Source organism: Puma concolor, chromosome A1 (genome assembly GCF_028749965.1).
Source record: "Puma concolor isolate L17-30 chromosome A1, mPumCon1.1.hap2, whole genome shotgun sequence".
Classification (NCBI taxonomy): domain Eukaryota; kingdom Metazoa; phylum Chordata; class Mammalia; order Carnivora; family Felidae; genus Puma; species Puma concolor.
This window is the reverse complement of record NC_141667.1, coordinates 95,620,587-96,052,733: the sequence shown is the minus strand read 5'-3', so window position 1 is coordinate 96,052,733 and position 432,147 is coordinate 95,620,587. Positions and strand designations below refer to the sequence as shown.

Sequence of the window (432,147 nt, the reverse complement as noted above, 5' to 3'; positions counted from 1 at the left end):
CCATGTGTTTTTTGTTTCTAAGTATATGATCTTGCACGAAGGCTCTCCGTTCTGTTTCCCACCCATTTATTATTCCTGTTTGTTAAATGTCTTCCCCACATTTGGCAGACATATTTCTAATTCCTTCTTTAGTTTATTTCTTACAGTGGCCCTCACAATGACCCCTGGACCCAGAAGTCATTATAGTCTCCCCAAGCTGAGGAGTGGTTGGTTGCTACACTTTTGAGTCACTCATATTTTAGCCCCCTGGTTCCCAGCCTTTTTGAAGTTAGAATATGATACCATTTGATTGATTCCATAATCCCTTCAGAAATATTAACACAGTGAAATTCTCAAGAATGTCTCAAAACAGAGTTTATTGGAATTTACTATCTAAATTTTAAAAAGAACAATACTTTTTAAATAGTATTTGACTACTCAATAGGATTTTGAATGTTTCATAATCTTTCTAACAAGATTTTCAAGGTAGTGCTATAACCTTACTGGCAGGCCAGCAAGAAAAGGAGATGGATCCAGGAAGAATCCCATGCCTGAGGGAGCTGCAGGGACCAGCAATCACTGGTAATGTCCAGATGGATATTTCGGGCCATCTCTGGCTTGGCCAGACCAGTGTCAGCATTTAAGCAGGTATGGGCTCCAGGAGCAGTGTGTCCCAGGCAGTGGCAGTACACAGGGTCTGGAAGGTGACAATGTGGATTATTGCAAGGTAGATTCTTGATATCAGCTGGCCAGCCAGTTTGCAAGAGGCCTGCTCCAAGTTTGGGAGAAGGCCAGCACTGCTGAACTGCATTTCCAGATGAGGCCCATTCCTAATCAGTTTACTGAAGGGAAAGTTGTGGCAGAGTCCCAGTCAAGAAGACTGTACAGATGCCATGAAGATTGTCAGGAAAAATGCAGTTGATTGGGTACATACTCCAGATACCAAACTTACGGGTACAATTCTAATGTCCTCCAGATACTAACTTCATTTCCTTTCGATACATACCCAGCACTAGAATTGCTGGATCATGTGGTAGTTCTGTTTTTAATTTTTTTTTAAGTTGATTTATTTACTTTGGGAGAGAGCATCTAAGTGCAGGCTTGAGTGGGGAAGGGGCAGAGAGAGGGGGAGAGAAAGAATCCCAAGCAGACTCTGTACTGTCCGCATTGAGCTGGGCTCAAAATCATGAAGTATGAGATCATGACCTGAGCTGAAATCAAGACTCAGATGCCTAACTGATTGAGTTACCCAGGCGTCCCTCTGTTTTTAATATTTTGAGAAACCTCCGTACTGTTTTGCATAACGGCTGTACCAGCTTTATATTCCTACCAATAGTGTACCAGAGTTCACTTTTCCCTACGTCCTCACCAGTGCTTGTTATTACTCATCTTTTTTATAATAACCATTTTAACAGGTATAAAGTGATACCTTATTGTAGTTTTCATTTCTATTTCCCTGATGATTACAGTCAATTTTAGAACATTATCATTACTCTAAAAAAGAAACCTGTACCCATTAGCAGTCTCTCTTCTTTCCTCCCCAAAATCCTTAGTTCTAGATAGCCATTAATCTGCTTTCTGTCACTACAGATTTTCCTCTTTTGGACATTTAATATGAATGGAATCATACCATATATGGAATCTTTTGTATCTGGCTTTCATTTAGCATATTGTTTTCAACATTCATTCATGTGGTAGCATGCAACAGTATCTTATTCTTTTTTATTATTGAAAACTGTTTTGCTTTATACTACATTTTATTTATTCATCAGCTGATGCATATTTGGGTCGTTTCCATTCTTTGGCTTTATGAGTAATTCTGCTGTGAATGTTCATGTACAGTTTTTATGTAGTAAGACAGAATTTTTTAATGTAATTTTTTTTAACTTTTTTATTTTTTTTGTAAGAGAGAGAGAGCCCGAAAGCCCATGTGAGCAGGGAGGAGCAGAGAGGGAGGGAGAATCCCAAGCAAGCTCCATGCTCAGCATAGAGCTCAACACAGGGCTCAGTCCCAGGAACCATGAGATCATGACCTGAGCCGAAATCAGAAGTCGGACACTCAACCTAGTGAGCCACCCAGGTGCCCCAACACAGGATTGTCTTTTTAAAGCCCCCCCACCAGAAAATTCTCATGTGCAGTCAGGTTGGCGAGCCACTAGTCTCGGTGATTACAGTTGACTAAATGATATTTTTCATTGGATTGACAAGTATATGCTCCCTCTCTCCTTGTGGCATATACTGTAGACTCCCCAATAAGTGTTTGTTGAAAGAGAAGGAAAAACCAAACCCTTCCAGATTAGAAACTCAAGGAAAAGACTCTTTTCACAATCGAGGCACCATTTTACTAAGGGGTCAAGATCCATAAGAAAGTATACTATATCTTAAAATCTTAAAAAAAAAATTATTCTGGCAGTTCATTTAAGTTTGAGCCTGTTGTCATGGTTGTAGTGGTAATGGGGCTGGTGAAACCGTGCCCACTGCATGAATTCCAGAGTAAAGGCTAGATTGAAATCCAATGTGGTACACAAATTAATGTTGACCTTTACTAAGTTCCAAGATCAATATTAATTACTGCTGGGCTATGTAATTATAAAAGTGCTGTTTGATGTTTCACACCAAGGATATGGGTAGAGAGAGAAAGGAGCTTGAATTAATACCATCTGTGGTTTCTAACTTTATAATTAAGGTGAATTCCTCTTTGGAACATTGTGCAGTTAGTATATATGATTATTGTTAGGTTTATTATGCCCCGAGATGTATTACCATTACAAGGATATCCTTTCTGGTTTGGTTCGGACAGTATTGGTCTATACCTTTTTCCCGGCATAGTTATTAAAAGTCTCTTTCACTCAAAAATGTCCTGTTTGGGATAATACGTTATATGGTTATCCCAGTTATAGATTTGCTTCATGGGCACACTTACTGACTTGATAGATTTTGATTATCATCTTTAAAAAATCCACTTTTTTCTTACCCACTGTATGAACTGATGTTTTATCCCAAAGGCCCTCCAATTTTTTTTTTCTGTTCGTAATAAATGATTTGTATTGTGGCATTTATAAAATGTGACTGTCTGCTAATTGGCATGTTAAATATTTGTTCCCTAATCTGTTTTGGGACTACATTCCTGAAGATAACTTGTCATCTGCCTTGTGTCCATGAAATCATGGTGAAGAATGTGCACCTACATGACTTCATAAGACACACAGCAGGGCTCTCTTCTTGCAGAAATAATTATTGAGCTTGGAAGGAAGAATCCTTTCTCTGGTTGTTTTGTCCTTTGCTCAGATTCTCCCTTCATTGCCTTTGACTATATTGTTTTTTTCTGGACATTCAGAACAGTTTATTTCTATATCAGAAATATTACATAACAACCGATACAACCACTCTGGAAAACAGTATGGAGGTTCCTCAAAAAATTAAAAATTGAACTACCGTATGACCTAGCAATTGCACTAGTGGGTATTTATCCAAGGGATACAGGTATGCTGTTTCCAAGGGACCCCAGTGTTTATGCACCCCAGTATTTATAGCAACATTATCAACAATAGCCAAAGTATGGAAAGAGCCCAAATGTCCATCGGTGGATGAATGGATAAAGAAGATGTGGTGTATATATATATAATGGAGTATTACTCAGCAATCAAAAAGAATGAAATCTTGCCATTTGCAACTACGTGGATGGAACTAGAGGGTGTTATGCTAAGCAAAATTAGTCAGAGAAAGACAAATATCATATGATTTCACTCATGAGGACTTTAAGATACAGATGAACATAAAGGAAGGGAAGGAAAAATAATATAGAAACAGGGAGGGAGACAGAACATAAGGACTCTTAAATATAGAGAACAAACAGAGGATTGCTGGATGGGTTGTGGGAGAGGGATGGGCTAAATGGGTAAGGGGCAATAATGAATCTACTCCTGAAATCATTGTTGCACCATGTGGTAACTAACTTGGATATTAATTTAAAAAAATGAATTACAGAAAAAAAAAAAAAGAAATATTGCATACTATTTTGCTTCCTTTATCTTAAACGTTCCTTCCCTGAAGCTCCCTCACTGGATCACGGCTGTCCCTCCCTTTCTGAGAATCACCTCAGGAACTTTTCAAATGCATATTTCTAGGCTCCACTCTCCTTGTACTGAATCTGAATCTCTAAGGTTGGGACACGGATTGGTCAGTCATTGTTAATTTCCGCCTCCTGTCTTCTCCATTTTCTGTCCCCTTTTCCTTTCTCACCTCTCCCCACACATTAGTAATCTTGTCTCCAAAGCCATTTGCTAAAAATCTTATTCCTTAGATCACAATCCCTTTCCAAGTTTCTGTCTGATTTGGTAGGTGTGGCTTAGGGTCCAGGGAATGTAATTATTTTTTAAATAAACTTTATTTTTTAGAGCAGTTTTAGGCTCACAGCAAAATTGAGCAGATAATACAGAGTTCCTCTATACTCTGTGCCCCCACACAAGCACTGCCTCCCCCATTATCATCATCCCCCACCAGACTGGCATATGTGTTATAATCGCTGACCCTACATTGGCACTTCATTTTCACTTAAAGCTCATGTGTATACATTAGGGTTCGCTCTTGGTGTTGTATACTCTGTGCGTTTGGACCAATGCATAATGACGTGTATCTAGCATTGTAGTATCATGCACGACAGTTTCACTGCCCTAAAAATCCTCTGTGCTTTGCCTGTTTTACCCTTCCTCACCTCCAGTCCCTAGAAACCACTAATCTTTTTACTGTATCTGTAAGTTTTGCCTTTCCCAGAATGTTACATAGTTGAGATCATATAACCTTTACAGATAGGCTTTTCTCTCTTAGTAATATGTATTTAAATTTTTTCCATGTTTTTCACAGCTTGACAATTCATTTCTTTTTAGCACCAAATAATATTCCAGTATCTGGGTATGCCATAGTTTTTATCCATTCACCTGCTGAAGGATACCATGTTTCCAAACTTTGCCAACTATGAATAAAGCTGCTATAAACATCCACATCCAGGTTTTTGTGTGGACATAGTTTTAAGTTCATTTGGATAACTACCACAGTGCAATTGCTGGATCGGATGGTAAGAGTATATTTAGTTTCAACTGCCAAACTGTCTTCCAAAGCGGTGGAGCCATTTTGCATTCCTCCCAGAATTGAATTGGAGTTTCTCTTAGTTCCCGTCCTCACTGACATTTGATGTTGTCACTATTTTGGATCTGGGCCATTCCGATAAGCATTTAGTAGTATCTCATTGTGTTTTTTTGTTTGTTTGTTTTTAAGTTTATTTTTGAGAGAGAGCATGCACGCATGAGTTGGGGAGGGGCAGATAGAGAGATGGAGAGAGAGAATCCCAAGCATGGCTCAAACCTGACCTGAGCCAAAATCTAGAGTCTGGGACGCTTAACAGTCTAAACCACCAGATGCCCCTCATTGTTTAATTTGCAGTTTTCCTGATGACAGGATGCTGCTCATCTTTTCATATGCTTATATGCCACGTGTATATCTTTGGGGAGGTATCTGCTCAGTTCTTCTGCTCATTTTTTAATTGGGTTGTTCGTTTTTTTGTTGAGTTTTAAGTGTTCTTTGCATGTTTTGGATAATAGCCCTTTATCAGATTTGTCTTTTGCAAATACGCTGTCCCAGTCTATCACTTGTCTTCTCGTTCTCTTGATTATGTCTTTTGCAGAGCAGGAGTTTTTAATTTTAATGAAGTCCAGCTTATCAGTTGTTTTTCTCATGGATGGTGCCTTTGGTGTTAGGTCTGAAAAGTCATTGGCATACTAAGATCATCTAGAATTTCTCTTATTTTCTGGGAGATTTATAGCTTTGCATTTACATCACGTTTATGATCCCTCTGAGTTAATTTTTGTAAAGGGTGTAAGACCTATATCTAGGTTCATTTAAAAAACATTTTTTTAATGTTTATTTATTTTTGGGATAGAGCACGTGCAAGCGAGGGAGGGTCAGAGAGAGAGGGAGACACAGAATCCAAAGCAGGCTCCAGGCTTGGAGCTGTCAGCACAGAGCCCAACACGGGGCTCGAACCCACAAACTAAGAGATCGTGACCTGATCCAAAGTCAGACGCTTAGCCAACTGAGCCACTCAGGCACCCCTAGATTCATTTTTTTAGATAGACTTTATTTTTAGGCAGTTTTTGTTTCACAGAAAAATTAAGCAGAAAGTACGTAGAGAAAACTTTAAAGAAAAAGAATTGAGTTCTGAGAAGCATGGCCATAATGCCTTCAAATTCTTATCAGAAGAAGCCACTTCTGCAGATAACAGTGAGCCTTTAATTTCTCCAAACTCTTTGTATTTCTTTTTAACAGACTATCAGGCAAAAGAAGACATTTAAAGTTGTATTTTTGTATTGTGAGACTTAATATCTATAAAGAGCATGTGCAATACCTCAAACTGTCCTTAAGCTTTTTGTCGTAATGGTATTTTAATAATATTCTAAATATTTTATTCAAATAATAATAAGTTAATAATATTCTAAATAATCAAACCAATGTATAGCATAATTAGGAAAGGAGATAATGAAAATATTCCCAAGCACCGTCTCTGTTTCAAGACCTTGAGCACTACGGTTTTCCAGCAATCAGTGGCTTTGGTATTAGTACACAAGCTAGGTTCTCAAATGTTCTTTTTTTGCAGGTACAAAAAACCATGATGGCCTTAGTCAGAAACTAACCTAAGAATTAATGGACACTTTTTAAACAACAGATAAACAGGTCCCTATGTGAATTAATGCTGGTCACTTGTTGGCCGTAGTGTAACTTATACTTGCAGTGTTAATGCTCCTAGAACAGTCACTCCTATGTCAGGTAGAGACCTTAGAGTGAGGTCTGAATGAAAAAGTTTTTGAGTTCATGTTCTCTCTCAGTGACAAAACGCAATTCCTTATTTATAGGAAGGAGCAAGTTGAAAATTTTAACTTTAATACAGAGGTAAGTACCAGGGATTGCAAGGCATCTGATTTAAATATAAACATATAAACATATATTTATTAGTGGTAGGTGAGTGTAGGTAGCCAGTTTTAAGGCACCTCATTATATTCAGGTAATTCAGTTACTAGCACCAAAACAGAAGAAATAAAACGTTACATAAATGCCCAACCACAGTTAAGACCTTTTGAAATTAAAATGATCCCTTCAGAATATCAATGTTTCATAGACTTACTGATCTGTGCATAAATGAATAAATGTAATTTAGTTAATAGTGGTAGACTCAAGTTGCAAGAGCAGAAAGACACTTGAGGAAACATTGAAACTGCAACAGAAACAGCATAACCTGAGCTAACAGAAGATGATAAGTTGGAATAATTTCCAGAACACAGCATATACAGTTCTCTTTTGTTTATCATTTCATCAGCTGTGGGCTTTCGTTTTTCCCTACTTGGCGGCTGTTCCACCATTACAGGGAATCAGCTTCTTTCTGTCTTTGTTTCTGTTACTTTTGACTTCCTTTCTGTTCTGTTTTCTCTCTGTTCCCTGGCCTCTGATTTTCCATCACTTATACTTATTGCCTTCTCTCCAGGGGTGTCCTCATTTCTGTGCCCACTACCAATTTCTTCCTTTGTTCTTCAGCTGTCCCAAGGAGGCTGACCTGATTGGCTCAGTTTGTCATGATTATTCCTGTTGGGTAGTTCTTGTCTTGGACCACCTCATAGGCTGCTGACTAGCCTGAAAAGTAGCAACCCTTGGATCAAGCATCTACTCTGTGCAGTCATTTCTGTCTGGGATGGCAGCTTCACTTTATTCAGAAGGAGCTACAAGCTTGGTGGCAACTTTGATGGCAGTACAGGTGATTGATCTGGTTTCATGAAAGTGCTGAAGGTTTGTACAATATATAAATACGTGGGGCTTCCTAGAAATAAAGGACTTGACTGGTTCATCCTAGCTGGAGCAGTATATTCACATATGCATCTGAATTAGCGAAATACCTGAATTACATACAGAACGTTTTTCACAGTCTATAGATTCAGTAACATCATAAATTTGAAAGGGAGATTGTTAACTGAAACAAAGATAAAAAATTTGGGTTGGTAAAGAGAAATAAGAGAAGTGCTTTCTCATTACCATGTTATAAACTTGATGAAATCTTAGTGTTTACATGAATAAAGTCTTTCAATGATGAGTCTAGAGTTAGTGTTAAAATGTATATAAAGTGATATGGAAATTTTGACAGTTTTGGGGGAATGGAATAAAACGATACTACTGGGGATAAGTATACTAATGATAATGACAGATCCTTATAATCCCAAATTGTTTAGGATTAAACCTGTTGAGTTGTTAAACAAATCCTGATGGGACACAAATAGGTGAGTCTTTACTTCTTAGCAAATAAAAATTCTCTTAAATCCCACAACTGGGAAAATGTTATAATGGTCCAGTACTTTTTGGTTTTTAGCTGAGTTCTAAATTCCCTTGTTAAAACATAGATGTGCAAGTTGATCTAGAAGATGTGGCATATACAGTTTATTTGTTGGCTACATTAAACAGATTGAGCAGATTATCCTTGAACTTTTAACTAAATGTCTAGATGAAAAAGAATATATTCCTGTCGTAGGAATGGAAGCACTTGCTGGTGTTCATATTCCCCCACAGTAAAGAAGTGAGAAGATTTAATCAACTCTGGACTATTACACTTAATGAACCAAGATTCTTGTACACATGGCTGTGTGAATTAATGATTAAAATGTCCATTGAATGTGTCTATCCTTTCTTTCTCCATTTCCTCATGTGTTTCCCTTTTTTCTCTTTTAGTGAATAATTCATAACTACTTAAGTGATGTCCTTTGCTCCTGCCTGTACTTATCACCCTTACATGCCACCTACCATTCCTCTACCTTTTCTTATTATCTCAGATCTGTGATGTTTACTTTCCTAAAATACCTTTCATCATGGCTTGCCAGTGACTGAACATGCTGAGTGACTTACAGATTTGCGGTTGAAAGGGGATTTTGGAATTCACCCACTGAATCTTGGTTGCCTCGGCGTGTGGTGTGTGTGTTTTATCACTGAGTATCATTTTTGCCAAGAGGAATATCCAAATGGGAAGAGGAAGGGCCATCATTGTTCGTGACATCTAGTATTCATTGTAGTAGGAGGAAAGGATAATTGTTCACTCAGCTCAAGATTTCTACCTGAAATGATGATATGCAGAAATAGCACTAAAAAGCCTTCACTTTGGCTCCAAAGGCAATCTTCTAATTATGACTTGCCTGATCATTAATTGAAATATGAATGTGATGTGCATACAATTAAGGCTCCATGGGTCACTTCAAAGAGCACTGGACAGAGTTAACAGACTAGTTCTGGTGCTGGCCCTACCATTTAGTATCTTTTAAAAAGTCACGTACGATATAAAAATCTCAACAACTCGCAAGAAAAACAAACCTCAATATGGCTCAAGTGTTAGACTTATCAGACAATGACTTTAAAACAGCTATTATAGCCCAGCTTCAAGAAGTAAGAGAGAATACTCTTGAAATGAATGGAAAGGTAGAAATTCTCTAGAGAAATAGAAGCTTTAAGAAAGAACCATGGGGGCAGTAGGGAATGGGGAGTTGTTTAATGGGTATAGAGTTTCAGTTTTGCAAGATGAAAAGAGTTCTGAAGATTGCACAACAATGTGAATGTATTTAACACTGCTCACCTGTACACTTAAAAATGCATATTTCTAAGTAAAAATAAAGCATATTTCAGAGGAGAGGGGACCAAATGGATATGTACAAACTGAAAACTGCAATAATTGTGAAAAAATTCAGTAGATGGGCTCAGTTGTAGAATGGAAATGATAGAGGAAAGAGTCAGTGAACTTAACCAATATCAACATGTATTATCCAATTTGAGCGACAGAGAAAAAAATTATCAGAGTCTCATGTACTTATGGAACAGTATCAAAGGTATAACATACCTGAGGTCAAAAAATTAAAAATAGAACTATCATGTGCAATCCAGGAATCGCACTACTGGATATTTACCCAAACAATAGGAAAACACTAGTTCAAAGCAATATATGCATCTCTGTGTTTATTGCAGCATTATTTGCAATCACCAAACTATGGAAACAGTCCAACTGTCCATCAACAGATGAATGGACAAAGTATATGTGGTGTATATATACGATGGAGGAGTATTCAGCCATAAAAAAGAATGAAATCTTGCCATTTGCAACAACACGGATGGATCTAGAGAGTATAATGCTAAGTGAAATGAGTCAGTCAGAGAAAGACATACCATATGATTTCATTCATGTGGAATTTAAGAAACAAAACCAACAAAGGTGGGGGGAAAAGAACACCCAAAAAGACTGAACTATAGAGAACAAACAGATGGTTAGCAGAGGGGAGATGGGTCGGCGGGGATGGGTGAAATAGGTGAAGGGGATTAAGAGTATACTTATCCTGATGAGCACTGAGTAATATATAGAACTGTTGAATTACTGTATTGTACACCTGAAACTAATATAACACTGTGTGTCAACTACACTGGAATTTAAAAAAAGAGAAAAAGGTATAACGTACATGTGTTTGGAGTCCCAGAAAGAGAGGAGAAAGAGATTGGTGCAGATAAATATTGTGAGATATATAGGATGACCTGTCAAAAACATGATTATAAAGATTCAAGAAGTTCCATAAATCCCAAAGAAAGTAAACTGAAATAAACAAAAAATTGTCCAGATGCATTGTAATCAAACTGCTTCAAATTAAAGAAAAACTTGGAAAAAGAAAAATGGCACACTACGTATAGAAGCAAAATGATCAAAATATCATGAGTTGCTCAGCAGAAATCATGGAGATAGAAAGCAATGGAACAACTTAGAAAATGTTTTAAATGCTGAAAGAGAAGAAACATCAACGCTGATTTCTATATTCTGTGAAAATATTCAATGATGAAGGCAAAATAAAGTCTCAGATAAAGGGAAATTAAGAGAATTTATTGCCAATACACCTGCCCTAAAAGAAATGCTAGAGGAAGTTCTTCAGGTCTAAGGGAAATAATACCAGAGGGAAACTTGAAACTTTAGGAGTAAAGGAAGAGCACCAGAAATAGGAAATATATGGGTAAATATAACACTGTACTACTCCTCTTGAGTAGAACTTTAAGTAGTTCTACTCTTGTGTAGTTCTTTAAAACGTGTACAATGGTTGGGGCGCCTGAGTGACTTGGTTAAGCATCCGACTTCAGCTCAGGTCATGATCTCACGGTTTGTGAGTTTGAACCCCACATCAAGCTCTGTGCTGACAGCACTGAGCCTGCATCGGATTCTCTATCTCCCCACTCACGTGGTCTCAAATAAATAAACGTTTAAAATATGTATAATGGTTGCAATAAACAATATGACATTAAATGGTAGGATTTTCAGTGTACATAAATGTAATACATTTATGTATAATTATGTAATGTAATTATATAATGTAAATAGATAATTACAACATAAAGTGTGTAATGTAGCCTATAAGATTGAAAGTTTCCTAGATTTTATTTAGAATAATAAAATATTAATAAGTGGATTATCAAAGTTAAGTATATTTTAATCCTTAGAGCAATCATTACAAATATTATGCAAAGTATATAGTATAAAAAGCCAAAAGATAAGTTAAAATAGTAAACTAAAAGATACTCAAATAATCTAGAAGAAACCAGAAAAGGAGAAACTGAGATATGAAGAAAAAGGGACAAACTGAAAAAAATAAACTGTTAAGTCCAACCATATCAGCAATTGCATTAAATGGAAATGTTCTGTAAACACCAGTTAAAATACAGTGTCATTTTAGTTAAAAATAAAGATCCAATTATATACTATCTGTAAGAAGTCCACTTTGAATAATACAAATAGGTAGAAAGTAGAAGGATGGAAGAAGGTACATATGCAAAAACCAATAACCAAAATAAATCTGGAGTGGCCATGTTAATTAGACAAAAGAGACTTCAGAACAAGGAAAATGAACAAGTATAAAGAAGTAAATTACATAATAACAAAATTGTCAACTCACTAAGAAGACATAACAATCCTGAACTGCATACAGCTAGCAACAGAGCTTCAAAATATATAAAACAAAAACTGATAGAATTGAAAGGAGAAAATAGATAAATCCACAATTACAAATGGAGACTTCAACATTCTCTTTCAACAATAGCCAAATTATGGAAAGAGCCTAAATGTCCATCAACTGATGAATGGATAAAGAAATTGTGGTTTATACACACAATGGAGTACTACGTGGCAATGAGAAAGAATGAAATATGGCCCTTTGTGGCAACATGGATGGAACTGGAGAGTGTTATGCTAAGTGAAATAAGTCCTACAGAGAAAGACAGATGCCATATGTTTTCACTCTTATGTGGATCCTGAGAAACTTAACAGAAGACCATGAGGGAGGGGAAGGGGAAAAAAAAGTTAGAGAGGAAGGGAGCCAAACCATAAGAGACTCTTAAAAACTGAGAATAAACTGAGGGTTGATGGGGGGGTGGGAGGGAGGAAAGGGTGAGTGATGGGCATTGAGGAGGACACCTGTTGGGATGAGCACTGGGTGTTGTATGGAAACCAGTTTGACAATTTCATATTAAAAAAATAGATTAATAAACTTTAAAAATAATAAAAATAAAAAATAAAACACATTATCAAGTACATCAGTTTACAGATTAATAGACTTAAAACCAGGAAATTCTGAACAGGAGGCAGCATGGATGAACCTTGGGGACATTATGTTAAATGATATAAGCCAGTTCAAAAGAAAAATACTCTATGATTCCACTTACGTGAGTTACCTAAAGCATTCACATTCATAGAGAAGGTAGAATGGTGTTTTGACGGATGGGAGTAATGGCAAATTGATACGTTATGTGTGCCCTATTCAAACTCATTTTGAGTTCTTTAGAGAACAAAAAAAGTTTACTAACTTTCAGAAAAGTCCTACATGATTTCTTTAAAATATGTTGCCATAGACGTTTATTAATCACGAAGTAAATTAAAGTAAGCTCTAAGTGCAAAAGCTTGCTTTAAATGCTTCTGCAAAGTCGTAGGCAACAATGAAAGCAATGTTTCCTCCCATAATTAATCGCAGAGAAGTCACAGTTACGTAATTGTCCCGTTTTTTTATCCTGAAGATACAGGAGTGGAATGTGAAAGAAAGAATGCTCTGAGAGAATTGCTTTGCAAGGACTTTATCAGGCAGGCTGTGTCCTGGAAGGACTAAGGAGAGGTTTAGGTAGGGTTTTCCCCCAGTATAAATGAGCTTCTCAACAACAAAATGTATCCTTTTTTCAACTAGGCCATGAACTATGAAAGATTAGGCTATTGTGCTTATGTCAGAACTATCCCTTGAGCCAGCCTAATTCTAGATTAGAAAAAGAACATGAGGGGTTGTAAGGCAGTTAAAAATCCTTTCTGTACCCAGAAGGGCTTAGAGCTGAAGGGAAAAGGGGATGGAGCCCAGGAAATGGGATTTTTTATGGCTGTTTTAAGTTGTTTTTAATATGGTTGCATTGTTTCTTGAAAAAAATTTTAAGAAGAAAACAGTAAATGCTATTATACATTTCCTGGTTCTTCAGGTGGCTTATCATAGGATAAATGTTAAGATCTGGCTGCTATGCTTTAATAGCAACAGAAAGACTCAAGCAAGTTTTACAAAAGCTTAATGGTGAGTCACGAATGTGCAGGACCATATTGAAGTGAATAATGGCTAAGTGACACATTCATCTTTTTTTTTAAATACTTATTTTTGAGAGAGAGAGAGAGAGAGAGAGAGAGAGAGAGAGCACACAAGCAGGGAAGGGGCAGAGAGAGAGAGGGGGAGAGAGAATCCCAATCAGGCTCCATGCTGTCAACGTAGAGCCTCATGCAGGGCTCCATCCCAGGAACAGTGAGATCATGACCTGAGCCAAAATCAAGAGTTAGACACTCAACCAACTGAGCCACCCAGGCACCCCACACATTCATCTTGATAGATTGCATTTTCATTCAAGATATTTGTTGCCCCACCATGAGCTCACCTTCCTGCAGGAGGATAATACACCTGGCTGTTGAACCCAGGCATGGCCAAATGACTTGCTTTAGGCAATAAACTGGGGGTATAAGTGACAGGTATCATTTTGGAGCAAACGTTAAGAACCAGCATCTAGTTCACCATGGTCTTATTCCTCTGCTGTGAGACCAGCAACATCCCATATAGGAGCTACTCTGTGAGCCTGGGTCTGTGAGTAGAGTTGCAGTGAACCCATTATGGACATGTTAATTGGGCAGGAAATAAACCTCTTTTTAGTTGGAGTTGTTTGTTTCTGCAGCATTACTTAGCCTATCCATGCCACAGCAGCATCATAAACATTTATATAGTCTGTATTATATCTCACTTAGACTTCTTATTTACCTACTTATGCTTTCCCAAAGGCCAAGTTTGCACAGTTTCTTCTCCATTTCTTAATAGCAGAATCCCAACTTCACTCTAGCTACACACTGTTGCCCAACTAATAGTCTAAGCCAATTATAACAACTTGGTTCCTTCTTGAAAGTAATGGCCCAGGAGTGAGCATGTGATGACTAAGTTCTAAACAATCGATTTAAGAGGAATCCACTGGAGAATTCAGGAGAAATGCTTCCTTTCTGATAAGAACAACATAATGCAAAGAAAAAGTATTTGTTTACTTTCCTCCACTTTTAGCTTTGAAAGCTGTAATATAAATATGTCATGCCTGGAACTGTGACCACAAGGATTAACACTAACGCCCTGAGAGGAGTGGACTCAAGCATACAAAGAGCTGGGGCACTGGGGCACCTGGGTGGCTCAGTTAGTTGGGCATCCAACTTTGGCTCAGCTCATGATCTCATGGTTTGTGAGTTCAAGCCCTGCACCTGGCCTGGAGCCTACTTCTCAACCTCTGTTCCCCTCTCTCTCTGCACCTTCCCAACTTGCTGCCTTCTCTATCTTTCTCAAAAATAAATAAACATTTAGAAAGAGTTGGAGTCCTTGGTGACATAACTGAACAACAAAACCAACCTTAGGACTGATTACCTGGACTTCTTAGTGAACTATTAATGTCCTTGTAATTAAGCCATAAGTGTGATTTTTTTGTTGTTGTTGCTTGTTGCCAAAATCATCCTAACTGATGCAGCACGTGTAGACAAAGCATTGTTGCTTTGGCCAATTTCACAAGGGGTTCATCTTTATGACTGGCTCCAGATAGGCTTAGATTTACCAGTTCTTAAAAAAAGTACAACGGAAGTCAAAGGAATTTGGAAACTTTACTGAATTTGGCCACCATAGTAACGGTTCTCACCTTTAAAAATTTTTTTTTAAATGTTTATTTTTGAGAGAGAGACAGACAGACAGAGACAATGAACAGGGGAGGGGCAGAGAGAGTTGGAGACACAGAATCCGAAGCAGGCCCCAGGCTCCGAGCTGTCAGCACAGAGCCTGACACGGGGCTTGAGCTCACGAACCACAAGATTATGACCTGAGCTGAAGTCGGCATTTAACTGACTGAGCCACCCAGGTGTCCCCGTACAGTTCTAACCTTGATGAAATCCTCTTTGGTGTATGCGCTGAATGAAGCTCTCTGCTCTCTATGGCCATTTGCTTGGAGTAGGGTCATGTATCTTTAGGTAGGCCTAGAGCTACCTGGACCTCATCTTTTCCCCAATGGGGAAATAAGTCATTTGACCACCAAACCCCAGTATGAGATTTCTCCAGCAAAAGATAGTCAAACTAGAGGGCTGCCAGTGCTATTGTCTTGAGCTCTTTCTGTTATGTTGTATCCTAAAGCTGTAGCATAAATGAGGGCAGAGGGACCTCATGGCTGAAGTCTGAAGGAGTGCTGTGTGTGTGTCCCTCCTGTAAGGCAAGGCTCTTTCCCCACTGGTCCCAGTAGCTGTCATGAGCAGCAGCACCAACACAGAGTAGATCATGGATTTAGGCAAGTAGGCCTGCATCTAAATGCTCAACGTTAAGTTTGATCTTTTCATAATTTCTTGGAACAACATCCACTTTGGCATTCTGTTACCATCCATTATTTCCAGATGTTCCTTGTTTTCCTTTTACTTTTCTATTTCACAAACCAGGTTTTGTTATTTTTAAAATCTTTGTCTTTTGTCTGTGTTTGTGGATCCCAGAAAAGGTCTCAGAAATGTGATCCTTCTTTGATTTTTCTAGGTATCTTTTTTCTTTGTTGTCATAGCTGAGTGTGGCTTCTGGACATCATAGAGGAGTGTTACTTCAAGGTTTCTGGAAACATAACAACTTTCTTAATTGTTCTAGGTCTACTTTCCATTTATTTCCATTTTACATGTATTGCCCAGTTGCCACAAATGTTGTTTTAATAGTTGGTGGCCCTTTTGTATTGTCTATGCTACCATATACTTCTTTTCATCCTGTAAATAAGTGAGAAATATACAAAACTTTTCTAATACAGTTATTTAAATCAATATTGTAACTTTTGGAAAATTCCATTAAGAGTAGTTAAGTTGCTATTAAACTAATGTAGTCCCCCCGCTCCCAGTCCTGAATGGTCCAAATTCATATCCATCAAAATAACTTCCTATTAAAAAAAAAAAAATAACTTCCTATTTTAAATTTGTATTATCTTATTTTTTTTTAACACTTATTTATTTTTGAGACAGAGAGAGACAGAGCATGAACGGGGGAGGGTCAGAGAGAGAGGGAGACACAGAATCTGAAACAGGCCCCAGGCTCTGAGCTGTCAGCACAGAGCCCGACGCAGGGCTCGAACTCACGGACCGCAAGATCATGACCTGAGCCGAAGTGGGACGCTCAACTGACTGAGCCACCCAGGCGCCCCTGTATTATCTTATTTTAATTTGTTTGGTGTAAGGTAGATAATAATTGGCTATATTTGCTATTTTTCTCCACTCTCTATATTCTCCATTTTATACTTAGCCTGCCCTTTGGTCAAGTTTTGTTGCTAGTGGGTGCCTGTGAGTTCTTAGCATTCTTTCTTAGATTTATGCCTTGAATCAGAAAAGCCTTTTTAAGAAATCTGTTTCTGCACGCTGTCTCATAAAATTTTCTTTGGATGGACTAATGTGCCAAGCTCATAAGGAGTTTAATGGCTATCTTGCCTTGTTGATTTATTGTGTATTTTGTTGTTGTTGCTAGAGAACTTCTGTTCTCCCCTCAGCTCGCAGAAACCTTGAAACATCTGTGCTTGGGAGAAGGATGATCACATAGAAGTGAAGACACACATGTAACTGCTTTGTTGCTGCATATCGTGTGGCAGTAAAAGTCACAGGTCCTGACGTTCCAGACAGTCAATGACGTACGAACAGCTTGTGTTCTAACCATCTGTATGTCGGCTGCTTACCTGCAATGCATTTCCCTATGGAAACAAGGTTAAGAGGGGCACTTATGTTTTTAGGTTAGTTCAGAAAAGCCTATTTCACCCAGAATATAGCTAAAATTTTATACATTGCAGTGAATAAGAGCAGAGTATTGTTATAATACTAGTAAGTCTTAAATAGCCAAAAAAGCAATACAACTGAATAAGAAATACCTTTAAAAAACATACAGTGGGTGCCAATAGTCAAGGAAAAAGAAATTTAATCTGATGGGCCTATAGAGGAATATACTTTTAGGAAAATTCCAACGGGGGCAATGGAAGGACAAATGGCACTAGTTTTCTTCCTTCTTTCCTTCCTTTCCTTTCCTTTTCTTTCTTTCCCCACCTCCCTCCCTCCCTTCCTTACTTCCTGAGCATCTCATAGCACAGAAAGCTTTATTCATCCACACTGTACCAGAGAAAGGCAGGCTCACTTTAGCATGCTGTCATCCTGGGCTTCTGCCAGTTCTCCCTCATTCCATTTCTTTTCATCCTTCTTCTCTCTCTCCTCAGCTGCCATCCTCCTTTCCTCTTCTGCCCGAGGTTTCAGTAACTATAGCGCTCGTCTCTGTAGGCCATGCCGAGGAACAGGACGGAGTAGTGGCAGAACTTGATGAAAGGCCTGTACCTGTACCATCGGCCCCATCTTGTCTGTATGACTCTCACACCCACTAGTTTTCTTTATTATGTTTCTCTTGAAAATAAACGCCTTGATATAGTTTCAAAATATTCTTCAATAAGCATTACTTTTTATAACCAGATCAAAGGTGCTGAATGTTAATTTAATAAGAAATTTTTAAGAAATGTAAAACATGATGGTTTTCTTCTTGTTTGAGACAGTTGTTCCAAAGACAATTCTGATGTAATCAACCGGTCATAACTTTAATCTCCTTTGGTTGTTCATGACTGTCCAGTGAGTGACAGGCGCTGCTCTAGGCTCTGAGGATACAGTAGCCAACAAGAGAGATGGAAGTCTGCTTGGCTGGTTTATAGAGAGAATGAAGAACTTCTGTGTGAGAGATTTTCCAATGGAAATGGGGCAAGGAAGAAAAAGGTGAAGAGGAAGGGAATTACTGATGTAGATGGGAGTTGGAGATTTCTTGAGAAGAAATGAATTCACCTGGGAATAGGAGAGGACAGAGGGAGAAGGTAACTGCAGAATGTTGGACTCACTGGGGAGAAGAAGAGAAAGTATGAAAGAGGGAACCTGATTAGTAATCAGTCCAAGTCATGGGATGACTTGTCTACCCCAAGACAACTTGTGTGACCCGAGGTGAGAGAGAGAGGTGAAGAAAAGCAGTTTTGGCACAAGCAGAGAGAAGGGGCCGTTTTGCAAGATCCTGCAAAATGTTAGAAACTACAGGAAGTGAATCACAGGAAAAGGGTAGACTGGCAGAGACTTTGCTCAAATATATTCCATGATTTAAAAGAGTAAATCATAAAGAATAATTTGAGAAATTTCCAGAGGTTTCAATTCAGATCTTCTTTTGTTTTGTTTTAATTTTTTCCTAAATATTGTTTTAATTAATTTCTTAAAGTGTTTAGTTTAATTCCAGTTAGTTAACATACAGTAAGATATTAGCTTCAGGTGTACAATATAGTGATTCAACACTTCCGTACATCACCATGTGTTCATCCTGACAAGTGCACCTAAATCCCCATCATCTATTTAACCCATCCCCCTACCCACCTCCTCTATGGTAGCCATCAGTTCTCTATAATTAAGAGTTTGTTTCTTGATTTCTCTCTCTTATTTTTTTCCCTTTGCTTGTTTGTTTTGTTTCTTAAATACCACATAGGAGTGAAATCATATGGTGTTTGTCTTTCTTTGATCAACTTATTTCACTTAGCATTACACTTTCTAGATCCATCCATGTGATTGCAAATGGCAAGATTTCATTCTTTTTGATGGCTGAATAATATTCCATTGGATTTATCCAACACGTCTTCTTTATCCATGGACATTTAGGCTGCTTTCATATCTTCCCTATTGTAAATAACGCTACTATAAACATAGGGGTGCATGTATCCTTTTGAATTAGCGTTTTTGTATTCTTTCGGTAAATGCCCATTAATTAGTATGATTGCTGGATCAAAAGGTCATTATACTTTTAATTCTTTGAGGAGCCTCCATACAGTTTTCCATAGTGGCTATATGTGTTTGCATTCCTACCAACAGTGCACTAGCTTCCTGTTTCTCCACATCTTTGCAAACACCTGTTATTACTAGAATTGTAAGTTTTAGTCATTCTAACGTGTAAGGTGATATCTCACTGTAGTTTTTTTCACAATAAAATGCTATTTTATATTTGTTATAATGTGGTAATTTGTGGTTGCAAATTGTCTAGTATATTTGGAGGGACAGAGGTGGAGAGTGCTAGTTAGGTAACTAGGACTCCACAACAGTGAGTACATAAGAAAGTGGCTCCCTTACTTGTGAGTAAGAACAAGCTCACAAACTGTGACAACTTGCTCACCTGGTTTGCAGCTTCATCCAATTGCATTTATTTTTACTGATATTTCCTCATTTTCACTTTAAGGAGTCCTTGACATTTGTTTTAAATGCATTTAAAGCAATGCAGATTCACCCAGTTCCTACACCATTCACCCAGTTTCTACACCCCACCCCACCCCACATAGTTTCCTAAAAGGGTCAGAAGAATACGATGGTTAAGAACATAGACTCTGGAGTCAGAACATCTCATTTTGAATTGTGACTCTAAGGACACAGTCATTTCCTAGCTGTGTTATGTGACTTTGGGCAAGTTATTTCACTTCTCTGGTTCCCACTTCTTCATATGTAAACTGGGATAATAATAACACATAGATCATTGGTTACTTTGGAAATTGAATGAGTTAATGTATGGGAAGCGCTTAGAAAAATGCCTGTCTCCAAGTAGTGCTAGTTTTAAAAAGCAAAACAAAACAAATAAAACTAAAAAATAACTACACCATTTACTCACATTAACTAAAACAATAGCAAATGTTGGTGCATGCTTATTAATTTGCATATTAATTTACTAGAAACATTCTAGTAAATGCTTGTGATCATGCAAATAGTTAGAAGCTGGCTCAGCTTTTTAGTCTCAGTGCACCCTCAACACTGATGATCAGAAGAATCTGGGTCACTTCAGTTCCTTGCAGAGGCCAAATTTGTTGGTTGTTCTTTGTTACAGCTGTGTTAGGAGCTGCAAATGTAAGTGCTGTCAGTCTTCCTACTCAAAGATGAGGATGATTTTTGTTTTTTTTTTTAAATTTTTTTTAATGTTTATTTATTTTTGAGAGAGACAGAGACAGAATGCGAGTGGGTTGGGACAGAGAGAAGAGGGAGACACAGAATCTGAAACAGGCTCCAGGCTCTGAGCTGTCAGCACAGAGCCTGACGCGGGGCTCGAACTCACGGACCATGAGATCATGACCTGAGCTGAAGTCGGACGCTCAACCGACTGAGCCACCCAGGCGCCCCAATTTTTATTTGTATGTAGATGTAGCACAATTTCTTTTAAGTGGGTTCATGAGGGAAAAAACCTTAGAACTTTCCCTTTTGTCTTTGGGTGCCCTCCTTCTAGCAGAGCTTCTCTGGAAAACAAAAATAAAAACAAAACTGTCTCTCTCACCAAATCTGGTTCACACGAGCCAGTGATTTAACCAGAATTCATCCTTGGGGAATCTCCACCTAGGTTTTATCCCCCATCCAAGCTTTGTCACAGAGACTCCATAACCACCCTCATCCTCATCTCTGTCTTGAAGAAAACCTGTATTTGAACTTGAAACAGGTGAATGTTAGAGGTCAAACATACAGCTCTCTACCTCTGAAAAGCCTGCCTGCCTCTTGCTCTCCTCCCATACTTCCTGTGTCTGCATTTAGAGAAAATAGGCCACTGATTCCAAAGAGATTTTGGGGAGAAAGGTCACCAGTAAAGAAGTGGACACCAAATAAAATATTTTTCATCATACTTGGAGGAAGGAGGTAAAGGTAGAGAAAAGCAAGAGCAACAAAGTAGTGGGGGAACGAAAACAAGAAAGGAATTCAAGAAAGAGAGTGAGGGTAGAGAAAAATGCTAGCTGCTTTTGTGGTTGGTGTCATGAGGAGGAAGCTGAACAAGGTAGGATTTAGGAGATGGTCCACTAGCCTTATTTAGGAAGTCAGGTAGGGAGAGTTACTAAAAAGCCTTAGTCTTCAGCACATTGAGGTGATAGCATGCTCAGTCAGACTAGGGGTGCAGCAGAGATATTAGGTTAACAGAAGATATGTCCCAAATTGTTGAGGCAGGCTCTGGCTACCTAAGTCCTTGTAGCCATTGGGCTGACCTTGGGCAAAGGTCAGCACCATGGATAGTCCCAAAAGGTGATTACTACATGGACCAGAAAGAAGCAAAATGAACCCCTAGGTATTCAGAGATAGACTTAAGTGTGTGATTTTTGTTTTGTTTTTGTTTTTTTTAGTTTTGCCCCTGTTTAAAAACCTTGTTCTGCCTATATTCAAAAACACTGACAAAATATTTGTTGGGTGCCTACTGTGTGTCTGGCACACTTACTCGTCCCAGAGAATGACAAGGGAATAAGATAAAGTTCTCTGTCCCTAAGAAGTTTCCTACACCCTGGATAAACTAGAGATTTAGTTTATAATTACTAACAATTATAATAACAATATTGTTTATAATAACAACAATAATTATAGCTGAAATTTATTGATCAATTACTATGCACCAAACATATAATACTAACTGCCATAGATCAATTATTTTATTCTCTCAACAGCTTTATGTGAGAGGGGTTATTATTATTATTATTATTTTAGATGAGGACACTGAGGCACACAAAATTTAAGAAACTTTCTTTATAAGAAATAAAGCCAGAATGTAAACCTAGACATTCTGACTCCAGTGTCCATTACCACACTCTATTGTCGACTCAACATTAATAAATGCCACCTGTGACAGAGATATACATAAAGTACAGGAGGAACATATGAGAGATGCACCTGAATCAAAACTGGGTTTGGGAACAGGGGGCACATTCTGGGAAGTCATCCAGCAGAGTTGGCATCCGACTTAAATTTTGAAGAAGTCAATCATGGAGAATATATGGGAGAAGGCATGGCATGCTTAATCTTACAGTCACAGTCCTATTGACAGTATGAGGAGCCAATCCATTGTCCCCTCCATTCCTCAATTTCTCAACAGTGGGGGATAGACTCAAGGAACTAAATGAGGACCAAAGTGTGAGGTCTACCTAATTCCTTCCAAAGTACAAGACTCCCTAGTGGAGGTTTGGAAAATACAGAGAACAGAGAGATTGGGAGATGGGCCATGCCTTCTTTGCATCCTTGTACCTCAATCAGAAAAGAATTGAGATTTCAGTATAGATTCTGGACAAGACGGGTCATGAGGTAGAGATTCTGAGTATCTTTTCATGTGCTTATTGGCCATTTATGTAACTTCTTTGGAAAACTGTTGATTCAGATCCTTTGCCTGCTTTTTAATTGAGTTGTTTTATTGTTCAGTTGTAAGTGTTTTTTATATATTCTGAACCCTAGACCCTTATCAGGGTCTTAAATAATTTTGTATAATAAAGAATTGTACCGACCTTTGTCTCTAGCTTCTGGGAGGCAACGTCTAAACTCTGGGAGTGTCCCAATGTCTTTATCACTCATGGTGGGCTCCTCAGACCACACCTGACAGTTTGAGTGAATGAGGTGACTCACGGTGCACTCTTTAAAGTAAAATAATCAGAATCACTTTGATAGAAACCATTGGATCTGATATATCTGTTATTGGCTTAGTGAGTTATTCCTCTTTTGATTACACATTCAGGTTTAGATAGATTTAAATGCAGCAATGGTCTGCAATTGGCAAACAAGGGAGGTTCATCACAGCCCCTCAAAGTAATGATAAACTGATTAAACAAGGAGGCCATTAGAATGAGGTGGTTCTAAATACTTAGCAGCTTCCATATGCAAAACAAAACCTAAGTCTATAAATGCCTCAAAAACCTAAGAACTTGAAACCTCAGGACAAGCAGTCACCAAGAGCCAACTGGTCTTTCCCAAATAAGGCAATGCTTAAGCTGTAGCCCGTCACATAATTCCCTTGCTTTGCTTCCCCATCTTCCCTATAAAAGTCTCTCCCTTGGCTCCTGTCAGTGGAGCCCTCCTAACCACTTCCAGTGTGGCACTGCCAATTAAAATAGACTTTTGCTCAAATAAACTCTTAAAATGTTTAATATGTCTCAGTTTATCTTTTAACAGCCCCCATTTTATGTCTCAGAAGCAGTTTTGGTCACCTCTCAGCCTTCTCAACCCAAGCAAAATAATTCAAACTCTGAAGGCTCTTTCAACTTCTTTAATAATTCTGATGCTTTTTTTGTTCAATGCTTAGATGATCATATCCTGTTAAATTATAAAGATAGGCTCTAAATTCATGTTATGTAGCAATTTCTTAGGATGGTATGTTAGGAGAGAGAAAATATGCCTTTTTTCATAAGGAATATGTCAGTTGGAATATAGGTGCAATCAGGGCACCTGGGTGGTTCAGTCGGTTGAGTGTCCAACTTCAGCTCAGGTCATGATCTCACGGTCTGTGGGTTTGAGCCTCACATCAGGTTCTGGTGCTGACAGCTGGGAGCCTGAAGCCTATTTCTGATTCTGTGTCTCCCTCTCTCTCTGCCCCTCCCCTGCTTGCACTCTGCCTCTCACTCTCTCAAAAATAAATAAACATTAAAAAAAAATTTTTTTTAGGTGCAATCAGCCAGTAGGAGAAGTAGAAAACACATGTTCTTTACTTTTTTTTTTTTTTGGCCTCTTAGACAATATTCAAGCAGTAAGTTGTCCCTATAAAAAATAAAACCTTTGTTTGCATGGAGAACAGGATGACTTCACTGGGTGTAGAAGGACAGCATTTTCCACTTAATGCTGTCAGTTAGAGTTGTCCTCCTTGCCTGAAGTGTCCCCTTCCTTTCGGGTATCTGAGCAACACAGTGATCTATTTTTCTTTAACAATGAGTCTTCTGGGTACAAAGGGAAAAACTGTCAGTTTGGACTGAAGCAGTTTAGACTGAAGATTGCAGGGGATCTTGTGAATTTGCCAATACTTTGACTTTAATCCTTCTTTTCTCTCAAAACTAATGAAACTAAAGTAAAAATACAGCAACAAAACAGCCAAAGGAAAAGCCAGCCATTCACAGTTAACACTTCTGAGGGACTACACTATAGAACTGTAATAGTGGAGCAGAATTTAAAGTTTTTAAAGATCCTTTATTATTAATCTGGTTATTCCTGGGTTATTAACCAGTTATTCCCAGGTAGTGGCTTTTATTCTGTTCATTATATTTGTGGTACTATCTATTTTTGTTTGCTTCTACAACCAATGTCTTCTTTTTTGTTGATTTCTTTATTGTGGTAAAATGTACTGAATATCTAATTAGGAAAATCAAGCTGTTTCCATTTTAGTATAATTGGAACCTGTATCAATGGAAGAATCTTAACTATGATTTGTGTTAAGACAAGTTCATATGAGGCATAATGGAGTAAACATACACATACTACTGATGATGATATAATTTAGTTGCTGTGCCTTTTAAAACATGGGTACAAAATAGTGTTTCGAGTCCCGGCTGAAGGACCTCATGCCCTCTCTCACTCCCCACTAACATTAGCTTCTATGGGTGTGTCAGCTTCCTACTGCAGGAGATGGAACAGCCCTTATTTTGTTGTGAGATTTATAGCACTCAGTAGGATGCCTGCCATATAGGAGACACTCAAAAAATGGAGCTATTTCATGTTGATTGGAAAGAACAAATGTTTTGTTCATTTATTTATATGGCCTGATACAGAATTTTATCCAACATTTTGGATTCTGGACACCATTTCTTCCTATTTAAAAATTTTTTTAATGTTTTTATTTATTTTTGAAAGAGAGAAAGACAGAGGGTGAGTGGAGAGGCAGAGAGCGAGAGGGAGACACAGAATCCGAAGCAGGCTCCAGGCTCTGAGCTGTCAGCACAGAGCCCAATGCGGGGCTCAAACTCACGAACTGTGAGATCATGACCTGAGCCAAAGTTGTATGCTCAACTGACTGAGCCATCCAGACACCCCTATTTCTTATTTTTAATGTTTCCTAATGGTCACAACCTTCAGGTTTCCTAGACAACATCTTTTTTTTTTCCCTCAAGAGGTTCTTGACAACGGTATTGTAAGGAAAAGAAGATGTAACTTTGATGATTTACAGTGACATATCTAGGTTGTGCATTGGTCCAGTTTGCATAGAGAGAATAGCCTGCAAGTTCCCACATCGCAGCTTGTCTGTCATGGGGCTGCCCAGTGCCTGCGTTTTCCCACTTCTGACTGAGGTTGAAAAGTCTAAGCATTACCAGACCCCAAACTGTAACAGGCCTGGAGGGGTGATGGTGCTTGGGCCCCTTTGCTAGAAGGTGAAAAAGGAGGAGACCTTCAACCTGCTGGGAAACAGGTGATGAATAACAACAGAGTAAAGGGTCAACCCACAAACATCTATTTTATGTAAGGTGCTGGTGCTGGCTGCTTTGGGAACTACAAAAGAAAAAGATAATGTCCTGCCCTTCAAGGAATCAGTCAAGAGGATATCAAGGATCAGTTACATGAATTAAATCGAAGCCAGAGTTAAGTCTCAATACTAAAGATCCCAGTAGGCAGCCTCTGAATACAGCTGATTGATGTGGGTACTGCTAGGGGGATCCAGAGGAAAAAGAGAGAACTGTGGGCTGAGGGCTTGGCAAAGGCTTCCCAGAGGGGGTGGAATTGGACAGATGGTAGAGTCCAAACCTGAGGAGAGCAATGGCATGAGAAAAGGGTGCCAAGGAGTGTTTGGGTAAAGATACCAGAAGCTTTGTGAGAGGAATCAGTGTGGTAGGAGGCTATAGAGATGCTAGGAGCACTTGGCTTCGTTTGTAAAAGTCAGGGGACCTCAGTTTCCTCATCTTCCTGAGAGGATGGAGCATGTGCTCCTTATAGTTCCGACCTTTTATGATCCTGATCCTGAGTACTGACCTGAGGGCAACAACCTACTTAACAAAAAAGGCGTCTATTGGCTCACGTAGACCAGAAAGATGGGTGTGGATTTAGGAAGGCTTTGCCAGTACTTACTCCCCCGCCTGTCCCTCCTCCTTGAAAGACACAAAGGATGCAGTGGCAAGACTGTGGGCTCCTCCCACACTGCCAGGGCTCACTTGGAACTCTTCCTGTTACTAGCTGCACCTCAGTTTTATTCTGCAACAAATGAGGACAGCAACAGCAGCACCCACCTGTCAGGATTCTTGTGTGGAACTGCTTAGAACAGTGCCTGGTGCATAGAGCAAGGGCTTAATAAATCCTAGATATTAGTCTTATCTCTGCTTGGCTGACTCCCTCTGGCTCCAACTACATAGAGGCTTCTGCTCTACAGAGGAGGGTGTGGCTGCTGACTCCACACCCCATCTTTGTGACCCAGTCTTACAGCTAGGAGGTGAGGACACTAGGATTGGCTGCCCTGGAATCATGAGGGGACCCAGAGAGGAAGGAGCCTGTGGTGGGTCAAAATAGAGTGTTAGGTAGACAAAGAGTGGTTCACTACACGCACATCTGATCTCACAATCAAGTACATGGAGAAGCAAAGCACATAATCTACATTCGGGGGTGAAGGAACCACGGTACGAAAAACTTACGAGGTTCATAGGAAAGTGACAGAGCCAGGAATCTACCCAGGCCTGTAGCTCCACATAAGCAAATCTCAAAATACTTTGTTACCATAAAATAAAGGCTGCCTTCTATTTCCTCTGCCTTTCCTATGGCCTTATTTTCAATAAGAATGGAGGTTGCTTCAGCTTCAACACAAGTATTTACTGAACACCTACTGCATACAGAGTGCCAAGCACTGGCAGAGAAATCGAAGCAGGAAGATGAGTGAAGCATGGCTCTTAGACATGCAAGGTTCCTAAATACAGTGTAGAAGATAGCACACCCAAATGTGCTTGCCTACAGGGTAGCTTGTAAAAAGAACAGATCATTGGATCCAAAGATTTTTTTTTAATGGAAGTTGGAAAATTGAGGACAGTTTGGTGGTCAGTTCTTTATTTTGCTAAGGATATATATATTTTTTAAACCTGCTGTCAACAGCCACTATCATTTTATATAAAACGGATGCGTAAATTCCTAAAAAATGAAGGGCAAAATTTTCAGAATTAAATTTTAATAAATACAATTGTATTACAAACTTACTACATTCTTCTTATTTTTCTCATTCCACAGAGGATCAGTGGAAGTTTTTATAAACCAATGTTTTGAGAATCATGGTCTAAATGAATTCCTAAATGTCACTGGTGCCAGATGACATATGGGCACATTTTGGTATTTTTGAAATAAAAGCCTGCTAGAATATGAGGAAGTGCTATTGTTTTATTTCATTGCCCAAGTGGGGCCCTGGCAGTTGTTCTAATGACACTATTCCAGGGGTCCAGGCCTCAGTGGGCAATGGCTCTTTGGATGAGCTTGGTATGGTGCCACTGGGAGAACTGGATATGTTGTATGGAGAGGTTTAGCTGCTTCCTGGTGGGTCAGACCAGTTAACCAGAGGAAGTGCCTTTGATAAAGGACATTGAAAAATAATGTTTTTTTCTTTTTCTTGACTGTTGTGACAGTTTAGAATGGAAAACACTCAAGGGATAATGTTACTATGTCATGTAGATAAGTTACTAATAAAGTTCCAAGGGGGTATAAATGGAAATCCAAAATTCCCAATGGCTCAACATCTATGTTCAACTCTGCCGATCTGAATCAGCAAAACTCTTTCCAAATACACTGAAGTCTGCCCTGTGTGTCCCTGTATAAGTAGTTTTTTCCACATCTTGATTTCAAGGCAATTTCAATGTTAATTTTTTATTATTAAAAAAAAAGCATATTCTTTGCCATTAAGACAATTGAATAGGGGTGCCTGGGTGGCTCAGTCAGTTAAGCGTCCTACTTTGGTTCAGGTCATGATCTCGTGGTTCATGAGTTCGAGCCCCAAGTCAGGCTCTGTGCTGACAGCTCAGAGCCTGGAGCCTGCTTCGGATTCTGTGTCTCCCTCTCTCTCTGCCCCTCCCCCACCCACTCTCTTTCTCTTTCTCCGTCTCTCTCTCAAAAATAAAAATTAAAAAAAATTAAAAACAAAGACAATTGAATATACTGTTAAAGTTCCTGTGATCTTTCAAGTTTATTCCTGCAGTAATCTGAGAAGCTATAGTAACAATACAGGAAATTAAACCAAAAGATCATAAGCTGAATTCAGTTCTTTAATTTAAAAAATGTTATTACCAAAGTAAGGGTGGGGGTTATCATCAGATTTGGGGCAATTTCTTAGTTTTCCTCAGATGCCACTTAAAAATGAAGTTTAAAGTATCCCCAGGATACTTTGTCTTCCATTAAGGCGATCTATAATCCACTTTCCTTGGTCTCTTTCGTGATTACAGTGCTTGCCGTTTGTATTTGAGCTGAAAATAACACAACATAGATGTACTCTAGGAGTGGAAGCCTGGTATGCATACCAACAGGAGCTAATTTTGTCACAAATAATGATCACAGCGGTAGATATCAGCAACTACGCCACCATACAAGTCATAAAAATAATCTCATTGACAGTTAACTTCACACACTCAAGGAAACAAAGGCAAATAAAAGTAATCAAAATGCGTATGTAACACAGCGTAAAAGATCTCAGGCTTGACTTCTGAAGTTATTTCTCTTACTAGCTCAGAGTATATGGATTTTTGAAGTTTTCTTTCTAATGTTTCTGGGTCACATTGCCTTCTTTTCAAATTGATTTGTTTTTGATTTTTTTTTAAACACTTTTTTTAATGTTTTATTTTATTTTCAAGAGAGAGCGTGAGCAGGGGAGGGCAGAGAGAGAGGAAGACACAGAATCAGAAGCAGGCTCCAGACACTGAGCGTGTCTGCACAGAGCCGGATGTGGGGCTCGAACCCACGAACCGTGAGATCATGACCTGAGCCAAAGTCCGACGCCCAGCCAACTGAGCCACCCAGGCGCCCCTGTTTTTGATTTTTTAAAAGCACCTTTTGAGGTATATGTGACACACCAAAGGCTGTACATTAATTAATGTAACTTGATGAGTTTTGAGATAAGTATACATCCACAGAACCATCACCACAATTTATGCCATGATCATTTCCATGACCTCCAAAAGTTTTCTCTCACTCTCTTTATTAGTTAGTTATTATTATTATCATTATTATTTATTTTTTTAAAACATTTTTTTTTTCAACGTTTATTTATTTTTGGTACAGAGAGAGACAGCATGAACGGGGGAGGGGCAGAGAGAGAGGGAGACACAGAATCGGAAACAGGCTCCAGGCTCCGAGCCATCAGCCCAGAGCCCGAGGCGGGGCTCAAACTCACAGACCGCGAGATCGTGACCCGGCTGAAGTCGGACGCTTAACCGACTGCGCCACCCAGGCGCCCCATCATTATTATTTAGTGATAAGAATGCAACATAAGATCTACCCTTTTACCAAAATGCTAAGTATGCAATATGGTATTATTAAGACATCATAGACACTGTGATGTCCAGCAGATCTCTAGAACTTATTCACTTTGTATAACTGAAACTTGTGCCTTTTGACCACTATTTACCTATTTCTCCTGCCCCCTCTATCCCTGGAAACCACTATTCTACTCTCTGCTTCTGTGAGTTTGTTTTAGTTTCCTCATATAAATGGCATCATCTGGCATTTGTTCATCTGTGTCTAGCTTATTTCACTTAGCATAATGTCCTCCAGATTCATCCATGTTGTTCCAAATGGCAAGATTTTCTTTTCTTTTTTCTTTTTTCTTTTTTTTTTAAAGCTGAATAATATTCTGTTGTGGGCATGTCCAACATTTTCTTTATCCATTCATCTGCGGATGGGCAATTAGGTTGTTTAGCTGTTGTGAATAATGCTGCAGTGAACATGGGAATGCAGATATTTCTTCAAGATCCTGATTTCCTTTCGATATATACTCTGACGTGTGACTGCTGGATCATGTGGCAGTTCTGTTTTTAATTTTTTGGGGGACTTCCATGCTACTTTATATAGTGGCACAGGTCATTAGTGAAATATTCAAAACATGTCCCCTAAGATCAGGAACAAGGCAAAGATAACCACTCTCCATCTTCTATTCAATATTTTACTGAAGTTTTAGCTGGTATGAACCATGAAGTTTGGACAGAAAGAAAAAATGTCTCTGTTTGCAGGGAACAAGACTATCTTCATAGAAATCCTATGGAATCTGTAGTGCAACTGTGAAAACTAGAAGTGGACTTAGGAATTTTTCAAGATACAGTTTTCACACACATAATTCACTTTAATTTCTATACACAGCAGAAAAAACAACATGTAATTTAAGAAAAACATATTTTAGCTTTTTAAAAATCCATACAATAGATATGAATAAATTTAAGAAAAAAATGTGACATAATTGTATGTTGGAAACTACATAATGCTGCTGAAAGCAGTTTTTGTGTGTGTGTGTTACAAATACAACTCTATTTATATATGAAAGTGGTATCCTACCGTACATGCAATTTTGTAGCATCCTTTCTCTGAAAATGAATACATTAAGGACACGTGTTGACATTATTAATTATTATTTTCAAACTGTAAAAAAAAAACAACAACAAAAAAAAAAACTCTGGAGCTTGGAAAATTTCAAGCCTGTATAACAAGAAACACAATACCATCATAAACCTTCACGCACCCGTCACCCAGATTCAACATTTTGGGTTCATCTGCCACTCTCTTGCCTTCCATGGAGGTATTTTTCTTTTAATGTAGTACAGTTGATATACAATATTCTATTAGTTCCAGGTGTATAACATAGTGATTCAACAATTGTATACATTATGAAATGCTCACCGTGATAAATATAGTTACCATCTGTCACCAAAGTTATTATAATGTTATTGACTATATTCCCTATGCTGTACTTTGCATCCCATTACTTATTTATTTTAGGCGAAAACACCGCCTTCTTTTCAGAAACATTTTTTTTTTTCTTTTATTTTAGAGAGAGAAAGCACGAGTTGGGGAAAGGGGCAGAGGGAGAGAGAGAATCTTCAAAGTGTGGAGCCCGTTGCGGGACTCAATCCCATGACCCTGCGATCATGATCTGAGCCAAAATCAAGAATCAGATGCTCAACCAACTGGGCTACCCAGGTGCGCCAACCCATTGCCATCTTAATAGAAGTATCACAGAATTTTTCAAATGGGTGTACACCTAGAGATTGCTGCTACACAGAGACCAGTTTTATAAAAAGAATGTGCATTTCAGGGCTAATTTCACACTTGACTCCAGAAAAGGAGAGCAGAACTGTAATTTGAACAAAATACAACTATTGAATGCTACAAGAGAAAATGAAACATACTCCTATACCAACTGCCAGGCAATGTTCCTGCCTCCAAAGTACAGCCTGGGGCAATGCCAGATGGTCCTTCCCAGGAAATTGAGCTTGTCTTCCACATAGGAAATCTGAATGACTCTATCCCACAGGAAATGCTTTATTATCCATTACCATGAACATTGTGAGAAATTAAAAAAAAAAAAAAAAAAAAAACGAGGGCAGCAATAGCTGAAGATTGATCAAAGAAAAAGAGGCTGTTAAATAATTGAGACTTCTGCTGATTTCTTGGCATTTTGGCTAGGACCAGGGGATTGTGGCCTTAAAATAATGTGGTAGAATTATTATGGGGGTAGACAGAGCAATAATAGCTAAAAAATGAATTTATACTAGGTACCTAACACTGTGCTAAAAGTGCACAAATATTACTCTTTACAACAATTCCCTGAAATCAGTGTCATTATTATTATGATCATCTAGCATCCCCGTTTTTAGATGTGGAGATCAATGAACACATTTCCACTGGATTCTGGGATGCCAGCTCATAGAGTTGCCTAAATTCTTACTTTTGATAAATGGCAGGACCACAGTTTGAACACTGATCAATTTGACTTTAGAGTCTGAGACTGATATTATGTTTAACACTGTCTTGACCAGGTCCAGCATTTATATAAAATAATACTGCTTCAGACATGCTATTCTTTTGAGTGTTAGGAGGCTCCATTATGCTTTCCCTCGCTCCGATAACATTTGTTGGGGAGCTTTTCTACCTTGCTCTTTGCTCCCCATACCTTTATTGAGGTGTTTCATCCAGTCTTGTCTTCTTCAGTTCAAATTACATAGGTTTTGGTCTCTGCTAACAACAGGATTATGTTTATCGATCGTTTTTAAAAATGGCTTCAGTGGTGACCTTTCCCCTCTGCTGAAAGGGCCTTTTAATTTTCATGCTGCTACAGGTGAGCCACACCTAAGCTTAGGGGAAAACAAAACAAAACAAAACAAAACAAAAAACAAAAAACCTAAAGTAAGCCAAACTCTACAGCTTCTAATATTATTTGGACAATTGAATTCCTATATAAATTCTGAGAGATGATAGGCGGGGTCAGACTTATAGTATTGCTCAATATAGGGCCTGGAATCTGCAGTAGAGGTGTGAACATGGATTCATTCCAGCCACCTCTGCTTTCCCTTGAAACTCCCTAGCAAGGCTCCTCCCCTGCAATGTCCACAGTGCTCTAGAGTTAAATACAAGGATGAGGGGGCCTCTGGTGGCTCAGTCAGTTAAGGGTCCGACTTCGGCTCAGGTCATGATCTCACGGTTTGTGGGTTCGAGCCTCTCGTCGGGCTCTGTGCTGACAGCTTATGGCCTGGAGTCTGCTTGGGATTCTGTGTCTCCCTTTCTCTCTGCCCCTCCTCTGCGCACGCTCTGTCTTCCTCTCAAAAATAAATAAACTTAAAAAAAAAAAACAAGAATGAAAAGATATCATTAATTATAGCCAACATGCCTAGTGTGCTTAGTGTGCCAATGTAAGTGTAAGTTATCTTTATCCTTTCAAGAAAGTCCTATGATTCTGAGCAGTTGAGTAATTCCTTTGGGTCACAGGCAGCAAGTGACAGAGTTGTGGGATTTAAATTTTGAACCTGAATACAAGTTGGGTTTGTTTGGGTTTGTGTTTGTTTTATTTCTTTTTTGCCAGAATCCATGTGTCTAAAAGTTATCAAACACTGTCTGCCTGGGCCAGGCCCTTTGCAACACCTTACAGGGAAAATGGATTAGTCAGTTAGGATCGCTCTTCAGAAAGGTCCCAATCTTAGGCGCGACTGGGTGGCTCAGTCAGCTAAGCGGCTGACTTCGGCTCAGGTCATGATCTCACGGTTTGTGACTTCGAGCCCTGCGTCAGGCTCTGTGCTGATGGCTCAGAGGCTGGAGCCTGCTTCGGATTCTGTGTCTCCCTCTCTCTCTACCCCTCCCCAACTAGTGCTCTGTCCCTCTCTATCTCTCAAAAATAATAAATGTAAAAAAAAAAAAAAAAGGTCGCAATCTGACTAGTAAGATAAAATATAAGTATATGAAAGTTTATTGACCACAAAAAAGTTAAGTCCTATTTCAAGAGGGGTTTCTTGGAATACAAAATTGGTTGTCAAATATGTCTTACTAATCGTAATTGCCACTAGGACTTCAGAGGAGGTTGAAGGGTCCCAGGCTCAGTGTACAGGTGGGGGTGTAGTCACCTCTGCAGAAAAGATTGGATTTCCCAGAGTTGTCAGATGGTGGGGCTTTCTAGGTGAGAGCAGGGACCAGACCCAGGGGTAGGGTAGGTGAGTACTAGAATTTAATACTGCACTCCACCTCTTTTTCCCCTCCCCCTCTCCAGTTGTTACTCCTTTTGATCCAGGGCTTTCATGCTGCAGTTTCTCTTATTAAGAAGGAATATAAGCTTAGGGGCACCTGGGTGGCTCACTCTTGATTTCAGCTCAGGTCTTGATCTCAGGGTCATGAGTTCAAGCCCAGCATTGGGCTCCATGCTTAAAAAAAAAAAAAAAAAAAAAGGAATACAAGGGGCACCTGCATGGCATGGCTCATTCAGTTAGGCATCTGACTTAGGCTCAGGTCATTATCTCAAGATTCTTGAGTTCGAGCCCCCCATCAGGCTCTTTACTGTCAGCACAGAGCCCAATTTGCATCCTGTCTCCCTCTCTCTCTGCCCCTCCCCTGCTCATGTGCATTCTCTCTCTCTCTCTCTCAAAAATAAACAAACATTAAAAAAAAGGAACACGAGCTAATAAATCCATTCATAGAAAGATGTGTACCCTTAGTAGGAGTATTTGCATTTTTACAAAGTACACAGGGGCACAGTAATGATAAAGTGATGACTCACTCACTGATGGTGGAATTTCTCTTGCTCAGTGTCCCTCAGAGGCCTATCCTGCCCGTGTGCACTGCCACTTCTGGATTTCGTATTGAACCGGTGAGCGTCACTCTGTCCCTCACAGCATTTTCTGGTTCAGATGTTTTTTCTTAGCCCCTGCCAGGGCTGGAGCACCAAAGCCCATCTCTGGTGGATCAAGCCAGAGCGCGTGTTTTGCTAGTGGTGGTGACTGATGTCTTTTTCAAATATAAAGTACACACACATTGTTATTCTTTGTATATTTTTTCAAAACTTTTACCAAATCCTGAGCAAAAAATAATAATCCACATTTTAAAATGATCTTCTCGTACTACTTGAGAGCTGAGTAGCAGTTCCAGAATCTCATTTTATTTGCCTCAGGCAAGCATATGCTCCTCTATATGTGTTTTTGACTGACACATTTACTGCTTCAGACTATGACAATTTTGCCATTTAAAATAAACTATGGAAATTTAACTGCATAAGGATTTGATGATAACCTCCAGCATGGTAAGCCTTAGGTCACCCGGTAATTGTCACTTCTACCCTCATGTATTCAGATGGACTTGAACTTTAAATGGCTTGAAAATAGCCTTGGGAACAAAGAAGTCAGGCACAGACAACAGGGTTAGGGATATCAAGCATCCCATTTCTTGGGCACTTTGGGGTTTCCCAGGATGGAGGATTTCCAATGCTAAACCCAGGAGAGTCCTGGGCAAACTGGGACAAGGTGGTCACCCTATGAAGACAAGTCGCAGGGCAGAGGTGAGGCTCTGAGTCTCACAGGCGGTGTGCTGTGGTGGGCCAGGCTACCAGCCACATGGAGAGCAGCTCTCTGCATGTGGAGGTCGATGCCCAGAAGGAAAGTGCCTCTCTGATGGGCTGTCCATGGCTGTGTGAGGTTAGCTTTTTGGCCCACAGAGCTGTGGGTATGGGTGAAACAACCCAATAGAAGGGGTAGAGAAGACGAATAGGAAAAGAGAGGGTGAGGAGTGTGAGCACAGCAGTGGTTATAGGCAACCTGCAGTGGACCCTGGCCAGAGAGGAGAGAAAATGAAGAGGAACACGGCAAGCTGTTCTAATATGTGGGGCCCACATGAGATGAATGGTTTTGTGCAGCTCAGGGAGATGTGCTTCAAAGGCACAGACCAGGACTTCTTAGCCCTAGCCAGCCATTAGAACTACTTGGGCACTTTTGAAAATGCAGATATCTGGGCTATACCCCAGGCTAATTTGAATTAGAATTTCTGGGGGTGGGCACTATCTCTGGTCTTTTTTAAAAGCTCCTACATGATCCCAATATGCAGATAAGATTGAAAACCTTTGATCTTGCATACCTGAGTGTCCCTGTGTGTGTGTTCTGTGTATTGGGGAAGGCATTTTGATTTCAGTCAACCCAAAGGATATCCCTGTGCACTCCCAATGATACCTGGGCCAGTTTACCTAGCTGCGTGTGTGTGTGTGTGTGTGTGTGTGTGTGCATGTGCGTGTGTGTGTGAGTATATCTAGGCACCAACAGTCAGAGATGGTAAGTAAGGAACATGTCCATTAATATTTAGACTACCTATCATTCTTCCCTGCCCCCATCTGGTTTACTGTAGAAACTTCCCCTCCTTAAAATGTTTCCTTATTATTGCTAGGAGGCCACTCTGAGAGTTCACACAGAGGTCTGCACATGGTGTCTTCCTCCAGCCTCCTCATTGGGTTACCAGCCCAGGCCTTTGGTCTGTTATCCCCATGAAGCTGAAACCACCTTCTTGCAATTCTGGCCAGTGGGAATGGAGGTTGGCAGGGACAAGCTCGCCTTCGCCAGTCGATTACAAGCATGGAATAGATCTTTCTGTAGCTTTCCTCAGAACAACAGAGAACTGGAGGTGGGCGGGGGAGAGGGAGCAGAAGACAGAGAATGCAGATGTTAACCTGGAGACTAACTCAGGAGTTCCCTGGTACAGAAGGAGTTTCTCTTTCCTTTCAATCCAAGTTTTCCCTCTCTGGCTGTCATTTCTTATGACATCACTCCTCTCAGGATGATTCTGTGGAAGGTAGATTTGCTCTTATTTGTGGAAAAAACCATGTCCTGCCCCAAGGGCTTGCTTTAAGACTCTACTGGGACTTAAAGTCAACATGAGCTATCTGTGGTCTTCAGTGTAAAATAGCACACCTCGGGTAGGTAGGACATCAATACTCCAAGCCACGGTGAGTGCCGGCTGAGCTTGGTATAGCTCCTTTTCAGTCACTTCTACATGAGGGCTAAAGTTCCTACAAAAAAAAAAAAAGTTTCCTTTGTAGAAATCCCAGTAACATGAACTCTTCCTCATCTCTGAGCAACTGTCAATTAACTTCTCAAGAGCAAAGACAGAACTTCAACTTCTTACCTTAAACAACTAAAACATAGGACAAAATATACAAAACAGTGGTTTGCAGACATGGGACAATTGACAGTAAAGGACTGTGATTCTTAAGTGAAGGAAGCAAACGAGATGAGCCCTACAAGTGCCTCACCTTGTAGCCTAGAGAGTAGCCAGGCTACAGCACTGCGAGTGAGAACCCAGAGGAAGCCTGCTGGTCTCAATGACTTGAAGAGACAAGATTTAGAGTTTAGAAAAGCAGCAGCTAGAATACACTGGACAGACTGCTAGGCGGGAGACAGTTGCTTAAAGAGAGAGCTCTGAATCTGCAGAAGGTTCCCCTCCAGTATTCAGCTGTGTCCTGACTAGTTCATACATGAGAGAATATGACTAAGGTCAGAAAAAGAACCTCCAGAAAGAAGCAGGAGGAAAAATCCCCAGAGCTTACACCACTTCTTAGAAGTCAGAATGGAAAGGTCTCCTAACTCATGGGGTATGAAGTAGAGTGCTCAGATGGGTAGGCCATATTAACCTATATTAAAAGCTGTTCTGGGCCTACCTAAAAAAGCTTAAAAGCAAGTCTCACATGGATCAAACATTTTCAATTTACTTAACTGGGTTCCAGAACAAAGTAAAAAATACTTAAAGGGATATATTATAATACACAAACAAACAAGACCAATAGAACTCAAAAGGTAAAATTCACAATATCTGGCATCTAACCAAAAATGGCAGAGTAGCAGGCAAAAGTGGCTCATAGGAAGGAGAATATGCAAGCAGTAAGAGCAGAGCCAGAAATGACATAAATGACAAAATTAGTAGAGCAGGACATTAAAACAGCTATTATAAGACCCAAATCAAACTTTAGAGATGAAATATACAGTGTTTGAGATTTTAAAAATACACTGAATGGGATAAATAGCAGATAATACATCATGATGAAGTAGAGTTTATGCCAGGAATGCAAGGAGGTGTTTTAATGTTTATTTAAAAATTTAAAAATCAACTATTTCTTCACCAAATTGAACAACTAAAAAAGAAAAACCCTATGAATATCAGAAAAAGCATCTGTCAAAATTCTGCATTCGAACATGGTTTTCTAAAAAAAAAAACAAAACCAAACTCTCAGCAAACCAGGAATCACTGGAAACTTCTTCAGCCTGATTAAGGGCATCTATTAAAAATCTACAGCTAAAATCATACTTAATGGTCAAAAGACTGAATTATTTCCTTCTAAGATCAGGAACCATCAAGGATGTGCACTTTCACCACATCTATTTAACATTTTCTTTTAGAGGCCCTAGCCAGGGCAAAAGACAAGAAATGGAAATTAAAGACATACTGATATAAAAGGGAAAAAATCAAACTATGTTTATTAACAGATAGCATTGTCTCTGTAGAAAATCCTAAACTGTGAAAAGGTTACAAAACCTTGTAAGTGAATATAGCAAGGTTGTAGGATATAAGATCAGTATTTCGGGGCTCCTGGCTGGCTCAGTCAGAAGACATGTGACTCTTGATCTCAGGGTCATGAGTTTGAGCCCCACATTGGATGCAGAGATTACTAAAAAAAAACCAGTATATGAAAATCAATTTTATTTCTATATAACTATCATTGAACAACCAGAAAATAAATTAGAATGTGATTTATTATTTGTTGTGCACTGAATGCTTGTGTCTCCCCAGAATTCATGTGTTGAAATTTAACCTCCAATGGGATGGTATTTGGAGGTGGGGCCTTTGGGAGGTTATTAGGTTGTAGAGGTAGAACTCTCATGAATGAGATTTGTGTACTAATAAGGTGATAAAGGGACCAGAGCTGGAGTGCTCTCTCTCTGTGCAATGTGAGAATACAAGAAGTCAGTCAACTGGAATTGGGGAGAGGGCTTTCACCCAACCATGCTGACATGCTGACACCATGCTGACACCATGACATTGGACTTTTAGCTTCCACAACTGTGAGAAATAAACTTTTTTGTTTGTTGATAAACCACTCAGTTTATGGTATTTTGTTAGAGCAGACTGAGATAAGACACCATTGCATCAAATAGTATGAAATACTTAGAGATAAATTATACGAGTTGTGCAAGGCCAATGCACTGAAAACTAACAAAACACTGCTGAGAGAAATTAAAGAAGACCTAAACAAAAGGAGATATATACCAAGTTCATGGATTGGAGGGCTCAACATTGTTAAGATAACAGTTCATCCCAACGTGGCCTACAGATTCAACCCAATTCCCATGTAATTCCAGCAAGACTTTTTTTGGTAGAAATATATAAGCTGAATCTAAAATTTACAAAGAATTACAAAAGATTTAGAATAATCAAAACAATTTTGAAAAGTAAGAAACAAGGTGAAAATCCTAAATGACTTGATTTTAAGTTTTTAGAAAGTTAAAATAATCTAAACAGTGTGAGATTGGTGTAAAGATATACATCAATGTAGATTTGTATATATATATAAAGCTATACATCAATGGAACAGGATAGAGTCCAGAAATAGACTCACATATGTATAGCCAATTGATTTTTAACAAGGATGCCAAGGCAATTCCATAGGGAAAGAATAATTTTTTTAAGAAATGGTGCTAGAACAGTTGGATAGCCATATGCAAAAATATGAACCACAACTCATACCCTATACCATTGGATTAGGATAGTGTAAACGGATAGGGCTAAATGTAAGAGCTAACACCAGAAAAATTCTAAAAGAAAACACAAGAGAAAATCTTAATGTCCTTGGATTAATCCAAAAGACAACCCAGATGTTCATCTACAGAAAAATGGATAAACAAATGTGTTTACCCACTGTTTATCCACTCAGACAGTGCTATTATTAAAATACTATTCAGCACTGAAAAGGAACAAGCTATTGATAACACTCATCAAAATAGATGAATCCAAAATCATTATGCGAAGTGAAAGATGCTAGATAAAAAGAGTACATCAGTACATTTATATAGGCTTCTAGGAAAAGCAAACTGACTCACAGTGACAAAATGGACGAGTGGTTGTATGGGGGTAGGAGGGCAAGGAGAAATAGGAGGGGAGGGATTTCAAAGAGGAATGAGGAGACTCCAAAGGGAGATAGAGATGTTTGCTATATTGACTGTGGCCATAGTTCATGGGTATACAAATATGTCAAAACGTATCAAATAGTATTCTTTAAATCTGTGCAGTTAATTGTAAGTCAATCATAATCACAATAAGCCTGGTTTTAAAAAGTACAAAGAACAGTTTGTAGTATAGTGTGCAGTTTAAATCCATGGAGAGGTGTAACAGTCAGGAAATTAACACTAGGAAATGTAATAAGAAACCCAGTATCTCAGGGATTTAACACCACAAAAGTTTATGTTTTGCTTATGTTATATCATCACTTGGGTTATACTCCCCCTGGCACTGAGCCAGCCAATGACTCCAGGACCTTGGCTCCTTCTGTCTTGTAGCTCTGCTGACTTCAACATGTGGTCTTTACTCTTACCAAGTATAAGGAGAAAGAGCAGAGATGATCATGACCAGACCTACAAGGAGGTGCCCTTCAGCTCCTTGCTCATCATCCCTTAGGCCAAAACCTAAGGGTCTCTTCCATGCTAGGAAGTCTTCTCCACGTTAGGAAGTCTTCTCCATGCTAGGAAGAAGGACTAGTGCTTTCATCTATACATCTAGCCAGTTTCTGCCAGAAGAAAAAGAGATGTCAGAGTAGTTAAGCACACAATAATGTGTATTACGAAAAAATACTGAGCTTCTGAGCCAAAATACTTGCATTCAGATCCTTTCAGTTTTCTCCCAGAGTGAAAAGGTATTTGCTTTATATTTCTGAACTAAGGGCACCTATTCCAGGAGTTCTCTTGAAGGAACAGTTTCTGCGCCTAAAGAGGATCCAAGTCTCTAACTCCTAGGAGGCAGAAAATTGGTATGGTCTTCACATCACTCCCACAGCCTCCCCTACTCCTTTTCTACTTCTGCCCCCAAGGTATACAGCTTGCGCCTACACCATCTGCAACTATAGCACGTCTAGAATGATGTTACAGAGCCACCAAGAAATTTGCTCAGGGGCTTTTGTGCAGTTCAGCAGGATAAAGGGATTCCTTGCCTAAGCAGTCATTTAGCTTCATTGTGTGACCATTTGGACAGGCAGTAACAATGACAAGATGTGGACTCAAGGGCTTATATCACCAGTTGTGGGAACTTGACAAGCTCACTCGCTCTTTCCTCAAATACTTTCTTCACCTGGCTTCTGGGACACCACACTCTCCAGGCCCTCCCTCCCTGCCTGCTGTTTGTTCACTTTTTTTTTTTTCCTGCTGTCCTCCTCCTCTTCCTAATCTCTGAATGGTAGTTTGCTCCCAGGGCCCTCTCTTGGAGTGTCATCACATGTATGATTTAGGGATTTTGAAAAGCTATAGAATACATTCTACATTTGTGGAAGTCAGCTCCCTGCCTCCCAAACTGAATAGTTTTTGGACATCAGATAAAAATTGTCCTCCCTCTTTCCCTTTTTTTTGTCAAATTATCTGGATAACTTCTCCCTCTACAAATAATAGAGGAAGGGAACTTATTCCAGATATGGCAGTTAATTGCTAATTTTTTTCTTATACCTTGCCTAGAAAAGGCAAAAAAAAAAAAAAAGACCCTTTCACTGTTATCAGTGAGAAATGCTTTATTGCTCTCAAAAATCAACTTAAACTGACCTTTTCGGGGAAAGAGTCCATAAAATGCAAGAGGGAAAAACAATGAATTCACAGAAGAGCTTTGCTCCCACCCACTTGGAACATAGTCCCTTTAGCCAACCTGTTTGATCAGCTGGGGAAAAAGCATCCTCATTTACATAACCTCCTGACCCTTTGTGTTTCAAGATGGCACCATTCCAGGGAAGCAGTTTCCTTATGAATGAAGGAGGCTAAAGGCCCACCAATGCCCATCAGACCCCACAGGATACTTCTTCTCTAGATTGTCCTGGGATTTCTGGTTGTTTCCATTCAGTCTTGCAAAATGATCTAATATTTGCAAATGTGTGTGCCCTCTAACAATTCAGTGACCAAATAGTATATTAATTTAGGAAATAGTTACTGTAATAACTTTTTGTAATAATGACTTGTGTGCCAGGTGCATATAAGCTCTCCTACTGGGTGCTTCTGGGATTATAGCCCTGTCTTGAAGAAGCAGATAGGCAAGTGAGAAACATCTAAACATTAATTCCTATTCCTAATGGACTGAGCACACCAGGACTAGAGCACTGTCTTTTCTCTGTATCTTCTACATCACCTAAGTTTGAGGACATAAACAGGTGATTAATCAATCAATCTTTCTCACAGTGAATTTCCATAATTAAAACCAACAAAGATCACGGAGCCAAATTTCAGAGGAAGCCAGAGCTCCCTTCTGTCACTGTCAGGGGGGCCATGACAGCTACAACATCTTACAGGGTAGGAAGTGATGACAGACAAGAGGCTGAGGTGAATACTTCGTGTGGTTCAAATCCAAAGGACATTTGAGTAGAAAGAAAAGATCAGTTAGTACTGAAATTAGCCTCCACACCAGAGACATTGTTTATTAGGGAAAGAGTGTTTCACATCTGGAGAAAAACCACAAGTGGCTAGAAGGTTTGAATACTCATTGCAAAATTGTTTTTGTACTGAGTTCACACACTAATGGTTTCCACTCAACAATGGAGCCCATCAGCTACACAGGTATCAATTCATGATTCTCAGACCTGGGACTGGACCACAGAGAAGGAAATAAAAGGCCTCCTGAGGCAATTGCTATCTCCTCCTCATCTAGAATAAATGTCCACGTTTATTTATTGTTTCTGTACTATATCTGCTCTAAAGAATAATGCAAGCTCCCAGCTGGGTGAAACCCAAATTAGCACAGCACTGTCTCTAAGACATTTAAAAATGTGCAAAGAGAAATTGACCACTGCTCTCACACTGTAAATTCAAATGGCAATTTCTCTATTGTATAATTTTTAATAGTGAAAGTGTTTTGTTTTTGTTTTTAGGAAAAAACACTCAGCTGCTCAGTGAGGCAGAGTTAAAATATTCTGCAAAAACAGCACTTATGGAACAGGCAGAACCCCTGGGCCATCAATTTATGAACACACAACTTGTGGCACAAGACAGGTGTATTGTTGCAGATTCATGGTCCGGAAAAGGATTTTATTTTATTAAAAAATTTTTTTAACAATAAACACTTCATGGCAAACTATTTTTATGATAAGTGACTAATGGGAATAAAAAGTATATACAGTAGAATCAAATACTGGCACTCCCTGGGGCTTTCACTAGCTTTCTTCTGCAGCTGCTGGGCACGTTCTTTTCCACTTACATTTTATAATAGGGGTCTCGGTTGTCTGGTCGTACTTGTGAGATTTGTTAATCAAATGCATTCCAGTCCTAGCTAGGGTATCTAGTGAATCTAAGACAGTATGACTTCTGGAGACATTCTGGCAGGGCTCAGCAAGTCTCCCTTGTTTGGGTATTTTTTTCTGGTTGAAAACTCTGCTTAAAATTTAGTTTCTTTCATCTTAATCCTGAGAAACCACATGCATTGAGAAGGGACCAACAGCATCTAGGAACAGGGGGTTGCCCTCATTAACCTTCTCCTCCAGTTTTAAATACAACAATGCAAGTACAAGAGGAAACGTCAAGGTTGTCCGTTATGTAAAGCCACCCTGTGACTCCACCTACGGCTATGGAAATGCATGGATGGCTGAGTGTGAGTGTATGGATGTGCAGGTGAGTTGTGAGTTTGAGTGAATGGGTTTGTGAAAGTGTGAATTTGCACGAATGTATATTTGTATGCTTCTGAGTGTTTGTGTATGAGTATGTTTGCGTATGTTTTTTTGAGTGAATGTGTTTGAGTTTGTCTGCTCCCTGTGTGTATTTGTGTATGATGATCTGTGTGTGTATTACTGTGAATGTATGAGTATAAATAAGTTGCGCATGTGTATTTATGTGTAATGCTATGAGTGTGTGTATGTTGAGTGTATATATGTGTATATGTCCATTTTGTGTGTGAGTTTGGGCGAGTGTGTATATAAGTATATGGTTGGTTTGTGTGGTAAATGCGTGTTTGGGTGAGTGTATAAGTGTGTGCACGTATGTAGTTGCCCGGGTAAGTGTGTAATTGCATACAAGCAAGTTTGTATTTTTGTGTGAAGTGCTCATTGTGGTTGTATTTGTTTTTATATGATTGCATAATTTTCTGTGGAAGCATTGTGTGTGTAGGAGTGTGACTGAGTTTACGACTGTGTATTTGTGTGTATGTGTATTCTTGTTTGTATGACTGTGAACGTCGTGTGAGGGTGTAATTGTGAAAATGCGAGCGTGGTGTTTCGACCTGCACGTTGTGTCAGTGTGTTGTGTGCATGTGAGTGTATATATTCGTCTGGGCGTGCGGGCGCGCGTGTGAACGGGTGAGTGCTGCCGCCGCGCGCCTGTACCTCCCGGCTTTCCGCCCCATCGCGGCGCGGAAACAGAGGCAGCAGCCGGCCAGCCCGGCGAGGGAGGCACTGCGCGCGCCTGGGCGAGCGGGCTGAGCTGCCGTCACCGCCGCCGCGCCGACTTTGCCCTTTAAATCGGTCTCCAAGCCGATTACAGCTGATCTCCCACGTGACGTTTTACCTTCTGTTTCCCGGAGCCAGTTGCCCGAGGACAGTCCTCCTCGGGCTGCCGCGCGTCGCGGCGCCCCAGACCGCCGCGGGGCTCCGGCTACCGCAACTTCGGGCGAAGTGGAGACGGGTCCGGGCGCCCTCTCGGGGCCATTTTTCCGCGCGGGCGTCGGGGGCTCCCCGGGCTTCGCTCGGCCAGGAGGGCGGCGGTCGCGGCCGAGAACGTGCCCTGGCCGCAGCCGGGAGCCCCTCGGATCCGCGAGGCGCCACGCCTCGAAGGGCGGCGGGGTGCCCTGCGCTCGGCGTCAGGCAAGGGGGCGCCCTTCGCCAGCCCGGACCGGAGCGGGCGCGCCCTGGGGCGAGTTGGCCGAGAGATGGCTTCGAGGCAGCGGTGAGCCCCCCGCACCCTCACCATGCAGAAGAGCGTGCGCTACAACGAGGGGCACGCCCTGTACCTGGCCTTCCTGGCCCGAAAGGAGGGCACCAAGCGCGGCTTCCTGAGCAAGAAGGCAGCCGAGGCGAGTCGCTGGCACGAGAAGTGGTTCGCTCTCTACCAGAATGTGCTCTTCTACTTCGAGGGCGAGCAGAGCGGCCGCCCGGCGGGCATGTATCTCCTGGAGGGCTGCAGCTGCGAGCGGACGCCCGCGCCGCCCCGGGCCGGGGTCGGGCCGGCCGGCGCCCGGGACGCGCTGGACAAGCAGGTACCATCCGCCCTTCTTCCTCTGTCTCCCTCCCTCCCGCCGTGGAACTCCCTGTTCCAACCCTCGAGGTCTAGGGCTCCACAGAACGCGGGAACCGTGCTCCGAGATCCTAGGTTCCCCTGCGGTGTCGGGGGCAGGACATCTGCACGCGCCTCCCCATCTCCATCCCCCTTTCTCCCCCACCTCCTTGTAATCGGTACTGAGGCCTCGCTTTGTTTCTTTCGCGACCCTGAAAGAGGTCGGCTCTTTTCATTGCGAACCATCCGTTGCTTCGCTAGACTTTGTTCGGAAGGATTTTCTGTGGTGACGTGGGTTGACACCTGTTGGATTTAGATTGGCAAGACGGAACTAACTTATTTGGGAAAGTTTGGTTTCTCCCTTACCCGGCTGGTGCGTGTAGGTCTGTTTTTTTTTTTTTGTTTTTTTTTTTTTTGTTTTGCCTGCACATGTTTGATGGCTGGTTGTGTAAGGAAGAAACGGGGGCTCCCAGGAAAGGACAGGAACTTTCTGTTGGCCGTTTTCAATCTGTTTTTGTGGTTTATGTCCGTTTACCTTGCTAACATTTGACCTGCTGGGTCTAATTATGAAGGTAAATGTGAATCCATTTCCCTCAGGATTAGTATTTGCTAGCCACATTCCTGCTACGTTTAAACATGTGGGCATTTTTAAAGAATGCTTCTCTGTACTTTTAAATGAATGCTTTGAAAATAAATGTGACCTTTTTATTCCGGGTCATAATTTTATTAGTTTTGCTGTGTTCGCACTCGGGGAGGACAAAAGCCCCTCTAGGTTTAGTACCTCCTGCCCTCTCCCCCCCCCATTCCTGCAAATGCGAAATTTATATATAGTTTTTTCAATCACCATTTGGTTATTAAAGTTAGAGCAGACTAATTTTATGGTCTCAAACGTTGTCATTCGCTTCTGGATCTCCACCTTGAAAAAAAGAGGCCGATTGTTTTCGCTGTTGCATAAAAATGTTTCGCAGCTGAATTTTCCCAGCAAGTTAGACCAAACAGCTTCTCCGGCAAGAGAGTGGCTGTGGGAGGCGCTAGCGATGGGATGAATAAGATGCCTGCATAACCCCTGGGGCTTATAAAACAATGTGTAAAATTAAGAGGAGTTCAAACTAGATTAACCAGGAGTTTTTTGGTTTTTTTTTTTCCCACTTCGGTTTCACTATAAATCATTAACAGACTTATTTGGCTTAACTTGTTATAGCGCATATAAATCTTAAATTTAAAAAATATCCTCTTTGGTTTTTGGGGACATGGTGAGGGTTTTTTGAAAAACTGATTTCCTATTTTGTAGATGTAGATCCTGGAAATATAAGTTGAAGTTTCAAGTTCTACATTTTTTAATTTAAATTAAGAGAAGCAAAAGGGTTTTGAGGAAACAGATTTGTTTCAGTATCTATTTTTTTTCTGTTGGTGAGATTTAAAAAAAAAAAAAAAAAAAGGTATGTGTTCTAAGGCCCCACCAGAGCCATAACTAATAGGTTCTTTTTCTTTTTTTTTTAATGTTTATTTATTTTTGAGACAGAGAGGCACACACACACAGAGCATGAGTGGGGGAGGGGAAGAGAGAGAAAGGGAGACATAGAATCTAAAGCAGGCTCCAGGCCTTAAACTGTCAGCACAGAGCCCCACAGGGGGCTTGCACCCAGGAACTTCGAGATCATGACCTGAGCCAATGTTGGACACCTAACCGACTGAGCTACCCTAGATTCTTAAATGTTATTATGTGTGAAAGAAAATATCCTGAATATATCATTGACTTAATTCCAAATTAGGTTTTCTCTTTGTATTTATACTAATATCAGGAGCTAGCCACTACTTTTTTCTTTTTTTGAGTTGGGGGTGGTAAGATGTTACTTGTTGGAACTTGTCTGGCTGGCTGACCAGTTAATGTTATATGAAAATCAATATTTTTCTACTTGGAAAATATCTGTACTGTCCTCTTCTGGACAGTTTTCTTTATACCACACTTTAATAAATAAAGGTAATCTCCAAATAGTTTGACTTTTATGCCACTTTCTAATGGAAATCCTAAGCAAGTCATCCTAGTAAAAAAAAAAATTCTGTTGTCATACAAGTTATGAGTATTTCTCACTCATTCTGTACATCTTTAAGAGGATAGAAATGAGAACCTTTGGTCCATGTGAAAACATCTGAGGTACACAGGAGTTGGATTGGGAAATCTGTCAAATTGTGTCTTCTGTTAGCCATGCTTGCCTGACTTAGGTTAGTTTAGCAGGTTGATGCTTTTCTGTAATACTGCCTGTCTGGGTGTGTTTGAAGAATTAAGAAGAAATTGCAAAGATAGGAAACAAAAAGAAACCTACCTTAAACTTACAGTTTATGCACTGGGTTCCCTTTCAGTTAATTTATGTTGCTGTGTGCTCCCATCTTCTCAAGCACCTAGACTTGAAACTGGCGAAGTTGAGGCACTGAACAGGGACTGTCTTAAGGTTTGCATCTCTAAATATCCTTCTGGAGCTTTCCGAATAAATGTCTCTGTCCAACCCATAAACATAGTTGAAGATCAGGGCTTGAAATGAGATTTAGGGAGGCAGAGTGGTTTTCCTCCACCATGTTGCTGTGACCTCCGTATGCAAATTTCTTAACAGTTCCTCTGTGTTTTTTTTTCTTTCTGTGAATGAAATCTGTTTCTTAATATTTAGAAATTAAGAGTCGGGCTAAGAAGATTTCAAGTTGCCTTTCAATAATGGTATCTCCTGTTTCTAATGTTGTAACAGCAGCGTGAGCTTTTGCTGTGTAGAGGATGTGACAGACTATTCCATAAGATTTAAAGATTACCATTCTCAGTAATAAATACTAAATCTGAGAAGCTAAGGACAAGCACGTGATCAAAGTGGACATTCTAATAGGTCAGCAGATGTGCAAACCAACATCATTGCTAGAACAGAGACATTCTTATTTACATTGGAGGGCGATGTAATGTCACTGACAGTTACTATAGTTAATGCAGTTTTTGCTATAAAATGCCTATAATCATTCTTGTCAGTTTAAATGGTACTTATCCTTCAAATGATTCTTAAATTCTGTTTAATTGTGTTTTAAGGTAAGTCATAAGAAGAAAACACTCACTGGTTTGCTTCTAAATAATTCAAAGGAAGTTGGGTGATGAAAGAAAAAATTAAGGTTTTTATTTTAAACCACTGTTAAAGTGTTTTTTTTTAAACTGCTTCCAGTTAAGAAGAAAAAAGAAAGGTGTTTTTCACTTTACAAATGTGCCTATGTTGAAGGAATATTTGCCTTGCTTCATTTTTTTCAGGAGTGTCCCAAAGATTTCACTTTGGTAAGTTCTTAGGAGATTGATTGCAAAACTCTCATATCAAGTTTCCTTAGTGGCTACTTTTTTTTTGTTTTATGTTTATTTATTTTTGAGAGATAGAGGGAGAGAGATAGAGACATAGGATGAGCAGGGGAGGGGTAAAGAGAGAGAGGGAGACACAGAACCCAAAGCAGGTTCCAGGCTCTGAGCTGTCACCACAGGGCCCTTTGCAGGGCTCGAACCAAGAACCACGAGATCGTGACCGCGAGATCATGACCTGAGTCATGACACCCAACCGACTAAGCCACCCAGGCGCCCCTCCATAGTGGCTACTTTTTAGGTACTTTTAGTTATGGTGATATAATTAAGATGAATTCAGCCAAAAAAAAAAAAATTGCAAATAGTGTTCCTTTTCTTGCAAATGTGTGTTGGTGGTACTTATTTCTTTAAAAAAAATCTCCATTTATGTAAAATGAAAAACTTTTCGTTCTAGGTAAAGGCGTTCAAGGGGAATAGGAATTTGAGTTTAGTAAGTACCTTCTATGTGCCAGGCTCTGTGTAAGTCTCCATTATCACATCTCATTTGAACCTCACTTCAGCTCTTGGAGATTGGTAATGTTTTATTCGTTTTTACCTATGCTAACACTGAGACTTACAGCATTTTTGGGATATAGAGATGATCCAAGTCCAGCTCCAGGTATGAAGATTGAATCATCTCGAGGAGTGCCTTAGTAAGGAAGCTTTTTAAATAGATTGAGCTTCAAGAAATTTAAAATCTGAGTGGGATGGGGGTTGGGATCACTGTTTTGTTTATTCTTATTTCCCTTTAAAGACTAAAGGGCAGTTGTGATTCTTGAGAAATATAATTGCAGACCATTGCATTTTCAAAGAAAAATGAGATTTATGTTTAAACAAACAATTTTAAATTTTAAACAAACAATTTTGCATGGCATTCATTTCCTTCAATAGGGGATCTGTAAAAATATTTGCACTTAAGTGAAAGTGCGTATCCGGTTAGTCTGGTCCATCTAAGTAACTGTATGTGTCTTGCTTATTAGCAGGCAAGACATATAGGAGCAAAGCGGTATTTATTCTTATTTTCCTGGTAATATTAAGTGTTCCATTCACCCTGATGTCAGTTGTTGTTGGTCTAAAAGATCTCCGTAGTTCTGGAGGTTTAAAGTAGTAGATACTTGTCATATTTGTGCTGAATTAAACATGTTGATTTAATTTTAAAGGGATTAAAGGTTATGTGATTTCCCCTGTCACCTCATTACTAACCAGTCATTTTAGCCTTCCTAACTTGACCACAAGCAGAGGATTTTAATCGTTTTATGGAATTAGGCAGAGCTGTATGCAAGCCCTGAAATACTTGTGGAGGGTGGAGAGTGTGGATGGTGGATTTTAGGTCTAGTTCATGTTGTTTAATTGATGCATAATAACCAGCTCAATATTTTCTTTTCGACCTTTGCTTCTTGAACATAAATGAAGGGAAATGGGATAAAAATATTTACTAAATGTTATAAAAAGTTTTAAAGCGTAATTTAAGGAGGAGAAATGATTTGTTGCTTAAACTTTGTAATCATTCTTTCATTTAAACTTAAATGAAGAAAAATTCAATGGATTGGCAACATGTAGTTATTTTAATTTTGGTTACAGTAAACCTTACTATTTATATTATTGTGACATAATTTGATTTCTTTGGGAATTAAAAAATAGAGATATTTTCCTTTCACTGGGTGATGATAAATTGTAGAGCATGTGTAATAACCACGTTTCTGGTTTTAGCAAGCAAATGTTAATAGTTGGTTAAAACAATTGATATTACTGTGTGTTTAATGCAGATATGTTTAAGGTGATCTTGTCCATATTTTTCAGTAAATATGCATGCTTCGGTCAATGTAATTTTAATTTTGTAGAATAGGAAAACCTAGTCCTTAAGATTATTTTGTAATGAAAGAAGACAGGTTGACAAACAATTTGGCTTTACTTACTAGATCTTAAGTCCCAATTTTTACACTTTTAAACTAGCTTTGTGTTTTCATGCTTGTTCATTTGCATTATAAGAAAGGGATATATGTACTTATGTATGTGTGTTTATTGGGTTTGTTATCTTCTATCATTAAATATGAAACATTTGTTATGCAGTTACATATTTTGGAGTTTACAGATTTTTATTTATATCATTAACATTTTAGGATGTGAATTGTAAATTCAATCTGTCTACAAGTTAAGGAGTTTTATTTTTCAGGACTATATATTCTGTTTCATTAATCACTATATGAATTCCTCTTGGAAATAAGCTTACCTTAATTTAAGACTGTGTATAGTAAAATATTAGTTAATATTTTAAGTGAAACTAGAAAATGATACTTGTTAGGTATCAATATAGTACTGTTGCAAACATTTGTTTATTTTATAATATTTGGTCATTATTCTAAAATTTACCATTATTCCAAAATTATTTGTTATACTTCAGTTGGTATAATTTTCAAATATGAACCGATTGTGAAGTTATAAATACATGATTTTGGCTCCACCAAAACGTATAGTTTAGCTTTTCTGCCCAAAGCGTATATTTTAGCTTTTCTGCCAAACATGATGGTATGTCTGTTTAGAAAAAAACAGTAGCAGAATTTTCTTTCTTTTTCTTTTTTTTCTTTGAGAAAACATTGGTATCAGTAGGTGGACCAGAGGTGCAGAAGGCACATATTCTCACTTTTCCTTTTTACTGGCACTTGAAAAAATTAATTTTTTTTTTGAGCAGCAGGCAAAAGTTTATTAAGAGTATAAGATCAGAAAGGAAGAATGGTATGAAAGCTCTCTTTACAGAGAGGGGGGCATTCGAAAGTGAATGCTCACCGACTACAGACCAGGGACTTTGTTTATTAGGGTTTTGGTTGACCCTAGGGGCTTAATAGGGGTAGTCTATGGCCAAATGTTTCTTGTGGGTCATACATGGTAAGACTTTTGTCAAATTCCTGAAGGGAACCTGAGGGGGAGTAGGTGGTGTCTGTTACATTCTTAAGAGGAACCTTAAGCCCGAGGGGGTTTGCTATGGTCAGATGCTCCCGGCATTCTTCCAAAGTATGTGCTTTCCCCATCCAGAGACCTCAGGTCCTAACCTTTTCCTTTCTGCCTACTGAATCCTGTCTTTTCCTATCATATTCTCCCCCCGCCCCTGAACATGTGACTGTCACTGCCATTAGGAATTGGGACAAGGACTGATCTTAACTGCTTCCTGCTGAAGGGGACAGTCAGAGCAGGTTCTAAGGTCAGTCCAGAGGTCCGATATAATGGGGAGGTGTTTGGAACATCTGGGCTAGCAAAATTTTCTCGGACGTCTTATTTTTCTTGCATATGCGACGGCTTAGTTAGAAGACATTGATATCTTAGGTGAGCCCCCAAAGAAACGTTGCAGGACTTTTTACCTCAGTATCTGGAGTTCATTGTCTCACAGCTTCAAAGAATGAAGAGGTGGACAGAAAAGGAGCCACAAGCAGAAGTTTATTAAAAGTAGAAGATCTGGGGCGCCTGGGTGGCGCAGTCGGTTAAGCGGCCGACTTCAGCCAGGTCACGATCTTGCGGTCCGTGAGTTCGAGCCCCGCGTCGGGCTCCGGGCTGATGGCTCGGAGCCTGGAGCCTGTTTCCGATTCTGTGTCTCCCTCTCTCTCTGCTCCTCCCCCATTCATGCTCTGTCTCTCTCTGTCCCAAAAATAAATAAACGTTGAAAAAAAAAAATTAAAAAAAAAAAAATAAAAGTAGAAGATCAGAAAGGAAGAATAGTAGCAAAACTGTCTTTACCTGCTGAGAGGGGACATTTGAAAGTGAAAAACTTATGATTCAAGGAAAAATAAAGACGCAAATCATTTTTCCTAAAACTCCTCACAGTAATGCCAAACGCCCCAGATATACTTTTAAGGAAAAGGCAGAGGGGCGCCTGGGTGGCGCAGTCGGTTAAGCGTCCGACTTCAGCCAGGTCACGATCTCGCGGTCCGTGAGTTCAAGCCCCGCGTCAGGCTCTGGGCTGATGGCTCGGAGCCTGGAGCCTGTTTCCGATTCTGTGTCTCCCTCTCTCTCTGCCCCTCCCCCGTTCATGCTCTGTCTCTCTCTGTCCCAAAAATAAATAAACGTTGAAAAAAAAAATTTAAAAAAAAAAAAAAGGAAAAGGCAGAAAGGCATGCGAGCGCGCGCGCACACACACACACACACACACACACAAGTTTGAGTTGATCAGTGTTTATTTCAATCGTATTTGTTTTCTTTTTGAACTATAAAGAAAGACATGAGAAAGTGGGGAGTCCTATAAAAGTCTACTTTACAGCATCAGAGTAGAGTCAGTTAATGAAAGTTAGAATTGTCGGAAGATATGAGAAGACACAGATAAAATGACATTAAAACAGCTATGCTTCAAAATAAAATTTATCGATCCTTTAGTGCTGTATTTTTCTTAAATGTAGGCCACAGTTTCTTTTATTAGCTCTTCCCATACTCCCCAATGTGACATTGCATGAGACCCATGATGATACAAACAGCAGGAGTCCAAGGGACTCTGGTTGCTGGTACTTTGCATTCTTCTCAGATTCCTGAAATGTTTTATTTTGTCATTGGTCTGATTTAATTTAGACAATGCCTGATTCATTTCCTGAGCTGTATTTATGAGCCCGTGCCATTTGTGTGACTAATGTAAACAGGGGTTAGTGCTGTCCAATAGAGGGAAGATTGGAAAGCTAAGAGGTTTCCTGGGAATAGCAATGTAGGAATGTGGAGGTGGTAACCTGGTCTACGGCTCATCATGAAAGTAGCATCCGAATTCCTCACGGAAGCCATGCCGAGACCATGTCAATGATGTGTAGGTATAGGAGGCTGTTCACATCTGATAGGAATTCGCTTTCTTTTAACTTTAGGTTTATCAGTTTCCAAGTCTGATGGTAGTATTGTGTATGGCTCGGTTCAAGAGTGAAATTGCCAGGGTTTCTGTCTCAACTTAGCTACTCACCTATATGTGATCTTGAGCAATGTCTCTTTCTAAGCCTGGTCCTTGCCTGAAGACGAGCATCATGACAGTACCTACGTCATCAGGTTGTTGTCAGGCAGTAGTCCACACCAGGCTCTTAACATGGCATGTGAATAGTCTACACATTTGTCAGCTGGTGTTTCCATTAAATTCTTTCTAATGTAATTCCTTGTTGGCTTTCTACTTTATTTTATTTTTTATTTTTTTTAAAGTTTATTTATTTATTTGGAGAGAGACAGAGAGAGCATGAGTGAGGGAGGGGCAGAGAGAGAGGGAGACAGAGAATCTCAAGCAGGTTCCGTGCGGTCAGCACGCAGAGCCTGATTTGGGGCTCAATCCCATGAAACTGTGAGATCATGACCTGAGCTGATATCAAGAGTCGGACTCTTAATCAACTGAGCCACCCAGGCATCCCACTTTTTGTTTTCATTACTTTGGTCATTTAGGAAGTTTTTTCTTTCCTTCCTCTTTAGAAATGTTTTAAATTTAACACAAAATAGAATAGTTCAGGGAATGCTAATATATCTGTCTTCAGTAATCTCCAGCTTTCTGCTTTCTTGTGATCTTTGTTTCCCTCCACACATGCTTCTTTTTCTCCCTCTAGACTATTTTAAAGCAAGCTCTACACATTGTATTATTTAACTTATAAATAAGGATTTTTTTTCTTTTTTGCATAAACCTTGTTTGGCACTGAATATTATGCTAAATGTGGCTCTCAAAAGAATGATCTTGGAAAGAGGATGTAATGTGTTTCTGTTTTAATGTGTGTTGTTATAATGGTCCTCATCTTTTTGCTTCTTTGATATCCTTATAAAGGAAAAAACTTAAGACAGTAGTTGTGAAGACGTAAAGGTGGTGGAATTAGCTTTTAAATAAATTCCAGTATGTTAAATCCAAAAGAAAAGAAATTTGAAATCAGTTGTTTAGCTGTGATCATAGTGTAAAAATATTTTCATGATTTGACTTCACTCTAGGGGATATTAAATCATAGGGGATTCTCTTACTGAGGGTTCTTCTTTGCTTTATTGAAGTCCATTTTCCAAACTCTTAAGAACTGTGTAGCTCGAAGAATCTTGTTTAGAGCAAGAATGAGTGCTTCCTCCTGTGGCATCCTTAATGCTGCTTCTCACAAAGCTCAGCTCGTGATTGGGGCTGATTGGCTCAGCTCGTATTTGGGGACTAGACTGATCTCTGACCAGTCCATGGGTTGGCTGTTAAACTAGAGGGGTCATGGGTGAGTTAGTTTTATGGAAAGTTTGGTGGGTGTGATAGACATCATTATTGACATGTCTAGTATACTCATCAAGCTAGTTAATGCTATCTTCATCAAACTAATATTAATTCATTATGAGCCACATTCTCTTCCTTCACTAGCAGTTTTATACCCTCACCATATCAATATGATCTTTCCAATAATATAATTTCTGTCCTCTGGTCTTGATTGACCTCCTGTATTGTTTAGGGATCATGTTCATAATTTTCCCTTACTTTTTAATATTTTAATATTCAAAAATTATTTGAGTATTTTTCCTTTAATAATAAATTAAATATAAACTTTTTTTAAAGTATAGCAAATGTAGAGAAAAATGCACGAATTATAAGGATGCCAGTTGATGCATTTGTGCAACGTGACTGTGTGTAAGCAGCACCCAGATCAAACGTTTAACATGATCAGCCCTCCAGAAACTAACCTCATGTCTGTTCCTCTTCACTACTCCTAGACATAGAAAACCACCATCCTTACTAATAACATTAGGGATTGCTTTTGCCTGTTTTTGAACTTCATCATGGACTCATGCAGTAAGTACTCCTTTGCGCCAGGCTTCTTTCCCTCAATGTCATCTTTGTGAGCTTGATCTGTGTTGTTGGATGTTGTGGTCCATTTGTTTTCATTTCTTTTAGTATTCTACTGGATGAACATACAAGATCTTCCTTGACTTACAGTAGGGTTATGTCCTAATAAACCACTGTAAGTTAAACATATCATAAGTCAAAAATGCTTTTAATATACCTAACCTACCAAACATAGCTTAGCCTAACGTACCTTAAATGTGCTCAGAACACTTATATTAACCTACAGTTGGGCAAATCATCTATCACAGAGCTTATTCTATATAAAGTGTTGAATATCTCATGTAAATTATTAAATACTGTACTGCAAGCAATAAACAGAATGGGTGCATGAATGCAGAATGGTTATTAGTGCATCAGTTGTTATCACTCATGATCACGTGTGTGGCTGACTGGGAATTGTGGCTCATTGCCACCAGCAAGCATCATGAGAGAGGACCACACTGCATACCAGTAGCCCAGGAAAAGATCAAAATTCGGAATTCAAAGTGTGGTTTCTACTGAATGTGTATTCCTTTTGTACCATCACAAAGTCAAAAAAATCGTAAGTCGAACCATTCCAAGTTGGGGACTGTCTGTATAACTTTCTTTATCTCGTGTTGATGGACATTTGGATTGTTCCCACTTTGAAGCTATTTTAAATACTAAGGATACAGAAATTACTGTACAGGTCTTTTGGTGCACATACACATATGCATTTCTGTTGGGTATATGCTTGGGAATGAAATTGTTGGTTCATAGGACACACATACATTTGGCTTCAGTAATTTTAGCCAATTTTCTGAAATAGTTTTATATTGGTTGATGTTCCCACCAGCAGTGCAGAAGAATTCCAGTTGCTCTACATCCTTTCTAACCCCCGGTATTATCAATCTTTTAGATTTAAGCATTCTAATGGGTCCGTAGTAGTATCTCCTTTTGGTTTTCATTTTCATTTCTCTGATAATAAGGTTGAACATCTTTTCTATTATTTATTGACCATTTGATTTTTCTCTGCTTTGAAGTGCTTGTTCAATCTTTTGCCCATTTTTATGAGTTATTTTACTGATCTGTAGGAGTTTTAAATATTAATTTAAACTATATGAATTGCCATTTTTGTACATTAAAATTCTTGAATATCATAATTTCATATTGTTCATTCTAATATATTTGAGGACATGATTCCTTTGTTAATTATATATAGTGCAAATGTTTTTTTACCCTGGCTTGCCTTTCTACTCTCTTAAAGGTGTCTTTTGATGAAGAGAAGTTTAAAAATTTAATGTAGTATAAATTACCTTTTATTTATGGCATTTGTCTGCCCATGATATGAATGGGGGTAGGGACAATATCTGGAAGTGCTTTGTGTGGAAGGGGCAGGAGCCGGGGCCCTCCCCTGGTGTTCTGTGGTCAGTGCAATCAAGTGGATCACAAATGATGCAGTAGTAAGTAAAATCGAATGTGCTTGCAGCAGTTTCAAATTGCCATGCCAGGGTGTTTTCCCTTTGGAGGAAGGCTGAAGAGGTAATTCTGAAAGACAAAAAATCATAATGTTCTGTCTTCCATATACTTTTTGAGGTCTGAAATAATTCCTCCCCTACTACACCTATACCTTTCATGTGTAAGGGTCAGGTCCAAGAGGGCTAAGGGAGGGCACCTTTATCAAACTTAACCAGAGTTAAGCTTGAGTCCCTGATGCCCCTTTCAGCTCTGCTGCCTCTGGAAGTATGTATCAACCAGGCTGGCCTGGAGGTGCTGTAGTGAAAAAAAATATATCCACAGTGCTCAAGATGGAATCCTCAGTTTTCAAAACATAAATATATAATGCCCTATAACTCTTTCTACTTTTATTCTCATCATTCCCTAGGAAGTTGCCAAGAAAGAATGGTCTCTTCTCTTTCTTGGAATACCTACTTTCAGAGATCAAACTGCCTTACTAAAGCGTATGAATGGGAGGGAATAAGGAAGAGAGAGGTGGACAATCAATCCATTGTTGACTACACAGATTCATTTCAAGGGCCACAATGGTGTAGCTGGAAGCAGCTAATCAGTAACCTGAAAATTATGAACAATGGTGAGGCAGCACTTAGTACCCTGAGAGGGGTTCAGAGGTCTAATGTAGCCAATCTGCCAGGAGTGAGAGGAGGTAACACTCCTGTGACATGGCCTCTTCCATTGTGAGACAAACAGGTCAGCTTGTGGCAGGAGTCACATATCTGCCCTTCAGTGGTAGCCTCTGCCTTAGAAACAGAGTCAGTCTCCATCAGCCTTGATGAATCAGCCTACTTGATTCCAGTAGGTTCACAGCCCTTCCTATGGGCATCTACATGAGTGCTCCAGAAAGTTCAGTCAGCAGACTTGGTTTGTTCCTAAGTTCATGTTTCCAAAGAAGGGTCTCTTTAATTTTCCTGTCTGCAGTTTTCCAAGTGGTAGACCAAACAACTAACCAATGGCAACAGCCCAAAAGCATGAGTCCTACCCTCTGACCAGAGTAACTACATCTTCTTTTGCTTCTGCATAGCTGGCACTGAGGCTGAATAGCCACAACACCCAGTGAATACCACTGGGTTTCAGCTTAGCCAAACCATCAATGAACCAGGCCCAGACATTTAGGGAATCTTTTGTGTATTGAAGGCCCCCTTGAGTCAATGGCTTTGCTTTAGGTAGCAGAACAGATCAACTTCTCCACAGAGGGATACTTGCTCCTGAGGCCAGACTAGCTACACTCTTGAACATACCTTTCCATTTGATGAGCAAGGTTTGGGCCCTTGTCTTGTTTGTTCTTGAGTCCAAGTTGATTCATCCTAAAATGAGAATTTCAGGTTGGAAAGTTACAAGGCCTCTGTGGGTAAGTATGGACAGGGAATCAGCAATAAGCTAATAGTTGTCTGCATGCCTTGTAATTTTGTTTGAATTTTGGGCATTGTGTATGAAAAATCAAAGAAATAATTGAAAGCTCTGCATGATATTATTTTCCTTTGGAGAGGATTTACTTTTGTTTTCTTGCAGGCATAAATGTGGGATTTATGTTACATTAATCCATTCTATGATTGAGCTGGTGAAAACTAGGTTTCAGGTTTTGTGAGAATATATCCATTTTAAGTTTGCATTAATTTCTGAAGTGTAGCCTTTCCATGATCTTATCTGGAATCCTGGATGTTTACAGAACTCTTCCCTCCTTGGTCTCCTCCATCCCCATGAGACTACCAGAAACTCAGTGCTGGTTTGCAGCCTCTTATCTGCTGATTTCTGGTCGTCCTCCTAGCCTCTTGCTTTGTACCACTTAGAAACTGGCAAATTCCTTGAGAGGAACAACTTCAAAGACAGTTAGACTCACTAGTTTACTTCCCTTTTCTACTGTGTCTTTACACGTTAGGTCCCGGCTTAGGTCTTGTTATCTCCCTGATGCTTTCAAATGGATATTTTTTTTTCCATGTTGTGTCCAGCTTTTCTAATTTTTCTCAGTGTGTGCATGTTGGGGGGCTGGAGAGTGGGACAGGATCTAAAGCTGCTTGGCCATTACCACTCAGCAATGAATTTTAATAATGAATTTACAAATCAGTAAAACTCCTTTCAAAACAGTGGAAGAGTTATTTTGTGTGTGTGTGTTTTTTCCTGGATATTTGTCTGTTAATTACTTCTTAATCATTAATAATAAAATAGTAAGAGGTCAAATCATAATTATACTTATTTTATCAGTTTAATTCTGAACATCTTTGAATATGGTGTTTTTGAAAAAATCAAAGGAAAGTGTAATTTTGTAGTCATGAGATTTTTTACAGATGTTTATCTTACTATTTGAGGATACTGAGATGTAAACACCATTTTATTCCTTACACAGTGGATTTAGTTTTAAACTTTTAGATAGTTTTCTCATATCTGATGTCTATCTTTCTCCCTCCCCACCTTCACCTATCTATCTGTACGTCTATCATCTTAGTGTATGAGCACTTAATTTAAAGCAATTGTCTTTCTCCTGGCATAAGTTAAACCTTTCTTCTAAGAAAGTAAACCAAAATACAATTAGATAATTTCATTTAGGATATTAACTTGTTAGTTATTTATACACAATGTTTTATACAGTTGTAACAGCTACCATTATTGAGTGCTAATTTTGGATTAAAGAGCCAAGCATTCTACATATATTATCTCATTTAATCTTCATAACCATCTTGAGATGACAGTGTCCTCTTTATTTTGCAGATAAGAATACTGAGACCTAGACTGGTTTACTAATTCACACAGGGAAAAAGTTTACTAAGTGGAAAACTTGGTTAATAGAACCTAATTTAGTAACTTAGCATTTCTTGAGTTTGGCCCTTAGCTAGGTGCTAGAAACATCTAACCAGGAGAGAAAAGATTTTGTCTTTAGTCTCATTCTTCTCTGTCTTGTTTCATTTGCAGTTTGAGAGGATGTTAGTCTCATCTGGCCACATTTGTAAAACCCATAAAGCAAGTTATTTTTTCCTTCCCAGATTGATGAACTTATGTCATCAAAGCAAAGCTGTGGTCTCCTATTTACCTAAGGGAAGCATTAGAACCAGTTCACATAACCTCCAATTTCTTATCTGCTTGGCCCTGTGCTGAGGGCCTGAGAGCTGGGTCGTGGTGGAGTAGGATGTTGGGGATCAGGTCAGTGTGTCTCCAGAGCTCCATCTTTCTCCTGTGCTACTGGCTTCTATCACAGGCTTCCTTCTTGGTGTCTGCCCAATACCACGAGGGGCTCAGCACTGCCATTTCAGACCTTGCTTATACTATGGCTCTTGACTGTGAGAAGATTTCTTTATATTTTGATGTGAGTCCACATCCTCAGTGTCTTGATTTATGCTACCACTTTTTGGCCCCTAGGTCTAACAAGGTTGTAGTCTCCCCTGACCCAGAGCAGTGAATACTATTGGTGACAGGGAGAAAAGGAGAAAGAGAGAATCCCAAGCAGGCTCTGCACTGTCAGAGCAGAGCCCATTGCGGGGCTCAAACCCACGAACCATGAGATCATGACCTGAGATGATGTCAAGAGTCGGACACTCAACTGAGTGAGCCAACCAGGTGCCCGCCAAAAATAGGGAGAGTAAATTAATTAGGCTAATCTATGTGAACAGTGTTTTGTAAACTAAAATGTTATAAGAATAGTATTAAAAATTTTTCACAATTAAACTTTTTCATGTAAATAAGGGCAATTTAAACAGCAAATTAGTTGGAATTTTGATTAGTACCGATGGTATTCTGTTCATTTTATGGTCCATTTTGAGAACCAGATAGATTCTCTGCCTAGTTTGTGAGTACATAGTTTTTAATTTTGGTGGGCAATACTTATCCAAGGTTTTATCAAGCCAAGTTTTTTGTTTCTTTTGTTTCTTCTTTTTTGAGAGAGAGAGAGAGAGAGAGAATGGGTGTGCATGCACATGAGAGGGGGTGGGGCAGACAGAGAGGGAGAGAATCCTAAGCAGGCTCCATGCCTAGTGCAGAGCCCATCTTGGAGCCAGAGACGGGGCTCAATCTCACTACTGTGAGATTATGACCTGAGCCAAAATCCAGAGTTGGATGCTTAACTGACTGACCCACCTGGGTGCCCTGAGTCCAAGGTAAGATTTTTAATTTCTATGGACAATATTTGGTGAATGACAAATTCCTTGAGAAATAGTTGGACGATTACTAAGTATAGGAGAATATTACCTATAAGGATAGATGACTAAAAAGGTTTTTCTTTGTCATTTAAATCCTTTCTGTTTTATGAATCTTTTCGGCTGCAATAAATATTAGATATAGGAGATTGATATTAATAGGTAATTTTTTTCAGAAGAAAGATGTAGCTAAGTTGCTAAATTGCTTTTTGTGCTTTAAAGATTCAAAGATTTTTTTTAATTTTATTTTTTATTTTTTAAAATTTACATCCAAATTAGTTAGCATATAGTGAAACAATGATTTCAGGAGTAGATTCCTTAAATCCCCTTACCCATTTAGCCCATCCCCCCTCCCATAACCCTTCCAGCAACCCTCAGTTTGTTCTCCATATTTATGAGTCTCTTCTGTTTTGTCCCCCTCCCTGTTTTTATATTATTTTTGGTGTTACTTTCATAGGGATTGCATTGAATATGTAGATTGCTTTGGGTAGTATCAGCATTTTTTAAAAAAATATATGAAATTTATTGTCAAATTGGCTTCCATACAACACCCAGTGCTCATCCCAAAAGATGCCCTCTTCAATGCCCATCACCTGCCCTCCCCTCGCTACCACCCCCATCAGCCCTCAGTTTGTTCTCAGTTCTTAAGAGTTTCTTATGCTTTGGCTCTCTCCCACTCTAACCTCTTTTTTTTTTTTTTTTTTTTCCTTCCCCTCCTCCATGGGTTTCTGTTAAGTTTCTCAGGATCCACATAAGAGTGAAAACATACGGTATCTGTCTTTCTCTGTATGGCTTATTTCACTTAGCATAACACTCTCCATTTCCGTCCACGTTGCTACAAAAGGCCATATTTCATTCTTTCTCATTGCCACGTGGTACTCCATTGTGTATATAAACCACAATTTCTTTATCCATTCATCAGTTGATGGACATATAGGCTCTTTCCATAATTTGGCTATTGTTGAGAGTGCTGCTATAAACATTGGGGTCCAAGTGCCCCTATGCATCAGTACTCCTGTATCCCTTGGGTAAATTCCTAGCAGTGCTACTGCTGGGTCATAGGGTAGGTCTATTTTTAATTTTTTGAGGAACCTGCACACTGTTTTCCAGAGTGGCTGCGCCAGTTTGCATTCCCATCAACAGTGCAAGAGGGTTCCCGTTTCTCCACATCCTCTCCAGCATCTATAGTCTCCTGATTTGTTCATTTTGGCCACTCTGACTGGCGTGAGGTGATATCTGAGTGTGGTTTTGATTTGTATTTCCCTGATGAGGAGCAATGTTGAGCATCTTTTCATGCATTTTAACAATATTTGTTCTTCCTATCCAGGAGCATGGAATCTTTTTCCATTTTTTTTTTTTTTGTGTCTTCCTCAATTTCTTTCATAAGCTTTCTATAGTTTTCAGTGTATAGATTTTTCACCTCTTTGGTTAGATTTATTCCTGGGTATTTTATGGATTTTGGTGCAACTGTAAATAGGATCGATTCCTTGATTTCTTTTTCTTTCTCTTTCTGTGCATTGATTTTATATCCTGCAACTTTGCTGAATTCATGAAGATTCAGATTTTTTTTTTAATGGAGAATGTTTAAAATGTATACTGAAAGTTAAATAAATCCACAGTTTACTCATTTTTCTCCTTTTTGGTATAAAGTGCCATGTTAACAGAACATTTTTTAAAGCAGTTTTTTATTTATAAAAATAATGTTTCTTGGATCTAATGTACACAGCATGGTGACTATAGTTAACAATACTGCATTGTATACTTGAAATTTGCTAAGAGAGTAGGTCTTGAATGTTCTCACCACACACACACACACACACACACACACACACACACACAGGTAACTTTGTGCAAGTGATAGATTTATTAAATAACCTTACCATGGTAATCATTTCATAACATATAGTATATCAAATCATCACTTTGTATACTTTAAACTTACATAATATTATTTGTCAATTATATCTCACTAAAGCTAGGGAGAAAAAGGAAATCAGTGAATGGTTATATATAGTGTGTATTTTCTGATTCCATGAATAATGTATAGAAGTGATTCATTGTTCTTGTACCGTTAAATAGACACATTATTTTTTAAATATAATTTATTGTCAGATTGGCTTCAATACAATACCCAGTACTCATCCCAACAAGTGCCCTCCTCAATACCCATCACCCATTTTCCCCTCTCCCCCACCTCCTCATCCACCCTCAGTTTGTTCTCTGTATTAAGAGTCTTTTATGGTTTGCCTCCCTCCCTCTCTGTAACTATTTTTTCCCCCTCCTTCCCCCATGGTCTTCTGTTAAGTTTCTCAAGATCTACATATGAGTGAAAATATTTGATATCTGTCCTTTACTGACTGACTTATTTCACTCAGCATAATACCTTCCAGTTCCATCCACATTGCTGCAAATGGCATGATTTCATTCTTTCTCATTGCCAGTCAGTATTCCATTGTATATATAAACCACATCTTCTTTATCCATTCATCAGGTGATGGACATTTAGGATCTTTCCATCATTTGGCTATTGTTGAAAGCACTGCTATAAACATTGGGGTACATGTGCCCCCATGCATCAGCACTCCTGTATCCCTTGGGTAAATTCCTAGTAGTGCAATTGCTGGGTCATAGGGTAGTTCTATTTTTAATTTTTTGAGGAACCTCCACACTGTTTTCCAGAGCAGCTGCATCAGTTTGCATTCCCATCAACATTGCAAGAGGGTTCCCATTTCTCCACATCCTCGCCAGCATCTGTGGTTTCCTGATTTGTTCATTTTAGCCACTCTGACCGGTGTGAGGTGGTATCTCAATATCTCATGCTTTGATTTGTATTTCCCTGATGATGAGTGACGTTGAGCATATTTTCATGTGTCTGTTAGCCATCTGGATGTCTTCTTTGGAAAGGTGTCTGTTCATGTCTTCTGCCCATTTCTTCACTGGAGTATTTGGTTTTTGGGTGTTGAGTTTGGTAAGTTCTTTATAGACTTTGGATACTAGCCCTTTGTCCAATATGTTATTTGCAAATATCTTTTCCCATTCCGTTGGTTGCCTTTTAGTTTTGTTGACTATTTCCTTTGCAGTGCAGAAGTTTTTTATCTTGATGAGGCCCCAATAGTTCATTTTTTCTTTTAATTCCCTTGCCTTTGGAGATGTGTCGAGTAAGAAATTGCTGCGGTAAGGTCAAAGAGGTTGTTGCCTGCTTTCTCCTCTTTTGATGGTTTCCTGTGTAGACACATTATTACATTTTAAAGTTTATTTATTTATTTTGAGAGAGAGAATGTGAGCAGGGGAGAGGCAGAGAAAGAAGGAGAGACAGAATCCCAAGCAGGCTCTGTGCTGTTAGTGCAGAACCCAACACTGGGCTCAGTCCCACGAACCATGAAATTGTGATCTGACCTGAAATCAAGAGTTGGATGCTTAACTGACTGAGCCACCCAGGTGCCCCCCCAATTTTACATTCACTCTCAGAAAAGGAGTATAATGTTTACTGTGTATAATTTGGAAACCCAAAGTGAATTATAACAAAAGAAAATTAAAATATCCCGAAATGTTATCCCTCAGAGAAAACTATGTTGTTGGAAGAGTTCCTTCAAGGTTTTTTTTTTTCTGTGTATGCATGTAAATAATAGACATTTCTAAGGTGGGACATACTTGGGATCATATTGAATGTAGAGTTTTGGATCCTGATTTATTTTTTATTGAGTTATAGTTGACACACAGGATCCTGATTTTAAAAAATTTTTTGAATGTTTATTTCTTTGAGAGAGAAACAGAGACAGAGATGGAGTGTGAGCGGGGGGGCGGGGGCAGAGAGAGAGAGAGGGAGACACAGAACCCGAAGCAGGCTCCAGGCTCCGAGCTGTCAGCACAGAGCCTGATGTGGGGATTGAACCCATGGACTGGACTGTGAGATCATGACCTGAGCTGAAGCCATACAGCCAACTGACTGAGCCACCCAGGTGCCCCTATCCTTTTTTTTTTTTTTTAATTAAACATTTTGTTGTGAGCATTTTGTTTGCCAGTAAATATTCTTTGAAAACATCATTTTTAATGATTTTACAACATTCTTTGTATCACACAGATAAACATTTCCCTACTGTTGGGTATTTAAGTTGCTTTAATATGAAGTTTTGCTTTGCAATTTTAAGTAACGTTGTAGTGAACAATAGGATTGCACTTGTGAATAAACTTTCAAGGCAGGTGGAGGCACATACAAGCATGAACAAACAAAAAAGCAAGAAGCGAGAGTCATCCTTTTAACCACCACAGTAAGGGGATTTTCCCCAGTTTCTCCACCTTAATTAAAAATTGTGCTAATAGATACCCCATTTGGATTTTTTTATGAGCGGTTGAAAACTCAACATAAAACAGATTTCTGGAATGAAACTCAACATAAAAACACGATTTCATCTGTGAATAAAATACAGAAATAAATATGGCCAACTATGATCTTCTAATTTCTAGAAATAAAACTGGACTATGAATGCTTTTTGGTGGAATTTACTCCGCCTAGGGATATTTGTTGTGATTAGTTAGAGGGCCTCAGACCATGATCAATGAGCTCCATTTGAATGAGCAAAGTAAAAATGCCCAGAATTACTATGTTCCATTGATTTTAATCATATTTGGATTATAATGTTTTACATTTTTGGAAATTAGGATGTGTTTTCACTCAATGTGCACATTTGATTGATGTGGTAATACTTCTCCTATAAGCTTTTGGTAACTTATGTTGCATTTTACAATACCATCATAGAAACAAACAAACAAAAAAAGTGGTAGCTTCCAGACTGAAATACTTGGCATTTATTTATGTTTTCAGAGCTCTTTGCTGGGTGCATATTTGCAAAAACATAGAGGTATATGGATGTCTGTGTTGCATTGTATATTTTGGGCCTTTGACCTTTTGATAATAATCAAATGTGAGTACAGGGAACACCATGACCATGTGAAAAAGAGGAAAATTCAGTGCTTGGCTTTCGAAGTACTTACCTGAAAAATTTACTTGAAGGATGGCAGATGTTAGTACCAACTGATCTTTACCTTGGTTGGTTTTTATCTCTTCCTGCAGCCCCTCTGGGCCACAAGATCTCTGATCAGTAAAATTCTCACAACACAATTCTTCATGCAACTACAACATTATTTACATTTTGGCAGTGGGTTTTCGTTTTTCATATTCTTTCATTGTGGTTAGAGAATGGTAAATTTGACTGTTTGGTAATTTTTACCCATCCTTAAATTTGTGTTACCTTTTGTGATTTAGAAAGATCAAAAACAAAACAAAAGTTAGGATACTCACTCTTTCCTACCTTTAATATTGCTGACAGCTGCTTTGCCTCCTTGGTCCTATTGTTAACCTTACCCCTGAGAGAGAACATTGTATCCCTGGGGCCCCTGACCTGCCCTGCCCCATTGTGGCTCTCCCTGTGGCTTTTGATAATGAGAATAATTTTGGCGCACAGACAGAACTCCTGAAAGAATATTACTGAATTTCTTACGTCCTCCTTCTATTTTAAAATTTAACTCCATTGTGAATTTCAGTAAATGGGCTTTCTAGTTTTAATGGTTAGACAAAACATTTTATTGGAAGATGATTTTAGGGTTCTGGAAGGCAGGTTTGTTTGACTCTCTGTCACTTTGAGTAGAAGAGGAAGGTCCATAGGCTTTTCACTTGGCAGCCTTGTGGGCTAGCAAAGTGAGATGCTTCCAGACAATCTACTCTTCACACATCCTGTGAGCCCAGTTCCCAAATCCCTTAGGATTGCCGCTAATGACATCAGAGTAAAATCCAGGCAGGCATTTTCAAGATACTTTATAATCTGTTTTGCACATTTGTCTAAAAGTCACTTAGAGTTTTGGAGCTGTGTATTTATATATCGATCATGTTACTGTAGTCCCAATATACCAATACTAGTTACACAGTCACTGTGAAGGGAAACCTTCCCATTTAGATTTTACTAAGACTTGCTGTTGTTAATGCTGATACTGTCTGGTTTCTTAGTGCTTGATTGATACCATAGTATGGCTTTCAAGTTTTCTAAGACAATCTTGATTTAAAATATTCTATTTCTACAGTCTTATAAGAGCATTTGGGTTTTCAGGCCACGAGATTGTGATTTGCTTTGGGAATTATGGTACCTGTACTTCCTGATAGCTTTGAAAAAAAATACGCAATGCTAGTTAGACTCTTAAATGGCATTCTCAGCAGTCCGTGTGGTACTGAGCTGGAAAGAGACTTTATTACAGCAAGAGTTGTTTGATGCTGAGGCTTGTGAGTGAGTAGGGGTGTGTGTGTGTGTGTGTGTGTGTGTGTGTGTGTGTGTGTGTGTTTGTGTGTACGCATGCATGTATTATGGTGCTTTAGTAACATTCTCTTTAGGAGGTATCCCAGACAGTTCCTTTCTCATACTAAAAAGTGCTTTTCAAAAAGCAAAGCATCTACTTTCAATGGGAAAATTATGATGCATTAAATTTGTCTTTAGAGAACAATATGTAGAGAATAAAGTGTGTTATAAAGGGAAATAGAAGTTTGACCATGAATTAATTCACCAGCAGTGGAGCAATGCAGTGATGTGGCTCATGCCTCAAAATGATAAATCCGCTGGGGATTAGTGTGGCTTTTCTGCATACATACATTGCTTTGTGGGTTGTGTAGAGGACCTTGGAGGGACAGGAGTGTGGGGGAGGGAGAAGCAGGAATGTGTTGAAAAGATAATCCTGCATGGTGTTTGGGGAAAATGGAACAAGGAAAGACGGGAACCTGAGAAGGAGCCTAAGAATTTGGATCTGTGATTAAGGTCTACTGTGTAAAGCTTTTCCTGATACCAAACAGGGCTTTACAAAATTAGCCCAAATTTAGTTCAGAGTGGTGCCTCTCAAAGACTGGGCTCTTAGGAAGAGACCTGGGCTAGCTGGGTTTCAGGTTACGGTGATGGCAGCAGCCCTGCCACCCTTGGGCCAGTCATTCTTCATCCTGAGAATGTCTACTGAGAATGTCTCTGGTTGAGGGTACTTGGGTGCAAAGCTGTTCGCTGCCCCGGATGGGCTACCCAGGCAAAGGGTACAGTACCCTTGATTTTGCCTCTTGGCCTGCAAAGCCTAAAATATTTACTATCTCGTTCTTTATAGAACAGGTTTGCTGACCTCTACTTTTAGTCCTGCACTGTCCATTATGGTAGCCACGAGCCATATGTGGCTTTTGAGCACTTAGAACATGGGTAATCTGAATTGAGGTGTGCTGCATACTTACATTACACATGCTGGAATTTAAAGACTTAGAACAAAAAAAAGGAACAAAATATCTCAATAATTTTTTATATTTCATTAGATGTTGAAAGGATATTTTGGATGCACCAGGTCAAATTAAATGGTTATTGAAATTTAATTCACCTGTTTGGCTTTACTTTTTTCCCATGCGACCACTAGCAAATTTAAAATTTCATGTGTAGCTTGCAGTTGTGGTGCACGTTCTGTGTCTCTTGTACGATGCTTTTATATGGCACCCACATTTGTGGGCCACAGAGCTCTTTTTTCAAGGAACCTCTTGAATAAACCTAAATGTCTTCTCTTGGGGCACAAGTTTAGCAAACATGACAGAGCCCTACACATATTCTAGTTTGGGAGTTTGTGTTTTGTTGACAGCTAAGCTATAGTTTATTTATTTATTTATTTTTAAATTTTTAAACATTTATCCAATTTTTTAAGTGTTTATTTTTGAGAGAGAGAGAGAGGGAGAGAGAGAGAGAGAGAGAGCAAGCAGGAGAGGGGCAGAGACAGAGGCAGACACAGAATCCAAAGCTCCAGGCTCTGAGCTGTCAGCACAGAGCCTGACGCGGGGCTTGAACTCATGAACTGTGAGATCATGACCTGAGTCAAAGTTGGACACTTAACCGACTGAGCCACCCAGGGGTCCCTAATGTTTATTCATTTTTGAGATACAGAGAGCACAAGCAGGGCTGGGGCAGAGAGAGAGGGAGGGACAGAATTTGAAGCGGGCTCCAGGCTCTTAGCTGACAGCACAGAGCTCAGTGCGGGGCTCGAACTCACAGACAGTGAGATCATGGCCTGAGCCCAAGTTGGACACTTAACCGACTGAGCCACTGAGGAGCCCCAACTATTATCTTTAAATAAAGAGATATACTTTCTTTTGTATTTTTCAAATAAAGACACACACACGCACACACATATATTTATGTTTTATTTGAAATTGGGTATTCCTTTATTATTATTCTCCTTTGGTATGTTTTAAACAGTCTGTGAGCTATATATTTCCTGTGGTGTAAAAATCATGACCTTATGTCTATTGCGATTCAGCAGTTTCACTTGTAGGATTCTGTCTTAGGGAAACAACTGAATGAGTGTGCAGAGATGTGTGCATATATGTGTGCTTCTTACAGCACTGCTTTTAATACTGAAAAATTGGCAACAACCCTGATGCCCAACTATGAAGATTAATTCCCTAAATTATGGAATACATATGTAATTATTTTGCCAATATAAGTGATGGCAATGAGTTACTAAAGAGTTTTATAGATACTAAGCATTTTATTTATTTATTTATTTATTTATTTATTTATTTATTTATTTATTTTTCAATATATGAAATTTATTGTCAGATTGGTTTCCATACAACACCCAGTGCTCATCCCAAAAGATGCCCTCCTCAATACCCATCACCCACCCTCCCCTCCCTCCCACCCCCCCATCAGCCCTCAGTTTGTTCTCAGTTTTTAAGAGTCTCTTATGCTTAGACACTAAGCATTTTGAAGAAAAGTATATGAATTTAGACTGAAAATTCTGAGAAAAAGAAAACTGTTTATGTTGATTCTCTTTGGTTGGGGAATTTGGGGTTATTTTCATTTTCTTCATGCCTGTTTTTATGGTCTGACTTTCCATAATAGACTTGTATATCTTATATAATTAATTAAAATAATTATTTAACCACACTGTAACTAGTGTATGAAATAGCTCCTGGGAAACAGGAAAACTTCAGATTTCTAAGTGAACGTATTTATGTGGTATTGTAATTCACAAAAATAGATTTTATTGTCACATAATGTGGAACATTAGATAAAAAGCATTTTCCTCCAGATTGGTCACATATTGCAAACAAATTTTTCTAATAATAAGTAAGTGGTCATTGGTAGGAAGTAAAGAAGTTTGTACTATCTACAAGGTAAAGTTCTTACTTGAAAACCTGAGATTTATCCTGGGTTCTCCACCTCACCACAAGTGTGACGGCCAGTAATTTTTCCACTGAAATTTTAAAATGCTTCATGGCTAGTTATTTTTAAGTGACCCAGGACAGGAAGGATATGGAGGGGGTGGAGTACCATTGGAACTCCTGCCTGTTGATGGAAAATTGTTTCAAAGTGGAGTAAGGCACGACAAGTAGTCTGAAGAGATTGCTGTGTAAAAAACTAAGGTTTTTTTGTGGCAGCTAAATACAGAGTGTATGCTTGACCCCAATAGGTCTTTGGGTTTTTTTGGCACTTTGTTTACTTCCATGGTGAAATTCTAAGAATTGGTTCAACCGCTGAAACTTGGACAAGTAAGAAAATGACTTTAGGGGCGCCTGGGTGGCTCAGTTGTTAAGCGTCCGACTTCAGCTCAGGTCACGATCTCACGGTCCGTGAGTTCGAGCCCCGCGTCGGGCTCTGGGCTGATGGCTCAGAGCCTGGAGCCTGTTTCCGATTCTGTGTCTCCCTCTCTCTCTGCCCCTCCCCCCTTCATGCTCTGTCTCTCTCTGTCCCAAAAATAAATAAACGTTGAAAAAAAAAATTAAAAAAAAAATAAATAAATGTTAAAAAAAATTAAAAAAAAAAAAGAAAAGAAAAGAAAATGACTTTAATCAACAGTAGTTGATAGGTGAGCCCAGGCTGGCAAGCAGGACTCTCCAAATGGGTTTTACCTTTAACATGCACAACAATAAACAGAATTTATAGAATCCATTACATGATGTATTCTGATATTATTTAAATATATTAAATTAAATAAATGTATAATTAAATATATAATTATATTAAACAATTTACATATAACTTCAGCTAAGTTAATGGGAAATGTCACTGGCAATATATATATCATAAAAAATCAGTGATAGGTCCTTTATTTAAATTTTTTTTTAATGTTTGTTTTTGAAAGAGAGAGAGAGAGCAAGTAGGGGAGGGGCAGAGAGAGAGACACACACACAGAATCAGAAGCAGGCTTCAGGCTCTGAGCTTTCAGCACAGAGCCAATGTGGTGCTTGAACTCAAGGATGGTGAACATGACCTGAACCAAAGTTGAACACTTAACTGACTGAGCCATCCAATCACCCTGGTCATAGTTCCTTTAGATTATTAAAACATAATGGAGTCAGATGTTACCTTCTTCGTCCCAATCAGGCACTTTGTAATTCTCCTCTGTGTACTCTCCGCCTCATACACATTTCTTACAGCATTGTACAGCATCAGGATAATTATCTGTGTAGCCATCTGTCTTCTGCTAAACTCTGAGCTCCTTGACTACTACAGCTGTCTTCCTTGCTTTTGTATCCCTAGCTACCAATACAGGACATGTAGTTTTGCCTATAGATGTTTATTGAAAGAAGGAAAGTAGGAGAGAAGCATTTTGGATGGTAGAATTATTAATTAGTCCCTGTATTCAAAAGGCAGTAGTCTGGATTGCTCCATTTCAGATGTTTTTGGGATCCAGGAAAGTCCAACATTCTTTAACTGGGAGCTTAAGCTGTGTTTTGCAGGGAGAAATCTGTTAGTATGTGTTAAGGTCCATTCTTTTATCTCGCCCAGCACTATTTGAATTCAGACCCTCATCCTACCTCAGTTGAACTTCAAGGGACCTCCATGCCCATTTCCATTCCATCCTCTATGTTGTCATCACACCTGTCTCTCTCAATTAGTATGAGCAGATTATTCTCCTGCTTAATGTCTGTTACTGGCTCCCTGTACCTGCTAGATAATGTTGACTTCTTTGCAGGACAGTGGAGCCCTCTGTGGTCTGGCCCTGTCACTCCCATGCTCCCCATATTTGTGCTCCTGTCATACCATACAGGGTAGTCCTCATTTTTTAACAGGCCATGTGCTTTGCTGTTTTCCCTGCTTGAAATGCTCTCCAGCTTCCTATTTCTGCCAGATGACAGCCTCTTCTATAGAAGATCGAGGGGCGCCTGGGTGGCTCAGTCGGTTGAGCGGTCGACTTCGGCTCAGGTCATGATCTCGCGGTCCGTGAGTTCGAGCCCTGCGTCGGGCTCTGTGCTGACAGCTCAGAGCCTGGAGCCTGCTTCGGATTCTGTGTCTCCCTCTCTCTCTGACCCTCCCCCATTCATGCTCTGTCTCTCTCTGTCTCAAAAATAAATAAACGTTAAAAAAAATTAAAAAAAAAAAAATAGAAGATCGATCATCTGTCTGACCCTTCCAGGATGTTTGCCCCACCCTTCCTGTGGTGCCTGCCCTGTACTTACCAGCTTTCTGATTTACAATGACCTTATATACTTGTCTTTTTGCTTCTTGACCTCTACTTCTTCAACACCCCATCGCTCAGCTATGATGCACAAGAAATTGAAGCTCTCATTTACTGAGTGCTAACTGTATACCAGGTGTTGGGTAGACTTGATTCCTCCTGGATGAAAAAGTACTTGGGGGGAGGAACCAAAGCTTACCCTGGGCTGACCATTTAGTTGGCTAGGGGCTCTCTAAATAAAACATATTGGTCGAATGCAACTTTTTTCCATCGTCTTTTAAAATAAATAGGCAAGTAGCCTAAGTCATTTGAATTCAACGCTTATTTAGGCTTCACATAGACAATTTTGGAAGTAAGAGGTGGGTGATTATCACTCATTTACTCTGCTAGTTTTAGAGCAAATCATTGCACTTTGGTGGGAGACAGACCAGGGAGGGAACACAGAGGAATGGTTTTCACTTAATACTTAGAAGATTGCTGAGAACGCTGAGATGAAAGGAGAATAAAGCCAGAATAGTGGTAGTGATAAGTGTAAAATGTAGATTCTTGGTTAAAGGAAAACCATGATGAAATAGCTCGTCACATTTTCATATGACTTGAAATATTTTGTGACATACATTCTGTTCTTCAGCTGCCATTCTCCATCTCTCCTGTAACTTTTTGCTTGTTTTCAAGTATGGTGTGAAATTTCCTTACCCCATCACTCTGCCAATCCAGGTGGCATTTCCTTAGAGAGCTGCGTTAGGGATCACCTCTAAAACACTTCCCGTTATGTCTGTAATCTTTGCCTTTATTTCATCATACCACATGGTCATTTTGACTTAGAAGTAGCTTTGAAATGAATGCATTTTAGATAGAGATTTTTGTCTCTTTAGTCTGCAAAGTCCTTGTAGCCAACGACTGTATCTTATTTTTCTTTTAAATTACCTAGAGTTCTTAGTACCATTCTATGAAGGTTGTTATTAAATGTTAGAGTCTTGCTGAATTAAGTCATTTTTAAGTGTTTAAAATCTTAGCGGATGGATATATAGTCCAGGCCCTGAAAGATACTGTTTGTATTTATTTGGTAGCAAGTCTTTCTAAAAGAAAGGTATAACCTTTCTTTTTTGTTTTAGTTTTTTTTTTTAATGCTTATTTATTTTTGAGACAGACAGAGAGAGAGAGAGAGAGAGAGAGAGAGAGAGAGCATGAACGGGGAAGGGTAGAGAGACAGGGAGACACAGAATCTGAAGCAAACTCCAGGCTCTGAGCTGTCAGCACAGAGCCCGATGAGGGGCTTGAACTTGTGAACCACAAGATCGTGACCTGAGCTGAAGTTGGATGCTTAACCAACTGAGCCACCCAGGTGCCTCTAGCAGTCCAACCTTTCTGTGCTTTAGTTTTTCATCTCTTGGGGCACGTGGATGGCTCAGTCAGTTAAGTGTCCAGCTCTTGGTTTCAACTCAGGTCATGATCTCACTGTTTGTGAGTTTGAGCCCCACATTGGGCTCTGCACTGACAGTGTGGGCCCTGCTTGGGATTCTCTGTCTCCCTCTCTCTTCCTCTCCCCCACCCCTCAAAAATATATAAATATTAAAAATTTTTTTTTCATCTCTTAATAAGGCCGAAACATCACTTCATCTACCTCATTGATGCGGGATGTTGGTGTTGTGAGGAGTATGTAAAACACTTGACAATGCCTGGCACATGGTAAATGCTCAGTAAATATTAGCCATTATGTATCGTTTGTGCATACAAACACAGGGAAACAAAACACAAAATATGTGTAGTTTATGCATACATAATTTACCCCAATTATAAAATTGACTTATTAAATTGCAGGCATTAAAAAAAATTAAGGTGACATCAGTTTTGAATCAGAAAATGGAACGTTGTTACGGATATTTTTTTGAAAGAAGGAACTCCCTTACTGTGTGTTGATGCTCACAATCAGTTTAAGTCTGCTGCATGCAGGCTGGCCTAAAGATACCGGATGTTGAAAGAATTGAGCAAAAAACACACTTATAGAAATGCTTTTCATGATTTTACTCATTTTTTGCAGCTGTTTTTAGTTTAGATGTTCTACTATTGTAGGGGTTCCTTAAAAACTCCTCTGTGTGAGATTCTGTGTTGGAGTGAACTTTATCATTGCAACAGCTAATAACGTGGTTGTAGTTTGGAGCTATTACTGTAAAGTGGTGAAAAAATGTTTTCATAACGTGCCCCGTGCCCCGTTGTGTTAGCAAATGAGGACTGAGGGATAGACCGTGAGCAGAGCAGTTACCTCACCCCACTCCTGTGCTGCAATAAACAGCTTCAGTTTTGAAGCATGGGCTTTATTATATTCTTGCATTTTGAAATGTATGCCATTGCTGCCAACATCATACAGCATGTAGTTTTACTGTAGTTAATCATGCTATCAATTTGTAAAGCTCAGTATCATCATTTTGTGGTACAGTGCAATTATAATAAGAGTTATAATGAGATCAGAGGAATGGATGGCTCTTCAGGGAGTCGTTCCTTCTAGAGTGTTCTCTGTCCAGATTGGGCTCTGGGATTCTTATGCCTGTGTACTCCTCCTTTCTGTTCTTTCCCACCTTAGAGGCTGCCAGAGTGGGGAGGGCAGAAACGGTTTTGTCTAGAAATGTCGCATACAGAAGTATTCCATACTTCTAAGTCATGTATGCTAGGGGTTGAGCAGGAGTTGTGTCCTCTGGAGGGCCACTTTCTTAGCACACAGGTGTCTTCCATTTGCTAGTAAGCCCAGTGCCCCATCACCCAAAGGAAAAGCGTTTTGTTACTTTACCTGCCGGAAGCTTTTTTCTTTCTCTGCCCAGCTGGAGTCCCATTTTCTAAATTGCATAAAGGCACAATGTATTGCCTACTAGTGGCTTGATTCCCAGTTCCGTAGGAAGTAGGTGAGCTCCCCCACACCCAGTTTCATGGCCGACTCAGACAGAGCCAATTCTTGGAGCCCTAAGACTACAGACTCCTGAACACTCCACTTCTGTGTTGCCCATAAGAGGAGTGCGGAGAGACCTCCAGCTGGAAGCAGTCAGGACCCCCTTGCCAGGACCTGGAGGTTGTGAGGCTGGGGCTTCTTCCTGTCTGCTGGGGGCATTTCCCCTCCTGTGGCTGGCTTACATTAGGAGCTCTTTATGGCAGTTGCCCTGTTTTATTGAGCAGGACTGTTGGTCCAGGTGGAAGCCTGGTGGGGGAAGACTTAGGGGTTGTCACAGCCATTGCCTTGTTCCCCGGCCCTGTGCCGCTCATGCAACCAGTCACAGGGCCTGCACCTGTGGCGGTGCTCCCACATCTTTTCTCCACCAGGCTAAGCTCTTGAGTTCCCTGGAATTCTGGGTCCCTATTTGCTGTTGGCTCTTTCCTACCTACTCCCTGGCTAGGGTTTTCTTTCCCACGGGTTGACTTGCTGGCTGGCTGGCTGGCTGGCTGGCTGACCAATATGCCGCTCATCATAATGGTTTCTAACCTCTGTCCTGTGGGAATTCCTTGGCCTGAGTTTCGGAAAGAGCAGAGTTCAGATTGTCACCGTACATTAGAAGTGCTAAATTCTAATTGGGGTGAGCTGTCTAAGCCTGGGTTAGTGATGGTGTGATGGTGCTTTTGTGGCTTGCAGGGGTTTGTAAATCAGACAAGAGCAGAAAAATTACCTCCAGAAATAGCAAAATCTCATCTTCACCTTACTATAGATTTCTGAGACCCCTTGTTTCTGTCAGTCCCTCCTAATGTATACGTTCCCTGATAGACCAGCTGAACTTCAGGGACCTTAGAAGAAGGCCTCTCAAACCTTGCAGAGGCCTGCAGATCACCTGGGGCCCTTTCAAACACAGGCTGTGATTCAGTGTGTTGTGGGCAAGGCTTGAGAGTCTGACTTTCTAAGAAGCTCAGGACTTTATCAACCTTCTGTCACCTCTTTTTCACCTCTTCCCAGTTTTACTTGAAAGCCTCCACCTTACACACCCATTTATGTTTTGTTTTGTTTTATTTTGCTAAAGAGCCATTTCTGGTGTAACTGTTTGCTTTATATCACTGAGATCATATGGACATACATTTTAAGAACCTTTTGAACTATTGAGTGTGTTCCCAAGATAGCACATAGTACCTTTTATCTTTAAAATGCTTCCCTTTTTAAAAAATGTTTATTTATTTTTGAGAGAGAGAGAGAGAGAGAGAGAATGTGAGCAGTCGAGGAGAAGGAGAGAGGGAGACACAGAATCCAAAGTAGGCTCCAGGCTATGAGCTGTCAGCACAGAGCCTGATGCAGGGCTTGAACCCACGAACCGTGAGATCATGACCTGAGCCAAAGTCATACGCTTAGCTGACTAAGCGACCCAGGAGCCCCATAAAATGTTTCCCTTTTTAAATTATGGAAACAGGTTCAAGTTTTACAGAAATATTTTGAGAACCTGCAGTTTATATAGCTACTTTACCAGGAAAGGTGTCTTAAAAAATTTTTTTTAACATTTATTTATTTTTGAGAGAGAGGGAGAGAGAGCACGAGCAGGGGAGGGGCAGAGAGAGAGGGAGACACAGAATCTGAAGCAGGCTTCAGGCTCTGGCTATCAGCATGGAGCCTGACGTGGGGTTTGAACTCACGAACTGTGAGATCATGACCTGAGTCAGGTCAGACACTCAACCAACTGAGCCACCCAGGTGTCCTGGGAAAGGTGTCTTTTAATCTAACAACATTGATATGAATTCTGGAGGCAGAAGGCCCTTAGATAAGTGAGTGCTGCTGAGGCAAGTAAATTTAATAGGCAAGCAGGATCTTATAGATAAGGGAATGACTCTTTGAATAGGTTGTCCTGGGAGGAAATTCCCATCAGGATGGTCATAATACAGATAATCTTCCATATGAGTACCTGCCACATTGCTTCCCAGCTTTTCCTGGTCCACTCTCATGGTACCTCCCCTAATCCCCATCCTGGACCAGAGAACCCTCAGTGCCTTTAACATGGAGAATAGCCCTCTTTGTGTGTGTGCATGTTCACACACATGCATGTGTATGTGCACACACACACACATGTATACCCACACCCAGACTGAGAGACTAAGATCCTCAGAAAGCCAATACCATCCTCGGCAGGGCCCTGCCTCTTAGATCTGAGTGTTTCCTTTGGTGTTGAGGCTGCAGGAGGCACCTGTGGCCATGTGCCTATCAGACACTTTCACAGAGAATTGACTTTCTTGAGGGTTTCTGCAAGTTTATCCAATGTAGTCTGGTATCTGTTCCACCCTCCCCCCCCCCCCCCCCCCGGTTAATAAAGTGAAAAATTAGTGTTCTAATTTGCAGAAGAGAATAGGAGGCAGATACAGCCAAGGTCTTACCTGTGAAAGGAGAAGAAACTCTTCAAGGAATAGGAAGGAATTGGTTCTAGGATAAGTTATAAATGTTGTCATGTCAGTTCGGGCTTCTTTATGGTTCTAATGGAGTTTTATTCATTCATTTATTCATTTATTTATTTAAAGTTTATTTATTTATTTTGAGAGAGAGCACAGGAGGGGAAAAGAGAAAGAGAAAGAGAATCCCCAACAGGCTCTGAGCTGTCAGCACAGAGCCGGACGTGTGGCTTGAACTCACGAACTGTGAGATCATGACCTGAGCCAAAATCAAGATTTGGACCCTGAGCCAACAGAGCCACCCAGGCATCCCTACTGATAGGATCCACGATGGCCCAGAGACTAAGGCCCTTATTCTTAAAGGGAATACTATGTAGTGTAGTGAATGTACTGTGTAGTGAATTACATTCTCAGCAACATTCCTCAAGTAGATGGTAGAGTGTTTTGTGAGACTGTTTTTCAAAAGGTCTTTCGATATAGGTTGATGGCATATGTATACATAATTTAGTGAAGACCTTTCCATAAGAGCCCCCAAATGATGAAGTCTCAATATCCAGCTCTCTGGCTGCTCCAGGGATAAAATTATGTCTGGAGGAATGCATGGGCCCCATATCCTTTATGCAGTCTTTTATGAGGACTGTTTTGCTCCACCGAGCTATATTTTGAAATCTGTTAAGTTAAATTGCTTAAAAAAGGAAGAAAGTGTGTGGCTTAAGTCTTTCTTTAGGAAAATATTATCAACTTCAGTTTCAGGGACAGTATATACAAAATAGATTAAATCCAGTGGCTGCTACTGATTGCTCAATTTCCTAATACGAACAGTGAGAGGATTTAAATATATCTTTGTGTTCCCTTTTGTCTCCAAAGTCTTCTGTAAGGTGGTGGCAAGTAAGAGTTGATATTCTCAAAGTGGGTAATTGAGGCGACTTCAGCAGACTGTTTACAAAGATGAGGGCAGGGTTTGGGGAACCTGGGCACAGTGCAGTGCCTAGGGCTTGCTAGGGCAGGGAGCCATTACCACATCTAGGCTTGAAGCTTAAAGGGAGGAAGTGTTTACAGAAATTGTAGAGATTAGCTTTAGGGAGCTGTTTGAAAAAGCTGCAGAGGGATTGCCACCAATCCTGGTAGGGAGCTGAGCTGGAAGAATGTCTACCCCACTTTGCTCTTTTCCTCGCCCATCTCCTGATGGTGGTCCTCATGGTCCAAGCCCAGTAGACAACCAGAGGGTTTCCATACACCTCAGCCTCCAGGGACACAGAGCAGGGTGAAGAAGAGTGGAGAGGGTGGAAGGGCAAATGGGAGACACCCAGCACTTTCCCTAACTTCATGCTCCTAAACAAACACTATATGTTTTCTCAAGGTAAAGAAATTGTGTCTTCAGGTTAGCTTCTTGTCTCTGCCTTACTACTCAAGCTCCTGGGCTTAACATAGGACAGCTGGCCACAAGGTACACAATAAGAAGGGGCAGTAAGTAAGTGGCAACAATCAAACTCTGCAGTGCTGAAGAAATAAAACAAATGGTGAGCCGATGGCTTTGTCATGTTTCTGCATGTGGTTGTTCCTGTCCTTTTGCAATGTATGAGAGAATAGTTTTTAGACTGTAGGACAAAAATAAAACCTTCATAAAATTTCACCTGCTGCTTCCATCTTTATAGTGTTGGAGAGAACTCTTCATTTCCTGATCCATAAATCTCACAGATGAATGACAAGATGGCACTGTGGCCTTGTCTGTGTGACAGCCTCTATTGTGAAGAACAGCCCTCTTAGGCTGTATTCATTGACATGATAACTTGAAGCAAAGTTGGCTTTGCCACAAAAATATTATGATTTGCAGTCAAGTATGGGAATATACTCTCTTGAGGGAATTACAGATCTTTCCCCAGTTTCTTAAACAATTAGCACATTTCCCAAGAAGGTCAATTGGAAGATAATTTATATATAATAAACCCCATCCATTCTAAGTATACATTTCTATGAGTTTGGGCACATATAAACAGTTGTGCAATCACCACCACAGTGAAAATACAGAATGTTTTTATCACCCCAAAAACTTGACTGGAGCCACATTGTGGTCAATCTCCTCCCTGACTCCTGGCCCTGGGTAATCTCTCATCTGAGTTTTGTAACTGTAGCTTTGCCTGGTGTAGAATTTTATATAAATACAATTATATTCACATTTTAGAATCAGCTTTTCAATTTCTACAAAAAGTCTTCTGGGGTTTTATTGTATATTTGTGTGTATATGTTTATACAAGTTAGTAATATTTATTCAAGTATATATACATTATAAAAATGATCTGGGTAGTATAAAATGGTTTAAAATAAAAAGACAAGTTTACCACCCACTCTCTTTCATTTCCAGTCCCACTTCTCAGAGCCTACAGCATTTAACTGTCTCTCTCTTCAGTTATTCTGAAGGTTTTAATTAATATACAAGCCACTTTTCTTGACAGTGTCTATTGACATTGTGCAGTGAGAGGTGATGATTTTGCTCATTACATTACCTCCTCTACTCTTCCCCTCCTCTCCCTTCTTCCCAGTAGTTGTTAATTAAATCATCATTTGGAATTCCTGTATTGTTACCTTGGAACCTTAAATGCTAATATTTGATTTTATACCTTAAATTAAACTGGTACTTTGCAGAAGAAAATAATTAAATTATAGTTCTTGGACTAAATAGACTATCCTTTATGTAAAATAGCTACTTAACCATAAATTTCAGGGATGGGGTCCAGACATGTCTAGTTAGGTTACTCTGCCATTCGGGGTGTGTCTGTCTGTGTGTGTGTGTGTGTGTGTGTGTGTGTGTGTGTGTGTGTGTGTGTTAATTGATATGACCCACTTCTGTTTCAGTTATGTATACATATTACATATCTAAGTTAGATATCAGATGTTAAAAACTTAAGTTATATTAACATGACAAAGAAAATTCAGAAGCAAATTGCAGGAGACTTGAAGAGAGCTTTGTTTTACTTCTTTGGTGTACACAGGTTAAGCAAAGCAAACTAAGAAGGAAGTTTTCTCTTTCTAGCAAGAACATGAAATTGAAAGCTTGAGGCATATGAAAAAAATAAGCTAACAATAAAGATTTTACAACTAAGGACTTTTTATATTGGCAACTAGTTGAAACATTAGTTTCATTAAAACATTAGTTTTAACACTGAGTTAAAACATCTTAGCCAAGTTATTTTAAAAAAACACCTTTAAAGTAGTAAAGGTTTATGAATACAAGCATATTTTCTTTGTACTTCTATAAACATCATCTTTGAGATGTTAGAAGTGGATTCTGATTCTAGGTTTCCTCTAGTATAAGGAGCTGCAGGTGCAGACAGGATGGTTTAGTAATTTACCTTCTCTAAATCTTCTTTGTAAGATGACTTCATCATCTGACATCTGGCATCCTTGTGGGTCAGACTTTTCCATGAACTCTACAAACTAGAATGTGTTCACCAAGCGCAGGGTCTTTTCTGTGCTCAAGGATACTATTGACTCTCAATACTTGATGACTTCACTTAAATATAGACAGACTTTTTAAAAAATTGAAGTACAATTAACATACAGTGTTATGTTAGTTTTAGGTATATAATAATTCTGTACATTTCTCAGTGCTCATCAAGAGAAGTATACTCTTTTTTTATTAAAAAAAATTTTTTTTAATTTACATCCAAGTTAGCATATAGTACAACAATGATTTCAGGAGTAGATTCCTTAATGCCCCTTACCCATTTAGCCCATTCCCCCTCCCACAACCACTCCAGCAACCCTCTGTTTGTTCTCCATATTTAAGAGTCTCTTATGTTTTGTTCCTCTCCCTGTTTTTATATTATTTTTGCTTCCCTTCCCTTGTGTTCATCTGTTCTGTGTCTTTAAGTCCTCAATTAGTCAGTCAGAGAAAGAGAAATATAGTCTTAATCTCTTTTATCTCTTTCACCCACCCCCCACCCGCCTCCCCTCTGAAAACCACCAGTTTATTCTCTGTATGTGAGTGTGTGTGTGTGTGTGTGTGTGTGTGTGTGTGTCTGTTTCTTTGTTCATTTGTTTTCTTAAATTCCACACGACTGACATCACATGGTGTTTGTCTTTCTCCGACTGACTTATTTCACTTAGCATTATACCCTCTAGATTGATATATGCTGTTGCAAATGGTACAATGGTTCACTGATTTTTATGGTTGGGTAATGTTCCATTATAATGTGTATACCACTACTTTATGTTTATCTAGGAATGGATATTTGGATTGTTTCCATCCTTGACTGTTGTAAATAATGCTGCAATAAATATAGGGGTGCTTATATCTTTTTGAATTAGTGTTTTCACTTTCTTTGGGTAAATACCTAGTAGTGGACTTACTGGATCATATGGTAATTCTATTTTCAATTTTTTGAGGAACCTCGATGCTGTTTTCCACAGTGACTACACCAAGTTAATTCCCACCAACAGTGCATGAGCATTCCTTTTTCTCCACATCCTTACTAACACTAGTTATTTCTTGTGTTTTTTATTTTAGCCTAAGTTCAGACTGGTGTAGGGTGATATCTCATTGTGACTTTAACTTTCATTTCCCTGATGATGAGTGATGTTGAGCATCATTTCATGTGTCTTTGGCCATCTTTATGTCTTCTTTGGAAAAATGTGTATTCAGATCTTCTCATTTTTAAATAGGATTTATTTGTTTCTCTGGTGTTGAGTTGTGTAAGTTTTTTATGTATTTTGGCATTAACTGCTTATTGGATATGTCACTTGCAAATATCTTTTCCCATTCACTAGGTTACCTTTTTGTTTTGTAGATGGTTTCTTTTGCTGTGCAAAACCTTTTTATTTTTGTGTCATCCCAGTAGTTTATTCTTGCTTTTGTTTCCCTTGCCTAAGGAGACATATTTAGAAAAAATGTTTCTGTGGCTAATGTAAGAGATTGCTTCCTATGTTTTCTTCTAGGAGTTGTATGTTTTCATGTCTCCCATTTAGGTCTGTAATCCATTTTGAGTTTATTTTTGTGTATTGTGTTAGAAACTGGTTTGGTTTCATTCTTTTGCATATAGCTGTCCAATTTTCCCAGCACCATTTGTTGAAGAGACTCTCTTTTCCTTACTGTATATTCTTCCTCATTTTATATCCTTTGTCATAGATTGATGATACAGGTGTTGGCTTGTTTCTGGTCTCTCAGTTTTGTTCCATGAAACTATGTGTTTATTTCTGTGCCAATAACTGTTTTGATTACTACAGCTTTGTAGTATATCTTGAAATCTGGGATTGTGATACCTCCAGTTTTGTTCTTCTTTCTCAAGATTGATTTGGTTATTTGGGGGTCTTTTGGGGTTCCATATGGATTTTAGGATTATTAGTTCTAGTTCTGTGAAAAATGTTGTTGGTATTTTGATAGAGATCACATTAAATCTGTAGATTGCTTTGGGTGGTATGGAGATTTTAACAATATTAGTTCTTTCAATCCATATACATGCAATATCTTTCCATTTGTGTCATGCGATGTCTTTCATCAATGGTTTCTAGTTTTTGGAGTACAGGTCTTTCACCTCTTTGGTTAAGTTTATTCCTAGGTATTTTATTATTTTTGTTGCAATTATAAATGGGATTGCTTTTTTAATTTATTTCTGCTACTTCATTACTATTGTATAAAAATGCAACAGATTTCAGATTTCTCTATATTAATATTGTATCCTGCAACTTCACTGAATTCATTTATTCTAGTAGTTTTATGATGGAGTTTTTAGGGTTTCCTATGTATAGTATCATGACATGTGTAAGTAGTGACAGTTTTACTTTTTCTTTACCAATTTGGATGTTGGTTTTTTTTTTCTTGTCTAATTGCTGTGGTTAGGACTTCATAACCTAAATACTGTGTTGAATAAAAGTGGTGAGAGTGGATATTCATGCCTTGTTCCTCATCTTAGAGCAAAAACTCTATTTCTCATCACTGAATGTGATGTTAGGATTTTCATAGATAGCCTTTATTATATTGAGATATGTTCCCTCCTTTTTATCATGGGTGTATGTTGTACTTTGTCAATTGCTTTTTCTGCATCTACTGAGATGATTATATGGTTTTTATCTCTTGTTAATGTGATGTATCACGATTGATTTGTGAATATTGAACCACCCTTGAATAAAATAAATAAATGAATAAAATAAATCTCCCTTGATCATGGTGAGTGATTTCTTTTAATGTATTGTTGAATTTGGTTTACTAATATTTTGTTGAGGATTTTAGCATCTATGTTCACCAGATATATTGACCTGTAGTTCTCTTTTTTGGTAGTGTCTTTGTCTGGTTTTTGTATCAGGGTAATGCTGGCCTTATAGAATGATTCTGGAAGCTTTCCTTCCTCTTCTATTTTTTGGAAATAGTTGGAGAACAGGTATTAATTCTTTAAAAAAATTTTTTTAATGTTTATTTTTAAGAGAGAGAGAGAGCACAAGCAGGGGAGGGGCAGCAAGAGAGGTAGACACAGAATCTGAAATAGGCTCCAGGCTCTGAGCTGTCAGCACAGAGCCTGACACAGGGCTTGAACTCTGAATGACGAGATCATGACCTGAACTGAAGTTCGATGCTAACCAACTGAGCAACCCGGGTGCCCTACTATTAATTCTTCCATTAAATGTTTGGTAGTACTAACGTGTGGAGCCATTTAGTTTTGGATTTGGGGTGGGGGGTGATTTCTGATTCATTTTCATTGGTAGTGATCAGTTTGTTCAAATTTTCTATTTCTTCCTGATTCAGTTTTGAAATATTATATATTTCTAGGAATTTATCTACTCTGAAGAGAATTCTTAATTCAAGACCAGACCCCTCTTATAGAAACCACAGTCTCAAGACGTTTGTTTATTTAAATCTAACAACAACAAAAACATATGATCTTCATGAGGCCCAAACAGCCATTTTATTTTCTTGGGGCATTTATATGGGCAAAATAGCTAAAGTGGGAGATCACTGAAATAGTAATAGCTTCATAGTTCATATTATGAAGTTCTTTTGTTTTGTCACAAAATGTAACAATTTCTGTAGCTCATACCAATGTGAGATCCAAAGCACAGAATAAAATTATCAAGTATTTCCCTTTAAAGTTGTCAAGGCTTTGATCTCTTCATTGACAACAGCTGCATCTTTAAAATAGGAAGATGACAGTAGGAGTATAGCATAAGAACTGGTGCTGAAGGAGAGTTTTGAATGACTAGAACAAGAAGACATTATGTTTACTAAGCGATTTGTTCCAGAAACTGAAATGCCCAGGGGAAAATGCTCACATGTTGTGCAAATAAAGCCTGAGGTAACCTTCCCACAGTGGTTACCATATTCCTATTTTATAACTTTTAATAATATTTATAAATTTGTAGTTCTTCTTTCATTAACTTTCAACAGCACCTCTTTGTTCTCTACATTCTGCCCTTCCTCCTCCTCTCCTACCCCACCTTTACTGTGAAGTTATTATTGAAAAATACATTCTGAAATTAGTCATCTATGCCTTATATATAGGCATAGACGATTTTTGAAAGACAAAAGCTGAAAGCAGGTTTCATTGCAGCACATAGGGGTATACTGTGGTTAGATTTCTTTCTCCATGGATCCAATGCCATTTTTGTCCTCAAGAAATAATGTTAAATAAATTATTTTTCCAGCGTGCCCACATTTGGCCACATTTTAGTGGGTTTCGTATTTGCACTGTGACTTTCCTTTGTATTTTTCCCTCCTTGGAGTTCCTTATTGCCTTTCATTTTTTTTCAGTGAGAGACGTGAAATCCCTTCTACTATGTCCCTTTACACCCAGTCTCCACCCTTCTTCACTATACTCTCTGCCTCTATAGATTGTATCAGCAGGCCACCATGCCTGATGGCTTCTAGGTGGGTCTAGCCAATGAGGAGACCAAAATGAGATGAACAGGAGTGGGGAGAATGAGGTCAGTGTATGTATTCTGCTGGAAACTTGATCTGTGGAGTTGCCTCAGCCTGGTTACATACTTCTGAAGGTTCAAACTCACAACCCCAAGATCAAGAGTCACATGCTCTACCGACTGAGCCAGCCAGGTGCCCCTCAAGATAGCATTCTTGTGCATTGTTTTGCCATTTTGATTTGGTTAAATACTTATCCTCTGGTCTCTTTCAGCTTAGAGAGTGGTGACAGTCCCACTCTTGCTAGCTCTCCAGTTTACTGCACACTCTTTTCCTCAGTTTTGTAAATAGACTCCAAATTGTCATAATCTGAGGTGCCACTGGTTTCCTGTTGGGATCTTAACTGCTACAGTAGGGTTTCAGGAGGAAGCAAGATCTGGAGTTTGAGGTTTCTGCACCTGTACTGATTTAACATGTTAGAACCAAGAAGGCTGACTGGGCTCTTTCTACACGGTTGGGGAAATCTTCACTTTTTGGTGATCAGACAGGGAGCTCACTGCCACACACTTCATACTACTCTTAAAACCACCTTTCTCTCAAAACCAAAATGGTAGCAGTTTTCATCCTGGGAGCACCCATATATCCTTGTTAGCTGCTTCAGTTATCCTCAGTTCAGTTTCTTTAAAGAGGAGCCTTCTATTTTTAGTTGTTGTTGTTTTGTTTTAATTTTTGTTTGGGCCTATTGATAAACTTCTTGAGCTCTGTGCCCTGGGATGGGAAAAGCAGAGAGTGGTTGTTTCATAACAACCCCTGCCCAAAACTTACCAGCATAAAACATCATTTATTTATTATAATCATGGATTCTTTGGGTCAAGAATTCAGAATGGCCAAAGCAGGGATGGCTTTTCTCTGTTCCACAATGTCTGAAGCCTCCACTGGGGCCACAGGGGACTGGAACATCTGGTCCTAGAATGGCTGGGATTGCAACAGCTGGGGTTGGAGGAGAGGAGTTCCTTCTCAGGTGACTTCTTGATTCATATTTCTTATGCCTGGGCTGGGGTTGCTTAAGGAAGACTTGCTTTTGGAGCCTTGAGCCACCAACATTAGAAATCTCCCTACCCTATGAATGCTACTCTGGAGAGGTTACATGTCCCTGTTTTGCTTGAAAGTTCCAACTGAGCCAAGACCTCAGTTTACACTTTTATCCATTATGGAAAAAGCACAATCCTAGCTTACTTTTGAACAACTTATTTTAAAACAGTAATGTTAGTAAATTAGCCTCTCATATTAAGTCTAGCAATAGTTTATGCTTTTTTCCTAGTAAAAGTTCAAGTATCAAAGACATATCTGGATTTACCCAATACTGGTTTATCCAAGTAATGCAGACAGCTCTGATGGTGTGGGACTGGCGTTTGAATACAACAGACTGGTGTTTGTACCAAGCAGTACCTTGGCTTGGTTGTGTTCTATGTAGCTCTGTATGCTAGTGACACATCAAAGACAGGCTTTGTTCGATGTGGATTTCTTCAATATGATACACAAAACACAGGTAATTACAATCAGTAATGTTGTTGGCCAGCCCCCTTCAAACAGCTGCAGTCCTGACACTCTATCATCTGAGCAAACTCCAAGAAAGACCACAGATGAAACGAGGGCAACACACATAACTGGCTATCAGTTTTTTGCTGTTGTACCTAGCCTCTGTAAATTTGGTGCTATGTGCTTCAAACATGAGGATATGTGAGTTGTGAGAGTGGTAAATTGTTGCATAGCTGAGTTATGCACCAGTGAATACTATTACAGTTTTCTGTTTATTCTCATTTACCATCTAAATAGATTGGGCATGTCTACCAGACTAAAGGCTGCATGCAGCCTTAGTGAAGGAAGACTATTCTAAAGAGATTGAGATTGAGATGATATTTGTGATCCAAAAGGCTTTTTTTCCGTTCTGTGTTGTTAGTATGCCTTCACTTGTGGGAAATAGGGCACTCAGACAATAGCCTTCCAGCCGCAGTCTTTTTAAAAATTTTTTTTATTAGATTTATGAATGAAGCTGGCCTTTATTACACGAGTCTTCTCTAGGATGATTTTAATCAAGGATAAGATACTCTGAACTAATGATGGATTTGAGTAGTGACTTTCCAGCCTTTGTTGGGCTCCTTTGCTAAATTTGGATTCACTGCAGGAGCCCATAGACGTCAGGTACACTATTTGGTATTCCTGCGAAACATGTCCCTACAGTCTTGATATGTTTCATTCTTTTTACACATGAACATCTCAGTTTTTACTGTCATTACAAGACTCTTTGTCTTAGTCTGTTTGGGCTTCTGTAACAGAGTAGAATAGACTGGGTGGCTTATAGATGATAGAAATTTATTTCTTACAGTTCTGGAGGCTAGAAGTCCAAGATCCAGGCCAAGGCAGATTGGGCATTTGATGAAAGCTTGCCTCCTGTTTCGCAGCTGGCCATCTTTTCACTGTGTCTTTACATAGTGGAAGGAGTGAAGGATCTCTCTGGGATCACTTTTGTAAGGGCGCTAATCCCACTCATGAGAACTTCACTGTCAAGATCTAATCACCCCAAAGGCTCTGCCTGCTGATACCTTCACTCTGGGCATTAGAATTTAACATATGAATTTTGAGGGAACACAAACATTTAGTCTATGGACCCTTACACCTCATTACATTTTCCTAGGGACCGTGAAGGTACTCTTCAGTATTTTGAGAGTCAGATGCTGAGTGTAGATGCTTTCTGAGTGTAGATGCTACTCCTTGGTAATTTAAGAGCTACGATGCAAACATTTGGTGATTGAAAGGCTGTCTCATGGGCATGTGCTTTTCTTTTGTGGAAATCCAGAGCAACTTCCTCTTGACACCTAATTTTACCCTGACTTGTATTTATTTTTTTTTCCTGCCTCCATTTTGCTGTAGGATTGTAACTCCCTTGATGGCTGAGAGGAAAAATTTCTCATGCTGAAAGCCAAACAGCACCCAGCATAGTTTGGGCCATGTGGTAGACACTTAGAAATCTGTGTTACACAGAAGGGAGATATGGGCTTCCCCTCTCTGCTGATTTGAATATGGTATTTGTCTTCTGTGTCCTTTCGAATGCTGACAGAATTGGTGGTCTGTAGGGAATGGGTGGAAGCTGCTCATACATTTCAGTTGGAAATGGGTTCCTCTGACAGTTTTTCTATGAAGGGCCATCGCTATGTGGAATTAGATCATTTAGTTACCACTGTAGGTTTTAGCAAATGACTGTACATCAATATAGCCCAGTGGCAAACTACTGTGCATATTCAGTGAAAAGTCTGTTTTTGAAAGGAGTATCCACCAACCTTTCCTTCTTCTGGTTTTGCTTCACTGGAGGAAATAAGGGTGACATTTTTAGCATTTAAGTCCCATTTCCATGTATAGAGGGAGCAGTTACCTTAATTTATCAACTTCACATACAGGGCTTTTCTTTCTTTTTTTTTTCCTCCTCTGCAATACATCTAATTATTTATTTGGTTTTCTTTCCTGCATTCGTATTTGTATACTAGGTTTAGTGCTATGTTTTGATCAAAGAATTTACTAAAATAGCTAGATGGCAATTGAAATGCCATTCCTTTGCTGTTTTATTATTTTTTTATTTTTTATTTTCAATATATGAAATTTATTGTCAAATTGATTTCCATACAACACCCAGTGCTCATCCCAAAAGGTGCCCTCCTCTATACCCATCACCCACCCTCCCCTCCCTCCCTCCCTCCCTCCCTCCCACCCCCCATCAATCCTCAGTTTGTTCTCAGTTTTTAAATTTTTTTTTTAACGTTTATTTATTTTTGAGACAGAGACAGAGCATGAACAGGGGATGAGCAGAGAGAGAGGGAGACACAGAATCTGAAACAGGCTCCAGGCTCTGAGGTGTCAGCACAGAGCCCGACACGGGGCTCGAACTCACGGACCGTGAGATCATGACCTGAGCTGAAGTCAGACGATTAACCGACCAAGCCACCCAGGCGCCCCAATGTTCTCAGTGTTTAAGAGTCTCTTATGCTTTGGCTCTCTCCCACTCTAACCTCTTTTTTTTTCCCCCCTTCCCCTCCCCCATGGGTTCCTGTTAAGTTTCTCAGGATCCACATAAGAGTGAAAACATATGGTATCTGTCTTTCTCTGTATGGCTTATTTCACTTAGCATCACACTCTCCAGTTCCATCCACGTTGCTACAAAGGGCCATATTTCATTCTTTCTCATTACCACGTAGTACTCCATTGTGTATATAAACCACAATTTCTTTGCTGTTTTATTTTTTTTTTTAATTTTTTTTTTCAACATTTATTTATTTTTGGGACAGAGAGAGACAGAGCATGAACGGGGGAGGGTCAGAGAGAGAGGGAGACACAGAATCGGAAACAGGCTCCAGGCTCTGAGCCATTAGCCCAGAGCCTGACGTGGGGCTCGAACTCCCAGACCGCGAGATCGTGACCTGGCTGAAGTCGGACGCTTAACCGACTGCGCCACCCAGGTGCCCCATTTGCTAACTGTTTTAAATGAGCAAATTATAAGGGGCGCCTGGGTGGCTCAGTCAGTTAAGTGTCAGCTCTTGACTTCGGCTCAGATCGCGATCTCACGGTTTGCGAGTTCGAGCCCCACATCAAGCTGTGTGCTGACAGCAAGCAAAGCCTGCTTGGGGATTCTCTCTCTCCCTCTTGCTCTCTGCCTCTCCTCCACTCATGTGTTCTGTTCGTTGTCCAAATAAATAAACTAAAAAAAACTTTAATTAAAAAAAGATGGGTGATGAAGAAAAAAAACTGAGGGATAGTTAAGGAGCATCTGGACAGTAACTTGTGGTGACCTATCCTTTCTTAATATTTTCAGTGGCTCAGAGGGTCCAATTTTGTCATTGTAAACGAGGGATTCTGTGATATTAAAATGTGGGATTCTATGATTTCTACTGACTAAATTTGTATCTTTGGAAGAAGTAAAAGAAGCCATATTACTTTACCTTTACTTAGTAACAATCTTGATTTTAAAGTGCATTTTGGAATATCGAAGTACTTATAGAATATCAAGACCATGTAAATAAGAGGATACATTGTATAGACCTGGAAATTTTGTAATTAAGCCATTCCCTACCCGCCCCCCCCCCCCAGAATATTGCAAGATGTTATCTCACTTGACATGGTGAAATGGAATTGATAATAGGATTATCATTTTCCCTGACAATAGATTTTCAGCATTATGTTACATTTATTATGACAGATTTGGCAAGCAGAATGCCATAAGGCTTCGGTCATTGGGCTGCTCATGGAAAAAAAGTAGTTTTTTCTATCAAACAGATGGAAACTGTCAATGAGAATCCCTTGAGCTACTTTGTTCAGCGGGCATGGATTTGGTCTAAGTAATTGACTCCCTGCCAGAGGAAAGTGGCTATCTCAATTTTTAAGATATATCACAAAGAGTTAGACATTTTTTTTTAATAAAGGAAAAATAAGTTGGTTTGGATTTTAGGTTTATTCATGAAAATAATTATTTCACCTTTGTTGAGTATAATTGACAAATACAATTATATGAAAGGAATTTGTTTTAATTTCATGTATTAAAGTAGAAATCTATGTAACATAGGTCAGTGCTGAGGGTGAACTGTAGACCTAAAGAAAAAGAGTATCTACTTTTTCTGAATTACCTTAGGATAAAGAAGCCTACACTTTCCTCCCCAAACTGTGGCGAGCCAAGCCTTCTGGCACTTTTACTGTTGCCTTAGGTCTTTGAAGAAAGTCGTGGAGATAACAATTAGGGGGCTTGCCTAGAGAATGCTCATTTAGCTTTATTTTCATCAGTGGTGCTAACAAGGGTGCCAGTCAGCTGTACACATGTTCACCCTACTTTAAAAACTCCTTTAAAAATTGCTGCCTGAAAGCAGGGTTCTTGCTGCAGAGCTGTTGGTAGCATGAAAACTGGGAGTTGACCTGTGTGCCTTGTGTTTGTGTTAATGTTGGCAGGAAGAGCCTAAGAGCATTTGAGGTTCTCTGGAATGATTCGAGGCCTGTGGCCACGATAAAGCTCTCCCTTGCTGCTGAACTTGTTGTACGCACAATGAGCAGTTTCCTGTCATTTAACAGGCAAGGAAAAGTAGCACTCAGCTACTGAGTTTTGGATGCACTTGTATTATAGGTCTCCTCCTTGATGAGAAATACGATAAGGTGTGGCACATTGCTTATTGTCCACCCTCTTGTTTCTGGGTAGTGATCACGGAGTGGTTTTTCTTTTCTCTTTTTAAAATTTAATTTAGTTTAAATTCCAACACGCTTAACATACGGTGTTATATTAGTTTCAGAGTGGTCTTTCTTTGCTAGTGGGTTCTTAGACTCTGGGTGGGTGAGAAATGGAGCTCACTACGAGGCTCTTTCGGTTGTCGTGCCTGGCCATGAAGCTGCGTGTCCAAAGCAACCTACCAACTGGCCTGTGAGTGAGAATCACCAGACACCTAATTATGTGGTCAAACCATTTAAAGCAGCTTCATTTATTACCTTCTAGTAATATATTGTTCTTTAAAGGAGGTGGCCCTCTTGGCTGAACCTGGCTTGTTCCACAAAACGGTACACACAATTATTTAAATTGGTCATTTCCTCAGCTGAAATGGTTCTGGAGAATTTACTATCTTAACAGATAGAGGCAGGAGTGCCAGGGCCCGGGTAACGTAACCAGTTCCAGTGAAACAAATGTGGAAAAGATAAGTGCTCTGATTGAAATCATAATCTATGTAGATGGTTGTTTTCTCTGTCATGTGACATCATCAGTATTGTTTACTTGAAATAGAAATGCAACACATGCTGATGAATTTTTGTTATTTGTTTTCAGCTGCACTCATCACCACAAAGAATTTAAGAACATTTTTGTGACATTCAAAAAATAAGCCTCTCATCCCTTAGCTATATCATCACCTAACCCCCCTAAACTCACCCCCTGCATCCCTAGGCAACTACTAATCTGTTTTCTGTCTCTGGAGATTTGCCTCTTCTGGACATTTTATATAAATGGAATCATGTATATGTAGTCCTTTGTGACTGCCTTGTTTCATTTAGCATAGTGTTTCCAGGGCTCATCCATGTATGTATATAGCATGTTATTAGTACCTTCATTCATAAAACGGAATATTCAGAATATTGTACCGAATAATATTCCATTTTATGGATATGCCACGTTGTTTATCCCTTCATCAATTGATATATATTTGAGTTGTCTCCATTTTTTGACTATTAAAATAATGCCTCTGTGAACATTCATATACAAGTTTTTATAGGGACACATATTTTCATTTCTCTTGGGTGTGTACCCAAGAGTGAAGAGACGTTATATTTCGCAGTGTTTTTTTCTATCTGGAAATTAAGGGGATGCTTTCCTTGGTGATGTAGACTCAGTATTTGAGATAGCATTGAATAGGAGGCAGGAATTGTGGGTCAGAGTTCCAGGTCTGCCCCTCCTGGCCATTTGTTAGGAAGTCCACTCTATTTCCTCAGCTGTTGAATGAGGTCGTTTTTATCAGACAATCTTTAAGGTTGCTTCCAAGTTAAAATATTTTACTGAGTACAATAAAAGACTTTCAAAATATGAAGGAAAATATTTCCAGTGAGTTCTAAATAACAAACCACACCTCACTCAAGTCTCTGGATGTTTTTTTTTTTTTTTTGTTTCTTTCCTAGTTTGAAAACAACTTGGACTTTAATATTTATTTAGTTAGTTAAATGTTTGTATGTTTTTCAATAAAAATAAGTAAATGCTCCTTTAAAAAGCTCTATGAATATAGAACCAAAATTACTCCAATGTGTATTACAGAGACATCTACTTTAACATTTTGTGGTATTTCCTGTCAGTTTTTCTTTCCACTTTAGGTTGTTTTGTTATTTATTGAGGTGTAATCACACTCTGTTCGCAGTCTTTTTGTTGAGATCCTGTTTTGATTACCCTTCAGACTCATCTTGATTTCACTTTGATGCTTTTTATTCTGATTGAAGGACCTTTGAGAGTGGAAAGTCTTTTGACATAAATGGCTTTGGGAAAGCCACAAAAATTTTGAAAGTGAAAAGGTGTTGCCAAAAGTGTGTTTCAGTTAGAGTAGTAAGTAGAAGAATTTGTACATAGCAGAAAGACATGAGGCTGTGTATGAGTTAAAATCAGTTTCATGCCACAGGGCAGCTCATCCATTTCCTCTTCCTGCATTTTGACTGATTTAGATGCCATCAAAATCATATGCTTATTCTTTTCCCCATGTAATCTGCTCAAAAAGTTTCTGATTGTATTTCAAATTAACCAAGTCTTCCCAGAAAACATGCTCCCAAGATTCTTTCCTGTGTTGGAAGGAAGGTTGAACTTGAGTTTCCTTTCCCCTATTTGCTGGTTTTCATACTCAGCAACTTAGGAATTTACATTGACCCTTTCTGGCTCTGGAGAGACCATTCACTCTGTACTGTAGAGCAGGCCCTTCTCCTCTGGGGGCCAGATGGTTCACTTTTTTCTGGGACCTTTCCCAAGCTGAGCCCTGAGGCTCCATCCCTGTCGGCACCAAGGCTTTCAGAGAGCTCCAGTGTTGGTTTCCAGGGACATCATCACCTCCTGTTGCAGTGGGAGTTAGCTGGGCGTGCAGTCCCTTACTTTTTTCCCACATTAAAAAAAATCCTTTTTTTTTTTTTTAACATTTATTCATTTTTGAAAGACAGAGACAGAGCATGAGTGGAGGAGGGGCAGAGACAGGGAGAGACACAGAATATGAAGCAGGCTCCAGGCTCTGAGCTGTCAGCACAGAGCTCAATGCAGGACTTGGACCCACAAACCGCAAAATCATGACCTGAGCTGAAGTTGGACGCTCAACCCACTGAGCCACCCAGGTGACTCCCATTTTTAAAAAAACTTGTGCCATCAAGCCCAGCTTTCTCACAGTGGTCCTTTTAGTGACAGTAAATATTGTTTTGTGTTTATTCGGTTGACATTGTAGAGCACCTATTATGTGTCAGGCACTGGTAGGCAGTGGGATTCAAGAGATCAGACTCATAGTTTCTGCTTTGATGAAATTCAGTACTATATACAGAGTCCTTAAAAATCTGGCTGGAAAATGTGTGGAAAAAAGTGATAGTTTTTATTGTTGTTTAAAAAAACACTGGTTTGGATGAATGTAGAGATTTCGTGCAGAAGATTTATATAGCTGTCAGGTTAATCCTTATGAAACACAGCTTTCATTATCTCATGGTTGCAGCTCAAGAAAACATAATAAATCACTATTACCTATAGATTAAAATTTATTTTATTTCCTAGTAATTTCTGTGTCTCTTTAAAATTGGATACATGAATTGCGACAGGCTTATAGCCCTTCTGTTAGATTCCTTTTGTCCTCTAGGGCTTTCACTAATAGACCATGTGTGGAAGAATAGCCAATCAAATGAATAATAAAGGCCATTTAACCTGGGCACACCTCACCCCTCGACTACGTGGAGCTTGACATTTTCTGAAAGAGGAGCCTCCTATCTCCCTGGAGTCTGAAGTTTTGAACCTGTGTGCTCAGGCCCTGTAAATAAAGAGTAAGGCAAATCCCAGTTTGTTACTGAAAACAGCTCCATGTACATAAATCCTTTACTTGTAAGAAGTCATGCAATTCTCACAGTAACTCTGTGAGGTAGCTATGACGATTACCCACAAGTTTAGATGAGAAAGCTGAGGCACGTAGAAATTAAGCAACTGGCACGAGGATATGAAAATAAGGGATATTCATGTGACCCAAACCCAGGGAGGCTGACAGGAGGACCAGCAAAATCGACCGTTAAGATCCATTACCTCTCCATGATGACTGCTAGCCTTGCTGTCTTAGTTGTAGGTGTAACACAGGTGGAAGTGGAACCTTATGCCTGCTCTTCAAAGCAGTCACCCCACCCACAGAGGAAGCCTTCCCACCGAATGCAAAGTGCTGAGTAAGCAGGTCACATTGAGCTCCTCATTTGGGAGGGAGTTAATAGGGGATAGAGGCTGGAATCAGAGGAGCAGCAAGAGTGTCCATGTCCCTTGGCAGTGGCAATAACAGAGAGGTTCTAAAAGGCCTCAACTTTCCCCAGTGCTATCCAGCAAGAGACCTCTGCCTCATCCTTGCCAGTTTGTTCATACTCACTCCTTTCATATTCTAGACCATCTTTCTTGTCTGGGGCTTACTTAGCTTTTGAGAGAGACTCAGATGTATTTTGATCTGTTTGCACAATGAACTCTTGTGGCATTTATTGTCTTCATCTATGGTAAACGTTTTCTGATAGGACAAGATCTAACAAGAATGGTCTGATATACAGGACCCACTATCTCAAATGTAAAATAATCTGAAAAAATAAACAATGGTGGCTGCTGTTTTCAGACAGCTTATTTTAGCACTTTGACCTATCTTACACTGCTATTTAATCTTATGTTATTTAATTGCTTTATGAGTGATTTAGATCTTTAGCTAAATTGTAGTGTCCTTAAGATGAGCGAGTTAATATCTATATCTGTATCTATATCCATATCTATCTATATATTATGTTTCATACCAGCAAGGTGGTTGGTAAATATTTAATGGATTTCTTCCTCCATCCTTCTTTGTTTTTTCCCCTTCTTCCCTCTTTTCCTTTTGTAGCACCTCTTGTCTCTTAGGCCATTGATGTAAAGATTGGAAATGAGGATAGAAATGGTTGGGGCAGCAGAGAGGAGCATCATACAATTGAAGGACAGAATAGAACTCTGTAGTCTTGCTAATTCTTGGAAGTTTATTTTCTGGACATACTTACTGTCTCTCCAGGTTCCAGCCCATCTATTTCTTCCTTCTCATGTGGTCCATCCTTTGGTGGGTCCGCTCAGCAGAGTAGACTTTTGAGTCAGAGTCCTGAGTTTTTGACTTACACAACCTGGTTAGCTTTGCCACATACAAAGCTTTCATGGCAGAAAAAAGGAAACAGAATGTGGGTGGATGGTTGTGAGTTCATTACTACTCCTAAGGCCTACAGCTTAAGGCACATGTTCTAGGTGGATTGGGGGTGACCATCATATGTCTATAAATCTACTTTCTCATCTGTAAAATGGGACTAAATCATGGGTCATTGTGAGCATTAAATGAGAGAATGCAGAAGGAATCTTAGTATGATCCCTGGCATATGTTAAGCACTGAATGGATGTTGTTATTATTATGCCTAGCCATGTGGGCATGAATATTCCCATAGGCTGCTCAGGTTAAAGAAGCTCCCCTGAGAGTGTAAGCCCCTAAAGGGTAGGAACTGCTAAGCTACTTGTAATTTCTAGTTATGGTGCCACATATGGGGCCGCTTAGTTGCTGAAATGATGGTGTGAGTGTTGTTCTGTAGAGACTATCAGGCCTGTCAGATGCAGCCTCACATCAACTGTGTCAAACATGTGGAGCAAAGATCCCTAAAGAAAATTTAAAAACAGGTTTTAAAAAGAACTACTCGGGGCACCTGACTGGCGTGGTTGGAAGAGCGTGCAACTCTTGAACTTGGAGTCATGAGTTTGAGCCTTATGTTGGGTGTAGAGATTACCAAAAAAATAAATTAACCCCCCAAACTACTCATATCTTTTGCTCATTCTCGAGACTCTCAATTAATTGATTAATTCTAAATTCAAATAAAAAATTTTATGTACCAAGGTTTATGAGGAATAATTGAAAACCTTCTAAATATTTCAAAAGTAGGCAACTACATTTAGATAAACTGTGGTATATCCTTTCTATACAGGCTTTAGAAATGTTTTCATGTGACATCAGAAACACTAGAATAGCATTGCAGCATGAGTTCAACTATATTAAGATGGCTTTAGAAAATAGACTGGATTGAAATGCATCAAAATTTAACAGTGGTTATTTTTGAATGATGTTGGGATTAAGGATAAATTCTTCCCTCTAATTTTCCTTCTCTATACTTTCTATATTTACATAATATATGTGTATTGTTTTCATGGATAAGAAAAAATAAACTTTTTCATAAGGTGTAAATAATGGACATAGATGGTAGACAAAAGCCATGGTATTTGGCTTGCATTTTCATGATAAAAAACAAATCAAATGCATAAGGCACAGACTGGATTCTTTGTTGTATATTCCTCAGAAAGAAAAAAAAATTAGCATAAGCTAAATTAAAGGCATACTACTTTGGAGAGTTTGAGAGAGGTTTAGTTTTTTGAGGATTTTAGAGAGGCAGCAAAAATATAAAGCTCTAGCTAACACACATGTGCGTGAGTCAGTTTTCTTTTCCAGCACTGAAGTTTGGTATTCTTAGCCATTCTGATTATTGGAGATTGGCGACTGTCATTTTCTCTTAAATGTCTGACAGCTGTAAGCTTTCAGCTATCAGAAAATGAAGTGAAAATGTATTTTTGATATTAAAAATTTTCTAGGGAAAGAGACCCAGAAAAACAATCATTAATAGTTCACATGCAGGCAACATTTTAAGCTCCCTTTCTAATCCTGCTCCTATGGTATTTAATAGCCAGGCATGTTCACCAGATGTTTTTCAAGTCCTTTTATTTACATAAATGTTTCCAGCAATTCACTGTATATTTTTCTACTTATAAATAAATACATACCAAATAGCTTTCTTTTTCATATGGCTATGCTTCAGCATATTTGTTTGTTTTAAGGCAGGAAAATATCTAATAGGCCTTGAGTATGTTTTATGTCATTCCCACACATAGAACTATATTTATATCTTTAAAATATATATTCTCATTATGGCTAATTTGGAAAATGCATAAAATATATGAATAAGAGGATGAGGTGTTTAGCCAGCTTAGTTGGTAGCATATGACTCTTGGTGTCAGGGTCATGAGTTTGATCCCCACACTGGGCATAGAGCTTACTTTAAAAACAAGAAGAGAATAGTCAAGGGTAACCACTGTTAACATTTTGGTATATTTCCTTCCCCTTATTTTAATAATGCTTTTTAATAAATGTTACCAATTCTGTATTTTCTAGCTTGCTTTTATTGCCTGTCCTATTCATGTCCTAAAACTCATTGTTTTAAACTACTGATACATGGGGGCGCCTGGGTAGCTTAGTTGGTTGAGCGTCTGACTGGCTGAGGTCATGATCTCATGGCTTGTGAATTCGAGCCCTGCATCAGGTTCTGGGCTGACAGCTCAGAGCCTACAGCCTAGTTCAGATTCTGTGTCTCCCTCTCTTTCTGCCCCTCCCTACTCACGCTCTGTCTCTCTCTGTCTCAAAAATAAATAAACATTAAAACATTAAAAAAGATAAACTACTTATGCGTGGTATGCTGTAGTTTACTTAACTAAGGTTTTATTGATAGATATTTAGATTATGTTGCTTTTTTGCTGTTAAACAGTATTGCAATGAATATACTTCCTTGTGCTCTTTGAACACATGAGGAAGGGGCGCCTGGGTGGCGCAGTCGGTTAAGTGTCCGACTTCAGCCAGGTCACGATCTCGCGGTTCGTGAGTTCGAGCCCTGCGTCAGGCTCTGTCTGGGCTGATGGCTCAGAGCCTGGAGCCTGTTTCCGATTCTGTGTCTCCCCCTCTCTCTGCCCCTCCCCCGTTCATGCTCTGTCTCTCTCTGTCCCAAAAATAAATAAAAAACGTTGAAAAAAAAAGAAAATAAATGAACACATGAGGAAGTAGATTTACTGGATGATGTGGTTTGCTTTTACATTTTCTGTATTTACTATGTGTTTTCAGTATATCTCTTTATCCATTTACAGACATACACATTACATATAAATAGATGTTACATATAGTTATTTTTCTTTGAAAGTAAAGGGCTAGTTACATTACTCTTAGTGCTCTTAATATCACTTTTTTGACTTATTAGCATAATATTGATCTCTTTGCATGTCATATGTTCAGAAGTAGTCTAGTATTACAGGTGGTCTGAACTTTTGCAGCAGATCCACAGATATCTGGAGATAAGACTATGAATTTGCCTTCTAGAAACCTAACTTTTAAGAAACTTTGCATTTTGTTATTATTTTAGACTTTAGTAAAATTGCAAGGTAGTACAAAGAACTCCTTATATGCCCTTTACACAGATTCACTAGTAATGAACATTTTGCCCCATTTACTTGCTCTCTCTCTTTTCTTATGGTGGTATCTTCCAGAGTTGTTTACTATAAAGTTATCTGTTTTCTGTTATTTCGTTTAAAAGATTTTTTTTAATGTTTATTTATTTTTGAGAAAGAGAGAGAGAGGAAGACGAGCAGGGAAGGAGCAGAGAGGGGGGAGACACAGAATCTGAGGCAGGCTCCAGGCTCCAAACTGTTAAGCACAGAGCCCAATGTGGGGCTTGAACTCACAAACCGTGAGATCATAACTTGAGCCAAAGTGGGACGCTTAACCAACTGAGCCAACCAGGTACCCCTGCTTTCTGTTATTTCTAACATTAAGAATTTTTGAGGAGATTCATCCATGTTGATAAAACTATCAGCAGAGGGGCGCCTGGGTGGCGCAGTCGGTTAAGCGTCCGACTTCAGCCAGGTCACGATCTCGCGGTCCGTGAGTTCGAGCCCCGCGTCAGGCTCTGGGCTGATGGCTCAGAGCCTGGAGCCTGCTTCCGATTCTGTGTCTCCCTCTCTCTCTGCCCCTCCCCCGTTCATGCTCTGTCTCTCTCTGTCTCAAAAATAAATAAACGTTAAAAAAAAAAAAATTAAAAAAAAAAAAACTATCAGCAGTTATTTTTTCTTGCTGAGGAGTTTTTCATTGTATTAATATACCACACATTGTTTATCTGTGCATCTGCTGATGGATATTTGGGATTTTGCTAGACATGGAGGTACATCAACCTGGTCCTCCTTCAAAGAAGGAGTTGCTGCCCAGCTGTAGATAGTGTAGTCTGCAGATAGCCTGTAGCTGTCATCTCCTTCAGAGTCTACCACAGCTGTAGAGAGCTGCCTTGAAGTTTATGCCTTTCCTGAAGCAGTCACATTCATTCACTAAGTGAGAAGGTGGTATAAGGGTCCAACCATTTCAGCCTGAGGTATACAGTTTACCTCCCTGTCACCCACCACTATTATACCAGCACCCCCTTTCTTAGCTGTCACCTGTGGCTGAATGGGGGATCCTGTACAGCTAGCTGAAGGAGAGGGAAAAAGCCCAAGCTTGGTTATAGATGGGTCAGCAGCTCAAAATGGGGAAATTCTCCCAGTGGACACACCGTCAGGTTATGCACCTAGTCATCTACTTTGTGTAGGAAGAGAAGTGGTCTGAGGTTCACGTTTATACAGACTTATGAAAAGTGATGAATGGCTTGGCTGACATCAAAGGCCTGGAAAGAAAAGGATTAGAAGTTTGAGGACAACAAAGCCTCAGTAGTAGCATGTGGATGGACACATAGAAATGGACCCAAAACGTGATGATCTCTGCAGCATCCACCAGAGAGTTTCAAAGACTCTGAATTCTATTATTTTCCTCTGAAGAGTATTCATTTCTTAGTTAGCAGGCACTTTATTTGACATGAAACAACCAAATCAACAAACTGACCTGGCTACTTTATGTTAGCTAATAGTTGTTATTGGCCACCCCAGTGCTGATATGATGAGTATGTGAACAAAATGACATTGTGGCAAAGATGCAGGCTACACATTGTCCCAACAGCATAGATTTCTTTTTACCAAGACTGATCTAGATACTGTTGCTGCTAAATGTCCAAACTGACCACAACAGAGATGCATAACTGAGTCTTCATATGTTGCTATTCCTTAAGGAGATCAGTGGGCTTCTCTGTGGGAGATTTATTGCATTTACTCTTCCGTTTGAAACAGCTGTCTCTAATCTTCAGTTATATGAGTCAATTTTTTTTTATTTTACTTCAGATATAATGGTTTTTAGTTACAAAATTTATATTTGGTCCTTTTTTATAATTTCCATTTCCCTGCTGAGATTCTCCATCTGTGTACTCATTTTTAATATCTTTACCTTTGTACTCATTTTTAATAGCTGCTTTGAGGCCCTGTTTGCTAATTCCAACATCTGCGTCATATTTTCTCATTATTATGGCTCACATTTTCTTGGGTTTTGCTTGTTTTGTATACCTAGTAACATTTTAGTGTATATTGGACATATTGGATGATACATTTTTAGAGTCTTTTTAATATATATAGAGAGAGGAGGAAAGGGAGAGAGAATGGGGGAGACGGAGAGAGAGAGAGAGAGAGAGAGAGAGAGAGAGAGAGAGAGAGAGAGAGAGACGGAGACAGAATCTTAAGCAGGCTCCATGCTCAGCATGGAGCCCAATGCCAGGCTTGATCCCACAACACTGAATTATGACCTGAGCCCAGATCAAGAGGTGGATACTCAACGGACTGAGCCACCCAGGCACCCCTGGATGATACATTTTAAAGACTAGATTGTGTTGTTTTTCTTTGGAGGGTGTTCATTTTTATTCTACCAGGCAGTTTACTTGGCTGACTCAGTCTTGAAACTCTGTCTTCCTGTGGTGGTCAGCAGCTAAAATCATTGATCAGTTTTTTCAGTCTTCTAGCTATTGCTTTCCAGTAGGCTCCTTGGAGTCTTTCCTGTGCATGCGCAGTTCAGAGGTCAAAGATACAAGCAAAGCTTTTAATGTAGATTTTGGGACATCTCCTCTGTTGTTTCCACCTTTTCTAGTCTTTTCTTCCATAATTTCTGTTTCTTTGGCACATGTCATTTTTGTCCTTTGACTCCTAAAGTCAGTAAAAATATCGCTGGATTTGTAGCTGTTTTGTACCACTTGGACTGTGGTTCTCATGCAAAAGTTGTATACATGTGAATCTCATGTGATGTAGTTCTCTTCTTTCAAGAATAAAATCCCCTCTTAAATTTTGTTATCAAATAGTTACCAAATATATTTTTGTGTTATACATATATATGCATATATATGATGTATCTTATGTTATATATATATCGATATATATGTATAGATAGATGTAGATATGCTTTATCTCAAATATGCTTATGTGGTCTATGTTATTTCAAATTTCAAATTGTTCTCTGCTGGAGGGTTAGTTTGATAAAAGTTACCCTGCCAATACCAAAACCAGAAAATCATTTACAATTTTAATAGATACTGTCAAACAACTCTCCTAAGTCAGTTTTTATCAATGTTTTCCCACCAGTGTTGTATTGATATTTCCACATCTCCCTATGTTCAATAATATTTATATTGCAAAGCTGTTTTCATAGTACTCTGATGGATAAAAATGTCATTTCAGTGTTTTAATTGGCATTTACCTAAGGTCTAGTGAAGTTGAGAATATTTTCATTCCATTGGAAAGTTTTGTTTTCTATTTTGCAATTTGCCTATTTATAGTTTTGCTTTTTTCCTGTGGGTTATTTTCTCTATTTTTTTTTTTAAACATGTATTCATTTTTGAGAGACAGAGAGCGCGAGTGGGGGAGGAGCAGAGAGAGAGGGAGACACAGAATCTGATGCAGACTCCAGACTCTGAGCTGTCAGCACAGAGCCCCGTGTGGGGCTCGAACTCACTGAGTGTGAGATCATGACCTGAGCTGAAGTCGGATACTCAACTGACTGAGCGACCCAGGCGCCCCTCCTATGGGTTATTTTCTTATTGATTATATATATGAATTATAATTAATTGTCAGCTGTTTGCATCACAACTTCTCATAGTTTATTTTCACCTTTGCTTTCATGTGTCTTTTATCCTACAACAGTATTAAATTTTAATGCAAACTTTATCTTTTATGTCTCTTGTTTTTTTATGCCAGTGCTTTTCTAGGTATAGATATTAATTTTTTTTTTTTTGCAAAATTGTTTCATACTAAGTCTCCAAACTGTGTCATCCCTGTGGCGGGCAGCAACTGAAATGTGCTAGTGTGTTATTTTACTGCCTGCTTTGGCACTTACTACGTAAAATAAGAAATATTCCTAGGAATATTCTTGAAAATCATTCTTAGCAATGATTAAGTAATTGATTGATTGATTAAAGTTTTAAATTATTTTATTTTAGTTCCAGTTAGTTAACATACAGTGTTATATTACTTTCAAGTGTACAATACAGTGATTAAACAGTGCCATACATCACCCAGGGCTCAACACGACAAATGCAATCCTTAATTCCCATCACCTGTTTTACCCATATCCCCACTCACCTCCCCTCTGGTAAACATCTTTGTTCTCTATAGTTAAGAGTCTGTTTGGGGGTGCCTGGGTGGCTCAGTCGGTTGAGCATCTGACTCCAGCTCAGGTCATGATCTTGCTGTCTGTGGGTTCGAGCCCTGCGTCGGGCTCTGTGCTGACAGCTCAGAGCCTGGAGCCTGCTTCAGATTCTGTGTCTTCCTCTCTCTCTCTCTGCCCCTCATGCTCTCTTTCTCTCAAAAATAAATAATTGTTAAAAAAAATTAAGAGAGAATCTGTTGATTTCTCTCTCCCTGCCCCTCTTTTCCCCCTTACTCATTTGTTTTGTTTTTAAATTCCACATGAGTGAAATCATAATGGCATTTTTCTTTCTCTGACTGACTGACTTTGCTTCGCATTATAATCTGTAGCTCCATCCATGTCATTGCAAATGGCAAGATTTCATTCTTTTTGATGGCTGAATAATATTCCATTGTGTATATACACCACTTCTGTACCCACTCATCAGTTGATGGACACTTGGGCTGCTTCCATATCTTGACTATTGTAAATAATGCTGCTATAAACATAAGGGTGCATGTATCTCTTCGAATTAGTGTTCTTGTATTCTTTAGGTAAATGCCCAGCAGTGTGATTACTGGATTGTAGGGTAGTTGTGTTTTTAACTTTTTGAGGAACCTCCATACTGTTTTCCACAGTGGTCATACCAGTTTGCATTTCTACCAATAATGCAAGTGGGTTCCTTTTTCTCCACATCCTTTCCAACACCTGTTGTGTTTTGTATTGTTGATTTTAGCCATTCTGATGGGTGTGAAGTGATATCTCATCATAGTTTTGATTTGTATTTCCCTGACAATGAGTGATGTTGAGCATCTTTTCTCGTGTCTGTTGGCCATCTGTATGTTTTCTTTTGAACAATGTCTATTCATGTCTTCTGTCCATTTTTTAATTGGATTATTTGTTTTTTGGGTGTTGAGTTTCATAAGTTCCTTTTTTTAAGTTCAAAAAATTATCTTTTAAAAGTTAACATGTGCATAGAAAAAAGCTAAAAAACAAAAGAAGCAAAGAACAAAGTCACCCATAATCACAAGCAGTTTACAGTTTGACTTCTAGGTCCCAGTCTGTATCTGCACAACTAAGCATTTTAATGTAATTAAGATCGTACAGTTATGTATTATGCGTTTTTATACACCATGAATATTTATCATATCATGATATGGTATCATATCATACCCAAAGCTATGAGTATTTTGATAACCTCTGAATACACTATACCAACTCAATCTGAAAGGGAATAAATGTAATCCTGCCTTCTTGGCAACAACAGTTTCATAAAAGACAAATATGGCAACAGGCCCTTAGATAAAGATACTGGCAGAATTACAATTAAAATACTGCATTCCCTTAATTTTCAATTAAAAATGATACATAATGTAACAGGGTACACAATGTATAATACTTCTAAAAGAATTCATTATCCAGCCTGTACTCTTCAAATGTTAGCAAGGAGGTATGTTTCCCTTGAATCACTTAATGTATTCCTATAGTACTGCCAAAAGAGATGCATATATTAATAGTTATCATTAAAATTTAAATATGAACACATCCGCACACTCTCTCCCTTCTGCCCCCTCTGCTGCCAATATAATGCTTAAGTTCAGATATACGTTTCTCTTGGATTTCATATCCAAGATGCTTTCTTCCTACCATTTATGATGAAAAGAAACTTATAAATTGGTTAATTCACTAGCTATACATTTCATCATATATTGTCACCTCAGGACATCCAAAAAGCTTCTATGTTGCAAAAGAATGAAACTTATCCACTATAAACACAGGTAGTTTACAAAACACACATACAGTCTTACGGTTATAACCTAAAACGACTTTCTAGATATGGAGATTCTAGCAAAAAGCCCTTTCATTCATGAGTTTTGTTAGTTCTTTATATACTTTGGATGCTAACCCTTTATCAGCTATGTCATTTGCAAATATCTTCTCCCATCACATAGGTTGCCTTTTAGTTTTGTTGATTGTTTCATTCACTCTGCAGAGGCTTTTATTTTTCTCAAAATTTTATTTAGATTCTAGTTAGTTAACATACAGTGTAATGTTTTCAGCAGTAGAATTTAGTGATTCATCACTTACATATAATACCCAGTGCTCAACACAAAAAGTGTCTTCCTTAATACTCATCACCCATTTAGCCCACCTCCCACCCACTTCCCTCCATCAACCCTCAGTTTGTTCTCTATTGTAAAGAGTCTCTTATGGTTTGTTTCTGTCTTTTTTCCCCCTTCCCATATGTTCATCTATTTTGTTTCTTAAATTCCACACAAGTGAAATCATATGGTATTTGTCTTTCTCTGCCTGACTTACTTCACTTAGCGTAATATACTCTAGCTCCATCCATATCATTGCCAATGGCAAGTTTTCATTCCTTTTGATGACTCAGTAAGAAAGTATATATATTATATATATATATGTATATATGTATACATATATATGTATATGTATACATATATACGTATATATGTATACATATATACGTATATATGTATATATTATATATGTATTATATATGTATATATGTATTATATATGTATATATATTGTATATATGTATTATATATAAAATAGATAATGTATTTATCTATTAATACATTATAGATGTATTAATCTATATTATATAATACATATATAATACATATTATACATATATGTATATATATGTATATAATATATACATATATAATATATACATATAATATATATACATATAATAATATTTATATTATATGTATATATATATTACACCACATTTTCTTTATCCATTCATCAATTGATGCACATTTGGCTCTCTCAATTGTTTGCCTATTGTTGATAATACTGCTACAAACATTGGGGAGCATGTATCCCTTTGAATCTGTATTTTTGTATCCTTTAGGTAAATACCTAGTAGTGCAGTTGCTGGATCATAGGGTCGTTCTGTTTTTAACTTTTTCAGGAACCTCCATACTGTTTTCCAGAGTGGCTGCACCAGTTTGCATTTCTACCAACCATGCAAGAGGGTTCCCCTTTCTCCACATCCTCACTAACACTTGTTGTTTTTTGTGTTACTGATTTTAGCCATTCTCACAGGTGTGAGGTGGTATTTCATTGTGGTTTTGATTTGTATTTCCCTGATGATGAGTGATGTTGAGCATCTTTTCATGTGTCTGTTAGTCATCTGGATGTCTTTGGAAAAGTGTGTATTCATGTCATCTGTCCATTTCTTCACTGGATTATTTGTTTTTTGGGTGTTGAGTTTGATAAGTTCTTTATAGATTTTGGATACTAACCCTTTATCAGATATGTCACTTGCAAATATCTTCTCTCATTCCATAGGCAGCCTTTTTAGTTTTGTTGTTTCCTTTGCTGTGCAGAAGCTTTTTAAGTTGATGTAGTCTTTAATAGTTTATTTTTGCTTTTGTGTCCCCTGCCTTAGGGGACCTATGTAGAAAAAAGTTGTTGCAGCCAATGTCAGAGAAGTTACTGCCTGTGCTCTCCTCTAGGATTTTTATAGTTTCAGGTCTCACATTCCTGTCTTTAATCCATTTTGAGTTTACTTTTATATATGGTGTAAGAAAGTGGTCCAGTTTCATTCTTTTGCATATTACAGTTGTCCAGTCTTCCAAACACCATTTGTTCAAGAGACTTTTTCCCATTGACTGTTCTTTCCTGCTTTGTCAAAGATTAATTGACCGTATAATCATTGGTTTATTTCTGGATTTTCTGTTCTGTTCTGTTGATCTGTTTATTTTTGGGCCTGTACCATACTGTTTTGATTACTACAACTTTGTAATATAACTTGAAGTCCAGAATTGTGATGCCTCCAGCTTTGTTGTTTTTCAAGATTCTTTGGCTGTTCTGGGTCTTTTGTGTTTCCATACAAATTTTAGGATTGTTTGTTCTAGTTCTGTGAAAAAAAGCTTATGGTATTTTGATAAGGATTGCATTAAATGTGTAGAATGCTTTGGATAGTAGTGACATTTTAACAATATTTATTCTTCTAATCCATAAACATTGAATGTCTTTCCATTTATTTGTGTTATCTCTAATTTCTTTCATCAGTGTTTTATAGTTTTCAGACTACTGGTCTTTCACCTCTTTGATTAGGTTTATTCCTAGGTATCTTATTATTTCTGGTACAATTGTAAATGGGATTGTTTCTTTTAATTTCTCTTTCTGCTGCTTCATTATTGGTGTATAGAAATGCAACAGATTTCTGTACCTTAGTTTTGTATCCTGAATTCGTTTCTTAGTTCCAGCAACTTTTTGGTGGAATCTTTTGGGCTTTATATATATAGTATCTTGTCATTTGCAAATAGTGAAAGTTTTACTTCTTTCTTATCCCTTTGGATGTCTTTTATTTCTTTTTGTTGTCCGATTGCCGTGGAGAGGACTTCCAGTACCATGTTGAATAAAAGTGGTGAGAGTGGACATCCTTGTCTTCTTCCTCACCTAAGGGGGAAAACTCTCAGTTTTTTTCCCATTAAGGATGATACTAGCTGTGAGCACATGATTATTAATTTAATTGTTCAGTGTTTGGCTCAAATATTTCATTATTTAATTTGACCTCTCCTGTTGGACATTTTATTATTATTAATGATGCTGTGAACATTCTTGGACATAAGTCTTTGCATGTTTTTCTAATTATTTCAATCGTATAGATTCCTATATAGAATTGAGAATACTTTAAAGTCTGTGGTACAGATTGCCAATTATCTCCACAAAGATTATAACCATATTTGTTTTATTCAGCACATTACATTTCCCAATTCTGGGTTTTATAATTTAAAAAAATTATAATTTAAAAAGAAGGTCTTAATGTACTAATATGCATTTCTTTCTCATATTTTCATATCCTTATATTACTCTTTTGTTTTTGTTTGTAGGTATGTGAATATTCTATTCCTTTGCAAACATCTCTATTAGGGTATTTGACTTTTTCTTATTGATTTAGAAACGTCTTTACATATTTAGTACATTAATTAATCCTCTTATATTATGTAGTTTTGCTTCAGAACCATATGCAAGTTTGGATATATACTATAATTTTATCATTATTATTTGATTATTATTATTAGGGCTTTCAGTTTTAAGGTTTGCTCAATGAATTTAAGTGCTAATAATTACTAAATAGCATTTAAAATATAAAAAATGAAATAACAGCTCACGTAATTTTTTGTCACTTTTGCAGTGTTATGAACCCAGTGCTTCTGATTTAAAACCTTCAGTACAACAGTGGCTCCTTGTTAATTTGATATGTGTAACTGATGATTATCAATGTAAACCAGGCACAATATCATAAAAGACTTTCCCTCTTAAAAGGCTCTGGTTATTTCTTTACTTAGATAAATATTTTCTTTCATTCCCATTTTGGTAAATTTTCATGTAATAAAAATGGAAATGTTGAATAGCAAAGTCAGAACAGTGGTCTAACCATTGTTTATATGCATCCTCTATTTCACACCTTCATGGTAAAACTGTAGATTATGTTAATAGCTACTAAAGGATTTTGGTAATGTGGGATCTTAGAGGCTCTCTGGTTCCATTTCTCAAGGGCAAGAATCCCTTTTTAAACCCCATTGAGAGATGGCCAACTCATTGCAGCATCTCTTTCCAGTTTTGGAAAGGTTTCTAAGTCTGTAACTTTAACCTATTATTCCTCTTTGTGCCTTCTGGATGCACACAGGGTAGATCTCAAGTCTGTCTCCTTATCCACCTTTCCCCTGCTCATGTTTTGGCATAACCGTGGTCCCTCTTTGACTGTGTACCTCAAGAACTGGCTTGCAGCAGCTTGTAACACTTACTTGTCTCTGTGTCAAAATATTTTCCTTTCTGCCAAGTGGCACTAACTACCCTGGGTATTAACAGCATACATTTTTATTGTATATACTTTCTGCACAGATGGGAATGTAGTTGGCAAAGAAAAAGAAATAAAACCAGTGGTTGAAATGAGAAAGTGAGGAAAGTGGTGGGAAGTGAAGGGACTTTGGAGGTTTCATTATTTAGAACTTGTGAAGTCAGGGGTTCCAGATGAGTTCATGAGAGACTGGGATGGAATGGATATTGGCATGGTGATAGAGTTTAGTCACCTTGCTATAAGAGGAGACTATGACCTTGGTGACTGAATTCTCAAGTGTGCTCAGTCAGTGGCTCCAGGCTGACCAGTTAGATGTCTCTCCCTAAAGATAGTAAGTAAATGGGAATGTTGGAGGTAGGGTGAAGGTAATCACGTAGATCAGATGTTATCTTCAGCAACATCCATCCCTGTCTGGAGTGGTAATACAGAAGAAAGACAGGAAATTGTATGAGACTTTAATGAAACATAGAGAGGAATTGTTGCCGTTCCCTTGCCAGTTGGGGATGATGACTTCAACCGCCATGCATCATGCTTCTCTTTCATGAATTTCAGTATGCTTGGTGATTTATGGGAGCTCAGATCCCTTGGCTGATGAAAAGTTTCTCTGTTCCAATTTTTAATGGTGGCCTCTCAAAGATTTGAAAAGCAACCAAATATATCAAGTTCTTTTAGCCATTCTTAAAATGACAGGTTTTCTGGCATCTTGTCTTTGTCACTCGTAAATGGGTACAGTTTAATTTAACTCTGCTCTTCATGAAATTTGGAAGCCAGACACAATGTGTCTTTCCTGTTGTAGAAAATCACAGTAGGAAGCCGTTAAACTCTTGCTGTTTAAGCTGGTTTCTAAGTTAAATTCTTATTCAATTAAAATCTAAAATCTGATTAATAGAGAAACGTATACTGAGTCAGTTTTTAAAAACTGATATTATAACACAGTGTGGATTTTACTGTGTCTTATTCATAGTTTCAAATTCACAATCAGTGTATTGGCTTGTTTTGGGACAAATGATTAAGCAAGTTCTTGCATGTCATCGAAGCTTCAAAATATAACTCCTAAGTCTTTGGGAGAATTAGGAATATTTTCATCATGAACATCAAACAACCACATAACATTTATGAGAACAAAACAACCAACAACAAACACAGTCTGACCTCTTCTTAATTACCAGGTACCCAGTGTGCTGGTTAATCATTCTAAAACATCCTTTTCTTCTTTTCCCTATGCACTTTTCTCCAAGAAAAACTTTGGGAAAAAAGGAACGAACATTTGAATTACCTAGATTTGTGGATCTGGACCAAGTCCAGTGTCCTACACAGACCTGAGATGAAGGTAAAATCTGGTAATCCCACCCCCCACAGCAATGACAAGATGTACTCATGCCTTTCAAGGCACTTTTATGTATTATTGCATTTGATCTTTACCTTGGGGTTAGCCGGAGAAGTGGCCTTGTCTTCCTTTCACCTAAGAACAAACTGAGTGCCAGAAGAACTTGGTACATACAGTTCACACTTTGTCTCCAGAGGCAGAAGGAAAAACTTGATGTCCCGCCTTCTAGCCTGGGGCTCTTTCTGCTGAGCCACACTGAGCGCTCAGATGCTGGTGTGAATCTGTGAAGTTGGCTGGTATTGAAGCCAGTATGCCCATGGCAAGGTCTCTGTATCTCCGAGTTAAAAAGGAAGTAAAGCAATAGGGAGAAGAAAAGCCTTCAGCCTTTTAGATCTTTGTGTCTAAGAAGACCTGGAGGAGGTAGTTGGATGATTTGACATATGTTCTAACAACGAAGAGCTTCAACATATAACTATGATATGAAAAGATGGAGTCTATAAAGTAGTTGAGAAATCAATCTCCTTTAACTTACACAGACTCTTCTTTGGAGCTAAACGTTCCTATGAGACAGAGCCGTGGTAAAGAAATGATCCCAGTAGGTAAAAACATTCTTCTTCAGTTAGTGCCACACCAGCTGGCACCCATGGTGACCAGATGCAGTGGGCGGAGAGGTACCTTGCAAGTCACAATTTTGATGACAAGAAGTACAAAAGAGTGAGAATTTGAGGAGGGGAGTGGTATCAAGAAACATAAAGTGTTTCCCCATTTTTATTTAAAAAATTTTTTTTAATGTTTATTTATTTTTGAGACAATGTGAGAAATAGAGTGCAAGCAGCAGAGGGACAGACAGAGGGAGACACAGAATCTGAAGCAGGCTCCAGGCTCTGAGCTGTCAGCCCAGAGCCCAACGCGGGGCTTGAACTCATGAACCGTGAGATCATGACCTGAGCCGAAGTCGGATACTTAACCGACTGAGCCACTCAGGCGCCGCTCCCCCCCCCCCCCCCAACCTCCACCTTACTGTTATTTTCAGTCTGTCTTCTCTCACTAGGGCAGTGGCAGCACATCAAGTTGATAGTGATCTGCCTGTGCCTCGAGGGCTCAGGGATGGGATACTTTTCTCTTATGAAGGGCCAGTCACATACTGGAAAAACATTAACTGAGGTTCCTGTGAATGTTAAAGATAGCACAGTTGTCAGGCTGAGTGAAGTTGAACTCAAGAGTCAAAAGTAGTATAGTGTAGTATAGTATATATATATATACTATATGTATATAGTATAGTATAGTGTAGAAGTCTAGAGCACAAAGTGGTATGGTATGGTATGGTACAGTAGTATAGAGCGCATAAAGCTCAATTTCATCAGTAATTTCATCAGGTGTTTAAAATGTATTCCACTTCCACTCTACGAGCAGTTATAGAAGGAAAGAGAGAGAGCAGGAGGTAATGAATCACAGGAAGAACAACATGGCCACATGCTATATTATCACTTTGGAAATGGACCTAGAGCCCTATACCCAGCTTTATCCATCTCCACTTCCTCAAACACTGGGAGTCTCCTTTTTGACTGGGATGGACGGCCACAGCAACCCATGAGGGTATATGGGAGAAATCCACTCTGGGCTGCAAAGGGCCACTGAATGGTGTTGTTCACATTCCCAGGGACTCTAGGCCAAACCTCAAGGCTCGGCGAGGATGGAGAGCTCCACCCTGTGTTAGAGCCGTGCTGTGATCCCAGAGGCACTGGCACCCAGGCTGCTGCACTGTCCGGATCCCTGGTCCCCTGGTCCTGAGTCACCCAGCCAGGGACAGTTTGGAGGGCACCCATTTCTTTATCCACCCTATGTTTGCCTTGCAGTGTCAGGCATCTGGGAGGCCCAGAGGAGAAGAATACCACAGTGGACTCCCGTAGGGTGTCTTCCGTCCCTCCTTCCTGACAGGAACAGTGCGAAGGGGATACAAGGAGGGTTTTTTAGCTCAGTGATTGAAGACACAGGGTTGACTTTGGCTCTCTTAATCTAAAAGTGAAAATTTTCAAGAGCATATGTAGTAATTTGGAACCCTGCAGTACCATCCAAATGGTAATATGCATGGAGCAGCATTTTTAAAAAGAAATTATTTTTCTGCTGTATACTTTTAAGAAAACCCTATTGCTTTTTTTTTTTCCCCAACTTTTTTTTATTTATTTTTGGGACAGAGAGAGACAGAGCATGAACGGGGGAGGGTCAGAGAGAGAGGGAGACACAGAATCGGAAACAGGCTCCAGGCTCCGAGCCATCAGCCCAGAGCCTGACGCGGGGCTCGAACTCACGGACCGCGAGATCGTGACCTGGCTGAAGCCGGACGCTTAACCGACTGCGCCACCCAGGCGCCCCAAAAAAACCCTATTGCTTTTTAATCTGCCTTTGAACATCACTAATTTGACCAATGTAATTTACTTTCTCTAGATATATGGGTAGTATTACAAAGATATGAACAGTTTTTAAAATACATGAGTGCACTTATTGTTGACTATATAGTTGTATGTATCTGTTGTGACTCAAACAATTTAAAAATGGAATGAACATATGTTTGTTGGCTGTATAGCTATAGGTGTTTATTGTAAATGATTCAAACAATATAGAAATGTGGAAAGTGGAAGTGGTCTTGTAGGACTGTTCTTTAGCAATTGCCGCTGTCAGCTATAAATTTGTCTCTAACTTGCAGGAGCTTAAGGACCAGAGTTTTAAGTGAGCTTGTGTTTTCATATTGGGTTACATTTGTTCTCTCTGCAAAAACACATAGCATAAACAGCAGCAAACCCATTATAATAAAACCCAGAAAACTGAAAAATTAAAATTCATACAAAGCTACAGTAGATACCGGAAAGACCCTGAACATTTAAATGTAATAGGCTTGTTCATTATGTTGTCTTTCTGGCAGTTTATGATCATTGTAGGTAAGAAATAAGAATCTTCGGTAAATCTGCAAACCTAAAGTATCTGTTCTTATTGCTCTTGTAGGTGTTTGTGAGATCATCGTAATGTTTTGACTTTCCATATTTAGGATAAAAAGGTATATTGGTAGTTTAAGCCAATCCCTTTTAAAATCCTTTCTCTGGATGGCTTCACCTGGATCTGATTATACAGTCATGAGGTTTATCACCACATGTGGCTGTCTGAAGCAAGTTTATTAATTTAATTATACCTCATGTTTCTTTACTGATAATTATTTATTCATCCAACAGTATTGAGCGCTTTGTGTGTGTCTAGCACAGAGCTAGGATCAATGGTACAAAAGGACCAGGCTGTCAGTGAAGAGACACACATGTGGACAACTCTAAGGTGATGTAAGAAGAGGGTCCACAGGATTACTGAAACCCAGAAGACAGAGTGACTCCTTTTGTCAAAGGTGCTGGGGAAGGATTCTTAGAGGAATGACGTGAGTTGTGAAAGTTCAGTAAGAACTTGTAGGTGAAGAGACTGGGGATGTGGCAAGACAAAAATACACTGATAGAGAAGGAAATGAACATTTGTTAAGGGCCTACTGTGTGCCTGGCACTGCATGTCCGCTAATTTGTTCCTGTAAGGTCTACATCATTGTCCTCATTTTGCCTGGGATGAAACTCAGGCTCAGAAAAGTTAATGTGGCTTGCCCAAGTTCTTGAGTTACCGCTTGGGGAGTCAGGATTCGCACTCCTGGTACTATCTGTAGCATGAGGCTGAGGAAGGAGCTTGTCTTCTTGGAGGAGCAATACCTTGGTGTGACTGGAGTATGGCACACACTGAAGGAAACAGAAACAAGTTTAAAAATGGAGAATGGAACTAATTAGTGTAGGACATTTTTAGCCTGCATAAGATTTGCTTTTAGTGTTTGAGAATATCAGTGAGGCTTTGTAAGTAGACATAGAAGCTTGATTTATCTTTTAGAAAGAGAACTCTGGCCACCAAATTTGGGGTGAGGGAGTTGGATAGGACTGGAGTTGGTGTCACAGATTTATCTTCATTACCAGGTGTGAAAAGAAAATACTTTTCTAAATTTTACATCATTTTCTCCTTAAGACCCCTTCTCCACTTAGTAAGTGGAGAAAAAAAGAACCTAGATTTAGTTAAGAGTAGGAAACTCAGTCTGCCCCAGTAATGTGGGAAGTCTCTTTTGGAAATTCATTTTTCCCTCTGTACCTCACTAAGATGGTATCTCAGTAAATGGAGTCTCACGTGTCCTTTAGGGTGTGTGTGTGTGTGTGTGTGTGTGTGTGTGTGTGTGAGTGTGTGAGTGTGTGTGTATGTATCAAAGGTTGGGGGAGTCCTTGCTGGTTCTGACTATGGTCTGGTGTTGTTCTGGCTCTGCCTTGGGCATCTTTTGGCGACTGTTGCTGAAGTGTGTGGCTGCTGTAACTTGCAGTCTATTTTCTGCTGGGTCAGCCAGGGCCTGGTTGTCCATATGGCTTACATGGTCCCACTTTGGCTCTTCTAGGCCTGCATAACCCGTACCCCATCCCATGGTAAGTTTTGACAGTGCCCTTCCCTTCTTGGGCCTCCATAGTATACTGTATAATTGCAAATGTCCACACCACTTAAAAGCTAGTCAGGCTCTGGAGAGCCAACTTCAAAACTTAGGCCTTTTTTTTCTTTTCACCTAACTGCTGTGACACCAGTTTTGCTGATTTGCAGTGACCACCCTATGTTGTCGTGAGAGTCGGGGGCAGGACATTAGAACGTTCCATGAGGTGACATGCTCTAGATCCCTAAAGGAACAGCGATATAGAAGCTTCTTGGATTTTGGTTTTGTTATCAACCTTTTTAACTCCTCACCCTCCTCCGGGTTTTTAGCCCTGAGTGAGGTGAAGCTGTACCATATGTGTCTCTGTCTCATGATTTCTCTATTTACCTTGACCATTTCTTCTTTCCACACTTCTCCTTGTGTTCCAAACTCACCGGGACTTCTTGAGGTCATCCTGTCCTCCTTCGGCAGGGGCCATTAACCTTTTGGCTCTCATAGTGGCCAGGATAACAAGGATAGCAAGGAGGGAGAGGGGTCAGCTGTAAGATAACAAGGAGGGAGAGAGGTCAGCTGTAAGACAATGAGTATCAATTGGTAAGTATTTCAAAGCCGTCATATTTGTCGCCTGATGGTAAAGCTGCTACAGTAGTCTAGGTGAGGGATAATAAAAGCCCGAAGGGAGTCCTATGAAAGAGCTTTGGTGAAACCACATGTGGGGCTGATAAGAGGGGGAAGTCGAAGATGACTTTGGGATTCCCAGTTAGGGTAACCATTGAATAAAGATTCACTTGACAGAGAAAAGACAAGAGTATGGGAGGGAGAGAGGGAAGGTAATGAACTCAGTTTTAGATCTGACTGAAATGCTATGTAATAGGAGAAATATATATGGGGCTGGTGCCTGGGAGAGAATCTGCCTGGAGAAATAGATTGGGGAAACAGGTGGGAATGTCTGGGAGAAGAAGAGAAAGTCATTGTCACTGCAGATGTTACATTTAAAGACATAAACAAGGTCATCACTGTTTTAATTCTTCCTTGCACTTCATAATGACCCAGTACTTTGGAATTTCTCCAAGTTCTTACAGTGGGACAGGTCTGAGGTCAAGAGTACTGTCAAGGGAGTCTGTTGCTACTTTTGATCCTCAAGGGATTTTTAAAGCCCCAGGTCTGACACATAGATGCATGGTATACTAAGTTTATATCAGAATGAGGCCAGAATATTCTATACAAAGAAAACTTTGATGAAAGGCCAAAAAAAAAAAAAAAGTTATAGATGCATGCAGAGGCACTATTTAATTTTTTTAAAAATTTAAATGTTTATTAATTATTGAGAGACAGAGAGAGACAGAGCATGAGTATGGGAGGGGCAGAGAGAGGGGGAGACAGAGAATCTGAAGCAAGTCAGCAAGAGCTGTCAGCACAGAGCCCGATGCGGGGCTTAAACTCATAAACCGCAGATCATGACCTGAGCCAAGTCGGACGCTTAACCGACTGAGGCACCCAGGCGCCCTGGCAGTGTTTAATTTTTTGTAGTTGAGCTGAATTTGTTAAGTGAACTCCTGGAAAGGTAACATGCACTTCTCAAAACCATCATTGTTATGCCTGAGACATGGTCTAACCTTTGGATGTACTCTGCTAATATAATTACTTTGCTGTCTCTGAAAGGTGGCTTTTAATTGGGTTTCTTAGCAGCAGCTGCTGTGGAGCCGCCCGTCACAGCCTTTCAATAGATCGGGCTGGTTCATTACATGTTTCCTCTCCCTGGACTGGGCCGCTGGGCTTGGACAATAGCCAGCAGTTACTGAAATGCCATCACTTATAGGATTGACCTTTAAGACACTGATTTGTTATTTTGTTGAGTTTCGACTTTTTTCCTCTCAAATTTAAATGGAGCTTTATTGAATAGAGGGCTAAACTCAATTCTTCTCGTTCTCCATGGCCCCTTCATCAGGTTATTTCCCCCTGGTTCATTGCATTTAGTTCTCTGGCTGGACAGGAGGTTTAAGAACTAAAGACAGCTTGTCATTTATGGGGCTCAGGACTGTCCATGGGGAAGTGTGGTGGATTATCACATAGGCAGGTCTCAGAGTCCTCAATGCACTGATGATTTATGCACAGGTAACCTGAGAAGTCTCTTAGTCAGTTTTTTCTTTTTGGTGTAATTGTGTTGAAAATTCTTTTTCTTCTGAAGTTTTTATTTTAATTTCAGTTAGATAATATACTATGTATATATTAGTTTCACGTGTACAATATAGTGACTCAACACTTGCATACATTACCCGGTGCTCATCACAAGTGCACTTCTTAATCCCCATCACCTGTTTCACCCATACCCCGACTCACCAACCCTCTGGTAACCATCAGTTTGTTCACTATAGTGAAGAGATTATTTCTTGGTTTGCCTCTCTCTTTTTTTCCCCTTGTGCTGGAAATTCTTATTTCTAGGATTATTGTCCTGAAGGCTTTTAATTCATTTGAAGAAAATGAGTACCTAAGTGTCACACTGAATGAACAAAACTTTGGGAGTAGGTGGGAAGGTGGGACAACAGGAAGAACTCTGTGTTTGGCTTTGGTTCTCCCTTAGAGCAGCTCTGTGGGGCTGGTTCTTTTTATGCCCCATCATGACATCCTGGTGGGTCCAGTGTATTTTCTGAATATTCTCATATAATAAAAAGCTATCTAGTCACATTTCCTTTCCAGACAGTCTCAGTTTGGTAATTAATACATCCAGCCTCAATTAGCCTGGCTTAAAGTGAAAGCTTCTCCCCTGGCTCAGATCTCAGATTCAAATTCCACCAAAAATAAAAACTGTTGATATTTTTATTGGAATGCATCGAAACTATAGATTAGTTGACTTCTTAGAGATGATAAACATATCTTCTTGGATTTAGTCCTATTTGTATTTGTTATTACAAATGCTTTGTTTTCAAAATTAAGTTTTGTGTTTGTTGATATTATACCAAAGTGCTGTATATTGATTTTATCCCCAGCAATTTTGTTTGGTGGTCTTATTCTAGTAGTTTTTCAATGAATTCTTTTTTATCAACCCACAGTTCTCTATCTTTAAGAGTCTCTTATGGTGTGTTTCCTCCTCTCTCTCTTTCCGCCTTCCCATATGCTCATCTGTTTTGTTTCTTTTTTTCTTCATTTTTTTTTTAAATTTAATTTTAGTTAACATACAGTGCAATATTGGGTTCAGGAGTAGAATTCAGTGATTCATCACTTAACATCCAGTGCTCATCACAACAGGTGCCCTCCTTAGTACTCGTCACCCATCTAACCTACCTCCCACCCACCTCCATCCATCAACCTAGTTTGTTCTCTGTCATTATGAGTCTCTTGTGGCTTGTTTCCCTCTCTTCTCTCCCCCTCTCCTTTCCGTATGTTCATATGCTTGTTTTCTTAAATTCCACATGAGTGAAATCATATGGTATTTGTCTTTCTCTGCCTGACTTATTTCACTTAGCATAATACATTCTTGCCCCATCCATGTCATTGCAAATGGCAAGATTTCATTCTTTTTGATAGCTGAGTAATATTCCATTGTGTGTGTGTGTGTGTGTGTGTGTGTGTGTGTGTGTATCATCTTTATCCATTCATCAATTGATGCACATTTTGGCTCTCTCCATAGTTTGGCTACTGTTGTTAATAATGCTGCTATAAACATTTGGGTGCATGTACCCCTTCAAATCTGCATTTTTGTATCTTTTGGGTAAATACCTAGTAGTGAAATTGATATATCATAGAGTAATTCTATTTTTAGTTTCTTGAGGAACCTCCATACTGTTCTCCAGAGTGGCTGCACCAGTTTGCATTCCCACCAGCAGTGCAAGAACATTTCCCTTTCTCCACATCCACGCCAACACCTGTTTTTTCTTGTGTTGTTAATTTTAGCCATTTTGACAGGTTTAAGGTGATATCTCAATACGGTTTTGATTTGTATTTCTCTGATGATGTGTGATGTTGAGCATCTTTTCATGTGTCTGTTAGCCCTCTGGATGTCTTCTTCAATTAATTTTTAATATAGACAATTATATCAGCTGTGAAAAATGAGTTTTTCCCTTGCTTTCCATTTCTTGTGCCTTTTTTCCTTTATTTTTCTATATTGCCCACCAGAGAGAATTAGCAAATGTAAGTAGTGATAACTGCCATCTTTTTCTTATTTTTGATTTCAGAAAGGTTGCTTGCAGTAGCACACCAATAGGTAAGATGTTTGTAGTAAGGTTTTGGTTAGATATCCTTTATTAGGTTTAGAAATGTCAGCAAGGAGTTTTAATCCTGCATATGTGTAGCCTTATCAAATACCTTGTAGCCTTATCAAATATCTGTATTGAGTGAGGTGTTGCGGGTTGACTCTTACTGAAGGGCGTTAAGATGCAACCTATTGTATCTTCTAGGTGCAAAGTCATTGCCAAGTGGACTGGGAGTGATATTACATTTTGAAATATGATTTACATAAAGCTGATGCATTTTTTACACATACACCCTTTGTAGGAAAATAGTGTATTATGCGGTCAGGCTTGAAAAATAAAACTAAACTTTGTTTGTTTTTCTCTCTAGTATTACTTTACCGTTCTTTTTGGCCATGAAGGTCAGAAACCCCTGGAGTTGCGCTGTGAGGAGGAGCAGGATGGTAAAGAGTGGATGGAGGCCATTCACCAAGCCAGGTATGGGCTCACATCCTCTGTGTGACACTGGATTGACTGGGTGTCTTGCCTTGGGGTTTTCACTGTTGGCTGTAGTTTTGGAAGAACTTGAAATTCCAAGATGGGTTTCCCCTTGGTACCTCCTCCTTAGTGACATGCGAGATGCTTCTTTGTGCTTTCTACGGCTATATTCTAGCTAAAGATGGCTAATAGAGGTAACAATAATAGTATCAGGTTACTTTTGTGGATTGTTCCTGTGTGCCAGGCACTCTTCTAAGTGCTTCTCAAGTAAGGCAATTTATTAAACGTATTGAATTGCTTATCCGCTCAACAGTCTGAGAGTGGGATATTATAATTACCCCTCTTTTACAGAGAAGGGAAGTAAGGCCCAGCCGGTTAGTTTGCTTGCCTCAGGTCACACAGTTGGTAAGTGGCAGAGCCCGGATATGGACTCCACCAAGCCCACATTTATAAACTCTGCCCTGGGCAGCCTAGGTATCAAGAAGGGTGATGATGACTTTATCTAGGGAGATAGAAGAGTATGATTTTGTTTCCTCCTAAGAAATATCAGGAAGAAAGAATGCACTCAGCCTCAAACAAGAACGAGAAATCTGAAAGAGACTCAGGCAGATCCTTCTCTTTTATTTTTCATCTTCATTTCTGAAGTCCAGTCCGCTTTTGCTTTAGCTGGCTCCCATGCTGTCTGCTTTCCTGCCTGTCTCATCCCTCGTCCAGTCTTTTGTCACCCCCCAACTGCCTACTCATATTCCTGGTGTTTTAGGTGCAAAATTCCAGCTGGGGCACATCTTCTTTTCCTTCCCCTGACATGCCCCCTGCTTCTCGGAAGTGCCCGTTCCTGCCTCTAACCACCCCTGACCCTGAAACTCCCCGGACAAGTTGCCCTCATAGGCCCCTTCTCCACATGGCTGCGGTGCTTGCAGTAGTACACGTCGAATATCTAACAATTGAGCACAATAGAGGTGGGTTTTTGTTTTTGTTTTTTTACATATTTTGCACGTGTGATTTCTGTTTCTTGAGCTGGATTGTGTGCACCTGGAGAGTAAGGAGGAGGATGCTTCATTTCTGAATGAAGCATGGTGCTAATTATGTGGTAGGTGACCAAGAAATATTTTCAGATTGATTGTAAAGAAGATGAGGTATTTGTTCTGGGTTTAGATGCTTCTTTAACCCTTGAGATTTTTTCTCTGAAAGTTCTCTCCGTCTCATCCCCTCCCACTCCTCTTCTTTCTTAAGCTTCTTTATATTAACCACCTACCTCCTCTGTGGCAGGCGGCATGCTAAGTGCTTTACATACTTTGTTTATTCCTCACAACTACCCAGCAGGGTATTATTAGCCCTACTTTGTAGATGAGAAAACAAAGATGCATGATTATTAAGCAGATTGGCCAACATGTAAAACGAAGTTGTTACGCTGCAGAGCTGAGCTTCCCACACATCAGTCTGACTCCAGAACCTTTTACCAGTGTTTTCTATTGTAACTGTCTTTATTATCGTCTCCTTCTCTCTTTACTCTTCCCCTCTTCTGTTTCTTTTTCTCTTTCTCTGTTCACAGATGAAGGTAGATTAGTATGAGGTTAGGGTTGAGAGTAGAAGATGTTATTTGCAAAATATTTCAGTCCCTTTTCTTCCCTCCTCTTCAGAATACTTCTCTGAGATGCCCAGGGTTGGCGACCAAATGCTGCTCACCAAGTGGGCCCTGGGGATAGCTTGCCCACATCGTGATCCTGGCACACTGTTCGGCTGTCTTTTGTCTCATTGTTTCTGTCTGAGGGTTTTGCTCCAGACTGTGCTCTACAGTACAGTGACTTGCTGTAGAAAGAAGGCTGGGTCTTCAAAGGTGAACTAAGTATCAGGTTGGCAAGGTAGAGCTTGGGTTATTTCTGGACACAATCTCTGTGACTGCTTCTGTTCTCTCCTACCTGGGAATTAAAATGATATAAATAAGTTAAAACGTGTGTATTTGCCCCCCCCCTTTTTTTTCAACTCCAGAAAAGCCAGATACTCGTAGTAGCCTAGAATGCCTCTGTGGTTGCTGAGCAAATACCATGTTGGACCAAATACAGGGTATGGATTCCTTCAAAAATGGTTAGATTTTAAATCTAATTTTTAAAATTATTTTAAATCATTTTTTTTAATGTTTTATTTAATTTTGAGAGAGACAGAGACAGAGTGTGAACAGGGTAGGGGCAGAGAGAGGGAGACACAGAATCCGAAACAGGCTCCAGGCTCTGAGCTATCAGCCCAGAGCCCGACGCGGGGCTCGAACTCACAAGCCATGAGGTCGTGACCTGAGCCAAAGTCGGACACTCAACCGACTGAGCCACCCAGGCGCCCCATTTTAAATCATTTTTAAATCACTATTTTTCTATGCTATGGGAACTTTGTCATATACGTGGAAGTGGGTCAGTATTTGGTGTTGATTGACATATGATCGAAACCAGGGCTCGTGTGATCTTGTCAGAAACGTAGACTTTAGAAATCACTTTGGTGATTTAGGAGACCGAATGATAAGAATTCTCTTGTGGATTTGAAGATTTAGTTAATAATTGATTTTTTTAAAAATGTCCTGCCTTTTTGGTCCATTAGATTTGCTTTTCCTTTGATTTGAGGCCCAGGACTGGGTTCTTTGATGATTTCTTTTTAATCAGACTGCTTTATACTTGAGTTCTTGCATTTGACTTTTTGCATTGAGATGCTTCTTACATTTTCTGTTTTATAAATCAGGAGGATAACAACTTTTTCATTTAAGTTTCATTAAGTTGAGTTTTTGGTGTGAACTTGGATTTGTGAAATTCATTCTGACTGTTCATACATGTGCAGAGCCAGAAAGTAAATGAAGCTGATTCAGAGAGGGAATTTGTCAGCCAGTTTTGTTTGGCATTGTGCTAATTAAACAACTGATTGGATGACTAAATATTTCACCTTTAGAGCGTTAATTTGGTGCCACTGCCTTTTTAATAGAAAATGCTCAATAATTACGGTTTTTTTAAATCCCTCTTTTTAAAAGTCTGAGCTTTTGACTAACTGATGGCTATTTTAGCCTGAGACTAATTTTTTTTGAGCTCCCTGCAGACACTACATAGAAACAGGGACTGCTCAGAGCCCTTTTCCTGGTCTCTGCTGTTTTACTGGGATGTCTTCTCAGAGCTGGCTTGGGCATGCTGTCCTTGTGTGCCACAGATACCACATTCTTGCTGCTGGCTTGTTGTACCTCTGAGATGAATCTACTTGCTCCAGTTTGCCTTCAGAGGATCTTTGGGTCCTTTTCTGGATGTTGAATTGCATGTTTTCTCCCTTAGATCTGGCCCCAAGGAAAAATCTGTTTGGAAATTACATTCTCATTCTGAAGCTCCGAAGTGGTCCAGAAAACTTGTTTTACGTTCTTTTTTTTTTTTTGAAGTTGGCCAATATTACTTTCTAGAACACTGGCACATTTAAAATATCATTCCATCACATATTATTGGCACCAGTTCATGGGAAGCTGCTAGCAAGACTCAGTCATGTTTTTGTCTGGATGAGCTGAGGCCAGAGCATTTTAACAGCAGTGAAGTCTATGTTTATTCCATAAGTGGTTTGCTAGTTGGGTATGGAATTTTGGACGTTCCTAATAATCTGATTTTTGTTGTTGTTGTCTTCTTGGCTGTATCTGTCTATCGTGGTTGGTTTAGTCATTGACATTAGGATGGTCAAAAACATTGACCCAGGTAATTGCGGGTCCTTAGGGCTCACTGACTGAAAAGACAAAATCCACAGCACTGTGTCTCCACTTTTTATCCGCTGGAACATGGACCAAGCGAAGTCTCGGCAGGTAGAAGGTAGCTATGGCCTGGAAGAGGATCTAGGTGTGCAGAGATACCAAAGCAGTATTAGACCAGGATGATATCTAACACATCTCTCAGGGCCCTAGCATGGATAGTGTCACTTACTGGGAGAAGAAATGATGGATGAAAGTAGGTTTGTGGGGCCAAGATGGTGAGCACTGGTCAGGAGGGGCCTCTGAGGGGAATTGGAGGGTTGGATTGCCTGGAAGGGGCAGTGAGGAGCCGTGTGATTCTGAGGGGTCTCCTTGCCCTTGCTAGGGAAGATACGAGAAGAGTATCCGAAACTACTGGAGAAGTAAGGTATGTCCTGAGGGGAAAGCTGGCTTTAGGTTTCTACCAAAGCTGGGGTTAGAGGAAGACTTTTGAGAAGTTGCAGAGGTGGAGAATATTGCACCTGGTACAGTGAGCCACAGAATGTGCACAGCTTTTCCTTTTTTCCTCCCTGCAAACGTATGGCTTATGCTTTCAGTGGTTGAGACTGTCCCAACGTACCTTTCCCCTGCTTTTTTAACTGAAACTCTGCTCAAACCCCCATCTTGACAGTCTTCCCTCCTCTTGGTGTGTGCATATGGCAGGTGGATCTTAGGCTTTTTTTCAGTGGGGAGGGCATTTGCAAGGGAAGAGGAATTCAGTGTGTGCTTCCATTCTATAAAGCTCATGTCAGATTTAGTTTGGCAAGGGTTTGACAGAACCCGTTCCCTCATCCTGTCAGTCCTGAACTTGACGAGCATAGAGACTTAATCCTCTAGTTAAGTCTTTCAGTTAAGTCTTCTCCTTTTGTCCACTAAAGAAAGCTCTAATCCAGCCTCTTGGGTCTGTTTTTATCTGTAGTCCTTTTGATGACATGTGCCTCAGGCAGCCTGTTGTTTGTTCTCTCTCTTCCCCCCTCTATCAATCTGTTCCCTCCTCCCCCACAGCATACACCACACACACACACACACACACACACACACACACACACACACAACACACAGCATACACAACCACACACACATACACACACAAGCCATCATGGTAACTGCTCCAGACACCTAGTGCCTGTAACCTCATCCTTTTAATTGGATGGAGGCATAATTTAGAGTGAAGTGTATATTATAAAATCTATCCCAACACTAAAGGCCACTGTGTGTATCATATCATCCGCATAAAATCAGCTCTTTATATATGTACAGGAAGAAATCCTTCACAAATCAGAACAAAGCTAAAAACGCTTTGTTTATCACGGTGAACTGACAGGACTAGAAAATCAGAAATGGACAGTGATGTCATAGCCTAAAGCTATATTTTGTATTCTTCTTGTAATAATAAGACTATCACTACTATTGCTACTTTAAAGCTGAAGATATGGATTTTGTTCATTTGATATATATATTTTTTAATAAGAAGTTTTGTCAGGACTTTGCCTCCAGATTGGACATGATGAAAGAGACGTCAGCACTTTCTTCCTTAGAACCTGCAGAGAAAGAGAGAAAAGGTGTGTCTGCAAACTATGAAAGATTTCACTTGATGAGATGGTAGAAATTGTTTTCTACAGGGAAAAGTTGGGGTTGAATTTCTTTATTTTCAGCCTTTGGTTAATACTTTCACCTGCTGGTTCTCTTTCCTGTTCTTCACAGTGTTTTTTCTTCAGTTTGTTTGCACAGCACCAGGAGCTTGCAGTAGAACAGGCGCTCTGTCTGTCTGCACGTGAACCCCAGCCCGCCTGCAGGGGGCGCCCCCCCAACAGGCTCTTGGCTGCCCCAATAACTAGTGCTGCTTCAAGGCAAATTTCTGCCTTGAGCCTCTTCCCTCTGATTCCCTTGCTCCATCCGTTATTCCCTTTCTTATACATTCCATCTGTTTACCAAGCCGGCTCTGGCTTTTTTCCTGTATTCTTAGATTCTCTTTGAATCTCTCCCACCTTGAAACAAGAAATTAAAATCCCTCCCTTGGCCCCGCATCCTCCTCCAGCTGCCCTCTCTTGCTGCATAGACAGGCTTCCTGAAGAAATGCTTGGGTTGTTCTCCTTCCTCACACAGCTCCTGCTCCTTTTCCAGCCCTTTGTGATGGGTTTCTGTCCCCACCACACAGAAACTGTTGTTAGCCGAGTCGACAGCGTCTTTCCAAAGCTTTTCTTTCCTTATATAACTTCAACTTTCCAGTAATACTTATTTTTTAATTACACAAATAGTACATAAGTGCAACCTCTCTAATAAAAAAAAGAAAGAAGGCAAAGCAAGCAAGCAAGCAAGCAAGCAAGAAAGAAAGAAAGAAAGAAAGAAAGAAAGAATCCAAACAATGAAAAGTAGAGAGAGTAAAAAGTTTTTCCATTCATATGCTCCTCCTTCCCCTCCCCACATTCCCCAAGCTCACTTATTCCTCAAAGGTATTTACTGGTAACAGTCTCCTGCTTAGTGTTTTCATACATTTGCATATCTGTTAGATAAATAGATAAGATAGGTAATATTACATACTCTTTTACTGACTATTCATATTATTCTCAACCTTCCTTTCACACTAATTTGGAGGTTGTTTTTTATTTTATTTAATTATTTTTTTAATGTTTATTTATTTTTGAGAGTGTGAGCAGGAGAGGGGCAGAGAGGGGGAGACAGAGGATCTGAAGTAGGCTCCGTACTCACAGCACAGAGCCCGATGCAAGTGCTGGAACTCATGAACGGCAAGATCATGACCTGAACTGAAGTTGGGTGCTTAACAAATTGAACCACCCAGATGCCTCCTGAAGAGGTTGTTGTTGTTGTTTTTTTTTTTAAACATCATTATGTAGAGACCTAAATCTTCTCTTGAAATTCTCTTTCCTTTTGCTTCTAGGACGTCGCTCCTGATTCTTCTACTCCTTTGATCATTTCTTCTCCTCTTTCACTGTCCCCTGTGTTCTGTCCCTTTCTTTAATGTCACTGCTCTGTGCCCTTGTTCCTTTCTCTCCTCACCAGTCATCCACTGCCAAGGCTTCCCCCAGGTGGATGGAGTCACCCTTTCCCCATGTTTTCGTTAATGCTGGGTACCGTGCTAAGTGCTCCATGTTCTCTTCTCACTGAACAGTCACAACGGCCCATGAAATCGGTGGTTCTATCTCCATTGAGTCTGAGGTCTTAGAGGATGAAATAACATCCCAAAGATCACCAGTCTACTAAGTGGCAGAGCTGATCCTCAAATCCAGGTCAGGCTAACTCTGAAACCTGTGTACTTAATTAGGAAGATGTATTGCCTCTAGTATGTGTAGGACCATCTTTCTATATTGACCTAACTGTATACCCCCTCCCCCTGGGTGCTAACCTCAAATTTTTTTCCACCTCCCCTTCTTCCTACCAGAGTATAGTCCCCTGTACACATGTACTCAGTCACTCAAGCCAGCAGGATGCCATCCTGTACCCTCTGCCCTCACTGCTCATGTCCATTCAGCCAGATGTGGATTTGAACCCTGGAACATCTGGTCTCTATTCCTGTGCCGACAGTGGTTGCCTGGCTTACTGCTCAGCCACCTCACCTGTCTCACTTCTAAGTTTGCCTCCTAATCCATCCTCCACAGGGGACCAGAGTGCCTTTCTGAAAAGAACATACGTGCCTGGTAGAACTCTAGGTTTCATATTAGTAATTTTGGTTATTATATTCAGTTGACTTCTTAGTATAGAAAGTTTTAAACAGAGAGACTCAGCTCTCATTCATCTGCATTACCCTCCCTGGGCCACTTTCTTCCCCTGTAGAAAGGACTGACCATTCCCTTCTTTGGGCCCCTACTGCAACCCTTTATTTCTTTTAAAGTACCTTCGAAATTACTGTATTGATTTGTTTATGTCTGTTGCTCTCTGTCAGTCTGAATTCCTTCAACACAAATCTGTTGCTCACCTCTTATCTCCTGCTTCTGGCACAGTGGCAAATTGCTTTTCAGAAATGTGGGTACCAATTTAATCTCCCTCTGCTAAGACATGAAAAAGCTGGAATCATTTTTTTGAAAAATTTGTATTATATTGATGGGCAAAAAATGGTATCTTGGTGTAATGATAATTTCCTTGATTATTGGTGAAATTGACTATTTTTTGCCATTGTTAATATTTGTTTATGTTTCCTATATGAATTGGCATCTTATGTCCAATGCTTGTTTTTTCTCTTGGTGTTTTTCTTATCAGTTTGTTTATGAGCTTTTTGTATGAAAAAAATATCTGTTTGTATTTGTTCTAAATTCCCTTGCACCATTTTTTTTTTTGCCCTGTACTTATTTTTTGACAGAGTTTTGAATTATGACACAGTGCAAATATTGCTTTTGGTGGGGAGGTTGTTCCATTGCTTTAAAAAAATACTTAAAAAACTGAAATATAATTCATATGCCATAAAACCTACCATTTTAAAGCACACAACTTAATGGATTTTAGTATATTCACAAGGCTGTGTAACCATCACCACTCTCTGATTCTGGAACATTTTCAACACCCCTCAAAACCCCAATATCTGTTAGCATTCACTCCCCATTTCCTGATTTCCCTAGCCCTAGCCAACTACTGATCTACTTTCTGTATCTGTGGATTTGCCCATTGTGGACATTTTGTATAAATGGAATCATACAAGCCTTTTGTGTTTGGCTTCTTTTACTTATAATGTTATCAGAGTTCATCCGTGTTGTAATAGCATAATGAATCTTCTGTTCTTTCTGTGGTGGAATACTATTCCATTGTATGAGTGTACCACATTTTGTTTACTCATTCATTGGTTGATGAACATTTGCTGCTGTGAATATTTGTGTACACATTTTTGTGGACATGTTTTGAATTCTCTTGGGTGTACATAGGAGTTGAGTTATTAAGTCATATGTTAACTCTATGTTTAAATTTCTGAGGAACCAACAAACTGTTTTCCATAGTGGCTGCACCATTTTATATTTCCACTAGCTAGCAATTTATGAGAGTTCTAATTTCTCCACATCCTCACCAACACTTGTTTCCATTGCTATTTTATTTGGAGTCCTTGTAGTGGAAATTGAATATGAGAATTTATAAACTCCTTTAATCCATTTGGGTTTATTGAATATAGTTAGATATATGCTCTTGCTAAAGAATTTTTTGTGATCATAAAGAGAATTCTACCAATACTATTCTGCACATTTATTTGTAAAGAAATAAAAGCATCAGTGTTAAGAAAGAGTCATCAATACAATTTTCTTCAGTTTTATAATACAGCACTATAAAATATTTTTTTTTTTTTTAGAAATAAATGTTCCTTAAAATTTCTCTGCCCCGAAATGATGATTTTACCACTATTGACTTTCTGTTATATTTTCTTATAGCAATATTTTGCTTGTTTTTTATATCAGATTGTGTTTTGGAAAGGATTATTGACAACTTTCCATATGCCCCATAGTTAGTCAAATGTTTAAATAATGAACTACTAACTGTGAACTGGAAAGAAGGAGCAATATTTAGAACAGGGAATTTTAGTCTTTAAATTTTATTCCTCTTTTTAATCTCTTCTAATGGAGATGCTTGTGTTTCCATTCATTGTAAAGGAGGCAAGCTTAGGAGAAAAGAGCCTATCTATCAGTAGAGAGAGAAAAGATTGTTGGGGGTGATACACAGTTAGAAACTTACCCTAATGTGACAGCTAACAAATACTGATTAACCGATGGAGTAGAACCATTGATGTAAGAGAATTTGAAAGCCAGAAAAAGTGGATAATAGCAATGCTGAAGTGCCTGTGAGTAAATCTACGGAGGCACAGTCTTGTGTAGATAAGCCAGCTGCTGTCAGTGCACAAATACTGTCTAGATGGGAACTGTACTGCCGTTATCCAGGACTGGTTTTTCCCAATTCCCAAAGACATCATGCTCCCCCTGATGTGAAAAATGCTGATTCGAAAGAGTTTTCTCAGTAAAATTGATCATAATCCTGGAGCTGGTGCAAGTTTTTCTTCAGTCACCTATGAGTTTTTAGTTTGGGTTTTACTACAGTTCTCATTATACATATCTCATTAGCATATCTATCTATCTATCTATCTCATTAGCAAATAAGTCTTCAATCAAAGTAAGTAGGATGAGGGTCTGGCTCATCTAACCATTTCTTGTGAAGCTAATATAATTTTTACTCTTCTATAAAAATAATTAAGGCCTATGCTATTATGCTGTACTTCTCTGGACTCTTTAGGATTCTATTGGAATGCTTCCTTTTCTCCCATATGGAATAGTGGTGTTTTGGTTTTGATTATACATATTACACATGAATATTTTACTCTCCTATATATACCTCAGACTTGCCATCTGTTAGTACTGGACACATGAATTTGGCTTTCATCATGTTGATTTATATGGCTTAATTTTATTATTTCACTTGGCAGCAAAGAGACTATTTTCTCCCCTGGTGGAAGTTAAACTAAACAACACACACACGAAATTAAAAACAATCACAAATAATAAATAGATCAGGCAGAAATTCTTAAACTTGAGCAACTGGAAAATTTAATCAGATAGAAGATACATTGGAGATATAGTAAAATAGAAATACCACTGCTCTGAAAATTCCTACATCGAAGGAAGCATTTCCAGTTGATTTGCACAATCCACTTACTAGTGGCATGTATAAGGAAAGCCCTGTGGTATAAAGTGAAGTAGACACACCAGTAAGAGTAGTGAACTAGAGAGAACCAATTAAATAAATTGAATGACTTGAGAATTATGAAAAATGAAAATTATTATGTGAAGAAAAATACAATGTGCAGAGTAAATTATCTTAGGTAACTATTTTTCATTTAGCAATGACCTTTATGTGAATGCCTGTTTTGTGCCAGGCCCCATGTCAGGTGCTGAGCTAATCTGTAATATCTTTGCCTAGATTATTGTGGAGCCTCCAACTGGTCTTCCTTTCTCTGTCCTCGCACTCCACCCCCCATCTCTGTCTTTTCCCATTACTGCAGCCAGTGTGATCCTGTTCGAATGTCAGATCTTGCCATGCCTCCAGTCAAAGCTCTGAATCTCATTCATGGTGAAAACCTGAGACTTTATGTTGGTCCACAGGGCTTTGCATGGTTTAGAATCCTGTTCTCTCTTCTGCCTCTCACCTTACTCCCCTCCAGTAAACCAGCCACTCTGCCTTTCCTCAGGCAGCCCAGGCCTGTTCCCACTACGGAGCTTTCACACATGATATTCCCTCTAACGGGAATGCTTTTCCAACCAGCTAGCCACATGGCTCACAGCTTCAGGTCATGACTCCAATAACATCTTCTCAGGGAGACCCTCTCTCACAGCCTGGTTAACATTATAACCCCTGTCTCCCCCACTTCCTATCCTACTCCCCTGGCCCTGCTTTTTCATTGAAGTACTAATCATCACGTAACATACTATATATTTTAAAAATTTATTTTATTGTCTCTTGCTCCCTACTACAATGTAAATTCCATGAGGGCACAGATTTTTTTTTTCTTCCTATTTTGTTTACTCCTGTCTCCAATGCTTTGAACAGTTTTTGGGTATATAACAACATTCAGTACATACTGAAGAGTGAATTTGGAGTCACAGGAACATATAAAGAAACTACTACATGTTACAGAAGCCCACCTCACAGAGTAAATAACTGCCATTAGGATTTACGTATTTTCTTTTTGCCACTTAATATTGTAGAGATGTTGCAAAATACAGAAAAGCACAAAAGAAGTAATTAAAAATCACCTGTCATTGCTCTAACACATGTGCATGTACAAATTATATTTACTTTAATCTTCTGGGGTTTTTTTTGTTAATTTATTAGTGGGTCTTGAGTACGTTCCATTATGTTAACCATTTTTTAAAATATGACTTTAAATGGCTTGTATCATTCCATTGTTTCATCACTTTCATATTATATGCATCTATATTTAGATTCGGTTTTATTATATTTGTTTTAATGAATGAAAATCTTGTTTTTTTATACATCTTTGTGCAAGTCACTGTTTATTTTCCTTGGGTTAGATTATTATACTTGAAACGACTATGACAAAGGATGACATTTTAAGCTGTCTTGATACTTGTTGTGTTGTTGTCTCCTAGACTGTCTCGCTCTGGTACAGAGTACCCCTTTTGTCTTATCTTTGCTGGTACGGAATATTATCATTCCTGAAGCTCTTGACCAATTTTTTTTTTAATTTGAGAGAGAGAGCACGCCAGTGGGGGAGAGGGACAGAGGACGAGAGAGAGAGAGACAGAGAGAGACAGAGAGAGAGAGAGACAGAGAGAGAGAGAATCTCGAGCAGGCTCCATAGTCAGTGCAGAGCCCAACATGGGGCTCAGTCCCATGACCCTGGGATCATGACCTGAGCCAAAATCAGGAGTCGGATGCTCAACTGACTGAGCCACCCAGGTGTCCCAAACTCTTGACCAAATTTGATAAACAATTTTTACTCTTTAAGTACGTCCTTTTCTCTCTCGCTATTAATTATTCACATATTATATTCCATGATGTCCTTAACTTCTTGATTTAATGACTTTGGGCCCTACTGTTGGTTCCCCGCTATAAAGATGAAAAGAATTTAACACCCTTGCAAAACCATTTACCTACTCTCCCTTTGTCCCCTCAGTTTTTGCTACTTACATATTCTTGGCTTTTAAATTGGTTGTTTATGTCTTAAAATAATATAATTAACTCTCTTTGTCAACTTTGAGAAGCGTGTAATGAGTCTCTGCTATGAAAGGTAAGTAAATTAAGACATTTAATGTGTCTTTCTTTATTGTTCTCTTCTTTCCACAAACTGAGGTTTTATTACTTTATTATTTACTCTCTATTTATAAACTTTTAAACATTTACCTTCTGTTCCTAAATTTAATTAAGCCTCTGTTGATTCTCAAAATAAAAAACCAATGAGAGAAAACAAAATAAAAAACCATGGTTTTATAAATATTTTCCAAAGTATTAAGACTGGTGTTTGATACCATGGAGAACGAAATATAATCATGCACTTGAATCCTTGCTTTTTGAAGGAGAATATTTTAATTTCTTTCTAGCATTTTTTTTTTTTTATTACTTCTGCGGGCTTGTATTCTTGCATTCCATGTTAACTCTTGTCTTTGTATTCTGTTTTGTTTGGTTGGAAAGCCTCCTCATAATTTTTCTCCGATAGTAAATGTGATCGTTAGTAAACGGCTTCTGTCTTGAACTGGCACTTGCCTGGGTGTGGGAATTTGGGTTCAGACTTTTTCTTCAGTTTTCTACTGTGATCTAGTGTCCCAGGTTACTGATGACAAGTATGTCATTTTGATTCTTGCTTTCTTTAGATAAATTGTGATTTCTCTTTGGAGGCTTTTATAATTGTTCCCTATCCTTAGAGCTCTGATATTTTACCAGGATGTATCAGGGTATGAAATTTTTTCATTTATCCTGTCTGGCATTTAGATTATGCTTTCTCTTTGAACTGTGCTGTGTTCAGTTCAGGGAAGTTTTCTTCCATTTCTTGCTTATTTCTTCCCCATCACAATCTCTGTTTTTTCCCATTCTGGAACTCCCATAAGGTAGATATTAGATCTCTTGGATCTATACTCATTTTTGCTCAGGTTTTCTTCCCTATTTCCAATCTCTTTGTGTTTTTCTTTTTGTTGTTCTTGTTCAGTGTTCTTTATGTCTCCAGCCACCTAGCTTAGTTTTCAATCGTGTCTGCTTTATCATTTAGCGCATTCATTGACCTGTGAAATTTTAATAATCATTTAAAAAAAAATTTTTTTTTCAACGTTTATTTATTTTTTTGGGACAGAGAGAGACAGATCATGAACGGGGGAGGGGCAGAGAGAGAGGGAGACCCAGAATCAGAAACAGGCTCCAGGCTCCGAGCCATCAGCCCAGAGCCTGACGCGGGGCTTGAACTCCCGGACCGCGAGATCGTGACCTGGCTGAAATCGGACGCTTAACCGACTGCGCCACCCAGGCGTCCCAATAATCATTTTTTGTTTCCAAGAACTCTTCTTGTTACCTAGTTCCTTCTTTTCCATAGCAGCCCCTTGTTACCTTATGACTCTAATATCCTTCCATATCTCTCTGAAGGTAATATATCTCTGTTTGGATTATCCTGTTTATTATATTTTCTGTTTGTTCATTTGGGGCTGTATTTATTTATGTATTGTTGCTTAACAACTTACCCCACAGTGCTTAAAACAGCAAACATTTTATTGTCCTCCCACAGTGTTTGTGGGTCAGGAATTAACTGGGCGTCTCTGCCTGAAGGTCTCTCATAAGGCAACAATTTGGAGGTCTTATCTGAAGGCTCAAAGAGGAAGGATCCACATCCAAGTTTGCTCACATGTTTGTTAGCAAGATTCACTTCCTTATCAGTTGTGCATTGAAGCCTCAGGTCCTGTCCTCATCAGCTATTGGCCAGAGGCCTCTCTCAGTGTCTGTCTATGTGGACCTCTCCATACAGCAGCTCTTAACATGGTGTAGGCTTCCTCAGAACAAACCAGTAGGACAATAAGAGAAGGCAAGCAAGAGGGAAGCTAGAGTCTCCTTGTAAACTGATCTTGGAAGTGCCGTTCTATCACTTTTGCCATATTCTAATCCTTCGAAGTGAGTCACCCCGGTCCATCTCACACTGAAGAGAAAGGGGTTACATAGGGTATGAATACCAGAAAGAAGGAATCACTAAGGGCTGTCTTAGGTACTACTGCCAATTGCAGAGGCCTTTCTTTTGGGGGTTGGTTTTTCCAAGTCTCAAGTGATCTTTCCTTCTAAATGAAGGACCTTGTGGGTTATTATAGGTAGCTGGCCTGTGTTTACATCTGTGTCACTTATACAGACTTCCTTTTCAGGTATGTGGGAAGGCACTGGGGAGGCTGGCTAGAATTCCCCCTTGTGTAATTCCAATACCCTTCAGTGTGTACAGGTGGAACCTGCGATTTGCTATTAGCCATTAGTAAATGACAAACATGCCGAGTGGTCACCCCCTTGATTAGGTTACATTATGTGGCAAAGGAAAAGGGATTTTGCAGACGTAATTATGATCCTAAAAATCTGTTGCTTTGAGTTAATTAAATGGGATTTTCCTGGGTGGGCCTGACTTAATCAGTTGGAAGCCCTCAAGGAGAGACTGGGGTCAGAGATCTCTGGGGTCAAAGATGCTCTCCAAGCTGCATGAGTTGTATACCTTCAGGAAAATGAATTTCCCAACAATCTGAATAAATGTGGAAGTGGGTTCTTCCCTAGTCAAGCCTCCAGGTGAGAATGTACCTCAGTGTTAGGCGTGTCAGTCTCTGAGCTGAGGACCCAGCTAAACTGAGCCTGGACCCCTGATGCACAGATACTGTGAGATAAGAAACATGTGTTGTTTTGAACCAGGGAGCTTGTGGTAATTTGTTCACAATAGAAAAAGAATACATGTATTTCACTCCTGGTCCCTCTTAGTGCTGACCCTTTTCTGGTTCTCTGTCCACGGTGGATGTCTGGTGTAAAGTCAAGCTTTGTTCTCTCTGAGTCTAGCATCCTCATTTGGAGCTTTCTTTAGGACGTGGTCCTTTTCCTACAGAGAGCAGATCCTGGGCTGTGACTTGAGGGCATGTCACTACTGCCAGTTGTGCCTTTTATTTCTTTACTTTGGGAGTTGGGAAGAGGAGGAGTCTAACTTGCAGATGTTGTGAAGGCCCTTGTTTAATGAAAGACTCTAATGATCACCCCCTACTCCATTTCTTTGAATGTTTGATTCCAACTTTGGAGCTCTGGCCACCTTGGTGGGAAGCGTGCTTATGCGAGGTGTCTCCTTGTGTGGTTTCCTCTGCTCTCAATTTCCCACCACTCGGATTCTACTTGGTTTTCCTCTTCATGGAATTTCTTAAAACTTCTGGTCTGTGGATGGCATATTTTCCTGTTTTATAATGCTGTTATGGTTTCATTCTTTAAACAGAAAATAATTTTCCTAGCACTTCAGTGAGGCCTTGGAAGTGAAGGGAGACAGATGTGGGTAATGAGTCTGCATGAATTCATCCACACAATCTGGACTGGACTTTTTATAAGAGAAAAAAAAAATACTGTTTTGCTACCTAATACCAATTTGATATATTAGTAATAAATTTGTAATAAATATATTAGTAATAAATTAGTAATAAATTAGTAAAAAATGATGAAAAGGGCATAATTTTTATTATAATAGCTACTTTTCTCATGTTCTATTACTATTTTCTCCTTTTAAAGTTCCTAAAAGCGTATCTCTCTGAAGACTCTGCTCTTTTTTTTCTTCTTCTTTTTTTAACCTCCTCCCACTCACACAGCCTTCCTTTCTACTCTCTTAGGGTGATTTCTTAGAACAAGTGACTTTAAAATATTGCTGACACTATGTTTTTTTTCTAACACTAATAGCACACATGATGTAAGTGCTGAGGATGTTGAGATCATTGAACTAAAATTGTGATTTTAGGATTGTCTTAAGACTCTTTTAGTTCTAAGTAACACAAACCTATTTCAAAGTAGTTGAGGTTGCGGAGAACTTATTAGACAGAAATTTTAATATCTCACTGAACCCAAGAGTAAAAATTATATTCAATTAACATGAGCGTCAGGAACCAGAAACTAGCAAGTTGACAGGAACACAGATAGTCGTTACCTTTCTGTCTCTCTTATCTCTGTTTTCTTGAACATCTTATTTTCTTTCTCAGCAGACTCACTTTGTTTGGCATGATATGGCCAAATACGGCTACCTGACAATGGTAACCAGAGTTTCCAAGTTTATATCATATCAGTTCAAGCAAACAGATAAGAGATACAGTACCAGACTCCAAGGAGAAAGACTCTAGTTGGTTTAGCTTGGGCCAGTTACCTCTTTTTAGACCAGTGTAATGTAGTCATGAGGGCAGATTTTGTGGTAAAAACATGGCTGCTATGACCCAAGTTCTCAACGAAGAGGTAAGAGGTAAGTGAATAGAAGATTGGGCAGTATCTCAGGACATGTCTGCTGCAACATTCTTGTTTATATTCATTGTGATATTCCTTATTAGAGAAACAGTTTAGCTTGTGGTTAAGAACATGGGCTTAGGGTCGGGGCACCTAGGTGGCTCAGTTGGTTAAGCGTCCGACTTCACACAGGTCATGATCTCACAGTTCGTGAGTTCGAGCCCTGCATCGGGCTCCGTGCTGACAGCTTGGAGCCTGGAACCTGCTTCAAATTGTGTGACTCCCTCTCTCTTTGTCCTTCACCCACTCACACTGTCCCTCTCTCTTTCTCTCTCTCTCTCCCTCCAAAATAAATAAACATTAAAAAATGAAACAAAACATGGGCTTAGGGTCAAACATATGTTGATTTGATCCCACCTTGCCACTTACTAGCTGTGTGACCTCTGTGAAGATTAAAATCTTTTTGTGTACAATTGGGATGATAAAGCCTATCTCCTGGGGTTGCTGGGGGGATAAAATGAGAATATATATGGGACATCTGAGGCACTCAATAAATAGTAATTATTAATTATTACAATTATCAGATCATTTGGGAAAGATTACGTGAATGGAGAACATACCTTTTACCACCTCAAATAGTGCAACAAGATCTAGAGGCAAAATTCCAGGTGCTACAGAATTGCATAGTCAGTAAAAATCTAAGAGGGAGTTTTGGCTTCCCACACACTTGGCCAAAGAAATGGAAACAGGTGAGGCTGATGGTGTTAGGGCCCAAGAATCTACACTTATGTTTAGAATGAAATTTTGCTCCTGTTGATTTGTGAAAGAAATGTTAACGGTCTCACGATCCTAAAGAGAGCCGAGCAGGGCTGGTAGTCACCGGTATAGTCATCATAGTCCATTCCAGCCAGTGCCTGTTCTGATGGTTGCTTCATTCATTCTACTTGGGGGCGGGCCTGTTCTGATTGTCTAGACACTTAGCTAATGAAATATTTTTGAGTATCGTCCCTGGGGACCAAGTGTGTACCATCAGTTCAAGACTTCAGTTTTTTTTAAAGGAGAAGCATCTTTTTCTTTATGAAATGATAGATTTCCTTTGCACTTTTCTGACTTATATGGCAAAGTTGCTAATGGCAGCCATCATTAAATGACCTCTTAGTGAAGGATATGTAAAATGGCAATGATCCAAATTCTGTAGAGTTAAATGAACTCTTAGCTTAGTAAGGGATATGTAAAATGATTCAAATTGTATATTGTTAAATGATACCAAATGCAAGCCCGAAGTTAATATTTACATAAAGCAGAGTTAGCCATCAAACGACATTTATGGTTTCTTTCTAAAATATACTATATGCTGTTCTGTATGAAACTGCCGTAGAACAGTATCTCATTGACTAACTGTGTAATTTTCTCTTAAGTTATGCAGACATTTTGATTGAGAGAGAAGTGTTAATGCAGAAGTACATTCATCTAGTTCAGATCGTAGAGACGGAAAAAATTGCAGCTAACCAACTCCGGCATCAACTTGAAGATCAAGATACAGAAATTGAAAGACTTAAATCAGAGGTACTTCCCAGTTACTAGATTCCTCCTCATTGTTATGCATTTATTGCCATCTCCTCAAAATTACATAAGGCCTATCAGGGCAAAATTTTCATCCCAAACTTGGTTCCTTCGCCATCAGCGAGTACATGTCAGACCACTAATCTGTGTTAGAATAAATCTAGTCTATGTTAGAATTAGTTAAATACACTACATTAAAATACCAGAGTAATATGCTGCTTTTTAATTATTTTGTGCTCCTGATGTCCTTCATTTGATCAGATATTCAGAAGTTGATTATAAAATGTAACTGTTTTTAGGTTGACTATAATAGTAATGATAATTGTGAATCTGTCATAGATTAAACTCCCAAACGATAACTAAGGAAGGACCAGAAATGAAGTCAGGAAGACTTTACTGTTTCTCTATTCTAAGGAGTTCAACTTTCTTCCCCCTAGAATTTTGAAAAACACATTGGAGTTGAAGTATAAGGCATTTCCTCAAGTTGGAATTCCTGTCTCCCTCCATCTCCACCCCCACCCTCTGAGGGTGAACTTCAGAGGCCCTGCACCCCCCGATTGTGAGATTGTCCCAGTGAGAACAGAGCATGGTCATTGTATCTCCAGCCTCAGTGGTGGTCCTGGATCCACCCATGCTCACAAGTGCTTCTGTCCACATATAGAAACCCGAGTGTACCCGAGTGTTATTTACTACTCGTGGGAAGCGGTAGATAACCGAAGACCTGAAGAGGAATGTGGAAAACAAGATTTCCCCCCTCTTTCTGACTAGAGGTGCATTAGCATTTTCTTAGCTTCAAAGAGCAGATAGGACAGATGAAACCTACTACTAATTGTATCCCATTGACAGAACAATTCAGGATCCTCAGGCCTGAGTTACAAGAAATTTGTGAGTTCTAAGAGCCTCAGCCCTGAGTTACAAGGAAAGTAACTTTCTTGTTACTTTTACGGTCATTGGACAATGATTTCCTCTTTGTTTCTTTATACCTTCCTCCAAGACGCACTGAATCCTGTGAGAGGTTTTCACCTCCTTCTGCCTGTGTACATCACCTCCAGTTTCCAGAGCATGAGTATAAGCTTGATTCCACCTGGGATCTGATTGCTTCTCTGGTGATGAGTTGCAGACCATGTTCACCGTATCATTAGTGTTGTTAACTTCCCGATTCAACCCTGAAATCTCATATAGTGAAAACAACAACAGAAAACTTAGCAAACCTGCATTTTAAAAGACTATATCAGGCACTGTAATTTAAGACAAAATTATTGTGTTCTCTCTTTGCCACAGTAAGCCAGAGCAGATGCTTGTCTGCTAAGTGGCATTTACTCCACAAGAGAAACTCAGCACCAAGCAATGTTCCCCAATATTTATTTGGGCATGCTTATCTGTCTTCACTATGTTCTATTTTAGTCTGAATATAGATTTTGCAGCCCCAAACTGTCAGTAGCAGGTACGTCTTGTGTGGTCGCTTGGCAGGAGCCATAATTTATTTTCTACTCCTTTTATTTTCCTACTTCTCTGCCAGAAAATGGCAGAAGTGTGTATTTGTTACTGGTGACAAAATGTAAAGACAGGTCAGAGGAAGCAATTATGATTCTTAACTTTTCAAATGCTTGCTGGTAAGGTTGCGTAGGTTCTTACCTTTCTAAGAGCCTGCAATTGAGCAGTAGGCTAGTGATTTTTGTTGCTAAGTGTATTTGGGCAGCCATCTGGTTTTGAATTGCCCCACAGGTCACATAACTGAGTTGGAGCTATAAGGAGATCCTGGATCATTTCACTTCTTTTTACCTTTTCACCTTTCTTGGTTGTCTTGGGTCAACCCCAGGGCTCTGAAGTTCCGTTTGCAGTTACCATTTTCCCAAGGAATCCTGTGAGCCTGCTGTACTCTGTGTACCTGTGTGGAAGGCTGCAGGCTGATTATGGGAAGCAAGAGCTCTGGGCTGAATGTCATTGCATTTGGGGACCCCAGGGCATTACAGGCAGCTGCCATTGGGCAAGATTGGCAAGCAGTATGTCACTCAGCTCCCCCGAAGGCCTTGGCCTAGTCATCACTGGCAGTCAGGGCCAAATTTGGGGCTAACGTTTCTCCTAACCCAGATCCCAGTTCACACTTTCCACAGTTGCTTCTTATAAGCACCTCTGTTGGCAACATAACTGAACAGACTTGGTGTGAAGTTCATTCTTTCCTTGACTCAGAACCAGTGGAAGGAAGGATGCATAAAAAGTAAAAGTTTCCTGAGGACCTCCTAAGCTACCTTGTAGGCATTACCTCCTGTGAGTTATGGCTATAAGCTGGTATTTCCCAAGTCATGAAATGGGCCAATTTTGTGTTATAGATTATCGCTCTTAATAAAACCAAGGAACGAATGAGGCCTTACCAAAGTAATCAAGAGGATGAGGATCCAGATATCAAGAAGATTAAAAAGGTAGGATGTTGGGCGTTTCTGGCTTTGGAAAAGCATGGTGATCAGTTGTCTGTCCTGTAGTGATGTCTTTGTTCCCCTGTCCCTGAGCTGAGAATCACCTTGGTATATCTGTTCTAATGGCTCTCAGACTTGCCTTTCAGAGTGATACAGGTATGGCTACTTTGGAAAAGTTTCAGCTTGAGATTTTTTTTCCAGTTCTGGGAATCCCCTTATGGACCCTCTGTGGAAAGGATGTCAAAACCAGACATTAAGACAATAGTGTTCTTAAGTTGGGTTAGTAAGTGCTGTAGAACCTCCTGATTTTGTGCTATTTTCATATTTTAGGGGAGTATTTTTTTCATGTTTATTTAGTTTTTTGGGAGAGAGAGTACATGTGTGCAGATGCATGTGAGACAGGGAGGGGCAGAGGGAGAGGAAGAGAGAGAATCCCAAGCAGATGCCACGCTTAGCATGGAGCGTAACATGGAGCTTGATCTCAGGAGCTTGATCATGACCTGAGCTGAAATCAAGAGTGGGAGGCTTGGGGCGCCTGGGTGGCTCAGTTGGTTGAGTGTCCCTTCTTGATTTCAGATTGGGTTGTGATCTCCTGGTTTGTCAGATCGAGTCCAGCATCAGGCTCTGTGCTTGTAGCCCAGAGCCTGCTTGGGATTCTCTTTCTCCCTCTCTTTTTGCCCCTCCCCCTGCTTTTGTTATCTCTCTCTCAAGACAAACAAACAAACAAACATTAAAAAAAAAGAGTCAGATGTTTGACTGAACCACCCAGATGCCCCTAGAGGAGTAGTTTTTTTTAATTTATTTTTTTAAATATAAAATTTATTGTCAAATTGGTTTCCGTTGTCTGTATAGGGGAGTATTTTTAAGTGACATTTTAAAAATATTTCTTTTAGCTTTAGATTTCAGTGCTTATTTAGAAAGGATTTTTTTTGAACATGTGAGACTATTAATTAAATACATCTCAGATTTCTGTTTTATTATCATTATTACTTTCTTGTTTAACATCCACACGATCAACAGATCTTCTTACTAAACTGTCACTTATTCCTGTGTACAACTTAAAAAAAAATTTGTTTTAATGTTCATTTATTTTTGAGAGACAGAGAGATAGAGCATGAGCAGGGGAGGGGCAGAGAGAGAGGAAGAATCCAAAGCAGGCTCCAGGTTCTGAGCTGTCAGCACAGAGCCTGATGCGGGGCATGACCGCGAGATCATGACCTGAGCCGAAGTTGGCCGCTTAACCGACTGAGCCACCCAGGTGCCCCTGTGTACAACTTTTGCAGTTAGACAGACACTGGTACTCACTCTGGTCTACTGTATTTGATTTATGTCATTTTAGGTTTTGAGTTCTATTATCTTAATTCGCTTGTGTAAATCATCTACTTAGCTTTGTGACCATTATGTGAAAAGCTTCACAGTTATAGAACTTTTTTTATGGATATATACCTTCAAATCTATATTTCATCTTAATGTTTTTCTTATTCTTGTTGTTTATATGCTACATAATTATTCCCCTTTAATTGTAACAAAACTTGAAACATTGCTCAGAGTTTGATACAGAAATGCTTCTAAGAACTAAATTGAAGTGTTTTCAGTTTTTAAGGAATAAAAAGTGAAATATCACCATTAATTTCTTAGAATTCAAAACATTCTGAATTGAATTGAGTTTATGTTATTGTTACAAGATTAATGCTCTTGCCTTTTAGTAGTATGAAGTTGTCTATAAACAAAGAGATGAGTGAAGTACAGTTTTCAGGATTTTTTTTTTTTTTTTTGGTAGAAACTGGTCTGTTAGTATGAAAAGTACACCAGCTCAGCAGGCAACACCTGACTAAGTAAACAGAAAGATTGTGTTTAACACAAAATTTGATTAAGGTGATTTTTGAAAATATTTCTGTTAAATGGAAGAATAGTGATAAAATAAATGCTTTTTACACTTTATACCTTCCTGTTTCTCAGTAGAAGCAATTAAAAAATATATTTTTGAACTTGTTAAGTAGGCTTTGAAATTAATTCTATTGTGCTTTATAGCCCAGTCATTCTAATGTCTGTGTGGCAAAAAGTGTTTTAAATGAATTAGTTTCTCTATTCTGATTTGGCAAATATCAACATAATTTTTTATCTTCAAGGAACCAAAAATTGAACTTTATTATATGACAAAGAAGTTTTCCATTAGATTTCTCCAGATAATGTGCATATAAATTCCCCCACATAATTCTATTAAAATGTGGCTAATTTTTATTGTTTGAAGCATCACAGCTGTGTGAATGCCTGCATTAACACTGATAGTATGATGACAACATTGGTAGGTAAATGAAAGAATTTTAAACATTGCAACAGAAGAGCAGTTGTTTAAATACATGACAGTTTAGTCCATATGGGTGAAATAGTAGGGAAACAATAAGGAGTGTAAGAATATGTTGACTAGATAACAATAATACCAAAAAGAGATTTGGTAGTCATTTAATGCTGTCAATCATATATGGATTTGTAACCTGCTTTGTGGCTGAATCTGCCACTTAGCTATGACACACCCTAATAAATAATCATATAACTGTTTTATATTTAGCAAGCACTTCAGATTTTTTTGGTCCATTATTTTGTAGGTGAGAAAATAGAGGACTGGAGTTCAAAGTTACCCAGCAGGTTAGTGCTCAGCCTTGGGGTTAAGGATTATGACATGCACCTTTCTGGCTAGCCCCCAGCATTTACCTGGACACTTGAAAGATGTTTAGTAAATATTTGTTGGCTAAAACGTACAGGTTTGTCTGTTATTTTTCAAATCATACCTAGGGAATTCAGATCAATTTTAGAGGCTATCATGTTGTCTACAGAATCGATTTTTAATTATATTTCATGTTTCTTTTCACAAAATAATCTCCATTGCAAATCATTCACATGTGTTTTCACCGTGTGGCTGAGAGAGAATCCTTAGACTTAACAAAAAGCAGGTTAAAGAATGCCAACTCTGATTGCATCTTTCCTGTGTGACTTACCATGAAATTTCGTTTACTCATCTATAAACAGAAGGGGTCAGATGAGCTGATGTCTAACACTTATTTTTTTTTAAGCTTCGTGAAAAAACCCTCAATAACAACAAATCAAATAACCTGATTTAAAAATGGGCAACGGACATTTCTCCAAAGATGAAATAATATACATGTGATCTTTGGAGAAGTCATATACATATGAAAAGCTGCTCAATATCACTAAACATCAGAGAAATAGAAATCAAAACCACAGTGTAACGTCACCACACACCCATTAGGATGACTACTATAAAAACAATAAACTAAGTGTCGATAAGGATGTTGAGAAATTGGAACCCTTGTGCACTGTTGGTAGATTGTGAAGTGGTTCAACTGCTGTGGAAAGCGGTACGGTCATTCCTCAAAAAATTAAAAATAGAGCTACCACATGATCCAGCATTTCCACTTCTGGGTATAGATCCAAAATAATTGAAAATAGGATCTGGAAGAGACATTTGCACTCCCATGATCACTGCAGCATTATTCACAATTGCTGAGAGTTGGAAGCAACTCTAATATCTATCAGCAGATGAATGGATACACAAAATATACATACAATGGAATATTATTCAGCCGTAAGCAGGGAGGAAATCCTAGCACATGGTACAACATGGATGAACCTTGAGGACAGTATACTAAGTGAAATTAACCAGTCACAAAAAGGTAGATACTGTGTGATTCTACTTACATGAGCTATCTAAAGTGGTTAAATTCACAGCAACAGAAAGTAAAATAGTGGGTAGCAGGGGCTGAGGGAAGGGAGAAGTGGGGAGTTGTTCAGTAGGTATAGAGTATCAGTTTTGCAAGATGAAGTTCTGGAAATCTGTTGTGCAACAATGTGAAATATTTAACACTACTGAACTAACTATACATTTAAAAATGGTTAAGATGGTAAATTTTATGTTATGTGCTTTTTTAACACAATTAAAAATTTTTAGTATCTGATTTTATATTGTTAAAGAGTAAACCTTCAATGTATTTCTTTATTAACATGTTAATAACGAATTATGTAATATTATCACATTCTGGTGTCCATATTGGCAGTCTTAAAGAGCTTAAGATATGGAAGAAACTTGTGACACTGAGAAAAATGTTATTTTTAAATCCTATTTTTTCTGCTATCTGGAAAAGCCTGCCACAATTTATTCTAGTGATGGGACCATTAGCGCTGTAACAAAAAAGCAGTGTTTTATATGGCGTGGAATGAAAACCCTTACTGATAGGCTCATTCAAAGACAGCCTCACACCTCCCTGAGATTCTTTCTGTTGTTGTTCTGTAGGTTCAGAGCTTCATGAGAGGATGGTTGTGTAGAAGGAAATGGAAGACCATTGTGCAGGATTACATTTGTTCTCCTCATGCTGAAAGCATGAGGAAGAGAAACCAGATTGTGTTCACCATGGTTGAAGCTGAGTCGGAGTATGTTCACCAGCTCTACATCCTGGTCAATGGCTTCCTCCGGCCCCTGCGAATGGCAGCCAGCTCCAAGAAGCCTCCCATCAGCCATGATGATGTCAGCAGCATTTTTCTCAACAGGTTTGTCTTGGCGTAAATCAAAGAGTCATGTGAAAAACCCATTTCTATTTCTTAAAAGAATTTTTACTTTACTCTTAAAAGAATAGGAATCATAAGTTCACCTTTATGAGCTTATGATATTAAAAATAAGAAAGCTATCATTTTTGTTTCATTATTTGTGTGAGTTTACATGTCTTTATCTTGAATCATGGCATTTAGTTTTCTGGGTCTTTTCTTTGTGTGACATATGTTTTCTTGTCATTGTGTAGGCGTGTGTGTGTTGGGAAAGATAATCTTCATAAGCTGAGGGAGATGGAGTGAGTAATGGGTCTTTACATGTGATTTATACGGACATACTTTAGGAAGAAGAAAAACTAACAGGGGGCCTGAGAATCTCTAGCAAATTTATTTGCTCAATAAATATTTATAGTGTCCTTCCTGCTGAGTGTTCATCAGTGAACAAAGCAGAAACCCTTGCCTTCATGTAACTTAAATTTTGATGTGGGAAGACAATGAATAGTAAATAAGTGAAATGTGTAGTATATTATATGGTGATGAGCACTATGGAAAAAATAAACAAGGGAAGAGGAGAAGGGGAGAAAGGGAGTGCCTGGGTGCTTTACTTAAAAATTATTTATTTATTTTTTAATTCATCTATTTACTTACTTATTTATTTTGAATACATTTATTTGTTTTTGAAGAAATTTACATGGTTCAAAAGTAAAAACAACATGAAAACATCAAAAGCTGTCAAGTAATATCAAATATTACAAAGTCATAGAAAGGGATGACTTTGTGTCATCGGAGGGAGTGTGGATGGCCCTGGAACCTGTCGCGCTTCTTGAAACACGTTAGACTAAGAAAAACAAATACACATATGATTCCAGTCATTAGTGGGATCTAAAAATAAATAAATAAACAAAAAGCAGGATCGGACCCATAAATACAGAGAATAAACTGTTGGTTGCCACATGAGGGTTGAGGAGTTGGGTAAGATGGGTGAAGGGGAGAGAGGGAGATACAGGCCTCCAGTTACGGGATGAAGAAGTCATGGGAATAAAAGGCAGAGCATAAGGAATACAGTCACTGGTATTGTAATAATGATGTAATGGGACATACTGTAGTTATACTTGTGGTGAGCATAGTATAAGGTATAAACTTGTCAGATCACTAAGTTGTACACCTGAAGGTAATGTAATACTATGTATCAACTCTAGTCAAACAAATTTGTTTTTAAAAGAAAAAGAACAAAAAGTTACTGCAATATATTTTAATTTGGCTTTTTAAAGATTTAGGCTTTTTATGCATTTATTTTTTTTACTTTGTTTTATTTTATTTTATTTTATTTTATTTTATTTTATTTTATTTTATTTTATTATTGAAGTTTAGTTGACATACAGTGCTATATTAGTTTCAGATGTGCAGTGTAATGATTCAATAATTCTGTACATCACTCAGTGCTCAACACAAGAAGTGTGCTCTTAATCTCCTTTATTTTGTCCATCTCCCAGCCTGCATTTAAGGACATTTTAAGGACAAAGGATGTTTAAGGACAAAATTACTGTGTAATTTTCTCTAAAGTTATGCAGACATTTTCACTGCTTATACAATTCTTTGGAAGAGCTGGAAGAGCAAAGCCAGGGAACTGCTCCCCTGGAGCTTTGAGTTCAAGAGCACAGCACTGTAGATGTGATTCAGAAGTTAGGGAACTACAGCCACTGTCATTGCCACCATATCTGCCTCTCAGGTCTAGGAAGCTGTTGCCTAGAAACTAGAACACCGAAGCTGGGTGCTGAAATTGCCCCTGAAACACTCACATCTTCATGACTGATTTTCAGCAATAGGAAGATGGCCTCTCCTACTTTTCATGTCTTACCAGGTGCACCTATTGGTGCAACTGGTGGAACTGAATTTACATTCGGAGCCTCATTTGCAAGGCAGTCTGGGAAGTTTAGCTGTAGCTCTCCATCATGTCCACCTAAAAGGAGAATAGAAAGGAGGTTGAAAGACTAACATACAGTATCTACCAAACTAAGGGTGCCTGGTGGCTCAGTCGGTTGAGCGTCAGACTTTGGCTCAGGTCATGATCTCACAGTTTGTGGGCTCGAGTCTCTTGTCAGGCTCTGTGCTGACAGCTCAGAGCTGGAGCCTGCTTCAGATTCTGTGTTTCCCTCTCTGTCTGCCCTTACTCCACTAGTGTTCCATCTCTTTCTGTTTCTCAAAAATAAATAAAAATGTTAAAAAATAAAAAAAATACAAAAAAAACCCCAATATCTGCCAAACTAGATTTGGTTGAAATCCTTGAACAACAAACACTGCTTAGTTAAAATTGCTATAAATGAAAAACAAATTATCATCTTCAAGCCATATGTATTTTGTTTCATGGACCATTTGGAAAAAGTTAAGGATTTCCCATTGATGTTTATTGTAATTGAATTTGACTTACAACAAACCAGAATATCTCACTTACATGAATAATTATGTATTTGATTGTGTAGGATGTGCTAGTTAAGAAAAGGCTTTAGAGGCTCAATCCAATGAATTAATTGTAATGAGGAGAAAGCAAAAGTTACTTTGGTAACTGCTCGTCTTGAACCTTGTAGAGATTTGGATCTCTATGCATAGTTCTCCTTATAGCATCTCTGTGTAGGCTTAGTCCTTTTCAGAGGATTCTTTTACATTTCCATCTTGGGTGTCTTAGGAGCGGTTATGGTAGAGTTCTGCCAAATCTTTGCTGTGGATTCTTTTCCCCTCTTTCCTGTCAAAACTCATTTTAGTGAAAGAGGGAGTCTTTTCCCTTAGTTATCATCTAGAATCAAACTGAAGAGAAAAAGGATCATAACTAATTTTTTGATTATCAGTTGTAGTGTTAAATCCTAACAGTAGAAAGATGTTGCTATCAAACATAATGAAGAGGGTTATATGCCAATGATTTGGTGTTTACTGTCTTCCAGTAGTTGAAGCCTAGCTCAGAATTTTCGAGATCGTTTGAAAGACAAATTGGTTTATGAGGGCTAGTATAATCCATGTTATTATTGTGTATACAATTTGGAGGCCCTGGGAGGCATGCAAATCATGTATTTATTAAGGCTTTAAGGACTCAGTGGACTTCTTTGACAAAGAAGTGACTAGATTATATTATTTTTCAATTTTTTATAGTGAAACAATTATGTTTCTTCATGAAATATTTCATCAAGGACTGAAGGCAAGGATAGCAAACTGGCCTACCTTAATTTTAGGTAAGTGCATGCTTTAGAGATAAAAGATTTTCTCTTAATATGTCTACAATTAAAGCAAAATAACTTCAACATTAGTCAGCCTAACCTGTCTGAATTTCCCTCTTGACCTGAGAGCTTCCTTAGGCACTGGGAATCTGTTTTATTGCCCTCTCAGCCCTTTCTCCTGGCCTGTCATTGTTCATTTGGGGCTAGAGTTGGGCTCTGTGCGCCCCCTCCCCCTGCCCCCGTGCATTCTACCAAATCAGTCATTCAAGCATCTGGAAGGGGGCCCTGTGCACGTGTGACACATGATGCTGGGAGCCACTCTGTGCCATTTCCAATGAGTGAACACAGCCTCTCCTTGTACCTTAGATAACTTACCAAGGACCAAGAAAAACTGCCATGTTTACTTCTTTTTTCCAGCTGATCTGTTTGATATTTTGCTCCCCATGTTGAACATTTATCAAGAATTTGTGCGTAATCACCAGTACAGCCTCCAAGTGCTTGCCAATTGTAAGCAAAACCGAGATTTCGACAAACTCTTAAAACAGTACGAAGCCAACCCCGCGTGTGAGGGGAGGATGCTGGAAACATTCTTGACCTATCCAATGTTCCAGGTAAGTCATCTGGGATGCATTTTATAAGTCATCGGTTCCAGTTTGGTGGTACTGAAACATAGGGTGACCAGAGTGACAAGTTTAAGTATGCCCCATGTGGAATTATGGCAAATGTGCAACTGTCCTGAGCTTGACCCTGAGAGAAACAAATTTATGCCACACATTTTCCCTCTGTGTAGCATATGGGAGAAAAGCAGGCATTTTTTTTTTTAAACCAGTCATTTTTGAAGCAATTAAATCAGGAATGGTTTTTGAAAAGTAGCACAGTTTTCTCTTTACAGAAAGATTCCACACAGACTTCTTCCATGGAGTCTCCTCCTCCAGCATGTTTAAAAATATTATCAGGTTTACAGAAATAGGATGCTGTGCAAACGTTCCAGTATATGCTGGTGGCATAAAAGGCTCCTGAGGGGTAGAGTGACTGCTGGGAAAGTCTTTGTTTTCCTTCCCATCCTCCCCTCCCTGTTACAATTGCTGTTGAGGTTGGTCTTGAGTTTGTCTGGAGCTCCGGATACCAAAAGGAGGACATCCTGGGTCACAGAGGCTATGAAAATATAGGGTCTGGAGACACTGGCTGGACCTGGGGATTCTTGGCCCCTAGTCAGGTTGCTGAATTGAGGCTGGGGCTTGTCATGACATTTACTTTTGGGTGTTAGAGCACCCGGAGGGATCAAGCATACTTGTGTTCTTACCTGTACCTAGAGCTTTACCGTTAAGAGTCCTTGAGTGAGAACAGAGGAGGCCCAAATGTGAATTGAATCTCCTGTTCCTTTGAAAAGTGTCAATTCTGCTCTTTTGGAAAGGCATTGAGTGTTCTTATTGTGGAATTTATGGGGCTTCTGGCCAGGCCTCCAGATTGTCATGTGGTAAACCGATTCTCCTAATCATGTGTGTTTGGGCTTCTGCAGAGAGTTTTGCCCCCCTGCACAGGCATTGCTGACCCTGGCTGACCATTTTGTAGCCTGAGAAAGAAATGTTGCTCTGGTTCATAATTGTTTGTCCTAAAGTTTGTCAATCCTTTTTGAAATCATGGAAGTCACCACAGAGGTTTAGCAAGATTTTTTAAAAACCAAAAGGATGTATTTGAAACAACTTAAATATAGTGAAACTTTATAATGGTATTGTGTTTTTTTTCATGGAACTGAATTGTTTGAACTTTTTGCCTCTCTGAAGAAATATTTTCCAAGAAAAACTTCAAAACAAAAACAAAAAGTTGCTTTTTTTAACCTTATAAAAATTATAATTTAAGCTTTTATTTATAGTGAAACAAGTTTTATATAATGCAGTGTTCTGAGATTCTGTTTGTGTCTTTGGCAGTTACCTCCAGATTATGATTACAATCCCTAAACTGTGTCTTTTCAGCAACTCGATTTCAGGTGAATATTCAAAGAAATGGTTGTGAAAGACACATGGAACATTCTGGGAGGCACCTAGCTCCCTTTCTGACAGTGCACTAATGCCTTCCCACGGGCTATTTAATTTTCCTTTGGTGTCATTTTCTCAGGGTTTTAAAGCAACAGACAGAACCGCACTTGATCTGTAGGGGAGGTGTCCAAACACAGTCGAATGGAGGGCCTTGGAAAGCCCTTTGGATTTCTTGAAAATGCTGAGATGCACTTCTGTCACCCTCTCTCCTTTTCCCTGGAGTTTAAGCCCAATAAGAATGGCTTGGCATTTTGATTGACCCCAAGGAATTCCTACAATGTGAGGAAAGGACCATCGGACTACGAATCTTGAGGAGACCTGGATGTCTTGCTCACTCTTCAGTCATAGCATTGAGGAAAATAATTGAACCAATCTAAATCTCTGTTTCTTACTCTTAAAATTGAGGACCTGATTTCCAGTTGTCTCCCAGAGCTCTAGCTATCTGGCTGTGATCCTGGGGGGATCACACGATGGTGGTGCAAGGAGCCTGGTGTTTGTCTAGGAACCCGCATCCTGAGACTGTGGTGGCCCGAAACCCTACAATTTAGCTGAAGGGTCAAATGTTGAGGTCTCTGGCTTCTTCCAGACCAGGGTAACCAAAGGTCTCAGCTTAGGAGAGCTATTTTTCTAGGAGAAGCCTCAAAGTTGAAGAATTTAGCCAGAATTGGTCCAAACTGCAAGATGTGTAAACTGAAAGAACAGCTCTTAATCTATTTGCTGCCCTATCACTATTCTGGATAGATCAAGAGAGGAAGCTATCAGAGTGTGCTACCTAAGAGCCTCATTCTCCTTGGTGCCTCTTCTTTGTCTTGTTTGCTTGGTGTCTCTTCCTTCTGCCTTCTCCCTAGGAGTGACCCTGTGGACCACTGAGGGGGAAATTGCACTTTCTAGAAGCTTGGAGGTTTTCTCTTACTGGGTTCATTCTATCCCTCTTGTTCCCTCTTGGTTCTTTCACAAATGAGGTGAAATAGTCATGAAAACATTTGCTTCCTTGGAGGGTCTAGCTGTTTCTACTTCCCTTGGCATGCTAGTTCATGATACCAAGGGACCTCTGACCAGACTTTTTCTTGAGTCTAGATATGGGGGCAGGGGTTAGGCACAGAGGAGGAGAGGTGATTCGAGCTTTTAGCCTGTGTATGTGTAGACCTTTTACTGGGCTCTTTGTCAAGTAAGTCATTTGCTGCTGTTGATATTCTATGTTGAGCTATGGAAACATAGAGGAATTGTTGAATTTGGATGATGCAGTTAATTTATCCTCAATTTAACCATCAGACAAGTAGTCCAAGTGTTGCCAAGAAATTTGTTATGGAAAATAATGTAGTCATTAATGTAATTTTTAATTAGCAAAGGCAGTGGCTCGACTGGTACTGTTTAAATTGGCTTCAGCTGCTCATAAGTCCATAGGTAAGCCAATCATGAAATCTGCCCCTGACAAGAACAGTGCTGTTAGATGTTCTCCAGAAAGTAGCCTTTTGCGGCTCTAGCCACCTATTTACTGTAATTGGCAAGCAGGCTAATTAATGTCTATAAAGTGACAAGTATTGTTCCATAGTTGAGAAGAGCATTATGATTCATCTAGACAGTACTTACTGTGATTCTTGGGTTTGGGGGGAACAGATTTATAATCAGCTCTTGAATATACACACGAGCTCTTTGGAGAGCCATCCACTTCTCTGCAGAATGTCCTTTCCCTGCTTTTTGGCAGCTTCAGGCTTGTTTGTTCCTATACCAGAAAGTAGAAAGGACCGGCTTCTGAATTTCAGATCTATCTACTTGAACCTTAGCCAAGGAACTCTCTAAAATAGATTTAATTAATGGGGGAGAATCCTGAAGCTATTGACTAAACTTAGTTTTGTGGGTTTTCAGTGCATGCATTATAAGCGTCAGGCTCTCCCACTCCTACCTTCTTTGTTATGAAAAATTTAGTACATTAGCTGTTGATTGCCTTGATTTTCTTATAGAACTACTGACTTAGAGGCAAACTGTTATCCATCTTGGCACTGTGCAGAAGGGATATTTGAAAGTGTATGTATCCCAAGAGCCTTTACCAGGAGAAGTTTATGGAATGGAGAGGCAGAAAGTGCCCTCCATGTGTCTTACAGGGGAGGGGTCTCCCTCCTATCAGGAGTCTGTCTGAACTTCCAAAACCTTAATATGATGACATTCCTTAGGACCTGATCCCAGAATATCAGCTGCAGAGCCGTGTGTGTGCTGTGGCACTGCCCTTTGTGCTCATGCCTAAACATGGGCCCTCAGTACACATCAGTAAGTAACCGGTGAAGGCCACCACCTGCACAAGAGCAACAGCAGATCCGTGGGCAGAGCTGCCAGCACCTCAGGACTGGACGGAAGGAACTAGCCATAGTACCCTGGGAGGCTGTTTCACTTTCTTCATTCTTAGAAGGGCTTTCAAGGGCCTAGTGAGACCTCAGGCCCCAGAGAAGAGACCCCGTGGGTTCCTGCATTGGTCAGAGCCACCATGATCATGGCTGGCTCCGTCATTTGCTGTGACACCACCTTGGGCAAGTTACCAGACCTCTTCACACTTTGTTTCCTTATCTGTGTAAAATGGGCAAATTCCCCTTTTGTTGCTGGAGGTTTAGGTGTACGTGCAAACCTTGAGCTCCAATCTGACCCATAGCAGGTGGGGTTATGGTGCCTGTTCATGTGTGTTGGTATTATAATTAAGCCCACTGCCCCAGCTTTCTAAAAGATTTTAGTTTGTAAGCCAGTAAAAAACAAATATGTAGAGGGGTACCTAGGTGGCTGAGTCAGTTAGGCATATGACTTCGGCTCAGGTCATGATCTCATGGTTCGTGGGTTCGAGCCCCACTTCGGGCTCTGTGCTGACAGCTCAGCCTGCTTTGGGTTCTGGACAGCTGACAGCTGGAGCCTGCTTCAGATTCTGTGTTTCCCCTGTCTCTCTACCCTTCCCCCACTCGTGCTCTGTCTCTCTCATGATCTCAAAAATAAATAAAAATTAAAATAAATAAATATGTAGAATCACTATAACTTTAATTAAAACTCTACTATGTTATATTAACATCTTCATAGGCCTGGTGGAGTTTCTGCCTTTGACAGAATTCAGATAGTTTATCTATAAGCAAAACTACAAGTACATAATCTAATTAAACAATACTTTTTACTGCTAGAGGAATGAATTAAGGTAAAGTAGGATGAGAATGTAATAAAGGTGAACATATCTTCTTCTCCCAAGTTTTAATTCTTAAACAGAATATTGCAGTAGGATTCAGAATTTAAAAAAAAAAATGTGAACAAATATACCTAAAATACAGATTCTTGTGATTTGATTATAGCTGTATGTTTCCCCATGAACCAATTTTCAAAATTTGTGATTAAGAAATATATGATTATATTAAAAAACCTAAAGAAACAATTGTTTCTCTGGAACATAATATTTTGTTACTCTTTTTTTGTACTCTTGGTGAAGTGTGTGTGTGTGTGTGTGTGTGTGTGTGTGTGTGTGTGGTTTGAAGTATACTTTGTTTCAAAACTGTAAAGGGAGAGATGAGTTTCTCAGACATGATGATGGCACAGTAGAGAGTGTCCCAGTGTTGTTCATCCTGACCTCTTGCTCATGCTGGCCTTTGCATTTAGATCCCCAGGTATATCATCACACTTCACGAACTCCTAGCTCATACACCCCATGAGCATGTGGAAAGGAAAAGTCTGGAGTTTGCTAAGTCAAAATTAGAGGAACTGTCCAGGTATGTGGAGAACTCATAATAAAGGCTTGATTAGAGAAAGCAGCAAGTTAGTCTCTGTGGAAACCTAATATATATGTCCAGGCAACAAGAAGCAAGACACAGACCAGCTTCTCAGATTCACCTGAATATTAAATGCTAGCTCTTCAGATGGTACTGAATCAGAATACATGTTAATTTTAACCAAGAAAAATATATATTGTTGAAAATGTTTTTATAGCATGTGAATTTATATAATTGAGATTATAGCTGTATTTGGGTTTATGTTTCTTTCAGGATAATAGGAAAACGACCTTTATTGGAATCCTTGTGTTCATATTTGGCAAGAAGCTAGAGAATGTATATTTTGCATTTTTCAGTGACTTTTCAGTGTTTCAAGGAATTATTTACATCTGTGTTCCTTTAGCTTATATGCAATAAATGGTATAAAGTCCTCTAATTTGCTCTACCTCTAACAAATGGCATCCTAATTTCAATGAAGGTTGCTGTTCATAAAATAATACTTTGCTTTCCTGTTGCATTCCCCAGGGTATTCATTGGTTTGTGACCCGCTTGTCATTTAGAATCATGTACACTGGCTTTGGTTTGGGTCATGGCTTGTTGAGGCCTGGAAGTCTGCTCTCCCCACAGTCTCTTTTATACTGATGCAAGTCAAAACTGAACTTCCCAGAGGGAACTCTTCTTTGCATACCTGCTAGGGCTACAGAAAATATCTCTTACTGTGATCTGTGCTGTGTCTATAGGATAATGCATGATGAAGTGAGTGACACTGAAAACATAAGGAAGAACCTTGCCATAGAAAGAATGATCGTAGAGGGTTGTGATATTTTGCTGGACACCAGCCAAACTTTTATCCGCCAAGGTAAGTCCTTGTTTGGTAGACCCACTGTCTTAGTCATCTCTGCGACTTATGCATTATCATTGCCAGATCCCGGAAACCATTTTGGAGCAGGTTTGATGTAGCTGTGTGATTGATACTGTTCATGCAGGACACCTCTGTGGCCTTGACCGAGGCTGTGGTTGAGGCCCACCTTTGTGCTGTTTCTTTTCAGGGGCCATGAAAAACAGCAACACAATAATAGTAAAGCACGAGTGGGACAGTAAGTTACATTCTGACTGGACTCTCCTCCTCAGTGGACCAGACATTCTCTACAGCTCCAAGGAGGACAGATCGGTCTGGCCGATGAGAGTGGCAGTGCCAGGTGGCGACGATATACAGGCAAAGGCCCAAGAGAAACTTGCATTGCTCAAAGCCCTTTCACATAGTGGTGGGGACAATGTCCGAAGTGAAAACAGCTGTCTCTTGTTCCCATTCTTCATCAGCACTTCTGGATCAGCCCCCCATGATATGATTTGATTCAGTTGGCAACTCCAGTTGCCAAACGAAATGTCTGTTGACCCCTGACACGCTTTGGTAATGGTGCATGTATCTTGTTTGTGGGATGTGTGCTTTCCGAGCATCACCCAGTATTTTAAGCTTTTGAAGTGTTGAAGATATTTGTGCCAGAAACTTTGGAGAAGCAACAGCCTAACAGTGTCCCTCCCTCCAGGGCCCTCATTGCAGAGTGCAAGGAGTAAACCTCATCCAGAGTTCTTTTTTTAAGTGCTTAAGTGTTCTGAGGGAAGGGACCATGCCCCATGGAATTGATTTGAGACAATGCATTGCACACATTTATGATTTTGAACTTGGTGAGCAGTGACACATAGATTTTGGAACTAGGATTAACCTTTAATGTAGTTTTTGTTCAGAATGTGCCAATAACATTTGAAGATATTTGCATTTCCGTTGCCTGCCAAAATGTGCTGCTTAAAATTTTTTTTTTACCTCATCAAATAAGACGTTACTTGTGCTGTGCACATAAATTTTTGCACAGAATACTTAAAAAAGTTTAACATGTGCTGTTCTATTTTCCATTATTTATTTATAAAGAGAAAGTACACATATGTTAAAGTTTGGAAGTTTATTTTAGGAAATGATAACTTTTCTCAGTTTTTGGCTTCTGATACTAATTTTCCTTTAAATATAGTGGAATACAATGCTAACAACATCAGGCCTGCCTAATTCCCCCTGTATTCCTCCGCAGAGACTGTGTTCCCATATTGGCTTTCTGCCTTCCTGGCACTTGCCTGCCTGTGTGCCTTCATGTGTGCTTTCCCCAGCCTGGGCCTGGGAATGCCCTTTTCCATCCCTTCTGTGCCTATCGAAGGTCTGCTTGGCCTTCCAGGCTCAGGTCAGACACCTCTAGAGAGCCTTTTACAATGTTCCCTCATCTTTCTCTCCCCTTCCCTCCAGTTAGAATGGATTTACCTTCCTCCTGGTTTCGTGCCCCTTGCTCCCGATGCATGTATTTCGTCCTCTTGTGTATTGTAGGTACATGTTTGCACGCCTGTCTCTGCCAGTAATTGTAACTCTGAAGGGCAGTGTTTACGAATTCTCTCCTGCCTTATTTGTTGTTTTCCATTATAGATACCTGAAAGATGGGCATTGGATTAAATTGAATTACTTGTTGAATTGCAGTTTTGATTGTTAGATGTCTTATTTTGTATTTTTCTTGCATTTGGAATTCACTGAAAAAATACTAATTGACTGGAGCTTTATAATATGCGAGAATGCAAATAAACGTTTCTGTAACTAGTATTCTATTTCTGAAAGGGCTTTTGATTGAAAAGTATGATACATCGTAATTTATTTCTATAAACTGAGACTGCTCTTATCTAAGTTTGAAAAAACATCTATAATGAAAAGCGCTAGAAGGTTTAATATATTGAATAAGTCATTTTTTTCAGTACACCCAGAGGAAAAATACTCAGGACCCACCTCTGCCTTTGATTCATGTCCAGATGTTATTTATTGCTTTTTCTTTGCCACATGTTTAAAGCACTTCTGTTAGCTATTAATACAGCTGATGTTATTATTGTATTGATGTTGATATAATGATTTGCCTTTACAGTATTTTTCTGTATTTTTGGTTGTTAGTGTGTTTAGAAATTATTCAATAAAGTTGGCTTTAAAAAAACAGACCTTAGGGGCGCCTGGGTGGCGCAGTCGGTTAAGCGTCCGACTTCAGCCAGGTCACGATCTCACGGTCCGTGAGTTCGAGCCCCGCGTCGGGCTCTGGGCTAATGGCTCAGAGCCTGGAGCCTGTTTCCGACTCTGTGCCTCCCTCTCTCTCTGCCCCTCCCCCGTTCATGCTCTGTCTCTCTGTCCCAAAAATAAATAAATAAACGTTCAAAAAAAGAAAATTTAAAAAAAAAAAAAAAAAACAGACCTTAATCCAAAAGTAGAAAGTAATCCAATTGCATATAATTTGGGAAGTTTCCATTGTTTTGCTTTGGTTGCTCCTATTATCATTTTTACTACATACCCTTAACAGACTTTTAAACCCATCGAGGTGGGTTTTTTATTCTTTTAAACTTTGATGGATTCCATTTCCTATGAAATGGACTACAAATTATCTCTAATTGTCTGCTAGTATTTGTGTTATTTACTTTTAGGGATAGTATGAGGTATGTTGCAGTGTGTATGTATTTGTGTGTGTACATGTGTGCATATGCACAAATATATGTGTGGTTTCAACCTTAAATGAATGTTTTTTCTGAGGACTAGAAAAAATAAGTCGCCCAGGACGTCGGAAAGGCCTCCTTAGAATAGGGGCATCAGATAATCTTGAATGTCAATCTGTGGGAATTTAGTGATTAAAGTAACAGAAGTTTTATTGTAAATTGATGCTAATCATTAAACAGTTGATGAGCAGGATGCAAAGGACTGTATCGCCATGTAGTCTGATAATGTCATTTATGTTCCAAAATCTACTCAAAGTTTGTTGAACTAAAGTGTAAGAGTCTGAAACAGTAATAGGAAGACAGTATAGCCATGTCGCTGGAGGTCAAATTCTGCCTCCACCATCTCCTTGCTGTAGGATATTGAGCAATTTATTTAACTTTTCTTTGTCTCAGTTTCCTCTCCTTAAGTTGGAGTTAATAGCACCTAGATTTTAGGGTTGTGGTGAAAATTTAATGAGCTGATACCCACAAAAGCATTTAAACCAGTGCCTGTGAGAATATGACATAAATTTAAAAACCAAGATCTAAATTTTGGAATGAGTTTCTGTTTTTCAATAACATGAAATATATATGAACATTTAGTAGAAGATGAGGCACTCTAAATTGACATTTTGCCGAAAACCCATTATGCATAGCCAATGTATTGTGGAAATGTGAACCAGGATAATTAAGTGAAGGTTACTGAATTCAGAGTGAAATGCATTGAGAATGAGTCTTGGACCTCTGTGATACCTTAACTATTCCCCGACTCACAGTCATGTCCTTTTGGGGTAGCAGTGTTCTTTGGAGTTGTAACATGGGGTCCACAAATATTTGTACTTTCTCAAATGCCTAACCCAGTAACCTGGAAGTTGCTCATCATTCCTTTTCACACTGGGTGGAATGAAGAATAAGGGCATTAGTCCTGAATGCCATTCTTTGGGAATTTAGTGATTGAAATAACACAAGTTTTGTTGTAAATTGACCCCAATTATTAGGTTGACTGAGAGAGACACAAGGAACTGTGTCATAGCAATGGTCTGATATTGAGGAATTACTAATACAAACTATTCCTTTAATTTTTACTAACTAGAGAGGAATCTTCAAGTCTTAGAGTTGTATTGAAACACCAGGTCAAACATAAAATGAAATATAAAAAAAGTCCACTTAACATGTTTTTCCCAATATGATTATTTTATAAACCGAACGATAGTGTTGAAATCCCTCACTTTTAATTCTGACGTATAGACTTCTGTATAGACTGAATATACAGGATGAACGGTTATCGATTAAACATATTAGTGTATCGTTGACAAGGAAATGTTTATTTTTTTACCTCAAAGTTTTAATCCACAGTATTACTAATATATGAGCAAACATGTATTCTGTAATTTCTGATCTGCAAAATCATTAAATGCTAGAAGCACTTAACGACACATTATATTGAATCTTCATAAACTTGGTTATAACCTTTCTGAAAATGACTCCTGAACCTGTTTATCCACCAAGACATTTATTTGTCTTCAGCTCCAGTCTTTCACTCTGCCCTAGCTGATCTCATGACCCCCCATGGCAAAGCTACAACAGACTGTCTTTTCCTATCTGATCCCTTTCCAGGTGTCATTGTTTATGTTGCTGAATCCACTGCCATCTCTTGGCAGCGTGGCTCACTCAGGTGACGGCTGCTCAGCCCCTCAGGCCTCAGTTTTCCCTTCTATGAAATCAGGGGCGAACCAGGTCCTCCGAAAGAGCTCCTCTGGCTTTGATTCTGCCCCGTGAGCCCCATGAGTGCAGTCCTTCTGCTGTTACTCATTTACTTATCTAGGCAGTCTGCCTTTTGCTCTCCCCACCCCTCCTCTGCTCTTCAAATTTAATTACTTGCTGCCTGCGCTCTCTGACAGCTTGCTCCCACCTGCCTCACCTCCTTCCTTCGCTCTCCCCTTGCCCGTTCCCTTTGGTGGAGTCAAGCCTTCTCCTACCCTTTGTGCCCAGGGCCCACAGCCTTCCCCAGGACTACTTCCATGCTGTTCTTTAGGCCCCCAAATAGCTGCCTACTTTGCCTCTGTCTAGCAGTCCCACCTAAACACTCACCTGAGGAGATGGAATCTGCACACGGAGGCTTCCCACCTTCAGCTCTGTTAAAAAGTAGATGCTGTTTGGAGTATTCATATGCTAACGTGAACATTTTGTGACCCACAGTCATAGTTTTACCATTTTACGTATACGAACAACTTTAGTGGGGCTTTCCCCACTTATCAAAGGAATCTGTGACCATTAAAAAAAAATCAGGAAACGCAGAAAATGTATGAAGAGGAAATGAGGTTGCCTGCAATCTCATTTTTTAGTGCTGACCCCTGTTAATATTTAAGGGTTGAATATGCAGTTAACGGTTCTTATGAGACTGATATGTGTCTTTGTAAGGCTGCATTTTGAGTAGTGGTAGATTGAACAAATAGTAGTAACATCGCTGACTCAGTAATATCACTATTTCAGAAGTCAAGGTATTGACAAGAATCTTTCCTAGTGTTTGTTTTGGTTTGCTGTCTAACTTAGACTGGAATTTTATTTTGTGGGGAGGTCATTATTAGGATGAACTTGTATAAAACCTATGTAGAGATTCTCACATTGAATAGAAGACAGTTTTGTTCACGGGAATGCTCTGGGTATAGACTTTATGATTTCTTTTCCATTTAAATTCCACAAAATTTTTATCACACATAATTTAAATATAATCTGAAATAGCTGCCCTTTAAAAATTAACTAAGTTGCATTGAATGTTTAATTTGTTTATTTTTATAATATACATGCAGTGTAAATTTTATTTTTTATTATGTTATTTGTCTACCTACAGTGCCTCAGGAAGAATAAATTCTATCTTCTTTTTACTATGTTATTTTATTACTATATGCAATTATACAGTATATATCTTGTTCTTTTTTTAATTTCTTTTAAAAGTTTTTTAAAATATTTTTTATATGTTTTTGAGAGAGAAGGACAGAGAGACAGAGCACAAGCAGGAGAGGGGCAGAGAGAGAGGGAGACACAGAATCCCAAGCAGGCTCCAGGCTCTCAGCTGTCAGCACAGAGCATAACACTGGCCTCGAACTTGCGAACCATGAGATCATGACCTGAGCCGAAGTCAGACGCTTAACAGGCTGAGCCATCCAGGCGCCCCATGTATCTTATTCTTAAATTGATTGAGATAAGATCACCAAGGGACAGATGACACAAGTGCCTTGTTCTCTGAATTCAGTTTGGCTTTCTTTCAAATTTATTTTACAGTTTATTAGTAAATAATCAAGTCTGAAATGTTTTATAAAAATAGTAGGAATTAGGGGTGACTGAGCGGCTCAATTGGTTAAGCATCCAACTCTTGATATGAGCTCAGGTCATGATCTCTCAGCCAATGGGATCGAGCCTCGAGTTGGGCTCTGGGCCTGCTTGGGATTCTCTCTCTCCCTCTCTCTGCTGCTCTGCTGCTTGCTCTCTCTCCCTCTCTCTTTCTCTCTCTGAAATCAATAAATCAAAAAATAGTGAGAATTAGTTAGGCCCTTAAAACACAATGCATTCTCTTTTCTGCTCAGAGTGTAGAGGATTTACTTTCAGTGGTGCATCAAATAAATCCTTGGTATCTTGGGAAACAGGTCCTAGAGTTTATTGCATCAAGAATAGCTCTCACTTGAAAAAATTTTAATTGCTGTGTATTCTTCACTTTTGTGATCACCAGGTTCTCTTATTCAAGTACCTTCTGTTGAGAGGGGGAAACTTAGTAAAGTTCGCCTGGGTTCACTGTCTTTGAAAAAGGAAGGAGAAAGACAGTGCTTCTTATTTACAAAACACTTTTTAATTTGTACAAGAAGTTCAGGAGGAAAGCTGCATCTGCTCAAGGTATGGGTTTTATGTGACTATTCCATTTATGTTCCATGCACTTAAGAGGGATTGAGATTAATTTAATTATGGCTTTCCCATATCCAGTATCATAAAACCCAGATTGTCACAATTGCATAGTGAGGTAATGTACAGTTGCTAAGCCTGGCATGTACTTTGTTGTTAATCGAATCCAAAAAATAGAAATTTAAGTGTCCATTTCCATAAAGAAGTGCAATTAAAATCATAACCTAGAAAAAATTACTAGTTGATGACTACTGAGCTACAAAAATCTTATTAAATCACTGCAGTATATTGATAGAATATTTGCTAAATCCTATTTTATCTTGCTGTATACCAAGAGTCAGCAAACCATGGCCCACAGCCTGCTGCCTGTTAATAAAGTTTTATTGGAACACAGCCATGCTCATTTGTTTATATATTGTCTGGCTGCTTTCATGCTTTTAAAATGGCAGATTTGAATAGTTGCGATAGAGATATGGCTTGTAAAGCCTAAAAGATTTACTGTCTGGCCCTTTATAGAAAAAGTACCTATCTATACCTTTTGTTATTAGTACCTAACAACTATTATCCAACACCAGGATGATGGCTTTCTGCTGCTTAAAGCACTTCCTGGTTGGTGGGTCTAGCTGCATTCACTCTCAAGGTGCCATCTAGTCTCCTGTAGGCTGACTTGCTAAATTTATAAACATTGGGAGTGAGAGGCAGTTGGTGCAGAAGAATCATGAAATTCAATGTGTTTAATTACTTTTACACAGCTAACTGTAGTTTTGGAATCTATGAAAAATTATTTGCGATGCAGAATTGCTATGCTTTCTTCTGTGACAATTTGAATATAAGGTTTATGTATCTGAGCTTCCCAACTTATGCAAGACTGTCAGCCTCTTAATAAAAAATTGGTTTGTTTCCAGACAGGTGGGGTTCTCTCTCTAATAGAATGTACTTTGATTGAGGAGCCCGATGCAAGTGATGATGACTGTAAGTCACATTCTATCTCTTAGACTTATGGTAGAATAAAAGGGTCTTGTAGTTTTTATTTACTTATAGCTAAGGCGAGCTGCTTAAGGAGGCAGGAGAGATGCTGAGAATAAACTCCCTGAAGTCGTTTATATATGAAAAGTTCTGTTGAATCATTTAACCTGTGAGCTTCATTAAAACCATCTTTGGGAATTCATGTTTTATTGAATTTGTCTCACGATAGTGACTTTTCAGTGGAAGGCAGAAAAGGAATTAAATTAGAGAGTTGTTGGAATTCTGTAGATTATGGAAATTTCAAAAAAAGAAAAGAGGAAATGAGTAGAAGGCAGAGATCCTAGTCCTGAGTAACCTGCTGACCTCAGCTTTTTTGTCTACTTATGAGCTTAGTAAAGGCTTCCCCTTGCCTAAGAAGTGCCATGTTGCTGAAATAAGATTCTGGACTTCAACGGACATCCATCGTATTACCAGAAGTCTGTGAAAGTAGCTATCACACATATTTTTATATTCACATCTAATTGGTTGGTTTGCATGTGTTGAAGCCAAAGGTTCTGGACAAGTGTTTGGACATCTAGATTTTAAAATAGTAGTGGAGCCTCCTGATGCTGCCCCATTCACTGTAGTCCTGTTGGCACCTTCACGTCAGGAGAAAGCTGCCTGGACGAGTGACATAAGTCAGGTAAGCGAGTGGCGTTTGCCATAAATTGTGATTTTGTTTGTGTATGTGTGTGTTTATTTCACACCATAAATTTTGGGGGAAGGCTTTTAGTTATTTTATTTTTGTTAAAAAAATACATCTAGTTGCTGTGGACACTGCCATCACCACTGTGTATCTTGCTAGCTGGGATCATTTGTTGTTGTTTGTTTGTCTTTCTTTATAAGGCTAAAATTTACCTGAAGTGTGGTACTTGCATTTTAGTTCCTAGGCATTCTTGTACAGCCTGTGAATGTAATCACGTGTATTGAATGGTGTTAAAATTGCCCTGTTAGTAATAAATTCTCCAGCGACCTCCACTAGCTTATCTTTTGCTTATTTGTTTCTGAGGTAGGAGAAATGTGAGAGATGCAAAAACAGCTAACAAGGGCTCTGATGAGAAATCACAAATTAAAGAATCACATCAAAGAAGAGAAACTGTCTATAGTATGAAATATGAAAATGAGCTTTCCTGTATTTTATATTGAAAAAACTAGGAAACAGATTTGCTTACTTTTCCTTGATCCACAACGCCCAGTTAAGGGATTCCTGCATTTATTCAGAAATTGGAAATACATCAAAACTAGTCGTGATTGGGCTTGTACATTCCTAAATACAAGCTCCACATGATGTTTACTCCATTAGCCAATTTGGAGACAAATGTTCATGTAAGGATAATATTAACAGAAGACTTGGTAATTATCTTCTAAGTTGTTAACTCAAGGAAGACTGGGGCAAATGGAAAAAGCATATACTATAGATTCAATTGCCTTCTATTTTTCTTTTTTTTAGAGGTTTATTTATTTATTTGGAGAGAGAGAGAGAGAGACAGACAGAGCACACGAGCAGGGGAGGGGGGGAGAGAGAGAATCCCAGCAGTCTCTGCACTGCCAGCGCAGAGCCCAATGTGGGGCTTGAACCTACAAACTGTGAGATCGTGACCTGAGCTGAAGTCAAGAGATTGACACTTAACTGACTGAACCACCCAGGCGCCCCACCTTATCCTTTTCTGAAGAGCTCATAGTAGTTTGTATATAAAACTTAGGTAAAAATTTGAGCTATGTCTTAGTTCTTCAGTTACTTAATTTTTTCTGAGTGACTGAAAACTGAGGGAAAACAGACAAGGAAAGGAAAAATTAATTATTTTGATATGTCAAAGAGCTTTTTACAGACTTAATCTAATTTGATCTTTATACTAGTATTCGGAAGGTAAACAGAAATATCAGTTCCATTTCACAGGTGAGAAATCTAAGGTTTGGAAGGCTAAGTATTTGTCCAAAGTTACACAACTGTGTTGAGTCATAAGTCATATCTAACCCATGTCTTTTATTGGCATTCTAAACAAACTCTACAAGAGTGCTAGATTTTTACTTATATATCCCCAGGACTCCTTTGATGGTGAATAAATAGCTTGAAGTGAAGGTGCTTCTTTTATGGCCAAAAAAGGAATGAAAACATGGGCTCTTCTATATTTGCATAATTATATCCTTGTGGTTTATTAATACTTTCATTAGCTCTGTGCCGTATGAATTAATACTTTAGACTCTGTAATGCATCTTTTACCTAATGAAATTCTGAATCATTCACTGATTCTATGACTATTTCTGCCAGGTATCTTGTAGGTATCAGAGATAGGGTGATGGTCTCTGGTCTCATTGAGATAGGCAGGCCAGTAGGGAAGAAAGGAAAAGTGGACAGCTTAATGCAACACAGTTTTATAGGTGTTGGGAAGCCAAGATGAGTAGGTAGACTGGAGAGAATATGATGAGGCAAAGGTTTTTTTCCAGCTGCTTCTAGCTTCTACCTTATGATGGAACTGAGGCTCCTAAGGTACAAAATTGATAAAAGCTCTAAATAACCTTACTTAGCATGCCTGGTGAGGCATTGCTAAAGAAAGAAAGACCCTTGGGTGCATGGATGATCCTATGATTGTTTTTTTTTAAAGAAAGGATACAATGCTTTGCCATAAGCATCCAAGTGAGTCTTTCTATTAAACTACATCTTGAGGCAGAAGTACACAACTTGCTCATATTTTTCCAAGTCTCTATGGCTAATATGTTAAGTCCTACTAGATGGTATCTATAAGTGAATTGGAGAATAAAGCTAACAGAAAGGTATATCTTTTTGAGTGACAATGATATAATTCATGAAATTACTATGTTTAATGGAACCTGTTGTTGTATGACTTTAACACATGTTATTTCATGTATTCAGCAAATATATTTTTGCAGTGATACTATATGCCAGGCACTGCTTAGGCACCTGTGATATGTCATGAACAAAAGAGACAACAACAATAAAAATTCACTGACCTTATGTAGCTTACATTCTAGTGTGAGGAAGATTGAAAATAAACAATAAATGTACTAAATAAGTACATACTGTTTTATGTTAGAAGGTGATAGGACAGAGTAGGAAGGATTGCGTTACTGGGGGTAGGTGTGGGTCAGTACAGTTTTAAAATGGTGGTCACCTCAGGCTGCAGGAGACTTCTAAACAACGACTGTAGCAGGTGATGGAAATACCATTGTAAATATATGATAAAGGGGAAGTCATTTCAAACAGGGGGAAGAGCCACTGCAAAGACTCTAAAGTAGGAGGACACTGCATATTTTGAAGAATAGCATGAAGTCAGTGTGGTTGAAATGGATTGTGTGAGAGGGACAACAGGAGAAGAGGAAGTCAGAGAGGTAACAGAAGTCCAACCAAGGAAGGCCTCCTAAACCAATGAAAGGGCTTTAGCTTGGATCTGAGTCCAATGAAAAGCTCTTAAAAGGTTTGATGAAAGAATTCCATCATCTGACTTCACTTTTAAAAGGATCTCTTTACCTGCTGTTTTACCTGCATAGACTGGGAGCAGAGGGCAAGAGTGGAAGTGGGGAGCTGAACGAGAAGGCTACTGTGATAATCCAGGTGAGAAGTCTTGAAGGCTCAGACCAATGGTAGGAATGGAGTTGGAGATAAAGGTTTTGATTCTGGGCTCATTTTTAAGGTCAAACCAACAGGGTTTTATTATGGCTTATATATGGGGTGTGAGAGAGAAAGAAGATTTAAGGATGTCTTCAGAGTTTTTGGCCTGAGCAATGGGAAGAATGGAGTTGTCATTAACAGGATGGGAAAATCTTCTGGGACAGGGAGATTTTGTGGTGAATTATCAGAAGCTTACTCTGGATATGTTCAGTTTCAGAAGGCTGTTAGACATTTGCATGGAGTTGTTAAGTAAGCAGCAGTCCAGTATTTAGGAGAGAGGTCTGGGTGGAAGAGTCTGTGTCAGTTAGGTGGTATTTAAGTCTGTGAGAGTATTGAGACCATCCAGAGAGTAAGTACCGATAGAAATGAGAAAAAGGCCATGGACTGACTGAGGAGTCATGGAGAACAGCAAGAGGACTGAGAAGGTTCCACTAGTGTGGTAGGACAGCCAAGAGGGTGTGGTGTCCTGGAAGTCAAGTGAGGAAAGTGTACCAAGGAGGGAGTGCTCACGTGTCAACTGCTATTAAAGGCTGAGTAGAACGGTGCACGCTCTGAGATACTTAGTGATTTTGCCGATGCAAGGTTTGATTGGTGGATGGTAGGGACAGAGTGCTCCACTGTTGATTGAGCCTAGGTTGCTGCCAAGCAGCACATCTCAACTGGCTTTCTTCTCTGCTTGAAGCAATTTCATTTTATGGAGGAAATTATGTGCTACACATACATTGATGCTATTTGTCAGTCTCCCAATATGTCTCTGGACAGATTCATTACTAATAAGATGAGCCCACTGAAAGCTTGAAAATGTACTATTTAATATTTTATTATGTATATGTAAAAATATGGACATAAAAAGGAACTAAAAATATTCTCAACACTCAGCACATTAAATTAATGTTTATCAAAGTATTTCCACAGATAACTATAGTAGAGTTGCCTGAGGGTTTTTGTAAACTTGCAGATTCCTGAGTCTACATTCCAGGCACCCCCCACCCTTCCCTGGGTTAACAACTCCACAGATCACTTTTGCACAATTAAATGCAAAAGCTCCACCCTGAAAATTAATGGTTTCCATCTCTAAACCCCCTAGAATCCTGTCATACAGAAATAATTTCACAGTTTGGCTCTCAGTGTATGTATATACATAATTTCCACATTTTACCTCATTTACATCTTTATTCCTGCAGATTCTTCATATTGGTGTATTCTAATAGCCACACATACACACACACACACACACACACACACACACACACACACACACACACTACCACATTAACATACCATTTTTCCAGCTTTTCCTAAATAAATGGATATATCCCAGATTTTAGCATTAATATGTGATGTCATGCTAAACATTGTTTTACAGGGAGTTTCTTCCCCTATCAAAGTCCTTGTTGGCATATCTTCCCCACAGAGGGTAAGGTTGGTACAAAGGGTCTGATCACTTCTGTGATTTCATGATTCATGACTTGACAGGTTGCCAAAATGCATCATCTCACTACATCATTGGCAAGATACCAGTGTGACTTTTTTCTAAGTTCTGTGCCAAGGTTGAGTTTTATCACATTTATCACATCTTCCTATTTAATGGAAAAGTGGTATGATTCTCTAGTGGTTTTAATTTACATTTCTATATTTATCAATGAGATTAACATTTTCTGCCATTTCTGTCTCTTGTCTGTTTATGCCAAATAGACATTTATTCATTGGAGCTATCCTTACAGACTAGGGAAATAAACATCTTTCAATTCAAATTTTGAATATGTTCCCCATTATTTTGTCATTTTATTTTTGTCACTTTTTATTTTGGTGGATCTTAATTTTTTCATGACTTGATTTAAAGCCACATTGCTAAGCTATTATACCATGTTACGCTAATCACATGTAGCTCTTATTTAAGATAATAAAGTAGTTCCTGAGTATTGATACATTCCCAGTTTCACATAAAGAACTCTTTACAAAAATTAAGACTATTGATTTTGCCAGGCCTCTTTCTCTGAAGCTGTAATTTTTAGAAGTAACAATTGCTTGAATGATTAATTACACCTTTAGTTACACCAGTAAGCCCATAATTAACTGTTGGCACCTCCAACAAAATGAACAAATGGCTAATGGTCTTGACCAATAATTCTTTTCCTTTTCATCTATTTATAGGGAAAAATTTGAGGCTGAGGATTTGACCATTCATTTCAATATAGTGCATTCATTTATGCATGTCTTCCTGTCATACATAATGGTATATTAACCAGATTTGTCTATAATTATGGGTATTAACTAAAATGCAGAATTAAAATTCACCTCTGAGCTTGGTTTGGGCAGATGTGTCAAAATGTATACCTTGTGTAGACAAATCCATAGCACTCTCACATGCTTTTTCTCCCTTAAAATAGCTTCTCTGGAATCAATAGGGAATTTTTTACTTCAACATAAAAAGGTGAATTAAAAGAGAAAAATTGAATCTAACCTTTCTTCTCCGAAGAAAAAAGCATGGTGACACAGTAGACTACTGACCTTTGAGCAGGTATTGGCTTAAGCAAGATCCTCAAAAGACCTTGCTGGAGAAGTCATTTTCAACAATTGTCCAGGGACCAGTTGCATCAAAACTACCTGGGGCTATTGTGAACATAAAAGTTACTCTATTAACCCTATTAATTTCAAGGTTTACTGTAATTCATATAAATTTGATACATCCTTAAAGACATGTGACACCTTGCTTGTCACGATTCTTCTTGAATGAGTGAAGTATATTCATTTTCCCAGGGCTCAAGTCACTTTTCCCCAGCACAATTAAAAGACAGGTTTATATGGTCATGAATAATACCATGCCTTCCAATATAAATATATTCATACACATACTGATATTTATAAATTCTATTATAGTCTTAACTTTTTATGGAAGAGAACCCGTTCTTCAGTGCAGCATTATTGAAAGTCCCAAATGCAAGCAAGATAAAGACAGGATACTCTCGTTGAAATAGAGCTGGTGGACCCAGAGCCCCTGAGAGTTCTGTTTGTTCACACTCATGTTGTCACTGCACCCTGTCTATGGACCCTCTAGGAAATGAGGATTTTTATCACATGGTCTTTTGAGTTGCGGTTCAGACTACATGTATGTTTTGTTCTCCTGAAACTTGAGTGTAAGTGAAATTTTCCTTTTTTTCTATTGAAAATAATTGTAATGCCTCACACAGTAAATCAGAAAGATTTATGAATGAGGTATGACACTGGATAATGAGATGGTCAGAAGTTATCACATAAATCTCTTTTGGATCTAAAATATTTATCTCAGGTTCCAATTCTGACTGTGTGGAGGACTGAGCTGATTTAGATCCTCTCTAGATATAAAAACAGAAGTGCTTAACATATAAAATCAGAATAAAAGGGCGCCTGGCTGGCTCAGTCAGTAGAGTGTTCAGCTCTTGACTTGGGGTTGTGAGTTCAAGCTACATGGGTTGAGAGATTACTTAAATAAATAAATCTTTAAAATCAGTATAAAAGAAAAAATTTAATACATTGGTGATATTTACAGGAATAAAAGGTAATCTCTGGTTATCAGAAATACCAAAGAAACTTAAAATGAGAGTAGAAAGCTTATAAGCTGAAGACATAGAGGCCTGAGAATGATTTTAGATTGAGTATTGGTCTCAAGCCCAAGGGGTTTTAACTAAAGGGAGTGAGAGGCAGCCTTGGGCCCCTTAAAGGAATTAAGCTCCCTGTTTAAAGCCTAGATTTTGGAAGAGTATCACAACTGTGAAATAAGAACTCAAAACCTCTTCCTGTTAGCCCAAAAAATAATTAAGGAAGTTTGTCTTTGTTTTGGGTTCTGAGTTTAAAAAAAATCTCCTTTGAAAAAAAATGTGTGTTTCCAACCTATAGATTTGAAATTTAAATGTATTCACATGGTATGAAAAATCCAAACTGAGGAATTAATGTAAACGCGGTTTTTGAGACTCTTGAAATCCTAAGACTTCTTGGTAGAAGCATACACAAAATCACTCCGTTAGCAACACTTCTACAATTCAGGGCTCATTACAGTGTGCTCAAAATCAGAAATCACAAGTCTTGTGAGTAAATTATCTATTTTGAGAGAGTCAGAAGCACAGTGAATGATAGAATTAACACTGCTGGTGACAACTTGGAAAAGACTGTAAAATAAGAATGTTTAAAATATAATAAAGCCAGAAAGAAAGAAAGAGAGAGAGAGGGAGGGAGGGAGGAAGGAAGGATGAGAGAACGAGAGAAAGGAAGAAAGAAAGAAAGAGAAAGGGAAGGAAGGAAGGGAGGAAGGAAGGAAGGAAGGAAGGAAGGAAGGAAGGAAGGAAAGAAAGAAAAAGATTACTATGTAAAACGGACCAGGTTGATCTGTCAAAGAACCAAACAGAAAAATTTAAACATGGAAAATATAATCCTAAATCATCCTAAAGCTGTTGTTTGTGTAACTGTGCCATTTGCTTAGAATGTTAAAGGAAACTGAAGTAACATTGTTCATTTTCCACAGTTTTCATCAAACACCATCTCTGTCCTCTTGTTTCCTGTGTTGGTTACCCAAGCGGCAGCCTCACTGTGCTTTAGAGATATTAAAAATGAAAAGAAGGCCAGTGGGGTAAAGGATCACTTACCTCACCTCTCCCCTCCCTGTCTGTGTGTGAGCCCTGTCCTCCAACAGCACTCTTTCCCATCCCCTCCCCCACAATACCAATCAACATCTTCACGCCATTTAACTACAATCATAAATCACTATATGGTAACCTAGTAACTAGAAATATTTTCTGATTTTAAAAATTGCTTAAATCTTTTTTCATTTTCTATTTTGTTCAAAAGGAATATGTGTAATTCAAAATAAATCCTTCTCTAACCCTTCTCTAATTGCAAAGGGAAATTTTAAGTTGATAAGGCGTAAGTAAACAAGACAGAGGAAATTAACAAAATTTCCTGAGTTTTCCTCCTGGAAAGAAAAGAGTAAAAGATAAACAGGGCTTTATGCATTCCAGAGCGGGAGAAATTACACAACGCATCCTCATCAAATCAATATGGTGCCAATAGAAACTGCTAGAGACACTAGTAAAATGGGGGAATTTGTTGGCAAAAAAACCACCTGAGAAGCAGGCACAGAGCTTGCTAGTGAGATAGAAGGTGAATTTCATCCAAGAAAGCCATTATTTTTACTCAGCCTGCCCCAGACCACCCTTGGGCAAAGAATGAATATCGCAGAGGCTGTTACTGTCGGAAGGTACAGACCTCTCAACTAGTACAGCTACTGACAGAGAATAGTGATGATGTGACATCATGGCCAGTGTCCTTAGGAAATACATTCCAGGGAAAAAAAAGCCCCTATCTCTATCCTCAGGTATTTGCCAAGTGCACAGTTCTGGTAACTGGGTATTGAATCTGCTCATCAGTGTACAGTGTTTACCTGTTGCCGTGTGTGTGCGCACAGATGAAATAAGCAACTAAATTGTTTTCATGGCTATAAACAGTTTGGAGAATATATGCTCTGCCTAGGTTTTCATGTGGGTTGTAATTGTTTATTTTTTAATTTCACAGTGTGTGGACAATATACGGTGTAATGGTTTAATGACTATAGTATTTGAAGAGAATTCCAAAGTTACTGTGCCACATATGATTAAGTAAGTGTGATAATCCTTTCCCTTACATTTTAATCAAAATCAAGTTGGTAGAGAACATAAAGCCCTGCAAAAATATTGCTTCCATAGGATTCTGCTACATTTTGTGAATATGTTTCTTGACAGTAATGCAATAATTCATGATATGCTGTTATAAATAATACGACTATCAAAATGGGTTTTCAAATTCATAGTTTATTGATTCATAGCATAGAAAAATGTTTTTTATACTGTTACATATGCTTTCATTCAGGAAAAAAACCTATTGAGGTTTTCAAGCACAATATAAAAAGTTGTGACAGCCAGATGTATCCAAGGGTCAGAGGCCGGATCAAAGTATGGCAGATCCTTTTGGCATCTTCCCAGCTGGGTATGAATCATATTACTCAGATTTGATTGTGGAGATATGTTTAGATTCCAAAGACACTTGACATAAATCAACTGGCTTTTCCATGGTACCATCTGCCTGTTCCTTCTATGTGGATTTGCCCAGGGCTGTCATCATGCTATTTGGTTAACAAAATATATCCTATAATTTAAAGTGATCAATAGGGAAATGGTAGTTTAAAATGAGAAATTATATCACTGACTATGTGCCATTGTTCTCTGTATTAACGCTTTTGTCTCTACATACTTTTTTGTTTCCAAATTCAGAAATTGTTTCAGGAGTATTTTGAAGCTGACCAAATTGTTCCCTGTTCTCATTGTTTTGGTTGTTTGAGGTCCAAATTCCTGTTACATCTTTCAACAAAAGTTACATGAAACTAAGGAAATATTTGTGCTCTATGCATTTTTAATGTGGGTTTGTTTGGTTTTTTTTAGATCTGAGCCGTTTGTCCTAAGGCAATAAATAACATTAATTTTCCTCTTCTAATAGGTAATAAGTGTAATTAGTACCATCCTCAGAGTACAACTTTTAGAACTTACCAATTATTTTATTAGATGAAGGCAGAGTACATTATACTAATGCCATAATTACTACAGAAAAAATATAAATTATAAAAGAATGATAATATTTCAAATTACTGGTCAAATTTAGAAACATTTTAGGTAGGATCGTTTTAAAGCTCTAGGGTGAAGATTCTTTAAGCGTTCAGTTTTATAAGGTTTTGATTTAGTATAGTTTCTTAAAACCATATTAGTTAAAAATGTGTGATGCTAAGATAGAAACAAAGGATGAAGTATTAAATCAAAAGGTCCAAATTGTGACTTAATTTTTATTTTTTATAACTTCTTTTAATATTTATTCATTTTTGAGAGAGAGAGAGAGAGGCAGACAGAGGATCTGAAGCTCTCTCTGTGTTCACAGAAGCAAGCCTGATACGGGGTTCAAACTCATGAACCCCAAGATCAGGACCTGAGCCAAAGTTGGATGGCCAACCAACTGAGTCACCCAGGAACCCCATGATTTAGTTTTTAAATTCACATCATTGGGTTAGAGTTATTTTAATTTTCTACCACAGGATTCTTATATTAATATTTCACAAAATAGTGTATGTTCCTTTTATCCATTTTTAAAAGTACTTTCTTGAAGGTTAGACAGCCATGAAAGTCCCACCTGCTTTAGAATGAGAATATGTAAGTTGGACACTGCAGCCAAGTCATAAGCTCCTAAAGCCCTAGAGCTACTTCACATGTGCTATACGTACAGTTTGTTGACTTTTGAAATGAATACAGATACAAACTTTAGTTTTGTGCCTGACTGGTTATGGCACAAACACATATTCTGTCCCCTGTGATGTCCGTTTGAGCTTGGTGGACGCATCCACAGAGTCACTCCATTAGCACCCATGTCCAACCTCATATGTGTAACTACTTCACGCACAGACCAGGACTTCCCTGCTTTTGGGTGTACAGAGTGACACTTAAATGAGCAGGAACTGCTCTCCTGCTAGAACAGAAACCTGGATCTCGGGCTGTAAGGATTTTCTATTAGAATCACAGATGTTTTGATGACCATCTATACTATTCTAGATGTATTCCCAAGGCAGAGTAATGTCTCATCTATTTATTCCTTACTTCTCATCTATTTATTCCTTCCATTGAGCCTGGTTCTCCTCAGTCAGAGGAAAGAGGATAATTTTGCAATCTCCATTCCTTCTGATAGTTCCATCTGGAGCTCTGTTCTACCCTAAATTCTGTACTGGTGCCTCCCAAGTGCATACTATGAAAAAAAAAAGACATTTTTTTGAGTTAAAAGAAAAACTATCTTAATTATGTCTTGTTACTGACATGGCATCACTTTGCAGGCACCCACTTCCTTTTAAAACCTAAGTAATTATAATAGGTGATTTGGGTTTGGTGTCTCAAGATTGCATTTTTAAGTGTTTACCAAAATGGAGTTGTTATTATCACAGGAGGCTTAAGTAATGCATTATATCTTTCTTGAGAGTCCCTTAGGAAATAAACATTGTGTTTAGTGTAATAAAAGAAAATTAAGTAATTTCATAATATTTAATTTATTTTCTTTTCTTAAAATGAAAATGTAATCATAATTTTGAAGGACAGTGGTATAATTAGTTTTATTTTAATTTTGTATTGTCACAACATACTTTTTTCTCCCAGTGTTTTTGTTGCTGTTTTTAAGTAGGCTCTATTCCCAACGTGAGGCTCTAACTCACGACCCTGAGATCAAGATTTGCAACGCTCTACTGACTGAGCCAGCCAGGTGCCCCATTTATTCCAGTGTTTTGAGTAAAGTAATTATGGTTAAAAGATGCAAAGCTCAAAACTAGTATTAGAATGCAAAATTATGACATTTATTGAGTGAAAATAGCCCTGTAAGTGGTGCTTTACATTTTAGGGTAGGGTAGGGTAAGGCTTGCTTCCTTTTAATAATAGTTGACCTCACCTTTCTTAGAAAATAGAGATTTTTAGTGGGAAAACGGTAGGAGGAGGAGAAAGTGATTACCTTGATCAGCCATATTCTGGACAGATTGACTTATTTAGTAAAGTTCTAAGGTCTTTTTACTAATGAGAAAATTAAGAACCATAAAAGTAAAGTTGATAAAGGATCACATAGTAAGTGGAAAAAAGAGCCCCACGCTATTTTCAAGAATCTCAAAAAAAGCACTTTTGTTTTTTCAAGATCAGCTATGTGGCTAAAACAAACAGACCACCCTTACTTCCTCAGCAGGGGTAAGCTGCTCATTTAAAATGCTCTTTCGAGCCTGCAAATGAAGTACTTTTGCATGCACCCAGCATTCGTTAGAGTGGGCAATTTCCAAAAGCAAGCTAAGAAAGTTATTGATTCCACTTTATTTGAAAGAAAATAAATATATAATTTAAAATCCCTCCAAGTGCTGAAGGGGCTAATTAAGGGCACTCACAACAAGCGAACTGATTCTCAACAAGCACTTGCCTCACTGAACGTTTCTGGCCCTGCAGCATGTCCTTTAATCAAGTGGTGAAATCCAGGACTTCACCGATTCACTGATTTTCTGAGATGTGGCAGTGGTGGGAAACAAGGAGTTCTGGAAGGGAATGCGAGGGCTCTGGGCAGTCCTAGCAAAGGGGTGCATTTCTTTGAGCCCCACTTGGATTCAGCCTCTGCTTCCAAGCATGTCCTCTTACAAGCATGTCTTCTCTGTTGGCTTCTTTTGCCCTTTCTAACAAATGTGTACCACGGGCTGAGGGCTCTGAGCACAGCGAAGGATTGTGAGGGCTGCTGTGTGCATCTTCCCCCTGGTGTGTTCATCCACCTGGAGAGGCTGCTCAGGCATCCAGGAAATCTGGTAGGCTTAAAGAACAGCCAGATGGGAGGTTTTATAGAATAAGAAAAAAAATAAAAAGCAGAGCACTGCAGGGGGCAATGGTGGATACTGTTCATGGAGAATTTCTCCCATTACTTTTTTTTTTTTAATGAAGACACTTTTAACACTGCAAAATATTGCAAAATAATGAAGACATAACGATTCACACAATTTATGGATCAAACTGTACTCGTAAAATGGATAGCCTTAAATGCATTAATAAGCCAGGAAGAATGAAATGAATTAAGCATTCAGTTCAAGAAGTTACAAAAAAAAGAAAAGAAAAAATAAGCTGTTAAGAAAGTGTGGGAAGAAAATAATTAAGAACAGACACAAATACATTAAAATATAGAAAAACAGTAGAACTGGTCAAAAAGCCAGTTCTAAAGGGAAAAATACCTAATAATGTAATCTGTTGGTCAGTTTAGTTAAGAAAAATGGGGGGAAGCACAAATGCTCAAAATTAGAAGTGAGGAAAAAAATAACCACAGATATAGCAGTGTTATCTGTGTCTCCCTCCCCCCTTCTATCGGTCTATGGGAAGAATGTCCCCCATGACTTAGTTTTCAGCACACTTCTGATATTCTGATTTAAGGGTATAAGCAATGCTCCTCCTATATGGGGCTTTTGGCTTCATTTCTCTAATAAAACTTGATTGAACTAGGGAGAAAGGTGAAAGCAGAATGTACCACCCCAAAACATGCTACTTGGGCATATTGACTGAGCTGTAGGCACTTGAAAAATAGCAAATGCAGGGAACTCTGACCTCTTCTTATTTGCGTAAAGACAGATCCTCCAAAAGGCACTCAATTGTCATAAATCCCCTCTCTGAGAATTTTATCAACCAGGGAGGATTGACTTTTATTATAGGGGAGGAGACAAGGAGTCAATATCACACCTAGATGAACTGTCCCCAACTATCCTACCTCCCATCTAGTCTCCTAAGGGCCCATTCATCTTTCCTAAAAATCATTTACTCTCCCCTAAGAGGCCTACACCATCTCTCCCCCCACCCCACCCCCCAACCTTTTCCCTATTAAGATGGTATTTAAACCTGAACTCTAAGCCACCTCTGGAGTTGCTCATTTTTTCCCGGTATCTCCCATGTGTACATGAGGTATGCATGTTAATAAACTTCTGTTTGTTTTTCTCTTGCTAACTTGTCTTTTATTACAAGTGGTTCAGCCAAGAACTCAGAAAGGTTGAGGAAAAAATATTTTTCTTCCCCTGCAGAAGCAGTCCACAGAGTGAAATGAGTTATTATTACCTTCTCCACAATTAATTCTGACCTTTCTAAATTATAATGGCATATTTGATGTTTTTATAGCCCTGCCTATGTAATAAGTCATGTCAACGTATTTTATCAACTACAACGGAAAGCCCACATACATGTGTGTGTGTTTCCGAATACGGAAATACTCAGTGGCTGAGAGGAAGCCATGTCCTGGTTTTGTTCTTATGTTCCTGCTTTGTGTGTAGGTCTGATGCCCGTCTTCATAAAGATGACACCGACATTTGCTTTAGTAAAACACTCAACTCCTGCAAAGTGCCCCAGATCCGCTATGCCAGCGTGGAGCGCCTTCTGGAGCGGCTGACAGACTTGCGGTTTCTTAGTATTGATTTCCTCAATACCTTTCTGCACACCTATCGTATTTTCACTACGGCAGCTGTGGTGCTGGCGAAACTTTCCGACATATACAAGAGGCCTTTTACCTCCATCCCCGTCAGGTAGGCCCAGGATTTGCCTGTCCTGAAAGTTTGCCCCCTAGTCCCTGGATCTCCGTGCAGATGAGCAGTTGCTCTGCAGAGCAGGATTGTCTTGCCTGGGAACTTACACACCCCACCTGTAGCAGGGGTGGGCGGAGGTCACAGAGAGTTCTCCAGGGACGAAATTGAGAACCCTAAATTCCCTGTCATCTTTGCCGGCTCTATGATTACTTGGAAGCTAACTCCATTGTTTTAGGCTTTCCTATTTTTTTAATTTTTTTTTTTTAACAGTCGTGCTTTTCAAACTTTAACATGCATAAGAATCACCCAGGGGTCTTGTTAAACTGCAGGCTGTGAGTTAGCATGTCTAGAGCAGAGCCTGAGTTCTGCATTTCTAACAAGCTCCCCAGAGATACCAGTGCTACTAATCTTTGGACCACAGTTTGGTAGCAAGGGATTAGTCAAGGCCTGAAAAAGTGTCTGTCTTCCTTTGCCAAATGTGTGGTATATAGGTAGTGTTAAATGAAGACAACAGAAGTGCCATGATGTTGTGGCCTTTTAATGTAGAGAGTATGTTCTTAAATAACATCAGGGGAATCGTTTTCACTTGGCTACAATCTGTTAATAGCTTCTGCTCTTATTTTTAGGTCATTAGAATTGTTTTTTGCTACCAGCCAGAACAGTAGAGGTGAACATTTGGTAGATGGCAAATCCCCACGCCTGTGTCGCAAATTCTCTTCCCCACCACCACTGGCTGTGTCCAGGACGTCCTCCCCAGTGAGGGCCAGAAAGCTGTCCTTGACTTCTCCATTGAACTCAAGGATAGGAGCATTGGACCTGACCACCTGCTCAGCGTCCAGCAGCCCTACCACCACCCACAGCCCTGCTGCATCCCCACCGCCGCACACTGGTAAAGTACCGTTGGATCTTAGCAGAGGCCTTCCTTCTCCAGAACAAAGCCCGGGATCTGTAGAAGAGCATGTAGATAATCCCCGCGTGGATCTGTGTAACAAGCTAAAACGAAGTATTCAAAGAGGTATTATCCAGCTGCCACACCCCGTGTTTGCTGGCCACCTGCTCCCCCACCATTCCTTCTAGAACCCTAGATCCCTTTCTTTTTAGCCCTCCCACCTCCCTGTAGAAAGTAGAATGAATACAATGGCTAGTTAGAAGAGAAATTCCCGTAAGTCACTCTAGCCTGTATGGAAAAGAGAGCAACTTAAGCTGTCCTGAGATCTTCTACAGTAAAAGGCTAATTATAGTCAGTTGTGTATGGAAGAACAACGTTATCTGAATGGTGTTATTGGAACATTCTTCATGGAATTTGATTAAGGCTGGTTGGATAAAGAGCCTAACATGATACTCTGTGTAGAGGTGAATGGTGGGCACTCTGTTCTTTGAGCTTGGGCCTTCCAGGGCCTTCTGCTCCAGTGTCTGCCTTGAATATCTGTACAGCTTCCAGCCTCCCCTGCTAAGGATGACCCAGCCTGGAAACATTAAGATGGCTTCTTTGGTTTAGTTATCAAGGCAGTGCTTCATATTACAATAGGGATATAGGGAGAGAAATAAAATATGAGACAGTGTTCACGGTCCATGACAGCCAAAATGTGTGTGTGTGTTTTTTTTAAAGTGAATTAGATGATATGTTTTCCTGATTAAATTCTCTAATGATTTTCTATGGTACTTAGATTAAAGTACATTCTCCCTCACAAGGCCTCCAGATCCTATGAGACTTGGATCGTCTCTCTCTCCAACCCCTGTTCCTATAATGCTCCCTCATCTACTAGGATATAGTCACATGGATTTTCTTTTTGTGTCTCAGTAACACATCAACCATCTCTGCCTCAGGGACTTTGCACATGATTTTCCCTCTGCCTGGACAGTCTTTCTCCATGTAAGCTCCATAAGATCAGCGAGTTGTCTGCCTTGTTCATCTCTGTACTCTCAGTGCCTTGGCCAGTGCCTGGCTGGTAGTAAATTTTTGTTAAATGAATGAACCAAGCAAAACATTCAGTGAGCTAAGAGTCCTGTGTTATGTCACCTTGTCTTCTGCAGCTTGGTACATGTAGGGGTCAGAGGAAGTGATCCTTGTTGCTTTTAGTGTTTCTGTGATGAAAATAAAAAAGGTTTCATAGCCAATTAGCAAATAGCTTTTTGTTTTCTGAATGATAACTAATTTCTTTACTGATAACATAAAAAAATTGGGCATTTAATCTAAGATCACAAATTTCAAGGAGGATCACCCAGATGGAAGCATAAACCCTTGCTTTTCAACCAGCTTAAAGCTTCCAAGTACTTCTTAGCTCAGATAATTTAAAAATAAGCTTCCCGAGTGAAGTACTTAATGGAATTTTAACTGGATGGTTGTCATCATCAAAAGTAACACCCTCTTAAACAAGAAATTCTTTAAATTGACAAGTTAGCAACTAAGGAGGAGGAAAGAAGGAAGATAATTAAAAAGTCATTAGAACAACAAGCTTTGGTAGAATCATGATGGATTCTTCTCAGGAATAATGAGGCAGCGCATAAACTGACAAGTGCATCTGGGGTTTGATCCAGCCCCAGTGCTTGGGAACCTCTGTGGAGAGTGTGACTGAAGGAAATTTATCACAGACCTGGGCAGGGTGCCCTGGGAAGTACAGGAGTTTTCCAGAATATGGGAAGTTCTGTTCCTTCCTTTATTGGATTGCAGTAAATAGGAGAGGAGAAGTTTGGGGCTAAGTCTGGATTCTTGTGTTATTTTGAGTGAGGAGAGCTTTAGGAATAAGCATGTTAGTGTCAGACATTCATGGATCTGAGGTTGATCTAAATACGTGCCATTGTTCTAGAGGTCTTGAGTCAAGCTGCCCACTGCCTGCTGTGGTTAATCCTTCCAGTTTAACTTGTTGCCCACAGACTGTGACATTGTTCCCCGACTTCCCTATTCTGGTCTTCAGAGCCCAAGCCCAGGGTGTGTAGTGATGGTCCAGTGTCATACAAAACCTGTTTGCCTTACTGTCTAGGATGGAAGTGTGGTTACTGGTAGGAATTAGCAGTTTTTCCCCTGGATTAAGTTAGACTCAGGGAGACCAAGATAAATGAGAAAGAACTGGATCAAGTTCCTGAGGAAGGACACTGACAAAGTCTGCAGAGGCTGGTCAGTACAGATGTTGGACTGAGGTACGATCATTGTTGACACAGCTAGTGGCAGCTGGAGAGCTTGTCATGTGGCAGCAATGATCATTTATGACCAGTGGCCGAAAGTGGAGGACGTCTATGAAGAATGGTGTGGTAAAAACATTAGGTTCTTTCCCACATTAGAAAAATAGCTGAGGGCTTAATGCCCCTATTTTCACTGGATTTCCCCCAAACAAATGATTTGCAGTTAGATTTTTCAGGAGTTAGTTTATCCACGTGGTTCATGAGTTAGAAATGTCTCATTGTTAAGTGCAGAGCTGCTCTCTGGGTGATGGGGAGGTTCCAGGACTGCATCACGTGGGTCCCACAGCACTTGATGAAGTGCCCTGCAGCCAGCCTCTCCTCCAGAGAAGTCAGCTCCTCTCCCCTCTGTGTTTCTTGCTCACATCCGCTACTTGTGCACCCCCTTATCACTCACTGATCGCCCTCCATTCCTTTCACGCCACTTCTTTACATCTTTATTTCTTTTCCCTTTCTGTAGCTGTCTTCTGATTACTCTTAATGTATTTACTTCCTATGTTGTTCCCACTTGTTCCTAGTAAGTAGTTAAGGTGGTAGTTCAAACAGGAACATGGTACAGCTGGATTAAAAATAAAATGGGTAGGAAAATCAGGCAATGAAGAAAATTGGATGAAGCCAAGGGTATGGTTGGTGAACAGTGAACACAACACTGTGGCCTTCTGCAGTTCCTAGAGTTGCCCTGGTTTTGGTTCTGAAAGTAATCAATTACGTGATTCATATTGAAACCTAAGAATAGACTGGTGTACAGGCACATTTTTTCTTGCTACTGGGACTGGAGAACAGTTTATCCTGTGCATTCCCATAAAGGAAACATTGTGAGTAGAAAGCTCAGAATTAACACTGGAGGCCAGGCAGCTCTGTGGCATTTTTCTGAAGAGGTGAAACAAAAGAATCATAGACTTCGATTTTTCTTTTATTTTGTATTGGTAAGTGGGCAATATTGGCCATGAATAGCCCTAAGAAAGTCATGGATAAAATGCTTTACTTCAGAGGCACCTGAGTGGCTCAGTTGGTTAAGGGACTCTTGATTTTGGATCAGGTCATGTTCTCACTGTTCACGGAATCGAACCCCAAATCGGGCTCCGTGCTCACATAGTGGAGCCTGCTTCACATTCTCTGTCTCCCTCTCTCTCTGCCCCTCCCTCCCTCAAAATAAATAAATAAGTTTAAAAATGCTTTACTTCAGCATCAGTCTGACACGTTCTGTGTGTGTGTGTTTTGTGTGTGTGTGAGTGTGTGTGTGTGTGTGTACACGATGTCTTTAGAAGCCAAGAATGCTGCTGTGTTAACTCCGCTGTCTAGTCTTGAAAATTCTAATTGGCAAAGAAAAGGGAGACACTGATCTGTCTTTAATTTGAAAGATGTTTGCATGTGCTTTGCATAATGTTAACACTTAAAACAGTTGGCAAACTTGAATAAGAATCTCATGCCAACAGTTTATACATTTTTGGCTTTTCACTTCAGGATACAACTCCACACAACCTCATTCCATAATACAGCTTCCTCCATTAGGTCCCTACTGAGGCCATAGGTCTCTCTCACTAGATCAGCTAGACAGTTTTGGGGTATACCGCTTGCAAAATGCAAGTGACTTTTGTCTCGTTTTATTGCCAGTGCAATGATAATGCCAACCTCACAGTATTTCCTGGCAAGAGAACTTCAAATGACATGAAGGGAAAGAAGAGAAATAGGAACTGTCCTTCAAAGTGAGCAAGACGATGAACTTCAGAGGGGAAAATAATGCACTTTATTTTCCCCCCAACCCAGTCCCCAGATCTGTTCCAGGCTCACTTATTACCCCTTAGTGCCCTCCTTTCTTCCTATCAGGCAGTCCCCACCATATTCTGCCCTCGCTTTTTCTACAAAGTGCATATATTAGCCCAACTCACATCTGTATTCCGCTTGATGGTGGGATCTCAACAAAAATCAGAGCAGGGGCAGGCGCAGAGGGAAAGGTCACAGGACTGCTCACTGTGTTTGGGATTCTTACCCACCAGCGTGCACTTGGGTCACGGCTGTGCAACCTAGTGTCAACGTTTGCGGAGCAGTCCGCATCGCTAGTGTCTGTTTCTGTGTTCTTAGCTTGAAAATTGCCTGCCTGTGGGCTGAAAGTGCTCCCAATTTTAGCATTTGTTTTGAGCCCACATCTGCCTACTCGTCTTGAAAGCAAAGCTGTTTGCATGGAACTTGATTGAAAGTGAACATGCCAGAAGGAAATGCTTCTTTCCCCCACCCTGCTGGCATGGATTCTTCTCTCTGTAGCTGCCTGTTTGCTTACAGTGTTATTCTTTGCTTTCCTGCTCTTTCAGGGCATATTCGGAGCCTGACCATCTCTCTCACTGGGAAGTTTTTTGGGTTCAGTATAGCTGACTAAATGATTTTTTCATTTGCCTCAGAGGAGTGAATGGTCGAATCAGACCAAGGACACGTATTTGATATTCTGCTTGCTCTTGCAAAACAGATGCCTTCCATTACTGAATTTTGAGGGAGTTATTTAGAAAATAATAAAACTCACAGCTAAGCACTGATTTTTTGTCTGTATCCTGCATCATTGCCAGCTTTACTGTAATTATGTCATTCAGGGAAAGAGCCTAAGCATTTCCCTTCCCTGGCCCCTTTCTGTTTCAAAAGAACAGAACTGTGGCCGTATTTCCAAAGAAGTAAATCACATGCAAGAAGTCGTTAGGGATTTTAGAAGGGTTTATTGAGTGAAATCTTGAATGGAATGGCAGAGGGAGCTGAGTTGAGAACAGTCCTGCTGATGGTGGGGGGGGGGGATGATGTGAAGTTAGTGGAGGTGACACAGCTCTTGGTGGTTACTGAAAAGCCCAAGGAAGCAGAAATACAGAAGTTGCTGGAAATTTTTGAAATTTTTGTAGTGCTTTTCCATGAAAGAACATCCACAAAGTTGTAGTTTTACCTGGTTAATAAGCCAGTGGGAGGGATACAGAAACATCATCAGTAATAGCCTAATGTGACCCTAGAATGATGTACCTTTTATTCAGAAGATCTTAGCTGCAGTGAAAAGGCTCAAATGATCTTTAACTCTCCCCACGGTTCATTCTAAATATTTCCACTTGCCTCCTGTTGACTACTAGCTTTAGATTGGGGGTATTCAATGGAACTTTCTGGGGGGACGGAGATGCTCTATATCTATGTCGTCCAGTACTGTAGCCACCAGCCACGTGTGGTACTGAGCACTTAGAGTATGGCTGGTGCAAGTAAGGAGCTGAAGTAGTAATGTAACTTCAGTTAATTTTGATTTAAATTTACCCAGACACACTTAGCTAGTGCTAACATATTGGACAGTGCAGCTCTCAATCCTTAGGAGTCCCCAGAGCTTCTTGGGAGCCACATTGGTAGAGATTCAAATTTTAGTTGGCTTAAGGGGGCAACCCAAGCAAAGAATTAGATGAAGTCCCAATTTTGATCCCAGTCTGATACACAATCTGGAAAAGTCCCTGTTCCCTCACTCTTCTGGAAGGCAGGGAACCCACAAGATATCCCCCATTTTTTAACGTTTACTTTTATTTATTTATTTATTTATTTATTTATTTATTTAATTTTATTTTGAGAGAGAGAGAGAGAGAGGGAGAGAGAGCAGAGAAAGGGGGAGACAGAGGATCCCAAACATGCTCTTCACTAACAGTGGGGCTTGAACTTACAAACTGAGAGATCATGACCTGAGCTGAAGTCAGGCACTTAACCCACTGAGCCTCCCAGGTGTCCTTCCCCTGGTCTTTTTAATATCCGCTGTTGTGTTGGATGGAAAGGACTGGGTAGGGTCAGCCAGGTTCAGCAGGGTCAGCAAGACAGGGATAGAGAAGACACTGCATTTAGATTTAGTGACATTAGCACTCTGCCAGGAGGAATGACTTGATTTCATATTAAAGCCCTTTTAAAATGTAGACTAATCCAAAAGGCTGTTCTCCATAACGAACCCTTTGTGTTTCTGTGCATAACCCTGACAAGGAGGTGTGGAATTCATGGCCTTCTTGTTAACATTCATGCTATTTTCAAGCAGCTGTCCTAGAGTCTGCACCAGTGGACCGAGCAGGAGTGGAAAGCTCCCCGGTGGCGGACAGCTCAGAACTTTCACCTTGCCGGTCACCCTCAACTCCTCAGCACCTCCGCTATCGTCAGCCTGTAGGTGAGCTCAGAAAGGGGGCGTGGAAATATAAAAGTGAAAGGGGGTTTCTAGCTTCTAACTTTTTCTTTCGCCTTACTGTTTCACTCCCAAAATATTTTTTTAGTCTCAGTTATGAAAATTCATTGGAAGCAAACAATGTCAGTGTCAAGTAGTGGAGTAATAGATGATTAGAGAATATGTCATTAGTATAACTAATACTGACTTGACCCCATTATGGCATTGCACTGTGTCTGGAGTAACATGAATCAAGAGGCTTGTCCTTAGGTGATAGCTAGTTGAAGAGTCTCCATGCTGGTTTTATCAAAATGTTCCCAGAGCCCTGATACCTTGTCATAAATCCCAGTGTACTCTATATTAAATAGGCTCACGTGGGGCACCACAATGCGTGGGGGACCTTATTAAGGTCCAGTTGCATGGGACCCTAATTATCATTATTATTCACGTGGTAGAACCGGGTATATTTTCTATAGTTACGAAAATTATAAAGCGTCTCCCATAATTTGTTTTAGAACATACCAAACGTCCTCTAATTGGAAGACAAACTGTCAGACCAAAAGGTAAAAATCTTTTCTCTCTCCATTGTTTAAATAAAAAATTCACAAAATAGTTGATTTTTGAAACGTTTTGCAGTGGCTTGCCATTAGGGTATGCATTCAAATAATGTTTTCCTATTAAGAGTTACAAACTTTACACACGTTTTAAACCTTAGAAATACTTAAAAACAAATTAAATATATGTTAATCCTTACATTTTTCTTTACTAATAAAAGAAAACAACAGTTGTTTTTGAAATGCTTCCTTCTTTCTCCTCAAGTCAGTTATTTCAAGCTGGAAGAGAAAACTATTTAGTTATGGAACAAGATTCACCCCAAGTAATCCAAGTAAAATGTAGACATTTTTTGACTTTCATACTTCTGCATATGCTCCAAATGGCCATTTCGTTTGTAACCTTGGCCATGGGGTAGAAGCTGTGGTCATTGCCATTGGATCTAAGAGAGGCTAACCTGGGTCAGGCTGTTGTCAGAAGACTTGCCCAGAAGGATACCAGCCCTTGGGGAGTGGACTGATTTCAGACTTCTGATCAATCACGGGTTACCCTGGCATTTGAGTGGTTCTGGTAAATGAAGGTGGCAAGCAAGACTTCCCTGGTCTACTATGGAGTTAGCCAAATCTCTTTACTACTCTTAGAGCTTTGGTCAGTCCAGGCCTTGGCAACTTTATTGCTACATGGGACAGACGCCCTTTTGAGTTCATGGTAACCTGGAAGAGTTTGGGGTCAAAGCCCATGGAAGCAAAATTCTACCAAGGCAAGAGATAAATGCTCTTCACCTGGTCACTATTATCAGGGCTCTATTTTGTAGTCCCTTTTTATATATTTATTTTTGTATATAAGGTTTTGTAATTTATATAAGCAGTATTTGTAAATCCTATCTTGAATTAAACTGTCTTTTCTTTCTTCTCTGATATGACTAAATTTCACAGACATAGGACCATAGGAAGGAAGCTGAAATCTGTGATAAAATAGAAGATCCAAATAGGGACAGTATCACACATTTTCTTAGTGTGTAGCTGAAATTTTGCCTGTTCATCTGTCCTCTTGCCACCTTACTCTACAAATATTTAACGTCTACTGCTAAAGGAGTGGGTAGAGCTGTTCTTTCTCCTTGGCTGTATTAAGCAGCTCTTTTCTTCTCTTATTTATTTATTTTAAGCATGGGTACATCACTTTAGGGACAAACTAATAAAAACCCTTCAAGTCAGAATCACAGTGAACTCTTTTCACTAAAAGCCTAAATGAAGAAGAACAGTGAGGTTGGCATGAGCATTATCAGATCCTGTGTGTAAAATATCTAAGGAGGGAAGGGACTGCAAACAGGTGCTCAGAGCATCCTTTGATTTTAGAATTCATCCTAACTTTACAGGTGTTTTGAGAAGAAAACTCTATTGGTAATATGATGTAGGACATTTTTAAAAAATATTTTTATATTGAGCTATAATTCACATACCACAAAGTTCACCCTTTTAAAGTATACAGTAAAGTGGTTTTTATTTCTCCACAAGATGGGGATGGCCATCACCACTGTCTCGCTCCAGAGCATTTGTATCACCCCAAAAAGAAACCCTGTACCCAGTAGCAGTCTCTCCCCACTCCCATCTCCCCCTAACCTCTGGCAACCACTAATCTACTTTCTGTCTCTATGGATTTACCTATTCCAAACATTTCATATGGATAGAATCATAGAAGACATGACTTTTTGTGATTGACTTCTTTCACTTAGCGTAATGTTTTCATGGACCATTCATGTTGTAATATGCATCAGAACTTCATTCCTTTTTGTAGCCCGGTAATATTCCCTTGTATTGATATAGCACATTTGGTTTATCCATTTGATGGTTGATGGACATTTGGGTATTTGTACTTTTGGGCTTTTAAGAATAATGCTGCTGGGGATATTCATGTATAAGTTTTTGTTTGGATATGTTTTCACTTCTCTTGGGTATATATCTAGAGTGGAATTACCGATGTAAAATCTTGTTATTTTCCTATTAACAAGGACAGTACAGAGCATTTGGCCCAAGGCTTCATCCAGTGCAGGAATGAAAATGAGAATATTTATTATCGAATATGATCTATCTGCCTCACCATGCCATTTCCATTCTTTTAAATAACCAGGACAGACGGCTGACAACTCTCACTGCTCGGTTTCGCCTGCTTCTGCTTTTGCAATTGCCACAGCGGCTGCAGGACACGGGAGTCCACCAGGTGAGTAGGGGCGAGCAGCCAGGTACACACTCACAGCAATGTATATTATTAAATCACTGGTCTTTGGCTGCCAGTATGTTGGTGATACACTGGGCAGCTCATCGAGAATGCAGATTCCCAGCTCCCATTCTCAGTGCATCAGACTGTCTTTTATGTATTTATTATTTGTTTATTTACTTATTTTTAACTTTCTTGTTTGTAGTTGACACACAATATTATACTAGTTTCAGGTGTACAACCTAGCGATTCAACATCTATACGTTATGCTGTGCTCACCATAAGTGTAGCTACCATATTATTGACTGTATTCCCTATGCTATGCCTTTTATTCTCTTGACTTACTCATTTCATAGCCGAAGCTTCAAATCTCCCTCTCCCCTTCGCCCACAGAGTATCTTGTAAATAAGCACCGTCGGGGCGCCTGGGTGGCTCAGTCGGTTGGGCGTCCGACTTCGGCTCAGGTCATGATCTCATGGTCCATGGGTTTGAGCCCCGCGTCGGGCTCTGTGCTGACAGCTCAGAGCCTGGAGCCTGCTTCGGATTCTGTGTCTCCCTCTCTCTCTGCTCCTCCCCTGTTCACGCTCTGTCTCTCTCTGTCTCAAAAATAAATAAACGTTAAAAAAAAATTTAAAAAAAATAAATAAATAAGCACTGTCAGGTGAGTCTCACACAGGTGGTGTGGGGGGATACTATAAAGAACTTCTGTATCACAGAAGGATGTGTTATTTCTCCCATGTTGTTTTCTGGAGTTCTCTAACCTTTTTAGCCAAATTACCAGGCACAAGTGTTTCCTTTTTAATTGTGTACAATGCTAAAAGCATATGCAAGGTGGGAGGGAAGGCTTGTGGAGGGAAGGAAGATGGAGGGGCTATTGCTTTAGCTGACTCATAATTCACTTCCAGTAGCTTTACGATGCTTTCTGAATTCTCTTGGTTCATTTTCCAGGTAATGAAGTAGTACTTAAAATGAAGGCACAGTATTTTAATAGATGAAAATTATAATTCATTATCTCTGTCTTCTTCTCTCATGTGCAAGAAGGACATTATGTTAAAACAAATCTTTATGTGGTTTCAACAGCCTTGTTGCTGTATCTTCATCTAAACTAACCCCGTGGGTTCTAATCATCATGCTTTGTAGAACCATGAGTGAGGGTGTATTTTGTTAATTAGCCATTGTTCACCTACCCCAAAAGAGTCCATTTCTAAAGCCTATGAACCTGTATTCAACAATAGTAACTAGTAGGTACTATCTGTGTGACTTCTTTCTAAATTGAAAAACAGAGAGAGATGTTCTATAATGAACATGAAGTGTGTGTGTGTGTGTATATATATATATATATATATATATATATATATATATATACACATATATATAATACATTATATATAATACATTATATATAATACATTATATATATATATAATACATTTTATATATATATATAATACATTATATATATATATAATAGAAATCTTTGCAGATTAACCACATTCTGCCTCCAATATTTTGCCACACATGCTGCATTTGATGTGGTATGGAAAATTAGGGTGTTTTTTGCTCTGTTCTCAAAACTTTCTCCCAAAAGTCCCATCAACATAACACGAGACAGCCTGTAATGGTAATAGCACTGATGTCTTGTCAATCCAGTTGACTTCTGTTGTTGACTCCATTCTGTAATAATGAACATTTTTTGGTGAAGTTATAAAGGAATCTTCATTATGCTCTCAGCAGAATTGCTTATCAACTGTGATTCGTTGAGACCTTCTCTTCTGTCTTTCATTATCACAAGCTAGTCTATCTTTGGAAAGAGCCTTCTCATAGGTTTCATAATTTAAATATGGTTCATGAAGGAAAATAGTTTTTATGTTAATTTACAATGACCCTATTTCCGCATTTGCTGGAGGCTGGGTAGGGGAAGGTTTTTCTTTTTCACCTGGTATTGCAGCAAAAGTTCTAATGAGCTTTCAAGAATGGCTTTCTGACTTTGACTTGTCTGTGCATAATGGGCCAGAGTGTAAAGTAACCAAAACAACAAAGTCTTCCTCGCCATTTGAACACTGCTGTTTCTGCTGCCCTTCTTCTTACTTCTCCCCTGGAACTGAAATAGCTTTAGGAAGAAAACTGTCTTCAGTGAGCCAGCTGAGGAGGGATGGATGGTGACTGACCACAGCCAGTGTGGCTAAGGGCAGGGTAGCCTGACCCTGAGTGAGCAAACTGCTTTTTTTATTATGGTGCTGCTGATGTTGCCTGTAATGTGATGGTGCCCCATAATTCAATTTTAGAAGTAAAGGAATTAAAGATTGGATTTGGCACTGTCTGTGGCCCTACTGTAAGGGTAGCACGTTGCACATGGGTCAGTTGCAATGGCTAATGGTGAAGAAGAAAGGGGGTTTCTTCTGGAATGGAGGCCAGTATATTCCTGGGGCTCAGCCATTCCATGGATCCCCGTAGGGGATTCCTGGAGAACTCGACAGAAGGGCTGGTTGCACAGGTGGCTGGGGAAGGTGGACTGGGAGCAGAAACAGGGAGGTGTGAAGGCAAAGATCTAGACTTACTGACAAGCCAGGGAGAGTATTAACTGCCCTGTGAAGGGCTAGACCCAGATGTTCAGGTGTTCACGGGAAGGGAGTGCTAGATAGTGGTTAACTCCCAAACCAGACTTTGTGCCCACCCTCTGATTCAGGAATCGCCATCCCAGATTCACTCTAGAACCTAAGGAGTCACCAAGGCAAGCAGAAGGAGAGGTTGTGTAAGTAAGTGAACACTGTGCTTGCATCAGCCTTTACAGGCTCCTGTCTGCTTGTATACTATAATGTGGGCCCACCTGATGGTGCAGGTCTGCTGTGTCCCAGCCCATGGTAGGAAACAAGGTTCCGCCCAGTTAGGCCATGTGGTCTGCAGATTGGGTTTCCATGTTTCAGGCTGTCTTCAGGCTCCCTCCTTCTTTAATCCTCTCCCACGTTCACACCCCCATCCCTACCCCCAACTCTGGGTTAGACCTGCCAATTAATGATTATGTTTTCAAATATTCACTCCAGGCATTTGCAGATTAAGCTGTTTCTCTTTAATTATTGCTTGGAAGGTTTTGCTACTTCATTAAAAGAAATTTCAAATTTAGCAAGAAAGTGGACAGAAATTTTTCTTTGTAAAGACACCAGACAAGCTGCACATGCTTGGCCCTAAAGGCAGAGAAAGATAATTTTATTTGTGGAAGATGGTCTGGGATCCACTCCCTGGGGTCTGAGCCTGCCTAATTTCCACATACAATGGGAAAAGCATGGATTTTACCCGCTGCTTTATTTTAGTACCTAGAGCCCTACCCTCTCCAAAGATAGATAAGTCTCTCCTTCCGTGTCATACCCTCTTTGCTTCTATTGGAGGTTCCTCATTGGAGATGAATGGCCCATTCTGTGGGCGTGATTGCAACCCTAAATCAATCCTTGTTAACTTCATATTATGAAGACTTAACAGCTTATTTAGCTCTTGCCTTCTGATTGGCAGCCAAGTTACATTGGGCCCACTTATGGCAGGATCTAGAATTTGGGGGCCTAACACTTATACAATTTATCTCAAGGAAAAGAATATAAAATCACAAGTACCAACCTTTAGGGCACCTCCCAGGGCTTTGGAAGAAAGCTCAGAAGCTTAAGCGTCATCTGCTTCCTGGTAAATCTGCTAATGAGTCCGCTCCAGGTCATTCTTGGAATTACAGCAGTTATAGGAAATTTTGCTCATTGGGGAGAGGGAATTGGGGGTAGGGGACCAGTCATCCTCAGTCAGTCAAATAAGTGCCCTGTCCTGGAGTGGAGCTTTAACTTTGTACAAGATCAAGACGAAGGGCAATCGACAAGGTCTTGTGTGCCACTACACTGGTTGCAATATGTATTTTAAGCATCTGCTCAAATTTAGAAGCTCTGCATTAAAGTAGAAACTAAACTGTGTGCATTTCAGATGGATGCTGATACAGGGAATCTGCAGGTGCAGTTTGGATATAGTGAAGATATGAATAGAAATGCAAATCCAATGAATACACATATCAAGGCACGTCACTGTACTTACTACACACCTGAAGCTCTAGGGTTGATTATAGAGTTTATGAAATGATCTCAAATAGCATATGGAAGTGTGAGGTGGGTTCTTTTTATGAGACTAGAAGTAATGGCAGTGGAGTTACCACAAGCAACTCTTGATTATCCATGAGCAGATTATATGTTTTACCATTCTATGCAAGTCAAGGTAAATTAACAAAATAGAGGAATGGTTGAATGTACTTAGAGAAAAATTAATGACACAGTTATAATTGCTTAGGGAAATAGTGAGTTCTTTACTGGTGATTACTTGGTGCTTGTAAAGTAGATTATTCATAATCTGTTTTCTCTTCTGTCAGACCACTCAAGCCGGTGTAGTCGATAGTAGATAGTAGCAGGGAACTGCTGGAGTGTAGGAGGTGTGTTTGTTCCTTCTCTGGTTACAGCATTCCCAATTTATTTCACCGAAGCTCTGACCCCTCTAGACTATGTTATTTTCTCCTTATTTTTTAAATGTTTATGTATTTGTTTTTGAGAGAGAGCACGACCAAGGGAGAGGCAGAGAGAGAGGGGGACAGGGGATCCGAAGCGGGCCTTGTGCTGATAGCAGAGAGCCCCCATGTGGGGCTCGAACTCACAAATTGGGAGATCATGACCCTAGCTGAGATCAAGAGTTAGACGCTTAACCTACTGAGCCACTCAGGTGCCCCCGTTATTTTCTCCTTAGATAAGACAGGAAGTGGGAGGGATACTCTTCCCCAAGCTGGGTAAGGCTTAGACAGTCTTTTTCCCTGGAGAGTAGATCTTTGTTACAGAGAAGGCTCTGGGCATATTTCACAACAGTGCTCTTCTCTCTTACCTGCAAGAGCCAGAAGTAGTATGCGGGCCCCTCAGAATGTAGTCCCCAGCAGTTCTACTCTTAGGCTGGTCCACATTCAGCCTCTAGCCGTTGAGCAAAATGACCATTTGCTGTTGCTGCCAGTTCATGGCTTTAGTGACTTCTACACCAGATAAGCAGATATCAGCGATATCTCTCGGGATGTACCTGTCCCTCCAGATTTGAGAGTGGTCATTTGTCCTACAGCCTCAATTTTCTGATGTGGCCAAGAAAAGTCATTGATTTTCAGTTTTTCCAGCTTTTCTTCTTGTAAGGGCAGGTGTGTTAGCTTCTAAGTTCTTTACATGTCAGAGCTGAAATTGAAAGTCTCACTTGAAATTTTTATAGTGATTCTATTGATTCTGTAGGTCAATTTAGGGAGAATTGTCAATCTTAACAATATTTAGTCTTTTAATCTATGAATATGGAATGTCTTTTTATTTATTTAGATCTGTTCTCATTTCAGCATTGTTTTTTAATTTTTCAGCATATGTCTTGCATTTGTTTTGTTGCATTTATTCCTAAATATAAATGACTCTTTTTTTGTTTGTTAGTACCCCCCCCCCCCCGCCCTGCCCCATAGGAGGTATCATAGTTTGGGACATATTTTCCATTGTTTTGTGTTTTTCCAAAATATTTTAAAAAACATTTTTTCATTATTTCACCAAAGATAGATAGCTATTTGAAGTTTAGGGGTTAGAATGTATCTAATTTATATTTTTAAGTAAAACATTATTATCACTATTATTAATGAAAAGTAAAGAGCTTTGGCAAACCAAATTTAAATTAACCGTGATTCCAAGTCTTATTTTTAAACACACACACTGCAATGAGAGTTTTGAAACTGTGAAGTTACATCTTTAACTGTACCAGGCTGAAGAGCAGCTAGGAAGGCTCCTGCCAGGTGGTCACTGCATTCTTTTCCTGGAAAGATGCCCTACAGTAAGCTAGGTCACATGGAACACCTCCTCTGCTCATCATATGTCTTTGATACTCTTTCAAGCAGACCCAGATTCTGATTCCAGCTGGCCTGGGCACCCTCTTTCCTGACTGTGTCGCATTGCCAAGTTCACACTCTTTGTCCTGCCCTTTCCCGGGCTCCATGCAGACCATTCTCCTCTATTACTGTCTCTCCACTGCACAAGTACAATACGGTTGATTGTGCTTGTTCTCTTCTTTAATTCACTCACATTGCTTAATTGCCACTTGATTGCATTATGGTTTCATCCATTTTAGGGCCAGGCAGGTAACGGAAGGACGGGCTGGAGAGCTGATGCCATGCGTAGGGGGGACAGCCACCGCTCAGCTCCCCCCGATTTTGCCATGAGAGTACACAAACTAGGGCTGTCATATCTGTTTTCTTTCTTAAAGAAAAGCCAGAAATCTGGATATTTATGTGAAATCTGCTTTTAAACACTAGAAGTGAATTCATACTTTAAAAATACTGTCCAGGTCAAACAAAGTACTTCTGAAGACCATATTTGGCTGTGAACCACCAGTGTGTGACCTCAGATTTCCTGTAATCACTTACATCTGGAGTGTAGATTGACGGAGATAAGATTTCCTGAGACATGTCTACATACTAGCAATGGATTCCTGATCTTCTTAAGGACCCTCTCCCTGACCGTTTCCTATTCCTTTGGCCCAGCTGCTCTACAGGAAGTCCATCTCTTCTCCTCCACTTGACCACTTTGGCTTTTACTGGGTAATCTTATCTCGAAGATCTGAAGGATGCCTCATCATCACCCCCTCACCATAGAAGTAATAGCAGGTACCATTTTTCTCCATCTAGTTTTATAGATTTTAAAGTAAGTGTGAGACCCAGCGTGGTAGAGGGCTTGGCCCTGGTACTTGCACTTACTGAGAATGAGGCTCATTCAGATCTGTTCACTGTCAAGTTCCAGCTTTCCTTGTCCTTATGGTTCCTCTAATCCCACATCACCTCTCCTTCAGAAAGAACAAGATCTTGGGAAACTCGAATTAATTAATGTTGTTACTGACTCTCCCTCCTGTCTTTGTCTGCAACACACCTGTTTCATCTGCCCACTGATAGGTGTGCTTGGCCCTCACCTGACAGGTTCAGCAGCTGGTGACTCCAGACAGATGAGCTCTGGTGACATTAGTCATCCATGGGTCAATTCTGACTTGGCCAGCCGTGGGCATTGAGGATCTGTGATTTCCTTCACAGAACTGCAGAAGCGAGGGCCTTAGTACAGTGATAGCATCTGGTCGGGGGAAGCGTTTATCTCTGAATTGAGAAGTGGATTAAATTTTCCGGAGGATGTTGATTACCATGAATTAAGCGAATGTCACATACATACCCTGCTATCTGTAGTCTGGTTCAGGATTTGTGAGAACACTCAGCTCTGTTTAAGTAGCTTATCTATTTATTGAGTGATCTTATAAGAAAGGCACAGGATGTGGGCTTTTTCCAGTGTCTGTTTTACAAGCTAAAACTGTAAATGCAGGCAGAAATCACAACTTGATTTCCTGTTTCTAACTCAGAAAGCTAATATCATGTAGATATTTCATTGCAGTGATTCTCAATGGGATGTGGGTAGGGTGGAATGAGAACAGTTAGGGACTTCTTTAAAATACCTTTATCCCCCTGAGGATTCTGATCGGCTTCCTCCCAGAGGCAGGCACTGCAAAACAGATATTAATGGAAATGTGCTGCAGTGTGAATTGTGTGAAAACTGAAATAAGGCTAAGAATAACTGCTCTACTATTTGCCATCCTTGGAAAGACTGTGCTCACTTTCTTGATCTGATTCTCAGTCTCCCAGTGTCCTGTGTCCTGGTAATCAGGGCATCGAAGGAAACAGGCTGTCTATCTAACCCAAGTTAGCAACGGCGTTCAAAAATCTAAGGTCAGGATGCTGGCTGCATATAGTGTTTCTCATTTGGGGCTCTCCCCGTCTTTTCATTTTCTGTGCAACATACCTTGTCAAAGTTCTTATTTATCTCCTCCTTTCCCTATTGTCCAATTGTCTTTTTTCTTTGGTATGTTCTCATCTCTTGGAGTTCTGCACTATTTCAAGGAGGTATGTCCTATTGCCAAGGCTGGCTAAATACTTTGTAGGGGCCAGTGCAATAAGAAAGTGCTGGTCCCCTTGTTTAAAAAACTATAAAGAATTTTAAGACAGTGATAGTTAAGCATTAAACCAAGTGTGGGCCCTTCTAAGCTTAGGGCACAATGCATTCCAGATTTCAAACCATGAAGCCAGCCAGGCTTGCATCCTGTAGGCTTGTCAGGAGTCTGATAGAATCTTAATGCTCAGGATATGCCCTTTAGTGCATTTCCAGGGTTATATTCTGGTTCTGTAGAGCTTCTCCACAGTGAAAAAGATACTAATAGTAAAGCAATCCTGTTTGTTTTGAAGGTGAAAAATCTTAGGCTGGAGGAGACTAATTAGAAAGAGAAAAAAAAAATCTAAACCCAGGACTCCTGAATCTTTGAAGATTACAGATTAAAAAAAATTAACATACACTACAGTACTTTTAATAATGAGAGAATGTAATCTCTGATGAGTCAGAAATAATTTCACTAATGATGACTCAGTGATCATAAAACAAAAATAATCCTCATATAAAACTAAAACATTTCCTGGCTTCCTGGACTTTTTGCTTTTTTTTTTTTTTAACTTTTGTAATAAATGCAAGAAGGCAAATAATCAGTAATAGGCATGTCAACACTACAAAAAATTGGAAATCATGACTCTGTAAAGTTAAGAGTAGTAGTCCCAACAATATGTAATGAAAAGTGAAAATTTTCAGTGAACTTTCCTTTTTTTAATGTTTATTTATATTTTTTGAGAGAGAGAGAGAGAGAAAGAGCGTGAGTGAGTGAGGGGTGAAGAGAGAGGGAGACACAGAATCTGAAGCAGCCTCCAACTCATGCAGGGCTTGAACTCCCAGACTTCAGGATCATGATCTGAGCCAAAGTCAGATGCTTAACCGAACAAGCCACCCAGGTGCCCCAGTGAATTTTCTACTGGGAGAAATAAGCAGTGATACTACTGTGGTTATGTAATATTGCATCAGCTCCATACATTAAGAAGGATGAGATAAGCTTTTAGTTACAACTTTTTTCAAAGTAGTATATCAGAGATTAATTGTGGCAGTAGAAGTAACATATAGAAATGTCTGCTTGTGCACAGTTAATGGTGCAAGTCAGCACAGGTGAACCGAATCTTAAAGCTTCTAAAGTCTGTGGTAAGAGAGGAATGGGCTTTTCATCTACCAGGAATATCCCCTGAGAGCACAGGTCCTGCATGTGTCCTAACCTTATGCAGCCCAAAGTGTCTGGTTCAGGTTGTTTCTCTTACCAGCATTTGTGGCCTCGAGCCTTACAATTGGTGGGAAGACCTGAAGAAGCAACTTGTTAGCATGTAATTAGTCTGTTTTATTGATTGTGAATCATTGTAATTGTGAATGGCTTTTGCAGAGCGTCTCCCAAAGTCATACCCACATCTTGTAAACCCCTGTCTTATGCTGCCCTCTTGGGCATTTCTATATACAAATTGAGTCAACATGACAGTAACAGCAACAATAAGGTTACATCATTCTATAGGGTATATATACGAAGCACTATTTTAAGCTTTACGGATATTAACTATATGTGAAATAGTTACTGGCATTATATTTTCTTGTCAATGGAGGAAAATAAGATACAGAGAGTTAAGCAAATTATCTAAGGTCACGTAGGTATTAAGTGACTGCTTTGAATCCTGTCATCTGGGGAATGAACAGAGGATGTACAGCACCAATTATCAATCCCAACCTCTGCCTTGAGTATATAGAGCAGGGCTGGAACTTCATTCTTTGGGTTTCTCCAGTGCCACCATTTTGTTTGGAGAAGGACATGAATATTTCTGTTGAGTGGTCTGGTGGTTTTAAAAATATGCCCCCCAGTTCTTTCAATACTGCTTCCTTCAAGAGGTGGAGTTTAATTTCTTCAACTTTTTATGTGGGTAGCACTCAGTCACTTGCTTTTAACAAATAAAATTAAGCAGAAGTGATCATGTTTGAATTTGACACCTAAATCATCAAAAGGCACACTGACCTCTCTCTTGGTCATTCTCACTTAGATTGCTTGTTTGGGGGTGGCAGGGGTGGGGTGCAGGAAACCATCTTCCATGTCATGAGGAGAGGCCCATGAGGCTAGCAAGAAACTAGAAAGTAGGCCTCTGGCCAACAGCTGCATGAGTGGGCATGGACATAGATTTTCTAGCTCCTGTCGAGCCTTTAGATGACTATAACCCTGATGGTCATCTGGATGCAACCTCATGAGAAACCATGAGCCAGACTCACCCCTCTGAGCCACTTCTAAAACCTCATCCTGAGTAACCTATGTGACCATAAATGTGTTTGGAGTCTCTAAGTTATAGGGTAAGTTGTTGTGCAGCAATAGATAACTACAGGTAGTGTCACGGCCAGGTTATTCATAATCAAATTGAGTTTAAGGTGCATATTTTTAATGTGGAAAGAGAAGCATGTCTGGGCTATTCACTGTGGGACAGAGCACCCTGGGCGTATTCCCTACCAAATATTTTGAAATTGAAGAATATATCTAAAGTTAACATGTAGCTTAAATCTACTTTATATTTCAAGATCTCTAAATAGTCTTTCTCTTCTCCCTTCACCTGTAGTGCTCTGAACTGAATAGACTGATTTTTCAACTGAGAGCTGAGAGCAGTTTGATTTTAACAACTGTTGCTTAGCAATAGGAAGGAATCTAATGGCTCTTCTGCAGACTGAAAGGAGCCTCCCTGTGTAGCTATTGTCTGTCTGTAATGCTGAATTTAAAATTGTAATTACTATTTCGAGATGAAATTGAAGCTGGCCTTTGTGACACATTACACTTACCCTAGCATCTCAGCTACCCAGGGAATTGTACGGCCCCAGTTTAAGGCCCTTCTGCAGAAGTGCTGGTCTCTTGGAATTATGGAGCATTTTAGAAGTGTCAGACAAAGCTCTGAATCAGAAGCTAGTAAACTCTGCACTGGTAGGTGGTTTGTATTCTCTATATACTGACTTTGTGATTCTAGGACCAAAAACTTGGCTCTTGAAATGTTGTGACTAGAAACCAGGCCAATGATATTAGGGGAGGGGGCTATGGAGGGATGGGGTTTCCAGACAAATTTTGGGGAGTAGGAGAGGGTGGGAAGTCTAGCTGCCATGTTTTTACTACCCAGCTCTGATGGAAAGGCTCTTAGAAATGTCAGCTGCTTTGAATTTTTAAACAAAAGGTCTGAATCTAGTTGTTCATCAGAGAGGTTGGTATCAAGATTCAGAAATCTCTGCCTGGCTTAAAAATATTATCCTTTCCTGCTCTTTGGATTAAATGATGCACAAGTTTATTTGATTTTATTTAATCTTCAGTTAGTTCTCTAGATCTTTGTATGTACACTCTGTGCCATTCCAGGTACTATGGAAAGATAAAAATGAAGTATGAAGCATTTTTTTCTACTTTCTAAATACTGACGATCCATTTGAGGAGATTAGATGAACAGGCATGAAGTAAATCTCAAATGATCAAGATGGGAATGCCAGGTAACTGATAATAATCAGTATAATTATCGGCCATGTTGTAAAACTTTGGACTTGGAAACCAGGAGAAAATGTCACAGAAGCAAAATAACAAGGCTTCAATGCATGACCCTGGAAGTTTCAGAGTATTTCATACATCCTTCAAATTAGTTAGATCTCTCTGAAAATAGTTGTGTTTTTTTTTTTTTAACTTGGAGACAGTTTTTTCCTCTGGATCTGCAATTATTCTTTATGGGCACAGGCTCCCTGGTGTGTGTGATAGTCTTAGGAATTTAGCTGGGATTAGATTAAATGAAGGCAGCATCTGTCATATTTGACTAAATTAATATTGCCACAATTTCTACACGGGCATCATAATGAGAAGTGGTGAAAGACCTACACTGAAGCAAATTATATTTAAGTGGCTTCAAAAATCAGGTGCCATAAACTTACAGAAGACCCCAAATAGACTAGTAGAAATAGAGTAAAATAATAGTATTGTTGTGTGTGTGTGTGTGTGTGTGTGTGTGTGTGTGTGTGTGTGTGCATTTTAAATAAATGTAACAGATAGTTGTGGGGGGCTAAATGTCTCCTTGTTCAGATATTACTGGATCATCAGCTGTAAGGAGTCTGAGGGTGGGTATTTAAAGATAGTTTAGCATTTGAGTGGCAACATTGCCTATAATCCTCCTTCTCTTCACAGAGTTTTCTTTGTCTTGCATCTAATTTTCTTTTTTTTTTTTTAATTTTTTTTTTTAACGTTTATTTATTTTTGAGACAGAGAGAGACAGAGCATGAACAGGGGAGGGTCAGAGAGAGAGGGAGACACAGAATCCGAAACGGGCTCCAGGCTCTGAGCTGTCAGCACAGAGCCCGACACGGGGCTCGAACTCACGGACCGCGAGATCGTGACCTGAGCCGAAGTCGGCCGCTCAACCGACTGAGCCACCCAGGCGCCCCCTTATTTTCAAGATCTTGTACACAATTCAGAACTAATTCAAAATAGTGGTAGAGCATTTGGGATAAACCTTCATCTGGCAAATAATATTATGTCATATCCCTTGTTGCTGTGGATCGTGCTGTGGAGCGTGCATAACACAAACCACAGTCCCCTCAAGGGGCAGGCGCCCAAAAGCAAATAGTTTTAGCAAAGGCTGGTATCTGCTGCCTCCACGAATTTACCTTCCTCAATGCAGTGTTAAAGATTTGTCAGTGATGTCCTCACTTCCTTTTTTCTATCCTAGCATTATGGGTTTAGAAAGACAGTCCTATACCTTATGATTCCAAAGCCCTTTCATAAGTAATGACATGTGTGTCCACCACAGCAAGTCTGGGAAGGGGGAAGGCAGATACAAATTCCTCTTCTGTGTATAATGAAACAGGCTAAACAAGGTAAAGTGACTTACTCATAGGCAGTTATAAATTCCGGAAATAGGACTCGAGTCCAGTTCTCTGGACTCCTGGTCCAGTGCTCATTCTATTAAACCTGGTTGCTTTTGTAAAGTATTTCAGAACCATATACCTCTGATATTTTCAAGAGACAGTTAAACAATTGGTAGGCAGTTCACTTGTATGCAATTAATTAATTGGTTGCCAGTGATTTTTAATTTCTAACCATCTTCAAATATGAATCTCAGTTTCCTTCCCTCACAGATTGAGTCATTTTCTGTACATTTGGAGGTTTCAGAGACTATCTTTTATTCCTGGTGTCCTGTGTGTGTTTCATTGTTTGTGTTTAATTTCCCAGCAGGGCTAAGGACTTAGCACCAAAGCATTCCTGAAGAGGGGTACTTGGATACTGATTGGCACACAGGAAGACATTTCGGGCAGTTTGAACATTATTTCTTTGTTTTCCGAAACATTTCTTCAGGTAAACATCAAGGCCAGTAGAATAAACCCCTGACTTCACCAACCAAATTTTACTTATTTACTCTGTCATTTTAAAATCCACCTACCATGCACTTCCTTAAAATATATTCTGCCATTCACCTCCCCTTGATGGTGACTTAGAGATAGCCTCTCATTTTCAAAGATGGGCTGGCTTCCCTGCTGTTTTGAAATTTTTAAACAGCTGTATTGAGATATATTTCATATACCCTACGACTCACCCATTTAAAGCATAGCTTTAGTACCACCCAGCCATCCTTAGTGCACTTCCAGGCTTGGTTTTGAAAACACTCAGGCTGCCAACTGCAGAAAGAAGACAGTTCGGTCAAGATCTGTGATGGACTTGGAGTGTCTGTTCTTCCTCTTGGCACCATGGGGTGGGTGGAGGATACAGTGAAGAAGCCCCTTGCCCTCTCAGGAGTTAATGGCTCATCCTGAGGATTTGACCTTCCGTTGTTACTTTGTTGAGGATGGGAAAGAGAGGCTGTGTGCCTTTTCTCAAGGACAGTGCTCTCTGGAAAAGTAGCCTCTGATTCCCGGTATCTGGTGCTCTGGCAGTGGAACAAGAAGTTCTTCAAGGAAAAGGGGCCATGAGGGCCCTAAAGAGAAGGGATACCAGTTAGAACAGTGAAGAATGTGTCTCTAAGGAGTCAGTAGTGAAAAGTGTTCAGGAGAATGGATTTCGGTGTCACATAAACCTCTAAGTTCTGCTGATTGTCTAGCTGTGTGATCTAGGGCAGCCTCTCTAAGTCATATTGTTTTCATTTTAAAGTGAGGATAATGATTGTATCTTCCTCACAGAGTTGTCAGGAGGATTAAATGAGATGATTCATGGCAGTTCTCCCCACCCAGAATTTGGAACCAGCTAAGTGCTCAGTGAATATTTCCGGCCGTTGCTACTAGCTGTTTTCGTCCGTATGATTTAATTTTTTTTAATGTTTGTTTATTTTTGAGAGAGAGAGAGAGGGAGAGAGAGATACAGAGACAGAGTGGGGGAGACACAGAATCCAAAGCAGGCTCCAGGCTCTGAGCTGTCAGCACAGAGTCTGATGTGTGGCTTGAACCCACGAACTATGAGATCATGACCTGAGCTGAAGTCTGACGCCCAACTGAGCCACCCAGGCTCCCCTTGTCCACGTGATTTATAAGGTTCTTAAGAATAGGGAGTGTTGTGTTTACCATTAGATCTCCAGCTCCTATCATCATAATGGACCAGTGTTCAACTGGAATGAATGCATTCCCCTGTCACCCACTTATTCCCTCTAATCTCTTCCTGCCTCACTTATTGCACTCGTGTGTGTGTGTGTGTGTGCATATGCACACACACATATGTGCAAACTGCACCCCCTACTGATTGTTATATGGGCAAGAATTAGTAAAATAACTGCAAAGATATCAATTGTTTGTCATCCTGTGGTCATCCCATGAAAGGAGTGTCATTTCTCGGTACAATCAAGAGAATTAGAAATAATTATGTTAAATGAATTCGTGGTATATAGTGGTATTCATTGCAATAGATTCTTGTGTATAATGACAGGTAATTGGGGACAGAGGAGGTGAGAGTCTTGCCAGTATGTTTTTATGGTAGTAATGGTACGACTTGCACTGGGACTCTTCTGGAAGGGGAAGGAGTCTAAGAATAATGTTAGTGTAGGCATTCTTGATGGATGGTATATAGGAGATGATAAAAAAGAAAGAAGCAATGCAGATGATTCAATTGTGAGTCTAATGCCTGAAAAACGAGTTAGTAATACGATAACGATCTCAATTCACAATTAGCTAAGTGTTAGATGTCAACAAGAAATCTAAGTGGGAAGAACCAGAGAAGGGACTAGATGTACTTCCTAGATGAGCTTGTGCAGCCTCTTTCATTCACCCTTGGAGAGGCATCCCCTGAGGTTGTTTAATTACACCTTATTTCATTTTGGAAAGGGCTTGAGGCAGATCCCTGGCTATACTGTGAGTTAGAAAACATTGCCTGTATTCCACTCTGGATAGGGTGCAAGGGAGATTGAGTTTGGGGTCCATAGGGAACTAGTATCTTAATAATACTAATTATGTTTGCTGCCTTCTATTTTGAAACTGTCACACATGCCAGTGTAAATTGTTGCCATTGTCGAAGACAGGGTCATCTGATGTGGCTTTTGCTGTCATGAATTTCAGTGGATCAAGAGACAGGTGCTCTCACTGCCTGTGTGTATAGCCTTGAATTCTGAGTTAAGTCACTGACTTGCTCAAATTTTGGACATCAGTTTCCTCATAACCAAAAAAGGAATAATTATGTCTAATTTATTGGAGATTTTGAGAATTAACTTTGTTTTCCCCTAGCATAGTGATAATCCGAAGGAAAGGTGCTGTTACATGAATTTGTAGTGTGAGTTGCAGGATGGAAAATGGATTAAGCCCCATGTTTTGGTGCCTGGGACTAATTTATGCTTCCTGTTCATTGACACTTTCATACTGTCTGGTTGACCTATGCCCCAAAAAGATGGCTCTGTTGGATATAGAGAATGCTGAGAATGGAGAGGCAGAAGTTTGGAACACAGGAGAACATCTCTAAGACGTCTGAATAGCTTCCAGTCACTTTATTGTACCTACTATGGTCACGCGGGATTTTCTTACACAAGAGTTCCTTGAGGCTTCCCCCTGTACTGCCCCAGCCATGCTAGTATATCACCAGTCCAGCTGCTGGGACTGACATTCCTGTGGATGATTTTTATAGGCAGTGTCTTGGACCATATCCAGGGCTGGACTCAGCTATACTGGCGCTGTGATTATGCATGTGCTCCAGAATAGTTTCCAATGTGGTTTAATTCAATTTGTGATGTTTTTAAGTCCTGATTAAATTTTATGCATAATGATTATACTTTATTTGGGTATGTTTATAGTATCAGACACACTAGGTTTTTTTCATTAGTCAGAAGGATCTTGAGAAGCAGTGCTAACTCTGTGGAACAAAGGTATTTTTGTTCAAATTCAGATAAAAATTATAGGTACTAAACTCAGCCTTTGGACAATTATTGCTAATAATATGAGGCTGTTGCCAGTCACCTCAATACTCTTCTTGTCAACTTATGAAATGATGTAACATATCTAAATGGAAAAAAGGGCATCCAAAGTTAGGTTATCTTTTTTTTTTCAATGTAGTTAGGTTTTTAGGGGGTGTATGACTCTCTTTCCACTACAAAGCTATCAAATTCAGAAACTGGGTGACTTTATCTACTTCAGATAAAGGTTCTGTGGTGTAAGATTTGCTAAAAATGTACATGCTGAAAAAAACATGAGAATGGTGGTATGAAGAGGTTGGTAGCTTCTCTGCCCAAAAAGCAAGGATAAAATTGGACATAATTATCAAAACCATTATTTTATGGACTCCTAAAATCAACCACAGCCATACAAAAAACTGGGATGCTTTTATTAAAGGAAAACTACCGAACCACAGGTAAGAACAGTGGAAGTTTATGGCAATTCAGCCTGGGGATGCTCTCATTCCATCCTTCCCATTTCCTTTGGTATGGGGCAAGCTATGAAAACCAGCAGCTTTATTGTTGGAAGGTGATGACCTGAGTTGGAACATAGGAGACTGTGGAAAAAATCCTTGATGTTGGGTGTTGTCAGAAATATTAGCTATCTCAGTGGCAAACAAACAGGGAACACCAACATTGTAGGTAGCCTGAAGTTGAGATCCTGGCTGAGGGCATGAAAGTCAAAAAAGAAAAAAAAAATGGAATCGGAATGTAAATGGTATATTATAAAAGATTTATTTAACACAAAAGGATGAATAAGGAACAAAAACAAGGCATTAGACATTGTGGTAGGAAGAATAATGGCTTCCAAGCATGTCCACACCTTAGTTAATGTAATCTGTGAGTATGTTATTTTACATGGAAAAGGAAATTAAGATTGAAGTTGGAACTAAGGTTGCTAATCAGAAAGATTATCCTGAATTATTCAGGTAGGCCCAATATAATGAGAAGCATCTGTAAAAGTGGAAGAGGGAGGCTAAAGAGTCAGTGTCAGAGTGATCAGAGCAAAGAAAACCTCAGACAGCCACAGCTGGCTTTGAAGATGTGAGAGGACCGCGAGTCAAGGAGCACAGGCAGACTCTAAAAGCAAGAAAAGTCCAGAAAATTCATTCTTCTTTAGAATTTCCAGAAAGGAATGCAATTTTGCCAATACCGTGCTTTTTTTTTTTTAATGTTTATTTATTTTGAGAGAGAGAGAGAGAGAGAGTGTGTGTGTGTGTGTGTGTGTGTGTATGTGTGTGGTCAGGGGACGGGGGGGAGAGGGAAACCAAAGCAGGCTCCACATTGTTAGTGCAGAGCCTGATGTGGGGCTTGGGTCCATGAACCATGAGATCATGACCTGAGCTGAAATCAAGAGCCACCCAGGTTCTCCAATAACACTTTGCTTTTTGACCAGTGAGACCCATGTAAGAACTAGGATAATTAATTTATGTGGTTTTAAGCCTCTAAATTGGTAACTTGTTACAGCAGCAACAAAACGCTAATACAGAATAAATAAAAAACAGCAAAATGGCAGATGTAAATTCAAGATCTAGCTATATCCTATATATGAGACATATTTTAGATTAAAAGACACAAATATGTTGAAAGTAAAAGAATGGAAAAGATATTTCATTCAGAGAGTAATTATAAGAGACTGGAGTGGCTCGCTCTACCAGTATCAGGCAAAATAGAATGTAAGACCAAAACAATGTTACTAAAGGCAAAGGGGGGGGGGGGCACCTGGGTGACTCAGTCAGTTGAGCATCAGACTTCAGCTCAGATCATTATCTCATGGTTCATGAGTCTCAGGGTTCGTGAGTTCAGGCCCCGTGTAAGTTGCAGCCTGTTTTGGATTTGGTTTCTTCCTGTATCTCTCTGCCCCTCATCCACTCCCTCTCCCTCTCCCTCTCCCTCTCCCTCTCCCTCTCCCTCTCCCTCTCCCTCTCCCTCTCCCTCTCCCTCCCTCTTTCTCTCTCTCTCTCTCTCTCAAAAATAAATATTTTAAAAACTTGTAAAAAAAGAAATAGAAAATCTGAACAAATCAGTAACAGATATTGAATTAGTAATTAAAAGTCTTCCCGAAAAGAAAATCCCAGACCAAATGCATTCACAAGTGATTTCTACCAAACATTTAAGGAATAAATAACATCAACTATTCATAAAATCTTTAGAAAATGGAGGAGGAAATCCTTTCCAACTCATTTTATAAAGCCAGTGTTAATGTGAGACCAAGACAAGACAAAGACATATGAAGACAAAACTACAGACTATTATCTCTCATGAATATAAATTCAGAAATTCTCAATAAGATATTAGCAAACTAAATCCAAGTATTTATGAAAAAGATTAAATACCATGACCAAGGGGGCTTTATCCCAGAAATGCAAGATTGGTTTAACATCAGAAAGCAATTAATATAATATATTATATAAATATAATAAAGAATAAAAATGATATGATTATCCCCATAGAAACAGATTTCATTTCATAGAATCCAATTTCATTTCATAGAATCCAATACCCATCCAAGAAATTAGAAATAAGAGTAATTCCTTAGCCTGATAAAAGGCTAAGGAATAATGGAATAAAGGAATAAAGGAATAATGAAAAATCTACAGCTAACATCATACTTAATGGTGAAAGAATGAATATTTCTGGTAATCTCAAGAACAATATCCAGATGTTCATTCTTACCACTTCTATGCAGCATTGCAGTGGTGTATCTTCAGTGCAATAAGAGAGAGAAAAAAAGATAATATAAAGTCATCTTGATTGGAAGAAAGGAAGTAAACTGATAGATTCAACACAATTCCTTTCAAAATACCAATAGGCTTGTTTGCAGAAATTGACAAACTGATCCTGAAAAAAGTATGTAACTTTAAATGTATATATTAGAAATCTCAGCAAGGTTTTTGTTTTTGTTTTGTTTTGTTTTTGCCAGCATTCCTATGAAAATGCAAAGAACTCAGAATAGCCAAGACATTTTGAAAAATGAGAACTAAGTTGGAAGACTTCCTGATTTCAAAACTGAATAGAAGACTACAATTAGTAAGATACTTTGGCACTGGCATAGGATAGTTACATATATCAGTGGAACAGGGGCAGGAATCTAGAAATAAATCCTGACCTGAATGGTCCAATGATTTTCTATAAAGGTACGAAAGCAATTCAATGGAGAAAGGATAGTCTTCAACAAATGGTGCTGGAAATAATTAGGTGGCTATAAACAAACAGATTAATCCCAAACGTAAGGGCTAAAATTATGAACTTCAATAAAAAACAGCAGAAGTCTGAGTGCATTAATTGGACTAAGAAGTTTTAGATACAACATCAAAAGCAAGATCCACAGGTGAAGAGAAAGGATCAATTGGACTTCACTGAAAGTGAAAACTTTTGTGCTTAAAAGGATACCATCAAGAAAGTGAAAACACCCATAGAAAAAAAATGGAAACACCCATAGAAAGTGAAAACACCTATAAAAAATATTCGCAAATCATATATTTGATAAAGGACTTCTATCCAGAATATATAAAGCACTCTTACAACTCAATAATAAGACAAACAAGTAGAGTAAAAACGTGTGGAAGATTGAATAGCTGTCTCCCCAAAGAAGATGAACAAATTGCTAAAAAGCACATGAAAAGATGTTCATTACCCATTAGAGGAAATACAGACTAAAGCCACAATGAGATGTGACTTCATATCCATTACAATAGCTGTAATAAAATTCACAGAAAATAGCAAGGAGCAGTGAGAATGTGGAGAAACAGGAATCCTTATACATTGCTAGTGGGAATTTAAATAGTAGAATCACTTTGGAAAACAGCTTGCCAGTTTCTTAAAAACTTCAAAATAAGATTACCACAGGATCCAGCAATTCCATTCCTGGGTACTAGATATCTATGCAAGAGGAATGAAGCTTTATGGTCACATAAAGACTTGTAGATGAGTGTTTATAGCAGCATTATTCCCAGTAGTCCTAAATTAGAAACAGTTCAGGTATCCATCAACAGGTGAATGAATAACAAAATGCAGTGAATTAATAGAATAGAATATTACTCTGCAATAAAAAGGAATGTCTGATACATGCTAAACATGAATAAATATCAAAAATATGCTGAGTCAGGAGTAACCAGTTTTTGGGTTTTTTTAATGTTTATTTTTGAGAGAACACAAGTGAGGGAGGATCGAAGAGAGGGAGACAGAGGATCTGAAGCAGGTTCTGCACCTACTCACCAACCTCGAGATCATGATCTGAGCCAGTTGGAGGCTCAACGGACTGAGCCACCCAGAAGCCCCATGAGTCAGCGGTTTTTTTTGGTTTTTTTTTTTGTTTTTTTTAAGGGTTAGATAGTAAATATTTTAGGCTTGCGGACCACATGGTCTCGGTTGCCACTTCCTAACTCTACCTTTATGGTTCTAAAGCAGCAAGGGATGATATGCAAATGAATAATGGATGTGACTGTGTTCCAATAAAACTTTATTTACAAAACAGGCAGCCGGTAGTGTGCTAACGTGTGCTGATTGAAAGAAGCCAGATGCAAAAGACCACACATAGCAGGATTCCATTTATATGAAATTTCCAGAAAAAGTACATCTATAAATCTATAAAAAGTAAAGGAAGCAGATTCCCAGTCCTGGCTGGGGGTGGGGGGGGTGGGGTATGGGTTGGGAACAGGGATTGACTGTGTAGGAGTGCTGACAAGACTGACTCCATCTTTTGGCCATCCATCTTGTTCATGTATGCTCCATAATCTGGGTCCCTTGGAGATTAATATACATACCTTAGAAATGCCCACCAAGGCTGGAATGTGGAGAGGCTTGCTTTGAACTTCCGTAAATTTCTTAAAGATAACATAACACAGTTTCTCCCATTCCTAATGTACAAATGGCACCACAAGACTAATTAAAGGTTAGCTGTCAATTAGGTGTACGTGAACACTTTGATTCTCTCTACAGTGCCCTTCTGTGCATCCTCTCACTCTGAAAAATCTAGACTAAGGTCTGGACTTTGAGGAGAATAACTGTGCAGCCGTGAATTATCTCATCTGCCCAGTCCTCTCTGTCAGGAAGTTACCCTGGTAAAAACTCTGTGTGTAAACTATATGGAATTGCATGCTTTGTTTTTTGGTCTCAAAGTGCCTTCTCAGTTTGGAGGATACTTTACAGTCCTCATCCACCTTCTAACAGATGGCAAATTGGCACCAGGGTGATGGAAATGTTCTATAGTTGGATTGTGATTAGGGTTGCACAACCCTCTTAAGTTTACTAAATATCAGCTAATTATACACTTAAACTTGATAAACTTCATGGCATGTAAATTATGTCTGAAAAACCCATTAAAATAATGTCCTTTCATTTATCCGTGTTTTAGTGACCTAGCCATTATATCCATTACTGTTATCTTCAGTGAAAAGCTTATTAGTGACTCTAGTGGTCAGGCTTAGAGCAGTGCTTGGGGAGTTCTACAAGTGCCTTGGAACTTTGAACTCTTCCCTCTAGAGCAAAAGTTGATACGAGTTAAGTGGGTTCTTTTGAACTCTCTCCCAGGGATCTTATTATAAGGAAAACCCTAGTTAGAACTCTGAAAGAAGATTTATGACTTCATCAATGCTACAGTTCCCTGAACCAAAAGTCAGGGGCTGTGGTTTTGGAGATGGATAAGAAAGGAGCTTTTAATTGTATGTATTTTATTCCTGCCTTCTTTTAAAATTCTTATAATAGCTAACTTAGAACAGAGTAGGTTAATTCATCTGATGCTTAAGGAATTTTCCATGTGTTTTGGTAATTATTTTATGCTAAAAAGAGAGCATTTACATGTGCCAGTTGTCTACTGTGATCATTGCATTCCCATCATGTGATCGGAGTTTCAGATGGGTCAAGGATTCAATTCACCATTCAATTCACCATTGGTAATTGCATAATTTCCCCCTGCATCTTACCAAAAGAGTAAGTTCATAAATTGTGGAACCATTGACATTTCTGATACATAGGCGAGTTCTCATAGAGCTGAAAATTATCTTGCTGGTGACAGAATTGGTCATACTGAAAAAAACAGAGCCACGTGATGGCTGGAGCAATAGTCTGCTGATTGGGTTTTATTCCTTCATCAGAGAGTATTTCTGAGATGTGATCTTGAAAGAAAACAGCCTTTTCTCTGGGCTGATTGTGTGGAATAAGCTCTAATAAATGACCTCACTGTATGATTGAGATTCTGTTAAGTCCTTGCCCTTAGACCTGAGTATATGAGCCAGTTCTTAGAATCTTCAGGAGCCAGAGGTGAAAATGTATCTTCTTAAGAGGACGCTCTAGGTATTAGTCATAGAGCTTTTTTTTTTTTTAAGTTTATTTATTTGTTTTGAGAGAGGGAGAGAGAGAAAAAAAAGGTGAGCAGGGCAGGAGCTGGATCCCACGAGATCACGAGCCGAAATCAAGAGTTGGACGCTCAACCAACTGAGCTACCCAGGTGCCCCAGAGCTCTTCTAAGCTTAGTGAAATTCGGTAGCTGGAGAGAATCTCTTAGACCAAATACAAATAATGTTTTGTGCTTACTGTGGCTTCTCTCCATCTTGTATACAGGGAGTCCTATTTATGAATTGTAATGTGCAGATGACTTGATGCCTTATTTAAATCCTTGTAATGAACATATTGCTGTGAACCTTATTGGCACCAGTGAATTTCTTGACTGTGTGTTAGTCTGATATGGACTATCATCTTCTACTTGAATTCTTTCATTTTGTCAGTCATCCGTTTTGTCTGAATCTATAGAATAATCCTGTGTAGTGGTTTAGTTCTCATTTGAATGAGAGGCCAGATTCTGGCAGGCAGACATAGACTGAGACAGGCTTTTTAGAACTCTTACAGGCTAACTGTCTTCTAAAGATAGATCAAGAGTGCCTAATGGACCCAGGACTGTCTTCAGGGTTGAGAAAGAAACTCCTCTGTGAAGTCTCCCTACCTCTGCTGAGATTTTTGTTCTTTTTCCTTTGTCTTTCTTTTTTCTTCTGCTTTAAAATTTTTTAGTAGAGGCAGTGGTGGGAAATCAACTGTGAGAAACATGGGTATTTATGTAGAAAGTATACAGGTCTGTTAGAAAATGGGCTTCAGCTCAGCAAAACTGAAGAGCCTCTAGGGATAGTACCTTTGAGTGTGAAATGTGCTGTTTTAATGGAATGTCAAGACTTGCTCAGACACTGTCCCCCTCTCTGACATCTGCCAGGAAAGATATCTCCTGGTTTCTGGTTGCAAATATTGAGCATCATAGGCAGATTCCTGGACATTTATCACTGGGCAGTTGCTATCTGTTATCTCTTAAAGTTTGGTTGTGGGAACCAAGTTAGCTGTTTTCTTTCTTTCTTTCTTTCTTTCTTTCTTTCTTTCTTTCTTTCTTTCTTTCTTTCTTTCTCTTTCTTTCTTTCTTTCTTTCTTTCTTTCTTTCTTTCTTTCTTTCTTTCTTTCTTTCTTTCTTTTTAATTTATTCATTTTGAGAGAGAGGGAGGGAGAGCATGTGAATTGGGGAGAGGCAGAGAAAGAGGGAGAGAGAGAATCCCAAGCAGGCTCCATGCTGCTAGTGCAGAGCCCCATATAGGGCTCAATTCCACAAACCACTAGATCATGATCTGAGTAAAAATCAAGAGTCGGACACTTAACCAACTGAGACACCCAGGTGCCCCAAGGTAGCTGTTTTCTTTGGGAAGAGATTTATTACAGGGAACTGGGTACACAGGCAGGGCTGGAGGAGTAGGCTCCAGGCTGACCTTCCAGGAATCACTTCTGGAATGCCATGTAGAACTGACCACCGAGGGGACTGCTGCCTCTGCTGTCCCGGGACGGTGGACAAGCAGGAGATTGCTGCAGAAAGCACTGAACTGAGAAGACATGGATTTGGCTGCATCGGTGACTAGGAAACTGCTGCTGCGTCTGCAGGCTGAGGCAGTGCAGTGCCGCTGCGGGAGAGTCCTGGCCTCCATGGCCATGCTGCCAGCAGAAATAGCTGCAGCAGCAGCAGAAAGCACCCTCCATCTCACTGCCACCTTCCTTCCAGGCCCTGAGCAGATGCTTTAATTTGCATCGAGGACCTGAGTTGCTAGAAATCCTGGAAATTTTTAGTTTTGAGCCTTCAAGCCTCAGAGTACAGGAAGGAACACCCCTCCATCTTATCCCTTTACATGTAATCAGTTATGCTTAAAAGAACATGTGCATTTTTAACCATCTTAATTCAAATAAACATATGAATATATTGGAAGAATATGCAAAAATAAGATAGTCAAATAGGCACATAAAGTGCTTTCAGAAATTTAAATGCACCTCTATTGACTCCCAAACTCCCTAATTTAAAATATCTTCAAGCAAAGCAATTTCTGTGCAATATGTCTAGCTACAAGAAAAAAAAACATGCAATTAGAGGGCTCTTGTGGGTTCCCTGTTTATGTGCATATGAGTATACAACAAGTCCTGTGCTTAGAATAAGTGACTCTTTTTTTTCTGACCTGGGGAGAGTAGAGATGTGTTGTGTGTCCCAGCATGTGATGCTGTGTAATCAGAGAGCTAGGCTGGCTGGCTGCACCAGGAGGTTTTTCTCATTCAAGAACTTTTGTAAGATGGGGAAATTAGAACCTATAACTGCTATAGTCACTTTTTAGTTGATATGAATGGTACTTGATGACATTGTGCAATGCAAAAACTCTGCTACCTCAGGAGGTTATTGTGGAGGGGTAAATAAGTTAATATGTGTAAGGTGTTTAGGGTGCTTGGCATATAATAAATACTGCGTAAGCGATTGCTATTATTAATATATCATTATTATTTTCTAAAAAATGGAGATAACCCGGGGCACCTGGGTAGCTCAGTCAGTTAAGCATCCACCATCGGCTCAGGTCATGATCTCGTGGTCCATGAGTTTGAGCTGCGTGTCAGGTCTTCCAGTAGAACCCCAATTCCAAGATGTTAGTTTACTTTTAGAAAATTGTTTTTCTAACCAAAATGACTTTCTACCACATGTATTCAGTATTCACTGTGTGAATTAAGGTCCCTGGCCTTTAAATTGGGGCAGGTTTGATGAAAACAATAGGTCGACCTTGATGAAGCTTAGGAATCCATATGAAGCTTAGGAATTCATTAATTCACATTTACATCAACAAAATACTTTTATCTGATCTGGTAGAAAACATTTTTGTACATGTATTTGGTAGACTGTTGAATCATTTCTAGACTGTTGAATCATTTCTTGGGAGTTAAATAGAAAATACTTTCAGATTTTGTGGTTTTAAGAAAGGACTTTCTCTAGCCTGATGAATAGTGACAGTAGCACAGACTTAGGGAATGGAATTCTTGGGGAAGCTTCTGGTACCTTTTCACAGTTGCATACCCATTAGTAAGTGTTGTCCTGATGAGCAAAGCATGGATTCTGGAGAGCAGAATGATGAAATTCCTGTATGAGAGTTAAAGTTCTTTGTGATTGAGATGAGGTGTCTGGGTGGGGCAAAGAGGCACTTTGAAGGTCTCAAACACGTTTGAAGAATTGTTAGTAATCTATCTGAAAGTTTTCAGCATTGAGCAGTGAGCAGCCATATTCCATTGAAATGATATAAACAGACTTTGCTTGAAACACTGCAGAGACATGGAAGTCAGGCAGGGCCGATCCCCAGCTAGGGTGGAGGGTGGGCTGAGGATGGGGCCCAGGATGACCCTGCCCTTGTATGCAGGGTGTTTTCTTGGGGCTGAAGTTTCCACAGCTGTGTACAAGCCTCTCTTCTCAGTCTTCAGCTGCTAAACTGAAAGTACTTTAACGATACCTCAAGTCTTGTGGTTACAGACCCTGGGGAGGGCGGGATGGGAGGAGAAGTGTGGTAAATTCCAAGGCAGGGAGGTTCAGGAACCTCCTGACTCAGGAAATACCAAGGTCTTCCAATAAACGGAACCAGCCTGTGTTGGTATATTTATCCACAAATGATAAAGTGAATAAAAAATCTTGGATTTTATAAAATAAGGGTAATTGAACAGATTGACTGAGTACCCACTGTGCATAAGACCCATTGCATGACAAGAGATGTGAACCCAGCCCAGTGTCCCAGGCCTCCAGTGTGGGACCCCAGAGTGAGGCCCAATTTCTTCTGATACTTGAATTACAATAAAGTAAGAATCGCTTCCCCCACTTTGCATCTAATATGGATCATCACTGGAAAGTCCATCTTTCAAAGAGTTCCTTGGAAATATGTCCAAGAATTCTTGGTGCTGCTTTTTCCTGTCCCTGCTTGCCTGCTGGTGCTCCTCTAGGCCAGCTGTCCCATCCTAACCACATCAGAGCCTCACCTATTGGTCCCAGGTGTCTCTGCTGCTGATGCGGAAGCTTCGGCCAATCTACAGAGATGCTCCTATGAAGCCTGCTCTCTTCACCGCCACCCCTGGGGCTTGTGTCTGTTAACTAGCCTGGATCACATGGCTTCCGTCTTCCCTAAGCCCTGGCACTGATTCTGGGCCACCAGTTCCAGCTCAGACTCCTCTTTGCTTCTAGTGACTTGACTCTTAGGAGCCCCTTTCATCCTTTCCTACAGTCTGATCTGGTTCTGTCTGTGCCACATGGGGCTACACGGTGCACCCCAGCCATTGTACCTCCAAAAAAAAGAGATGGGGTTGTGCTCTCCACAAAGGAGGCTTTATGGAAATGCACGGTGCAATCAGATGTATGGAATTGGTGTTACCCAGCTTTCCCAAGAAGCACTGAGGACTAGAACACCAGAGGATTACTGGGGCAAGGGCTACACTTTATTCCTTCTGCTGAAAGCCCTTGCCTGCTTAAAAATACTCTAGAGATACCTAAGATAAACAAGAAAGACACAGCCTCCTTTGTCACATATGAGGGAGTGGCAGCGTTGAGGAAAGGCCTCCGTAAGCAGAGGGGAGGCATCCTTGGAGATCGAGGTGCTAGGAGGAAAGATGGGGGAATGGTGGGGGGGCAGGTAATTCATGATGCCAGGGAAGCAAGGCTGTCCAGTGCATGGCGGGATACCTGACCTTTGTCCAAGGAGACACAGAGGAAGGGACCCTGGAGGCATCTAAATAAGCAAGCACCTTGTGTTACCAAAGAGGAAAATGAGAACCTGAGAGACAAAGAAATCTTCCAAGGCTTCTCAGTGAGATAAGCCCATTAAACAGTTGTTTCTGCCATCTCATCATGCTGCCCTCTCCATGGATGAAGGAGGAGAATAAGGATGGAATTGCGGAGAGATTTTAAAAGAAAGGAGAGTTGTCTCCTGATCTCCCTCATGAGGTGGCTGCAGTCTTCAAGTCACAGGTGATGTGGCGATGTCTGTGGAGAGTGAAGGACAGGCGTGAGCCTGGCAGTATGCACTTAGAGTACTGCCATTTGTGCTGCTAGCAGCATTGAGGCTTTTGCCCTCGGTGGGGAAGGTGATGGATCCAAAGCTGTTGCATAAGGGACCTGTGGCGATCATTGATCAGTCAGCATTGTTAAACTAATCACTAGAGTAGAATTATACTGTAGGCTGCTCAGAATCTGTCTGAAATCCTTGGAGGGTCTTTAAACTGCACACTTCAGTACACAGTTGGATGGCAGTCATATTCTCCTCACTGCACTTTCTGTAAGATTCAAAGCAGGCACAGAATTTAAAACAAAAGACCACAAGAGCAGCTGCGGACACAAATGTCTGCATTCTGACCCTCCACCTCTCTGCGGCTGCCTCCAGGGCACATGAGGAAAAACAGAAGCCTTGCCTGGCAAGTTCTGATGGAATGATCCCAGACAGGGAGTATGGAGCAGCTAAGACTGTAACTGAACGTGATGGAATCAGATGAATTTGGTATTCAGCCATTTTCTGCAGACTCCCAGAGTTGTGCTGCCTTGACTCACTTTCCAACTTCAGATCTCAAATGAGCTTTCCACACTGCCAGCAAATCCTCGTGTTGCTATTTTCCTACACTCTGGGATGACCATTTCATGCCTTCTCTCTTTAGATCTCCACACTCCTCTCCATTCTTGATTGATGGTCCTATCTCTTATTTCACAGTGAAAAAGAAATACCTCAAAGATAACCTCTTTCCTCCACTAATTTCATAAGCCCACCACACGTGGACTCTTGATCTACTCTCTCCCTGTGGCACTGGAAGAATCATCCCTGCACTGCCTTTAGGTCATCCCCTCCACTTTACTCCCACCTCACTCCCTGTCTCCTCCTCAAGAACTCTTATCATGCAGTTACCCTATTCTCCCTGAGCACCAGATTCTCCCTCTATTCGTCATAGCCATCAGCATGCCAACCAGTCTTCAATTCACCCATTTTATCTACTGCTCCATTTTGCTGCCTGTTTGCAAAGCAAAATGTCTTAAAAGAGTTATCCACACTTAATGTCTCCAGTTCATCACCTCCTTTTTTTCCTCTTTTCAGATTTTTACTTTGCCAATCCTGAAATGACTTGTATCTAGATCAAGTCATCTAGTAGTGACTAGATACAAGGTCACTTGTATCTAGATGACCTACATCTTGCCAAAGCCAAAGCCCTCATCGTAGTCAACCTCTTGCCAGCATTTGACGGAGATGATCACTTCCTCCTTGTTGAAACGCTTCTCTTCTTTGCCTCCCAGAGTCCACATGTACCTGATTTTCCTTTGACTTTGCTCTCCTCCCCCTTTTGGTCTCCTTCTCTGGCTCCTCTTCTGCCAAATCTCTACTGGTTGTGGGGCCACAGGGCTCTTTCTGACCTTTTCCCCTGACTAAAAACTGTCCACGTAAGTAAGCTCATCCAGTGGCAGGATTTTAAGTCCAATTTAAATGTTTAATACTGTCTGATTTACATTTCCAGTCTGAACATTTCTACTTGAGTTTCAGGCTGTTAATGTATAATAGCCCCATTGATTCTGCCACTTAGATATCTATAAGAGACATCTTTCAATTTAAAACTAAAGTCTTGATTTTCTTTCTCAAACCTATCCCTTTCCCATTTCAGGAAATGGCATCATTATCTACCCAGCTGCGGAGGCCCCAAACAGCGGTACTATTCTTGATTCCTCATTTTCCCTGAGACTTTGTATTAATTTCAATCCACACTTCACAAGGCAGCCAGAGTAACTTGTCCAACATGTAAATCAGATTATTATTCCTGTCAGACACCCCCTGGTGGCTTCCCAGTACCAGAGAACAAAATCCAGCTCTTTAACTTGGCTTAAGAGGTGCCTGGTAATCTTGTCTGCTCTCCACCTTCATCACCCTCCCCCTGGCCCTCATGTTCACCAGGCTGCAACCACATGGAATGCTTTCTGTCCCTCTAGGCATGCTGAGCTTCTAGGTCTTTCCATTTGCTGTTCTACTTGAAACACCGTTCGCCCAGGATTTCATGCAACCTTTTCGCTGTTCCTTTTCGCTGTTCAAATCCTAACTCATGAGTCCCCTCCATAGAAAGGGCTTCCCAGCCCTCCTAGCAGATATGCTGTCTCTCATAAGCCTCATTATGCTCCACATAGCTCTTCTTTTCAATACCTGATTTACCTTCTTTATTTGGTCATAGATGTACTATGAGCCCTCCAATAGATCATAGGTTCTGTGAGCAGCCATTTGATTCTCTGTGTCCACTGCTGTATCCCAGCTCCTAAAAAGAGACTGCCACAAGATGCTCAATAAATATTTTGGGTCTGACTAAAATGGACTACCTTTTGTGTTTTGTGGCTTCTACCCTCCCTCACAAGGTGTGTTTCATTTTCGAATAGTAAAATCCACCATTTTTATGCATTAAAATTTTATACATTTATGCATATAAATTCCTATATGTTAATAGTCACCAACAATCAAGAGGGAGAAGATGGCTTGTTTACACACCTCCTCCCCAGCTATCTCTAAAAATTTCTGCTTCGGATTCTTCAGAATATCTCAACTAACTTTGTAGATACCCCTCCCTGTCCCCTACATACATACATGGGTACATGCTCATTCACGACTTTGTACACACTTTATACACACCCTCCCCAGATAAGCCAGCATTCATTCCTCACTCCCATGGAAAAGCACTTCTTGAGTGTGTATAGAATTCTGTAGAAAGAAATATAGAAGGGTTTTTACAATTATTAGTTTAGTTTGTGGGGGAAATTGACTTGATGTAAAGGGTATAAATGTTGTTCCACATTAGTGTCCTGTGTCATATCTTAATCCAAAATAGGTAACAAATGCCTATTGGGGAGTTGAAACTAATGTACGGAAATATCGTCTTCCCCTCCTTTTTCAGATAGTTAGTTACAAAGTTCCGCAGAAAAGAAAATAATAAGCAAATTTAAAGTTTGTTTCTTTCTCTCTCTCTCTCTCTCCCTGTCTCTCTCTTTTGGTATTTTGCATGTTAACCATTTCTAGTGCATTCACTGTATTTTCTTTTTTTATTTTAATTCCAGCACACACAGTATTATATTAGTGTGAGGTACACAATATAGTGATTCAACAATTTTATACCTTCCTCAGTGCTCATCATGATAAGTTTACTTTTGTTTTAAATTTTTTAACATTTTTTCATCTTTGAGAGACAAACAGAGCACAAGTGAGGGAGGGGCAGAGAGAGAGGGAGACACAGAATGTGAAGCAGGCTCCAGGCCTGAGCTGCCAGTACAGAGCCTGACATGGGGCTTGAACCTACGAACTGTGAGATCATGACCTGAGCTGAAGTCAGATGCTCAACAGACTGAGCCACCCAGGCACCCCTATGATAAGTGTACTCTTAATCCCCTTCACCTATTTTACCCATTTCCTCCTCACCTTCTCTCTGGTAACCATCAGTTAGTTCTTTAAGAGTCTGTTTTTTGGTTTATCTCTTTTTTTTCTTTTTTCATTTATTTTGTTTCTTAAGGGCGCCTGGGTGGCGCAGTCGGTTAAGCGTCCGACTTCAGCCAGGTCACGATCTCGCGGTCTGTGAGTTCGAGCCCCGCGTCGGGCTCTGGGCTGATGGCTCAGAGCCTGGAACCTGTTTCCGATTCTGTGCCTCCCTCTCTATCTGCCCCTCCCCCGTTCATGCTCTGTCTCTCTCTGTCCCAAAAATAAATAAACGTTGAAAAAAAAAATAAATAAATAAAATATTTTGTTTCTTAAATTCCACATATCAGTGAGATCATATGGTATCTGTCTTTCTCTAACTTATTTCACTTAGCATTGTACTCTTTTTTTTTTTCTTTCAACGTTTATTTATTTTTGGGACAGAGAGAGACAGAGCATGAACGGGGGAGGGGCAGAGAGAGAGGGAGACACAGAATCGGAAACAGGCTCCAGGCTCTGAGCCATCAGCCCAGAGCCTGACGCGGGGCTCGAACTCTCGGACTGCGAGATCGTGACCTGGCTGAAGTCGGACGCTTAACCGACCGCGCCACCCAGGCGCCCCATTAGCATTGTACTCTTGAGATCCATCCATGTTGCTGCAAATGGCAAGATTTCATCCTTTTGATGGCAGAATAATATTCTGTTGTATATATATACTGCATGTTCTTTATCCATTCATCCATTGGTGGACACTGGGCTTCTTCTCTTTTAGTTTTGTTGATTGATTCCTTTGTTGTGCAGAAGATTTTTATTTTGATGTACTCCAAATCATCTATTTGTGCTTTTGTTTCCCTTGCCTCAGGAGATGTATCTAGAAAAATGTTGCTATAGCAAATTAATTATAGAAAAGTTACTGCCTATGTTCTAAGATTTTTATGGTTTCAGGTCTCATATTTAGGTCTTTCATTCATTTTGAGTTTATTTTTTGCATGATGTAAGAATACTTATAGCATGTGGCTGTCCAGTTTTCCCAACACCATTTGTTGAAGAGACTTTTTTTCTCCTTGCATATTCTTGCCTCTGTTGTTGAAGATTAATTGACCACATAATTGCGGGTTTATTTCTTGTATTTCTGTTCTGTTCCATTGATCTATGTTTTTGTCCCGGTGCCATACTGTTTTTATTACTACAGCTTTATGGTATATCTTGAAAGTTAAGATTGTGATACCACCAGTTTTGTTCTTTTTCAAAATTCTTTGGCTGTTTCGGGTCTTTAGTGGTTTCATACAAATTTTAGGATTATCTGTTCCAGTTTTGTGAAAAATGCTGTTGGTATTTTGATGGGGACTGCATTAAATCTGTAAATGCTTTGGGTGGTATGGACATTTTTTTTTTTAAGTTTACTTAAGTTTATTTGAGAGAGAGAGAGACAGAGAGAGGGTCAGAGAGAGAGGGAGACAGAGAATCCCTAGCAGACTCTGTGCCATCCACACAGAGCCTGTCAGGGAGCTCGATCTCATGAAGCGTGAGATCATGACCTGAGCTGAATCAAGAGTCGGACACTTAACTGACTGAGCCACTCAGGTGCCTGTGGTATGGACATTTTAACATTTGTTCTTTCAATCCATGAGCATAGAGTAGCTTTCCATTTGTTCATCTTCACTTTCTTTCATTGATGTTTTAGTTTACAAAGTGCAGATCTTTTCACCTCTTAGTTGAGTTTATTCCTAGGTATTTTATTATTTTTGGTGCAATTATAAATGGGATTGTTTTCTTAATTTCTCTTCCTGCTACTTCATTATTAGTGTGTAAAAATGCAATAAATTTCTGTATACTGATTTTGTATACTGTGAACTTACTGAATTCATTTGGCAGTTCTAGTAGTTTTGTGGTGGAGTCTTTAAGGCTTTCTATATACAGTATTCTGTAATTCAAATAGTAAAAGTTTTACTTCTTCTTTACCAATTTGGATGTCTTTTATTTCTTTTTATTATCTGAGTGTTGTGGCTAGGACTTCCAGTACTATGATGAGTACAAGTGGTGAGAGTGGATATCCTTGTCTTGTTCCTGATCTTAGAGGAAAAGCTCTCAGTTTTTCACCATTGATATGATGTTAGTTGTGGGCTTTTCCTATATAGACTTTATTATGTTGAGGTATGTTCTTTCTAAACCTACTTTGTTGAGGGTTTTTTTCATGAATGGATGTTGTACTTTGTCAAATGCTTCTTCTGCATCTATTGAAATGATCACTTGACTTTTATCCTTCTCTTGTTGATGTCATGTATCACACTGATTTGCAAATGTTGAATCACCCTTGCATCCCAGGAATAAATCCCACTTGATTGTGGTGAATAGTTTTTTTTTCTTTAATGTATTGTTGGAATTCATTAGCTAATATTTTGTTGAAGATTTTTGCATCTATGTTCATCAGAGATATTGTCCTGTGGTTCTCAGTGCCTTTATCTGGTTTTCGTATCAGGGTAATGCTGGCCTCATAGAGTAAGATTTGAAGCTTTTCTTCCTCTTCTATTTTTTTGGAATAGTTTGAGAAGAATAGGTTTTAACTCTTCTTTAAACGTTTGGTAGAATTCCTACGAAGCAATCTGGTCCTGGACTTTTGTTTGTTGCAAGTTTTTTGATTACTGATTTAATTTCATTGCTGGTAATCAGTCCATTCAAGTTTTCTATTTCTTCCTGATTCAGTTTTGGAAAGTTATACGCTTCTAGGAATTTCTAGGTTGTCCAATTTGTTGCCATATAATTTTTCATAATTTCTTATAATCGTTTGTATTTCTGTGGTATTGGTTGTTATCTCTCCTCTTTAATTTCTGATTTGTTTGAGATGTCTCTCTCTTTTTTTTTTCTTTGATGAGCCTGTCTATCAATTTTGTTTACTTTGTTGATCTTTTCAAAGAACCAGCTCCTAGTTTCATTGTATTGGTTTTTTTTTTTATTCTATTTCATTTATTTATGCTCCAATTTTTATTTTTTCCTTCCTCCTGCTAGTTTTGGTGTTTTTTTTTTTTCCTTTTTCTATCTCCTTTAAGTGTAAGGTTAGATTGTTTACTTGAGATTTTTCTTGCTTCTTGAGTTAGGCCTGTATTGCTATAAACTTCCCTCTTAGGACAGCTTTTGTGTTCTAAGATGTATGAGCCTGATGATTTTGTGTTTTGATGTATGAGCCTGGGTGGCTCAGTCAGTTGAGTGTCTGACTCTTGATATTGGCTTAGGTCATGATCTCACAGTTGTGGGATCAAGCCCCTTGTCAGGCTCTGTGCTGAACGTGAAGCCTGCTTGGGATTCTCTCTCTGCCCCTCTTCTGCTCATGTGCGCTCCCTCTCACTCTCTTTCTCTCAAAATAAATAAATAAATTTAAAAAATAGAAAAGAACAACTTGTGCAGACCGCCTGGATGGCTAACTCACTTAAGCATCTGACTCTGATTTCACCTCAGGTCATGATCTCATGGTTCATGAGATCAAGTCCACATCAGACTCTGCACTGACAGTGTGGAGCCTGCTTGCATTCTTTCTCTTCCTCTCTCCCCTCCCTCTCAGAATAAATAAATAAACTTTAAAAACTATGTTTAGGGCACCTGGGTGACTCAATTAGTTAAGCATCTGACTTTGGCTTAGGTCATGATCTCACGGCTTGTGGGTTCGAGCCCCACCTTGGGCTCTGTGCTGACAGCTCAGAGCCTGGATTCTGATTCAGATTCTATGTCTCCCTCTCTCTATGCCCCTCCCCCACTCATGCTCTGCCTCTCTCTCTCTCAAAAATAAACATTAAAAAATATGTTAGGGGCGCCTGGGTGGCGCAGTCGGTTAAGCGTCCGACTTCAGCCAGGTCACGATCTCGCGGTCTGTGAGTTCGAGCCCCGCGTCAGGCTCTGGGCTGATGGCTCAGAGCCTGGAGCCTGTTTCCCATTCTGTGTCTCCCTCTCTCTCTGCCCCTCGCCCGTTCATGCTCTGTCTCTCTCTGTCCCAAAAATAAAAATAAAAAAGAAATTTAAAAAAAAAAAAAAAATAAAAAAAAAAAAAATAAAAAATATGTTAAAAAAATAAAAGCAGATTTTGCTGCATCCCAAAGATTTTGGACCATTGTGTTTTCATTTTCATTTGTCTCTCTGTATTTTTTTACTTCCTCTTTGATTTCTTGGTTGCCCCTTTCCTGTTTAGTGCCATGTTATTTAACCACTATGTATTTGGTTCTTTCTAGATGTTTTTCTTGTGGTTCATTTCTAATTTCATAGCTTTGTGGTCAGAGAAGATGCAGAGTATGACTTCAGCCTTTTTGAATTTGTTGAGACTTATTTTGTGGCCTACTATGTGATCTTTGCTGGAGAATATTCCATGCGCACTTGAAAAGAGTGTGTATTCTGCTTTTTTAGGATAGAATGTTCTGAATATATCTGTTAGATCCATCTGGTCCTATGTGTCATTCAGAGCTGCTGTTTGTTGATTTTCTATTTGGATGATCTATCTATTGATATAGTGGGGTGTCACCCGCTCTTATTGTATTACTATCAATCACTTCCTTTATGTTTGTTATTAGCTGATTTATGTATTTTGGTGTTTCCATGTTGGCATAAATATTTACAATTGTTATATCTTGCTGGATTTTTTCCTTTTGATTATATAGTGTCATTCTTTGTCTCTTGTTACAGTCTTTGTTTTAAAGTCTGTTTTGTCTGATATAAAAATTGCTACCCTGGCTGTCTTTTCACTTCTATTTCACTGATAAATGCTTTTCCATTCCTTCCCTTTTCATCTACATGTGTCTTTAGGTCTGAAATGAGTCCCTTGTAGGCAGCATATAGATGGATCTTGCCTTTTTATCCATTCTGTCACCCTATGTCTTTTTACTGGGGTGTTTAGTTCATTTACTCTCCCAAGTAATTATTGACAAGTATGTACTTATTGCCATTTTATTACTTGTTTTATAGTTGTTTTTGTAGTTCTTTTCTCTTACTTTCTTATCGTTCTGTCTTCTCTCATGGTTTGCTGGCTTTCTTTAGTTATATACTTGGATTCCTTTCTCTTTATTTTTTGCATGTGTATTACTGGTTTTCGATTTGTGGTTACCATTAGGTTTATATATAGCATCTTATGCATCTAGCAGTCTATATTAAGTTAATGGTCATGTAAGTTTGAACCCATTCTTTACTCTTCTCCCCTCCTCCATGTTTTAGATATATGGTGTCATATTTTACATCCTTTTGTGAATCTTTTGTCTGATTTTTAATAGATATACTAAATTTTACTCTGTGTGCATCCTACTTTTCTTACTTCTGCTAATGGTTTTTTCTTTTCACTCCAAGAATCCCCTTTAACATTTCTTGAAGGGCTGGTTTAGTGGTCATGAACTTCCTTAACTTTTGCTCCTCTAGGAAACTCATTATCTCTCCTTCTATTTTGAATGATAGCCTTGCTGAATAGAGTATTCTTGGCTGTAGGTTTTTCCAGTCAGCCCTTTGAGTATTATCATGCCACTTCCCCTTATTTTCTGCTGAGAAATCAGATGATAGCCTTATGGGGTTTCCCTTATATGTAACTATTTACTTTCTTCTTGCTGCCTTAAAATTCCCTCTTTATCCCTACTGTTTGCCATTTTAACTACTATGTTTCTTGGTGTGGACATCCTTGGGTTGATTTTATTGGGGGCTTATGTGCCTCCTGGATCTGGATTTCTGTTTCCTGGATTTGAGACGTTTTCAGCTGTTATTTCTTCAAATAAATTTTCTGCCCCCTTTTCTCTCTCTCTTCTCCTGGGATTCCTATAATGCAAATGTTATTATGTTTGATGTTGTCTCTGAGTTCCCTATGTCTATTTTAATTTTTTATTATTCTTTTTCCTCTCCAGTTCAGCTTGATTGGTTTCCATTATTCTGCCCTCCATGTTGCTGATCTGATCTTCTGTTTCCTCTATTCTACTATTAATTCCCTCTACTGTATTTTTAATTTCAGTTATTCAGTTCTTCATCTATGATTGGTTCTTTTTTATGTTCTGTCTCTTTGTTGAAGGTCTCACTGAGCTCCTCCACTCTCTCAAGTCCAGTGAGTTTCTTTATGACCACTACTTTGAATTCTCTATCAGGTATATTATTTGTCTCCATTTCATTTACCTCTCTTGCTGTGATTTTTCCTATTCTTTCATTTGGGACATATTCCTTTGTCTCCTCATTTTGTTAAACTCTATGTGTCCATGTCTCTGTGTTAGGAAAGAGAGCCACATCTCTGCTCTTGAAAGTTGTGGTCTTATGAAAAAGAGGTCCTATAGTGCCCTGCAACACAATGTCCCATGTTCACCAGCACCTGCACTTGAGGGGTGTCTCCTATGTGTGTTTCATGCGCCCTACTATTGTGGCTGAGCCACATTTGCCTTCAGTCCAACTGACTGCAATGGCTCTCTTTGCCTGTTTTGGGCAGAATAGTCTCTTGTGTTGTTACTGAGCCAATCTGGGGCCATTTTGGGCTTGAGTTGAGTCAGAATAGGCATTTGCCAGAGCTACAGTAGCACTGAACTGTGGTGTGCCTTCCCTGTGTTGTCCCCTGAGAAGCTTTTGATGGTGAGCAGGGCCTACAGTCAGTCCAGATGTCTTCCCCTAGCCCCCCTGCTGGGACCATGGTTGGACTGGTGGGTGTGGTTATATTCCCCTCTTTCTAGGGCAGGAGTCACTTGAGAGCAGTGCTGGCCCTTGTTGGGGCTGCTTGTACATTGCCAGGTTTGTGGCACCGCTTTGGATGGGCTCTGGCCAAGAGTGTACTGGGGTGGGGGTGGGGAGGGGCAGGTCTGTAGAACACAGGGGCAGGGCATGTGGTGTTAACAAGATTTGCACTTGGGGATGCAAGCTGGTGCAGCCACTCTGGAAAGCAGTATGGAGGTTCCTCAAAAAATTAAAAATAGAACTACCCTACGACCCAACAATTGCACTACTAGGCATTTATCCAAGGGATACAGGTGTGCTGTTTCAAAGGGACATATGCACCCCCATGTTTATAGCAATACTATCAACAATAGCCAAAGTATGGAAAGAGCCCGAATGTCCCTCGATGGATGAATGGATAAAGAAAATGTGGTGTGTGTATATATATATATATATATATATATATATATATATATATATATAATGGAGTGTTACTCGGCAATCAAAAAGAATGAAATCTTGCCATTTGCAACTACGTGGATGGAACTGGAGGGTTTTATGCCAAGTGAAATTAGTCAGAGAAAAACAAAAGTCATATGACTTCACTCATATGAGGACTTTAAGAGACAAAACAGATGAACGTAAGGGAAGAGAAACAAAAATAATATGAAAACAGGGAGGGGGACAAAACAGAAGAGACTCACAAATTTGCAGAACAAACTGAGGGTTATGGGAGGGGTTGTGGGAGGGAGGATGGGCTAAATGGATAAGGTGCACTAAGGAATCTACTCCTGAAATCATTCTCGCACTATAGGCTAACTAATTTGGATGTAAATTTAAAACAATAAAAAATAAAATAAAATAAAATCAATATGGAAAAAAAAAAGATTTGTGCTGGTCTGCTCTGTGAGGAGACCTAGTACTGAGGGGGCATGTCCACAGGAGAACACAGGCAGCAGGGCCTACTTTTAGCAACTTAGGTGTAGGGAGTGTTGGTGTTGCATTGGTTCCCACAGGTGTCCATGTGTCTAGGCTGTGGGGCAGTGGAGGGAATGGCATCCATCAGCTCCTTTGTCCCTGGAGAAGTCTCCCAAGGATCTCTGCCCCTCCAGCATGGGCTTTGATATGAGTAAGGAAATTTCCCTTCTGTTTACCCCAGGCATTTTTCAAACTGCTACTTCTATGCTTTGTGTCCGAGGGGCTGCTTGTTGTGCTGTCTCTTGAAGAGCATGGACTCTGTTTCCTGCTGCCTTCTAGCTCTCCCAGAGTTGAGCCCACTGATTTTTAAAGTTCCAGGTGTTAAGCCCCACTGGTTGTAAGAACTCATGAAATTATGCCCCTCTGGCTTTCAAAGCCAAATGTCATGCGTATTTGTCTTCGCCATGCAGGTTCCCCATGGCAGGGGTGGCTGGTGTGAGTGTCTTGTTTCTTTCCCCTCTCCACACCCACAGTATCCCTCCCTCCGTGGACAGTCCATGGGTTTGTTTAACTTCTGACTGAGTCTCTACCCTTCCTATCCTCTTTGATGTTGCCTCTTCTATACATTTAGCTGGGGAGAGCATGTTCTGCAAGTCTTTGGGTTGTTTTCTAGGCTATTTAGACTCATGTGGGTGTTGTCTAGTTGTATCTGTGAGATGAGGTCAGCTTCGGGTCCTCCTACTCCACTATCTTCCCCAGTAGTCATTGCATTCACTGTATTTTCAAAGGCCTCTTGGGTAATACTGGTTGTATTGTCAAGAAACTCTGACATAAAGTATTCTATCTTAATTTGTGTTTTTTTAAATTGCTCTATTTTAGTTTTCAAACTGGTTCAACTTATTATTTCCAGTGAGCCTGTGTTACCTCTCAGTCTGCGGGCTGTTTCTTTCCTTCTTGCCTCTGCAGTAATCTTGAAAATCATTTTGGTTACTTGGTGGCTTCACTTCCCCACTGACTCCTCAAATGCCTTCATTCTGCTTCGGCAGAAGTTACCATCACCCTGTTCACTGGCAGTATGTTCTTTCGCATTCCTGTGCCAGCACAGAAGCTGGTGACAGCAGCAGTGGGAGGGCTGCCGGTTACACAGCAATAAACAGGAGCACCTTGCATTCCTTGGGACCAGGCACTCAGGTAGAGTGTTTTAGTGGGAAGAACCTGGGTTTTAGAATTGGATCATCTGGCCAAAAGTTCTGTCTCTACTTTTACTATCTGTGACCTTAGGTGGCTGTTGGGCTTTCCTCATCTGTAAGGCTGCTGGACCTTTTCCTCATCTGTAAAAGCAAGGGATATGTTTTCTGGAATTGTGAGAACAGATATAATATACAAACATTCTCATAAGTTTTATTGTAAGTTCAGGATGTAATCATTCCTTTATGAATCTCGACAGCACACATTTTTAAAAATCCATAAAAACAATTCAGCTGACAGTTTTAGTTACTAATTTCCTTGAAAAATGAAAGCAAATGTAAGATATTGATTTTGCCATTCTTCATGTATTTTTTATCACAGACAGTAATAAACCTGCTGAGCTTCTCTTCCCCAGGCTAGAAAAAATATGGTTTTTTTTTTCATTGTAATAGTTAATTGCACTCAGAGAAAATCTCAGGTTAATGTGAGTAAGGAGAAGAACTTAAAAACGGAAAGATAAGAACACACTTAAGAATAGGTAAAAGACAAAAAACAGAAACCACTATTTGGTTTCTGCAGCGTTTGTTCGTTGTCTCATGCATGTCTTGCCAATAGAACCTTTGAGAAACTGCCCTTTCACACTCCTGGCTATGTACTTTGAGTGGGAGCTTACATCCCTGCCATACACACACACACACACACACACACACACACACACACACACACCTGCACATCTCCCAGTCATCCCAGCCCTCTATCCTTCATCACGACAGTGATGAGTTCGAGGAAGGCATAGATCCACTTTGGGCCAGTGAAAATACAAGGATTTGTTTGGGGCTTCTGGGATAGAAATTTCTCTCTCTCTTCAGTGAAAGTTACTAGAAAGCACGCCCTCTCATTCCCTGGATGGTGTGATATGAGGTTGTAAGACTGGCAGGACCTTACCCATGTTTGCTACTTGCAAATGAAAAGGGAATGTAAGGCACTGAAGAGAAATAGACAGGGGCCAGGCTGACATCATGTGTCCCTGAACTAAATGAATCTAGAACTATCTCCAGATATAAACAATAATTACTTTTTTAATCTAGGTGACTTCAGTTCAGGTGTTCTGTCCCTTTTGTAAACAAAAGATTGCTAACTAATATTCCATTAAAATGGAAGCAACTGAACATACAAATAGATTATTACGCCATCTGTCCTACTCTATACAGACTAAAGTTTAATTTCTGTAATCATAGCTATTTTTCTAGATAATCTCTCAAGAGTGAAACTGTCAGTTCATAGACTCAGTGAACACTGTTAGCATGATGTTCAGCGTAGTGTATGTGCAAATCCCCTACTTGTCTGCATTTACCTCTTTTTTTCAGTATACTAGCTAAGTGATTTTGAGCAAGTAACTAATTCTCTTCATGTCTAGGAAAATATTTTACATTTGGTTCAGTATGCCCTGGGGAGACATTAGAAGTACTTGTGCTGGAACAGTAACAAGTGAAAGTGATATTTAAGCTGATTTTTGAAGAGAAAGGCAACTTGCTTATTTGCAGGGTTTCAATTTAGATATTTTGGTGTTTTACTTGTTTTGAGGCTGTCTTCCCCATTTACAGAACAAACTCGTTGAGATCAGGGACCACATCTCTTGTTCACTGACCACCTGCCCGATATCTGGAACACAGTAGATGCTCTGTAGCTATTGATTAATTGATTTAGAGATGGAGGAACAATAGAAAGACAGAATGAAAGAAGGAGGAATGTCTAGGAGATAGTAACTATTACACATGTGTAAAGAATCTAGATTTAGGATTGTGGCAGAAGAGTGGAATTACAGGGATAAATTTGACAGATGCTGTCAAAAAGTTAACAGTATTTGTTGACCGAAAGGGAAAAGCAAAAGAGAGACAGAAAAGAGTGAGGTTTCCCACCTGAGAAGCTGAACTCGTGGTGATCTCATTAACTCAACAGGAAAGTTAACATGGGGAGGAGCTTGAGAGCAAGAAACATACATTTAATTCTTGGATGTAGTTCTTATGAGGGTAGAATGTGTGATTACTGTGGGAATATTTCATAAGGAGCTTGAAATGAAGGATTTGGGGGACATGTTGGACCTGGTACACAGAAAAACCATGAAATAGAGTTATGTCCATGAGGGAGTGAGAACTGAATGGAGTCAGCTGGAGAACAGACCGAGAACTGAGAATAAGATAGTGGTAGACAAACTGGAGAACTGGGCATGGAGTGGGGAGAGTATTTCATGACAGAAGCAAAAGGGGGACAGGAAGAGAAGAAATATCCTCTGCTTGTTCCTTCAGACATGGTTCAGATAAAGAACACAGTCATCCAGGATTTCTAGACAATTCCTGCAGATAGTTTAAACATAGTCTAATAATCAGATTGTCTAGATCAGTCACTTTCAGACTTTTTTATTGCAACCTATTCTAAGAAATACATTTTGCGTTTTGACTCGGGACACACACACACACACACACACACACACACACACACGCACACAACTGATAAAAAGTTTCCCTCAAGAATACTCATTCTCCCGGTGCACAATCTCTTCAGTTAGTTTTCATCTGTTTCACTTTTTTTAATGCTAGTAACAGCCCACCAAACTGATTTCACTCCCCATTAATAAGTCATGACCAGAAGTTTAAAAAGCAGTAGTCTATATAATGGTCACCTAGGAAAGAAGCAATGAATTTGGGGAAAGAACACATTTTGAGAACATTTTACTTCTAATTAGATAAAGGTTTTTGTTTACTATCCATTACAATATGAAACATATATTTCTATGATAGGGCCATTCTGTCAGCACTCCTCAAAATTTAAAAGAAAGAACAGGAATGTGCTTACTTTGCTAGCGTCTTCTGTTAGAGTTTTAAGTGTTGGTTTACCACCTTGCAAGAAAAACTTAAAGTCTAAACTTTGGACCTAATGAGTTGCAATTAAAAGCACTCTGGGTTTGGAAACGGACAGACCTGGGCTCAAATTCTGATTCTGCTGCTTAATAACTATGACCTTTGCCAAGTTTCCCAACCTCTTGTATGTTCTGTTTCTTTATCCTCGAATGAGGATAACATTTACCCTCTTTGGTTGCTGTTGTTGTTGAAGAAGCCACATTATTCATGGTACTTTACCTAGTACTTGGGGGCACGCATTAAATGGTAATTATTATTATTGTCTTTGGTTGTGAAGGTTAAATTATAGGCCACTTGTAAAGCTCCTAGTACAGTACCTGGCACAAAGCAGCAATACGGTTATAATCCAAGAGCACAGAAATGTACAAACCAATTATATGACATGCTTTTTAGAATATTTGCTGGAGGGGCACCTGGGTGGCACAGATGGTTAAGCGTCCTACTCTTGATCTCGGTTCGGGTCATGATTTCACAGTTCCTGAGTTCAAGCCCCGCATTGGGCTCTGCACTGATGGTGCAGAGCCTGCTTGGGATTCTGTCTCTCCTTCTCTCTGACCCACTCCCGCTTGTGTGCTCGCTTTGTCTCTCTCTCTCTCTCTCTCTCAAGATAAATAAATAAACTTAAAAAATATTGAGAAGAATGATATTTGCTGGGTAAGGCAAAGCACATCGATAACATTGATGTTATTGGGGAGATTGAGTCCCATTTGTTTAAAGTGAAAAAAGATGCATCACTGATACACTTTTCTTAATTCCCTCACTAATGTAACCATTAAAGTGATTAGAGTGCGTTTATTCAACAAGTCTAAATATATTAAGACCTACAATGTCAGGTCCTGGAGATAAAAACCCAACAAGAAACAGTTCCTAGATATATGATGAAGTAACCAGTAGTGTTTACTTTTTCTCCCAGGCAGCCCTCCACCATGGACCACTGATAGCAATATTATTTCTGTGCCTTTTGGCTCTTTCTGATTCTACTCTGGCTTGCTTCACTAATTCAGAAGGATGGCTTAAAGATGCTTCGTTGGAATTAATAAGAGCTCTGTGGTCCAGTTCTTGGTGATCTACTTTTGATGTTAAAATACTTCACCATGCTCAAGAATTCTTTTTCTTTTATAGTGTGTCCTCAGTAGCCTCAGGGTAGCTCTAACTGGCCTAGCTCATCATCAACCTATGTGTAATCTCACCATTATTTTACTTGCCTCTTACAAAGTAGGCAGTGAAGTTGGCTGAGTATCATATCATTTGAAGAATAAAATGAAACTGTCCTTTTTTCCCCTATTTTCAATGTCCTTGCCTCCCTCCCCACTACTTTATTGTATGTTCTGCTTGTGATGGATTTCGAATACGTGATCATCACGGTAATATGGTGAAAGCATGCCCTTAGTTCAGATATATAGCACTTGCAGACACTTTCAGTTTCCATAGGGAGTGATGCAATTTTTATTAAGAAAAATAACTTCTGAGTGCCGGTGTGCAAAGCTGAAGGGCCTACAAAGATGCTTGAGATGAAATCCCTTCACCAAGGAGTATATAGTTTAATAAGAGAGGTGTCACATCTACCAGTTGCTATACAGGATGGCATGACTCATGAGGCGTCTGGGGGAAGGACCATAAAGTTGAATCTCATTCTGTATAGTGATTCTACATAGTGATTTGGCTCTTATCACTTTTCCAGATGACTTTTGTTGCCCAAATTAGCCATTCTGACCAGTGCTTACAACTGAAAAAGAATATGCAAAAATTGGAAAGACAGCAATCTTGAGGTGATACTATTCTAGATATGTGTATTGGTAAAAGAAACTCTCCTGGTATGTGTGGTTTCATTGTGCTATCACTCTTGACAATTGAAAGATGTGTAAAGCCCTGCAAAGATATGCTGTTTCCTATTGCAAAAAATGCACAAGAACTCCTTGGGGCTAGATCTTTGATTCTAGGACAGAATGGCTTCCACATGGATGTTACCACCACTTAATTGTGTATGTAGTTCATACTTAAATTCAGAAATAAATATTGCCCAAGCAGCTCCCGATTTATATGGTGGCTTGTGATAAGGAGAAAATCTGAAGAGTTTTGGAAGATTGTTGTTCCGATCACATAGCTTCAAAGTCTGTGAGGATGGGGACACAGGCATATCTGATGACATGAGAACACATTAGAGCCCAGTTAAGGCATTAATTTCAGTTAATGAATAAACAGCAGTCCTTTTATAAAACTTGATCTATCAGGATTTGCTACAGGTATGCCCCTCAGAAAGATGGTTCATGTATCTGGTTTAGGGAATTTCTAAGTTGTTGCCGGCTTAAATAGAAGTAAGAGAGTATTTCTCTAAAAAGTCAATGACCTCAAGCAGTGAAAAAAGTTCTTCAGGAAGGAAGTTGATGTTCATCAAATCCTTACCGCTTTCACATACACTTACAACTAGCTTTCTGTTATAAGTATTTTGTGAGGAACCACAATGATACCGCCTTACACCCATTAGAATGGCTAAAATTAACAACTCAGGATACAACAGGTGTTGGCGAGGATGTGGAGAAAGGGGAGCCCTTTTGCACTGCTGGTGGGAATGCAAACTGGTGCAGCCACTCTGGAAAACAGTATGGAGGTTCCTCAAAAAATTAAAAATAGAACTACCCTATGAACCAGCAATTGCACTGTTAGCAACTTAACCAGAGGATGCAAAATGCTGATTTGAAGGGGCACATGTACCCCAGTGTTTATAGCAGTGCTATCAACAGTAGCCACATTATAGAAAGAGCCCGAGGGTGCCTGGGTGGCTCAGTAGGTTAAGCTTCTGACTCTTGGTTTTGGCTCAGGTCACGATCTTGTGTTTTCATGAGTTTGAGCCCTGCCCTGGGCTCTGTGCTGACAGTGTGAAGGCCTGATTGGGATTCTGTCTCTCTGCCCCTCCCCTGCTCATGCTGTTTCTGTATCTCTCAAAATAAATACAAAAAATCAGAATAATATTAAATAAATACAATAAATACAAAAAATAAATTAAAAAAAAGAAAGAGCCCAAATGTCCATCAACTGATGAATGGAGTAAGAAGATGTGGTATATATATATACAATGGAATACTACTCAGTATGGAAATGAATGAAATTTTCCCATTTGCAACAATGTGGATGGAAGTGGAGGGTATTATGCTAAGCAAAATAAGTCATAGAAGGACAGATACCATATGATTTCACTCGTGGAATTTCAGAAACTAAACAGATGAACATATGGGAAGGGAGGGAAAAATAAGATAAAAACAGAAGAGAGGCAAACCATAAGAGATTCTTAAAAATCAGAGAACAAACTGAGGGTTGCTGCAGGTAGAGGGGTGAGGAGGGTGGGGAAAATGGGTGATGGGCATTAAGGAGGGCACTTTTCAGGATGAGCAATGGGTGTCATATGTAAGAGATAAATCACTGGGTTTACTCCTGAAGCCAAGGCTACACTGTGTGTTAAGTAACTTGAATATAAATTTTTAAAAAAAGATTAAAAGAACAAGTGTTTTGTGAGGGACACTAGATCAAGGGGATGGATGGATGAAGCCAGCTATAGGTGAGAACATAATTATAATAAATATTATTTCGCTGAGTGCCCTGTTTTACAAGAAGTATTTAATTTTTTTAAATTAGAGAGAGAGAACATGAGTGGGGAAGGGGGGGGGAGAGAGAGAGAGAGAGAGAGAGAGAGAGAGAGAATGAGAATTGAGAGAGAATCTTAAGCAGGTTCCACGCTCAATGCAGAGCCTGATGCAGGGCTTGATCCCACAACCCTGAGATCATGACCTGATCTGAAATCAAGAGTCCATCACTCAAAAAATCTGAGCCATGCTGGTGTCACAATTATTTAATTTTTTAAGTTTATTTTTATTTATTTTGAGAGAGAGCAGGGGAGGGGCAGAAGGAGAGAGAGACTGAGACTCCTAAGCAAGCTCTGCACTGTCAGCGCAGAGCCTGACACGGGGTTCCATCCCACAGCTGTGAGATCATGACTTGAGCCAAAACCAAGAGTCGGATGCTTAACCATTTGAACCACCCAGGTGCCCCAAATTATTTAATTTTTAAAACGACTCTATGTGGTTTCTTCTGCTCATTTTAGAAGTTAGGAAACTGAGCCACAAACAGGTTGAGTAATTTGCCCCGGACTTTACTTCTTGTCCATCCTGGACCATATTAGGAATGGCCTGCCCTGTGAAGGCTGTAGTAGAATGTGTGTCTTTGGAGCCTTCCCTCCCTCACTGGTTCTCAGAATTCCTGCAGCACCTGGAAGGGTGGTCCTGCCTGCAGCTGGTCCTTCCATCCTAGTCATCTTTACTACTAGCTGTGGATTGTTCCAGCTGCACCGACTGAATACGCGTTGTTGAAGATTGCATACGGGAGTACCTGGTTGCTTTCCAAGAGACTGTTGAGTACTGCAAGTGGCAGCAGGTAATGAGCTCTGAGCAGCGGAGACAATGAGAACGTACCTAGCTGTGATCTCCATAGAAAAGATAAATAACATGGTTATTAGAAGGAGTTATGAAGAACATCCAAGCAGTATAATCAAATCCTAACCTAACTGATGATAGAGGTTGAGATTTGAATTTATGGAAATATTGGAAATTTGATAAAGAAAATCCCTTAAGTGGCCTTTTAATGTATGACACTAAATAACTTGGAGAGCAGAAGAATGTTCCTTGCCTTTCTTGTCTATCTTCAACATAGACTACCCTGTCCACCCACACCTGACACAGACGCAAAGAGACCAGTAGGGATAGACGTTTTTTCCAAAATACATTAAGGTAGTAGCAACTCTGTTAAAATGGCTTGTCTTTCTTAACATTTCACCTTGATTTTTATCTTTGTGTCCCGCCCTTGCTCTTATCTTTCACCCATTCTTTTCTCATCTCACTGATTGACCATCCTTATACCTATATATGCAGGTGAGGGACTCTGCCTCATCACCCTTTTTCAGTGTTCAAAGAACTTTTGACTTTCATCCTCCAGCATGATAGTGCCTTATGATTTCCCAGCTCTCACTCCAGTTGAATTCTCTGTTTTAGTTACTTAGAGCCTTCTCATCAACTTTCCTCATTCCCCATACCATTTCCTATCCTTTTCATCTGACTTTTCTTTACAAATAACAAATATATCCTCAGCAGTTGCTTCAAAGTTATCTTTGTCTTAGAGGTCCATCATTTTTCATTATTTCTGGTGTGGTTTTCATCGTATTTATCCTGCTTTGGGATTCATTGCAATTCCTGAACCTGAGGATTCATGTCTTCCAACAAGTCTGAAAAATTCTTTTCCTGTATTATCCTTCTGATTTTTTGCTGGAACTTCTAATTCTTTCCTCCATGTCTTTTAACAACTCTTTTCTGTTTTCTCTCTTTAACTCTTTGTACTGCATTTGAATAATTTTCTGAAACCTGTTTTTAAATCTTTTTCCAGTTTATTCTTTGCTTATTTAGTGGGGTCTGTCTAATCAGTGTTTTTCTATCCTTTGAGTTTTCAATTTCAACTCATCTATTTTTCAACAATAATTAAAAGAATAATTCTATTAACTTTAAGTTTTATGTGGTTCTTATAAAATCTGACTTAAAAATTTTTTTTTCTGACTTTAAAATTTTTTATTCTTTTATCATGTTTTCAGTTCCTACTTTTGTTTTTTTTTAATATTTATTTATTTTTGAGAGAGAGAGAGAGGGAAAGAGAGAGAATGAGCGGGGGAGGGGCAGAGAGAGAGGGAGACACAGAATCTGAAGCAGGCTCCAGGCTCTGAGCTGTCCACACAGAGCCCGACGCGGGGCTCAAACTCATGAACTATGAGATCATGACCTGAGCCGAAGTCAGTCGCTCAAATGACTGAGCCACCCAGGTGCCCCTCAGTTCCTACTTGTGTATCTTTAGTCCTTGTAATTTGATTTTAGGATGTTTAAACTGGATCTGTGTAATAGTTCTGGTACCTGGAATTCTTGGTAGTGGTGGATGGGTAGGGTGGGAGTTCCTCATCCATGTGCCTACTGATCCTTGTTCGTGGTAGATGGTTTGAGTGTTTTGTAATTTTGGACTGTGAGTTTTTCTTCAGGGATTTGGTTAGTGGTGATCCATTACAGGCTGAGCTTGAGTTTCTGTTCCTCCAGAAAAGTTGTGTGTATACTTTTGTCAAGGGTCCCAGGATTAGCACTAGCTTGGGCCACTTTTTAATTTCTCATTTAGAGGGACAGACCACCCAATGGTGGCTGAATCTGAGCTTCATATCTCCGTGAAGTGGGCCTGTGGCTATCAGTTCTCAGGGAGGCTTTTTTTTCCATACCCCCACTGAGATCCAGGCTGAGGCAGGTAAGTTTCTTAACTGTCTCCTTGTGCACTTGGAGCACTTTTCCCCATAGTCCACTCGTTCACAGAGGGGCTAGTCTTTGGGGAGTTCCAGCTTCATGTGGGGTCTCAGTTCCCATTCTCTCACCCATACTTCATGAAGGCCCTGAGGCTTCTCCTGAACCACATGGGATTTACAGTCCAAATCCTGTGTTACCAAGATTGGTAAACTGCTTTCGTCTTAGGGAAGCTAGCATCAGTTCAGAGGCTTGGTTCTTGATCTTGGATCTTGGTTTTTTAGATCTCTGTGTGTTTGACTCTAGAAAATTCCTTATTAATAACTCAGCTATGCATTTTAAAAGATATTTGTTATATTTTACCCAGAATTTATAAGCTTTTAATAGCAAACAATTTTTTTTAAATATATCTTTTCTGCCAAGAGCACATCATCATCATCATCCTCTGACAGTGTCTGCTGTAGGGTTGAAAATGCCTGTCTACATCCAAAGAGCAGTATCGAAAAGGGGCCTCTGCCCTTGAGAAGTTCATAGATTTTTTTAGTCTAACTCATTTGTAAGCTCTGAGAACTATTCATTTAGTTTTTCACTCACTATTCTTTATATGCAAATCATATTCAATAAATACTGAGTAAGTCCTCACTATCCAGGCTTTCATTCATTTATTCAGCAAATACACATTGTGTACAGCATGGCTATGCGCCAGATATGTGCTCGTCATGCTCAGCAAAAATACACCCGATCCCTGACTTCATGGAAGTCACCAGTATTGATCAGATAAACTCATAAATAAATGTAAAATTGCAACTGTAACAAGTGCCAGAAAGTAAACGTGCTTGGTGCCATGGGATGTGTAATGTTGATTTGTTCAGCTCAGGCCAGGACAGGCTTAATTGGGGAAGTGAAATAAACAAGAGTAGCTTTCACTGAGTACAAAGGAGAGCAATAATTGTGACAGATCCAGAGCAGTATGTGCAAAGCACGTGAAGATGAAGGACTAAAAGAAGGGTGGTGAGAAAGAAGGGGAAAAGTGAGAAAATATGGTTCCAGAAAAGGCTGACAGGGAGCTAGGAGTCAAATCACAGAAAACCTGGTGGGCTATGTTAACTTTTTCTACTTATCATAGGAGCCATGGAAATGCTTTAAACAGGGGGGTGACCTATCTAATTTGGCCTCTGAAAAGATCTTTCTGACTTTAGACAAGAGAACAGATTTGAGGAAGCAAGAATGACAAAGGAGATCAGTTGTCAGTAGACCATTGTCAGTAGACCATTGTCAGTAGACCAGATTGAGAGTTGCTTGGTGCTGAACTTCAATTTTGACTTTGTAGGAAAGAAGATGTGGAAAGATTTGAGATTTACTTAGCAGGTAAAATTACCAGGAAAAAACAAAGAGATGGGCCAGGAACGATTACAGAGTTTTTGGTGTATACATCTGGATGGCTGTTGATGTTCCTTTAATGGAATAGGGAACACTAGATAAGGACAAGGTTTGTTGGAAAGGCCATGGCTTTTTCTTTTATACCTACTGGGTCTGAGGTTTTTGAAACATCTAAGGGAAAAATATCAAGAAGCAGTTGGATAAATTGATCCAGAGATGAGAGAAGAGATCTGGGGATATAAATACTTGAGTGATTTGCTTATTGGTGTTCATCAGGTGAGCCTTCCAACGGAGAGATGATGGATATCCCTTGGATATAGAGACGTGTAGGTTACTGGCGACCTTAACAGGAGCTGTTTTGGTGGTCATATGGGGTGAGAGGCTTGGAGGGGGATGTAGAGAATGTAGAAGAGGAGGAAATGGAATGAGTAAGTTAGACAACTTTCAAGAAGTTTGCCAGTGAAGTTTTATAAGGCTTTCATCCATTTTTAAAGGAAACATGTCAGTTAATTATGATTGGAAGGCAAAATCTTTTAAAACATAGAGTCAGTCGGAAAAAATTTAAATGATTTCTTGATAGTGAGAAGGTGGCCAAGACAGGGACATAGGCTGGCACAAAGGGGAACCAAAGACATTCAACCAACATTGGATTATAGTAACAGCTGATATTTATTGACCTTCCACTATTGTTTCAGGTGCCATTCTAAATGTTTAACATGTATTAACTAACTTAATCTCCAGAACAACTCTGTGGTGTGGGTACACTTATTAGCCCATGCAGGACATGAGGAAACAGGTCACCAGAGAGGTGCTGTAACTTACCAGGGTAACACAACAGGGATTTGAACTCCCAGTCTGGCTGTGAAGTTCATGTTCTTAACCTCTATGCTGTCGTGCTTCTCAATACATGGGTGCATAATAAGCTATTTGTATCATCTATGAGCTAAGGTGTGGGCTAATTCATCTACAAATACTGAAAACGTTATTGGTTATATAATGACTTCTGGGCAAAAGTATAAGTTAATGTTTTCTTAAATGCTTTGTTAAAATTTCCTTGGCTTTATGTTCTAGAACAAGGCAGGCATAAGTGGAAATGTCATTAGATCAGCATTAGTTTTAATCAGTGGCCTTTAATAAGTGTGTGCACATTATTCATTTAATTGCACCTGTAAAGATGTGGTAGCCTCATAACTGCAGTTATAATAGGTAAGTAAGTGGAATCCATAACAGTCTGAAGCTGCTTGTACCTGTCTGCGAAGATGTGCCATTTGTGAGTTTCCACTAACGAATGTCCCCAAATAAGTGACCTTCCCCAGCTTCCTGGGGATTGGCTTTAACCACATGTGTGTGTTTATTCTCCTCCTAAGGATTCAACAACACTGAGAGAACATGCGACAAAGAGTTTATTATTCGGAGAACAGCCACCAATCGAGTACTGAATGTCCTCCGTCACTGGGTCTCAAAGCATGCGCAGGTAATTTAATGGCATCATTCATTACTTTCAAGGATTTTTCTAAACCAACTTTTTAAATTGTTACATATGTAAACTGCTTTCTGAGTCTTTGGAGTTAGGGTCTGAAACGTTGGAATTAGAGCCAAAGGAAAGAAATAGGAGGATATACACACAGATCAAAGCGAACACATGCAGATTTGCCAAACGCACACTGTCTCAGATCTGGCGTGACACAGGAGGCGAAGCAGGGCTCTACGCTTTCCTCATCTTTTCAGGCCACAGCACCCACCTGTGGGCACTCGAGCCACTGTCCTGTGCCACCCAGGGAGTGCCGTTCATGGGGCCCTCACCGTAGGCTGAGCTGTGCCGCCTGCACCCGGTACCCCTGGAGGTTAAGCATCACTCTGGTGCCACATACTCTGGTATCTGGTCGGGGAGTATTTTCTCGGCCTGATTTAGGAGATTTTTTGCCCCACGACTTTGATTTTTTGGGTCCTAGTATTCTGTTTTTAAATTGCATCATGCTGATAGGACACCTACTTGTTATTTGTATGTTTTCATTACACGTTTGTAGAATTGATACCCGTTTCGCAATTTCACAAAATAAAGCAAGGGCCTCCTTTGCTTCATTGGCATGAAACACGCGTTGTGCTTTTCTTCCCCACTGCCAAATAATGGGAGGCCTTGCTGGACACGTGCTTGGCTAGTGCCCTGCAAGGAGAATTTTGAAAAGACAAAAGGGGGCCCTGTGTGGCTCAGATCGGAGCACGTTAAACATATAAAATGTGAATAAAATGCTAATGAATAAAGAAAAAGAGAAGAGAGGAGCCCCCACTTCATATATTCCCTGAGGCTGTCCTGGGTCTGCCACATAGCCCTTGGTAATGACAGACCGTGAGATAGGGTCACGAGAGAGCCAGACTCCTGGAATCCCTGTGGTGAGAGAATTCGCTAATTGGGAAAAGTGGGATTTGGGCCTCACCATCAGTTAGCCCATGACAATTCTTAAATGTTAATTGAAATAAAAATGAAGGTAGCACATTCAATATAGCATGTAAAAATTTTACTCAACACATCTTAAATAAATAGAAATGGATCCCATATCGCTCAAATTCTGAGAACTGCCCTTAGCCCATTGAAATGTTTAGTCTCTTCCTCATAATCTGAGTGAGCTATTTGTACGTCCCATTTGCCTCATTGCAGATACAGGATAATGAGGTTTCTCCTGTGTCTGACATCCATTCCATTCACTCCTCTCTGGTTTTGGACTTGGGGTCCTGACTTCTGATTCCGTGAGCCGTGGTGGCTTCAGAGATGCAGAGTAGCTTTGGTACACAAGGCTTAGCAGATGCTGCTGGGTTGTCTTCCCTGCTGTGAGTGAAAGCCCAGGTTTACCTGGGTTCAGCTCCCTCCTGTCTGCAAATCTCTCCAAAACCTCTAATCTTGCTTGCCTCTCAGTCTCACCTCCTTTCTGTCAATCCCCAGTGCCCTCTTTTTCTCCTGACCTGAAATGGAAATCCCTCACAATCCACAGAGGACTCTTATAGTAGCTAGAAAAGAGCCACAAAGCAGTTTACAGTATGCTGGGCTTACTTTACTTTGGGTGAAGAGAACTCTGATGGGGGAGATGGGTGTATTGAATCCCTTGCTTGTAATAAAGAGATTTGGAGTAAGGTGTGATCATCTGGCTTGAGAGCTGCATTGTATTTGCATAAATACATATGTACACACAGACAATATTAGATTGAACAGCACCAAGTCACTGGAATGGAAAATGGATTGATGTGAAAGCAAGGATCTCTTTATTCAGATTGTGTCCTGGGGCCTTTATCTAATCCAAAAAGCACCCTGTTAGCTGTTGTTTGGAGAGTTCAGATACTTCACAGCCTATTTATTACTTAAGATGTGCTTGTATGTGGGAAAGCGTTTGTGATCAGTTCCATTTAAGGTGGGCCACACTGGGAATCCCAGCTTTGTAGTCCCTCTACACTGGGGGCATATGTGGATGGTACAGATTGCTCAAGTATTCAGTCTTTTGTCCTGACATGATTATTGTATAACATGTGGACCCCGATGTGCCAGAGGAAGTTCTTCCCATCCACTCATTTCTCTTTTCTTACCTTCCCTGAATGTGTGAGTGGGTTTTAAGGATCTGTGGTTGGTTTCCAATTATCCTGCTCTAACTTTAGCATGTGTACATCCTGTACCTTCCTCATTCAAGTGAGTTTTCCATCACTCTCTCTGTGTAAGCACATGACATTGAGGACATTTCTGGAACATCTCTGCTTATCTAATTGCTTTAGAGCTTTATTTTATTTTTTTTTTTTTTGGCTTCAGTGTCCAGGTTTCTCTTACTCCCTTTACTGATTTTGGCTGACTGGTGCTCATTCAGGCTTCACAGAGGGTAGTTTGAGAAAGACAGGTGGTCCTGGAGGCCACACTGTGTGCCCACCACCTCCTCTCACCTTTGGTAGCATAATCTGAGTCAGTTGAATTCAGAGGAGGTATGGAGGAAAATCTAGAGAATTGAGTCTGCTACAGAATATTAGATGTCATGTATTTGTTTCCCATTTCTCACCAAAAGTGACTAATATTAGCAGATACTACCCTGCACTTAATTCAGGAGAAATAGTCACAGAATTATGAGTGTTGGTTCTCCAGAGAAATAAAATTGCCTTCAACTCCTTCCCTGCAATGTGTGCTAGAATGCCATTCTGGAATCTTTTAGCCTTTCCTTTCGTAAGTGTTTAGTAAGGCTAGATTGCTTTTTTTTTTTTTTCCTGATTCTAAAAATTTTCCTCTGTTACACATTCTGTGCTGCTTTCTCCTCATTTTGTTGTGCTTTTTCACTCACCTGCTGCCTTTCATGTTGAAAGTGAAGCCAGAAGGCCACTCTGGATTTCTCCCACATGCCTTATCTATGGGTTAACAGAAGTAGCAGCACAGGGTCAGGGGTACGTGTATTCTTCTTCCAGCTCTGCCACCGAATCTTCTGTGGAGGCAGAATTGGTCACTCAGCCTCACTGGGTGTTAGTATCTTCTTCTTCTTCTTCTTCTTTTTTTTTTTTAAGTTTTACATTTTTTTTTAAATTTTTTATTTATATATGAAATTTATTGTCAAATTGGTTTCCATACAACACCCAGTGCTCATCCCAAAAGGTGCCCTCCTCAGTACCCATCACCCACCCTCTCCTCCCTCCCACCCCCCATCAACCCTTAGTTTGTTCTCAGTTCTCAACAGTCTCTTATGCTTTGGCTCTCTCCCACTCTAACCTCTTTTTTTTTTTTTGTTCCCCTCCCCCATGGGTTTCTCTTAAGTTTCTCAGGATCCACATAAGAGTGAAACCATATGGTATCTGTCTTTCTCTGTATGGCTTATTTCACTTAGCATCACACTCCCCAGTTCCATCCACGTTGCTACAAAAGGCCATATTTCATTTTTTCTCATTGCCACGTAGTACTCCATTGTGTATATAAACCACAATTTCTTTATCCATTCATCAGTTGATGGACATTTAGGCTCTTTCCATAATTTGGCTATTGTTGAGAGTGCTGCTATGAACATTGGGGTACAAGTGCCCCTATGCATCAGTACTCCTGTGTCCCTTGGATAAATTCCTAGCAGTGCTATTGCTGGGTCATAGGGTAGGTCTATTTTTAATTTTCTGAGGAACCTCCACACTGCTTTCCAGAGCGGCTGCACCAATTTGCATTCCCACCAACAGTGCAAGAGGGTTCCCGTTTCTCCACATCCTCTCCAGCATCTATAGTCTCCTGATTTGTTCATTTTGGTCACTCTGACTGGCGTGAGGTGATACCTGAGTGTGGTTTTGATTTGTATTTCCCTGATAAGGAGCGACGCTGAACATCTTTTCATGTGCCTGTTGGCCATCCGGATGTCTTCTTAGAGAAGTGTCTATTCATGTTTTCTGCCCATTTCTTCACTGGGTTATTTGCTTTTCGGGTGTGGAGTTTGGTGAGCTCTTTATAGATTTTGGATACTAGCCCTTTGTCCGATATGTCATTTGCAAATATCTTTTCCCATTCCGTTGGTTGCCTTTTAGTTTTGTTGGTTGTTTCCTTTGCTGTGCAGAAGCTTTTTATCTTCATAAGGTCCCAGTAATTCACTTTTGCTTTTAATTCCCTTGCCTTTGGGGATGTGTCGAGTAAGAGATTGCTACGGCTGAGGTCAGAGAGGTCTTTTCCTGCTTTCTCCTCTAAGGTTTTGATGGTTTCCTGTCTCACATTCAGGTCCTTTATCCATTTTGAGTTTATTTTTGTGAATGGTGTGAGAAAGTGGTCTAGTTTCAACCTTCTGCATGTTGCTGTCCAGTTCTCCCAGCACCATTTGTTAAAGAGACTGTCTTTTTTCCATTGGATGTTCTTTCCTGCTTTGTCAAAGATGAGTTGGCCATACGTTTGTGGGTCTAGTTCTGGGGTTTCTATTCTATTACATTGGTCTATGTGTCTGTTTTTGTGCCAATACCATGCTGTCTTGATGATGACAGCTTTGTAGTAGAGGCTAAAGTCTGGGATTGTGATGCCTCCTGCTTTGGTCTTCTTCTTCAAAATTACTTTGGCTATTCGGGGCGTTTTGTGGTTCCATATGAATTTTAGGATTGCTTGTTCTAGTTTCGAGAAGAATGCTGGTGCAATTTTGATTGGGATTGCATTGAATGTGTAGATAGCTTTGGGTAGTATTGACATTTTGATAATATTTATTCTTCCAATCCATGAGCAGGGAATGTCTTTCCATTTCTTTAAATCTTCTTCAATTACCTTCATAAGCTTTCTATAATTTTCAGCATACAGATCCTTTACATCTTTGGTTAGATTTATTCCTAGGTATTTTATGCTTCTTGGTGCAATTGTGAATGGGATCAGTTTCTTTATTTGTCTTTCTGTTGCTTCATTGTTAGTGTATAAGAATGCAACTGATTTCTGTACATTGATTTTGTATCCTGCAACTTTGCTGAATTCATGTATCAGTTCTAGCAGACTTTTGGTGGAGTCTATCGGATTTTCCATGTATAATATCATGTCATCTGCAAAGAGCGAAAGCTTGACTTCATCTTTGCCAATTTTGACGCCTTTGATTTCCTTTTGTTGTCTGATTGCTGATGCTAGAACTTCCAGCACTATGTTAAACAACAGCGGTGAGAGTGGGCATCCCTGTCGTGTTCCTGATCTCAGGGAAAAAGCTCTCAGCTTTTCCCCGTTGAGGATGATGTTAGCTGTGGGCTTTTCATAAATGGCTTTTATGATCTTTAAGTATGTTCCTTCTATCCCGACTTTCTCAAGAGTTTTTATTAAGAAAGGTGCTGGATTTTGTCAAAGGCCTTTTCTGCATCGATTGACAGGATCATATGGTTCTTCTCTTTTTTTTTGTTAATGTGATGTATCACGTTGATTGATTTGCGAATGTTGAACCAGCCCTGCATCCCAGGAATGAATCCCACTTGATCATGGTGAATAATTCTTTTTATATGCCGTTGAATTCGATTTGCTAGTATCTTATTGAGAATTTTTGCATCCATATTCATCAGGGATATTGGCCTGTAGTTCTCTTTTTTTACTGGGTCTCTGTCTGGTTTAGGAATCAACGTAATACTGGCTTCATAGAATGAGTCTGGAAGTTTTCCTTCCCTTTCTATTTCTTGGAATAGCTTGAGAAGGATAGGTATTATCTCTGCTTTAAACGTCTGGTAGAACTCCCCTGGGAAGCCATCTGGTCCTGGACTCTTATTTGTTGGGAGATTTTTGATAACCGATTCAATTTCTTCGCTGGTGATGGGTCTGTTCAAGCTTTCTATTTCCTCCTGATTGAGTTTTGGAAGAGTGTGGGTGTTCAGGAATTTGTCCATTTCTTCCAGGTTGTCCAATTTGTTGGCATATAATTTTTCATAGTATTCCCTGATAATTGTTTGTATCTCTGAGGGATTGGTTGTAATAATTCCATTTTCATTCATGATTTTATCTATTTGGGTCATCTCCCTTTTCTTTTTGAGAAGCCTGGCTAGAGGTTTGTCAATTTTGTTTATTTTTTCAAAAAACCAACTCTTGGTTTCGTTGATCTGCTCTACAGTTTTTTTAGATTCTATATTGTTTATTTCTGCTCTGATCTTTATTATTTCTCTTCTTCTGCTGGGTTTAGGCTGCCTTTGCTGTTCTGCTTCTATTTCCTTTAGGTGTGCTGTTAGATTTTGTATTTGGGATTTTTCTTGTTTCTTGAGATAGGCCTGGATTGCAATGTATTTTCCTCTCAGGACTGCCTTCGCTGCGTCCCAAAGCGTTTGGATTGTTGTATTTTCATTTTCGTTTGTTTCCATATATTTTTTAATTTCTTCTCTAATTGCCTGGTTTACCCACTCATTCGTTAGTAGGGTGTTCTTTAACCTCCATGCTTTTGGAGGTTTTCCAGACTTTTTTCTGTGGTTGATTTCAAGCTTCATAGCATTGTGGTCTGAAAGTATGCATGGTATGATTTCAATTCTTGTAAACTTATGAAGGGCTGTTTTGTGACCCAGTATATGATCTATCTTGGAGAATGTTCCATGTGCACTCGAGAAGAAAGTATATTCTGTTGCTTTGGGATGCAGAGTTCTAAATATATCTGTCAAGTCCATCTGATCCAATGTCTCATTCAGGGCCCTTGTTTCTTTATTGACCGTGTGTCTAGATGATCTATCCATTTCTGTAAGTGGGGTGTTAAAGTCCCCTGCAATTACCACATTCTTATCAATAAGGTTGCTTATGTTTATGAGTAATTGTTTTATATATTTGGGCGCTCCGGTATTCGGCGCATAGACATTTATAATTGTTAGCTCTTCCTGATGGATAGACCCTGTCACTATTATATAATGACCTTCTTCATCTCTTGTTACAGCCTTTAATTTAAAGTCTAGTTTGTCTGATATAAGGATGGCTACTCCAGCTTTCTTTTGGCTTCCAGTAGCATGATAAATAGATCTCCATCCCCTCACTCTCAATCTAAAGGTGTCCTCAGGTCTAAAATGAGTCTCTTGTAGACAGCAAATAGATGGGTCTTGTTTTTTTATCCATTCTGATACCCTATGTCTTTTGGTTGGCGCATTTAATCCATTTACATTCAGTGTTATTATAGAAAGATATGGGTTTAGAGTCATTGTGATGTCTGTATGTTTTATGCTTGTAGTGATGTCTCTGGTACTTTGTCTCACAGGGTCCCCCTTAGGATCTCTTGTAGGGCTGGTTTAGTGGTGACAAATTCCTTCAGTTTTTGTTTGTTTGGGAAGACCTTTATCTCTCCTTCTATTCTAAATGACAGACTTGCTGGATAAAGGATTCTCGGCTGCATATTTTTTCTGTCTAGCACACTGAAAATCTCGTGCCAATTCTTTCTGGCCTGCCAAGTTTCAAAAGAGAGATCAGTCACGAGTCTTATAGGTCTCCCTTTATATGTGAGGGCACGTTTACCCCTTGCTGCTTTCAGAATTTTCTCTTTATCCTTGTATTTTGCCAGTTTCACTATGATATGTCGTGCAGAAGATCGATTCAAGTTACGTCTGAGGGGAGTTCTCTGTGCCTCTTGGATTTCAATGCCTTTTTCCTTCCCCAGTTCAGGGAAGTTCTCAGCTATTATTTCTTCAAGTACCCCTTCAGCACCTTTCCCTCTCTCTTCCTCCTCTGGGATACCAATTATGCGTATATTATTTCTTTTTAGTGTATCACTTAGTTCTCTAATTTTCCGCTCATACTCCTGGATTTTTTTATCTCTCTTTTTCTCAGCTTCCTCTTTTTCCATAACTTTATCTTCTAGTTCACCTATTCTCTCCTCTGCCTCTTCAATCCGAGCCGTGGTGGTTTCCATTTTGTTATGCATTTCGTTTAAAGCGTTTTTCAGCTCCTCGTGACTGTTCCTTAGTCCCTTGATCTCTGTAGCAAGAGATTCTCTGCTGTCAGCTATACTGTTTTCAAGCCCAGCGATTAATTTTATGACTATTATTCTAAATTCACTTTCTGTTATATTATTTAAATCCTTTTTGATCAGCTCATTAGCTGTTGTTATTTCCTGGAGATTCTTCTGAGGGGAATTCTTCCGCTTGGTCATTTTGGATAGTCCCTGGCGTGGTGAGGACCTGCAGGGCACTTCCCCTGTGCTGTGGTGTATAACTGGAGTTGGTGGGCGGAGCCACAGTCAGACCTGATGTCTGCCCCCAGCCCACCGCTGGGGCCACAGTCAGACTGGTGCGTGCCTTCTCTTCCCCTCTCCGAAGGGGCGGGATTCACTGTGGGGTGGGGTGGCCTGTCTGGGCTACTTGCACACTGCCAGGCTTGTGATGCTGGGGATCTGGCGTCTTAGCTGGGGTGGGTAGGCAAGGTGCACAGGGGCAGGAGGGGCAGGCTTAGCTTGCTTCTCCTTAGGTGATCCACTTCAGGAGGGGCCCTGTGGCAGCAGGAGGGAGTCAGATCCGCTGCCAGAGGTTTGGCTCCGCAGAAGCGCAGAGTTGGGTGTTTGCGCGGAGCGAGCAAGTTCCCTGGCAGGAACTGGTTCTCTTTGGGATTTTGGCTGGGGGATGGGCGGGGGAGATGGCGCTGGCGAGCGCCTTTGTTCCCCACCAAACTGAGCTCTGTCGTCCGGGGGCTCAGCAGCTCTCCTTCCCTTTGTCCTCCAGCCTTCCCGCTTTCTGAGCAGAGCTGTTAACTTATGACCTCCCAGACGCTAAGTCGCGCTTGCTGTGGGAACACAGTCCGTCAGGCCCCTCCGCTTTTTGCAAGCCAGACTCGGGGGCTCTGCTTGGCCGGCGAGCCGCCCCTCCGCCCCGGCTCCCTCCCGCCAGTCCGTGGAGCGCGCACCGCCTCGCGCCCTTCCTACCCTCTTCCGTGGGCCTCTCGTCTGCGCTTGGCTCCGGCGACTCCGTTCTGCTAATCCTCTGGTGGTTTTCTGGGTTATTTAGGCAGGTGTAGGTGGAATCTAAGTGATCAGCAGGACGCGCGGTGAGCCCAGCGTCCTCCTACGCCGCCATCTTCCCTCTCTCCAGTTTTACATTGTTTATTTGAGAGAGACAGAGACAGTGTGAATGGATGAGGGGCAGAGAGAGGGAGAGAGAGAGAATCCCAACCAGGCTCTATGCCACCAGCGCAGAGCCCAGTGCAGGGCTTGAATTCAGGAAACCATGAGTCATGACCTGAGCTGAAACCAAGAGTCCGTTGCTTAACCGACTGAGGCACCCCAATATTATCTTCTGAAAATGAGGACAGCCATCCATCTCTTACCTCCCCCAAGGATCTGGTGAGGATTAAAGGTGACGTTGAATGAAGAAGCATGAAAGACATAAAGTACACTGTAGGTGGGTGTGACCAAATCCCTTCCAGTTAAGGACAGGAGATGCACATTTCATCCCCCTCCAAGGAGCTTGTAGTTCCCTGCAGATAGGGCTGTCTCGTTCATCCTGGCATCTCCCTCCTCAGGGCTCTGCAGCTCTGGGCACGTGGGAGATGCCTAGGAATAGTTGTCAAATCGAGTTTGCATTTTAATGTTGCTGTTGTTCATTCTGTCCAGGAAGGTATTCTTGAGTGTTTAAAATTTTCAAAGTCAGTCAAGACAGAGACTAAGGGATGGGAAATCAGAGAGAAAAACTGAGAGAAAGGAGGCACCTGGGTGGCTCAGTCAGTTGAGCATCTGGCTCTTGGTTTCTGCTTAGGTCATGATCTCACAATTTGAGTTTGAGCCCCACATCAGGCTCCATGCTGACGGTGCAAACCCTGCTTGGGATTCTCTCTTTCCCTCTCTTTCTGCTTCTTCCCTTCTCCCTGTCTCTCTCTCAAAATAAATAAATAAACTTTTTAAAAAAAGAGAGAAAATCTGAGAGAAAGAGGTGTTTTCATTAAGCGTCCACATGCTTCTCAAACATCTCCTGCTAGGCGGCCTTAACGTGTCATTTGCACAATTCCAAGGTATCTGCAGGTTCCAGGGCTGTAGTGCTTTTAACCACATGCTTGTGTGACTGCTTTGTCTTCTGTGCACAGAAGGAGAGGGAAGGACTTCTAGGCTGGCCCTCCAGTTCCTGTCAAAGGCCTGACCTTGTATGTATAATGTATAGCCACTTTGGTTCTCCTAAACTGTCTTAGTGATCCACTGATTCTGGAAAGATACTCTGTCCAGTTGTTTGAGGAATTTTACAGACCATGGAATGGCATTAATAAAGGAACCTGCAACAACATCCATAGGTTACAACCCGCTCCATCAGACTCTGGCTACCGTCTGAGTGACAAGTGGCCAAGAATGAAACAGTCCCTCATTTTCTTAACTTAGAGGGAATATTTTAAAAGTGTGAGATCAGATAAAATGGCTTACTTACCTAAAAATTTCCTTCCCAAAGGAGTTTATGGAGGGAACGTAGCTACTGTCTTTCTGATTCCTCACCTCCTTTATTCATTCACTAACAAGAATTGAGACCTGGAGTGTGCTGGACACGGAGTAAATGTGAGTGTTGGAGGATCCAGACATTACCTGAGTCAGGGGAGCTGGCCTTAAATCTCCAGTGGAGAGGTCTGCAAAAGTCCCACCAAGTGCCCCATGAGAGGAAGAGTTAGCCACTGTCCATCTGCCGTATCCAGAGGGAGCCTGGGCCAGGCTCCCCCTGCCCCAGCAGGTCAGTCTGCGTGCGTTTCCCTGGAGGTCAGAAGTGAAAGCAAGAAGTGGAGAGCTGGTAGTGGGAAAGTACAGGAGGCCTCCTAAATAGGCTTCCAGGCTCAGGACAGGCTAGATTAGGACAGGAAGGAAATGTCTTATTCTGGACCAAACCACAACTTTAATATATTGGACTGGACATTTTTGATTGAAGAGTTGTTCTTATAACTAAAGGTCCCCGAAGACATTGGTCCCTGCCCAAAACTACACGCAGGGTGGGGAAGGATGGTCTACAGAGCAGTTTAATATGATCAGTGACAAGCTGTACTGCTGCTTGATGATTTCATCATTGTTTACGGTACAGGAAGTGTAAGTCACCTCTGGAGAGCAGTTTCACGGAGTATATCAAAGTGACACAGCTGTTATGTTTCAGTCCTCTTACATTCATTGTTTGAGAGGCAAAGAGAGCACATTTAGCTGATGATGAAGAACTCTTCAGCTTATATTTCCGTTTATATGCTTTGTAGCAACTTATTGAGATATTACATTCTCCACATAAAGGGCACTAAACCTATGAGTGTGGCTCAGTGACTTTTTACCTTTGTACACACCTTGTAGCACTACCATTCTGAGCACTGAGGGCCCCCTCCCACTCCGTGCCCCTCTTCCTGGGCATTGCCAAATCTTCTGTTAGTTTTAGTATTGTTCTTCTTGATACTAGGTACTTTTTTCCGTATTAAGGGTAAAACCTTTTATCTGCCAATTACACTGATTTCCCCCAGTTTGCTCCTTTCCTTTTTATTCCCCCCCCCCCTTTTTTTTTAAGTAGGCTTCATGCCCAGCGTGGAGCCCAGTGCGGGCTTGAACTCACAGCCCTGAGATCAAGACCTGAGCTGAGGTCAAGAGTTGGATGCTTAACCGACTGTGCCACCCGGGGGCCCCTCTTTTACTTTTAACAATGTGTATGATACTTTTTACATATGTACTCGCTTCCCCCCACCCCCCCCCCCCCCGCCCCCCATAAGAGGCTTTATATATACTTTATCATGTAAAAATGCTCACATACACAGATACTATGAATCCTTTTGTTAAAATATATGTTCTGTAACACTTCCTGAACACACTTAACAAATAAATGTAGTTTGGGCTGTAAGACAAGAATTAGCAGCTCTCACTCCTCCACTTTGTAGTCACTCATAGCAGCTGAGGTGAAAACTTTTATGCCTCCAAATATCCCAGGAGGAGCTGAGCCCGGGGCCGGTGTGTCCATGGAGCATGGATGCCAGAGCAGAGGGGCCTTCAGAAGCCTGCTGGAGAAGCAGGGGGGATGGTGAGGAGCAGGGGTTTCAGGGTCAAAGTCATCTGGATTGAAATCCCTGCCCTACCGTTCATTAGTTATGTGGCCCAGCTAACTATTCAGCTCCTCCAGGCCTCCATTTCTCCTTCCACTTAAGTGAGCATGGTATCACCTATTTCTTCTGGTGATTGTGAGGATCATGTGAGGTAATACCTGTTAGAGCATCTGTTATATATGAATGCTCAGAACGTTACAAATGGCTGCTTCCTGGCAGAGCCCTGGGAGGGTATAAACCCAGGCAAAGGTTGTTACCCCTACTTGACCAGTGAAGCAAGTAAGTCACAGAGAGGTTTGATCGGTGCTGCCCAGGTGACCTTCTTATAATGGTGGACACATTCTGTGTCTGTAGTGCCAACTACAGTAGTTTCGAGCCACATGAGGCTAACTGAGCCTTGAAATGCAGCCAGGGTGGCTGAAAAACTGCAGTTTTAACATTTAATTTAATTTAATATTTAATTTAATTTAATATAAATAGAAACACGTGACTAATGGCTATGGTATAATTGCACAGTTCTGGACCGCTCCGAAGTACAGCAGCAAGCCAGACCCAGCTCTCTAATTCCTTCCTCTCTCCTGCAGTGCCCCATTCCTCCAAAACAGGAACCTGTGGGTCATCCCCACTTGGCCCCAGCAGTAGGCCTGCCAAAGAGGGGCACATCTCCATTGGGTTTACGTAGACAAAGCAAAACCTTTGTGTAACATCGGTGTTGGGGCTATAAATCTCAAAGAAGGTGATGGCTCCTTCCCAGTAAGGAAATGTACCAATGGGCATACTTGCCTTTGGGTTTCGAGCCTGCAGCTTCAGGTCAGTGGTCCGGTGGAAACATGCCCTGTGGACCAACTGAGGTGGGAAAGTGATTGCTGCTGGCATGGCAGGGACTTCGTGTGTTCAAAGACCTCAGGGATCAGGGTGTCCTAAAATGAGAGTTTATGTAGTTCGTCTCTTCTGTTAGTTATTCTGACAGATGACAGGGGCCCCTTTTTAAATTTTTAATTTTTTTGGCATTGCTTAGTAAGACACTAAATCTAGCATCAAATTAGAGCACTAAGTTCAGATTTACTCCTTATTCCAAATCTGAAACTGAGGTTGGGCCAAGGATGAGCATAGTGCAGACTTTCCATGTGGGCGGGAGAATGAAACGTGTAAGAAAGAGCCAGCTACTAAATAGGCAGCTCCTGTCACCCCAGCTGATAGCACTGAACCTGCTTCCAGCCCCATCCTGCCCTCGGGCTCAGCTCCTCACTGTCGTCCATTCCTGCTCCTGCCAGTCCCACGGGGGACTTACCCTTCCACACTTGAGGCTCAGTCTCTCCTCTTGAGCTGTGGACCTTCTTTTCCACTTGCAAGGCCATCTTCAGAGGACAGATGTCTGATCTCTAAGCTCTGTGCTGGAGAAAGAATGCTTCCTGGGCTGCACCACCCTCTGCATTACGTGGGTGCTTCCTGTCCTCATGCTCCTGAAGATGCCCAGGACTTTACAAGAGCCCTTGCCTAGATCCTTACCATAGCTTGATCAGATTTCCCAATGTCCGCTCCCAGGGAAGACGTGTCGCTGGTGCTGAGCTAGGACAACACAAGCTGTTGCATTCCATAGAAATGATTTTTGAGCCAGCCTGAGGTCTGAGGCTTAGTTATGGTGCATGGTCTTTTATAGGCAATTTGAAAACATAACCCGTGACTGAGAAGACTGTTTCCTCTACGAGGGTGAATTCTGAATGACACGAGTCCCAGTGTTTTAAGTATTTAACAAATACTGTATTGCCTACTATTGGGTCAGGCCCTCCTCTAAGCAGTTATTTTCAAATACTAAGTCATTTACCCTTCACCTCAACCTTTTAAGGGAGGCAAGGTAGATATTGTTATTATCCCAGCTTTACAGATGGGGAAATTGAAGCCTAGGGAGATGAAATAATTTGCCTGTGATGACACAGATAGCAGGTGGCAGAGTGAGCGTGCACACCCAGGCTGCTGGCTGCCCGGCGCATCCTCTAGCCCCTGATCTCACTGGCCAACTTTTGGGGTGCAGACAGCTTGAAATGCAAAACATACATAGCCATTCCTGACTCAAAACAGTGGGAATATCATATGCTAATACTGACCATGCTTTTTCTATTTCTAAATCATTCCTTGGAAAAGTTACTTTTGTCCCAGAGTTTATTCTGTAAAGGATTTGTATGGTTTTATGTGGCAGAGGGCTGCCTCCGTGCTGACAACCAAAACAGCACCTCTTGCATGGAGATAGTGATTTATACGCTCCCGTGCCAGCCTCCCCAGTGCTGGCCGTGGCTGAAACTAGAGCTAGTGCTATCTGTGGTTAAGGGTCAGGAGACCACAGGCATCCCACCTAACCGTGGATTAGATGTTGCCCCCCTGCCCAGCAGCCCCAAAGTACAGTGAGGCTCCTGCGGCCTGTCTCCTGCCAGTGGGTGCTGATGGGGGTGCCTGGAATAAAAAGAGAAAATTTAGTTGCTATGTGAGAAGCTGGGAGCTATGAACTATTTCTGGTTAAATTTTTTTTTAATCTTTATTTTTGAGAGAGAGAGAGAGACAGAGTGTGAGTGAGAGAGGGGCAGAGAGAGAGAGAGGGAGACACAGAATCCAAAGCAGGCTCCAGGCTCTGATCTGTCAGCACAGAGCCTGACATGGGGCTCGAACCCACAAACTGTGAGATCATGACCTGAGCCAAAGTCGGACGCTTAACCGACTGAGGCACCCAGACACCCTGAACTGTTTGTTTAAATGACAAATTCGTTGTCTCCTGCTTCAACCTTGCAAATAGCTTTATAAAGCCACTAAATGGGAAGATAATCAATGGATCACACACTTTTTTATGTTAGTCTCATCTTTACTAATTTGTGCTCCTTTGTGTCTAGTTATCCACACCACTGCCCTTTGACCTCTGCATATCCAAGCTAAGAAATCCCAAACGTCCACCAGGTACAAACCAGTATTTGTTCACAAACTCATATTTCCCATGAAGGCAGCCAAAGTGAAAGAGAGAATGCTCTAATTAGGCCAGCCACTTAAGTTCCCTTTGGCTCCTCCTGTTTTCCGGGCACGTAGGCTGGTACTTATTTTCATCACTGTAGTTTCCAATCCTGCCCGTATTGTTTTATCAAAATGTGTCCTTCTCCCTCACAACAAACTGCCTTGGCATCACATTTCACTTTAGTTGCTGGGTCAGGAAGGACTCAGGTGAGGAGAGAAACCTGGAAACCTGAATTCTCGTCTAGATTCCCATGCCAGCTTGCTGTCTTCCTCATTCATAAAACTGGCAAAATGATCTTTAAAGGGTTCTTATGCACAAATGAATTATTTGTCAGAGTGCCCTAGAAAATATAACATGTAAGAAACTATGATCTGATAACTGTGGTTTTTCTTTTTTCTTTTCTTCTTTTTTTTTTAAGACCTGAAGATAGATTTTCATTTTCTGACTCTCTTTCTGTGATCCAGGCAAACAACCAAGCAAAATCCTACTTCCTTCAACTACTTACCAAAGTTTTTTTTTTATCTTTTATACATCCCTGTTGTTATCCTTTAAACTCTCCTTAAGCTTTCTATTATACTTGTCTTAAAAACAGAAAAGAAAAGAAAACTTGGTGAGAAATTAACAACAGGATTTATTTAAGTCTGTGTGAAATAGAATTAAGAGGTTAATAAACCACTGTCTTAGGGGCATCTGGTTGGCTCAGTTGGTTAAGCATCTGACTTTATTTGGCTCAGGTCATGATCTTGTGGTCCGTGGGTTCGAGGCCTGGGTCGGGCTCTGTGCTGACAGCTCAGAGCCTGGAGCCTGCTTGGTATTCTTTGTCTCCCTCTCTCTCTGCCCTTCCCCCGCTCATGCTCTGTCTCTGTCAAAAATAAATAATCAGTTAAAAAAAAAGAAACCACTGTCTTAAATGGAACCTATTTTCTGTTCCCATTAGTTGCCAAGACAGAAATTTAGCTTTCTCTGTAAATCCAGTGGGATTCTTTAACCTTCCGTGGATGGGTTTCATGGGCAGAAAACACGGAGGAACACTGTCTGGGACTTTACGTACATCGACAGCTTCTTACTGCCCTCCCAGTTTGCATTCTACATGGATAGAATCACTCGTGGTCCTAGGAGGCATTTCGGGAGACCGTGGCACACAGGACTGAGCTCTTGTTTCCTTTTCTGGACCAGCGCCCCTTCATCATTTTAGGACTCTATCCCCCAGGACTCTGAGGAGCCAGTGTGGAAGTAGGGCATCAACTGGTTTGTTCAGGCCTGAAGGTGTTGCCTCCATGTTGCCCTTTGTGCTTCCTCTTCTGCCCAGTCTGCTCCCAGATGCCAACCACCTGTATCTCCTGATCTTTTTGCGTAGTTTCTTCCTGGCTGGATGTCAAAGGCTCTGCTTCTGCTACATTCCTGACTCTGGGTCTGTCTTCTCTATGGGGAAAGGGATGAGGTACAGCTTGCCTACCAGCTTTCTTTATCGGTCTTTTCCCCTCTTATGGGTCAGAGGGCACAGTGAACAAAGTATAACTTACAGACCACTCTCTACTAAGACTTATTCTTGACTTAAAGTCAATGATAATTTTGTTGGCATGTGGCATTAATTAACAATGGAAGTTTAAAAATCAAGATTAAAAGCAGGCCTTTCCAAACTTTTTTTTTCACCTCTAATCTTTGTCATTGTCTTGGAAGGTACGGTCTATCAATTAACCACCTATCTAGAAACCAGGGGAAAACATAGCATCTGGAAAAATTCTCTTTCTTCTGATAAATGCTTTTTAAACTGACTGATTGTCTTTGGAGAGGTAAAGCTAGAAGCCTGAGAGTTACGTGATTTCAAGGTTGTGGGCAGTATTTAAAATTCTTATGAGCACAGCTGTTCAGGTCTAGAGGCTGCATTTTAGCAAGTTATTCAGATGAGGAATCATTTGTTAGAAAATGGCCAAATAAATTATTTTCTGCATGATTTCCTCCTTCTCACTCAGTCTGTGTCATTCATTGCCATTTGCCTCTTCCCAGTTATTTTTGTCCCGACAAATCTTCCACATTTTGCACTGTGCCTTCCTCTAGTAGCCTCCCACCTCACATCTGCTAAAATAATTTCCCCAAACGCCAGTTTAAGAAGAATTAGGTAACATATTACCACATGTCTCAGAGTCAAGTATCTTCCCTAGAACTTTTGTCCACTCATTCAACAAACATTTGGGCCCCCACCAGGAGCACCTAGGCCTACCAAATTTGGGGCTTACTTACTATCTGGGTTTTACCACCTTTTCCTGGTGCATAAGCTCCTACATGATGGTCAGTTACACATTCCTATATATTCTGTTCCTCCTTGGAGATTCTAAAACCTTATGAGTAAGTGTTGAACAGGTATTGGAAAGTTTGGAATTACTACGTCATTGCTTTGGAGGATTTTATTCCAAACTTAATGCTCTTCCTTGTGTGTTTTTGAGTAGGTTATTCCTTTTGTATGGCAAACAAAGAGGCTTTTAAAATATTTTTGTAGTTAGTTGATGTGAAATGCTGGAAAACCCTGCCTTTCACTTTTCCAGTGCAAAACTGTGATTCACAGTCAAGGTTGCCCAGAGGTAGCAAGAAGGCAGGCAGACCAAGGGTGGTGTCAGGTAGATGAGGCCAAACAGGTACTGTGCAGGGTCTCCTGTGCCAGCTTTTAGCCAGCACAATCTCCCCTGGGATCACGTTTCAATATTTAAATTCTGAATAAAGTTCCCACTCCCCTTAAAAGAACTGAAAACCACACTGGTTTAGAGGCTTGTTATCTCTAGTTCGTTAAAATGAGGAATCCAGAAAAGCGTATCCTCAGCCTATCAAAGTTGATTTGCATAGATCTTGGGAAGTTCACTCAGCATCTTTGCCTCAGTTTCCCAGTTGACCAGATGGCCCAGATCTAACCTAAATGTACACTACAATGTAAATTAAATTCTTCATCTTCTCTAGTAAAAGAAGACAGAAACAGCATGCTTTTCATTTTCTTGAAAATCATTGTCAAATCGCAGGCTTTTATTTTTGAGCCTAACACATCCTAAGCCCCTTCTTTATGAGCCCATTTCCCCAGGTTTTAAAATTTTTTGTGGGGTTTTACTCCATTCTGCAGCATTGCCACTTTCCTTTTAAAAACTCTGGCCACTGTTAGGAATACACTGTACTGATTATAGTAAGAAAATTACTCTCATAATTCTCTTTATTGTCAAACTGTGTTTATTGAATCAGATTTTCTTGATGTCCTAGGGTTCCCATGGCCATGCATTGTGTATTAGTAATTATTACCCTGGTCTCCTGAAAGAATGAATGTAATTGCCAACATACCTAAGCTGTGAGCAGGGGATTTTGTTTCAGCGTGCTGGAGAATCTGATTTATTGTGTCTTGAATTATTTTTCTGTTATATGATCCAGTCTTATTAATACAAACCTGAGTTCCAAGATCTCTATCTCAAATGGTTGCTAGTATAGGTGGGAAATAGTTCCAGACTCGGTAGGGCAACCACCTGTTGGATGTGTCTTTTCAGTCCAAGCCACCAGCACTAATTCACTGATAGCCATGTGTTTTTGGACAGTCTGTGGTGTGCAGTTAAAAACTCAGGTTTCAGCTAACACTGCCTAGGGTCGAGTCCTGAGTCTGCCACTTGCTACTGGTGTGACTTTGGGCAAAATAACTTAGCTTCTCTGTACCTTGACTTCCTTGTATGTAAAATGGGAATAGTAATGATTGTAACTGTGTAGCTATCAAGGGTTAAATTGGATCATAAAGTGATTAAAATGTCATCTAGCGTGTGGCACACTCTCACAAAGTCTTAGTTATGATAATGACCTGAGGAATTGCTCAGTAACCAAAGGGAAATGCTGACTTCCTAGTCATTGATGAATGTGTTTGAGCGGAGTCAGTGAAATATTGGTAAAATACCCTCATCTCCCAACAGCTTAACCACTTGAGGAGGATTGACATCATTTGTTGGTAACCTTTTGTCCCTAAGCATTTGCTGTATTTCTTGATACTCTGCTTGAGCTATCACCTCTTTTCAGGGGTTCTCGGGAGCTACATTTCCAGGCCTAAAACCACTCCTCAGACTCAGAGGGGCTGCCCCCTCCCCCCACCCCGGACCCCCGGGTTTCTGGGGTTAATGTTTCCTTCTTCTGTCCGTCACCCAGCCTGCTGTTCTTTGCTCTGCCTTTCCCCCACCGCGAGTGTAGACTGAAATGTAAAAGTCTCGTATTTTCTGGGCTCTCCACCTGTGGAAGCAGGGTCGTTTCTGTTTTCTGATTTTTCCGTCTCTTCATCTCTGCTTCAAAAATTGGGAAACAAAAACCAACCTACATGAGCTGTTGCTGTGATAGCTGCGGTGACTGCCTCAGGTCCTCCTGGGTGCCGCAGGGTTCCCTGATCCAGGGCATGAGATAACCGACAGCAGGCAGCTTCTCCCTGCAGGGAGGGCCCTGCTCCCCCAGAGCCAGGCCGGCCAGGTCGCAGTACAAAGGCGGTGGTGAGGTAGCCAGACGACCCTGGCGCGCCATCTTGTGGGCGCCCTTGATTGCTGCCTCTGAGAAGCAGACCGTGTTCTCACTCCCACCTAGTTAGTATTCTCATTTCCCATTTCCAGGGCCTGGGGAAATGTGACAAAAAATTAGATTCCAGATAATTTTAAAATGGCTGTTAGGCAGACTTATTATGAATAATCCACCTCTGGATTTAATTAGGGCAAGTGCCTTTTAGCTGCTCCAGATTTCTCTTGAAGTAGTAGCTACTGTTTTTAACAGGGACTTTTGAGTGGCCAATTCTGCATTTTACATGCATCGTTAAAAAAGAAAACTTTACATTCTAGGTAGTACATCAGAGGATTCAGATAGTTTTTTAGTTAGTTTTTGAGGAGTTGTTGTTTGAGTGAATTAAAAAACAAGTGGCAAAGTGTTGCTACTGAAAGTGTAATCGGCATCACCCAGGAGCTCATTAGAAACGTAGAATGTTCCAGACCTACTGCATTAGAATCTGCGGTGATTTGTGGGCATATTGACAGAAGCACAGGTGTAAGCGCGGGTTACCAGAGTCAGATGGAAGACTTGTGTTTTTGTCTGCACGCTGGCACTTCCTTACATGTCTCCTGTCAGCCATATGATCACATCCCTTCAGCCTCAGTGGCCCGTGTATGACACAAGATTATAGGTTTCTGCCTTGTCTGCTCCTGGGTCATCTGAGGGAGAAATGAAATTATGCATAGCAGTTCAGTTCGAACATGGTAAAAACCTGTGCAAATGTCAGGGGAAACAGTGAGTGAGAATTTTTCCGTTTCGTACTCAGCCATCATTAGTTAACCTGTTTTACATCAGCTACATCATCAGCAGAACAAATATTCACCTATAACCTTCATCATGCTCCGAATAGTGTCTGGGCAAATTCCACCAAGTTTTCAGAGCTCTCTCTCAGGCTAGTCTTCCTAGAGCTCAGAATAATAAAATTACATTTTATTTTCCTTAACAAGACCTTTCATACAACTTGCCTTCCTGGGGTCTCAGAACTGTTTCCCCTGTTGAGCCCAGGGTGGGGCACAGTAGGTACCCGCTGGTTGATGAAATTGCTAATTAGCCCTTAGCAAGGTCCAAACACTGGCCTGATGTCCTTCACACTAATCCATTTATGATAATCAGATTATGTGCATCATTAGAGACTGACATAGCTACAGAAGGACTCCCATCATCTCACTGATGAATATCAAATATTCATTAAGGAAACAGACTCCTGATGGCTGAGAAATCTTTTGGTAGTGTGCAGGGATTGAAGTAAGTGAGGTCATTAACTGTTTACAAACATTCCCTTCATCTTGAAACAGGAGAGGAAGTAGGACAAAGAAAACACAGTAGCAAGATACTACTCTCTTCTCCTAGCATACATGTTAAAACAAAAACCAATAGCCAAGAAGCTGTTGGACAATAAGTAGATGAAATTTTAGAAAGACAAACCAGCTAAAGGCCTAAGAATGGTAAGAGATAATAACCTCTGTGTTGCCTGAGGCCCCAATGGTTCCTGTTCTGAAGAAATGGTACTGATTGTGAAGCATTAAAAACAAAATATTGAGACAAATCTGTTACATAGTCCTCCACCAAACTGAGGCACAAAAATAGTCCACTCAAATTAGGGCAGACTATTGCATTGTCTACAGTTTGTGAAATTATGGACATTTTTGACCTGAATTTACTAAATATAGGTAAAGCGTGCTGTTTTTCTTTTTACTGGATTCATTCCAATTAGCAATGTTTTCTCTAATTATTTAAAAGAATTCAGAATGTCAGTGCTTCAAAATTACTTTCCTGAAAGTTAAAATGTAGTTATAGCGAGTAACTTTATATAGGAGGGAAAATATAGTCGCAGTGTGCTTCCTGCAGGTGTATTTTAAGAAAGCACTAGGGCACCTGGGTGGCTCAGTCGGTTAAGCGTCCAACTTCGGCTCAGGTCATGATCTCATGGTCCACGAGTTCGAGCCCAGCTGACAGCTCTGTGCCGACAGCTCAGAGCCTGGAGCCTGCTTCGGATTCTGTGTCTCCCTCTCTCCCCCGCCCCTCCCCCACTCATGCTTTGACTCTCTCTTTCTCTCTCTCAAAAATGAATAAATGTTAAAGAAAAAATTTTAAAAAAGAATGCAAGAATTTTTAAAAAGTGCAAGTGGAGTGCCTGGCTGGCTCAGCCGGTTAAGCATCAACTTCCGCTCAGATCATGATCTCATAGTTCGTGGGTTCGAGCCCCGTTTCGGGCTCTCTGCTGTCAGCACAGAGGCTGCTTTGGATCCTCTGCCTCCCTCTCTCTCTGCGCCTCCCGTGCTCATGCTCTCCCTCTCTCAAAAATAAACTTTAAAAAAATTAAAAAGGGCAAGAAACACATCTTTACCTTATTACTTCTTTAACTCTTTACCTTGAAAATTTTCAAATCAAGAGAAAAATGCCAGGATAAAACAAACATTAATACACATCTACAGTCACTAATAATAGTTAACATGTTTACCACATTTGTGTTCTCTCTCTCTCTCTGTCTGTCTCTCTCCCTCCCTCCCTCCCTCCTCCCTGTCTTTGCAAAACAGGAGCCTGCTCTTAGCCTCAGTAAACTGATCAAATTTAGGGCAATCTAACATTGATGATGTTCTCAACCAGGACATAGTCCTGACTTGACTTTTGCCATTTGTCCCAGTGATGCCCTTTAGAGCGTTTCCCCCTCGATCCCAGGTTTATATGCTGCATGTAGCCATGGTCCGTTTGGTGTCCTTTAAAGTAAAACAGTTCCAGTTATTTGTCGTTCATATTATGTTAACATTTTTGAAGAGCACAGTATGCCTCACAATGCCCATGTGAGATTCTGCATCTTTGGAAAAAATAATAACTGATGATTTTCACAGAGCGTTACATTAGTAGGTACATGATGTTGGTTTGTTCCATTACTAGTGATGGTAATTCTGATCACTTTGTCTCTCTTTGTAATAAATCATTTCTGCCAGGGGTATGTGGGTACTTGGACATTATTAATTCTCTTTCCCAGTTAATTTCAGCATCCATTCAGCTGCCTGATCCATTATTACTGCTTTGGACAAAATGGTGATTTTTATAAAGCTCTTTTGTTTCTTTGCACTTGCTAATTGGAATTCTACTCTGAAGAAAAGTTCCTCTTCCACCCTCTCTATGTATTTACCTACTTAGGTCTCTGTGAACATCACTGGTTGTTGTGATTCAGTTGGTTATTATTTATCACTATCATTATTCATTTTGATGCTCACATGTTCTACATTTTGCCCAGTGGGCGCCCTTCAGTTTCACTCCTGGGTTTGTTTGGTGCAGCCCCATTGGTTTGTGAGTGTCCTTTATTTAGCCCTTGGCACATCTGTACTGAAGTTCTTTTTTTTTTTTTTTTTTTAATTTTTTTTTTTTCAACGTTTATTTATTTTTGGGACAGAGAGAGACAGAGCATGAACGGGGGAGGGGCAGAGAGAGAGGGAGACACAGAATCGGAAACAGGCTCCAGGCTCTGAGCCATCAGCCCAGAGCCCGACGCGGGGCTCGAGCTCCCGGACCGTGAGATCGTGACCTGGCTGAAGTCGGACGCTTAACCGACTGCGCCACCCAGGCGCCCCTGTACTGAAGTTCTTAATTCAAGTCACTGCCCAAATGACAGATTTTATTCTTGCAACCGATCTTTTGTGTGTGTGTGTGTGTGTGTGTGTGTGTGTGTGTGTGTGTGTATGAGCCATTGCTCTGCCCCAGTTACCGATCTTACACACGGTCCAGTGGGAAAACAGATGATTATTTCGGCCTGTACAGTGCAGTAGGTAATGCTAGGGGGAACCTTGAGAGCATCGAAACAAAGCCCTTTGCCCCACTAGAATGACGAAGGAAGGCTCCTGGGAGAAAGTATATCACCTCCTAGACATGGAAGGTGAATAGATGTAAACATGGGGAGGAAGTGCTGTGTGGTCCAGGCTATCTCTTTGAGGAATTTCCAGCCCCTGGGGAGACTGTCAGAAATACTAACAATAGGACCCCATCCCAAACCAATTAACTCAGGATCTCTGGTGGGGAGAACAGTCCTAGGGTCCATACTTTTTAATTTCCTACATATCACTTTGAGAGAATTTATCGTGAGAAATGGTGCCGTGTGTCCTGGAGCTAAAACATCCACAACTAAACTTTTAAAGGATCCATTTTATTTTATAGGATTTTGAGCTCAACAACGAACTAAAAATGAATGTCCTAAATTTGCTAGAAGAAGTTTTGCGAGACCCAGACCTTCTTCCCCAAGAAAGGAAAGCCACGGCGAATATTCTGAGGTAAGTGCAGTTTTCAGGTGCCTCCTAATTACATTGGTTGGTTTGTGCTTTGTTCCAGAAAATAAGATCCTATCGAATCAGAAAGATGTATCTGAGACTCCTGGGGGCAGCAGGGGTTCTGCTGTCACTGGCAAGGTATTACGTATCGTCTCTTTTCTGGGGGCAGATTGGCGCACGCTGCCTCAGGAACACTTGGACTGGGCGACGTGACTTGTGTGGGGCCCAGGAGTGCAGCTGCTCCTGTCTGTGTGGGCAGAGCGTGGTTTGCTGCAGGACCAAAAGCGGAGAAGCGGATGCCTTGAGGATCCTCTCCTGTGACTCCAGCAGGCATTGCAGAGAGATGATGTTTTCCTGCCGTCGGTTCTAGTTGTTTGTTGTAAGCTCATGTTGATGAGCTGGTGGTGGCATTTCGGTGAGAGTCTTGTGCTCCTGGCTTGTGGATGTGCCACCAGATAGTAGTTGTGTATTTTCTTCAGCTCGTGTCGCAAGTCCTAGACCAGCTTTACTGACTTCTTCTCAGGTTGGGATTCCCACATCATACAGGTTGTATAACTTTGGACGTCTGTGTGATAAAAGCTTGAACTTTGGGTTTCCCACAAGAGACTGTTTGTGTCTATCATTACACCCAGCATCCAAAGAGGTCACAGGCTTTCTTACAGCTTCTTGAACTGGTGGGTGGGTGGAGTTCTTTTCTAGTACGCTCTATAGCAGGAGGACAGCCATCAGGGGTTTCGTGCAGACATTTCGGTTATAGCTTTCCTGACTCATGGCTATATCGTCTGTCCCTGCTTGGCGGTGGGAAGCCCAGCATCTATCTGCTAGAGCCTGGTACCCCTTTACCATTTTGATTTCTAGTTCTGTCTTCATTTACAGTCTCTGGAAAGAGGCCTTTCTTTCTTCTAACCTTGAATATATTGTTTCCTTGTTATCCAGCTTTCTGAGAGGATTCCATCTTAATTCAGTCTACTATGTTTTTGGAAGTCCCTCTCTGATGCAGCCATGCCAGATTTTGGTCTGCAGCCTTTTAGCAATTGGCTCATAAGTCATTCTTACTACCATTAGCTCAAGATCCTGTCACCAGACACTTCTTTGGTCTAGGGGCTCTTGTGGGTGGAGTGTGTCTGCTTTACAACAGGTATGTTGAAGTTCTAACCCTGAGTACCACAAAATGTGATCTGGAAATAGGGCCAATGCAGATGTAATTAATTAAGAGGAAGTCCTACTGGAATAGGGTGGGCCCCTAATCCAATATGACTGGTGTCCTCATAAGAAGATGACCATGTGAAGACAGAGCAAGACACAGAGAGAATGCCGTGTGAAGATGATGCAAAGATGAAAGTGAGGCAGCTGCAAGGCCAGAAATGCCGATTACTGGCAAACCACTAGAAGTTAGAACGAGGCGGGTGCCTGGGTGGCTCAGTCGTTTGAGCATCTGACTTCGGCTCAGGTCATGATCTCACCATTCATGAGTTTGAGCCCTGCGTCAGCTCTGGGCTGTCAGCGCAAAGCCTACTTCATCTCCTCTGGCCCCCTCTCTTTCTGCCCCTCCCCCACTTGTGCGCGTGTGCGCGCGCGCGCGCGCGCTCTCTCTCTCTGTCTCTCTCTCTGTCTCTCTCTCAAAAACGGTAAGTAAACATTAAAAAAAAGAAGAAGTCTAGAAAGAGGCAAGAGAGGATTCCTCGACAGGATTCAGAGGGAACGTGGCTCTGCCGACACGTTGGTCTTGGGCTTCTGGCCTGCAGAACTCTAAGGCAATGAATTTCTATTGTTTTAGTATGCCCAGTTTGTGGTACTTTATTAGGGCAACTCTAGGAATCTATTAAAGGCCCTCTTCACTTTTTCCATGCTATGAAAACACCTAAAGAAGCTTAGGGGCTCTGTTACTATGTTTATTTTCAGATTTAAATTGTAAATACATTTTCAGATAAAGCCTGGTTTCAGTGAATGTGTGGTTATATCTGTGAATGATTACTAGTCCTTTCTTCTTTACGTACACAGGTTATTATGCTCTTTGTATTTAAAACACTAACATTTTGAAACCACTTTCTGGAAGTTTGTGCCCCCAGGGACATTTGACTGGACAGCTGGCAGGGAAATGAGGTGTTCAGACAGGATTGGTGAATGTGCAAACCCATGTTGCCCATTCTCTCACAACATCCACACCAGACATTACTAATCAATCCTGAGGGCTTTCTGCCTGCACCAGGGGGTGAGCTTAGAACTCCACTGACCAGCACGCCATTAATTGGAGTTGGCATTTAAGATGAATCCTGTTTACCATCCCAAGTCGTTATTATTCATCAGGCTTAAGATGTGCAAATTCTTTTTGTTAAATAAATGGCCTGAGAATTAGAGGTGTGAAATCAATAAGAAATAGAAATGTTAGTAGATGGTACAGCCTGGGAGCATGACACGGAGCAGAGTCTGATTCTTATTTTCACAGGGTTCATGGGTATAATCTTGGTTCAGCCACTTAAAGCTGTCCAGTTTCTTAACCAGTCTAAACCTCAGTTCCCTCAATTATAAAATGAGGCGAATAGTACCTACTATTGAATGGTTATAAAGATTACATGGTATCATATGTTTAAAGAGGTTAACACAATGCCTGAAACATAGCACTTGTATTACTGCTGCACTTATTATTATTATTATTATTATTACTATTATTATTAGCACCGACCATAGCTCTTAGGAAAAATAGTTTCTTCCATCAAGGAAATATGGCCCAAGTAGGGTCTTACTCAAACTCGACTTTCCTTGGGCTTCATCATTTTATCTATACAAAAGAGATTATAATAACATTGAAACCCAATTTCATATTGCACAATGATGTGAATGTAATACAAAAATCTTTCAAATGTACACTCCAAGCAGATGAATCATTTAATATGGGAATTATATCTCAATATAGTTGTTACCAAAAAACCATAGTTATAACCCACTTGCTATTTTGTAAACGAGAAGAAAAAAAGAAGTAAAAAGCAAAGCCAAAAGGCAGTTAAATGTTTATTTTATTTTGAGAGAGAGAGAGAGGGAGGAAATCTCAAGCAGGCTTCGTTCTTTTGGCACAGAGCCCAATCTGGGGCTCGAACACACAAACCATGAGAGCATGACCTGAGCCAAAATCAAGAGTTGGACACTCAACGACTGAGCCACCCAGACTCCCCTCTGCCTCAGCATCTTTATTCAAGTTCACTGACCCAAGACTATTTGAGGGAGAGACCTTATCAGTGCCAGCACTGTCTCTGTCTAGCATGCTGCCTGACCGTCTTCTGAAGCCACCATTTCCCTATCAAAAAGCTGGCAAAGATGCCACCTGCCCCATTCCTGAGCCACATGGGCCCCAGAGCATGCCTCACTCAACCTAGAGTCTCAGGCTCTTGTGAAAATAGCTCCTTTAGTTCCTGGTACCACAATTTGTCACCGTTCCACATGTACTCACAGAGCCAAGCAGAGAATAGATATTGTGCCATCCATTCTTCTTCCTTTGACCATCTTTATTCCCATGAGGCCAAGTGAAACAAAAGCCTTTGTTTAGCCCTGAGCATATCAACTAAAGCAGATGGATACCATTGGGATCACTAGCCCATTTTAACTGAGCAGACAACCAGACCTCAAGTTCCAGTTGGGTCAGCTGGGTCTCTGAGACACCTTCCTAGGAAGCTAGGTGGTGCCAGAAAACTACTGATCATTGATTGAAGTTCCCCTGTCAAGTAAGTCATTCCACCGGCACTAAGCTTAAGGGTCCCTGCCCCAGCACACAAGATTGTGATTAAAAGAGGAATAAATGATACATTCATTTGTTAGAGTTTCTGATAACTTACCGAATCAGATACTTATGTTTATTACATGTATGACACTTATATATTTATAGTTTTATTTCTTCTTTAATTTATTTTTGAGAAAAGTGCGAGCCGGGGAGGGGCATAGAGAGAGGGAGAATCTCAAGCAGGCTCCACATGGTCAGCACAGAGCCTGACATGGAGCTCGAAGTCAAGAAACTGTGAGATCATGACCTGAGCCAAAATCAAGAGTTGGACGCTTAACCGACTGAGCCACCTAGGCGCCCTTATATTTATATTTTTACAATCATGTCAAAATGATTAGAGGGTGAAGTAGGAAGTAACACCTAGATATAACCATCCCTGATGGGATGCCATCATTCATGAAATCTCTTTGTGAAAAGAAGCCATCATGGAGTATATGAGAAAGAAACAGAAATCAGAAGGATTATTTAGTAACCCTGAAAATTACAAAGATGTTCCTGTTAATTCATTTCTTAATTTGGAAACAAATGGAATTATTTCCAACCAAGCCATGAGATTTCAGTACTGAAAGTTTCCATGCATTTCTAAGATATGCCAGAGCAAGGGTAGCAATGGGCTCAAGAGAGCCTAGAGGGAAGTAAAGCCACGTCTAAGAAAGCAAAGGAAGGAAGAGGTGGTCTGGCAGGTCCCAGAAGGGAAGCAACAAGTGATTAAACCTCACAAAGTGAGGAGGAGCAGAGACTGGGGCAGGCAGGTCATGCCAGGAGCACAAGCCAGCCAGTCTTAGTCACAGCAGGCAGCCCAGAGAGTGTGGACCAGTCTGAGGACAGAGGGCAGTTACTCTTAGCTCAGTTTTTAAGACTATCTGATTTCTACTGTTGAAGGAGCACTTTTCCAGTCATAGAACTTGAATAATCCCATTTCCTTTAAAATTTTTTATCTGGAGCATCCGACTTCAGCTCAGGTCATGATCTCACAGTTTGTGGGTTCAAGCCCTGCATCGAGCTGTATGGTGACAGCTTGCAGTCTGGAGTTTACTTTGGATTCTGTGTCTCCCTGTCTCTCTGCCCCTCCCCTAATCACGCTCTGTCTGTCTCACCAAAAATAAATAAAATGTTTAAAAACTTTTTTAAATAAAAAAATAAAATTAGATAAATAAAATTTATCTGGTGTTGTTATTATAAACGCACAAATATTAAACAGATCATGCTGACTGGGAGATGTGAGAGAAACCCAGTATCCTGGAGTGGGCATCAAAGCGCTAAAGCTGTCAGGAGACTAGAAGCAAATCCATCCAGTATTGGAGCTGGACCAGAGTTTTCACATCTAAGGGAAAATATGTGAACATACCTCCCAGTGAATACAAGTTGTGGTTGCGAGAGATAAAGACATATCGCACTGTAGTTAGAGGTAGCCCAGACATGAGATATTTATATGCAATCAAGCTGTGTAACAGTGAGATGTAAACATGAAATGTATTTAAACATATATTACCTTTATACAGTAACCTGGATGCTTCCAATGATGAACCATCTCTGCCCCACACGGTCTCACAGGGATTACTTTATGAGGAAGAAACTTAATTGGCATACATAGTTTGTTGTCTTCTTTGTGAATAAAACCCTCGGCTCGAGACTTTTCTATTTCTAAATACTGCTCCCCCTGTGACATTGTATGGACTTGCTGTTCTGAATCTATGTGGCAGAGAGTTTTTGGTAGACAACTAACATGCCATGAAAGGAAAAGAAACAAAGACTGGCTTCATAGGTAGTCAGCTGGAATGGGTCAGGTCATGAAAAGGTGACCCACAAACATCACAAAGCCCCGAGCAGCATCAATAGGCACTTGTGAGAGGAGAAAATGTTAGATAATTTAACCAGACTAGATGTATCTTGGAACATTAACATGAGATCACTGAGGAAAGGAACATTTGATAGAAGCTAACTACTTTCTTGACCACTTCTTTCCAAGGAAAGAATATTACCCAGCCTCATTAAAAAATATCTTTTCCATGGGTACACATAGTTATGTGGCCACCGATCTCTCTCCAGGAACCCAAACTACCCTGGAAAGAATGACATGAGCTTTGGGAAATAGTCACTTTTATCCCGTGTGTGTAATCCTTAGGTAGGATTTAATAATCTTTGGAGAAAGACTTGTGTTTGCTTATTTTTTCCTCACCTCAATCTGCCTTTTATCGTATTATGAATATTTCTTTTTGATTGCAAATGATATGGCTCATTGCTAAGAAGAGGACCACCACTACTAGAATCTAGAAGGAATCTTCTCCTTGGTAAACAGTCCTTTGCTCCTCTGCTAAACAGCCAAGAGCTTTTGTAAGAGAGGAAAAGAGAGGAAAGAGACTGGACATTTCTGGATGTGTGTTCTACGCTGGAGCCTTGAAGAGGTGTCTTTATAAGTCTGCCTAAGATAAGCAAGAGCAACAGGACAGCACAGCTGACCAAACCCTGGGCAAGTTAGTCAGTCCCCTTGAGCTTTGGTTTCCTTATCTGTAAAATGGACCTCATAATGCTTACCTCAAAGGGATCTCATATGACACAAGAGAGAGTGTTTGTCAGATGGTTAACGCACGGCTGGCATGTAGCGTGTATATGGTACCCTATCTCTGTTGCTTTTGTATTTTTGAGGGTTGTAGTTCTGTTTTCATCAATTCGGAACACAACAGAACATCACATCATTATTTATTTTAGTTTTTAATTGTATTTATTTATTTTGAGAGAGAGAGAGAGAGTGAAAGAGAGTGCAAGCATGTGCAAGCAGGGGAGGGGCAGAGAGGGAGAGGGATAATCTCAAGCAGGCTCCACACGGTCAGCACAGAGCCTGACATGGAGCTCGAAGTCATGAAACTTGAGATCATGACCTGAGCCAAGATCAAGAGTCAGACGCTTAAGCAACTGAGCTACTGACGTGCCCCCATTATTTCTTTTAAAACTACCTTCCTACAGCAGACAGGCTACATGGTTTGGGACTGTTTAAATATTTCAGTATTTTTAATATGTGATTGTGTCTTCATTTTGGAAGGCTTAAAATGCTTGGCCCAGATGGTAAGTTATGTAATCAGTATAATTCTCCTGGACTCTGAACTTCTGTTGGACATGAAATGTCACTCCCACTCTGAAACCCGCACCCACTTCAGGATTCATTAACTTATGTATTTATTCAGTCATTCATCACTGAAAAAAAATACTGAGAGCTGAATAACTCTGTGTGTGGGGATATAGCACCAAATGCATCTTGGGAAAGTCCATCTGGGAATCAAGGGAAAAGAGTTTACCTGCTGGCTTCTGCTTTGCACTGTTCAGATTCTTGCCAACCAGGAATTTCTCGGAGCTTCTGTCTACATGTGCAATGGGAGGGGGTCCTCTGCCTCTTCTGCCTCAGCATCAGCACGGAAGGGCCAGGGTGGGAGCTAGAGGAGTGTGGATGAGGCACTCAGGCCCATTGGAATCTCTGACTGATGGGATCGCAGGATACTTGAACTCACAGCCTGGATCCTCTCGGTAGCGCAGAGCACACCAGCTCACGCTCGGGTTCACCTTGATTATGGATTTTTTTTTAACGTTTATTTTTTATTTTTGAGACAGACAGAACATGAACGGGGGAGGGTCAGAGAGAGAGGGAGACACAGAATCTGAAACAGGCTCCAGGCTCTGAGCTGTCAGCACAGAGCCCGATGCGGGGCTTGAACTCACGGACTGTGAGATCATGACCTGAGCCGAGGTCGGACGCTCAACCGACTGAGCCACCCAGGCGCCCCGATTGTGGATGTTTTATTTACAACCTTGTGTGTAACAAGTTGGCTCCTCGATATAAGCCAGCTCTCTCTATGATCTTCCTGTGCCTCTAACGTGTGTGTTTTTCTGTTTCCTTGACTTCCTGTCTCCAGCTTATGTCTCTGCAGGCTCCAGCTGGCAGCACAGCCTCATGGACCCGAACCCCTCAGCTTCCCACCCAGGGAGAACCAAGTGCATGTTGTCATTTTGTTCCTGGCATGTTTCTTTCCATGGATGATACTTTGATTTCATTTTTTAGGGCCCTTTCACAAGATGATCAGGATGACATCCACCTAAAATTAGAGGATATAATTCAACTGGTAAGTCAAGCCATGGTCTTATTCAGCATGATTATTTGCAAACTGCTTCTCAGAGGCAAACAACTTGCCCATAACTGATACCTGCATGCTCAACCGTAGTTCTACCAATGAAGCACTGTGAGATGAACTAAATTCGACTTGGGGTTTAGCTGTTGGTCCATGATATTAATGTTGGCTGATGTTTCTGAGCTTTTTGCCATTTTCTTTGTAGCCCCAATCTGTGATGGACTTTGTTCCTGAGCAGCTGCCTTGAGCTGCTGGGCACCTCGCTCTCGGTGTGTTTCATTCCCACCTTCCTCTCTTGCAGACAGACTGTCCGAAGGCTGAGTGCTTTGAGACCTTGTCAGCCATGGAGCTGGCTGAGCAGATCACCCTCCTGGACCACATCATTTTCAGAAGCATTCCCTACGAGTGAGTGTGGCCCTCACGGCTGCAGGCTCCCTCAGGCAGGACTTGTGGGCTTAGAGCCGCCATTATTCCTAAGGCAGATGTGTGTGCACAGAGGTGTGAGTCTTAATCTTACAATGGTTTGGTCCCACTTGAATGCCTTTTGGTCACAGTTTATTCTAGAAATATTGATTTGGCAACACTGAGGACTATCAAGATGGTCACTCTTGTGTTTCTCTATGTTCTGTAGTTCCCGTGGAATGTGAATTTCTTCGTATTCTCACATCCTCGCATTATAGAAACCTCAATATGGCTGTAACAGTGGTTCTCAAACTTCATGGTGTCTAAAATCATTTGGGAAGCTTATTAAAAATGTACATTCCTAGATACCTCCTTCTGAGATTTGTGATTCTAGGAGGTTTGAGGCCCAGGAAACTGCATTTTCAGTGGGAATCCCAGATAATATTGCGTGATCTAAGACAATACGTTGAGAAGCACCGATGTTGGGTGAAGCTATACATTTTGCTACAACTATTCACCCACTTCCACGAGCCAACAAGTATTGCTGAACTTTGAGACGCTGCAGCAGCATAGATTCCCGAGACAGCTTTGCACGGGGTGCATGTGGAGTGTAGACGTGCCGCATGAGCTGCCAAGTAACGAGCATCAGTATCACTGCTGCCCTTTAATCTTCCCATGTAGTGGATGAAGAGGGCCTTTAGACCCCTTCAAGCTGTAACGATCCGTAGCTCCACAAACAAGGCCTTTGTCTGGACAAATGACAACTGTTGGCACATGTCCTCTGTGAAATAGCTAAATTGCCGGTAAAGCAGGGGCTGGGCATGAGATATGAACGGTGACCCATGTTGTGTGTAGAAAAGAGGACATCGTGATGATGGAGAGTCAGGTATGGTGATGGGTGGTCAGAGCTGCAGCTGTGTCAGAGAGGCATAAGGGGCGAGGCCAGGAGATGCCCCTGCAGACTTTTCTTTTATGTGTTTTATCTTCTTCCCCTCCCTGCCTCTCTACCCAGGAACAAGCGGGGCAGGGGATGGAGGGAAGGAATGTGGCCTGTTGGCTCTACAAATGAACCCAGTGACTACTGGAGTGAAGACTTGAGTTAGAAACCACAGTGCCTCTCCCCCCACCCCCAGCCCCACCTCCTCACTCCCCTCTAGTGCAGTGGGGATTTGGTGGGGAGATGAACATGACCTCTGTGGAGGAAGAGAAAGAGAAAGGCTGAACACCCATGGGTGGTCTCTTCCTAGGACCCTTCCTGGGACCCTTCCTCTCTTCTCTTCTCTGTCCCCACCCTGCTGATGGGAACATCTACCAATTATTTTTGTCTGTGGAACTGGCACACCTTTATGTCCAACAGCCTTGCAGGAACATGAAGGAACAAAAAAACCCTTTGCAGGGACTCAGCCAACATTTCTGGATTAAGACTGTGTCAGAGTAATTGCATTTCAGGTTATTTTTTGTAATGCCTATACAAAATAATCCCTGTATGCTCCAGCTTGATTGTCCCTTGCTTGCTGTGATCTGGTGGCCTGCTCATGGGTGAAGTGAAGGAGCAGGGATGTTATTCTGAAGAAAGACCTTCCACCAGGCTGAGCTCCCACCCCTGTAACTGCCTTCACTACATGAAGTGGTAACAACAGTGTTTGTTTATTCAGCCTTTACCATGTGTACCGTTCTGGGCTCTGGGGAGAATAAAGGAAAATCCCTGCCCGTGGAATTGACATTGTCCTGGAGAATATCAGAGCAAAGTGGAGGAAAACATGTTGTTCTTGGTTAACGTTTTTGGTGGTGATGGATTTTTTTGGACCTTCTGCTAAGGCTTAAGATTTTTCATTTATTTATGTATGTATGTATGTATGTATGTATGTATGTATGTTTATTTATTTTTGAGAGAGAGAGACAGAGCTTGAGTGGGGAGGAACAGAGGGAGAGGGAGACAGAATATGAAACAGGCTTCAGGCCCTGAGCTGTCAGCACAGAGACCTTTGTGGGGCTCGAAGTCATGAACTGTGAGATCATGACCTGAGCTGAAGTTAGATGCTTAACTTGACTGAGCCACCTAGGCTCCCCAAGGCTTAAGATTTTTTAAAGCTGATCCAGTGAAAATAGTCTTGGTTTCTGAATTAGTACTTTATTCCTTCTGTGTTGGCCATTGTTTACCACTTTCAGAGAAGTTTTTATAATGATCGTAATCCTTACAAAGTTCAAACTCTTCTAAGAAAAAGGTGGAAATTGAAAAATCTTTTTCTTTTGACATCGAGTGGTAAAATGCTAGAGATGAGCAAAAATTCATTTGAGTCGGTCAGGAGCACTAGATGTTGGGCAATGTCAAAGTTAATGTATATAATAATCATACTCATTGTTCAGGATCATAGCCACCATTTAAGAAACTAAATTGGTCTTGTGTTCTGTTTTGAACTTACAGAGAATTTCTTGGGCAGGGGTGGATGAAGCTGGATAAAAATGAAAGAACACCTTACATTATGAAAACCAGCCAGCACTTCAATGATGTGAGTAGCCATAAAAATAAAATGTGGGCATGTTGTAGGAAGATGAGTCAGGGTCTTAAGACTCCTTCTCTAAAACAGAACTGATGAAATGTTAAAAAAAAAAAAAAAAAAAAAAAAGCTTATATCTTCTCTAAGAGCTCCAAGTTTAATAAGTTCCATTTAACTTCCAGACATGAGGTTCACTCTTGGTGGTACCTAAGTCTGGCAAGTGCTCAATAATGCATAGGTCGCTGCTATTATTTTAGCATAATCATCATTACTTCATGGTCATACACTGACTAGTTCTAATAGCACATGTGTCACCGGTTCCCAGGGGTGCTCGTGACAGTAAGGTTGGGTTAGTACAGATCACCCTCATTATTACTGAACATTCAGCACATATGCATTCCAGGCTTGGAAGGGACCCCTTTGAGCATAATTACAGTGTTGTCGTAGCTGTGCACACTGCTGACCAGCTGTCAGTCCATCTCCCGGCTCTGCTTTTCTCCAGCAGTAAGATGGCCTTGCTGTTAAACCCACCAACTCCTAACTCCTAACTGGTTCTGTTCTAATCATCTCAGTCCTTTTGCAGAACCACATATGTGGGAGTATCTTCAGGCTTATCTAGGCAAAGGGAAGGCTCCCTTTCCAGTTCTACTAGATTACAGTAAAAGGAATAATGATGATGTTAAAAAAAAAAGAAGAAGACTATCAGGATCCCTGTAGGTAAATTAATAAGTCATCCAGAATCAAAATGCAAAACAACAACAAATTCCCGAGATGGTATTTTGCACAGGGTACATGAAGACTGCATATACGCTGAGTGAATGTTATCTCATGATGTGCATCCGTGGCCCTGGTGCCTAAAGGACAGGACACATGGCCCCTGTAGGCTACTGTCTGAGAAGCAGAGCCCCTGCTGTAGAAAACAAGCCTGTATTGTCTGTGCCTACATACACTTGGGATATAACGAACAATCAAATCAGAAGTTCATTCCCAGGCTTCAGACTCTCATGTGTCTACCAGGATGGCCACTCATTTTGTGCCTTCAACAGATTGCAAATGGAACTTATCATTCATTGGTACCTCCCAGACCTGCCAAGCCTACTTCTACATCTGATGCTTTATTCTTAGTCTTGGGTAGTGGCCAAGACCACACGCTCACTCATCCAAGCATAGAATCTAGAGGTCATCTTTGACTCCTTCTCTGCTACCCATCCCATCTCGCTCCCAGACATATTAGTGAACCCTAAATCTACATATTTCCCAGACCCTTCTTTTCCCCTTCTTTCCCACTGCCATGACCGTGATTTGACTTTTCATCATTTTCTTTAGGAGCTCCTAACTCACTATCGCCCCTGCCATCTCCTTGTCCCCCAAGTCCCTTCTTCATACAGTGTCACAGAAGTTACCTTTCTGGAAGACCAATCTAATTATACCATTTTCATAACAAAATTCTGCCAGTGGCTTCCTCTCACCTTCAGCATACAGTCCCAGCTGCTCAACCAGGCCTACAGGAGCCCTGCTTACCTGGCGTCTGTGCCTCTCATGGCTTCCTTGTGCTCCTCAGATGCCTGCAAGATCCTCTGTTACACCGTGCCTTCTACCTCTGTCCCTTTCCAAATGCTCTTCTCCTTTGATGGAAAGCAGTGGCTAACTCCTGGTCAGCCTTTAGGACTCTGTGCAGGCATGACCTGTTTCTGGAAGCCTCCTCTGTACTTGGCCAAATGCCCCATGCTACCTCCATGTTCTCAAACCCCTCCATGCAGACCTAGCTTTGCATTTCACTATGTGATATTTACTTGTTTATGTCTGTCTCCCTTCACCTTGCTGCCTAACTAGGCTCAGTGCCTTGAGATCAGGTATTCTCATTTATTTGGTCCTGTTTTGAGAACCTAAAAGAAGGCCTTGTCTAGGAGCTCAGTACAAAATTTTTTTTAATGAATATATACAATGATAATTTTGAGGCACTGTGAGATCTAATATACCTATGGAATGGTCAAAGAATGGGTATACCCACTAGATTAAGTGTATGGATATAAGATTACATATCCTGTGTTCTCTGTTAGTCATCAGTCCTAAGCTGTTCTTTTCCTTTCCATATTCTAAATATTGAGCTGCTTCAGCTGCTGCCTCTTTTTCTCTTGGTTTCAATTAATAGAATTACAGTACTTAGCCTTGAAACTGTAAGTCCTGTTAACTCTGATGGAAACAAGTCCAGTGAGATAAAAAGGAATAAATGTTCTCTCTTCCCCTCTCCCTAAATGTGTCTGGCTTCAAAGTGTATTGGGTTAGAATTTGATTTGATTGGGGGTAAATGTGTTTTCTTTCCCGTGATAACTGGAGCTTCCTGGTCCCCACATGTTGGGGGCGAAAGAGCATGTGGAGAGCACCCCCCCCAAAAGTGAAACTTTTCGCTTCGTAATCAGCGAAGCTTGCCATTCCTCAAGGGTCAGCTTATTCTATTTCATTTCCTCAATTACTGGAAATAACTCCTTCATCAAAATTACTGATTAAAAAAGTGATCCTTTCCTCCCAACATGTTGATTCCAAACAACCCCTCCTGTTCACTCTGAGGATGAACAGGTTCCCGTTAGTTTCTTGTTGTTATTATTACTATACACTTCAGTCTTTTCAGAAGATTGGTATCTAAATACGGACTGTGATCTCCTTGTCCCTCAGCACCCTGCTTTCCTGACATTTCCGTGGGTAAATTAGGCACTTTGCCTGAATGCATTGCTTTGACTCTTGGCTGGTCTCTCTTGGCTTTTCCACTGTCTCAGATGAGCAACCTGGTGGCCTCCCAGATAATGAATTATGCCGATATCAGCTCCCGTGCCAACGCAATAGAGAAGTGGGTGGCAGTGGCAGACATTTGCCGATGCCTGCACAACTACAATGGCGTGCTGGAGATCACCTCGGCCTTAAACCGAAGTGCCATCTATAGGCTGAAGAAAACCTGGGCCAAGGTGTCCAAGCAGGTGAGCACCAGCGTGTGACACATCCCGCTGCCGAGAGGAGAGGCTGGGAGACAAGAGCCAAGAGAAATATTACTAATGAGGAAATAATTAACTGAATTGAGCAGCTCAGTTGCCAAAGAAAGGTGCCAGTGCGGGTAATTACTGCGTTCTTACCACTTAATTGATTCCACTCATGTGCACTTCTAATTGGTTAATTTAGAAAAGCAAATACAACCCAAAACATTCATTATAACATATTTGGGACAACTTCAAACAGTGTAGTTGACTGGAGTTGTTTCCAAAATTATTTGGAGAACATACGTTGATTCCAAGTGAACACAGAGATGTCCTGCAGATCCATTCTTTCTCCCCAAAGCAAAGGTATGACTGCCTTAGGACCTCAATGTTCACTTTTTTTTTGTTTGTCCTTTATATAGTAAAGTTTTGGCATAATGACTCAGATGTACAGAAAACCCTCTTAATTTTCTTTTAACTGGATTCAGTTTGTTCATTTTCATTCAACATTTTCAATGTGCAAATGAAATCAGTTTCTTCCGTGCCCTTTCTCCTGGCTTTCTCCCTGGGTGTTGGTGGGTGTTGGGAAGGGCGCCTCCGGGCTTGAGGGAGGCGGTGTGCACCCACCTATTGTAGCCTTCTGCTAGCCGGTCACTGGGTTCGGGCTGCCGTGAATTGCCTATGTCAGGTGTATGTATGGTCTGCCTGGTCTGCCCATCAAAGGGGCGCAGCGATTGAGGGCTTAGCTGAGCTCACCTGCCCTTCAGCTCTCACTGGCTCTGCTGGTCCTCTGAAATCGGGTGTGTCCTTCCTTTCCTACAGGGTTCCCTGCCCTTGGTGATCCGTGGTGGGCAGGCTTACTCCTTTATTAGCAGACAGCTACCTTGGGCCTCTCAAAGGGCGTTGGGAGAATTTTCCAGACTCCTCCACATCCTACTGGTGCCAGAGGCAAATTGTTTTGCTGTCAACAAAGCCTGGACCTTGCAAATAAAAGCCACAGCTTCTATAAGTACTGTTTTTAAAAAAACACTTTATATGTTGAGATCATTGTAGGTTCACATACAGTTTGTAAAAGATAATGGAAATCCCCTACACCCTACACCAATTGCCCCCCGATGTAAACTCTTGTGTAAGTATAAACATATCCCACCCATGAGGTTAGCATTGGAAACGTCCACTCACCTCATTCAAACCATCAGTTTTACATACACTCATTTGTGTCTGTGTGTATTTACATTTATGCCCTTTTATTACCACGGTAGTCAAGATCAACACGGTTTTGGTACCAGGATCCCTCCTGCCACCCTTTTATAGCCATAGCTGCTTCCTCCCTGCCCCTCCCTAACTCCTGGCGACCAAAAATCTGTTTTCCATCTCTATAAAATTTCGTCATTTCAAGAACATTATATAAGTGGAATCATACAATATATGACATTTTGAGATTGCCCTTTTAAAAATTCCCGTGAGATCCATTCATGGTGTTACATGTATCAGTATTTAGTTTCTTTTTAATGCTAAGTGGTACTCATGGTATAAATACAGGACGTTTTAGCCATTCACCCCTTGAAGAACATCTGGATTGTTTTCGGGTTGGGGCTGTTACAAATAAAACTGCTGTGCACATTCATGTATAGGTTTTGTGTGACTATAACTTTTTGTTTCTCTGGGATAAATGCCTAAGAGTGCAGTTGCTGGATCATATGGTTATTGTGTGTTTAGTTTTATAAGAAACTGTCAAATTCTTTTCCAGAGTGGCTGCGCCACTTTATACTTCTATCGGCCAAGTATGAGTGAGCTAGTTTCTCCAAATTCTTGCCCACATTTGGTGTTATCACAGTTTTTTATTTTAGCCCTTTTGATATCTCATTATTGTTTTAATTTGCATTTTCCTAATGGCTAATGTTGTTAAACATCTTTTCATATGCTAGTTTACCATCTGTTTATTCTCTTCAATGAAATGTCTGCAGCTTATTTTTTAATTGGATTTTTTTCTCACCTTTGAGATCTGAGAGTTCGTTCTCTATTCCTCCCACTTTATCCTTCCGTTTCAAAATTATTTTAGCTACTCTAGGTGCTATGAGTTTCCATATAAATTTTAGTAAAAAAAATTATGTCTAAAAAAACTGTATTGAGATTTTTTTAATGTTTATTTATTTTGAGAGAGAAAGAGTGAGATCAAGTATGGGAGGGGCAGAGAGAGAGGGAGGGAAAGAATCCCAAGCAGGCTCCGCCCTGTCTGCACAGAGCCCAGTTCATGAACCGTGAGATCGTGATCTGAGCCAAAATCAAGAGTCAGACACTTAATCACCTGTGCCACCCAGTGCCCCTTTATTGACATTTTTTTGAAATTTCATTAAACCAGTGTTGAGTCTTATTACTATGTTGAATTTTCCAGTCCACAAACACAGTATGTTTCTCCATTTCTTCAGGCTTTCTTAAACCAGCATTTTGAAATTTTCAGCATGCAAAGTCCTGTATATGTTTTGTTAGATTTATGCCTAAATATTTCATTTTCTGTGGGGAAATTTTAAATATTACTGTGGTTTTATTATTGATTTCCACATGTTCATTGTTAGTATATACAAATGTAATTTTTTTTTTTTTTTTTTTTTTTTATGTTGGTGATGTATCTACAACCTTGCTAAACTCACTAATTAGTCTTAGGAGCTTTTTTGTAGATGCCTTCGGATTTTCTATATAGACAATTGTCACTTGTAAATAGGATCTGTCTTATTTCTTTCTTTCTAATTCATATGCCTTTTATTTCCTTTTCTTGCCTTATTGCTCTGGCTAAACTTCCAATACTATGTTGAATTAGGGTGGTGAGAAAAGACATACTTTCCTTGTCTTCATCCTTGTGGGGAAAACATTCAGTTTTTCACCATTATGGATAATGCTAGCTGTAGGTGTTTTGTAAATGCTTTTTATAAAATTGAGGAAACTGTCCTCTCTTCCTAGTTTTTTTGAGAGATTTCTGTTATGATGGCTGTTGAAATACTGTTTTTAAAACGGGTTTCAGACAGCTGTATCAGAATCGAAAAGCTGGACACTGATGCCCTTGTTGTGGCTAGCTTTTGCCTCCCCCTAAGACAATGTTGGCCTCAGCCATTGGGCATTAGACACAAAGAGCATATTATCCTGTCACACACATTGTCACATTTCCTCGAGGTCAGTAAGTCACTCCTCTGCCTTCTCTTTCATTCACTTTCCCCTATTTCTTTTTCATCTGAAGTTGGTACCAAGGGATTCTTAAATCTTCTTTAAGAAAACATTAGGCCTATGATTCAGCAGTGGCCCTACTAGGTATTTACCCAAAGGATACAAAAATACTGCTTCGGAGGGATACATACACTCTGATGTTTATGGCAGCATTCTCTACAATAGCCAAATTATGGAAAGAGCCCAAATGTCCATCAACTGATGAATAGAAAAAGAAGATGTGGTATATTTATATATAATAGAATATTAGCCATAGAAAAGAATGGAATGTTGCCATTTGCAAGACATGGGTGGAGCTAGAGAGTATTATGCCAAGCAAAATAAGTCAGTCAGAGAAAGACAAATACTGAATGATTTCACTCATATGTGGAATTTAAGAAACAAAACAGATGAATATGGGGAGGGGGCGGGGAGAGAGAGGCAAAGAGAAAACAGACTAAACTACAGAAAACAAACTGAGAGGGTTACTAGAGAGAAGGTGGGCGGGGTGGAGGTGGGTTAAACGGGTGATGGGTATTAAGGAGGGCACTGTGATGAGCACTGGGTGTTGTGTATAAGTAATGAATCACTGAATTCTACCTCTGAAACTGATATTATACTTTACGTTAACTAACTGGAATTTAAAAACTTGAGAGAAAAAGAAGGAAACGTTAGGCCTTCCCCATAGTTGACTTAAGTGATATTTATGTGTTTGACAGGATGCAGCTTCAGGGATAATGGACTAAGGAATAGGGGTGATAAGACTAATATTAAAATCTTTTTTTTTTTTCAAATCTGAATGTACTACCTGTAGGGGCATTAAATAGGCATAATAGATTAAATACCATTTCAATCACATATATATGTATCATCTAAAGGGGCTTTAGGATGGGTGATGGACTTATCCTCTGGGGCCCAGGACCTCAGTCTAGTCACAACAGGTAGTGCCTGGTTGCAGATATGCCCTGCTCCAGATGCTCTTGTCATACTGTCTGCTCTGTAGCTGTCTCTTCTTCAGATCTGAGTCCAGTCTGGACATCCAGAAGGCCTGGTAAATGTGAACTATGAAGCCCACTGAATCTGGTCTGTGGCTATAGGACAGACTATATTTCTGCAGCTTCTTTCACCCAAGGCCAGCTCTGGGCCAGGCAGGAGGCCTGCCCAGCCCAGCCCAGCCCCCTCCTATCCTTCCACCCCTGCCCAGACCTTGTTGGCTGTCCTCTTTCAGAGTCCTCAGGAAGCAGGATGAGGAAGGCAGCCCTTTGAGTCATTCTGAAAGCTCTCCTGAAGCATGCAGCTCCTCCCTAGACTGAGGCAGAGTCATCTGAGGGGTCCCAGCCTGGGCATTCCAAGTATCCCTGCTCCCTTGCCTGGGCATGGGTGTTACCAGGGGTGGCTCATCACCCCCAAGGGCCACCCTACCATTCTCCCATGTCTGTGGAAGAGACTCCAGATTGATGTCGACAACAGTTTTATTTCTTGGCAAACATCAGTTATACTTCTCTAACAAGTTGATGACTGTGATCACAAAACAAGGGGTTTGTAGTAGAAGGTAGCCAAGCAACCAAGTCTGTGTTTTGATAATTTGGAAATTAACACACAGAAAGATTCACCCTGAAAACCACCTGACATGAGACCTCTCCTTTAAGGTTCCCTAATTCAACAGTGCTTTGTCAATTCTTTAAATCCCTGCTTCTTGTGCCATTGCAATTTTTTTCTATGGATTTTCCTCTTTTTGGCTAAATGAGCAGTGTAGTCACTTTCTCTTCTCCACATGTTGTTTTTTTTAACATGAAATTTAACCATAATGCCCCACGTCTGTCACATAACAACAGTCTGACAAAGGTGTCAGCCCCAGCCACTGTAGAAGGGAATTGAGCATCTTTTGGTAACCCTACCTGTCTTGTCAAAACATAGGAAAATTTTCATGACATACTAATTCATTTGTTTCTTTCTAGACAAAAGCTCTAATGGACAAACTTCAGAAGACTGTTTCATCTGAAGGAAGATTTAAAAATCTCAGAGAAACCCTTAAAAAGTATGTTTATCTTAATTATTAAGTTATTCATAATGCAAAAATATATTTAAATAATGTTTACAATATACACATAGTGGCCTGCCTCCTACTTTGCTTTGAAAAGAAAAACAAATGGGAAATAACTTCCATCATCTAGATATTTTCCTAATTTTTCTTTTCATTTGAAATACTATGCATACAGTGTCTTGTGGATATACTCATGGCATGTAGACTGTCCCAAGCAAGAAGAAAACACGCCAGCTTTTACTATAAAATCAAACATGTTTTACTATAAGAAGTTTCTTGGTTTGATATTTATTAATCTAAGCACAGCACATGATTTCTTGTGACTTTTCAAAAATATTCTAGGACCTATTAATTATTGTTATGTATTTGTGGCCTTTTATTGCTGGGTCATTACTGTCTCCTGAGACAGACCGAGAGAGAGAGAGAGAGAGAGAGAGAGAGAGAGAATAGAACCTGTTCTCCTGCAGCTGGTTTTCTTATGATCTACTGCACATACTTGACTTGCTCTGGAAAACGTTAGTCCTGTGATGCCATAAGCAAACAGAAGACTTGTAGGAAAAACAACATCAGTAGAAGAACTACACCAGATCCTTACTCCGTGACAGATGCCATGCATAGTGCTCCATGTGTCTGATTTAAGCCTGACAGTGAACTAAAGAGATAAGTTTTATTGTCTCCATTTTACAGATGAGGAGACTGTGGTTCATAGAGGTTGACCAGCATCACTCAGTACGTGGTTGTCATACTGGGACTCAGACCCAGTTGTCTCTGGTCCAAAAGTCCATGGCCTCACTCTTGACTCTGAGAAGACCAAGTGCACCCCCCTCAAAAACCAAACACAAGGCATCTATGTAGTGTGCGGTCGTGATATTAATTAAGTCTATACCTTCTAAAACACTGAAATACTAACTAAATCAGAACGCAAGCTTTACAAGCTCTAATCACATTGATTTTTCTACCCAGTTCTTTAAAGTTTCCTGTTTACACTCTAAAGAGGTGAGGGCTCAGGGGGTTCCTACATGCTCATACAGCTGGTTTCCAAGTACTGCCAGCACCTGTTTTGTATTTGTCTATAAGGCATCCTGTTGTTTGAATGCGCCATTGTCTCAAACACATTGTAAAGTATGGGCTGTAATTTTCTATTATACTCTATTGTGAGATGTATTTAAAACTCTTAATATCAGGAGACTGCTTCTGAAGATGGGATTAAAAGACTTTATTCTTCAGGATTGAAGCAGTATACTACATCCTGTTAAACAGGGGAGGGAATTCGATATTTCTGTGAATGAGCTTGAGAACAGTGTTCCTTGGTTTTGCAGCTGTAACCCCCCAGCTGTTCCTTATCTGGGGATGTACCTGACAGACCTAGCATTTATTGAAGAAGGAACACCAAACTTTACTGAGGAAGGCCTTGTCAATTTCTCCAAAATGAGAATGGTAGGTAGTAATTTCATAATCAGCCTATTTTGATGACTTCAATGGCTTATAGAGAAGAGGGAGGCTAAGTCATGGAGGTTACTGTTTGCATTTTCATTTTGAGGTGAAAGAGTTGGGGGCCATCAGGTTTAATATGTGATGTGGCTGATTGTCAGCAGGGGTGTTGCAGCTTGCATTGTGGGCAAAGGGGTGGGGAATAACTCCAGGGATGACTCTCTAAGATGGAGCAGTGATAGGTGCTGAAAGCTTTGTGCTGGACAACCAGGTTCTGAGCACCAAGTTAGAAGCAAGGAGCCCAGGAAAATAACACCCAGAGTTTACCACCTGAAGTAAACCACCTGCTGAACCTGAGGTCACCCGGTGCTACCTGTTCTTCTGATTGTGAATGCAATATCTTCTTGCCGTTTACATTTCACGTGACTCTTTGAAGGGCAAGAAACCCCTGGGCATAGAGAATGATAGGGCCCGGCTCCAACACTTCACTGGAGAAAATGCCTGACTGCTTGTGGGTAGGGCCCAGAAGAATGTGATGCAATCCTTTTGCTTTGCTTTTGTTGTTATTGTTTCTTTATTAGATATCACACATCATCAGAGAGATACGCCAGTTCCAGCAGACTTGCTATCGAATAGACCATCAGTCAAAGGTAATATTGTGTGGTTGTTAAGGGAATTAATAAATAGAAAAGCGGAAATTAATGAATTAGAAACAGTGGTAAAGTTGATCAATAATACCAAAAGCTGACTCACAGGAAAGACCAATAAAACAGACAAATCTTTGGCAACTCTGAGAAAGAAGAAGGAAGGAAGGATAGAAAGAGGAGAAGAGAGAGACAGAGAAAGAAAGCAGGCAAAAAGAACACCCAATTTATCAAGTTCTAGCAATTGTATATTTTATGTTTCTCATTAATGTGTCTACACCACCACCCTGGTCCAAGCTACCAATATCTGTTACTTGGTCTACTTGCATTCACTCTAGGATGTAAAATCCATTCTACAAATTACAGTCAGATAGAACTCTCTGAAACACAAGGTAAAAATATGTTTTTCCCTTGCATAAAATATTTTATAGGTTTTTCATTGCTCTTAGGATAAAGAAAGAAAAGGTCTAGATGTGTCCAAGAAGTGTTACATTACATGGCCCCTATTCATCTTTCAAGACTCGTCTCACTTTATAGACCCCCTTTCTTTCTCTATCCCAGCCACAGCTGGGCTTCCCTTCCCTTTCCTTTTTTCATTTTTAATAGATATTATTTTTTAGAATCATTTAGCTTTACAGAAAAATAGTACAGAAGATTCCCATATAACTCAAAGCCAGTTTTTCCTTATTATTTTATAGAACTTGACAGACTTATCCTGAAACCCATAAGGAAGCTTAGGAAAAAAAAAAAAAAAAAAAAACCAGACAAGGATTTTTTGAAAAATAAGAAGAATAAGAAAGAGCTTTCCCTACCAGATACAGACACATGTCTTAAAATATAGTGAATAGAACAGGACTATATTGGTGCAGGAATACAAATTCAGTGGAGTGGGATACCGTCAAGATGGAGATTTGTCTATATGAAAACCTAATATGGAATAAAGGAGGCATTTACAGAAAGTGCCAGAAAGAAATTGACCATTCAAGTAAATGGAATAGGAATTTTGGCTCTCCATCTGCTACCATTCACACACCCAAAAATCCAGATCAGCTCATTATCTAAATGTAAAAAGAAATATTAAATTACGTGAATAAAATATAGGGCAAAATATTCATGACCTGTAGATTAGAAACACCTTCTTAAGCATTGAATGTAAAAGCTGCAAAAGACAAGATTGGTTAAGCTTGCTGCATCAAAATTAAAAACTTCTATGTGACAAAAGGAAATTATTTTAAAAAGCAAAAATAAAACCAGGAGAGGAGGAGATATTTTATAACATGTAAAAGAGACAGGATAAAAGTATTCTTATTCATCTGTAAGAAAAGTATAAACAACTCAGTAGAAAGATAGGCAAAGCTATGAACAGGTGAGGTAACTCACAGAATAAGAACAAAAATGGCCAGTAAATATTTGAAAAATGTTCGGCTTCACTGGTGAGAAGGAAGAGAAATGCAAATTATACTGAGGCATCATTTTCACAAATTTTAGAATATTGGTAATATCAAACATTAGTTACAGTGTGTGATACCAGGTACTCTCATATACTATAGGTACAGCAATTTGGGAGGTTAGTTTACATCATCTTTTAAAATTAAAAATTGACGAACTGAGCAACCAGACTTCTCCTACATTGCCGGTGAGAAGAACATGGTTCATCTACTTTGGAAAACTGTGTTGTGTGGATGTTTCTTAAAACATTAAATATGCATCTACGTTAGGACCCAGGAATTCCTCTCCTAGGCGTTTATCCAAATGAAAACATGCTCATTGAAAGTCTTGTATAAGATGTTCATAGTGTTTCTTAATAATAGCCAAAAATTGGAAATAGCCCAGGTGTCCACAAACAGATGAACTGCTAAACGAACATGGTGTATCTACACCATGCAGCACTGCTCAGCAGTGACAGGACAGACTAATGATACACACCACAGCATGGATGGACCGCAAAACACTATGCTGAGTGAAAGGAGCTGGACACCAAGCATACACTTACCTCAAATTCTAGAGTCAACAAAACTAATACCTGGTAACAGAAGTCCTAGCGGTGGCTGCTTCTGGGAGCAGATTGACTGGGAAGCTGAAAGAGGGAACTTCGTGGGGTAGCGGGGGTGTCCTGTATTGTGATATATATGCTAGAAACGATCAGACTATTAATTTTACTTATGTAAGTCATATCGGTAAAATTAAAGAAATATTTCCATGGAAATACTCCAGGCCCCAACATTTTTATCTTAGTGTCATTTCATTTCATTTCATTTTGTCTGTCCCAAAGGAACATTCCTGAGTGAGCACAGGAAACGTGCTAAGGAGGATTTCACTGTATTTCACTGTCACATTGGGTAATAGTGGGATACTGACAGCAGCTAAACACCCATCAATAAGAGATCATTAAATAACCTCTGATCACAGGTTAATATTGTATAGCAGTTAACATTCTGTGTACTGACATTCTGTGTAATCAGGACTCTCCCGGACTTACAGTGAAGAGATGAAACCAGAAGAAGATGTACAGTAGGATACCACTAATGAGAGAAAAAAAGATTTCTATTAAGTACATTGAATATCTAGAAAGATAGAACCCTCTGGAGAATACAAACCACATGATAGCAGTGGTGCCTGCGGTTAGGAGCTGGGAGAGGACTGGAAATGTGTGATTGTTGTTGGGTTTTTTTTTTACAATGAGAAAACATTCATGATTTTTAAGAAGTTACATAACATTTTTTAAGTGTCTTAAGAGAAAATGTTTAATTGTGTCAGATTCCATTCAGAAAACGTGAGTACTGGTGTTCTGTAAGAACCAAAAGCTCGGATTTCCCTGTTCCTCCAGGTGACTCAGTACCTGCTTGACAAAGCCCTCATCATAGATGAAGATACGCTGTATGAACTGTCACTAAAAATTGAACCTCGGCTCCCTGCTTGAAGATCTGGCCTTGCCCCTGACTCCGTAGAATTCTCATGGAAAGTGGGACGGACAGAACTGAGCCATGCATGCCATGCCTCCCACCGTGCAGTGTGGACCAAGGATAGAGACAAAGCCAGTCTCCTTTGTCCACTGAAGAAGATGGAACCCAACTGGAATTCTGTCTCCAGCCAGGGAAGCCCAGCTGTTTGGGGTCAAAGACAGATGCTTCAGACTTGGGTGGGAAGGTGAAAAGACTGATCCTTAGTAAAGCTGATGGTACATTTTTCGTAAGGGAATGTAATATAGGAGATGCTGGTAGCCATTGTAATGAAGCAGGTAAGAAGGTAGATTTCAGAGTTTGCCCGTGTTCCGTTAGAACTCGGGGACAAAGATCTGTGGAAAAGGCCTGAGCTGCTTGTCTGGCACTTTACTGGCTTGGGTACAACTACCAACTTTCTCCTAGGGTTTAACTGCTTCTGTTATGTTTTCTTTATTATAAGCTTCCAGAAAAGCTGAGGCTTCCTCTTCAAGGATGGACCACCACACGAGCAATTTCAGTGTACAAGCATGTGCATGGTTTTCAGTGCATTCTAAATATTTACATTGGAGGGATGGCATGTTCTGAAACTGCTTTTTTGGTTTTTAGGCAACAGGATAGGAAAGACGTGATGAAAGTCAAGTGAATGCAACTTAAAACAAAAAACAAAAAACAACTCAATAGGCTTTGCCCGTGGTTCCTGCCTGCCAGCTGACTTCAGGTGGGGCGGGGCTTCCTCCTGGGGCTGTGGTGCCCAAGAAGCCAGTGCCCTCAGAGAGGCAGGTGCAGAGTTTGCAAAAAGGTGCCTGCACACCTCCCCAAGAACGCTGTGGGGTAGGACAGAGGGCCACCAAACGCTGTGGGGGTTTTAGGCTGAGCAATCAGATATCCTTGAAAATGATCACTGCACCTTGCTGTGCTTGTTCCCCACCACCCTCCCCGCAGTAATGTGGGGACTTTTTCTGATTTATACAAACCATTTTTCGGCTCACTATGAATACTGGCTGTGTTTTTAAAACGTTGTTTAATGGGATCTTCTTTTTAAAACCCACACTTCTGTGTGCTGTTGGTAGACAGTTCTTCCCCGGTCATCTTTGTTTTTAACTTTAGGGATATTTATGACTGAAAGTACTGGAAGTGTATGGGAAATGGGACCAACCACTCAACAGCTCTTATATCAGAAAACTAAGGGCAGGACTTAGTTCTTCTGTCGTGTGCTGGGGAAGTGACCTTACTCTTCCCAGGATTGTTGGTTGTTGAAGAAATAGGGCTATCTCATGTTTACCTCCCTCCCTCTTCTCTTCTCAGGGAGATCTCTGCTTTAAAAGAAGAAAGAGAAAAAGATACAGAGTTATTGTTACCTGAGCCTATTGCACCTGACATTTTCTCTTAGAGGCATGAAGTATGTTAATGCTGACCATGAAAAAACTGATCTATCTAGCTGCTTTCCTTCCTTCTTTGCACTTTAATTATGTTGTTATAACTAATGGCTGAGTAATAAATTCAACTTGCTGGCTCATAAGACCCAGTGGAAATTCTAGCCTTCATAATGTACCATAGAGGTGGAGAATGTATATTTTTCCTGCATGGTAAGCGCCATCTCTGTACATAGCTATATAGTGAAATACCAAGTAAGCAAAAGAAAATATTTATAATATTTGAAGACCATTCCAAAAATATTTTCAATAGCTCATATTAGCCAACAGTGTAGCACTAAACCCAAGGAGGGTTATTTATGGATGCTTTATTTTTCTTTTTTTGAAAAGCTGCTTGTCTGTTCTCTTTAGTTTCAAATAAGAGGTTGATGCACCTTGATGCATGATAAGCATGGGTTGTTTGGATCCTAACAATGCATATCTTGCAATTTATTTCTCAGTGTTCAAAAACTGAGCATTCGAACTAATACGTGTCAATTGCACCAAGCACCTCAAGGTCTTGCAGAAGAAAAGGAAAATAAAGGTTAACTTTCTTGGCTCAAAACCAGTCTTGGAAGGTGGACTAAACCAGGAAAAATCCGTGACAGGACCACACGCATAGTAGTTTCAGGCAAAACAACATGTGGAAACGTCCATGCAGTCTGCTTTGAGGTCCCCAGAGTCTTCCAGAGGGGAAGAGGTCACTCTGTGTGCACTTCCCCGGGGAAGTTTGGACCCTTATTTCCCTAACCTAGATGTTCCTGAGGCACCGCAGCCAATCTTACTAAAGAAAAACGGGAGCTAGAGGAATTTCCAAAGGCTCCTCCCCTTTTGGAGAGCTGTGGTTTCCCCAACGAATGACAAAGCTTTCTCGCCTATTTCCTGCAGATGTTGGAAGCGCCCCCTAGTGGTCATCCACGGGCACTGTCAATTGCTATGGTGACCCTTAGCGTTTTACTGAGTTATGCGTCCTTCCTGCTTTCTGGAGTCTGAAGCCTTTGCTGGAGCTGCGAAAGTGAGGACTCCACCTCCAAGGAGCTCCTTTTCATGACCTGTACCATTTCTGGGCCATCTGGGAAAAGAACGTGCATTTTAAAAACCTCACTTTGGTCACGTTTAAAATCCCCAAGAGCAGTTTGCAGTGCTTCTTCTGATTGTTAAAGCACTCATCCTCTTCTGCCTTGCAAGCTTTGTATTTACTGTTGGAGTGTGCACTCCCAGCTGTGTCTGCCTATATTCCATTATTTGAGACCCATTTCTAAGAGTAGAAGGCAGGTCAGCCTCTCACAACCAAATAGCAAACACTTGAATTGTTACCAAATTAACCTAGAAAATCAGAAGTAAAAGCCAATTTCATGCTTTCAGATGAATACCCACATTTTGTACTGTCTATGAAATTATCTTGGGGCTTTCAGGGGATGCCTTCGGTTATTAACTAAGACATCCACTTTTGCTGCAGGGACAAATCTCTTACTTAAGCCAGTATATTATGTGACAGACTTAGGCATGAAGTAGAACGTTGTCACTTGTCCTTAGTGTTTCTCTGAAGGAATTTAAAGGGAGAATTTTAAACTACTGTTGCAATAGTTTTGAGTGGCTCTCACACAAAGCCCCCATTACTTTGTTAGATTTCATACATGTTAAAGTACTGCTTAAAAACAAATGAAACTCATAGATACTGAATAACTTGGAAGAGAAAAATCCATCACATTCCAATTTGGAGTATATGATGAGGGGCCAGTTCCTCTTCTCTCACAAAACTTTGGGTTGGTAATGACTGGGCCACTTTTAAATTCTTAACTGAAAAGAGTAATACAATAGAGGGGTTATTCCACCCCCCTGCCAAATCAATGTTTATTTTAAAATAAAGGATTTTATTTAGATTTCTTTTCAAAGTTTGATTTTATCCCCCCTGAAAAAAAATGATTCTCTTTGCTTTAAATATTTTTTTAATCTAACCTGTGAAGTTTCCCATTTTTACTACTTTTGAAATGGGGTATATTATATATGGGATATGTATTATGTGGGATAAATAATACATTATTTATGACTAAAGAATAGAGCCAGAACAGAGCCAGGCTAATGCCCACAGCCAGAAGGAATAAATGAACAAGATTCATTTTCATTTCAATAAGATACCAGACTGTAAGTTTAGATAATGACTGATTACAGATGCCACTACATGAATCCTGATAATAAGACTTGGGTCAATGAAATCTAACCATAGTGTCATTTTTCCATGGCTGTGAGTGACTTAAAATTAAGGCAGGGCAAAGCTAAAGTAGAAAACCATTTTGTTATACGTATAAACACATGGATGATTCAGGAAAGTATTCATCTTGGCTACCACACAGCATGACATTAACATTAGGTTGATTGTACTTGACCTCATCTGCTCAAGAAAAAGAATAGTTCTACTTGATATTGAACCAGTGTCTTTTGCACAGCCCATTTTGTCTATCCCTAGAAAGTCAGTAGTAAAAGAGCTGGACGAGGTGCCCTAGCCCTGAGTCCTAGGCCCAGATCTACATCTGCAAGCTGGGAGACCTTAGGCCAGCGCCGAAGCCTTCTTGAGCCTCAGTTTCCTCATCTGCAAAATGAGCTAAGAGTGAATCCTGTGCTGCCTACCTCACAGGGCTGTCATCAGGACAAAATGGGTTAGACTGTAATCTGTAAAGTGCTGTCCAAATGTGAGGCAACATGATTACCATCCTCATCTCTCTTTGGCAAAGAATTATTTAAATGTATTTCTTTCTTATTTGTGTGTGCAAGCGTGATGGACAGACCCATGTGTTACTTTGAGAAGTGTATTGTTTGTGTCCAGTAACTTTGCAAATCTGCTGCCATTTGTGATTCTAACAGAGGGGTTTGTGATGTGTCCTAACACTTGCCAGGTGGGGTGTTGGTTACACCTATATGCAAATTAAATTTCGCCTTTCTTGATTCTCAAAAATCTCATGAGTCTCTTCATTTGATTCTTTTTGCATTTTTCTACCTAGTCTTCTTTGTAGCAATGTGCTTCTTCAGATATTCTTTTACTTCTAAAGCTCAGGAGAAAATAAAGTTTGGAAGAAGCCCATGTTGTAGGCACTAAAATATCGGAGAATTAAAGGGAACCTCAGAAAAAATTTCAAGGGCCATCGGGCCCCATTGTCTTTCCAGTGCTTGAAGCTTTCCTGTGATACCCATAGCTCATGTTTGACCACCTTTGTCCATCCCCAGGCACAAAGAACTCATTACTTGCCAAACAGTTCTGTTCATTTAATGGCAACTCAACGTTCATGAACAGACTGAGTGTTCAGGTGGACCTAGCCCAGCCATCATTAGCCCCATCTGAGGCTAAGTTCCTCACCTATAAAAAAAGATGCTTATCTGCCCTTAGAATTACTGTAATGGCTACATGGAACAGTATATTTAAAACTACTCTAACTTGGGGCACCTGGGTGGCTTAGTCGGTTAAGCATCTGACTCTTGATTTCGGCTCAGGTCATGATCTCATGCTTCATGAGATCGAGCCCCACATCAGTCTCTGCACTGACAGCATGGATCAGTGCTTGGGATCTCTCTCTCCCTCTCTCTCTGCCCCTCCCTGTCTGAAATATATAAATATTAAAAAAATAAAAATACTCTTAACTTTTGTCAGGTAGGTAAAGTTGTGCTAATATTTGGAGCCAAAGAAAGCATGGTGCAGCTGTTGCACACAAGTGAGAACTGAGGTAAGGAAGAATTTGGGTTTCTCCTATTTCACTGGCTTCCTTTTCCAATTCTGAAATGAGCAATCCAGCTGGTGCGGACTCATGAGCACAGGTTCTTCGCATTTTATTATTCAGCCATCCCACACAGCATTACCCTCACCTGCCACCACATCCAGACTTGGGCTGGATTCAGGAATGGAAAAGAGAATGATCCCAGGACAGATTTCCTCTAAAGCAAGTTGCAAGCCTCACTTCAGTTCCTGTCCATATGGCAAGAGTCCGCCAAGTGGCCATACTGGCTAGTAGGTATGGGTAGAGCCCCTGAACTTTGAAGGGACTTGGCGGAGATGAGAAAGGGAGAAATGGCATATGAGAGGGATCATGTTTGAAGGATTTTTGAAACTGTGGGATTTCTGTTGAGTCTGTGTAGAGGTTGCCCCCCCCGCCCTGTCATAAACTTGAAGATGACCATGTCCCCAAAACAAAAGTGGCACCCCCTTTTCATGGCAATGTGCCCATTTGTCCTATTCGGACCTTACTAACTCATCTAGAATTACCCTGTAAAAGATGAAGTGTTGAGGTAAGGGGTGGTGGTGCTGGGAAGTTGTGGGGGGGGGGGGGCACTAGACATCCATTAGTAAGGAATTGGGGAAAAAAGAGGGGTTTCTCATTGTAACTGTCTTTCTTTAAACTCTATATTTCCATAAGCCTCATCATTTTTTGGATCTGGGATCTAGCTATTTCAGGGCCACTGGATTTATTTCAGTTGGTGTCTGAACTGACTGGAAACTGTGTGCCCACAAAAGAACTATTTTGGGAAGAAATAAGCCTGGGCTCCCCCTGCCCCGCCCCCACACCTTACCCCTCACCTCAACTCACAGAGCTCACTGCCTGTTCTGCTGGGGGGAGGCGGGGGGCTCCCAGGGGCAGGAGAGGCCACGGTCCATTATGTCAGAACGTGCAAACCAGAAACTCTGACTCTTTAGATCATGCAATCACTTTTGACGGTCCCAATCTGCAGTTGTTTTAATGAAATAACATAGAAGAGCCTAGAAAATATTTGAGTAGATTGTAGAAAGCGTAAATATTACTTTGTAAAATTTTTATTCCGGGGCACCTGGGTGGCTCAGTCAGTTAAGCATCTGACTCTTAATTTTGGCTCTGGTCATGATCTCATGGTTCGTGAGTTCAAGCCCTACATGGGGCACTGCACTGACTGTTGCAGAGCCTGCTTAGGATTGTTGCTTTCTCTGAAAATAAATCAATAAACATTTTTTAAAACTTTCAATTCAGTGTAAGCCTGGTCATGATGATAGCATATATTTTAACTGAGGTATGAGCAATACACAGTAAAGTGCTTGAATCTTATGTGAACAGCTTGAGGAATTTTTACACATGTGTGCACCCACACAATCACCCCCCCAACTCAAGAAACTTTCCAGACCCCCGAAGGTCCCCTCATGTGCCCTCCCCTCATGTGCCCTCCTCAGTAACCCCATGCAAAGGTAAAATATTTATTTTTTGCCTAGTTTAGAATTAAAAGAAGCGGAAACTCTTGAAAGGAAACCACTCCAGGTAGGAGGTTATTTCTGGGCTCCACCCCCTGCTCCGGGTTGGATCCTGATTAAAAAGGGAAAGGAACCAGCTGGTGGTGGTGTGCCCCTGGCGTAGAAGCTGGGTACGTGACAGTCGCCAGAGACTTAGGCAGCTCCCTCTGAAAGGTCAGGGCTGCTGCCAAAGTCCTCGTGGGTCACAGCTATTTACAGTCAACCTTTCCGGTTTGGGGCGCAAGTCCCAAGGAGGGCTATTTTTAAGCAGGGATGTGGCCTGCAGGGCCTTCTGGGCGATATATTAAACTGGTAACGATTGAAAGTGAAATTGTCTAGCAGTCCACCTCAGATTGCCTGATCTAAAAGAGAAACGTGATTGTTGTCCCCGAACCCAGGCCCTAGACAACAAGCTGGAAGATCGTCTGGTCCCTGCTAATCGCCCAGAGCCTGATTAGCAGCTCGAGAGGGAACTTTAGACGTCGTCCTCTCAGACCTCAGCTGGTGGGCGGGGGGAGGGCGTAGGGAGTCATTCTCCAGAGCTAGCCGGGGCCCCCGAGATGGCGCTGGTGAGGGAAGGAGGAAACAAATCCCCGAACAGGTGAGGCAGTCTCCCTGCCCGCGCGCTTCCACGCCAAAGCCCGGTGCTGCATGGCTGGGCGGCCAGTCAGCCAGGTTGCAGGCCCAGGAACCTGGAAGAGCCCTGGGAGAGGCCGCCTCCAGCACCAGACTTGGGGGAGGGCAACGCTTGAAAGAAAGGGCAGGTGCTAGAGACAGCCCAGTGGGGAGAGTCCCGGGCCAGCGTTCAAGGGCACCGCTGTGGGATCCAGCGCGTCCTGACCTCCGACGGGAGAGACGCGATTGGCGGAGGCGCACCCCAGCCCCGCCCAGCCTGGGAGCCTTTTCAAGGCCAAGGCCCGCCAGCTTCCGGTACATTTCTCAGCTGTTTGCGGGCAGCGGGACGCGGGAGACTCCGGCTCCAAGGTCAGTGAGCCCACGAAGCCAGGCTTCATTCCTGCAAAGCGGGGGCATTGCTACAGCCAGTGTGGGGGCCATGTGTGCAGTGGGCCGAGGGCTGCGGGCGGGACCTCGTAGTCCGGCGATAACAGTTGGTTCTCGTGGGCACTGCTCCCGGGTGAGGAACTGGTGGTGCCTGTCTGAAGAAGCCTTCAGACTGTGGGCCCTAGCCGCAGCCTCCTCCCTTTCCCGCACACAGGCGCAGGTGGCCGTTCTCTGAACAGCCCTGCAGTGAGGTGCTGGCATCCGCACCTTGTTTGTCTCCTCGTTTTTGTCGGCAAATCAGGAATTTTTCTTGATGGGAAACCTCCATGTCTCTGAATTTGGGACGTTACTCTTCAACGAATCCAATGTTTTCTGGGATTGGTTTTCAACCTCAGTGGCATCAAAGTGCAAATCGGTGACTTGGGATAAGTAGGTGGAAAATGAACATTTTGAGGCCCTCGAAAGGAGCTAATTGCTAATTAACCCAACAGCTGGACCCAATTTAAACTGGTTAACACTATTACTAGAGATTCATTTTTGAAATCGCTAATCCATTAATAACGAGCCAAGTAATTGTTTTGCCCCCAGTGGAAGTAAAAATGCTGCGCAATTGGCCTAAACGTGTTTCATCTTATTTGCTCGGTTGGCTCGCAGGGGGTTAGTGTCAACCCTGCTTTTGTCCCTTGAGTGGATGACATCTCTGCCTTCAAGTGCTCTGGTGGGTTTGGAGAGTGATGTGCAGGGACAAACCCAGATTCTTCAGATCTCCTCAGTGCTGCCCTTTAGACCTTCCTTCGAGCGTTGCCCTGGCTCTGCGACCCCGCAGAGGGTCAGCTGGAATCCCATGAGGTGGGTTTAGTGCCCTCGTGACTAGGCTTTGCCGGTTCAGCTGCTGCCCTGTTTCCAGAAGTGCCACTTTCCCTGTCTGCAACTCCCACACTTTCTCTGTTTCCGAACCCCTGTCATTGGTCTGTTTCCTCTCTGCTCAAGGAGAACAGACCCACCCTCAGAACTTCGCAAGGGGGCTTCCTGGCCAGGCAGGCTCTTAGAGTATGTGGGTGTTGATAGCTGTGTGCCCAGCCTACTTCCTCCTCTCCATTTGTAGGTGCTTTTCCCCAAAACTTCAGCCTTTAGAGTTAAGCCTTCTCTGGGTTAAGGCTCCATTTCAGCAAAGGGCACAAGTGCCATCTACACCCGTGGACTCTGCCAGTTGCATGACCAAATCCTATCCGTAGAGATTGGACCGGAGGCCAGGTCAGTTTTCTTGACCTGGGAGGTTCAGAAAATCATGGGTTAGGAGGTGGGGTGCGGAATGGGGAGTCCTGGGCATTCAGAGGCGGGAGGAGGGTTGGTTCTGAGACAGACTTTGCCTTGGCTGAGAGCCCCTGGGTCTCCACGTCTGCTACAGCTTGGAGGAGCCATTTGTCTTCTTGGGTCTCACTGCAGGGAGCCAGGCCTGAAGGTGACAGTTAGAGGTCATACCCACCTTTGCCTGGAAGCCACAGAGGATCCTATCCCTGGGCAGGGAAGGAGGCCACTCCTTTATAGCATTTTAAAGGACTAGATGGTTCCTAACTTAATCTTTTCTTGAAAACAATTTAACTATGAGAGGCGAGTCTGGTAATAGTCCTATGTCTTCATTATCAGGAGGCCTACGAAAGGCCTCTGGTTTACAGGGAAAGACTGTAAATATCTCCTGCTTCTCACTTGCTACTTGCTGAATAGAACAGAAATGACCAAGGGTGCCCATTAGAGTGACTGTATATCCAGTGGTGGGGAAGTAGCTTGACCCCTGTGCTCTCTGGGAGAATTGGGAGGGGACAGCCATTTTCTGCTGGCCTAGTAGACCGGCATCATGGGAATTTGTTGAGAGTGGTCTGTGGAGCTGGTCCAACCCCAAGGATGTGCTCTGTTTTGGGGTGGCTCTGTGGAACGAGAGCTGACACGTGGTCCTCCCCTTGGCCTTCCACTGCCCTCCAGCCCCAAGGAGTTCAAACACATGGACACCATGTACAGCTGGATTAGAAATAACTCTGAGTCAGCAGAAAGGCACCCGTGGCATCTCTATCCAGGAATCTCAGGCTTGAGGCAGTGACAGAATCTAAGGCCTCCACATTCCAGGATGTGACAGAACTGGACAAAACTCTTAGACCAGACCCCAGACTCTGAGTCTAGCCTAGGATGGAGAGCTATACAGCTCTTATGCACTCTGACCAAAGGACTTAATATGGTGTGGTTCTTATTTTTTAATGGAAGGGGCAAGTAGCAACAAACATGATATTAAGGCCTTTTGCACCCCAGAGAGAAACCTCCCTGGCTTGGAGCCCTGGAATTCTGCCAGATTTTAGCCACGATGGTGTAACCAATGGTTTTCAAATCTAGAGTCATAGAGGTGTTCCAAGTTAGGGAAACAGGCTGACAGCTTCTATGGAGTGAGGGCCAGAGACGACCTCCCTCCTCTCTTCTGCAATCCCTACTTCTGCATAAGGGAGGAGAGAGGAAGGAGGGAGACTAGCTCTACCTCCTTAAGAAAAAGGCAGGCGGGGGGCGCCTGGGTGGCTCATTCGGTTAAGCGTTTGACTTCGGCTCAGGTCATGATCTCACAGTTCGTGAGTTTGAGCCCCGTGTCAGGCTCTGTGCTGACAGCTCAGAGCCTAAAGACTGCTTTGGATTCTCTGTCTCTCTCTATCTCTGCCCCTGCCCCACTGTCTGTCTCTCTCTCAAAAATAAAAAATTTAAAAATTTAAAAAAAAAAAAGGGAGGCTGGCTCAGTGTCCCCTACGTGGCTGGCACGCACATTAGGCACCTGGTGTGTGAGTGGAGAACACTGACATCTGGGCCACTTCAGGAGTGTGAGGACAAAGAAGGAGAATGGCTTATAATATTCTGGGACTCTGGGGAGTCACACGCTTTGAGGTAATGTTCCTGTGCCCAGGAGCTGTCATGATAAAAGGAAAGACACACCTGGGTTCAAATCCCAGCTCAGTCAACATGCTGTGAGACCTGGAGCAGGTCACCTAATCTCTCTTGAGCCTGTTTCCCCATTTCCAAAATAATGCTTACTTGGCAGGATTGTTGCAAAGACTAAAGACAATTTGTAAGACTTCTTGCACGGTGGTGTCTTATGGTAGGAGCTCAATAAATGTTTAAAAAAAAAAAAAGACAGGTTTGACTGGGCACGCAGGGATGGCGGCAAGGACATCCCAGGTGGAAAGGTAGAGCAGAGGGTTAGAAGTGGGTGAAGCCTGAAGGTTGTAGTAGGTAGGTGAGGGGTTGTCAGCTAGGGGTAAGATCCCCTGATAACAGGTGTCAGAGAACTTAACAGCCCCACTAGTTAAATCCATTTACTGAACTCAGATGTTGGTTTTCAGAGCATGATCAGTGGATCTGAAAGTACGCGCTGGGCTCCTTCTAGAATGTAGTCTTGCTCTCAGATTACAAATAAAACGATTGAATGAAACATTTTAAATGCTAAAAATGTAAGCTAAAATTAACCAACATTCAGAGAAGGGGCAGACCAGTGCCGGTCGAGATAATCAGGGGTGGCTTTGAGGAGAGAGTGGTAAGTGTCCCATAACCTTAGGGTCCTTAGGGAGAAGGGACTCAAATATATTCAGTGCTTGCTGCAGCCTGTCACTTAATCCTTACAACATATGGGGAGAGGTTTCGTTGACCCTGTTATATAGATGGAGTTGCTCACACTCAGGTTCCCAGACCCAGTGAGGTTTGGGAATCACCTGTGAAGCTCTTTGACAGACACATGTGATGGCTCCAGTCTTGCAGAAACTCATTCAAAAGATAGAGCCTAGAAATCTGGATTTTTAACACACTTCAGAGTTGATTTAGTTTTTAGCTTTTTACCTTTTTCAATCACGAAGTTAGATATGTTGCTTTTACAAGTGACACAATACAGAGTTCTATGAAGAAAAATTAATAGTCTGCTTCCCCCCAGTCTGTTGCTCTGAAATAACCCTTTTAGCAGTTTGAATAACTAGTGTGAATAACCTTCAATACTTATGTTCACTTAAATATATGCAAATGCGGGGCGCCTGGGTGGCGCAGTCGGTTAAGCGTCCGACTTTAGCCAGGTCACGATCTCGCGGTCCGTGAGTTCGAGCCCCGCATCAGGCTCTGGGCTGATGGCTCAGGGCCTGGAGCCTGTTTCCGATTCTGTGTCTCCCTCTCTCTCTGCCCCTCCACCGTTCATGCTCTGTCTCTCTCTGTCCCAAAAATAAATAAAAAACGTTGAAAAAAATTTTTTTAAATATATGCAAATGCATATATATTTATATTGTTATAAAACTGGAACCATTCCTAGTCATTATTAAGCAAGTAGTTTTTCCTTTGAACCTAAAAATATGGCATAAATGTTTATCCAGGTTAAGTGGAGGTGGTTTTAACTAATTCTTGAATAGCTGAGGAATATTCCACTGTCTGAATGTGCCACACTTACTACAACCCTTCTGATGGGCAGGTGACGTCCAGGTTTTGTTTATTTGTTGGCCACTACAAACAGTGCTCCCTCATCCTGGGACTCTCTTCTTATGTACTGGCAGCTGTATTGCTGCAGGATGGATTCCCAAAGTGTGATGCCGGGCCAGTGGGTATGCGCATGTTCATAGATGTTTCTTGGTTCACTTTCCAAAATGGTTGTAGCGGCTCACTGAGCAGTCCAGGTGATTCTGTTCACAGCAGATGAGGGGAGGGCCCTGCAGAGCCACACCCTGTGTCAACTCCTGCCTCCCTAACCCTTTTGCAGGAGGCTTTTGAGACCTAAAGAAAGCCTCTCCTTGTCCTTTGCATGGGCCTTTATTTACTGCTTCCCTGCAGCTTTATTGCAGTGAAATTGACATAAGACAGTGTATAATTTTAAAGTATACAGTTGGGTACATGTTTCTATTGTCCAGTGATTGCCAGCATAGCACTAGCTAACACCTTGATAGCATCCCATAATTACCATTTCTGTTTTGTGGTGAGAACATTTAAGATCTACCCTCTGAGCAACTTTTGAGGATATAATTCAGTGTTATTAATTATACTCATTATAGTATACATTAGATACTCAGGTTTTTAGTTTTGTAACTGGAAATGTGTACCTTGGACCAACATCTGTCCACGTCCTCCATTCCCCATCCCTAGTAACCACTACTGTACTCTGTTTCTAGGAGTTCATTTTTTAGGTCCCATATAAGTGATATCATACAGTATTCCTTGTTTGACTTAAGTATAAATATAAATATAAATATAAATATAAATATAAATATAAATATAAATATAAATATATATACGACCACATCTTCTGTATCCATTCATCCTTTGGCAGACCCTGGGTTGTTTCCATATTGTGACTGTTGTGAAAAATGCTCTAATGGAAACAAAGATGCAGATGGCTCTTTGAGATACTGATTGCATTTCCTTTGAACATATAACCAGCAGTGGGAATGCTGATCATATCGTAGTTCTATTTAATTTTTGAGTTATCTACATACTGTTTTCCATAGGGGCTATACCAATCCGTTTACATTCCCACCAACAGTGCACAAAGGTTCCCTCATTTCCACAATCCTCCTTATTGTGATGTTGTCATCACAATAAGCGTAGTCGCCACCTGTCACTAAACAATGTTATTAGTATTATTGACTATATTCCCTATGTTGTACTTTTCATCTCTGTAACTTATTTCATAACTGAAATTTTGTACCTCTTAATCCCCATCATGTATTTCATCCATCCCCCACCCATCTCCCTTCTGACAACTACCAGTTTGTTCTCTGTATTTAAGAGTCTATTTGTTTTTGTCTCTTTTTTCTTGGTTCGGTTGTTTTATTTCTTCAGTTTCACATATAAGTGAAATCGTGTGGTATTTTTCTTCTTCTCTCTTACTTATTTCACTTCACATTATTAGGTCCACCCATGTTGTTGCAGATGGCAAGATCTCCTGCTTTTTTATGACTGAGTAATATTCACGTGTGTGTGTGTGTGTGTGTGTGTGTGTGTGTGTGTGTGTGTATACACACCTCTCTTCTTTATCCATTCATCTATTCATGGGCAGTTGGGTTGTTTCCGTATCTTAGCTACTGTAAATAATGTTGCAATAAACATGGAACTACACATATCTCTTTGAATTATTACTTGTTTTCTTTGCGTAAATACCCAGTAGTAAAATTACTGGGTTCTGTGGTATTTCTATTATCAGTCTTTTGAGGAACTCCCATACTATTTTCCACAGTGGCTGTGCCAATTTGCATTCCCACCAACAGTGCACCAAGGGTTCCTTTTTCTCTACATATTTACCAACACTTGTTATTTCTTGTCTTTTTGATTATAGCCACTCTGATACATATAATGTGCTATCTCATTGTGGTTTTGATTTGCATTTCCCTTATGATTAGTGATAGAGCATCTTTTCATGTGTCTGTGGGCCATCTGCATAGCATGGATCTTTATTTAGTGGTCTCCACAGAAACAAAATTTCTGATTTGGAGTAGCTAAGTGTAATCGTCCTGTAGAAAAGGTCCTGCTCTCCAGCCTCGGGGTGCCCTGGGCAAGTAGCAGGCCTACGAAGTCCCTGTAGATGGGGCCGAGAAGGAGAAGATATCAGGTCAGGGCTGAAGAAAATGAGCGTGCCTGGGAGGAAACTACAGTTACCAGAAGGGTTGCAGTCTGGAGGGCAGAAACAGCGCATCCCTGAAGGACCAGGCATCCTTGGGACAGTGAGGAGCCTAGGGACAAGGCTCAGTCTTGGCTGTGCAAACCCAGGAAAACCCCAGAAGACAGCCTGACCCAGAAAGTGGCCTGAGAAAGCACCCTGGGAAGAACCTTATGTGGCTCCAGGCAGGCTCCACAATCATCCCCTTGACCTTCCCAGGTCACTGGTGGGTGCTTTCTGTGTGTTCAGTTGGTAACCCTGTCAGTCGTAAGGAGTGAAGAAGCCCTCAGACCACTTCCCTGGGACAAAGCTGGGCTGTTTGCTGAGGTGAAGGGACAATGTTCTCAAACACAGTGGCAGCAGGTAGGGGTAACCTCTCAAAAGTAGCACAAAGTAATATTAACAAAAGTGGACACATGTTCAGCACTTAATAAGTGCCAGATACTGTTGTCCAGGTTGCACATGGACTTCCTTTTTAATCCTTTCTCATTTTTATTATTTTCATTTTATATTTGAGAAAAGTAAGACTTGGAAATCAAAGTAAACCTTTCTCAAGACAGTAGAGAATTGTAAGTGGCAGAGCTGGATGTAAATCCAGGATTCTGGCTTCAGAGCCTCCAATCATGATACTACACCTGTGTCTGTTGTCACTAGTTCCCTGTCACTCTCTGGTGTCCAAACAGGGCCTGGGTGAGCACCCAGGAAGGCTGAATGAGAGGATTTAGAAACAGGGTGGATAGCTGGACAATTGCCATCCTTTCCAGACTAGACCTCTCTTAAAAGCCCTCAATCACATTAAAGGACATTCCCTCCAGGGGTGCCTGGCTGGCTCAGTTGGTAGAGCATGCAACTCTTGATCTTGAGGTTGTGTGTTCAAGCCCCATGTTGGGGGTAGAGCTTACTTTAAAGAAAGGAAAGAAAGAAAAGAAAGACATTCCTTCCAGAATACATCACAGACCCCTTCTGTTCAACCTGATCATCCTGTCTTTGCCTGACCCCAAGGCTGCTCCCCAGCCAAGATTCCCAGTCAAGTGAAATTCTCAAGTCAGAAGAAATTCTCAGTCCACACCTGATTGGTCAAAAAAGCCCTGTGGGCCCACGCACTAAGTATCTTGGAAATTCTGCCATCTATCTCCATGAAAGCTTCCCCACCACCATGGGGAGAAGCCTGGAGAATCTCCTGCTTAGTTTATTCCAGGACACTAGGACATCATTTCTCTGCCTCTAGACCCCTTTCCCTTCCTCACCAATTTAGTAACATCAGCCACAAGGACTTTTTTTTTAAAGTTTATTTATTTATTTTGAGAAAGAGATGAGCAGGAGAGGGTCAGAGAGAGAGGGAGAGTCCAAAGCAGGCTCTGCACTGTCAGCGCAGGGCCTGACGCAGGGCTCGAACCCACGAACCACGAAATCATGATCTGAACCGAAATCAAGAGTCAGATGCTCAACCAACTGAGCCACCCAGGCACCCTGAGCCAGAAGAACGACTAATGCCTTTATGTCAGTATTTGTGCTAAGGGCTCATTTAATCCTCACAAAACCTCTATGAGTAGGGCCTATGATTAGCCTTATTGTACAGGTGAGGAAACTGAGCAACACTTCTCAAACAATTTGTGGCAAAATCTGTTATTAATATCTAATCCATAGTACACCAATACATTTGTAAAACACAATAAGACACAATTACTAGAAAAATAAAAGACCCACAAAATACCAGCTTGAATTTTCTTCATTAAAATTTCTCTATCAATGTGTCATAAGTGTTCTAAATGCTTACTCTCAGTTTCTATACTTCTCTCATCATGAAATGATTTAACAGTCCACAGACCACACCTTGGCAGCGTTAGTCTGGAGCCAACCTTCCATAAATCTAGTAAAATTATTCCTCTGTGAAAAACCCTGTCCTTTGACCATCTCGGAATCAAGTTCCAGGTTTCACAGTGACGTTCTTCTTGTTCTGGCTTCTACAGCTCTCTCTGCAGTCTCTACCCCTGCCTTTGACCTCCCTGGCTGCCCACTGCCCTCATGACTCCCTGCCTCTGCATGTTCTCCTCTGTCTGCAGTGTCCTCCTGGCAAAGTGACATCCCCAGAGGTTTTTCACCTTCTCCAGAAAAATCCTCCTGATCCTCCAGCAGACTTAGGTCTTCTCCCCTGTTAATTCTCTTTGCTCATGTCACTTGTGATTATAATCTGTTTTTACAATGATCTCTCATTCTGTCTCTCTTACCAGACCATGAGCTTCGGGAGGGCAGCCCCAGTATCTGACACAGGAATTGATTCTCTAATGTTGTTCAATGGATGGATAGTCAGACAGACAGGTGGACAAACGGGTGGATGAATAAATGAGATTCAAGGCTAGCTCTCAGGCTGCAGTGTGACCCTCTCCACTGCATTCACACTTTGCATTGGTCACTCACTGAGGGGTTGGCCCTGACCTCATTCGGATATGTCCCTCAAAGCTACAGGTGTTCTAGAATGTAGAATCAGTCAAGGTTGTCCCTAAATCATGGGGTTTTCCTTGGACCTTTGGGGATAGGCAGCCACCACAAATCCTAGGCAGTTTCAGTCCCAGTTTAATTCAACTCTAGAAATTTTAGGGCAATTATTTTCCATAGAGTCCCTCCAAAGCCCAATTTAGGTTAGTGACATTGGCCCAGGATGCTGGGTCTTCATCCTGATGATTCTGGACCCAGGCAGAGAACAGGGGTATAGTTAGCCTTGATTCCTGTCTCCCTTTCTACAGCATTCAAAGGTAGATTAAGTCTCATGTGTACTAAGGGCAATGGCCATTCTCCCACTTGGAAGATGCCTGGAAAGCAGCTGGCCAGAAAGAGGCAATGCATGCAGGCATCCACAGCCGTGTTTATGCACATGGGTGTTCAGTGTTGGTCATTGTTTTTGCTCTAATCCTTTGTGGTTTGTGACCTGGTACCAGTCACAGGGCAGGCAAGGGCAAGAAATACCTTGGTCTGAATAACACAAGACAAGTACATTGTAGCTGAATGGTGTGGTCCCAAATCAGACTGTGGTCTCCCAGGAGCTCCCAAGGGGCTCTGGCTTCCCTGGTAGAACACCTCTCCCATGACTTATAGTGGCCCAGGAATGGTGCTGCTTAAGAGCATAGACTGTGAGAACAAACTGCTGGCCTTGAATTCCAGGAGCAAGTTATGTTACCTTTCTTTACCTCCATTTGCCCATCTGTAAAGTGGGGATAATAAGAACATCAACCGGAGCACCTGGGTGGCTCAGTTGTTTGAGCTTCTGACTTCAGGTTAGGTCATGATCTGGAGGTTCATGAGTTTGAGCCCATACCATCAACATGGAGCCCCAAGCATGGATTATTATCCCCCAAGCAGAGATTCTCTCTCTCTCTCTATTTCTTTCTCTCTGCCCCTCCCTCTAAACAAACAAACAAACTTAAAAAAAAAAAAAAAAAGCATCAACCTCATGAGTCTGTTGTGAGGATTGAATGGGCTAAGAGCCATAAAGCCCAGCACATGAGTGCTACATAGGAATTTTCCCCTCAGACTCTGAGCTCTGTAAAACCTGTCCCATAATAAACACTTAAATATTTACCAAAATAAAATAAAAAGATACCTATCATCACCACCTCATCATCCTGTCTTCCCTCTCCCTTCATCACTGCTCACTGTGACTTCTCTCCACCTGAAGCATGTCAGTGTCATTCACAGGGACTTTGACCCACACCACCGGACTACTTCTGGGAGTTCGCTGTCAAGATGTTCCTGGAGGGTGGAAGAAGCATTGAGTGTACACCCTTTGGTTCTGCTTTCCCTCGGGGTGCCCAGAACGATGCCTGTGTGTTGGTTGGCAATTTGGCCGTGAGCTCCCTGTGGAAACCCTGACTGAGGGAAACCATTCAGTATCCCTAAGAAACCATGAAGGATCAACGCAGCTGGAACTGACTAGCAGCTACATTCCTTGGGAGACCAGAGGTTGGCTCCATCCAAACGTACTGTAGTTTTGATTATAAAATCTTATAAGTAAAAACACGATCTTCATTTAAATGAGTGCCTACTAAAACTCTATATGTACTTTACCTTCATCTGTGTGACCTTGAGCTGTTTGTTAACCTCTGTCTTTGAGTTCCCTCATCTGTGACCTGGGACAAGATATTTGCTCCTCAAGGCTGTTGTGGAGAAAGTACCTGGCCCTTAGACATACTCCCTAATTTTGATTTGCCCCCCCTTATTAAGACATGGGAAAATTTTCAGTAATTATGTAACAGTGAAATGGGTTACTCTGGGAAGTGGTGAGATGCCCCGCTCTGCTGGTGTTGGAGGAAGGCTGAGGGGAAAGGGGTGCCTGCATTCCGGCCAACTACTGAAGTCCCTTTGACTCTGAGTCTCCATGTTCATTCTCTCACTCAGCATTTATGGCAAACCTTCATCCACAGGCCAGTGGGCTTGAGAAGCAAGAAGAATTGTGACCTCGTCCTATGGTCATTGGGTGTTTATGAAGTGTGGGATCAGTTCTGAGGGATGTCCACCCTTGGCTGGAGCCCTGCTGAGCTGCTGATGCAGTACTCCCCCACCCATAGGAAGGGGAGAAAACAAAATTATTGCTTCCTAGTGAAAAAAAGGGAAAGAGCCCCTCCCCTTTTCTTAGAGCATTTTCTTTAGAAAACTTGTAAGTTCTTTCTCTGTCCCTTTGAGATATATATAAATCTTATTAAGAGTAAGCAAGGATCCATCCAGTTTTACAACCTAGAAATGTTTTTCTTGAGGGCCTGGGAGCATTTCTTTGAAATGTATACATCAAGAAGGATAGGCCCCTACCTCCCAGTCTCAAGATGCCAGGCTTCAAGTTGTAAAACTACCTGTTGTCATAGCAACAAGAGAAGCTTATTTTTCTTTTGGATAGAGGCAATTAGCTAACACAAATGGCCACCCCAGTTTGAGATGAATTTAGAATAAGCTGTGTGTGACAAATAATGCTGTTATGTCCTCTTACTTGAGTTACCTCGAGAGGATGTATGTAACGGCCGTGTCTGCATGGCTCAATAAAAGGGTGAGATTTGGTTCTGTTTTTGCAACGTCTTTTAGGAGACTGCCTGTAATATGTATCACAGTCTGGCTTAGTGCGTAGTCAGCAATAAATTTCTTCTCTTTCTTTCCTATAATTTGTGGAGAGGCATTTCTGGATGACAGATTTTAGTTAAATTTCCCCAACACCCAGCACTGGCTCCTCATCTGCCATCTCCTTCCCCGCCTGCCGGCTCAGTCAGAGAATTCCTGCTGGAAGGAAGAGAATGTATGTTAGGCTTCTTGCTCTGCTGGGAGGCTTTGCCTGTTGTCTGTGGGACAGCCTCTACTGGATCTCCCTTGGAAACAGCTGAAGTCAGGCTCAATTGGCTCTGAGAGCTCAGTCTGTTATGGCAGAGAGATCAGAGGCCTGCACTGGGCTCCTCTCCTCATGGGCAGCTTGTAGAAACCAGGAACTTGAGCAAGGAAATGCTGAAATCCAGCCTACTCGTCTCGCTTGGTTGCTTTTATGATAGGATTTCAAAAGCAATGGCTGAAATGGATGTGTTTCATATAAGTAGACTTTTTTTTTTTTTCCTTAAGTTTTGACCGAGGAAGCTAGCTTACAAAATTGATTCTAAGTTGGCTTGGATACCAGGCCTGGGGCTTCATAGCAAATTAAAAGTGCAAATTACTTGGGAGCAAAGGAGCCAGGCAAGAGGGGTAAAGTGCCTTTGGTAATAGCCCAAGGTAAAGGGTCTATTCCCTTAGAACTACATGCATTGTCTGAAAGGACATAAGCAGGAGGCTGGTAAGATTTCCTCCTCCTGGAAATCAGGCAAAGCACTGCTCACAAATAATTAAGTCAGAGAAGAAATGTTTTTTGAGCAGCTATTATGTATAAGGATCCCATCATTAAAGATTTTGGCCATCAGCTGGGAAGGCAATGCTAACATAGTAAGCAGTTCCTTAACATGCCAGGAGATATATGACAGTTGAGTTCACTAACAGGTGTCAAAACACTGTGTAGGGTACATGCAGATGAATGAGCAGCCCACGAGGGCTTTGGAAATTCAGAGAGAAAGCAGTCACCTTGGGCTAGAGGGGCACAGAGAAGTTTTGTGCAGACTGAGGCACCAGGCTATGGTTCAGTCAGGAGAAAGATGGAGGGTAAAGTCCAAATTAGAGAGGCAGTAAGAAACAATACTTTAACCAAACAGTAATGATTTTACAAAAACAAATTTGTGTAGTTTATTGCATTATCACAAAACCACATATAAGTAAACTGATATTTTAAAATATATCTTATATATATAGACACTAGAATATTAGATATATGGTATAATATTATACCTATATCACAGAGATTGGTACTGAGATCTATAGCTCTCAACCTGAGAGTCAGGCTGGGGCACTGTGTGTGGTGTTTGGGGCACCCATGACAGTCCCTGACTGTGTGTGTACATGTGCCATGTGAGCTTTCCCAAAATTCCTAATGAGTTTATTTAGTTGACATTTGTGCCTCTCCCCCCAGATAAGTCAGGATTCCTCTCCCAGGGAACACTGGCCACTGAGTATCATAACGCTGAGGGAAAGTGGCTTCTAAACTTCTGTTGCCTGTGTTCCTGTCCCCATCTGTTCAGCTCTCTGGCCTCACATCCCCCACTCTATCCACTTAGTTGATGCCCGCATTCTCATGTGGATCCCGGCAGCCTCAGAGTGGCTTCCTACCCCAGCAAGAAGCTTACAATTCATTTATGAAATAATGCTACTGGGAGCCTACCAAGTGCCAGGTGCTGTGCTAAGCAATGGTGATGCAACCGTGAGCAAAGGAACCAAGTTCCTTCCTTTGGGGGTTTATAATTTATTTGGGGGAGATGGTCAATAAAAAAGAAAACAGATAAAATAATTATAGGTGGGGATGAGTGCCAAGATGGAAACAGGGTATTATTCAGAGAAACTGGGAATGATGCCGAATTTCAAGCAAGCTGTCAGGCAAAAAGAAGAGCAAAAACCAAAACCTTAAAGTGGATCCCTCTCTCCCTGTGGTGAGGGTGCCTGGATGCGGAGGCCTTTGTCCCTGGAGAAGCACCACAGCTGCTCTGGCCCCTCATCTCCTGTCTCCAGCCATCTCTTCACAGAACAGTTCAGTATGTTACACTAATGCTTGGGGCATGGAGAGAACCAAAAAAATTAAAAAGCTTTGCAAGGAAGCCTCAGATTATTTTACACATCAAACCTCTGTCCTGATGGTTTCACAAGATATACTGACTTATAAAATCACCATGTTTAGAAACTAGGCAAAGCCAAATAGCGACCACTTTGGTGGACATGGATTATCTCTTATATACCTTTTTCCAGCTTATTTATGCCACATGTTACCTATCATCTTACCATCTGTGTAGGTAACAAATCCAGCCTCTTCTAAGTAGAAGCTTCAGCTGTAGATAGTGCTTATGTAATATTTGGGGCCTTCTGGGTAAAGTAAAGCAATGTTCTTCCTGTGTAGCTTAAAAAAATTTTTTTTTCAATATTTATTTTTGAGAGACAGAGCATGAGCTGGGGAGGGGCAGAGAGAGAGAGAGAGAGAATGAATGAATGAATCCCAAGCAGGCTCCGCCCTGTTAGCACAGAACCTGACGCAGGGCCCGACCTCACAAACCGCCAGATCAGGACTTGAGCTGAAATCAAGAGTCGGATGCTTAACCGACTGAGCCACCCAGGCGTCCTGAGGAAAAAATGGTTTTAATGCAAGCCTGGCTCTGGCTCTTTGGGGAGCAGCTGTACCCAAGGTCCCCAGGCCATTCAATGAGACCCTTGGCTCAGTCTCACTCCCAAGTGTATCAATTGGGACCTCAACCATGAAATTCATTGTTCCTGCGTGTCTTGAAGAGTGAACGACATAGAGTCAATGATGTACGAATCTTCACTAAAACTTTGTGTCAGAATCACAGAAAGAGCACTGAGGACTTTGAGCTCCAGGATTGCTTTGCTTGCTGCACCCAAAGCCTCCGCAGGATTACTGGCAGGGATCCTACGCCATTGCTCGGACAGGAGTACAATGTTGGAACTCTGGGATGTAAATTAACGTTATTTCCAAAACCAGAATCTAGATAAGATGACATTTCAAACATTAATATTCTGAGTCAGACACCCTCCTACACCTCATCCTCACAGGAAGGCCTTTGAAGACCACTGGTTGTCAGTTGGCTACACACAGACACCATTCCCTCCCCTTCCTCCTGACTCTGCTCAAGATTGATCTTCTCAGGGCGCCTGGGTGTCTCAGTCAGTTGAGCGTCTGACTTCGTCTCAGGTCATCATCTCATGGTTCATGAGTTCCAGCCCCGCATCAGGCTCTCTGCTGCCCGCACAGAGCCTGCTTGTCCCCTCTCTCTCCGCCCCTCCCCTACTTGTGCTCTTTCTCTCTCTCAAAAATAAATAAACATTAAAAAAAAAACTGACCTTCTCAAACAGACTCTGATGTGAATACATATTTGTGTACAAGCAAATTAAGGAAAGAAAAATAAAGATGACATTTGAGTCAGCCTCAGAAATAATGCATTTCTTTCTTTGTCTGAACTGTCCTAGCTTATTTTTTGGCCCATATATTGCTTGAAAAGCATTTGGACAAAGCTTCTTTTACTTCTTTATCAGAGTTCTCTGATAAATCTCAGAGATGACAGCATTGCCTTTCTGCTCAGGGAGTAGACTGGAGGGTGTGGACAAAGGTGAAACAGACCCTAAAGATGGAGGTTAGTGTTGCCTGCCACACCCGAGGGTCAGGAAGTATCAGTGCAGTTCTTGGAGAAGCCCTCACCTACTCTTGGATAGAGACCAATAGTAATAGCCCAGGTTGTGTGATGGGATTAATGTTGGGCCGTTACAAATCCCTAGGACATCTTGAAGAATGGCCCATTTCTCTTGCCTATTGATTAATAAAGTAATTGCTGTTGTCTTTAAGACTTAGGGAATTGTTTTGAGGCATTAGCATAGAGGAAAGGCTCTCTGATTTCCTGGGCTAAAAAAAAAAAAAAAAAAAAAAAAAAAGTCCTCACTTTTTTCAAGGACTTTGGTGCCTTTTGTTGAGACGTTCAAGTTTCCCTATAGTATTGCTTAAAATGATGTTAAATAGAGACTTCCAGGTGGAGACCCTGGAAGCATAAAAAGTTCAAACTGATCCCAGTTCCAAAATGCAATCATGGAAGAGAGTGGATCTCCAAAGTGAATTGTGAGTAAGCCATGTCACCCTGACCTTATTAAAAGTCTGTCTTCCATTGGGTGGCCCAGGGTTTCAGCCACAGCCATACAGTGGGCTCTCTGTACCATCCAACCCAGCTAAGCTTGGAGGATCTTGAAACAGAGTCTCTGGAACCTTCTCAATTTTAGGGAAAAAATTTTGCACTCCATGTATGTGGACATCCTAGAGATCAGTATAATGCAAGAGTACTTAGAGTGACCTCTATTGCTCTCTACTCAACAACCCATATTAAAAAGCTCTCAGCTGGGTGATGATGGATTAACTGGTCATTCTGATCTCTGGGCAATAGCACACACAGCAGGGTATCTGTTTGGGCATGTGCTTATCCTGATTTTTATTCTTTGTTGATATCATGTAATTACTTGTTTAGATGTATATATGTTTTCTCCATTTTGTCTGTATCTCAGGCTGTCCTTCTATTGTCTGCTTTTCTATTTCCTAAAGTATGTATTTTAGTGGCTCCTTTGTTACTGATCTACACTTTCTTTTCATTCTCATTTTTGAAAGATAGTTTGATTCTGTTGGCTCCTAATTCCTCTTTGTGTGCTTGATCTTTGAGGGCTTGTTGCTTGATCTTCATCTATCTGTAGGAACCCAGAGCCTACACTGAGTATACTTTCCTGTTTATGCTCTGCTGGAAGCCAGGGATGGGGGGGTGATTGCTGACCTTGGACTACTTTAGCTCCTCTCAAGGGTCCTAATTCACTAGGAGAGTCACAGATGGAGCTCTCCAACTCACTGCTGGTATCCCAACCTTAGTGCTCAGATGGACAACCGTCCTCAAGATAACCCAAACCTCCTGGCTTGTTACTTGGAGCTGTGACACCATCTTATTTGGGGTGAGTGGAGTAGGAGGGTAGTCCTCAGAGATGTATTCTTCCAAGCCCAGGAACCTGTCTTACACAGGCTGTCCTCAGTGTGCAATGGCAGGGTCTGACGGAGCACCTGGTGTGTCAAATAGCCAGAAACAGAAACTCTGTTGTTTCTTTTTTTCTGTATTATTACTGGAGAAAATGGCACAGATTTGAGGCAGTTTGACATTCACAATGTCTAAAACTACCCAGATTTCCCCAACCAGTGTGAAGGGGTGTGGGCAAGGAAAGAAGAAAGAGAAACACAAAGCAAACCAAAAGAGAGGTGATGGCTCCTGAAGTTCTTTCTCTTGCCTGGTGGTCTCTGTGCTATATGGTAAGTGTCTATCCCGTGAGGCTGTCTAATCCCGTGTCTCTGCTTCCAGACACTCATCCAAGAGGAAGGATGGCCAGTGTCTTCTCTAAGCTGCTAACTGGCCGCAATGCTTCTCTGTTACTTGCTACCGTGGGCACCGGGGCCCTGACCACCGGCTACCTGCTGAACCGGCAGAACCTGTGTGCTGAGGCCCGGGGGCAGCACAGGCTGTTCCCACCAAGGTAAGTCCTTGGGATTTAAAAAAAACTCCAAGTGTCAGCCAGAAATATGCTTTCCCCTGCTGGAAACTGTCAGCCAGGGTCCCTCTTTTTGCTTTTGAGAATGATTAAATCAGACTAACAGTTTTAAGACTCACTAAGCACAGTGACCTGTGGTGAACTCAAGGAAGTACAGTGTCTTCATTCCTGCCCACAACTGGTGGTCTAGTTCAACAGCAATAATAGTAATAATTAACCTTTACTGAGCATCTTTGTGTGTTAAACGCTATATATGGAGTATCTACTTTATTCATCTTTGCATCCCTTTGTGATAAAGTGGAGGCTTAGAAAAATTAAACAGTGCCCAAGTTCACACAGCTAGTGTGGCTGAGTGCAAATCTGATGACCCTGATTCTAGATCTATCCATCACTGCTGTCCCACCTTCTGGAAAATGAGGCTCTAGTACTTCTATGAAGCATCAGCTTTAAAGGACACCGCACAGGGAAAGTGGGGGAGTGGCATGAAGACGGACATGTTTTCATGGCCCTTGGAACCTTGCCATGAATGAGACTGCACACACGGCATAGAGCTGGCGTGCAGTGGTGACTTGAAGAGGCTCCGCGTGGGCAGGTATGGAGGAGAGAGACAAGGAAGGCCTGATGTTTTGCTCAGAGACATTCACTGGCTCTTGTGGGAATCAGAATCTCTGAGGGAGTCATCATCACCCACCATGTACTTCAGGAATTCCTGAAGGCGATTCCTTGGTTTGAGCCCGTGATAGTCCGGAATCCCCTATCTTCAACCAGTACACATCCTAGCAAAAGATTTTATTTCACATCATTTCTTTCTGTGTACTGTTCCAACAGATACGTACTGAATGCCTATTTCAGTAGCCAGGCACTGTTCTCAGCAACGCAGGAGTGTCTGCTGTCCCGGAGCTTGTGTCGTAGGTAGAGGACAGATAAATTACTGAATGTTTATGTAGCTCCATCTGCAGGTTTCTAACCTCTCTACCACAGACCGAAGGGACCAAAATGTGGCTGTTGTGTTTTAACAAAACTTTTGAGTTAAAAAAAAAAAAAAAACAAAGTTCGCATAGGATTTCCACTTATTTTGTCATTTTCACTCTGCTCTTTTTTTTTCTTTTTTTTTTTTTAGTATATGTGCTGCCGAAGCGAGCATTTCACTCTGCTCTTTACACGAACCTAAGGCAGAGTTTTGTGGGCTCCTGCAGCCAGCATCTTGGAATCCTTAAGCGGGGCCAGGTCCCTTTGTCTGGCTGTTCAGGGGACTGTGTTTTCCCTTTTTTATCTGTCTCACTTAAGTCTTGACTCCTGGTTAAAGAGAGCCTGGGGGAAGGATGGCAAGAAACAAAGCACTTTCCTAGGCCGCTTCCCTCAGACGCTGCTCACTGAAATCACTGAAAGCCTCTCTCATCTGCGTGCAGTGCGGACTACCCTGACCTGCGCAAGCACAACAACTGTATGGCCGAGTGCCTCACCCCAGCCATCTACGCCAAGCTCCGCAACAAGGTGACCCCCAATGGCTACACCCTGGACCAGTGTATCCAGACTGGAGTGGACAACCCAGGCCATCCCTTCATAAAGACTGTGGGCATGGTGGCTGGTGACGAGGAGTCCTATGAGGTAAAACTATTCGCTGCTGATTCGAAAGTGGGGGAGATGCTCTGGGTCCCAGAGTTCGCCTCTTCTCTGTGGGCCCCTGTTCTGCCTGCTCAGGAAAGGTCCCATAAAGGTGCCATAAAGGGCAGCCAGCGTCAGCAGAACAGCTGGAATGTTCTGGACAAGGAGGTCTGTAGCTTCCCAGGGACAAGGCTTCTTTTGCTGCCACTCTAGTATCCCACCCCTTGGAGGAATGTGTTGCGTGACAGCATGCTCGGAGACTGTCAAGGGGATGAACTGGTACAGAAAAAAAAAAAAAATCCTGTAATTGGTGATGTACATTTACCAGTAAAACATTGGGGAATTGTGTGTTTGTGGCTAGACTTTATTGAGGAAGGAGGATGGTCTCTGTCTTTAGTTTTGGAGTTACTGATTGCACAGCCACTGGAGTCTCGGCTATTGAGTTCACCAAGTCTCTCCGAGAAATCCCACCGTCCCCGTGTCCTCATCCTTGAGGCAGAAGCGTAGAACGGCCTGCTGCTAGTGCAGCTCAGCCACCACGCAGCCCTCTTCACAGAGCAGCCTCACTGTTGCAGCAAATTGCAGGGAGACTTCTTTGTGTCCTTCTGTTGCAGGGAGCTGAAGGCAGTCCCCTGGGAAAACAGCTATCAAGAGGAGGGAGGGCGTCCTCCTAAATAAACCAGACGGGTAGCTCACTCACATACAGCACTGCACTACTCTGGGCTCCCAGAGTTTCAGACTGGAGCTGGCTCCCTGGACCTAGCATGCTTCCCTACCCCTGGCCTGCCCACTTCCCATAGTTCCCAAATGCGGCAGGAACCCTATTAGGACTTCTCTTAATGTTATTTTCTTAAAGGATATATCTGAAGTTTTTATTAAAAAAAAAAAAAAAAGAAAGAAAGAAAAAAAGATTTGGCACCAGATAGTTTGGGCTGGGGATGGACTTCACAGGGTGAGCGCTCCCAGATTTGCCCTGACTGTTGCTTGTAGTGCAGCTAACTTTCCATGAATTTATTATGTTGCTTACACTCTAGAAACTGATCATCCCTTTGGACCACAAAACTGCTTATGTCAGCTTCTTTGATCTCACAGAGGCAAGAACTTGAGGAAAACCCTCAAATTTTAAACACAAGATTTTCTTGCTTAGTCTCATGGCAGTGAGTTTGGCAGAATCACTGGGAGGTGGTATAAGCCTATTATTATTATTGATAACCATCAATCCACTCACGCCCATTTCCTGCATGGTAGCCCTGAGAATTACAGAGGAGGGCATCAACTTTGGCCCTGAAGGTAGAAAGGGGTAAATGAAAGGAATGACCTTGCAATAGATGAACGAATTAAAGAGGAAACAGGTGCATCTTCCCTCCTGCAGGTGTTTGCTGACCTTTTTGATCCTGTCATCAAACTAAGGCACAATGGCTATGACCCCAGGGTGATGAAGCACCCCACAGATCTGGATGCATCCAAGGTAGGTTGCAGCCCCCTGTGTACTTTGCCGGGAAGCTGGCCTGCCAGAGCCTGAAGTGAGGAGCACCTGACAGGAAGGTGGTGTTGATCACTGAGAATTGTAAGCCTTTCCTAAAGGGTTTTTTTGTTTTTTTGTTTTTTTTAAATCCCAAAGCTAGTGCGGTAAACGATTCCAGATGGCATTGCATAAAGTAGCTCTGCCCCTTGTGTATAAGGCTCCGCCCCCATAATTCCAAAATGTGCTCAGCATGTCCTGCACTGTGCCTGAGGGCCCCCTGTAGGGGACCCTGAAGGTCAGAGGGTTGGAACCCACAGTGGTTGTGGCGGGACGGTAGTCCACAGCTGGCCGTGGTAACCCTGCGCTCTGCTTGGCAGATCACACAGGGGCAGTTTGATGAGCGCTACGTGCTGTCATCTCGGGTGCGTACAGGCCGCAGCATCCGCGGGCTGAGTCTGCCACCTGCCTGCACCCGGGCTGAGCGGAGGGAGGTAGAGAATGTGGCCATCACGGCCCTGGAGGGCCTCAAAGGGGACCTGGCAGGCCGCTACTACAAGCTGTCTGAGATGACGGAGCAGGACCAGCAACGGCTCATAGACGTGAGTGGCCCTTGAACCACCTGACCCTGCCGGGGGTGGGGATGCGCCCTGAGCTCTAGTTGGTACAGTGAGGCCTCACAGGAAGCCTGCTGGGACTTCATCTTGTTTAGTATAAGGAAGGAAGAGGAGGCCTTAAAACTGGAGATCAAGGGGCGCCTGGGTGGCTCAGTGGGTCGAGCATCTGACTTCTGCTCAGGTCATGATCTCATGGTTCGTGGGCTCAAGCCTTGAGTTGGGCTTTGTGCTGACAGCTCAGAGCCTGGAGGCCGCTTCAGGTTCTGTGTCTCCCTCTCTCTCTGCCCCTCCCCTGTACCCGCTTTGTCTCTCTCCCCCCAAAATAAACAAACATTAAAAAAAAATAAAAAATAAACTGGAGACCAAGCCACAAAAGTAGTCTGTGGTTACAATCTGCCGAGAAAACTCCAATAAGGAATTGGTGGGTTGGGGATCCATGGGTGGGGGTTAATAGAGGATCGCCTTGCTTGTTGATAAATAGGAACAATTAAGTGTGGAAATCCTGTGTGTACCTGGAGGATGGTCTCCATTGACACACCCAAATAAAGTCCTGGAAAGTAAGAAAATCTGGAAAGGAAATTAGCCCTGACTCCCATTGGAGCCAGCTCTGGGATTCCTGCCGCCTCCATGAGTCCTCTAAAGCTTCACTCTAACACTGGGGAAGACAAAAACCCAAGTCCTTATTTTCCCTTATTTTTTTTTTAGCACAGCTGAAAAAGGATGGCAGTTTCGAAAGTAACTTTTTTTTAAGTCTATTTATTGAGTGAGTGCGGCAGGGGGGACATGAGCCAGGGAGGTGCAGAGAGAGGGAGAGAGAGAGAATCCCAAGCAGACAGTGCAGAGCCTGATGCAGGGTTCAATCCCATGAATCATGAGATGATGACCTGAGCCAAAATCAAGAGTCAGACACTCAACTACACCGAGCCATCCAGGTGCCCTTCAAGAGTAACTTTTAATTAAACTCTAAGGAAAAGCAGAAACCAGTATCTGCCATTTCAGGACATGCAATGCCACAAAATAAGTCCCACCGCCAAACCAGATGAACTAGCGTGCTTGTCTCTACAGACCACAGTCTCTTGGCCTCTGTAGCCATCAGGCCAACCCTCTGCTTGCTCTGTTAAGACAAGCCCAACTCTGCCTCAGGTAGCCACTTGAGGTTTCCAGCATCAGGTCACCAAGCCTGTTCTAATGTCTCCTACCCCTTTCACTCACAGATTATAAAGGGACTTCCCTCTCCATATTGTCTTTATTTCTTACTTCAATGTAATCATATTTGAATATATGGTATCCATATTCATGTTGTTACTGTATACACACACAAAGAAAAATGCCAGTCTCTTGACACTGATTTTGATATGAAGATTAGTGTACTGTTGTTAAAGGCACAAACTTGGAAGTCCTACAGGTCAAGTTTGAATCTAGGCTCTGTCACTTCCTAGCTGCCTAATAGTAGGTAGGTTGTTTTTTTACTCTGAATCAGTTTTCCTCACTCATAAAATGATTATACTTGCCTCATAGTGTTGTGAGGATTGAAGAAAATTAAAAGCATATTAATTAATATGCAAGCACAGACTTGGCACATAGTGACCACTAAATTAATGATAGCTATTTTTATTTACAAATTATTTTACATCTCTAATACTTTGTAGTAGAAGGAATGATAATAAAAGAACCAGGAATGCCAGACACATAGAATGATGGCTGTGGATAACAGACTTTTCAAGATAGTGTCCCTCACTCACGGCCTACTCTGTCAGGGCATAGCATTGGTGCTGGTGGGTAAACATAATCTATAGTGATTAAGTATTTCTATCTGGGCTAAGCTAACGGTTTTCGGCCTTAGCTGTACACTAGAACCATCTGACGAGCTTTTAAAAATCCCACTGTTCAGGCCGCACCCCATAACAATTAAGACAGTCTCTGGGGGAGGGCAGGAACTGGGTATTAGTATTTTTTACAAAGCACCCAGATTATTCCAGTGGGCAGCCAAGCCTGAGAACCACTGCCTGACAGACCTCAACCAAGTTGAAATTTGGCCGTGTAGCACTTGTCCTTGTGTCTGATCTCATCCGTTTCTCCTTTCTGCTTTGTCCCTTTTGGCCTGCAGGACCACTTTCTATTTGATAAGCCAGTATCCCCTTTATTAACATGTGCTGGGATGGCCCGTGACTGGCCAGATGCCAGGGGAATCTGGTATGGACATAGCATTTTCACATTTGCAATGTGTGCAGAGGATTTCCTTCAGATCACCTGCTTGTCCTAACCTGCAGTTGACAGCATGCCTGGCTTGAGCTAAATGAAGAGAGTATTTGGAAATTGTGTCTGTGTATAATACCAAAGTATCGTAATGTTTCTAACATGTGTAAGAATGTATGCTGGTTCATATGAATTATGCATGAGAAAAAGACTATTTTTAAGAAAAATTAGCTTCCTATTATTTGACCTCACAGAGAATCTGTTTCATGACATTAAAACAAAAGAGCAGAAAATGAAATATATTGAGGATTTAAGCAAAACCCTACAAGGAAGAATGGATATCGAGTATACACGTATTTTATCTTGGCCAGCAGTCCTCAGTCCACTTTGATTCCTGTACTTTGGTAGGTTGTTATGATACTACCCAAAGGAGCGAAGTGTTCATGAGCACTTGCTCAGTGTGTGGGGATAGTAAGAATCCATGCAGCAAACATATGTGAAATCTTCTATACCCCAAACATCTTGGGCTGTAGATTAAAAAAAAAAAAAAAATTAAGCAGCACAAGATTTTGGTTGAACTTATTAGGAGAATTAGTGTCAAAACCAAACGTTATTCATATTGGAATTATTGTCATCCATTATAATCTTGTTGGGCAAAAATATATCTTTAAGGGTTAGAGTTGGTCTTATTCTTCATTATGTCAAGGTAACATCATTTTGTACTACTTGTTCAGGCACAGTGGAAGAATTAGGGCCTTCTAGGGAATGAGGAAGGTGAAATGAAGCAATCAAGCTACAGAAGTAAAGGGAATTTTCATGTGTTGAAACAAATGTAGTTAATGTGCAACACCATATTTCTCTCTTCATTAGGCATAATTATGACAAGACATTTCTCATCTGGATTAATGAGGAAGACCACACCAGGGTAATCTCTATGGAAAAAGGAGGCAATATGAAAAGAGTATTTGAGCGATTCTGTCGTGGACTAAAAGAAGTAAGATGTTATCAGAGATTTCTGAATATTCATTAAAATCACATTTTCATTCTTGAAAGAAGACACTATGATGAATTCCAAAATGGGGCTAATATTTTCTAGGAATCATGGCACTCTTTGGGGGTAGGACTACCGGGTAGTGCTTCAAAAAATAGGTGACTTTTTTTGTTACTAGTAAGTTCCTATGCTTCCCTCCCCAGTCCAGAATGTTTTAGGGAAAAGTCTGTGGATCTTTAATTATTTTCCAATTTCTTTAACAGTGTTCTTGTCTATTCTAAGCATAGAGACAGTATAGGATGTAACTATGTTCATAAGTAAACTGACCACAACCTTACCTGCTGAGAAATCCTATATTCTCCTATTCTCACATGAAAAATAATAACAGCAACTGACATTTATTGAATATTTAGTTTGTGCTAGATACTGTATTCAACGCTTTACATGGGCATCTAATTTAATTGGATTGGACCATTTTAATATTTTAAATAGTATTTAAATACTATTAATATTTTAGTACTATTTTAATAATAGTAATATCATTTTCTATTAAGGAAGTAATACAAATTTACCTAAATTTCATTCACGGCAAACATACAGTACACAAGTCTCTTCCTGGTGTTTGGGATGTAGTGAGTAGATGGATATTTAAGAGTTCCATTTGTTCCTTGTTGTAGGTAGAACGCCTAATCCAAGAGCGAGGCTGGGAATTCATGTGGAATGAGCGACTAGGCTACATCCTGACCTGCCCTTCAAACCTTGGCACAGGATTACGGGCTGGTGTCCATGTTAGGATCCCCAAGCTCAGCAAGGTAATGTCACGTGGCCAATAGCCCTGTCGTGTTCCGTCAGGATAAGCTCAGGCATGCCTTCTTTGTGGAGGAAGAAATGGTCACTGATCATTCCTTAACCGTTACTTTCTGCACCTACAATAGAAAATAACAACAAAGGGTTAAGTTTACTTCAAAAGACACTTGTATCAGTTAGGACCAAAGGTTAAATGCTGTAAGAAAGAGATGTGGCTTCAAGAACACAGAGTTTAAATTCTCCTTCATGTTACAAGTCAGGATGGGCAGGCAGGCTGCTCTGCCCAGCCCCTTGGAGTTCCTTCCATCTCTGTCTCTCCTGGTGTAGGGGTTTTCACACTTGAACCTGCAGACTCAAGGCTGGAGACTTGTAAAAACAGATAGCTTGGCCTCACAAGTGATGCTATGCTGCTGGTCAGGGAACGGTACTTTGAGGACCACTGTCTTAGTGTCCCCTTTGCATGGTCACAGTCAGGCTCATGTTCCAGCTTGTGCAAAGGGGAGAGAGGATGTGTGTCCATGTAAAGATTTAAAGTCTAGGCCTAGAAGTGTGCACACCACTTGTATTCATTCCACTAGTAAGAACTTAGCTAGTGGTTATTTCCTCAGCTCCATGTGTGTATTAGTAAGAAAAAGGATTCTGGTAGGCAAATAATACTAGCAAATCACATACTTTAAAACAATTTAAGAAAATGAGCTTCCTACCAAAAACAGAATGAAAATTATTCCAGTGTTAAGAAAATTATTTGATGTGATTTAACTTCATGATTTTAATTATACAGTGAAAACTATTATACAGATGAATAATCAACTCACCAAAGTTGGCATCCAAATGTCAGAAGTGATACAGAAGTTAGTAACAGCTCTGCTACCTTCTGTGTGACTTTGATTAAGTTAATTCCTTTGAGCCTTGATTTCCTCATCTGTGAAATGAGAATGAAAGCAATACCTACTTCATGGTATAAAGGTTTTAGCATAGTGGCCTGGCACATAGTAAGTATGAGCTTAATAAATACTGTTACTGTCTCTTACAGTACATCTTTTCTAAATGAATGTGCCAATGCTGGTGAATCTTTTGTGCTTCTTATGACACTCAGTATTGTCCCCTGTCCCAGGATCCACGCTTTTCCAAGATCCTGGAAAATCTAAGGCTCCAGAAACGTGGCACAGGTGGTGTGGACACGGCAGCAGTGGCAGATGTTTATGATATTTCCAACATAGATCGAATTGGTCGATCAGAGGTAACTAACATCTCTCTCACTTTCCAAACACGAGCTAAGAGTATTAGCCCAAGAGAAAAAGGGAATAGAGAAGTAGCCTAAAGAGCCTCGCCTTATTCACTAAAGAGCCTTGTCCCGAGTCCTGTTAGTGTTTCATTCCATAGTACCGTTCCTACATGGGAAGTAACTGCATAAAGGTAAGCACAGCATACGCTGAGAATGTATAGGCGAGTAAAGGAGTTCACGGTGGGACTGTTCTCAGTCCCTCACCCGAGAGGTATTCCAGCAATCTTTCAGCATTAGGAGCTCAGTTATGCAAAAGGATGGTGGTATTTTATCACTATGATATCACGGAACATGTATGCTCTCTGAGGGTGGTAAAATAGTGGAATTTTCTTTTGATTCTGAACTTACTTTGGTGAAGACCACATGCTGCATTTTTAGATCCTTGATAGTTTCTAAAATTTTATTTTTGGGGGCTAAAGATGGCAAATAATGTATACACTAGGTACATACAAGATTGTGCTCATAAAGTAAGATTCTGTGTATACATAGGATGAACAGCATTCATAAACTGTAGGTAGGCTGGGAGTGATACAGGAGACGAAGCATAAAGAACACACTTAGATAACATGCAGCTAAATCCTAAGCAAGTCCTGATCCCCGTAAGTCATACCAATTTATCTGGATATAGTCCTATTGAACGTATTATGCCCATTTTTAATTTAAAAGTCTCTTCCTCTTATACAAATCTTAATAACTTATTGGCTGGTTATTAAATCTTTGCATTATTGATGCTCTTTCTTCTTCCTTGCCAGCTTTCAAATATTTCATTGCCTATTGGTATCCCTACCAAAAAACTGAGAAAAGGGAAGGAGGAAACACTCAAAACAAATCACCTTATGTGCTCCCACCTCTGGTAAAGTACTTGAGGAAGAAGGAGCTATAAATAAATACAGCTTCTGAAATTTACTGAATAATGTATAGTGTAGTGAATAAAGAAGATCTGGAGCCTAGGCCTATCTGCTTCTAATATTAACTAGATTTTTATTACTGGAAAGCAAGGCAGTCACCACTTAGAAACATTTTTTTAAGTCTATAAGTTAATAGGTGACCATTATAAAAGCTAGAAAAATGCCAAAAACATTTTAAAATAACACTACTTATTTAACTTAACACTAAGAAAACCATTGTGAACATTATTCTGTATTGTCTTCCATTTTTTAAATGATTGTTTTATGTAAAATTTATTTTTTGTATACTTTTATTCATATGAACAAATTTATTCATGAGTTTACAGCTGTTATTTAGGAAAACCGTGATTCTCCTTAATGTATCAGGTAAATCACCTTGCTCCAGATGAGTCTGGACTTCATTTTTCTTTTGCTGCATCCATTGAACTTCACTCTTTTTTCCTGAGTGCTATGGAATCTGGTCATTTTGGGTTTTTTATTATTATTGAAGTATAGTTAACACACAATGTTACATTAGTTTCAGGTGTACATCGTTATTTGACAACTCCTTGTGCTATGCTATCCTCACCACAAATGTAGATATCATCTGTCAGCATAAAGTGCTATTATAATAACACTATATTTTCTTTCATCCTGTCACTTATTCTATAATTGGAAGCCTATACCTCCCACTTCCCTTCACCCATTTTGCCTCTGGCAACCACTAGTTCTCTGTATTTATGGGCCTATTTCTGGTGTGTGTGTGTGTGTGTGTGTGATTTTAGATTACACATATAAGTAAAATGATATATTTGTCTTCCTCTGATTTTTTCACTTATAATGCCCTCTAGGTCCATCCATATTGTCACAGATGGCAAGATCTCAGTCTTTTTTATGGCTGAGTAATATTCTATTGTATGTATGTGCGTATGTATATATACATATATCACATCTTTCTCTGTTCATCTATCAATGGACACTTAGGTTGCCTCCCTATCTTGGCTATTGTAAATAATCCTGCAAAAAATGTAGGGGTGGATATAATTTTTCAAATTAGTGTTTTTTGTTTTCTTTGGGTAAATACCAGTAATGGAATTACTGGATCATATGGTATTTCTATTTTTTTTAATGATTATTTTTGAGAGAGAAAGAACGCAAGTGGGGGAGAGGTGGAGAGAGAGAGAGAGAGAGAGTCTGAAGCAGGCCCTGCACTGTCAGTGCAAAGCCTGACGGCGGCTTGAACCCATGAACTGTGAGATCATCACCTGAGCTGAAGTCAGATGCTCAACCGAGGTGCCCCTGGTGTTTTTTTTCTCTTCTTTTCTTTTTCTTTTTTTTTTTTTTTTTTAAATGTTTATTTATTTTTGAGACAGAGAGAGACAGAGCATGAACGGGGGAGGAGCAGAGAGAGAGAGGGAGACACAGAATCCGAAGCAGGCTCCAGGCTCTGAGCTGTCAGCACAGAACCTGACCCGGGGCTCGAACTCAAGGACCATGAGATCGTGACCTGAGCCGAAGTCGGATGCTTAACCCACTGAGCCACCCAGGCGCCCCATCTTCTTTTCTTTCCCTTCCTCCCTTCCTCCCTTCCTTGTGTGTGTGTGTGTGTGTGTGTGTGTGTGTGTGTGTGTGTGTGTGTGTTTACATTTTTAATGTTATAAGGAACCTCCAAACTGCCTGCACCAGTTTACATTGCCACCAACAGTGCATGAGGGCTTCTTTTCCTCTGAAATCCTCAACAACATTTGTCATTTCTTGTCTTCATGATGCTGGCTATTCTGACGGATATACCGTATGATTGTGTTGTTTTGGTTTCCATTTGCATTTCCCTGCTACTTGTGATGTGGAGCATCTTTTCATGTGTCTGGTTGCCACCTGTATGTCATGCTGGGGAAAATGTCTATTCAGGTGCTCTGCCCATCTTTTAATCTGATTTGTTGTTTCATTATTTTAGCATAGTCTCAGAGGTTTGTTACTGCTTTTGTTTTATCTGCCAGAGGAGACCTATCCATGGATCTATTGCTGAGGCCAGTGTCCAAGGATTTACTGCTTAGGTTTTCTCTTAGGAGTTTTATGGTTCCATCAGTCACATTTGGGTCTTTAATCCATCTTGAGTTTATCTTTGCATATGGTATAATAAAGTGGTACAGTTTCATTCTTTTGCATCCAGCAAATTTCTCCAGCACCATTTATTGACTATCTTTCCCCGTTGTATACTCTTGTCTCCTTTGTCTTTAGATTTACTGTAGTAAATCTAGTAGTTATATGTAAAATTTATTGTTAAATTGGTTTCCATACAATACCCAGTGTTCATCCCAACAGGTGCCTTCCTCAATGCCCATCACCCACTTTCCCTTCTCCCCCACTCCCCATCAACCCTCAGTTCTCAGTTTTTTAAGAGTCTCTTACAGTTTGCCTCCTTCCCTCTCTGTAACTTTTTTTTTCCCCCTACCTCTCCCCCATGGTCTTCTGTTGAGTTTCTCAGGATCCACATATGAGTGAAAACATATGGTATCTGTGTTTCTCTGCCTGACTTATTTCACTTAGCATAATACCCTCCAGTTCCATCCATGTTGCTGCAAATGGCCAGATTTCATTCTTTCTCACTGCCAAGTACTATTTCATTGTATATATAAACCACATCTTTATCCATTCATCAGTTGATGGACACTTAGGCTCTTTCCATAATTTGGCTATTGTTGAGAGTGCTGCTATAAACATTGGGGCACAAGGGCCCCTATGCATCAGCACTCCTGTATCCCTTGGGTAAATTCCTAGCAGTGCTACTGTTGGGTCATAGGGTAGATCTATTTTTAATTTCTTGAGGAACTTCACACTGTTTTCCAGAGCAGCTGCACCAGTTTGCATTCCCATCAACAGTGCAAGAGGGTTCCCGTTTCTCCACATCCTCTTCATTTCTGAGCACTTTGTCTTGTTCCATGAATCTATGTGTCTCTTTTTATGCTGGCACCATACTGTTATGATGACTATAGCCTTGCAGTACATCTTGAAATTTGCAATTGTGATACCTGCAGCTTTGTTCTTCTCTCTCAAGGCTGCCTTGGCTGTTCAAGGTCTTTTTTGCCTTCATGGAAATTTGTAGATTATTTATTCTCGTTTAGTGGGAAATTCTAGTGGTGCTTTGGTAGGGATTCCATTGATCTATATATAGTGTGATTTGGGCAGTATGGACATTCCAATGATATTCATTCTTCCAGTCCATGTGCATGGCATACCTTTCCTTTTGTGTAATCTTCAAATTTCATCAGTGTCTTCTAGTTTGCAGAGGATAGGTCTTTCACCTCCTTGGTTAGATTTATTCCTAGATATTATATTCTTTTTGGTGCAATTTTAAGTGGCATTGTTCTCTTAATTTCTTTCTGCTACTTTGTTATTGTATAAAATACAAGATTTCTGTATATTAATATTATATCGGGCAACTTTACTGAATTCACTTAATCTAGTAGTTTTATGATGGAGTTTCTATGGTTTCCTATGTACAGTACTATGCCATCTGCAAGCAAGTAGTGCCAGCTTTACTTCTTCCTTACCAATTTGGATTTTTTTTTTCTTGTCTGATTTCTGTGACTAGGTGCAGTCCAGTATTATGTTAAATAAAAGTACTTCAAGTAGGCATCCTTGTCTTTTTCCTGATCTTTGAGGAAGAACTCTGTTTTTTCACCACTGAGTATGAAGATGATGTTTTTCTGTGGGTTTGTCATATACGGCCTTTATTATGTTGAGGTCTGTTCTCCCTGAACTCACTTTGGTGAGTTTTTATTGTGAATGGATATGGTATTTTGTTAGATGCTTTGGTTTGCTTAGGGTGTTTATCCTCATTTTATTAATGTGTTATATACCATTATAATGTGTTATATATCAGGTTGATTTATGGATATTTATCCAATCTTGCATCCCTATAATAAATCCCACTTGATCATGGTGAATCGTCTTTTGAATGTACTGTTGAATGTGGTTTGCTAGTATTTTGTTGAGTATCTTTGCATCTATGTTCATTAGTGATACTGGCATGTAGGTTTCTTGTAGTGATTTCATCTGGTTTTGGTGTAAGGGTAATGCTGGCCTCATAGAATGTATTGTGATGGTTTTCTTCCTCTTCTGTTTTTTGGTATAGACTCTTCTTTAAATGTTTGGTAGAGTTTGCCTGTGAGCCCATCTGGTCCAGGAATTTTGACAGTTTTTGGTTACCTGCTCAACTTTGTTACTAGTAATTAGTCTGTTCAAATTTTTTATTTCTTCATGGTTCACTTTTGGAAGATTATATGTTTTTAGGAATTTATCTCCTTCTTCAAAGTTATCCAATTTGTTGGCATATAATTTTTCATAGTAGTCTCGTAAAATCCTTTGTATTTCTATGGTGTCAATTGTTACTTCTTTTTGATTTCTGATTTTATTTGGATCCTCTATTTTTCTTTGATGATTCTGGCTTACGATTTATCAATTTTTAAATCTTTAAGGAGGTAGTTCTTGGTTTCATTGCTTTTTAAATTTTTTTTTCTTGTTTTTTAAGTCTCTTTTTCCTGCTCTGGTCTTTACGATTTTCTTCCTTCTACTCACTTTGGATTTTGTTTGTTGTTCTTCCCCTACATATAAGGTTAGATCATTTACTTGATATTTTTTATATTACTTGAAGTTAGATTTGTATTGCTATAAACTTCCCTCTTTGGGACACAGTGAAAGCAGTCTGAGATTTTTGAACCAGAGTTTTCATTTTCACTTGTATTCATATATTTTTTAATTTCCTCAATTTCTTTGTTGAGGAATATTGGTTGTTTAATAGCATGTTGTTTAACCTGCACTTGTGTTTTTTCTAGTTTTCTTGTAACTGATTTCTAGTTTCATACTGTTGTGGTTTGAAGAGGTGCTTGATAGGATTTCAGTCTTTTTAAATTTACAGATACTTGTTTCGTGGCCTAACGTGTTATCTATCCTGGAGAATGTTCTATGTGTACTTGAAAAGAATGTGTATTCTGGTTTTGATGGGATGGGTCCATCTGGTCTGATATATTGTTCAAAGCCACTATTTCCTTATTGATTTTATGCCTGGATGATCTGTCCATGGATTTGAGTGGGGTGTTAAAGTCCCTTATTATTGCATTATCATCAATGTCTACATTTATGTCTGCTAATACTCACTTTATTTAGGAACGGTGATGTTTGGTGCACAAATATTTACAGTTGGTATATCCTGTTGGACTGATCCTTAGAACATTACATAATGTCCTTTGTCTCTTGTTTAGTCTTTGTTTCAAAGTCTGTTTTATCTGATGGAAGTATCACTGCCTGGTTGTTGTTTTTTTTTGTTTTGTTTTTTGGGTTTTTTTTGGCTTCCATTTATATGGAATGTCTTTTTTTTTTTTTTTGCCCTTTCACTTTTATTTTGTATGTGTCTTTAGGTCTGAAGGGAGTCTTGTTTTTTATCCATTCCACCACCTACTGTCCTTTAAGTGGTATAAATGCTCCAATCAAAGTAATTATTGATAGATATGTACTTACTGCCATTTTGTCAACTATTTTCTGGTAGTTTGGTAGTTCTTACCTGTTCCTTGCTTCTTCTCTTGCTCTTTCCTCAAGATTGATGACTTTCTTGTGTGTGTGTGTGTGTGTCCATCTATCTCTTACAGGTTTCTGGTTTGTGGTTACCATGAAGTTCCTATGTAACATTCTAAGTACATAGGAGACTATTAAATTGATGGCCACAGAAGTTCGAACACATTCTAAAAGAACTTGATTTATACTGCCCCCTTCGTGTTAATGTAACATAGACATAAAACATTTTATTTTGTGTATCCCCTTAGTTTTTTAAATATATAATTGATTTTGTTACTTTTGTCATAAAACTTTCATACCTGCTTTATAAGTGACTGCTCTACTGCATTTATTCCATGTTTGCTTTAATTCATGACATTTTTTCCTTCCTAATTTTCTTGTAATTATGGCCTTTTCTTTTACCCTTTAAGAAATCCTTTGAACATTTCTTGTAAGGCCAGTTTAGTGGTGATGAACTCCTTTAACTTTTGTTTGGGAAACACTCTCTCTTCAAATCTGAATGATAACCTTGCTGGATAAAGTATGTCTTGTTGGAGATTTTTTCCTGTCATACTTTGAATATATTAATGCCATACTCTTTTGGCCTGCAAAGTTTCTGCTGAAAAATCGGTTGATAGCCTTATGGGGTTTCCCTTATACATAACAGGTTGTATCATTCGTTATGCATCATGGTTGTGGTATGGACGTCCATCTTAATGGAAACTATCTATGGTTCATCTTAATGGGAACTATGGTTTCTGAACCTGGATGGCTGTTTCATTCCCCAAGCTAAGAAAGTTTTCAGCTATTATTTCTTAAAAATTTTCTGCACCTTTTTCTTTCTCTCATCCTTCTGGAACCACTATAATGCAAATGTTTCTTTGCTTGATAATGTTCAAGAGATCCTTTAACCTATCCTTATTTTTTATAATTCTTTTTTCTTTTTGCTGTTCAGCTCTGGTGCTAGTACCCTGTCTTCCAGACTGCTTATCTGTTCTTCTGTATCCTCTAATCTGTTGATTCCACCTAATATATTTTTTATTTATTGCATTCTTCAATTCTGGTTCTTCTTTAGATTTTCTCTTTCTTGAAGTTGAGTTCATCTACCCTCCTCTCCAATCTAGTGAGCATCTTTATGATCATTATTTTGAACTCTTGATCAGGTTGATTGGTTATCTGTTTCATTTAGTTCAGTTTTCTGAGGTTTTATCTTGTACTTTTGTTTGGAGTATATTCTTCTGTCTCCCAATCTTTTTTACTTTTTATTTCTCTGAATTGGGTGGAACAGCTACTTCTAAATTTGAAAGAATGGTCTTACGTATAGTTTTCCCATATGTAGACTGTGTGTGTGCCTGGCGACTGGATGGCTGCAGCTGTGGCTGGGATGGGCTGGGGTTCCCAAGGCACTCTGTGTTGGGGCTGCCCTGGGGCTCTCCAAGCACAAAGCATACCTTCTATTTTTTTTTTTTTTTTTTTTTTTGCAGTTATTCAAACACCTCTTTTAAAAACAAAATTTAGTCATATATTTGTTACTATAACTGTTCCATCATGAGCATTTTCTTATAGTAAGTATTTAAAAACATTTTTAGTGACAGTAAAGACACTCCATTATCTTTTTAATCTGATTTTTTGATATCTTATTTGACCATATCTATACAGAATTCTATAACCATATCTATACATAACTCTAATCACAACTCTGATTATTAGTTAGGATATAATTTTAAGAAAAGAATTCCTAGGTTAAAGATGAAGGGACCTTAAGACCAAAGAAGATTTGTATCAAGATGGAGTCCTCGTGGCAGTCAACGAGAGAATCATCTCATTACAAACCCTCAAAAACACCAAGATAGGTCAATGAGATAAGTAAAAAAAATATGTGTTTCAATGACTAGTTTTCTGACTGAATCCTCTTTTGGGGCTCAGTTTCCTTATGCATGAAAAGGAGTGGGGAAGGGACTACAGTCAATCCTACCTAAGGTATGTTCAGCTGTAACAATAATCCCTTCCATCCTTGCTGTTCATTCTTGAGTTCTTATCAAGCATTTTAATGCTGTCTGGAATTAAGTAATTGCATACTATCAGAGTTTGCATTTCTTTAAAAAAAATTTTTTTTAATGTTTATTTATTTTTGAGACAGAGACAGAGCATGAATGGGGGAGGGGCAGAGAGAGAGGGAGACAGAAGCAGAAGCAGGCTCCAGGTTCCGAGCTGTCAGCACAGAGCCCGACTCGGGGCTCGAACTCACAGACCGTGAGATCATGACCTGAGCCGAAGTCGAAGGCTCAACCAACTGAGCCACCCAGGCGCCCCAGAATTTGCATTTCTTTAGGAACGGTACAATTGATTAGGTAGAGGATCACAGGAAAAAGAAATTCGTAGGTAGATGTGCTCGAATTTAATAAAAACTAGTATTTGTGAATCAAAGTTCTAACTTTGTTTTAAAGCAGGAATTATAAAAAGGGGGTGGGGTGGGCACCGATTGATTAGTCAGTTAAGGATCCAACTTCAATTCAGGTCATGATCTTACCATTTGCGAGTTTGAGCCCCACATAGGACTTGCTGCTGTCAGCGCAGAGCCTGCTTCCAGTCCTCTGTCTCCCTCTCTCTCTGCCCTTCCCCTGCTCACACACTCTCTCTCTCAAAACAAAAATTTATGAAAACCAGGAATTTTTAAAAGTTTATCATAATATAACTTACAAACTCTCCTTTAAGAAGCAAACTTATCTTGGGGCGCCTGGGTGGCTCAGTCAGTTGAGTGTCTGACTTCGGTTCAAGTCATGATCTCACAGCTCATGAGTTCAAGCCCCGTGTAGGGTTCTGTGCTGACAACTTGGAGCCTGGAGCCTGCTTCAGATTCTGTGTCTCCCTCTCTCTCTGCCCCTAATCCACTCGCATTCTGTCTCTGTCTCTCTCAAAAATAAACATTGAAAAAAATTTTTAAAAAAAAGCAAACTTACTTGATACAGTGAAAACATGATTTAATTGCCAAACATTTGATTTTAAACAATTTTTCAGAGAGCTATCCACTGTGTAAATAATATCTGAACTACAGATTACTGAGCGCTCAGCTTAGCGGCAGGTCTTAAGAGAGATCCAGGTCAAAGAACAAAACAAGGTGTCAGTGTAATTTTACTTTTACATAAACTCATAGCAGAGACTGATGGGGAAAAAAGGGTTTGAGAGGCACATTAATGGTTTTCATATATTTAAAGAGTTCTCAAATGTAGTAACTCCATCTTTGAAATAATAATAAAAAAAAAAGATTGAGTAGCCCTGTAATATCTCTGCTCTTCATCTCTGGCAATGACCATCAGATATCCCTCCTCTACAACACTTAGTAACAATTTCTTCTTTCTGATTATTTCTCTCAAGTCCATCTAACATGGCATTTTATTTGTCCCAGTATTGTTCTTATTAATTAATGCCTTGCATGTGTCTTCTATGCAAATTAATCATTTGTCTTTTTCACTATCAAAGGTTGAGCTTGTTCAGATAGTCATCGATGGAGTCAACTATCTGGTGGATTGTGAAAAGAAGTTGGAGAGAGGCCAAGATATTAAGGTCCCACCGCCTCTGCCTCAGTTTGGCAGAAAGTGAACTTTCTCTTTTCCAAACTGTAAATAATCTGTCTGCTGGTATGACAGACATGAAGGTATTTTACTCTGAGAGTTTTTATAGACTTGCAAAAATGTAACATTGTATGTCCTATCTTTACAATAAAACTCTCCTTAATATGTTTAGTTTCCCCGATTTTTTAAAATCCTAAGAAAGGCAAATGCATGAAATTACAAGTAGCAGCAGGCAAAAGTGTTTTAAGGCACTGATAAAACATATTTCTAAGACCACTTACACACCAAGCTAAAAACCCTCCATTCATCTAGATGCTACAATATCAGCACTGTAACAAAACTTTATGGACAACATTGGTAGATTAATTCCTCATTTCCCAATCATGTTTCTGGCAACTAGAACAAGAAGAAATTCATTTTCTTGAGAGTGTGGAAATAATTATAACTACACAAATGAAGACAAACAGAGGTTACTTAGGGATGGCTACAGAAAAGGAGTCAGCCACAATCACTAAGTTGCTGACAAATTCAAGATAAGCATATAAAAGCATTCTGGTGACAAATATGGGAAAGTTTCAGATATACCCTGATTGGGGTTGTAGGCACTGGAGAAACTGAAGGCAGAATACATGGAAATGGGGTATCCAACAGAACTGGTTTGAAAAGCATATATGTCTTCCTTTGGTTGGTCCTGAGGTGGAAGAAGGGTAAAAATATTAGGGAAGATTGAGGTCACCAAATCCAAATCGAGAATTATTCCCTAAGCCTGAATGGCCTCATTTCAAATCTTGTTATGCTTTTACATTCATGAAGTGATGTCAGAAACATGAAGTGGCATGACAGAAGAGTTGAGAACTCGGTAGCAAGTTAAGAAATTGTACCACAACATTAAAAATTGTTAACTTCAATGACAGGAATGAGATCAAATTCTACATTCTGTAGGTGACACTGCAGATGCTAGAGTAAAAAAATGTGCTCATGCTAGTGCTTACAAGCACCACATTAATTTATGAATGGCAAATTGGTAGGTGGTAAAAATTTAGACAAGGAAACTGGACCCAATATAATTGAGGATATTATGTTAAGTACCCTGAATGGGATGGGGTAGAGGGCTGTTCTGCCAACTAAGGCCTGTAGACAGATAAGAGATCAGAACTTCACGTAGTAATGAGCATTCTAGGGGCAGAAAGATAAAGGGTAGAGAACAGAGGTATCCTGGCCAAGCATGTTGACTCTACAGCCAGACTGACTAGGCCTAAGTTCCAACTTTCCCACCATATGACATCAAATGATTTAGTTTCTGCGTTCCTCAGTTTCCTTTGTATAAAATGAGCACAATGATCATGAACACCTCATAGGGCTGCTGGGAGCAGAACAGTGATCATTGGGAAGTGCATTTAGAAGTGCTCATCACATTGCATGTACAATGTAAGGGGTTTGTAGAAGAAGGCATAATAACTTAAGAACCAATATTGTATTATTATGATAACTGATCTCTGAATATCCCTTAAACCGTCCTTTGGGCAAACCAACAGACATCAACATCCCTCTTCTGAAAGGACTTACATGAAAATAGGTAGATGAAGGCAAATACATATAGCTAAAGAGAAACATAAGCATACAGGAGTTGAAGAGACCCAACAACAGGGGCATATGCCAACATTATTCCTTTTCTTTCTTTTTTTTTTTTTTGGAATAAGTGCTGAAAAGCAAGCACTGGCATAAAAATATAGGGATACTGATATAAAAAGGAAGCAATCCTTGTGATCTAAACCTACACAACATTTACAGAAGAGTTAATACCTATTTTTCTCAAACTATTCCCAAAACCCAAAGAGGAAGGAAAAGTGAAATTCATTCCACAACATCAGCATTAGCCTGATACCAACACCAAAGACACAAGAAGATAGAAAAACCAAAGGCCAACATCCATGATGAATACAGGCAAAACTCCCTGGACAAACATGAGCAAATTAAATTCAACAATACATGAAAAGGATCATTCATCATGATCAAGTGGGATTTATTTCTGGGATGCACAGTGATTCAATATCCACAAATCAATGAGATATACCACATTAATAAGAGGAAGGATAAAAACCATATAATCATCTCAATAGATGTGGAATAAGCATCTGACAAAATATACTATCCATTCATGATACAAATTCTCACCAGAGTGGGTTCAGGAGAAACAGACATCAATATAATAAAGGCCTTATATGAACAACTCACAGCTAACTGCATACTACTTAATAGGTGAAAAATGGAAAGTTTTTCCTCTAAGATTAGGAACACGATGAGCATGCCCACTCTCACTACTTTTATTCACCATAGTACTGGACATCTAGCCACAGCAGTCAGACAAGGAAAGAAATAAAAGGCATCTAAAGTGGTAATGAACAGGTAAAACTGTCACTACTTGCAGGTGATATGATACTATACATACAAAACACAAAAGTTCCCATCAAAAAAAAAAAAAACAAAACAGGAAGAAAGTATAATATGTGAAATCAGTAAAGTTGCAGAATACAAAATTAATATACAGAAATCAGTTGCATTTCTACACACCAATAATGAAATAGCAGAGAGAGAAATTAAGAACGATCCCTTTTACAATTGCACCCAAAAAGAACACACACTGGAATAAATTTAACCAAGGAGGTGAAAGATCTATACTCTGAGAACTGGAAGATACTAATCAAAGAAATTTGAAGATTACACAAATGGAAAGATATAACATGCTCATGAATTGGAAGAATGAATATCATTGGAATGTCTGGGCTGCTCAAACAACCTACAGATTCAATGCAATACCTATCAAAACACTACTAGTATTTTCCACCAAACTAGAATGAATAATCTCCAAATTTCCACGAAGCCGACAAAGACCTTGAACATCCAAGGCAGCCGTGAGAGAGAAAAACAAAGCTGGAGGTATCACAGTTGCAGATTTCAAGATGTACTGCAAGGCTATAGTCATCATAACACTATGATGCCAGCAGAAAAAGAGACACATAGGTCCATGGAATAAGACAGAATGCTCAGAAATGAATCCATGATCCTGTGATCAGTAAATGTACAGGCAAAGGAGACAAGAATATATAATGGGGGAAAGACAGTCAATAAATAGTGCTGGGAAAATTGGACTGCTAGATGCAAAAGAATGAAACTGTACCACTTTATTATGCCATATGCAAAAATAAACTCAAGATGGATTAAAGACCCAAATGTGAGGCATGGAACCATAAAACTCCTAAGAGAAAATCTAGGCAGTAAATCCTTGGACACTGGCCTCAGCAGTAGATCTATGGATAGGTCTCCTCAGGCAAGTAAAACAAAAGCAGTAATAAGCCATTGGGACCACCACAAAATAACAAGCTTTACACAGTAAAGGAAACCACCCATAGAACAAAAAGACAACCTACCAAATGGGAGAGAATATGTACAAGTGGTATTTCCAATAAGGGGTTCATTTCCAAAATAGCAAAATACTCACACAATTAAAGACACAACAAATCATCACATGAAAAGATGGGCAGAGCACCTGAATAGATATTTTGCCCCAAGAAGACATACAAATGGCCAGATACATGAAAATATGCTCCACATCACTATCATCAAGGAAATGCAAACCAAAATCATAATGAGATAGCACCTCATACCTGTCATAATGACCAGAATCACAAAGACAAGAAATGACAAGTGTTGGTGAGGATGTGGAAGAAAAGGAGCCCTTGTGCACTGTTGGTAGCAATGTAAATGGGTATAGCCACTGTGGAAAACTATGGAGGTTCCTGAAAACATTAAAAATGTAAACACCATAAAATCTAAGAATTCCACTACTGGCTATTTACCCAAAGAAAACAAAAACACAAATTTGAAAAGATATATTCACCCCTATGTTTACTGCAGCAATATTTACAAGAGACATGATGTAGCAACAGTGTAAGTGTCCACTGAGAAGTTGAACAGATTAAGAAGGGCTCATCTATGCACACAACAGAATATTACTCAACCATAAAAAAGAATGAGATCTTGCCCTTTGCAACAGCATGGATGCACCTAGAGAGTATTTTGCTAAGTGAAGTAAGTTAGAGAACAAGCAAATACCACATGATTTCACTTATATGTGGAATGACAAACACAAAAGAATAAAAAACTAACAGATCCATAAATACAGAAAAGAAACTATTGTTTGCCAGAGGAGAGGTGAGAATGTGCGTGTGGAATCACTGAAATAAGTGATGTGGATTAAGACTTACAAACTTCCCGTTATAAAATTAAAAAAAAAAACAATAACATGAGAAGTACAGTAATGGAAACATAGTCACAGGGGAAAAAAAACAAATTTCTGAAATCTGTATTACATCATCCTCAACAGCATAATTAACAGGAAGAATTAACAGCACAGAATGTATGGCGAGTATCTCTTCCTTTTTGTTGTATTTTTACTGAATTCATTTGTCACCTTTGCCACTAATTCTACTCATCAATATCAAAACCACATTTGCATTGAATATTAGTTTGCCCACAGACTTTAATTATCTTACCTACATTTGAAATTCTTGATTTATAAGGCTATTTGACCTTTATTGTATTTCCAGGAATTATTCATCTGTAACTTTCCTTTTTAAGAACAAGATATTCATATCTAAAGACATGCATTTAATAACCATGTCTACAATGAATTCCTAATGCTCAATCTGGCATCTCAATTTTTGTTGAAATCTCCATATTCATTAAATATCCTTCGCTGACTGCTCCTCAGACAATTTTCAGATCATGTAACAGCATCTTAATTAGATAGGAGAACATTCTTTCTCCTCAAGCATTGCCAAATATTTGATAGATATAATCCTGTTTGCAGAAGTTGTGCTAAGTTATACTTCTGGCACACAAAACAAGCACATTGGCAAAATTATAGTGCAAATAAAAGATGTTTTATATGAGTCTCCTGAAAGAGATAAAGAGACTTGTAACTATTAAAATTCTAGTTGAATGTCATATTTCAGCCAAAGTATTCATAGCATGCCAGTAGTTCCCATTTCCTAAGGTCTAGTTCAATCAACATTCATGAAGCAATGATGTGCACAGAATATTGTTCTGAATCACAGGACCTTTTTAATTTGAAACGATCTTTGTATCTGAAGCAGAATGCAGAAAGAATAAGCTTTGGCAGCTGAGAAATCATTCTGGCCCTCTTCCGTGGGGAAGGGAAATGTTGTCCTTCTCCTTGACTTCTGTGCTGCCACATCATCATCATAAGTATGTTGGCTCAAAGGGAATTGGTTATTCTCTCTCAGGCCAAGAGTCACCCAAGAACATGTTTTGGAGGCAGCCACAAGACGTTGTTTTGAGGTCAAAAGATTTGCTTTAAATTCAGGCTCTGCCACTAACTGACTATATGACTGAGGGCAAATTTTTCCCAAACTTTTATTTTTTTCTTTTTCAGGTTTTTATTTAAATTCCATTTAGTTAACATACACTGCAATATTAGTTTCAGGTGTAGAATTTAGTGATCCATCACTTACTTACCACATCCAGTACTCATCACAAGTGCCCTCCTTAAATACCTACCACCCATTTAACCCACCCCCCTACCCACCTCTCCTCCAGCAATCCTCAGTTTATTCTCTATAGTTAAGAGTCTGTTTTATGGTTTGCCTCTCTTTTTCCCCTGCATGTTCATCTGTTTTATATCTTAAATTCCACATGTGACTGAAATCTTATGGTATTTGTTTTTGAATGACCTATTTTGCTTAGTATGATATTCTCTAGCTCCATCCACATCATTACAAACGTCAATATTTCATTCTTTTGATGGCTGAGTAATATTTCACACAATATTACATATGTATGTATCCATATATATACAGTATACATATAACAACTTTAAGTTTGAGAAAGATGGAGAAAGCAAGTGGGGGAGGGGCTAGAGAGGAGCAAAGAGAATCACAAGCAGGCTTTGCACTGCCAGCATGGAGTCTGATGTTGAGCTTGAGCTCATGAACCATAAGATCATGACCTGAGCCAAAACCAAGAGTAAGATGCTTAACCAACTGAGCTACCCAGGTGCCCCAATATACCTCAACTTCTTTATCCATTCATCAGCTGATGGACACTTGGGCTTTGTCCATAGTTTGACTATTATTGATAATGCTGCTATCAACATTGGGGTGCATATATCACTTCAAATCAGTATTTTTGTATCCTTTGGGTAAATACCTAGTAGGGCAATTGCTAGATCATAGGATAGTTCTTTTAACTTTGTGAGGAACCTCCATACTGTTTTCCAGAGTGACTTTACTAGTTTGCATTCCCATCAACAGTGTAAAAGGGTTCCCCTTTCTCTGCATCCTCATCAACATGTTACTTCCTGAGCTGTTAATTTTAGCCATTCTGACAGGTATGAGGGGATATCTCATTGTACGTTTGATTGACATTTCCCTGATGGTGAGTGATGTTGAGCATCTTTTCATTTATCCATTAGCCATCTGTATGTCTTATTTGGAGGAATGTCTATTCATGTCTTCTGTCCTTTTTTTAACTGGATTGTTTTTGGGGTGTTGAATTTTATAAGTTTTTGTACATTTTGGATACTATCTCTTTATCAGATATGTAATTTGCAAGTATCTTCTCCCATTCCAAAGATTGCCTTTTAAGTTTTTTATCTTAAGTGCCAATAGTTCATTTTTGCTTTTGTTCCCTCGCCTCCAGAGATTTATCTAGTAGGAAGTTGCTACAGCCAACATCAGACTTTATTGCCTGTATTCTCCTCTAGGATTTTTACGGTTTCACATCTCACATTTAGGTCTTTCATCCCTTTTGAAACTCAGAGTTTTCCCCTTATGATCAGGAACAAGACCAGATGTCCACTCTCACCACTTTTATTCAAAAAGTACTGGAAATCCTAGCCACAGCAATCAGTCAAGGAAAAGAAATAAAACATCCAATTAGAAGGGAAGAAGTCAAACTGTCACTATTCACAGATGACATGATACTATACATAGAAAACTCTAATTACTCCATGAAAAAACTACTACGAATTCAATAAGGTTGCAGGATACAAAATCAAAATACAGAAATCCACTGCATTTCTATACCCTAATAATGACGCAGCCGAAAGAGAAATTAAGAAAACAATCCCATTTACAATTGTCCCTCCCCCAATAATAAAATGCCTAGGAATCAACTTAACCAAGGAGGTCAAAGACCTATACTCTGAAAACTCTTAAGTCACTGATGAAAGAAATTGAAGATGACACAAATAGAAAGATAGTCTATGCTCATGGATCGGAAGAATAATGCTAAAGTATCTATACTATCCAAAGCAATCTACAGATTTCATTCAATCCTTATCAAAATACCAACAGCATTTTTCACAGAGCTGGTATAATCCTAAAATTTGTATGGAACCACAAAAAAACCCCAAATGGCCAAAGCGATCTTGAAAAAGAATAATAAAACTGGAGGCATTACAAACTCAGATTTCAAGATAAACTATAAAGCTGCAGTAATCAAAATAGCATGGTACTGGCACAAAAACAGACACACAGATCAACAGCATAGAACACAGAGCCCAGAAATAAACCCACAATTATAAGGTCGATTATTCTTTGACTAAGGAGGCAAGAGTACGCACTGGGAAAAAGTCTCTTCAACAAATGGTGTTGGGAAAACTGGACAGCTACATGCAAAAGAATGAAACTGGACCACTTACACTATACACAAAAATAAGCCCCAAATGAATTTAGGATATAAATGTGAGACCGGAAGCCATAAAAATCCTAGAAGAGAGCACAGGCAGTTTCTCTGACATTGGCTATAGCAACATTTTTTAGGCATCACTTCTGAGGCAAAGGAAACAAAAGCAAAAATAAACTACTGGGACCACATCAAACAAGAAGTTTCTGCACAGAAGAGGAAAGAATCAGCAAAACTAAAAGATGAACAACCAAATGGGAGAAGATATTTGCCAATAATGTATCTGCTAAAGGTTTAGCACTCAAAATCTATAAAGAACTTAATACAATTCAACACAAAAATACAAATAATCCAATTGAAAAATAGGCATTTGAACAGACATTTCTCCAAAGTAGATATACAGATGGTCAACAGACACATGAAAAGATGCTCATCATTCCTCATCATCAGGGAATATAAATCAAAACCACAATGAGGTAGCACCTCTCACCTCTGAGAATGGCTAACATAAAAAACACAAAAAACAACTGTAGTAAGGGTGTGGAGAAAAAGAAACCCTGTTGCACTGTTGGTGGGAATGCAAACTGGTGTATCCACTGTGGAATACAGAATGGAGGCTCCTCAAAAAATTAAAAATAGAATTACCATATGATCAAGTAAATTCACTACTGAGTATTTATCTGAAGAACACAAAAACACTAATTTGAAAAGACATATGCACCTCTCTGTTTACTGCAGCATTATTTATAATAGCCAAATTATGGAAGCAGCCCAAGTGTCCACTGATAGAGGAATGGATAAAGAAGACGTGATACATAAATACTACATTATATTACTCAGACATAAAAAAGAATGAAAGCTTGCCATTTGCAACAAAATAGATGGATCTAGAGAGCATAATGCTAAGTGAAATCAGAGAAAGATAAATCCTACATGATTTCACTCTTATGTACAATTTAAGAAACAAAACAAAGAAAAAAAACCAAAACAAAACACAGACTTAACTACAGAGAACAAACTGACGGTTATGAGAGGGGAGGTGAGTGAGGGGGATGAGTGAAATACATCAAGGGGATTAAGAGTACACTTATCTTGATGAGCACTGAGTAATGTATAGAATTGTTCTATACTGAGTAATGTATAGAATTGTATACCCGATTGTATACCTGAAATGAATGTAACACTATATACTAACTCTTCTGGAATTAAAAATTTAAAAACATAGTAAGTCAGGAGACTGATACCCTGAAGACACTGGAAAATGCAAAAATGCTGATTTTTTAAAAATGTTTATTTTTAAGAGAGAGCAAGCGAGCAGGGAAGGGACTGAAAAAAGGAAACAGAATCTGAAGCAGGCTTCAGGCTCTGAGCTGTCAGCACAGAGTCCAACACGGAGCTCAAACCCACAAAACATGAGATCATGACCTGAGCTAAAGTTGGTCACTTAACTGATTGAGCCACCCAGGCACCCCCTAAAAATGCTGATTTTAATAATAGTCTGAATCCTACTCAGTGAAAATAACAACAAAAAACTACGGATGCATGTGAAAAAACTGATAAATCTCCAAAACATAAAAAAAACCATCAGCTAAGCCCAGGCAACCCAAATAATCATAAAAGACAATAAAATGGTCCTTGTTTTAAGTCGTAAAAAGATACAGGGAGGACATTTTATAATTATACACATGCAAATCCACTAAGAAAACTTAAAAATTCTAAATATGTATCCATTTAGTAAGTTTCAAAATACATGAAGCCCAAACTGACAAAACTTAAAGAGGGAATAAACAAATACCCAACATGCCTTTCTCAGTATTCCATAGGACAAGCTGACCAAGTATCAGGAAGAATTCAAAGGACTTAAACCTCAACTGTGTATGGATCTGCAGGGAAAGCAGATGCCATGGCAGGATTCAACATGAAAGTGCTATTTGTAGGAAGGAGCAGGACAAGCAGATGTGTTTGAATCATGACACTAGACAGAGAGAAAAAAGGAAGTCCAAGACTACAACACAGGTCCAGGAAAGTTTCATGCAGGCCAATGGGGGTCTTCACACCTGTTAGAAGAGTCATGCATCTCCTAAGGCAAGAATGGGCCTTGCTCATTTATGGGCTGCAAGCAGACCATGAGAACACTGGCCTCAGTACGAACATTATGGTTGATCCAGAGGGGCTGTACCTGGAGCTGTCAGTCAATTATGCCCCCTGCAAGAGAAAATCTCAGTAATACATTTTCACGGCCACTACCATCTACTCTTTGTATCATATACACTTACTTCTAGAAGAAGCTCCTCTATGGCTTCCAGGAATCTCACTTCCTACAGAAGATCTTAGAAGACAGTTTAGTGGTATGAACTAAATCCCCCTTGTTGCAACTGGTATTTCTCTTCAGCTGCATCCATTATCCATTCTAAATTTTCCTCATTTTCAACTATCACCTTGGCTGATGTTAGGGCCTTTTCTTCTGTGTGAGCAAAACCTTCAATCCTGAGGCTTGGCAATTGCACCCTTTTTGCATCGGTCTTGTTTTACAATGTTACAACAATACAAGGGAGTACCAGGAGGTACTCCAAGTACCTCCAAGTGGACATCTGAATTCCACACCTATTTCTCCCTGTCCCTTTGTATAAAAGCAGCTCTGTACCTCCTTCTCCTGTCACGACTGATTATCCCTTCCACAAACGTGACCACTTCTCACTTGCTTGTACCCAGAAATAAATTTCTTATTCATTTCTGAATGTCAAAAAAACTTCGTAACTACTTTTAAAATTTAAAATGGAATCAAGTCTAACTTTTTAATGTGAAGAGATATGTAGCTGTTGTTAATTATAATAGAATAAAACTTTGGTATAAATTATGGACTATCTATTGTATTTAATTCAATAATCAAGGTAGAAATGAAGTAATCACCATCTCTCCACATTAAAAATACAGTTGACCCTTACACAATGTGGGGGTTAGGGGTGCCGATCCCCTGCACAGTCAAAAATCTATGTATAACTTTTGACTCCCTAAAACTTAACTAGTAGCCTACTGTTGACCAGAAGCCTTATAGAGAGCATAGTCAATTAACACAGATTTTGTATGTTATATGTACTATATACCATATTCTTATAATAAAGTTAAAAAAAAAAGTCAAGAATATCCTAAAGAGAAAATACATTCATAATATTCTACTAAAAAAATCTACATGTGGGGCGCCTGGGTGGCTCAGTCGGTTAAGCGTCTGAGTTCGGCTCAGGTCACAATCTCGCGGTCCGTGAGTTCGAGCCCCGCATCGGGCTCTGGGCTGATGGCTCAGAGCCTGGAGCCTGCTTCCGATTCTGTGTCTCCCTCTCTCTCTGCCCTTCCCCCCATTCATGCTCTGTCTCTCTCTGTCTCAAAAATAAATAAACGTTAAAAAAAAAAATTAAAAAAAAAAATCTACATGTAAGTGGATCCATGCAGTTCAAACCCATGCTATTCAAAGGTCAACCAAAATTATTTAATATAGGTAGGTAATTATACATGGGCTTATAATTTAATTGAGATACAAAGCATATATGAGGGAGGCTCAACACCCTCAAGAAAAAAAAAGGTAAATAAAAAGTCATCTGAGAATTAAACTAGAAAAATCTGCACATAATGGAGACTAGTCATCTGGAAGACCAAACCAAAGAACTCCAAGTCTACAATCAGGTGATTCAGAAGAAGCCAAATTAACTATATTTTATCCTTTCTGCAAAAAAACAAACAAAAGAACAACAATAACAACAACAAAACTTATGTGAAGAGAAGGCGAATGGTTATCATGGAATCTAGAAAAGGGAAGGTCACATCTGGTGGATAGGCCTTTTACATCACAAGAAAGCCCTTCCCAGTTGCTACTAATGTCTCAGTACTCTTGTTTCCTCCTCTGGTAGGGATGGCATTAGACCATTTGATTACCTGCTTTGGACCCCTATGTTTATTGAGTCACTTATCCTAGTGCTGTAAAAATGCCCACAAGAGAGGTCAAAGATTAAAGAGGTAGCACCATAATTATCTATCCTTTCTTTAAGAGTAACTTATGTTTGACAATGAGTAAATCAGTTTGAGAGCTATAACTAAGGAATTGTAAAAGCAGGATTTAAGAAGATGTGGTATATATATACAATGGAGTATTACTCAGCCATTAAAAAGAATGTAATCTTGTTATTTGACCACCTGGATGGATCTAGAGGGTATAATGTTAAATGCAATCAGTCACAGAAAGGCAAATGCTCTATGATTTCATTCATATATAGAATTAAAAAAAAAAAGAAATAAACCAGTTTCTTAATATAGAACTTGTGGTTGCCAGAGGGGAAGTAGGTAGGGTAGGGAAGGAAACAGGTGAAATAGGTGAATGGGATTAAGAGTATACTTATGATGAGCACTGAGAAATGTATGACTGAATCATGTTGCACACCTGAAGCTAATATAATACTGTAGACTAATTATACTTGAATTAAAAATTTTACTTTTATGAATCTTAGAGCTACAGTGGAAATGCAATGAACTGATCCTGTTATTTGCTTTTTAACATATACATCAGACTCCTTACTTTTCAAAAAGACATTGGACTCATATAGGCTATCTGTATATTGAATCTGAAGATATGGGGAAGAAATGTTTTGTTTTAGCATCTCCACAAAATATTTGTACAGAACTCGGTTGTATAAAAGCATCTCTGAGAATAGAAATCTATTTTAAATAACATAGGTGAGGTTCAAAAAGAAGACACTGGGCTCCTGGAATGTAAAAGCTGTGCTGAAGACATGGGCAAACATGCATGGAGTAGATGTAAACAGAGACATGTAATTTGCCATCATAGCCTGAATTACTGGGAACTCATCAGTACTGATGAGGCACTAACTACATTCCGGTGCACTTCAATCAGAACCAGATTATACCATTAAAATTAATGAAGCACCACAAGACTTTAATGAGTAAAAGAGAGTTGGTTTTAAGGTCTTTTATGCATTTTATTCATTTCACAACAATTTGGTTGACAGTGCTATCACATTCCTCTTGTAAACAGGTAAGAAGTTTTAGTTACTAAAAGTTTTAAGTAACACATTATATTCAACACACTCCCTGGCACAACTGAACATTCACTTAAATGGTCTAATGCTTTAACTTAATTAAAACAGATCAATTTGTCTTTTGCCATCATGTCTGCCTTTTAAAAGAAACTAAACAACTGTTCTCTCTCAGATCCCAAATTTTCTCATTATACTGATGAGTTGTTTTTTCTCTTTTAAGCTCCTAGTACCTTTCAAGCCAATAAGGCCCTGTTTTTGTCTTTTCTAGAAGTAGACACATCATGAGTATGTGTGTGTCAGAGGTGGGGGATGGGGAAGGGAGCCCAACCACCTCCAAATAGGACTCCACTATGAGATTCAGCAGAATATTAAACTGGGAAGGACTGGTGAATATTTTTCAGGTATGAATGTACTTTAGCATGTACCTGAAAAATAAGAGAATGAATTAGTAGGCAACCACAGGAAGGTGATATGGCCGTATCTCTGAGCACAGGAAAGGGACCAGACATTTTAAATCCTGGATCCAGTTCTGAAAAATGTAATGTTAGTTACGCTCCCCTTAAGTTTTTCCCCAGTGTAAATAACTATTACTGTGCACAAGTATTAGTATATAATGAGTAGTACCATTCATAACTATCTGGGAAGCTTTAGAGCATAAAATGCTTAATAAATAGGTTTTCAAAAAGGGCTTTGTTCTCCACAAATAATACTTTCTAAATTCAAATTGATAACTGATTTTTTATAAGAAAGGGAGATTATACATAGGTAACAACTTGATTCTTAAAGAACAGCTTCTTAAACAGCAAATAAAAGAAAGATGTGAAAGCAAGCTTCAAGAGAATCAAAATGAAAACACTACTTTTAAAGGGTAAATATCAGTTTTTCTATTTTGTAAATTGTGGTAAAATATACATAAAATTTACCATTTTAACCATTTTTAAGTGTACAATTAAGTGGTACTAAGCACACTCACAGTGCTCCATAACCAGCACCACTATCCTAAATAGGTTTTTAAAACAAATCCCCCATAACAGGAAAAGCAGCAACACTTAGAGATTGAAGACTGTAAAATCTGGTTTAAAAGAAGTCCCACTATCTGGTTTGCTTTCCTGCTCCAACACACATTGTTTAGATATCTAAAGGCAACATATGCCCAATATAGCTAATGTTCTATTTGAAAACTAGCGAGGGATAACCATATTGAGCTGCTTTGGGCACACCTGGACACAATTCCACATTTGCCCTCCACTTATGCCTTGGGGTATTACTGGCTTAACTGTTTTTCTGGAGGTATGGACTGCTCAACTTGTCTTCATAGAACTCACCATTGTATGGTCACATCTTCCAGAATATACACAATATGATTTTATACATATTCCTAGTCCATAAATATTTCCTAAAATATTTGCAGGACCTTTTTCCCAAGACCATTTATTTTCTATGCCAAACCTTTTGGAGGGCTATGTTTTCCCTACTATGTGGTGCTCTTACATTAGTTCATCCTAAGTCATTTATGATTTTTTACCCAGAGACTTGAAGGTAGATTATTTATGTAGTTATTAAATCTGTACTACACATTTCGATCACTTAGTTACGTTCACTTTCATCCTTTCTAAAGCATTAGCTTAAATTTTTCTCCCTCCCTCTGTGCACACACCTCATTTACCAAAGCATTTCAGCTTACTGGAGAGAATGATTAAATTGACTAGGGCTTTTTTACTGACTCCTTCCCATCACCTCTCTTATCTTCCTCCCCAGTTGTCTGCAACACATTCTACTGTGAAGTTTTCTAAAATCTCCCAGAAAGTATGAATTCATCTGTAATCTTTACTACAGTGTAATTATTGTGTAATATTAACTACATTATTGTGTAAATAAAAATTATTGTGTAAAATTAACTACAGTGTAATTACTGACAATAATTACAGTGTAATTCCTCCACTTACCACTTTACGAGTCGTTTATGAATCTGCATGCCTTACTCTAAAAGGCTATTGGGTAGACTCTGTTGTTTTTGTGTATCTAGCATTCAACAAGATACTGACATACAGTAGAGATTAAAAAAAAAAAGGAAACAATCAACAAAACTAAAAGGCAACCAACGGAATGGGAAAAGATATTTGCAAATGACATATCAGACAAAGGGCTAGTATCCAAAATCTATAAAGAACTCACCAAACTCCACACCCAAAAAACAAATAATCCAGTGAAGAAATGGCAGAAGACATGAATAGACACTTTTCCAAAGAAGACATCCAGATGGCCAACAGGCACATGAAAAGATGCTCAATGTCGCTCTTCATCAGGGAAATACAAATCAAAACCACACTCAGATATCACCTCACACCAGTTCAGAGTGGCCAAAATAAACAAATCAGGAGACTATAGATGCTGGAGAGGACATGGAGAAAAGGGAACACTCTTGCACTGTCGGTGGGAATGCCAACTGGTGCAGCCACTCTGGAAACCAGTCTGGAGTTTCCTCAAAAAATTAAAAATAGATGTACCCTATGACCCAGCAATAGCACTGCTAGGAATTTACCCAAGGGATACAGGAGTGCTGATGCATAGGGGCACTTGTACCCCAATGTTTACAGCAGCACTTTCAACAATAGCCAAATTATGGAAAGAGCCTAAATGTCCATCAATTGATGAATGGATAAAGAAGTTATGGTTTATATATACAACGGAACACTACTTGGCAATGAGAAAGAATGAAATCTGGCCTTTTGTAGCAACATGGATGGAACTGGAGAGTGTTGTGCTAAGTGTAATAAGTCATAGAGAGAAAGACAGATACCATATGTTTTCACTCTTATGTGGATCCTGAGAAACTTAACAGAAGACCATGGGGGAGGGAAAGGGAAAAAAAAGAGAGGGAGGGAGACAAACCATAAAAGACTCTTAAAAAATGAGAATAAACTGAGGGTTGATGGGGGTGGGAGGGAGGGAAAAGTGGGTGATGGGCATTGAGGAAGGCACCTGTTGGGATGAGCACTGGGTATTGTATGGAAACCAATTTGACAATAAATTTCCTATTTAAAAAAATGCTTCTTCCTCACTTACCCCATTTTATAGGATTCGTAACTACAGACCTCCCACTGCTCTCTATGAAGGGACCATCTAGCTCCCAAATCAGGTAGCATTTCCTCAGACATAAGAGGAAGAGAAGTAAGTACTCATTTCAGAGAGGAGAGCCTGGAAATCTCACCACTTACATCTAATTTAGCTTTAAGTATTCACTTGAAGCACTTGATGTCATACCGCTAAAAAGCATGATTAGGAACTTGAACTTCAGAGGTACACCAGAAGAGGGTTAGAGTTGAGTCAGAACGCCACGTTACTTTTGTGATTAATATTTCCAATGTTATTCTTTATTTTTTAATTTTTTATGTTTTATTTTTGAGAGAGAGAGTGTGAGTGGGGGAGGGGCAGAGAGAGAGAGGGAGACACAGAATGTGAAGCTGGCTCCAAGCTTCAAGCCGTCAGCACAGAGCCCAACGCGGGGCTCGAACTCATGAACTGTGAGATCATGACCTGAGTCGAAGTTGGATGCTTAACTGACTGAGCTACCCAGGAGCTTCCCAATACTATTCTTACTCATGTTTAAGCAAAGAATAAAGAAAAGATTCAAGCTTTTTCAGGGGAGAATATAAACGTCATATTATTCCTATTCCCTATTGCTTAGCCACCTCAAGCAACTTCCATTAATGGGTTTCTCTTATTAAACCCTTTAGATACAATTTTTTTCCATTTTTTTTTAAGAGAGAGCATAAGCAAGGAAGAGGAGCAGAGGAATAGAGAGAGAATCTTAAGCAGGATCCATGCTCAGTGTGGAGTCTGATGCAGGGCTCAATCCCATGACCCTAGGATCATGACCTGTGCTGAAATGGAGTTGGACGCTCTACTGACTAGAGCCACCCAGACACTCTCACTTCTGAAAGAAAGCAGTACTGCTTTTAACTTCCTGAGAAAACCAACACTGCAATTGAAGAAATAAAAAAATAAGGCCATATCCATGTGCATGTCAGGTAATAAAACTGTCAGTGTGACAGTCACTTAACTTCTCTGTCCTTTCATTTACTGACCTGTAAAACAAGAATAGATTTTTTAAAGGTATGTATTTCTATAAATCTGTATATATTGGAAATTCTCATGTGTGGTCTCAAAATTCTCATGTATTAAAAAACTGTTTAGTAAAAATTCTAGGGGGTGCCTGGGTGGATCATTCAATTGGGTATCTGACTCTGGATTTTGGCTCAGGTCACTATCTCAGTCATGAGATAGAGCCCTGTGTGTAGTGTGGCATGGAGTGCAGAATCTGCTTGGGATTCTCTCTCCCTCTCTCTCTGCTCCTCCCCCTCTCATGTGCATGCTCTCTCTCATGCATGTGCTCTCAAAGTTAATTTAAAAACTTAAAAAGATCAGGAGGAAGATGGCGGAGGAGGACACTGGGCTCACCACGTCCTGTGGATCACTTAGGTTCCACCTACACCTGCCTAAATAAGCCAGAAAACCACCAGAAGGCTAGCAGAACAGATTCTCCAGAGTCAAGCGTAGACGAGAGGCCCACGGAAGAGGGAAGGAAGGGTGGAGAGACAGTGCACATTACATGGACTGGCGGGAGGGAGCCGGGGTGGAGGGGCAGCCTGCCAGCAAAGCAGACCCCCCCCCCCCCATGTGGCTTGCAAAAGCAGAGGGGCCGGATGCAGTGTGTTCGGATAGCAAGCAGTATTTAACATCTGGAAGGTTATAAGCTAACAGCTCTGCTCGGAGAGCGGGAAGGCTGCAGGACAACGGGAGGGAGAGTTGTTGAGCCCCGGACAACAGAGTTCAGCTTGGTGGGGAACAAAGGCGCTCGCCAGCTCCATCTCCCTTGCCCATCCCCCCAGCCAAAATCCCAAAGGGAACCAGTTACTGTTAGGGAACTTGCTTACACCGTGCAAACACCCAACACTGTGCTTCTTCGGATCCATCCCTTCAGCGGGTCTGACTCCTTCCCTGTGCTGCAGGGCCCCTCCCGAAGCGGATCTCCGAAGGAAAAGCATGCTGAGACTGCCCATCCCGCCCCTGTACACCTTTCCGATCCACCCCAGCTAGTACGCCAGATCCCCAGCACCACAAGCCCGGCAGTGTGCAAGGAGCCCAGATGGGCCACGCCCCTCCACAGTGAATCCCACCCCTAGGAGAGGAGAATAGAAGGTACACACCAGTCTGACTGTGGCCCCAGCAGTGAGCTGGGGGCAGACATAGGGTCTGACTGCCGCCCTGCCCACCAACGCAAGTTATTCAAAACAGCACAGGGGAAGTGTCCTGCAGTCCCGCAACACTCCAGGGACTATCCACAATGACAAAACGGAAGAAGTCCCCTCAAAAAAACCTCCAGGAAATAACAACAGCTAACGAACTGATCAAAAACTATTTAAACAATATAACAGAAAGCGAATTTAGAATAATAGTCATAAAATTAATCGCTGGGCTTGAAAACAGTATAAAAGACAGCAGAGAATCTATTGCTACAGAGATCAAGGGACTAAGGAACAGCCAGGAGGAGCTAAAAATGCTACTAATGAGCTGCAAAATAAAATGGAGACGACCACAGCTCGGATTGAAGAGGCAGAGGAGACAATAGGTGAACTACAAGATAAAATTATGGAAAAAGAAGAAGCTGAGAAAGAGATAAAAAAAATCCAGGAGTATGAGGAGAAAATTAGGGAACTAAGTGATGTACTAAAGAGAAATAATCTATGCATAATTGGTATTCCAAAGGAGGAAGAGAGAGGGAAAAGTGCTGAAGGTGTACTTGAAGAAATCATAGCTAAGAACTTCCCTGATCTGGGGAAGGAAAAAGACATTGCAATCCAAGATGCATAGAGAACTCCCTTCATAACTGATTCAATTTCTTCACTGGTTATGGGTCTGTTCAACCTTTCTATTTCCTCCTGCTTGAGTTTTGGAAGTGTGTGGGTATTTAGGAACTTGTCCATTTCTTCCAGGTTGTCCAGTTTGTTGGCATATCATTTTTCATAGTATTCCCTGATAATTGCTTGTGTTTCTGAGGGATTGGTTGTAATAATTCCATTTTAATTCATGATTTTATCTATTTGGGTCACCTCCCTTTTCTTTTTGAGAAGCCTGGCTAGAGGTTTATCAATTTTGTTTATTTTTTCAAAAAACCAACTCTTGGTTTCGTTAATCTGCTCTACAGTTTTTTTAGATTCTATATTGTTCGTTTCTGCTCTGATCTTTATTATTTCTCTTCTTCTGCTGGGTTTGGGGTGTCTTTGCTGTTCTGCTTCTGTTTCCTTTAGGTGTGCTGTTAGATTTTGTATTTGGGATTTTTCTGGTTTCTTGAGATAGGCCTGGATTGCAATGTATTTTCCTCTCAGGACTGCCTTCGCTGCATCCCAAAGTGTTTGGATTGTTGTATTTTCATTTTCCTTTGTTTCCATATCTTTTTAAATTTCTTCTCTAATTGCCTGGTTGACCCACTCATTCTTTAGTAGGGTGTTCTTTAACCTCCATGCTTTTGGAGGTTTTCCAGACTTTTTCCTGTGGTTGATTTCAAGCTTCATAGCATTGTGGTCTGAAAGTATGCATGGTATGATCTCAGTTCTTGTATACTTATGAAGGTTCTCAAGTTCTTGTATACTTGATCTATCTTGGAGAAGGTTCCATGTGCACTCGAGAGGAAAGTATATCGTGTTGCTTTGGGATGCAGAGTTCTAAATATATCTGTCAAGTCCATCTGATCCAATGTATCATTCAGGGCCCTTGTTTCTTTATTGACCATGTGTCTAGATGATCTATCCATTGTTGTAAGTGGGGTATTAAAGTCCCCTGCAATTACCACATTCTTGTCAATAAGGTTGCTTATGTTTGTGAGTAATTGTTTTATATATTTGGGGGCTCCCGTACTCGGCACATAGACATTTATAATTCTTAGTTCTTCTTGATGGATAGACCCTGTAATTACTATATAATGCCCTTCTTCATCTCTTGTTACAGCCTTTAATTTAAAGTCTAGTTTGTCTGATATAAGTATGGCTACTCCAGCTTTCTTCTGACTTCCAGTAGCATGATATATAGTTCTCCATCCCCTCACTTTCAATCTGAAAGTGTCGTCAGGTCTAAAATGAGTCTCTTGTAGACAGCAAATAGATGGGTCTTGTTTTTTTTATCCATTCTGATACCCTATGTCTTTTGGTTGGTGCATTTAGTCCATTACATTCAGTGTTATTATAGAAAGATATGGGTTTAGAGTCATTATGATGTCTGTAGGTTTCATGCTTGTAGCGATATCTCTGGTACTTTGTCTCACAGGATCCCCCTTAGGACCTCTTGTAGGGCCAGTTTAGTGGTGATAAATTCCTTCAGTTTTTGTTTGTTTGGGAAGACCTTTATCTCTCCTTCTATTCTAAATGACAGATTTGCTGGATAGAGGATTCTTGGCTGTATATTTTTTTGTTCATCATACGAAGATTTCCTGCCATTCCTTTCTGGCCTGCCAAGTTTCAGTAGAGAGATGGGTCACTAGTCTTATCGGTCTCCCTTTATATGTTAGAGCACGTTTATCCCTCACTGCTTTCAGAATTTTCTCTTTATTCTTGTATTTTGCCAGTTTCACTATGATATGTCGTGCAGAAGATTGATTCAATTTATGTCTGAAGGGAGTTCTCTGGAGGATCTAGGGAAGATGGTGGCGTAGGAGGACGCTGGGCTCACCACGCGTCCTGCTGATCACTTAGATTCCACCTACCTCTGCCTAAATAACCCAGAAAACCGCCAGAAGAGTAGCAGAATGGAGTCTCCGGAGCCAAGCGCAGACCAGAGGCCCACGGAAGATGGTAGGAAGGGCGGAGAAGCGGTGCATGTTACACGGACTGGCGGGAGGGAGCCGGGGCGGAGGGGCCGCCTGCCGGCCAAGGAGAGCCCCCGAGTCTGGCTTGCAAAAGCGGAGGGGCCAGACAGAGTGTGTTCCGACAGCAAGCAGGACTTAGCATCTGGGAGGTCATAAGTTAACAGCTCTGCTTGGAGAGCGGGAAGGCTGGAGGACAACGGGGGGGGAGAGTTGCTGAGCCCCGGGATGACAGAGCTCAGTTTGGTGGGGAACAAAGGCGCTCGCCAGCACCATCTCCCTCGCGTAACCCCCAGCCAAAATCAAAGGGAACCAGTTCCTGTCAGGGAACTTGCTTGCTCCTCGCAAACACCCAACGCAGTGCTTTTGCGGAGCCACCACTCTGGCGGCGGGTCTGACTCCCTCCCGCTGCACAGGGCCCCTCCTGAAGTGGATCACCGAAAGAGAAGCGAGCTAAGCCTGCCCCTCCCGCCCCTGTGCACCTTGCCTATCCACCCCAGCTAAGACGCCAGATCCCCAGCATCACAAGCCTGGCAGTGTGCAAAGTAGCCCTACGGGCCACGCCACCCCACAGTGAATCCCACCCCTAGGAGAGGGGAAGAGAAGGTACACACCAGTCTGACTGTGGCCCCAGCGGTGGGCAGGAGGCAGACATCAGGTCTGACTGCGGCCCTGTCCACCAACTCCAGTTATACAAGACACAGCACAGGGGAAGTGCCCTGCAGGTCCGCACCACACTAGGGACTATCCAAAATGACCAAACGGAAGAAACCCCGCAAAAGAATCTCCAGGAAATAACAACAGCTAACGAACTGATCAAAAAGGATTTAAATAATATAACAGAAAGTGAATTTAGAATAATAGTCATAAAATTAATTGCTGGGCTTGAAAACAGTATAGAGGACAGCAGAGAAACTATTGCTACAGAGATCAAGGGACTAAGGAATAGTCAGGAGGAGCTAAAAAACGCTATAAACGAGATGGAAAATAAAATGGAAATGACCACGGCTCGGATTGAAGAGGCAGAGGAGAGAATAGGTGAACTAGAAAATAAAATTATGGAAAAAGAGGAAGCTGAGAAAAAGAGAGATAAAAAAATCCAGGAGTATGAGGGGAAAATTAGAGAACTAAGTGATGCACTAAAGAGAAATAATATACACATAATTGGTATTCCAAAGGAGGAAGAGAGAGGAAAATGTGCTTAATGTGTACTTGAAGAAATCATAGCTGAGAACTTCCCTGATCTGGGGAAGGAAAAAGGCATTGAAATCCAAGACGCACAGAGAACCCCCTTCAGACGTAACTTGAATTGATCTTCTGCACGACATATCATGGTGAAACTGGCAAAATAGAAGGATAAAGAGAAAATTCTGAAAGCAGCGAGGGATAAACGTGCCCTAACATATAAAGGGAGACCTATAAGACTCGTGACTGATCTCTCTTCTGAATGATACATTGGATCAGATGGACTTGACAGATATATTTAGAACTCTGCATCCCAAAGCAACACGATATACTTTCCTCTCGAGTGCACATGGAACCTTCTCCAAGATAGATCAAGTATACAAGAACTTGAGAACCTTCATAAGTATACAAGAACTGAGATCATACCATGCATACTTTCAGACCACAATGCTATGAAGCTTGAAATCAACCACAGGAAAAAGTCTGGAAAACCTCCAAAAGCATGGAGGTTAAAGAACACCCTACTAAAGAATGAGTGGGTCAACCAGGCAATTAGAGAAGAAATTTAAAAAGATATGGAAACAAAGGAAAATGAAAATACAACAATCCAAACACTTTGGGATGCAGCGAAGGCAGTCCTGAGAGGAAAATACATTGCAATCCAGGCCTATCTCAAGAAACCAGAAAAATCCCAAATACAAAATCTAACAGCACACCTAAAGGAAACAGAAGCAGAACAGCAAAGACACCCCAAACCCAGCAGAAGAAGAGAAATAATAAAGATCAGAGCAGAAACGAACAATATAGAATCTAAAAAAACTGTAGAGCAGATTAACGAAACCAAGAGTTGGTTTTTTGAAAAAATAAACAAAATTGATAAACCTCTAGCCAGGCTTCTCAAAAAGAAAAGGGAGGTGACCCAAATAGATAAAATCATGAATTAAAATGGAATTATTACAACCAATCCCTCAGAAACACAAGCAATTATCAGGGAATACTATGAAAAATGATATGCCAACAAACTGGACAACCTGGAAGAAATGGACAAATTCCTTAACACCCACACACTTCCAAAACTCAAGCAGGAGGAAATAGAAAGGTTGAACAGACCCATAACCAGTGAAGAAATTGAAGCAGTTATCAAAAATCTCCCAACAAATAAGAGTCCAGGACTAGATGGCTTCCCTGGGGAATTCTACCAGACATTTAAAGCAGAGATAATACCGATCCTTCTCAAGCTATTCCAAAAAATAGAAAGGGAAGGAAAACTTCCAGACTCATTCTATGAAGCCAGTATTACTTTGATTCCTAAACCAGAAGAGACCCAGCAAAAAAAGAGAACTACAGGCCAATATCCCTGATAAATATGGATGCAAACATTCTCAATAAGATACTAGCAAATCAAATTCAGCAGCTTATAAAAAGAATTATGCACCATGATCAAGTGGGATTCATTCCTGGGATGCAGGGCTGGTTCAACATTCACAAATCAATCAACGTGATACATCACATTAATAAAAGAAAAGATAAGGACCATATGATCCTATCAATCGATGCAGAAAAACCATTTGACAAAATCCAGCGTCCTTTTGTAATAAAAACCCTCGAGAAAGTCGGGATAGAAGGAACATACTTAAACATCATAAAAGCCATTTATGAAAAGCCCACAGCTAATATCATCCTCAATGGGGAAAAACTGAGAGCTTTCCCCCTGAGATAAGGAACCCAACAGGGATGTCCACTGTCACTGCTGTTAACATAGTGTTGGAAGTGCTAGCATCAGCAATCAGACAACAAAAGGAAATCAAAGGCATCAAAATTGGCAAAGATGAAGTCAAGCTTCCACTTTTTGCAGATGACATGATATTATACGTGGAAAACCCGACAGACTCCACCAAAAGTCTGCTAGAACTGATACATGACTTCAGCAAAGTTGCAGGATACAAAATCAATGTACAGAAATCAGTTGCATTCTTATACACTAATAATGAAGCAACAGAAAGACAAATAAAGAAACTGATCCCATTCACAATTGCACCAAGAAGCATAAAATAGCTAGGAATAAATCTAACTAAAGATGTACAAGATCTGTATGCTGAAAACTATAGAAAGCTTATGAAGGAAACTGAAGAAGATATAAAGAAATGGAAAAACACTCCATGCTCATGGATTGGAAGAATATTGTTAAAATGTCAATACTACCCAAAGTTATCTACACATTCAATGCAATCCCAATCAAAATTGCACCAGCATTCTTCTCGAAGCTAGAACAAGCAATCCTAAAATTCATATGGAACCACAAAAGGCCCCCAATAGCCAAAGTAATTTTGAAGAAGAAGACCAAAGCAGGAGGTATCACAATCCCAGACTTTAGCCTCTACTACAAAGCTGTCATCATCAAGACAGCATGGTATTGGCACAAAAACAGACACATAGACCAATGGAATAGAATAGAAACCCCAGAACTAGACCACAAAAGTATGGCCAGCTAATCTTTGACAAAGCAGTAAAGAATATCCAATGGAAAAAAGAGTCTCTTTAACAAATGGTGCTGGGAGAACTGGACAGCAACATGCAGAAGGTTGAAACTAGACCACTTTCTCACACCATTCCCAAAAATAAACTCAAAATGGATAAAGGACCTGAATGTGAGACAGGAAACCATCAAAACCCTAGAGGAGAAAGCAGGGAAAGACCTCTCTGACCTCAGCCGCAGCAATTTCTTACTTGATACATCCCCAAAGGCAAGGGAATTAAAAGCAAAAATGAACTATTGGGACCTCATGAAGATAAAAAGCTTCTGCACAGCAAAGGAAACAATCAACAAAACTTAAAGGCAACCAACGGAATGGGAAAAGATATTTGCAAATGACATATAGGACAAAGGGCTAGTATCCAAAATCGATAAAGAGCTCACCAAACTCCACACCCAAAAAACAAATAATCCAGTGAAGAAATGGGCAGAAAACATGAATAGACACTTCTCTAAAGAAGACATCCGGATGGCCAACAGGCACATGAAAAGATGCTCAACATCGCTCCTCATCAGGGAAATACAAATCAAAACCACACTCAGATACCACGTCACGCCAGTCAGAGTGGCCAAAATGAACAAATCAGGAGACTATAGATGCTGGAGAGGATGTGGAGAAATGGGAAACCTCTTGCACTGTTGGTGGGAATGCAAACTGGTACAGCTGCTCTGGAAAACAGTGTGGAGGTTCCTCAAAAAATTAAAAATAGACCTACCCTATGACCCAGCAATAGCATTGCTAGAATTTACCCAAGGGATACAGGAGTACTGATGCATAGGGGCACTTGTACCCCAGTGTTTATAGCAGCACTCTCAACAATAGCCAAATTGTGGAAAGAGCCTAAATGTCCATTAACTGATGAATGGATAAAGAAATTGTGGTTTATATACACAATGGAGTACTACGTGGCAATGAGAAAGAATGAAATATGGCCCTTTGTAGCAATGTGGATGGAACTTGAGTGTTCTGCTAAGTGTAATAAGTCACAGAGAGAAAGACAGATACCATATGTTTTCACTCTCATGTGGATCCCGAGAAACTTAACAGAAGACCATGGGGGAGGGGAAGGAAAAAAAAAAAAAAAAAGAGGGAGTGGGAGAGAGCCAAAGCATAAGAGACTCTTTAAAACTGAGAACAAACTGAGGGTTGATGGGGGGTGGAAGGGAGGGAGGGTGGGTGATGGGTAATGAAGAGGACATCTTTTGGGATGAGCACTGGGTGTTGCTCATCCCAAAATTGCTCAAAATGGAAACCAATTTGACAATAAATTTCATATATTAAAAAAAATAAAAATAAAACATAAAAACCTAAAAAAATAATTCTAAATGTAAAGCATATTCATTAAAGAGCATTTGTAAAATGCTGAAAGAAGAAAAAAGGAACTCAATTTCTTTACCCATTAGCCTTATTGTAAGGGTTCTAAAGCAGCTTAAATGATTGACAGATTTTGAAGAAAGCAGCTGTTAGAATGTCACTGGTCTGGACCTCTTTTTTATTTCCAACAGTAGGGTCATTAATTATTTTCCTCTCTCTCTCTAAATGTATTTTTCTATAGAGTCCAAAGAAGTTCAGCAGGTGTCAGTGTTCTGAACACTGCACTGGGTACACGTTTGTACTGTACGTAGCCCTCTTCTCTACATCTATCTTAGGAGACGCACTGTATAATCTAAAAAAATATGTATAGTTCTTCATTGCTTAAGCTGTCAAGGATAAAATGCAAACATTTTGTTTTTTGTTTTTTTTTAATGTTTGTTTATTTTTGAGAGAGAGACAGAGAGAGCACAAGTTGGGGAGGGGCAGAGAGAGAGGGAAAGAAAGAATCCAGAAGCAGGCTCCAGGCTCTGAGCTGTCAGCACAGAGCCTGATGCGAAGCTTGAACTCCTGAACCTTGAGATAGATCATGACCTGAGCCAAAGTCGCATACTTAACTGACTGAGCCACCCAGGTGCCCCAAAATGCAAACACTTTGATTTAGCATTAAAAAAACACTTCAATTGACAAAATCTGGTCCCACCCATCCTTTCTAGATTCACTATCTTCCATTCCAAATTACAGTTAAACAGCTTGTTTTTTACATTTATTTATTTTGAGAGAGAGAGAGAGAGAGAGAGAGAGAGAGAGAGAGAGAATCCCAAGCAGGCTTGACGCTGTCAGTGGGGCCCAATGTGGGACCCAAACCCATGAACTGTGAGATCATGACCTGTGCTGAGATCAAGAGTCAGACATTTAACCGAATGAGCCACCCAGTTACCCCAAACAGCTTGTTTTGAAGCTGCTCACACTGGTTTGAGACTCAGAGGGCCAGGTCCCTGAGGCTGGGCCTTAGACACTCCTAGTTCTGCAGCATCTAGGCTTATCCAAGCACCTCTCACTCTGAGACAATCTAATCAAGAGTGAAGCTTCAAGGGGCGCCTGGGTGGCTCAGTCAGTTGAGCATCCAACTTTGGCTCAGGTCATGATCTCACAGTCCATGGGTTCAAGCCCTGCGTCGGGCTCTGTGCTGACAGCTCAGAGCCTGGAGCCTGCTTCAGATTCTGTGTCTCCCTCTTTCTCTGCCCCTCCCCGCCCCCCCCCCACCCCGCTCAAGCTGTGTCTCTCTCAAAAATAAATAAACATCAAAAAATTAAAAAAAAAAAAAAAAAAAAAAAAGAGTGAAGCTTCAAAATTCTAATGGGAGCGGTTCCAATTTCAGGTAAGATGAATTCAGCATACTCCACCCTGTGTCGCCCACTGAATCCATCTATAAAGCATAGATCAGCTATTTGAAGACTTAAAAAATAAGTAGTAGCAGGCAAATTCTGGAAGACCAGAATTCAAAGTATCACTGAACCAATGCTAAGTTTACATTCTGCATTTTTATCCTGGACATTGTGGATGTTATTTTGTATATACTCTGAATTGGTTTACTCCTCATGAAAAAAACATTTAAGAATGCAATTAACTTGTTTAGACTGGCATTACGGGCTTTGTCTCATTTTTTCTGAGTGGCCATTCAAATCTCAGTTCATTTCTTTAAGCCTCTGAGTTTGTCTTGTGCATGTGGAGTCAGGGCCTAGCTCAACACTTCATGTATAGAAGTAGAAGCATCCTTTTTATGGCTCTCTCCCTTTCAAAATTCCCCCTCACTATCCTGGTATGGCTGTTAATTGCCTTTTTTCTCTGGTTCCTGCAGCCAGAAAAATGATGGCAGGCTTTCTTAAAATTTTTTAAAAAATTTTTAACATGTATTCATTTTTGAGAGAGAGACAGAGCATGAGCGGGGTTGGGGCAGAGAGAGGAGAAGACACAGAATCTGAAGTAGGCACCAGGCTCTGAGCTGTCCCCACAGAGCCCGACACGAGGATCGAACTCAGGAGCCATGGGACCATGACCTGAGCTGAAGTCAGACACTTAACTGAGCCAGCCAGGCGCCCAGCAGGCTTTCTGTTATAGTTTTAACTGCTCACGCACTTTTTGACGGTGGCCCATTTTCAGGGCAAACACACACACACACACGCTAACCCATGTGCTAGTTGCTTCTTCAAAGTTTGACTCCCCTCCACAAGGGTCTGCTTTTATTTACTCTTCAGGATCCTCACACAGTGAATTTTATATTCTTCCCAGAATTTCTAGTTATCAGGATGAGAGTTGGTTTATAGAAATCTTATATCATCATAACTATTTTGTTTGAAACATAAAAATGTGTTGCCCATGTAAAAAATTACATTAAGATAATCTGGCAATGGTCAGCTTCTTAAGCTGGGTAGTGTTTACATGAACTTGTGTTTTGTAATTACTTCAGATGTTTTATATTGCTTTCTGTATGCATAATACACTTCACAATTTTCTAAAAATGAGGTACTTCAGCACTTCATAACCAAAACTTTAGCACCTCACTTAACATTTACCCTGTGGATGATAGTGTTATGAAAATAGCATATTTGTAGTATTTCAATAATATCTGAATAGATAAGACTTAATAAAAAGATAATACCTTCCACTCTAAAAGTGAATACATCCTAAGAAAATAAAGTATTATATGGGCACGGATAACTTAAGTCTGTTTTAAAGTGGGTCAAGCAGGCAGGCAGGCAATCCCCTGCAGTACTGCAATGTAGGGAAGCTCACACTTTTGAACAGGGATCTTGGTTCAAGTCCTGACTCTACCTCTTACTAGATGTGTGACATTGGGTGAGTTACTTCATCTTTATGAGCTTGTTTCTTCATTGTAAAAATGGAGAATAGTACCTACCTCTCAGGATACTGGGTGAAGGAAGCAATGATTGTAAAGCATTCAGCACACAGTGCTAGGTACCTATAAAATGTTCAATGAAAGTTAGCTATTATTAGTATTGACAGTAATATTTTCTTCTGAACCCCACAGCATTTCTATGACCTATTTCCTTAATTACTAATCTTCACTTGGTGTATTTCCACAAAAACAATTTGAGATCATGTTCTTTCACTGCCAGGAAATGAATAATTTTCAAGTTTAAAATTCAACATAATACTAAAAAGACAAGTTTTAGTTGAATGCACCCTCTAGTGGTGTACATTACATGCAAGTACCTGGCTTCTACAAAAGAAAACCTCTTTATGAAATGTCCCTAGGTTGGTGCTTAGACCTTGAAGCCAGCTGGTTGAGAACATGGTATGAAGAGGATGATCATACAACTTTTAGGAAGCTCCCTCTCTTCAAGAGCTGGAGGAATTTTTTACCTTTTAAAACTTCCCCCACTGTAAGACCTAGGATATTTCTGATATTCACCATACCAAATCCTAGTATCCCTACAACATTGACTTTAATCTTTCCTCCTAAAGAAAACCAGGTCACTTTCGACTTTGCTGTAACAAGCATTGAAACGTACTTACTCTTCACTTAGTTAACAAAAACGTACTGAGCACCAACTATATATACTAGGCAGTGGGAAGACAATAAACAACTTATTCACAATTAATTATGTAATTACTAATTTGAAGCACTGTAAACAAAGATTGCCATGAGCTTACAATAGGGGATTGGTCTAATGGTCTAATGGGGGGGGGGGGGCGGGGAGCAGGGAGGGGTACAGGAAAGCTTACTTAAGAATCTAATGTGTAAAGCCCTGAAGGTGAAATACTTAACTAGAAGAAAAGAAGCACCATACAAAGAGAGCAGCATATGTAAAGGCCTGGAGATAGCAAGGTACATGCAGCATTTGAGAAACTGAGAAACTGGTCAAAGAAGAGGAAATTGCGCAGGCTGAGGATAGAGAAGTAGTCAAGGATTTAATACCAAGTTAAGGTTGGAGTTCATCTTAAGAACAACAGGAAACTATTAAAGGATATAAAGCAGAAGAATAACAATCTGATTTACATCTTTAAAAGTTCACTTGGCTAAGGCATGGAAAGGGATTCCAAGTGGTGAAAAAAGTGGATGCCCAGACCAGCTACCAGTAATCCAGGTGAGATGAGATGAAGCCTGGCACAAAGTCAGTGGCAGTTGAGATAAAGTGGACAGATACTTAAGGGGTAAAATGGATTGATCACGATGCTGGGCATCAAAGTGGCAGACCTAGTGAACTGAGTGGGTGTAATAATGCCATTTTTCCCACAAAGTACAACTTGTGGTGGTAGCTGTTTGGGAGAGGTTGTTGAGACAATGAATTAAAAGGCTAGGGTTTTCCTCTTAAAGAGAACTTGTCTGACTACAAACTAGAATTATTTCCACTGAACTAGCAGTGGCAGGACAATTAGTCACCGACTTCCACCAACTAGGGCCCTAAACGTCTCTTTTGTATTTCTATCACAGTGACCCACTACCACTATGCTAAGACTTTACCTTACATCTGCCTGGAAAGCCCTTAACTCACTCCCGCCCCAAATTTCACCAGATTTTTGCTTTTCAAAGTACAGTTCAAAGGTCACCTTCTCAAGGAAGTCTTCCCAGTGTTTTCCACCGCCTCCCCCCAATCCTGCCGTGCATCTCTTCCAACTAGTTGTGGGTTCCAGACACACTTCATCTCTGTGTCCTCGTTGGGCAGCGCTGCACCTTTCAAACGCTAGACCCTCCACAAATATTTACTCACATTCATTTACCCGCCCGGGAAGAGACCCTAGCACCCGCCTTCAGGACCAGCTTGGCCCGCCGGAAGTGACGCGCTCTCAGCGACAACGTATTTCCGGTCCCCAGTGCCGACTCGGTCGCAGGGGGACAGACTTCTCTGGTTCGCTAACTCGGCTGTCCTGGAGGATTCATGCGCGGTAAGAATTTGTGCACGGCTGAGCGAGATAGGACCCCGGGACCGCCAGATGCCGTGGAGTCCTCCCGTTCGTTCCCAGGGACGTGATGGGAAGGCACAGCGACTGACTGCTAGGCCCCCAACAGCCCTCAGCGCCAGATGGGTTTGGAATGCCAAGCTGCGCGGCCCGCTGAGGGCGCGGGCGCAGGGGTCGGCCTCAGCTGTGGGGTGCTCACTGCCTGAGCTGGCGCGTCTAGCCCCACTGGGGCCCCCGCCGTGGGAGTGGGTCCCGCCGCCTCAGCCTTCATACCTAAAGCTTCCCCCTTCACGGGTACTCAGGGTGATGCTAGTCCACCTCCTGAATAGCTCCAGCCCCTACTGTGATAGTCGCAGGCTCTGCAATGATGAGTGTGCGCGCGTGGCATGTAGAGTAGCGTGCAACGTCTCACCTATTCACTGATTCCACCCTTCGGCTTGTGTTGCGGATGTTACTGAGGACGAGAGCTGAAGTTTTAACTCTGGTTGGTACACGGGGTGCCTCTCTAAAAGGGGCGCGGCTTAATTGAAAATGATTTGAAACCGCTGGGCTGGAAGCAGTTTATTCTCTAATTAGAAGACCAGCATTATCACGTGACCGCAAACACTTACTTGTCAGTCTATTGGGAAGACTTGTAATGACAAACTTTGCATCAAGGACAGGATTTCTGTATACTTAATTTGCTATGCAAATTGATTGCTTTGAACTGACAGACTAAACAATATGATGGGGAGAAAGTAGACCTGGGACTTACAGAGGGGAAACAGCCAGGAAACCTTCAGAATTGGGAAGAGTAACTTCATTCACTTCTATTACTATGTGATACATAATATTTTACAAAGTAATTTTTTTCTTGAATTGTTTTGCAGTTTTAAGCATTTATATACCTGTGTTTCTTTATCTGATGTGGTAGCTTCTCTGGTAAGGGCTAGATTTACTTCATAGGCATATCTATGGGATATGTTACAGAATTAATGCAGCATGTTACAGAATTAAATATACACGAAGTAAAAAGTTTTAATAATTAAAGCGTCAACATATAGGCATAATGTGATACACTATGTATATTTAGTGGGGTTTTTTTAAAATGGTTATTAACCAGCCATGCTTGTCTTAAAGTTTGATAAGGTAACTTTGATGAAATCATGACCAGGTGGGCACGAGTTACTACCACACGTAGCAAGAGACCTTTGGCTGCAACATCATGGGAGGACATGAAGAAGGGGTCCCTTGAGGGAGAAGGCCAAAACCTACCAAAGAGTAAACAACTTGAAGCCAATAGGCTCTCTGCTAAAAATGATACGCCTCAAGCAAAACACAAAAAGAACAAAAAGAAAAAGGAGTACTTAAATGAAGATGTAAATGGATTCCTGGAATACTTAAGGCAAAACCCACAGATGGTTCATAATGGAGAGAGGATAGCAACAGACAGTCAGGAGGTAAGGGAAGAAATTGCAGTTGCTTTAAAGAAAGATAGTCGCCGGGAAGGAAGAAGACTAAAAAGACAAGCAGCAAAGAAAAATGCAATGGTAAGATCATTGCTTCCACCAAACGGTTACTTTATGTAAGTCAAAACTATTATTCATACATTCACACACACACACACGTATGTGTGTGTATGTGTGTGTGTGTGTATATATATATATATATATATATATATATATATATATATATGCCAGAGTATGATTGCTCTTGTGTACTAGATTTGTAAAGCATCTTTTTTTAAGTTTAAGAGAAAGCATGTGCACGTGCTCAAGGGGACAGGGACAGAGGAGAGAGAGAGAGGAGAGAGAATCCCAAGCAGGTTTTGCACTGTTAGCACAGAGCCTGACCAGGGTTCAGTCCCATGAATCATGAGATGATGACCTGAGCCAAAATCAAGAGTTGGACGCTTAACTGACTGATCCACCCAGGCGCCCCCTTTTTTTTTTTTCTTAATGTTTATTTATTTATTTTGAGAGAGAGAATGTGAGGCGGGAGAGGGGCAGAGAGAGGAGAGAGAATCCCAAGCAGGCTCCTTGCTATTATAGCGGAGCCCTACACAGGGCTCAGTCTCATGAACTGAGAAATCATGACCTGAGCCAAAATCAAGAGGCAGACACACAACCTTCTGAGCCACCCTGGTGCCCCACAAATGACAAATGTTTTAAAGATATTTTTTATAACAAGCATTGATAAAGCCACTGTAGATTTGCAACATGGAAACTCATATTTTGTTTTCTCAGGTATGTTTCCATTGTAGAAAACCTGGCCATGGAATTGCAGATTGCCCAGCTGCCCTTGAGAATCAGGATATGGGCACTGGAATATGTTACCGGTGTGGGTCCACAGAGCATGAAATAACCAAGTGCAAAGCCAAAGTAGACCCAGCTCTTGGTACGTTTTCTATCGGTTTTTGATTTGGTTAATGTCAGAAGTGGCCAATACGTAACCAACTGGGTTTTTTTTCTGGACAGAATTTATCATGAGTATGCCACTTAATATTTTGAAATCAAGACTGAATTCTAAGTTGTGTTAAAAATAGGGGTTTTCAGAGTATTTAAAATAATATGAATTACATGACTTGTTCTATACTTAGCCAACTTAATAGGAAATGTTGATCCTTACAGGTGAATTTCCTTTTGCAAAATGTTTTGTTTGTGGGGAAATGGGACATCTGTCCAGATCTTGTCCTGATAATCCCAAAGGACTTTATGCTGATGGTGAGTACTGTTAACCTTATATGTCAGAAAAGGTGAGTTACCATGTAGAGTTGTGATTTAATTTGTACTCAATCAGTTCTTGAATAAGTTCTTGAACAAATAACAAAACCTTGAGAATTTTAATTTTTATCAAACTATTCTTTGTACTGGAGTTGATGTGTAATATGAGGATGTATTAATCAAATCAGAAATAACTAAAGTGTGTATTTCAAGCATTGTGCTTTCAGCATCATTTGTGGGAGTAGGTTATAAATATCTACTTTTAAACATAACAGAAGTAAAGGGATTATATCTCAAGCTAATATAAGATTTAAAAAATAGTGTTGTGAATTTAATCACAGGCTAGCATACCATTTTGGATAGATGGGCTGGTACACATTCTTCAATATTTGTAGTAATTTTTATTTCTGAGTGTTTTCCTTGGTCAGTTGTCTAGCATGGGATCCTGTAACTTTCTTGTCTGTAGCTCAGCTAACATATTAAGGTCCCTGAATAAAGTCTATGATCTCTAAAGCTTTAAGGAGGAAATTTTCTGGTAATGTGAATAATGTGCTCATGTGATAGCTGGTACCATCAGATTCTAGACATCTCTTGTGTGTCATGTCCTGGGTTCCATGGGACAAGTCCAGTGAAAAGGCACAGCTTTTGGAATCAAGCTGACCAGTTACAGCTCTAGTACCACCACTCACTAGTTGTGGGACTCTGGCTGAGTCATTTAATTTCTCTCATCTCAATTTCCTCCCTCGCCTGTAAAATGGAGATGACAAACTGTATCTCATGGACTCTAAGATGAACATTATTTCACATTTTCATGTCCCTGTACTCAGAATGTATCTTACCATTGGTGAGTGACATGTAATTGGCAGACTTTTTTTCCTGAGAGGTATGTAAAATAATTATAATCAATAGTGTATTAGATATGATGAACTATGGTATTTACCTCAAAGAGCTATGAGAATTAAAATATATTGTTCAAAAGTACCTCTTCTATTTCACTGACATCTACAACAGTAAGGAAGCCTAACCCTGGAAAATGCCCAAAGGTGCCTCTCAGTTTTGAACTTATGACACAGGTCAGATGACATGAGTAATGGGCAAAGATGGTTTTGGATGGTTACGCAAAATGACTAGGTATTTTTATTTATTTATTTTTTTTTTTTTTTAATTTTTTTTTCAACGTTTATTTATTTTTGGGACAGAGAGAGACAGAGCATGAGCGGGGGAGGGACAGAGAGAGAGGGAGACACAGAATCGGAAACAGGTTCCAGGCTCTGAGCCATCAGCCCAGAGCCCGACGCGGGGCTCAAACTCACGGACCGCGACATCGTGACCTGGCTGAAGTCAGACGCTTAACCGACTGCGCCACCCAGGCGCCCCAAGACTAGGTATTTTTAAAAAGTGCAGCAAAGAAAACAGATCACACAGAAGTGAGAATTCAGCCACATTTACATCCTGTAGGGTCATTTTGCTGGATAAGTCACTTAACATTATAAGCATGTCATACTTACAATGCTTGACCATTAAGTAACAGTGTTTGACCATTAAGCTAATCTTAGAAACCATATGTGTTGTAATTCACAATCCTGGAATGTTGCTTAAAGTAGGCAGACAGGCATTTTTATTAGGATGAGGCTGCCTGGCAGTCAGAAGGCCCTAAAACAAAAGTTAATTTCATTCCTTTTGTAACTGCTCACCCCTGTCTGACCTGTACAGATGAGCAGTGGGTCCTAACCTTTTTTGAGGTTATTGGTCATTTATTTGATAAGAATTACAGACATCCTCCTCAAAAAATGCATCTGGACACAACTTTTGCCTACAGGTTCAACAGTTCACAACACTTTGCCTTTCTTTTTTTTTTTTAATTTTTTTTTCAACGTTTATTTATTTTTTGGGACAGAGAGAGACAGAGCATGAACGGGGGAGGGGCAGAGAGAGAGGGAGACACAGAATCGGAAACAGGCTCCAGGCTCTGAGCCATCAGCCCAGAGCCCGACGCGGGGCTCGAACTCACGGACCGCGAGATCGTGACCTGGCTGAAGTCGGACACTTAACCGACTGCGCCACCCAGGCACCCCAACACTTTGCCTTTCTAATCATGGTTTAAGGTCTAGTCTTGTGTGCAGTGGCTCTCGAACACTCCAGAGGACACGTATCTTCTTCCATTATATCTCTCTTCTCTTTCCTCCTTCTCCCCTGAAGGCCAGGTACGAGAAGTGGTGGGTAGGTACAGTTCAGTGCTCTGTGAGATCAAAAGGAATGGACGATGGACTTACTAACTGGAATGGTGGCACCTACCTATGTTCCTGTTTTCAACTACCTTTACAACTGACAAAGTTGTGAGGACCAAATAAGAAAAGTGTTTTGAGACATTATAACCCCTCCTAAGTATGAGAGATTTTCAGTGACTTTGTTCTTTTAATAGGTGGTTGCTGCAGACTTTGTGGCTCTGTGGAACATTTTAAGAAAGATTGCCCTGAGAGTCAGAATTCAGGTGAGATCTCTTGGCCTCCATTAGAAGGGAAGGGATTAGTATTCTTTGTTTTTCTTGAATTTTTTTATGAAGAGTTCATTGAGGTACCACTGATTTTAAGGCAACCTGGTTTCCTACTACAGTGATGACTTAATCATTTCTCTGTCAGGAGTAGACACAATAGTATTAGCTGAGTGTTAGCTAGTATTATTAGGTGAGGAAAAAAAAGTGACCACTAAGTCCTAGAAGACCTTGATTTTATAAAGCATGGTATTCATAAACATTCATATTTGGCAACTAATGAATTTAATAATGGAGCCAATTCTGTTACTAAAAGAAAAATACTGATTCACTAATAGAAAATCAGAAATATGAAAATAACTCAATATTTTTATGTTTACCATCCTCATATATGCTTTGCTTTGTGTATACCTGAAGGACTCAGAGTTGGTTGTAAAAACTGCCAAAAATATTAAAATTGTGTTAGGTACACTATCTGGCCAGATACATTTTCTTCCTAATGAAATACCCTTCGTCACCAAAAACTTCATAAATGTTTGCTGTACCTATTGCAGATTTGGGGGGAAGTGGAGACCATTATTATATTAGTTTACCTAAATTAGAATGATGATAATCTTGAGCAAAAGAATGCAAGATAGGATAGCAGTAGTCCTTCTTAAGGAAAAACACATTTCTTTTTATTTCAGATAGTCACAGTACTACCCAATAAGTCTGCCCATTCTTCCTACCCGAACACTTAAATTTGAAAACCAAGAGTTCTTGTTTATGATCTTGTCTAGAAGAAGACGATCTTCACTACATTGTAGCCAGTGAGACTGAAATAATGGAAGTGGAGTTTGAATTCTCCCTCCTGGGAGGATTGCCATTCCCAAATGACAAGACTGACAAGCAGATGTTGTATAATTTCACAGGTGGAATCTTGTGCATTTAAAACTGATGCTTCATAAGTCTTACTGTTTACAGATTCTTAGAATTCATTGACTCTATAATGATGAACTCTGGGAAAGAATGAAAGAGCTTTCTCATCAATTTCTGCATTGCAAAGCAGTTGCTGCATTTCCCTAATTGGGATGAGAAATTGCCTGTGGTACTCCAAAATCAAGTGTTATAATCAATTACAGAATTGCTCACTCTCCTTTAGTGATGGAGTCTTCCCTCCTTGTGATTATTCATGTCAAAACTAATTCCTTTGCTCAGCTAGTACCAATCTGGGTGGATGTATTTGATTACCATTTTTCTTACATTCTAACTTTCATTCCTTAACAGATCGAATGGTCACAGTTGGTCGCTGGGCAATGGGAATGAGTGCAGACTATGAAGAAATTTTGGATGTGCCTGAACCACAGAAACCCAAAACAAAGATACCTAAAGTTGTTAATTTTTGATAATGATTAGTACTATCATTAGTTACCACCTCATTGTGAGCTACTCTGAACTGGGCCTACCTCACATACTGGAGCTGAGCTCCCTTGGAGACCTGTGTTGTAGACATCAGTACGATGTGCATATGGTCAGATAGTTTCCTGAGTGCTGTCCATTAAAGAGTGCCTCTATCACTGGAGAAAATCATTGAAGAAAAGTATAAGATTTTTAAATTGGATTCTCTAAAAGAATATTTTTAACAGGTAGAACTTAGGTATAACTAAGTGGTTACATACTTGATTGTAACAATCATCTTTTTCTTAAAAACTATGCATTAATGTAAACCACCCTTAAAGTATAACTTTTGCGTTTAGAAATGAAGTTTTGGTTATATTGTTTCTTGGTTCAATATATCAATTTATTATTATATTAGGAATTTATAAGTTGCCACAATACTGTATTTTTAAAATATTTAATTCAAAAATCATTTGCTATGTACTTATTTTTCTGAATACCTCATTCTGGATTGAACTAGCCATTGTCTGTTTATGTCCAGGTAATCCCTTTGGGAACACAATCTTTTTATGAATTCTAGATGAGATTAATTTTGGTTAATTTTTGTTTTAGTTTTGACATAAAGAAGCACAAATTATTGAGGTAACATAGAAGAATACGTTAACAACAGCTCCTTCTTTGTCCTGGATTTTCAAGAGTGAAATTCTAGCCAAAATTATTTTGGGGTATTTAACCAGAATGATGTTACTTAACAGATTGTATATCACACTTAATAGCATTTTGTTCATGTGTTTTAGATGAGTCTGGGTGAGATGCAGGTATCACCATAATAGAGTTAGAATGCTAATCAGAGACCCATTAGCTTCTTTGTTGGATTTTATGAATACATGCATACTTAATACATGTATTTCACAAGGCTAGGGCTCATATTGTAATGGAATGACTCTAGTGGATTGTGTGTTTCATTTGGAATTTTACCTGATTGGATACATTTGTAACTAAAGGAAACAGCTGTGATTAGTTACTGTAGCTTCAAAAGCAAAATATTTACCAAATAAGAAACACTTTTCTCTGTTTTAATGTCTGCAAAGCTCAACAGTTCTAGTCTTAATAGGAGCTGTTGTTTTATTTTTGGTGTGAGAGGTAAACATGACAGAATACAACTCAGCATCCCAGAATGTAAGGAAAGGAGTGTCATTTAAAAGAAATCACACAAGTCTTGTAGCTGAAAAAGGATAGCAATGCTGCCTTAGTCATTTAGCCCAAACACACTCAGATTTATTTCACCTATCCCATCAGGTGTCAAGGACTCTGGCCAGTCAAAACCTGTCTCCAGTGAGGAAGGCAAGCATTAAATATTTCCCAAGTACCTGCTATATTCCTGGTACTCTCTTAGGCACTAGGGATTGTGACAGTGATGAAGACAAGGTCACATGCTTTCTAATGAGGCTTTAGGATGGAAAGGAGACTTGGGGAGAGATGCATATCAGAAATATCAGTATATCAGAAAAATATCAGATATTTTATTACACTTTAAAAATATTCTACTGAATCGCCTAAGACTTGGTCATTAATCACTCTTCCTTCAGTCCTTTGGAAATGTCACCTCTTACTAGCTTATCATTCACTTTTCTATGGCTGACTCCTAAATCCATCTGGCCCTAATATCCTCAATTACAGTTCCTACTTGGATGTTCCACCAATACCTCAAGTCATTACTGCAGTAATTTTCAAAACAATATAAACTCAAAGACCTATGACAGGCAGAGGTTGGAAGTGTCTCAATTGTAGGAGAGGTGTGAAATTTTACCATACAAAATTTTAGTTAAGTAACTCCATTATAGCTAATTTTTTTGCTTTTTAAAATCTAAAAATATTCTAAAAAATTTTTCTGCTTCTGAAATGTATAGGCATTTAAATCTACATATTCACCCTTAATGTATGTAAGTGTTAATTCATAAAATTGGAGCACAGTCCAAAGTTTATGTAAATGAAAACCTGCTGACACGGAATAAAACTAATTAACAACCAGACCTAGGCTGGGTGAGTGGATGGGTTGGGGAAGCGGGTAGGCTGGGGAAGCAGAGGTAGAGATCTGACATACAGCAGGATGTACCTAACCTCTTAAGTGCTCTAAACTCTAATGGAGAAGTCCTTCAACTTTTAAATGCTGTCTTGTAGAGGAGGCTAACTTGACATATGCTGGTTTGTCTTACGGGTTAAGACAAATCACAGAGTAGAGTAATGAATGCTGAAGTCTAGGGAATAAAGTGCTAATGTAATGGTTATGAAAGAAGAGCTCAGTTAATATTCTTTCTCTGCGACATCACATTGTGCAGGTACTTTTCTGTGTGTATATATAGCAATAGATACTAAATTGGCCAGCCACCTTGAATATATGTTAAATGACACTAGTAAAGTAGTTTCTATTACTAAAATTGATTGGATTCCATTATGTTTTAATGTCTTCCTAATTTAAAGCTCTAAACTATGTAATACATCTTGTCAGTTGCTCCTGACATACAGATATATTCCATATATTATTCCATATATGGAATAATCCCACACTATTAATCACCTAGCCAACTTATCATTTTTTATTTTGTAAAATTTTGTACAATTTTAAACAGAACACACGTTTCATCTCCATAGCCTAAACATGCTTATGATCATTTTAAACCATATTTGTACCATTTTACAGGACACACAAAATTGAATATGGGCAATTTCCACTGCCTGTGTCCCTGGAAGGAAGCAGAGCCACAGACAATATAAAACAGTTTTAAAGCTCTTTAAATAATGCTATCCAAATCACTGGTGTTTGACCTGAGATGAATTTTATTTTTTAACCCCTTCCTAACTGCATTTTGCTTCAGCCAATATTAAATTACTTTGTGGCCCCAAAGCTTGCCAAAGTGTCAGGGCTAAGGGTACGTGGAATTGAGAGTGGTAAATAAAACTGGAAGTAAGTGACAGTTTACCATTTAAAATGTGTTTATCAACCCACCATCAGTAGCATTCTCTATGAATTTTATACAAGAGGCTGCTGTCTCTTCTATGGATTTTGACCAGCCACCAAGATTTCCAGCAAAGTAAGGAGAGATGCTAGCAGAAATCTGGTTGAAGTATGATACCTGTTTCAAAAAGAAAATACATTATTTTAATTATTTATTGACTTGGAGCTTCTTTCAGCAGGGATCTGAATCTTGTTGGTATAGGGAAGGCTATGACCCTAATCTTCTGGGGACTTTCTGGAATGATCTACAAGGATGACCTCAGGATTCCCCTGATGTGGACACATGACAGAATTTCAATTAATTAGGGAATGTGGGTAAAAGCCTTCTCTCTATATCTGCAGTAGCAAATTCATGTGCAGATGTTCCATCAAACTTACCGTACAGGAGCTGCTGTCAATAGCACGGATGAGAAATCCAGCACATATGATTTCACTTCTGATGTAGTGTGGACAAGGGGGGACTGAAGGCAGAAGAACTGATTTCACTGCTACCGTGTAAGTGCTACTGAAAAATGAAAGGACGTTTTCTAAGTTATTGTGAGAGATTAAAACAATTGTTAGAAAATAAATTTCTAGAGTTAATTAACCTTATGTACGTAGGTAAAAGTGAAACTATAGAGACCCAGATCTTCTAGATGAGGGATCTACATTCAAGTAGACTACATTCAAGTGTAGGAAAGGTAATAAGGGCCACAGGTGTTTTCTGCCTGTGTAAGAATTACTTAATACTTTGCGTAACTCTACAAAGTGGAATCAACTTCCAAGCGTGCTTTATTATGTATGCCCTAATGAGTTGTAATTTCAGGCTCTTCTCTTTTTTTAATTAAAAAACAAAACAAAACGAAACCCATTGATGTAAAGAAACTTCACACAACAGAGAACCTTATAGACTAGAAAACAGTCTTCCTCAGTCCACCCTAGCCACAGTCCATTCTCATCCTGGAGATGACCACTGTTAATATTTTGCTCTGTAGCCTTCCGGACCTTTTTATAAATATATAACATTGATGTAAGCAAATGCAAATATAGATTTTTGCATAAATATTATCATTTAATAAATATCGGTCTATAGTTTGATTTTTCACCTAACAATAAATCTTTGGAGGTATTTCTGTATCAGCACCTCTATAGCTACTTCATCTTTTTTAATGATGGCAGGATGCCTGGGTGGCTCCGTTGGTTGAACAAGCGACTTTGGCTCAGGTCATGAACTCGCCCTTCCAGAGTTCCAGCCCTGCATTGCACTCTGTGCTGACAGCTCAGAGTCTGCAGCCTGTTTTGGATACCCTGTCTCCCTCTCTCTCTACCCCTGGGCTCCTCTGTCTCCCTCTCTGCCCCTCCCCCACTCATGCTCTGGTCTCTCAAAAATAAACATTTAAAAAAATGATGGCATAGTACTCTGCAATATGGCTCTACCATAATTTATAAGATGGACCCTCAGTTTATGTCCATTTCTTTTTCCATAATAAATGGTACTATACTGAACATCCGTGTGCATTAATAATATTCACACATGTTCGATTATTCTTATAGGCCCGCTTTCACATTGGAAATCATGCTGGCCAGTTCCAGGTGTAGACTTTAACTGTCCTGGAAGCTTCTACTTCTTATTTATTTGAACACTGACTCTTAGGACACTTCTCTTTAGAACACAGACATTGTGCCATGAAAAGTCCAATGCCCACAGAGAAGTCATGGACAAACACTCCGATCAACAGCCCTACCTAGCAGCCAGACATTTTGGATGTCTAGCACAATTGAGCCTTTCTAAATTCTAAACCTATTCCTAATGTTTTATTTGGTAGTCACATTGCATTCTTACTGATACTGGAAGGTTCCCAAGGTTTGCTAAATACCAATTTTATATGTGCATACAGCAAAAGGAAAGGAACTGCTTTAGGAATCTTGCACACAGGCAGCATTTAATAGGTGATGTTTTTAAATGATAACTAAAGGTCCATCTAGAAAAAATTCAGATGCACATCATTCAAGATCAGAAATGCCTATATTGCCTTCTTTTCTTACAACTTTTTCATTTTACCCTCTTCTATAAAACAATACGGCACTTGAATTGCATATACTCACCCATCTTTGAGAGGCCTTCTTCGTGATACAAGTACTACCAAGTCTTTGGGTTTGTCACCATTCACTATAGGACAAGTGATATAATATATCTGATCACCTTCACTCACCCAGTTTATGACTTCACAGGACCTACGTAAATACAACAGTGAAAGAAAGGCCACACTTTTCTACCTGCTTGAATAAGGCATTTGCTTCTTTTGTTTATTTGTAAAACTTCATTACTGAGGTCCACATTCACTCTTTGCTCACATAACTATCCTGCCAAAGCCAGCATTTCTCAAAGTCTGTCTTTAGAAAGCTGTTTGGTCAGCAGGAATAATTATGCGTGTGATGGAGAGACTGGTGGGTGTGTGATTCTAAAGTCACTGCCCTCAACACTTCAGAGAACAGCATTTATGGTTGTTTAACACAAAATAATTTTTCTCTAGAATCAGGTAACAATATTTGAAGACTAGTGAATTGTTTGGATGTCAAGGAAGGACTCAGGTAAATGAATATGGTACACTGGAAAGAGTACTAAGTTCAGAGCCAAACATCTTTGTCTTTGAATCCCATACACACACTTCATATCAATGTTATGTTAGGTAAGTCACTTTGTTTTTTTTCATTTGTAAAATTAAAACCCCATACCTATGGGGTTATTGTGAGGATTAAATGAAAACACCTGGCCTGAATCACAGTAGGTACACAAGACAAGTAAGCATTCATTCATTCATTCCTCCCTTCATTCAAGTTCAGTTTGGCTGGAATGTCAGGTGATATAGGAAATAGTAGCACCAAAATTTAGGCATTGTTCTTGATAAAAGCTTTGTACCTACAGAATGTCTACAAATATTGATGCGAGAAAATCATGAAATATTTCCTCTTCTCTCAGAATGTTTTATCATGATAGCATTAACCATGAAGTATTATTCTGGCATCTATGCAAATGTAACACATGACCCCAAAGGTGTTTCACTTTAGGGATACTACATTGCCTCTTACATGGTATTAATCATAATCAGGTTTAGGCATTTTATTTTATTTTAAAGTTTAATTTATTTTGGGGAGCGAGAGAGCAAGCAGGGAGGAGCAGAGAGAGAGAAAGAGAGAGAGAGAATCCCAAGCAGGTTCCATGCTGTCAGTGCAGAGCCCAATGTGGGGCTTGAACCCAAGAATCATGAGATCATGACCTGAGCCAAGATCAAGAGCTGGACATTTAACCGACTGAGCCATCCAGGTGTCCCAGGTTTAGCCATTTTATTTTATTTTTAAATGTCTTCTTTGTTTTTGAGAGAGAGAGAGAACAAGTGGGGGAGGGGCAGAAAGAGAAGGGAACAGAGGATCCAAAGCAGGCTCTGTGCTGAGAGCAGAGAGCTTGATGTGGGGCTCGAACTCATGAACCCTGAAATCATGACCTGAGCCAAAGTCAGATGCTTAGCTGACTGAGCCACCCCAATGCCCCCAAGGTTTAGTCATTTTAAAAATGAGCTTCTAGTTCATCAAGATTAGGAAGTAAATGGTAACGTTTAATAAATAGGAAGCCCATCTCACCAATCCTTCCCTTTCAGCAAGATGCCCAGTGAGGCCCTAGAGTGCTATATGTAGCCCCAGGAGCTGGAACTTCTTGGAGGAGGGGGTGTGGCCTGAGTGTAATCAGATCCAGTCAGTGCAGGTGCCTTGCAATCCAGGAAAGGAGCAAGAATGGAAGAGGCCGGATTGGGATGCAGGAGACAGAAAGTAACAGAAGGAAGAGACTGAGGCTGACAGTGGGCCCTGATCAGACAGGAAAAGCTGGCAGGAATGCCTTTGACTTCAGTTACTCACACAGCTTCGTCTCAGCTTCTCACCAGGGAGTGCTGCTTCACAGAAAAAGAAGGAACCGCTAATTAAATATCCAGAGTGGAAAGTGGGAAGACAATTAGGTAATCACTTTCTCAAGTACACTGAAGCTGTGTGCAAGCGTGTGGAATTCAAAGCCTGATGGATCTGGGTTCCAATTTGGGTTCTGTTGCTTTCCTGCCTGTGCAATCTTGGCAAGTCTCAGAACCTCTCTCGTTGAGTGGGAATAATATCAAACTTGAAGAGTTTTTTGGGAGGAGTACAACAGATGTGGGTAAAGCACATTAACTCAATATAAACGCTAAATGAAGTATTAAGAAAATTTTTGTTTTTACGTCTCTCAGTAGCACTTGATGCAGTTTTCTGTGCAGGGCAAGTTTTAAAACATACTCTTTAATTAATAAGCAATGGGTCATACACTGGGCAATGGAGATGGACTGCAACATGGAGGTCATCTTTTACATGAAGTCAGGGTTGCTTAAGAAAATACTTTAAATGTATTCTTACATGAAATGAGGGTCCCACAAAGGTCTCTTGGTAAAGTCAGACAGGAGATGGTAAGTCAAGTGTGCTGGTCTTTCCACATGCTTTTCAACCCAAACAGATAAAAGGTCATGCTCTTCCAGGGTATATATTTTTATCTAAAATATAATAACAAAAAATAAATTACAAAATAAAAATGGATGTTTTCACTTTAAACACCACACACAGTCACAGGCTGATTGTGCTGGCTAAGGCATCTTGGCACCTGAATAACAATGAAGCCAAATGATGGCAATTTCCCTTCAAATACTTGGATGTCTGGAGCTTGGACCACGGTGATATCCTCTGTGCCCTCTAAACAATATGTGACAGGTTAATTATTGTGCCACAGTCTTCTCTAGAAAAATAAAGAATGTAAGCATTTCTCTTTTTATCTCTTTGAGATATTTCCCTGACTCAAATAACGACAGAAAATATCACCAGGCTGATAGGCAACTCAGTGTTTCATCTCCCTTCAGACACCTTAGACACTTTCCCAGGTTGTCAGGCATGCCAACGGGTCCCAGAAAGTAAGCCACCACTTCTAGAACCAACTCAACCTTGCAAAGGGTTGAAAGCACCATGCTTCTTCAGCACAAAGCATTCTTTCAATTGTGAATCACAAGGGCTCATCTTCCTGAGAGCCAATTCCTGGGTTTCTAACGTTGTTATGCCCTTAGATAAGAGGAGGCCTGTCTTGGGGAGCCATTTGACACATACTTAAAACAATACATATCCCTTATTACTCCAAACTCTCCTGCCATTGCACTTTCGATAATAATCAGAGATATGTGCTCAGCTAAGAGCACATTTCTGTCCTGCCCATTTTCTCCATCTCTTTCAGGGTGCTTTGAAGTTGGTGTTGAAATGTGCCATCTTATAATCATCCCCATGGCAACAAGCTGTGAGAAGACAAACAGAGGGTTAAGACTTCACTGCAAGAATCAAGCAGATGGACAAGTCAGGCTGTGAGGGAGAAAACCTTTATTTAAACATAAATATCTTCAAGAGAATGAAGAAGTAAGAAACAGACTAAAAGCAGATTAGAAAGAAAGGGAGTATCAATTTGTTTACACATGTTAACTCTCCAGTTAGTTAACCTTTGTGCAAAGACCATCTTTAAATCAAGCCCACAGAGGAGAACATGGCCTGGGCCATAGACACGTGAAACAGAAAGCCATGAATGCAGTTCCAGTGGGGGGCTGAGACTCACCCCAAAATGGCCATGCCTAACTTCGCTCCCCATACAGAGGAAGTAAAAGGAGGTTCCCTGGTGTAAATCCAGAAGGAAGTTATCTTATCAAAACTTGGTGGCCATGTGGCTCTAAGCCAGGTTTCTGGGTTCTATAGTCTCAGAGGGGGCAAGGGTAGGTGGCCAGGGTAAGTTCCTCACCTTCTGTCAGAATCAGACTTTGGGGCAGCCATAGTCTACACTGATGGAAGCAGTATGGAAAAGGATGTAATATTGGGCTAAGCACTTGCCAAGGGTTGAATTGTGTCTCCTCAAATTCATATGTTAAAATTCTCCCAGTACTTTAGAATGTGACCTTATTTGGAAACAGGGTCATTGCAGATATAATTAGTTAAAATGAGGTTATACTGCAGTAGGATGGCCCCTAATCCAATAATGACTGATGTTCTTATAAAAAGGGGAATTTTGGATGCAGACATGCACACTGGGAGAACGCCATATGAAGATGAAGGCAGAAATCAGGTGACACATTTACAAGCCAAGGAACACCAAAGATTGCCAGCAAACCACCAGAAGCTATAAGAGAGGCGTGGAACAGATTCTTTCTCACTTCTTCAGAAGGAATTAATCCTGCCAGCACCTTGAACTCAAACTTCCAGCTTCCATAACTGCGAGGCAATACATTTCTGTTGTTTAGGCCACCCATTCTGTGGTACTGTTACAGGAGCCCTAGGAAATGATCACAGTACTTTTTCAGGAAGCTGCTCCCCAGGTCACAGACACATACTGCTGCTTTCTATCCTGGAGCCAAGGCAAACACCAAGCTGAATAGCCACCATGAAACTGCCTCACACAGCTTGCTACGTTTATCCAGTGCTGAGTACATTATCAGATGAGGGAATGATATTTTGATCGTTCTCCCAGAAGATGAAGGGAGCAGGAAGTCCTGCTCACTGCTGTGCTGTGGGAACCCATGACACTGATGTAGACAGAGCAGACGAGTAAAGGCAGCTGTTGGTGTTGATCTCTTTAAACCCTACTATTTTAGAAAAGCCAACTTCTGCTTAGTGAAAAAATTCTCTAAGACCAACTCTTCAAGAAAACATGTTCTCTTTCATGCTCAGAAGAGTACAGGTTAAATTCCATCTGGAACCAACTCAAACATTTTATCACTTGACGTCTGGCGAATTTTATTCTATGAAACAAAGCTGAAAGTAAATAAGCTCAAAATTGCTAACATTTTATAATGATATTGCTTTTTCATTCTAATAAGATTCCGCTTAATGGATTTGGATATCTTATACAAACAGCACAAGAGGAAAGAGTATAATTTTAGAATTTTATACTATCTGTTGACCAATATGCTATGGAGACACCATTGTGGAAAGGAGAACAAAACTGGTTTTTACAGAGGCCTCTGTGGTGAGAGGAAGTGACCTGACCTTCCCTGGGAACCCCCAGGGGCGAAGGGGAGGAGAACTGGTCAGGGGGAGCTGTGAGACCCGGACTCTCCCCAGATTCAGTCAGAATAGCTCCTCTGGTCTGTTTCCTGTACTTGGCTTTGTTCTGCGTAAAGGTTGCCAAGTAGTCCTTGCCATTCTGGCTTTCATCACAGCCTTTCCAGTACACTCTCAGCTGCCCCCTAAATAAAAGGCTACTCCAGTCAGGTCAGTCTCCTACCCATGCTGATTTCTACCACGACGACTGGAATCATACTCCTCATTGCCTAGAGAGCCCCCTTCACCCTCCAGCAATCTACTTACACCATCTTCAAGGAGAAAAGAATCACCCCCTCTCCAAAGTCCTCTGTAAATAACTGTCTTGCTTTACTTTGTTGAAGTGCCTAAGAGCTGACCTTTATGATTTAAATATTATAATCTCTCACTTGTTTATAAACCACCTTAAAGTTACTCTTCAGCTGTTCCATGTGTATGTGTGATGTTACCCAAATAGACTGCAACTACAAGCTCCTTTCAGGTGAGAGTACACATTTTGCTCCTTGTATTACTATACTATGATTGATTCCACGATCATACATAAAAATGAAATATGAGTTAAAGAATAAGTACTGCCCAATTACAGATATCAAAAATCTTACTTTTTCCATTTAACTAATTTGTATCAAAAATAAGTACAGACTTTAAGCCCTGAAATAAATATGACTCCTAACACATAATTGGAAGAATTATTCAACTAAAAGGTGACAGAAAAAAGTAAGAGAGCTGTATTTTAAAATTAAAAGGATACAAACACTTTAAAAAGTAGGAGAGAAGAGGAGGGTAACTCAGAAAGGAAAAAAAATCAAATTTTTATCATAAATACAATCTGAAGAATTGGAGGGCTTCAAATTCAACAGAAATGACATAAGAATGTTGCTTTAATTATATAATATCTTCTAAAGTATCCACACAAAAATTAAGAATTAATTATTGGTGGCTCTCCTTAGATATGAGCCAATACACCATTTATTACTTTATTTTTTTTTTTTTTAAGGTACCTAATTTTTTTTTTTTTTTTATATATATGAAATTTATTGTCAAATTGGTTTCCATACAACACCCAGTGCTCATCCCAAAAGGTGCCCTCCTCAGTACCCATCACCCACCCTCTCCTCCCTCCCACCCCCCATCAACCCTTAGTTTGTCCTCAGTTCTCAACAGTCTCTTATGCTTTGGCTCTCTCCCACTCTAACCTCTTTTTTTTTTTTTTTTTGTTCCCCTCCCCCATGGGTTTCTCTTAAGTTTCTCAGGATCCACATAAGAGTGAAACCATATGGTATCTGTCTTTCTCTGTATGGCTTATTTCACTTAGCATCACACTCTCCAGTTCCATCCACGTTGCTACAAAAGGCCATATTTCATTTTTTCTCATTGCCACGTAGTACTCCATTGTGTATATAAACCACAATTTCTTTATCCATTCATCAGTTGATGGACATTTAGGCTCTTTCCATAATTTGGCTATTGTTGAGAGTGCTGCTATGAACATTGGGGTACAAGTGCCCCTATGCATCAGTACTCCTGTGTCCCTTGGATAAATTCCTAGCAGTGCTATTGCTGGGTCATAGGGTAGGTCTATTTTTAATTTTCTGAGGAACCTCCACACTGCTTTCCAGAGCGGCTGCACCAATTTGCATTCCCACCAACAGTGCAAGAGGGTTCCCGTTTCTCCACATCCTCTCCAGCATCTAGAGTCTCCTGATTTGTTCATTTTGGCCACTCTGACTGGCGTGAGGTGATATCTGAGTGTGGTTTTGATTTGTATTTCCCTGATAAGGAGCGACGCTGAACATCTTTTCATGTGCCTGTTGGCCATCCGGATGTCTTCTTTAGAGAAGTGTCTATTCATGTTTTCTGCCCATTTCTTCACTGGGTTATTTGCTTTTCGGGTGTGGAGTTTGGTGAGCTCTTTATAGATTTTGGATACTAGCCCTTTGTCCGATATGTCATTTGCAAATATCTTTTCCCATTCCGTTGGTTGCCTTTTAGTTTTGTTGGTTGTTTCCTTTGCTGTGCAGAAGCTTTTTATCTTCATAAGGTCCCAGCAATTCACTTTTGCTTTTAATTCCCTTGCCTTTGGGGATGTGTCGAGTAAGAGATTGCTACGGCTGAGGTCAGAGAGGTCTTTTCCTGCTTTCTCCTCTAAGGTTTTGATGGTTTCCTGTCTCACATTCAGGTCCTTTATCCATTTTGAGTTTATTTTTGTGAATGGTGGGAGAAAGTGGTCTAGTTTCAACCTTCTGCATGTTGCTGTCCAGTTCTCCCAGCACCATTTGTTAAAGAGACTGTCTTTTTTCCATTGGATGTTCTTTCCTGCTTTGTCAAAGATGAGTTGGCCATACGTTTGTGGGTCTAGTTCTGGGGTTTCTATTCTATTCCATTGGTCTATGTGTCTGTTTTTCTGCCAATACCATGCTGTCTTGATGATGACAGCTTTGTAGTAGAGGCTAAAGTCTGGGATTGTGATGCCTCCTGCTTTGGTCTTCTTCTTCAAAATTACTTTGGCTATTCGGGGCCTTTTGTGGTTCCATATGAATTTTAGGATTGCTTGTTCTAGTTTCGAGAAGAATGCTGGTGCAATTTTGATTGGGATTGCATTGAATGTGTAGATAGCTTTGGGTAGTATTGACATTTTGATAATATTTATTCTTCCAATCCATGAGCAGGGAATGTCTTTCCATTTCTTTAAATCTTCTTCAATTACCTTCATAAGCTTTCTATAGTTTTCAGCATACAGATCCTTTACATCTTTGGTTAGATTGATTCCTAGGTATTTTATGCTTCTTGGTGCAATTGTGAATGGGATCAGTTTCTTTATTTGTCTTTCTGTTGCTTCATTGTTAGTGTATAAGAATGCGACTGATTTCTGTACATTGATTTTGTATCCTGCAACTTTGCTGAATTCATGTATCAGTTCTAGCAGACTTTTGGTGGAGTCTATCGGATTTTCCATGTATAATATCATGTCATCTGCAAAGAGCGAAAGCTTGACTTCATCTTTGCCAATTTTGACGCCTTTGATTTCCTTTTGTTGTCTGATTGCTGTTGCTAGAACTTCCAGCACTATGTTAAATAACAGCGGTGAGAGTGGGCATCCCTGTCGTGTTCCTGATCTCAGGGAAAAAGCTCTCAGTTTTTCCCCGTTGAGGATGATGTTAGCTGTGGGCTTTTCATAAATGGCTTTTATGATCTTTAAGTATGTTCCTTCTATCCCGACTTTCTCAAGAGTTTTTATTAAGAAAGGGTGCTGGATTTTGTCGAAGGCCTTTTCTGCATCGATTGACAGGATCATATGGTTTTTCTCCTTTTTTTTGTTAATGTGATGTATCACGTTGATTGATTTGCGAATGTTGAACCAGCCCTGCATCCCAGGAATGAATCCCACTTGATCATGGTGAATAATTCTTTTTATATGCCGTTGAATTCGATTTGCTAGTATCTTATTGAGAATTTTTGCATCCATATTCATCAGGGATATTGGCCTGTAGTTCTCTTTTGTTACTGGGTCTCTGTCTGGTTTAGGAATCAAAGTAATACTGGCTTCATAGAATGAGTCTGGAAGTTTTCCTTCCCTTTCTATTTCTTGGAATAGCTTGAGAAGGATAGGTATTATCTCTGCTTTAAACGTCTGGTAGAACTCCCCTGGGAAGCCATCTGGTCCTGGACTCTTATTTGTTGGGAGATTTTTGATAACCGATTCAATTTCTTCGCTGGTGATGGGTCTGTTCAAGCTTTCTATTTCCTCCTGATTGAGTTTTGGAAGAGTGTGGGTGTTCAGGAATTTGTCCATTTCTTCCAGGTTGTCCAATTTGTTGGCATATAATTTTTCATAGTATTCCCTGATAATTGTTTGTATCTCTGAGGGATTGGTTGTAATAATTCCATTTTCATTCATGATTTTATTTATTTGGGTCATCTCCCTTTTCTTTTTGAGAAGCCTGGCTAGAGGTTTGTCAATTTTGTTTATTTTTTCAAAAAACCAACTCTTGGTTTCGTTGATCTGCTCTACAGTTTTTTTAGATTCTATATTGTTTATTTCTGCTCTGATCTTTACTATTTCTCTTCTTCTGCTGGGTTTAGGCTGCCTTTGCTGTTCTGCTTCTATTTCCTTTAGGTGTGCTGTTAGATTTTGTATTTGGGATTTTTCTTGTTTCTTGAGATAGGCCTGGATTGCAATGTATTTTCCTCTCAGGACTGCCTTTGCTGCATCCCAAAGCGTTTGGATTGTTGTATTTTCATTTTCGTTTGTTTCCATATATTTTTTAATTTCTTCTCTAATTGCCTGGTTGACCCACTCATTCGTTAGTAGGGTGTTCTTTAACCTCCATGCTTTTGGAGGTTTTCCAGACTTTTTTCTGTGGTTGATTTCAAGCTTCAGAGCATTGTGGTCTGAAAGGATGCATGGTATGATTTCAATTCTTGTAAACTTATGAAGGGCTGTTTTGTGACCCAGTATATGATCTATCTTGGAGAATGTTCCATGTGCACTCGAGAAGAAAGTATATTCTGTTGCTTTGGGATGCAGAGTTCTAAATATATCTGTCAAGTCCATCTGATCCAATGTCTCATTCAGGGCCCTTGTTTCTTTATTGACCGTGTGTCTAGTTGATCTATCCATTTCTGTAAGTGGGGTGTTAAAGTCCCCTGCAATTACCACATTCTTATCAATAAGGTTGCTTATGTTTATGAGTAATTGTTTTATATATTTGGGCGCTCCGGTATTCGGCGCATAGACATTTATAATTGTTAGCTCTTCCTGATGGATAGACCCTGTCACTATTATATAATGTCCTTCTTCATCTCTTGTTACAGCCTTTAATTTAAAGTCTAGTTTGTCTGATATAAGGATGGCTACTCCAGCTTTCTTTTGGCTTCCAGTAGCATGATAAATAGATCTCCATCCCCTCACTCTCAATCTAAAGGTGTCCTCAGGTCTAAAATGAGTCTCTTGTAGACAGCAAATAGATGGGTCTTGTTTTTTTATCCATTCTGATACCCTAAGTCTTTTGGTTGGCGCATTTAATCCATTTACATTCAGTGTTATTATAGAAAGGTATGGGTTTAGAGTCATTGTGATGTCTGTATGTTTTATGCTTGTAGTGATGTCTCTGGTACTTTGTCTCACAGGGTCCCCCTTAGGATCTCTTGTAGGGCTGGTTTAGTGGTGACAAATTCCTTCAGTTTTTGTTTGTTTGGGAAGACCTTTATCTCTCCTTCGATTCTAAATGACAGACTTGCTGGATAAAGGATTCTCGGCTGCATATTTTTTCTGTCTAGCACACTGAAAATCTCGTGCCAATTCTTTCTGGCCTGCCAAGTTTCAAAAGAGAGATCAGTCACGAGTCTTATAGGTCTCCCTTTATATGTGAGGGCACGTTTACCCCTTGCTGCTTTCAGAATTTTCTCTTTATCCTTGTATTTTGCCAGTTTCACTATGATATGTCGTGCAGAAGATCGATTCAAGTTACGTCTGAAGGGAGTTCTCTGTGCCTCTTGGATTTCAATGCCTTTTTCCTTCCCCAGTTCAGGGAAGTTCTCAGCTATTATTTCTTCAAGTACCCCTTCAGCACCTTTCCCTCTCTCTTCCTCCTCTGGGATACCAATAATGCGTATATTATTTCTTTTTAGTGTATCACTTAGTTCTCTAATTTTCCCCTCGTACTCCTGGATTTTTTTATCTCTCTTTTTCTCAGCTTCCTCTTTTTCCATAACTTTATCTTCTAGTTCACCTATTCTCTCCTCTGCTTCTTCAATCCGAGCTGTGGTGGTTTCCATTTTGTTATGCATTTCGTTTAAAGCGTTTTTCAGCTCCTCGTGACTGTTCCTTAGTCCCTTGATCTCTGTAGCAAGAGATTCTCTGCTGTCCGTTATACTGTTTTCAAGCCCAGCGATTAATTTTATGACTATTATTCTAAATTCACTTTCTGTTATATTATTTAAATCCTTTTTGATCAGCTCATTAGCTGTTGTTATTTCCTGGAGATTCTTCTGAGGGGAATTCTTCCGCTTGGTCATTTTGGATAGTCCCTGGCGTGGTGAGGACCTGCAGGGCACTTCCCCTGTGCTGTGGTGTATAACTGGAGTTCGTGGGCGGAGCCGCAGTCAGACCTGATGTCTGCCCCCAGCCCACCGCTGTGTCCACAGTCAGACTGGTGCGTGCCTTCTCTTCCCCTCTCCTATGGGCGGGATTCACTGTGGGGTGGGGTGGCCTGTCTGGGCTACTTGCAGACTGCCAGGCTTGTGATGCTGGGGATCTGGCGTCTTAGCTGGGGTGGGTAGGCAAGGTGCACAGGGGCAGGAGGGGCAGGCTTAGCTTGCTTCTCCTTAGGTGATCCTCTTCAGGAGGGGCCCTGTGGCAGCAGGAGGGAGTCAGATCCGCTGCCGGAGGTTTGGCTCCGCAGAAGCGCAGAGTTGGGTGTTTGCGCGCGAGCGAGCAAGTTCCCTGGCAGGAACTGGTTCTCTTTGGGATTTTGGCTGGGGGATGGGCGGGGGAGATGGCGCTGGCGAGCGCCTTTGTTCCCCACCAAACTGAGCTCTGTCGTCCGGGGGCTCAGCAGCTCTCCTTCCCTTTGTCCTCCAGCCTTCCCGCTTTCTGAGCAGAGCTGTTAACTTATGACCTCCCAGCCGCTAAGTCGCGCTTGCTGTCGGAACAGTCCGTCAGGCCCCTCCGCTTTTTGCAAGCCAGACTCGGGGGCTCTGCTTGGCCGGGGAGCCGCCCCTCCGCCCCGGCTCCCTCCCGCCAGTCCGTGGAGCGCGCACCGCCTCGCCGCCCTTCCTACCCTCTTCCGTGGGCCTCTCGTCTGCGCTTGGCTCAGGCGACTCCGTTCTGCTAATCCTCTGGTGGTTTTCTGGGTTATTTAGGCAGGTGTAGGTGGAATCTAAGTGATCAGCAGGACGCGCGGTGAGCCCAGCGTCCTCCTACGCCGCCATCTTCCCTCTCTCCCCATTTATTACTTTAGATTTATTTCTGGCCCCAAACTCCCAAAGAACTCAAGTTTTTATATATTATATGATTTCACAAAATGTGCGCTCTTCCTTCATTCCAGACACAAGTCTGCCCTTTCCAACACTGCTTAGATGCCAGCAATGATGCAAGAAACAGACTGCATGTTAGTAAAAGAAAACAAAGCCTTAAAGCATCTTTTATGTGGGATAAAGAGAAGAAGATCATTTTTTTACGTTTAACCTGTGTTTCTGCATCACTGAATTTGGTATACATGGAAACCTAACTGGATCCAAACAGGGTAAGAGAGACCCTGATAGGATTCAGAAGAAAAGATAAAAACACACTAAAAGCCAACAAACCAGAACAAAACACTGACAAAAGGTCAAGGTGAAAACAATCAGTAAAGTAGCATCTCAGTTTCCTTCAATTTTAGGGTAAGTGACCATATAATTTATTGCCCAAACTGGGCACTGAGGCATTATCAATATTTATGACAAGACATCAGATGATGATGGAACAATCACCAATTATGATGGACAACCAGGAATATGGTCACCCCTCTGGTAGGTGCTGCTGCTTCACTGATGCTGAACAACAGTACACACTGAAATATGAGCACAAAGAACTGGCATTACTGAGCCCGTCCTGAGTGCCCGGCACTGCTATGTTCTGGGACCATCTACAGCGGTGAGCTAAATGCCCATAGAGACCTTACAGTCTAGTCTAGTTGTGGGCATCAGCTTCAAAGGGTCTCCTAACCACTTCTGAAATGAGATAAAATTAGAATCCAAATTATATATGTTTACTTAAATTTGATGACCTGCAAAATAGTATAAAAGGTGCTAAGAGAGACACAAAGAAGTCAAGACAAGGCTTCTTTCTTCAAAAGTTCATAATCTTGTTAGGGAAAAAAAAGGCCGTGTGTAAAAAGTTAAATTACTATGTAAGACATCAACATCAATTCAACGAAGCAGTGGAAGCACTGTCACAAGACAGGGCATAATTGATTGACAAATTAATTTTGAAAAAGTAATTGCTAAGGGGGTTCCTCCAGGGAAGTTCCTTCAGTCAGGATGATAGAAATTGGCTTTGTGCAGAAAGCATTTGTCCTGGTCTTGAAGACCAGGTTGGACTGAGGCAGATGGAGAGGAGAAAGAGAGAGGAGTGGAATATGACAACTAAGTTCAGAGGCAGGAATGTGTGGGGCAGCCTGGAGGACCACAAATCAGCCGGCACGGAGCAGTAGATTCAGCCCTGGAAAGATACCTGCCTCTTAGAAATAGCTTCCCAGAAAGACTTTTTACCTTCTTAAAAGCAGCAGTAGAAGCAGAACCACCACCAGCAGCATGACAACTTTCATTTGTGATGGACAGCAGGTTGTACATAGACCTGGATGCCTCCTACCTTTTCCACAGCACTGGTAACCTCCCAGCCACTCTTGGCTGCCAGATTTTTGAGAGCCTCCACATTGGCATTACTCAGGGATACCTAAAACACAAATATCGTAAAAGCTGAGAGTTCGGTCCACAGATATGTGATCAAACAGTTTCTGCTTAGAAAACGGGAACTGTTAGAGCCAAAGTGATAATGCTAAGCTCAGAACCAAGCTGTCGGTAACATAATTTGTCTCAAACACTTAATTCAGAATTCAGACAAAGTAAAATGAGGCCTGCATGCTTAGCAAATTAGTATCATTTTAATTGGTGTCCTGAGCAAAGACAACACAACCTTTCAGTATGACTTATAATCAACATGTAATCAGTAAACTTGGATCTCCTTTTATAATTTATGGTCAAAAACTTTAAAGTGACTAATACTTTGTTGTTGTGTTATAAAAATGCAAGCCGGAAGGCATGTCTTTTCAGCACAAATTATGGAGAGACACCGTATCTCAGTGTCATGCTGCTTGAATGCATTTGATGGCAGATCATTCTGAGTCTGTAGTTTGGAAACTGTACATGTAATTCAGATGGGGCACGGAAACTACCAGTTGGTAACCTCTTACTAATAGTTTGGTTTTATTCTGAGATGATTGGTTGATATAATTTACCTTTTCATCTAACTTGTATAGGCACAACCTGAAGCAGTTAAACATGGGAACTTTCATGTTTATAATGATACCATTTTCCCTTTTTACACGAAAAGCTCCAAATCATAAAACGGTTACCTGGTTGCTTATGTCCCATTGTACACAAACTGGCACTTCTTCTTTGTGGGAAGTAACATATTTTCTGGAAAAAAATTAAAATGTTACTTAACATGTTATAATAATGTTATAATAATAAAGTTTTCTTCCCTGCATTTGGCACACAACAGTCACCATGACACTTTCTTGAACTGAAATCAGCAGTTTTAAAAGCTACTTTTACTAGTGGAACAATCAAGAAAAAAAAAATCTGTCACAGTTAGCCTCCAAGTCAGAAAATATCAGACTGTCTCATGTTACATTATGTGGGAACAGACACCTAGAGAGGGGCGCTTTGCTGTATAATTTGTTAGATAAGAGAACATAGCCTCAAATCCTTATGCCCACATCCCTTACCTGCCTAGGCGAATTCTCTTGCGTGCGATAGCTCCACGATACCGTCTAAAATCATCCTTTAATAAAAAACAAATTAAAATCAATACATTTCTAATTTAATGGTACAATCCTTAAGTGTCTCTCTCTGAATTCAGTTGAAGGGGCTAGTTGGAACACACATGGTGTCTCTGTGTGAACTATACTCAACACCCACAAAGGGCAAGTGCATGGATAAAGACAACCTTTGCAGCCTGTTTTTTTTTTTCCCTTTTTTAAAGTGGTGACTGTTATCATTTCTGTTATCAGAATTATACATCTATCTCACTATACAGTTTTTCGAAAAGGTGAGGGTGGGCAGCAAGGCCCCTCTCAGATAGGGAGAAGATACAGTTCCATTGCATGTAGAGAACCATGGAGAGCTGGAGTAAAGAAGTGGGAGAAGAGAGTCAGAAATAGGACACGGAAGATGATGTTCTTCCCACAGCAGCACATAGCGGAACAGAAGTGAGGTCTCTAGGGCCTCTATCATTCTAACAAATGATGAGAGTGATCGGGGGTGGGCAGGGGGAGAAAAAGTCCATTTTACTTTGTAATGTAAAAAAGAAAAAAAATCTAAAGAGGAATAGCCTTGGAAGTTGTTGCTGGTGTGGGGAGATTCTGGGTAGAGCTCTGCAACCCACCACTTCCCCCAGAATAAGTGGTCTGATTAATGAACTCACGTGCTGATAACTGACCTTTGATATGGGTTTGATTCTGGGAAATGTGACCATTTCTTCCTTATCATTGACAGCATTATAAATGAGAAAAGCACTGTTGATGTGACGGCCTTGGCCCTTAGACCACTCCTGACAGTCAAAGGCTTCCACGCGCACTCCCACTTCAACACTGCAGAGGGCGACACAGAGCTGTGGGCAGAGAACCAGAGCCTGCCAGGCCTCTGCCCACGCAGCCACCACCGCTTCTGAGGGAGGAAAAGAATGAGGGTTCTGGGCTTTTCTTTTTGTCATCGCAAATGTATGCAACTGTTAAAATCCATTTCATCAGAGTGATGAATCTGATGCAGAAGCCCCTGGGAGAACTCCCACTTCACTTTCCCACCAAGTGGGAAAAAGGCCAGTTAGGAAGGACTTTCTATACCTTCATGAACATATTTTGATAATGGGGAATGGGGGAGTTGATAGTGCCAAAGTCAAGTTTTCTCCCCTAAACCTAACAGTTCCATATTTAAAAGCATCAAACACTAAAATTGGATAGGAAACATACTCTTTTTCACATTTTAAAAGACTTAAGGCAATTAAATCTTTTCATTGTGTATCAAGAAAAAAATAACTGGGAAGTGGTTCAGGCTTCATGGTGATAAATAACAGGTTCATTAGGAGTCAGCTGACCATAAAGTCACTGGGACTCTTCTGAGAGTGAAAAAAAGAGTAATAATTATGACAGGTACACACCAAGATGGTACTGGGTTAACTGTACCCTTATTATGAGACAAAAACCAACCCATCACAATTTACTAAGTGCAAAGAGGCTCCAAGAAGAAAACAGAGTTAAAATGAGTTGTCTACAGATGTTGAAGATGAGTGAAGTTAAAAAAAAAAATTAGAAGGAACTTGGTTATTTTAAAGTAGTCCCTACACTTACCTCTACACTGAAATAAGAAAATTTATTCATTTGCAAGTTTGAATTTGTCCACAGCAGGCTAAGAGCACTAAAAATGCTTTACCAGGTCTGAAATGTATTGTTGACAATGGCATTGAAAACAAGACGATCTCCAACAGCAGATGGTCCCCGAAACTTAAACATGTCCACGGACTTTAGAAGGGGGTGTGCCCTACAGAGGCGGCTGATGAAACAAAGGGAAGAGAGAGAGGAGAAAGAGGTCACTCTTCAAAGTATTTTCATGAACTGCTAATTTGCGTAACAAATGCAACGGACAAATACTTCTTTTTTTTTAAATGTTTTTTAATTGTTTGTTTATATTTTGAGAGAGAGAGAGAGAGCAGAAGAGGAACAGAGAGAGACGGAGAGAGAGAGAATCTGAAGTAGGCTCCAGGCTCTGAGCTGTCAGCACAGAGCCCGACTCGGAGCTTGAACTCACAAGCCCTGAGTTCACGACCTGAGTCGAAGTTGGACGCTTAACTGACTGAGCTACCCAGGAGCCCCTCAGTGTGTTTTCTAAATAAACATCTTTTAACTCTTGTAAGAATGAAATAAGTACATTACATAAGTTGAGAGTGGGTCTGTACAATCCCTGCAAACATTTTGGGAAATACTATGTCCCCGAGCTGGAGGGTCTTTACTGAGATGCTTGGTGCTTCTGCTCTTGTGGTGACAGTCATGCTCTTGTTTTGTTCCCTATCTCAGTCCCTCTGAAAAACAAACCAAGGTCTTCTGTCCTCATTTGAGGGTTCTATTCATCCTGACAGCTCATGGCCACAATCACAGGAAGTTGTAACTCTCAGGTTGGAGGGGAGCACAGTGAAGGAACTACCAGCTAGTGCTATTCACACCAGTTTCTTAGCTTCAACTGAATTCACTCACATATCAAAAGACTCATATTTTTTTCTATTGGAAAATTACCTAGATTGCTACACAAAGCCTGAAAGGCTACAAGGTACACATTTTACAATTTTGTGTGTGTGTGTGTGTGTGTGTGTGAAATTTTGAAATTTTGTAAAGTATATTTAATCTCAGAAAGTTACTTTGGTAATTTTCTACATTTTAGATCCCCACGGTAGTCATTCAATTACTCAAAGGAATTGTGCCAACACTATGTGAACAGATTCTGCCACAGTTAATTATATTGTAAGCCTTACAAAAGAACAGGTTCAAATTCTTTATTGCCATTGAGAACGACAATCTCATTTTAAAAACAAGCTCTCTTATTTGCGCATAATTTATAGGAAGGATTACTACAGGTTTCTAACTATGGTCACAATTATAGACATACTCATCATAAAATTCTTTTCATTTTGGGAAAATAAAATCTTAACAATGTTCCATGGTTACAAGATTGTCAGTAGGGCAATTCCTGTTCAAATGCATTTTCCGAATACACAGTGTTCCTTAAAACTGCTCAACTGCCTACATGGTTCCATTAATAATAAAATACCTTTTTTGAAACTGAGGAGTACTTAAAAGTATTCTTTCAAGTTCCTCTCTTTGTTATCTTATTTTTCAGTTAATCCTTTGGCCATAATGATTCTAACCAGCACCTTCAAAGGTCAGACCAAATTGTAAAGTGTCTTTAAAAAAGTTTGCAATTTGAGTATTTTTAAGTGTAAAGGTCGTCTTCCATTTCTATTCTGCATCCACCATGTCATAACTATCATTACAAGAAGCTGCAGCGTTACAAGATCAACATTTACAATTCAGAATAAAGTACTAGAACTGTCATTTCATTTTTATTTTTGAGCCAAGAACATAAACATTCACCTTTAAACAAAAGGGCAGATTAGGAGCACCTGATTGGCTCAGCAGGTTAAGTGGCCGACTCTTGGTTTCAGCTCAGGTCATAATCTCCTGGTTTGTTGAGTTGGAGCCCCACACCCAGCTCCACATGCAGAGCCCGCTTGGGATTCCCTCTCTTTCATTCATTCTCTCTCTCTCTCTCCCTCCCTCTCTCTGCCCATTCTTTGCTCATGCTCTGTCTCTCTCTCTCTCTCTCTCTCTCTCAAAATAAATAAACTTAAAAAATGAAAAAAAAAGGACAGATTAATCCTAAGGTAAACAGATAAATGACTTATTTTCTCATTTTAATAAATGCCAACACTCTCCTCTCCTTCTCTCCTAGCTCAATAACCAGGACTCAGCTTTCTGATCTCTCCCCACTGGACACAACATCACACACCAAAAGTCAAAACCAAGAACCTTGCAGAAATAGTAGCCAGACTCTCCATCCAAGCCATAATTTGGCCACCAAATGTATTTCCATGATGGTTTGCATGGGGTGGGAGGACAAGTTCAATGCTCTGAACAGCGGTGCCACCTGTAGAAACCATTCCTTCCTCTTCATCACAAATGGGATCTGAAGGAGGGATGCAGACATTAATATTGGTGGAATTAACTGCACAAACTGGGACTACTATTTTTCCTTCCTAGCTGTACCCTTAACTCATGGGATTTTTAGAAAAATTAAATTATTCCTGAAGACTTAAATCTCCTGAGGAAATAAACAGGTTTGATTCTAAAGAGTGACCTTCATGAATTCCAGGGAATTGGATAGCTGATTAGAAAGGCCCTTTTAGAGATTGTATTCCAATCTATCATACAAGTTCATTGGAATTTTGATTAAAATAATGATTAAATTTAAACTTGAGTTGTTTGGAGTGGAGAAGGGGCAGATCAGTGTGGGGAAAGTCAGAAAGAAATTTGGGGGTTGATGGTATGTTACTATCTTGATTGTGGTGATGGTTTTATGGGTGTACACATCTCAAAACAAACTGTATACTTCATGAGCACATGAATTTAGGGTATACCAGTTATTATTTATAATTATAATAATTATTATGTTATTTATAACTGCATTATGTATGCATAATATTATTTATGGTGCATCAATTATACCTCAATAAAGTTGTTAAAATGAAAGGACTTTGAGCTATAAAGGGCCAAAGATACAGAAAATCTGGAATAGTTTGCTCTAGTATAAACTTCAGAATGGGAATGTGGCCTCCATAGTTACTATTTTGCAATGAATGCAGTCACGAACAGAAATGGCACAATGAGTTGTACTTCTCAGTGTCCTTCTGCTTCCTTCGAATCATATCTGCTTCATTTACTGACAAATTGGTTTTTACTCTCAACAATGGAGAAATCATTTACTCTGGCTGCAAAGCAGTAAAATGTATTCAATTATGCGTCTTGCATCATCTAGTGAATCATCAGCTAGGCCTAAATCTTGTGTGCCTTTGTTGAGGAAGTAGAGGGAGGATTTACAAATCAGGGGGACCATCCCGGTTGTCCTGTCAGAGGCAGAGCTGAGCTTGCAGCCCAAGAGCATAGATTAGGCAGCTGTTGGGAACTGGGAATGAGGCCATTCTTGGCACAGTCACACATAAGTGAGCAGAGAAGTGTGGCTACAAAGACCTGAACTGCATTTCCTCATGAAATTTTTAGATTTATAATTAATTGATGGTCTTTTAATTTTTTTCCCCTTCATTTCACTGATCATTTCAGTCTCCTACTTGAAAACATGTCAGAAACTTCCAAAAACACCCTAGTACAAAAGCCCAGGGGCACTTGGGTGGCTCAGTTGGTTAAGTGGCTGGCTTCAGCTCAGGTCATGATCTCAAAGGCTCTGAGTTCAGGCCCCACATTGGGCTCTGTGCTGACAACTCAGAGCTTAGAGCCTGCTTTAGATTCTGTGTCTCCTTCTCTCTCAGTCCCTCCCCCACTCACACTCTGTCTCTGTCTCAAAAATAATTAAAACATTAAAACTAAATGAAAAATAAATAAAAGCCCAAATCCTTCCCTTGGCTAGGGAAGTCCTTCCTTCCTTGTCTGGTCTGTCTACTTCTCCAGTCCCAGCGAGTCTGATTGCGACTACTACCACTCTCCTCCTATCATATTCTCTTTCACTCTCTCTCTTTGTTCTAGCTATGAGGGCCTTTTTTCAGTCCTATAACTAAGTACTGTCTTCAACATCAGGGAATTTGCACATATTGTTTGCTCTATCAGCAGGACTATCACATTCTTCCACTTATCTCTTATCCCCTATTTTTATAGGGGAGCAAATTTTGCCACCTCAAGATATGCCTCTTTGGCATGTTGCTTCTTTTAGGCTTATTATTTTAAGAAACCATAGAGAAGCTCTGAAAACCCAGTAGAAATTACCCTTTGGTAAGAGACATTTATGTGTATAAGAAAAATCTCTATTTGTAAGCATATTTCCCTTGCTGTACCAGAAAGAGGGGGATGACTGTAAATCTAGAAACTTACCAGAGAAGACAATGATTTAAATCTACAAAATAACCTTATCCTTGTTTACTGTGCTTTCCTCGGTAACCTCCCATAACTGACCCACCACCCCCAATATCATCTCTTGTCTTTGGCTTTGCCATTTCAATGAGTTTCTCATTTTTTTCTGGATCTCTCCCATGTATATAGGCAGTATCCTGTAATTAAACTTTTGTTTGATTTTCTCCTGTTAATCTGTCTCATGACAATTTAATTCCCAGACCAGCTAGAAGAAGCTTATAAAGTAAAACTTTTCCACCTCAACACTATGTTGGCTCATCTCAGTCAACACTTCCTCAGGAAAGCCTTCCAGATCTAACAGCTAATTCCCATTTATGAGCTCACACATGCATCTTTCTTTTATAACTATACTTTTATTTTTCTTTGTGTGATCTTTGACCTGCTAGATCCGAAGCTCCTTTGGACAAGAACTGATTTTCTTTTTAAATTCTAATATAATTCCTTAATATGAGCACTCAGTAAATATTTATTGAATGAATGAATGAATGAATGAACTTAATTTTGCTGATTTATTCCACATTCATAGTCCCTGCTTTCAACAGAATTTTCTAGGTAACAAAGTGTACCAATGTACACTTTTGTATGTTGTTTAGTAGAGTTCCTACTGCTTTGCATTTTCACTTAAACAATACTGTAGACTCTTCAAATTTTTCCAGTTTTGTGGGTGTGAAATATCTTATGTTGGTTATAATTTGGATTTCCCTGATTAATGTGGTCCATCATCTTTTCATATGGATACCAAACTTTCTTGTTACCTCTGAATGAAATGTCTATGTCATTTGCTTCAAATGCTATTTTTCTCCCATTCTTCTATCCTTTCTTTCTGGAACTCTGATTAGATGCATGTTAGACTTCTTACTCCTTTCTCTATGTCTCCAAATCTTTCATATATTTCCCAATTCTTTGCCCATCCATCTGCATTCTAGGTAACTCCTTCAGATCTATCTTCCAGTTACTGTCTTATCTGCTGTTCAATTCATTCATTGAGTTTTAAATTTAAATTATTATATATATTTTTGTATAGAAATTCTCTTTCTTTGTCAAACCTTCTAGGTAATTTTTTTAATTCCTGAATAATACTTTTGATTCTATTTCTTTAAAATATATTAACGTTTTTACTTCAACATTCTTTATATGATAAATGCAGTAATTGTAGTCTTTGTGGGCCTCCTCAAAGGGGGCCCAACTCCCCAAAGCACCTTCAGAAGGTGATTCCTCTAGATTTTGGTGACTTATTTATTTTTATTTTTCAGGATTTTTGACTAGGAGTTCATATGCCTTGGATCTGTATCTGTGGGAATTCTTTAGAGCGGGGCTTAAAGTTATGTCTCCAGAGGTTTGCATTTGTGGCTGCCAGTCACCTGGGGGTACTGTAACACAGTGCCACTTCATAATAAATTTCTCTTGGTCTGTTTCAGTACAAACAAGTGATGTGGATTCTGATACCAAATCTACCTAAGAATGTACCTGTGATTGAATTCTCAAAGGAAAACAGGTCCCCCCATCCCCAACCCCACCCGTTTTACCTAGGGTTAAGGTCTCAATGAGATAGGAAAGCACCCCTACCAAAGCTCATTGAGGATTGGGATTTTTTTCAACTGACTCACTGAAAGTATCATTTTTTTAGGTTTGCAGCTCCATTTAAGGTTCCCTGATTCAACCTTCCACCTATCATGGGCCACTGGCTTTGTTTCCTGAGCCTATGCAGGCCCATTAAAACACAAGTTCTAGGTCTTCTAGTATCTACAGAGTCCCAAGCAAATTTGTGTTTTCCAATTATGGCCGGACTTCAAGATTTTCTCTTATTCTTCTTCCTGCTGAGATGTGTTTGCAAAGATGTTTGTAAATATTTTATCCAGAAATTTTAGCTTGTTCTAGACACCAAATCCACCATATTGCTGTAATCAGAATTGGACTGCTTCCTAAAGTGATATTTAAACACACATGAAATCTTGAATCTTTCAACTTCTTTTTTCTCTCTTTTTTTGCCATTACTGACATTGTCAGATGATGTCCTATTAATACCTAAAACTGTACTGATTTTTTTAGGTTAATATCTCTTGCTTTTTTGTTCCAAATAAATATAAACTATCTCTAAAATGCACTGTTAAATGAAAAAAAAGAAAAGTGCATAGCTAATTGAATATTGTGCTCTAAGTGTGTGTTTGTGTGTGTGTGTGTGTAATATTGGTTGTCTTTCAAGATAGGAACTGGATAACTGGGAGATACTGATGGCAGGAAGTCGTAGCTTTTTTAAAAAAAATATTTATTTTGAGAGAGAGCATGCACATGTGTGTGCGTTGGGGAGGAGCAGAGAGAGAGGGAGACAGAAAATCCCAAGCAGGCTCCACATCATCAGTGCAGAGTCTAATGCAGGGCTCAATCCCATGACCATGAGATCATGACCTGAGCCAAAATCAAAATTGGACACTCAACCAACTGAGCCACCAAAGCGCTCTGGAAGTCTTATCTTTTAACTGAATGCCCTCATACCTTTTGAACTTTCACCCTGTGCATGTGTGCTACCTATTTTTAAATAATTTAAAATAATGATAAAATAAAAAATTGAGTAGGCAATATATTATGGAAAACATTGTAAAGACACAAGTGTAAGGCAATTCCTTCTTTTCTGAGGGATAACTTTAAAGACAAAGCTACTCGATTCTTATAAAGACATACATGGCATACATGGCATACATGGGATACAAACATGGCAATATATTATGGAAAACATTGTAAAGACACAAATGTAAGGCAATTCCTTCTTTTCTGAGGGATAACTTTAAAGACAAAGCTACTCGATTCTTATAAAGACATACATGGCATACATGGGATACAAAGAGGTGGGTACTAGGGCAGGTCATGTATGCATAAGCATGTATGCATAAATATACTGAATACAGGTGACCTACGACATGGATGCAAAAATATACTGAGTACAGGTGACCTCAGCGTAGAAGCATGCTTATTTACAGGTAACTGCCAATCATTGGAGAAATATAGCTCTCCTAGGCTCAGAGACCAAGTCAGGTCACAGTTCTGTCTGTGTACTCAAGTATGGTAAACAAACCTCACCCTTTCTACAGACTTCCAAATAAGACCATGCCTGTCCAGAGGTCAATTACAATACTTGTACTTTGGATGTTCGTTAAGTATTGTGTCATCATTCTGTTTGGACAATTTTGCATTCATTCTACAATTTCAGGTCAGGAACTTTGACCTGAATTGAAGTCATTTTAACTGTTGTTTTACTTCTCACAACCAGAAAGAATTAACACAGGATAATGCTCATAAAGATTTGATTTCTCACTAAAAAAATAATTTAATGCTCCAAATATGAAGTCTTTTCCTATATACCAAGCCTCCAAACAGTGACTCAGTGGTACAAGAACACACTCCAAAGAAGTCCTGCTTTTATGTAATCTAATCTCATCTGTTTCCCTTTTCTTCTGAAAGCATATGATTTTAACTAAAATTTCTCACTGTTCCAATGATATGCATTTCAATCACACAAAATCTTAAAAGAGATTCCAATTAGTTCTGATACTACTATCAATGTTAGAACCCTGGGTTTTCTAAAAACACTGTTCAATAACAGAGATGATCTAGCTGTCTTCCTTCAGAAGGTATTGTCCAGTTCAAGACAAACCCTATCAGATACACTGGACAGCAGGTGGACAAAACACGCACTCAAGGGCAACTTAAAGTTCTGGGGTCTGGCTCTGACATTAAGAGAAATTGCTTTTAGGTTCTATGGTTGCTTCAGTGGCATGCAAGCTTGTAAAATTTCTAAAAAGATAAAATCAACAAAATTAAGTTAAAAGTTGTATTGTACAAAGGAATGTAGAATAATCCACTTTTACAGCAGATTAGAGGAAACATGATAGAAACGGACTTCTAAAAATCTATACTTCTGAAGTATTTTTTTTACTTTAAAGAGAGAAAGAGATAGTGTAAGCTGGGGAGAGGGCTGAGGGAGAGAGGTAGAGAGGGAAAGAGGGAGAGAAGGAAAGATAGAGGAGGAGAGAGAGAGAGAGAGATGAAGAGAGGGACAGAGGGACAGGGGGAGAGAGGGAGAGAGGGAAAGAGAGAGAGAATGGATCCTAAGCAGGCTCCACGCTCAGCACATAGCCTGATGTGGCACTTCTGGGATCATGACCTGAGGTGAAATCAAGAGTTGGACACTCAATCAACTGAGCCACCCCTTAAAAATCTGTAATTCTAAACTGAACCAGACCCATAGAGGAGATCTTGCCCAACTTCCTAACACACTGAAACTGAAGTCAATTGCAATCATTCTACCTCTACATTTGAATGGCTGTAGCATGTGAGAATGACTTTTCTATTACCAATTCAGTGGACAGTTTTTATTCCTCACTTCCTGGAACACAGTTGACCACTCATTTCTTCATGTAACTCTACTCCCTTGACTTATGATGCTAGTCTCTCTGGTTCTCGCTGCATCCCTCCCACTAGTCCCTCTAGGTCTTCTTTGTAGATCCATCCTCCTCCTCTGATTATCTCTTATGGCCATGTTCTGCAGGTTCCACTCTTGGCCCACCACCCTCTTGCCCCTATGAGCCCTCCCTGGGTGACTGTAGGTACTGGCTTCATTTGAATTGCCATCTATAAGCTGCTGTGTCTCAAACTAAATCTCCACAGCCTGGTTTTGTCCTTTTGGTTGTTCCACAAGCACATGAGACTAAACTGAACTCATCATCCACCTCATCAAAACTGCCCCTCTCCTGCCCCTCATATGCATGACCTCAGTTCAAGATACTACCATTAATTAGCTAGTTGCTCACACCAGAAACCTGAGAGTTGTTGTGAACTTCTTCCTCACCCATCTCCCCATCAGTGACCCTATTCTACTGATTTTACCCATTGTATAGTTTTGGACTTTTCTCCTCCTTTCTATACTACCACTGCCTGGAGTAGCCACTCCTCATCCTTTGCCTGGTCTCCCTGCATATAGTCTCTTCTCCTCTACACAGAATGACCACATTAAGTGCCAGCCTAATCATGCAACAAGTGTGCCCAAATCTGTATCAGCTCTCTTTAAGGAGAGAATAAAATTTAAGCCTCTTAACTTGAACTAGGAGAGCCTCCATGATACAGTCCTATCTTTTCATGTACTGCCTCCTTCCACCTTGAATTTTCTTTCTAGTTTGCCCTTGTTCTCATGGTTCGGCCACTTTATTACTTTAGCAAAAATGCATTTAAAATAATTTTGGTACAGAGACCATCTTTACAAAAGGATGGACTCTTCTCAACATAGTAATTTAATGATGAATTCTTCATTTCTTCTAAAGTAGCTTTGTAGGGCGCCTGGGTGGCTCAGTCAGTTAAGCGTCGGGACTCTTGATTTCGGCTCAGGTCATGATCTCATGCTTCATGAGTTTGAGCCCCACATTGGGCTGACAGCACAAAGCCTGCTTGGGATTCTCTCTCTCCCTTTCTCCCCTTCCCCCATTCGCTCCCATGAGCACACAGTATCTCTCTCAAAATAAATAAATTTAAAAAAAGTAGCTTGGTAATGGGCATTGTCTTTTAAAAGGTCTGCAAGAATAGAAGCCTTTGAAAAACTTTTTTCCAACCGAAAGGTCATCTGTAAGGTTGTCCCCAGGCCATAATGATGTCATGCAGGGCAGAATAAAGCCCCCACACACAGGTCACCCCTGCTTCTGCCTTTCCTCTCTCCTCTGGCCTCTGTGTCTCCTCTTCTTCCTTCCTCTCTTCTAATATTCTCATTCTGATCCTTTCTTCTCTCCTTTCCTTCCTCTTCTACTAGTGGCTGCCTTGGAGCCCAGGAGAGTTGAATCTTCTGGGAACTTCCTGTCTCACCACTGGGAGCAGAGTGGCTCAAGCTAGACCACTCCACTTCCTCCCCTTCACCACTTTGCTCTCCCTGAAAGGTCATCTCCCCTGGGGCTGAAGGAGATGGGGTCAGAAGTAAAGGAAGGGCAGGGGAGGGGCAAAGTGGCCCTCTTTTCCATGCCATTCTGGCCCCATGAGGCCTCCAAGAGCCTGGGGGTTCGCAGCCAGAGAACTAAGACACTCTGGCTAATCAAACAGTGCTATTGGGGGAAGAGCCAGGAAACAGAAATAGAATCTTATCGCTTCCATTCATAGCTCCTGTGATCTTTAGCAAGGCTCATCACGGCTCACTTTCCATTTTCTCCTCTGTTGGTATTATAAGCAGTTCATACGAAGTAATGAAAGAGAGCCTGCTTAGTAAACTGTGAAGCACCAGATGGACATATCCCTGTGCTGTTGTTCCTCCATTCTTTGGTCACTACTGAGTGCATACTTACCAATAAGGACTGCCTGGTCCCTGTGACCCTTCTTTTCCTCTCTCCTCCCCTGTAGATCCTCCAATTTAAAGAGGTCTTAGATAACTGCAGTTATATTTTGAATTGGCCAGGCCCTTCCTTCTCCAGCCACTGAGTTTGTTGGGGAAGACACCTACCATTGCCAGGGCTGAACTGTAATAACAAGGTGAAAATAAATGTACTCTAAGAAAGGACCCCTCTGCTTGTCACAGTCATACAATTAAAGTTCCCATAAGTAGATTTACTGACCATCAAACTCGCTATTTTCTTTCATCAAGTTTTTAAAAGTATCTTCATGATGTAATCGAACTTTCCTTCTCTCTGAAGCCAGATTATGTTCCACATGATCTTGCTCAGTCAGAAGTGTGACTGGTTTTAAATGAATCTAGAGAAAGAAAAACATTTATCTTTCATTGCCTTGTTAAATTATAACAGCGCAGCATGGATTTTGCAAAACCAATGATATGTTACGTTGTTTTCTAACTCCAAGTAAATAGAGTACTTCTGGGGGCACCTGGATGGCTCAGTCCATGAAGCATCTGACTTTTTTTTTTTTTTTTAATTTTTTTTTTTTTTCTTTTCCAACGTTTATTTATTTTTGGGACAGAGAGACACAGAGCATGAACTGGGGAGGGGCAGAGAGAGAGGGAGACACAGAATCGGAAACAGGCTCCAGGCTCCGAGCCATCAGCCCAGAGCCTGACGCGGGGCTCGAACTCACGGACCGCGAGATCGTGACCTGGCTGAAGTCGGACGCTTAACCGACTGCGCCACCCAGGCGCCCCAAGCATCTGACTTTTGATATCAGGTCAGGTCATGATCTCATGGTTGTGGGATTGGCACCTGTATTGAGCTCTGTGCTGACAGTGAGCCTGCTTGGGATTCTTTCTCTCCCTTTCTCTCTACTCCTCTCCGGCTTGAGTTCACTCTCTCTCTTTCAAAAATAAATAAATAAATAAATAAATAAATAAATAAATAAATAAACTTAAAAAAATTTTTTTTAAATATTTATTTTTGAGAGAGAGAGAGAGAGAGAGAGAGAGAGACAGTGCACGAGCAGGGGAGGGCAGAGAGAGAGGCAGACACAGAATCAATCCAAAGCAGTCTCCAGGCTCTGAACTGCAAGCACAGAGCCCGATGCAGGGCTCAAACTCACTGACTGTGAGATCATGACCTGAGCTGAAGTCAGATGTTTAACTGACTGAGCCACCAGTAATAATCTTCTTTAAATACATTATGTGTACATCTCTCTCTTCAGTAGAAAGATCTAGTCTTGTTATATCATAGTTGTCATCATGAAGTACCCTTACAGTGTATTTTTTATGCACATTTTAGTTTTGCTCTGAGTCCAGAGGGATGCCACTTCCTCTGCCATAATCAAACAGTCATTCCAGTGACAGCCCTTTCCCAGTCTCTAGATACAGGGGTGCTCATCTCCTGAATCAATAGCAAGATAGTTAGGATGGTTGTTCTCACCATGACCTTGCCATCCCAGTTTTCCTATAGTGTGTGAGGGACTGAAGTTATCCAAATAAGACTCTGATTCTCCCAGGGGCAATATGGTATAACCAGGAGGTTTTTAGAAAATTGCATTTATAAAGTTAAATATCATGAACGTTTTTTATTTTGTTATAAAATCATCTGTGTGAACGTTTATATTGTTTTCAAAATTTGGTATTAAAACAATGATGCGTGAGGGCTCCTGGGTGGCTCAGTCGGTTAAGCGCCCGACTGGGGCTCAGGTCATGATCTCGCAGTTCGTGGATTCAAGCCCTGTGTTGGGCTCTGTGCTGAGAGTTCAGAGCCTGGAGCCTGCTTTGGATTCTGTGTCTCCCTCTCTCTCTGCCCCTCCCCTGCTTGTGCTCTGTCTCTGTGTCTCAAAAAATAAATAAAATGTTAAAAAAGTTAAAAAAATTTTTTAAATAGACCATTCCTGGGTGTTTTCACACATATTATTTGACTAAGTTTTTTTCCTAAAATATTTTTAAACTAAAAAAGTCAATATAGGCATAATTATTTCTTCATATAATACATGCTTTAAAGAGTTTTCCAAATATTAATTTTCCCTGATTTTCAAAATTTTCAACAGGCCTACAGAATAAAAAATTCTTCAAATTAATGAATGAGGAGAGGAACTTTGAATCCACTGAATTCTTACTATGAAATGTTTTCTACTTTTTGCAAAATTAAAATCTCAAAGGAAGGGAATAAAGATGCACTCGAGGAAGGTATCATGTACTGAGAGAGATTTCTAATTTGGAAATTTCATCACACAGTGAAAACATTGTCTAATAAGCAAATTGAAAGAATCAGTAGGTCAGAACAAAGCTTAATTTGACCTCCAGAAATCTGGAACTATGGTGCAGCAGAACGAAGGGCTCAAGCTCTGCCAGAAAAGCCTGTCTGCTAACCTGCGTGCATGAAAAAGTCACCCTGCAGCTGGATGGGAATAATTCCATGCTTGTTTCCAGGACACCTAAAGGCTGGCACTGACCCTTAGCCAAGACTACAAAATAGCTAAGGGATTCATAATATGCTGCTTTCAAGTCTGAGATTCCCCTGGAGTACCTTGTCTAATTTGTTTAGGAATATATAGAGACTTGATAACTTACACTGGTTTAGCTCTATACAACCTTGTTTTAGTTATGTGACCAGCAGGGTGTAAAAGTCCACCTAGTAAACTTGTGCCTTGGCTCTCCAATCTTCATCCAGATGAAGCATATTTTGTATAACTGAAAAGGACTGTGAGAGTGAAAAACAGAGAGCTTCCCCCTAAGGTCAGGAATAAGACCAGGATGTCCACTCTCACCACTTCTATTCAACATGGTACTGGAAGTCCTACCCACAACAATCAGACAACAAAAAGAAATAAAAGGTATCTGAATTGGTAAGGAAGAAGTGAAACTCTCACTATTTGTAGATGAAATGATACTATATATATAAAATCTTAACTCCACCCAAAAATTACTAGAACTGAAAAATGAATTCAGTAAAGTTGCAGTGTACAATGTATAGAAATCTGTTGCATTCCTATACACTAATGATAAAGCAGCAGAGAATGGAGTTAAGAAAACAATCCTATTTACAAATGCACCCCAAACAATAAAACAGCTATCAAAAAACTTAACCAAAGAGGTGAAAAACCTGTACTCTGAAAATTGTAAAACACTGATGAAAGAAATTCAAGACCATGCAAAGAACAGAAAACTCAGAAATAAACCCACAAATACATGGTCAATTAAGCTTTAACAAAGAAGGAATGAATATACGATGGAAAAAAAAGTGTCTTCAACAAATGGTGTTGGGAAAATTGGATAGACACATGCAAGACAATGAAACTGGACCCCTTTCTTTCACCATATACAAAAATAAACTCTAAATGGATTAAAGGCCTAAATGTAAGACTGAAACCATAAAAATCCTTAAAGAGAGCACAGGCAGTAATTTCTTTGACATTGGCTATAGCAACATTTTTCTAGATATGTCTCCTGAGGCAAGGGAAATAAAAACAAAAATAAGCTATTGGGACTGTATCAAAATAAAAAGTTTCCACACAATAAAGAAAACAACAAAACTAAAAGGCTACCTACTGAATGGGAGAAGATATTTGCAAATTAGATAACTGATAAAGGATTCATATCTAAAATATATAAAAAACTGATACAATTCAGCACCCAAAAACAAATAATCCAATAAAAAAGGGACAGAAGACATAAACAGACATTTATCCAAAAAAGATATACAGATGGCCAACAGACAAATGAAAAGATAGTCAACATCACTCATCATTAGGGAACTGCAAATCAAAACTACAATGAGATATCACTTCACACCTGTCAGAATGGCTAAAATCAACAACACAAAAAACAATAGGTGTTAGGAGAGGATGTGGAGAAAAAGGAAACCTTGTGCACTGCTGGTGGGAATGCAAACTGGTGCAGCCACTGTGGAAAATAGTAGAGGGGGTTCCTCAAAAAATTAAAAATAAAACTACCCTAGGATCCAGTAATAGCATTACTGGGTATTTATTACCAAAATACAGAAACACTAATTGAGAGGGATACATGCATCCCTATGTTTATAGCAGCATTATTTACAATAACCAAACTATGGAAGCATTCTAAGTGTTCACTGATAGATGAATGGATGAAGAAGATGTGGTATATACATATACAATAGACTATTATTCAGCCATCAAAAAGAATGAAATCTTCCCACCTACAACTACGTGGATGGATATAGAATGTATTATGCTAAGCAAAATAAGTCAGTCAGAGAAAAGACAGATGCCATATGATCTCACTCATATGTGGAATTTAAGAAACAAAACACATGAGCAAAGGAGAAAGAGAGAGAGAAAGACAAACCAAGAAACAGACTTAATTACAGAGAATTCCACCCAAGGGAGCTGGGTGGGTGGATGGGTGAAATAAGGGATAGGGATTAAAGAGTACACCTATCATGATGAAAAACAAATAATAATAATAATAACAACAACAACAACAACAACAACAATAATAATAATAATAATAAAGGAAAAGAACCCCAAGAGCTATGCCTGAAGTCTTAAACTTCTCTGCTGTTCGCCAGTGCTTTCTTTCTCCTACAAACAACCTCTTCTAGTTTAGTAAGGCCCTGCCCGAGCATACCCTGTGGTGTTCTGTGAGTCCTTCAATGATCCGGCCTATGAAACTGATGAACTAACTAATAAGCCTAGTTAACCATTGCCCGTCTCATCCTGGAACAAACTCACTTTGGATACAGATGCAGGTAGGCCTGTTGGTTCATACCAAACCACTGACTTTTTGTGGCTCTCTTTGTGATGTGCCCCTGAACAAGAACATTACTAACTGGAAAATAATTCGTTTGGGAAAGCTGTTTTACAATAAAGGTTATCTGAGCCAACCTATAATGGCAGGACCATAAGGCATCTGACTTCCCAGAAATGCTCTCAGAAAAAGTTTCTTCAGGCTCAGGACAGGTTTAACTGAAGTGCTACTATAGTATTCTTATTTCATGAGTCCCTGAAGCCAAAATGAGAAGTCTCGAGCTTGAGAGGAAAAACGATAGTCCTTGTGTTCTTCTCCATGGAAGGAACAGGATGGGATGGTGATGTGGACTCCTTTCTGTCACTTTTTCTCAGATATGGAAAATCTGCAATCACCCCCATAGTCTCTCATTCTCAGGGTTTGGAGATTTGGGGGGACTCTGGGAAAAAAAACAATGGTTTGCAAGACCTATCTCAATGTCTTAGATTTTAGTGAACATAGGATCCTGGGATGCTTTGTCAAAGTACAGATTCCAAGTTCCTATGCTAGTGATTCTAATTCAGTAGGTCTGAGACATAGCCCAGAAAGCTGCATTTTCAGTATTAGCTGATATGAACTTCAGTTTCAAATAGAATGCCCTTGGGCAATATGAATATGTCTTGTTGAATGTCTAATATTGGACAGAGACTGGGAGAAGTGCCATGGTGCACAAAATTCTTCAGGGACACCTACCACCCAGGCATCAGGATGGACTGAGTCAGATCCATCTATATCTTTGCCTGTTGGCCCAAGTAAGGAGTTGCTGGTGAGTACTGCCCTACTGTCATCTCTGTTGGGTACAGAGAAAATACGGCTTTGTCCCGGCTCTAAAGTTGGATGCAGGCTGAAGAACACTTTTGCAGAGTAAGAAGTACCCCTTGTTGCTTCAATATGGAACTAGGAGAAGCTACTATGCCCATGTTTGAAGTGATCCTTGCAGTGAGAGATTTAATTCTAAATTGGATTATTACCTTTAGACTAAATGGGGACCCTCCCCCGATCCTAAAAATGAAAGCCAAGAAACAATGAGTAAACCCCCAGCAGACTATAGACAAGCTGCTCTGGGCCCATAGCCAGGCAGGCCTGCTGGGCACACATACACATATCAGAATAATGCATATATTTTAAAGTTGTTTTTACTCCATATGCCCTGAAGCTTATTTCTAAACTTCAACAGTTCAGCCTCTTTGACGTTCTTCCTTCAGGTATAAACAAATGATTGGACTATAATATGCAAGTGCTGACTAAACTGCTCTTGCTTTTTAAAAAAAAAAAATTATTTTAACTCAATTTTGAGTTATATAACCATAAAAGAAAAGAACTAACCCAGTAAACACTATTTTTGAGAAACTGATAGGCACTTTGGATCATTTAAAACACAGTGTTTTTTTCCTCTTTAACAAACTGACTACATCTCCCTTCCTCTAAGGTGCTTAACACTGTATTACCACAGAAGGACAAATTTTACAAAAATATTGATGGATAAAAAATCTTGGGAAAGCATACTGCACAGTAACAAGAAATGTCTTTTTCTCCATAATAATTCTGATGCAATCATTACTATGTCCCTGAATTACATCATAGATACTTCTTCACACAGAAAATTTACCTTTTCTTTTCCAACTGGTTTGGCTACAAATGTAGAGAAAGCCACACTAACAAGTTTCTCAATACCAGTGAGCATGTCCTGTACTATCACCTTGATGCTGATCTAAAATGAAAAGAAAAATAAATAAGTAAACGTTCAGCCATCCAGAAAACAGATGAGATCACAGCAATCAAAATTCAGTTATGCATTTCAATGTTCTTTTGTTTTTGAATTAAATCAGCATTTAAAAAAATTTTTTTTTATAAACATTTTTATTTATTTTTGAGACAGAGAGAGACAGAGCGTGAATGGGGGAGGGGCAGAGAGAGAAGGAGACACAGAATCGGAAGCAGGCTCCAGGCTCTGAGCCATCAGCCCAGAGCCCGACGCGGGGCTCGAACTCACGGACCGTGAGATCGTGACCTGAGCTGAAGTCGGACGCTCAACCGACTGAGCCACCCAGGCGCCCCTGAATTAAATCAGCATTTTAATTTATTTTTAAGCAATACTGTTCTTTCAGTGATGTCCCATAAAATTAAAATATAACTTTTTTTCTGGGGCACCTGGGTGGCTCAGTTGGTTGAGCGTCCAACTTTTGATTTTGGCTCAGGTCATGATCTCACAGTTCATGCGCTGACAGCACGGAGCCTGCTTGTGAGTCTCTCTCTCCTTCTTTCTCTGCCTGTCCCCTGCTTAAGCTTTGTCTCTCTCTCTCAAAATAAATAAACTTAAAAAAAACTTTTTTCTTATTAGAAAAATAGATATTTGACATGGAAAATTTGGTAAACATAAAAATACATAAATGATAAAAATGGAATCTGATTACCCAGAGTAAATATTATTAGTAATCCCATTACCCATATTAATAATCACTAATGTTTAGGTGAATTTTATTCCCATTTTATGTGTGTGTATGTATTTACATAAAATTATCACACTGTATTTACAGTTTCATGTTATAATTTTAAAAACTGGCATTATCTGACAAGTATTTTCTAATCCCATTATTACTATATGTGCTTTTGAAAACAAGATACTAATTAATGCCTTGTAGACCATTAAGGAGATACACCATAACTTTTTTTAATCTTCAGTCTCTGGCTTTTATAACTGAGTTAACATGGACAAACTGTATCATGTTATCAGTAGCTTTGTTGCCTTTTTCAGAAATGTTGTTTTTCAGGAAGAGCAAGAAGGTGGCTGAGGCACTTTTTGGTGACACTACAAGGGAATGGATTTCCTTATGGGAAAAGATCTGAAGCTTAGGTCCTGAGGATTTCACTTTGTACAAGTATTGGTAAACTCAGGAATCTGTTGTTAGATTTTGGCTAATAAACACTTGCCCCACATATCCCTGATATGTAACACTATCTTCTTGGACTCATGGGCAACCTCAGGCCTCTTAGCTTAGCACTGTATTATTAACTATAGAGAACAGCTGTTTCTACATCTTCACCAACTACCTCGTGTGCAAAAATAATCAATAATCCATAATTCATTTTACATCACTTACCTTACGAATGCAAGTGAGTATTTTCACAGTAACACTCGAGTTAACTCGACAGTGGTTAACCAGATTTAAACCATCCTGGAGAGTTTAAATGAGTTCCAAACACTGTCTTCTGTTAGAACAGTTAACTTAGTTACGTATGACGGCCAAATGTCTCAAAAACATACGTAAGGGGGACTTTCACTTTGTGTCATGAAAAAGTAGGTCAGATTGGAATTACACGCTGCAAAAACAACTAGAAAACTGAACCAACTATTTTCACACTAGAATAGCAGACAATGTAGAAATGTCACCACTAAGAAGAGGGAAACAGATAAGAGGAACACTTGAATTTCTGGGCTCTCAGCCAGAAGGTAAGTCCCAGACTATGGCCAAGGAGGGGAAACTGAACCTTCCTGAAATGAGGAGGCAGAAATCAAGAAGACCAATGCTCCTGGGATTTGTGGGCATTCCCAGAAAAAAGTGTAACTACAAAAGGAAAGAATTCCAAAAATCTGCACACAGTCCTGTTAAGTGTTTGGGATGACACCAGTCTGACGTTTACAAGGTGGACGTTTACAGGGCCAGACATGAGCACCCTCTGAGGCAAAAATGATTCCTGGGGAGTGTAACATGAGCAGTCCCGAGAACTTATGCAGAACTGAGAGTCTGGTGTTCCCACCAGCCAGACCTTATTGAATACACAACATATGCAGAGACCACAGAAGACTTCAGCTTGGAAGAGGGACTAAATTAGCCCTAGTCAAGGCTAGGATTTACTTTCCTTGGAATCAGAAATCTGTGCTTTTAGGGGTGCCTGGGTGGCTTAGTCAGCTAAGTGTCCGACTCTTCATGTTGGCTCAGGTCATGATCTCACGGTTCATGAGACAGAGGCCCTTGTTGGGCTCTGTGCTGACAGCATGCAGCATGGAGCCTGCTTAGGTTTCTCTGCACCTCCCCACCCCCCGCCCCGCTCTCTCTGGTCCTCACCCACCTCTCGAGCATGCGTGCATGCTCTCTTTCTTTCTCTCAAAAAAATAAACATTTAAAAAAGAAATCTGTGCTTTTAAACTCACCGGTTTTTCTTTTCTTAGCTTTTAATCAAATTTCCTTTGGAAATTCTACGTTTTCTCATGGAATAGGAGGAAAAGGATAAAAGAAACGGAGCTGTTATCCGTGTTTGGGCTGAATATAAGGTAGAGTGCTAGCCTGTAGTAGGGAGGCTGAGAAAGTACCATCACGATCGTTGCTGACAGAGCTGACTTTTAACACAAAGATTTCCTTTCTGATTTCAAGTGTTTTGTATTCTGTTCATATGGATACTGGGGGAAAGTGACTAACTCAGGGTAAAACCATCACCATTAGGTATGGTTACTGTCAAATAGTTCTGTTGAATAGGAATATGGGTTGAATCCAGTACCTTATAATGTGACCTTATTTTGGAAATAGGGTGGTTCAGATGTAATTGGTTAAGGTGGGGTCATACCAGAGTAGGGTGGGCTCCTAGTCCAATGTGACTGATGTCCTTCGAAAAAGGAGGGGTTTGGACACAGACCCTCAGAACACTATGTGAACATGAAGGCAGAGATCAGGATGATGTGGCAGAAGCCAAGGCAAATCACCAGAAGAAAGCACTGGGACACACTCTCTCACACAGTCCCCAGAAAGAATCAACCCTACAGACTCCTTGATTTAGCACGTCTATCCTCTAGAGATGTGAGACAATAAATATCTGTTGTTTAAGCCATCTGCTCTGTGGTATTCTGCTATGCCCTAACAAACAAATATAAGTCCCTATATGTCTTTTGTGCCCAAAGATCAAAGGGACTGCTACAAACCAACCTAGAAGTTGCAAAATGGGATCCAGTAAACCCTTTGCTACTGGTTCAATCAGAACAGAAAATTCAAAAGACCCTGAGAATGCTGCATTCACAACTATGGTAAAGAAAATAAAACCGAGTGGGTGAAGAAGAAAAATCTAAACTTCCTTTCTCACTTCAGTTACTCTACCTTTCAAAAACTAGTTAATTATGGGGCTAGTTTCCACTAGAGGGTGCAGAGATGGAGAAAAAGCAGAGTCAGTGTAATTAAGAAATAAGACCCATGGCTTGTAAAGAACCAAGAGAGTGCCCTTCTCCCTTATATGTTTACTTCCTATGTATCCTTCTATATAAAAATAGTGTGTCGCATCACATTTAATTTTAGCAGAGTTGACTAGGAAACTCAAGGTCCTTATTATTTACCTGTGACACTGACTCCAGGTTCAAGCATCTTCTGGAATTCAGAACCTCATGAACTCCAAATTATGCCAGGCCTCCTGCTCTGCCCTCTGTACACAATGAAAAGAGAGCACCAATAGGCAGAAGTAAGAAAAGAGGTCTCTTACCTCCATGCTTGTGCTGAATGCTCTGGTAACTTTCGCTTTGATGGTTATCACTTGTCCAACTCTAGTTAAAAAAAGAGGGAGTGACCTTAGTAATCCTAGTACCTCTCATTTCAGACCTAAAGATTCACTTAAATGCATGTGCAATCACTCCTTATCACGCTGATAATGATTATGCATGAAACTTCAGGTTAATGATAACAGAAAAAGACAGTTCTACAAACAGATGCCAGTCATTGTAAACCACACATATGTTGGTTGCCTACTTCTATTCAAACAGAAAGAGGCCTTTGCAAGGTTGGTGTGCAAAAGGACTTCCACAATCTGCAAAGGATACTTTGATTGTCTCACAGCTGTTTCCTTAAGAGAAGTTAAAATGGACAAGCAAACCTATACAAATGACATTTCTTTTTTAAATGTCTGTTAACAAATACATGGAGAAACATGCAAACTGATCAACTTCACCAGGTTTACATGGACCCTCCATTCACTCTTCATGATTATAGGGATTCTGGTCATATAGCCTGAAGTTGTTCCAAACCTTCTGTGTTCAGTCCCCTCAGTTACCACTGATCCTTTAACCTTAGCAGAAGGTAAGGTTCTTCCTAATGCAATCCTCTTCAATTTTTCTCAATGACTTTCAAACTTGAACTATATCCTCCTTACTTTTCTGTTTCAGAGGAAGAATGTTAGATCTCTTTCAGAACCTCTTTCTGTACCTGTGCCCTTGTTACCTCTTCTCAGCCACCATGGCCGGCTTAGTCAGCTCTTTGCTCTTTCGTACCCTCATCCTCTGCCCCTTCCCTGACTCTCCTTACTAGTCTATGAAAATGTCCAAGGCTACTTCTTTCTAAAAACGTTTCTCTCAAGCCGATTCTATCTCAAATTTTTTCTCTTCTTCTCCATATTCAAACTTCCTAAAATACTCATTTCTTTTTCTAACTCACAGATTTAAAATAAAATAAAATAATAAAATTAGAGTCAATCCTCTGGAAAAAAAATAAAGCTTACACAAATCAGGGAAAGAAAAAGAAATGTTTACTGAAATGTTTAAGAAATGTTTACAACTAGTCCTGGCATTAAGCTAAAACTTCAGGATACCGTGATGAACAAGATGAGGCTCCTGACTTCAAGGAGACCAGTCTTCACTTAGGTCACCAGGATGTAAACAGATGAAGTGCAGTGCCATGAAATTTTTCAAAAGAAAAGATTGAGTATTACAAAGATAACCATAAGAAGAAGCTAATTCAGAAAGCTGGGAAAGGAGTCACAGAAGAGGTGACGTTTGAGATGGGTCTTCAAAGATGAGGATTTTGCCAGGTGCAGAGGTTTGAGGGCTTCATTTCCCATTTACTTCTCAGCCACTTGAACCTGGCTATTGCCTCCACATCTCACTTCCAGTCCCTGTCATTTCCTAAAAGCTAAATCCAACATCTCACCTCTTTAATGTCTTTCTTCAGGAGGCTTTCTCTTCCCTTGGATTCCGGACCGGTGTTCTCTTCTCTATCTTGGCTTCCTTCACTGGTTTCTCTTCCTTAATCCATCCCTTCAGGGTCAACATCTCCTAAATTTCTGTCCTTTATCCTATTCTCTTCTCACTACACCCTCTTCTCAGAAGACCTTGTTCTTGTCCATGATTCCGTCATCTCTATTAAAATGATTCTCTAATCTCCATCTTTAGCCTGGACATCATTCTTGAAACTCAGAGCCATATTTCCAAATTCTCTCAACAGATTCAACTAATAGTTATGGAGGCTCTACTAGACTTAGTGTTAACAACCTCCACACACATTCCCAATTTAACTTAATCTTCACATCCAGCATATGCAACCAAACCAATTTTCTTTTTTCTTGTATTTGTTCCTTTTAAAGTTCCTAGCTCTGTTTGGTAAAGTTTCTAGAAGAGATTTGCAGTAATAGTGCCAGGCAGAGTTAGAGTCCCTCTCCAAAGCTACTGTGATACTTTGTACTCATCAACTACTAAAATGTTATGCTTCTCTGTCTCTCAGACTTGGAGTTGGGGGTGGGGGCAGAGCAGAAGCCATTTTTCTGGTTTTGTGAATCTGTCCTGCCTTTAAAAGTAGGAGAATTCCAAGAACCTGGCTCTCCACACCGATCTCCTGATATTGACTGTCAAATGAATGGAATAACTGAAATCTCAACTAAATAAAACCAATTTCATAGCATGGCATTCAAGGTCTTCTGTTATGTAGCTCCAGTCCACTGCTGGGCATCACCTCTCTGCAGACCAGGCTCTTCCTGAACACTCTCTGCTCCTTCCCATCTTGGTGCTTAGGTTCTTACAAGTGCCTCATTGTGTGAAGTCCTTTTCCTATTCACCAGAAAAAAGTCTATGCCTCAGTTAAGGCACACATCAAATGCTACTCCTCTATGGTAAAATTCTCATTGATTTTCTAATCAAAATGTGCACCTTTTAAACTACCCCACAGAACGGAGTTTGTATCTCACCCAAGGGCTGCATCCTAGCATGCTTTCTATTCTGATGATTATGTGTTTGTCTGACTCTCACCAGACTGAGTGACCACTCCACTTCAAAATTGTGCCATAATCAAATACTTATGTATCTTACTGAGTCCATTGCAGTATTTTTTGTATAGGCAATAAATACTTAAGAATTTAATTTAAATTAATTTAATTAATTACTTAATTAATATCTGATATGGTTTATAAACAAATACATGGTTTTGTTTAACTTTTTTTAAAATATGACATTTATTGTCAAATTGGTTTCCATACAACACCCAGTACTCATCCCAACAGGTGCTTTCCTCAAAACCCATCACCCACCCTCCCCTCCCTTCCACCCCCCATCAACCCTCAGTTTGTTCTCAGTTTTTAAGAGTCTCTTATGTTTTGGCTCCCTTCCTCTCTCTCTTTTTTTTTTTTCCTTCCCCTCCCCCATGGTCTTCTGTTAAGTTTCTCAGGATCCACATAAGAGTGAAAACATATGGTATCTGCCTTTCTCTGATTTATTTCACTTAGCATCACACTCTCCAGTTCCATCCACGTTGCTACAAATGGCCAGATTTCATTCTTTCTCATTGCCAAGTAGTATTCCATTGTGTATATAAACCACAATTTCTTTATCCATTCATCAGTTGATGGATATTTAGGCTCTTTCCACAATTTGGCTATTGTTGAGAGCGCTGCTATAAACATTGGGGTACAAGTGCCCCTATGCATCAGCATTCCTGTATCCCTTGGGCAAATTCTTAGCAGTGCTATTGCTGGGTCATAGGGTAGGTCTATTTTTAATTTTTTGAGGAATCTCCACACTGTTTTCCAGAGTGGCTGCACCAATTTGCATTCCCACCACCAGTGCAAGAGGGTTCCCATTTCTCCACATCCTCTCCAGCATCTAGAGTCTCCCGATTTGTTCATTTTGGCCACTCTGACTGGAGTGAGGTGGTATCTGAGTGTGGTTTTGATTTGTATTTCCCTGATGAGGAGCGACGTTGAGCATCTTTTCATGTGCCTGTTGGCCATCTAGATGTCTTCTTTAGAGAAGTGTCTTTTCATGTTTTCTGCCCATTTTTTCACTGGATTATTTGTTTTTCGGGTGTGGAGTTTGGTGAGCTCTTTATACATTTTGGATACTAGCCCTTTGTCTGATATGTCATTTGCAAATATCTTTTCCCATTCCGTTGGTTGCCTTTTAGTTTTGTTGGTTGTTTCCTTTGCTGTGCAGAAGCTTTTTATCTTCATGAGGTCCCGATAGTTCATTTTTGTTTTTAATTCCCTTGCCTTTGGAGATGTGTCAAGTAAGAAATTGCAGCGGCTGAGGTCAGAGAGGTCTTTCCCTGCTTTCTCCTCTAGGGTTTTGATGGTTTCCTGTCTCACATTCAGGTCCTTTATCCATTTTGAGTTTATTTTTGTGAATGGCATAAGAAAGTGGTCTAGTTTCATCCTTCTGCATGTTGCTGTCCAGTTCTCCCAGCACCATTTGTTAAAGAGACTGTCTTTTTTCCATTGGATATTCTTTCCTGCTTTGTCAAGCATGAGTTGGCCACACTTTTGTGGGTCTAGTTCTGGGGTTTCTATTCTATTCCATTGGTCTATGTGTCTGCTTTTGTGCCAATACCATGCTGTCTTGATGATGACAGCTTTGTAGTAAAGGCTAAAGTCTGGGATTGTGATGCCTCCTGCTTTGGTCTTCTTCAAAATTACTTTGGCTATGAGGGTCTTTTGTGGTTCCATACAAATTTTAGGATCTCTTGTTGTAGCTTCGAGAAGAATGCTGGTGCAATTTTGATAGGGATGGCATTGAATGTGTAGATAGCTTTGGGTAGTATTGACATTTTGACAATATTTATTTTTCCGACACATGAACACGGAATGTTTTTCCATTTCTTTACATCTTCTTCAATTTCCTTCATAAGCTTTCTATAGTCTTTAGCATACGGATCTTTTACACCTTTGGCTAGATTTATTCCTAGGTATTTTATGCTCCTTGGTGCAATTGTGAATGGGATCAGTTTCTTTATTTGTCTTTCTGTTGCTTCATTATTAGTGTATAAGAATGCAACTGATTTCTGTACATTGATTTTGTATCCTGTGACTTTGCTGAAGTCATGTATCAGTTCTAGCAGACTTTTGGTGGAGTCTATCGGGTTCTCCATGCATAATATCATGACATCTGCAAAAAGTGAACGCTTGACATCATCATTGCCAATTTTGATGCCTTTGATTTCCTTTTGTTGTCCGATTGCTGATGTTAGCACTTCCAACACTATGTTAGACAACAGCGGTGAGAGTGGACATCCCTGTCATGTTCCTGATCTCAGGGGGAAAGCTCTCAGTTTTTCCCCATTGAGGATGATATTAGCTATGGGCTTTTCATAAATGGCTTTTATGATGTTTAAGTATGTTCCTTCTATCCTGACTTTCTCGAGGGTTATTATTAAGAAAGGATGCTGAATTTTGTCAAATGCTTTTTCTGCATCGACAGGATCATATGGTTCTTTTCTTTTATTAATGTGATGCATCACATTGACTGATTTGCAAATGTTGAATTAGCCCTGCATCTGTCTGGGCTACTTGCACACTGCCAGGCTTATGGTGCTGCTTTGATGGGATCTGGTGTATTAGCCAGGGTGGATCTTCAAGGTGCACAGGGGTGGGAGGGGCAGACTCAGCTCCCCTTGCCTTTGGTGGTCCGCTTCGGGAGGGGCCCTGTGGCACTGGGAGGTAGGCAGATCTGTCGGAGGGATGGATCCACAGAAGCACAGCGTTGGGTGTTTGCGCAGTGCAAACAAGTTCCATGAGGGGAACTGGTTCCCTTTGGAGTTTGGCTGGGGGATGGGCGAGGGAGATGGCACTAGCCAGCACCTTTGTTCCCCACCAAGCTGAGCTCTGACTTCCAGGGCTCAACACCTCTCCCTCCCAGTGTCCTCTCGCCCTCCCGCTCTCCAAGCAGAGCTGTTGACTTTTAACATTCCAGATGTTAAGTCCCGCTGGCTGTCAGAACTCACGCAGTCCGGCCCCTCCGCTTTTGCAAGTCAGACTCAGGGACTCTGCCTTGCCGGGCGGGCTGCCCTCCACTGCCCCGGCTCCATCCCACCAGTCCGTGTAGCGCACACCACCTCGCCGCCCTTCTTACCCTCTTCCGTGGGCCTCTTATCTACGCTTGGCTCCAGAGAGTTCGTTCGCCTAGTCTTCTGGCGGTTTTCTGGGTTATTTAGGCAGATGTGGGTGGAATCTAAGTGATCAGCAGGACGTGGTGAGCCCAGTGTCCTCGTATGCCGCCATTTTCTCCCAATCCATCAATATATGGTTTTCTGTAGGTAGCTTTCAATTTTCTCTTTTTATGATTCAGGTCCCATGTAAAAAATAGAAGAAGGCCCCTTTCCATGATGTTAGTGGCCACAAATCCTTTTTGATAACACCAACACAAAATGGCTTAAAAAAACTAACCCATATTTCGGTGATGAGATTGCTAGTTAAGTGTAAGTTACAGAATTTAAGTTTGGAAAGTATGTGATAGATACTTTATTACAATACACTTTTGGAACTCCTAAATTAATAATGGCACTTCATCTAGTCTTAAGTAAGTTTGGGTTTATAGTAATTTGTAATTTTGCTGATATGCAAACACTTATCAATTTTTTCTACTTCAAGGAAAACCACATAGCTAGTATGTGAGTTTAGTCAGTGGGTCTCTATCTGCATCTACAAGACTCTAGAATGTCAAGAGCTCTTTCAGTGACACTGCAGCTGCCTGTGAGAACAACCATTGAGAAGTGTTCAGTAAAAGTTGCTGATCACAAAAGCAGAAGCAGTGGGTTGGGAAAAGCACTGGATTAAGCATAAGGAAATCCAGACTCTAAGCACCCTTTGTCTCCTGGCTTGCTTGGGGAATTAGGCCTCAGTTTCTTGTTGTTACAAAGAGAAAGCTGGGCTGACCTATAAAGGTCTCTCCATGTCTATGATTCTAATTTCTACCAAAAATTTCTTCTGTATCAGCTTTGAAGAAGTGATTTTTTTATGCATGTGGTTTCATTTAATTTAATTTTGCTTGTATCTAAATAAATAAATGCCCAACAGGTAAATGTAAACAGTAAGGTTGGGGAGATAAACTGAGTATCTCTTTGGACAAGACTACTTAGGGCTTGAAAACAATGCCAACTACCCCCATGGTCCTTGAGAACCATCCAAGACCAGAAACAGATGACTTTCTCTCTTCCTTTTCCTTTTAAGTTATGTTCATGTCTTCAAGGATCAAGATATTCAGGGAAAAACAAAAACAAAACCAGAGATACAAACATAAAAACATATAATCCTCCTTAAAAAAACCATATAATGCTAATTTATTACAGTTATTAGTATAAACTATTTATTTTTTAAATGTTTACATTTATTTATTTTGAGACAGAGAGAGAGACAGCACGAGAGGGACAGATGGGCAGAGGGAGAGAGAAAGAATCCTAAGCAGGCTCCCTGCTGTCAGCATAGAGCCTCATGTGGGGCTCAACCCCACAAACGAGAAGATCATGACCTGAACCGAAATCTAGAGTCAGACACTCAACAACTGAGCCGCCCAGACACCCCTAGTATAAACTCTTTAAAAAAACAAATAATTCTTAATTCTGTCCACTGGAAAAAATCTAGAAACAATGACCAACCCTATATAAATGAGCACATTTTCTGCCCAAATTGTGATCTCTACTTACAATTTCTTTTGAAGAAATTTATGACTAAGTTTTTGTAAGGAAATGTAAAAGATGAGCCCATCTTGTCAGAATTGAAATGCATCAAATATGTTAAAATCCATGGGCTTACAATGACACTAAATAAAGAGAAAGAATTAAGCTTGTCTTTCCTAGACAAACTTTACTTAAGGGTAACCAAGTAATTAATGAGATAATGAGTCTCTCTACACAAATACTTCAGAAAATAAATGAAGAACAAATGATAGTATTAGCACATTACCATTCTGCCAATATGTAATGAAATAATGGTTCTAAGTAATGATCATTAGACATTACGTGCTCTTGACAAGAACTAATTTTACCAAAATATCAAACCTTCATCTGACCAATTTTTAGATGTAACTATCATTGTATAAGAAATACAAAGGGTGGGTGAACAGGTTAAACAGGGATACAATGAGCAAATACAAAATGTAAACTCTACAGAACAAATGACCAGGTTTCTTTAAAAAAAAAAAACTAGGAGAAAAGAAAGAAGCGAAATTTTATGTTAAAAGCCCTATCAACCATATTCAATCCCGATTCAAGAAACCAATTGTTTAATTTTTTAAAAAATATCTTTTGAGGTCATTGGGAATAATGATTTCTGTTAATGGTATTGTTATTATATTATTATGTTTTCTTTCTTTTTTTTTTTTTTCAACTTTTATTTATTTTTGGGACAGAGAGAGACAGAGCATGAACGGGGGAGGGGCAGAGAGAGAGGGAGACACAGAATCGGAAACAGGCTCCAGGCTCTGAGCCATCAGCCCAGAGCCTGACGCGGGGCCCGAACCCACGGACCGCGAGATGGTGACCTGGCTGAAGTCGGACGCTTAACCGACTGCGCCACCCAGGCGCCCCTATTATTATGTTTTCTAAAAGAGTCCTTATCATATAGAAATATATAATGAAATATTCATAAATGATGCCTGGGATTTCCTTTCACAATAATCTAGGTGTGTGGGGAAGTATGGAGAAGTAGTGATAAAACAAGAGTTTCCATGAGCTTATTATTATTGTAGTCAGGTGATGGTCCTTGGGGATATACTGTACTCTTCTATTTTTGTATATGTTTGAAACATTTGTTAATCTTGAAATTTTCTACAATAGGAGATGGTAAAGCACATAAACACTCTCACACATTAAATGTTTTTCATAATTTAACATTTGTATTCACATGAATTAACGTTCACTCAACAACTTAATGATGAAATTCACCATCATAGATACTCTTATTATCATTAATTATTCTTCTTGTAGAGGAAGGAGCCATTAAGAATCAGCTTTTAGAAATCCAGCTCTGCCTCATACCAGAATGCATCCATTTGGAGAGCTATTTCTCAATAAAATCAGGACTATGAATTTCTACTTCAAAGTGTTTACTAAAAGTAGGTCCTGCAATTACTATTTTATTGATTTACATTAGGTCAAATATTTAATTAACAAATTGGATCATTGACTCCAAATAAACAAGCATAGGTAATGCAAATATATGTTGCAAATGAGCCAAAAAGCCCAGGAGAAAGGTGTGATAGAGCAATACCACTTACCTAGCTGTCTCCTCAAATTGTATGTCATCCACTGAGGCTGTAACACAGGAAATCCCAGCATGCTTTTCAGCTTCAAAAACAGGCAAAAATGTGTTAATTAATAGTTATGGTTAAATATTTCAGCATAAGGGAAAAGAATAAAAGTTAAATGGATGTATTCTAGTAATCATCCTCTGGTTCAGTGAAGTACCACTATGCCCACACTTAGAGATGATCTGGATCAATGACAGTTCTTTTGCTCTGTAAGTTGTACTTCTACTGAATGGAAATTATTGTACTGTCTTTGATTTGAAATTCAAAACCAATACCTAGTATATCTAGCTATTTAAATAGCAATTTTATTAAGTTAGTACCAACTTTAAATATTTTGTTAGATATGACCCTTCTTTTGTTTTAAAAACAATTCATCAAAGCTGTATCCATTATCCCACATAACCAGAAGCTGATTATATTTAGACCACTTAACAAGTATAAGTACTGAATAGTATAGGAGACACTGACATCAGACCCCAAATTGCAGAGCAACTTCTCTTGAGTAGCAGAGAAATATTCAGCATCTATTAGGTATTTAGTCAATATTTATTGTTCATTATTACCAAATTCTGTATGCGGTAATTATGTTGGAGAGGAGAATATTAAATAGGGTATAAGGAGATTAGGGAAGAACCCTAGCTATCCATATTCCATGCCTGCATTTAATTTGTTGAGATATTTTTTGATTGTTGATTTTGCTTTATATAAAAATATCATAACTTAATCTCTTTAGGAAAAATGTTGACATGTGCTTCTGTCAGAATTTGATTTTGACGAACATTCAGTTAAAACCCAAACAGACTGCACCGGCTTTTTAAGTGCTTTGAACCTCATTTTAATTTTGGAGACTTCACTCTTTACTCTTCACACTTTTAGAGACATGAAAACGAAAGTCAGTGAATTATACGATAGTTGTATTCTTTGTGTGGATTACTTTAACTACAATATTACTTGATAGTGCCAGGTAAAGAGACATGGGGAAATACTCCAGAGAGCAGCTATTTAGAACACTCCTCTCTATAATCTAATTTGTAGAAAATTGCACATTTTGGTTTTATAAGTTGGAAATAACTAGCTGTTCTTCCAAACATGCACATAATACAAATTGAGTTACCAGAAAACTAACCATAGTTAGTGTGTGATTGATGGAGAAGGAATGACTGCCTTCCCAGCTATAAAGTTCAATGAGAGGAAGGGAATGTAAAAGTACCAGACTCTAGAAATACTCAAGATGGGCTCAATTGAATTCAGTGTATCAAACATTTGTTAAATTCCTACTGATTTCCCAATACTGAGAAGTCAGTGTTATCTCTTAATAAGTCTGCTCAGTGGCAATTAGAGAGCCAGCTATAGTAGATGCCATTTTAGAGCTTAAGATTTTCAGAGAACTACCAGATCCTTGCAAATACAGGCTATAAGACATTCACTAAGGAGTACCTAATAGACATTCGTTCCAGTTACCTGAGAGAACAGGATGTTGAGTTTATTAAACTATTCTTGTTAATAAAATGTTACCATGTATGCCAATATGAATAACCAGTTTTGAATGATTTAAATGATAACTAAAGTGCAATAATCAATAAGACTAATTTTTTTATTTTTATATATTTTGATTGTATATATCGAGTATCTATTATGTATATACAACACTATACTAGATTGCATTAGGGATCATGAACAAATATTATCATAATAATAGTTGCCATTTATTAAGCATTTATTATTGACCAGGCACTGAACTAAGTATTTATGCATGTCAATTACATGAGGTTGGTACTATTACTAGTTTCATTTTACAAACGAGGAAATCCAGGCTTGGAAAGATTGAATACAATGTTCCAAATAGTGATTTTCACTACAGAAGCAATAGACTTCTCAGAAAATAAACTCTCAGAAAAGACCAACCAAGGAACACTCTTCAGAGAAGTGCTTAGCTAAAGATGGGCTTCAGATGCTCAACAGCCATGGTTTACGCTATAGACTTTTAAGGGTCATGAAATTAAAAATAGAAAATAGAAATATGGGGAACCAACATATGATCACAATTTTTATGTGTGATTATATGCAGTTGTTTTTTTTACAAGTGTGTCAGATATTAATTTAACAGGACCAGCTTGCTCTGGTTCTTGATTTTGATTGTCTTTCATACAGTATGCTAATCAAAGTGGAGAAACTCTAAAGCTATTACTGATTTCCCGTGGGAAACAGAGAAGCTGGAAACAGTAGCAGACTAGGTAAGTGGTTGTAATCCAGGTATGAGATGATGACTGATTAAAATGGTGGCATCTCCATTCATTCATTCCTTTAACTAATATTGACTGAATACCTGTGCTGTGTTAGCCTTTATGTAAGGTGATGGAAATGTAAAACAGCCATGATCTCTGTTCTCTTGGAGACTAGTGGAAGCCATGGATTAATTAAAGGAATAAATAACAAAATGAACTAAGTGCCCTGAAGAAAACATCGATTTTATGGGAGTCATAACATGAGAAACTAGACCTAGCGAGGATGTCAGGGCAGATGTCCAAGTGGAGGGGATGCTTCAGCTGACATGTGAAGGATGAGTAGGGTAAAAATAGATGTGTTGAGGAGGAAGAAGAGAGAAAAGGAGAGCACACTGAGCAAAAGGAACTGCAAAGATCCTGATCAAGGTCTTTAAGGATAAAATGCAGAAAGCAAGAAGGAGAGCTGGTAGGGTAAGGCTGAAGGGTCGGCTGAGAATGGACTATGCACAGGGCCTTGAAGCTCTTGGTTGACAGTTTTATAACTATTATTGAAGATATTGGTTCAGTATCTGTCTTATGGATTCCATTGTTTCTGATGAGGTCATAGGTAATTCTAACCAGTGTTCTCCTATGTATAGCACAGTGTTTTTCTCTGCCAGCTTTCAAGATTTTCTTTTCATCATAGTTTGCCTGTGATAGATGCGAGGTTTTGTTTTGTTTTGTGTTTGTATTAATCTTGCTTGGTGTCCTATGATCTCGAATCTGTAAATGTATGTCTTTCACCACATATGGGAAAATTTCAGCTACTATTTCTTTAAATGTTTGTTTTATGCCTCAGACTTTCTCTCATTTCTTTTGGGGCTTCCTTTACATGTATGTTATACTTTTCGATGTGGTTTTGATATATCTGTTCACTTGTTCATTTTTTAAATTCATCTTTTCCCTTTTCTTCAGACTGAGTAATTTTTATTGTCCATCTTTATGTTTACTTACTCTCCTCCAATCAGCTGTTAAGCCTATCCAGTGAATTTTTATTTTTTATTTTTTTTTAATTTTTTTAACGTTTATTTATTTTTGAGACAGAGAGAGACAGAGCATGAACGGGGGAGGGTCAGAGAGAGAGGGAGACACAGAATCTGAAACAGGCTCCAGGCTCCGAGATGTCAGCACAGAGCCCAACGCGGGGCTCGAACTCACGGACCTCGAGATCGTGACCTGAGCCTAAGTCGGACGCTCAGCCGACTGAGCCACCCAGGCGCCCCTATCCAGTGAATTTTTAAATTTCAGATGCTGTAATTTTCAGTTTGGGAATTTTCATTTGGTTCTTTTTTTAGTTTCTACTTCTCTCTTGAGACTTACTATCTTTTCATTCTTTATGATGATTTTTATTTTATGATGAGTTTTTATTACATCCTCAAGCATACTTATTATAGCTGCTATAGAATAATGGATGCTTAATTCTAACACTCGGATCATCGAGGCTTGATCACCATTATCTTTTCACTTAAGAATGCATCATATTTTCCTGTTTCTTTGTATATAAAGTAATTTTGGACTATATCCTAGCCATTGTGAGTGATACATTGTAGAAATTATGGGTTCTTACATGTTTCTCTAAACAGTATTGTTTTGTTTTGTTTTGTTTTTCCAAGTAAGTACTTAACTAAATTCCCACTATAAAACTCTATCTCCCTAGAGGTTGTAACAGCCCTTTCCCAATTCTTTTGGCATCATCTAGCAAGGCTGGAGTTTCTTCTATGCATGCATGATTCAAGCTTCACCAGAGATTTGAGCCAAAAATATAGATAGATTATACAGCTCTGCCTCTTCAGTTCTCTCCTCTCTTGAAACTTCCTCCTCACATTTAAGTAGCTGTGTTTTCCCCAAATCCTATAGCTCTTCAAATCAGCAAGTCTGTGGGTTTTCCATCAAAAACTTAGCTGGGAGCAGAGTAAGGTCTTTCTTCAGGCTTAAAGGCATTAAAAAACTAAAACAAAACAGAGAAAGTTAGCTAGTACCATTCTCTTCTTCCAAGTGTTGACTTCCAAGTGTTTAAATCTGCTTTTTTTCACCTGTCAGTTGCCCATAAGTAGGTTTTATTTACTGTTTTATCCAGAGTTTATAACAGTTATCTATGTGCCTTTTTTTTTCTAATAGGAGATACTTACTATGCCAGAAGAGGAATGCTTGTAACTCTTGATAAAGAAGGTGCGGGGGGGGGGGGGGGGGGGGGAGAGATAAATAACAATGATATGATCAGATTAGCACCTTCAAAAAATATTTTAGATGTAGTGTGGAGAGGACACCAGAATGAATGGAGATGATCAGTTTAGAAACCACTGCTGAAGTTCATATGAAGGATGATGATAGGTTGGCCTAGGTGGTGGCAGTGGAGCCACAGCAAGGTGGTTGGGTTTGAGTGATTTCTTTAAGGTAACACTGATAGGACTTAGTTCATCGGTTGAGTATGTGGAGGGGGAAGCAAGGTAGAGAGAGGTATCGAGAAGGGATGACTTCTAGATTTTTGACTTGTGTTACTGGATGGACTGCATGCCATTCCTAAGAGAGTGAACCCTGGACAAGATTCAGAAATGCAATACAGAAAAGGGTGAGTTTGTGATATTTCAAAATAAGAAATGTATACAGAGGGTGGAGAATGACGCAGATATGGTTTCATTCCTCTAGGCTTAAGGAAAGACTAGAAAAATGGGACTACTGACAGAAATGAGGTTTAATGCCAAAATGATAGTGAACATATTTAATCTTTATTTAAATATTGAGAAGATCTTTTGGAATCTAGCAGTGTCTGGGTGTCACAGAAGAGCCTTAGGTCTATGGCTGGGATCATTATTTATCATAGTAATGGGCCTGTGGAAAAGTGCTGGTCAACAAGGAACTCTGGCTGGGAAAATGCCAGGAAAACCAGTTTTTGTACTACTCTTATCAAAGAAAGGACAGCACTATGGCGGAGCATTTCTCTGCCACAGATTCTGTTGCACCTTGACTAAATAACGTCCCTTGCTTATGTGGTGCTTCTCACCATAGAGTGTTTAACACAGGTATTTCCATGTTTCCAAACTAACTTTATCATAAAGGTTTCTTTAATGTTGTATTATTAGCAACAGAGCAATTAATCCAAAGCAGTTGGTTATCAATTGAATCAGTCTATGGCCTGAGTTTCCAAAGATGTAAAAAGGCAGACACTTTTCTGACAATTGCAGCACAGCAATTGTTTATTCTTTACAGGACAGAAGCACAAAATGATCACTTCATTATTCACATAATGTATTCAGTTGCCTTGGCAATAGGCATCATTTTTATTAGCAACCTCAGTGATTTTTACACTTGTTTCCCTTAGATGGGAATTAATTTTACATTTATTCTTCCATTATTTATGTTATTATAATCAACCTCAAATACTGATAAAAACTGTTAAGAGAGAAACCAAACAGACCTATCAACAAACAGAAAACAAACAAACAGATTGGCATGAATATATGACTAAATTTTGGGGGCGGTTAACACACGGGATTAGAAACTCTATTGCTACTCAGTGAGAAAAGCGGGGTTCTGTCATCATCTGAACTTTACTTTTGTCCTTTGTAAAATAAGAGTCCTAAGAAGCATGATCTTAAGCTCCTTCCAGCTTTAGTTTTTAATCTTAACATATTTTCCTTCACAATATACCTTTGCCGGGTCTGTTCCTGCGTTATGCAAAGCCTGACTTCATTTCAGAAATGAGATTCCAAGTTTTGGACCCATTCATCACCAACCTACCTATCCATGAAAGCAGAGGTTTTTGTTTAGTGCTTACTAAGCACTGGAGAACTAACTTTAGCTTACATGCGAATTGGCCAGGCAGAAAATAAAGAGGTGAAGAGATCAACACACAAAATAATTACAGATTGTGCTAAGCAGTAGGAAGGAAATAAAAAAGGGCATTCTGCTAAAACCGCTGGAAGAGTACAAATGTAAACAAGTGGTCAAGAAAGACTTCTCTGAGGAAAGGCTGTTTAAGCTGAGATGTAATGCATGGAAAGGGCAAAAGAAGGTCATAATGGTAAAATGAGAAGCAGGTGCAAAGGTCCTGAGAGGAGACGAAATAAGGTGTGGTAGCAACAAACTGAATGCAGAAGCAGATGTAAGAAAGGAGTAATCTATCAAACTAGATAGTAAAGAGATTTGCAAAAATGTAAACCAAGAGCATGCCTTTAAGCATAGTTTTATTACTGGTGAAAATAGTTATTTTTCAATAAAATTATGTCATGGGTTTATTCTTGTTCTTTTAAAATGAATTCATTTTAAAAGATTTTGAGGGTCTCCTGGGTGGCTCAGTCAGTAGGGCATCTAAGTTCGTCTCAGGTCATGATCTCAGGGTTGCTGAGTTTGAGCCCATCATCAGGCTCACTGCTGTCAGCCCAGAGCCCGCTTGGGATCCTCTGCCCCCCCCCCCCCCGCCCCCACCTCTCTCTGCTGCCCCAACCCAGCTTGTGCCCTCTCAAAAAATAAATATTTTAAAAAATAACAAAAGATTTCGGTGATGGTCAATATCAACTAAATAACCCACATAAACAAAAGTGCGGGGTCCTCACTTACCTAATGGGGTAAAGGAGTCCTGAGGCTGAAAGGTCTGAGAATCACTGGTCTAGGTCATTCCCGGTGTTGGATGAACTACCGCAACCTTTAGGGTCCCCAACTACTCACAGCTGGAAATACCCTCTCCTTGCCTCTCTCTCCTCACGGACCCCGGGTCCAGGAATGGTGAGGACTGGGGCGCCAAGCGTCTGCTTCCGTACTGGGGTGGGTCGGCCTGCACCCCTGGCCTCGGGATCCTCTCATGTCCCGACCCCCACCACCCCACATCCCGGTATCCAAGCCGGCCCGCCACCCCCACCACGCCGGCCTTCCGCGCTCCCCTTCCGTCCCCCCTCCCCCCCCCCCCCCCCCCCCCCCCCCCCCCCCCCCCCGGCACAGCGTCCCTCCGCGTCGGCCTCCTACCAGCCAGGCAGGCGGTGGCGTCGATCCACTTGAGAAGCTGCCCCGCGCTCAGCTCGCCGCGCGGGTTGGCGTGCGCGGGCTGGATGGCCTGGCTCATGCGCACCTCGGCGGGCTCGGGGCGCTCCATAGCCGGGCCCGCCGCGAAGCACCTGGGCTGAGGGCGTCGGGCCGAGCAGGTCAGCGCGGAAACCACGCTCGCTCCGCACGGCACCGGCGCCGCAGCCCTGGGCCCGAACCCCGCGCTCCGCGGGCCGCCAGGGCCCGTCCGGTGCACTGGCACGTGGGATTCGAGGTGCCGGGAATATCGCGAGGAGCGCGAAAGCGATCTCTCTTGGGTGTCAGAAGCCAAATCCGGGGCCACCAAGCTTGGCAAAGCTGAAAGCAGCCCGGATTTCTCAAGTGTAAAGGGAGGACAGCAGTACTTAGGTCAGAGGACTGTAGACAGAATTAAATGAAGTAATGTACGTAACTCAGCGTGTGCCTGGTTGAGGTAATACAGGTGTTTGCTAAGTAAATAAGTAGTGAGGATAACAGCCATCTGAAGAACTTGACAGACGGTGGGAGGTTAAGGATTGATTTGTTAAATGTTGTCCAGAGAATGCGGACATTTTGCTTTAGAAACTGATTTTAGAGTGTTTGACTACCTTTTCTTCCCCCTGGCTGTTGACTGCCAGGTAGAGTGGACCCTCACTCCTCAAGCCCTAGTTCAAAATACACCTTCTGGTTCTTAGGATGTTAAAATAGCTCCCCCAAACCCTTTGTTATTGATCAGTTTGTTGTGAAATTACCCCCACTGCCAAGCAAACACAAAGTGCTGATGTTTGCAGGGACATGAGAGTCACTCAACAAAGAAAGGCAATCTTTTGGCTTTAATCTAGAGAATTTAAGATTAGAAACTGTCGCCTCACTATTAATGATGCCAGCAAATCCCAAGAGACTCTTTTCAGGAGACAAAATCTAGAATATTAAATGAGAATTTTCATTCTCAGCTGTTAACACAAAGCAGCCATTACACTTTCTAGAGCTGAAATCAGTGACTTTACAAAGCAGTTCTCATTCAGGAAATAGAGACACCAGAAAACCTCCAGCATATGATAGATTCATAGTTATTGTATTGTTAGGGGTGGCTGCACCCAGGAGAGCATTTGCAGGTGAAGAAATGGAAGCCTGGAGAGATGAAGCAACATGTCAGACATAATAGGAACAGCTAAGAAAGTAGGAGCATGTGGCTGAAACTTGGGGCTCCTGATTGTCCAAAGTAGCTTACCACAAAACCTAATCGCTTTCAACAAATTGGTGATGCTTTCTCATTCCTTTACAGCCTGCTAAGCCCCAGCCTAGAGACGTTGGAATGGGACATTCTGGCAATTTTGCTTTTCCTTTTTTTTTTTTTTTTGTTTTTGCAAAGATCCATATTTCTTTTTTCTTTTTTTTTCAATATATTGCTTTTCCTTTTAAAGATGTTTTGAGGGAGAGAGCCAAACCATAAGAGACTCTTAAAAATGAGGATAAACTGAGGATTGATGGGCGGTGGGAGGGGGGAGGTGGGGATGGGCATTGAGGAGGGCAACCATTGGGATGAGCACTGGGTGTTGTATGGAAACCAATTTGACAATAAATTTCTATTAAAAAAATAACAGGGCTATAAAAATCTAAAAAAATATATGTTTTGAAAGAGGTTTCCGTCCCACATAAGCATACATACAAACTGGATGCATTGTTAGGCAAGAATTAAGTTTGGCTTTTATATAAAGCATAAAAATGACTTTTAATTGTTTATTTTAATGTTTTTTTTTTCTTTTCTTTTTTTTTAATTTTTTTTTTCAACGTTTATTTATTTTTGGGACAGAGAGAGACAGAGCATGAATGGGGGAGGGGCAGAGAGAGGGAGACACAGAATCGGAAACAGGCTCCAGGCTCTGAGCCATCAGCCCAGAGCCCGACGCGGGGCTCGAACTCACGGACCGCGAGATCGTGACCTGGCTGAAGTCGGACGCTTAACCGACTGCGCCACCCAGGCGCCCCTGTTTTTATTTATTTTTGAGAGAAGGAGAGACAGAGCATGAGCACAGAAAGAGGCAGACTCTAGGCTCTGAACTGTCAGCATGGAGCCTGATGCGGGGCTGGAACTCGTGAACTGCGAGATCATGACCTGAGCCGAAGTTGGACAGATAAAAATGACTTTTTAAAACAAAGTCAAGGGGCGCCTGGGTGGCGCAGTCGGTTGAGCGTCCGACTTCAGCCAGGTCACGATCTCGCGGTCCGTGAGTTCGAGCCCCGCGTCGGGCTCTGGGCTGATGGCTCAGAGCCTGGAGCCTGTTTCCGATTCTGTGTCTCCCTCTCTCTGCCCCTCCCCCGTTCATGCTCTGTCTCTCTCTGTCCCAAAAATAAAAACGTTGAAAAAAAAAATTTTTTTAAACAAAGTCAAACCCATGCCTCCAAGATGGTCCTCATATGCAGTTGCATACTTATTTCAATAACAGTGTTATTACTCGTATCACCCCTTCTTGGAAAATGCCTCTAGAGTTGTTAATGCCATTTTGGCAGATCACAGTATTCAGTACATATTCATTCTGTTCGCTGGTAACTTCACGGGAGGCACTTATTAATGTTGGGCTTTGGCCACATGACTTGCTTTGGAATGGAACACAGTGAGTTAAGGGGGTACTAGTTCCAAGCCTAGCCTTCAAAGCACCACATGTACCTGTTCTTGGGTATGTCTTACCTCTGCCATGGGAAGTTCATATGCCCGAGCGGCCTTCCATATCAGCATCTGGGTGCTATACTGGATCCACCTGTTGCAGAGCCAGGCACTCAACCTACAGACTTGCAGCATGAAGCTGAGCTACCCAGCAGGCACACACACTCATGAATGAGACATAACTACTTATTGTTGTTAGGTTCTGTGATTTGGGGATTATTTGTTGCACAGCCATAACTGACGGTTACGTGTATGAATTTCATGTATTAATATTTTAGGAAATGCCTGAAGTTACCAAAAATAAGGTTTTTGTCCTGTTGGTTTATTTTGCATTAAAAAATGGCGACTAAAGTGGTAATATTATATATGTGTTCATTTCTTTGGTTTCTTGTAAACTAGAGGAATTTCAAACTGTTTTAAGCATAGGTGTAAGAAGGTAGCTTTCCAAAGGGACTATCGGAGGCAGGCAGCTTGTATCTGCATATGTATGTGAAGGGATGTTTGATCCAAAAGCAGACAAGTTCACACACTCACTATTGTGTTTTCTATGTGTATTATCTCCTATTTAGATGTCCTTTGATTATGGTTTCATATCTTTTGTTGGTTTCTCACTGATTTTTGTTTTCAGCCTCTGCCTGAAACTACTATTCTTATGTTTTTCTAAATGGTCTCTTTTTCTCCCACACAATGAAAATGTCATCTGCATGTGTGAACATTTGCTGTATCCTTTATCTGTCAAGGATTTTTGCTATTATGTTTAAAGAAAAGGCTTCCATTTTCCATTTCTGTTTAGAGCCATCTTTTGAAGATGAGCAGAATGTGAAGCCAGCTTGATTTTAAAAGGTCATGCACAAGAGCAGGAAAGCAGATCGGGAGGAGGGTGGAAAGTATGATAATAACTAGAATAAAGAGAACTTGTTTAGAATTTTGGAGTAGGAAGGAAACTAGACAGTCTAACCCCCTCATTCTGGAGATGAGGAAATGAAGTGTTTGCCCTGGGTCAGCCTTTTAGAGGTAGAGGTCAGCCTTTTAGAAAACTGAGAACAAGGGACATAAAATATAAGAAGAGAGATGGAACAAAGTGCTTCCCCTGAAGCACACCCTCCAACAAGAATTTGAAAGCAAACAGTTTATTTGGGAGGAAACTGCAGAGGGCATTAATAGGGGAATCAAAGTGTGGTCCCCAGACGAGCAGCATGGGCACTGCCTGGGAGCTTGTTAGAAATGCAGAATCTCAGGCTTCATCCCAGACCTGCTGAATCAGAATCTGAAATTTATTAAGACTCTCACGTGAGTCATAAGCACATTAAAGTTTGTGAAGAACAGCCTAAGTTACCCCTGGAGAAAGGGGAGCTGGAGGATAAAGACTTCATTGACTAAGGGCTGCTCTGGGGAGCATTAACTCCCCAGCACTTATGCTGACTGCAGGGCAAGGGCGCTCAGAGCATTGCATCAGTAGGCATTAAGACGCTGTCAGTGTGTACTGGGCACTGGCATAGTGGGTGCTGAGGGAATTCACGCAAGGCACAGAAAGCCAGGATACTTACACTGTGCTGAATATCAGAGGCAGCTGGGAGTCTTTTCATTTTAGGAGACGAATCCCAGGCAGAAAGTTTGGTAACTCAAAGAATTTCATATGGAGATGAACTTTATTAGTTATCAGACTCGATTCTACCTTTGGTATGTTATGCATGGTGTCAGGCCAATGTTTTCAAGTTCAAATTTCAGTTATAAGGATGCAGTTCAAAGCTTAAACACAGAGTTCCTAAGCAAAAATTCCAGAGTGGGCTTTCTTATATTTCAGTTGCCAACTTTTTCCAGGGTCTCTTCCTCTTCTTCACTCCTGGACTCTGCTCTTGGGATCAGTCTCCCCTTGGGGCCATTGGACTGTCCCATTTAGCACCTGGGGCCTCAAGCCAACCTTTCTCCTGTTTGTCCCTGTGCTTCCAGTGGCCCCAGCTCTCAGAGAGACAAGCATTAGGTGTGAAACCTGGGAGTCACCTATGCATGTGGAGTGTAGCACTTTATTTTGTTTGAACACAAGCCGTGTACATACAGACTAATTTTTTCACTTCCCCAAAATTGCTAGGCCCCACCTACATCCTAGGCACTGCTTAGTGGAGTCCCCTGGATGCCACCAACACTACCTGTCAATATGGGGGACTGCAGTGATTGTTTTCAAATATTGAACCAGGCTCTCATCCTAGAATAAATCCCTCTTGGTCATGGTGTATAATTCTTTTTATATACTGCCGAATTCTATTTCCTAACATTTTGTTAAGGGTTTTTGTATCTATATTTTTGATACTGGTCTATAGTTTGTTTACTCTCTCTCGCTTGCTTGCTTGCTACTGTCTTTGTCTGGTTTTGATGTTACATTCATAAAGTGAATCAGGAAGCATTCCCTCTATATTCTGGAAGACATTGTGCAGATTTGGTGTTCTTTATATGTTTTCTAGAATTCTCCAGTGAAACCATCTGAATGCTGGAGATTTTTTTTGATAGGTTTCTAAACTATAAATTCAAATTTTATAAATAGTTTTAGAGCTACTCGACTTAATGTTATTTGGTATGGGTTGAGTTTTGGTAGTTTGTGGCTTTAGAGGAATTGGCCTGTTTTGTCTCAGAGACAAAGGTAGAGACTGAGCTAACATCTGATGGCAGAGCCCTCCGATCTCTTCTTAGCCCCTGAAGCTGACCTTCCTTTGCCTCTAGGTTCACTCATATCCTTCAATCTCCTGCCCTCAGCATTTCCTTGCTTTCTAAGCTGACTCTCAACTAATTCCCTCCCTGGCAGTTGTTCTCTGGCAAAATTCTCTGGCCCTTCCCAGACATGCTGAATACATACTGAATACAATACTGAATACTGAATTAGAAACTGTGGAGTGGGGGCAATAACCTGTGTTTGAACAAAAATTGCATGTGATTCTGTTGCACACTAATGTTTGCTTTTGTCTTTTGTCAAGGAGATAGAACTTTCAT

At 40.2% G+C, this 432,147-nt stretch overlaps 4 protein-coding genes and 1 long non-coding RNA gene across 12 annotated transcripts; 3 read left to right on the top strand and 2 right to left on the bottom strand.

Moving 5' to 3' along the window:
* The first annotated feature begins 44,174 nt into the window (after positions 1-44,174).
* RASGRF2 (Ras protein specific guanine nucleotide releasing factor 2) lies at positions 44,175-291,547 on the top strand. 2 transcript variants are annotated; one of them, XM_086697680.1, is made up of 28 exons: positions 44,175-45,244; positions 120,004-120,110; positions 138,168-138,315; positions 140,643-140,732; positions 145,036-145,289; positions 148,428-148,507; positions 148,910-149,103; positions 154,147-154,256; positions 154,997-155,115; positions 155,306-155,455; positions 161,524-161,684; positions 162,596-162,662; positions 163,202-163,338; positions 171,868-171,950; positions 177,179-177,427; positions 178,054-178,442; positions 184,629-184,754; positions 187,428-187,517; positions 239,319-239,425; positions 263,058-263,170; positions 270,991-271,051; positions 271,359-271,462; positions 273,885-273,969; positions 276,732-276,929; positions 282,080-282,159; positions 283,485-283,602; positions 284,178-284,246; positions 287,068-291,547. In XM_086697680.1, the coding sequence occupies exons 1-28, from the start codon at positions 44,957-44,959 to the stop codon at positions 287,158-287,160; spliced, it is 3,870 nt and encodes a 1,289-aa protein (XP_086553806.1). In that variant the 5' UTR covers positions 44,175-44,956; the 3' UTR covers positions 287,161-291,547. The 2 variants fall into 2 exon arrangements, with proteins under 2 accessions (XP_086553806.1, XP_025780028.1); XM_025924243.2 differs by lacking the exon at positions 155,306-155,455.
* A 3,127-nt stretch (positions 291,548-294,674) lies between these two features.
* On the top strand, positions 294,675-331,297 carry CKMT2 (creatine kinase, mitochondrial 2). Its single transcript, XM_025924160.2, has 10 exons — positions 294,675-294,820; positions 311,972-312,143; positions 313,568-313,766; positions 315,136-315,231; positions 315,606-315,827; positions 317,950-318,035; positions 318,909-319,032; positions 319,707-319,841; positions 320,951-321,076; positions 331,039-331,297. The coding sequence occupies exons 2-10, from the start codon at positions 311,992-311,994 to the stop codon at positions 331,156-331,158; spliced, it is 1,260 nt and encodes a 419-aa protein (XP_025779945.1). The 5' UTR covers positions 294,675-294,820; positions 311,972-311,991; the 3' UTR covers positions 331,159-331,297.
* On the bottom strand, positions 317,440-361,596 carry LOC147584310 (uncharacterized). Its single transcript, XR_015248306.1, has 3 exons — positions 361,346-361,596; positions 359,691-359,753; positions 317,440-319,955 (listed from the first exon to the last, which is right to left on the bottom strand). It is a non-coding gene; the product is annotated as an uncharacterized LOC147584310 (long non-coding RNA).
* ZCCHC9 (zinc finger CCHC-type containing 9) lies at positions 361,569-370,299 on the top strand. Its single transcript, XM_025924590.2, has 6 exons — positions 361,569-361,681; positions 362,816-363,225; positions 363,922-364,072; positions 364,306-364,398; positions 366,821-366,889; positions 368,156-370,299. The coding sequence occupies exons 2-6, from the start codon at positions 362,842-362,844 to the stop codon at positions 368,272-368,274; spliced, it is 816 nt and encodes a 271-aa protein (XP_025780375.1). The 5' UTR covers positions 361,569-361,681; positions 362,816-362,841; the 3' UTR covers positions 368,275-370,299.
* Positions 366,485-426,945, bottom strand: ACOT12 (acyl-CoA thioesterase 12). 7 transcript variants are annotated; one of them, XM_086697611.1, is made up of 16 exons: positions 426,465-426,943; positions 419,209-419,278; positions 410,451-410,511; positions 406,597-406,698; positions 400,429-400,564; positions 391,739-391,895; positions 389,592-389,711; positions 388,603-388,753; positions 387,890-387,945; positions 387,515-387,578; positions 386,752-386,835; positions 375,696-375,829; positions 373,368-373,496; positions 371,661-371,787; positions 371,274-371,400; positions 366,485-366,637 (listed from the first exon to the last, which is right to left on the bottom strand). In XM_086697611.1, exons 1-16 carry the CDS (start codon positions 426,589-426,591, stop codon positions 366,630-366,632), a joined length of 1,653 nt encoding a protein of 550 aa, XP_086553737.1. In that variant the 5' UTR covers positions 426,592-426,943; the 3' UTR covers positions 366,485-366,629. The 7 variants fall into 7 exon arrangements, with proteins under 7 accessions (XP_086553737.1, XP_086553733.1, XP_086553727.1 ...); XM_086697607.1 differs by lacking the exon at positions 366,485-366,637 and having other exon boundaries at positions 370,841-371,400; positions 371,661-371,784; positions 426,465-426,944; XM_086697601.1 differs by lacking the exon at positions 366,485-366,637 and having other exon boundaries at positions 370,841-371,400; positions 426,465-426,942.
* Between the last annotated feature and the right edge of the window lie 5,202 nt (positions 426,946-432,147).

Excerpts from the sequence above, each read along its gene's own strand:
- ZCCHC9 (XM_025924590.2), top strand. The coding sequence starts at position 362,842 with ATGACCAGGTGGGCACGAGTTACTACCACACGTAGCAAGAGACCTTTG. Across the intron at positions 364,399-366,820 it reads CAAAGGACTTTATGCTGATG|GTGGTTGCTGCAGACTTTGT; the intron begins GTGAGTACTGTT and ends TTCTTTTAATAG. Across the intron at positions 366,890-368,155 it reads CCCTGAGAGTCAGAATTCAG|ATCGAATGGTCACAGTTGGT; the intron begins GTGAGATCTCTT and ends ATTCCTTAACAG.
- CKMT2 (XM_025924160.2), top strand. The coding sequence starts at position 311,992 with ATGGCCAGTGTCTTCTCTAAGCTGCTAACTGGCCGCAATGCTTCTCTG. Across the intron at positions 319,842-320,950 it reads GGATCCCCAAGCTCAGCAAG|GATCCACGCTTTTCCAAGAT; the intron begins GTAATGTCACGT and ends CCCCTGTCCCAG. Across the intron at positions 321,077-331,038 it reads ATCGAATTGGTCGATCAGAG|GTTGAGCTTGTTCAGATAGT; the intron begins GTAACTAACATC and ends TCACTATCAAAG.
- RASGRF2 (XM_086697680.1), top strand. The coding sequence starts at position 44,957 with ATGCAGAAGAGCGTGCGCTACAACGAGGGGCACGCCCTGTACCTGGCC. Across the intron at positions 187,518-239,318 it reads AGGACACGGGAGTCCACCAG|GATTCAACAACACTGAGAGA; the intron begins GTGAGTAGGGGC and ends TCTCCTCCTAAG. Across the intron at positions 276,930-282,079 it reads GGGCCAAGGTGTCCAAGCAG|ACAAAAGCTCTAATGGACAA; the intron begins GTGAGCACCAGC and ends GTTTCTTTCTAG.
- ACOT12 (XM_086697601.1), bottom strand. The coding sequence starts at position 426,591 with ATGGAGCGCCCCGAGCCCGCCGAGGTGCGCATGAGCCAGGCCATCCAG. Across the intron at positions 389,712-391,738 it reads CTGGCTACTATTTCTGCAAG|CCGCCTCTGTAGGGCACACC; the intron begins GTTCTTGGTTTT and ends TTGTTTCATCAG. Across the intron at positions 387,579-387,889 it reads AAGAGAATTCGCCTAGGCAG|AAAATATGTTACTTCCCACA; the intron begins GTAAGGGATGTG and ends ATTTTTTTCCAG.